At 38.9% G+C, this 575,914-nt stretch overlaps 5 protein-coding genes and 3 long non-coding RNA genes across 32 annotated transcripts; 5 read left to right on the top strand and 3 right to left on the bottom strand.

Moving 5' to 3' along the window:
- Positions 1–25,231: 25,231 nt before the first annotated feature.
- DSTYK (dual serine/threonine and tyrosine protein kinase) lies at positions 25,232–86,292 on the top strand. Its single transcript, XM_031937225.1, has 13 exons — positions 25,232–25,798; positions 51,541–51,929; positions 66,287–66,965; positions 68,517–68,749; positions 69,170–69,253; positions 70,140–70,316; positions 70,899–71,028; positions 71,333–71,489; positions 71,891–72,023; positions 74,998–75,111; positions 77,763–77,877; positions 81,195–81,329; positions 81,780–86,292. The coding sequence occupies exons 1-13, from the start codon at positions 25,528–25,530 to the stop codon at positions 81,965–81,967; spliced, it is 2,805 nt and encodes a 934-aa protein (XP_031793085.1). The 5' UTR covers positions 25,232–25,527; the 3' UTR covers positions 81,968–86,292.
- Positions 86,293–87,897: 1,605 nt separating this feature from the next.
- Positions 87,898–96,943, bottom strand: LOC105750326. Its single transcript, XR_001120950.3, has 3 exons — positions 96,651–96,943; positions 90,901–91,001; positions 87,898–88,677 (listed from the first exon to the last, which is right to left on the bottom strand). It is a non-coding gene; the product is annotated as an uncharacterized LOC105750326 (long non-coding RNA).
- Positions 96,944–97,232: 289 nt separating this feature from the next.
- On the top strand, positions 97,233–130,610 carry RBBP5 (RB binding protein 5, histone lysine methyltransferase complex subunit). 3 transcript variants are annotated; one of them, XR_002770107.2, is made up of 15 exons: positions 97,233–97,350; positions 103,679–103,704; positions 104,010–104,182; positions 107,315–107,455; positions 107,829–107,991; positions 110,590–110,699; positions 114,922–115,041; positions 115,306–115,459; positions 115,555–115,626; positions 119,564–119,681; positions 124,747–124,816; positions 125,132–125,361; positions 125,854–126,045; positions 126,329–126,502; positions 129,035–130,610. XR_002770107.2 is itself a non-coding variant. In XM_023501908.2 (14 exons), exons 1-14 carry the CDS (start codon positions 97,332–97,334, stop codon positions 129,061–129,063), a joined length of 1,503 nt encoding a protein of 500 aa, XP_023357676.1. In that variant the 5' UTR covers positions 97,234–97,331; the 3' UTR covers positions 129,064–130,610. The 3 variants fall into 3 exon arrangements, 2 of the variants coding, with proteins under 2 accessions (XP_023357676.1, XP_003767660.1); XM_023501908.2 differs by lacking the exon at positions 126,329–126,502 and having other exon boundaries at positions 97,234–97,350; positions 125,854–125,931; XM_003767612.4 differs by lacking the exon at positions 126,329–126,502 and having other exon boundaries at positions 97,234–97,350.
- A 106-nt stretch (positions 130,611–130,716) lies between these two features.
- On the top strand, positions 130,717–133,929 carry TMEM81 (transmembrane protein 81). The gene is made up of 2 exons (XM_003767635.3): positions 130,717–131,887; positions 132,731–133,929. Exon 2 carries the CDS (start codon positions 132,769–132,771, stop codon positions 133,552–133,554), a length of 786 nt encoding a protein of 261 aa, XP_003767683.1. The 5' UTR covers positions 130,717–131,887; positions 132,731–132,768; the 3' UTR covers positions 133,555–133,929.
- An 8,133-nt stretch (positions 133,930–142,062) lies between these two features.
- On the bottom strand, positions 142,063–196,966 carry CNTN2 (contactin 2). 4 transcript variants are annotated; one of them, XM_031937224.1, is made up of 23 exons: positions 196,841–196,966; positions 177,322–177,468; positions 170,322–170,466; positions 169,936–170,111; positions 168,789–168,884; positions 167,168–167,377; positions 166,529–166,628; positions 165,685–165,860; positions 164,612–164,748; positions 163,852–163,981; positions 161,962–162,112; positions 161,622–161,749; positions 161,036–161,211; positions 159,652–159,772; positions 159,033–159,191; positions 156,874–157,023; positions 153,710–153,780; positions 152,669–152,903; positions 152,136–152,251; positions 149,616–149,802; positions 149,250–149,362; positions 148,165–148,333; positions 142,063–147,082 (listed from the first exon to the last, which is right to left on the bottom strand). In XM_031937224.1, exons 2-23 carry the CDS (start codon positions 177,374–177,376, stop codon positions 146,973–146,975), a joined length of 3,111 nt encoding a protein of 1,036 aa, XP_031793084.1. In that variant the 5' UTR covers positions 177,377–177,468; positions 196,841–196,966; the 3' UTR covers positions 142,063–146,972. The 4 variants fall into 4 exon arrangements, with proteins under 4 accessions (XP_031793084.1, XP_031793082.1, XP_012403270.2 ...); XM_031937222.1 differs by lacking the exon at positions 196,841–196,966 and adding an exon at positions 196,426–196,533; XM_012547816.2 differs by lacking the exon at positions 196,841–196,966 and adding an exon at positions 177,991–178,221.
- Positions 178,239–193,774, top strand: LOC116419094. Of its 3 annotated transcripts, none has more exons than XR_004229352.1 (3): positions 178,239–178,930; positions 179,315–179,627; positions 193,213–193,774. It is a non-coding gene; the product is annotated as an uncharacterized LOC116419094 (long non-coding RNA). The 3 variants fall into 3 exon arrangements; XR_004229351.1 differs by having other exon boundaries at positions 178,239–178,973; XR_004229353.1 differs by having other exon boundaries at positions 178,240–178,749.
- A 24,151-nt stretch (positions 196,967–221,117) lies between the features above and the next one.
- Positions 221,118–461,889, bottom strand: NFASC (neurofascin). Of its 18 annotated transcripts, none has more exons than XM_003767634.4 (33): positions 461,668–461,889; positions 363,393–363,467; positions 350,903–351,011; positions 325,074–325,254; positions 316,887–316,904; positions 315,717–315,822; positions 313,424–313,620; positions 312,559–312,681; positions 310,725–310,895; positions 296,937–297,048; positions 295,537–295,721; positions 293,753–293,884; positions 286,984–287,127; positions 285,818–285,929; positions 285,237–285,403; positions 283,351–283,498; positions 280,850–280,974; positions 279,952–279,996; positions 277,938–278,039; positions 275,621–275,818; positions 274,420–274,490; positions 271,104–271,326; positions 269,270–269,385; positions 267,258–267,462; positions 265,538–265,660; positions 264,097–264,270; positions 261,398–261,412; positions 253,239–253,502; positions 248,118–248,234; positions 246,360–246,512; positions 235,544–235,675; positions 233,120–233,189; positions 221,118–227,746 (listed from the first exon to the last, which is right to left on the bottom strand). In XM_003767634.4, the coding sequence occupies exons 1-33, from the start codon at positions 461,790–461,792 to the stop codon at positions 227,515–227,517; spliced, it is 4,470 nt and encodes a 1,489-aa protein (XP_003767682.4). In that variant the 5' UTR covers positions 461,793–461,889; the 3' UTR covers positions 221,118–227,514. The 18 variants fall into 18 exon arrangements, with proteins under 18 accessions (XP_003767682.4, XP_031793068.1, XP_031793067.1 ...); XM_031937209.1 differs by lacking the exon at positions 461,668–461,889 and adding an exon at positions 409,162–409,554 and having other exon boundaries at positions 227,515–227,746; XM_031937208.1 differs by lacking the exon at positions 279,952–279,996.
- LOC116419093 lies at positions 274,623–278,567 on the top strand. Its single transcript, XR_004229350.1, has 2 exons — positions 274,623–274,663; positions 278,215–278,567. It is a non-coding gene; the product is annotated as an uncharacterized LOC116419093 (long non-coding RNA).
- Positions 461,890–575,914: the final 114,025 nt, after the last annotated feature.

Here is a 575,914-nt window from a genome sequence, read left to right as displayed (position 1 = left end):
TTGGTTGCACTGTGCATTTCCCCCCGGAGTGGGCCGGAGGGCGATGCTGCTGCGTTTTAGCAATGCGGGGAGCTCGGAAGGGAGGGTGGTGGGGAGCGACTGTTTGTGCCCGTCATCTCCTCAGGAGAGCGACCCAACTCTCCCACCCCCCAGCGTGGAAATCACTTGGGACCTTCTCCCATTCATACACTTGTGTTTGCTACATCTGCGCGCCCCCCTTCCCCCCCCCACCCCCCACTATCACCACTTTGCAAATTAGACCACTTAAGCCACTGATACCAAGCTTTAGGCTGGAGACCTGGAGAGGGTTGAAGGCCAGCACTATCTACATCCTCTGCTTCATGCTGGGTGGGGAGTCCTGGGAGGCATCCGGACAACCCAAAACAGAACCGTTCAAAGTCGAGTGAATTCCTGGCTTTGAGAACAGCACTCACCTGTGGGTGAACCCTTAACTTGTCCCGAAATTTATCGATGTTTCAGTCATTTAAGATCGAGACGACCTGACAAATGGCTAATGACTATCTGTAATGTGAGATTACTTTAGATAATAGAAAATTTCACATTACTATTTTGTTCTAATTTTCTTTGGGAAAAAAGCAAGTGCAGGTTCTGATTTGATATTTAAGATAAAACAAAACCAAAGTTATTTACTTTCCCTGCCTCAGCCTATACCATTGTCCTGTTTCTGACTATTCCTTATCTGAAATGTTGACATTATGTTTTATTTCCCCTTCTTCCTAATCTCCAGTGGCCAAGTCCTATTGGTTCTGTCGTTCCCAAATCTCTTGTAGGTGTCATCCCTCTCAGTTTCTACTGCTACTGCCCTAAAACAGATTCTGGATTTTCACCTAATAATTTCTGAATTATTGCAATATCTCCCTTCATATGTTGTCAGATAAACCTTTTTTTGCACATATATATCATGTCAATCTTTTCAAAACCTTTCAAGCTTCTTGCTTACTGAAAAAAATTCAAGCTCTCACTGTATTATTACAATACATCTTCATATACTGCAAAATCAATCTTCCTTTTTTGCATATATCTGATCTGTCATGTCACTCCACCTTTGTAAGATGGAAGAAGAAATTTCTCTCTGCCAAACCCACTGGGTTATCCAAACTGGAGTCCTTTAGGGTCATACAGAGAGTGATTCTGTTGCAGTGGTGAGTATGGACCTTCCTCTCAGAAGATGATAATAACTGGAGGGAGTACCCTGTACAGCAACATGTGGATTCAATTCAAATCATCAAATATTTATTAATCATGCTGGCTATTGTTCAACATCTGGCATTGTGATAGGGATATTAAAGGAATGAAAAAAAAGAAGAAAGGAAAGGGGAGAGGAAATAAAAGAAAACTTTCTTGTCTCCACTCTACTTGGAGGAAACAATATGTGCATAGGATAGATGAGTAAATACAAAATTAGAGTCAGCCACCATGAGAGCATGTGCCACATAGACTAGTAGCAAACTTGGATAACTCACAAAACCAGTGAGAGAAATTCCTTGTTGTCAGGTTGCTAGACAAGCCACTTACATACAGATCTTCCTCTGGAAGAGTGCAAAAAGTACAAATGTCAAATCAGTTAGATAAACATCAAGTTCCTACAGAAATCACAACTGAGTGCATTGATTCTAGAACGATCACACACACACAAAAAAAGGTGTTTGCATATGGATTCAGATCCATACAAAGAAAAGATATCATCATTTTTGGTACTTTTTTGTATATACTCAAATTGATCTTTCCTACTCAGAGGAACAGTTAAATTTCCAATTTGCTGTCTATCTTAGCCTGACCCAAGATTCAAGTCAGTGAAAAACAATAACAACAACATCAACAATTCTAGGTTGGAAATTCAAAATAATGAATGATACTCAATCTTATGGCATAAAGCGTTGTCACCTACTATCAAATGACCTGCACATTCCAATCTAGTGATCAAGGTCATCTACAGCCAGAGATGTTTGGATAGAAAGTCTGTGTAAAGATATATGTGACCTACAGCCATCTGTTTGAAGATGATGGTAAATTTTTATTCAGAGTAGACTTGTGAGTACTCCTGGTAAATGGGGCCGAGATTACTTTAGATAATAAAAAATTTGATATTTCTATTTTGTTCTAATTTTCTTGGGGGTAAAAGCAAGTGCAGGTTCTGATTTGATATTTAAGATAAAAACAGATCCAAAATTATTCACTTCCCCTGTCCCAACCCATACCATTGTTCTGTTTCTGACAGCTTCTGACTGGAGATTTCTTAATCTCCTAATCTCCAGTGGCCAAATCCGCTTGGTTCTGTCATTTCCAAATGTCTTGTATGTGTCATCCCTTTCACTGCCTTAAAACAGGTTCTCAATATCACTTAATAATTTCTGAAGTATTATAATACCTCCTTTCATATGTTCAGACAAGCCCTTTTTTTGCACATATAAATCATATCAATCTTTTCAGAACCTTTCAATGATTCCTTTTTGACTACTGAAAAAAATTCAAGCTCTCATTGTATTATTATATCTCCTTCATATACCGCAAAATTAACCTTCCTTTTTTGCATACAACTGATTATGTCGTGTCACTCTTCTGTTCAAAACCAAACCATATTGCCTGCTGAAAAAAAGTGGCAAGAGCCAACATTTAAAGCTTTAGCTTATACTACTTCACTTCACACAGTTTACACTTCAATCAAATTGGACTACTTGTTCTCTCACATACACAATCCCATGGTATGTCCTCTGCCTCCATGATTTTGCTCAATCCCTTGTCTATACTCACAAAATGTGTCCCCCCCAAGTCTATGGAAGTCTTATCCATCTCTTCATCTGACCCTCAAGTAGAATTTGATTTTAATACTACTTTTTTACTTTTCATGTATCACTGTGCATTATATTTATTCGTATATGTGTCTATACTCTGGCTATACTTTAAATTCGACCAGCCCAAGGATCACATCTTATTTAAATGTTATCTCCCCAGGAGTAGCACAACACTCAATATATATTATGTACTTAACACATTTAAATTCTTGTTGACATTGATAGAAATTTCCAGTCTCAAATTGATAGGAATATGACTACCTCTACACAACAAAATTCTCCTTTCTATTTTATCACATCTATTTTTATCTTAGATAATTTTGGTGCATGGGTGAATGAAACTTGTATAATTAAGATACTCCAGTCCAGGTCTCCAGCAGAGAAACCCGAGCACCCTATCGGATACAAGAGAGTGGCAGAATTATCCCACTGGGATGAGTTACTTTATTCTTTGTGAGGAGTTCCAGTGAATTTAGTGTAAGGCAAGAAAAGCCTCCTGGAATTTATTAAATTTGGTAAATAAGCAAGCTCTTAAATAAGAAAAAAAATCAGTTTTAGAGTCCTATAGTAGGGAAGCCATTAATTAATTCATTTTGATAAATACCCAATTTTAATTATATCTGATTCCGTGCTATAGTCTACAAATAAATAAATACAGAATAAAAATATTTTCCTAAAATGATTATTCAGGTCTTAGGAATAAAAAGTCTCCTTTCCTTTTAACCTGAAAATTAAGAGAGAGTCATGAGGGACTTAAAGATGATCGAAGTAGGATTCAGTTTTGTACTCTTCAGTTATTGTTGTTTAGTCATTTTTTGGTTGTTTCTGATTCTTCATGACCCTGTCTGGGATTTGCTCAGCAAAGATACTGGAGTGGTTTGTCATTTTCTTCTCCAGTTCATTCTACTGATGAGGAAAGTGAAGCAAACAGGGTTAAATGCTTTGTCCAGGGTCACATAGCTAGTAAGTATCTGAATTCAAATTTGAACTTGGGAAAATGAGTCTTTCTGGCTCCAGGCTTGGCACTATCCATCACTCTACATTGCTACCCATATGCAATAATTAACATTAAAAAAATTTTTTTTCAAAGATCAAATGGTTAAGTAGTTATTACATAAGTTAACTTGCTAGAGTGCTTTGAAGGTAGAAAACACTTTAAAAGACCTAGAATTATAACACTCTGATCACTACATCACTGAAAACAATATCAATACTAATATTCTTCTGTTATGTGATTCTCCTCCCTCCCCATTTTTTCATTGGAAGAATTCTATTTCCACTGTCAGCTCTCCTCAAGGTAACTGGGTTACATTTGAACTAGAAGGAGTGTCCCATGCAAATTACCTTCTGGCAGATTGGCCGAATCCTTGCTGATGTCATAATCCCACCACCTAATTATAGGCTTTTTATAGGCTACAAGGAAAGAAGAGGCAAGATAGAGGGGAGAAAGGAGGGAGAAGAATTCATAGAACTGTTTGCATCATTCTGTTACTTCTGTTTCCCACTGTCATAGATAGCTGTGTGGGATAACTAATAAGCTTGAATGGTATCATTTCTTTTTACCACCTCCCACTCCCAAACAATATTCAAAATATTATCCTCATTTAAAAATTGTATTTCCTTTAAGTGTAACGACTTCTTCAGATGAACAGAAAGAAACTTTTGTCAGTAAAGAGTAGAAATGAAAAGTGGAATTGTGTGTGTTTTCCAATGTAGACCATATTTTTTCATCATTTTCCTTTTCTGAGTGAGAGTGACCCTGCTGTCTCCTCATACTGCTCTTCACTTCTGCCTTTCTTTTCACAGCCAAACATCTAGAAAGAGTCACCTTTCCTCCCTACTGCTTCCATTTTCCTCCCTTTCCACTCAGCCTCTTGTAATCTAGCTTTGAACTCCCCAACTCAGCTGAAACTTTTGTCTCCAGGGTCACTGAGCAGCCCTGAGCCTGAATAAGTCTTTAAATGGGGATATTTTCCTTCATTCTTTGTTCTCCTTATCTTTACATCTAAATTTATCGATCAAAGATCTACCAAAGTCAATACACCATGTTCTATTTAACAAGGACTTAAAGACACAGTGGCCATTCAGAGGAATGTCTGTTTCCACACTGTACGACCTATTATCAGCCAACCTGGATGGTTCCAATGCCAGTTACTTACTGATTGAAGCTCAGCTTTTGGAATGAGCTACAAAAGATCAAGTTAATAGAAAATTTGTTTTGCAGGCAGGTAGCCGGCATATATTCTTGGTGCTGGAAAACTTTTCTTGTCTCCCAGCAATGGCAGCAAAGGCACAGAAACAAGCAAACTCAAAGAACAGAAGGGTTCTGTGTAACATAAACTTAAACCCTGATTGTACTGTGATGCCTAGAATCACCCCCAGGCCTGGTAAAATGGCTATATTGTATCTTCATGCGTTGCTTTAGGAATCCATACAAACCTTTAGACAATCTAGTTACTTAAAGATGAAAATGCTACTTAAAAAAAAAAAACCCAAAAAAAACCCCAAAAAAAACAAGGATCATTCCTCTTCAGAGGAAGACATAATTTGTTTATCTTTGGCATTTTATATCTAATTGTGACTGGTTCTACCAATTAGCTCTCCCTGGTATTTTTAGATATATACATTGAACAATTCATATAAAAATACATGGAAAATTAGCCTGATGCTCAATAGTAGCTTATGTTTAGATAGTATTTGGAGAAATAATAATCAGAATGGCTAGTGTAATAAGAAGAACGGGGAGAAGGAGGAAGAAGAGGAGGAGAAGGAGCAGAGCATAATAAAAAATATTGTAACAATAATAGTATAATAGTGGGCTAGTCCAGAAATCAGGAAAACCTAGATTCATCTTCTGTTTCTGACACATATTAGTTATGTGACTATGGGCAAGTTATCAAACATTTCAGTATCTTTGGCAAATCGTTAAAATTCTAAACTGCCTAGCTGCACTGGCAGAAGAAGTTTCTTCAAGCGGTTGCTTCTACAGCAGTGAATTCACAGATATGGATACACATAACACGGACTAAAGTCATGCTTCCTTTATCTCCTCTACTCTAAATCTCAAAAGCTCTTCTTGTCTTAATCCATTCTTTCTTCCTTTAGTTTCAGCAGGTTTTATGGTATCCCACTCTGAATAAAACCAATTTCCTTCAATCTGCTACTTAGTCATAAACGGCTTGCAATCTGCTTTGGGGTAGAGTTCCCACAGTGAGAATTTCCCATTATCAAAGAATTGGAAAATGAATAGATCCCATCAATTGGGGAATGGCTGAGCAAGTTGTGGGATCTGAAGGTAATGGAAACTATTGTTCTGTAAAAAAAAAAAATAATGAACAAACTGATTTTAGAAAGGCTTGGAAAGATTTATATGAATTGATGCTGAGTGAAACAAGCAGAACCAGAAATACATTGTACAGTGACAACAAGAATGTGCTATAATCAACATGAAAGACTTGGTTCTCAGTGATTCAGTGATTCAAAGCAATCCCAATCGATTTTGGACAGAAAATGCTGTCTGCATCTAGAAAAAGAACTGAGGAGACTGAATGTAAATCAACACATGAGATGTTCACTTCTTTTTTCTGTTGTTGTTTTTTTTTTAATCTTTTCCATGGTTTTTCCCTTTTGTCTGCTCTCCCAATATGATTCATAAAGCAACGTGTGTTAAAAAAAATAAAAATAAATTAAAAATTTTAAAAACCAAAAAAGAGAGAATTTCCCATGTAAACAAAATTACAGATCCTTTCAATGTCTTTATTATATATAGTTGTTTGAAAAGTTGGTATATGGAAGGAATAGTGTATTTGACATCTGATGATCAGAGTTTTAACTACTCTTCGTGGCTTACAATCCATTGAATGTTGGGCAAATCACTGAATTTCTCTAGGGCTCAATTTCCTCTTCTACAAAATAAGTAAGTAGGGCTATATTTCTTTTTCTTCTTCTTCTTCTTCTTTTTTTTTCTTTTTTCTTTTCTTTTCTTTCTTTCTTTTTTTTTTTTTTTTTTTTTTACAATTTAGGGCTATATTTCTAATGTCCTTTTTAGTTCTATCTAAATCCTATGATTTTTGTCTGAGAAACCCCACAAAATGGTACATGATGTTTCAAATGAATAAGATATATGTATAGTTATTGCATATTTCATATTGCAACTTTCTCCATAGTGACTTTCCCCATCATGGATCAAAATAAAATATTAAATGTGAATTTTGGAGGAATTTTGCAGAAGCAGCAGATGATATAGAAAAAATTTAGATACTCAGAAATACATAAAATATATGTATAGTATTGCATAATATCAATATATTTTATGTTTTAATACCATAAGAATTCAAACTTCTTTAGTACAAAGGGAAGGCCAAAAAATTTTATGTGATTTTCCAGATTAAGATAGTTCTATACTACTTACATGAACTGATGCTGAGTGAAATGAGCAGGACCAGGAGATCATTATATACTTCAACAATACTATATGATGATTAATTCTGATGGACATGGCCCTCTTTAACAATGAGATGAGCCAAATCAGTTCCAATAGAACAGTAATGAATTGAACCAGCTACACCCAGCGAAAGAACTCTGGGAAATGAGTATGAACGACTTCCTAGAATTACCAATCCCTCTATTTTTGTCCTCCTGCATTTTTGATTTCCTTCACAGGTTAATTTACATTATTTCAAAGTCCGATTCTTTTTGTACAGCAAAATAATTGTATGGACATGTATACATATATTGTATTTAACTTATACTTTAACATATAACATTTAACATGTATTGGTCAACCAGCCATCTGGGGGAGAGGATGGGGTGAAGGAGGGGAAAAATTGGAACAAAAGGTCTTGCAATTGTCAATGCCGAAAAATTACCCATGCATATATCTTGTAAACAAAAAGCTATAATAAAAAAAAGATACTACTATAACCCTAACCCCCACAATGTGGAAAGGATAACTATATATACATAGTTAAATGTATATACATATGTATATTAGTATATGTGTGCCTATTTCTTTCAGTTCAGAGAAGGGAAGGACCTTCATCTGGGATGAAATAGTTATGAAAGTTTTCATTATTAGACTGTGTGATATAGTGCAGGGCTTCTTAAACTTTTCCCATCTGTGACACCTTTTAAGCTGAGAAATTTTTACATGACCCTGGATATATAGGTATATAAGATAGATATATAAACCAAACATTTGCCGATAATAAATCACAATTTCACAACTCCCACATTCAGTCATAAGACCCCATATGCCAGGAATGGGGAACGTCCAGTTTATTGGGCCTGTGAAATCATTTAGTCTTGCCCTGCCAAAGCAATCACAATTCCAGCCATCCGGTTGAGGTGAGTTATTTAAATGTTTGATTAAATACAGTAGGCTGATTTTTTAAGTTGATAATTTTGTATGGCCTTTGAATGATGCTTTAAACATCCAAATGGTCCCTGGCAGAAAAAAAGTTCCCCACCTCTACCATATGGGGGGTCTTGATTCATAATTTAAGAAACTTTGTTAAAATGAAAAGTATTTTGGACTCAGGAGCCCTGGTGGCAAAGCCTGACTTCCAAGGTATATCACCTTAGTAAGTTAGCTAACTAATCTGCAAAAAAAGAGTTATGAAGAGAGAGTTTTGTAAATCTGAAAGCACAATGGAAATGTGAACTATTAATTTTATTCAGGTAGGAGGCATTTGCATATTTCTCATAATCATAGATTCTGTAGAGTTGGAAAGTTCTTCCCAGACCACCTACCCTAACCCACATTTGAATAAAAATCTATTCTTTAATATTCTCAACAAAAGGGTGGATTAAAGTGGTCTTCTATCTAGCTTTTGTTTGAAGATTGCTAATGGCAGGGGAAATCTACTACTTCCTAAGACAGGCAATTATACTTTTGGATAATTCTAATTGTTAATTTTCCTTTCAACAAGTCAAATTTGTTCTTGTGACTTCTGCCTGTTACCCCTAGTTCTGCCTTCTAGGGCCCATCAAAACACGGTATTTCCTCCCTATGATAACCTTTCAAATATTGAAAGGCAGTTATTATGGTCTCCCTCCCCGCCAATATCTTCTCTGTCACCAATTTCCTCAACCAATCCTTGTAAGGTCATGATTTCTAAGTTTCCTTCACAATTGTGGTCACTTTCTTCTGGATATTCTCCACTGTATAAATATTCTTTTAAAAATTTTTTAGTACACCTTGCTTTCTGAACCATGTTGGGAGAGAAAAATCACAACAAAGGGAAAAACCATGGGACAGAAAAACAAACAAATAGAAAAAAGAAATGAACATAACAGTGTTGATTTACATTCAATCTCTATAGTTCTTTTTCTGGATGCAGATGGCATTTTCTATCCAAAGTCTATTGGGATTGCCTTCAATAAATATTCTTTTCAAAATATAGTGCCTCAAACTGAACACAGCTCTCTAGTTATGTGAAGAGGTCTGGATTAAAACAAAATAATTTTAGCACGTTATGAGGATTTATCTTTTATCTGCAATGAGGAACATTTTTTCTTGAATTTCCTAAAATTTTTTTTACTATTTATCTATTAAGGCATATCAAAAGCATTTCTACAGTAGCATAAAGATGAACATCTGAATCCTTAAGCTACAAATTTCTCCTTTTCCTCCCTTTCCCAATTTCACTAATACCTCTCTTCAGACTGTTACTGGGTCAGTCTTCTAGTATGACTTTTCTGCCCTTTCGCTTCATCTTCCTATCAGCTAAGGGTCATTCCAAAAATAAAAACAGTTTCTAGTTCTGCTGGTTACAGCTTCCTTTCCCCTCCCCCCCAAGCAATTGGAGTTAAGTTACTTGCCCAGGGTCACACAGCTAGAAAAATGTTAAATGTCTGAGGTCAGATTTGAGCTCAGATCCTCCTGACTGCAGGGCTGGTGCTCTATCTCCTGCACCACCTAGCTGCCCCTATCTTGCTTATATACATTATATTACTTGATTTTCATAGCAACTCTGTGAGATAGGTTCTACAAGTATTTTTATTTCCATTTTACAGAAGAAAAAGAGACTTAGAGAGTTAAAGTGACTTTTCTTTAACTAGTAAGTAACAAAGCTGAAACTCAAATCAGGTCTCGTGATTCCAAATCCAGTATCTTTTTTTTTTTTTTAAATCACATTGTGCTCTAAGATACAGGTCTTTCAACATGAAGTTATATAATATTAACAATTATATAATTATATATAAAGATAGTAATACAAGACAAATTCTTGTGAGCAAAGATGATAGAAGATAAAAATGATAAGTTTTGGAAAGGCTACTGGAAAGCATATTCTGATATTAAAGCTGTGAATTGGTCCACCTGTTCTGGAAAATAATGTGGAACCCTGTCGGTAGTCACTGAATTTTGTCAAATAACTTTGGCCCAACAACATCACAAAAAAAAATCTATCCCACAGAGTTCAAAAATAAAGGAAAAGGGCACATATTAAATGGGATAAACTAAGTGAAGACCTCTCATAAGAATGAGGTCTTGACCTGTGCTCTAATTGTGACTTGAGTCTCTGCAATAACAAGCTGAGCTATAGCTAAAAGTTTCAGATGTTCAATTATCTTAGATAAATAAATGTTTCCCTCCTGCCCCCTTCCCCCAACTTTTCATTAGCATTTAAGTATCTAATAGGTAAAGTATGTTCTGGAGTCAATATTTAATTTCTGGATAACTTAGAACTGGCTAATTGATGAGAGAAAAGGTCAAAAGCAAGGGTGGGGATGGGGAGATGGGGGGTGGCTTCTGGGTAGGATCTATATAATTTTGCGTTTTGCAATTTGCACTATGCACTTCTCTACTGACACTTTGTCTTTTGGGGGTTGCTTTTTCTCATGAGATCATAATAAATCTCTTTTTTACTTTTCACCTTGAGAGTCTCTGATTTTAATTTTGGACAAGAGTTACTGTCCCATACAATTTTGGGGGCTTATTCTGGGATATTTCCCATTCATAAAGTGTCTGTCCCATACTAAATCCTTGGGCAAGTGCCCTCCGGAGAGTTCTCTGGTGGTCCTTGGATTGGGCTCAGGAACTTCGGCTCCAATCAGATAAATTCCCAAAAAGAGACACTCAGAGAAAGCAAAATAGAGAGTAGCAAAGATAAACAATTAATTTGGCTTAAAAGATAAGCCAGCTGAGAAAAGTTTGGAATCAGTTAGGTAAGCTATGCACAACCCAGGTAGGATAAAAAACTGTTGGGGGGGGGGCGGGGGATAGACTCTAAGTGAGTAGAGTCTATATGAGGACTTTCCCTTTGCCAAGAACTGGTGACTCTTGGGTGGCTGGTTTTGGGATTGGGAGAATTGAAATGGCTAAAGTCCATAAAAGGTTCCAATTTCTCTTTGATATTGGGAAACTCTAAGTGGTTAGAGTCTGTAAAGGTTCTCCCATTTTTCTTGGGTAAGATTGGGTGAGTTTTCTATGAAAGAGGATAAGATACTGAATCTTGGGAAAGGAACAATCTAAGGTAGCTGACTCTAAAAACCTATCTAATGTCCTGGGAAGATAGCCCTTTAGGATGAATTGGGATGAAGTATCAAAATATGTAGGGATTAAGTATTGTTGTTTTATTTGGGTAGGTGCCCAGCTCCCCTGGAGGAACTGTCCATCCCTGAGGGCTGAGTGTAAAATCAAAGGAGCCAGCCAGCTGGCTTCTAAAGTTTTGGCTGTAGAACTCTCCTCCAGGCTTCCACCCCAAAATGGGGCTGAGAACCTGGAGCTTAATTGATTTAGAAAAGCAGTTTGTAGGGGAGCGGGGGGGGGGTCTATGGTGTGTGCACGAGCACGCTTGTGTCTTGTCTTCTGTTTCTCTCAATCATTTTAATTACAAAGGAAAAAATCTGGCTATTTGAGATTTAAAAGCACTTGTTTTGTACATAATTGGACTTAAGCAAATAGCTTTTGACTAGAGAGAGGAAAGACTAGTTCTGAGATAAGGAAAGTTTTTAACTGCCACATCAAAAAAAACAAAAAACAAAAAAAAAACAAAAGACCCTGACATTTCTGTGAACCTGGAACTGACCAATTTGGTTCTGCAGAAATAGTTAAAGTTATAGAATTGCTAAAACATTTGAACAGATTCTGGGGATTTTGAGACTCATTATTAAGCTGCTTGGGATTGTCTCTTTATTAGCTGAGTTAGTCTACTGTATTTTTAAGTAGGTCTAATTTATATGACTAAAAGCCTTCTGAGGGCCTGAACCTGAGGCTTGCAGAAAAACTGCAAAAGGAAAAAAAAAGCCTTTTCTGTGATTTTCCAAGTTTCTCTCCCTTGGAGAAGCTTATGAAATCTATCCTAAGTTGGCATCCCTTGCTGGCATGGATTCTTCTAGGGTTTGTGTTAGTATCCCAACATCTTCGACATAGTCCCCCAGCATTTCTGGCATGGAGGGTGAGGTAGTCACTGAGCCACAGATCTGGGCCAGATATCTGGGTCCAAATTTCTCTGACTTTCTCCAAGGGGCCTAAAGTCCAATAATTTCTTAAAGCCCTGACTTGAAAGGGCAGTTTTCTGCCACCTTAAATTTTGGGGCTGTGCTTAAATTGGAATTGTGATTCTGAAATTGAATGAGATGATTACTATTAATTAGTGCATGCTAAAATTGTGAACTTCTTTATTCTAGTATAAGATTTTAGAAATATTGTGTACTAATATTGAAATATTGTTACCAGAAATTTAAATCTGTATTTGATTTGATTTGAAGTTTAAAAAAAAGTTGTATGAGCTGTGCTTTACCATTTTGTCAGCCCTGCTGGATATGTAGTATAAATTTTGTGAAGTCGAATCCAAAGTTATTTAGATATTACCTACATTCTGAATTTTAAGGTTTGTCTTGCAAACAAAGAAATAAAAGCAAGATTTGATGTAGAGGGATATGTGTAATTGCAAAACAAATTTTATCTGAAAAGTGTGTAATATGTCTAAAAATAAATAAGAGGTATTGAGGAGGTGTCCCGCCAGGAGGGACTGGCTCCATAATATTCAAGTTAGGTTTTACTGAAATGCCAGCAGTGGAAAAACTGAGATATTTACTGATTATAGTGTATTATTTAAGAAGATGGGTGGAAGCTTTTCTCTGAGCTCTGCTCCCTTAAAAGGAGTTAGTGGAATAACATTGGAACAAATTGTACCTGAGCATGGATTGGTAGATTTTAATAAAGGAACTTATTTTACTTCTAAGGTTTTATAAGAAATAATGTGGAGGGATTGCAAATTTGAGTGGCAATTCCATATACCTAGACATCTGTCCTTATCAGGGAAAGTGAAAAGAATGAATCAGATTCTCAAGAAACAGATTATTAATTTGATTACCAAATGTTTACCTATTGCTTTGTTAAAGAATTAGAACTGTTCTCAGAAGTGATCTGGGACTTACCCCATATGAAATTGGTTTGTTTTATTTGGGAGGAAAAAGGAAAAGATCCTCTATTGAAACAAAGGATAAATTTTTAAGGAATTATATACTGGCAGTGTCTTCATCTCTTTTAGTCCTTAGGAAGCAAGAACTGCTGGCCCAGACAACATCTTTGGAGTTTGCTGTTCCAGGAAAATGGGTGCTTACTAAGTCCTGGAAGAAGCAAAGTGGGAAAGACCTTACAAGAAATTACAGATGATGAGACTGCAGTCTGGAGGCTGAGAACACCAGGTGAAAGGATTTGTAAAGGAACTTCAAGAATGGATTGTTATGGATAATTTATAATCTCGAAAATTGACTTTGGAATTAGGAATGTTTTGATGAGAGGGAAGATTAATTGTGCTTAGAAGAATTTTAACAACATTGGTGTTGTACCTGTTATTTATGTTTCCAGAAAAGTTAAAGCGATTCCTCAATTGGAGGAAGTTGAATTAACATGTTTTAGGATGAAGACATTATTAATGTTAATTGTGATAGGGTTCTTTAATGTGAAATTAGGACAGTATATTTTATATACTATGTAAGTTTTAATTGGTTGTATTGAGTCATTTTAAAGCTGTTCCCATTGTTTAGGAAGATTCTGAGAACAGTGGTCTAAATCTTTTCCCCTTTGAACATGGTTAATACCTAAACATGTTTTGATATAGATTGGTTATTGTGCATCTTAAAGTAAAATGATTTGTGCAATGTTGAATTTAAAACCCATCTACTTGGATAAGTGGAATCATACTACTCCCTGTCTTGCCTTCCCTGTGTGATATAGCTTATCACAAGGGTAGCACAGACATCACTGGTCAGGATAGTAAGGATTGAATGATCTGGAGGGGGAGGTCCAGTTAGACTTGGAGTATAAAAAGAATGAAGATAGACTCCAGTAGAGAAAAAAGGACAAACCAGAGGGTGTGGAGACTGAGAACAAGATGGTTGAGGAAATGTATCAAGAATGGTAGGAGAGGTGTTCAAAGGTTAATAAATAAAGAGGAGGGATTGAATGGGGATAAACTGAGTGAAGACCTTTCATAAGAATTTGACCTTAACTTATGCCCTAATTATGACTTGAGACTTTGTAATAACAAGTTGAGCTACAGCTAAAAGCTGCAGGTGTTTGATTATCTTAGATAAACAAACATTCCCTCCTGTTCCCCCCTCCAACTTTTCATTAGCATTTAAGTACCTAATAGGTAGAACATATTCTGGGGCCAATATTTAGTTTCTGGATAAATTAGAACTCACCAGCCAATGACAAAAAAGGTCAAAAGCAAAGGGATAGGGATGGGTGAGTGAGGGAGGGAATGGTGATGGTGGCAGCTATGTAATCTTGTGTTTTTCAGTTTGTACTTTGCAGTCCTCTACTAACACTTATCTGCTGGAAGTTGCCCTTTATCATGAGATTCTAACAAATCTCTTTTTGCTTTTTACCTCGAGAATCTCTGATTTTAATTTTGGGTAAGAGTTGCTGTCCCACTCATTATTTATAATAATACTTTTTTATTTGTTCTTGCAAAGGTATAAAAATATAGCAAAAACAAACTTACATTTCTCTCCAACACTTTGAGTCTATTCCCCTTGGGGTAACTAGGTAGTGAGGTAGCACTGGCCTAGAAGACACCCCCCCCCAAGTTTCATATATGACCTCAGACACCAGTTCTGTGGCTCTGGGCAAGTATTTTTTTAAACTACAATTGTCTCCCCCCAAAAAGAAAAAAGAATCTATAGAACATATTTCTTCCTCTCCTTCTGTACCCCTTATACTATTTCAATTCCTGGGGAGGAAACTGAAATAAAACTTATAATCTAACTCAGTTTCTATTTAACGTTTTTCACACTAAGTTCAAGTCCAAAGCCAGGAATGCCACTTTCTGCTCACCACCAGGACCCATACTTTTCAGGGCTTTGAGTTTAGCTGAAGCATTCAGCCTAAATTGCTGTAGTATCAGATCCCTCAGAGCAGTAGTTTGTGTGTGTGTGTGTGTGTGTGTGTGATAACAAAAATCTGGAAACACAATGAATATCCATCATCTAGAAAGTGTGTGAAGAAATTGATGAATGTGAATGTAATAGAATATTATTGGGAGATCAGAAACAATTATAAGAATTCAAAGAAACTTGGAAAGAATTGACTTATTTGAATGAATGTAGCTCAAAGCAGAATTAGCAGAACAATTGACATAGTGGCCTTAATGTAAAGAAAAACTACATAGAAAGAACTCCAGAACTTCAAAACACCCTAGAATTCTGATCAGTATTGTAAACCAATTTCAGCTTCAGAGGACAGATCTCAGTAGACCTCCCTCCTTTCTACACATTTGATTGGTGATGGATTATTGTTGTGAAATGAGGAAAATGCTGCCAGATATGGCCAGTGTATTTGTTTTGCTCAACTGTTATATGGGGAAGGGGACTATGGTTGGTGGCAGTGGGGTGTCATTGGGAAATAATGGTGTAAAAGAAAAAAGACATCAATAAAGCTTTTGTTTATTTTTAATATGCAGACATCTCAAACTAGATGTTTTGTAAACATCTTAAATTCAATATATTCAAAACTCAATTCATTATTTTTCTCTGAGAATCCTCCTCATTTCTGTACTTCCTGAATACTTTCAGGCCTCCAGGTCATTCAGGCTTCCATGCTAGGATGTTGTTCTTGATTCCTCACTCTCTCTCACCTCCAATATTAAATCTATTGCCAAATCTGGTGGAGTTTACCTTTATAACATCTCTTGCCTCCTTCTTTACTCTGACACTGCCACCATCCTGATGCAAACCTCCCACATTGACTATTGCTATAGGCTGCTGATTAGTCAAGTCAAGTCTCTCCCCACTCTAGTCCATTTTCTACTCAGTTATCAAATTGGTTGTCCTGAAGTACAGGTGTGACCATGTTCTCTGCCCTTCTTCTTCTCCCAGTCCCCCATTCAATAAACTTCACTGGCTTCCTATCACCTCTAGAATATCTTCTGTTTGGTTTTTAAAGCTCTTTTAAATCTGGTCTCCTCCTATCTTTCCAATATCCTTATTCTTTGCCCCTCTTCCTTTCATCTTCTGTGGTTCAGTGACACTGGCCTTCTTTCTGTTCCTTGACTTTTGACTTTTCCATCCCTCAATTCAGCAACGGGTATTTTCACTGGCTGTCCCTTATGCATGTTAATAGCCCTAATTTAACCAAATAACTCTTGTTTAAACCAACTTATTTTCAAGTCGCTTCCTCCATTAGACTATAACTTCTTGAGAGCAGGAACTGTCTTTTGCTTCTCTTTGTATTATTATAAGTGTAATGTTAAGCACACAATAGGCACTTAATAAATTGCTTATTAACTCTGGGAGATGACTAAAAACCATTACATTGAATTCCCAATCCCTATATTTATGCACACCTGCATTTTGGATTTCCTTCACAAGCTAATTGTACAATATTTCAGAGTCCGATTCTTTTTGTACAGCAAAATAACGGTTTGGTCATGTATACTTATTGTGTATCTAATTTATATTTTAATATATTTAACATCTACTGGTCATCCTGACATCTGGGGGAGGGGGGAGGGGGGGAAGGGGTAAGAGGTGAAAAATTGGAACAAGAGGTTTGGCAATTGTTAACGCTGTAAAGTTACCCATACATATAACCTGTAAATAAAAGGCTATTAAATTAAAAAAAATAAATTGCTTATTGACTATTGATTGACTCATTGACTGACAGAATGGGTATGTCTATTAATGACAGCCAAAAATGCATTAGTGTGCCTATCGAACTCTCCACATCTCCAACATTGCCAAAATGTCCATACCCTTTGACCTAGAGATTCCAGTTTTAGGTATATACTCTAGAAAGGTCATTTCCCAAAGAAAGGATCCACATATATCAAAACGTTTTTAGTGGCACTTTTTATTGTAACAAAGAATTAGAAACAAAATAGTTGCCCATTGAGTGGCTGCTGGTTCATTTCACTTCATTGAGTGAAGAATAAATAAACAAATTGTGGTACATAAATGTAATAATGTAATAAATATGATAAAAATATTACAGTGTTGTGAGTACAGAGCATAGATTTATGCAAATTGATACAAATAGAAGTAAGCAGAGCTAGGAAAACTTTATATCGACTGCAACAATGTAAACGAAAAGTAACAACCACCATAAAACAATCAAAAAACTTTATGAAATTACAAAAACCAAGATTAGATCCAAAGAAGAGATATGGAAAAATAATCCTCCAGTTTCTACAGAAGTTCAGTCACTGTTGTGAGACATTGTGTTTAATTCCACGCGTTTGATGTTAATTGTGTTTACTGAATTTTTTTCTCTTCTTTCTCTTTTTCTTTCTTTTAAAAAAAAAAAAAACAATCTTAATTATAAGGCATGTTTCTCTGGGAAGGGGAAAAAAGAGGGATATGAGAGACATTTAAACAATATTAAAATCAAACATAAAATTTATTTGTTAAAAAATGTTGCTATATAGCTCCTATTCAGGACATGCAGTACAATTATCTGAATAAGTGGACCTACAATTATACCTGGAGTTTATTTTCATCAACAAACTCTAGCACTGGAAGAGTTTGTGTCTCACAAAATTGCTTTCTGATGAAATAAAAATTGATTTCATGATTGTTTCTTTCCCTCTAAGAATGGTGTCATACTTGGCTATGTAATTTTTTCTGGAAAAAGTCTCATATTCATACACAGTTCCTAGTTATGATCTAGGAACACAGGAAGCATTGAGAAAATAAGCTTGCTTATATTCTAGTGATTCATCTCATTTTATGTGATTTGTTGTTATGCCTCAGTTTCCCTGAATTATTCTGCCTCAGTTTCCCTGGTGGCAACCCCCCTTTCTGGCCATTAGAACTCAGATAATTAGGGATGGGAGCTCTGGCCACTCTAGTGTTTTAAAGAGTCATAAAACTCCAGAAGGCTTATCTCAAATGTTTGGGCATATCCTTCTGGCCCAGACTTAATGTCTCTAGCTTCTTCACTTATTAGAATTTATGATGCTTCCACTTTACCACCAACATGTCAGAACTGAATTTATGGTCCTTCCTGGAGTTCCTGCTCACAAATGCTGTATCCACCTTGCCTTTGTTTCTGAGTCTCTGGAATTCCTTGCTTGTTGTTGAATGCTTTGAGACAAGAGTCCGATTCAGCCAGCTGGGTCAACATGGATTCTGTTTTGCCCCCAGTACAAACTTCCACTAATAAAATATTAAAAACCCTCTCTAATTTCTATCTTGCCTCACTTTCTCTGATATTACACTGTGTCTAAGCATTGTTACATAGAAGGTCAAAAGAAGGGGCTATACAACTATGCATATCCTTTGACCCAGCAATATTAGGTCTATATCCCAAATAGATTTTTTTCAAAAAGCACCTATATGTAAAAATATATATAAGTAGCTCTTTTAGTGGTGGTAGAATTGGAAATTGAAGGGAAGCCCCCAATTAAAAATTGGGGAATGGCTGAACAAGTTGTGGTATATGATTGTGATAGAATATAAGAAAAGACAAGCAGGATGCTTTCAGAAAAAACCTGGAAAGACTTACATGAACTGATGCAAAGTGAAATGAGAAGAACCAGGAGAACTTTGTCCACAACAGCAAAAATATTGTATAATGACCAACTGTGAGTGACTTAACTATTTTCTGTGATACAATGCATCAAGACAATTCTGAAGGACTTTCTTTTTTATAGCATTTTATTGACAAAACATATGCATGGGTAATTTTTCAACACTTAACCTTGCAAAAACTTCTGTTCCAATTTTTCCCCTCCTTCCCTCCACCCCCTCCCCTAGATGGCAGGCAGTCCCATACATGTTAAACATGTTAAAGTATATGTTAAATACAATATATGTATACATATTTATACAGTTATCTTGTTGCACAAGAAAAATCGGATTTAGAAAGAAGGTAAAAATAACCTGGGAAGAAAAACAAAAATGCAAGCAAACAACAACAGAAAGAGTGTAAATGCTATGTTGTGGTCCACACTCATTTCCCAGTGTTCTTTCGCTGGGTGTAGCTGGTTCTGTTCATCACTGATCAATTGGAACAGACTTGGATCCTCTCATTGCTGAAGATAGCCATTTCCATCAGAATTGATCCTCATATAGTTAGTGTTGTTGAAGTGTATAATGATCTCCTGGTTCTGCTCATTTCGCTTAGCAACAGTTCACGTAAGTCTCTCCAAGCTTCTCTGTATTCATCCTGCTGGTCATTTCTTACAGAACAATAATATTCTATAACATTCATATATCACAATTTACTCAGTCATTCTCCAATTGATGGGCATCCATTCAATTTCTGAAGGACTTTTAATGAAAAATGTTATCTACCTCCAGAGAAAGAACTGATGGACTATGAATGCAGATCAAAACATATTGTTTTCCCTTTTGGGGGAAACTTTTTGTGTTTATGTGTTTTTTTTCCTGTTTTCTTTTGGAACAAGAATAATATGAAAATGTGTCTTGCATGATTGCACATGTGTAATCTATATATTGCTTGTCTTCTAAATGAGGGAGCAGTAAAGATTCGAAGGGAAACATAAAACTGGGAAAAAATGTTTACATCCAAAGGTTTTTACTCAAATTTATTTATTTATTTATTTTTTTATTTAATAGCCTTTTATTTACAGGATATATACATGGGTAACTTTACAGCATTAACAATTGCCAAACCTCTTGTTCCAATTTTTCACCTCTTACCCCCCCCACCCCCTCCCCTAGATGGCAGGATGACCAGTAGATGTTAAATATATTAAAATATAACTTAGATACACAATAAGTATACATGACCAAAACATTATTTTGCTGTACAAAAAGAATCAGACTCTGAATTATTGTACAATTAGCTTGTGAAGGAAATCAAAGATGCAGGTGTGCATAAATATAGGGACTGGGAATTCAATGTAATGGTTTTTAGTCATCTCCCAGAGTTCTTTTTCTGGGTATAGTTAGTTCAGTTCATTACTGCTCCATTAGAAATGATTTGGTTGATCTTGTTGCTGAGGATGGCCTGATCCATCAGGACTAGTCATCATCTAGTATTGTTGTTGAAGTATATAATGATCTCCTGGTCCTGCTCATTTCACTCAGCATCAGTTCGTGTAAGTCTCTCCAGGCCTTTCTGAAATCATCCTGTTGGTCATTTCTTACCGAACAATAATATTCCATAATATTCATATACCATAACTTATTCAGCCATTCTCCAATTGATGGGCATCCACTCAGTTTCCAGTTTCTGGCCACTACAAAGAGACCTGCCACAAACATTCATGCACACAGGTCCCTTTCCCTTCTTTATAATCTCTTTGGGATATAATCCCAGTAGTAACACTGCTGGATCAAAGGGTATGCACAGTTTGATAACTTTTTGAGCATAGTTCCAAACTACTCTCCAAAATGGTTGGATTCGTTCATTTACTCAAATTTATGATAATACAAGCTATACTCCAATTGATAAATGGTCAAGGGATATGAACAGACAATATTCAGATGAAGAAATTAAAGCCATTTCTAGTCTTATGAAAAAATGCTCTAAATCACTATTGGTCAGAGAAATGCAAATTAAGACAATTCTGAGATACTACTACACACCTCTCTCTTTTTGCGCCTTTTGATCTGATTTTTCTTCTGCAGCATGATAAATATGAAAATATGTTTAGAAGAACTGCACATGTTTAACCTATATTGGATTAATTACTATCTGGGGGAAGGAGTGGGGAGAAAGGAGGGAGAAAATCTTGGAACACAAAGTTTTGCAAAGTTGGAAACTATTTTTGCATGTCTTTTGAAAATTAAAAGCTATTATCAAAATAAATGAGGGCAGGGAGAGAGAATTTGAAATTCAGGGTTTTTTTAAACAAATGTTATAGATTGTAATTGAGGGAAAATATTAAATAAAAAAGAAAGAAGGACAAAGGCCAGAAAAGTGATAGACAATTCAGAATGGCTGCTCCATAATTTGTAGTTGGAAAACATTTTTTATGTCTAAGTGAAATAAACCTAATCAACTCTCTCATTTTCAGTTTCAAGATCCCTCACCAGACTATTCCTGCCCAGTACCCAATATTTTACTTTTAGAGGTATGAAATGACAAAAATCTTTGAATTTAAAATACAAATACTAAATAATTCAGTGTTCAAAGTACAGAATTAAACAAAACAAAATTGGGTGTCTATTTAAGTATCATAGTGTTGCTCAATTGCAGAAAAGGCTAAAAAGACATTCTAGTTTTAGAAACAGATGTATCTGATCTGTGTAAAAGGAATTGAATTGGTGCCATCTTTTTGCATCCAATATTTTTCATGGATCCTTTGGGATAGATATCTCTCAAAATGTCCTATTCTTCTCTTGAGTCTGACCAGGCATTTTCCCAGGACAGGATTTTGTAAATTTCCTTTAATTGATTGTCCTTTCTTCTACTACTTTGCATCTTGACAGCCAAGGATGCCACTGATGAAATATTCATCAGCAGTAGTGCAATGATTTTTGATGCATAATTAACTAGAGCGCATTTAAAAGTTGATTTTGTGAATAAATATCCTCCAGTTTAATAAAACTTGATATGGAAATTATCATAAAATATAAAAACAAATGAAACAGGAATATAATCTGTATGCATTTTAAAAAATCAAAATTATGAATATTATTCATTAATGCAGTTGGACAGAATAGGAGGATAAGTGTAAGAATGGGTATTTACTTGTCTTCTCTTTGGATAGCAGAGTGGATAAGAACATTGCCAGTTTTGTTTTTGTTTTTATTTTTTGTTTTCATTGAAAGCATCCAGACTGAAGAAAACATAAGAACAAAGATTTAGATCTCAAGAAACTTAGATGCCATTTGGCCATAGAATAACAGGAAAATAGACCTAAAAGTGGAAGGAACTTTGAAGGCCATCCTGTCTGGGAGTTAACTTTTTTTCTGTACTGGATTCCTTCTCATAATGTTTGTTGTGTGCACAAAATTAAATACAAAGGATTATAAAGGAACTCAATTATAATGAAATACATTTATATGGAATACAGTTCTAAAAATATTTTTCCCATCTGAATGCATGGAAAATGAACTCTGAAATCGATCCATAGAGTGTTTGTGAAGTAAGTTAAAAATTTCGATCTAGTAAGATCCTTTTATTTTATAAATAAGAAAATTAGAGGAGAGAAAAAGGAAGGCAGTAAATAGGTAGATAGAGCACTGACCCTGAATTCAGGAGGACCTATGTGAACTTGGGCAAGTTACCTACCCAACTCCAATGTCTTAAAATAAATATTACAAACCCCAAACCCAATAAGGAAACAGATCTATAAAGGTGAAAGAACTTGACCAAGGTGATACAGGCATTAAGTAGCAGAGGCAGGGTTTAAATGCAGTTTATCATAGCCACCATCTTTTCTATTGTTACACCTGTGATTAAAGTGCTCCAGAAAATAATTCATAGACTTTAGAGATTAACAATCCAAACTATCAGAAAATTCTTCCTTATATCTAGCATAACCCCATAAGTTGTTTTAAGTCCATCTTTCTTAATTTTGTAGTTACTGTAAGATGCTTGAATAAAATATTTCTTTACTGGTTGAGAATTCAGCTTATTTTTAGGTCAGGGAGAATTTCACTGTTCTTTCTCATCCTCTGAGGTTCTCTATAATGGGAAACAAGTGATGCTTTTCTTTAGTTGATAAAAAAACACACTTTTTTTCAGGAGTATTTTATTTTTCCAAATACATGTAAAAATAGTGTTCAACATGCATTTTTACAAGATTTTGTATTTCAATTTTTTTTCTCCCTCCCTTGCTTAGCTCCTTCCTCCCCAAGACAGCAAGCAATCTGATATAGGTTACATGTATCCAATACTTTTAAACAGATTTCCATATTTTTCGTGTTGCTCAAGAAAAATCAGATGAAAAGGGAAAAAAAAACACACAAAGAAAAAGCAAATAAACAAAACAAGTGAAAATACTGTTTTGATCCACATTCATTCTCCATAGTTATCTTTCTGGATAGCATTTTCTATCCCAAGTCTATTGAAATTGTCTTGGATCATTCTATTGCTGAGAAGAGCAAAATCTATCGTAGTCGATCAACACAATCTTGTTGTTACTGTATACAATGTTTTCCTGGTTTGGCTCACTTCACGTAGCATCAGTTCATATAAATCTCTCCAAACCTCTCTGAAATCATCCTGCTGATCATTTCTTATAGAACAATAATGTTCCATAACATTCATATACTATAACCAATTCAGCCATTCCCCAACTGATGGGCACCCACTCAATTTCCAGTTCCTTGACACTATAAAAAGGGCTGCATGTTTCATGATCTTATGGTTTGTTTTTAAACCTTTTACTAACCTGCCCTGGAATGTATTTCTCCTTCCTCTATATCTGGTCAGAAGAAATGAGAGTAGTGAGGGAAGTAACAAATAAAAGTTGGATAGGAAGTTAGGAAGAACTAGGTTCAAATACTACCTCTGATTCTTAGAAGGTGTACAATCATGATATGTCTAATCATTTGACCTTGCTGAATCTCAGTTTCCCCATTTCTAAAGTGGGGATAATAATATCTAAAGAATCTGCTTGCCAGTGTTGTGAAGAGACTTAAATAAGATAATATATGTAAAATCTGGCAACACATTAAAGGTGCTATACAAATATCAGTTATTCTTCATCCAGATTCAGCCTTCTTCAAGATCTGACTCAGATGCTAGCTCCCCACTTGAAATCTTCCTATACTCAATACAATTCCTAAGAATCTTTCCAGTCTCTTTGTCTCTCTTTCCCTTTTGCCCCTCTTTTCCCCTTTATCCCCAGAGAACTTGCCCTCCACTGACAAAAGACTTGAGAAATCAGGGTCACTACAATGTTATGAAGAATCAGATGAGAAAGAGTTTATTAACAAATGGGAAAGAGCTTAATAGATGTTTTTGGAATAAATGAATGATTCAAAGACTATTTGGGGGATCATTGCAATAAAGAGGGATGGAAGAAAGAAAGGGAGGAAGGAAGGAAGGAAAGAAGCAAGGAAAGAAATATTGTGTCTACTAGGAACCAGGGACTGTGCTAAGTGCTTTACAAATTTGATCCTAACAAACAACCCTTTGAGTAGGTATTTTTATCATTCCCATTTTTCAGTTGAAACTGAGGAGGTAGACAGCTATTACGTGGCTAAATAGGGATCACCAAAATTTGAACTCAAGTGTTCTAGACTCCAGATCACTGCATCATCTAGCTCCCATCACTGGGACTCTGATATCCTTAATTCCAAACTTTTATCTATTTTAAATATCTTCAAATATGATTTCTGTGAGTATGGTTATTTTTGGCTCCGGTCAGATTTCTGAGTTCCTCATCTTACTAAAAACAAACTAACAAAAAAAAAAAAAAAATGAGAGAAGAATTAATTGGATCAAGATAATTACTAACATTTATACAGTGTTTTATTGCTAAGCATTTTACACATTTGGGCCTCAAAAAATCCTGTGGGAAACTGAGGCTAATAGAGATTAAGTTCAGAATCATACAGCATAAAAAGAAGCATTTGAAACGAGGTCTTTTAATTCAGGACCAACGCCCCATGTCAGCTGTTTGAGGACAAGCACAGTCTTTGTATCCCTTGTGTCTAGGAAAGTGACTTGCATACAGTTGTTGCTTAATAACTGTTTATTTAATTGAGTTGAGATATTGAAGTTTTTGGATTAGAAAAAAAGAAGAACATATTTATAAGCTGGATTTTGTATGCTAGTAAATTGTTTAACGCTTTGTTGGGGGGGTATATAAAGGACACACTTTAATTTCCATTATTAACATTTTTTCCTTCACTTTCTTAAGTCCAAATAATCAACAGAACAACAAATTAAGCCGATTTCTCAGACGTAAATGCTCACGCTGAAAATTTAGCAGTCGGCTCAAACTGGCTCCAGCCCTCCCTTCTGCAGCCTCTCAGAAATTCTGCAAACTAAGCTTTCCCGTGTCGGTGTTAGAACCCTCCAAAGACCGTGGCCTACAAGTCCCAGGGTGCCTCGCGAGGCAGCGTCCCTCTCAGCGTCCCCCTCTCTCCCTTGGGCGAGGGAATAAAGGTTCCGCTGTGGGCGCACTGCGGGCTGGTTTGTTATGGTCTGCGGGTGACGGAGGCTCGGGGGTGGGGGGGCGGCGTGGAGCCGCTGGGCGGGCGGGCGGGCTGGGGCGTAGCGAGGCTGGGGCTCCCCCTTCTCTCCACATTGGGGGGCGGGCAGAAGGGGGGCGGGAGGCCGGGCAGGCCGGCTGCCTCGGGCCGAGCCGCGAAGACGGAGCGGTCGGAGGAGATGGAGGGCGGCGGCGGGGGTGGGACGGCCCCGCGCGGGAGCGGCCCGGCCTCGGGCCCCGGGCAGGTTCGGGAGCTGAGCCGGGCCTTCGCCCACCACCGCCTCCACCTGAAGCGGCTGCAGCAGAATCTGAGCGAGACCCAGAAGTTCTTCCGCGACATCCAGCGCTCCTACGACTGCAGCTTTCCCCCCCTGTCCCCGGCCCCGGGCGGCGGCGGCCCCGAGCAGGGCCCGGCCGACGGCGATGTCCCCGAGGCCGTGCTGCACGCGGGTAAGCAGGGACCGGCCGCGGGGGCCGGCAGTGAGGGACGCGCGGGGGAGGCGGTGAGGGATGCGCGGGGGGAGGCACAGAGCGGCGCGGCCGAGTGGCCAAGGGGCGGGGTCCTGCGCAGAGTGTGGGTCAGGGGCGCGGACCGGCCGGGGGCTGCTCTGTCCGGGGCTTGGGCGGGCCCTCCGAAGTGTCCTGGGCTGGGCTTAGCCTTGCGGGCTTCCAGTTCAGGGGCCAGATCGGGCTCTGTGCGATGTCAGAGGCTGGTGGGTGGGAGGGGAGGCCCTGAGGACCGCCAGCTCCGGACCCAGGGCCGGCCCTTCGATCGAAGTGCGAGGGACGAGGGTTAGCTCTGAGGAGTGCCAGGGTCAGAGGCGATGGAGGGGAGTTGCTGGGGGTGGATTTGTGGTGTCTGGAGCCTCAAAGACATCGGGATTGCCAAAGGATGGTTTCCTGGGAGGAAGAAGTGTGGGGAAGAGGGATGGTTGAGTTTGGAAAGAAAAGGGCTGGAGTTAGTCCTGCTGTGATTTGGGGGTCGGGTGGGGTGGCCTTGCTACAGACTGGAAGAAGGTGGTAGGGTGTGCAAGTTGCCTCCAAGTGAAAAAATGATCAGTGGCGAAGTCAGCTACATAGCATCTATTAAGTGCCCACTGTGTGCTAGTCAGCTATATAGCATTTGTTAAGCGCCCACTATGTGCTAGACACTTGCTAAGTGTTGGAGCCAGCAAAGCAAAGCAAAAGCCGACTGAGTGAACTCCCAGATTAATGGGAAGACAGAAAGCAGACCACTCTAAACACACAAGGATGACTTGGAAAGAATTAGCTATTAGGGTTACATGTTGCTCTGGAAAGACTTCTGGGGAGAGTGGGACTTTGGGACTGAAGCCCAGAGGTTGGAGAAGATGGAGTGGTGACCCTTAGGCATCAGGGAGCCCCCAGCATTCATGGAGATGGAAGGGAAGTGGAATGAAGCTATCAGGCTGTGGGTCGTATTGTCATGGAAGGAATGCAGAGTCTGGTGTTGGCGGAAGGGCATGGATACTTGAGAGAATCCATGATGTTGGGTTCTGCTGGTGCAGATTGAAAGCCTTCTCATCACCTCATCCCGTGTGATTCTTTTTGGGGGCTTACATAAAAAGGCTGGGCCAAGAAATCAGAGAGCTTCAGTTCTTGGGATATCTAGGTAGCAGAGTGAATAGAGTTGTGGGCTTGAATTCTGGAAAACCTTGTTTAGATGTGGTCTCAGGATATTCACTAGCTGGGTGAACCTGGGCAAATCCTTTCATCTCCATTTTCCTCAATTTATTCCTCTGTAAATGGGAATAATAATAGCATCCACCTCTCAGGATGGTTGTGAGGATCAAATGAAATAATGTGTAAAGTGGAATGTAGAAGGCACTGTGTTATTATCAGATTTAAAAAAAAATATTTTGTAGATAATTGGTGCATTTGTTATACTTTGTTCTCTTTATATGACCTGGTCACCTGCAACATTTTAAGAAAGAATGTTTGTTTGGTGCTAGTGAATTGCCAGAAATTATGCCTTTTATTTTGGAGGAAAGTGTGACCCTATTCTTTTGTATTTGATCCCTTTTTCTGGGTTTTATCTTTTCCCATTAGAATGTAAGTTCCTTGAGAACATAGACTTTTTCTTTCTTTCTTCCTTTTTTTTTTTTTTTTTTTTTTTTTTTTTTTTTTTTTTTTTTTTTTTTTTTTTTGCTTATACTTTGTATCCTTAGAGCTTAGTACAATGCCTGGCATGTAATAAGTGATTAATGAAACATCCTTTCTTTTCTTTTTCATTTCCTTCCTTTCCAATTTGACTCCCAAGCTGCTTTCTCAGTCTTCTAGGTACCATTTCTTTTCTGGACAGTACAAAAGATCCCAATGCACTTAAACATGACCAGAGTTTTCAAGGGGGTAGTCTTCAATCTTTTTCTTTTTCGTTTCTTTCAGAATCTGATATTGGAGGAACCAGCCTCCTTTGCCCTCAGGATGTGTCAAATATAAAATTTGAATTATGAAATATAGTATTTTAACACAGAAATAGCCAGATTTTTAGGTGGTATTTTTTAGTAGTATGTCTGCTTTGCTGGAACTAAGTTGTACACATGTCATAAATTTGTATACAATAAGGGGTGAAAGTTAGAAGGTACTTAGATTGTCAGATGGTAAAATTTTAAATTGGTCCTGAGTCATCCTCTTTTGTTTGGCTAATGTCAATGATATTTATATTTTATTTTAAAAATCCCCCCCCCCACTTAATATTATTTTATTTATTTTTCCAATTTCATCCAATGATAGTTTTCAACATTCACTTTTTAAGATTTTGAGTTCCAAATTTTTTCTTCCTCTTTCCCTCTCCTCCTCAAGATGACAAGCAATCTGATATAGGATATACATGTACAATCATATTTAACATATTTCCACATTAGTCATGGAGAACTTTAGTTTATACATGATGAAAAATATTGTAGAGGAAGGGCTAGTTGTTGTGAGGTTGTAGTTTTGACATCTTGTGTTCACATCTTTACTGATCTGAAAATGAATGTAGAGAAAACTGCCATCCTGCTCTGCTTTATTTAGAGAAGTCAGTGGTAAGAAAGACCAGATGAGAATTTTTTTTCTGACACCCCAGAGAAGAAAATTCTACAGCCTTTTTCTTTTACCCTTTTTAGGGTTCTTCTTCACTGACAAATTCTTCCTCATAGCTCATTTAAATCAACAAACATTTATTGTAGTCCTTCAATGTACCAAGTACTGGGACTACAAAGACAAAAATATAATGGTTCCTCTTCTCAAGCAGTTTACATTCTCATGGGGAGAAATAACCTGTGTGCAGGTAAGTGATTATTATAAATACAAAGTCATAGGAGGATGATCACTAACAACTAAAAGATTTGGGGAAGGCTTGGAGCTCAGCTATAAAGGAAGCTTCAGATAGCTCCAGACAAAGATGATGGGACAGAGAGACTGTGCAAAGGTGTATAGGAGGCAGGAGATAGTTTTTCTTTATCGAGAAAGCAAGGAGGCAAGTTTGGCAGGAATGTAGAATATTTAAAGAAGAATAATATGAAATCTATCTGGAAAGGGAAGTTGGAACCAGTTTTCATTGCCTATCCAGAAGAATTTATATTTTTTCTTAGAAGTCTTTGGGAACCACTTAAACTCTGTGCAGGTGAGTGATAGAGTAGATTTGTGCTTTAGAAATCAGTGTGGCAGCTGTGGAGAATGGGTTGGAGAGGGGAGAGATTGGATATAGGATGGCCACTTATTAAAGCTGTTCTCATATTTCAGACCAGAGGGGATGAATGGAGAGAATGCAAGAAGTATTGTGGATGGAGAACCAGCAAGACTGGGTCTGTGTGGAGGATTTAGAGAAGATTACATGGTTGCTAATGTGGGTGAATAGGATTGTGATGTCCTACAAAAAAGTGGCAGTTGGTTAGAGGAGTGGGTTTAAGGGAAAGATAATTAGTTCTGTTTTGAACATGTTGATATTGACAGGTATGGGACTCAGGAGAAAGTTAAGGATTGGACAGGTAGCTTTGGGAATCTTTTGCATAGAGATGATAGTTGAATTAAGAGATCATCAAGTGAGAAGAGTATAGAGAGAAAAGAAAAGGGAGTTCAGGAAAGCTGTGGGGTGTGGATTGATAGGGGACTGGACCTAAATGAAGATCTATCAAAGGAGACTGAGAAGGAGTGATCATCTAAGTAGAAGGAGAGAATCGGAGAAGGTAGTGTCAGGAAATATTAAGAAAGAGATAGGATTCAGGAGGCTAGGGTCGTGACCAACTGGATTAAGTGCTGCAGAGAGGTCAAGAAATACGAGGACTAAGAAAGGCCATTGCATTTAGAGTTGGAGCTCTTTGGTGACCTTTGAGATGGCAGTTTCATTAAATTGTGGATCAGAAACTAGAGAGTAAAGTGTTAAGAAGTGAATGTGGAGGTGAGGAAGTAGAGACAAGTGTGCATATATATTTAGGAGTTTGGCTGTGAAAGGGAAGAGAAATAATGTGATACAGTAGGAATAAATGAAGATTTTTTTTTTTAAAGGATGTGGGTGATCAAGGCATGTTGGTAGGTAACAGAATAGAATTGCTTAAATGAGGGGAGATTGAAAATTGAGGTGGGCAAATTCATGTATCTCAAGCCTATTTCCCCATTATTTGGAAAAGTAACTTTAGTTTTGGAAATTGCAATTTAGAAAATTAAAATCATCTCTGGGAATAGAGGAGGGGGAAGGAGAAGGTGATCGAGGTACCTTGGACCTTTGTTTTTCCTTTTAAAAATACAGTATTAGAGGTATCAGGTCTCACTAATTTCCTCCAGGGAACTGTATTTGAGCTTTAGACCTCTTTAACCTATGGAATCTTCTATCTAAATACAAAAGCTTGTGGTATTAGAGAAAAGGTGGGATTGGAGCTATTAAGTTTTGTTCCTCCAATAAAGGATATTCATTTCAGTTTGTAGCTTATTATAGTAATAAAAATATTATGTCAGTCAATTATCAGGGGTTTATTAAATATCTGTTGTATGGCAAATGTAGTGCTTGGTGTTATGGATACAAAAAAAAATTAATAAAAACAATCCTGACTAGAATGAAGTTTAGAAAGGGAGACCAATAAGCACCCCTACCCCTGAAATGTAGCATGTCCAGATAGAATTACAGAATGGTAGAATTGGAGGAATTTATCTAGTCCAACTCTCTCATTTTACAACTAAAAAAAACTTAAAGCCCAGTGTGGTAAAATAACTTCCGCCATAGTAATAGTCAGCTAGAATCCGAGTCTTGGTCTTCTGAGTCCAAGTTCAGTAGTCATTCTTTTACCGTCTTACTGCAGATAAATGTGAGAATTTGCTGACTCCAGGAAACTGTTCGATAAAGAATCTCTGTGAGAGTATTTATGAGATATAATTAGATTTTGTCATCTTTTGAGATCCAGTTCAGCTCATAGTTTTTTCCTCTGAGATTATGTCCATGTAGAATGAGAACCTGAGATGTTCAGAGACTCATCTCACCATTCAATAATTATCTGGCTGAACTATGAGAGATTTTAACTGTTCTCTCTGGTATGGAAAAGTGCTTACAAGACACAGTTCTGTATTAAAATTGTTGAGGACAAAGTGGAACTTTGAAATAATTGAAGTGTAATAACAATAGAAATACTATTTACATAGCATGGGATATCTCTCTGGGTCTTTTTATTTAAACTGGTGCCTGTTATAGAGCTTTGCATATTACTGAGGCATTTACTCAATGACCATGGAGTGAGAGAATGCTAAGGAAGGAAGAGGAAAAGCACAAAAGATATGATCACATTGTGACATGCTTCAAGGTCTAGGTAGAAAGTTTAGAACATAGGTAGTTTAGGTAGAAAAAGTCTATGGATAGAACCTCAGTGTGGTCAAGTTCTCAGAAGCAATTTGGCTACTGAGTGGGTAAAAGATGAGATTGAGAGTGGGGGATGGTGGGGTTCTTTTTTTTTTTTTCCAGTTTCTTTTTATGTCTCTATAAGATAAAGTGATGGCCTGGGCTGCAGTGGATGACCCTGGCATCTTTAATGCCTGACCAAGTTGTAAGCACCCTACAGCACCTACTTCAGCCACCTTTATGGTCATTGGAACAAATTGGCCATGGAAATGGCCACAAAAAGAACATTGGTGCCCATTCCACTGGGCAAAGTCTTCACCTGCTTGGGGTAGATATCTCTTAGCTCACCACAGGTTTGAGGCCTGTTGGTTACGCTTGACCTGATTTAGCCCACTGAATTTTGTTGACTCTGGAAAAGAGGATAAGACTGACTACTTTGGGCATCTCTGCCTCCCTTAAATCCAATTCATGAAACAGTCAAGACATCATTTGTGAGATAACTGGTCCTTTTTGAAATTAAAGACAAATGGTATAAGAGCAGGGCAGTTATCCTCTGTCAGCTCTACTTGCTAGGGTGAGGAGGGAAAGGAGGGGAGTGAAAGGAGGGGTATTCACAGACTGCTGTGTATTTGTAGAGTATTTGCCTCAAAAGCAAATCATTAGTTTAAAAACTTTATCTGTAGTAGATAAAAGCAAGGGCTTGTAGTAGAGAATAATACAAAAGTGGGGTATAGGCTTCTAAGACTAGTATAAAGAATGATGAAGGCTAAAATGAACTGGAACCAATGGGGGAGTATTGCTATATGTTGTTTGTTTTTCATGTCTTAGGAATAAAAGGAGGCTCAAAGGAAGAAATGACTGCTGATTAGTGTAGGTGGGATGATGATAATTGTCAACAAAGAGAAGGCAACACTGTTCACCTTTATTTTATTTCTCCTACCTTTGTTAAGGCTAATAAAATGGCTGATACAGAGCTGAATTCCAAGATACTACTAGTAAGGAATCATCTTGTCACTTTTCAGTTCAATCCACCAATTCTTGTTGCAAATATACTACATTTTCATATGGCTTAGACTGTGGAACTACTATGGATAGTCTCTGAAAGACTGGAGAATAGAGAGTTGCCACCAGCTCAGAGAAAGGCAAATAGCTCTAGGAATAGAAGACAATGAGATAGTAATAAAAATAGCATTTATAGATCTCTTTAAGTTTTGAAAAGTGCTTTACAAATATTCTTCTATGGACTTTTAAGCCAGTGAGTCTGACTGACTTCTGGCACAATTATGTGACATACCATAAAAGGGAAGGTAGGCAAACATCTAGAAAAGGAAAGAGTGACTGGAAAGAACTATCGTTGTTTTATCAAGAATTTGTCATACCAGATTCATCTCATTTCCTTCTTTGCCAGGACTACTAGAGAGATGGATTAGGGGAATGACATTGATATAGTTTATTGGAATTTCAGGAAAGCAGTTGGCAAAATTTTTCATGCCATTTTCATGGACCATGTATAGGTATAGTGATAGTACAGTTAGGCAGATTCAGAGCCTGTTAGATGAACCAAGAGATAACTCATTAATGATTCATTGTCGGTTGGGAGGAGGTCTGTAGTGGAATGACTCGGGGAACTGATCTGTCCTTGGCTTTGGTGTTTAATATTTGTCTTAGTGTCTCAAAGACATGGCAAGTTTGGCCTGAGGTGGCAAGCTTATCAGATTTTCAGATGACATCAAATTGGAGAGGCCTAGTTTAGTATAAAGATCCAGAAATATCTCAATAGCTGAGAATTCTGGGCTAAATTGAATGAGATGAAATTTAATAGGGACAAGTGTAAAGTCTTACACTTAGACACTTATTTTAAAACAATCCACCTCATGAGTATAAGATGGGGAGATGTGGCTGAACAACAGTTTGCTTTAGGCTCTAAAAGTTTTTACTAAATTGCAAACATAGTATGAGTGAACAGTGATATGACAATCAAAAAAGCCATTGTCATTTTAGGCTGTATCCAGGAAAATGATAATCCCATTATATGCTTTCCTAATTACATAACATATGGAGTATTGTCTTCAGTTCTGGGCATTACATTTTAGGAAGGACTCTGATAAATTTAGACAGTCTCAGAAGAGGATGACTTAAAGTATTAAAAATTTGTAGGATCATGGGTCCTAAGTCAGTCAACATTTATTAAGCACCTGCTATATAATAGGCACTATGCTAAACCCTCAAGATACAAAGAAAAGTCATAGGAGCTAACAGTCTAATGGGAGAGACAGAATGCAAACAACTGTACAAATAAGCAGTGTACAGGATAAATCAAAAGTAATCAAGGGAGGGAAGGGACTAGTATTCAGGGGAATCAGGAGGAATTTCCTATGGGAAGGTGGGATTTTTTAGCTGAGACTTGACAGAAGTCAAGGAAGTCAGAAGACAGATGAGGAGAGAAAGTATTGTGGCCATAGGAGAGAACCAGAGAAAAAGCCTGAAGTTGGGAAGTGAAGGGATTTCCAGTGTCATTGGATCAACAGTGTGGGTTGGGGTAATGGAGCCATTGGGGTATGGGCTAACATGATTAGACTTGTGCTTTTAGCAAGATCACTTTGACATCTGAGTAGTGGATGGACTGGAGTAGGGAGAAACTTGAGGCACTCAGACCAAACAGCAGGCTATTGCAGTTCTCTTCTTGGGTGACATGATGGAGGAGGTTTGGTACCTGCATGTGGCATTTTCACAAGAGGCAGAGATGTATGTGAAAGAGGTTACAAAGAGAAAGTCAGTAGGACTTAGCAACAGTTTGGCTAGAGGGTGAAGAGTTAAGGATGGCATTTAGGTTGTAAGCCTGGGTGACTGGGAGCATGGTGGTACCCTCAACTGCAGTAGGGAAGTTAAGAAGAGGAGAGGGTTTTACAGGAAAGATAATGAGTTCAGTTTTGGATATATTGAGCGCAAGATGTCTTTTTAGGTGTTTGGTATGGTCATTTGGATATGTAAGACAGGAGATTATCAGAAACATAAGTACAAGATAAGTAGATCTGAGAATCATCAGCATATTGATGATATTAAATCCATGGAAACTAATGACATCATCAAGTAGTAAAGAAGGAGAAGAAAAGAGGGCCAAGGACATGCACTTTTAGCAGGTCTCATCTGGATGAAGATCCAGCAAAAGAAATCGAGAAGGAACAACCAGCCATTAAGAGTGGTTTTTTTGGAGAGAGCAATCTCAGTGGAATGATGAGGTCAGAAGCCAGACTTCATTGAGTTAAGAAAAGAGTGAGAGGAAAGGAAGAGGAGGCACTTATTGTAGAAGGACTTTAAAGGGAGGAGAGATATGGAATAAGAGCTAATAAAAATGGATGGATAAAGTGAGAATTTTTTGAGGATGGGGAGAAGACATGGGCATGTTTGTAGGTAGTAGCAACCAGAAGATAGGGAAAGACTGAAGGTAAGTGAAAGAGTACAGATGAAAGAGGGGGCAATCTCCTTGAAAAGACCAAATGGAATGTGATTGCTTAGGCTTGTAGAGGAGTAGGCAAGGCAGGGCTCCTCAGACTTTTTAAATAGGGGGCCAGTTCACTGTCCCTCAGACTGTTGGAGGGCCGGACTATAGTAAAAACAAAAACTTTGTTTTGTGCGCCTTTAAATAAAGAAGCCTTATCTCTTTTTTCTGAAGAAGAGCTCAACTCTTTTACCTTAATGCTTTAGCAAGAATCACAGAATCTTTGGACTAGAAGGAATCAACTCAAAGGCTATCTAATCTAACCTGTAGCTAAATAAGAATCTATCCTTGACCCAACAAATTCTTCAAAGGCAATCAGAAATATGAAGTCAACACATAATTATATAGTAGTTTTTAATACCATGAGATTTTATTTATTAAAAATTGCCTTTGAACAATTCAATGAAATATTACTTCAATTCAAACTAAACTCTCAGTATTGACACACAGAGTAAAAACTGGACTATAAGATTTGAAATAGATAAAAACTTGTATTTTATTTCCTTGAAATTTGCATATGAAAATACTTTAAAGGAACACACAAAGGTCAAGTGGAAATTGTGATAGTCAGAAAACTTGGATTTGAATTATTCTTTGCTATTTGTTACCTAGGCCTTCAATAATTATTTGTTCATATATAACAGACCTTATTTGGTTTCCAAATAAATACCATTTTCTTTTTTATAATTAAAACCTTTTATTTTTCAAAACATATGCGGGGACAGTTCTTTAACATTAGCCCTTGCAAAATCTTGTGTTCCAATTTTCCTTCCCTTACCCCAGGCCCCTCCAGATGCTAAGTAGTCCAATATATGTTAAACATGGTAGAAATATATGTTAAATACACTATATACATACATACTTATACAATTCTTGTGCTGCACAAGAAAAACCGAATCAAACCAGTTAAAAAAAAAAGAAGCAGAATAAAATGCAAACAAGCATCAATGAAAAGAGTGAAAATGCTATGTTGTGAACCATATTCAGTTCCCACAGTCCTCTCTCTGGGTGTAGATGGCTCTCTTCACTGAACAATTGGAATTGGTTTGATCATCTTGTTGTTGAAGAGAGCCACGTCCATCAGAATTGATCATTGTATAATCTTCTTGTTGCCCTGTATAATGATCTCCTCTATATTTTTTTTGATAGACTGCAGTGGTTGTATCTTTCAGCCATGGTAGTGATGCACTAAGAATGGTGTTGTAGCCATAACTTTGCTATGAACATAAAATCAGCTGCTCTGTGCATTGTGATTATTATTCTTATTTATTGCTATTATTGCCTTTGATTTATATAGCATCTTTTTTTTCAAGGTATGTTCCTCTTTTAAAAATGTTATATATATATAGTTTTTATGTCATCTTTATTTCTGGAAATCTCACTTCTTCCCTCCCCATCCCTTGTAGCAAGGAATAAAAAAGAAAGAAAACAACTCACATTTTAGTATAACTAACATGTACATAAACCAAGTTTGAAAATATTCTGTAAATTCAGGAGACTGGACTGGATTTCCTCTGAATTAATTCCAGCCTTAGAAACAGGGTCTAACGAACTTGGAAGTGGTCAGTCAGTGCTCATTGCCCTTTCCTTACCTTTGCATAGAAAGGAAGCAGGTTGCATTTTCCAATATCTCCTTTGGGGACCAAACTTGGGCTTCATGATTATATAACATTCAGTTATATAGCAGCTCTAAATATTAAACAGATAGTTCCCTATCCTCCCTGCCACTGTACTGAGTGTATGCCTTGGGGGAGTGGAGGAGAGAAGTTTGTCCAATCTGTAAGTAAATAGAGGTATAGAAAGGTTCTTTCCCACCAAGGCTGTCAAATGAGATAGTCTTTGTAAAGCTCTTAGCAGAGCATCTGGCACAAAGTACATATTTATTGATCCTTATTCCACCCTCACTAATCAATAAGAGCCAGAACCAGGTCAGCAGTCTCCAATTTTTCTGACAGTGGTTTTTATTTCCTAGTTCTTCCCTTCTTCATTGTTTCCCTAGTTAAAGTGATTATCCTTATATAAAGGCATAAAAATGCTCACTGGTAGCAGAAAGAATTTGTTAGTAATGAGTATTGAATTTAGAGTCAGGAAAGTTGGCTTGGAATCCTGGTTCTACCATTTGCTTTCTAGGTAACCTTGATTGTCAATTTACCTCTTTGGACCATAGTTCTTCCAGCTGTAAATAACTAGATGATGGCTTAAACCCTTTCTAGCCCCAAATTATATGAAAAAGATATAACCTATGGCCTAGAAGCTTGCCAGAGGAGTATAATTTACTTCAATGGAAAACTTCTTAGATTGCTCTAAGTATAGTATGAGACTGCTTCTTGGTGTAATTTCCATTTCATATCTTGTAGGGAATTGAAGACCCCATCTTGCTGAGCCTGTTGCATCCTCAAGCTCCCTGTGAGGAAATGACCTACCAAAGCACAATGGCTCTTTGCTGCTAGTTCCTTTCTAATCTTCCTTTCCCAGAGATAATTTATTTCCCATGATTCAGGATAGCCTTGATTCCTCCCTTCAAAAGAGACAGGACAATTCCTTCTATTCTCCTGCCACTACAAGAGAAAAAAACCAAACAAACCACCTTTATTAAAAGCTTTGTGAAATGATAAGTTCACCCCTGCAAAATTTTCCAAAGTCATAAGCTACAAAAATTCTACTTGACTCCTAAATTTGCTTTTTTTTTTTTAAATATACATTTGGCAGTTCTGTCTTTCCATATTCTACTGCTTCCTTTCTCCTAAGGCTAAGAGAAACAAAAATATTGCTTGTTGCAGAATTTTAAACAATCAAACAGATTCTTATATGGAAACCAAACTTAGAGGGAATTGAAAGTTAAGGTATGAATTTTACATTAAGCTTACTTGTTGCATGTCTTGGGACTACTTATTTGTACTTATTTATATGGTTCATAGAAATTGGAATGAAATTATATGTATGAAATGAATCATATTGCTCTTTGATTACAAAAATCACATTCTTTAAAATTTTATTATAAATATAAACAGGCCTCAACAAAAACAAACATGTAAATAATGCAAATATAACTCCCTTTTCATTTTACAAAGAAGTAACCAGATCAATAGCAAACCAAACATATATTTGCTTTCTGTCTTTTTCTAAGTCTATCTGAAAAAAATTTATCAGTTTGTAGATGATTCTGATTTTGCCATCATTGTTTTGTATCGCTTTATATAGGACTTATTGCCTTGTATTTTTTATATTTACTATTTTTAATGATATTTATTTCAATGATGGTGTCTACTATTTTTAAATCACATGACTATTCTAAGAATTAATTCATCTTTTCTCTATATTAATGTAGAGGTTATTTTCAGATTTTTGCTTTGACAAAACAGTTGTGAACATTTTTGTATAGCTATATAGATCCTTTAGAATGATTTTTAAATGACGAAGCTCCAGCAGCACTGGGCCTGAGGGTATAATTAAGTAAGTGAAACTTATTATTTTTTGCCATATTCTCTTAAAAATTTGTACTAGTTTATGATCCTACCAACAATGATCCTGTTTTCCTGTAGCCCTGCCAAGATTTTGTCCTTTGTGGGACTAGCTTACTATTTTAGGAAGTGGTACAAAAATGCTTTTGACCTGTAATAGTACATACTTTGATTCATTTTTTGAATAACGAAGATACATTTATGCTAGCCCATACATATACTGCCACTCCTGTTGACCTCATAACCAATTGTATGATGCAGTGGAATCTAATGTTCCTTATCTGAAAGTAATTGACTTTGTGACCAAGCTATCAATATTAGCCTCATTATTTCTAGAGGATTTTACAATCAGATCACTCAAAAAGATTTTTATCAAATATCTACTATGTGCTAAGAACCATGTTGGTGATAGAAAAAGAGGCAAAAGACAGTCCCTGTCCTCAAGGAGCTTACAATCAATGTAGAAGAAAATATACAAAGCAAACTACATTCAGGATAAATAGGAAATTATTAAAAGAGGGAAAACACTGAAATTAAGGGTGATTTGAAAAAAGCTTCCTGTAAGTAGAGCTTAAAGATTGCCAGGGAAGTCAGTAGTTGGAACAGAGGAGGGAGAGAGATTTCCTGGAGCCAGGGAGAGAGTGTCTTGTTTTGTGGAACCACCTGGAAGAGGCTGGTATCACTGGATCAAAGAGTACACATGGGGATAGAAGAAGAGTAAGATATAAGAAGAATGAAAAGGTAGGAGGGGATCAGCATTTTGGGTTGGATCATGGAGGCAATAAGGAAGGCCTGAAGTTTATTGATTGTGGGCAAGCTGATGATGTGATTGGACCTGCATTTTTAGAAAATATCACTTTAGTGACAATGGAAAATGGATTGGAGTGGGGAGAGATTGGAATGGCAAGCAGATTTTGCAGCATGTTCTTGTAATAATCAAGATGTGAGGTAATGAGGAACTGCAAGGAGTGGCAGTAGCAGAGGCAAGAAGGGGACATATTTGAGAGATGCTGCCAAGGTGAAATTGACTGACCTTGACAATCCTGGGATGACTGCTAGGTTGCAATCCTGAGGAATCGGGAGGATGGTGTTGCCATTTATAGTAATAGGTAAGATAGGAAGTGGGAGAGGCTGTAGGAGGAAAGATAACGAATTCTGTTTTGATCTTGCTGAGTTTTAGATATATACTGGACATTCAATTAAGATGTCTAAGTGGCAGTTGAAAATGTGAGATTTGGATATCAGCAAAGAGATTAGAAAGATAGATTTGAGAATCATTAGTGTAGAGATGGTAATCAAATCTATGGAAGCTGATGAGATTACCAAGTGTAATATAGAGGGAAAAGAGAGCCTAGGGCCAAATTTTGAGGGATTCCTATGGTTAGAGTGAGTGCTCTGGAGGAAGATCCAACAAAGGATAGAGAAGGATTTATGAAGTAATAAATAGGTAAAAATCAGAAGAAAATGGTTTCTCCAAACCCATTAAGAATCGAGGAGGGAGTGGGCAACAGTGTCAAAGCTTCAGAGAGGTCAAGGAGAATGAGGATTGAGAAAAGGCCATTGGATTTAGCAACTAAGAGATTATGATTAACTCTGAAGAGAGCAGTCTAGGTGGAATAATAAAGTTGGAAGTCAGATTATAAAAGGAGAGAGAGAAATATGAAGAGAAAGAAGAGAAATTGGAAGCCCCTATGATAAATGCTTTAGTATGATGGTTAGCAGGGAGGGAAGACTCCAGCTTGAATTGCCTTCTCTAGCTGACATAGTCTTGGTTGTGGTGAGAAGTAGAGGTAGTGGTGTAAGGGAATCTCTAAGGAGCAAGGACCTTTGAGAAGTCAGCTAGCCCAGTCTTCCCTCAAGCTTTTAGCTGTTATGCAGAATTTTCAAGTATCTTTCCCTTCTTTGCCTAAACAGCTCCACTGACAGAGAATTTGCTGCCTCCCAAGTTTCTGTAGCTCCACAAATAGAGAGTTTGGAGGTTATCCAATCTAACTTTCTTATTTTACAAATGAGGAAGTTGAGGCTCAGAGAGGTGAGATCACCTGCCCATGGTCACATTGTAATGATAATTCGCTATGAGGAAGACTGAGATGAAAAAAAATACCCAAATGAGAACTGACTTGGAAGCACCACCTGTCATATTAACCTAACGCATTACAAGATAGAGGAATCATTCTAATGATTTTGTTTGTATAGCTCAGTGGTTCTCAAAGCCTGGTCCAGAGGAGCCTGGGAATCTCTGAAATCCTTTCAGAGAGTCTACAAATTCATAATTAGTTTTTATTTTTAATGTCTTTAATATCTGTAACTATAATCCACATAAACAAAAACTCTTTGGACAGATCCTCAATCATTTTTAATAGGATAAAGATATTGAGAACAAAAGTTTGAGGACCACTGGTATAGCTCAACTATAGTATATACAGGAAGATCACTTTTCTGAAATATTTTATTTTCATGGAGACCGAATGTAAACCAGCACATGCTATGTTCACTTTTTTTTTCTTCTGTTTTTTTTTCTTGTGGTTTTTCCCTTTTGTTCTGATTTTTCTTTTCTAACATGATTCATAAAAATTGTGTATTAAAAATTAATATACATGTATAACTAGAAAAAAGGAAACAATAAAAAGGGAAAAATATAAGGCAAAAACAAAAACAAAATTTGTCTTCAGGTATCTATAAGTTCTTCTCACTATAAGTTGGGGTGCCCATTAAAGAAAGCTGTGTATTTTTCTGTCAACTTCAGCAGGCTCAATGTTCTAGGCAACTAACTGTAAGATTATGTAAGTTTCAAGAAAGTTGCTGATCTATGTTTAGAGAGGAAGTTCTCTAGTGAAATCACAGGTCCATTCCCTATTCTGCCTTTCAGCAGACTTTGTGAGCTAGTTGGATATATCCTATAGCCTTTATACAGATCCATCCCAACCTTATGAGATAAGTTATGTGCTAGCCTCTTTTCTTGGGATATCATTGGAGTTGGGGGATGGACATTAGATTGGGCTTTAGGGTTGTTTTCTTTTTTAATTTATCCAGATTAATAATGTAACAGCTGGATTGAAAGATGGTGTCTAGTACAGTTAATGCATTTATAAAAATACCTTGGATTCCTTTTGAAAATTTCACACTTTTAAAAATAGAATTTTATCTCCTATTCCTCAGATTTGAAAAGGATCAGAAGATAACTTAAGCTGCTTAAGACCAAGAGCTTTTGTGTCCATGCAGGCTAGACTGGTTTGAGATTAATCTTCTTTTTCATCCTCTCTGCCTAATGAGGAATGAACTATGAATTCATAGTTTCTGTGAATCTGCTTATCACACCAAGCTTTTCAGAAAAGAAACGAAGTCTGTGTCAGAGAAGCAGCTTTCTTATCAAAGTTAGAGGGATTTGGAATAAACCAGTGTGGGATTTACTTTTTTTTTTTTCCAGGAATATTCCATACAACTTTGGTTCTGTCTTTAATCTCAAAGAACAGGGTAACTTATAGAGGAACAAGCAGGAAAAAGTTAGAAAATCAATCCTTCCTGTTCATTGATGTGCCAGAGTTAAGTAATGTGAGAAAATTGTTCTGAGATACCAGTGTGTTTGATGCACAGGAAACCCCTGGGGGACTTGCTTCAGCTGCTGCTGCCCCAACAAGGGACCTTCTCTGTTGGTCCTCCCTGTGTTAGTGTGGGAAGGGAAGTGGGGGAAGCCTGAGGCATAGAAGTGGCCCGGTGGTGTGTGGCAAGGAGCAACCTTTGCCCTGCATTGGGCCTAGAAGGTACATTCTGCAGCTTCTGATTCTGTGAGAATACCTACAGACCAGTTCAGGGTTAGGCTTTGTATCAGTGAGGATCCACTGTTCAGTTATATAATTGTCAGCATGCATATGGTGCTTTAAAGCTTGCAAAACACTTTACAAACATTATCTCTTCTTATCCTCACATAAATCTGGATGAAAGATGTTCTATTATCCCCATTTTACAGATGAGAAAACTGTGGCAGTGAAGTTAAATGATTTGCCCAGCTAGTTAGTTCCTGAGGCCATGTTTAAATTCAGGTCTTTCTGACTCTAGGCTCAAAGCTTTAACTATGGTGTCTCCTACCTGTCTCAACCAGTTATTGCCTACTAAACACTGACTTGTTTTGGAGACTGGTGATTGAAGAATGGGGTTACTCTAATCAATAGAGCAGATGCTGAAGTAAGAATCTGGATTCTCAATCTGACTTGAGGTCAGTTATTTAAATTTTCTGTATCTTAGAGCCCTAGATGTGGAAGATGTAGAAACAGCTTTAATAAGGATGTTGAAGACATAGATAATTAGGTTCTTGTTTACTTTCCTTAGTAGGTGATGCTATAATTTTCCTATTTAATAAAATTCCCTATTTTCTTCTTTTCCTGAGCTCCAGATTTTGCTGCACTTTGTTGAGTGGTCCTTTGGGTTATTCTTCTGAATTATGAGATGAGATATCTTTGGGAAACCAGTTTACATATTTTTCATGGAAGTTTTCCGTGGCTTATTCAAGGGAATAGCTTCTTTTACTTTATCCTTTGAAATGCCCCATGTGCCATTTTTGGTCCTCTTATTCTGAATCTGCTGCAGTAGCATGGAGGGAGTATCTGGAAACCAGCCTCAGACCATTGTCTGTTGCCTGCTAATTGAATTTTTTCTGAACTCAGATAATTTCTACAGGGTAGGGAGCTTAGGAAGAATCTATCACCTTCCAGATACTAATAAAAGTTGATTTTTGAAAGCCAACTTAAAGAGAAACTTTATATATAGATATAGATGTTAACATCTATATCTATATATAAAGATATATATAAATAGGTGAATATTCTAAAGAACATGTGAAATATATGCATTTTATTTGTTCTTTAGAATATTTTTTTTTCCTTACAGGGTTGTACTGATCTAAAATAGAAGATACCAGTGTAACCAGACTTTCTAATTTCAATGGGCATTGGAAAAATTCAGGGAAAACAAAATTTTTATGAACTTAGAAGCTCAGTACCCACAGAAAGGGGGCCAGAAAGCTTTACTGACCCCCTACTGGAATGAACCCTGTGGAAACAAAGAAAAAAATATGGGTGTTTTGGAATAATGCTTGTGTCTTTTTGCCTGTGAATACTTGGTTCCAGGTAGATTCCTGTGGATAGCCCTGCTATAGCAGATCTGTCAGGTAGTTTCTCTAGTGTAAAGCAAAGGTGTTTTTGTTAGGGATCAGTAATATTGAAAGAAGTTAAAACTCAAAAAGGTATTTGATAGAAGTGTTTCTAACATAAACATTGCCTGTTGTAGGTTCAATTCAAACTGTGGTCTACAAAAAACATTTTCTATAATCCATACTATCTGAAAATTTAAATTTCCTAAAACTTAGGTTATCCTAATTTAGATCCATTTTTTTTTTTTTTGTCCTTCAGAGTTGGCTTACTTTCCCAATAATTCAGGAAACTGTGAAGATAGCATAGCTTAGGGTTCAGAGGGCTTGTTTGAAAATGATAAAGAAATATATTTCTTAGATAGTAGGATTTCTGCCTACCTCATCTGCCAGGGATTTTGTGACTTGCCATTTTGAAGCTTGTGTAGGAATGATGATAATAGGTTGTGCTGCCAGCCAGAATAAATATCTTTTGCATTTGAAATCTTTCTTTTCCTTCTTTTTTGGCACTCTTAGTTCTTGAGAAACAAAACATCACAACTTATTTTTTTTTAATGCTAGGGCCAATTTAGTTCAGTAGGTTAGAAAATGTTACCATTTAGACCAAGATAGCTAGTTCTATCCCTTGTAGGCAGGTTACTCTACCCATCGTCACAACCTATGTTAAATTGTCCAGCATCTCACACATTTAGATCATTGATTGGAGGAGAATGGTACAATAAGAATGATTCAGTGTAGATTAAGTTCCCCTTTTTATAAAAAATGACTGCTTTATTTGCTGACTTATACCAGTAACCTAAAGGAAATAGGTTATTAGTTATCACACGGGGGATAGTAGTATGGCTTCTTTCTTGTTGTATTTAAGAGGGAAAATGTTAATTTGAAGCTTAAGAATAACATTCTCTGAGAATTGATATGAAATGCATTTTCTTAAAAAAAGTTCTGTAGAATTTCAAGTGGCATTTCAAGGCAATCACAAAGAAGAAATGAGATATTAACCATTGATGACTGGCAATCCTGGGGGCTCTTTCATGCCCTATTTTTGCTCTTGATTCTTGGCAGCTTTATTTCTCTAGTCCAGAGAGTCAGCCACACTGCTCTGGTTTACATTGGGAACTTTTCAAGTATGAAATTGCTGGAGGTCTCAGACTGGGAAATGGAGTTTAGCTATTTCCCCCCCTAAATATTAGCCTTACCTTCTTTTTTTTTTTTTTTTTTTTTAAATTTAATAGCCTTTTATTTACAGGTTATATGTATGGGTAACTTTACCGCATTAACATTTGCCAAACCTCTTGTTCCAATTTTTCACCTCTTACTCCCTACCCTTTCCCCCAGATGGCAGGATGACCAGTAGATGTTAAATATATTTAAATATAAATTAGATACACAATAAGTATACATGACCAAATCATTATTTTGCTGTACAAAAAGAATCAGACTCTGGAATATTGTACAATTAGCTTGTGAAGGAAATAAAAAATGCAGATGGGCATAAATATGGGGATTGGGAATTCAATGTAATGGTTTTTAGTCATCTCCCAGAGTTATTTTTCTGGGCATAGCTGGTTCAGTTCATTACTGCTCCATTGGAAATGATTTGGTTGATCTCATTGCTGAGGATGGCCAGGTCCATCAGAACTGGTCATCATATAGTATTGTTATTGAAGTATATAATGATCTCCTGGTCCTGCTCATTTCACTCAGCATCAGTTGGTGTAAGTCTCTTCAGGCCTTTCTGAAATCATCCTGTTGGTCATTTCTTACAGAACAGTAATATTCCATAATATTCATATACCACAATTTATTCAGCCATTCTCCAACTGATGGGCGTCAACTCAGTTTCCAGTTTCTAGCCACTACAAAGAGTAGCCTTACCTTCTGAAGTCAATGTAGAGGTCTGTGTAAAACTTGCCTAGACTCAGGAGGCATTTTCTGAATTTTCCACAGCTGTTAGTGCTCTTCTTTAGCCCCTCACTCTCTCCCATCTCTGGAAATAACTTTGAACTTTGCATCTTGTATTTTATTTGCTTAGCTATTTGAATGTTGACTTTCCCCAGCATGCTATAAGTTGTTTGAGGGTAGGGACTGTTTTCATTTGTGTTTTGTTGGCCTCAGCTGTTGTGTAATGCCTGGTATTTTGCAAGAACATCCTAAATGCTTGTTGAATTGAATGGAATTAATTATTATTCCTCTATATAGATTTTGACAACCAAGGTGTTATTTGGTCTATTTAGAAATAATCCCTTTTGAGATACTCAACTTTTATCTAAACTTTCTTAACAGGTCCAATCATGGCTTTCTTTGATCTTCATAACAGCTCTATATAGCAATACTGGAAGTATCAAGTAGGCAGAGTCCAAGGCTGAAGTTACAAGACTTGGGTTTCATATATCAGCTTTGCCTCTTAATCCCAAGTGACTTTGGCCAAATCAGTTAACTCCCGTTAGCTTTAAGTTTCTTCATCTGTAAAATGATGGGGTTAGATCAGAGGACTTCTAGGGTTTCTTCCAGTTCTAAAACTTTCATCTAATGAATTCCATTTTACAGATGGGGATATCAAAACTGGGTGGAAAGCAGGATTCAAAACCAGTTCTCCTTATAACTCTCACACTCTATTATAAGAAGACAGCTTCATAAGTTTCATAAGGCAGCTAGGTTATGTAGTGGATAGAGCAATGAACTTGGAGTTAGAAAGTCCTGAATTCAGATGTAGCCTCAGACAGTTATTAGCTATGTGATCCTGGAGAAGTTACAACATTGCTGTCTGCCTCAGTCTCCTCATCTGTAAAATGGGGATAATAATAGCATCTACTAGCCAAAATTATTTTGAGGCTAAAATGAGATATGTTTTTTTTATTATAGCTTTTTATTTATAAGTTATATGCATGGGTAATTTTTCATCACTGGCAATTGCAAGACCTTTTGTTCCAACTTTTCCCCTCCTTCCCCTCATCCTTCCCCCAGATGACAGGTTGAGCAATACATGTTAAATATGTTGAAGTATAAGTTAAATACAATATATGTATACATGTCCAAACAGTTATTTTGCTGTACAAAAAGAATCAGACTTTGAAATAGTGTACAATTAGCCTGTGAAGGAAATAAAAAGTGCAGGCGGACAAAAATATAGGGATTGGGAATTCTATGTAGTGGTTCATAGTCATCTCCCAGAGTTCTTTCGCTGGGTGTAGGTGGCTCAGTTCATTACTGTTGTGTTGGAACTGATTTGGTTCATCTCATTGTTGGAGAGTCATATCCATCAGAATTGATCATCATATAGTATTGTTGTTGAAGTATATAATGATCTCCTGGTTCTATTCTAAAATGAGATATTTGTAAAGTACTTTACAAATCTGAAAGTACTGTATAATGTTAGCTATTATTATTATCATTAGGGGGCAAGAGTCCAAACTCTGATTTTTTTTTACTCTGAATTTTTGTTAATTTTTCTCTGTGGCTAACAATATGCTTATTGCTTTGATAATCTTTGAAGAAATCTTTAAGCTCTTTCAAATATAAGGAAAATTTGAGAAGATCCTAGCCTACTTCTCTCATTTTATACATGGAGAACCTGAGATACATTTATGGCACTTGACTGAGGGACTGGGATGAGGGCTTCCTAGTCTGTTGCTTGGATAGCCACAATTCTGTTCCACTAGCAAGAGAGGTTGGTGGAAAACATTTGGGAGTTGGCAGTGTTAACTGGCCCCTAAGAAATCATGCTGTTACCTTCTGGTAGTACCATATGTGGATGCTGTTGTATTAATTATAAAGGAAACCTTATTAACTTGGAAGTTCTTTAACTGTGTATAAAGCAGTTGTTCCAGGTCAGAAACAGGTTTTGTTCTTCTATTCCACTGCCAACTTGCTTGAAAGTTTTAAACTGTGTGTCTGAAGTTTTTTCATTTTTATTTTTAATGAATAGGAAAACTCCTTTATTTAATTCAACAGTCCTTTGGTCTGTAATTATAGTGGGCCAGCAAGGATCCTTAATATTTTAGGTTTTTAGATAATTTACAAAGTCATTCAAGACAGTAGTGAAAAGCTCTTCCTCTACTAAACTTTTGATCACAGAAGCTGCTAAGGAGCAACTACATTTCTATACCGCTCCCCAATTTCTTATAGTCAAAAAATTCAATATTTTTATATTTTATATATTTTTATTGAAGTTTTTTTATTTTTAAAACATACAGAAGGATAATTTTTCAACATTGACTCTTTTTTAAATTTTTTTTTAATTTTTATTTTTTTATTTAATAGCCTTTTATTTACATGATATATACATGGGTAATTTTACAGCATTAACAATTGCCAAACCTCTTGTTCCAATTTTTCACCTCTTACCCCCCCCCACACCCTCCCCTAGATGGCAGGATGACCAGTAGATGTTAAATATATTAAAATATAAATTAGATACACAATAATTCAACATTGACTCTTGAAAAACCTTGTGTTCCCATCTTCTCTCCTTCCCCTCATCTCCTCCCCTAGATGGCATGTAATTCTATCTTATGTTAAACATAGTAAAGATATATGTTAAATTCAATATAGGTTTACATATTTACATATTTACATATTTATACAATTATCTTGCTGCACAAGAAAAATCAGATCAAAAAGAGAGAAAAAGAGAGAAAAAATAAAATCCAAGCAAACCACAACAAAAAGAGTGAAAATGGTATGTTGTGATCCACCTTCAGTTTCTATAGTTCTCTGTGGGTGTAGATGCTTTCCATCACAAGTCTATTGGAACTGGCCTAAATCATCTCATTATTGAAAAATCTGCCGGAATTGATCCTTGTATAATCTTGTTTTGCTGTGTATAATGATCTCCTGGTTCTGCTCATCAGTTCATGTCAGTCTCTCCAGGCCTTACTCTCTAGGAAATCATCCTGCCGATTGTTTCTTACAGAACAATAATATTCCATAATATTCATATACCACAACTTATTCAGCCATTCTCCAATTGATGGGCATCCATTCAATTTCCCCAGTTTCTGGTCACTACAAAGAAGGCTGCCACAAATGTTTTTGCACATACAGGTCCCTTTTCCTCCTTTAAGATCTCTTTGGGATATAAGCCCATTATTGATATATCAATACTATAATCAATACTATAAATTAATGTCATTATTAATTATTAATATCGATATTATTAATATAATAATGTTAATGTTATTAATTATTTTATTAATTAATATTAATTATTGAGATGCTCTATTGGTTCCTGGAGTGAATATCCTTGTTGCTTCCAAAACTCTTATAAACTCACTTAGTTAAAAAAAAATACAAATAAAAATGGAAATTTCCTTATCAGTAGTCTCTAGTCTGATTCCTTAGTATATTTGTTAACTATGGGTATTTCAGTATCAGGAATTTGGGGTGTTCGTTTATGCCAGATGAATAAAATGGGTGTGTCTGCTGTGGTTTTGGCAGATGAACTGTGTTTTTCTCCCTTCCTCATATACTGGACACCGCCTCAGAGAATTTTAGGCCTCTCCCTGATAATCCTGAGCATTAGCATAGTTATAGTTAGTGTTGGTTTCTTAACTAGTCTATATTTTAATACCTTGTAATCACAGATCTTCAGTTTTAAACCTATGCTTTTCAAACCATGGAATCTTAGGTTGAAATACACCCTTTAGGTCATCTGGTTTCTCATTGGAAGTCAGTTAGGTGACTAATGTGGAAATATGTTTAATATGATTATACATGTATGATCTATATCAGTTTGCTTGTCTTATGGAGTAGAAGGGGGAGGACAAAAAAAAACTGGCAATCAATTTTATAAAATTAAATGTCTTTACATGTAATTAGAAAAAATAAAATACTTTTAAGTGTGTGTGTGTGTGTGTGTGTGTAAAATGAAGTCAAGGTGTGAGTAAAAAGCCCAAACACAGGCTACCCATTAGAGGAAGGCTGGCAAAAAAAAAGATTAGGTGAATTACAGCAGTGCTGAAAGCCAAATGGACTCCTTGATGGCTCAGGCCGAGGCTTTTGTTATATTTAAAATTCTGAAATACAAATAAGGGATGACTATTTTCATGCCCTTATTCATCCTTCATTTTGAAATGATAGATATATTTAGGAGGACTGTCTCTTTTAGATTTTGCTGCCTATTTGGTTGCTTCAAATTGTGTCTTTCTCTGTCTTGCTGCATGTAAGACTATTTCTGGCCACAAGCAGGTTCTGATCTAAGGAACTCTTATCTCCACTTGAAATGTGAATATGAGAATAAGTAAGCCTGTATCCTTTCCTCAGGTTTTCAAGGGAGAAACCATATTTTGTTATGATGTTTTGCTCACCTTGCACAGAGTAGGCATTAGTCAATTTTTTTTGTCTTCTGCAGAGCTTTGCTCACCGCTGGGTCAGTCAGCCTGCCTGATTTTCTTAGTCAAGCTACTCTTTTCATTTCTTTTATTGCTGATGAGCTTCTCCCGCCAAAGCTGTGAGCAGATTTATTGAAAGTAGAGCTTTGGCTTTGTTCTCCTAATGTTGTTGCAGAATTATGTGAGGGAAAAGGAGGTGGGGGGATCAGCTAGAATATTTTAGAGCTAGACTATCATTTGGAAGTGTGACACCTTATGTGAAGCAGACTTTCCTTCACTGTACAAAGTGAATAGTTTGGTATTGGTCCAGTACTATAGCACAGGCCTGATACTCTCAGGTGGAGCACCCTGTCAGCCGGCACTTTGGGGGCAGGGATCTTGTATCTCTAGAACTGTACTTTTTGTGCATCTAAAGGCAAAGAAGTTTGTATTTGCCTGTTGGTCCTCACCTTGAGTGACAGTAAGGGAAATGTGGGGTGGAAGCTGGGAACCCGACTCAGAGTTAAAGGCAGGCTATCCATACCAGTTTTCACAAAGCTGCCCCAACTTGTTTTGGTGTTTAAAGATTTTTCCTCTACTTTTGTATTGTTTGAATCTATTTGGAAAACAAAACAACTATCCAAAGGAAAAGCCATTTTTTTTAAAGAGAGAAGGATGATGAAGAAGAGGAATTTTTGTTTTGTTTTGAAAAAGATTGGAGAGAAAGATCATATTTTCTAGATTTGACTGGTTACTGTTTTGCAGGACACTGCCATCTTGTTCTCATTCAGAGTCTTTACTAACTCTGAGCTGAAGCAATATAATCTCATGAAACTAGTTTGATTGTTAATTGGTCTGTTTTTGATTGTAGAAGGGGCTAATTGGTCTGTTTTTGATTGTAGAAGGGGCTAATAGCTGTGTTGCCATCACTGCATGTCCTGGAAAGAACTGGGAAAGCTTCCAGAACTTATTTTCACTAAAATTTATCCTCATTTAAGTGCAATAGGAGTGTATGCACATGCATTTACATATATGTTTATGTATTATACATGTACAAATACATACATATGCATATACAGGCATATATATATATATATGACACATATCTGTCATATAAATGATGACAATAGCATAAACTTTTCAGAAACAAATTCATAAAGAATGAAGGTATTATATGTATTGTATTCATACATTAGGTTATTCCTGTTGGATAGGTTCTTGGTTTTCCCATTGTTGGGCTTGAATTCTCCTTGGAAGTTTGCATGTTTTAATCAGCTTATTCTTCTTGAGAAGCTGGATTCTGTTGATTTTGTATTTGTTTATGAATTAATTTTTGTGACAGACTCTCTAGACCATTCATGTATAACATAAGAGAAGGGTAGATTAGCTCAGGGCTTCTTAAACTTTTTCCACTGTGATCCCTTTTTATCCAAGAAAGTTTTATATAGGATATATAGGTTTATAAAATAGGTACATAGATCAAACATTTACTGATAATAAATCACAAAGAAGTTTATTATAAAACAATTCTTTGGTATACTTTTATTTTACCATTTATTAAAGATTAAAGCAAATTTGCATACTAATGAGTTAGATGTGCTTGTTTATTATTAAAGAATTAAACCTTGGTGAAATATTTGATAATTTTAATGTCTCGAAATTTTTTGCTACCCCTCACATTGTTTTGTGACTCTATGCAGGGTCACAACCCATAGTTTAAGAGGCTTTGGGTTAGTTTATTGTTACTTTATCTTAGATAGAAATCACAAATTATGATCAGGGATAAAAATCCTATGAAGTGTTCATGGAATCCCTTTGAAATTTTGATAGGCCAGGCTATTTTCCTGATGGTTTTTATAAGTGATAAAGCCCCAGTGGTTTCTCATTTTAAATCCTGGCATCCTAATGGAATGCCTGTTTCTTTTTCCCTCCCTGTTCTTTCCCTCTTGACCCCTAGGGCACTTGAGCTGCATTTCCTTCCCTCCCCGTGAAGAAGAGTTCCTCCAGTTGATGGTGAACTGCCTTCCCTGTATCTTCATTCTGGGCCAGGACTGTAATGCAAAGTGCCAGCTGCTGAACATGTTGCTGGGGGAGCGGATACTGCCCACGCCCAAGCGGGGCAGCGAGGAGAGCTGCAAGCGACGGCGCCTCCGCTTCACCAATGGGAACCAGACGCGGGTCAGTCTGGCGCTGCCTGGCCACTATGAACTAGTGCACACTCTGGCCTCGCACCAGGGCAAGTGGGAAACCGTTCCTGAGGAGGACCTGGAGGCCCACGAAGAGAATGAGGACCCCACCCATGTCCTGGCAGAGCTGGAAGTGACCATGCCCCACGTTTTACTGCAGGTACAAGATGCTCTCACTGCTCATATACAGACACACACACACACACAGAGCTCCTACAATCAGCCTTCTGGGTCTGGCTTCTTTTTTTGCTTTAATATTTTAAATTTTTTCATGTAACTTCCTTTCCAAATATATCACTTCCCCTTCTCCTATCCAGCAAAGTATTCCTTGTAACCAAAAAAAGGGAGACCAAAAGCAGTCAGGCCAACATGCCCAACATACCAGTGACCTCTGGCAGCATGCTGCACCTTCTTTCAGTAGACTGGGAGGTAACGCCGCTTATTTAACGCTATTAATTAATTAATTAATGTATTATGAGTTCTCAAAGACAGCAGTCAGAAGTTGAGGAGAATATGACCTGCTAAACAGAAGAGAATTAAATGAGTAAAGAATCTTGCTTCCATTTTGATTTCAGGATTACTGTTATGCTAGAAGACCTCCTTTGAATTGCTTGGCCCTTCTGTGCATGTATTCTCTTTACTTTGAAATAAGAGACTGCTTTTCTGGAAACTTTGGAAGAGTAAATTTGTGTGTGTGTGTGTGTGTGTGTGTGTGTTTTTTGAAGAAAATGCTGTAAAATTTATTCTTAGCTACCTTTCCAGAAAGACAGAGAAGAAAGGGTGATATTGTTAATGATCACAATTAGAGATTAAGATTGGGAGCTGGAGTTTGGGAATTTTTCCTTAGAACCAACCTTGGATTACTCATGAATTACATAACTTTGACATATCCTCTTCTTTAGAAGGTGCTTTCAGAGGATAGACTTTATATAGCTATGAAGTAAGGGGGGGACTGTTTGAAAGAGAAGTCTTACAGTTCAGTTAAATTCAATAATTATTAATGTCTGTTAGGTGTGAGACAAAATGAAGATTGACCCAAATTCCCGCTTACAAGGAGCATATATTCGGATGCTTGGACAAGAAAAAATGCACTTGAGGCATATTGGAGGAGAGAGGGAGAACTTGAGCAATAATAATAGAAATTTTGTGCAACTGAATGAGGCCAGCTGGCTTCTGAAGGGGGCACAAATCCCTGTCTGCTATAGCTTAGTCTCCAAGAGTTGCCATGTCCATTTGGGTTAGTCTGTACCTATCCCTGGTGTATTTTAAGTACCCAGACCAGTATAACAGATGAGGGATTGACTGTGATGGCTTACTAAAATGCAGATTTCTATCAGGATAACTGGAATCTTGGTTTTTCCTTTCTTACCAAGTTTGTTTAAGTTACTCTTGATTTCTATGACTTATCTCTATTGACTCATGTGGTTTGTCAGATTTCATTTTAAAATAATTTTTCAATCATTTGTATTTATTTTCTTTGCTGATTTAAAAAAATTTACAAACACTCTAGTAATAAATATGTATAGTCAAGTAAATCAAATTTCTGAATTGGCCATGTCCACACATGTATATTTCATTAATATTTCTGCTTGTCAGGAGGTGGGGTGGCATATAGTTCACCATCAGTTCTCTGGAACTGTGATTTGTAATTGATCAGATCATATTTTATTTTCCAAATACATGCAAAAATAATTTTCAACACTCATTTTTGTATGACTTTGTGTTCCAAATTTTTCTCTCTTCCTTACCTCTCTCCTCCCCAAATCAGCAAATAATTTTATATAGATTAAATATGTGCTATTCTTTTAAACATATTTTTCATATTTGTCATGTTATATAAAAAAGATCAAACCAAAAGTGGAAAAAAAACATGAGAAAGAAAAACCAAACAAACAACAAACTGAAAATACTATGCTTTAATCCATATTCAGTCTCCATAGTTTACTCTGGATGTGAATGTCATTTTCCAACTCAAGTCTTTTGAAATTGTTTTGAATCACCACATTGTTGAGAAGAGCCAAGGCTATCACAGTTGATCATCACATAATCTTATTGTTACTATGTACAATGTTCTCTTGATTCTGCTTGTTCACTTAATATCAGTTCATGTAATCTGCTCATCATTTTTATAGAACAATAATATTCCATTACATTTATATACCATAACTTATTCAGCCATTAATTGATGGGTATCTACTTAATTTCCAGTTCCTTGTCATTACAGTCATTACAAAAAGGAGTCCTACGAGCATTTTTGCAACATGAGTCCTTTTCCCTCTTCTATGATTTCTTTGGGCTATGACCCAGTATTGAGACTATTGAATCAAAAGGAATGTAGTTTTATAGCCCTTTGGACATAGTTTCAAATTGCTTTTTAGAATGGTTGGATCATTTCACAATTCTACTAACAATATATTAATATCCCAGTTTTCTCATATTCTCTCTAACATTTATCATGATCTTTTCCTGTCAGTCAATCTGAGAGGTGTAAAGTAGAGTTATCTTAATTTGTTTTTCTCTAATCAAGTGATTCAAAGCATTTTTCATATGACTCGAAATGGCTTTAATTTTTTCATCTGAAAATTGTGTGTTTATATCTTTTGACCATTTATCAGTTGGAGAATGACTTATATTCTTATAAATTTGAGTCAGTTCTCTTAGAAACTTAGAAATTTTAGAAACAAAGCCTTTGTCAGAAACACTATCTACAAAATTTTTTCCCTAGCTTTCTGCATCCCTTCTAATCTTGGCTGTGTTGGTTTTGTTTGTGCAAAACCTTTTTATAATGTAATCAAAAATTATCTATTTTGAATTTCAAAATGTTTTCTGGTTCCTCTTTGGCCATAAATTCCTCCCTTTTCCACAGGTCTGAGAGATACTCTTTTCTTTGCTCTCCTAAATTTGCTTATAATATCATCTTTTATGTCCAAATCATGAACTCATTTTGACCTTATCTTGGTATAGGGTGTTAGATGTTGGCCAGTGCCTAGTTTCTGCCATACTATTTTCTAATTTTCCCAGCAATTTATGTCAGATAGTGAGTTCTTATCCCAAAAGTTGGAGTCTTTGGTTTATTAAACAGTAGATTTCTGCCATTATTGACTGTTGTGTCTTGTATACTTAACCTGTTCCAGTGATCCACTACTCTTTTTCTTAGCCAATGCAAAATTGCATACAAAATGGTTTTGATGACCACCACTTTATAATATAATTTTAGGTCTGCTATGGTTAGGCTACTTTCCTTTGCATTTCCCCCCCATTAATTCCCTTCATATTCTTGACCTTTTGTTCTTCCAGCTGAATTTTGTTATTATTTTTTCTAGCTCTATAAAGTAATTTTTTTTGGCAGTTTGATTGGTATGGCACTGAATAAGCAGATTAATTTGGGTAGAATTGTCATTTGTATTATATTAGCTTGAACTAACCATGAGCAATTGATATTCTTTCAGTTGTTTAGATCTAACTTTATTTGTGTGAAAAGTGTTTTGTAATTGTGTTCATGTAGTTCCTGGCTTTGTCTTGTTTATATTGTTTACAGTTATTTTATATTATACATATATGTGTGTATATATTATATTGTTATTTTAACTGGGATTTCTCTTTCTATCTCTTAATGCTGAGCTTTCTTGGTAACATATAGAAATACTGATGATTTATATATGTGAGTTTATTTTATAAAATGCAACTTTGCTAAAGTTGTTTCTAAAGTTGCTTCTCTAAAATGCCATCTTATCATCCTCAGAGAGTAATAATTTTGTTTCCTCATTATTTACTCTAATCCCTTCAATTTCTTTTTCTTTTATTGCTAAAGCTCATTTCTAGTAAAATACCGAATAATTGTGGTGATACTGGGCAACCTTGTTTTACCTCTGATCTTTTTGGGAATGCTTCTAATTGATCAAAATTCTTAAGTTATTGAGAGGGGTTTATCTTTACATTGTTATTATTGCATAAATTATTTTCCTGCTTTTATTCATTTCTCTCTGAGTCAGTTTATAGAAATTTTCCAGCTTTCTCTGAATCCACCCCATTCATCATCACAATATTGTGGCATTCCATTACGTTCATGTACTATGACAACAAAAACAACAATAATTATGGATAGCACTCTTATAGTCCTTTAAAGTCTGCATAGCACATTGCATGTGTTATTTCACTGATTTTCACAATGCCCTTGAGAGGTTAAGGACTGTTGTCCTTTTTTTATAGATGAGGAGATTGAGGCTGAGGAGTAAATGACTTGCCCAGTCAGTGAGTGTCAAGGGAAGATTTGGATTCAGATCTCCTTGACTCTTAAGTCTAGGGCTTTTTCAGTTCTACCACTTACTTGCATTCCTCAGTTGATGAGCATCTCATGAAACTTTTTTTTGCCAAGTGCTGCCTCATTTTGTTCTTCCCAGCTATTGATGTGGAAGATATCAGAGTAGTTAAAGTGGATTCCCTTTTTTGCTATTTGATCTGTTGGCTGGGTTGGACTAAAATAGTTCAGATATATGTGTATCTTCTACTTCCCAACCCCCAACCCCAAGGATGATGGATGGTTTTTAATCATTTTGTTCAGTGTTCAGGCAGCAGTCTAAATTAGACCAGTCCCTGAAGTTCAGCCTCTGCATAAGGCAGTTAACAGCCCTCTTGCACATTTCTCATGGTAGTGACAGAGATCTCTTTGTTTGGCTTAGTTATATTTAGGACAAATCAGCTCCAAATAGCTCATTTGATTTGGAAAGGGTGGCAAGTCAAGGAAACATTTGATTAAAGGAAGCCAATATTGAATAAAGGGAAATGGGATGTTCATTTTGAACTGTCAAATTATCAAAGCAGAACTTCCCACCACCCTTGTCCTCTCATACAATACTCATTCTTCTAATGCCTCACTTTTAAGTCTTCAAGAATTAGCAGTAAATGGTTTGTTCTAGGCTAAATCACATGGCTAATTTCAACAGTTTACTTGCAGCTATTTAATAAATTTGAATATTTTATTATATTTGTCAATGTCAGTAAGTTTATATTAAATTCTTAATATTAATTTTTAAGATAGTCTTAGCAAAATTTAATTCAGCACATTTACTTAATATCCACTACATGTTTGGAACTTGAGTAGATAGCTGAAATTAGCTAAGTGAGTCTAGAATAATTTGGTTATAACTATATCTGAAGTCTTTTTTTCCCCATAATTATAACCCTTTATTGACAGAACCCATGCCTGGGTGATTTTTTACAACATTATCTGAAGTCTTTAAGACAAAAAAGAGTGACTAGGTAAACATAAAATATGGAGTAATGTATCCTTAAGGAAACTCCAGACTTGGGGCATTTAAGAAGTGCTCCAAGCAACTCTTAAAGAAAATTATACAACAATTATGGATTTGCCTTGGTAGAAGGAGTTTCCTCACTGACCCGTCCCCACACTAATGAAATCATAGGCCTAGACCAAGAGAAAACCTACAAAAGAATCAATAAACACACACAAAAATGCAGTTGTGCTGTGTTTGATTTCAAATCCATCTGCAGTTTAACGGAGACTTCTTATTAGGAAGTTCTGCACCAGAAGGACATAAGAAAGGGGTGGGGAATTTGAAATCTTAGCTAGTGTTTGTTATCAGCAGGATTGGAAAGCACTGCAGGTGGTCTGCAACTTGGACCTGTTGATGCTTTGTTCTTCCAGTTACATCCTGGTTTACTAAGACATTTCTCTACTTGAGAAACCATTTATTAATTGCTCCATTTTGTTCCTTTTCTTATTCTCTCATCTTAAACCATTTTCCCCCCATAGTTTTCTATCTCGAGTCCTCCTTCTTCTTCTCCACTCTGAGACTATTTCCTTTCATAGTGTGAATTCAAGTTAGAATTTGCCTCATTTTGAGTCTTGGCTCTGCCATTTACTTGGGCAAGTCACTTAAATTCTATCTGCCTCTGTTCCCTTATCTGTAAAATGAGGATAATTACCACCCTGCTATCTCACAGGGTTATTTTAAGAAAAGTCCTTTGCAAACTGGGAAATCCTATAGAAATATGTGAAGGCTTATGGTTATTAAGAGAGCGTGAAAGGGGGAGGACTAGAGAGTTAAGCAGAGATTATATTTGCGTGTCTGACTTGGATTTTTGACAAGCTGTTAGTTGGGATTCTTTGATCATTTCTGGGACAGACTTATTATGTTGTTTTGGTGCATTTGCTTTAGCTGATCTTTTTTTACTTCTCTTGCCACCAACCCATTTATTGGAAGCAGATACTTTCTGATTAGTAAACCTGCCATGTTGATTTGGCTGTGAACTGAAGGTGCAAGATGGGGCATAGTAGGATAGTTTAAGGTGGTTCCTAAGCCAACATTTTAGAAAGATCTCAATCAGTAAATTAATTTGAATTCCTGTTTACATTAATACTTTCATCTTTAATTATATGATTATTTGGAATAAAAGTTTCTCCCTTCACTAATGTCTCTCAATGAAATTGTAATTTTGCATTTCCCAGAAGTCTTTTCATGCACTAATGTCTATCATTGGGCAACAAGAGATTATATAAATTAACAATAGATTATACTTTGTGGAAGAGTTTTAAATATACTCTTATTGCTATTTTGTTTTTTTTCTGCTAGTAGCCTCTCTGTTAGTCTTATTTTGATAACTTTTAATCCACTGCTAATCAGACAAGCTCAGGAGGTTATATACTATAATCAGTTAAACAGTAAATGGGGCGGGGTTGGAGCTAGGAATGAGGAAGGTTATAGTATAAAGGAACTTCTTTCTGGAGAAAAGATTTTATAACATTATTATCTTCTATAAGGCTGGCATGTGGAAGAAGGATTTCTTGACTCCATGGTACAATTTCACGACTGGGTGAAAATTACAGAGAGACATGTTTAAGCTCAATGTAAGAAAGCATTTCCTACAATTTAGGTTATCCTAAAATGTGGCTAATTACACTCTGGAAGCAGTGAATGCCTCGTCTTAAAAGTTAAGGCATAGGCTGGACCATCAAAAAGGTGTTGTTATTTTGGTAGATTTTTCACTAGGTAACTGCTAAAAACCTTCCCAGCTGGAAAAGTATGGGTTTCTAGAGGGTACCCACAGTAGAAAAAATGATGTTGGAGAAATAAAGAGGAGGATATAGAGTTAAAGCTAAGAAGGAATATTACAAGAAAAAAAAAGACAAAGGAAGAAATATGGATGTGAGAGAGAAGAAAAGAAAAATATTCAGGAAACATACTTAATATAAAGAAACCTTGACTATGAGAAAAAGTAGAGATGTTTTGAAAAGAAATAGTGAAGTTCAAGCATAGGCTAAATTATAGATTCTTAGAAAGCAGGCACCTGTCTTCTCTGTTTTTCTATTTCCTTCTTTCCTTCCCTCCTTTCCCCAGTGTATAACATTACTATATGACATAATATAGTAATCTTAGTGAAATATCTTATAAAATTGTACATCTATAGGATTGAAAGAAGAATATTTTTCTTGCTTTACCACAATATTATTCTCTCTTTTTTTTTTTTTTGGCAAAATGTTAGTAAAACCACTATCACCTAAAGGAAAAAATAAGTTTTCCTAATATGTAAAAGCAAAGAGATTGAAATTTTAGTTTTCATTGTTAAGAGTGACTCTTCTAAAAGATAAACTAAAGAAAGATTTCAATTAATCCAAACTTCTTGTATGTCCAGTCTCCTTTTGCTACTAATACATTTGTTTTTCTCTCTTAACACTAAGTTTATACCATTCTACATCAGCTTTCTTTTCACCTTTTTCTTGGGGCTGGATCAGTTAAATAGTAGATACCTGCTAGAATCTTGGTATGCAGTTGCATGTACTTATAGACCGCAGAACCCCCTATGTGGGGGTCATAAGGTGTTAAAGATGCTGTTTTCTCTTTGACTTCCTTTCCTGATCTGCTGGACTCCAAAAAGGAGAAGCCAAAGAGAATGGTTATAAGCATGTACTTTGCAGTAATGGTAGCCAACATAACTTTTACATAGATTGTTTTTTAAAGATATTATAAAAAATAATTTTCCCCAGTATCTCACACCCATTCCCATGTGCAGCAATTCACATTCTTTGAAACATCTCCTTTTTTTCAAACTTGAAGTTTACTTACATTTTTTCTTGTTCTTTTCTCAGAATAATGATGAATAAATGAATGATTAAAGCATTTTAAAAGTACTAATATGCACAACACTGTGCTAAGTGCTAGACATACAAATAGAAAAATAAGACCATCGCCTGCCTTCAAGGAGGTACCATTTTAATGGGAAATCAGCACAGGGAAAGACTCAACTGAAAGTCAGATGGAAAGATCTTTTGGTCCTTAGAGTACAGCAACAAAAGAGATGGTAATGCTATGGATATAGTGATGTCAAGATAGAGAATATTGATGGTAATAATAACAATAGCTAACATTTATATAGAGCTATAAAATTTACAGAGTGCTTTACTTATGTTAAGAGTGTTGGAATTCATGAAATCTCCAAATGGGATTCTGGAAAAGTATCATGGGTGTGCCAAAAGAATTTGGAAGCTTAATTTTTAAGCTAAAAGGCAAAATTTTATTATAATTTTAATGTCAGTTAAAATGGATTAAATTTCAAAAGAGGAAGATAGCACAGAGAAAAGAGAAAACAAGTAAATTTATAGGGAAAAGTGATAGAGGTGGAATTGGGGAGTGCAGAACAAAGAATAAAGCAGGATAAATGATATCATGGGATTGGGGTGCCACATTATTGGTGGGAAATTTCTAATGGGAGCTAACAACAACCCCTTTTTTTCTTTCAGGAAACTAAGAAGTTCTCTTTATTTGAGTCCAGGTGTAACATAGCCATCCAGGCTTTTGATAGCAAACCAGACGTCCTTGAAGGATAGTTTAGTCTCAGAGGTCCTCAAACTTTTTAAAAACAGAGGCCAGTTCACTGTCCCTCAGACTGTTGGAGGGCCGGACTATAGTAAAATCAAAAACTTTGTTTTGTGGGCCTTTAAACAAAGAAACTTCATAGCCCTGGGTGAGGGGGATAAATGTCCTCAGCTGCCGCATCTGGCCTGCGGGGGTAGTTTGAGGACCCCTGATGTAGTGGAATAAAGATCTTGTATCCAAACTCCCTGACTTTCACACACATTTTTCAAGTTTGTGCTACATCATTCCCAATAGCTACACTCCCCCCAAGGCCCATGGCCTGGTTTTTCTTTTCCTCTTTTTTTTTTTGGAGAAAGTTTTGGGGTTTCTTATACTATTAGGATTTCTACTATGTTGAAATACACGGGAGCCACCTGACAGTGGTTGCTGGAGATCCAACCCAGACCTGCAGAATGGATCCCCTCTTGTGAGAGGATGATACAAGGAGACTGAGAGGCAGTTGCTGTTCTCTGACCTCTTTACTGAGAGGCCTTTGCAATGTCTGACCTCTCTCCTCTTCCCTCTGCCTCCAATTTATCTCATTCCCTCAACACCTGTGTCAGCAAAGGTTGCCCTGCCACTCCTTCAGACTCTATGATCCACAGCTGTGGAGGCTCTGGGAGAATTGAGCTGCCCCTTAACAATTCCCTGTTTTTTGTTTTTTGCTGTTATTCCCCCTTCCCCCCAGCATGGTCGGCACACAGGAATGCAAGCAGCACTATCACCTCTGGCTGGTTGTAGCAGGTGTTGCTCTTATCATGGAGGCAAACTTTCAAACCAAGGAGAGGACCGTAGTCAGAACAGGAATTCCAGTCTCTCATCAGTCTCCTGGCTCGGCCCTTTGATGTGTTGGCCCATTTAATCACCCCAACTAAAACAGTCTTACCAGGGCACGTCTTCCTTTCCTTCCCCGCAGGTTACCAAAGGAACTCTGCAAGGATCTTTCTCACAAACAGCTCTGGAACACTGCTGGTTCTTCTTGTAATTCTTATGCTTATGCCCCACGTTGGGCCCCATAATGTAATGTCCAGGCTAGCTTTCTGGAGGGCTTAGGGACCAGCCTTGATCTCAGCAGAATAATCACCACGAGAATAGGCAGGAATAAAATCTAAGTCTTTACTGTCCCCTTCACAGTTTGTGTCTGTTCATAGTCTGACCCAGTCTCCTCTGCCAGTCTGCTGGTCTCCCCTATAGTGCAGGAGGCAGGAGAGCCACCTTGAGGCTGGTCAAAGATAGAATGTCTGTGGCAGACTTTGTCCTCAGTTTAAATACCCTATTACAATTACATCAACTGAAGAACCATTACATCATCATACTAAGTGTATGTAAACTAGATAACCATTGTCTCACATCAATTCCTCTGAGTTAACACCTTGTTTCAAATATACTTCTCCAAGTTCTGCCCCCTACACTACTATATCAAGAAAATTTGATCTTCACAACCTTGTGAAGTAATGGCTGTTATTATCATTTAAAAAAAAAATGAAGCTGACTCTCACAGATCTTACAGAACTAGCTTCAGACTTACACAGGTAGGAAGTGTCTGAGGCAGAATTCAGACTCGGATATCGTGGACTCCAAATCTAGCAATTGGTATACTCTGCTGCCTGGTCCTTCATGATTCACTGGATCTTATAACTCAGAAAAGCTTGTTATCGGTGCTGGGAAATGATGGGGTGACTTTATTATTATGGGTGTCCATTTCTTTTAAAGCAATTAGCATAAAGCTATTCTCTGCCCGAAAGAATGCTTGTCTTCCTCCCTGTTAAGTAACTCTATAGAGCAGAACTTATAAGAGATACTGCTTTTTCAAATAGCTGGCAATTATGAGGTCTGTCCAACACCTTTGCATTTGGGTGTTACAAATGTCTATCTGCTTGCATAATAAAATGCTGAATACTTGACACTTTTACAGGTCTTATTTGTATCCTTCTTTCTGGGTTTACATAATTGACTTTTTCCATCACAGGGAGAAAAACTAGCTGTCAGTTCTTTGTGGGCTCTCCGTTGTCTTATGAAGATCTTGGTAAATTATGAATTGAATTAGGCAAAAGAAGCCCTTAGTGGGAGTTTTCTAAAGTAATCTTCCCAGGAAGGATTTGTATTAGGAAATATCATTTTTGGGAAAGTATATGGAAAGAGACACTGGTCAGTTACACAAGTAAGACCTAGCAAGTGTTTTTCTTAAGAGTCTTAGAGTTAGCAGATATGGAAGTGGAATTTAAGTATTGTAGATAAGTTATAGGAATGAACCAAGTAAAGATTCTTATAATTTCAAATAAATATCAGGGATCATCACTTCGCTGTGTGTACTTGTAGCAGGTGGAAGGGTAGGAGGAGAGTTGGGGTAGAAGGAAACTAGAAATGAGATTGAGAGAGAGAGAGATCAAGTAAGAAATTGCTCAGGATGAGAGCTGTGCCCTAACAACATTACTGCTACAGATTGGTTATGGTCCTAAGCCTTCAAAAACATTCATAATTCCAAGATATCTGTCATCTACCCACTTCAATCTGAATCAGTAGGTATCTGTTTATATCATCAGTTAACATAATTGCCTTCAGTTATATGACAGCAAGAGTAAGAGTAAGAGTAGCAAGTAGCAAGTAGCAAGAGTAAGAGAATCTGGAACTTCCCAAGATAGTCTTTGAAAGTCCACATAGATGCCCCATTCATCTTTCTGCTTGGTGTCATCTCAGAGTAAAAATAAGAAGTTTGGGTTGAATCTGCTGAAGTTTGAAGTTACCTATAAACTTCCAAAAGAGGCTGGTCTTAATTTCTATAACAAACAAGACAAGAAAACATATGATTGGGATTCTATAAAAGTTGGTGCTTTAAAAAAAAAAAGAAACACAATAGTAATTTTTTCTCATTATTAAAAATGTCCTGTTTCATATTTCTCTTTTTTTCACTTCAAAAGAAGCAAATTTTGAGAGGCAGCTAGATGGTGCAGTGGATAAAGCACCAGCCCTGAAGTCAGAAGGGATCTGAGTTCATACCTGCTCTCAGAAACTTAACACTTCCTACTGTGTGACCCCAGGCAAGTCACTTAATTCCAATTGCCTCAGGAAAAAAAAAAGTGAAGTTTGAAGTTTTCTGAATTGTATTTGGCTTATCAGTGTAGGCCTGCCAACAACATTTATAGTTCCATAGCAGCTCCAATAACCTGAGAATTGATTTATCTGTGGGATTAAGAAGGTGAGTTTTAAAAACACTCTTTTCAGGGAATTTAGTAATGACTGTAAATGAAGACTAGAAGATAACCTTATGACACTCTGAAAATTGTTTTTCTCTGATCAGGCTAAAGATAAAATCTTTTACTTAATTCTGCTGTTTCATTTGTTTGGACAAAGTACAAATACTAATTTCAGATAAAGAGGGATCTTCTGAATAGATGGGATATGTCAATCTATACATTCTGCTTGGGAAATGATTTAAGATTAATAGGAAAGAAAGGTTTTAAGATCACATTCCTTTCTCATCTGAGCCATCACATAGCGTCGTACCTCTCTGGCTCACTTCTGACTGTATTAATTATTATTTTTCACTCCCGGTCTCCTGGAGACAGCTCTGGCTTCCCCTTTTGTTTACAGCCATTGGCATGAGTCATCCCTTCATGGTGAATATTGCAGAATCACATATCCCATTCCAATCTAATTTGTATACTTGCCAAGTCAATGCCAGCAGCATGCCTTGTTTTTTGCCTTTCATGATGGTCAGAGCAGACAAACTTGACTAAATTAATTTAGGGACTAAGGAGGTGAGAAGGAAATTAAATAACAACCATTTCCTATACCTTTTGTTACATACTGGATGCATTTTGAAAGACTTATTAACCTGTACCAAATGATTTAGCCTAGGGGTCACCTGGGGAATTTAGAAATTTCTCTGAGCCCATTTTATGATGAATTTGCACACATGTGGGTATTCAATTAATTTGTTTTGAAGAATTTCTATTTGGAAGATAAAATTTCTGATTCTGATTTACATATACACATATGGTATATGTATATCTTATGAGAAATCTAGAAATTTATTTTTTTTTTCTTTTTTAACTTGGAGTTTTTATTTTTAAAAGTCATCTCCCCTCCTTTACTTCTGCATTTACCTTGGAAAATATCCCAGTTTGACTCCTATGTGGAAATTCATTTTATTTCTAAACATATAGGGTTTCTTCCCAGGGCATTTATGTATTTGCCCCTTTTTACTGTCTTTTGCATTTCTTTTACTGAAGTGAATTAGGCACCATTTCAACTCAGGGTGTTGAAAATGGATTTGCACAAAATAAAAGGAAGAAATGTCAAACCAGTCTTTTAAGCAGAATAGCACTAATGCATTTTGTGATACAGATGGGTCAGCCAGTCTCATCTTGGCATGGCAATCTTGGGTGAAGAGTTGGTGGATTTGTGCTATTTGGCCCTAGATTCCAAACACTGAGATTGCCAGAGCACATTTCAGCATAAGGAAACTTAGTCAAAATGGCAAGTTGAATAAAACTACCAATTTGAGAACTGAAATAAATTTGCTTGAAGCTTCTTTGGGGTGAACAGGAGACCAAGACCTTTAGATTTTGTGTGGGATGAGAAAAATTGCAAAAATTCCAAAGTACCTGTTACATGGAAAGAAGAATGAGTGAAAACAATAGCATGGCATTTCTTCATCCTTGTTATCAGTCCAGAAAAGAAGCACAAACTTAGGAATACTTATTTAAGGGGTAGAGGGATAGGAAGTTAAGTCAAAAATATTTACTGCCTAAATAAAGTAAGGGAGAGATACAGTATCGGTCTAAAGAGAAAGAATATTTGTCTTTGCAAATCCACTTTTATTTGAAATCCAGATATCTAATAACTGCTAGGGATGTGAAGTTTGGACAGTTCATTTCAGACATTGTAAAATACACAAGTTTGCAAACCTTGGAAACTTCATGAGCATTACAGTGGCATCACATTCAGTTGTATGTATGATACAGCCTCCCAAGTTAATGCTCCATAGCTGGAACTTGCCCTTGGCAAGGACTTTGGAAGAATCCTAGGGAATTCAGTCAGATGTGAAGGAGACAGGAGCTTTGAGATACTAGCAAGAGTAAGAGAATCTGGAACTTCCCAAGATAGTCTTTGAAAGTCCACATAGATGCCCCATTCATCTTTCTGCTTGGTGTCATCTCAGAGTAAAAATAAGAAGCTTGGGTAATCTGCTGAAGTTTGAAGTTACCTATAAACTTCCAAAAGAGGCTGGTCTTAATTTCTCTAACAAATGCCAAGATCTGTCTGCCTGAGAATTTGCTTTCTTACCTGTCCTTCATCCTGTCCTTTGTGCAGTCTTTTCTTCTTCCTTCAGCCTCATTTGACAGCTGAGGGCATTAGTGGTAGATTAAGTAAGTAGGAGAATTAGTTAGACATTAAATGCTTTTTTAGCCTAAAATGACCAAAGGGGCCTTTTCTCTCCTTCATCCTACTTTTTGTTGTTGTTATTTAAACTCTTGATATGAATGGATACCTTAATGGGCTGTACCAAAAACTGTTCTTACTAGAAGAATGAAGTGAAAAATTGACAGACCATAAATTTAGGGCAGCCGGATTCTCGCTTTGGGTTAGGGACATAATTAGGAATAGAGTAGTGTTGATCTGGTCCCCTTCCACTTTCCAGGAAGTAGACATTGTGGTCATGCCATGCCGTGGATTCCATCCCCCAGTGGATACTCTGAGTGAGTTAGTGAATGGTGTCCTGCCTGTGGTGATCTTTGCCATCAACAAGGACGAACTCTCAGAAGGAGATGAGGAAGAACTGAGGGACATCCGGGAACGGCTTGCTCTGCCTATATTCTTTTTCAAAGTGCTGAAACTGGGCTCTGAGCTGATTTCCCCCAACTCATCCCCCAAGAAAAGAGTGGAGACTGAAAGATCATCGCTTCATCGACAGCTGGTGAACCTGAACTACCTGAATGATTGTCACTGTAACTGTGGGACTCCCGGCCTCGATGCCAAAGTGCAGAGTGTCTTGGTGGAACAGAGTGATAAGCTGCGACAATTGAACACATTCACTCACCAGGTGCTGCAAACGCACCTTGTAGATGCAGCCACAGTTCTGAACTTGGTGCATTGCCGGTGCTTGGATATCTTTATCAACCAGGCCTTTGACATGCAGCGTGACCTGCAGATCACACCGAAGCGGCTCGAGTACACTCGGAAGAAGGAAAATGAGTTGTATGAATCACTAATGAACATTGCCAACCGCAAGCAGGAGGAGATGAAGGATATGATCGTGGAGACTCTCAATATCATGAAGGAAGAACTTCTCGAAGATGCAGCCAACATGGAGTTCAAAGGTAGGTTTCCAGGTAATTTGCCAGGGAATTCGGTAGGCGGCTGGGCATACTACATCTTCAGACCCTTTTCTTGGATTTGTAGAAACGAGGCATATCAATTTGTCAAGCCAAAAAGGATTACTAGGTCAGCTTTTCCTTTCCCTTGCTTTCAGGGATCATCTTGCATTTAATAATCTAGCAAGATGAAAATGTATGCTTTTTGAAAGATCTCTCCAGAAAGTTTCCAACTGTGTGAAATAGACATATATCTGAATATTGGAAAATTCTTCTTAACATCTAGCTTTAATTTGTAATAAATGCCTGTTTTTCACAATTCTCAGTGGAAACAGAAGATAGCTGTTCACTACTCTTTATGTGTTTGAAAATTATTATTAATTCACTGCTCTAGTATATCCCAAACTTTTATTCTTCCTGCCTTTTAACTTTCAAGCTTCATGCCCCATTAAGACTTAACCTTAAGTCCTACCTCAAGAGGGTATCTTCAGACCAGAATTTCAGATTTCATTTCTTTTCCTAATTTTTTTGAATATTAATCAAATTGGATGACAATTCTAATTTAGTGGGATTATTAAATTTGTTAGTTATATTGACTGTTGGTTTACTATTTATGGAATGCTGGGTTGTAACCCACAATTAACACAGGCTCTATTTAACCTTAGTTAAAGTAGAATGATACAAAATTCTACTTTGTAATATCTCTTTTGATATCATTTCAATGTAGAAAATTATTCTCATTAAATTCGTTAGCTATTTTTGTTATAAAATATTTGTAAAGTTATTTGCAAGCCTTACAAGCACTGTGGAAGTTTTATTATTTTTATTTATTATCATCACTGTTATTATTCTGGGACCCCAGATTACACCCTTAATTCTAGCTAGGTGTCTCACCAACATGTCCTGTTATTAATAATAAATGTATCTTGTTTGTTAAGAGAATTTGTCAAGGAAATGTGCATACTTTATTACAATCTTTTACCACTATAAGTAAATATACCTATAAGGGAAAATTTCATAGATAATACTTACTAATAATGGATCAGGAACTTTTTGGGGTATGTGGAAAATAGCATGTTATTCTTTCTGTTGCACATAGAGATGCCACACTTAGACTTAAGGAGTATAGATTAGCAGGCTAGGTTTCCTAAAAGACTCTTCAGAGACAGATAAAATAGTGGCTCTAATGAATTACTCTTGTGGAGAAGGTACTGAGGCATGTTTGGGGATATAGGAAGAAAAGCCAAGGTGATTAATAGTAGTCTTCTAAATATTATCCCCCTTTCTTATCAAGATTCTGTCTCCTTTATTTCCTCTATAGAAAGAACTTTGAATATATGGCGCAGTAGGAGGCTATGTGATGTTCACAATTTCATAGCTTCTATTTATATTAAAAATCTTCATGCTTCATGCCTGGAGTTGTTCTATCACCCATGTGTTCTTGTAACTACTGTCAGTTATAAATTCTTTGGAACTTTTGACATGGGTGACCATTCTATTTAATATGCCCTTGCATTTCCCCACCTGCTAACTAGCTCCCATCTTTATCTCCCATAGATGTCATCATCCCTGAGAATGGAGAGCCAGTGGGCACCAGAGAAATCAAATGCTGCATCCGTCAAATTCAGGAACTTATCATCTCTCAACTCAACCAGGCTGTGGCCAATAAGTTGATCAGCTCAGTGGACTACCTGCGTGAGAGCTTTGTGGGAACCCTGGAACGGTGTCTGCAGAGCCTGGAAAAGTCCCAAGATGTATCCATCCATATCACTAGTAACTATCTCAAACAGGTATCTAAAAGAATGATTTTTAAAAAGAAATATTGGTGACAAATGAAACAGCATTCACACCTAATTCCTAAACTTATAGCTACAGAGTTTCTTTCTGCCCAATCCATTTCCCCAGAATGACTGATGCCTTCATCTTGAGTGTCATTTTTCCCATCTATCTGTTTACCACCTATGGGAGGTTTTATAAGCATTAAAATGGCAGAAAGGTAGAAAACGGAAGAGCAAAGAAGCCCTGAAGCTGTCAGGTCCTTTCATGAGATAATACTCTACTATTGACCTTGCTTTTATTAAAATGGTATGAAGGACAAACTTGAGGCTGTGTATGGAGGCATGTTCTCGAAGCAAATAGCTTTATTTCCTTTTTGAAAATAGACACTTCATTCACAGAACAGTGACTTGGCAATCTGTGCTCTCTTTCAGATCTTGAATGCTGCCTATCATGTTGAAGTGACATTTCACTCAGGGTCAACAGTAACCAGGATGCTATGGGAGCAGATCAAACAGGTATGGGTGACTGATTGGATCACAGGAGCATTGACTTAAAGTTTGAACTCAGAGATCATGTGGGCCAAAACCCCTCACTTAACAGGTAAGAGAACTGAGACTAAGAGAGGACAAATGATCTGCTCAAATTCACTGGTAGCAATTGGTACAGCTAGGATTCAAACTAAGATCATTTTATTCCAGATCCATCTTATTGTTTAGTCATGATTCAGTCATATCTGATTCTTCGTGATCCCATTTGAGGTTTTCTTGGCAAAGATATTGGAGTGGTTTGCCATTTCCTTCTTCAGCTCATTTTACAGATAAGGGAGCCAAGGCAAACAGGGTTTTGCCCAGGGTCACCAGGATCTGAGTCTGGATTTGAACTCAGGAAGGTGAGTCTTCCTGCCTCCAGGCCCAGTGCTCCATCTCCTGCACCTAGCTGCTTTCCACTAAAATGTCATCTACTACAGGACTCAGAGGAGTCATTGTTGGCCCAGATCTCCAGGAGCTTTCTCCACAGACCTCTATTCTTCCACATTAGATCTCCCTTTTCCACCAACTAAATGTTTCTTACCTGGACCCTGTTGTATCACCTGTGATGGTGGATGTGGTCCTTGCTATAGAATTTAGGCTAACTGAACTCCAGAAAGCCATACCTCTTGCTTCCTGCTACTGAATGGATTTTTCCTATGACTTATGAGTTTGGAGGCTAACCTCCCACATTCTCTTAATCTTCTCTTGGTTGATGTCCCCAATGTTTATCCCAACTCTTCTGTATTGTAAAGATTAGAGTTCCAAATGTTATAAAATTCCTCATTTTTGGTGCCCTCTTTTATGGATATTGGGTCTTCTTGTAGTTTCTGCCTGTTATTCATTCTTGATTTCACTGCTTATGTCTTGATAGATTATCCAGAGAATCACATGGGTAAGTCCACCTGCTGTCACTCCAGAATGGAAGAAGAAGGTGGCTCAGGATGCCATTGAGAGTCTCAGTGCCTCCAAGCTGGCCAAGAGCATTTGCAGCCAGTTCCGGACCCGGCTTAATAGCTCTCATGAGGCATTTGCAGCCTCCTTGCGGCAGGTAGGCTATGGAGGAGGTGATGCAATTGTTTCAAAGATAGTGATATCTCTGTTTATCAGTCTTTGTTGACTTGACTTTGTTCTACTTAGAGATTTGTTCATTTGTTTCCTTTAAAATTATATGTGTTCTGTTGATGCACTTTATAAAATATTACTCTTGCTTCTTCATCACTTTCCTAGCTTTTCAGTAGAACTCTTTCTTGTAATAAAAACAAGTTGAAGCAGAACAAGTCAATTCAGTGGCTATTTATGATAGCCTGTGTTTCATTCTGCACCTATCATTTGCTATCTCTTTAATCAAGAGACAAGAAGCATGCTTCAATCCTCTGTAATCATGATTGGTCTGCTTATTTTCCACGTGTATTTATAATGTTTTAACCCAATTTATGGGGAGGGAGAAACACAAATGATGGCTCTTCTGAAGTTACATATAGCGAGCAGTGTCAGGAGGTCAGCAGCCTGACCCAGGAGTCGAGTATCCGGGTTCGTATGGTTTTGTGGCCCCTGCTTGTTTTTTCAAGGGGAAGGCTTTGATCAGAGTGGCAGTTAGGTCATGGTTATGTCTCTGCTGTTAACTCTCTAGTTGGAAGCTGGTCATTCAGGTCGTCTGGAGAAAACTGAAGACCTGTGGCTGAAGGTTCGCAAAGATCACGCCCCACGCTTGGCCCGCCTGTCCTTGGAGAGCCGGTCCCTGCAGGATGTCTTGTTGCATCGTGAGTCTCTGTCATTTCCCCTGAACAAGATATAAGGGGCTAATCCTGTCTTAACTCTGGCCAAATTACCAACCCCAGGGATCTCGAGGAATTCTTTCCCATTCTTGTGAATCGTAAACTACCAGAGTTCCTCATTTGGAAATGCCATTTGTACAACTCATAGGATAGTAGTATTTTCAGATAAATCATTTCCAAAGGTCTTGGAATGACACCAGTTATGTTTCTCTTATAAACATGGTTCTCCACTAAGTAGGTACTCAGAGCCCATTGAGCTCTAGCCACTCTTCCTTTCTTTGCCTTGCAGGTAAACCTAAACTGGGCCAGGAGCTAGGCCGGGGGCAGTATGGTGTGGTGTACCTGTGTGACAACTGGGGAGGCCATTTCCCCTGTGCCCTGAAATCAGTTGTCCCTCCAGATGAGAAGCACTGGAATGATTTGGCATTGGAGTTTCATTATATGAGGTGGGTCATAGTTCTATCTATCTCGGCAAGGTTGCATAGAAGCATCCAGAGGTCTGGCATAAATTCCCTACTTAAATGTAGGAGGTGTCTGCTAGTGTCCTTTCTTTGCATTTCTTAATGCTAGGTTGTTGTAGACCAGTAGTTAAAACTGAACTCCCTCCAAGGCCAAGGCTGCCTTCGGAGCCTAAATCCCTTCCTGTTCCAATTTCCTTTCCCTATCTTTCTATGTTACCTTCCTCTTTGGTCACAGAGGCTCAGCTACTTTAAGATGCCTGGCCTGGGAAGTGAGTCAGATTTCTGTCCTTGAGCCAGTTTAGAGGTCCTTTCTTCCCTGAGTCCTGGCATGCCTTATAGGAATGGGGCATGTGGTTTGCATCCCAGACCCCTCTCCTTCTTACCAGGTCTCTGCCCAAGCATGAGCGTCTGGTGGATCTTCACGGTTCCGTCATCGACTACAACTACGGCGGTGGCTCCAGTATTGCAGTGCTGCTCATCATGGAGCGGCTACACCGGGACCTTTACACAGGGTTGAAGGTGAGGGCAGGGAGATAACATAGGCTGGCCTGACTACTAAATTCACACAGTTCTCCTTCTTACTCTTCTTCCCTTCTTCCTCAGAGCTCCCAGGTTTTTTATAAAATATTGTTGGTTTTCTTGATTCCCCTGTTCCAAGAGACCTTCTTGGATATTTTAATCTCAGAGATGGTTCCTGGCTATAGGGTATATGTAGTATATCAAGACTACTCCATCTATAATTTTAACTTTCAATGGTGGTAGTGAAGTTCAGACTCCTTATTGTAATAACAGGCTTCTTATAACCTTTGTTCTAAGGCTCTTTGTTCAGTCAAAAAACATTTATTGAGCACCTACTACATATAAAATACTTTGCTTTGTGTTTACCCATATTCATCCACATCCAGAGATGTGGCTCTATCCACAAAACTTCTGAATGTCCATCACCAGGAGATATTGATAAATTCCTAATCACCCTGTCCAGCTATTTTTTATTCAAATTGTTGATGAGCCTTTTCTTTTTGAACCTTTTTCTTTCCTTTGGCCATTTCATTTCTCTTTATGTTGTTCTTTATGGATCTCTCATAATTTTAGCTGTCGCATCTATGCAGATGATTCTCAGATCTTTTATCTTTAGTCCTGGCAGCTCTGCTGAGCTCTTGTCCTAGTTTTCCAGTGTTTGCAGGACATTTCCTCCTGGATATGTATCTGGTACTTAGTACTTGTAAGCTCAAAACTGACATCATTTTCTTCTGAAAACTAACTCCTCTTCAACTGCTGTTTCTATGTATAGCTATTATCTAAGTTCTTAAAATTCAAAACCTTAGTCATCTTTGACACCTTCCTTGCCTTTATCTTTCACATCAGGTTGTTTGTTAAGTTCCACGGAGTCTGCTGAATCAGTGTCTCTCTTATCCATCTTCATCTTTCCATTCTCAGAACTATCGTTGTAGTTGAAGCCCTTGTTACATCTTACCTAAATTATTTCAGTATCCTCCTAACTGACCTTCCTGTCTTCCGTCTCTCCCCTTTCCAGTGTAACGTGTTTTTTTTAAAAGCAAAGCTCTGATCCTTTGACTTTTCCTCAGTGAAAACAAAACCACCCTTTAATATCTCTTCATTACCCGTTGAATAATATCTAAACTCCTCAGTTTGGCACACAGTTTGCACTTCAATTTTAAACACCCTTGCTGGTCTTCTTTCTCTGTATACCTCTGCCTTTGCCCTCTGCACCAGTCAGATTAGACTTTTCACTTTTAACATAAATGTGCTTTGTTTATGCTGCTTCCTCTGTCTAAAATGCTGCTCTACCCCTCACCCTCCCAATTCCACATCTTTTTAAGGCCCATCTCAATGACCACTTCCTGATTTCCTCAACCAGATGTTGTCTCTCTCTTCTTTGAATGCCCATAACTCTTTGTGCCCTTTTCTTGGAATTAATCGTCCATTCTGCCTTATTTTTCAATTATCTGTTATCCTCTTTTCTATTTTTTTTTAAGCTCCTTCATTAGAGTAGGGATTACACCTTACTTTCCATATTTGTTGCTCATGTTTCTCTGCTCATAGTAGGATACTTAATAATACTTGTAGCATTATGGTGCTACAAATAAAAGATACAAACAACATAGACCTTATGGTCAAAAAAGCAAAAATCTAATTAAGGAAAAGATATACCATAGGGAAAAATAATAAAAAATATGAACCAGTATATGGTGAGACATGTAAGCATGTGATTTGCAGCTCAAACCCCTCTCCCTTTTACTGGATTTCTACCTGAGCATGAGCTGGGATGGACAAAGAAAACTTCATGTGTAGGTAGATTTAAACTGGTCCTGAAAGGATAGGTAAGATTTGAATAGGCAGAGAAGTCTAAGGAGGATGCTCCCAGCAGGAGAAAGAGTGAAAAAAGGCACAGTGGAAGAAAAGTCCAAAGTTTGTTGTGGGCAGCAGGGGCAGGGAGGGGGGGAGCTGTTAAGAGATGTCTAAATCAATCTAAAGTAGGCCTTTATTCAATGAAATAAAAGGAGATTCTCTAGAAAGATAAACTAAGACTCAATTATGGAGGGCCTCGAATGCCACGGTAAGGAAGAGTCTTTTTAGCATTTGAAGGTTTCTGAATGAAAGATGAGAGTTATAGCTAAGATTTGGATTAGATGTTGAATTTCCTTTGTTCAGAGCAACAACAATAAAGGGAAGTACATAGCTTTTCTTAGTCTGCCTACAGAGAAGTTCCCCTTCCCACTCTAGTGAGAGCTGTGGGGGAAGAGGAAAGCATTTACCACAGAGCATCTGGGTGGGTCCCCTTCCACTGAATCCACATGGTGCCTGGCCTATGGAGGGCCAGGGGAAATATACAAATGCTACAAGGGATCAGGAACTTTTCTAACCATGAAGCTGATCTTTGGTTTAATGAGGGAAATAATTTTCCAAGAGCCTTTTTTCTCTCTATTTCTGAGAAGCTAGGATTAGTTCCCATCATCCATTCTGGTATGAACCAGAGAACTTCATTAGCACCTCATGGTGATGCAACATCTACTACAGACTAGGGAGTCCTGAGTTGGCCACTGGAAAGTGTTATGTACAATTTGGGGTTGTAACCCACAAAACCATATCTGGGTCAGCTGGGGTAAAATGCAGAAATGCTTACAGTTAAAGTTGAAGGGTAGTTCTTGTTGTTGATCCCAATTCCCTTCTTGATCCAGGTATTTATCAGTGAGACTGTCCCTTCAATCTTTTGATTGTACCTGAGTAAGCCAAACACAGGGACAGCTTACCTCATTGTGACTCCCAAGGGATTTGATTTGTACTTGTCTTTCTTAAAGTTTCCTGTTCCTTGCTGTACTCCTTTCTTTTTCTTTATACGCCATCTTTATTTCATATTTCTTTATTAATAGTATATTTGTCTTTGAACCCCACTGAAGGCATCTTCATTTATTTGAACAACCAGGAAGAGAGGAGTTATCCTGAAAGTCACAAGTGAATTTTGTCTTTTCAGGCGGGGCTAATTCTGGAGCTGCGCTTGCAGATAGCCCTGGACGTAGTGGAAGGAATACGCTTTCTGCATAGCCAGGGGCTTGTTCACCGTGATATCAAACTAAAAAATGTGCTGGTAAGGGCTGCTCTCTAGAATACCTGATTTTTGTGGACTAAAGGGCCTGAAAAAAGGAATTTGGTTGGGAGAAGTGAAGTAGAAAGGTTGCAGTTGTACTAACCACAAGCTGGATCTTGGATTTGTAGCCAGAGACACCTGGGGAGGGGGATGTGTCTGAGTGGAGAGATTCCAAGGTATTTTCAATGTGCCTCAGGCCTTTCCTGTTCTGCTTTAGCTGGAAATAGAAATTGTGTTTAACCAAAAAAAAAAAAAAAAAAAAAAAAGGGAGGAGATGGATCTAGATAGCTTAACAGACAAAAACAATTATAACTTTGCTTTAACCTTGTTATCCCAATTACAAGAATTATCTTTTGATTCATTCTTTTTTTTTTAAAAGTTTGATTTTGCATCATCATTGTCATTTTTTCTAGTGACTCTTGATATAGAGATAAGAGCTTTTTGGGGAAGAAAGAGGTCCTCAAAATTCCATAAAGTGTAGCCTTATCTCTAAAATTTTCCCAGACAGACAGCTGACTTGTGAGACTTAGTCGTTTTTGGTGTTTTTAAAGATTAGTTCTGGGACTCTTTAGAGTCTTTGTCCAAGTGATCAGGGAAGTTTCCTTTTGCTTTAACTTTGTGGTATATACCTTGGGCTTAAGGAGTCAATTAGCATCAGAAATGCTTCTTTAGATAAATTTGTTTTGCAAGTAAGTGAGAAGTTCAGAATAACTGGAAGATAAAAATGACCAATTTCTTTCTTTCTTACTTTATTTTTATTATAGCTTTTTATTTACAAGATATATGCATGGGTAATTTTTCAGCATTGACAATTGCAAAACCTTTTTTGTTCCAATTTTTCCCCTCCTTTCCCCCACTCTCTCCCCCAGATGACAGATAAATCAATACATGTTAAATATGTTAAAAGTATATGTTAAATACAATATATGTATACATATCCATACAGTTATTTTGTTGCATAAGAAGAATCGGACTTTGAAATAATGTACAATTAACCAGTGACGGAAATCAAAAATGCAAGCAGACAGAAACAGAGGGATTGAAAATGCTATATAGTGGTTCACACTCATTTCCCAGAGTTCTTTCACTGGGTATAGCTGGTTCTATTCATTATTGAACAAATGGAACTGATTTGGTTCATCTCATTGTTTAAGAGAGCCACGTCCATCAGAATTGATCATCATATAGTATTGTTGTTGAAGTGTATAATGATCTCCTGGTCCTGCTCTTTTCACTCAGCATCAGTTCATGTAAGTCTCTCCAGGCCTTTCTAAAATCATCCTGTTGGTCATTTATTACAGAACAATAATTTTCCATAATATTCATATACCACAGTTTATTCAGTCATTCTTCAATTGAGGGGCACCACTCAGTTTCTAGTTTCTAGCCACTACAAACAGGGCTGCCACAAACACTTTTGCACATGTGGGTCCCTTTCCCTTCTTTAAGATCTCTTTGGGATATAAGCCCAGTAGAAACACTGCTGGATCAAAGGGTATGCACAGTTTGATAACTTTTTGAGCATAGTTCCAAATCGCTCTCCAGAATGGCTAGATGTATTCACAATTTCACCAACAATGTATCAGTGTCCCAGAAAAATAACCAGTTTCAATAAACTAATGTTGTTGTTGTTGTTGTTGGTTTTTTTTGGATGAGGTCATGAAACTGGTAGGCCAGAAGAATGTTGTAGCTATAGTTCATGCAAATTTTAGCAAAATATTTGATCAATGATGGAGTACCCTAGCGATCTGTGCTTAGTTTGCCCTGCAACATTTCATCTTTAATAACGGCATAGATAGCATATTTGTTAAATTTTCAAATGATTGTTGGATGGGATAGTTAACACAATAGATAATAGAGTTAAAAAAGATTTTAATAGGTAAGGTTATTGGGTCAGAACAAATAAATCTTAACATTGGGCTCAAAGAACTCATTTCACAAGTGAATTGGTTAGACAGCAGTTCATCTGAAAAAGGTCTTGGAATCTTAGTAATGTAAGTTCAGTATGAGTCAACAGGGTGAAATATGAATTCTTAGGTTTTACTGAGACATCTGCCTACTTAGAATAAGGAGGTGACCATTTTGCTGTTCCCTGCCCTGGTCCAATTACATTAGGACTACTGTGTTGAGTGTAGGGTACCACATCTTCAGAAGGACATTCCAAAGCTAGAGAGCATCCAAAGAAAAATAATGAGGATGGAGGTGGAGAGCAAGGAGCAGGAAATGATCTTAATTTCACATCATCATGAATGGTTGAAAGATTAAATGATGTTTAGCCTGAAAAGGGGGGGGGAGGGGAACATGAGAGTTATCTTACCTGAAAAAGGAATTATATTTGTTCTCTTTGGCTCTGTGAGCAATGGATAAAATGGAAAAGGAAATCTGAGCCTGATATAATTGATAACAATTAAACCTATACAGAAATGGAATGTTGTGGAAGGTAATGAGTTTCCTCTTCATTGGAAGCTTTAAGCAAAAGACTAAATGAACACATTGGGTTTATTGTAGAGGAAATTTTTTTTCAGGTATATATATTGAACCAGATGATCACTGTGATCCTTTCTACCTCAGAAATTCTGTGGTAACTCAAAATCTAGAAGCTTAAAGGGGAAGGATATTTTCATCTGACTGTTGCCTTGCCTTGTTTGTAGCTTGACAAGCAGAACCGAGCCAAGATCACTGACCTGGGTTTTTGTAAGCCTGAGGCCATGATGTCTGGTAGCATCGTGGGTACCCCAATCCATATGGCCCCAGAGCTCTTCACGGGTAAGGCTGGTGGAAATAATGGGGTTAAGGATATGGTTCAGTAACTTTCTTAAGTTTGAATACCACCAAAAGAGCTAAGCCATACTCTTGAATACAACTGACATGCCATAGATAGTAAAGGAGAAGGAAGCAAGGGGAAGAGTAAAAGAGAGAGAAGGAAGAAGTGATAGGAGAAGAAAAAGCATAGTGAGACAGCAAGTGAGAGAGGAATGTCAAGGAGTGGAGAAATCATCAGGGCAACAATATACCACAACAGATATTTCAGATTCTCAGATATTGGTTTCAGATGCTACTGATGCATAATCAGTGAATCAAACACCAGCCATTATATTCAGCACACATCCAATGGTCCCAGGATTGTGCAAAGGTATTGTGGAGGAGAAAATAAAATAAAAGCAATGGTCTTTACCTTCAAAGAGCTTACAATCTGGCAGGAGAGACTGCTAAAATAGGTGAAATAATTAATAACCAATATTAAATGCCACAAATAATTAAATGCAAGTTATGTATGTCATATTGTAATTGAGTTATAAGATCAGAGAAGAGAGTGATCATTGAAGGCTAGAACACTGGAAGAGAAGACTTTATGGAGAAGGTAGAATCTGAGATGAACTTTTAAAGGATGCATAAGAGATTTCTTAATGGCATAGAGGAAAAGGGAAGGGAGTTGGGATTAGGAGAAAACATTAAGGACAGTAAGGTGACAAGGTTGGTTAGAGTAAGAGGTTCATTTTTAGAAAGTCCTGGGAAAACCAATCTCATTTTGGAAGACTTGAAATTCAGACAGTAGAGTATATTAGGCAGTTTTGTTTGTTTTTGAACAAATAAATGGCATGATAAACAAATTGTGGGATAGTGGGGGAAAAATTAGGCCGAGAGAATGCCATCAACTACTTGTATGGCATGGGACAAGTTATCATATCTCCATTTCATCATCTGTAGAGTGGAAGGGTTAGATTAGATGATCTTTGAGGTTCATATCCTCATCTCCATTTAAGCTCTAATATTCTCTGTTTTTAGTAATGCATAATGTGGATTAGAAGTTGGAGACTGGTGCAGAGAGACAAGGTAGGGAGGTTATTACAGAAATAAAAGTATGGTGATTAGGTTGGTAGTAGTTGGAAGAGAAGAAGGGACAACATCAAGAATAATTTTAAAGTAAAGGATAGGATTTGCTGACTACTGGATATGAAGAAAGAAGGATGTTTCAAAGCTGACTAAAGTTTTGAGCCTGAATAGTAGTAGTGCTAGTAGACAGAAGAACTAGAAGGTGGGGGGCAGCTAGGTGGTGCAGTGCATAGAGCATCAGCCCTGAAGTCAGGAGGACCTAAGTTCAAATCTAGTTTTAGACTTACCACTTCCTAGCTGTGTGACTGTGGGCAAGTCACTTAACCCCAACTGCCTCAGCAAAAAAGAAGAAGAACTGGAAGGGGGATCTAACATTAGAATTTCCTTTAGTTGGCTTCTCTTCCAGAATCTCTTCCACAGCCATTTACAAAGTGGAATAATCCAAGACTTATCTGTCTAGAACAGGCCTGTACCTTACCATGTCATTTCTTCCTTCCAAATGACTCTCGAATTGGTCTTTGTACACTAGGTTTCCATTCTATTGTCATTATTTGAATCCAGGCCTTAGTAACAAGATTGTTACTCCTATCTCCTATCCTATTGAGTTTTTATCCCTTGAGTAGATTTGCATTTTAGTTTTTTCTGTGGGTTTCTATCAGAATCTTTTTTTTTCCTGAGGCAGTTGGGGTTAAGTGACTTGCCCAGGGTCACACAGTTAGGAAGTATTAAGTCTCTGAGGTCAACTCAGGTCCTCCTGACTTCAGGGCTGGTGCTCTATCCACTGCACCACCTAGCTGCCCGGAATAACTTTTTAAAAAACATTTTTACATAATTATTTTTCATTTAGCAGTTATTTATTTTCTCTCCATCTCTTCTTTATCCCTTCTTCTGTGGGGAAAAAATAAACTTTTGTAACAAATGTGCATAATTAAGCAAAATGAATTAACCATGTCCAGAAATGCATATCTCATTCTACATCCTGTGACCTTATCTTCTGCTCTCTAAAATCATGGTTAGTCATTGCATTACAGAGTTCTTTTCAAAGCTGTTTGTAATGTTGTATAAAATTGTTCTCATCACTGTCTCATTTCACAAGACTAAACATCACTTTCATTATGTTATCGTTCTGCTCCAGACATAACAATAAATAGGTTGTTCACTAAATTAAGTCCAAAACTGCTGTGCCTGAATTTTAGTATTCTATGTACTCTGGTCCCCTCCAACCTAATTTGCCAAGGATAAGAAGTAACTTCTTAGTATATACTCTTTTTATTTTAGCATGATCTTTTTGTTTTAAAATTCAGTTCAACTTCAGTTCCAGAAAAATGCATACATTTATTTAAAAGAAATGTTCCATTTTATTTTTTCAGTTATGTAAACTTGATAGTACCACTTTACATGCAACAAATATTTTATTTAATAAAGTTTGTTTCTTTACAAAGAGCAGACTCTGTCTCAAAGACATTTCAATTCAGTGGCACAAACAATTAATTTGTTTGAAGAGACAGCAAAATGGTACAGTGGATAGGGTGAGACCTGAAGTCCAGATGATCTGTGCTTAGATCTACTACTAGGTGTGTCACTCCAGAAGGGTCACCTGATCTTTCTATCTCTCAGCTTTATCATCAGCACCCATCTTCTAAGGCCATTGTGAAGATCCAATGAGAAGATGTATCCACAAATATTTATAATATCTGTTATTTACAGAGAATAGTGTTAGGTCATGGGAGAAATCTAAAGTTGAGGTAGAAAAGGATCCCTGTCCTCATTAGAGCTTACAACCTATTTTGGGAATAAGACATGTCCTGTAAATTTACTATGTAATACTATAAAAAGTGATTGTAGGTACATAATTATTAAAAAAAAAAAAAACATGTTGAAATGCTAATTAATAGGCATTTAGACTAATGTTTTTTCTGCTATCCCTTTTTCCCCCATTGTAAGGGGAATACACACTATTGATTCTTTACTCCATGCTTTTGCTCATTCTGTTGTCTTTATTAAACTTTATTCCTGGCTGTTGCTAACTGTTGGTGTCCTTTTATCATGATCCTTAGTTTCATCAACTATGAAATGTGGATTAAAAAAAAAATCTGCTTGTCAGCCTCATAGGGTTGTTGTGACACTCAAAGTAACAAATGTGAGTGGATTCTGGGGGGGAGAGACAAAGTCCTATATGAATTTGCCATTGTGAGTGTTCTGTGCTGCTGCCCCAGTCCCTAGCTTACTCTCATCCTCTCTTAACGTAGGGAAGTATGACAATTCCGTGGACGTGTATGCTTTTGGGATCCTCTTCTGGTATATTTGCTCAGGCTCTGTAAAGCTCCCTGAAGCATTTGAAAGGTGTGCCAGCAAGGACCACCTCTGGAACAACGTGCGCAGAGGTAGGATGTCAAGCCCTGCCAGTTCATCCTGGTTTCCTTTTGTTGATCAGTGTCTGGGAGGAAGGGCTGCCTTAGATGAGCTTCTCTGTTTCCTGTACACCCTGACACAGGAGTGAGTGGTAGCACCATTCTTAGAGTTCCCAAGCTGTGAGAGAATCCATTTTCCTTTCTCTAAGACGTTTTGTATTTTTCCAGAAAAAATCGATATTTTTTCCCCCAAGATAGGCAGAAAAGATAGTTCCTTTTCCTCCAATACTATTCTAATTTCTTTCTCATTTCCATTATGCAGTTCATATCTAATACAAATCTTACTTCAACTTTAAAAAGCACAACCCTCATACTACTGTTTTTTTATCTTAAACTCCATTTGGGCACAGAAGCTGACAGAGATAGATGTCTATTGCTTTCCTACAGACTGACTGTTGTCATGTCCGCGTTTCTTCGTTTCAGGAGCCCGTCCAGAGCGACTCCCAGTGTTTGATGAGGAATGCTGGCAGCTGATGGAAGCCTGCTGGGATGGCGATCCCTCTAGGCGTCCCCTCCTTGGCATTGTTCAGCCCATGCTCCAGGGTATCATGGACCGGTTGTGCAAGTCAAACTCTGAGCAACCAAGCAGAGGACTGGATGATTCTACTTGAAAGGCCCCTTCTCTGTCTCATTCTCCCACCCTCTCTCTTCCTCTTTCTTTTGTTTTTAAACTCCCTGGTCATAGGAAGCACTTGGCATCATAGGAAGCACAGGAGGGAACTGTTTTTGGCTGTGTAACCTGATATAACTTCAGACTATCGTGACTTCAGTCAGCTGTGAGAAGTTGGATTGTTCTTCCAGCATGTTTGTCCATTCGGTATTCACCAGTGATCCAAGCTGTCCCTTTGAGCATAGACAGTCTTGATCACAGATAAAAGCTTAAGAGTGGGAGATTTGGCCATGGGAGCCAGAGCAAATTCCACCTCCTCATTTCTAAGATCTATAAAATTTTTCCAAAGCACTGGATGGGGTATTATGATGTCAGTAATATAGACAACATTTGGCTGACTTTTGTGGTATCAGAAATTAATTGGTTGGTTCCATCCAGTGGTCAAGACAGATCCTCAGAAATGTCAAGTTTAGGTGATGGAATTTGGGGAGAGGAAAGATGAGAGAAGACCAGAAGGAGAAAGAGAATTCTATAGACATGTGTCTGATTCCTGCTAACTGTAACCAGAGCTTCTTGATTGCAGTAGCATAAAGTTTTGAGTTTGTGTGACTGTAAATAAAGTCAGCAATCTTCTTTGCACTGCCAGATGTTTACATTTGGGGAGGAGGTGAGATCTTGTTCTTTTGGTTTTGAGGCTAATTTCAGATAATAGTGATACTTGGAGGTTGGAGGGTGGTGATATCTGAGTAGATCTGACCTAGTTTAAAATGTTTGGGTAAGACCCAAGAAATAAGAAACACCTGGAGGTCATTGGCTCTTATAGGGGTTATCTGTGTTCAGACCTCCTGGATAGATAACCAATTTGTGTTTTTAAATATTTGAAAAACAAATCTTTATTTTTTGAATTTAACACACTGATATTTTAAAATCCTGCTTATTGTCAGATGTTTTAACCAAGCTTTCTTCTATTGCTTCTTCTTTTCTCTCTCTCTAAAATATTATTTGCTAGGAGACAAAATAGCAGATGAGAAAGAAAAGAGTCCTGTAGCAGGTTCTTAAGTGTGCACAATTACTGCATAGATCTGTCTGAGTGGGAGGCTCCCTCCTTCCCTCTTTTTGCAGTTAGCAGTGGAACATAGAAATGTCCTTGAGGAGTTTTCACACAGAGATAGTGAAGGGGAAGAGATCTAATTCCTGGTATATATGAAGGACTTTGGACACCTCAGTTCTACTCAAATCTTGGCTTCAAGCTTTTCTGGATCCTAGTGTATCAGCTACCCAATCCTTTCTTTTTTTAAATAAGAATAAGAAGACAGAATTGACATGATTGGTTGACTACAAGAAGCTTCTCTCTGTTACTCAGTTCCTGTTTCCCAGCAGCTGTAATCTGCTTTGCTGTGTTCTGTTCTTTAAATGTCTGGAATACTTTGCAACTAGGATCTTTCAAGTTGGCATTTCTTGCTGGAATTTTCTAGTTAGAAAGAGTATCTTGATTATTAACAGAGCAAAAAAAAATGTTAGAACCTAGAGTTTAAAGTCTAGTCTGATTGACTCTTTAGCCGTCCTGAGCAGGGGCTGTGATGTGTAGTTCCTCAGATGTTCCAATTATAAAGACCACCTTTGAGTTGCAATGGAAGACATTGTCAACCATGTATCTTTGAGTCCTTAGACATCACATTTCTAGTAGTAGATTATCTAGTGCAGCTTCTCTACTTCGGTAAATGACTTGGAACTTCACCATCTGCTGTTACTTCAGGATGTTATTTATATTCTTACCAGTATTAACAAGTATTCTTTTGGGGCTCTGTAGGTACCAGTATCTTTGTGGAAGAGAGAACCTAAGTCTTCAATTAGGGAAGGTGGGGGTTTGTGTTTATTCTCTTGGAAAGTAGAGAATGTACAGAAAAAGATAATAGCACAGACATCTGTTTTGTGTAGACTTTCAAAAAAGTCTTGTACAATTTCTGCCTTGTAACTATATTCCATACATTTTAATCAGTTGCAATTAGAAGAAAAAAATAAATGTCTAGACTGAGTTTAGTATTCACAGTGCAGACACCCACAGCCTCTTATGTTCTTAGCTCATGGCTACATTCACACACATCAGTGTATTCCTTCTTCATACATCAGATTTTTTGATTCAATCCAGTCTTTGTTGGTTTGGCCTTTTGATTAATGTTTCTTTGCTTGCATACTTCTCTATGTGTCTGTGTGAGCATATGAATGAACATACATGGTTTATATCTACATAAACTATAAATATGTATACATGCACATACATATATGTATACATGTCACCCCACCCCCCCCCCCCCCCGGGAGCCAGAATGAGATTAAGGACGAAAGGAATCTGAGAAAAGCAAGGTGCATACTGTCCAAGCCAGTCAGAACCTTGGATGCTTGGAGGATTACTTTAAACACTCGGCAAGTCTAGTATAGGAAGGAATATGTTCGCTTTTGGTTTTTTGTTGTTGTCAGCTATATAATTATATTGATTTTCCTTCATCTTCGGATATCACATTGTTGAGATGAATGAAGTCATGAATTGTACTGTATTGGATTGTTCAATGACATTTTTTCCTGAATAGTATTTTGGCAGGTTGTAAAGACTTGGGATACATACATACCCAGCCTAGTGAAGACAGTGTTTGTTTGGGGGAGGGGGAGAAAAGGAGGAACTCATGGAAAAATTATCCTTTTCTATACTCTCTTCTAAATAAAGTAGCATAGCTAATTGGTTAGCTTCAGCCTGAGAATACTCACCTCACATTAAATGTCAAGGGTCTTCTAAGTCAGTTGAAAATAAGGAACACTAAGAAGTTAGGAATCTCAACTGATAACCTTGCTCTGATTCCCAGAAGCAAATACAGACTACTGAAAGTTGAGGAATGCTTACAGAAGGTGCTACATAGAAAGATCTTGCTCTCTTGCTCATAGGACAGAGCAGCCTCCTTTCCTCAATAAACCTTCCACTTTTCTAAAAGCCAGCCTCATTAGGAAGGTGCTAGCTGTTCAGAGACTATCCAAAGATGGAATTATTTTCTAAAAGATTATCTTTTAGGACTAAATGCCGTTCCCAAATTATTTTAAATTTCAGAATCTTAAATGTTTGAGGGATAGAAACGAGAATGTTAGACTTAGAAGTTAGATGAGTCACAGCTGTTGACTATACTATTCTGTCCTTTGCTACATTTTAATGTCTTTGAAAAGACTTTAAGAGAACAAAAGGACCTCACTTAAGCTTTTAGAAAAGCTCTGTTCTCCTTACAGGTAAAACAGGGTGATAACAAGTGCAGAAGGGTGGTAGGTGTTCAGCATCTGATTGCTCTAAACAATTTTTTGGAACCCAGAGGTTATTAACTGCACAGAATAAAACTTTCTTCATTGGCTTATTTTTTTTTACACTTAGAAGCAGAAGAGGAAGTGTTTTCTTCTGGCTTTTTCAGGAATATTGATGCCCTTGTAGCCATTTCTTGGAGAGAATGGGTTAAATATTTGATTTATATATGGTGATGCCAAAGTCCTGCCTTGTTAGTGTAGGGTCAGCAACCCTCCCCTGGTCACTGAATAGCTGCTTTTCTATCTTTACTGGTTTTCCCCTCCCCCCTCGCCCCCCTCCCCCCTCCCTTTGGAGGCTTAATTTCTAGATTTGCTGGGAAAACAACCTTTTATCTTTTCTAAAAATAAGAATATTTTTTGCTGATTCCCAGTGGGTCTAGAGCTGGGTTGGGGGAGAACTGAAGGAATTGAAAATTCCCTCAGGACTTCAAGTAGTACTACTGCTCTCAAAGAGGTTTTATTTTTAAATTCATTTATGTGCTTTGTTAACATTAAGTTCAATTACAGTAATCACAGGGGCTCTGTTAGTGTGTGTATGTATGACATGCACCTGGTACTAAGAAGGGCAACTTACCAAGAGAGCTGAGGAAAAAAATGGTCAAAACAGTTTGTTGTATAATGTCTTCGTGTAGTGCTTTTTGTTTATTTTTGTCTTAATTTTAAAGGACTGATGTTCATTACAGTGTTAAAGGAAAATGTAACAAACTAAGTGTTTAGGATAAAAGTGCAATAACAAAAGAAATTACTTTAGAACAAACTGATTCTTATGACCTACTTTGTGCTATACCAAGTTCTTTTCATAACATTGTTACTGCAGGGCCATATCGTGTGTTTATTTTTTAGAGACGCGACTGTGGGTTAAGACTTCATTTAGTGTAATTTTGAAATGGTCAGGTTTGGTTTTTATAGATTATTCTGTATACATGTTGGAATACACCAAACACCAGATGTGCTGTATAATAAAGGTCACATTAACGTTTTAGGTTTGCTTCTGTCTTACCCTGATATTTCTTTCTTGAATCCATTTTGTATCCTTGAATCTACTAGTAGAGTTTGGAGTAGTAGAAACTCTACTTTTCTATCTTTGCAAAGTCTCTGGTCAATCAAGCAATGCCTACTAATCAAGGTAAGTGCTGGGGACACACACAGACACAAGTGAATTAATCCCTGCCTTTGATAAAATAGATTATCTCCAAACAGAAGAGTCAGACAATGTTTCTCATCATCATTAATATCAGCTTACTGCCTATATTGGGTTTCATTTATTTAGTCAACATTTTGATATCTACTTTGTGCAAATGACTTCATCTTTAGGGCTAAAAATCACTGAAAATACAGCCACCCCTCTAGCCCAATATTATTGTTTTATGGATAGATGGGCAAATATAAGCATTGAGTAACCAGGTGCTTTTAGGGCCTGATCAGTTCTGGAGGGCAAAAGTGAGTTATATGAATTTCTTCTTCATTGGCTTCCATGTGTAGTTCTTCCCTTCTTCTTGGTGCCAAATTTTCTTACTACTTCACTGTACACTCCACTCCTTAGGTTTTTGGAGAAATGGAGTCTTTTTCTGCCAAGGTCTCAGATTCCTCCCTCCACTTCACTTTGATGGGAAACTGCTCTTGGGTAACCACATGACTTGCTGGCTCAGCTGATGTCTCTAGGTTATAACTAGAGGTAAGGACTAGGGTAGATATCCCTTTGGACTTTAAAACACATTAGGTGCAACGACTTTTTATGGTCATTTTACTAAATATGTGTTTAGTGCCAGAAAATTCTTTTCTCCTTAGAATGGAAACATTTCTTTATGGTGTCATATTGTATGTTACAGCCAATTTGCAGCATTTTTTTTAGATGAAAAAAAAACTTTGATCATCATCACAGGCTTTTTTAAAAATAAAAATTAATAATTCTTAAAATTTTCATATACTTAAAAAAGCTGACTCTTGAGTTTAAAAAAAAAAAAAAGGGAATTCCCCCAATTTAATGTAATCAATGTAAAAAGACCATAAATCTCTGATGATTTCTTGAGTGGAAGAACAAGAAAATAAATCACAGACCTGAGTAGAAGGAGTGCTTTTTCATATCTGCCCTAATATAAGAGCATAAAATTAAAAAGTTGCCTCAGACAGAATTGGATTTATACATTGTTTATTCACCATGAACACAAAGCAGGAAACAAGTCTCCATGGCTTAATGAAGTTCTTATACAATGTAACCAAGTTGTAAATTTTGTTAAGAGCAATAAACTAAATTTGTGAAAGATGAAGTTTAAGCATTCAGATTTATCACTTCATACTGGAATTGGATTTCCACTTGAAACTGAAATATTTTAAATTAAAGAATTTAAATCTGGTTAAATATTTTCATGAAGAAGTATATTTATTTGTAAATTGTAGCCTCACTTAACATATGAATTAAATTTGAGTCTTAAAGGTATTATGAGCTCAAGTTAGCTTCAAATTGACATTTAAGAAAAGGTTAAAAAAAAAAGACTACTGACTGAAATGTTACCTTCACTTTCTGAATTCTTAAAATGAATCAGACTTGGAAAATGAGAAACATCACAAGCATTATTTGTGAACATTTAGTGATTTTTTTTTTTTGCATATACAATAATTATTGTCCATCAGGTATTGCGGAAAATCTGAATTAGATACATTTGTAAATTGCCAAAATGTGATTTCATTTGCATACTACCCAAATAATCACTTCAGGGTCACTGAAGAAGAAAATCTGGCAGAATTGTCTTAAGACTGAAGATTTAATAGTTACTTATTTTGATAGTTAGAATTCATTCTGGACTAAAACTAAAGACACAATATTCATCTCTCCAAAAAGACAATGCACATTTTACTCCCTTTTTAACTACATCGTAAAGCAGCATTTTTACTGAACAATAAGAAAATCAAAGTTTAGAAAGTGATTGGTGTTTGGTCTTGCTTTTGTAGTTACATCTTTAAATCCAAGGGCAGAAAAATTAGTGAGTTTTCATTCAATAACAACAATCACACTGATTATCTTCAAAGATATTTCGCATAACATTTATATATCTCTTTAAATATAGTCTTACTGTGAATTGATTTTATTTCGATGAAAATGAACGGGGAAAAAAAAAGCAATTTAATGAAAACACATTCCTGTATGATTTTAGTGGTCTCCAGGAAAAAAGCAGAAACACTTTACAAGAGGAATAATTCTGCCACCCTTGGACAATAAACCAAAGGTACAGTTTTCAAACTGTCTCCTCTTGGCTGTATGTCTTGGAATTCTTTATTCAGTCTCTGAACTATGCTTCTGTTTCCATCTGCTCATCCTGAATTTTGACCTCAGCACTTAAATTTTCCAGGTTCTGCACTCCAGCAACGGTTTCACTAGAAAAGCAAACCAAAGACTTAGCTTTTCATATTTATTAATTTCTGAAGAGAAATGGTTCATAACCTTAATATAAAATTTTATAAATTCTCAATATGATAATAATTTTGTTAGTATTTACATTGAAGGAATTCAATGTTGGAAGGAAAATCTTCACCTTTAGCCTTCAGATTAACTGTTGGCTATGGAGCAATTACCACCCTATATGTGGGAAGTTCCAGCATCGTTTCTTAAACAATATTTTCAGATTTCTCTACATTTATATTTTTTGTCACATTCACCCTACTCTGGGGGGAAACAACGTTAATTCATAATCCCTATGTTAAAAAATTTTTAACCACAGTATCTACAGTTTTAAATATTTTGAATTGGGATGCTTAGTTTCATACAGTGACTTTTTTTTTTGTAGTGGTTAATAAGTCTTGAGAGATGGCTTCCAAAACATACCAGTAACAGAAGGACTGTCATTTGCACTGAAATGTATGAATTTGGAATATATATATATATATACGCATACATACAAACATCTCTAGTTCTTCTTAGGAGAATATATATATATATATATATATATATATATTTATTTTATAATTTCAAGCCAATCAGAACAAAATTTCAATCTAAGTGCCCAGCTCTAAAGTCAATATTCTTTCTATTCTTAGCAAAGATATCTTTCTCCATGGTTTTTCTCTCCAATTCCTGTAGTTGCATTCAGAACTATTAAGCAGTTTTAAAAGTTAAATAATGGGAACTATATTTCCCAACAAAGAAGAATATCTTTGTTAAGAATAGAAAGAGCTAGAGGACCTGAATTAAAAGCTGTTTGTGCAATGGCGGCTGGATAAGGAGGTAATAAATTTCCTGTCAAGAGAACTCCAATCCCAAGATAAGCACCTGTAGATGTATATAAATTTGCTTAGGTATCTAGAGTCAGGAAGACCTGAATTCAAATCCAGCCTGAAGACTAGCTGTGTGACTCTGGGCCAATCATCTGAAATGGAAATAATGATAACTACAAAGTGCTTAGCAGAATGTCTGAAACAAAATAAGTACTATACAGATGCTAGCTATTTTTATTATTATTATTGGTTTTTCAAAAGTTTACAAAGCACTTAACCCCACCCAACTCTATGAAGGGACAGAGCAAATATCACCATTTTATAGATTCCCCCCCCCCCCCAATTCCCACCAACTTTTAATTTTATTTTAAACCATTTTTGTCAGTATTTTAGGTACAAGGTTGGTAGTTTACTACTGTTTTACTTTGCATGATTTCTAAAAATCAAAGTTTGGACAATTTTTCATATTACTAACATTTCATATTTTCTCTTTAAAATTATTCATAATTTTTGATCATTTATTCATTGGGAAATAGGTATTTACTCTAATAAATCTATCAGCTCCACAATCATTGATTATATAACCCACTCCAATGCTTAATCATGGTAAGGAACTTGAACCCTTAAAGCTATACCAGAGGAGAACAAACTCTGGCAGATTCTACCAAGTTAGGCTAAGCATATAGTTCAGGTTATCATTAGAATCTTGGCCATTAAGTGAAATTTTTTTTTAGGCCAGAGGATTTTGTGACAATCATCTACCATATAAAGAGGTGATTAAGAAGAGATAGATTCACAGTGCACTGCTAGTGGAGCTATGAATTGGTCTAGGGATTCTGGAGAGCAATTTGGAACTATGTACCCAAAGAACAGTACCCTTTAACAAAGATATCCCCAAAAGAGGAAAGAAATTCATCTATTAAAAAATATTTATAGAAGTCTTTTTCATAGTAGTAAAAAATTAAGTAGATAACCCACCTACTTTAGAATGACAAAACAAATTTGGGTATATGAATACAAAGGAGTATTCTACGTTACGAGAAATAATGAAATGTACAACTTCAGAGGAAACTGAGAACAACTGTATTAACTGATACGATCAAACAAGCAGAAAAATCGTTGGTTGACATGCTACATTTTGTGAAATCCGAATCACTGATAACTACAAGTCTATCTATTTGAATATTTATTAAATGTCTAAGTAGAAAACACCTGAAGACAGATAAAAATCTAACTGGGCATTTAATATATTAATTAATATTCAAGTCCTTTCTATCATTATTTGACGTCATCCCCACTAAGGACAGTATTGATACCTACTACATATAAGATTTTCCCTGTCTTTATCAATGGCAGCATGCTTCATGGGAGATGCAGCAGCATTACCTGAATCACTGAGGGCTGGTTGACTTCTTACTGCAGCAAATTGTAGATCTTGGAGGTGGATGAAAAACTTGAGAAAAATGCTGAGTGTAGAACAATTTTCCCTGTAAAGGACAGACCAAAAAATGGAAATAAAATGAAAGAGGTCTTTGTAGTAGGAAGCAATAGGGAATATCATTAATAACGTATGCATTGTTTGGGGAAAACCAATGGAAAGAGACTTCTGGGAGGTAATTTGACATACTGGGAAAAAGCACTGGGTAGGATTAAGACTTTGGTCCTAGACTTGGCTCTGGCACCATTAAGCTACTGTGGTTCTAAGAAGACAACTCTACATCTCTGACCCTTAGGTTTCCTGATTTGCAAAATAAAGAGGCCATTCTTCCAGCTCCAAAATCCTATGTCTTCTACATTCTACCTATTGCAGTTTACTCATCTAAGTATCAGCCTACTGGGAGTAGGAAATACCACTTGTTAATGAGTCACCAAAACCAAAAAAGCATGAAGAGAAGACAATATAGATCCTGACAGGGATAAAAGTTTTAATCCAAGGAATAAATTATGATGTAAAATTGTAGGAATGCTCCTTCTGCCCTTACTTGTCTTCTCTGCCTCATTCTAATAGTATTTCAGGATGTCAAAGTCAAGTTAGTCCTCTATCCTAAAGTACTTTTCAAAGTTTCACCACAACTGCTGAAATGATGATACTTCAATACTGGATGGAAGAAGGTGGGTCTCAGGGCAGTCATGGTATTTTTTCTAGCTTGGTTTCCCCCCACTCCTGATTTTCTCTTCCCTTCCTGGTCCCAATGACTCAAAAGACTGCAATGGAATAAACTGATTTCTGGAAGTCTTTTCATTTGTTCTTTCCTCTCTAATCCCACTGCTACTGCTCTATTCAAGCTCTAATTATCCTTCCCCTGGATTTTTGCAATCATCTGCTAATTGATGTCACTGACTGGTCTTTTTCTCCTCTACTTTACACTACACAACATTGTGACCAAGTAGTCTTCATTTAGTACCATTTTGTCATTTTCTGGTTTAAAATTTCAGTCAAAGGAAAACTGAAAAGGATGTTATGAGATCATTTAGTCCAAGTCCTTAATTTTACATATGGATTAAAAAAAAAATCACACATTAGAGATGGGACCAGGATCCAGCTTTATCTGAACACCTAATCCAGGCCTTTTCAACAATTCATTTTTGTATCACAAACATCTTATTACAGTGTACCACAGGGGTTGATATGCAGATTATTGAATGAATAAACATGCTGTCCCTTCTAAATTTCGAAAACTGTGCTATTTGACAAGAATAGTTTTAAAGGGTGAAGGCCAGACAACATCTGTGCCCAAACCTTAGTCTATTTGATCAGATTCTGTTGGCTAATGTTTGGGAAACTGAGGACTTTTTATTTAACTTTGTATCAAATGAGTGATTTCATTTTTGGCTTGGCTGCAGCAGGAAGAACTAGGAATGACATAAGAAAATTATTAGGAGGAAAATTTCACCTCAACATAAGGAAAACTTCCTAACATAATTGTCCAAAAGTGGAATATGTTGCCTTGAAGAGTAGTTTTTCATCACTGGAGGTCTTTAAGTGAAGACTAAATGACCACCTGTAAGGGGTACGATAAATGAGACTCCAGGTCAGCTTAAACTAAATAAGCCAGAAGATTTTTCTTATTGTGACATAATTCTGTAGTTGGCATTGGGTTAATATTCTTCCTTAGTCTCCTTTCCCCCAGATCTTTCTTTCTTTTTCTGTAACTTAGTTAAGCTGCTTTTACTGTCCAAATCATTATTCTCTAATTGTTGATAATCTATGACCTTACTGCACAATCTAATTAGATGCTATGGTGTGAGTTCTCAGAAAGCCTTTTTCTCTGATTCAATTAATGTGTTTTTGGTATCTGTCAGCTCTTTTCAGCACTGGGACTGTAAAATTCTGCTGTAGCATTTCCTTCCCCCAGACTCATTCACTGTGATTCCTGGCAGCTGCCCAGGAGTGTCCTGGAAATATATATATATAGTGCTTTGAAGTTTACATACACACACACACACACACACATATATATAGGGAAAGACATATTCAACTCTTTATATATATACACACACACACAAACACAGGTATATATTTTAAGGAGATATATATATATATATATATATATATATATATACACACATACATACATATAGGAGAATACTAGGATGTTGAATGATCTTGAAATTATTCCACATGAATATTGACTGGAGGTGCTTAGCTAGGAAAAGAGAAGAGTAAATATGAAACCTGTCAAATGTTTGAAGGGATTAGATTTGTAACCTTGAACAAATCCTTTAACCTCAGTTTCTTCATTTATAAAATAAGGGGATTAGATGATGGATATGTTCTCTCCCAGTTTTAAATTTTAATTCTATGACTTTTTAGATTAACCAAGGAATATAGAGCTAAGAGCAATTGATGAAAGTTACAAGAAAACAGGTTTCAGAATCTAAATATGAAGCAAAATATCCTTAAAATTAGTAAATTTTCAATTTAAAATTATTTCCCCTAGTAGTAGAAAATATCACTAAAGCTAATATAACTATGAGCTCATAGTTATAGAACACACCAAAGTTTACAAAGCACTTTCTCACAACAAAGTAAGGTAGACAGTCTTATTATTATATTTAAAGCTACACAAGTAAATAGTAGGACTAAAGTCTTTTGACTCTGTGTCCAGGATTTTTTCCCACTATATTATGGCAGTTTGTGTGGATTTTTTCTTTGATAGGTATAAGTTTTAACTACTGGAATGTGTGTAAACTTCAAAGCACTTTATATATTTGTACCTTAAAATATATATACCTACACACACACACACACACTTCCAGCTTGTTGATGTTCCTTCTGAAAATATGGTGCCTAAAACTGAACTCAATATTCCAGAAGAGGTCCAACCAATGTGATTGTGGTAGGATGATTATCTTGCTTGTTGGGCTGCTATATCCCACTGTGGTTGTGGTTGTGATTTCTTAGAATCTCCAAAAGCTTTTCCACAACAGCCATTCTAGTTCCACATCTCTATTATCCTGTATTTGGTTCTCCCCCCACCCCCCCATGCACATCTTTACAATCATCTCTATTAAATGTGATTTTGTTAACTAAAACCCATTGCTCCTGAATACTGAAATCTTTTGGGATTCCATATTTACCATTCAATTTATTAGTATATCTGTTCTGTGCTGCACAAATTTTGTTAAGTATGCCAATTAGACCTTCATCTTAAATCACAAATAAGAATGTTGAGCAGAACAGAACAGTGAGAGATCCCTGATTGCTGGGAGGCTTCCTTCCATGTTGGCAAGCCTCTTTGGGTTCAGTTATTTAACCAGTTCTGAACCCAAGCCCATATCTTGTCCATAAGGAAACAAGAAACTTAGTCATGATGGGTTTATGATGTCTATCACATTCCATGTCCAAAAATGGAAAACTGGATAGTCTGGTACAACTTGTTCTTAAGTCAATTCATGCTCACTCATGATCACTTTTTCCATTTCTAAGTGATCACAAACCATTCTTTCAACAATCTGTTCTAAAAATTTATGCAGAATTAATGTTAACCTCCCAATCTTCCTGTTTCGAACATTCTGCTTATTTCTCTTCTTTTGGCACCCAAGCCTTTTCCTATCATTTTCCAAAGATAATGGATAGTGGATTAGTTATATTTATAAGTTGTCTCAGAATCATGGGGTGTAGTGATCCCAGATGCAGTGACCAAAATATCCATGTGACAAACAATAAGTATTTACTGAAGGCCTGACCCAAGTAACCATTGTCTCTAGTGTATTTTGTCTGTTTCTATATAACACATTCTATTTCTGAAACACATGTAGTATTGGGAAACCATACCAATTTTGGATTTAGGACCTGGGTCTGAAGCCCATCTACTAGGAAATGATGGAACAAATTAAAGTATATGAATGTGATTAAATACTATTGTGCTGTAACAGATGATCAAAGGGATAGTTTTAGAGAAATCTCAGAAGAACTGATTCAGAGTAAACTAAACAGAACCCAGGGAGCAATTTATTTAGCAATACTGTAAAAAGTCTTTGAAAATATTTGTAAACTCTGATCAATAGGATGATAACCAACCACAATTCCAGAGGACTCATTATGAAACATACTATTCACATCCAGATAGGTGAGAGACTTATTTGTTTTGTCTTGTTTTGGGTACAGACTATGTAGTAACTTACTTTGCTTGACTATTGTTGTTAGGTCATTTTAGTTGTATCTGACTTTCAGTTGCCCTGTTTTGGGGTTTTCTTGACAAAGTTATTGGAGTGATTTGCCAATGACTTCTCCAGCTCATTTTACAGAGGAAGAAACTGAGGCAAACAGGGTTAAATAACTTGCCCAGGGTCACACAGCTAGTAAGTGTCTGAGTTGGAATTTGAAATCAGATCCTTCTGACTCTAGAGCTGCAAGATTTATCCATTATCTTAACTGCTTGACTATATATGTGTTTATAACAGAGGTTTGGTTTTGCTGCTTTCTCAGTGGGAGGGAGAAAACTTGGATCTGAAATTGAATAAAACTGAATTTTTAAAAATTAAAGAAGAAATGTCCAAGGGGATTATTCAGAGAAACCTGTATTAACTGATGCAGAACAAAGTGAACAGAACTATCCAAACAATTTATATACTGAAAACGATCAACTTTTTAAAAAAGTTTAGGAACTGATATAAAAAAAGGCTACCTATCTCCTGATAGAGAAGAGGTAGACTGCAGCATAGTATTTTTAGAAGTGACTAAGGCAGTAATTTATTTTGCCTGACTATATATGTGTATAACTGAGGGAGGAGATGAGAAGAGAAAGTTATTTGGGAAAAAAAAAAAATTAAAAATAATGGCACACACTTTACAGGGCCCTGTGAAAATCAAATGATATAATGTATAGAAAGCACTTTTAAAATCAAGTAGTATCTAAATATCAGCAATTAGTAGCAGTACAGACAACGCTGGGTTATGACTACTGTATGAGTATGAGTATGAAAACTTTTGCTGCACAGGCAGAATTCTCCCCAGAAAATGTTTTCATCAATATTCCAAAATGAGGAGGTCCTATCTATCTGGTTCAGCCCTTTGATTACTGTCAAAGGGGACACCTAAGACATTCCCTTTTACCCATTAATAGGCTCTTCATGGTTACTACAAACGACATACTACACACAGACGCACAATTTTCTAACCTCCAGCAAAATGCTACTCTGACGGCTGCTCAGACCAATGAAGCCCGAAGCCCCCTCCTTGCATCTCTCCAGGCTTCTCCAAACCTCGCCCTCTCCCAAGCACCTTCCCAGCCAAGGACACCGGCTTCCTGCAAGTGCCAGCAGTCGAGCTTTCCCGCGGCGTTTCATTCCAGCGCCTCTACGGACGCCCTAAGTGGCCGGGTGGGGGTCCCCTGCCCCCTTGGATGGTGGCTCCCCAAGGAGCCTGCTATCGCTACCTGCTCAGCCCCTGGCCCGCACGCAGAAGCGCTCCGACAGCCTGCGGGACCCAGCAGGTTCCGGCCTCACTCTGGCCCACATGAGGACGCTGCGGTCTCATGTACCGCCCGTCTCGGCTAGGGCGGGGGGGAGGGGGGGGGGACTTCCCGAGCTCTCCCTCCCCGGCTCCCCCTGCCCCCATCGCCGGGGCCCTCCTCCTCTCAGGCTGACCGCGGCTCCTTCCCTTCTCCTCCCCTCAGGGACCACCCCCTCACCGTGTGGCCCGGCCGCCGCGGCGATGCTCGGACAAAGGACGCGGTCCTCGGGCCTTCGCCTCGGCCGGGAAGGGCCCAGGAGTCCCTCCCGCTCCAGGAACGCAGCAAGAGAGCAAAAAGGAGGCCCAAGCGGAGCGCCAACACCCCCTTCCTCTCGCTCCAGGGGCGGGCAGCTACGCGCACACAGGCATTTCCGGGCATCCGTCTGTCACTCGGGAGCTTTTCCGGTTATCCTTCCTCTCCTCTTCTCCCCGCGTCTTTCGGTTCGGAACTGCTGCGACGCGGCCTCACGTTGCGACACGGAACGTTTTGACGAGGCATCTTGTGTGTCTAGATTTTTTGCCCTATGGCTCCAGTCGCTTCTATTAGCTCAGCCACTGATATCTGGAACCTTATCAACAGGTCACGCATTTTACCTCGGCAACTTCTGAAAGACTCTTATTCGGCGTCTCACGCGAAGCCGCTGGGCTTCTTTCCAGTTTAGGCATTGTCTTAGACAGCCCCACTTCTCAGCCCGGGAAAGGGGCAGGAAGCGGAAGCGGGAGCAAGAGCGGCGGGGTCCTTCGCCCTGGCGAAGTCCCCAGCGTCTGTGAACATTCGCTGCGTCCGCTCCCTAGACGCGGCCCCAAGCGCGGGGTGGCTGGAGGCGGAGTCCGATCCTGGCCGCGATAGTCCGCCGGGATGAACCTGGAGTTGTTGGGTGAGAAGTGGCGGACCCTTCGGGCCGGGCCCCGCGTCCGCGGCCGGCTGCTCTCGGCCCGGGGCGAGCGGCCGCCGCCGGGGGGAGGCGACTCGCTCAGTCCTTCCCGAACTGTCCGCAGGCGGCTGCGGAGTCTGTGCCTCTGCGGGGTGGGGAGAGGGGCTCGTCCGGCGCTCTCCGAAGGCGCCCTCCGGTAGTCTCTGCTGCGAGTGCTGCGGCTGCTCGGGCGTCCGCGCTCAGGGGCAGAGACCCAGGGGTTCGGGGGCGGTCTGAGAGGGGCGGGCGGGGGAAATCCCTCCGCCCTTACCTCGGTTAGCGAAGCAGGCGTCTGTTAGCGCCCGGGAGCGTACGGGAAAGGCAAGAGCGGGCCCTCCTGTCGGGGATGCTGGGGGGAAACTCCCGCACCTGGGAGCGAGGGGCGCGGAGCACCGACGGGATGCTTCCGGGAGGAAGCGGAGGGACTCTCAGAGCGAAGCCGCTCGGGTAACGGGGCTCGGAGAGGCGTCCGGAACCCGGTGCGATTGTCATCGAGCTGGGAAGCCAGGGAAAGTGGGGGCTGTGAAAAGGCAGAGCCGAGAAACGGAGCGCGTTGTGGGCGGAACGGCCGGCATCGCTGTCCTCCCCAAACAGCCACATCTCAATGGGAATTCTGTCAAATAAATAGGTTATTTCCCTCTCTCCAAGTTGTCCTTTTCTCTTTGTCCACTTTCTTCGCAAAGTTTATTGCCGACGTTTTCTCCTGCTTCCCCATCAGTGTTTCCTTATCCTCTTCCTTGTCATTGTCCTCCTCGTCTGTAAAGAATGGGGAGGAGACTACAGTATAAGAACACTTGAAAGATAAGATAGTAGGTTCCGAGTTGTGAAGGGCTGTGATCGGAGGGTGTTAGATTTGATGCAGAGGCTACAGGGAGTCCCTGGGGTTTATTGAATTGATGGATGCGACATAAGGAGAATTACCTGGATTGCTGAATGGGGATGGACTAGATTGGGAGAGATGGAGAGCAGGGAGAGTTGGTGAAGGCCTGCGCCATAGTTTATGGCAGTGTCAGAGGAGAGAAAGGGGTATGTATGTACGTGAAATGGACAGGACTTGGCAACTGATGGGATGTGGACGATGAGATATGAAGAGTAACAATGGGGTAACAATGGGGATGGAAAGAGAAAAAGGCAAGAAGAAAAATAGGCCTTGCCCTCCTGGAGCTTTATGCTTCAAGATGGCCAAAAGTGGTTTGAACTGCCTCAAGAAGTCATTAGTATTTCCTTTTTGGAGGTCTTTAAGCAAAGATTAATGATTCCTCCCCCCACCCCCCCCACCCTATTTATAATGGAAGAATTTGTTTCAGATGAGGCTTGGTCTAAGTAGTTTCTGAAGTTCCTTCCAGCTCATAATTCTGTCACAACTTTTCCAGTTCATATTCAATCTCTCTCTCTCTCTCTCTCTCTCTCTCTCTCTCTCTCTCTCTCTCTCTCTGCAACATCTATTATTCAAATCTCTCAGTTTACCTTCCCTTCTCTTCTACATTATTACGGTAGCCTCCTAATTGGCCTTCCCAATTCTAATCTTTCACTACCTTTTATATTCTGCTGCTCAAGTGGTTTCCCTTAAGTGTAGGTCTTCCCTTATCTAACACCTCCTCCCTCCCCTTTCCTTATTATTGAAAGGATTAAATATTAATTCCTTTGTTTAGCTACCCTTCGTAGTTTACTCATTTTTAAACTTTCCTGTGTGCTCACATTTTATTCCTTTCCATCTAATTTAGGGGTTCTCAAACTACGGCCCTCGGGCCAGATGCAGTAGCTGAGGACGTTTATCTCCCTCACCCAGGGCTATGAAGTTTCTTTATTTAAAGGCCCACAAAACAAAGGTTTTGTTTTTTACTATAGTCCCGGCCCTCCCACAGTCTGAGGGACAGTGAACTGGCCCCCTATTTTAAAAGTTTGAGGACCCCTGAGGTGGTATGAACACACATAGTACTTTATCACTCTTTTTGTACGTTTTTCTATAGCTTGTCCACTGTATCTTGAATGTTTCACTTCTGCTACTTTATTTCCCTAGCTTCTTTCTAGACTCAAATCTTCTGGTCCCTCCATTTGCTAAAACATTCCTCTCTTGTCTGCCTTCTATCTATTTTCACTCTATTTTGTGTGTATCTATATTTTTCATTTACCTTTTGTATATATCTCTTTTTTTTTTATTTTTTTTATTTTTTTTATTTTTTTTTTATTTTATTTTATTTTTTTTTTTATTTAATAGCCTTTAATTTACAGGATATATACATGGGTAACTTTACAGCATTAACAATTGCCAAATCTCTTGTTCCAATTTTTCACCTCTTACCCCCCCCACCCCCTCCCCTAAATGGCAGGATGACCAGTAGATGTTAAATATATTAAAATATAACTTAGATACACAATAAGTTTTGTATATATCTCTTGCATGTTGTCTCCCCATAGAATGTGATCTTGAGGGCAGGTACAGTGTTCCTGCCTTTCTTTGTATCTATAGTATTTAACACAATTTCAGCAAGTACTTAATAAAATGCTTGTTCACTGACTGAAGGACTCTTGCTTAGTTTACTAAGAACAATTCATGCCATGTCAGACTAATTTCAGTTTCCTTTTTAATATAAAGGTCATAGACTTATATATAATAATTGTCTTTTAGATGGTAGACATTTCAAAATATTTTTGGATTCTGATTTTATTATATAAAGGTATATTATTATTTCAGTAAAGCATTTGACAGGGTGACTCATGATCCCTACAAATATGAGGTCAAAAAATTCAGAGTGGATAAATCACAACTAGATGTTGAGCTTTCAAGTGAAAAGAACGACAATGGATCTTTACCTCCAGGGAGGTCTTTAATGGTCTTCCCCAAAGACTCATTCCTACATCTTAAGAGGTTTCCCCGTTGAACATTTTCATCAGTTTTATGAGTAAAGATATTGAAGAAATACTTTTCTTATTTTTAAATAACCTATGCTTGTTGAATGACAGAATCTGTATCTAAAAAGATATCAAAACAATGGGCCAAATCTAAGTTTCATTTTAGGTTTGACTGTAGAATATTAAGTCCTTTTCTTTTCCTCAACTATTTCCTCCCATTACGGTATCTTTACTTTTTATATACTTTTAAATTTACTTGTTGTTTTCCCTTAGGAAAAAATCCTTAAAATTCTTAGAGATGGGAAAGTTTTCTTTTTGGCTTTGTTTCCCTAATGCATATTTAGCACAGTGATTAGCATCTCTTAATGTTTTTTGATTGGTTATTGTTTAAGTTTAGAAAATTATATGGAGATAAGGCTTTCATGTGGAAAAAATGTAGGGGCTTTTGCTAACTGCAAGTTCAATATAAATCAGAAACATAATGTGTGAGACAAAATTGCATTTTTCTTTTTTTTTCCATTGGTACTTAGAGATAGGATTGGAATGGTAAGGGAATCATTAGGGTTTTAGCTAGATATGAAAGAAGTAGATAGCATTTAAATATATAGAATAGGGAGTCCAGGATGAATGCTAATGTGGAAATGCAAAGTAGCTATAGGAATATGTAAATTGGTTTGATAAAGGGTTGGGGGGGAGATTTAAGACTGAGAGGTGAAAGACATGGATTCCTAAAATTCACGTAAAAGTGATGACCTAGAAGAGATCTCTTCTCCAATGAGTTCTGGTAAAGATCTGAATAGGTCTTCAAAGGAAGTAAATAAATACCCAACAAAAAAGGCAAATCCAAAATTGATGTTGGGAGAAGCTTCCTAACAAGTAGAGTTCTCGAAAAGTATAGCTACTTTGGTAGATAGTTGGGTAGATACGCCCCTTTAAGGATCTTCAAGCAGAGGTTTGGGTGCCCACTTGTTGAGTCTTGGGTCTTTGGGGGTTCATAACCCCCATGAATTGGACTAGATGGCAACTGAAGCTTTATTTGCTGTAAAATTCTGTGAATCATTTGATTCATGTGGATGGTTACTTTCAATAATGAAGGTTGAGATTTTTTCTTTTTCTTTTTTTTTTTTTTTTATTTAATAGTCTTTTATTTACAGGATATATATACATGGGTAACTTTACAGCATTAACAATTGCCAAACCTCTTGTTCCAATTTTTCACCTCTTACCCCCCACCCCCTCCCCTAGATGGCAGGATGACCAGTAGATGTTAAATATATTAAAATATAAATTAGATACACAATAAGTATACATGACCAAAACGTTATTTTGCTGTACAAAAAGAATCAGACTCTGAAATATTGTACAATTAGCTTGTGAAGGAAATCAAAAATGCAGGTGTGCATAAATATAGGGATTGGGAATTCAATGTAATGGTTTTTAGTCATCTCCCAGAGTTCTTTTTCTGGGCATAGCTAGTTCAGTTCATTACTGCTCCATTAGAAATGATTTGGTTGATCTCGTTGCTGAGGATGGCCTGGTCCATCAGAACTGGTCATCATATAGTATTGTTGTTGAAGTATATAATGATCTCCTGGTCCTGCTCATTTCACTCAGCATCAGTTCGTGTAAGTCTCTCCAGGCCTTTCTGAAATCATCCTGTTGGTCATTTCTTACAGAACAGTAATATTCCATAATTTTCATATACCACAATTTATTCAGCCATTCTCCAACTGATGGACATCCATTCAGTTTCCAGTTTCTAGCCACTACAAAAAGGGCTGCCACAAACATTCGTGCACATACAGGTCCCTTTCCCTTCTTTATAATCTCTTTGGGATATAATCCCAGTAGTAACACTGCTGGATCAAAGGGTATGCACAGTTTGATAACTTTTTGAGCATAGTTCCAAACTACTCTCCAAAATGGTTGGATTCGTTCACAACTCCACCAACAATGCATCAATGTCCCAGTTTTCCCGCATCCCCTCCAACAATCATCATTATTTTTTCCTGTCATCTTAGCCAATCTGACAGGTGTGTAGTGGTATCTTAGAGTTGTCTTAATTTGCATTTCTCTGATTAATAATGACTTGGAGCATCTTTTCATATGACTAGAAATAGTTTCAATTTCTTCATCTGAGAATTGTCTGTTCATATCCTTTGACCATTTTTCAATTGGAGAATGGCTTGATTTTTTATAAATTAGAGTTAATTCTCTATATATTTTGGAAATGAGGCCTTTATCAGAACCTTTGACTGTAAAAATATTTTCCCAGTTTATTGCTTCCCTTCTAATCTTGTCTGCATTAGTTTTGTTTGTACAAAAACTTTTCAGTTTGGTATAATCGAAATTTTCTATTTTGTGATCAGTAATGATCTCTAGTTCTGCTTTGGTCATAAAATCCTTCCCCTTCCACAGGTCTGAGAGGTAAACTATCCTGTGTTCCTCTAATTTATTAATAATTTCATTCTTTATGCCTAGGTCATGAACCCATTTTGACCTTATCTTGGTGTACGGTGTTAAGTATGGATCAATGCCTAATTTCTGCCGGTTGAGATTTTTTCATGAGTTGCTTAGCTCAAAATGACAATGCTTTCTGATGATAAACCTTTTAAAACTTAAATTAGTTATTGAATAGACGAACAGCCCATTCCTGATCCTGGCGTTGGATCTTTTTTGACTTAGATTTACTAGATCGTGTTGCTCTACTGAGAATGCTGGATCATCTCTGCCAGATTGAGAGTTCAGAACAGAACTTTAACAAAAGGAGGAATACTTTTGAGGCATTATATTATAGTTTCTAGAAAAAGGAATATGTAGTTATGCTATAGTTTGTACTGGATAGACTCCTGAGTATTGCATTAGTCTCTGGATGCTTTTAGAGCAAGAATTCTTAAGCTGATACTTGGAGAATACTCAGGGAATCTTCTGAATAGATTGTGCGGCTCCTTGAATTTGGATGGGAAAAAGTTACCTTTTTATTTTCACTGAATTTTATTATTTCCTTCAGTTATTTAAAAACACTCTGAAGGGATGCATTGACTTTTAGACTATTAAATGGTTTCTTGATACACAAAAAGGTTAAGAACTACTATTTTAGAGTAACTTTACAAATTAGTGAGTAGGGAGATTGAAGCATGGTCATATGAGCAGCATTGTAAGGATGTTTGGCTTAGAGAAAAGAAAATCCTGGGGAGACTTAGTAGCATTGATCAAATATTGAAAGACTGTCATCCAGAAGGGAGGTTCAATGTATTCTTTGAAGATCAGAAGGTGGGATTTATAAGGAGGTAAATTTTTGGGTCAGAACAATAAAAACTTTTTAATAATTAAAACTAAGTGAAATATACTTCCTCCTGAGAGAGTACTCCTTCACTAGTACTTTAAAATATGTTGCTGCTATTTTAAAAATTAATATACTTTCTTTCCTTTGTTGCAGAGTCCTTTGGACAGAACTACCCAGAGGTAAGCTTTCAGTGTCTTCCTTGATCTTTCTAACTAGTGGTTATATGATGCCAACTTTTGGGGAAAGCACAATTTTAGATTCTCATAAAAATATCCAGTATCATTATAGTTTTATTCTAACTCTCATTGGGGGCTAAGTTATTTCATTTGGGTGGTAGGGGGAAAAAATGGATGGGCAGTTTGGGTCGGAATTCTCAGAACTTTTTATGACTATGTTCAGGAAAAAATGTTTAAACTGAATGAGAAGCCAGAGGAATTGAAGTAACTTGCTGTTGCTGTTTATCTATATTTGCATTGTATTTTAGGAAGCTGATGGAACTTTGGATTGCATCAGTATGGCCCTGACCTGTACCTTTAACAGATGGGGCACACTGCTCGCTGTTGGCTGTAATGATGGCCGAATTGTCATCTGGGATTTCTTGACAAGAGGCATTGCTAAAATAATTAGTGCCCACATACATCCTGTCTGTTCCTTATGGTAAAACATCTTTTATTGGCATTTTTAACTGGAGTTGTGTATTCTCCCTGTGACCACAAAGACTGTAACTGAGTAGGATTTATGGTACTGGTTCAATCTTTCCTGGTTTGGGGAGTTGGGAATGAGGGTAGCCAAGAAGTTTGTGTATAAATGGAAATCACAATTGGTTTGAATGAATCAAGATTAAGCAGACAAGTTGAGGGGCTAGAAGGAGCAGAGGTAAGAGGTGACGTTTGCAGTAAAATTGGAATCAAAATCTGAAATCACAAAAAATCTTGAGGGAATCTTATGAGAAGCAGGACTTGCTTATTGGGAGCTAGGGGTTAGACATGGGATTCTTTACCTGGAGACATGAACTTGCTTTGATAACATTTTGGTAACTGTATTTCCAAGTAATTTCCTTTGTAATCATTCTGAGATGAATTCATTTTTAGTAAGTTACTAAATTGCCAAAGAGATCTATAACAAAAAAAATTAAGAACTCCTGAGAGTTGCAGCGGTTGTGCAGTAGCAAGTAGAAACTTCACAAGAGTATGGCAGCAGCAAAATGCGAAGTAGCCTAGCACCCAAGTATGGTAAGAGGATTGAACACTCAGACAAAAAATAGATCCCAAGGAGACCATTATGCTATTCCTGAGAATAGGAACAAATTCCATCTGACAGCTCTGTCTCCCATTACCCATATTCAAATCATAGTTCTAGAGCAGAGAGGTGTGTGTTTGCAAGGGATCAGATTCTCTAACTCTGTAAAGAATAAGGAACAGGCCCAGAAACCTTAGCTTTGTGATTCTGAGCTCAAGAGCAGAGAGGAGACTCAGTTCTAACCTTCTCTCCTACATATAAGCCTGTAATGGAATAAACCAGGATAAGGAAATCAAAACCAATGGGGAGCCAACAACAGTTCAATCAGTCAGAATTTATAGAATCTCTCCTTGGATTAACAGTGACTGAATAGACAGCAGTATATAGAAATTCAACCACACATGAGCCAATAGGTCCAAATTATGTCAGGAATTTACAGTCTTGGAGAACAATGAACAGACCTTTTCCCAGATTGTTGTTGGACGAACCAAAAGCTTAAAAGTCTACAGACTGAGTTATGAAAGCAGTAGCAGAACAAAGTGAAAAAAAAAAAGCTCAGGACAAACATTCCCTATCTCTGTTTCCCTCTGGAATTGAGCAGGGCTCAGTACTGACATAAAATTCAGTTCAAAAAATGGAACAAACTCAAAAAGAACCTGACTGTAAAAATCTGTAGTGGTGATAGTGAAGCTTAAGACAGAAAATAACATGAGAACATCTACAAGCAAAGCCTCAAATAAAAATGCAAATTGGACATAAGCCTAACAAAAATTCCTGGAAGAATTAAAAGTTTTATGGGTTTTTTTTTTTTTTAATAGAAAAACAAAGATTATTTTTAAAGTCAAATAAGAGCAGTTGAGGAAAAATTGCAAAAAAATGAGAGCTGTGCAAGAAAATTATAAAAAGAAAATGGACAGTTTGGCAAATAAAGAAGGAAATAACTCCTTAAAAAGCAGAACTGGCCAATTGGAAGCTATTGACTCCATGAGACATCAAGAAACAATAACACAAAATTGAAAGATTGAAAGAAACATTAAGCAGCAAACATGAAATATGTTAGGAAAAACAACCTGGAAAATAGATGATGAAAAAATAATTTAAAAATCATCATTGGAGTACCTTGAAAGCCATGAGCAAAAATAAAAAAGTATGGCCACATTCTCTTAAAGAAATTCTAAAGAAAAACTTCCCAGATAGTACAGAACCAGAAGGTAAAGTAGAAATTGAAAGAATCCATTGGTCATCTCCTGAAAGAAATGTCTCCCAAAAAACTCCCAGGAAGATTATAACCAAAATTCAGTCAATGAGAGAATTCTGCAAGCATCAGTAAGAAGGAATTCAAATATTATGGAGCCACGTTAAGATCACACAAAATACAATAACAACAATAAAGAGATGGTTTGGAATGTAATATTTCAGAAAGCAAAGGATTATAACCAAGAATAGCCTACCTAGTATAATTGAGTGTTATAAGACAGGGGAGTAAATGGATAGTTAATGAATTAGAAAACGTTCAAACAATCCTAATAAGAAGACCAGAATTGAATAGAAAATTTGATATTCATACACAACAATCAAGAGAAATATAAAAAGGTAAATATGAAAGAAATGATGAAGAATTAAATGAGATCAAAGTATTTATATTCCTGTATGAGAAGATGATAGGTATAACTCTTAATAGACTATTATCATCCCTGGGATTGTTACAGGGAGCCTACCAAGAGTGTACATGGAGTGTCCTCTCCAATACTCAATACAAAATAGAGTGAGTCTATTGTCTTTGGATGATCTTAATAGAAGAATAGAATGATGACAAAAGAAGAATACACTGGGAGAGAAGAATGGGGGAAATCTCACGTGGATAAGTTTACACAGTGCAGAAGAGATTTTGCTGAGGGGATAAGGGTTATGGAAATGGGTAACACTTAGACCTTGCTTTCTTCTTAATTGATTTAAGGAGGGGAGAATATACATACGCACAATTGGATATAGAAATTCAACTTAGAACTGTTGAGTTCTGCACACATATATTGTATCTAGGATGTACTGTGACATATTTAACATATACAGGACTGTTTGCCATCTGGGAGAGGGGGTGGAGGGAGGGGAAAAGTCGGAACAGAAGTGAGTGCAAGGGATAATGTAAAAAATTAACTGTCAATAAAAAGTTATAATTATTTAAAAAAAAAAAAAAAAGAAATTCATCTTACCCAACAGAGAAATGGGAGGGAAAGGGGCTAAAAGAAAGGGGGAGGTAGGAATAAGAGGGAGGGTAGATTAAAGGAGACAGTGGTCTGAAGCCAAAACAGACTCTTTAAAGCGGAGATAGAGTGAAAAAGAAGGATAACTATAAGAGAATAGGATAGAGGGAAATAGATGGAAATAACTGAATAGGACAAACTCACCCATAAAATAGAATAACAAAATAGATAGTTGGACATTTTGTGAAAACAAAAACCTGGAAGCTTGTATGGAAGTTACAACAGTAACTTAAACGTAAAAAATGCAAAATACATACAAATTAACTTTTTTTTTTTTTTTTTTTTAAAGCTGGAGTCGAGATGGTCACAAGCTTGTGAGCGCATCAACTGATAACATAGTGTCACAGTGGGATGTCTTATCTGGGGACTGTGATCAGAGATTTCGATTTCCTTCACCTATACTGAAAGTCCAGTATCATCCCCGAGATCAGTAGGTTTGATCAAAATTATCTTTTGGGTGAAGACTTTATTTATTTATATGGTTAATTATGGATTGGTGAACATTGGTTTGGAATTGGCATCTCAAATGTTTCCAGTTGATTTTATTCTGTGGAATACTGATGCCTTTAAGAGAAGCAGCTAATGATAATTTGTAGTTTTATAATTAAAATAGACCAGTTTTGAGTTTTGTTTTGTTTTTTTTAACTTGAAAAATGGGTACATAGAAGAAATAATCATGACTCTTAGTTGAGAGTTTTAGATGGATGGGATATTTGAGGGCTCAGTAATGTTTAAGGAGAAAGGGGAAGGATTAATCTTTGGATACCAAAGCACTAACCTTTTGCATTTGTCTTTTTAAACAGGAACAAAGTTCTTGTATGTCCCATGAAATCAGCTCCTGTTATGTTGACCCTTTCTGATTCCAAACATGTCGTCTTGCCAGTAGATGATGATTCTGATCTGAATGTAGTGGCATCTTTTGATAGACGAGGAGAATATATTTACACAGGGAATGCAAAGGGGAAGGTAAATATGCAAGGGAAGATCTTCAGAATTAAGACAGCCTTGTAAAAAATATTCATTTGTAGACATTTGACTCCATTCATACTTGTTTGGCTATTTTAGCTCAGCTGTATTTTCTTATATTCTTGATATCAGTGGAACTAATAGCACAGACCTGCTTATCACAGCTATGTTCTGAAATTCCCCTCTCCTACTCAGTTTCTATTGTCTGTTTTCCTGGAAAGAGAGGCAGAGATATAGTAAAACTTCATTAATTCAAATTCCTGGAGGCTGAGCTAAAGATTACCTTTAGATCTTTATAAAAAGTGTTTGCCAAATAAAATAATGTAAACAAGATCCAAGAGGTTATGTGTAAATCACTGGAGAATAAACTTTTTACTATTTAGAATTAGATTACTAGCATAGTTAGTCTTGTTTAAAGTATGTACATGCTTAAAAAGTATATGAAAATAACACTTTTTTTTTTTTTGGATCTGGACCTGTGATTTTATTGGCATAGAGAATAGCTAGTGAGTACAGTTGCTTGGAGTATTTAGAAAGATTTATAATGATTTGCCCAGTGTATCAGAGGTGGGACTTCTTGAATCTGAGGTCAGCTGTTTACCCAGTATGCAAATCTAACAAAAGAAAATTATTTTATATTTAAGGCACTTGTAGTTCAAATAATTTTCCTTCTAATAAAGTAGTGTGTTATTGTGTATAAGGTCCTATGCTAAGAGATCCTCAACAAATCTTAAATTTAATTTTACTGAGCTTCCATTTCCACGTCTGTAAAGTGAGAGATTTATGGAACCTTTGCTAATAGCAGAATTTATTGATTTTTTTTTTTTTTTTAATTCTTCTACCTGATTTTTTTGGGGGGGTTGGGGAGGGAGATTTGGACACTTTGACCAGTGATTTCATGGTTTCTTTTGAAAATGCCTGTTTTGAAGTTCTGAATTGGTCAGCAATCTTGCTGATACCTGATGATAATGTTCCTGCTGCTGTTGCTGCTATTATAATGATGATATATAATGTATTTATATAATAGGTTATTTTATTCACCTATAACAATACACAGAACATTAAAATATTAAACATAAGCTAGTTTGCTTCTATCTGTATTCCATCAAAAAAGATGAGGATTAGATAGACAGTATAAAATTTTTTTAAAAAAGGAAGAAAGATAAAGCTTTCAAGGAATATTTTTAAAGAAAAGTTTCAGAAACTATCTGTGGCAGCTTGAGGAAGTTAATGAACTCTGCTGAAAGGTTGAAATTCCTGAGAGCTTTAGTCAGTAATTGGAAATAAAAGCCAAAACAGATTAGGAATCAAAGCAATACCAAAAAAAACAAATTTGAACAATTCCATATCAAACAAAAACTTTATTTGGGAAACTTGAGAAGCAAAAAAGAAATTAAGAGAAGGACATATGGCCCTTGTAGTAGGGGGATGTGGAGAAGTTCTGGTGGAGTGGTTGTAGTCATTACCTAATAGAAACACAGTTTGGAACCATGCAAAACAACTTGTGTACCTTTAATATGAATCCAGTGGCATACCTTGATTTAATATGTTTTTAAAGTGTTAGTTCTAGAAATATTCTTTTTTTTTTTTTTTGAGGCAATTGGGGTTAAGTGACTTGCCCAGGGTCACACAGCAAGGAAGTGTTAAGTGTCTGAGGACAGATTTGAGCTCAGGTCCTCCTGACTAAAGCGCTAGTGCTCTATCCGTTGTGCCACCTAGCTGCGCCAGAAAAATAGAGGGATAGCAGTTTGCCCAAGATCATTTCTAGCTGAACTTCTTTGGGAAAAATGATGATAATTATAATACCTTGAAGGAAAGCATGCCATTATGGATAAAGAATTCTCAGAACCAAGAAGACCTGCACTCAAGTCCCATTCTGACATTTGCTGGTTGTGTGGTACTGGGCAAGTTACTTTACTTGATAGTGTATTGTGCAGTTCTCTTAACAATTAAAATTGGAGAGAAGGGGGCAGATCTGCATTGGTAGAGGAAATACTTATTGAGAGCTCCCTTTGCCAATGAAACCACAGGTCTGATTAAAAAGCAAAAAAAATATGATCACATTTATCTAGCACTTTAATGTTTGCACATCACTTTTATAACATCCTGGACAAATAGGCAGAAGTATTATTATCCTGATTTTACAGATGAGATTCAATAATTAGTCATAATTATAAGAACTGAAATTATAATGTTTCTTGTGACTCATAAATACAGTTTAGGCAATAAATGTGCAATGTAGCAGTCTCTCTAGGGTCTTATTCTTTCCTCTCATTTGGAAGCAAAAAGAATGCATTTTAGACAAACCTAATCATTTGGTGCTTGATTGGATTTCAGATCTACCTTTGAACATTATTTCTTACATATTAGTAAAAGAAATACTCAAGAATATTATAACTGCCCTTTGAAGAAAGATCATTGCAATGCTGACTGACAAGATTGATGTGGTATATATAACTCATAGGATTTAGAGTTCTCAATGAATTACTGACTGCTAGGTAGATTATGGGGAAGATGATCCTTGATTTACTAATAAGAGTCAGGTGAGGCTGCCAATAGGTCTTCAGGACTCTCATTTTCTTCTTCTTTAATCTTTAGATCTTGGTCCTAAAAACAGATACCCAGGATCTAGTTGCTTCTTTCAGAGTAACAACTGGGACCAGCAATACCACAGCTATAAAATCAATAGAATTTGCTCGGAAGGGGAGGTGAGTCAGGACCCTGGTTTTACTCAGGGCAGCTTTAGTCTTATCTTTTTATTTTGTTTTTCTTTAGCTTTACTATAAAATGTTGAAGCTCCAGTAGCAAATTATTCATTGTGTTATAAATATTTTCATGTGGTTTTAGTGGAGACAGTGTGCCACGGTTTACTTTTATTACTTTATTTTATATAGACATTTCCATATTTCTGTACATTCTTTGTGTGTTGTTTTTCTGGTAATATGATATTACATTTAGGCTGTTTTTAGTTTTTACATTCTTTATTTTAATGTTAGCTGCACTCTGCTTCTTACATTTAAAATAGAACTATTTAACTTTTCCTGTAAGGTTTTTGTGTTGCTGAGATTCAGGCATACAGTATAGGTCTCTTTTGTTATCATTTAAAGATTCACCTGACCTTTAGATACTCATTATGATGACTGAGCATAAACTAATCTTCATAGAAACAGGGTTTTTTTCCCCTTTAAATTAAAATCCCAATAGTGGACTTACTAACAAAGGATATGACCAGTTTTTGGCCTTTTGTTCTGTCTCAACCACTTTGCTGTCTAGAGTTGGCAGCAGTTTGCTTTGCCTCCAGCAATATATGCATGTGCCTGCTTTCTTTGAAGTTTTACCATTTTAATTTATTTTTAGGGTAGTTTTAGTTTGAGAAGTAAATAGACTCTTTAAGTCAGTTCCTAAGTACATGGAACATAATGTTATGTAAACATATACAAATACCTTACTTTTATCTCTGGATATTACTTATTTTTGCAAATGAAACTGTTAATAAGGCCTTTAGTCAGTCAAAAATAGATTATAGAATTGTATTTTCTATTTCAATTATTTTTTTTGTAATATAAACAGTTTCATAAAACTTCTATTTACTAAATAGAGTTTATGTACTTTATTCTTACAAAAATCCCCAAGACTTCTTGCTTAACAATTTCTTTACTCTTTATTTTAAAAACTTTATTTTTATTGGTGACTTATTTTTATATTACATTCATTTCCAAATGTATCTTTCTCCATTCCTTGCCCAATGAGCCAGGCCATCCTCTTGATTAAAAAAGATTTTTTAAAAGTTCAGCAGCATTAAATAAAATATTAACCTTGCTTGACAGTATCTATGCCATATTCATAGACCCTCACTTCTGCAACAGTAGGAGGGAGGTGTGCTTTTTTTTTAACTTCTTAGACACCAAGATTTGTCATCATAATTATACAGCACTCAATTTGATTTTATTGTTTTTTATTTTTGTTCCATTATTGTGTTATATTGTTTTTCTGGTTCTGCTTGTTTCATATTCATCTGTTCATATCAATCTTCCTATGCTTCTCTGGATTTTATTCTTTTTTTTTTTTTTTTTTTAATGGAAAAGTAATATTCCATTTTGGTCATAATATCAATTTGTTTAGCCATTCCCCAGTAGATAGGCTTCTATTTTGGTTTTAGATCTTTACTACCACAGAAAGTGTTGTTATGAATATTTTGGTATATATGAAATCTTTCTGTCAGTTTGAACTGCTCTCACATTCGACACAGCTCTAAAAATTTAGTTGTCTGTCCCACAGCCTGTTAAAAACAATTAGCTAAAATGGATGGACAGGCACAGCCACATTAGCGATTAGTGATGGCTGATCTCTTTACTACATGGATTTCTGGGCCTTTGTTCTTCTTGTTGTTTTTATTATGTTGAAACCCTTGACCTTAGCCTCTGGGCCCTGACCATTTGATGGACTTGGTGGACTAAATCTCTAAACTTTATACTTCTCAGGGATTTCTAGACTTTATACAACCATTTGCAACAATCTAGTAATTTATTGCTTGCCTGTGACTCCAAAAAAATGCTAACAATGTTAATAGCCCAAATGCAAAGGTTATACATCAAAGAAAAAATATTGTAAGGAGCCAGAAGAGCTCAAGTTTCAAGGAACTATACTTAGGAATTATCTAAGACCTGGTCACTACCACAAACAGAAGGACATCTTAAAATACGTGGCTAATGAGAAAAGTTTAAACGCCAGAACTTACCCTACAAAGCTGAGTATAATCTTATGGAAAAAATAAAATTGCCTTTAATGGCATAAAGGACTTTCAAGCATTCCTGTTTTCCCATTCAGTTGCTCAAACTGCTCTCTTTTATCACCTGTAGCTCTACTATTAACAATAGTCCTATACTTTTCATGACTACTTATGCTTAAGCTGTATGGAGTTTCTTTTAGGAGTTTGATGTGTTCTTTATTTTGTTCTCTGGTTTTAATAGATTGCAACAATTTTCATTTGTGTTTTCTTGAAATATATAAAAAAACAACAACATGGTTTTTAAGGAGTCTGATGAGTTCTAGATTTGAATCTACTCCTTGAGCTGTTTTCATGATCAGTTGTTTTTGATAACAGATATCTTAAACTTTTTCAGTCCTTGGACTTTGTTCTAATATTTTCTGCCATTTTATGGAGTCACTGATTTCTTTTTAGTCCATTCTGATTTTTAGAGAATCTGTTACATAAATAAGATTTTTGTCATTTTCTCTTTTACACTATTGTTCCAATTCTTTACTTCAGACCTTTTATTTCATTTTGTATATGTAGATTTATTTCTTCTAGATAGTCATGTAGTTCTTGTGGAAAATCTACTTATTTCCTTAAATCTCTCCTTGTAATTGTTAGAGAATTTCTTTTTCTAGGGTTGGATTTTTGGATATCTTTGGATTTATGATTGTTATGTATCTTTGTATCTTTTTCAGTTTATTTATCTCTCCAGTCTTCATTTTGAATTGGAGCTGGGGCTTTGCTTTCTACACTTTTTTTGGGCTGGGAGTTAATATCCTTTCTTGAAATTATCCTGAGTTACCTAGTTATGCTAGCATCCACCTCATGAGGAAGGACCTCCTGGATCTTTGATTGCTGTGACTCCTATTGCTAAGGACTGAGCCCAGGGGCCCAGGTTGTCTCAGTGCTATAAATACAAGTACCCACCACTGATCACTCCTACTCCTGGTTATTTCAAGATACATACTGAGTTTTTTTGTTTTTTTGTTTTGTTTTGTTTTACCACTTTGGGACTTTATTAGGGGAAGTCCTCTATCCTTGATACCTTGAATATTTCACATAAAAATTTTAGCACTTATAGAAGTAATGTTTGATTTACCTAAAAAAGTTTGTGGATTTAATAAGTAAATATCTAATTTTGGAGGCAATTATATGGTTAGCACATGCATGTCATAATGAGATATAGAAGTAGAGGAGCTGAGCTTTGATTTTAAGGAGCTTCAAAAGGAGGGGAGATGAGACAAATATTTACAGGGAGTTCTTGTGACAAATACTGGGGGGTAGGAACTTAAAGGAGATTAATATGATTCAATAGTTTGATATGTTTTGTCAAAAAAATAATATAACCTTAAGTAACATTGATCTCCATTGATCAAAACATTTCTCCCATATTGTATTGGGTTTGGGGCTCTGTATCTTAGGAATGATGTTGATAAACATCTAGATGAGATTGAATAGAATGATGGAAGGACTTGAAATTTTATCATTTGAGCATAAATTGAAGAAACTCAGAATATTTAGCCTAGAAGAGAAAGGATTTAGTGGGGATCATGAAAGCCATCCTAAAATATTTTAAGAATTGGTATAGAATAACTATTAGATTAGACTGCTTTTTGGGGCCCAAATGACAAGATTAGAACCAGTGGGTGTAAGTTACAAGAAGTTTAGATAAAAAGCTGCAGACAAACAATTATCTAAAAATGGACTTCCTATTAAGGTAGTACATTTCTGATTATTGGAAGTGTTCAGGCAGAAGCTAAATGTTGTAGAATATGTTGTAGGACAGAGATGTCAAACTCATGGTCAGTCTAATCAAATTAAAATGTATTTGGGAAATGTTTAACAACATAAATAAAAATGTAATACATATTAAATATATTATCAATAAATATAATATATAATAAAAAATATAATACAATAACATAGTTAATTTGTGGTTTTGTAAGTCAATATATGACCTTCAGAAATCCTTTCTTTTAGATTTTGTGGAAGCTGTTATAGAAGGAACTTATATTATGGGAGTAGTTTGATTAGGTGATTTTTAAGGTCCCTTCCATCTGAGAGTCTATAATTTTTTTCTCTAAGTGTTAGTCTCAGGGAATATTCAAAGTAACTCATTTAGGATCTCTAGCCTTAATTTTTTGTTTTTTTTTCCTCTCCTTCTTTTCTTGCAGCTGCTTTCTAATAAATACAGCAGATCGAATAATCCGAGTATATGATGGCAGGGAAATTTTAACCTGTGGCAGAGATGGAGAACCAGAACCCATGCAGAAATTGCAGGATTTGGTAAACAGGTACATACTTCATATTTAAGAAGAAATGTTGCTAGAGGTAAATTCACATAAACTAAAAGTATCATGATCAGTGTAAGATTAATATACCTTGGAGCTGTTCCTAGTAGGGATAAATTTCTTTCTGCTATGTTTCAGAGCCCTTGGATCTTTTTTTCTTGGCATTTTAGTATTTGTTTCACTTTCCTTATCCTAAGTACAGGAGGAAAAGGTTGGGTATTTTTGTAAACTATATTCCTATGTAATTTTTCTCCCCTTGACTTCTAGGACACCTTGGAAGAAATGTTGCTTCTCTGGAGATGGAGAATACATAGTTGCAGGCTCTGCCCGACAGCATGCCCTATATATATGGGAGAAGAGTATTGGTAATTTGGTAAAGATTCTTCATGGAACTAGAGGAGAACTTCTGTTGGATGTAGCTGTGAGTAGAATGGAGATTTTTGTCTTGTACATTGTCTAGAAAAATCTTAACTTTTTTTTTTAAATGTTGCTTTTTTCCTCTTTATTTAAATACAGTGGCATCCAGTCCGACCCATAATAGCATCCATTTCTAGTGGAGTGGTATCTATCTGGGCACAAAATCAAGTGGTAAGAACTAATTTCTTTTTTGTAATCATTTACTTTAAAGACAGATTCCTTCCAATTCTAGTATGAGTTAGCTGTATAATTTTCTTATATACCTCTTTGTTTGATGGTGGGAAGCCAGGATTGACTCCCTTGTTTCTTTTTCTTATTTGAAACTGACAGGTTACATTTTTAGCTTTAGGTAAAATATGTAAATGAAGACAACTTTAAAGTCCAAAAAGTGCTAGGTTTGTAATCAGAGATCTGGGTTTGAATGCTACTTCTCCCACCTGTGTGATCCGGAGCAAATCATTTAATGACTCGGGATTTTTCAAATGATGGCATTGGACTTTAGAACCCCTGAGGCCCTTTCTGGTCCTAGTGAGTTACCCTGTAGATATTTGCTTAAGTGCTTATTATGTGCCAGGCACTGTGCTGGGGATGACAAAGGCAAAAACCCTGCTGTCAGGGAGCTCACATTCTAATGAGTGAGATGACATAAATCATCTGGTATAAACTAGATAAACATAGAGGCAACGGAAAGTCATTGAGGAAAGGTTTGTGAGGACTAGGAAAGGCCTCTAGCTTAGATTTGAGCTGCATCTGGAGAGAAACTCGGGCAGTGATAGAAGGCAGAGCATTCCAGGCTGGGAGGACTCAGAGGGAGAGGAGAGGGGACAGGATGACCAGGGCAAAGGCATCAATTTGAAAGATGAGTATTAGCTTATAAAGCATATATATTTTTATTTTCATGCATTGAAAATTACTGAAGTAGAAACTTATATATTTTAACTGTTCTTTTTTTTCCTCATGTATGATTTCCTGTGTATGATTTTATCAGGATAGTTACCACCTTAAAAGGACCTCATCACCTGTATAACCCCAGCACCTTCTGTGCAGCTGTGTGGTCTTAGGGAATTTCAAGGAGCCCTAGAAACCTTTAAACTGCATTTGGCCAGGGTCTTACACACCAAGTATGTGTCAGAAATAGGACTTGAACATAGCCATTCTTATATGTTGAGTTACTTGTTTCTGCAGAATTCTTTTTTGTGATGTTTCCTTTAGGAGTACCCTGGAGACTTTTGATGTTTAAAGAAATTTATTAAGAAATTTTAAAAGTTTTAAAAAGAAAGGGGAATAATACAGAAGGTTGTGGAAGGAGAATTGACCCATCCTTGGCAATTGATTAAATAGGATCCAAAGATTAGGAAAGAATCTTTCAGAGTTGGGTGAATGGCATGTTAGTCATTGCTTCTATTTACTCACTTCCCACTCATTTTTCAGGCCTTTTCAGTCTGACTTTGAACTGAATCTTTAACTAACCTGCTCTCTCCAGATCTATCAGTTATCTCAACTAAATTCTACCTTTATGATTTTGGGCAAGTCAGGAGAGCTCTGAACCTCAGCTTCCTTAGCTCTTTGGACTAGTTGGTCCCTAGGGTTCCTTTGCTAAAATCTGATGAACTTTTCTTCAGTTCTTCCCTTTTCTGCAATTTACCATGCCTGCTTAATTTTCTCTTCCTGCTTGGCTATTCCTCATTCTCCTTTGTTGGAGACCACATTAAGTGTGGCCATCTTCCAAGTGACTATCCTGGGCTGTTTTCTCCTTCTATGATTTCATGGATTCAGTTCTCACCTTGGACAGATAATCTGCCCAAAGCTGCAGATATGACATATTGGATGGTGTGGCTTCAGAGTGAGGATGATTTGGGTACAAATCCTCCCTCTGTCACATACTGAATGACTGAGTAAAGCAATTATTCCTCAATGTTATAGGAATTCTGGGTATCTTAAGTTGCAAAACAATTGCTTATGTTCAAGGGGAGGAGAGTTTTTCTCTCTAGGAGTTCCCTACACTTACGAAATTACATATCTACAAACATCTCCCAAATGCAGAAGACTGCCCGAATATATATCCAGTCCATATTTATCTCCTGAAGTCCTTTTATCTAAATGTATCATAATCATCTCAAATTCAGCATGTCCAAACAGAATTCATATTTCCTCCTAAACCCATTATTTTGTGGATGATGTCATCATCCTTCTAGGTGGTTTTTTTTTTTTAATCTTTGTTTAAATCTTGAATTCATCCTTGACTTTTCTCTTTTCCTTAATCTCTTTTCTCCACTTGGTTGTCAAGTTTTGTTGATTTTATCCTTACTATATCTTTTGCTCTTCTCTCCACTCACAGATGTCTTTCCTAAGTTTTAGCCTTTACCACCTCTCCTCTGGATTATTGAAATGCTCTCTTAATTTCTCTCCACTCTCTCCTCTTCTCCATTCTGTCTTGCACACAGCTGTCAGGTTGATATTTATATACACAGATCTGATCATATCACTCCCTTTCTCCGGAAGCTTCAGTTGTTCCCTGGTACTTTTAGAATAAGAGACAAACTTCTCAGTCTGGAATTGAAAATCTGCCTGAAATTTCAAAAATCCTGACCTGCCGATAGTCTTATTTCACATTATTACACTGCATTCACTCTCTGCCTTGTTCGCTTTTCCTTCTAGAAGACATTCTCTAACTTTTTTCAGTGCCCATCTTGGATTCCCCTCTTACAGAAAGTAATTTGCATTCCTTCCTGAAATAATTTTTCTATTGTTTTACTTCAAATTTGCGATTGGGTGGTGCAGTGAGTGGTTCAGCATGCTGCATAAGGAATCAGAAAGTCTTGATACCAAGTTTATTTCAGACATTTACTAGCTTTTTGACCCTAGATGAGTCGGTTAACCTTTAATCTCACTTTAATGTTTAATCTCACTCAGCCTGTTTTCTCATCTGTAAAATTGGGATAATAATAGACCCTGCCTCACAGGGATGTTATGCGGATCAATATGGGCAGCACTTGAGAAATGCTATTAGAAAAGATACTTGTGTATATGTTATGTATCTCCCTACCTCCCTATCCCAGTGTTTAGTACAGTTCCTGGCACATAACAGATAATAAATGTTGATGATTTCATTTGAGTCAGTGCAGGAAGCAAGAAGAAGCTGTTACAGAACAGTGACTAGTTATGACTTTAGGATACTAATAATGAAGCATGACTTTCCACCTCTTGACAGAGAGATCTGGGAATAGAGGGGCAAAAGAAGAGAACTATTTTCACATGTGTCCAGTATGATTTATTTTGCTTACTTGTATTTATTTTTTATGAGGCAAATTTTTGATTTTTTGGCGGGAGGAGAGGGATGGATGAGATGAAAAAAAGAGCTATCATAAGACAAAAAATACAAAGTTTAGAACAGAGAACAAAACCCAGCAATTTTGTTACTTCCTTGTTATATTTATAATATATGCTTTTAAAAGCTACATAAAAGAAGTTCACAGTTTATTTTTTCTTTATATGTAAAAATAGTGTTTTATTTGTTATTTGTTGAATTCATAATAAAAATGAATGTTTCTTTTTTAAAAAGGAATAGTTAGACAGGAAGAGAACCAAGAGAGGAGAACAGTGCTACAGAAGTGAAGAGAGGAGAGTATCTAGGAAGAGGGAATGGTCAATAATGTTTGAAAGCTGCAGAATGATCAAGGAGGATGAAGACTGAGAAAAGGCCATTGAATTTAACAACTAAAAGATTGTTGGCAACTTTTTAGGAAAATTTCACACAGTGTTTGGCTGACAAAGGATACTTCTCAAACTTTATGCCTTTATTTTATTCTGAGAATGACTTTAAGTCATGGAAATAAGTAAACTTGTTAGAAAAATCTATTGTAGTTGAACTGGAACTTAATTCTCAAATGTAGAGAAAAATGGATTTTTGAAGATCAACAATTTTTTAGATGTATAGTAACTAAAGGGAATAATTTAAAAAAAATTTTCTTTCAAAACTTGATGACAATTTTTGTGTCTGTAACATAAAATAAGAATTTACAAAATCAATTTTTGGTTGCAGGCAATATTTTATTTTCAAATTATACAGCAATGTGTCTGAATAAGGTGCTCTGTGTTTGTGGCATAGGAAAACTGGAGTGCGTTTGCACCAGACTTTAAAGAGCTGGACGAAAATGTGGAGTATGAGGAAAGGGAGTCAGAGTTTGACATTGAGGATGAAGATAAGAGCGAGCCAGAACAAACAGGTATTTTCTCAATCCATATTTAAAATTTATTTTTATTCTTTTTTTTTTTTTTTTAAATAAATTCTGCTCTTATCTCTGATAAGTCAGTGGTCTGATCAAGTACAGACGGCTGATTCAGGGATAAGATCATTTACCACATCAGTAGCAAGTCTTTTCCTTTTAATTAAAACATAATTAGTTTTATTTTTTTATAGTATGATTTGGTGTTTGGCATCTACCAGGGTTTTGTTTTTGTTTTTGTTTTTGTTTTTTAAGAAAGTTTTATAGACCTAATGCTTCGTGGTGGTCTTTTTGCAGATATTTGTCATTAGTACTGTAACACATGATAACCAAAATGTCCCATGACAATGTTTCTTGTAGCTTTTGTGTATGCAGTAAAATTCATTCTTCTATTTTCTTTCTTTGCCTTTTCAGGCAGTACCTGTGAGCCATGCTAGTATTTTGCTTTACTTTATTTCCAATTTTCTTTATACCAGCTAATTTAAGATTAATATGATTCAGCTCTTCTAGCAATATGTTCAGTTTTTGTTCATAGGACAAAGGTGTCATAAAGTGTCAACAGTCAAATGGAAGTTTTTTGACTATCCAGGAACCCTGATTTTCTGTTCCCTTTCTATCTTTCTGCCATTGTCACTACACAAACTAATGTGGGAGAAGGTCAGTGTTAAATGACAAGAGCCATTTAAAATTTTTTCTTTGTTTTTATGGATTGCCATGGCCAAAACAAATTTCAACACAAGATGACCAGCCGTTGGTGAGATGACTTTCTGAGATTAGCTACTTTGATACCCCAAAAAATTTGATTTATCAGTAGGCCATACTTGAAGCCTTTCCAATTTGATAGAATCTGCCAGAGTTTGTGCTTCTTAGTGGCACCAGGCTTTGAGAACCTCCTATTGTGTGATGAGGCTATGGCAGCTATTAAGATTAACCCTCAATTATTTAGACAAATTATTGAAAATCAAAAATGATGTGTGCTCTTAACTATATTAATTTCATCCAGAAGGTTAATAATTGTAAATTAATTGCCACAGCAAGGAGACAAAAAAGCACCTTATTCAGCAAAGATCAGACAAAACTATTTCAATAAAGGTTTTATATGAACTAATGTTCATCTTTTTATTTTCCCCCAAAGTAAAGAGCCAGGGAAACAGTATACAGAATAACAACATGACAAAGGGTGACAAACAAAAAGAGGCCAAAAAAAAAAAAAATCATCTTTCATATCTGGGGATAGGAAAGAATTCAAGACCAGACAGGACATAAAGGGGATAATAGTATATAAAATGGGTAATTTTGGTACAAGTAAAGCCAGTGCAGCTAACTTTGAAAGAAAAATTGATAACTAGGAAAATTTTTTGCCACAAGTTTCACTGATAAAGCTCTCATTTTGGTTTTTGTAAAGATGCCATACACACCTGACAAGTTTGTGTATTTCTTTTCATGTTCAGTAATTATTAAGTGGCTATCAGATCTTAACTTTGTTATAATTTAAGTCCTTAACTTCTCTCTTGTTTATTTGATTAGATTTTTGTAGGTCTGAAAGGGAGAGCTTGAGGTCTTTTATTATCATAGTTTGTCTTGTTTTCCTTGTAACTTTTAAGTATATAGATGCTATGTTATTTTATCATGGTGTTTTCTTGTTTTATTTGTTTTAATCAAGTGTCTTCTTAGTATCTGAGATCATGATTGCTACCCCTGATTTTTTACATTTGGCAAAAGCAAAATAATTTTGCTGCAGCCCCTTATTTTAACTCGGTACATCTTTGCTTCAAGTATTTTTTGCAACCATCACCTTGTTAAACTACTTTCTGGTGCATATTATTATCATTTTTGTATTTTATAAGTTTATCCCATTCACATTTGGAATGATTATTGTGTATTTCTTTCCTTCCTATTATCTTTGTATACTTTTGTCTCTCTTTACTTCCCATCTCCTTTTTTACAAAGAAGAAAAGGGTGGCAAGAGAGAAAGAGTATGCTTAGTGCCAGAGCTCCTTCCTTGATGTAATCTGCTCCTGGGGGTCCCCTCATTAGGTTCTTACCCTTCTTTTCTTTCCTTTTAAACTTTACTATCTTTTCTACTATTCTTTACTGAAATTTTGCTGCTCTTCACTTTTCTAAACTGTTAAGAGTTTATTTTGCAGATAACTAAATCCTCCCTGAAACTATTCTATTATTCCCCCTCATTGTTTGCATAGTTTTTTACTTGTATACCTCATTTATGTGAGATAGTTTTCTTTATACTCCTTTTCCCCCTAGTATTCTCTTTTCTTCTCCCTTTCTTTTCCTTTTTTCTTTCTGTCTTTGTTTTTCTTTGTTTTGGTGATCTTATGGTCACCAAAACATAATAAAACCACTCCAGTGTCCTCTGTCTTATTTTATTCCCTCTGTGACCCTTTATGACTTTAGTCTTCTGAGGGAACACTTGTATCATCTATTAGACTATAAACATTTCATCCTTGTTTAGTTTCTTTTGATTGAATACAAACTACTTTTATTTGGGGCTTTACTTGTAGATGTTTTGGAGTCATTCTCTTTTTGTTGTGGTGAGATTCTTATTTATTTGTTCTTCCAGCCTTCCAGAATTTGGACTTTGTGTTAAAGTTAAGCTTTTCACACTTCTGGAGGGAATGTCTGGGTCTGACTTGGTCCTGTTTTATATTCTCTTAGAACTTGTTGCTTTTTTCTCTATGTATTGAATGAGGGGCAGTTCAGACTGGGGATTTTTAAGCTCTCAGTGCACACAAAGTAAGCTATTCTGGGGCAGGGTCTTTTAGCCTGAGAAATTTTTATGTGGCCCCAGTATATAGATATACAAATCAAACATTTACTGATAGTAAATCATAATTTTAATCCCATGTGGGGTCAGATTGCTCTTGATCTGAGTCTTGTAACCTTCTTACCCTAGTTTGGGTCTGTGTGACACTACTTTAGACTTGGCCCCGGTTAGAGCTCCAATAAGCTGCTGCTGTGCCTGAACCCCATCAGCTAGTTTGGCAGCTTCACCTTCATGCATGAAACTGCCTGACTTCCCTTAGTGTGAGTTCTTTTCCCTTTTTTCTTTTTCTTTCTTTTTTTTGCTGAGACAATTGGGATTAACTTGCCCAGGGTCACACAGCTAGGACGTGTTAAGTGTCTGAGTACCGATTTGAACTCAAGCCCTCCAGATTTCACGGCCGATGCTCTATCCACTGTGCCATCTAGCTGTCCCTCCTTGTTTTTTTAACTGTAAGCCTCAGGCCAGGATGGGAGGTTCAATCCAACACCCCACTTTGGGATCAGAGCCAAACAGGTGCTGCTCATTTTTTCGTCTGTTTCTTGGTCCTGGTCTACCACTCCTAGACTTCAGTCTATTCATTCTGCACTGGGGATTTCCTTGCAGCAGGGTGTTTTCCATTTAAATATCAAGGTCATTCTGGATTTCCTGGAATATTTAAAAACAGAAAAAATTATTTAATAGCCTTCTGAAAATAAATATTAGGAGGACCATAATACAAGTATATTCTTCCTGAGGTATTCATCACTGTGATGATGGAAGAGATGCAGTAGAGAGTCTAGGTAAAGGAAAGATTCCTTATAGATGGTGATATCTACCAGATACTATTTTCTGATGACATTTTGATAATTATATCAAGCCCTGATACATTGCTGAGCCTTCTGGAAGAGGTCTGTAATTATTCAAAAGTCTTGTCTTATCCACACAGGAAAGGCCAAGTGAAGGAAGAAAGGAAGAATTTTATTGGCCAGGTTTCAGAATCAATTTAGATAAACATCCCACAGAACTTGTCCAATTATGTGTACATCTAGAGCGTACTATAAGATGGATAGTAAGTTGAAAGGAAAAAGGAAAGCATATTGTATTACTTTTGGGAAATTGCAAAGCTTTTTTATTGATTGCAATTTTCTGATGAAAACAAAGGTCCATTTTTTTCAATATGAATATTTTACCATTGTTGCTGTATGGTAACAAGTCTTAGAACTCTCTTGCTCTAAAAAGCTAAAGGTTAGTTTCACACAGAGGATGATGGAGAGCCGTGTGGTACTTTTCAGCTGGCTTCAATGTATAATCAATAAAGAATTTCAAAGACGACCAGGGATGAATGTTGTCAAGGAAGAAAAGATGAGCTGGTCATGTAATAAGGGCAAATTATGACAGATAGACAACCAGAGTGCTCTATTGGTATTCTCAGGATATCAATAGAAATTGAGAATAGCCTTCAACATATTGGGATGAAGTTCTAGGAGAACATGGGCAAGAGACATATAGCTTGCCTAGATGGTTTGCTTTTCTGTGTCATTGGAGAGAACTCCCAAATGGATGAGATTATAGATCTCTTTGAATATTAAGGGAAATTATTACTATTTTTTGTTACCTATCTTTTTTCTTTCCCTTTTTTCTCCTAAAGACCCATGCCTTATAACAAAGAATAAAAAGGAGTAAAGTTCAGCAAAACTAACCAGCACACCAAATAACACTGATATCCTATGCAGAGTTCCACACACCTAGTTCCCCAGAACTGTACAAATAAGGGAGAAAGCATGGTCATTAAAATTTTAAAACATTCATTTTCATTTGTTGTTTCTCTTTAGATTATTGTTGATATTGCATCACATTATATTAATTATCAATTATATTAATGGGTTAAGTGACTTGTACAGTGCTGTATAGTGCGACAGATTTTCACTTGGTCATCTGGTAGTGCTGGACTAAGGTTCATTTACAACCACCAACCTCAGATTTGCTGTACTTTTTACTTTAAGAGAAACTATATGGGTAATGTCAGTACATGGTGAAAAATTAATCTTAAATTACACAGACTGTATTTGTAATTATAGCTCATGTTCACGTAGTATTTAGAGCTTGTGTCTGTGGAGCTCTCAAGGTTTCCAAAACATTTTCCACACAACAAACCTAATGTGTACTATATCATAGTATTTCCATTTTATTGATGAGAAAACTGAAGTGCTATTTTATTTTTTACCTGTTCAACCCTGGATTTTGTCTTTGAAAAGGCATTAGTTTGAATCCTAATTTTTCATTATTTTTTTAACTGTATTACAGGTGCTGATGCTGCAGAGGATGAGGAAGTGGATGTCACTAGTGTAGATCCTATAGCTGCTTTTTGTAGCAGGTGAGCCCAAATGGCCTTGTGTATTTATTTTCTAAAGTAGAGCATTTTGGACTCCTCCTACTCTTTGTTCTTAGTCAGTTATCAGTATTCTGCCACTGAACTTCCCTAAGCCATTACTTCTTCTTCATCTCCCATGAGATTTTAGACACTCGGTTTCTTGTTCATTTTTAGCCCTAATAGAGTTGATTCTGACTTAGGGAGGGTCTCTCGCTTATGTCTGAAGAACTAATTATGTGCCTTGTTCACAGTTGGCACTTAATCAGTATTTGGTTAAAACTACAAATGGTCTTAAGTATTTTTTTCCCCTTCTCGCAGTGATGAGGAGCTGGAAGATTCAAAGGCTTTGTTATATTTACCCATTGCACCTGAGGTAGAAGATCCAGAGGAAAATCCTTATGGACCCCCACCTGATGCTGTCCAAACTTCACTGATGGAAGAAGGAGCTGGTTCAGAGAAGAAGAGACAGTCCTCAGCTGATGGGCCCCAGCCACCGAAGAAGAAAACCAAAACCACCAACATTGAGCTGCAAGGAGTACCTAGTGATGGTGAGACAGTTTTGGTGCTGAAGAGAATGTCCAAGTTGTAAGGCTGAAGAGAATGTCCAAGTTGTAAGGAACATGAAGAATTGTTTAGTGCAACATCAGCTTTTTCCTTTGGCCCTTATGTACAGTTACATAGCTACTCGGTCAAAACTAATTCCCATTACATTTTCTTCCCACTCTTATCAGAGCGATTAGAATCAAACTTATGATAGCAATGTAATGGTAAAGTGGACCCTAGCCTATATTTGAGTTATTATACTGTGTGAACTTTTCATGAGAAACTGGCTAGATTTGATTCTTTTTGATGAGCAGCTTTTCCGCCGCTCATGACTGTCTTCTTTTCATAGTTCTGTAAAAAGTAACAGCTTAAACAGATTTAGTTTCATCTAAAATTTCTTATTGGCAGTGGCTCTGTGTACACTATTTTTGGTGGCAGGCTAGAGATTTAGGTTGATTTATGTGGGCTCCTTCCCTTACCTGTTTGTCCCTTTGCAGAAGTCCATCCGCTACTGGGGGTGAAGGGGGATGGCAAATCGAAGAAGAAGCAAGCAGGCCGGCCTAAAGGATCAAAAGGTAAAGAGAAAGATTCTCCATTTAAACCGAAACTCTACAAAGGGGACAGAGGTTTACCTCTGGAAGGAGCAGCGAAGGGTAGAGTGCAGGCGGAGCCCAGCCAACCCTTGACAGGTAAGGACCCATGGTGGGCATACCCGGCTTGCGCGGCAGCCTTGCTTTGTACAGCCCCCGACGCCTGAGCGCAGCTCTTCATTTCTCCCTCCCTTCCTTACCTACCAGTGGCATTCATTCCCCAAAGGTTAAGCTGCTGCCAAGGGCAAGAAAAACCATATTTTGTTTGTTTTCCTTATCTTTGTTCACTCCCAAGTTTTTTACTCAAGTAAAAAGTAGACAAGGAGCCAAATGGAACCCTCTGCCAAAGTCCCAGTATTGTTTGTTTGTTCTTCCCCCCTAGTAGCCCAGTGCCAATAATGAAGTTGGTGGTTGTACACTCCAGAATGGCTAGGAAGGAAGATGAAGTTTTTGAGGTACATACCATCATGATGTCAGGACCTGAAAATGGGAGGAGAAACCTGGGAGGAGCTGACCAGAAAAGCAGCTACTGGGATGTAGAAGCTGCAGTGTCTGTGTAAGATCTTAATGCTTAAGCCTTTTGAAACTGGCTTTCTCAATAGAAAGGCCATCTCATTTTCATGGTATTTGAAATTTGGGAGGGATGGCCCTTTTTTATTAGGAATGGATCTCTGGATCTAAATTGGGTCTTATATATTAAAGGGAAAATGAATTCATTCTAAATGAAAAGGACTGTTTCGATTTCCTTCTAAATAGTAGTAAGGCCACTTTCCCTAAGCCCTCATTTAGGACAGTTTCATTAATTGAAATGCCTTGTTGAGAGTCTCAGGGAATATTCCTGTTTTTGTGACTAGCTGTAACTTCTGTTAATTTGGTATCTTCTCCAATCCAGAGAGTATGTTAAATAAAAACCAAAGTTGCTATTATGAGAACAGTCCTGTGATCTTAATATTTTATGGTCTTTAAAGAAGAAAGGAATAATACTATTTTTCAGGCTGGTGAGGTAAGCATGGTATAGTGGATAGCCAGCCTTGTAGTCAGGAAGGTATGGATTCAAGTCCTGCCTCTGACCCATCCTGGCTGTGTGACCCTGGGCAAGTCACTTAAACTGACAGGGCCACAGGCACTTCTCTCAAACAGCTTCAGAGCACATGCCCATTTTCATTGGTAGAGGTGAGTTCCTCCCAGCAGAGATAAAGTCCTATTCATTTTAATAGTATCCATGATCCTTCTGAAATCTGATATTTGGTTGAAAGGGTTTTTTTGTTTTGTTTTGTTTTGGTTCTCTGTACCTTTTTCATGGGTACTTGAAGAAAGAGTAGCTCCACTGCCTTAAGGCTTACTTTGTTGTAAGACTTACTTCAGGTTGTACCCTATTATATATGTCCTTGGGAGCAGCAGCTGCTTTTTTTTCTTTTTTTTTTGCCCAGAGTTCTCCCCACTTCCATTGCTGGTCTTTTATAACCTGTGTTGCTTATCGCTTGGCTCTGCTTATGTTTTATTGCTTAATTGTCTCAGTGGCCTTGTATTGTGCATTCAGGACAAGAAGGATTTAAAATTCAAACTCGGAATTGGACTTGGCATGAGATAGTACATTGAGCATCTTAAATGGTTTTAATGCAGTTGGCTTGTTGACCAAATCATTTCTTTAATCAGGAGTTAGCTGTAGTGTGATCAGTGAAAACTGATCTAAATCCAGAGAACTCAGAGATCTAGTAATGAACATTTGAGAGGAAGGGATCTGAATTTCCTGATTTTCTAAAGGGTTTTTGGTTTATTTGATAGTCTGAAGTTTGGGTTTTGGTTAGATAATTTTTTCATCTTTGAGCAATAATAGCAAAGGGATCCAGAATAGAATGAGCAAAACCATTTTCACAGTGACAGAGAGATGGTATTGAGGCCTTTGGAATCTGTTTTGTTCATTTCAGGGTTTTTTATTCCTACTTTAAGAGGTACATGACTATTTTCTTCATGTTGTGATATATAAGGGAAGATGGTATCAAAACCTTCTGTTCCTACTGAACTGTAAGAAGTATAAACTGAATTTCTAACAGTGTGACATTCAGCAAGATGACTGAGTTTGAATCTCATTTTAACATCAGTCTATTCTTCAGCAAATGTAACTATAGTCTTTGTTGTCAATATATCCCATATCCAACTGTGTCCTTCTGTGATTGAAACTTTTCTTTATCTGAGTCAGTTTTGTAGATGGGTTCCCTTACATCCTAGCATGAATCTTTTTGAAATGACTTTTTCTTCATTGCCTGCTTTTCCATTTCCTCACTAGAGTGTGGAGCAGGGACAAATAGATTTTGTTCTTTTTCTAGACTTCTTTGCCAACATCCTTGGCTATCCATTTAAGGCTGTCCTCAGAACTGAACATCAGGGAAATGCTCATTTCATTTGAAGAGTTTGGATTTTGTTTGCCGAATTATTAGTAAATTTGAGTCGGAACCTTTTAGACACTGCTTAGGTAATTAGAGGATCCTTGTTTGTAGGCCTAGGGAAAGGTTTGCAGCTGACTCTTGGCTGCTCATTTAGGGAGAGATTATTTAGATGCTAATTGTGAGGCTGCCCAGCTTCTCCTCTCCTTTTTCCCTGCTTGCCTTGAGTCCCAAGCCGTCTGTTTATACCCTTCTCAGTGTGGTTGGGAACTTGGAAGAAAGGGCCACCACCCTGGTGGTATAGCCTTGCTTCCTGTGGCTGTGGCTCTGAAAGGGCTCTTGGAGGCCTTTGGCCCGACCTCCTCCTTTTACAGATGATGGTGGGGAAGTGACTTGCCCAAAGTCACACAGGCAGTGACCCCAGGGAGAGGATTAGATCCGGGTACTGAGCCAGAGCCTGGGACTCTCCCTCTGCCAACGTGAGAAACACTCTTAACTTGTAAAATGGTGTTCTGCTTATTGGCAAGTCTCAGTGAAGGGCAACCAAGAAATTAATTCTGTCTCTTTTTCTGGATCAGAAAAGTAGTCTTTTGCCTGCTTCTGCTTCAGCTTCTGCTTGTTACACCTCTTCTCTGTTCTCCTTTCTCACCAGGTCCTGAGATGAGTGGGTACTAATGGAACCTTTCCTATCTTAATTTCTCCAGCAGGGGGAGCCATCTCAGAGCTGTTGTGAAGACAACCATGGGAGTTCGCCATTCTTTACCCACTCTGCGGTCCTGCGGCCTCGGACCCTGTGCTTGGACGGATAAGACTGACTTACATATAAGACCAAGGTTGAATGAAGGGAATTATGAAAGAAGAGTGACTTTCCCCAGCCCTCCCTCTCAAAGCATAATTCTGAATAGACTCAGGAAAAGAGGACTTGCAAAGCCTTGAATGGGAGTCGCGGCTGGTGTAGATGGAATGGCTTAGTTATGCTGCTGGAACACCGCCCACGTTTTCTTTGTGTGACCTCCCTTAGCTAAGCGTCACCTGGGTGCGCCTTTTCCCACCTTCTGCTGTGTCATCCCTCAGCGCATGTCCTCGAGTGAATTGTTGTTCTGTGTGACTTCTCCCTCTTGTCTCCTAGAAAAGGATCTGTTGCATACTCTACTCTTTTCTCTCTCTTTTTTTCCCTAACCCAGTCAACATGTAAAGGCCTGTATTCCAAGATAAATCATCCTTTTTCAGAACAGGCAAGAAAATGAAGTGCTTATAATCCAAAAAGCTCAGGAAAAATGTAGAGCCATCAGAAAGGGAAGACAGATAAGAAACTCAATTTGACTATCATATAACCTTTTCCCCAAGAGATGGGGATATAAAATGTTCTTTTTTAAAAAACTTTTTGTTTATTCCATTTTAGCCTTCAGCATCAATTTAATCTATCTAAATCATGTTTTTGAAGACAGGGATTTTCACCTGTCCCAGGCAAAGTAGCACATAAGAGATTTTTTTTGTTTGGCTGCCATGTGCAGACTTATAGAGAAGAAACCATACAAAGGTGTCTCTGAGCCTCTGAATATCTATGCAAGGTCTAAAATGGAGCTGTCCAAAATCAGATCAAATCAAAGTTCAAAGTGAAATTTTTTTTTCATTATTCTCCATGCATTTGCCCTTTCCTCAAAACATCAGTGTTGCCCCCGTTTGTCTATGTTGTAAGCAGTTTTTTTCCTCCTTACAGTTCCTCTTTTTAACATTTTCTTTTGGTCACTTCCTTTCTGTGAAAGGCTTCTCTGTTATCTCAGTTTCTCCACCACCATTCATGAAACAAGAGTGGCAGATGAAATGTGTACACACACAAGAAACCTTTATATTTTTAAAAATTGCCCAGAGTTCTTTTCCCTTCCATTGCTGGTACTTTGTGAACCTGTGTAGCTCATCATTTCACCTCTTCTGTTTATGTTGTGTTGCTTACTTTCTCAAAAGTTCATTTTAGGGAAGGAAAGTATGGAATGAAAATCCACAAACCTAGGTGCAGTATTCATCTAGCTATATTTATTTTAATTTGAAGGTAGTTATTTTCTCTTTACTTCTTGAGGAAAGCTTTAGAATAGTTTATGCTATAGCGTGAGGAGGAACCCACTGAGCTCATTGATGAACCAAGAAAGAGATGAATCAGGTTATTTGATAGGATGTTTGAGGAATAGTGGGAGAAACAAAATATGTCTGAAAGAGCCTTCCTTACCTTTTCACTTGTTCATGTAAGAGAAAGGTCCATTTCTCAAAGTATGTGACAAAGTTCATTACTTTGACAAAAAATCCATGTTCTTTGATGTAACTATTCTTTCCAGAACCCCTTGTTACCCAGACTTGTAATTTGAGTTATTCAGTAGTAAAGGAAATTGTGTAGACTACTGGATATACTTTTGTTTTACACCATTAGAACCATTGTCATTACTTTGGATTGTATTCTGTAGTAGGTTGCAAATTCATATAAATGCTTCTCTACCCTGTCACCATTTACCATGTAATTTGAATTTCCTTGCCAGGGTACTTGTGTATTGAGATATTTCCCTTCCCAAATCTGAGAGTACCAATCTAAGCTCCTTCAAGTTGGCCCTTGACAACATCTTCATGATTTGTTTTTGTGACTCAACTATTTTCTTCCATTCTTCAGACTTGCTATCCATTTCATTTGACTGTTTCTCCATTTGTACAGTATATGTATATTTTTTTCCCTCCTTTTATTTACCTCCCTATATTTGTAATGTGTTTTCCCTCTTGTCACTTTTTTTTTAAGTTTCAAATGCTCTGTAGTTTTCTAAAAGATGAAAATTGGTCACTTGAATAGTTCTTACTAAAGTGATGATGCTTTGTAAATAAAGACGATTGTTTTACTTAAATAATAGTTGTTGTAGTTGTTTACAAAGAACGGTTGCTCTTCAACATGTCTGCCATTTTGTTTCATTGCACAGAAGACACAGGCTTCAGCTTATGAATGTATGTTGAAATTATAGGTGTGGAAGGTAACATAGTTCGCCATCCTACCTGTAAATAAGGTTATTCTTTGGTTTTCTAAAACCAATCATCTTATTTCAATCCTAAAGATCTCCTTGTATGGACCTTATCCTTTTCTAAATATAGTGTCAATTTGGGGCTAACCTTGCTCTCCTACCTCTACTATCACCTTCCTGTCAAATAAATTACGTGAACATTCTTTACATCCTTAACACATAGGATTTTTTTTTTAATAGCAAAACCAAAACTCCCCCCAAATTCGTCAATATTTCTTTAAACTGAAGGTTCATTCTGAAATGTTCCTCTTTAACCATTCCCCTGACCCTGGGAGCCTTTCTGTGACATCATAACTGTTTCGTAGCAACCATGTCATAAGCATATCCCGTTGGCTGCTGTTCACAGGTTGTAAGAAATGTAGAGAACCAGCAGGAAGTCTGGTGGAAATTAAGTTTACTTTCAAATAGAAAATAATTTCATTACTCTTGGGACAGAGCAGTGCCAAGAAAAGAAAATTGCAGCTATGTTAAGTATCCTTGCTTTGCTGATAAACATTTTGATTCGTAAGTGGTATTTCAGCCTGTCTCGACCAATTTTTAGTTTTATTTTTAGTAGCCTTTCTGTGTGACCTCAAGCAAATTGCTTCATCTCTCTGGGCATCTGCAAAATGAAGTAATTGAGCTTATATGATGATCTCAGTTGTCTCTTCTCTGGTCGAGTATTCCTAGTGATATATACTTAATAGAATCTTTTCACATGTGAGATTTGGTCCTCAACAGACTTGTTAGGCAGAGCCAATGGTAAATTTTTTCCTCCTTTGCAAAAGAGATTTAAGCGATTGCTAAGGTTTTACAGCTTTTAGTAGTGGAGCCACATGTAGAACCTAAGTATTTTGACTATTCCAGTATTCAATACAAGAGAATTTTAGAATCTTTTAACTGTAAGGCATATTAGTGCTTCTTGCAAATTTAATGAGTAAAAATTGTTTGGCTGGAGCTAATTTGGTACCTAGAAACCTATTTATAGATCCTGTTCAGAGTTTCAGAGCTACTGGAAAAGAATACTGCTTTCTTTTACACAGTCATAGTAATTTCAGAATTCACTTAAAATTATGAAGCCTTTTTTTGCTTTTCTCCCAAAGAAACCCCATGTCATTGAAAGGATATGAAAGACATATCTGATGCATGGTAAAATGGATAATAATAATAAGCATCAATATTGCATGTGGTTTGTTCTGCCTTACATGCCCTCCTATTGTTAAAAGATTGGACTTTTGTTTATTAGGTCACATGCTTTTGAAAAAACCTACACCTTTTGAAATTTAGAATGTAAAAATGAAGAGAACTTTAGCAGAAATTTCAGAAATGTTTTTGATTAATGTTTACCCAAAATGTCCTCCCTCATAGGCTGTTGACTGAAGGGCTATGAAGGTTCTCATTTAAACATGAAGACCCTAGGTACTGGTTTCATCCTTGGAACGCTGGTATTTGCTGCCTGCCTACCGATAATAGTGACCTTCAGTCAATCATTCACAATCCCTGAAAAACTGAAGTTGGCTCGTGGGAGAGTGATCGTCAACACCACAGCCTGCACAGTCACCTGTGGCCTGGGCTACAAGGAGGAGAGCACCTGTGAGGTGGGCCCCGATGGCATGAGGAGGAAGTGTGAGACTCGCCACATGGAGTGCTTGACCAATTGGATCTGTGGGATGGTCCACTTCACCGTCCCTACCGGGAAAAAATTTGAGCTAACATGTCTATCTTCAGATATCCTCCTCCATGGGCGGGAAGCTTTCCGGTTCACCTGGACTTTTGCCCGGGGCATCATCTCCATCAACGATGACTTGTTTAAACCTTTTCGGCGCCATGTCCATTCGGTGATGCTCAATCCTGCCCAAGAGGCTGATTCAGGCACCTATAGGTGTGATGTCCAGCTGCTGAAAAACTTGAAATTTGTCAAGAGAATCTACCTTGCCCTCAGGGTCATTCCTGCTTATTTAGTGAACCTCAACTTTGATCAATCCCTGACTGAAGTGCAGAAATTAATAGATGAGGGGATGGACCTGGATCTAGATAAACATGTCTCTTCCCAGCGCCCAGTGTGGAATAAAAAGGTCTTGCTAGCGCTGGGGATAGGAATGACAGGGGGGGTTATTGTAAGTGTGCTGGTGAGTATCGCAGTTCACTATTGGCTGAGAACTTCCAAAAGAGAGGTCAAGACAAAGATATAATTGTCTGGTCGCCATTCCTTGAAGTTGATAGCAGTGCTAACCTTTTTTAGAGACCCTTGATTCCACTCATGGAATCCCTGGAGAATCTATGGGAAAATGAAATTTCTGATGTGCTTTGCCAAAATTCTGCCAAATTTCTTCCCAGTATTATATGACTGCTTGGGTGCCTGAGTCCCCTGTGCCCCAGGGCTAAGTCCGGATCATCACCAAGGTCGCTTTGTTTTTTGCACCTGTTAAAATTTGCTGTAATTATCTCCAGTGTTACTGCTTCTTCCCAGTGTTGGATGTTTGAAAAGAAGGATTGTTCATTGGGTTTTTAAGCTGGAAATTTTGTCTCTTTCCACTTTAATAAAACCTCTGCCATGGATGTCTCTATTGGCGTGGATTTGAGCTTTCCTAATGTGAAGGTGGTGACCCTGATCTGCTTAGATCAGTTAACAAGCATTTTTGAAGTGGCTTACCTCATGCCAGGCACTGGAGATTGGAAGACAAAAGCAGCCCCAGCCCTGGAGGATATTACATTGGGGGGAGAACTTTACAGGAATAGGAACAAATAAGATACAAAGAGGAGATAGAAGGTACAAGGTCCTAGCAACTGGGGAACTGGAAAAATCCTCCTGCAGGCAGAAGCATTTGTATTGAATCTTGAAGCAGGTAGGATATTCCAAGGAAGGAAACAAACATTAAGGGACATATATGCAGGGGCAGCCAGGTAGTGCATTGGAGTCAGGAAAATCAGTTAAATTTCAGCCTCAGACACTGAATAGCTATGGGATTCTGGGCAAGTCACTTTACCCTGTTTACCTCATTTTCCCATCTGTAAAATGAACAGGAGAAAGAAATGTCAAATTACTCCCTTATCTTGGCCAAGAAGGCCCTAAGTAAGATCACAAAGAGTTGGGCATAAGTGAAAATGACTGAATAATTGACTAAGTTCCATCTTTCTCACATATATATCACTTAATCCTTTGGAAGGTAGGTGCTATTTCTCCATTTTATAGTTTGGACAGTATCCAGGATCTGGACTGGATTTGAAATAACATCTTCCTGATTCTCAGATTTATCCAGGAGAGAGCATTCCAGATATGGGTGTAGGGGGCAAGGTAAGCCTTTGCAAAAAACAAGAGATGCAAACAGTGCAGAGTACTCCAGAGGAATAGTGCAATAAGAAGGAAAAAGGAGCAGGCTGTGAAGACCTTTAAGTTTATAGTTGATCTTAGAGGTAAAGAGTGAGCCACTGGGGTTTATTCTGGGAGAGAGAATGCAAACCTGAACTTAAGGAGAATGATAACTGAATGGAGAGTTGCAGGATGGAGTGGAGAGAGAGACAAAGAAATAGAAAGGTCAGGAGACTGCTTAGAAGTCCAGTACATTAGTCCAGGCTAAAGATTATGAGGTCCTGTATTAGGATGGTGGCTCTGTGCGTGAAGATAAAGGAGTATAGGGAGAAGGAGAAGTACAAGATTGGACAACTGATTGGGATACTGAGGATGACTGAGATCATCAACCTGAGTGACTGCACTTGGTGCTGCACTGGACAATGATAGGAAAGGGGAGGGTTTAGAGGGAAGGATAAGGAGGTCTGTTGTGGACATACTGAGTTTGAAATGCCTATGGGAAATCATTTCAGTTTAGTGCCCTTGTAGGGATCCCAATACTGAGGCAAGGCTGGTGTCCCCCACCCCCAAGCCAAGACCTTACCTGTTTGGTGTTAGGGGGAATTTCCCCTAAGGGCAAACACTTCCTCTGGTACAGACGTCCTGTGGCCACTCAAATTGCCTTGGTTTGCTTTCCCCAATTATTTAATCCCTTCAGCTCTAACTTTTTTAGCCAGAAAAAGGCTTGTGTTGCTCTAAGAGAACAAATATATTGACTTCTTTTTAGCAGGCACAGCCCTTGAGGGTAGTGCAGTACCCATCTCAATCCATTTGGAATCCATTCTTAACAAGGCACTCAAAAATCCAATGTCTCTCCTGAAAGTAATTGGATTGTAGAGCCATGAGGAAGGGAGGCAGGCTTCTCGATGGCCATAGGCTGCTCTAATTCTTCTAAGTGAATTACTTTTCTCTTGCTAATGCTGGAGGAGGGGGGAGTCTTATGATCTCATCCCCAGTCTAGGGAAGAATGAACTCTAGCCGGAAGGGCGGAAATATGGAGGTTTCCTTGATTAAGGATAAACTTGAAACATCCATCATTATCCATCCTGCTTACCCCACCATCTCCACCTGTCTCAAGAAGGAGGAGCTTAATATCGGATTATAGTAATTCAGTCTAGGAAAATCTAATGGATGAGGAAGTGACAGCCCTATACTACATTTCAAAGACAGATGTGGAGGGTGTGACTTGCAGTTTCTCAGTATTTCAAGGTGGTATTGAATTCTAGGAGGGAAGCAACATGGGGCCCAGGGTCAGCAGTCAGAGTCTAGTCCTTGATCTACCATTTATTATGATCTTGTCCTCCCTGCTTTGTACTTTTTCATTTGGTAATCTGGATTCAATTGTCAATAATTCTGAGGTTTAATTATCCAGCCCTAATCTCCCTGTTGATCTCCATCTTGAACTGGATATTCCATAGACACTTTAAACTCATATCTAAAAATAAATTCATGATATTCCCCCAAATCCTCCCTTAGCTTCCCTTTTATAATCACCCAGGCTCCCAACATAGGTGGTATCATTGATTGCGCACTCTCAGCCCCTCTCAGTGGAGTTGGATTTTGAATGCACCCCCTTCTCTCCTTTGGCACTGTCACTGGCCTGGTACAGGCCCTCATCCCGTCATCTCTGGCCTAACAGGCTGCTGGTCGGCTCTCCCCACCCCAGGCCAACCTCTGCTCAGTGGTTAAAGTGATCTTTCTGAAGTCTGATACATCATTCTCCCCCTCAATGAACTCCACTGGCTTCTGTCACCTCTAGGATCACACATTAAATCCTCCTACGTCTTCCTATTTTTCTAATCTTGCAGAGCTTCCTGGTCTTGGTCTGACCAGCCCCACAAACCCTGGAATCCTGATGTCATTTTGGTCCTTTGAGTACAAAGGACAACAATAAGCTCCGTGTTATACCCACCCACAAACTCTGTGATCCAGTCAAACTGGCTTCTTGCCACCTCATAAAAGACCCTGCATCTCCTGACTCTGGGCCTGTTCTCCCATGCCTGGAGAATTGGATTGTAGAGCCAAGAGGAGGGGAGGAGGCTTCTCCATGGCCATACACTGGTCTAATTCCACTAAGTGAATTATCTGGAAGGCCTGGAAGGCCTCCTCTCCTTGCCACCATCTTGGGGATTCCTTCAAGTTCCAACAAAAACCCCGCCTTCTAAAGGAAACTCCCCAATCACCTGAATTTTAGTTCCTTCCCTCTGTTGATTCCAACTGAGCCTGGGTAGAACTTACTTGTATACAAATGTTAAAGTCTCCTCCATGAGACCCCCTCCCCCCCCCCATACGATTGCCCTTGAAATTTATCTTTTTACTTTTCTTTGTATGTCCAGCAGTCGGCACAGAGTCTGACATATAGTAGTGAGGAATAAATGTTGATTGATTGACCTTTATGTGGTGTTTGATAATGTTGACCACCCTTTCCTCTGGGTTATAACATTATTCTCTTCCGGCGGCTTCTTCTCCCCACTGACCATGTCTTAGTTTCCTTTGCAGGCTCGTCATTCATATCACATCCTCTGTGGTTAAAGCCCAAGGCTCTGTTCAGGGTCCTCTTGGTGACCTCTTTAGCTCCCATGGGTTTAATATTCTCCATGCGGATGACTCCCAGATTATCTTTCCATCTGTCATCTCCGTATGTATGTATAGCCTAACATTATCCATTTATCTATATCTGTCTATCATCTATCTGTTGATCTATCCATCTATCCTTTATCATCCTAGATCCATCCTTTGTCTATGTCATCTGTATATCAATCTATCATCTGTATCGTTCATCTATCTAGTCTATATCACTTTATCATCTATCTGTATCATCTATCTCTCAGTCTATCATCTTATCTGTATCATCAGTATCTACCTATCATCTATATCATTCTATCATCTATCTCTATCCTCTATCATCTATCTGTGTATCTATCCATCTATCTATATCATCTCTGTGTCTACCTTCTATCTCTATCAATTTATCATCTGTATCTCTATCAATCTTATCTATCCTTTATAATCTATCATCTATCTCTATCAATCTAGCCTCTATCTGTATCTATTATCTGTCTCTACCTATCAGTCTGTTATCTGTATCTTCTATTTATCTATATCTATCAATATCCTCTATCTGTCTATACTCTATCATGTATCGATCTATCTATCCATTTATCTATATCATCTTTCTGTGTCTATATCTTTATCAATCTTATCTATCCTTTATAATCTATCATCTATCTCTATTTCTATCTATCATCTATATCAATCTAGCATCTATCTGTATTATCTCTCTCTACCTATCAATCTGTTATCTGTATCTTTCATCTATTTATCAATATCCTCTGTCTGTCTATCTATACTCTATCATGTATCTATCTATCTATCCATTTATCTATATCATCTTTCTGTGTCTACATCTCTATCAATCTTATCTATCCTTTATAATCTATCATCTATCTCTATTTCTATCATCTAGATGATATAGTATCTATACTCTATCATGTAGCTATCTGTGTATCTATCCATTTATATCATCTTTCTGTGTCTATCTATCTCTATCAATCTATCTATCCTCTATAATCTATCATCTATCTTTATATCTATCAATCTATCATCTGTCTATCATCTATGTCAATCAATCTATCATTTGTCTATCCATCCTCTATCCATCAACTATATATCTATTATCTATCTATATCAATCTAGCATCTATCTGTATCTATTATCGGTCTCTACCTATCATCTGTATTTATCATCTATCTATATCTACTCATGAATAAATATCATCTATCTATCCTCTATCATCTATCTATCTATACTCTATCATGTATCTATGTATCTGTCCACATATCTATATCATCTATATCAATCTATCAACTATCATCTATCTATAGTTAGATCAATCTATTATCTCTCTATCAATCCATCTATTCATCTATCTATCTGTCTTACCTCTTCTAACCTTGGTCTGTCTCCTGTGCTCCAGTCCCATATCACAGACTATTTATTGAATCTTTCAGAATGGATGGCTCCATTGCATCGCCAGTTCAACAGGTTCAAAAGAGTATTTCTCTTCCTTGATAAACACAAGAGAATTTCTCTTCCCCCATAAACACTCCTCTTCTGAACCTCCATATTTGTATTCAAAAGTACCACCATCTTTTACACGGGATCTCAGATTTAGAGCTAGAAAAGACTTTAGAAGTCACCATAACAACCCCCTAATTTTACAGTGAGAAAACTGAGATTAAGAATTTAAGTGACTTGTTCAAGGTCACATAGGTAGTACACATATGAGACAAGAATCTCATGTTCTTTACTACAAAGTTGTGTCCAGTTGGGACACCTAGATCTCATCCTCTTCACTATTGCCCCCCATTTTATTTAATTAACTGACATCTTATTTCTTCATTTCTCGTATCTATCCCTTTTTCTCAACTTCCACATCTACCATCCTATTTTGAGAAAACCCTTATCTACTCTTAATCCGGACTATGGCAGTAGTGTCCAAATTATCCTCTGAATAGCTGCCAAAGTAATTTTCCTAAAGTTCGGGCCTAACTACTTCCTTCTTCAGTGAACTCCACTGGCTCCCTATTAGCTGTAGAATAAAAAATACTTTGTAAAATGTAAATTGCTAAATTCCACAGAAAATGATAGCTGTTAAAATATTATTGAACTTTATTTCTATCAAGAGAAGGTAAGAGAAAGCACCAACACTTATAGACCAATATTCCAACTTGCTCATTTATATAAATATTTACTGCTTGGTTCCATCCATCCTAATTTTTAGACTTTATTTTATATTTTGCTTCCTCTTTACCTCTTCAATTGGCTTTTTCTGCTGCGTCTCATATAACACACTCCATTATCCATCCCACTTTCTTTGCCCAATACTTGAGAGGGATTCTTGCCTCACCTCAGCCTCTTAGAATATCTAGTCTCAGATAAAATTCCATCTTCTAAGTGAGGATTTCCTGACTCCCCACCACCTCCAGCTGATGACTCTGTAATCCCCCCCAAATTATTTCATACTATTTTTGTGCCTCTATGTGTATATATTGTTCTCTTGATGAAATTGAAGCTTTCTGTGAGCAGGGATTATTGCATCTCTCTTTAATAACATTATATCTTTATTATGTCTCTCCAGAATATAGCAGGAGAACATGGCATGTGATAATGATCAGTAAGATTTCTTTTCCATGTCTCTATTATAGCACCTGTAAATAAAAGTATTGTACTAACTCTATGAATTGCTGACATTCTAGTCATCCTCAATCAGTCTCTGAAAAGGAAAAGGGTAGGGAAGAAGAAAGGGGAACAGAGATTTTCTTTCCATTAAACCGATGGAGAGGTTAAAGTGATTTAACATGAGGCAGCCCAATAGAACTTGAAATCAAAATTCAAATCCCAAGATACTAATTGTGTGGATCCTTGGCTTAATCCCTTCTCAGTTTTAGTTTCCTTAACTGTCAAATGGAGGTAATAACAACAATTCCTAATTTATGGGGCTGCTGGAAGGATTCAGTGTAACAATAATTGTGAAATACTTTGCAAAACTTAAATGGCTAAATTCCACAGAAAATGATAAGTTAATAAGGTATTATTGGACCTTATTTCTATCAAAAGAAAAAGTAATAGCACTGACATCTATATAAATTATATATCTGATATATATAAATTTCCCATCTATATAAATTATATATGTACAACTTTTCCATCTATACAGATTTTAGTGAGAATTACCTACACATATCTAGATCATCCTTAATGAGGATATTTGTAGGGAGTAGTCAGGCTTTTGCAAGCTATATTCCCCAATAGATAAAATTTTTTACTATCATACAATTGATTGAAAAATATAATAATGTCTAGAATTTATATGGAACTTCAAAGTTTGCATCTCATTTGATCCTCAACAACAACCCTGAAATCTGGTTCTTTTATTATCCTCATTTTACTTGGGAAGCCAAGGGAAGCAGAAGCTAAGTGACTTATTTACCCATGGTCACTCAGCTAGTAAGAATCTGAGAATCAAATTTTCCTGATGCTAGGTCCAAGTTCTGTCTACTGTGTCATATATCTGTTTATTGCAGATAATTTCTTATCTATTATTAACAATTCAGTAGTATAGTTGGTTTATTTAATTTTTATAACATAATTTATTACTAAAAATGTTCAAGTCAATGCCAGAGTAGGGAAATGGTACAACTCAACTGTCCTACTTTCTTAGTTCTTTGTCTGGGGACCTTGTTTTTGCTTTTTTTTTTTTCTAAAAATAACATTTTAGGTTCTTGGCTGGAAAAAAAAAAAAGGCCCTGATTTGTAATCAATGATTTCCACCCTGAACAAACGCACTTAATCTGTGTCTGGTGCACTGATGGAGAGGCCAGTCTGTCTTGGTTCCTTTATCTTTGCTGCAAAGGAGAGAAGATGAGGTCTTAGCTCTGAGGTGGGTTCCCTGCCACTGACCCAATTTTATCAAGCTAAGCAGGACATCCAGTGGATGGAGGTGAAGAAGAATGAGGGAGGCACTGAAATAGCTCAAGCAGCAATGCTCGAGTTCCTGCGCTCCCCAAGAATCCTGTATTAGTTTCTCCCTCCTCCTCACCCCCAAGGCATTTTATTTTTCCAGTAGGTAGTAGGCTCTGAACTGAAAACATTAGCCACTCACAGACCTGCATAAGAATTGTGCCTTTCCTTATGTAATAACTGGAAAAATACAGATTCTTGCTGGGCTAAATCTTCCTTTGGTTGCAGAGTGCAGTGTAGCAGGCAAATCTATGTCAACTGGCTGCCTCACTCCAATCCCTTTGGGCTCAGTTTCCCCCTAAGACTCAAAAGCAAAGCCTGAAATGCCACAAAAAAAGTTTAGAACCTTAGAACTAGTCTTTATGGGGATTGGAGTGTGGAAGTATCAGATATAACATTTCATTATAGTGGTTGCCTTACAATAAAGTATATTTCCCATTTTAAGTAAGGAAATTGAACTTCTGATGAGAAATGGTGATGATAATAAGGATACCTAGCCTTTATATAGAGATATAAGGTTCAATCCTTCTAATAATCCTGGAGGTTGGTGCTGTTCTTTTTCTCCATTTTACAAATAGGAAAAGTCAGCCCGAAAGAGTGACCCAGGTGGGTTAGTGTCTGAGGCTTCATTCGAACTTATCTTCCCGATTTCAAGTCTGGCACTCCGTCCCCTTTGCTACCTGGCCCCCCAAGGTCACACAATAAGAGCTAGGATCTGAACCCCTGCAGCTCCAACAGTGATTATACCACAGCACAGAGCTCTCGCTGGGGCACTGTCAAAGCTTCAGCTACGTCCACAGGCAAAGGCAAAACAACACCCACAGTGGTAGCTAGTAGCTGCCAAACGGGTTGAGGATCGATCTTTATTTTAAGAACTGTCTGCTAACAGAATCAATAAATAACTTTCATTACAGTCAATAGGAGACACACACAGTGGTGCAGTGGGAGGGGCCCCCACTTAAACAGAAAAATACCATACAATTAAATAGTCCAGAAGAAGTCACTGCCCCTGACCTGCAGAGAACTCTGTAGAGAGTATTCCCTGCTGGAAAGTGGGCTCTGACCAGGGAGGGAGTACAGGTAACCTGGGGGGCTGAGACAGGGGACCACCCAGGCTTGGGCTCTGAATGCCTCGTTTCCCCCTCAGGCCATCTAGGACTCAGGAAAGAGATTCTTAGACCCATTTATTTTCCCAGACACTCTTTCCTGAAACATAAAGGTATGTATCCAGCCCTGAGAGGGAGGGACACAACTTCCTAATAATGCTATATGTACAAGTGCTTGAGACTCACTCCCAGTTAACAGGTACCCGATTTCCAAAGTGAGATGTGAACACTTTTGGGTGACAGGCCAAGTCAGGGAAGACAATCCCAATTCCCATTCTGTTCTAACAAAATACCCATTTATATGGACCCATAGGTCCAATGCACTGTGGCAGTACCTGTATTCCTTTAGGGCATGGAACTCAACAAAGAACCTCCTCCATGATCAGGAAAAGCTTGACTTATGAGGCAGGAGCTGGCCCATGTTAGAGAATGTTGATATTACTGCAAAATGATGTTGCAGGTAATGAACAACCATGAGCATCCTGGGCCTGAGAAGGAAAGTGTGTATGTGGGGGAGGCGGGAGACCAGCAAAAATGGCACAGAAAATAGATTGGGAAATGGTGTAAATAGGGAAGGGGAAATGAGAGGGGGGAAAGCAGGAGAAGGGGAATGGAGAGATGGTGGAAAGGCAGGAATGGAGAGATGGTGAGAAGGGAAAATGAGAGGGTGGAAAGCAGGAGAAGAATGGAGAGGTAATGAAAAAGGGGGAGGGGAAATGAGAGAAGGTGGGAAGAAGGGAAAGTCAGAGGCTGAAAGGGAGGGAAAACATGAGAACAATGGAAAAAGTGGGAAGAGAAGGTGGGGAGAGTGCTTGTAGCTGAGGAAGAGGGAATCAAAAGACTGCCTCAGCCTGCTCAAGTGTCAGTGACAAACCAGGGGATCTGGCTGTAGGAATCACTGGATCCTCAGTCTTGGGAATCACTGGATCCTCATCTGAAGAAGACATTGAGAGGACATTATGGGCCTGCTCCTAAGCAGGACTATGGACCATGGCGTCTTTTCCTAAAGGTCTCTGGAGTAGGACGATTCCATATCTTTCCCCCAGACATTCATTATTCCAGGGTCCAGCAATTTTACCGTTGTCCATTCTCGGTCCCTCCTGCTGTTTCTTTGCTAGAGCCCCCAGCTCGTCAGCTGGAAGAATTGATCAGCGTAGAAGCTCTCCCCTGAGTTTGTAGAACTGAAGACAGCAGACTGCGGGGACTTTTTTCACCGTGCCAACCTCTCAGAAATCAAGGAAACAGCCCAACAGACAGGTGCTCTCTGCACCCCCGAAGCCCAGACTCTCTTCCTTCCCCTAAGTTTCTTCAGTGCACACCTGGAGAGAGCTGCCCTCCACTCCCAGGAGAGGGAGGTAACATCTGGAATGTTAAAGCAGCAAGGAAACCAGCAGGGATAGAAGGGTACCTACCTTTCTTTGCCAAAAATACATAGCTGACCTCGGTTCCTTTGGCGCCCTCCCTCCCCTAATCATTCTCCTTGGAGAAATCTTTGCAAGTGGTAGGGGGATCAGAGAGAAAAATCCCCATTTCTCAGTCCACAAGGCACTTGTATAGACAAACTGCAAGATGGGTGGTAACAAAAAAAGAAGGGAAAAGCACCTGTATATATATATATTTTTTTTTTTTGTCTTCTCTTCCAGGGCTGCAAATGATGGAGTGGGAAGGGGAAATTTCTGACATGGAACAGAGCTAGGGCTGGGGTTTGTGGAAAACTGAGTGGGAGCTAATAGGCAGCAGGGGGCTGCTGCTCCTCCCAGTCTGTCGTCCTCAGACTGGCTAGGTAGAAAGTACCAATGGACTCCTCTGACTGAGGGGGCAAGATCCAATACAAGCCATCCCATTTTGTAAGTGTCCAGAGGAATGAAGAATCCACAATCTGCCTTAGCCACATCAAACTTTAGGCAGGGGGTCCAACCTGCATCTGCCCCTGGCAATCTCAGTCCCTCTGCATCCTAACCTATTTCCTTGGCTTCCTTTGCTCAGTTAAATCCCTTCCCTAAACTTCCCCATTGGTCCCCAGACCTTCAGAGGTGTGGTATGCTGAAGGCAAAAGTCTAATCTTAGGGACTAATCTGGTCTTTTGGTTTAGACATGGTGGGGTCTCCTGGGATGCTGCCCCCAAACAACACATCCACACAAGTTCTGCCTCACAACTGCTTCTCTCCAAATGCCTCCTTATCTGGGAAGGTGGCAGAGCCGCTTGCCTGGAGCAGACAAAAAGCCCTTGCCCATCTTTGCCTAACACTTGAGGGCTGAACCTGTTTCCCTCTGGCTTCCTATGTCACAGTCCCTATGGGCAGTGAAAAAAGAGAGGGCCAAATGAACCTGGTCTGCATGTGTGAGGCAGCCCCCCGCCTCAAGCTCTCTTCAAGCCCTAAACAAACATCTTGCCTCCAGCTCTTTTTCTGAGAGGAGATAAATTTAGCCACTGGCCAAAAGTGAGATGATTGAGAGGGGGAAGCATTCCCCTTGGAGGGACTGGCTACCCCTGCTCTCAGCTGAGAGGCCATACAGAGGCTTCCTCCACCACCTCCTTTTCAGTTGATCTGAAAGAGCCACAATCCTACAGCATTGATAGGTGGGCTGTGGAGGTGATAGGGAAGTGGGACATCAGATTCTCCATTAATTCTGCCTGGCTCCCAAAGGAGCAGGAAAGGGAGGGGGTCAAGTTCACCAAAAGAAAGCTGTCATTAGCAGAAGGAGTGCAGACCTGCCCTGAAAATAGAGCAGGATCTAAAAATATATAAAAGATACTAAAATAGAAATTTCACTGTAATAACTACAGAATACAAACAAATCCTCAGGGGAAAATGGGCCACAGTGAGTGAGCCTCAGAGGGGCGTATGCCTTCCAAAATGGCAGACCCTGTGTATGTATGGGGTGCTCAGGGAGAGGTTCGGGGGGATGGCTGGGTTGGGGGAAAATCAGTGTCTTGGTATTGTGCCCCTTTCTCAGCTGACCTCAGAGGAGAAGGTGAGGGGAAAAGGATGGCTGCCTTCAAAACAGGTCTACAGCTTTGGGGACAGAGGACACTGAAGGATTACATGTAGACCAAGGGATGTCCTCATGAATCCACCCATATGAGTAGGGGTAGAGAGGCTGAAGCAGCTGCCCCCCCCCCCCCCACAGTGACTAGGGACCCACCCTATGATTAGACCCATTCCTTTGCCCATTAACCAGATTTTTAAAAAAACAATTGTAGCTCCAACAATTTGGAGACTTTTAGAGGTCAAGTTCAAATTACTCTTATTATAGATGGGAAAACTGGGGCCCAGAGGAGTTAAACTTTTCTCTTTATCAGTGGGCTGCAGATTATTATTCCCCCTTTTCTCACCTTTCCTAACATTCCCTGAAGCACAGGATAAGCCTTTCCTTTTCACTGGGGCACTCTGAGGCAACACAAAGGTTGGCAAGCATTAGGTAGGTGGATGGAGAGATGGAGTGAGGCCATTAAAAATACCCCAACAAGCCTGACGAAGTAACTTCTGGCACACATCTCTCTACCCACCAGTCCGACTTCTGGCTCTAGAACCCTTGGAACTAATCCTTCCAAAAATAACCCGGCTGTAGCTCTGGCCCCAGGAGAGGAAAAGGGAGAGGAAAGGATCCTTCTCATTGGACAGGGAACTTCAGATTTGGAAGGAAGATCCTTAAGATTTACTGAGAAAAAGAAGCTGAGGCAAAGTTGTCGGTTTTCCATGTCCAACTCCTAGAACAGAACATGGGTGGGCACCTCACCAAGACACAGCCCTTCAGTCATGCAGTCCCCTCAAGAGAAGCCTGTTTGCTTTGTCTGTATGGACTTGCAAATGGGATAGCGGGGGTGTCATCCCCAGGGGTAGCTTCATTTTTAATCTGGGGTTGCCTTTTGGCTGAGATCATTCTCCCAGCAGCTGCAACCTTTGGTCAGTTTTGAAAGTCATCCTCCTGCCTCCCTCTTCCCCATATTACCCGAAAGCCCCTTTGGCTCCTTGAAGCTCCTAGAATCCGGGATTTGCAGTTTTTCTTAGCTGCCTAGAAGGATGAGGAAACACCAAAGGTGATCTCAAGCTCTTCCCCCCATCAAGGTGGGGGGCGAGCAGTCCTTGGCCCATTGCTTTCCCCTTCGTTTGGCTGGGGAATGTTTGCATCGGGGTCTCCAGGTCCACTTCCCCAGCCTTAAATCCATTTTGGCCTGTATCCAGGGGCCTGGGCGGGCCTGAACCCCTCTGGATTCAGATATACCTAGGGTCCCTAAAGGGTGCCATCTCTATTAGTCCAAAGAACATGTATTAAAAAACCCCAACCTTACGTCCATTTAGTTCTTTCCATCCAGAAAGCCCAGTGATCATATGTCACGTGGACTTTGGGTTCAATATTTATGGGTTTTTGTGCCCGTTTCCTCCTGGTTCTAAAGGGGAAAAAAATCCTTCCTTGGGTTCCAGTCCCTGGCATATATGAAATGTCCTACCTCCTACAGAAAAGGTATTATTTAGAGTTTGCTGTTTAAAACCAATCCTCTTGGGCATATAGTGTATTGAGGTCCTTAAGCATCGGGAGAGTGCGCCAGGGGCCAGCTGGCTCTGTTCATCCCGAGGTATCTGTCCTGTTGTCCAGGTCTGGGGCAGGGGAGGGGACGACGAAGCCAGGATCAGAGCTGCAAGTAGCCAAGGAGGGCCAACATCGCCAGTGAATGGGAGAGGATGGCACCCAGATGTGGGGCCAGGCAGACTGCTGAGTTCTCCACCATCATACTTGTGCCTGAAAGCAGCAGATAAAAATGTTCCGTGAGCCAAAGGGGATGTGGACTCTCAAAGCCCTATCGCATTGGGTCGGGGAGGATCTGCCCTACCAAATAATCTCCCTAGAGGTAGTCTGGAAATGCCCTGTTTTGGTACAAGGACACTGAACTTGGATGGAGTATACTCAGACTCCAATATTGGCTTTCTGTGGACAGAACTCAACTCCTCGAAGTTGTCTGAAAAGCGGGGATATTAATAATGTTGATTATCGGAATAAATAATTCTGGTTGTGAGGACCAAATGAAATAATGTCTATGGTTTGGAACTAGAAAGCTCCAATAGAAATGATGTCTAAGGTTTGGGGATTAGAAAACTCCAATAGAAACTATTTTTATTAGGAGTCTTCTAAAACTTGTGGATAGGATTGACTGTTTAAACATCTTTCTGTGAATACTAGAATTTTAGAGCCTGAAGGTACCTCAGAGATCATCTTATCTAGCTCTTTTTATTTTAAAGATAAGAAAAATGAGATAAGGGCATATGGCCAATTTGTGGCAGGTCTAGAACTGAGCCCTTTTATCCCTTTTATCTTAAAGATAACAAAATTAGAAAGCTCCAATAGAAACTATTTTTATTAGGAGCCTGTCTAAACTTGTGGACAGGATTGGCTGTTTAAACATTTTTCTGTCTGTGAATATTAGAATTTTAGCGCCTGAAGGTACCTCAGAGATCATCTTATCTAGCCCTTTTTATTTTAAAGATAAGAAAAATGAGATAAGGGCATATGGCCAATTTATGGCAGGTCTAGAACTGTACCAGGTAGGTGACTGTAGACTTCAGTCTTCCTTCTTACTCTGTAAATGGGAAGCCTTATACATTACTCTCAGGATATTTTATTATTTTTTAATAATGCTTAGATAGGGGAGAAAAGTCTTGAGCTCCTTAGCAGAGGGCAATGTACCAACTGAGCTTTCTCTCCCCCTAATGGGAGACCAGGCTGGGCTGGCCAGCCTGACATACACACTCCTTGGTTTGTAGCCTGGATTGGGCCTCTGACGGAAGAAACACATGGGAAGAAAGGAGAAAAGCGGATAGCAGCACCTCCATTCCTCACGATGTGAACCTCAGCCGGAATTCCGTCCCCTCCTGGTCCCGTGGCCCGAATCTGTACTAGGGCATGGCTGGAATCCTCAGGGACAGAGATCTCTATCCAGTTCTTGTTGGCCAAATGGAGAATGGGGGCTGAGTGTAAATCATTCCGGTACAGCATCTGGCAGGAAAGACCTCAGGGTTGCTCTCTGGCTTCCAGGAGAGCTAATCTCTAGGGCCTGCAGCCTCAGTGTTGACATATGGCCCTGGGACTATTGCTCTTTGAACAGCAACTTACCTTCCTTCTGCTGATGACCAGGGCAGCCAGAGGTATTTGGGTTAGGCTTTAGGAAATTTAAATAATAATCACTAGCATTTATATAGAGAATTTTGAGGTTTTCAAAGAACTTTACAAATATTATCTCATTGGTTCTTCAACAACTCAGGGAAATGAGTGCTGTTATTATCCCCATTTTATTGATGAGGAAATCGAGGTAGGTGGCAATTGCCCAGGGTCACAACCTAGCAAATGTCTGAGGTTGGATTTTAATTCAGATCTTCCTGTCTCTAGGCCCATTGTACCATCTACCTAACATTTAATGGCTATATATTTCTTGAAACCCTTCTTTTTGTCAGGACACCCCAGATTCTGAATTTCTCTTCTCTTACCAATCAAGACTGGGTCCTTCTTAGATGGACTATTCCTCATTTGTAACTCAAAGAATTGTGGAAGGGATTTCAGAGGTCATCTCTTCTATCCTTCCCTATTTCTACCTATTCCCAACTTTTCAAGGTTATTCAACCTTGTCCTTTCAGGACAACTGCGTAATTCTGGGATACCCCCGAGCTACTGAGCTACTGCATCTGCCTGCCTCTAGCTGCTAACCACCCCATGCAGTTACTTTGAGATTTCTTTTCTAATGCAAATTTAACCGCCCTCCCAATGATCCATTTTGGTTTCTCGTGACCCTCAGAGAATCAGTAAATATTCCCAAATCCCTCTTCCTGTACTAGACAGGTCCTGGTCCTTAGTGGAAGCACAGAAGAAGCTGGTACTTTCCATCCTTACTCTAGGGGTTCTCTGGTAGGGTCCTCACCTTGTAGCCAGTGACCGCAGACTCATTTCGCTGTGGGATGACTGGATCCCACTTAATATTGAGACTGGAACTGGAGAGTGTCCAGGAGATATTCCCTGGAGGTCGCCTGGGAGCTGAAACAGATGGGGGTGAGGACAGAGGGTGGTCATAGGAGTGGAGAAAGGGGGCACTTTTTTTCTCAGTCACCCTCCCTCAGGCACATCAGCATCTGCCTTCAGCAGAGATGCTCAAAGGCTCCCCCTTCATCAAAAAGGCCCAAGCCCTCGGTTGCTGAGGCTCAATTTCACCATTTGTGGACCAGAGCCTGTGCGCTCAGCAGGGATGGGCCCTCCCTCATCCAGGTGAGCACTCGGGCTAGAGACTCACGCGGCTTCATGGTGGTGGCGTTGGTGGAGGGGCTGGCGGGCCCGGTGCCTGCCCTGTTGTAGGCTCGAACTGTCACGTGGTACTTGGTGTTGGGTTGCAGACCAGTGACCCGGGCACTGGTGTCCAGCCCAGCCGTCCTGACGCGATCGGCCGCTGCCTCTTTATCTCCGTCTTTCCAATAGCGGATCTACAGAAGCCGGAACACCCTGATTATCCCCAAATATTTTCCCCCAAAGACTGGCGCTGGTGACTGAGCGGTGACTCTAGGGCCTCCTGGGAGATGGACAATGAACACTCAGCCTCATGTAATGAAGATCCCAGGAAATCATGCAATCCCAGAGCAGGAAGGAGGCTTAGAAATCAACTTTCTCACAGATGGACAGACAGAGACCCAGAGTGGTTTCTCCAGGAAGCATTTCCCAGGAGCCACATCCATATCATGAACTGGACTATGAGATACTTGTCAATTATCCCATCACCCCAGTTATCTCCCGGTGTTCACTAACTTTGGGACAATGCTCAGCATATGCAAACTAATTTTTAAAATGTCTATTTATCATTACTATCATCCACAAGTATTCCATTTTCAAGTTCAAGAACTCTAAACTTCCTTTATTTTATCATAATCTTTTCTCTTTTTATCCCTCCTCTCTTTCCATTTTCTTTCTAGACTTACTCTTCACCTTTACCATGACCTCCAGTTCCTCCATCTCTTAGAATATCTCAGGCTATCTATCACCTTTGCTGTGGCTACACTTTCTCAAGTGTTCAATTCTGTGCCTTATACTTGAAAACCCTGTTCTCCTCTATCTTAGTGTTGATCTTAGTGCCTTACTAAATTTTAACCTTGAATTACTTCACTATTCATCTTCTCTCCTACCACTGAACATTATATTAAATAGAACTAGGGGAAATGAGGAAATTTGATTGGATCCAAGTAATTAATCAACAACTGGACTCTTACTGTTATCAAGCAATTCTTTCAGTTGATTTCCTATCCCATTCAAATCTCTTCTCCAAGTCTCCTACTATTTTCTTCCCATCCCTTCTCAGCTAAAGATCTCACCTAATATTTCCTCCCACATTTGAGCACATATATCTAGAACTCCTTCTTCCTGACTCCATCTCCCATTATCTTCTCCTTCACTTCAGTTTTGAATGATGGGGTCAGGTGGTTCTTTTGTTTGCCTTCTCAATATATTTATTTCCATATTCTCCTGTCTTTTCCAAAAGAATGCCTCTCTTTCTCCTCTATCTTTGTCTGTCTTTGTCTCTCCTCTCTCTTCTTCTGTCTCTCTCTGTCTCCTTGTCTCTCCTCTGTCTCTCTCCTTCTGTTTCTCTTCTTCTGTCTCTGTCTCTCTTTCTGCCTCTCTCTTTTGCCTCTCCTCTCTCTCTTCTTCTGTCTCTGTCTCTCTTCTGTCTCTCCTCTCTCTGGTCTCTTTCTGTCTGTCTGTCTGTCTCTCTCTCCTCTCTCTCTCTTCTGTCTCTCCTCTCTCTCTCTGTGTCTCTGTCTCTGTCTCTGTCTGTCTCTCTGTCTCTTGTCTCTTTCTCCTCTGTCTCTGTCTCTCTCTTTCTCTGTTTGTCTCTCTCTCCAGTCCATCACCAACACCGTCTTTCTCTATTTGCAACCTTAGTATTATTCTTAACGCTGCCCTTTTCTCCATACTTGATAAGATCCAGTGGCTTCCTATTACTTCTAGGATTAAATATCAGCTGTTCTGTCTTAGGCCCCTTTGGATCTTTCCAGTCTCCTTTCACCCTTTTCTTCCACCTCTGAAGTCTACAATCCAGACATACTGACCTGCTTGATGTTCCTCACACAAGACATTTCAACTCTCTTGTCCCTGTGCTTTTGGTCTGGTTGTCTCCATGCCTGAATGCTCTTTCTCCTATGTGCCACATCCTGAGGAGGTCTTTCCCTTTTTCCTGGATATGGTATCCTCGCCTCTGAATCTATTATCCATCTATTTTGTAGTCATTTTGTATGCACATATATTTTTTATATGTATATATGTAGGGAAAAGTGTGTGTGTGGAGAAGGGGGTTATCTTTCCTATTAGAATGGAAACTCCTTGAAGGTAAAGACTGTTTTTGCTTTTTCTTCTATCCACAGTATTTAGCACGGTATCTACTACAGACTAGGTGCTTAATAAATGCTTGTTGGTTAATTAATCTTCAGGAAGAGAAAATCACAGAAAAAATTACCTTTCTTTATATTGGGCAAGATGCTTTCACATTTGTCATCTTATGGGGCTCATATAACAATGTAAGGAAAATGGGATAGGAATTATGTTCATTTTACAAATGAGGAAACGAAGGTATCAGAAAGATGAGTTTGAATTCTCTCAGGTGCCAGGCCAAGTAAGATAGAAAACCAGAATCTCCTGGGTCTAATCCAGAGATGTGGAGAAGTGGATAATTGGGATGGGGAAGTTTCTAGTGATGGCTTCACACCTTGAGGGATAGAGACCTAGCTTTTTTTTACCTGCCATCTGGTTGAGAGTGGGGAGCAATGCTTACCTCATAACCTAGGAGGACCCCGTTCATGTCGTCTTGATGTACTGGTTCCCACATTACATCCATCTCTGAGGACAAAGTTCCCTTGGCTTTGACTTTGGCTGGGGCTACTCTGGGCTCTATAGATCAACATGGGAAGTGATTAGGTTGTTGGGGTTACCCAGTGTCGTATATATGAAAGCCCTGCACCTTGGAACTGGGGTCTTCCCTCTGCCACAATTTTTTCCCTAGAGTCTATTTGTAGGAACCAACCCTTCCCTGGATCCTTGGGGATCCTAAGGTAGAATTCCAAAGTAGCCAGATAGTCACACACTCGCTGGGGAACCAGTGCATTTTCCTGGTAACCATCCTATATTGCCCAGCCATTCTCACCAGCTGCATACAAACAAGGCCCAGAGCTAATTCCTTTTTGAAGGCTTTAGTGTTTTTTCAGGACTATAGTGATCAGGATGGGAGATTGTTGGGGAAGAAATATCAAATGCTAAATGCAAAGTCAGCTTACAAGAGAAGGTGGGAACCCTGGGAGTGCAGCCTACCTTCCTCCGCAGAGTACACAGTGGTGGTGAGGCTCTCAGGTCCCTCTCCCTGGCGGTTGTATCCCCGGATCTTTACTTCGAAGGGCGTGTAGGGCCGGACACTTTCATTACGATAAACAAAGTGTAGGGCATCAGCGTGGGAGACCTTGGCCTTCTGCCAGTCTGAGCTGCCCTGTCTGCGGAAGGACAGCAGGTAGCCAAAGCCTTCTCCATTCTGGTATTCCCGTAACATTGGCTGTAGAGGTGTAAGAATATGGGGTTAGAGGGCGCAGGACACCTCATGGGGAATTGGGAGCAAAGGACCTGCCTTAAAACCTGATCCTGGCATTGCTACCTATTATACTTGGGCTTCCTATCTTTGGGATGAGGGAGTGAGATGTCGTCTTTGGTCCCTTCCAATTCTAAATTCAACAATTTTAAGTCGTGTCCCCATTTCCAATTAACCCTCAGGATTATTTCTATGATTTATATGTCTAGGATGGGCAAGACCAAAGACACTGACAAAGAGCTCTGTGACAATGGCAGAGTATAAAAGAAAAAAGCATAAAAGTATGTGTGCTGTCTAGCCTTAAGCTGTTACTTGACAATCCATAGAGTTCTCCCTTCTCTCTAGCTCTCATGTCTCCTAAAATTCTGCTTACATAAGGAGAAGAGGTTGAAGTGCAGTACTAATTGGCTCTGTATTCACAAGGACTCAAGTTCAAATCCTTATGTTATTATATTTATTTATATTTATATATTTATATTATTTATTATATAATTTATTATACTTATAGATGAACCAAGCTTTTGGTTTGAAAGATAGTATATCTAGTTTTATAAAAGCTTATAAGACATTTAAGGATTTTCTATAATATCCTATAATGCCGCTGATACTAGCTGTGTGATCCTGAGCAAGGCACTTAGCCTCTGTCTGCTTCAGTTTATTCATTTGCAAAATGAGAGAGGGATAGACTCAATGACCTCTAAGATTCTACAATTCTAAATCTGTGACCTACAAGTAGGACTTATTCCTAAAGCCAAGATCTCTCTTCTGCTCACCGTCCAGTTGATAATGAGTTCACCAGGGGCACCGCCTCCTCCACTGAGTCCTGAGGGTGCTACCGTGGGAGCTATAGGGAACATTAAGAGACATAAATATGACCTGTTAATAACACACCACTTTCTGACAGCCATATTGAGGAAATCATGGAGAGTCAGCTTTTAAATTGTAGGTCACAATCTCTTGTGGGGTCTGAATATAAGGGTCACAAAAATATGATTTATTTTCAGTAAATGTTTGATTTGTATAGCAATTTTATATACATATATACCCAGAAGTCACGTAAAAATTTCTTGGTTGAAAAGGGGTCACGAGTTGAAAAAGTCTAAAAAGCTCTGGTATAGAATTCTTAGAGCTCTATAGATAGAATCAACAATTGTTATTAGTGGGCAAAGAGGAGCAAAGAAGCTCTACCTGAGCCTTCTAGGACCCAGCTGGACAAATTCGTTGTTTTTCTAATCGGCTGAGACCAGCTAGAATTACCTCTAAGCTAACTAAGAAGAGAGAACAACTTAAATGGAAATTAAATTAAACAAACAAGGAAAACCGTTTAGTTTGGTCCTAGAGTACATTATTATTATTTTTTCTCTTGACAGCTGCTTTCCTTTCCTCCTTTTCTTCTGCTTGAGTCAATGAATTTTTATTTGTATCTTTTGGTTTTAGATCACATATATTTCTCAGTACATCCCTTTCCTTTTCCTCCCAAGAGCCATTTCTTATAAATGTATAACCGTGAGGGTTGAGTCCATCAATCAAGTTATTCCATCCCATCCTGTGTGGGAATGTGTTTTGCTGTAAATGCTTATTTGTTACAAGTATTTCATTTTCATTTTATTTTTCAAAGGCAGGAGGGAGAGAACATTGATTTTTGTAAACTGAAAAAATGTAATTGAAAAAAAAAAGAAAACCATTCTCATATCCCCCAGGGTTGACCTCAGACCCTTGATGGAACAAGCACCTGAGCTCTAGGCACCTCCCTGTAGTTGTAATAGTGAATAAAAAAGATTAAAAAAAAGTAGAGGGGAAAGGTCAACAAAACTAATTAACACAATGAAAAAGTCTGATGTTCATATAGTGTTCTATACTGCCAATCTCCACCCCTCCTCAAAAAAAAAAAAAAGGGAGATATTACCCTCCCCATCTTGCCTAGTCTGATATTAAAATGAGACTAAATTTCCTGAGCTCATCATCCTGAGCTAACAGGGGGCAGAGAAAAGGGCAATTAGATGCACATAAAAAACATGTATTTTAAGACTATGGTTTTGGTATCTGTGTAAAGGATGAACTGGAATGGAAAGATACTTGAAGCTGGAAAACCTATTAGAAGTCTTGCAATGTACAGGTGAGAGTTAATGAAGGACTGAGTTAGTGGGGTCTAACTGTAAGGATGAATAAAAAGAAGTGGGCAGATTTGAGAGAAATGGTGAAGACAGAATTAGCCACATCTGATAGTGATTGCATACATTGCGTAAAGGAAAAGAGAAGAGTTGTGTTAATTCTTAGGTTGCAGGGGGAAGCTGTTGAAGGTAGAAATGGCAATATAAGATAGGGTGGAGGAGCCCAGGACTAAAATGTTTCTGCAGATAAACCACAAAGTGGAAGATTGACATTATAGGGAAAGCTGATAGAAGAACTGGAGGGAGAGGTGAATGAAGGCTGAGAGATAGAAGTCTGTGAAATCAAATTGTGCAGGATATGGAATGGATGAGCACCAACCAACAGGTTCACCAAATTCTGGAGTATCTCTCCCCCCAAAACCTGAAAGCAGTCAACTAAGAATCAGTGAAAGGAAGTCTTGCTTCCAGAAGGTGGCAACTAAAAATGCTAGTACAAGATCAAATGGGAAGATGTTTCAAAACAGAGAACCACAGAATTACAAAATTTCAGAAATGGAAATGACCTCAGCGGCTACGTGCTTCACTGTACACAAAAACCAAACTGCCCTCTATAGCATACCCCTATCTCCCCCAGTCCCTAAAAAGCTCACTTAGCCTCCACTTGAAGATTTCACCAACCCCCCCCACCCCCGCCAAGGCAGCTTCTCCCTTTGGGTGGCTCTAATTTTTAGGAAGATATTTCTTATAGGAAGCAACAGTTTGCTTCTTTGCAACTGAATGGCATTTGAGAGTTTGAGAGTTAGAAAAGATCTCAGCAGCCATGTAGGCTAGCCCAAACACAAAAGTAATCTCTAATGTAACCTATAGAATATGTAACCATCTAATCTCTATCTTTTTGTTTTAATTTTGTCTTATAGGGGCACAAAAAACAAGCTGAGTCTCTTTTATATGAGAGTCCTTCAAAAATGTGATAATAGCCATATTTTTGTTCCTACACACACACACACACATGCACACACACTATCTAGACTATCACTCACATTTTAGGAAAGACAGAGATAGGAGAGACATAGCTATTTTCAAGTATTCAAAGGCCCATGATATGAAATACTAATATGATAATAATACTTAGCATTTACATAGTGATTTAAGATTTGCAAAGTACTGTACAAATATATTGCATCTGGCAGGAGGATCGTTCTTGTTTTGAATAATTAAGAGCCAAGGATGGAAGTGACAGTGGGGTAGATTTCTCTGAGGTAAAGAAAAACTTCTTAATAACTTAGAGCCATCTTGGATAGAGGATGGATTCCCCATTACTGGAAGTCTTTCATGCAGAGATAGAATGAGTACTTGTCAAGATACTGAAGAAGGAATTCTTTCCTAGATAAGAGCTCTCTTCTACTGCTGAGATTCTATGACTTATTCCTTCTGTGAATATAGCTGGTAAGGACTGAATAGGGGAGGGGATAGTATGATTCTTTATCAAAACATTCTTCTTGGACATTAGCTATCTGAGTGGTGAGAAGTAGGAAAGGGAGATACAGTTTAACCTCTCTCTCCCATCAATTTATTTCAATGTCCTGGGGCTCCCACCAACATTACTGAATTAAAGAATCCAGTAGGAGGAGCCCTCACAGATCATCTAGGTCATCAGCTCTTCCCACCAAGGCAGGCAAGCCCTTCAGTGATCTCCTCTTCAAATCTACATCGGAAGAGTCCTAACTCTTATCCAGGGTTTTTTCCTTTTCACCCTTCCCCTACTGGAGTGCCAATGTCGCTGTCACCACCCTCATACTTCTTTCCAGAAAGTTCAAACCCCAAACCTGATTCCTTAGTCCGGATTTTACTAGAGGGTCCACTGGGCTCTCCTGTGCCTAGGATGTTGCTGGCAACGACCCGGAACTCATAGTCCATCCAGGGGGTGAGACCCAGAACCTGGGCAGTCTCTGCATTCCCCTCAATATTGGCAGGATCTGTAAGGCAAGCAAACCACAACATTCTAGCTATCCACCATTCTCTGAATATAAGTTAACATGGTTTAGTGAGAAGATCATTGGACTAGGAATAAGGAGATTCACCTTCTGGTATGTTTTGCCACAAGTAATGAAAATAATACCAATGATGAATTATGTCAATAAGAATTATAATAATTAACTTTATCAATAAATAACTAGAATTTATATAGTGCTTTAAAGATGTCCAAAACATTTTACACATTATCTCATTAGATGAAGGCTGTGTCAATGGGTGTGAAAGGGGAAGCAGGAGTGAGATGACTTAGAAATAAAAGTAAAATAATTATTTTTATTAAAATATTGGAAATATGCTGGTAGATGTTTCACAATCAACTCTCCAAAAAAGGCTTTAACTACGACACACTTGAAGTTTGTTCTATATTGTTAGCATTTTTCCCATCACTTTTTTCTTTTTTAAATTTATTTTATTTGAAAAAATTGAGTAAGAAAAAAAACAGAAAAGGAATACAAAACAAAATAAAGCAAAACAAAAGAGAACATTGTCATGTGCCTAGCAGAACATCAGGGAGGATTCAAAATATATAAAAACAAACTGCTAGATTAGGAAAGCATATATGTGTGTGTGTGTATTAGTATAAGAAATTATATTCATGAATGTGCACTTTTTCTTCCTTGTAATCCATCAAGTTTCTTAAATCTAGACAATCAACAAAGCAATAGAGACGCAATTTGAAACATTTGCCAATTTTGGGGTGTAAATGCTTGAACTTGTCAGTTGGCTGTTGTGAGTATTCAAGATGACTCCAGTACACCCCAATTGAATTGATCCTCACAATAATCCTGGGATATAGATGCCATTATTATTTCCATTTTACAGATGAAGAAATAGAGGCTGAAAGAATCTGAGAGTTAGTGACTAAAGTGGGAATTCAAATTCAGATCTTCCTGTCTTCCAAGCCTGACACTCTGTCCACTACATATTGCCCAGCCCCCTAACTTGCTGTGTGAAATTGGATCTTACTTTGCCTTTCTGGTTCTTACTTTCCTCCTCTCTAAAAGGAGGACATTGTAGTAGGCAGTTTCTAAGATTCCTTCTGACATCAATGCTCTAAGTGTCTATAGTTCTAGGTGTTTGCTCTGAAACTTTCCAGATATGCATTTTAGTTCACAACAATTTCTCATCTGAGATACCCTCCTTTTCTCCTGTTCCTTATTTCTCCAAACCTCATAAGGCCTATTTTAAATACTGCTTCTTTCATGAAATCTTCCTTCATTTCCTCCATGAGGATGTGATGGCTCCCTCTTATGAAGTTTCAGAGCATTCTATTTATAGATACCATGGTAGAGTAGAGAACACAACTTAGAGGTGAATCACAGGACCAAATCTCTAAAAGTTTTAGGTTATATCTAGTCTAATCTACTCATTTTACAGATGAGGAAACAGAGGCTCAAAGATATAAAAGTAGGTTTTAGTTTTGCTTCTGTTACTTTTGGACTTGGACACACAGCTTTTTCTCTCTGTACCTGAGTGTAACCTCATCTAATCTGCAAAATGGGAATAATGATATCTGCAATCAGTCTATCTTTGAAGGATGGCTGAAAAATAAATAAATAATATTCATGTGAAAAGGAGACAATTATGATCATAAAATTTAGCACAAACTGCTAAAGGAGGAAAGAAGAGGAAAAGGGAGAGGATGAATAAAAGAATGAGGGGGAAGAAGAGGAGAAACAGAAGGGGCTAGGGAGGGTAGAGTAGTGCTATTTTCACTAAGTTCCTGAGAGCATAAACAATGTTTTATTTATCTTTGTGTCTCCCCTCAGCACCTTCTACAAGTTATTGCACATATTAGGTATTTAATAAGTGTTTAATGAATGAATGAATGGACTTGATGAATACAGAGAGTTGTGATGGAAGATGGCAGGAAAAAGGCTGCTAGATGGAGCACTTAGAAGCCCATTTCCAGTGTGATTAGCTCAGATTAAGAAACCCAAAAGATACTTACTGGTGCGGACCTGCTTCCACTTCCCATCAGGCAGGGATCGGGCTTGGAGGGTGTACTTGGCGATCGGGCTATGGTTGTCAAAGCCTCGGCTCCAAGTCAGTTGGACAGTGGTGTTGCTGATGTCCCTCACCACCACTCCACCAGGAGGACCTGGTGGACCTGGTATGGAATTGGAAGAGGATTAGGCTTAAAGATCCAGACCCCAGGCTGATTCAGAAGCCGGTCTTGAAGAAGTACAACCTTGATGAGTCATCTCTATTAGGATGTTTTAACAGGGGGTGTTTAGGAAGAAGGAAGCAGTCAGTATGTGTTTGTATTGTATGGTGGGTACATACTCCAGAACAAAGACTTAAAAGGGACTTAGAGGTGTCCAGCCAGGATACAAGATTATAGGCAATTTGTCTCCAAGCCTCAACTCCTTAACAAAATAGGTTTTTTAAAAAAATTGTGGCCCCTGAAAAACCAGCCTTCACTCCTTCAGGGGCCATAGGAAAAGTATCAGGAAACACCCTATTTTTGAGGCTCATCAGGAGACCCAGGTAAGAATTGGTAGAGGGAGGAGTGGAGATGGTAGCAGGGAACTGGCTCTGAGGGATAGCCAGATCCAAGGGTCAGTCACCTCGGACCAGAAGGGTCGCAGTCTCTGATGTGCTGTCTACTACAGTCTGGGCCATACACGTATACTTTCCGCCATGGCGCAGCTGGGCATTCAGGATTGTCAGGTCCCCAATAGTTTCCTTCTGCACAGAGGGGAGATAGGGAAAAAATTAAGGTCAGAGGACGGTGTTTAAAAGTGGAGGAAGTCCTGGGCTAAGAGGCAAGACACGTGTGGCTTGATTTTCAGTCCAGTGTCTTAGGTGACCCTGGGAAAAGCTCATGAAACTCTGCAGGATTCAGCTTCCCCATGTGTTCAATGAAGAGATCCATACTAGGATAAACTAAAGTAATATATGGGAAAATATTTAGGATTGCGGTTTCTTAAAATATATATATATATAGCTATTTTCCATTTGTTCACTCTATAAGGGGAAAAAAAGCATATTGCATGGTGGTGAGGCAGAAAATCCCTAACTACAGATAACCAAAATAAACTTAAGTATTTTGATTAGTCATTAGACTAATGGGGATGGGGATGGGGCAGGCACGTGGCAGCAGCTAGAAAGACCTTCCTGTTTCTATTTAATCTGGGGTGGTACTAAAAAATGAACTGATAGTTGCCTGGTACTTAGAAAATAGATACAAAAGCATGCTGGGTGGCAGGAGGATTTTGTATTTGATACAAAGAATCCATAGAGTGTTTCAGTTACTAGCAGAGCCTTAAGAGATGGCTGGGTGAGAGATATGGATGTCATTCACAAAAGGAGAGTACTAGAAACTCCCTTTTCTTTTTTTAAAAAATGATTTATCTATTTATTTGGTTTTTAAAAATAAAATTAGCTTCTAGTTTTATTTATTAGTTCAATGATTTTCTTTTTTTAAAAAGAAAAATTATTTAAAAAATAGAAAAAAGGGGGCAGCTAGGTGGTACAGTGGATAGAGCACCAGCCCTGAAGTCAGGAGGACCTAAGTTTAAATATGGCCTCAGACACTTCCTAGCTGTGTGACCCTGGGCAAGTCACTTAACCCTAATTACTTCAGGGAAAAAAATAGAAAAAAAGAAAAACACAAAAGGAAAACAAAACAAAATGGAAGAGAAGAGAACATTGTCATGTGCCCAGCAGAACTTCAGGGATAGAAACTCCCTTTTCAATATAGCTCACAACAATCCTGTGAGGGAGATAATAAAAATATTATTAACCCTTTTTCAGAGATGATGAAATTGAAACCAGAATTAAGTGACATACCTATGTCATGCAGCTACTAGATGTCAGAACCTGGATTCGAATTTAACCAATCAGGGTGGGGTGAGAACAACGGTCAAGGGTTAATGCCTCTCCTTGGTCCCTGGTCTTCTCAGTAGTAGGAAGGGGTCATTGAGAATGGCACTTGGCCTTAGGACTCACCAAGCTGGCTCTCCGGTAGTGGCCACCAGATTTATCAAAGTCAATGGGGAAGCCGTCTAGAGCCCAGGTGAAGGTGAGGTCCATGGTGGGGTCATGGGAGGCATGGCACTGCAGAGTCAGGTTCTCACCCAGATTGATGTCGGCGCTGGATGGTGCCAGGGTGATCTTGGTGGCATCTGACAAGGGGAGTGGGGGGGTAGGGGATGCCCAGGCAGAATGGAGTGAGAACATGTCTTAATCTGCATTACTGGGGTAGCCTGGGACAGGGCAAGGTAGGAGAATGTGCCATCAGTCCCAGCAATGGAACGGTTATGAATTGGTGCTCTTGCTTCACACAGCTTGGCAAATCAGGGTTTGGGCTTGGGACAGGATCAAACGTAACCCCTGGGTCAGCCCCCAAACCACCCCAGAAAGACATAAAACCAAGGATAGAAACTAGAAATACAACTGGATGAAGAGGTGACACCTGATGGTAGCTGTACCAACTTATGTTGGTGCCTTATAATGTTTATTGAAATGAATTGAATCATTAAGGTTAACAGTAGCAGGATTGTCCCTCCTTCCTGACTTTCATTGTAGTCCCTACCTCGAACAGAAAGGATGCCAGTGCTGTTGGCTTTGCCCATGAAATTTTCTGCAAAGCAGGTGTATTTTCCTTCATCTGACCGGCTGATGTTCCGAAGGATCAAAGTACCATCTGGGGTGATGGTCACTCTGCATCAGAGAAAGAATGAAGAGAGCTAGAGATTGGCCATTCTAAGGATATCCAGGGCTTGAAAGGGGTAGGACTCACCCCTGAGAACAGGGAGGAGGAAAAAAGATAAGGAGGCGGAGAAGGAAGAGGAGGTGTGAAGAAGGAAGAAGAGGAAGTAGAAGAAGAATTGGGGTGAAGGAAGAGGACAAGGAATGGTCCAGGAAGCTCATACCTGCTACTGTTGACTAAGATTTCGGTCCCTTTGCTCCACAGCACAATGGACTTTGGCGCTGACCTGGGCTGACAGGGAATAATAACTTCTCCCCCTCGAGCAGCTGGGATCAGACGCCTCACTGGATTCAGCCGGAAATCAGGGGCAAAAGCTGAAAAAAGGAGGAATTTCAACGGTGAGAACTCCCATAGTGACCCTACTTAGAGCGGATAATTTAATTCACTCCATTTCCTAATACAAGAACAAACATCTTAACTAGAGCTCTCCAAAGCCATGGATGTGCTGCCTTGGGAGGCTCCCTGTCACTTGAGATATTCCTCCAGTGAAAGTTGAATGAATATTTGCTGGGAATGCTTCTTAGTCAAGTTCAGATTGGACCCCATGATCTCTCAGAGGGTCTTTGCAAACTCTAAAATTTGTTATGTCCAATGCAGTCACTATTCATTGCTATAGGAGATTTCAAAGAAAGGAGAGATCATTGTTGCCTTGGGTAATCAGGGAAGACGACTTCATGGAGGTGATGAGAATTTAGCTGAGCTTCTTAAATTTTTTCTACTTGTGATCCCTTTTCACCCAAGAAATTTTTATGTGACCCAGGATATATGTATATAATTTACATATAAAATATACACTATATACAATATACATATAAAATATATACACTATATAATATATTTATATAATACATAATAGGTATACAAATCAAACATTTACTGATAATCATAAAGAAATTTATTTTAATACAATTTTTGGTATGCATAAAATTTTACCATTTATTGAAGATGAAAGTCAATTTGCATACTAGTGAGATGATGTGTTTTTTTTTTTTTTCCTGAGGCAATAGAGGTTGTAACCTTGCCCAGCCAGGGTCACACAACTAGGAAGTGTTAAGTGTCTGAGACCAGATTTGAACTCAGGTCCTCCTGACTTCAGGGCTGGTGCTCTATCTACTGCACCACCTAGCTGCCCTGTGCTTGTTTATTTTTACATAAAGAATTTAATCTTGACAGAATATTTGATACCTTTTACTGTTGACAAATTTTTTGTGACCCGCACATTCAGTTTTTGTGACCCTATATAGTTTAAAAAGCATTGGATTAGGAGGATAGTAGCTGAGAGGTAAAAACACCAATTGATCAATCCTTTCATAGACTAGAACATTAGAACTTCTTAGATGCCAGTGACGTTTGCATAGTAAGAATCAATAAGACTTATATGGTAGAAGAGGCAAAAATTTTCCTCTTTCCCCACAGCTGCTAAATCAGTTGAAATCTATTTTCTATGCTGACCACATCCACAGAAAGAACTATGAAGTCTGAATGCAGATCAAAGCATAGTGTTTTCACTTTTTTGTTGTTGTTTTTCATGATTTTCCCCCTTTGTTCTGAATCTTCTTTTACAACATGACTAATGTGGAAATAAGTTTAACATGATTGCACATGTACAACATAGAGCAAATTGCTTGCCCTCCTGGAGAGAGGGGAGGGAAGGAAGAGAAAGAGGGAAAAAAAGGGAGAGAGAGAGAGACAAATTTGGAGCTCAAATTTTTATAAAAAGTTGAAAACACTGTCTTTACATGTAATTGATAAAAATAAAATGCTATTTAAGTAAAAAAAATCTATTTTCTTAACATTCTTACTTTATTTTCTGTATCTTATTTTTAATAAAATTTCTTCACTCAGAAGTGGCAAAATTTAACAAATGATCAGTATTTAATTTTATATGTATGTAATGAGTTTAAATTCATTTTGTGAAATCACAATTCCTGAAGTTCTAGTCTCTAATGCTGCCTGTATAACTGTAGAAAAATTATTGCACTTTGACTGGATCATGAAATCTGTGCTTCCTCCCCAGGTGGAAGTGGTAAGACTGAAAGACTGCAATTTTTACCTTGTACTGCCAGTTCAGCACTAGCATAGATAGTTCCATGCTTGTTTTCTGCTACACACTGGTACATGCCAGAGTCTTCTAGGACCAGTTTGGAGAATTTCAGGTCCCCACCAGAAATCTCCACACGATTCTATGTTTGGATTGGAGAAGAAAAAGGAATGAAAAGGACATAGTCATACCCATAGAAGAACCAGAGCAAGAGACCAGGGACTGAGATCCTTATGAAAGTTTTTTTCAAAATCATTAATGTAAATCATTTGAAGATAGCATCAGGCACTATTTTTAGGTCATTCTGGTTAGTTTAGGCTCTTTTGGAATCAAAGCATAATGTTTAAAATTAGAAAGATAATTCAATTCAATCCCTTCATTTTACAGATGAAGAAACTGAGACCCATAGAAACAAAGTGGATTATTCAGATCCACAGAGTTATTTGATGGTAGCTATTTGAGGTAGAACTATAGTTTCCAAGCTGGGCATTTTTTACTACACTGCAGAATGGGCCTCCTTGACCATTCACTTGCTCATGGCTCATGGCTCATGGCTCATGCTCATTAGCCAGTCTGAGGGAGTGAGCAAGTAACTATGTGCCAGGAAAACTTTGAAGCCTGAAGAACATAATCTTGATTTTCTTCCAACCATTCATTTTGATAGAGTTTAAACCTCTTAGCAAGTGGGATTGCTTTGAATTTATCTCAGGGAGATAACTCTCCCTTGCTCTTCAGAGCAAAGCTACCTACCCCACCTCTAAAACAATCCTACCTGGGAGGAGAGGGGATCCCCATTCCGGAGCCACCGAATGGTGGGCCTTGGCTTGCCAGCAGCTGCACAACCCCAGCGCAGATTGGAGCCAATGTCGGCTTCGGTATCTGAGATGACTTTGAGCCACTCAGGCTGAGCTGTGGGAGGGAGAAATGAGTGAGACACACACACACACACACACACACAGAGTTACAGAGACGCATAGAGGGAGACAGAGACAGAGAGACAGAGAGAGACAGAAAAAGACAGAGAGAGACAGAAAAAGACAGAGAGAGAGAGAGAGAGTGCAAGTGAGCTTTGTGGGGGTATTTTGATGCTGTAGTGCCCATGCTCGACAGCAGAGGGAACTAGAAGGATATTTAGGGATTAAAATGCAAGCAGGCTGCAGGGGGAAGGAGGAAATAGGTATTTTTAGAGTTGGTATCCATAACAAAAAATCAATTTTAATCACTGGGATAAGGTCTATGATTTCATTGCTATGAGGAACTCCTTAGTGAGGAGAGTCCTTCTAGGTTGGTACCACCTCCTCTGAAACTTTTATAAAAGTTTTATAAGAATAGAAGTGCTTTGAGCAGGTATTGAGGATATCAGTCAACAACATTTATTAAGTGCTTCCTCTATGCCAGGCACTAACACTGAGAAGTTAAGTGACCTGTCCAGGATCAAACAGCCAGTATATGTCAGGGGTAGGGCTTGAACTTGGATCTTTTTGGCTTCAAGGCTGTTTCCATCCATTGACTCTCTCTGCCTCTATAATTGCAATAATAGCTGACATTTATATAGTAGCTAATAACTTGCAAAGCACTATGTACATACTGCAATTTATAACAATTCGGCAAAGATGCTGTTATTTTCCTAACTTGGAGCCTTACTGTGAATGCTTTGTGAGCTCCTTTCTATGATGTATCAGCTGATGAGACAAGCCTTCTGTGGAGGCCTCTGCTCAACCATGGCCCTAACCCCATAGCCCTGAGCACAGACCACTTCGGGATGAATGGAACCAATCAGCAGCCTCTGAACTGTAGCGGGATCTCCGAGGCTCCTGAGGAAGAAGTCTGTTCCTGGCCCCTTACCCTGCACAATGATCCGGCCTTTGGCAGTGTCCCGACCTTTGGTGTTCTCCGCTTCACACTCATAGGTGCCCTCATCCTCAAAGTTGACGCTGGGAATCTGCAGTGTGGGCTCAGCAGTGGCCCATTGTGGGGGCAGTGAATCATCCAGTTTTCTCCACTTGATCCGAGGGACCGGGCTGGTAGGAGGAAAGAGAGTGGGAGGGGAGGGAATGCCGGGACTAGGAGCTGGACTGAGCTAGAGCACACAGCCTTTTCTCCTTCCTTCTGCACCCAATTCCTTACTACAGGTCAGAGGACCTGTAAGGTTGGATGTGGAACCTGGGACCTAGGGTTGGGTTGGCAGAAGAAATCCCTTAAGCTAGAGAAATAGAGGGAGAAAGATGCTGAGCCTGTCTGGGGCTCACAAGAGAACAGGATGTAGGAGAACGGAAGGCACAGCAAGACCCAGATGCCTATCTAATTTCTCTCCCTTCCCCTCTTTTCTCCTAGGTCCTGACCAGGGTCAGAGAAAGTCTTAGTCAAAGGTAGATTGGGGAAGTTGCCTCCATTGCCACACTCCAACCCATGCTCATCCCTTCCCCTTCCAAGGAGTTCCTATTCACAACTCTACTTTATGGCATGTTTTCTTAATCTCTGCCTCCTGTCCCTCATCATCTTGTCCCTCAGGGCCTTGATCTCTAGCTTTCCAAGATTCTCTAGCTAACAGAGGGGGACTAAGGTGTCACTGAGTACTAATAGCTTATAACAGATGGATACAAAGAATAAAGAAATTATACTGAACCCTAAGGGCCAGAAGGAGGGGGGTATTGGTCAACAAACTCCATCCCTCTTTGCCATTACTCACTTCCCAAAAGCAAAGCACTCCAGGGTGACCTGCTGTCCAACCAATGCATAGGTCTCCAAGGGGAATCTGGCCTTGATGCTTGGTGAAGATGGACGGGAGTCTAGAGGGAGAAGCCATGCAAATGAGATGCAAATGAGCCCATGAACCAAGAGCTTTGGGTCTTAGTGCTTAGAAACCAGGCTGAAAGGGTTGTTTATTATTATTATCATCATTATCAATAATAATAACAACAACTAGAGTTTATAAGGGGGCTTTATGCTGTACAAAGAACTTTTCATATATTATTTCATTTGTTCTTCTGTGTGAGAATGGGGGGGGGGGGAGAGTGGAGTGGGTGACCTACTTTAACTCCTAGGCAAGTTAGGTAAGCTTTCCAGAGGGAGTCAAGGACTCTATTCAGAAACTTTACCTACTCTCCGAATTCCCCCAGAGGGTAATCAAACACATGACACAAGGTTTTGGGAGGAACTGGCTCTCCGGGTATTAGCAGAGGAAAGAGAGAGCTGCAGGCAGAGGCCAGACCAGGTCAAGTGGATGATTAGTCTGCTCTGGAGAGTCTCCTTTCCAAGCTCAATAGTTTCTCCCTGCCCTTCCCCCAACCCATCTTCTCCCACATGTGCCAGGTTCCCTGAGCCTGACCTTCTGCAGCCAGGTTGAGCTGGGCAAACTTGCTAAAGACACTCTTGGTTATGAAGTCCATGTGGCTGGTGGCCAGGCAGGAGTAGTTGCCCAGGTCAGAGGCATTTGTCCGGGCGATGTACAGGTTTCCCGTTGTCTGGGACACAAAGTGCCGCCCATCAGTTGGGATGAAATTGGGGAACTCATTGAGAAGCCAGCGGTACGATAGACCTGAGGTGGGAGATAGGGAGGGAGTTGTACCCCCGACACACCTAAGGGGCCTCTCTGGACACACAACATATAACACCTGGGTGGGGGAGAGGGGTTATGAGGACAAGATTCAATTAATTATTACTCTTGAGTTTTCAGTCCTTCATAGAGAGATCGTATTCAACAATTCAATGCATTTTAACTTAGAAATACTATGTCAATAGGAGCTGTTCTAGGTGCTGAAAACCATAGATTACTAGATTTAGGTCTCAAAGGACTCTGGGGATCATTTTATAGATAAAGGAACTAAGGAAAAGTGAGAAAGTAACTTGTCCAATTTTACATAATAAGTAACAGACCAGGATTGAAACCTAGCTTCTCTGATGTCAAAAACAGCATTGCTTAGTACCGTCTCCAAAATATAAAACCAAAACAGACTCTGCCATCAGAACACTCACATGACCAGCATAAGGAACAGTGGAAGCAAAGACACAGTGGTAGGAGACCACAATGTGTGTTGGATAAAGATACAAAATAAGGAAAAGGAAGAGAATAAGCATGTATTAAGTGCCTAATATGTGTCAGGGATTTACAGATACTATTTCGCTTGACCCTCACAACAATCCTGGCATGTAGGTGCTGTTATTAGCCCCATTTTTACTGAGGCAAACAGAGGTTAAGTGATTTAAGTCATCCTGATGCTAAGCCCAGCCTTTATCTATCCAATCTCCTGCTACTCTGAATCCTAATTGGGCAAGTCAGGTTACTGAGTAGGTCACAAGGAGGCTTCTCAGAGAGGGTAGTATTTGATTGTCACGCAGAGGATCTATCAATAGGCAAAGAGGGATGGGAGAACACTCTGGGCATAGGGGATGGTATGAGCAAAGGCAGAGAGGTGAAAAACTAGTGTGCTAGGCGGTGGCGATGGTAGCGGTTGTGGTGGCAGTGATGGGGATAGTGATGACGATGGCGGTGGTGAGGATGCGGAAAGCTGCCAAGTTTGGCTGGAGTATAGGGTTCATGGAGGGAAGTAATGAGAGATACAGATAGAAGGTAGGGTGAAACCCAAATATGGAAAGTCATTTTATGGAGAAGATATGGTTATTGACAAATATGGTAGCTAACATTTATATGTATTTTTCATATGCTTCCTTATTTGATCCTCACAACAATCTTGTGAGGTAGATACTATTGTCCCCATTTCACAGATGAAGAGATAGGCTTAGAGGGAAATTAAGGGCAAGTGACAAGATTCAAACCCAGCTTTCTACCACATCACAGGGCATTAGAATATGCTCCAAAGAGGAACACCTGAACCTCTGCCACTTCTTTCCTTTTCCTAAAATACACTCTTTCCAAGGATGTTGGCCAGCGAACTAGGATTTCAACAGTGTATCCGATTTTGTTCTTTGTCTCAGGCCTGATGACTCACCTGGGTAGTGGGCAGGTGGGTTGCAGGGCAACATCACCCCCCAGCCCTCATGGGTTTTCACAGGATCTCTTTCCTCCTTGGAGAATTCCTGTAAAACTAGAAGACAACATTAGCGGGCTCATTACCATTTTTTTAGTGGCCCAGACCTCAGGGTTTCTGACAGGTAATCAGCCCCTGTCAGTACTCTTAAAATGGTAGGCTGTGGAGTACAGTGGAAAAAATACTGTTATTTTAAAATATTAATTGATTTCATTAAATGTTCTCCAATTTCATGTAAATATTTTAAAATATTCATTTAAAAAAAAATCTTGAGTTCCAAATTCAAGATGCTGCTATTTAGAGTCAGAGGATTTGAATAGAAATCCTAGCTCTGTCACCACCTATGTGACACTGAGTATTTTTGGTCCCTCTTTATTTTTCCCTTTTAAGGCTTTTCAGAGAAAAAGATACTAATTTACACTAACATGTTAGTGACTCAGTATTTTATTCTTTCCAGGAGATAGGTTGACCTCATTCCCCACTTAGTGAAAATTAGTGGAGAGAATAATGTTCCTTGTGCCTGAAGCTAGTTCAGCTAGCCTGAAACACATTTTCTGTTTTCTCACCTATAGGTAATGGAGGTGGGGAGGGGTTGGGGAGGAGGTGGGGAAGGTGGGGTAAGAACAGAGAAAGGGAGAAGAATTTGCCTAGACTTAAAGAGAAGACAATACTTAGTGTCCCAAGGACATACTCATACTTGATAACAGTGAGCTTTTGCATAAAACTTTTAAGGTTTGCAAATATCTTTACATACATCATCTCATTTTATCTTCATGACAACTTTGTGATTGGTACTATTATTGTCCCCATTTTACAGATGAGGAAACCAAGGCTAGAAGAGGTTTATCAATTTGCTAAGGATCACACTTCTAGCCTCAGAGCCAAGATTTAAGCTCTGATCTTCTGATTCCAAGTTCAAATGTTCTATTCTCCTGGGGTGATATTTTGGGGCTCACTGGCTTTCACCTCATGCCCTTTAGAACTGATTCTACCAACAAGTGAGGTCTGTCCTAATGAGCACGACTCATCCCAAAGCAGCACACTGCTCTCATCACCTCTCTGAAGGCATAAGGTCTCTTTGTATCCCCTTAGACCTAACAAGACTTACAGCCAAAGCGGAGCACAGCCTCTCTGCTGACCACAGTGCCTACTGGGTTGGTGGCCAGGCACTGGTACACACCAGCATCCCTGGTCTTGGTGGGATTCATGATGACCAGGTTGCCTCCAACCAGCTGGTAGTGGGGATCCTGCTCTAGCTTCATCTCGGTGCCATTCATCTTCCATCTGTTAATGGAGAAGAGAAAAGATGGGTGGCTAGTTCTTTGTCAGAGGTCATTTTGGGTCCAAGGAACAGGCTGGTTCTGGAGGAGTCTCCAACGGGTTCTGTGATTTGGACTTTGACCAACTCTCATGCATGGTTGGGATTGTTTTTAAGGAATGAAGTGCCTATTGTCTGGATCTAATCCTGACCCAAACCCAGGGACAGGGTCTCACCTATATGTGGCTGGAGGGCTTGCCCTGGCACGGCAGGCCAGGGCTATCTTCTCTTCTGATGATTCCTCAGGGAATAAGGAGCTGACAGGCTGGTCCTCAAAGATAGGCCCAAAGATGGCAGGAGAGCCCTGGGCTGGATTCCAAGCTGGAAAGGTGGAATAGTAATCACAGAGACTTAGGAGTGGAGCCAAAATTCATTTCTCCAAATGAGGTTAGCCCGGTCTGAGAGAGGCAGATTTTGGTTCTCCCTGAAGAATAGCTTTTCCTAGCAAATGAAGCTGTCTAAAAGTAGAATGAGCTGCCCCAGAATCCCCGGGGATTTTCAATAGAATCCGCTTGACCATTTGTCAGGGATCATAGTGGTCTTGAGTGGTCCTGAGAGACCAACCTGTTCATCCCAAAGAAATGAAATCATTATGTAAACAACAATAATAATCACCAGCTTATACACACATACATAAAGAAACCACTTTGCAATTACAAAAGCACTTTTCTCACTTGAATCCTATAACAATCTATGGTTTAATAGCAAAAGTATTTCCCGTTTCCATTTTACAAATGAGGAAATTGAAGATCAGACTAATCAAGCCTCCTCCCCCCAAGTCCTGCAGCTAGCAAGGATTAAAACTTAAGTCATAACATCTCAGAATCTCAGAGTCTGAATAAACTTCAAAGATTCTCTACCAACTCATCCTTTCCCTGAACAAGACTCCCATTGCAACATACCTTCCAGCTGGCCATCCAGCCTTTACTTGAAGACCCCTAGACTGAGGGGAAGCCCACTACTGCCCATTCTGCCTTTGCATGGCTCAAAAATCATTAGCAAAGTTTTCCTTACATTATATCTGCTTTGTAACTTCTATCCATTCCCACTCTTTCCTTCCACTCTGTGGGTCCAAGCAGATTAAGCTTAAGCCTCATTCCATGTGACAAGTCTTCAAATACTTGATGACAGTTATTGGGTCCCGGTAAATCTTTTTTTCTAGTACCTAAAAAACTTTAGGATCATGAATAACTAAAGGCTGAATTATAGCTCTACTAATATTTAGTTACATGACTATAGACAAATTCAAGCCAACATTGATTAAGCACCTCCTTTGTGAATTTTTTACACTGGTGAAATTCCAGATTTGGACTCCCCCAAAATTTATAAGTCAGCTACTGTGACACAAATACAAAAATTAAATCATCCCTGCTCTTAAAGAACTTATATTCTGGGGTGAGGGAGATGAGTTATAACATATACACAAGTAAATTCAAAGTGATTTCAAGAGAAAGAGACATGGGAGATCTGTTAATAGCTAACATTTACATAGTGACTAGCTATTATGTGTTGGATACCATTCTAAGTGCTTTGTGATTATTTCTTTTGATCCTCACAACAACCTGGGAGGTGAATGGTATTATGGTTTACATTTTACATTTGAGGAAACTGAAGTAGAGAGTAAGTGCTTGACACAAAGGTAGTTAAGTGTCGGATTTGAATTCAGACCTTCCTGATTCCAAACCCACCACTCTATCCAATTAAGCCATCTAGCTGCTAATTAACATCCTCAGCTCACTTTGCAAGGAAGCTAAGGATTCTATGAAAAAATGAGGAGAGAGTCCCTAACTTGTGCAAAGGAATGTCAATTGGACACTTAGGAAAGGAAGCAGGTTATTAAGGAAACATCCAGGTGGCACTAAGAATACTGGTTCTGGAGTCAGAAAGACTTGAATTCAAATTTATTTTTGAGACTTACTAGTTGTGTCACCCTAGGCAACAAGTTGCTTACTTAACCTCTGTCAGCCTCAGTTTTCCTAATAAAACAAGAGATGGTCACTAAGATTCCATCTACCTCTAAATCTATGATCTGATTAACAATATAAGACTAGAAAGATAGAAGGAGCCAGTGTTAAATGCTAAGCAATTAAAGATAAAAATCACCTGTCCTATATATTTTTACTCTGGCTAAGTTTTGAAGATGAAGTGGAATGGTGGAGAGAGTAGAGATGACCTTAAAACAGCAAACAGGAATTCTTAGGTTCAAATCCCACTTCTAGCACATAATATCTGTGTGACCCTTAGCAAATTATTCATGTCAATCTCAGAATCAAGGGCCACTATTTAGGGATCACTGCTGGCTGCATATTGACTTAGAAAACTATGTTCTATTATATTTTTATTTATTTTGTAAAATATTTCCCAATGACATTTTAATCTGGTTTAGGTCACAGAGTGTTGTGATTGCCTGTTTTGACACCTCCCATAGACTTTTCTCCCCACCCCCTTTTTAAGGAGGTAAAAGGGATACTTTACACATGGGATTCTCTAACATTACTTCCCTTCTTCCCACCACTCCCCACACCTCCATCTCTCGTTGCTTTTTTTTTTCCTCCTAATTCCAAGTCCACGACTTATTCTCTCCATGGTTATGAATATGGCTCCAATGGATGGGATATTTGCAAAGTGAGAGTCAGATAAAACTAAATCTTTTTTGTTTGTTTGTTTGTTTTTTGGGTTTTTTGTTTGTTTTTTAGTTTTTATAGCTCTGGTCTTCACCTGGATGTGGTTAGGAAAATCTGAGTTCTAAAATCTGCATTAGACATTTACTTGCTTTAGACACATACTATCTAGTGTGAACCTGGACAAGCCACTGAATCTTTTTGCCTGCTTCAGTTTCCTTACCTACAGAATAGGGGCAAAATTATTGTAAAGTTCAAATGAGTTAATAGATAGAAAGTGCTTTGTAAGTCTTTAAGAACTGAGAAGTCAGAATCGACTCTTTTGAACTGTGGTGCTGGCAAAGACTTTTGAGAATCCCTTGGACAGCAAGGAAATCAAATCAGTCAATACTTAAAGAAATTTAATTCAGGTTATTCGTTGGAAAGTCAAATAACTGAAGCTGAAGCTTAAATACTTTGCCCACTTAAGGAGAAGATCGGACTCATTGGAAAAGCCCCTGGTGTGGTAAAATATTGAAAGCAAAAGGAGATGGCAGGAGATGACATGGAGAGGAAGTGTCATGGAAGCAATGAACATAAAACTTATATTTTGAGAGCTAGCAGATGAACCATGGGGTCACAGAGTCAAGACTGACTGAACAATAAGAAAAGAAATATAAATACAGTATAGCAACTAATATCATTAATCATTTATTAAATGATAATAAATAAGAAGTTACAGCTAAAAGAAAAGGTTCCTTATGGAATGGGAGCAAGCAGCTTCCTGAGATCGGGGAGGAATCGGCTCAGAATTGGAGAGTCCTGCCTCTTCTATATCGGGGCTTTCTCCTCTCCGTATTGTTTGTTTGCGTCTCTGGTGTCTGACTCTCCGTGACCCCCTAACTCTGTATTAGTATCCTTCAAAAAGCAGTCATTTGCCTTTCCAGCCATCACTGGCTGCTGGATAGTCCGGGCTGCCTCCCCCTCGTGTCAAGACCCCTTCCCTCCTCCCCTCACTCCACCATCATCAAGGGGAGAGGGGAGGCGGCTCCACTAATTGGCTCCCACCCCTCAGAGCAGCTGGTTTCAATGCCTGGATGGCTGAAGGGGGAAGGGGGATCCCTATTAACCAATTAATGCTCCCCCCTTCCCAGCCCACATCCAGCTGTCAACCCAGCTCCAGGGGTGTGGGGCCAGGCTCCCCACTCTCTTGCAGCTGAGACCCAGCCCTAGTCTCTTGGGGAAGAGGGGGCAGCTGCTTAGTAGCTCTCAGAAGGAGGAAAGAGCCCCTGAAACTCCCTCCCCCAGCTCTTTCGGGGCTGTAGTGCTGGGAGATAGGACTCAATCTCCCGGGCTGGAGAGCACAGCTTAATCCCGAGTTAATGACCGTGGCCCAGGGCAGGGAAAAGGCTGCCCCGGGCCGGAGATGGGAAGAGTCATGGGGGAAAAGGGGGAGTCTGTCAGGCTGCTGAAAGCATCCTAGAATAATAACTACACTCGGGTCTCCAAGGATGGTGGGGAGGGGGTCAATGCTTATGCTTATTAATAGGGTCGGACTGGGGGAGGGGAGGGAAAGCATGGATGCTTCATTTATGCAAGATCTTATTATTCATTTATTATGAAATATCCCATGCTCACTCACACAGACACCCAATATAGTGACACACACACGTGCACAGAAAACACACAGGCACACACATTTGTATAAGGCACACAATACCCTTTCACAGTCACTGTACACATACTCATGTATGCATGTGCAATGACACATGAACATACATTTATTTTCCAATTCTCATGAACGTCATGAGTTTATGATTTCATCAGCGTGGCAGCTTCTTTTACTTTCTCGGGAAGATCACAAACCATAGAAAATTAATAGGTAAATCTTGGAAGACAGAAGACATCAGAACAGAGTAAAAGCTGTGACGCCTCCTGGACAAATCCCTTAAACTCTCAGTGTCCCAGGCAGCTAAGACTACGACTGTGCTAATCAGCACTGGTAGGGGGACTTTCCTCCTAGGGAATTCTCTACAATGGTTCTCAGAGTAGGGTCTAGAGAATCCTGGGGAAACCCTTTTAGAGGGTCTACAAATTCAAAAATAGTTTTTATTTCCAATATGATAAATGTCTATAAATATAATCCAGATAAACAAAAATGCTTTGGAGAGATCCTCAATAATTTTTAATAGGATAAAGATACTGAAAACAAAAGTTTGAGAACCACTGCTCTATACTGATGAAATCATAGGTGAAATCCATCCCCCGTCCCTCCAAAAAAAAAAAAAAGTCTTCGAAAGTGGCTGGAAGATAGGCAATGCAGTTGATAACAGCACTCCTGAAGAAGACCTGAGTTCAAATGTGGCCTCAGATATTGAGTAATTCTGTGATCACTTTCCTTCTACTTGCCTCAGTTTTCTCATTTGTAAAATGGAGATAATAATAATATAACCTATCTGCTAGAGTTATTGTAAGGATAAAGTGAAATAATATTTGCTCCCTTTGCATACATCCCTGCCCTTCTACTTATAACACATATGGATGCTCACTCTTATTATCTCATATACACAAAGCACGTTCTTCCTGAACTCCAGAGTCTTACTGCGGTCGATCACACTCTTCATCTGCCATGTCTGACATGCTGCCCTTCCCTGTTCCATCCTATAACTCATCCACAGCTATCCCTGGCAGCCTTGGGCAGTTCTCCACCATATTTATATATAGATTGGAGCTCTCCGCCTCAACCGCAGTCAATGAAAGCTTCAGGGATGCTTGAGGAGGAAGAGCATGGGGAATCCACAGATAGGGAGCGAGTCCTTATTTATGACCTGATCTATCTGGAAGATGATGCTGGGAGAGCCCAGGCAGGATTTCCATTTCCCCCTCACTCCTCCCCCACAGAGATTAGAGAAGATTGCTGGAACTGCCTTCTCTGGTAATAGCGAAGTCTATGAGATTGGGGAATAGCTCAGAGAGAGAAGCGAGGACTCCTATCCTTCTGTGTCTCTGGGTTCAATGGGGGTCAATAGAGGGCCCTAGCAATGGACTGTGCAGGGGTCCCTCACATAACTAAACTAAACACCTTAAGATGCTTAGCTCCAAACAGCTCAGTTGTTGTCCCCCCAGCAGAGGAGGCAGCCGAGGAGCCTGATGTTTCTCTCTTGCCAGTCTATCACGAGTCTCCATTCTTTGCTAGGGGAAGCTCCTTCTTCCCAATTGAGCCTTGAGCTAGATGGAGCTCAAGGGCAGGGTTTAGAATCTAGTTACTTACCAGCTCTTATGAATTCTCATTCTAGCTGCTCTTGGGCTAGGAAGCAGAGAAAGATGGGAGAAGCTGAGAACTCCTACAGATTTGGGTCAATCCCCTTCTTTTCCAACTGACTAACTCTAGCTCCTGAACTTCATTGGAAAAGAAATGAGATATTCAGAAAATATGGAAATAAGTTCTGCTCTAGGAAAAGGAAGTGGTTGAGTATATAGTAAAAAATTCGAAGAGCCTTTAAGGTTCTTAGTTATATAACCTAAGCCTTAGGGTGGAGAAGGATTAGAAGGCTCTATCCTAGAGTGAGAGAGGAGGAACTAAGAGATGGAAGGATCATAGGATTTGAAGAATATTTCCCACTTCCCTTCTTTTTATTATGGGAGGGGGTCCTTGTCCCCCTTTCACAATGGAAGCAAAGACTCCTGAAAAAGAATGAGATTTTACACCAAGTCTATTGGGGTACCTTGGCCTAGGTCTCCTAGGAAAGTTTTCTAAATTTCTTTCATTATAAGGAGATAGATGGGAAATCACCCCAGGAACTAGGGCTTCTCCTTTGGGTTCAGAGACAAAGTACCTTATTTTTCATATCTCATTTTAGGGCAACTTACCACCAGAGCTCAGCTTAGGGTTTTTTTTTCCCCACTTAATAATAGTATTTTATTTTTTCCAATTACATGTAAAGATAGTTTTCAACATTCAAATTAGTTTTAAGACTATTTTTACCCAGATAGGACCCTCTATATCTATTTCCCTTTCTAGGTCCCTTTGCCATCCTATTTATAATTCTTACACAATCTTGGGTCAAAAAATTTATCCTCTATAGGATAGTTCATTATCTAGCCATCATGCTTCTCTGCTTTTCCACAATTCAGATATTCACATTTCCACACATTCTCCCTATTTATCAAGGTGGGAATCTTGTTCCTCAAGGACCAAATCTTAGCAGCTTTTTGGTTCTGTTCATTTGTTCCTGATCCACCCCTTCCTCCCCCTCCTCCTCCCCCATAGGGACACTGTAAATTCTAATGGATAGCACTGTAAATCAGGACATCTAGATTTTAACCTTTGAAGTTAACCTCTAAGGTTAAATCACTTAACCTTTCTAGGTTTCAAGGTTCCCATCTATATTATAATATACTATATATGGTATATGGGGAAAAATATCCTCACTCCTAATCTCATAGGGAATTCATGGGAACAAATAAGATCTTTGGAAAGAAAGCTGCTATAGAACTGCAAATTTAGATAATGAGTATCATCATTATTGTTATTATTGATAATATCTTCACTCTGAGCAGAGATGAAATCTCTTACCTGAAAGAGAGAGCATGGCCAAGCATGCCATCAGCAGCTGCTCAGGGATCCCCATTGCCAGTCTGAGAATGAGGGAGCTGCAGTGTGGAGTGTAGAAAATCTTAGCCAAGGACAGAAGAGGTGTTGGGACCAGAGGAGGAGAGGGACCTGGGAGAAAGGGGAAGAACAAACAGATGAAATGAGTCAAGGAGCTGTCCCAGCCTTTCCACTCACTGGCTGGAGCTCCGGGCCCCTCCTAGCCCCTCTTACTGGTTGAGAATGGGGAACTGGGGAGGGGGCTGGGAAGGGGGAAATAGCTTCATTAATGCTTTCCATTCAGAGCTGGGGGAGAAGGCAGGAATCATAGAAGCACTAAGCCTCCCTGGGGAAAGTGCTTAGGCTATTACCAAGTAGCTCTTTCCTGGACTGAGTGCTTCAGTACACATCCCCTGGGTGTCTGGGCCCTCCCCTCCCTCCCCTCCATCTCTTCCTCTCTCCTCCCCCCACTCTATCCTTTCTTTCCCAAGGTAGCGGATTGTGCCTTTCCCAAATTCCACTGAATAGCGGTCTGCTCATGAAGCCTGTGGGAGTGGTTCACCTAGAGAAAGGAGGCTCACCCTTCACTCTCTCCTTTGCACTAGTCTTCGGCACCCTTGGGGGTGGGGACGGTGGTAGGGAGGGGATTCACACCTGTGTGTAAGGAAGGGGTCCCATTCAGTTGCAGGCTTCCTCTGAGACCGTGTCCCAGATCTCAGTTACTCCCTAGCACTAAGACCTCCTTGGAGAGCTGCATTAATGCTTTCAGGCCCCAGGTTAATGCAGGCTTTGTTTTTCTTGTAGTGGGGATGGGATGCATCAAATGTTCACATCTTCTCACCCAGGAATCCTCACAACCCCTGACCCAGCTCCTCTTATGACCAATAGCATCATTTGTGAGACACCTGCCTCACCTGGCCCCTTATGACTAACAGTGCACATTTGTGAGACAGTTGTCTGCAGAGGTAGTGACCAACATCACCCATGTGAGAGATGGCAAATGCTTTTGTACTTGGGTCTGCACCCAAGTGGGAGGCAGCCAGCAGCCTGAAGCTAAGGAAGAGCTGTTTGGGGGTTCCAAGAAGCTAACTAACTGCCTTCTATAGAAACCTGTGACTCTGTCTTCTTTGTACCGAGTTCTAACTAGCTGAACAGAAAGAGTGAATGTGAAGTTCAGAGAATCTTGACAGAACCTAAGAAGAGTTAAAGGATGAAGGGGCCACTGCCAGGAGATGCCGAGAAACTCTTTACTGATGATATTACATTCTGGAACAAAGGTAGGGGATCCTGAGGAACAGAACCCTCTCTCTGTAAGCCAGGCTTTGACTTGAAAATAATGAAAAGGGAGCCACAGGATTCAACATTTTATCTCTTTCCACACTTTTAAGAAGATCTGGAATCCTACAACTCAAGGTGATAACTTCTGGGTCCCTCTAGGGCTTCCTTCTTGAAGAAATCGATTTTCCTGACCTGGGCTTTTGGGATCAGGGAAGCCTAGGCTGCTAAAAAGCCATATAAAATCCCAAATGGAAATCTTAACTGATCATAGACCCCATCCCATCCCACATGTTCTCATGAGGAGCATCATGAACAGGTGTGAAGTTCTCCATCTTCTATACCTTTCCTGACTTCTTCAGGTGATGTTGACAAAGGCAAAGATGGTGTCCTGTTGCTAATTAGTTCTATGCTTTGAACACTTAAAAAAAAACTACTTGAAGCATTAGTTTCCTCCTCTTAAAATGAAGGAATTGGAAGGTTCTTTCCAACTCTGCTACTCTATGAATGGGGGGGGGGGGAGGGAGAACAGTAATAGTAAAGTTGTCTAGAAAATATGAGGCACCTGGATGAATGAGAGATCATTACTGATGGGAACTAGAGGCTCATTCTACTCAAGGCTGGGTGAGGAAGGTCCTTAAAGAAGAATGCAGTTTCAATGGTTACTTCCAGGAACACGTCTTCTTCTCTGCTCTCTTTCTAGGTGCCCCTTGGAGGAGGTATACACTGAACTCCCATTTTCCAGTTCTCCTAGACCCTTTGATGATAGTTCCTCAGCATCTGCATCTGTGACCTGGCAGAATCTTGGGAGAAGCCTTGGGGAAATCTGGCAGAAAGGATGTTAAAAGGAAGGAGGGACTGGGAGGAGCTGAGAAAGGAGGCCTGGGGGAGATGGGGCTGTGTTATATAGAGCAGATGGGAGCTTCCCAGATCCACCCTGTAAAGAATAGTCCAGGTGTTCCTCCCCCAACTCCTTCAGTTTACTGAATGAAGAAATGTACCAGGCAGAGAGGAAGGTAAGTGCATATAACTGAGATTCACTTCATCAAATTTTCCTTATTCTCTAACTGTTCCGAATTTTGGATGGAATGCTCAAATATTAGTGCTAGAAGGAAAATTAGGGATCATCCGGTCTATATCCTTTGATTTTTACAAATGGGGAGGCTGAGGCCTGAGGAGAAGGGAAAATTTGGCCAAGATTATCCAATAAGGTAGCATGCTAACCTCAGTTTTTGCTGCCAGGTTTTTGTTGTTCTCTGGGTGGTATTACCTGGCTTTCCTTACCAAGATTAAGGAAGCAATTATGTTTTTCACTTAGGCAGAGAGAGGTGGGGAAATTTAGCAGGGGTTTTGGGGGGTCAGGGAAGGGGAGCAAACAAAGACTGACTCTACAGATAATGGGGTTCAAGCCTCAAGCAGCCCGTAGCCCATCCCAAGGTGATTCTAGGATATAATTTTCAGGCCCTAGGTATTATATATGATTCCATGTACCTCCCTCTATGTATAGCCTCATAATTTCATTCTTGTGTGAACTCATGTACTCTAGGATCATAAATACCAACAGCCCTCCATTATCTAGCTCCAACCTCCCTTTCCAGGCACCATCTCCTTGAGGGATTCTATAATTGCAGCCAAATTAGCTTATTATTAGCTTATATTTCCTATATATGACAATCACCTCTAGTTCATTGACCATACCTCCTGCCTGGTCCTCCCTCCTAACTTCTGTATCTTAGAATGACTAACTTCCTTATGTCTCAGTTCAAGGGACATTTCTGCCTGACCCCTATTTTGATCCCCTCCATTATTAATGCCCTTTCTTTACTGTACGATGAGTTTGAATTGACTTTGTATATTTTCTCCATATCTGTATTATTTCTCTCCTGAGTCCTTCTGGTCTGATACTGTTTAGTTTCTGTCTTTGAATCATCATTGGCTAATACAGTGCCTAGCAGGCATGTAGCCAGCATTTAAAAATGTTTTTTTTAATATTATGTGTTCTGGAAGTGGGGAGGGACAGTTGAGAGGTTTGGACCCTCTGGAGAGCTTTCTGGCCTAGGGTGCCCAATAAATAAGTGGTTTGCTCTGGACAAAATTTCCAAGGAAAATCTTGGCACGAACAATCAAGCCATCTGCAGAGAGCAGCCCATGCCTGGAGATGATGTCACCAAAACAATGGCCAGTTTGCCCAGGAAGCCCAGCTGGTGGCCTGGCCAGTGCTACAAATGGTTCATGTGTTTAAGGAGCCAATAGCACCATCTTCCTAACAATCTCCCCACCTCCAGTCTGAAGAGGTGGGCAGAAGCAGGAAACCTGATTCTCCCCCCCTTTTCATTATCTATACAATTACCTGAATATCATCCACTTTCCATGAATAATTATAACAATCACAGTAATACTTAACATTTATATAGAGCTTTAAGCTTTGCAAGCACTTTACATATATTATCTCATCTGATCAACAAATTACCAAGGCTCCTGAATAATCCAAACTCAAGGATCATCTTCAAAGTTCATTTAATCAAGGACTTTCTCACACACATTCACTAGAATTTAAAAATTTACAAAGTGCTTTTCTCACAACTACCCTGCAAAATAGGTTATATAATAATATCTAGAACTTATTAAACACTTTGTCTTGTGAAGCACTTTACAAATATTTAATTTTATCCACACATGTGCGGGGATGTAAATGCTATTCTTATCTTCATTTTACAGATGAGGAAACTGAGGCAAAAAGGTGAGATGATTTGGGCAGGGTCACTAAACCACCTAGCTACTTTAATTAGATAAGCGAATAGGGGACTGAACTTGGAGTCAGGAAGAGACCTGAGTTTGCTCCTGAGCAAATCCTTCTCTTTTTTGGAGGCAGTGTGGGGTAAGGGCTACATAGCTAGTAAGTGTCTGAGGCTGGATTTGAACTCAGGATTTGAACAGTTCTCATGAAATTGGCCAGCATTTATCTGTAATTGTTCCTTGTGGCACGATGAGAATCTCTGACCATAGACCTAGGAAGGTGGGGCTAAGCAGTGGGCAGTGATTGAAAAGGATGGGGGATTAGGTGGGGAATGGGAATGGAAAGAAGGGAATATCACTGGCCTGCTTCATTGGAATAATCAGGGCCTGAGCTTTACTCAACAGTATAAATTATCAGTTTCCTAAGGTGCTAGTCAGGCAATAAACATCTATTTTTGTTTATTTTACCCAGCATGCTCATCCCCTAACAGCCCCCTGACCCACCCCAATAACACACACATATACTCTCAGCTGAAGTTTGAGTTAATTACAACTTGGACTAGTTTTGTACTTTTTAAAAAAAGGCTTCTTGGGGATTTAAAAAAAAAATTACACTCATTTGAAAGTTCCCCTTCTGTTCTCTATCCATAAATCTTTCCCTACAACCATTACAATGTTTAGGGCTGGACCAGTTGGACCTGGGGGTGCAGGAACAACTGTGTTAATACTTTCTGCATATCTATGCTTGTAAAAAAAAATGAAAAGAAAGAAAATGGTTCAGCAAAATCGATCTGCTTGTTGACCACATCTGACAATACATGCAGCATTTCGTTCCCATAGTCGCCCACCTCTCCTGCAGAAAGAGAGCACTTGGACAGACTGAGACCCGAAGAATGCAGAATGGGTGTGTGCCTGTGGGGCAGGAGGAAAGATTTCACCCTATGGCTCAGGGACTTGGGTCCTGAAGCTTTCAGGACTGTGCTTTTTAGAGGTGTTAGGGAACCACAGAATTTTAGGTCTGGAAGGGACCTCAGGGGCTTCTAGTGCAATAAGTTCCCTGAAAGTAATTCCTATCACATTAATTACATGGTCACCTAGCCTTCGAGTAGCTGGGTAGTGCAATCAATAGAGTCCTGGACCTGGAATCATGAAGACTCCAAATCTGACCTGTCACCGTGGGCAAATCACTCCAGTGTAAAATGAGCTACAGAAGGAAATGGCAAAACTGCTCCAATATCTTTGCTGTGAAAACCCCAAATGGGTTCATGAGAGGTGGACAAGGCTGAAATGACTGACCAACACCTGGCCTTTACTTGAAGACTTCCAAAGAGGAGGATGCTACTATTTGCTTGGGGAAGTCTATTCCATTTGAGGACAGATCAATTCATTAGAAAAATTTCCCTAATGCCTACATTTGCCTTTTTTAATTGGTTACTTTGTTTCTTTGGGAATCAAATTCTGCCTTCTCCTGATATTATTAAAGATAGAAGACTTCACAATTTCTTCCAACCAGTCTCTTTTATCTAAATTTGAGAGTTCATATCTTTCATCTTTCTATATCTAGTGTCTGGCTTTCCCTACAGTCATCCAAGACCAGCTCCTCCCTGAGAGACCGCTCTAACTCCTTCAGTACAACCTGTATTTTCCTATATCTGTGCTCACTGTTCCCAGCTGCATTTAGATTCGGCTCTGCTAGCCTAAATTGTTCCCATCCTTCAAAGTCCCAGGGCCAAATCTGTGAGTTAATAAATGTCCATTAAGTCCCTACTATGTGCCAGGCACTGTGGTGAGCACTAGGAATAGAAAAGGAGGCAAAGTACAGCCCCTGGTCTTAAGGAACTTACAAACTAAGATGATGGTGGGGGGCTGGAGGAGCTTGCCATTTCCTTCTCCAGTTCATTTTACAGGTGAGGAAACTGAGGCAACGAGGGTCACACAGCTAGTAAGTATCTGAGGCCAGATTTGAACTCATGAAGAGGAATCTTCTTGACTTTATCTATTGTTGCCCTACTAGAATTAAGAAAGATTGGCAAAGGCTTCCTGGAGAAGATGGGATTTTTTGGGGGGGAGCTTGAAGGAAGCCAGGAGGTAGAAAGGAGGCAGAAGAGAATTTCCATTAGGGGAACAGACAGAGAAAATGCGTGGAGCTAAGGGATGGAGTGTCTTGTTCGTGAAATAGCCAGGAGGTCAGCATTACTGGGTATAGCTGGCTCAGGGATAAAAAGTGCAAAAAGACTAGAAAAGTGTATATGTTGGGAGGGAGGTGTGTGTGGTTTGAAGGGCTTTGAATGTCCAACAGGATTTTCTATTTGATCCGAGAGGTGATAGTGAGCCGCTGGAATTCCCTGAGTGTGGGGGAAGGAGGGAGGGCAGTGAAGTTCCACATCTTTATAAAGCTTTCCCTGATGACATCTGGCCCTGCTCTGAATTCTTATCCTATTATTGAATACCTATCATTTTACATTTGGCATTCACATATATATCATCTCTTCAGTTATGATGGGAGCTCCTTGGGGGTCAGGGGATTAGCTTTATACATCTTTATACATCTTTGTATCCATCATAATACCTTGTTCTATGCACTTAGTGGGAAGTACAAGGAGCATCTAGAATGCTAGAGTCAGAAAGGCCTGAATTCAAATCAAGCTTCAGACACTTAACTAGCTATGTGACCATAAGGAACTCACTTAAAATAGGTCTGCCTCAGTTTCCTCATCTGTAAAATGGGGATATCTACAGCTTCTACTTCTTAGAACGCTAACCTTGAAATGCTATTATATTTAACAAATGCTATTACATTTCACAACTGGTGGGCTGATCCCAGCTAGAAGATCCCACCTAGAAGCTAGGCAGGCAGTAGGCAGTGTGTTATAGTAGAATGAGCATTGGAAGAGGGGGTACCAGGAAACCCCAGAATCTAAGTCAGAGAGGACTTAGTCTAGTCTAATGCATACCTGTGTAGAAATCCAGGCAATCATTCAGCCCCCACTTAAACCAAGACCTCCAATAATGGAGAAGCTGCCACCTTGGACAGCAGTGATCCACTTTAAGATAGTTTTAGATGCCAGGAAGGTTTGAGTTCAAATTCTGGCTCTGACCCTTAACTTTGGACAGGTCACTTTATCTCAGTTTCCTCACCTGTAAAATGGGGATAATTGAATGAATGCTAGCTGTTTTAATGAATATAGGGAGCAGCTTGCAAACTCTGAATACTATGTAAACACAAGGAATTATTATCATCTTTATAATAGGATTCTGGAGGCTTAATTCTTCCAGATGCTTGGAATCGTTTCTGCGGGGAAGTACCTTGGAAAACCCAGATTCTCGACTCTCCGATCTGATAGAAAGATTTGCTTCTGAGGCCAGATTGGGTTCTGCCTCCTATTGCTTCTACACAAGCTGGCGGGGCAGGCCGTAGACTCAGAACTGTGTTCTGGAAAGGGCCTGGGGTGCTAGCAGCTGGCCCAGAGACCAGGCTGGCACAGCTGACCTGTAGCAAGGCAGGGTTTGGGTACAGGCTGGCACAGACGGGCACGAGCCAGCCTAGTCAGGAGCCAGGCCTGCTGAGGCAGAGCAGCAAAGGGGGAGAATCTGGTTGAGGGAGTTGTTGCAATTTTTCCCGAGCTCAGGATACAACAGGGCTTTGGAAGCCAGCTATAGATAAGAGGCAGACAGGTTGCTTCCATAAAAAGGTGTGTGGGGGAACAAGGACCCAGTCACTTCCTGCCTCTTTCCAGAGCCAGATTTAAAGAAAAGGTGAATCCCAAAGGGCAGCCCTTAGTCCAAACAGCTCCTGGGCCTGTCTGTGTGCTGGGGCAAGGGAGAAGTCCCCTATAAAGGGAGATTGGGAGGGCAGGGGAGATATAGTGGTCAGGGGCTTCCAAAAACCACCAAATAGCAACAGCAACAGACCAAAGAAAGTACCTATTTATTCAGATTTAGAAAGTCAATATTTTTTATCACCAGTTCCCCTAGGGAAAGATGCTCATTGTGGCCCTTTAGGATCTCATAACTTGGTGAAGATGGATCAGAGTTCAGATGAGTATGTAGGTATCCAGGAGAACAGGACTAGCTGTCATTTTTGAGTATCATCATCTTCTTTTTACCCAGAGTTAAAGGGCTTAGCATGGTGGAAAGAATATTGAATAGAGAGTCAGGAGAACCACTACACTTATCAATGTTCCTAAATCACTGATTGTAATTTGGATAAATCACTTCCCCTCTCTGCTCTCAGTTTTCTTGTCTATAAAATGGGATGATGGAAAGGATACTGGATTTAGAGCTAAAAGATCCAGGTTTAAATCTCAACTTTTATTTACCTTCTGTGTGATCTTGGACAAGTTGTTCACATCTCTGTGACTGCTTCCTCATTTGTCAAAATGGGTTGGTGTGGCTAGATTGACCTGTAAGGTCTTTCCCAGTTCTAAATCTATGATCCTGGAGACCAGACCTGGAGACCTTTTCAGGTCCCTGCTAGCTCCATGACCTCTTTGGCTTCTTGACCTTTGACTCACACACTAGCTTCTTGAGACCCCCATACATACACATTTTTCCTTCCATTTTCCTTTTCTCTAGTGGATTCACTCCAAAGTTTCCAGCACACATGCAAGACTAGACCTTCTCCTAATTAAGCAAATGCATGTTTCCATGCATTCAGCTATATGCATGCAAATAAATATTGATTGAGCCCCATTATATGCTTGGTGCAGAGGAAAAGTGCTATGAACTAGGAGGGTTCTGCTGCTCATTACATGGCCTGTTGCGAGGTCCTCAACTTTACTGCACCCTAGTTTCTTCATCTGAACATTATCATTTATTCTTGTACTATCACTGGGGGAGAAACCTTTTTTGTTGAGTATAAATGAGTGATTTTGGGGTGGAGGATGACCTTGTAGTATGTGCCCATTAGTGTTCAATGTGTTTATTAATGCATTTGTCTGTGGGGATCCATGTGGACACATGATTAATGTGGTATGCATGCCCTTATCATCTGCATCCATCCATTGTGTGCGCCAGTGTATCTTCATGTGTGCCCAGAGATATTGTTGGGGGCCTGTCCCTTTGTTTGAGAGTGCAGAAGAGTTCCAAGAGTTCGTGGACTACATGTGCCTTGATAGGATCATCAACTTAAAAAGAAAGCTACTTTAGAGATCATGTGGTCTCCCAGTGATAGTACAGAATAAATGATAATGTCTCACACTTGTAGAGCCTTTTATAATTTATAATAAATTTCCTTACAACAGCCTCATTCTGAAAGGAGAAGCAAGAAGGTATTATAGGGAGGGCACTGCTCTGGAGCTGGAGTTTCAGCTCTGCCTATGTGACCCCAGAGTGGGGTAGAAGTGGGAACAGTTCCTATATCTGTAAATTTTAAAAAAATTTTGTCAATGAATAAAAAAATTCAATATTCTCTTCCTCCTACCTCTGCCCCACTGAAAATAAAAATAAAAACAAAACAAATCTGAATAGTAAAGCAAAATTAATTCTCCATATTAGCCAAGTCCAAAAACATATGTCTCAATCTACCCCGTCGAGTCTACCACCTCTCTGTCATGGGGTGGGTGGGTCATCAAGTCAACCAAGCATTTATTAAGAGTCTCCTTTGTGCCAGGCACTCTGCTAAGTTCTGGGATACAGAGGGAGCTAATGAGGGAAACAGCAGACAAATAATTATGTACGAACAAGATTTGGACAGGATAAACTGGAGATTACCTCAGAGGGAAGATACAAAGGAAGGTTCTGTTGAAGAAAGGGAATATTAGCTGAGACTTGAAGGAAGGCAAGGGATCCAGGACATGTTTCTGGGAAATCATTCGACATAAGGGACAATCGGTGAAATTACTTTGCTTAAGGAACTGTGGGGAAGGTCAGTATTACCGGATCATACAGTATTTGCAAGGGGATAAAGTATAAGAAGACTGAAAAGGTAGGAAGGGGCCAGATGAAAAGCTTTAGAAGCCACGGGCAGCTAGGTTGCCCAAAGGATAGAGCACCTCCCTGAGTTCAAATCTGACTTCAGATACTTAACCCTGGTGTTATTCAGTTTTTTTATCTGTAAAATGAGCTGGAAGAAGAAATGACAAACCAATATCTTTGCCAAGGAAACCCAAAGTCCCAAAAAGTCAAACATGACTGAAAAATGGCTCAGCTCAACTTAGAAAGCCAAAGTATTTGTATCTGATCCTGGAGGCGAGAGGGAGTCAGTACAGTTTATTTGGGTAGCAGGGAAGCATGGTCACACATTCACTTTGGGAAATTCGTTTGGGCAGACAAGTAGAAGACAGGAAATGGAGAGAGATTTGACGCTAAGAATGAGGTGATATGGGTTTTCACTAGCATGGAGGCAGTGTCAGAAGGACGATTTTATCAAGGTAGAATCAATGAGACTTTGCAATGGGACTTAGGTGGTGAGTGAGAGTGAAGAGTTGAGGATTACATCTAGATTGTGAGCCTGGATAACTATTAGTATAATGGTGCCCTTGACAGTAATAGGGAAGCTGTTTTGGGGAAAGATAATGAGATTAGTTTTGGACACGTTGAGTTTAAGAAGTCTCTGGGGCATCCAGTTTGAGACAGCCAATAGGTAGCTGGAGATGTGAGATTACCAGGCAGAAAAGGAGTTAGGATGGATGAGGAGATTTCAGAAACATCATCACAGAGATAATAATTGAATCCTTGGGAGCTGATGAGGGAAATACTATAGAGGGAGAAAAAAAGAGCCCTGGGGAATACCCTTGTTTCTTAGCTTTTGAGACTTGGATGAAGGTCCAACAAAGGAGACTGAGAAGAAATGGTCGGATAGGTCAGAAGAAATGGTCAGGAGAGAGAACAGTATCCAGAAAACCTACGGGGGAAAAAGGGGAGTTAGGAGAGGAATGTGATCTCAAAGTCTGCAGAAAGAGGAGGGATGTCTCAGCATTGGGTGCTCTGGGATTGTGTGGATGGTTATAGAGTTCTTAAATTTTTCAAAGTCTCTTCCTTTACCTGTAATTTAAAAATTATCAGACTCCAAGTTTTATGTTACCTCAAAATCATATGATCCTAAGTAAGTTGGATTGGGATTGTTATCCCATTTTGCAGTTGAGCAAATAGAGTCACAGAGATATTTGGCAGTATTGGGATTGGAATCCAAGTATGATTTCCTCACACCATCATATATAATGCCTATTAGCAAATATTTATAAGATTTTAATATTTTATTTTTTGTATTTATGTATAATTTTTTAACCTTCATTTTTTATAATTTTAAGTTTCAAATTTTCACCCACTTTGCTTCCCTCCCTTCAATTTTGTGAAGGCAAGCAATTTGATCAAGGTTATTTATATATGTTTAAAAAGTATTTTGAAAGAAGTTTTAGTATCTAACCTGTTTGGAAAGGTCAAATAATGAAGTCCAGTAGCTTAAGCAGCAGCTTCTCATCTTTTCCAGGAAGGCTTTCCTATTCTCTCTTAATTCTAGTATCTTTCCTTTGTTGTTTGCTATCTTGTACATATAGCTGGTTGTCCTAGCTATTTGCATAGTATCTCCCCATCATACTATGAGCTCCTTGAGAGGAGAAATTGTCTTACCTTTCTTTGAATCCCCAGTGCTGAGGATAGTGCTTGGCAGATAGTAGCTGCTTAATAAGTGGTTATTGACTGGCTGACATAGTGATATAGTCGTGAGAATGTCTGAAGAGAAGGATATATGAAAGATATTATGAAGTTAGAATTGACAGGACTTGACAACTGGACATTGATGATAAATAGGAAAGAGTTTCCAGAGGCAGGGGCCCCAAACAGGCATCTTTTGCTAGACAGAAACTTCTTGGTTCTGTGTCAGGTCTTCCAGAGAACTAGAATGGACCTCAGAGGGTGTGATTAATCTAATCTGGGCCAAAAGCTCCAGTTGGTTGAACAGCAAATACAGCGTTGTCTTCTGAGATGAATTCAGTGAGTAACTTGTCCCAAGTCAAGATCTGAGTTGGGTCCTACAGAACCCACTCTAGTCACTGAGACAACTGACTCCGAAGGTTCTGGATATGTGTCCTGAGTAGAGTGTCTCTCTTAGAGCTACAGACTGACTTCTTAGTAAGAGTTTGAATTTCTAGAGAGCATTAAGAATTACAAAGTATAGAGATTGCAATAGGCCTGTGAAGTAGGTGATGACAGATATGTTGGTGAACACCTAGAGGAGGGAAGGATGGCCACCTGGCTGGTGGCCTTGGGTTCAGGCTATATGAGGATCAGTGATGTTGGGATGTTGGGCCTGAAAAAGAAAAGAGTGGGGGGACATGGCAGCTGTCTTCAAGTATTGGAAGGACTATTAAATACAGAAAGATTAGGCTTATTCTTTTTTGTTCTAAAGGGTAGAATCTTGAGCAATGAAGTCAAGAGGTGAATTTGCAAAATCTTATAAAAATGAATGTTGAAAACTATCTTTATGTGTAATTAGAAAAAATAAAATACTATTATGTGGGGGGAAAAGAGGTGAATTTGAACTTGATATTAGGAAAAACTTTCCAATGATCAAAACTAACCAAAAGTAGAAGCTGCTGTCTCCAGAAATGGTGGGTCCCTCATCGTAAGTGATATATAAGCCCAGACTATATAACCACTTGTCAGACAAATTGCGGAAGGCTGTTCAGATTGGGAGGAAGCATTTATTAAGCATCCTACCAGGTGCCAGGCATTGGTCTAGGAACTTTACAAATATGTCATTTGACCCTCACAACCCTGGGAAGTAGGGGCTATAACCCCATTTTACAATCAAGGAAGCAGAGGTTAAATGATTCCCAGCCAGCCAGATGGTGAGTTTCTGAGGCTGGATTTGAACTCAAATTTTCTTGACTTGGATCCAAGCCCAACAATCCTGATCTTAAGCGATGACGTACGAAGAAAGCCTATTTGGGCACCTTCTCATCAAAAAACATTATAATTCTAAGGAAAGGACCTCAGTTTCATTCAAACTTTACATTTTACAGAAGAGAAAAACTAGGACTTAGAGGACCACAACAGATAACGATAAAGCAAAGAGTACAGATCAGTTCTCATGGAACCCAAGTCAGAACTCTGTAAAGTTATGGATTGGGCCTAAAGTATGCTGGTATAGGATTTGTTAGCCAATCAATCTATTAATCAATCAGTCTTCAATCAATTAATGAGCATTTGTTGTCAATTAGGTGCCAATCATCATGCTAGCTAGTGAGACAAAAAAAACACTCCCCTGTCCTAGACAAACTTTGTCCTGGAAGAAACACCATTCAAATAAATACACTCACACACACATGCCCATACTTACATATTTTAAAATATGAAACATGTACACAAGCAAATAGAAAGTAATTTGGGGGAAGACCAGAAAAGCCTTCATGTAGGAAGTGGCGTCTAAGAATCAGAGATGAGAAAGGAATGCCTTCTGCGAACAGCCTGTGCAAAACTGTGGAGGTGGGAGATGGGATTTTTTTTTTTAACAAAGAATAAGTAGGCTACTTTGACTAGAACCTAGAGTGTTTGAAGAACACTCTGTAATAATAAGCCTAGAAAATAGCTTGGAGCCCATTTATGAAAGGCTTTGAATGCCAAGCAGAGGAGTGTAGAGGGTACTGAATGGGGGGGGGGGGTCCTGGATCTACTAAGAAGATTTGAACATGCCTGGGGTTTATTATCTGAAACACAGGTGATATCTGGCTGTTTTGTTTGAGTTGTGATATGTCTATTCTTCAGCTTTTTATTCAGTACAATTAGAAGAAATTGTAGAAAGGGAAACTCAGGTTCCTTCTGAGAAAGGACTTCCTTAGTCTTGGATGATGAAATACTGGAACATGCTTATATATAGTCTCCCATCCCTGGAGAAACTTTAAGTTAGCATAAATCTTCATTGTCCAGTCTTCATAGACATATTTTAGAAGAGGTAAGAAAGGGGAAAGACCAGAATACATGCTTCTTCCTTTCTTCTTTTCTTTCTTCCTTCCTTCCTTGCTTTCTTTCTTTTTTGTTTTCTTTCTTTCTTTCTCCTTTCCTTTCCCTTTTCCTTCTTTTCTTTCTCTCTCTTTCCCTCCCTCTTTCTCTTTCCTTCCTTGTTTCCTTCTCCATTTTCTTTTTTTAATGCTGTGAACTTTTTTCTCTCCCTCCCCAGCCTGCCCTAGAAATGGCTACTATTAGACACAGATATATATGTATACACATACATATATGTAATTATAAATATATATTTATATATGCATATATGTAATTATAAATATATATATGTATGTGTATGTGTGTAAACATCTATTTATCAGTTCCTTCTTTAGAGGAAGATATGTCTTCATATGTCCTTTGTAGTTGATTTGAGTTGTTATAATACTCAAAATTACCCGGTCATTCCACCTTCTCTTTTCACTATTCATTATTTCATGAACTTTCTTTTTTAAAAAAAAATTAATTCATTTAAAAATTTTGAGTTCCAAATTTTCTTCCTTCCTTGAGAGGCAAACAACATAATGCCCATTATACATATTATGCTTTTATTTTCTAACCCTGGCTTTTTAAAAGTTTCAAAGTACCTTTCATGAAAGTTTCTTTTAGTTCCCAAACATTTTATGATTAACATTTATGTCCAAGAGTTATATTTATCTAGTTTATACTAAGGAATAATAATAGTTTACATATTTAAGAATTACAAAAGGACTTTCCTTTAAAAAAGCCTGCCAGGTAAGGAGTATACAGACATTATTATCTCCATTTTATAGTTGTAGAAACTGGGGAAGGGAAGTCAAATGTCAGCTATTAAGTACTGGAGCTGTCATTTGAACCTCATATCTCATGCCTTTCCGCATGGATTCTGGAGATGTGCAGCTTGCCATCAATCCTTTCTGAGAGTAATTAAATCCTAGGAACTGGAAAGAACTTTGAGATTAAATATTCCACAATCCCCCAATTCATTCTAGATGAATAGTTTAGTAGCCTATTCTCACTGACTCTCCCTAAAAAGAGATGTCACTAGCTCCTAAAGTATAACTACCTTTATAGTCAGAAAGCTCTTGCAGTCTTTGGTTCTTCCTCCTACGTTCACAATTTTTGGTTTCTTTGTGACATCTATTCTCTGTGCTCTAGACAACTCTATAAGAGAAAGGACTTAGTGTGATGCCTGAAATAATTTCATTGTTGTTCAGTCATATCCAACTCTTTCTGATCCCATTTGGGGTTTTTCTTGATAAATATACTAGAATAATTGCATTTCCTTCTCCTGCTCATTTTACACTCGAGGAAATCAAGGCAAATAAGTTTAAGTGATTTGCTCAGGGTGTGATCCCCGATCACACAGTTGGTAGGTGTCTGAGTCTGGATTTGAACTCAGAGCTTTCTGACTGCAGATCAGGCATACTATCTTCTTTTCCATTTAGCTGCTTCCTACCTCCAGCCCTAGCATAAACTAGATGCTTAATAAATGCACACTGACCACTCTTTCTTGGGAGAGTTTCCCATCTGGGTGCTTAATTCTCTATTCCTACCCCCTAGATGGGACCTTATTGTATTGGGATGAGGGCATTGAAGCATGGTCTATTCTAGTAAAGAAACCTGTTTTCAGATCTGGGTAACTTTTTCTTTTGAGGATGGGAATAAGTGAGGAAGATAGGCAGAGCCTAAGAAAAAGACATCAATCAGAAGTGGGTGGGTCTTTCATGGAATCAGAGTCAGGAAAAGAGATAAGGGGGTACTGAAGCATCATACATACATGTACAAAGACATAAATATGACTGCCTACCTCCTCCCTCCCTCCAGGTATACATCTATTTCTTCTAGTGGTCAGTAGCATCTTGGTATTGGGTCAAAGCAACACTTCAGAGACACTTCTGCCTCCTTCTCTATCTGCCTTTGTCTCCTGCCTTCTTTCTTTTTTAGCTCAGACTCTCCAGGGAGTGCCAAGCAGAAGATGGGATGAAAGGGGACTGGAATTGCTGGGATTTTATCACAAAACAAAAATAATGCCACCTGAATAAAACTACAGGTAACTGCTAGGTGGTGTAATCAGTAAAAGAACAATATGGAGAATTGTAGAATTAGGAAAAAAGTAGCTAATAATGATATCAAGTCATTTGTATTTAGCATTTTTCATTAGGTTTTCACAACAATCCTGAGAGGCAAGTTAGGCAAGTATTTATCTTCCCCATTTGACAGAAAAGGAAGAATCCCAGAGTGGTTAAAAAAAAAAAAAACTTGACTGAAGGTCAAGTCATTAGGAAATGGAAGAACCAAGATCCAGAACTCTTGATCCAAATCCACTGATCTTTTACTATACCATAATGTAGCAAATATAAATGCAACTATGGAAGAATGTGTAATAATGCAAAGTGAAGAAAGCAGAGTCAATAGAATTTTAAAAGAATCAGTGTGGTTCCCTGACAGACAATGGATTGGAAACCAGAAGTTTTGAGTTTGAATCCCGTAATGCAAAGTGAAGAAAGCAAAGGCAATAGAATTTTACAAGAAACAGTGGGCTTTCCTGGCAGACAATGGATTGAAAACCAGAAAGCTTGAATTTGAATCCCATCTTAACCCCAAATGAGGTGTATTTCTTCATTTATCTGTGACTCAGTTTTTTCCATCTATAAAATGAAGGGATCAGATCAGATGGCCTCTAAAATCCCTCCCAATCTAAATTCTCTTCAAATCTATGATACCTATGTTCATATACTAATTACACATTGACATTTACAAATCTATATAAAAATATTTTGGAAAGTAAATGAAAGAATCATAGACTAGAATTGGAAGGGATCCAGAGGAAGTAATGGAAAATGTAATTATTGCTAAAAAAAAAACAATAATAGTTTTAAAGTTTTTTAAACTATTGATTTGCCTGTTGGGTTATGCTAGGAAAGAAAAAAAAAAGAGAGCTTGGGGGATGGGGATGGAGGGTGGGGGTGGGTATATTGCCTCATTGCTGCAGCCTGGCTGTGAAGGGAAAACTGACTAGGGCATTGTAGGGAGAGTTTGGAGGGGAACAGCTATCTGCTTCTTAGAACTAGCTGTCAGACCAGAACTCCCTTCCCCACAGGTCCTAGGAAGAAAGAGAGTTGCAAGGTTCTCTGAGTCAACTTTTAATTATTCAGAAGAACCTCAGAAGAACCTTTGTTCTGTTCCTAGGCCTATGAAGTGTATTCCTGTCTATTTTCAGAATGGAGTTCTCAGATCTCAAGAGCAGCTCTTTTTAGAGATGAGGAAGAGGAGCCTAAAACTTATGATAATAATAGGATTTGGGCATCATCTCCCTCCCTCTTCTCCTAATAGAGCATTGATTTGTAGTTGGAAGAAGACCTTAAAGATCACTTAATTCAAAGTTCTCATTTTACAGATGAGGAAACTGAGGTTCAGAGTTTTCTGGATGAGGGCTGTGCAGATGGTAAGTGGCAGAGGTCACATCAGAACCTCAGACCTTCTATTCCAAAGACAGAGCTCTCCATAGCACGCCTTGTGCTACCTCTTCAAGTGCTGAGTAGATTGGGAAACATGTTGGAGGCCTTGGGAAAATAGGGGAACAGAAATAAAGCAGGGGGCAGAACACAAAAACAAAGAGAGTCCTGTTTAGGGGAGCAAATAGGGCTCGGAGCACATCCTCTCTCTGTGCTCTCTTGCACACAAATGTTCACACGATCCCGTCCCTATCACCCCTCCCCCTTCCTCTGGATTCTCAAACCTCCAAACAACCTTGAATGACATCTCTGGTTCCTAAACCTCAAGCTCACCCCTCCTGTAGCCTGGCTTTGAGTGCTTTCCTGATCCTCCCTCTCTCCCATCCTAGTCCTATTCAGCACTGGGTTCCTCTCTGATTCTATCATTCTCCCTTACCCCTTTCTTGCCACCCCACAATCGGAGGACCCCGTAGTGCCATGACTGTAGGCCCCACACCAGGGTTTCTTTAGAAGGGCTATGGGCATTGGCTGCAGAGGCTAGTAGTCATCACTGGCTCTTTTTTACATATAATAATAGCTACTTGCATTTATATAACATTTTAAAGTTTGAAAAGTTATCTCATTTGATCCTCACAGTAACACAGGGATGCAAATAGTATTATCCCCATTTAAAAGATGATGAAACTGAGGGAACCAGGTTAGGTGGCTTGCCCAGAGTCACACAGCTAGCAAGTATGAGGGAGGATTTGAGTATGCTCTTTTTTTCCCCCCTGACACATCCCCCCTCCCTCACTCCTTTTCCTACCTCTAGCCCCTTCTCTTATAAGGAAGTTAAAGCTTCCTGAAAATCTTTTCTCCTCCCACTAGGTGTGGAAGAAGAGAGAGGGAGGAATGTCGTGCTTCAAGACCCCCCTCCCCAGATCCTGTTATTCACGTATGTCAAGTGACTTGGGTTCACTTCTCTTCCTTGGGTCCCTTTCTTTAAAATATTTCCTTCCTTTTTAAAACTTGAATTCCAGTCTCTGGTAGACACCACTCTCCACTCCTTGTCCCATCCCCACCCCCACCCCATTCCAATCATGATCAACCTTTTCCCCATTTTGCAAAACAAAACTTAACCCCCTCCCCAAGAAAACAAAACAAAGCAAAAAGCCTTAAATCACCACAAAACTAAAAAAAAAAAAAAAAAAAAGACTTTGGAAGGAAGTGCTTAACTAAGCAGCTCCAGACCCTCAGAGAAACCTCCTGTTTTTTCCAAGATGTTCTTGGCCAGCCTGGGGTACTAGGCACCCGGAGTTACTGTTTACTGGGATACCTGGCATCTCGGGGGATGGAGTGAATCTTGGGGTTCCCCTAGGATAGCTGCCCCTTAGCTGGAGGGCCTCCCTTATCCCCGGTTCCCCACATTCCGAGACACGCTGCCGGGAGCCGGTCCCCAGCCTCCCTCAGTCAGTCCAGGTTACACGAAATGAGGATGGAGAGAGACTGGGAAGACCTGAGTGGGCTGCTTGCTCCCCTCTCGGGGTCCCCCATGGAGGGGATGCAGGGATGCTAAAGGAAGTCAGCCAGGTGTGTGCCAACCCCTTCTCTGCCCACGCCCCCTCCCCAGCCCCAAGTTTAGCTGAGATTTTTCCGAGTCTGGAGCCCAAGCCAGGACCATCTTCCTGAAGCCCTGGGGGGTACCCAGGGGCCTGGGACGTACCTGGGACGCAGGGTGTGGATCTGAGGCGAGCCGACGCAGCAGCCCGAGTCCTTGAGCCCGGAACCACCTTCTCTCCCCCGCCCTCCTCCCTCAGCCTCTCGCCGTCCTGCCGCCGCCACCACCGCCGCCGCCGCCGCCGCCGCCGCCGCGGCTTGTGAGTGTGTGTGTGCGCGCCCCTAGCCACTGCAGCATCTCTGCATCACGATGTGCTCCTCCCTCTCCCTCTTCGTCTCCCTCTCCTTCTCCCCCTCCCCTCCTCCTCCACCTCTTTCCTCTGTCTCCCTCTCCCTCTCTCTCACATGCTCCGCTCGCCGGCTCTCAATTTCTCAGCCAACGCTTCCCTGTCCCCTGAGAGGGCTTTCTCTCTCCCCACCCCATTGTCTCCCTCCCTGGTCCCACACCCTCTTATCTTTACCTCATTTGCTGTCGTCTAAGGACCAGTGAGCGAGCCAGACTCCCCGCATCCTCCATAATTCATGGGCAGCACCAACCTCGGCTGCTCTGCTCTTGTCTGGTCCTCACTCCATCCCCGCCCTAAGCTTCGCTTCTTGCTCATCCCCAAATTGAGTCTCCCTCTGTCAAAGGACTTGAGGCTTCTGCAATCTAGTTCTCTGAGAGCCTCAGTGTTGGGTAGTGGGTCGTGATGGGGGAGGCAGAGGGGAAAGCCCTCCCCACCAGTCTTGGAGTTCTGCAGGGGCAAAGTCCCCAGGCTCGTCTTAAAAATGTACCCCACAAGAAGAAATCACCTGGGGGAGAAGATTCAGGGGTGGGTTGGGGGGACCCACTAGACATCCTCCAGCATTTGAAGGGCTGTTGGGTGAAAGAGAAAGGATCGGCCCCATTCTGCTTGATCATCCCAGAAGGGAGAACTAGGGGCAATGGGCTCGAGTTGGGATTGTTTGTCAGGAAAAACTATTATAGCTAAGCAAAAGTGGAATGTGCTTCTTGCTGCTTTTCCCCCCAGTGCAGGTTTCAGAGATTAGACAAGCCCTGGTGGGATATGTCAGAGTGCACATTACTTTGATTAAATTACAGATTTTAGATGTGGAGAGGCCCTTTCATTTTACAGATGAGGAAAGTGAGGCACAGAAAGGGGTAAATGACTTTTCTAGGGTCATACAGTTAAAAATATTAGAGGTGGGATTTCAACCCAGGTTTTTCTAACTACCAAGTCCCGTTTCCTATACATTATACCCTACTGCTAATGTGGAATAGATGGCTTTTGAGGTTTCTTTCATTTCTTGACTTCTTTGAAGGCTGTTCTGTACTGGGAAAGTTTGGGGAAGGAATGACTTGGTTAAGTGAAAGAAACTTTGTATTTAGGAAGGCCGATTCTGCTGAGATCAGTTAGTCGATGAACATGTGTGGTGATTTCATTATGCACCACCACCTCTTGGGGAAATTAATGTGAAGAGTCTGGGACAGAAAGAAAGAAGGGAATATTCCACTCATGTCTGGACTCCTTTAGCTGGACTATCAAAGTGTCCTCATTACCCAAGTCTTCCCTGATGGCTTCTGTATTATACTCTGAGCCAAGAGAAGATCAGTGATTTGCCAGCCCCAGTATGTTTTATGCCACCCCAGTGTGTTGAGTCTTGGACAGGATTCTTGCTTCCCCCTTTTTGTTTTATTTTTTTCCCAAATTGAATCTGGCCATCAGTGGGTGGGTGAGTAGGGAATGCTTCTCCAAAGTCAAATCTTGAAGACTTGGATGATTTATCTTAATGGTAGTCAAATGGAGTAGGAATTGTCCAGGGCCCATTGTGTATGGAGGTGGAGGGAGTGAATTTGGCAGTTTCTAATTTTTGCCCCCATGAGACAAAGGAAGTCTGTTCCCCAGATCTGTTTTTCAATTTCCTCCTGGTTTCTGAAGAGAACATTATACTAGTGTTATGTCATTTCTGCCTCTCACTGACTGAGACCAGGGCTTCTGATTTTGCTAACAACTTTTTGCTGAATAATTTTGAAATACCACACCATTAAGATAGACACTGAAATCTCTTCTAATAGAATCGTATCCTTTTCTTCTCCTTAGCTATGGATCCGTCTTTTCTGTCTGTTCCTGGGAGTAGACATTTTGGCTCCCAGTCGGCATCATCAGCCTTCTTGATGCCATCCATGCCAACCCAGCCCCTTAGCTCAGAGAGAATCTGGTGATTCCATGGAGCCTGCAGGGCCATGCCAGGAGTGCATGTGGCACTCCTGTAGAAAAGTGCCAATAAGGATAACTTGGCCCCAGGACTAATGGCTCTGAATATGTTTATGGATTTTTTTTCGTCCCTTGAACCCTTACCATTTAAAAGCTAACCTCTTTCCTTGGGTTCTCAAGTTTTAGAACGGGGCTCAGGGATACAATCCTTGGGCAGATTTGAGAATGGCCCCTGTGGAACAAAGCTGAGAGGGGAAAATATGGTTATTGAAACAAAGAGAATTTGAGCTCTTGGGATTCTCTCGGGAGGCAGATCACAGGCAGAGGAGACTGTGGCTTTTGACTTGTGCCAGATGACCACATATGCTTATTTTTAAAAACCATCTTGCCCTATCTCTGGTGATCTTGGTAAGGAAAGTGAAGAAAAGTGAGTAAAATGAAAATGGTTTTTTCCCCCCCAAACTGAATCTGGCCATAGGTAGGTGGGTGGGTAGGAAATGCTTCTCCCAAGTCTATAAACTATTTCCCCAGTTCTCTAAATGCCCAGGGAAAGGAGGAGAGGATTTTCTGGGAATCCTGAAGGTCCAAAACCAAGCTTTATAAAATTCCCAAGGAAACAGGAGAGAACTCAGCTTTTCTGATTTACTGCTAGGAAATTGGTTTGCAGTATCATAAAGAAGTTAGTGCACCAGGTACATAGTTGTGGGATTTCAGCCTGGAAAAAGAATATATGCTGTCACCTAGAACAAACATCTTGCTCTGAAGCCCAGAAATGAACAAATTTACACTAAATGAAATAACACATTTATACTAAAATCTAGCAAATAGCATAATTATAATTCTAACCCTGATCCCATGGTGAATAGGTCAGTCCACTAATGCATTGTTGGTGGAGCTGTGAATTGGGCCAGATCTTCTTCTGAAAGACAATTTAGAATGGTATGTTTAAAGTCACTAAAATTACATATTTCTTTTGACTTAACCTATACTCCAAAGAGATCAAAGTGAAAAAGGTCCTGTATGTACAAAAATATAGCAGTTGTGTGAGTGTGTGTGTTTGTGTGTTTGTGTGTATGTATGTGTTGGCAAAGAAGATGAAACCGGGGCAGCTAGTTAGTGTAATGGATAAGGCACTAGCCTGGAAGTCAGGAAGACCTGAGTTCAAATCTGACCTCAGTCACTTAACACTTTCTGGCTGTATGACCCTGGGCAAGTCACTTAACCCCAATTGCTTCAGAAAAAAAAATGAAACCAAGGGAATGCTCATCAATGGGGAATGGTTGAATTAGGGTATTTGATTGTAATGGAATACTACTATGCTGTGAGAAATGATTAAAGAGATGGTTTCAGAGAAACCTGGGAAAACTTGCATGAACTGATGAGCAGTAAAGTGAGAGCAGCACCAGCAGAACAATTTGCATAACATTGTAGATCAAACAATTTTGAAAAACTCAAGAACTCTTATCAATGCAATGACCAACCATGACTGAAGAGGACCCATGACAGATGCATGCTGACATAGAGGTGACAAACTTGATATTTAGAGTGGAACACAGATATTTGGACACAGTCAATGTAAAAATTACTCTTGTTGACTCTGCATGTTCATTATAAGAGTTTTATCTTTCTTTTTTCTTTTTTTTTTCCTAATGGGAGGACAGGAGAGAAAATAAATGTATGTTAACTGAAAAATCAATAAATGAAAAAAAAACCCAAAGTCTAATATCAACCAAGAGAAAGGTTGTTGGCAGATTGACTACTCAATGAGTATTTTGGGTAAATACTTGGGAGGCTATTTGGCCACTAATGAAATATTTTTGGTATAGAAAGAGAAAAGGACTCTCAGTTCAACTTTTGCAGTGACAGGTGGCAGAAAAGAAAGCATAATCATGGAACTTAGACTTAAATCCTGACTGCTCTTTATTAGCTGTACAACCCTAACTGAACAAGTGTTGTTCTCTTTGAGCCTTAGTTTCCTCGTCTGTAAAATAAGTTGCATTAGATGGGAAACATGATCATAATGATGATAATAGTAACAGTTATAGAATACCTACTATGTGTCAGTATGCTAACTGCTTTATAAAATTTAATTTGATCCTCACAAAAACCCTCAGAATAGCAGCTGTTATTATTCCTATTTTACAAATGGGGCAGACAAGCTTTTTTTTTATTTTTGTGGTGGCAAAGAATTGGAAAATGAGTAGATGCCCATCAATTGGGAAATGACTGAATAAATTATAGTATATGAAAGTAATGGAATATTATTGTTCTATAAAAATGATGAACAAGGTGATTTTAGAAAGGCCTGGAAAGATTTACACAAATGGATGCTGAGCAAAACAAGCAGAACCAGGAATACACTGTACATAGTAACAGTAAGATTGTGCGATGATGAACTATGAAAGACTTGGTTCTTCTCAGCAGTTCAGTAATTCAAGGCAATCCCAATAAACTTTGGACAGAAAAACACCATCTGTATCTAGAAAGAGAAGTATGGAGATTGAATGTAAATCAACACTTGCTATGCCTTTTTTTTTTTTTTTTTTTTTTTTTGGTATTTTTTTTCTCTCATGGTTTTTCACTTTTGTTCTGATTTTTCTCTCCCAACATGATTCATAAAGAAATGTGTATTTAAAAGTTAATATACATATATAACCATAAAAAAAATAAAATAATTAAAAAAACAAATGGGGCAGATAGTGGTTGTTACATGACTAGCTTGGAATCATACAACTATTAAGTATCAGAGGAGGGATTTGAACCCTGGCTCTAGGCCCAGCTAGCTCTCTATCCTCTTTGTGACTTAGCTGCTTCAGGGGAAAGAGCAAGTTCTGGAATCAGAGGAGCTGGGTTCACATCCCACCTTTGATGACTATGATGTGCCTTAACCTCCAAAGACCTCAGTATCCACATTTGTAAAAAAAAAATGAGTTGGATTAGCTGCTCTCTTGACATTTTTTCCAGCTTCTAATATTTTATCCTATGATGTGTAATGCTCTGTTCAGCTCTAAATCCTAAGATTCTATGTGTGGGAAGTCAGCTATATAAGAAATCCCTTTGGGAACCTACCATCATTATTAGAAATCCTTCACCTGGAGCAAATTCAGTTGATGAGGGTGTATGGAGGAGGAAGCATGCAAGCAGTCCCTGGGAGTGGATAGTTCAACTATAGTTACAGTTGTATTGGGATAGAATATGGCCTGCACCCTCTGCATTTTCCTCCCTTTCTATATCACTTGGGGACCTCATTAATTTATGTGGATTCATTTATTTCTCTCTAGATCATCATCACATCCATATCAGCAGCTCTAACTTCTCTTCTAACTTTCAGTTTCACATCTCCAACTGTCTATAGGACTGGCTGTCTTTTAGGCATCTTAAAACTCAATTGTCCAAAACAGAACTCTTTTCTTGACTCCCCAAGTCTCCTCTCTTCCAAATTTCTCTTTTACTGTTTAGGGCACCACTATATTCCTAATCATCCAGCTTATAAACTTTCATCATCCTCAACTCCTTATTCTCTCTCACCTTGTTCTCTGCCCTTCTACTCCATATTTTGTTTAGTTGTTTTTCCAATTGTATCTGATTCTTTGTGATCCCTTTTGGGTTTTCTTGACAAAGATACTGAAGTGATTTAGCCATTTTCTTCTCTAGCTCATTTTACAGATGAGGAAACTGAGGCAAAACAGCCATTTTGTTCTTTAGTTCATTTTACAAATGAGGGAATTGAGATAGTCACTGAGGTTAAGTGATTTGTCCAGGATAACACAAGTAGTTCATGTTTGAGATAAGATTCGAACTCAAGTCTTCCAGACTCTAGGGCCAGCACTTTATCCACTGTGTCATCTTGCTGTCTTAGTTAGTGCTTATTAAATGCTTATTGATTGACTGTTCTGTCCTTTCCGTCTCCTTCCCTTATCTGTGATGGTCTGTGATCTTATTACCTCTGCCTTTCCTGGTACCCACAGAGGCTGGTGAAGGACTACAGAGTGTTTAGGGGTTAGTAATCTGTGGTCCACTCGAAATGGAATTGTACCCCCATCTCCACCTCCATCTCATCACTGTTATCATCTAGGACACAGTTTGAGTCATCCTGCCTTGGTTACAGATAGGACCACGGGATCATGACCAGGACACCCCTTTATACCTGCCCTCTAGAGGTTGGAGCCCTAAGTCTTGTGAAAAAGATGTGCTAGCCTATTCCTCTGAAGTTAATTACTATGTATTCTTGCCATTTAGTGTCCTTAGATTGTGTCTACTCTCTTCCCTACTAGTTTCTATACTGAACAGAAAAAGGCAAGGAGACCATCAGGTGGCTAATCAAATGGGTCACTAATCTGCTTGTAAACATTTGGTGCCCTAGGGCAGGGGACTCAGGAAGGCATCTTGAGGACCACCCAACTCTTCCTTCTCCATCTGCTCCTACTCCCCCCCTCCATCCCCATTCCTCAGAGCCCCAGAGCCACTAGATCAATAATAGCGGAGCCAAATCAATGTCCATAAGGCTGAGGAATAGCCTCTGGAGTCCAATCCCTGGGCAGGGATGATGGTCAAGATAATGTGTTTCAAACATGACTACAATCGACCCCTGAAGCTTGGGGATCCCCTTCTTCCTCTCCTCCCATTCTTAGCCAAGGGGGCAAACAAAGGGCAGTTCTATCAAGTTTCTTAACTCATAAACTCATAGACTCATAGCAGAGATTTCAGTGATCATTCAGTCGAATTCCCTCATTCAACAAATAAGACATTTAAAAAAATCGGGGTCCATTTATGTACAGGAGTCCCAAGAGTTGAACTAATTTTCTAGTGGGGGCTCCTTGTGCCAGAAGGGAATGGAATCATCTTGGAGACCCTTTTATCATTATTTCCCCTCAGTCTGAGTGATGGGACTGGGATGGAACATTCCTGGGGCTGCTGTCTTTAGACTATCTTTCCTTTGTTGATTAGTGTAGGAGGATGGGAAGAAGGATGTGATCACAATATATACCTTTCAGTGAATTATACTTTTGCCTCGTCGGGAGGGCTGGAGTTCCTTTATAAGGAAATATAAGGCTTACAGAGATAGTGATTTCCCCCAACCCACAGAATTAGCTGCAAGCTAGCGCCACACAACTGCCAATGAGATTTTCTTTAAATAGAAATCTGACCATCTCACTTCCTTGCTCTCTAAACCTTAGTTGTTTCTTATTGCCTCTAGGATAAAATAAAAATGACACTGTTCAGTTTTTAAAAAAATAGATTTTTATTGATATCTTTCTTTCCCCATTGCCAAGATTTTCTCCTCTATTCTTCTTTCTATTGTCCCAGGGAATCATCCCATGTATTAAAGATTTTTTTTAAAGAAGAAAAGAAAAAAAAAATTCAGTAAATTATGTACATGAAAATGTTTTTTGTTTTTATGTATTTAACTTCAAAATTTAATTTAAATTTTTTTAATAGAGTAAAAACCGATTTTTTTTTCAATAATTTTCAGTCAAGTTCAGCTGCTGCCTCTTCTGTTAGTTATTACTTGGAAACAATGGGATTCAGCCTGATACACCAGCCTGGGATGACATTGTTCATCCACATTCATCCTCACCTCTGATTTTTATAGTCAGGGTCTCTCATAGCCCTTCTCTCATCTAGAGATTTTGTTTTGTTTTGTCTGTTAAAATTTAAAAAGCAGATGCTTATGGTATTTCTGGCCTCCTGATAGGTATGAGAGGGAATGGAGGGAGGAAAAGAATTTGGAACTGAAAATAAATTTTATAAAGTACCCATTATTGTGCTACATTGTAGGGGATGAGATATGATCAGCCTTCATTTCTTATCATCTCATTGGGGAAATATAGCATACACAATGCAACATTTAGATAGGAAGAGGAATGTAATATAAGTCAAGAGCCAAGTTCTTTAACTTGTAAACTGATAGACTGTATCAAAGTGTCAAGTGCCAGAACTTTAGAATAGATAAAGTAACATGGATAGATTACTAGCTTCAGAGTTAAAAGGTCTGAGTTAAAAATCCGGCTTCTGACATGTATTCAATAACGTTTCTCTCTGGAAGCTCCCTATACTGATGAAATCACAGTTCTTGTTAAAAATCAAAAAATGAATTATAAGAAGTGATTTCTAGGGATCGTAGGCTCATAGGTTTAGAACTGGTTAGGAATAACATAGAGTCATCTAATCCAATTCCCTTCATTTTACAGATTTGTAAACAAGAAGTTAAACAATCCAACCAAGATCATAAAAGTAGTGAGTGCAAAGCTGGGATTTCTTTTCTAAATTTCTATGGCAGCTTGCACTAGGATTGGGAACAATTTCATGGAGGAACTGGGGTCTTGAATTGATCTTTGATTTGGACAAGTGAGTAAATTGGAGGAATAGCTTGGGTAGGAATGAGCCAAGTCACTCTCCCTTGTATAAGGTGGGAGTGGGGGAACATATCTCCAGGAGTCCTGAATGCACTACTTATTTTTTAAAAAGTAGAAGTAGTTGGAGAGATCTTAGTCTTCCCTTGATTATTCTAACCAAAGTCATTTGAGCTGTCTCCCACCCCCCAGCTTATAATAGACAATGCTAATGTTATTATTAATATTTAATAATAATGGTGCTAATAATGCCTTGGGTTTATGTGGCCTCTCCAAAGAGCTAAAAAAGATCCGACCCTTGGTTCTTTTAAAAAACAAAGAACAAAAAATCCTAATATAGCCATAGTAGGAAAGGTAGGGAAAAGAACAGGAAGATTCAGATAAACCGAATCCAGTAAAGTTAAATGAATTGACCAACATCACACAGTGCATTAGCATCACAGCTGGACTACTAGGATCTAAGCCTTTTCTATTTTTCATTCTGAGTCTCTTGACCATTAAAGTTCTAACCCTTGCCCTATCAGACTTTTTCCTGCCAGATGAGTAGGTCATCATCTTGGAAGGCTATAGCAGCCCAGATGTAGAGTAAATAGAAGTGAAACTATCAGGTTCCAAAGAGAAGCTTAAAACTATCAAATCTACTAAATTTATTAAGCACCGACTATATGCTAGGCACTGGGGATACAGAAACAAAGATGGTATAGTTTCTGCCAGTCATATGCCTGTAAATGTTTAACAACCTTTCTGGGATGGGGTTAGGGATATATAGGCAAGACAACTTTTAAATTTAATCTGAATTAACATTTTCTTCAGCTCTTAAATCTTGATAATTAAGAAAACAAGAAAAAATTAACTTGTAGTATGTGCCACTTTTTGAGGTTTAAATGCTAAAGTTGAAAATTTGAGAATTGACTTTCAAAGTAAGAGGTAGCTCCAGCAGCTTCTAGTTTCAGCATTTAAGTAGCTTATAGGAGATAGGATAGGGGAACAGCATGAACATAAGTACATATAGAATATATGTGAAAGCGACACAAAGTGCATTTTTTTAGAGGTATTAGTTTGGGGTGGAGGGGTGTGTATGTGTGTGTGTGTGTGTGTGTGAGATCCGAAAGGCCATATCTTGAAAATGCTAAACTGAGACAATCCATTACCTTAGTAAGGGTATTGGGAAGCAGTATCATGGGAAAAAGGAGCCTTGACTTAGGCGATTTCCAGGAAGGTGAATGAAACTATAGGGCAATAGATTATCATTCCCTTTTCGGTAGCAATGATATTGATCTTATTATTGTTTCCTGAGCAAGAAAGTAAGTAGGACTGATAAGATGAATGGAGGATGGCTAATAATGTTTAGTGTTTATGTAGTACTTTACAAATATCTAATTTTATCCTTACAACATCCCTAGAAGGTAGGCACTATTATTATTTTCTTTTTTATAGTTGTTTAATTATTTTGCCTGATTCTTCAGGACTTTATTTGGGGTTTTCTTGGCAAAGATATTAGAGCTGTTTGTCATTTCCTTCGCTAGTTTATTTTACAGATGAGGAAACTGAGACAAATAGGATTAAATAACCTGTCCAGGTTATCTATCTATCTATTGTGAATTTATAGCAGGAATAGAGTTCTTATGTGGGATCCGTGAACTTGGTTTTTTTTTTTCATATGATAATTGTATTTCAATGAAATTGATCTCTTGTAATTCTATATCTTTTACTTTATGCATTTAAAATTTATTCTGAGTAGACATCCTTAGGCTTCATCCAATAGCCAACTGGGTACATGACAGTAGGTTGTATTCCTGTCTTTGCAACTAATAATAGTGTAACCCAGAGACAGCTAGTTGCCTAGTGGATAGAATAGTGAGTCTAGTCAGGAAGATTAGTGTCCAAATTCATCCCCAGTGGAGAATCAAGGATAAAGACAAAGAAATCACTATTTTATTTACTTATTTTTTATTATAGCTTTTTATTGACAAAATATATGCATGGGTAATTTTTCAATCTTGACCCTTGCAAAAACTTCTGTTCCAACTTTTCCCCTCCTTCCCTCCACTCCCTCTCCTAGATGGCAGGCAGTCTCATATATGTTAAATATGTTAAAGTATATGTTAAATACAATTTATGTATACATATTTATACAGTTGTCTTGCTACACAAGAAAAATTGGATTTAGAAAGAAGGTAAAAATAACCTGGGAAGAAAAACAAAAATGCAAACAATAACAGAAAGAGTGTAAATGCTATGTTGTGGTCCACACTCATTTCCCAGTGTTCTTTCGCTGGGTTCATTACTGATCAATTGAAACTGATTTGGATCCTCTCACTGTTGAAGATAGCTACTTAGTCCTCATATCAGAATTGGTCCTCATATAGTATTCTTGTTGAAGTGTATAATGATCTCCTGGTTCTGCTCAAGAAATCACTATTTTAAAGGAATGATTAGGAAAACAATTAGTTCATACAGTTCTCTTGTTTAACTACTAAAAAATGTTAGTAGCAAGTGAAGATTTATAGTGGACTCTAGAAAACTCATTTATTATAAGACTGAACCTATTAAGGGAGCCCTTCCAAATATTTCCAAAATGATTGATGAAATGAAAATACATGCTGGACCTTGGTTTTCAGATGTTGATTTAAGTTATATATTCTTTGCAGTACCTATGCTGAAGGAAGCCAGAAATAATTTTCCTTCAATGTGGGAGAGGGGGCATAGTATACATTCTGTATTTTGACACAGAGATATGTTAATAGCTCAGTACTTTATCATAATTTCGATAGAGAAGACTTAGACACATTTGACAAGCTTATTACAACTCTGTTGTTAAGATACTAAAACTCTCACAGCAGTAGAGGGTTGTATTGGAACAGTTTTGTCCCCACTGACTTTCCCCATAGTGGTGATCCAAATGGCAGGAGGTAGTGGAGGGAAGTCATATGAGAAGATCGGACAGACTGAGAAGTGACTGCTATACTGTCCTAGGGGAAGGCTGAGTGGCTATAGAATTTGGCTCCCAGGAGGCTGGCTGAGGTCAGCCCGGTTGGTCCTGTAATAAACAGTGCCTGAAGTTATTGGGCCAAGGGACAATTGATCCTTCAGAAATGGAGGGATCCATTAGCATCCTCATATCTTGTTAATGTGCCTAGTAGAGGAGTTCCCAGTCTTAGAAACTGAGTCACAGAATCCCAGGACTTTAGAGCTGAGAAGTTATCTAGCCCAAACTCCATCTGAAACATGAACTCTGCCTTCAAAATGCCCTCTGCCCATGGCCATCTGGTCTCCATTTGAAAACTACCAATTATGGGGAATGCAGAGCTCTTTCTTTCTTTGTACTGGATCTGATTAATAGCAAGTTTTCACCAGCATCATAGAGACAGTATGTCATAGTGGATAAAGAGCCAGTCTTAGAGTTCAGAGGATCTGCATTCAGATCCTGTCTCTTGATATATATTAATTGGTGACCCCAGGCTTACCCTATCAGTGTTTGGTTAAGTTCCTGCCTGAAACTACCATAATAAGGCCCAACCTCAGTGCTAACTTTTCTCTTAAGGTTCAATTTTTAGACTCTTCCATGTCTACACTATCTGGGCTGCCACATGAGCTTTCTATTTTCCTCTAACACCCCATGATATTCTATGTTGTATGTATATATCATCTATACCTAGGCAACATTCTAAGACTAGAGTTTCTATTCTATATTAGTAAAAACAATTTCCCTATCTAAGATTTCCATATACCATTGATATCACAGATTCAGGATACCCTTCAATTGGGGAATGGCTGAATAAGTGATGGCATATGAAAGTAATGGAATATTATTGTCCTATAAAAATGATGAAAAAGTTTTTTTTAGAAAGGCCTGGAAAGATTTACATGAACTGATGCTGAGCAAAACAAGCAGAACCAGGAACACATTGTACTTAGTAAGAGCAAAATTTTGTGACGTTCAACTAAGAAAGACTTGTAGCAGTTCAGTGATCCAAGACAATCTCAATAAACTTTGGATAGAAAACACCATCTGAATCCAGAGAGAGAACTATGGAGAATGAATATAAATAAACAGATCTATGTTCGCTTTTTTCCTTTTTTTTTCTCTTGTGGTTTCTCCTTTTTATTCTGTTTTTTTTCTCTCCCAACTTGATTTATAAAGAAATGCGTATTTAAAAATTAATGTATTTGTAAAACCAGAAAAAGAAAACATTAAAGGAAAAACAAGAAATCAGAGTCAGGAACCCTTACTAAAATTAAGTTAATATTGGCTGCTAGCTGGCATGGTGGATAGAGCACCAGCTCTGAAATCAGGAACCTCTCATTTTCATGTATTCAAATCTGGCTTCAGACACTCCCCAGTTGTGTGACTCTGGGCAAGTCACCTAACTCTGTTTGCCTCAGTTTCCTCATATGTCAAATAAGCCAGAGAAGGAAATGGCAAATCACTCCAGTACCTCTGCCAAAAATTCCAACCCAGATGGGGTCATGAAGAGTTGGACATGACTGAACACACAAGCCAAGTTTGGTCTTTTTTCTGCACAAAGGCAGAGGCCCTAGGGGGTCCTCAAACGTTTTAAATAGTGGGGCAGTTCACTGTCCCTCAGACTGTTGGAGGGCCAGACTATAGTAAACACAAAAACTTTGTTTTGTGGGCCTTTAGATAAAGAAACTTCCTAGCCCTGGGTGAGGGGGATAATCGTCCTCAGCTGCCGCATTTGGCCCGTGGCTGTAATTTGAGGACCCCTAACCATCCTTTTATTTGTCTTCTTGGGCTTCTGTAATCTAGGGAGGTGAGTTGGTCCCAAGGATATATTGGCCTTGGCCTTTCTACTTGTTGGGAGGCAAGGTTGGGGGCTGATGGACCTGCCTTAGAGTGGTAGTGGCGAATCAGATCTGACACAGCTTTCTAAAGTAAGGATTCTCAACTGGGAGCTTTGTTTTTCATATATTGGTAACCATGTTTCAGTATAATTGGTTTCTTTGTAGTCTTGTATATTTCATTTTATATATTTTGAGAAACAGTCTGTAGCCTTTACCATACTGGCCAAGGGGTCCAAGACATGCACAAAAATCTCTGGTCTAAAGCATCTTCTGTTGATTGGTTTGGGCCATTTTTTGTTAAACATACTACAAACCAAGGAGACTTTTATTGAAATGGAGGATAGTGTGGTGGAGGTAGACAGAAAAAGCTGGAGGTGGAAGAGGAGGAGGAGAAAAGATGAAACGAGAAAAAAGAGTTAAGGGCAGAGGGAGAGGGAAGAAGGAGAAGGGAGGGAAGAAGAAAGATAGGAGAGACAGAAAGAGACAGACACACACAGAGGGAAGACAAACACGGGGCGGGGGGGAGGGAAACAAAGGGAGAGGAGACAGAGAGACAGAGAAACACACAGAGAGACAGAGAAAGAGACACACAGTGAGAAGACAGACACGGGATGGGGGAGGGAGACAAAGAGAGAGACAGAGAGACAGACACACACACAGAGAGAGAAAGGAAACAAAGAGAAGACAGAAAGACAGGCAGATAGAGAGACACAGAGAGAGAGACAGAGAAGAAAAAGAGAAAGAAAGAGGAGACAGACAGAAGACAGAGACAGACAGAGAGGAGACAGAGAGACAGAGATAGGCACACACAGACAGAGAAATAGAGAAGACAGAGACAGACAGAGTCACACACAGAGACAGAAGAGACAAGATAGAGAGACACACAGAGAGAAACAGAGAGAGGAAAAAGAGAAGATAGACATAGAGAAGAGGAGTAGGAGTGACAGAGAGGGAGACAGAGTCAGAGAGAAGAGAGAGAGACACACAGAGACAGAGAAAGAGAGAGGAGACACAAAGAGACACACACACACAAAGAGACACACACAGAGACAGAGACAGAGAGACACACAGAGAGAAGGAGGAGGAGAAGAAGGAGGAGGAGGAGGAGGAGGAAAAGAAAGATACCCACAGAGAGAGACAGAGAGAAGACAGAGAGATGGACTGACAAAGAGAAACACAGAGACAGAGAGGAGACAGAGACAGAGACATAGAGATACAGAGGGAGAGGGAAGTAAAGAGAGGGGGGGAGTAAGAAGAGTACATGGGGGAGAGGACTGATGTAAAGAAATTATTCACAATTCCCTTCTCTGCCATTCTCTTAAACTAGTATACTGTCAGCACTGGAAAGGGACCTTAGGGATTATATTCACCCACTCATTTTACAGTGAAATTAAATGAGGCCCAGAGAATGAAAGGGAATTGCTCACAGCAAGTCAGTGGCAAAGCTGGAACTGGGGTCCAAGACTGGTGCTCTTTCCTCTGTATCAGGCTGCCTTTCCCCATCACCACTCAGCCCTCAGGTCCCTGATGTTGTTTGACAGACCTGAAGAATCACTCTGGGCAGCCACAAAGAGAAGTGTTCCCTCCTTCTTTTGAAACTCTTAAGGAATAAGACAGATGCTCGTCCCTAGTGCTCTGGAGGGATTCAAAGGCAGAGAGCTGGACAGGATGATGTCCTCTGCTACCTCAAAAATACAGAGCCGTTCCCAGCTTTTTTGGTTTCCCTGGGGTTGGTAGAGAAGAGTTGTGGGAGGTATCCCATAGGTTCGGTGAATGGGTTGCTGAGCCCTTCGAAGGGGAGCATGAGGGAGCCTCGGGGAAGGGGCTGGCTGTGCTCCCACTCAACCTTCTGGAGGCTGAGAGGAACAGATGCCGCAATCTGCAGATAAGACGCTCCTGGCACTTTAGGAAATCCCAGAATCCACCAAAGGGTTGCTGCTTTCAGGGCAAAGAAGTAGACAGGGCCTGCTCTGTGTAGCTGGGCTGGCCTCTGGGGACAGGGGAAGAGTGATGAGCTGGGGGGCTTTCCAGGCCACCTCTGGCAGGGGAGTGACAAGGAAGGTCTCGGTGCTGGAGAATGAGCAATCATCTCAGTGAATGTCTGCTCCTGTCTGTTCCTCGGAGTCGTTAAAATGATAAGGCTGCCTAGAAGGCATCGCAGCATTTCCCTGCTCTGAACTGAACCAAACCTAGCCCAAGTCTCTGTGTGGGCTGAGGAGCCGATCAAAACACCTACAGCTCTGGCTCCCTGCGGACTCCTTCACTGAGCTCACACTTTCCCCCGAGGGAGGTAACAGCAGGTGCTTCAACCCCTGGATACTCTTAGTGACCTGAATTTACCTCGTCTTCTTTAGCTGAAGGGAAACAAGCCTCTCAGAGCCGTAACTGTAATTCTAGCGCAGGAGGCAAGTACCTCCTCTCTTCCCCCATTTTAAATGCATTTGTAAAGACAAATTCAGTTGAGGGTAGGGCTTGGATCTCAGGACACAGGGCCCCATTGTAGGAGATACTGTAGGACACAGGCCCATTATATAGAGACAGAGACCCTGTCTCATGATCAGAGACCCCTGAAGACGTTAAAGCCATGGGAATGGGGCAGCAAATGTGTCATCTGGTATCTTGAGATATAATATGTGTGTATATATATATTTTGCTGAGGCAATTGGAGTTGTTACTTGCCCAGGGTCACAGTGTTAAGTGTCTGAGACCAGATTTGAACTCAGGTGTCGTCCTGATTGCAGGACACTATCTGCAGCTGCCCCTATAGCTTCTTCTATTAACTAATTATTCTTGCTAACTAAGTGCTGAACTCAGTGATTTTTACTTATCAAAAGGATCAAGGGGCTGTCAGTGCTTGGGGCAAAGCCCTGATTGCCCCACCTTAGTTATGGTTCTAGATCCTACCATAAGAGCAGACATTCATAGAGAAGTATGTTCATATAAATAAGGCTCATGGGAGAAGAAGCGTGCTGTAGAGGAAAGAGGTCAGGGTTAGGAATCTGGAGTCCTGGGGTCTCTACCATTAACTAGCTGTGTGATCTTGGGACATTCCTCTTGTGTCTGTGGGTCTCATTCAGTTAGTTCACCATCTGTTTAATGAGAGGAGTTGGAACAGCCGATCTTTAATTTCTAACATGCTAATTATTCTCAGTCAAAAGGGAAACAGAATAACTTGTGGTTTAAGAGATGGGGAAGGAATCAGACCTAAGGAAAGAATGGAGTTTGTGGAGATTGGAATGTCCATGCTGGAAGAGACCCTAGAGACCTACAGGCTGGAGCCAGCTCGGACCAACTCATAAAAGCCTATTGTTAAATTTTCAGTGTGTCCAATTACACCTCTGAAATAAGTAATTGCCACCAATCAGGGGTTGATTTATTGCTTTGTTGATTGTTTAGACTTGGAAAGTTTTACTAATGCACATTCAAGTTTAAAGTGTGTACATATGCCCTCTTGTTTTTAAAATGTTTTTATTAATATTTTCTGTTCCTTACATTATCAGAGTTATCACTCTTCCACCTCACAGTCATCCCATATAACCAATAATATTTTTTTAAGAGGAAAAAGAATCAATAGAACTAATCACCCCTCCAACCCTATGTTAAACATTTACTAGCACACTCTTATACTGCTCTATAAACAGTGCTTAAGTGCAGTGAGTAGAAGACTCAGAGAATGAAATCATCACTAGGCTGGAGGCCTGATGATTTTATGCTAACAATAACAATTGACATTTTATCTCACTTTAAGGTTTGCAAAATGCTTTACATTCATCATTTCATTTGAACCTAAAACCAGGAGTGATCTTGTCTCATTATCTGATTTTACCAAGAGAAAGTACTTTTCTAACTAAGATCATACTATCATAAAATAGCAAATGCAGGATCGGAATCCCTGTTTCCTATCCCAAAGTCAACATATTTTTCACTTGTCAATCTTATGCCCACTTGTCTTTAAAAATTTTTCTAAGTGAGATTTCTGCTTGTCTTGGAAGGAAGCTGAGAGATGGATGGCTATCAGGAAGAGCCTTCCCATCCATAGAGACCTGGGATTAGTGATTGTTTCAGTTAAATCTTTCTCATCCTTAAAAGTAAGCTCTGTTCTTTGTGCCAGGCTGACTTCTTGCCTGTCCCTGGCAGTGGGCCATGGGAGCCTAGGCTGAGATGCATACAGAAAGGGGTAGGGAGCATCTAGGGACTTGGAGAACCGGCCAAGATAACCATTTCCCAGAGGAGGAGAGGGCCTGTCCGGGAAGTGAGCTGCATCATCGGTTAAGCTCACGGTTAGAAGGAAAAGGCAGAACAAAGGGTCAGAGAGCAGTAGATGAATACAGGAGGTCAGGTCTCTAATTTGCTTGAGTGCCATCCTTCTCCCTGTCAAAAACCTCTCTGCTCAGGCTGGACAGATGAGCCAAGGTAGTCTCATAAGGGGGAGGAAGGCTGGAGGGGATAGGGAGGGGCTGGCTCTCCCTTCCTCCTCAAAGCACGGAGATGTGGTTTTTCTTTCTTTCCTGCCTGGTCTCCCAGGGCCCCTTGGTCCATTGTTAGCCAGAAGACCTCAGGAGGGTGACTTCAGATGGAGGGAAGTGTATGTGTGTTTGGGGAAAAAGGGAAATCTATGAACCAAGAACCTATTTGGCTAATGAAGTCGTAATTACTCCCAGGCTCACTAATAGGATGAAAGTAGTGGGTAGAGTTAAAAGCCACTGATGGGTCCGGGGAGAGACTGACAAGACAGCTTTCCCAGAGACCTGACTAGAGAATTAGAAATGGAAAATGTGTATTGGGGGGTTGGGTTGGGGGATTTAATGGGCAGCCTCATCCTGAGGGTTCCTCTGCTCCTGGGGATTGGGTTTGTGCACATTACAAGCTTTGAGCAGGACTGGATTCTTGGGTCCTACCATTCTTAAACCATATCCATTCTATCCACTATTCCCAATACTGTTGAGTCTCAATTATCCACACTAATGGAGGAGAACAGTGCTAGAGAAAGTCTAAAGCAACTGGAAATTCCCAAACCATTTGGTTTCTGAATGAACTAAAAAAATGTTTGCAGCAAAAATTGCAATTTTGCTGAAATCATTTTATCTCTACATCACATCCAATTGAATTTGCAATTCCCAAGCAATAGTTCATAGAGAATGGGAAGAATCTTGAGCAAGGTCAAGGGTGATTTGGGGGGGATTGGTAAGGGTTACTGAATTCAACAATTGCCATGAAGGATGACTATTATTATTTCTTCTTTTTTCTTTTTTTCCTTCTTCTTCCTTCTTTTCTTCCTCTTTTTCTTTTCCTTCTTCCTCCTCCTCTTTCTCTTTTTCCTCCTCCTCTTCTTCTTCCTTCTTATTTTCCTTTTCTTTTTCTTTCTTCCTCTTTCTCTTTTCCTTCCTTCTCCTCCTCCTCCACTTTTTCTTTCTTTCTCTTTTTCTTTTCCTTCTTCCTTCTCCTCATCCTCCTCCACTTCTTCTTCTTCCTTCCTCTTTTTCTTTTCCTTCTTCCTCCTCCTCCTTCTTCTCTTCCTCCTCCTCCTCTTTTCTTCCTCCTCCTCTTCTTCTTTTTTTCTCTTTTCTTCTCCTTTAAATTTTTTTTCAATAATATTTTATTCTTCAATTACATGTAGAGATTATAAGATAGTTTTCATCATTCATTTTTGTAAGACTTTGTGTTCCAAATTTTTCTCACTCCTTCCCTTACCTCCCCCCCTCACCAAGACAGTAATCTGATATGGATTAAACATATGCAATTCTTTTAAACATATTTCTATATTTATCATGTTGTGCAAGAAAAATCAGACCTAAAAGGAAAAAAAATCCTTGAAAAAGAAATAAAGAAAAAATGAAAATACTATGTTTCAATCCATTATCAGTCTCCATAGTTCTCTCGTTGGATGCAGATGGCATTTTTCCATGCCAAATATACTGGAATTGCTGAAGTAAGTAATTAGAACTATGGAATCATCGACTATTAAATTCAATGTATCTGGTATTAATCATTGGGAATTCAAAGACAACAAAGGCCCAGCCTTTATACTCAGGAAGTTTATAATCTATTATGTCAGATAAAACATGCGCATAGATTTGAGTCGTATAGATTCAATTCAACGAGCATTTATTAGGCACTTACTGTGTCACAATGGAGTCACAAGTGGAGTCCCCTCAAAACCTCAGTCTCATCCTCCATCCCTCTTCCTACACTAAGGGGGAGAGTAATATTCATCCAGAAAAGTAAATACAAAATAACAGGGAGTGGGAGGAACACTAGCAATTGAGGGAGATCAGGAAAGACTTCCAGTAGGAAGAGATACTTGAGTGATGCCTTTGGTGAGCTAGAGATTACAGGAGGAAGAAGTGAAGTGAAAAGGGGATGTATTCCAGTTACCGACCACTCAATCTGGACAAAAGTAAGGAGGCAGCTTGAGCTGTGGGAGTCCTCTGTATTGAGTGTATAGTGAACTCAATGGGATGGATGAGATCACTAAAGAAGCAAGTATACACATGAAAGGAGGCCCAGGACAGAACCTAGAGTGACAATCACACACCCTGCAGGTAGAAGGAGGATGATGACCCACAGGAAGGAGATGAAGAGAAGTTAAACAGACAGAAGATCCAAGGAAAAGCACTACTGGTCAACAAGACTGGAAGCTATCAAAAAGGGCATAGCATGAGGAGTGAGCAAAGATCTATGAATTAAGTGATGACATTTCAGAGAACAGTTTCAATAATAGGGTAGTAGGGTTAGAAGCCACATTTTTAGAGCTTGAAGGAAACCTTGGAAATCATCCTGTTGTGCCACAGTTCCCTTTTATTATCCTGACTCAGTTTCCCTAATTATCTTGCCTCAGTTTCTCTGGTTGCAAACCCCTACCCCCCTTTTCTGCCCATTAGAACTGAAATAATTAGGGCTGTGGAGATTTGACATTCCAGAAGATAAGACTCCAGATGTCCTATATCAGATATCTAATTGGCATTGTTTATAACTCTAAATTTCAGACTTTCAGGCTCTAGCTGGACACTTCCTTAAGTCCCAGTTTGTGAGAATTTATGGTCCTACCCCCCAGCCTGTCAGAACCAGATTAATGGTCCTTGCCTGAAGATTCCCCATCACCAGAGTTTGGACTCCACCCCCTGCCTTTGTTTAGCTACCTGAGCTAAGAGCTATAAATATGTCATTGAGAACTCACATTCACTGTTGGATGCTTTGGACATCAGCCCTGGGGGCATCATGCTTCCAGCACAATCTCTCCCTCTCAGAAATACAAATAAAATATTAAAAACTCTCCAATCTCTATCTTGCCTCAGTTTATCGGGCATTACACCCAGTCCCATCATCTCATTCTATAGATGAGACCCTCCCAGAAAGCAACAAGGCCCAAGTGCTACAGATAGCAAGTAGCAGAATCAGAATTTGAACTCGTGTTCTTTTGTGCATGAGTCACTGCAGTCATTTGCAGTAAATAGTAAAATGCCCCTGGATTTTGGTGTAATTTTAGAGGAAAATAGGGGTTCCAAGGGAAAGGTTTAAAAAAATTTTTAATTGTTTTTAATTTTTATTGTTTAAAATTTTAGTGTTAAATTTTTTTTAGTTGTTTTGTGGGGTCTAGCTCTTGACTTAGAGGATGGCTGACAGATTTCTATGCAACTGAATCTTAAAAGCTTTGCGGATTAGCAATAGCTTTTTCTCAAATCTCCCACTCCAAGGGAATGCTGCTCCTAAGAATTAGGAATATATATTACCGAACCTTATTCCCAACGGCTAGTAGATATTGTACTGTACACAATGTTGTGTTATTATGAGGATCAAATGTCAATATATGTAAAATATTTAGCACAATGCTTGGTCCATAGTAGGTTTTTAATAATTGCTTTTTCTCTTCCTCCCTCTCTTCAGTTCAATGATGATTTGTGCCCTAACCACCCTCATCCACCCAGACTCAAAATACCACTGCTGTAAAGAGACTTTGCAGATCAGCCACTTCCATCATTAATTTTTAGAAACAGAAACTTGTGTCAGAGAGGGAATGACTTTGTTAATAGCAGAGCTGAGATTACAAACCCAAGCTTGTCATAGGATCATAGGTCCATGGGATGTCCCTCAAGAATGACTAAATCCAATCCCCTCATTTTAGAGGTGAAGACCTTTGGGACATGAGACATTAACGGGTCATACAGCTGGGAAGCCACTGTGGCAGGATTTGAATTTGGATCTTCCTGGGTCTTAAGTCCAACATTGTCTATAGCACTGCTGTTTCCCATCCGGCACTTTATGCTCAATATTGCTCTTCAGAAGGATCCCACATAATGCTTTTCGAGCCACTGGCAGGCTCTTCAGCCAATATTTATTCACATTATTTAACGAAGACACACTGAATACACCTCTTGACTTAATCCGAGACCCTCTCAGCTCCTTTCTTCCTCAAGCCAACAGCCTCATCTATTATAGAGGACTTGGTGAGCCTTCGTTGGGCTGCCTCCCAGTGGGACAGTGGCTAGCATACTGTTAGCTGGGGCCTGTTGGCTTCAGCCCAGCCTCAGCATGCTCTACCCTTGTAAGGTTGGGGCTGCTGTTGACAGCCAATATGGGGGATGGGGCATAATGGTCCCTGTTGGGTCACAGCTGTGGCTCCAAATGGTTTTGAGATCATAGACCAGACGCTGGTCCAGCAGGAGCTCACATCAAACAAAGGAACTCCATTGCATTAAGTCGGGGGTGTATGTGTATGAAAAAAGTGCCCCCTCCTCTCTCTTCTCTCAGTCTAGTAGAGTGCCTCCTGGGGTAGGCAGGGGGGGCTTGATAAGAGGGAGATGGTAATGAATTCTAACACCCTTAGCCCTCTGGGGGAAGCTAAGCAAGAAGGGGCCAAAACCTTAGTTTGAAGAAAGATTGGAAGATGGCTTGCCCCCTCCCACTGGGCCTGCTAATCCTGCTCCATCCCCAAAGTATTTGCATTTCTAATAGGTTGAAAGCCTTGCCTTTAGAATTCTGGGATGATAGATATTCTGAAGGAATCCCTGGGGCCTTGGAGAAGGCAGCCCTTTCTCTGTCTGACCTCAATGGGATGGAGTTTAGGTTTTTAAACTAGGATGCTACCTACATTTCATCTCCCTGTTCTTTTCTTTCCTATTCAATATCCAGTCTCTTGCCAATTAGATGCTCTCAAGACTGGTTGCAAGAACTTGAATTTCCCTAAACTATTTTATTATAGAGATCATTCCATGAAGTTGGAACAAGGGGATTTGGGATGACTTTTCCCATATTATTATTGGGGAAGCTAAGAATCAGAGGTTTACAGTCAATATTAGAAAGAACTCCAAACTGGGGAGTCTATTGTCCTTTCTACTGGTATTAGCTCTCAAGATTTTACTCTGTGCAAAAGATTTTTGGAGTGTGATTAAACCCAAGGTATAGGATCACATAGTGTGTGTATATGTATATACTCATAAAATAGGTATGTATATTTATATAAGCATGCATGTACATATAATAGTGTGGGTATGGAGATACACACACACACACACACACATATATATATATATAAAGATATATATACACATATGAAATATACACACTTAGACATATTCTTTTTTTGGGAGGGGGAAGAGAAGAGTGTGTCTCATTAAAGGGAATCTGCTGTTTGTAATCTTAGTTTGTCCAGTATTTCCAATTACCCCTAGTTAAACAGAAATGCAGTTCCAGGCTCTTCCCAGAAACAGTGTAATCCTTTTCTATCAGTTTACATCACAGGGGAGGAAAGGGAAGAATGTTCCAGAGAATATAATATGGCTTTTCTCTCCTATCTTAGAATATCAGGCTTGGAAAGAACCTTAAAGATTATTCACTCAAATCTTATTCTACACGTGGGGAAACTTGATTAGATAAAAGCATAGCAGGCAAGCATCTTGAATTTGAGGATGACCTAAAGGTGGGAATGATGGCTCATACTTTAGGTGACAAAAATCAGGATCTGATAAGATTCTGACAAGTTAGAACATTGAGCCAAATCCAGTAAGATGAAATTTAATATAATAATTGTTACAATTTGATTTAGTATAATGATAATAATAAGATTTTTAATGTGAAGTCTTGTGCTTGAGTTCAAAAATCAATTTTTCCTGTTGAGATTGGGGAGGCATGGGTAGAAAACATTTTATTTGAAAAAGATCTGGAGACTTTGGGTGGAGGAAAACTCAATTATCAATAGATGGCAGCCAAAAAGTTTTAATATGTTTTTAGAGACTGCATTTAAGGAAGACATTCTGTCCAGAGTTAGGGAGGTGAGGGCTCTCTTGTGTCCCATCCTGCTTAGATTAAATTTGGAATATTGCATTCAGTTCTGATTCCTTTTTTAAGGGAAGACCAATTGGTTCAGAGGAGGATAACTCAGATTGAACCATATGCCATATAGAGATTGCCTGACAGAAGCAAGGAATGTTTTTTTAAAATTATTTTTTCACTGAGAGATGTTTTAATTTCTTCTTCCTCTACCTCCTAAATAATAGGTTAATTTCTTTCTCTCTCTCTCTCTCTCTCTTTTTTATCCAAGACTAGTAGTCTTTTTTGAACTAGAAGGGATTTCAAAGATCAGTTGTCCTTTGACAGATCATGAACAGAGGCCCAGAGAGAACATCCTTAACATCCCACAGCAGAGTTTCAGAACTACTAACTCTTAATACCGTAGCTTTCCACATTTGCAGAATGAGAGAGCCCTAGTGCTATGTTATGTGGATATGTCTCTCAGCATTGAGATTTCTGCCACAGAGGGGACTCTAACCTTGACAATTAATATATACTAGATCCGAAGAGATAGGCAGCAGTTTTAATAAAGCCAGAAAATGGTCCTAAAAGAAACAGATTTGTCTCTGCCTTGACTTTCTCTCCTTTTTCTTATGTGGTGGTAGCCCTCTGTCTTGGGGGAGAAGACTCTTAGTGTGCCTACTTATAGTAGATGCTTGCCATCTGGGATCAAGGAATGATGGGGAATAGGAAGAGAAGGAGGAAGGTTTGGGCCAGAATGGATGGTTTTTGCAATTGTCCAACTTAGCTTGATACGGTCCCCCCTCCTCCCACTCCAGTCTAGTGTTCCCTTGATTGTGTTCACATGTTCATACACACAGAGACTCATGGGATAAGCTTTTATTAACTCATGTCCAAAATTTCTTTCCTTTGCAAACATACATATGCATATCACATCATGGGTGCAGCTTATGCAAATGAAAAATGCCTGAAGGGCAAGGGGAGGCACTATGCTGGTCTCCTTGCCCTGAGCTCCAAGGTGGTGGGTGAGGTACTTTTTGTTTTCTTTGAAGGTAAAAGGCTGATGTTCAAAGGACTTTAGATTAGTCTCATCCTCCTCTTAGCTTACTACAAGGGAAAGAATACTGAACTGAGCCTTTTTTTTTTTTTTTTTTGCACTATTGGGTCTATTTCTCTTGGGCCACATCTCATTGATGAGTGACACAGCAGCTTTGACCAGTTCCATTTTTGACCAGAACCACCTTAAGCAGCCTGTTTCCCCACACAAGCTCACCATATTGGTGCAGGGCTTAGTGTCTTATATCTGATTGGTTTTAAATATAAATCCTGCATCTCAGAACTCTGAAGCTCAAGGAATTCACTGGGCTCAGCCTCCCTGATAGCAGGGAACCTGGCATTCACCATCCCACTTGGCCTCTGAAATGAGACTTAAGAAAATATACTCACATCAAACAAAGGAACTCTGGGAGTATATCCTCTTTCTGCTCCTGAATCTAACGGGTGACTTCTCTAGAACTTAGTTTTATCTGTCAAATAAGCAGGTTGGATTAAGTCAATCTCTTCCAGCTCTAATATGGTATGATTCAAAAGTCACCTGAAGTCTGAATACTCAAATTTGCAAACAAGGGTGCCTTATTCTGCACCATACATGTGGAACATCTCCATTGATTATCTAACATCCCTTCATTAGTTTAAAGGGGGAAAAAAGACAAACTCAATGTAGGGAATTGGTTTTGAACAATTTTTATTATACGTTTAGTGTTCTCTATACAAAAAAAATCAGTTGGGTTGGTTTGTGTTTTTTGTTTGTTTGTTTTTTTACAGTGATTCCAAAAAAAAATCTGAATAATTTGGCCTTTTCATTGCTCATGCAGTCAGTTTATAAGTCCATGAATTAAACGGTTCTCCATGGCCCAGAAATCTTCCCTGCTGTAGGTCACTCGTGACAGCCTCTGATACTCATCTACTGCTGACAAATTTGGTTAATGCAAAATAATTCAGAAAAAAGGGGGGGGGATGTGTATGTGAGAGGTGTTAAAATGAGGTCTGCCATGGAAGGTTAAATATTTAATGAATGAAAAAAAGACCAGACAGATGGGAGAGTGAGAGACTGAAGGAAAATAAGGGGGAAAACTTCTCCCCCTGCAAAGAACCAATGAGAATTTGTAGTGCAAAGGGTGGGGAGAAAAAGAAGCCCAATATGCTTCAATGAGGGAGCAGGAGGGAGAAAGACAAGGGAGAGGGACACTGTGGGCAGAAGTGAGCAACGAGGGTTGCAGGGACCAGTACAGAATAAAACAGGCCCTGTGATAGGGAACTGGTAATCCAAACAAAAGGAGCTCATGGAGAAGTTGGCAAAGAGCTGGGTAACTGGGCAGAAGGACAACACTGACTGAGGAAATCTTTTTCTGGCAGCAGAAAAAGACATTGGGATGGGTTCATCCACTTTTTGCATGTGTCTGTGTTTGTTTGTGAGAAGAAAAGGGTTGACAGTTCACAAAACTCTGAACTTCTTTTCCCAGATTTTTGTGTTTATTGCTTAACTGAAGTCTTTCTGTCTTGTGCTGATTGGCTGGAGTGGCCCAATACAGAGCATCCCACTGCCCCTACGTTCCCTGTGGCACAAGCCCAGAATGACTGGAGTCCTGTCCTTGAAGTGTAATGTATAACGAGGGCTGGATATGTAACAGAACAAAAGATTCCATCCTGATAGGAGGCACGCTATACTGAAAACCAACGTGGTGGATGAATCAGTCCATGGTGTACCCTCCGCAGCTAAATGACCATCTTTTCCTCTTTAAGCCATCAGACATTCATTCTCTTCTTGTTGTCCTGGGAGACTTCTGAAATGCAAGGTTGGGCTAGCCATGAGTCATGAGAGAATAAAATCAAATTCCTATAACCAGAAGACTCCTATCTGCAATGAATCCTCAGGAGGGGAAAGTCCATTTAAGTAGGAAATAACTGGCCATCGAGTCCAACTTGAATAAAGGGCTGCTTTAAATCAAGTGAAGCTGACAACCTTGTCCATCCTTGATAGAATACCCACATAATACTGATGTGATGTAAGCAGGGCACAGGTCCTAGGGTATGGCTGGGGCCCCTGGGACCTCTCCACTGCCTGAACCTATCTCGGGAAACACTGATCTTAAACAAGAGAAAACATACTAGTCCATGGGGGCTCTTCACTAGATGGTTTATATGAGGGTCATTGTAAAGTCTGGGTACAAATTGACCCTTTTGATGCCTTGGTTTGAACAAGGTGAAAGTTGCCCCAGAGCCAGCCTGGAGTTGAGTGCTATATATCCCTTCTCCCGACATTTCAAGTTCTTGGAGTCATTCATCCCACATGTCACTTATGAATCCTGACCTATAAAGTCTTGCCATGACCTCCTGCTTCTCTCGAAGGCACATTTCCCCTAAACTGGGCTATCTATGTACGTCTTGCGCAAACTCTGTTACCTTCTGCACCTCACAGAGTGCTTTGCACCCAATATAGGTATTTTTAAAAAGTTTGTGGCCCAATCTGATGGAAAAAAGCTCTGAAATTGGAGTCAGAATAACAGGGTCACTCAAATCCTGGATTAGACACAGAAGTGATGCAATTAGGGACACTGGGAGAATTTAGGCAAGTCATTTCTCTGGGTCTCAGACTGCCTATCTGAGAAATGAGGCTATCAGATTAGATGATCTCCAATCTCCCTTCTAAGTGCTAAATCTTACAAACTGACTTTTATTTCTATTGTATCTGTGTTTTTGGAAGAAAAGAGACTTGATAATGCAGCAGTATTGGCTAATGTGTTGGCTGGGTCTGGGGCCCAAGGGAAACCTGGATGCCAATTCAATATTCTAGGGCAAAGATGAACCCCTCGTCCCTCAAAGACCTGGGTATTGGCAAAGGATTCTGATCCACGATGGTCAATTCCTACAGTGTGATGCAGCTATTCTCCTTGGCTCTTCCGACTTCTACTCTCTCCATGCGGACTGTGTGATGGATGCTCCTCTCAAGAGATTGAATACTTAGTTGGGAACGGCAAAGGCCTGAAATGAGTTGAAGACCATTTTTCTTTTCAGCTTGACCTCAATTAAAACACAAGGCACAGGAAGGCAGATTCCTCTCCCTTCTTCCTCTCTCACATATATTCTAGCCAAAAACCCTCAAAGCCTTTCGTAGTAAGGCTAGGAGACACAGAGAAGGAACAGATCAGCACCTCCTGCCGCAACAGTATCCATGCATTACCTCTGAAATCTCTTGGGCAGAGGGATGAGGTGTAAGCAACTCCATCAACTTGACCAAGATGACAAGGCTTTCCCCTAGGAAGGGAATCCAGGAGTTCCCCTGCAGCCACTCTTCTGGTCATCTTCAAGCTTGCTGTAACATGGAGTTCAGCTTGTCCTCTCTGGCTTTTCCTCGGAGCTTGGAGCCAAAGAGCTATTAAGCTTTCACAAGATGGACTGTGGTCAACAATTAAATATCCACTTTGTTCAAAGACGGAGGAAGTCACAGCTCTTGTGGTGTAAAGGTGAGGGAAGAGAGCCTTCTGATGGGACTGCAGCACAGACAGTTGGGAGGGGAGGGAACAAGACGTTCTGGGTAGCTGAATTTGGCTTTCCTCCCCAATGGTGAACCTGATGTCCATACTGCTAAAGCCCTGCAGAGATGGCCTGCATTCTCACCCTCACCCCACCCCCAATCCCAACCAGATTGGCTGGCTGAAGCACCTGGGTTATATTTTTTGTTTGTTTGTTTTGTGTTTTCTTTTCTTCTAAACTCCTGGCACCTGCTGTAGTTGTGTGTTCTGAGAGACCCAGCCCAGCAGTGAACGCTGGCCAATACTATTTGCCTGCTGACCTGGGGCTGATGCCAGCATGGGATTGTACCTGACCTGGTGATCCCTGATGCTCTGCTTCCCAGAGGCAGCTGCCCACCCTGCAGGTGACCTGGGCTGCCCCTGGTGAGCCCATGTGCTTTATAGATTTGATGAAGCACACGGAGCATGGGTCAGTCAGCTGGGTACGGAGAGAACACTTGCTTCCCCAGCAACAGGCTAGGCTGAATCTCCAACCTTGAACAGGCCTCTCACAAATGATTTTGAGTGGGACAGCACCTTTATTGCCTCAGCAGTCGGGGAAATTATGGTTGTTGGAACACTAAAACGGGGGACCAAAGGGGGCTTTGGTCTTTCCCTCCCTCAAGGTCCTTTCTGTAAAGGTTCATAAATAGTCTCATGGAGGAAGAAAGCCTTCTCTTTAGGGTCCCCCATGCCTCCAATAGAATGGCCTGTTGCCTCTTTGTGGGAGCAAAGACAGCCCTGAACTTGCTTTCCCCAGCCTTTTACCCTGCCCCATTTCAACAGTGGAGAGCATCTTCCTTTGGAAATAGGTCTGGTGCGATACCAGTCCAGTCCATGGGGCATATGATCACTCTCAAGTTTGACTAACGCACCCAGCCTAGCTTTCTGGCATGTTTCCCTACCTGCCCTGCGGCACAGGGCAGTTTCAGCTTCCTCTGAATGATTTTCACATCACACAAAGCAGCTTTGCTGTAATACCTTTGGGGCTTGGAGATGTGGCAAATGTCACTGAGAAACCATGGGTCTGCAGGGCTTAGCCCTGTCACCATCAAGGCTCTTTCACCAACTGGAGGCTGGTTCAAGCTTCAGTATGGTACTGGATCCATGAAGGGTGAAATAGGAAAATCCTCTGGAGATAGGCTACAGCTATGGAACAGGACTGGCTCCCACTTGCCGTCTCTCGCACACAGGCTAGGTAACTTTGGTTTTTTAAAAAATGCACTCGGAGGGGACCAGGAGTTAGCACAGACTCGGTGCTGCTGGCGGGAAAACGGCTCCACTCACCATAGGTCCGGGACGGGGCTAAGTGGTCGTTTCTGCGGCTGCCATGAAGCATTGCATAGGTGGCCGGATTCTCCATGAGTCGGATGCCTCAGAGGCAGTGGGGCTTGCAGCGAGGGACTGAGTCCCCAGAACTCCGAGGAAAGCTGGGAGCTGGGTAAGGCAGAGGAGGAACTTTGCAATGAGAGGGGTTCCTATCTGGGCAGAGGTGGTAGAGTGCTGTTAGTATTGTTACCTTGGGTTCTTCTGATATGTAAATACCCCAACAGAAGGATAACACCAGTTTGGTCTGGGGGGAGTGGACAGTCTTGTGGCTGAGCTCACCAGTAACCACTGTCCACATGATGAATCAAGTATGAGTTTTGATAGCCTCCTGAGTGGGGAGCATGGAGATGATACCTAGTGCACTGGAGAGGAAATAAGGGAGAGCCTTCTCAAACTGGCAAAACTCAGAGATGTTCTGCTGGGACAAAGTCCAGTCTCCCTCAGGATGGCCATATTGGACTCCTTCTCATCGACTTCCATGTCATTTCTGGACTCTTTCTCATCTACTTCCCATGTCAGGGATTGATTTATCTAGCTTGGATGTTCTTCTTCTAATTCACTGTCAGATTTGGAGCTTTACTAGGGGGCGAAGAGGGAGGGAAGCCAAAATCCAGAAGCTGCTTCCTTTTTTTTCCTTTTCTAGGTCCAAACATGCCTACCTTCCTTAGGTACCCAGATTTAGGCTTTATATCTGTCTGGAGAGAGCTGGTTGCAGGAGTCCAAGACCTTTCGTTCAAGCACCAACTTCTTGTTCCTACAGTCCAAGACCTCTTGATCAGGATAAAAATAACTCCGTGTATTTTGAGGAAGGTGGGGAGTTACATCCCCACAGCATAAGGAAGTGCCCAGCTCCCAACATGAGCCAGAAAGAGGAATGAGACCCTGTTCATCCTCTCTCTGTCAAAAATACTGTTGCTTTGCAGAAAGAAGGTCAGTGTGAACAAAGGCAGAAGAGGAAGGGTGAGGGAATGGCGCGCACGTGGCTGGAAAGGCATCCTTTGGAAATAATGGGGCCCAGAAGTGTCTGAATACTAGAGATTCTTTGTCCTATTGCTGATTGATCCTTTTGCCAGTCTCTTGCTGCTCTCTGGGGAGAGGCTGTCCCTCCATTCTCTTCTGGGATTTATCTCCAAAAGAAAAACAAAAGTGGAAACTTTTTTTTTTAAGAGAACAAAGGTGAAAGTGGAGAGGTGCAGGGTGTGAAGGGGAGAGATGCCATAACTTCTTAGAAGGAAACTAGAGTGAAATGTTGCCAATAACTTGTGTGCATGTTGAGGGTGAGGTGGAGGGGACAGGGGTGGTCCGGTCCTGGAAGCTCACCGTCAGGTGGCTGAGCCTCAGGAGCCTGTTCCCTTCTGGCTCAGCTCAGGTCTGGCCTCCAGCTCTGTGGTCACCCTGTTGGCACCCGGGGGTGGAGAGGGAGGGAGGGAGGGGAAAGGAAGGGGGGAGGCTTTGCTGTCAGCTGGGCTGTCACAGGTCCACATGGCTCAGCTGATCTCCCAACACTGGCGTCTCTGATTGCTATGCCCGCCCTCGTCCCTTTGGGTGGTGGTGGTTTAGTAGTCCGTCTGCAGTGGGTTTTTTCCTTCCCGCCTCCCCTCCCCCTATTGACTAGAGTGGCTGTATGGGTCCCCTATGCCAGGGAGTAGATGGCATTGACGGGCGATGTGGCCTCTGAGCTTTCATTCCCTTCTGTCTCTTCCTTGTCCTTTTTCACTGTGTATTGGCCAATAAAAGATCCATCTTCATTAAACTGTCCTTCTCCCCCCTCGCCATAGTCCACCAGGCTGTCATCGCTCTCTTGCTGTTTGATGGTACCATCCAAGGATGTCTGGCTTCCTTGTAGGGGCTTGTTGTCCTCGTCACTGGTAGGGGTGGGAAAGGGGCAGGCAGAGAGGGAAGGGACGAGAAGGAGACAGAATATTATAGGGGCAGTCCGAGATGAGAATCCCTTACAAGAGCCCATTTCATTAACTGCTTACTTTGTGCCAGGCATAGGAGAGGGGAGAGAAAAAAGAGCAAAAACAGTTTCTTCCCCCAAGGAACTTTTTTTTTAATGAAAGCTTTTTATTTTCAAAACCTATATATATATATATATATATATATATATATATATATATATAATTTTTCAACATTAGCCCTTGTAAAATCTTGTATTCCAATTCCCCCCCTTCTCCCTAGATGGCAAGTAATCCAATATATATTAAACATGGTAGAAATATATGTTAAATCCAATATGAGCATATATATTTATACAATTATCTCACTGCACAAGGAAAATCAAATCAAACAGGAAAAAATGAGAAAGAAAATAAAATGCAAACAAACAACAACAAAAGTGTTGTGATCCACACTTAGATCCCACAGTCCTCTCTGGGTGTAGATGGCTCTCTTCATCACAAGATCATTGGAACTGGAATCAATCATCTCACTGTTGAAGAGAGCCACGAAGGATCTTATATTTTAATTAATGGGGTAGACAACATGCAAATAACTAAGTACATAAAGGATCTTCCACCAGCTGAATACCCACTCTGTGTTTGGGAGGGGTGGATGTCAAGCAATTCCAATGTGTGAACCCATGGCACCCCATTTCATATGAGAGGAACCACTGTTTTTTCAGAAAGGAGTGAATCCAGTTACAAAAAGAAGCAGGAGCCCAAAGCCTGAAAAAAATTCTTCTTCATCTTTTCCCTTAGAGCATCACATTGCTACCTTTACAGAGCTCTGGTTGGTGAGTAGAGACAGAGGCATCTGTAGACAATGGAAAGTTAGTAGCAAATGTGTCTCAGTTAGAAGAGTAACTGTGAAACTATTAATATTAACTAAGTTCATGAATATGAAGGATTTGGCAAAGCAAATTAGCATGATATTAGGGAAACTGGCTGACGGGGCAACATTACAGTTTGTGGGGGAGGGGAGAAGTTTCCTCTCCCTAAAACTGTTTCTGATCCTTTCCCTCTCCTTTGAATTTTCCCCTTGACATCTTCCTGAATGGAATGTTGTTTAGAATTGAATGGAGAATAGGGCAATTCCTAACCCTGATTCCGTTACCCTAAGTCAAAAGCATTTGAGGTGGTGGATTAGGGGTGGGGATGGGGAAAGGGAGAGCAAGTCTTTTTTTCATGTCTTAGGTTCTTTTAAGTCAGAAAAGGGATTTCAGTCTGGAAAGAACAGACCTCTGTCCTGACAAACGCAGACACTGAGAAGGTATCAGATTGTGGCTGGCCCTCCAACTACTGTCTTTCTACCTTTCAAGTGACCTTCCATGTGCTCAGACTCCAGAGGAAATAAAGAGATCAGAGAAGCAGAGGGAGATGACATTTCAACTTTCCACAAAAGTGAGATAAAGGGTGAATGACTTTTTCCTCCTTTTGTCTTTGCCTCTGAAGACTCAGTTTGGTCCTGGGGCCCCAACTCTGCTCCGGAACGGCAGATGTGGTCAATGTATGCAATTAGTAAGGACAGGAAGGTGTTCTTTCCCCAGCTGGGTCTCAGTTTCCTCATTTGTGGAGTGAGAAAGTTGGACTAGATGGTTTCTGACATCCCCTCCAGCCCTAGATGGATGATCCTATGGTCTGGTCGGGGCTGCCCAACTTCGTTCTATGGCTGTGATTCAACAGATACCATGTGGGATTGGGGCTGGCAGAAAAAACAAAGCCAGGCAGCAGGCCAGAAAAAACACCCCCTGCACCGCTGAACTGAAAATGGAAAAAACAAAACCTCTCTGTGTCTTTCTTCAGTCGCACCTCTAGGGAGGCTGGGTTTCGCCCAGGGTGGCTGAGGAACAGCTGGAGCAGGACAGGGAAGAATGGGAAGGCGCCTCCTCCTAGCCTTTGCTTTTCAGGCAACAGGGTTTCCTGGTGGAGTAGATGGAGCTGGGCTCAGAATGCCCCGCAGTGGGCGCCTGCCATGATTGTTCTGCCAGGCGCTCCCCTGATGGCAGCTTTGTGCATGAGGATAGCCTAGGGTTGTCTGGGCAGATGAGGCACAGAATAAAAGGTGGGAAGAGGAGGGCAGGGCAGCTTCTGGAGTTAGGATCCTAATTAAGAGGATAGGAAAAGGAGAGAGGATGGACTGTCCTAGCTCCACCCCCCCACCCATCCCCCCAAACTATCTGGGAATGGGATGTCTCTGTCCTCTCCAACTATTCCGTTGTCTCTGCTCTTTAGGTTCAAAGAAGGTATTTTATACCAATAAGGTCCAGGACCTCGAGCTTAGGTACTTGAATAGGTGAGTGGGTACTTTGAGAAAGTCTCTATTTATAGGTTTCATGGGCTAGAAGAGACGTTCCAGGTCGCCCAGTCCAACCCTCTCATCTTGCAACTGAGGGAACTGAAAGCCAGACAGGTGACTAACTTGTGTCACACAGATAGGAAGAAGGAGAGATGGGATTTGAACCTGGATTTTCTGGCTGCAAACCCAGTCAAACTGTGTAGCTGTTTGCAGTCTGGCCAGGTTAGCCCTGCTCAGAACTGAAAGCCATTTAGGGTCATTCCAAAGCTCAATAAGGTATTAGCATGTACTTTGAAAGGGGGCTGTTATACAACTGTCCATTTATTCCTCCCTTAGGAAAAATGTGAATGAGGATTAATTTTGTTTGTCTCGAGTCAGACAAATCTCATAATAGTTTTGAATGGGTAGACTGCACACCTGGGTTGTGAAGTACAGTACCGAGGCTAAGTATTTGTGGGGATGACATGTTAGGGAACAGATAAGCACTGAAAGTCTGTACCCCTATGCTATATTTCTGTCATTACCTCATGTTGTGACTGCAGGCAATTCATTGTTCCTCAGGTTCTTTATTTATAAAATGAGGTTGGACTAAATGATTTCTTTTTAAAATTTTATTTTTAAGTTATGGAACAAGCATTTCCATAACATAGTATAATAAAAATGACTACATATGAAACTATTACATACAACTTGCCATTCCTTTTAAATGTGTAATAGAGTTATCGTGGGAATTTCTTTCTTTTTACTTCTTCCCTTTCCTTTCTACCCCACCCTAGAGATGGCTACCATTAGGCACCGATATGTATAGATATGTAAAATCATTCTGTATACACTTCTCTTTATCACTTCTTTCTCTGGACACAAATGATTTCTAAGGTTGCTTCCACCTTCTAAGTTTTATGATTTTATGTCAATATGCTTCAATATGAGTCTCAGAGGTTGCCCACTGAGGGCAGGCTTGTTTGGCACCCTACTTAACTTCATTGGACAGTGCAATTCCTCACAATGTTGTAGAATTCTAAGGTTAATGTCTTTACCATAACAAGATATTATTTCCACTTTGCAGATGGGGAAACTGAGGCTCAGAGAAGTCAGATGATTTAAGCTTAGTTTCCTCATCTGTAATATAGGGATTGCCATGAGGACTGAGTGAAATAGTCTAGGTAAGGCCCTTTGCAAACCCTGTAGTGTTATATAAATGCTTGTTATTATTACTGTGCTGCCTCCCTCTTTTCCTGCTGCTTAACTGATGAGGGACACATTAATTGCCAATAATCTGTATTCTAGTCAGACTTGTTTATGTCTTGTCAACCTTGCAGTGGGGTTGGCTGCAGGGTGAGACAATATCCCAAGTCAGAGTTGTTTAATCCTAGATTTTTCAAACTGGAAGAAACTTAAGGGATAACCCAAGTTCAGCGTCCTCCCCTTACAGCTAAGTGAGCAGTAAAAAGGCTTAGACAATATCACACAGCACGTTACTGTCACGGAAGAACAAGAACACAGGTTTCCAGAGCTCTTGCTACCACATTATATTTGTAGCCAGCAAGGATGAGTCTTTCCCATGAGGACCATCTGTTCCCAGGATCCAGCCACTGCATGCCCTTGTGGGACTAGATGGTCTCCAAGGTTTCACCTACTGTTGAATCCCACAATTCTAAAATTCCAAATTACTATTAGTCAGTGTGTCTGTCTTAGAGGATCAAACCACTGAGGGTAGGTAAGTTTTCCTAAATTATTTTGTACAGCATCACACATGAGAAGATACTCCTTGATTCAAGCTTTTGGATGAAGATGAGAATAATGTTAACTCATATTTATATAGAAAGTCATCCCACTTTCCCAAATCCGGTACTCCACTCAGAGATATGCTCCTGGAAGAAATTCTAAGGGCTGAGCTCATCATAAAAGATAAATGCTTGAATTGAGGTCAGCTTCTGTGAAGCTGCTCTGTTTTTTAAGGACATTGGCTCCCAAATGGGGAACTCTTATCTTTCTAGACCTCAAAAGGCATCATGATACAGTGAAAAGGAAACTAGTGCTACATTTCTATGACTTGCTGGGGTTCTTTAAAATGATTTAATTCAAATCAATCAACATTTATCCCGTGGTATGTCCCTGACACTATGCTAAGCCTTGGGAGTAAAATCCCCAAAACAACAAATAACAGTCTGCTCTGGAGGAGCCTACGTTATCGTCGGCATATAATGTCTAGGCTATACTACAATCTCTCTTATGGAAGGACTGAGTTTGGTCCTGGAACAGAAGGGCAGGAATGTTTATTATATTTATTATATATATATATGACACACATATATATACATAATATAATATAATATATATAATAAATATGTAATATATTTATTATAAACTCTATTCTCATATAAAGCAGGCAATGTTTGCAAACTCCTTACTTGGATCAAAAGAAAGGACCATAATATTTAAAGTTGGAAGGAACTTAGGAGAAAACTGATCGTGGAACTTTATTTGGTTGATCAATCAATCAAAGAAGCATTTTCTGAATAGGCACTGTGCTAGGTGATGAGGACACAAATATGATTTCTGTTTTTCAGGAAGAATAAGGGATTTTTCTCAAAGTCACAAAGGAAGCAAAAGTTGGGATTCACACTCAGAAGTAGGGTTCCTCCTAGTAGGGTTCATCATTTGTTTATGATTTAAAATGTGGAAGTGTTTCAAGTCTTCCATCTGTGTAGGGGTGAGGTCCTAGGCAGTGTCTCCCAGAGGTGCTTTGTCCTAAGCAATTAAGATGAGCAGGCTCTCTGAGCAAACTCAGTATCACTTGTCCTTTTCTCAAGGTGTCTTCAGAGAGGACAGAAACAAAAGCCTTATCGGAGGGAAAATCTATTTGGTGGCCTTTTAGCCAATCTGTGCAGTTCTCTTAAAGAGACAAGGGAGGTTGGGGGAAGAGGAAAGGATAATGGGTGAGGGAGGACAATGAAAGCCATAAAGACGCGGTTTTCATTTTAGGGTAAGAGAAAACATACCTGTAATCAAAGGAACCATCCTCTTCCTTCTGGTCTTCAGGATCAAGGGGAACATCCTTCTTTTCTCTAACTGCAATCAGCAATTGAAGCAGAGTCAGAGCCAATGCATGAAATGTAAATGCTTACCATGCTTTCAGTTATACTGCATGTAGCTTGTCACACATGCATTGTCATACTTTGCCAAGTATTTTTATATATCGGGAATCCCACACGTGTGAATATTCACAATGTTCCTTTGAGGCACGTAAGTTCAAGATTAAAAAAAAAATTACAGAAGAGGAAATAAATTTAGTGAAGAGAAGTAATAAATCAGGTCTCCTGATTCCTCTCTACTTCTCTTTCAACTCAACTAATCAATCATATGGCATTTATTGAGCATCTACTGTCTACCAGCCACTGTAGATACAAAAACAAAAATGAAACATTCCTTGTCCTCAAGGAGCTTGTATTCAATTGGATTTATCCTGCAGCAGGAAAACAGGGAAATTAGTCTTAGGAAGAATTTTCTGAAATGGGAAACTTGCTGAGATCTTTAGATGTTCCTTCTGAGAGATCTTTGTTGGAGCTCTCTGAAGAATTCATCTGTGTGTAGGTCTTTTAGATTACCTAAATCCCACCTTGGGACATGAAGGTGAACTCAGTGATTCCACCTAAGTGATGACGCCTTGGTGTCAAACTAATCACCAGGTTAACTAATCAGTAAGTCAATCAAAGAGCATTTATTAATGCATTCTGGCTCACTTTATGCCAGGCATTATGCCAGGTGCTTGAAAGACATAAAAATTAAATAATTTTTAATCTCAAGCAATTTACACATGTTTTTGAAAGAAGAAAAATGATCATTGACAAATATTTTTGCCTATCTCACATAATCAAAATTTTTTTGGACTCAATCCACTCCAAAATCAATCCACTCTAAAAAGTACTTATTAAATAGCAGATAGAGCAGTGGGCTTGGAATCAGAAGACTCCTCTTCTCCTAAATCTGCTTTCAGACACTCACTAGTTGTGTGACCCTGTGCAAGTAAGTCACTTAAACCTATTTGCTTTAGTTTTTTCATCTGTAAAATAAGCTGGAGGAAGAAATGACAAACCACTTTAGTATCTTTGCCAAGAAAATCACCAAATGGGGTCAAGAAAAGTGGGACATAACTGAAAACAACTGAACAATAATAAGCTATTAGCAAGGCACTGGATAAGAACAAAATTAAAACCTTTCCCTCAAGAAGATAACATTTACTTCTAAGATCAGATGTAGAGCTCTTTAGAAAGGCAAGCACATATGGAGAATCGGACAGCAGGACTGAAATAAACAGGAGGAGAGTCTGATGCCATTGTCTTAGTTTTCGTGGAACACTGGGGAGGGTTCAGTATTTGTTGGAGATGGATGGTATTGTGTTTCTGGAGGAGGAGGAGGATGTTGCTATTGGAATACGGGATTAGGGTGCTGAAGGGATTGCTACCTTGTTCCCCCTCCAATGCCTACAGTAAGTAATAGTGTATGCTATCGTTATTTGGGTATCCTATCCCCTGTCTAGACTATAAGAATCCCAAGGGTAACAACCATCAAAATCTCAAGTCTAGCACAGTATACTTAATAAATATTTGGAATGGAATTCATTTTGCAGCTATTGGGATTTTTCTGGTCTATGTCATTTCTTACAGGACCATAGGGTCTGAGATTGAGAGCTGGAAGGGACTGTGTAGGCTGTGCATCACATTATTCTGGATCTTGCTTGCCCTTCCTCTGACAGATGTCTGTCTCCTGAAGGTAGAGTCTCATTCTGAAGAGGAAAATCAATATCTCTCTCTCTCTCTCTCTCTCTCTCTCTCTCTCTCTCTCTCTCTCTCTCTCTCTCTCTCTCCCTCTCTCTCTCCCTCTCTCTCCTCTCTCTCTCTCCCTCTCTCCCTCTCCCTCTCTCCCTCTCCTCCTCTCCTCCTCTCCTCCTCTCCCCTTCTTCCCTTCCTTCCCCACTTCTGTCTGTTTCTCTTCCTCCTCCTTTTTTCTCTCCCTCCCCTGCCCTTCCCTTCTTAAGTCTTAATGATATTCAGGATGAAATAAAGCTAATTCCCTAACAGATGGGGGTGGGGGGTGGGCAAGAAAGGTCATTCCTAACAGGAGTCAGTCACCTCCCCCAACCCCCCCAGGGCTGCCTGGATCTCTTTGACAGCCCACCTTAGGCGAACTTAATTAACTCAAGTGCTTTCTGACCGCCCTTAGATTTAGAAATTAGACAGGAGGGTCATATTTTCTTATTCAGCAAGGCTGGGCTCATCGAGACAGCTGAGCTCCTCTGGACCTGGCAAGTTGGGGAATCTTGCTCGATTAAGGGAAAGCTTAATTGCTTCCCGTCTAGCCTGCCTTCCCTTTCCCGCCATGGGGAGGGAGTGGAGTTTTATTGCTATTTTCCCTGGGTCTCTTACCTGGGTATTTTCCTCCTCTACTCCTTTTGATGAAGCAGACGATGAGTAGGATCAGCACCAGCAAAGCAATCGCACACATGAGCCCGATGAACCATCCTTGGGTGGCGATGTCTACCTGGTTCTTGGTGAAAGCTGGTTGGGAAAAAGGGACAGTAGGACGGGGGAATATCAAAAGAAAGCAAGTTAATAAGATCTGATAAAAGAGCTTGGGGAGGAAAACAGAGAAGACTCATTCCATAGTCCATGTGGATGCTTTCTCTTGGAGACTAAAGCTAGGGGTTGCCCAGTCTGCTGGCCCAAAATACCCATGAAAGAAAATGTCCATTAAAGGAATAAAAAAAATCCATTAAAGAGCTGAGGTCAAAGGGTGAGGAAATGAGCCAAAAGAAAGGGAAGGGGCCAGGTGAAGGCAGCTGGAATAAGAAGCAGAAAGTAAAGCAGGACCTGGGGACAGCATGGGGCTAGAGGTGATATTGTCCAAGAAAATGGCAGGTCTGCAGTGGCCAATCTGGGCACTCCATCCTGGTGTGGAGTGAGGAGAGTCAGGGAGAAGAAGGCCAGAGGTGCGCTGATGGCAATGAAGTCTAATGAAGACCCAGGGCAAAGAGCCACAGTTGTGGCAAACTTCCCATTGGGGGTGGTGCTCTTGACAATTCCCATTCATATGGGGCCCCCAGGTTAATGAAATGCTTTCCTCATAACACCCCTGTGAGGTTGGTAGACTAAGCATTGTCAGTCCCATTTTACAGATAAGGAAACTGAGATTTATAGAGATGAAGTGACTTGCTCATGATCACATATCTAGTGATAATTTAAAAATACTTTATAGTCATATAAAACTTTAAACTTTACACATCACTTTGACTTAAATCCCACTTGATCCTCACAACAATTTTCTTTGAAGTAATTTTCTCCTATCCATTCTTACATAAGGACCCAAGGCTCAGGCACCTGGAGTAAGTTGATCAGGTCAGACAGTTGGGCAAATGGCAAAGCTGGAATCTGAACTAAGATTTCCTGATTCCAAATTCAGGGCATTTTGAGCACTAGGGAGCCTATGGGGAATTTGGAGGCTGTGGCTCAAAAGCCGACTCCAGCAGAAAAATCATGGCATCCATGAACAATGCTCCCAGAACTAACTGGCCACTCCAGGGAGGGAAAAGATCAAAAGTTTTTTCTTACATTCACAATCTTGCTTTCAGAGGTGAGGGGCTTAACTTGGGTGGGTTTCTGTGCCTTTGACAAGCTCATAACTTCCTTAAAAATTAAAGAACTCCTTTAATATAGTGCCTAGAATGGTGCTAGGGGTTCATAGTGGGGACTTATGAGATTTTCTTAAATGACTGGTCAGGAACTGTCAACCATGGCTTATTGCCATTCATAGAAAGACCTTAAATCAGGCTTCCTTGATTAGCTGATTGAACCTCCTCCTGCCACAGATCTGGTATGAGGGGAGTTACAATTATTCCTGGCGACCCTATACCCCAAAACACACTCCTGTCAATTCACGAGAAGTCCTAACCCATCATGACCCAACCCTTGCCATACACAAACTCACACCAATAAGTTGGGTTTTTTAAAGGTTCTCTTATTAAGGTTGGCAAGAAATGTTGGATCTGGAGGTAGATTTGGGTTTGAAACTTAGCTCTGATACGTACTACCTGTGTGACCTTCGGCAAGTCACTTAACCTGTATGAGCTGGTTTCCTCCTCTGTACAAAATGAAGAAGTTGGACTAGATGATCTTCCAGCTCTAGTGACACCATCATTCTTTTACAATCCATTTGAAAGGCATGAATAAAGGTAGTCACAAGCTTCATGACCTAGGATTTGGTGATTTATTTGGATGAAAATCAGAGGGCTGATTGGATTAGGATCTGGGGCCATTCATCCTAGTCCTCAGATTAAAACATCTGGTGACCAATTTATCATGGCAATGATGATTTTCTGGAGGCCTGGGAGAACAGAGAGGATATGAGATAGAAACAGAGCCAATCCAGCAGGCAGAAGTTCCCAGGTCAAACTGGTCTCATGCACATAAGGCAACATTTCAGATAAGTGGATGGCTCCAGCCAATATCCCATATTGTCCCCACAATGTAGACTGGGAGTAGACTTTGGAGTAGATTGTACCATTTAAGTCACATCACTCAATATCTCCATTCTACCTAACATTTCCTAGTTAAACTAGACTTTTTCCACCTTGAAGTCATTTTAGTGTTGTTCAATCTAACACTCTAGTCTACCCTCCCTCTTACTTAAGACTTTCATGGAACCATTATCACTATTCAGTCATTTCTCATTGACTTGACAGCACAAGCTTCATAGTGATTACTCTACTCTTCTTGAAAAAGCCTTGCCTCCTACTTCCTGGAGAAGATTAAAACCATCTGGATTAAATTTCCTGGTCTTCACTTCAACACATCACTGTCCCTAAAGAGGAGGAGCCTTTTCTCCTTCCTAAAGCTCACTCCTCTAACTATATTTCTCTCCCCACCTGTTCATGAATCTTTTCACAAATATCTCATTGCCTTGATTTTCTTTCACCCTTTATATGGCTTTTCCCCTTATGTTCCCAATATGTCTCTATCATTTCTAACATCTTAAATCAAAACAACAAAAAAATTCACTTGATTCTCAGTAATAATTACTATTCATTTTTTTTCCATCCTTTTATTAATAAACTTCTTGAATATGTGGACTAAACCCATTGTTTCCATGCTGGCTGTACCACTTCAATGAGGTTTCCAATCACTTTTTCAGAGTTTTTCAGTTGTTTCATCTCCTTAGTCATATCTGATGCTATCAACTCTGCCCCCTTCCCTTCCTTCTTGACTTCATGATAGAACGCTTTCCTTGTTTTCCTTCTATCTTTGTTTTCTCAATGCTTTTTTGGCTTCTCCTCTCCCCCATTTGTGGATGCTCTCCCAAGGATCTCTCTTTTTCTCTCTCCAATTCCCTTCCATGAATTTATCCATACTCATGGGACAATGACAGTGATAGATGACATGGTATAATGGATTGAAAGCTGCCCTGTTCTCGTCTGCCTGTGATTCTGAGCAAGTTCTTTAGCCTTTTCCTCAGATGACTCCTTAGAGGTCTTGCAGAACAGGTATCCACCCAGTTGATGGGTGGACACTTTCCACAATGGGGGTCCCCAATATCAGGGAATTACAGACCCCAGAAAAATGTAGTATTTTTAAATCTTGCAAAGGGTTTTTCATCCATTGGCTCATTTGATCTCTATGTGAATGACTAAGATCTGCAATGCAAGATATATCCTTTTACTAATCCCATATTTTTAAAGTCTAGAAGATTTCCCCATGTGTTATCACCTCAAGCTCAATATATTCAAAAGTGATTTAATGATCTCACTTTCTTCATCCTCTTTTGCTTTCAAATTACCCCATTTTTGTCAGTCATCATTCTCCTGGATTGCTCGTCTAAAAAATTCTTCCCTCTCCTTAATCTACTATTGTCTAATCTGTCCCCAGATTCTGTTGTTCCCTACTCCTCCTTTAAAATGTTTCTCAGTGCCTATCTTTTTCCCTATTCATATGACCACTGCCCAAACTTAGACTTTCATCTCTTCATAGCCTTATCTCCTCTTTCTTTTGGGGTAAATTGTACCAATTAAGCCACATCACTCAATATCTCCACTCTACCTAACATTTCCTAGTTAAACTAGACTTTCCACCTTGAAGTCCACTTTAGTGTTGTTCAATGCATATTCTTGTCAAAATAATCTTTTAAAAATAGCTCCATCATCATGTCATCATGCCCCTTCTCTAGAACCTAAAATGATTCCCTATTTTCTACCACCACAAATATCAACTTTTTCAACAGACTTAAGATCTCCATAATCTGATATCACTCTACTTAGCCAGCCTAATTTCTCACAACATGTCAACAAGCATTTATTCTAACTTCTCAACCCAGGCTTACCATACTAGGCAGATTGATATCCTTGTTTTCCACACATGCCACATTTATTTCAACTTCTGCCTATTGGTGCTTCTCCAACTGGAATTTGCTCACTATTCCCCTACTTCTATCCAAATCCTGTGTATTCTCGAGTTTCAGACCTACGTGAAATCTTTCATTGGCCTCTGCAATTTACAATTACTTTTAGCATTGATACCAACCTATTTGTCAGAGAATTTTGCTTTTTAATTGTTCCAAGAGTGCTAATTCTATCTTTCTAACTAAATGAAAGACTTTTTAAATTAAGGGTTTCTTCAGGATTCTTCAGAGCCCAGTACAGTGCTGAGAACATAGTAGGCACTCAGCAAATATCTGTTAATTGAACGATTTCCCCAAATATAACATGATGTAGTGAAAATCTAATATAGTTTATCCCTTAACAGAACATTAGTTCTGCCTATCCCTACCCACCTTATAAAAGTGTTTCCACACACTATCAAAGTGAATATGGCTATTCCTCTGCTTAGTGGGAAGAATGATGATTGACTGCTTCTAATTTCCCAAAGGCTACAAGACAAGATTGTTTGGTTTAAAGTCAGGACCATAAAGATAATGAAGTGAGGTATAGCTTTTATTTATTTTCAGACTGAATTGGGAAGGAAAGCAGGCCTATGTTTAAAGAAAGACAATCTTTCCTTCAAAAACTCTGCTTCCTCCAGGGGTGGCCCCTATCCCTTTGGATACAGTGCCACTGTGCTTCAGGGGTATGAGGGAGACAGAAAAACAGAAGATAGTGTTCTATCTGATTCCAAATCCAGACATATTAATCTAGTTAAAGGGCTAGAGAATCCATTCCTGGATCTGTTCTGTTCTTATCTTCCTAAGAAGTAGAAGCTGCTATAAGGTAAGCCTTCCATAGATCATTTATTCAAGTATGAAAGGGGACTTATTATAAGATGATCTCACATCTTGGGCTCCAATAACAATTTTCCCAAGGAAAATCCACTGTTAAGTAAATCTCAATGCTGACATCTAATTCAATGGATTGATTCCATTTATTTAAATGCAATAAAGCCAAAGTTTTAAAATTTGGTTGCATCCAATCTTGAACTATCCTCCAGTTCCAATGGATACAAACTAGGACACACTCCATACCCTTACACTAAGTGTCACACGAAGCATCTGAGAAACTCAAGCATTAACTTCCTCTTGCCACAGAGAAGAAGGGACAAGATTTTCTAGATTTGCCACACCCTCTACATTAGGGAGGGAAAATTCACCAACAGTTCTAATGGCTTCAATTCTAACTAGATTAAACAATGGACACAAATTTAGGCCTGTTACTTAAAATTCAAAGAAAAATGCATTTTAGAAACAGAAGAGGGTCCTTAGATTGATGTGGTAAAGCTGAGATTTATTCAAAAAAGCTCTCTGGCTTGGCTGATTTCAACTAAGCATCATTTCACATTTCCTCCTCTTCAATTTGCCCTACCCCACCCTGGGTTGATGCAAATAATAATAATAATAATAATAATAATTTTCCCCCAGCTACAGTGAATGAATGAAAGATGTGGTCAATCAACCACAGATAACTCTTGACTCCCTCTGCTGTTCTGTGGTCCTGGAACAGTACTCAGGGCGCTCAGCCAATAGAATGCAAGTATACCCCAATGATGTCCCCTTTGTCCCTCTGCCCAGAAAGAAAGGACAGAAGGGCTTCTGGAGTCAATCAGGGTTATATGTTAATGGCCTCGGGGGGTCCCACTGGCCTCAAGAGCTTTATGGAGGTGATTAACTTTACATATGGGATCTTTGTGGGATGGGTCAGAGAGTCTGACGCTGTTCTTAGTGGTTTCCTTCTTTTTCCTTGCTGAGCTGCTAAGGAACATTACTATTCATTAAATGAAGGATGTCTTGTGCCTACCTAAATGATCAGTGGCTGGGGCCTGTCAACCTTTGCTCTCTTTTATCTTTATGAGCATATGGAATATAGAAAGCCTGTGCACACCTAAATGTGCAGACAATGCTCCACTGTGTATGTGGACCTACGTCAGTGGCATATGAAGTGTGTTTAGTGCTTGATATTTTTAACAATAATAGTAACAACAACAGCTAGCATTTTTATAATATTTTAAGGTTTTCAAAGCATTCCACCAATATCTCATTTAATCTTCATAACAGCCTTTTGAGAAATGTGTTATTATTATTCCTATCTTACAGATATGGAAATGAGGCAAATAGGTTTTTTTTTAAGGTACTTGTCCGGGATCACACAGTTAGTACATATCTAAAGCAAGATTTGAACTCAGATCTTCCTTACTCCAGGTCCAAATACTCTGTTATTATATTATAATTTCCCTGAGGGCAGACACTGTATCTTACATTAGGTCAGTATCACTCCTATATCCGAATACAGTACCTAGCACACACATATTTGATAGATATTATAATCACAGATTTAGAGTGGATTAGAATCTTAGAGATCATTTATTCTAAACAGTGGAAAAACTGCTCTACTCTTCCTTCTTGGTTTTCTTCTTAATGCTCTTCTTTCACTACTCAATTTTCTTTGCTGTAAATAATCCATATCCCATTTCCTATCATTGTACTCTAAAGATCTGATCAAAGCCTTCTTTTTTTGTTTCTTTCTTGCCTTTTCTCTTTTTTCTCTTTCTCTCTTTTCTCTTTCTGCCTCTCTTCTCTTCCTTCCTTCTTTCCTCTCTCTGTCTTGGTCTGTCTCTATCTCTCCCTCCCCACCTCCTTCCCTCCCCCTTCTCCCCCTTCTGTCTCTTTCTCCCTCTTCCCCCCATCTCTCTCTTCCTCTCTCCCTTTCCCTCCTTTTTTCTTCGATTCTTTTACTTAGTGACCTCAACGTGCCCCCTTCCTCCCCTCCCCACCTGGGTTTAACATCTATATTCACTTGACTTCCGTCTCTATATCTGGTTCTGGTTCCTCTTCTGTAGGTCTGCATCACTATATGCTTGCCAGACATTTCAAACTGAATGATGGATGTCCCATGGGCATCTCAAACTCAATATGTCTAAAACAGAATTCATCATCTCTTCTCCAAAACTCAATGGGATTTCATAACCTTTTGAACTTTCCTTTTACCACTATCCTTCTATTCTTAGGCTGACAAACTCACTCAGAGTTATTCCCAACTCCTTATTCTCCCTCACCTTTTATATTGACTCAGTTGTCACATGTTGTTTTTTTTCTGTCTCTACAACTTCTCTAGCACCTGTCCCCTTTTCTTTACTCAGCCATTACCTAAATCAGGCCCCCCCACAAGGACTGCTGCAATAACCTCCTCATTAGTATTTTCATCTTGAATCTAGCTTCACTTTCCTGAATTTTTCACATGGCTTCCAAAATAATTTTTATAAAGCACAATATTCTTTCACAGATGACGCCAGGGAGGCCCAGGGACACTACCTGATTTGTATGTGGTCACACAGGTTTTAAGGATCATAGGCAAGATTTGAACCTTTATCTTTTCTATAGCACAACACAAATTTCTATATCCATGCCTTCAAGGCTCAGAAGATCTAGACACCCAGCTTGTAAGGACTGCTTGTTGATTGATTTTACAGATGAGGAAACTAAGACCCATAGATATTAATATATATATTTTCTCTATATAGATATAATCTATAGATATTAATAGATATTCACAGAAAGTCCATTTAACCACCCTACTGAATAATGTTCTGTCTCATCTCTAGGATCAAATACAAATCCCTCTGTTTGACATTTAAAGCTCTTCATATTCTGACCCTAACCAACTTTTCTAGCCTTAATATATCTATACCTACACACACAGACATAGATTTACATATTTCTACATATACATACACACATATAAATATATTACTTCCATTCCCACATTCTATTTCTGGCCAAACTGGCCTTTATATACTGGTCCCTCTATTTCCAAACCTCAGGTTTGTCCCTCTCTGTCCCCAGAGCCTAGAATGCATTGTGCCTTTACCTCTCATCTTTTATCATTTCCTTAAAAACAGTGCAAATGCCCCCTTTTTACATGAAATCTTTCTTAATCTTCTAGTTTCCAGTGTTCCTTCCCCCTAATTACCTTGAGTATATTTCACATATATATATGTTTACACATTGTCTTCTCTGATATAATGTAAGCCCCTTGAGGGCAGGGACAGAGTAATTTTTGTCTTTGTGTCCTCATCACTTAGCACAACATCTGGCACACAGCAGGCACGTAAGAACTGTTTGTTGAGTGACTGATTTTACAGATAAGGGAACTAAGGCCTATAGAGGTGAAGTCAAGGGTAATAAATGGCAGAATAGACTCCGAATCCAAGTCACATCTAGTCATTTCTTGTGTGTGATAGCAGGCTGCTTAATCTAGGTTACACAATATTCACTGTACTTTTAACTGTAGGACAACTGGGCAATAAGTGTTGGTTGCATGGATACTTCCCTCTCTAGACTAACGAGGCAGTTTTCTGGGGAAAACACTGGAAAGGTGTGCTTTCTGTGGTAATTTTGAAAGCAAATTGTGCTTGCATTTATTTACAAGGTAGTCTTCCTCTAGGCAAGGCTGGGTACCATTTTCAAGGATCATTTTTCTGATGTGTCAACCTAGTGTCAACCAGGTCTGTTTTGGACCCAAACCAAACATATGCAGCAATGGACACAAAGCTGCAAAAAGTCCAGAATCCTTATTGGTTTGGAGTCCAGCCAGCTGCATTGCTGTCAAACAGTCAGATGCCATGCGGGTTTCCCCACACCTCTCCTCCACTTCCCCCACTAAACCTTTGAGACAGGACAGGGCCAAAGATATACTCAGACTGGGCCTCCAGGCCACAAGAGCCATCTAAGTGTTTCAATTTTCTGAGCCTCTAGGGCATGGATATAGAAGTTTGTTTTGTGATATGGAAAAGATGCTAGCTCTCAAGTTGGAAAATATAGATTCAAATCTTGTCTGTGACCCTTAACATCTACACGATCATTGGACAAATCACTCTGCTTCTCTGGGCCTCCCTGGCCTTATCTATGAAATAACAGGATTGGATTTAATGGCCTTCTTGAGGTATCACTTGTGATTGTATGATTTATGCCTAAATTGGGAGGGATTTGGCAGAGACATTTATCTCTAATGGACAATGAGCTTCTTTTAGTAGTTGGACCTTTATTTCTCCCAAATGATATCTGGGATGATCATCTGAGCCAAGAGCATTAGTTATAGATGGAAAAAGGGAAAATATTTTGTAAATCAATTTTTTGTCCTATACTGAGTTTTTCCTTCTGCTTATGAATCTTTATCTTCATCTGAGAAGGCACTAGAGGACAGGACTGATTTTTCCTCCTTCTTGACTTCCCTGTAATCCCTTGCACAAAGATGCCATGTGGACTCTCAGGCTGATTTTGAATTTACATTAGCTGGAAGTGATCCCATACCAGCCTATCCCTTTCTCTTCTCCATTCATGGAGGAGTTGGACACACCATAATAATACAGTATGAGGAGTTTATCTACTCATTGGTTCGGGCAGGCAGGTGCCTCATTATCCTTCCCTACTTCCGAGTTGCAAGAAGTCAACCACTTTTCAGCCATGCTAACTTTGGGGACAGAAGAGACATGCAAAATTAGCCACAAAAATGAAATATTTGGAGAAAGTCAAAAAGTGAGAAGAATAAGAGGATGGGACAGAAACTGGACTTTGTTGCAGCTGATAGTAGAATAAAATATTATCCTGAGTCCCAGAATGCAAATACAACAAACCTCTTGTATTCAATGGGTAGAATTTTCAAGGTGACTGGTTTGCTGAAAATTCTAGCCATTGGATCCAGTTAGCCCTTTATATCCAATGGATAGAATTTTCAAGGTGGCAGGATTTCTGAAAATTCCACCCATTGAATATGAAGGACTAACTGGATCTAATGGGCAGAATTTTCAAGGTGGCGGGATTTTTGAAAATTCTATCCAGTGGATATGAAGGGCTAACTGATGCAAAGGGGAGAATTTTCAAGATGGTGGGTTTCCTTTTGACTTTAGGAAGCTGGTTCTAACAATAAGATTGGTCCAAAAAGGGAATGGGGTTGCCTTGCTATACAATGACTTCCTTGTTATAGAAATTGTTTGAGCAGAGGCTGGATAGTGGGTGGTTATGTAACAAATAAAGAGATTGTGCCAAATGATCACCAAGCTCACTTCCAACTCTAATATTTTACAGAAAGGCATTTTGGCACAGTGGAAGGAATATTAATTTAGGAAGGAGATGTCCTGGGTTCAAATCCTGTTTCTGACCATTCACTATGTGTGTGATGTTGAACAGATCACATAAGTGCCCTGTATCTCAGTTTCCCCAACTATAAAATGAGAGGGGGGGTGGGATTAAATGACAACTGGGACCCAAGAGCCATAAGCCTATGATTCTGCACCATAAATAGTAATCAAATATGTGTGCACAAGAAAACAGTGTGGGTACAGCAACCCACAAAACCATACCTGGAGATAGTAAGCAAACATACACATCCTCCTCACACAGGCGCAAATACATACAAAACCTTTTTTAAAATACAAGTATATATCAAGCATTCTTCTCTGGCTTCATTAGTCAGCTTTTCTTTCCTTTATCACCTCCAATCATCACTCACAAGGTCAATACCATCAGTCCCCTTCCAAGTCACACACTCCCACTGCCTCTTAACTCCATCTCTGACTTTATTCGCTCCCTCCAGTTTCTAGGAACCTTTAGATTTTTGTAGATAGGACAAGAAGAGAAGGTAGCCATGCAAGATTGGAGTGGAGAAGTCCTAGTTCTTCTCTCCATGACAAGTCACAGACAGAAAGCCAGAGATGACAATGGAATGCCTCATGCTTGTGGGGGGCAGCTCAGACTGGCCAAATCCCCTCTCACCTGAGTCAGTAGCAGTCTGAACAGTGACGAGGGAACTGGTGATAGCGGGTCTGTTTTGGGAATAAACCCGGAACGAGTAGAAAATCCCGGGATTGAGGTTGGTCACCGAGATAGACTGGGCCTTAACAGAGGGAATTTTTGTTGACTCTTTGCCTGAAGAACAGAAATCTTAAGTCAGCTTAGGGGCTTTGGAACGTGCAGCCAGAGACACAGCGTGGGTCCCTGGCCACCTGTCAAGGATGAGGGGTGGGTGCTACTTATAGCTGGGACATTATGGGGCACCTGGATGCTTGGGCCAGCCTCAAATAGACACTGCCAGGCTGACCAGATGATCCCTAACTGCCTCAGTGTTGGCTCTCTTCAAAAGATCCACAACTGTCTCTATCCTGCAGGGAGGATGAAGAGGGACATTGTGTTTTTCCCCCAATGTTTTCATATTCCTTTGACTTCTTAATCCCAAACTTTTTGTATGGTATTGGGGGAATGGGGTGGGAGGGAAACTGAACCCGTGATTTCACTTATAAAGGGAATTCTTGGTGAGGAAACCTCCTTTACCATTGTCAACTGGCACCTGTTTGGCAACTTAAGAGTCGCCTTGTTATCTGAGAGGTAAAGTGACTTGCCAAGGTCACACAGCCAGTATGTGTCAAAGGTGGGTCTTGAACCTGGGTCTTCCCAATTCCACCATGCTGCCTCTCATTACTCTAATGTTAATGATAAAACTTATGAGTAATCCCTCGTTATTATTTTGGTAACCAGTATAAGACAACCAACTCTCCATTATTCAGGGACTGATGAACCTGTGTGGTATAGATTAACCCAGCCTCTCTGCCTTCCCACCTTCTACCTTTTGGCTGTTCAGATGCATTGTCTAGAAGGATTGTTAGGCTTTTTTTCTAAATACTACCAGGTTAAAGTGTGTGTGTGTGTGTATGTATGCCGGGAAGCAATGTTAGTAGAACTTTGAAAATATAAACAAAACTAGAGAATTGGAAGCATCTGTAGATTTTAAAGTTCCTCACTACCTTTGACTCTCTATATGGAAAAGTTGACTGTAATTTATCTTCTGCTTGTACCTGGGGTACTCTCTGGGTAGGTTAGAACAGTTAGAGTATGTTGTTATATGTTGTAAATGGGACCATGCTCCCAGGGTTGACCCCCCTCTGGACAAATCAGCTTTATATAAAGTTTAAAAGTCTATCTCAACAGCCCAGAACAGTTGGGACTAGGTCAAGAGAGAGGTTAATCCTTTTTCCTTCCAAAGCAACTTTTGATCCATTGAGGGCCATTCTTTTTTTTTTCTATGGGAGATCACTTTCCTTCTCAGCACCAGGAGTCTGCCCTGTAGAAACTTAAGAAAAATCCAGACTCCCTGCTCCCTAAGGAGCCCAATACTAAGATCCAGCTTATTTGGCGCTGATGATCTAAAAGAAAAAGACCTCATCCCTATGCAAGGAAGAAACTCTGGGAAGGGTTGGTGGCCCCTGCATGCTTAGTAGGCTCCTAAAGACTTCATTAGCCTTGTAGTTTGTTTTTTATTTCCTTCTGACTACCATTACTATTTCTCCTTCCCCCCTTCCCCAACCCAATATATATACATATATAAATATAAATATATATATATATATATATATATATATATATATTTCATGAGGCCATAATTAACCCCAGGTTAAAAGGCCTTTATTAGATGCTTAGAAGCATCTTTTAAATGGCATCCACCACTATCCCCCTGCTGCCATGCAGGCCAATGCTTACTGTCTGAATACTCAATCACAAAGTCAGTTCCTGGCTCGAGATTGTGGTCCCATGTGAGGTTGGCCGATTTACTGTTGGCCTTCACCGTGAAGTTCCATATGGACTGTCCATAGGGGGCTGGTGAATAGGTTAGAAGAGGAGTTAGTAATGATGGGGGGAGGCAGGGCTGGGCACACTCACAGGCCAGGGTCTGCTGGGAAAGAACAGAGAGTCAGAAATTGCCTGGTATTATACATGGCTCCAACATAGTTCTAAGTCTCAGCCTTGGGTGGCTGAAAACCAGTAGTCCCAGTGTGTGTTAGCATGCAGGCTGACCCTGGTGTGGAGGGATAGCTGAGTAACCCCTATGTGATGCAAATGGGGATTCAACTCAAAGCCTGGTTTCTTATCCAAACCTCCCTATAGTGCCTGGGTTTGCTATGGAAAGGTTTGGAATCTCCAAACAGGTTCCATTTTTCAGAGGAAAGGAGAAAAAGTATCCCCCCTTGCTTGGGTTGGGCATAGAAGGGTTGGGTTGATATTCTTTGTCCTTAAAACTGCTAAAGTTTTTTTTTTTTTTATGATGATCAGAGTGGCTGTTTCAATAGCAAATGGAAGTCATGACCTGTGATGGGGTGGGAAGTGACAAGGTAAAAGGTAATTTCTTAGACTGGGGGTTGTGAATATGTGTGTATGAAGGGAGACAGGGCATGAAGGGAAATGGAAAGCTTTTCTGGAGTACAATCTGGCAGCATGAAAAGTTACCCAAGTAATCACATCCTTTGACCCAATAATTCCATTACTCAGGAAACCCCCGACAGTAAAATTGAAAGCATCAGCAGCAGCAGTAGCAATAAAAGATCTATTTTTTCAAAGATTTTCATTGTAGGCAACTGCAAACAATAAGATACAACCTAAACATACAACAATAGGGAAATGGTCAAAAGAATTTCAGTATGTTAATGGAATGGGATGTCTCAATGCCATTAAGATGGACAGGCAGGAGGAATGTAAGGAAATCTGGAATGGCCTTTATGAAATAAGGCAAAGAGGAAAAAAAGCAGATGCAGAAAACGGAGGATGTGATTATAGGTTTATAATCATATGGGGAGAATGAGGCTGGACAAAGAATCCTGATGGAGATTTGGAGGAAGGGATTGACAAAATGTCATAATGCTACTTTATGGCTGGAGAGTAATTCATTTACATGCAAATAGTAAATTTAGTTTATATTGATGTATGATGGTTGTAATAAGATATTTAAAGCTATTTTTTATAGGGAAAAATCCAGAGAAACACTGGGAGAAAGTCTAAACTAGACAGACTTGAAAGAGGCCTTTGGATCACCTTAGGAGATCATACCTGCTCAGAAAGAGCTTAGCCATGAATTCTGTTCCCTTCCCCATCATTACCCAAAGGTTTTCTAATGATCTGGGACTGCACTTTGAAAGATCTTAAACTCATCAGCAATTCCTTCAGGACAGGGTGAATAAGATAGGATCCTTCCTCTTGGCAGATCACCTCTAGACAAGCCCAGAACATTTCCCTGGAATCCTTTCCTCTACATTGGATTCTCCCCACTCTGCTTCGTAAGACAGGGGTGGGTGTGAGTAGGTATGCTTACTCTCTATGCACTGGACAAGGCATCAATTACCCAGCTCTTAATAGCTGGGAGCTCCACTATCAAAGCCATTGCATCTAAGACATCGCTAATCTTCAAACACAGTCATTTTTCAGGAGACCTGGCAGCCTGATTACCCCATTTCCCAGCAAAGATTTAATAGTGGAATGCTAGCATGAAGTCTCATATTTCAAAGACTTTACAAGCGTGGCTCCTGTATATTTTATTAGCATGCAAGGGGGTACTGTCACCTACTCACTTTTCAAAAATAAATGAACCAAGTGCACTCAGTACAGTCTGTGTGGCACATAACTCAGCTTGCAGGGTTCAGAAGTTACAATGGGCTTCCTGGTCTTTGCTAAAGTAATACCCTTCCCCTAAAGCCTCCAGCCTTCCCCTAAACCCCTAAAAGCTCCTTGAGCACTGTGAACAGTGGTTGTGCTGGGCAAATCATCAGAAATTTGGCTTCATGGATAGAACTGCCTGGAAGTCTCCAATAGGATTGTCAGGCTGGTTAAAGTTCTGTACTTCTCTTCAAGACTTTCTGCCTGAAGTGGTTGTGTTGGACAATTTCTAACTGAATTGCAGGCTTTGAGGAAGTCATAGTAAGAACCTATTCTTATTTCTGGTGAAAGCTAGAAAGGAGTGGTTTCTGTGGTTGGGGTAAGGATGTACATCTGAGTATATTTGATTAAATGCCTCCAGGTATTTAGACCTGGAGTAGGTCTAGAGAAAGGAAATGAAAAATATAAACCAGAATTTGGAGGGCTGGAGAAGTCCAGGTCTGGAAAGATGGAGGTAGATAAAAAATATCAACATTTACAGATTACAGAGAGTGATGATAATAAAGTGAACTCAGACTAGTTCACCAAATCCAGAATACCGAACCAGAGGGTCCCCCTTTGGAAGTCTGAAAGGAAGTTTAGGACAAATGAAAGAAAAATCCTTCAAACAAGTCTATAGAACTTGTTGTCCCTCAAGCAATAGTATAGGCTGAAAGTGGAAATAGCTTCCCAAAAGGCTGAGATGAATTGGTAGATGAAAGAGCCAGATTGGGGTATGAAGAGAGGTTAGTCCAGTTGAAGGACATTTCTAATGTCTGAGGCTAGGTGGAGGGGAGAATAGCCATGGATCAGTCATAGACAGAACCTGTACTTATCCATAGTATTGGCTCATTATGGCAGTACTGACTTTCTGATGTCACCAGAGGGTAAGGTTGTTTCTTGTTCACTCTTTGTGAGCCTTTTCTGAGAGTGCAAGGTAATTGAATATTATCAGGCTCAACCTCAGCAACTGAACACTTTTTGCTATCACTCAAAAAGCATACTAATCCACCAATTAGCAGATGGCAGCTTCCAGTGATCTTTCAATCACTTATGGCTATCACAGTAATTATCACTAGGGCTTTCCCTAGTCAATTTTTGTTCGGAAAATCAACATTACTTCAACACTAAATACTACCCTTCTGTAGAGAAATCTTTTTCAAGGTCAAAGAAATGGTTAGTGTTGTAAACTGATTTTGAGCTAATATTTTACCTGTCTTCTGAGAACATAAAGCATTTTATTTGCCTAGCCCTGACTCACCAAAATCTTCAAAATTAAGGCAGTGTGGCACAATAATTAGAAAATTAGATTTGCAGTCAAGGGGGTCCAAACTCTACTCTGGACTCCTTCCTAGCACTATGACCCTCGGTGAGTGCCTTTCCTTAGCACTTAGCACAGTGTGCGGCACACCAACAATGCTTGTTGACTGAGTTCCACACGCTGGCAAAATCAGATTTTCACATGTGGCATGGTGGCTGCCCTTAGTCCACCAAATGGGGTCTGGGAGCAGGACAGAGATTCCCTGAAAGGTGAAGGCACTTTTGCCCCAGGTTTGACAGCTGGCGAAGACTGCAGCTGGGACCAGAACAGGCAAATTTGCTTCCTTTTTCCTTGGTTGCCCCCTACCCCTCCTCTCCCACTAGTGTCACTGTCTCTCTCATGCTGACTTTCCAGCTGGCACATTGGCTCCATGAGAGACCCTTCCTTTTGAGGCAATAGAAGGCTGTTTGATGCTCAGTTAGAAGTATTGCTGAATTCCCCAAGGAGTTTCCTCATACTGGAAAAACAAAGCTTCCCGTCCTGACTCCTTTATGTTTCATCCCAGCAGGCTGGGTCTTAGATTGATTTTTACGAGCAGCCACTAAAATGGCCATCATTTTACTTCCACACATTACAGGGTATGGGGAATATCAATGGAAACAGCAGCTTAGCACTGTTGGTCATTACTAGACTCTTTGATGGTAGTACCATTTCCTAGCACTCCTATGATTGATTCTTTTTAAAAGGAAAGGGAGGGGAAATGAGAGCCAGAGATAGCTCTATGAGGGGCACAGATCAGGTGCTCTGGGCGTGAGCTTGTCTTTTGGGGATCCCTTTATACATTTTGCAGCTCTACTCTTGATACAGAGACACGGCTGCTGGTGGTAAGTGAGATACGGTAGCAGAGAGCTTTGCTGCCTGCCTGGCTCTCTAGGATGAGACCCCTGGCTCATGCATTGAGAGGGTTACTCCTTGCCCAGGAGTCCTGCATCTGGGATGCAGGATCCTATCTGTGTTTCACTACACCTTGTGCCCAATGCAAACTCTGTGGCTTAAGACAGTCTGGGTATGTCATTAGTTCACTTTGGGCAGGACTAAAAAATCATTCCTCTCTGTACAGTAAAATTTCACCAATATGTTTTACTGTCGCATCACAAAATAAATACTTAGGGCCCACGGAGTGTGGCTTTTCCTGGCATTAAGAGAAGGCCTATTTAAAAGAGGCTTATAGGACTTACAGCTGGAAAGTACCTTAGAAATAAAGAATCTAGTTTTTTACTTTACAGATGAAGTCCAGTAAGCAAGTGATTTACCTCAGATCATATGGGAAATAAGCAGCAGAAGTGAGATTTGAACCTGGGGCCTCTGCCCTCTGCTACATCACACTGCTCCCATTAAACCCCAAGTGAGTTGGGCTCCGAGTAGCTGCCTTTCTTGCCCACCCCTCAGTCTAGCTTTGGTCTGGACGACTGGGAATCTCTGGGTAAGGACCTGAGCTTGTTATATATCTGAGGTGGAAGGATCCTGCCCATCTGTCTTTCATCAGCTAGAGAAACTAATGATGATGATTGATTGATGATGATGATGATAATAATAAAAAAAATAATGATAGCTCAGGTTTATACAGTGCTTTAAGGTTTTGCAAAAGGGCCAGGAAGAGTGAGGGATTATGATGCAGATTAGGCAGTAAGCCTAGGAACAGAATTCAGGTTCTAGACCTTTGAGACATTTTCAGGCCAGGAATTCTGGGGCTCCCTGGACACGGGGACATGAATCGGTCCTTGTATACATGATTCCTTGGACTAGAACCACCAAGGAGTGTCCACATACATCATTCCAGCTCGAAGATTATGTATGTATCTCTACTAAAGAGTAGAGTGAAGGGATGGGAAGGGGCAGAGGCTACAGGGGAAAGGGAAGTGTGTGCTCAGCAATACCAGTGTCCTGTATCTTAGTCACGGCGGATGGAGGGCTCTCCGTGGTAGTGGTGGCAGCGGTAGTGGTAGTAGAAGCAGTTGTAGCGACGGTGGTGGTGGTGGAGGTGGTGGTGGTGGTGGTGGAGGTGGCAGCAGTGGTGGTAGTAGTGGTAGGTGCCACAGTGGGGACTGCCGTGGCCGCGGCGGTGGTGGCTATGGCAGTAACATCAGTACTGCTCGCCGCACTCGTTGCACTGACTGTAGTTGGAGGCAACATGGTGGGAGCTGAGAGGGAAACGTAAAACAGCCGGGTCTGGTTGGTTTGGTACTCTCCACTCTGAACACACTCCCACAACCCTGCCCCAAGAGGCAGGAAGCCCCAGGGGAGAAGATGTGGCTTTTGGAGCTAAGATCCCCCAAGTGAAACAAAGGGTATGTTGGATGAACCATGATGGCTGAGAACACAACCGTGTGGAATGATGAAAATGAAGCTCAAGAGTGTGTTTCATTTTCTTCTCGATGATCTGCATTGGCTCAAAGCACCCAGCATGCACCCAGCCAAGACAGGAGAAGGGGTAGAGGATGCACAGAATCTTGTAGACCTAGGGGAACGTCAGAAATCACAGGAAAGAGCAGCCAGGAAGACACAAGACCAAACCCAAGCAGGAGCCATATCCCGATCCAAGCCCACTCAGCCAGTACCAGGGGATAAGAAGGTAAGGGGATCCTCAGTTGGGTGGCCCCTGGGGCACACAGTCTGCCATGCCCAGGGTACAGTCCCTTGGACTTTACCGCCCCTATTCCCCAAATTATACTCTGCAGGATCTCTTTTGGACAAAAAACAGCCTCAAAAAATTGAGACTTTCTTTTCCACTCTCAGAAATGGGCTAAGTTCAATATTTTGCTGACATAAACTGTATTACATTTTATGATTTTTGGCCTCTCACAGCTATTTTCCCTGATTCAAGACAGTCCAAGATCACATTACCCTTCTAGGCTCCCACATTTCCTCTGCTGACTCAGGCTGAGCTTGCAACCCACTAAAACTCCAAGATCTGTTTCAGAACAACTGCTGTTTATCCATGTCCTACTTCCCACCCCAATCTCATAATCATGAAGTTGATTTCCTTCATACTTTGCACATTTATGCCTCTTGAATTTCACCTTATTAGACTCAGTCCAATGTCCTTCCCTGCCAACATCCTGGCTGCCATCCATTCTTTGATAGAGCCCTTCAAAAACTCAGTAGAAACTGGCCAGGACCACTGTGGTCAACAGGTCTGGAGACACTTTGAGGAACTGTCCCCCACCATGTGAATGATTTTAGTTTCTGCTGCAAGTGGATGGGAAGTATCTGCAGTTGGGAACAATGCTGTTCAATGGCCATCTCTCCATCTCCCTTCTAAGAGAATTCACTCAGGAGTGATGTCACATGTAAAGTTTCTACACACAAAGGAGTCCTCAAACTTTTTAAATAGGGGGTCAGTTCACTGTCCCTCAGACTGTTGGAGGGCCAGACTATAGTAAAAACAAAAACTTTGTTTTGTGGGCCTTTAAATAAAGAAACTTCATAGCTCTGGGTGACGGGGATAATTGTCCTCAGCTGTTGCATCTGGCCTGCGGGCCATAGTTTGAGGACCCCTGCTACAGACCCTTCTCACAGCCCTGCCTGCCCCACAATGAATATTAGAGAGCAGCACTAGGCTGTGGAGGAGGGTAAAGAGGCAATACTTTGCTTCTTTTCTAGTTACTTGAGGCAGCTGAAGACTTGGGAATGTTATAATATTCACTTCTTGCAGTCTCTGATCTAGTATTTATCATTTATGCCATCAGGTGATCAGGAGTGAGAGATCCACAGAAATTGGGCAGCTCTCCTCTTACCGGATGCCCAAATAACTTTAAAGGACAAAAAGACAAAAACATGTGGATTGCCTCCTCCTACCTCATACCCCCCAGCATCACACTGTCCTTCAGAGAAGAAAATAGTAGGCAAACCTCCCAGCTGGGGTGGAAGTGGGGCATGTCAGGGGCTTTTCCATGTTGGGAAAAAGAATTTAGGGATCCCGAACCTTCTTTTCTTAGCCCCACTCTACACAAAGATCCCTTTCATTTGCCCAGGTCACCAAACTACAAAACTTGCATAGAGAAAATAGAGGCGGTTCCTGGGCCCTGGAAGGCCTGGCCCCAATTGGGAAGATCAGAAATTATTGGGCCCTGGGGGTGCAGACCACAAAAGGCACACTGGGAGGCCAGCCAGTGATGTGAGAGTCCATAGATTCTTCCTGAGGCTCGAAGCTATGTCGTTACACTCTCCTCTGTCCCAAATAACCCTCAGTCAGTAGGAAAGTCTTAAAAATACATACACACATATATACATATATACTTTATATATGTATATACATACACACACACATATATATAAGACATATGCATATATAATTTATATATATACACACATATGTAATACACACACATATATGATTTCAAACCCCATTCCTCCACTCTCGTGCTGTTTTTTTAAAAGCCTGAATGAATAGCTACTCTTTGCCAAAATCTGAAATTATAAAATATTTCACGTATATTTTATCAGAGTAGCAATGTCAAGGATACATATTGTATCACCTCCCTTCATCTTTGAAAATAGATACAATGACTAAGAGACTGGAAAACAAGATTAGCCCTGCTCCAAGTCTGGAAACTCATTAGTAGGGGGTGACAATTTTATCATGAGCTAGGGGGTTAGTTGGGTATTCGAGTAGTCATTTTGAACAACCTCCTCAACCTCCAAATAAAATTGCCTCAAAAACCTTATATTTTTAATGCTTTCTGAGAAGAAAAAGCTTTTACAACCATCTGTCCCCAGGTCAGATGTCCCAGAACAAAGGTCATTTAGTTCAGTCTACACATCTGAGAAAAGATGAAATGACTGGGGACCTGGGGAAAGTGGAGGGTCAGTCCTTCAAGTCTACACTTCTTAATAGAATCCTGCCACACAAAGAGTCCATCTCAAATACATCTGTGACCTTTGCATCATGAGGCTGGGGGTGGGGGTTGTTGTTAAGTCTAACTCATACAGAAGCAGAACCACAGAATTTCAGAGCTGGAAGTAACTTCAGTGGTTGTCCAGTTTGATGATGTTAACTCAGCTCCTTGCAGCCTACTTATTTACTGAGAAAATTACACCTCAGCATTTTCTATGTCGTATTGTATTTTTCTTTATTTGTTAAACATTTCCCAATGACACAGCCTTGCGGGGGCTGAGTTTGCCACCTTTGCTTAGCATTATGCCTGTTGAAACTTCCCAGCCCTTACAGGAAGGGAAACCTCACCAGACAAAGCAGACAAGCGGTCCCCTGCCTGTGCTTGAAGACTTCTAAGAAGTCCATCACCTTTCAAGGCAGACCATTACACCTTTGGGCATCTCTTAAGTGTTAGGATGTTTTTCCTGATGCTTAAAATATGATTATTTAAGACCGACTGACATTAAACCTGTATGTTCTCTTTGTAACTTCCACTCATTAGTCTCAATTCTACCTTCTGGAGCCAAACAGAACAAATCTAATCATTCTCCATATGACAACCCTTCAAATACCTGAACACAGCTATCTTGTTTCTCAGCTCAGTCTTTTCTCTTCAGGCTGAACATAGTAGTTCTTTCGATTGCTCCTCCTATGAGATATTCTCAGGGTCCTTCCCCAGCCCCTCCACGAGGGCCCACTTCAGCTTATTAATGTCTTTCTGAAACTATGGTACCCAGAACTGAGCACAACACTCTGGATGAGGTCTGATGAGAGTGCAGTACAATGGGGTTATCCTCAGTTTCTAGAAACTAGGCCCCTCTTAATGGAGTCCAAAGTAATTTTATCTTTTTTGGCTTCCATAGCTCACAAGGTGAGCTTGCAGCCCACTAAACTCCCAGCTTTTTTTTTTTTAAAGAACTACTGCTGTCTACCCACGATCTATTCCCTTTGATTTTATTATACTTATGAAACTGATTTTTTTGTACCTATGTTTGAAATTTTACATTTATCCCTACTGAATTTCACCTTATTATATTCAGTCCAATGCTATACTTTGTCTAGATGTCAGCTGTCATCCACTGTGTGATTCAGGGATAGAACTCTTCAAAAACTCAGTGGGAACATGACCAGGATCATTGTAATTAGCAGCCATGGACCTGATTTTCATGAGATCTTGATCAGGAGTCATCATTATTCTAATGGGTCCAATTTGGGAAGGAAATAATTCTCCCAAGACAGGGGCTAGAACAGGCATTCTTAACCTGGATCCATGAACTTATTTGTTTAATATTTTGATAACTGTATTTATTATAAAATTTAATTAACTTGCTTTTTCCCCCAATAACACTAAAACATTGATAACTGTATTTAAGAATAGTTGGTTTCTTTTATAATCCAGTACATTTACTTTGTATTTAAAAGCATTATACTCAAAAGAAAATCATAAGCTTCATCACATTGAGAAGGGATCATGACACAAAATGTTTAAGAACTCATGGCTTGGAGAAAAACAGAAAAAACAAAAAAAGAATAAAGGTTTCAAACACAGACTCACATAAAACCTCAGAATGGGGAGGGAACTCAGAATATACTCAGTTCAATGGGTAACTAAACATCAGTCCCCTTTATTCTATCCTTTTCAAGTGGTCATCTATCCTCCTCTTGACAATTGGCAGTGAGTAACCCTTCCCTAGAGGTAGCCAGGTAGCACCGTGCTTAGAGAACTGAATCTGGAATCAGGAACACCTGAATTCAAATCCAGCCTCAGATAATTATTAGCTATGTGATTCTGGGCAAGTCAAACTTCAACTCTGTTTCAGTTTCCTCACTGTAAACTGTAAACTGCTTCAGTTTCCTCACCTGTAAAACAGGAATAATAGTAGCACCTTACTTTTCATGGATGTTATAAGGATAAAATAAAATATTTGTAAATCATTTAGTGCAGTGCTTGGAACATAGTAGGTATTTAATAAATGCTGATTTCTTCCTTCCTTTCTTTCCTTCTTTTTCTCTTTCCTTCTCTCTTTCATTCATTTATTCTTTGTTTCTTCCTCCCTCCCTCCCTTTTTCCCTCCCTCCCTTCCTTCCTTCCTTCTTTTCCTTCCCTTCCTTTCCTTCTTTCCCTTTCTTCCTCTATTATAGAATCAAAGAATTTCAGAGTTAGAATGAATCTCAGTCCATTGGTTCATTAAATCCATGTGCCTCCCTCCCCTAACCTATGAGTGTACCACAAGGCATCATCCTGGGCCTTCTCTCTTTCAGAGTCTCAATGGCTCTCATGTCTAGGCAGATGACTCCAAGACTTGATTTCTCTTCTGGGTTCTAGCATCACATTGCCAAGTATTTACTGTCTATGTCACTACTTGTACCACACGCAGCTCAAACTCAACATAGCTTTCTCTCCAAACCTACCTCTCTCCCTAATTTCCCTACTGAGGATACATCATTTTTTCCAGTCATCCAGATTCACACCTTCCACCTCATAACTTAATTCTTTACTTTCTCTTACCTTACCTCTCTCCCAGTCAATCAGTTGCTAAGTCTTGTTTATTTTATTTCCATGACATTTCTTCCATCCCCTTCCCCCTATGTAGCCACATTTCTACTTCAGTTCTCATTACATCTCACCTGACTATTGAAATAACCTTCTAATTAGTCTCTTCTTACCAGTCCACACAGCTTCCAAATTAATACAGGTCTGAACATGTTATTCTCCTGCTCAAAAAAGTTCTACGTTCCCTATTTTCTCTAGGATAAAAAACAACTTCATTTCATCGGCATTTAAAGTCTTTCTTCAGCCTATCTTTCCAAGCTTTTTTTTAAACATGTCTTTTCCAATCACACACATTATGTTTTCACCAACACAGTTTTCTTTTGGTCCCTTGTAGAGGAGACTCTTTCCTATCCCTGTGCCTTTGCATAGACTATTTCCTTGCACCGTCTGTTTCTCATTTTTGGAAAGTCCTCCTTCCTAATTCACCTCCCTAGGAATTCTAGCTTGCTTCTCAGCTCAAGTATCACCTCTTATATGAGTCTTTTTGTGATCCCACAAGATGCTCCCACTCTCCTAAATCACTTTGTATTTACTTCCCATGTATTTTGTACTTGCTTGACGTGTACAATTTACATCCCCCAATAGAATGCAAGCTCCTTAAGAGCAAGGAGTGTTTTATTTATGACTTTATATTTTCGGTCTCTAGCACAATGCTTAGGACATAGTAGGCTTGCAAAGTTGAGGAAAGTGAATCGAAACTTAGATACATCAATGATGAGCTTCTCTCTGGCCTACAAATTCATAAAATATCATAAAAAATTAGACAAGGATCTCTAGAGATTATCTAGTCCAACTCGATCATTTTACAGATAACAAAACTAAGCAGAATGAGCAAGTGACTTCTCTAAAATCACACAGCAAGAAAGTAATTTCAGTTAAAACACAAACACATTGTGATTTCTGGTTCAGTGCTCTTGCTATTGGAGCTCACTGCCTCTTTAGTTTCCTCTGCTTCCTCTTCTTTTGCACAGCCTTCCCTCACATAAATGCAGTTTATTTGCATGTCTAATATGGCATCACCTCTTTGATGTCATGCTCCTCTTGGAGAATGAAGGACAAACAACAACCATAAGAAGGATGCTCCCTTAGACTGGTGCTGGTCTTGAATGGCCACCAGTGTTCTATGCAGACTTTGATACAAGTTGAGCTCTCTGGGAAATGACAAGAGTAGGAAGGGTACATGGTAGGGGAGGCACCAATCATGGCCTTCAACCCTGCTCTTTTATTCCCAGTTGCCTCAGTTCAAGAACTTCCTGCCTATGCCTGTCTGTGCACAGATCCTGGTTGGTTCTAGGGATTAGTGGAAGGAACAATTCCAGGAGGAGATGAATCTCTAGCTGACAAAGAACAAGGCTAGATACAAACAGAAGGAAGCAGGGAAATGCAAAAGCAAAGAGAATCAACCCAAATGAGGGTGGGGAAAGGGAGAAGGATAGGAACTAACCCAGTGGTAAAAGGTCTAATTTTTCTTTCTGAGTGGAGTAAAAACCAATCTCTTTAAGAAAACTCTATTCCTGGCTTCCCAGTCTGCTCTTTCAGGGTTAGTTCCTAGTGATCTATACCCCAACTGAACTGCTAAGCCCTTTTTCCCAGCACTCATATACTGCCAGTTCTAGATTCATTTCCCTGATCCAGACCAATTCCCATGGTAAAACTGAGATTCAGATGGGAATTCAGGCCAAAGCAAGGAAGGGACCTTAGGAGACATTTGCCTTATTTTTTTTAAGTCAGAGTTTAGTGGAAGACTCTTGAATAGCTCTCAAAATCCCGAGATAAGGATTTGTAGGGAGGAATTGAAATTTGGCCACTCTGGCTATCATTTTGACCAGATACCACCCTTACTCCCACTTTTTATTCCCTCCCATTCAAAAGCTGCCTTTCAGTTTTCTAGACTGGGGGCTTTCTTTAAAGCAGTTTGGCTTCCTTGGGAGGCAGAGAGCAATTATCACTCAGGGGCCAGTAGGATTGGAGCCCGCATTAAGACAGGCAGGGAAGGCCCTATTCAAGACTGCATTCACGGCGGTCTCCATGAGGCAGCCCCTCATCTAGCAGCAGAACCAGCACTGGGCACCCATGCAGCATGCACTGCCAGCATGCACACTACTCTTACCCCCATTTCCCCATTTCAGTGGCTGGGAACAAGACCAGGTGGGAAGGGCCTGGGATGACCTAGCCCCTGGTACCATCTGTGACCCTGAAGGGCATTTCTCCTCCACACTCTGAGACTGCCTTCTTGGACAAATTCACTAGTTGCTCAGCTAGACTTCCACAATGGATGGTCAGTAATCTCTAAGGTATAAAGTAGAGCAGCCAGCAGTCCTAAGGTTGAAGGTTTGGGGGAAGAGATCTATTCCCTTCAAAGCTGTCCTCTTCTCTCTGTGGCGTCTCTGGGACACTGATCCATGACTTAAGTAAGTCTTGGGGGGCTTTGAATGCTCCCCTGGACAAGGCCCTTTCCTCTGGGCTTTGTCTCCAGCCACTGAACAGGACAATTGTAATCCATGCTTTGCCCTAGATCTTCCCTGGCCTCCCCCACCCTGGATCAGCCTGGATTCCTCCTGCACCACCCCATGCCATGCTGGTTACCTCCTTGGCTGGTACGATACCTGGGGTTGGAGTAGCTTCAGAAACAGCACCCAAGTGGGGGGGGGGGGAGGAGAGAGAAGGGCAAGGGAAGGAAGAGAAAACAGAGGCACAGGTGAAATCACAGGACAAGCACATGGAGAAGGTCTGGGGTTAAACACTACATGGTGAGACTGAGGGGACATTGGTCTGTGGCCACTCTTCCATCGTGCCCATATGCCACATCCACTTCAACACCGGCTAACGCTTGGCAAATACTTCCAGCTTCCCCAAAATCGGCCTGAAGGGTTGCACCAGCTCTGAACATGTTTGAACAGAATTTTTTTCCTCCTGGGTTATGGGGCTACTTCATGAATTAGGAGTTGAAGTGGGGTATCTAGATGTCCCCCCAGCGGATCTGGGGTCAGAAAGTCACAAGAATGGGTCAAGAAGCCCTTTACCCTCCTGTTCCTATTACCCATAAAAGTGCTGACCTAGTGGTTTGACTGTGAGTTAGTGGGCTGGGAAAGTACCCCATGATATTAGAGAGATGGAGAGCCTCACCATAGGAATGGATCTTACAGCACTAAATGGAATAGATTGGGTTTGGGGGAGGGAGAGAGGGGAGCACAGCTGGCTTGGGCTACTCCCAGATCATCCCTGGGACGTTTGGTAGGACAGAGATGCTGACAATGGCTCTAGAGTGCCTTTGCTTGTCCTTTGCCCCTGAGTTTTTTCCTCAAACCCATTAGATTGAGGGCCCTAAGTTACAATCCAGGATTCATAGCAAAAACCCAAGCCTGAGAGAAGGTCTTGCTTTGTCCTTTTATCCCCTAGAGCTGCTGAACTTTTTCTTTGCTAGTCACAATGGAGCTTTATCTGCTTGTCTGCATCTGATCTGGGGGTGGGCTGGGCAGGCGGAGGAGGAGGAGGAATGTTTATCTCCTTTGGGTCCTTCTCTGATGTGGGTCATCAAGCCTGCATGCAGTCTCCACCTCCTCCCAGGAAACGTGCCTGCCAATGCTCAGGGGCAGAGTGACGCGGCCTTCTGATGATTACTCTCTCCAGACCAGAAAGAGCATTCCTCCATCAGCTTATTTCCAAGTTAGCTGTGTTCTTTGCCTACCTCATCTCCTGCCACTGCCAGAGCTGGACTGTTGAGCTTTGAACAGATTTTTTTCTTCCTGGGTTCTGGTGCTATTTCATGAATTAGCTAGTTATCTTTCGAGGAGCTGAGGTGCGATATTGGTCTATTCCAATGTTCCCCCAGCAGATCTTAGAGATCAAAAAGTAACAAGGATGGGTCAAGAAGCCCATTTCACTCCTGTTCCTATTACCTATAAAAATACTGACCCAGTCAAGGTGGTATGACTGTGATTTAGTGGGCTGGGAAAGTACCCCATGATATTAGAAAGATGGAGAGGCTCACCACAGGAGAAAGGGGTGTGGGCTTATCAGGTATCTAGGACCAGGCAAGTAAAGGAGTCAAAAAGCTCTTTAGGGGTGGAAATTTAAGGGATTCCAAGGAGTCCCTTAAGATGAATTTGTGGGATGTCTAGATAAGTCCAAGGACACTGATAAGGGAAGCTGGAAGCTTCCTTGAGCTTTTGGAGCAGTCCTGGATGTTAGTCTCTGGAGGTACATAGGGATTTTCTTCCTCTATAGACTGGATCAGACAATTTGGTGGCTTTCAGGGCCTCACATAAACCCTATTCTTCTCCTGGATAAGGCCTTTTTGGCAAGAGAGAGTGGCAGCTCTGAGTCTGAGATCCTTGGCGGACAGCTAAGCAACAGCTGCCCCTAGTGAATTTCCCCTCAAGACACAGCTTGGATCTTGGTGTTCAGCCAGACTCATCCTGTAGGGTAACAAAATCAACCTTGGTACCTTAAACTACTAAATGATTTGGGCTCTTAGGGAAATTGGCTTGGAGATGCCCATCCCCCAGCCCACTTCCTCCTCCTGCTTTTTTTGCCCATTATAGTGTGACCTTGAGAGCAGAAACTATATTTTTTCCTTTCTTTAGCTCCCCATTGCTTAGCACAGTACCTGAGATATAGTTAGCATTTAATAAATGCTACTCCCTCTCACTCAGGTTGTAGAGCTGCCTTCACCCAACTTTTCCGGAAGAGCAGCTACAGAAGACCACTTGCAACCTAGATCTTCAATCTAAGCCCATCACTGCTTCCTATCCATTCAATTCCAAGAAGTCCCATACTAAGGCCAGAGTTGATCCCTGGCTAAGTATTGGACCCTATGAAAAAGTATGGGGTCTCAGGATACTCATGAATATTATTATCACTATTGTTATTTCCTTAGGTTAGTGAGCACACATATTACCCATGGTATTCCTGTAATAAGTTTATTTCCAAAGCAACTTCCCTCATCTATCAATTCCTTTCATCCTCCTCTTGTCCCTATGAGAAAGAATAGACATTAAAGGACCTTTCTAAAGATCTACATCAGGACTTAGAAGTGTTCTAGAAGCCAAGTAGCCTAACTCAGGCCCAGTATGGAGTTCTCTCTAACAGGTAGAGCAGATATAATCTCTTCAACTGAGAAGAAATCTTCTGGGATCTTGTTACCAAGGATGTAGCAGAGATGCTACATGTGGATGTAGGAGAAAAAGATGGTTTGGTTCATGTCAACAGACAACTGATTAAATCAGGATCATTAGCTTCTGCTCCTTGCTGTATCATCCCCTTCAGATGCTCATCCAACCTCAAGTTGGCTCACCAAACTTACCTTCATTTGGTGGAGCTGGAGACTCCTCCGTGACCACTTCCCCGGGACCCACTTGGGTCCTGGCACTGAGTGAAAAGCGGTATCGGGACACAGGGTCTGCTCTCTGTATTGAGAACTTAGTCTGATTGGGAGAGAAGGTCTCAATCACAGCCTTCCCTGTCTTGGTTCCATTAACTGGAGAGAAAAAACAGAGCAGAGTGTTTTTCACTTTGAGGGTCCTTTAAAAGAAAGCTGTGGAAGTTGGCAAGTGACTATGGGGACTAGAGGAACTGGCCAACTTCAAGACAGTTAGGTTTAAAGGCAGGGGCTTGGCCAGAATGGTTTCTTGAGTTCTCCGAAGCCACACAGTTCCTATTTTCACCCTGCTATCATCATCTCTAGTAAGTAATTGCTCCTATTTAGACCAAGTCTTAAAGTCTCTCTGGTCATTTAAGCATTATAGAAGATACATCTAAGTTCTGAATTTATCTGTTTCTAAAAAAAAAAAAAACCAACAAAACTTAATACAAAGTCATTGGGCTTGATTTCAAGGATTACTGGCTTCTTTCTTAAAGGGCCCATTCAATGTACTTTAAAGGATTCAGGGGTCAGACTTAAAAGTCCCATTCTGAACAGTACAAAAAGTCTATTGTTAGACAACTGTAATGATCAAGAAAGTAAAGAAGCCTTTAAGCTTCCTGAAGAGCTACTGCACCACCTATTTTTAGTTCTTAAAAACTCTGGAGATCTTCAAAATAATGAACCCTCTTCTGATACCTTGGGACCCCAGGGAGGTAACTGCGATGGAGGGCAAGAGAAGCTAATCCCAGATTTCTTCTCATTCCACTTTTCCTTGGCACCAGGGTTCAGATCACTTTGCTTTGCTGTGATCTCTCTCCCGCCCCCATCTATCTATGTCTCTCTCTATTTCTCTGCACTGTATTTCTCTTGTCTGCCTGCTCTGTCTTTCTGTCTCTGACTGTGTGCCTGTCTCCATCTCTCTCTGTCTCTATATCTCTCTGTATGTTTCTGTCTCTATATCTCAGTGTATCTGTTTCTGCTTCTGTCTCTTCCTCCTTCCCTCCTTCCCAACCCTTCCCCTGCCCCTTCATCCCTCCCTTTCCACTGGTTTGTATGTTTCTTTGAAAGCTCCTGAGTCTTGGGAGCCTGGATCTAATACAAGTCCTTTTCTCTCCCATTCCATCAGTCTGGGAGTTTTCCCAAGTCAGGCACTATTTATTTTTAGACTGGGAGTTTCTCATGGGTGCAATTGTTTCTTCCATCAGACTGAGCCCTTTGAAGTATCTTTCTTTTAAATCAAAGAACATGGTACTGGCTCTTTCACAAAGAGGCTACTCAGTACATGGGCTTCAGTCTGTTTTCTTGGCAATGAGCGGTTAGAATGGGGATGGTCTTTTCCAGATAAGGAGGAGGAGGCATGGGGAGGATGAACCATACATACAGGCAAGGTATTTAAGATTGTATCCTGTCAGGATCCCATTGGGGTGTTCAGGGTGATCCCATTCCAGGTTGATTGTCTCCAGGTTGGGCTGCCGGACTCGGAAACGTCTGGGGGCACTGGGTACTTGGGGAAGGAGGAGAGAGCAGGGGAGAGGAGTGGAGGGGCAGAAGGGCAAAGGGAAAGACCGGAAAAACAAAACACAAGCATGAAGGTAACTGAAACTTCCCAGGTTCTAGATCAATATATGTTGGACTAACTACTAGAGGAATGAAGAATTAAAAACTAGATGACCACGAATTGGAGGCAGGGGCCCCAGGCTTGGGAGGGTGTTTTGGGACATATAACTTTGGATCTTTGCCACTAAGCTCAGGGATCCTTAAGAATCAATAACCAACTTGCAAACACTTAAATAAGGATTGACTGAGTGTTGACTATGCCCCTAGAAGGATGCTAAGTTTCTAGAGAATTCTTTTGAGGTTGAGTACGGTAACTGTTCCTTTTTTTAGCAATTTGGTGTGAATTTACAGAGTGAGGGTCTGTCACTGGACAGAAACATGAGATGGGGTTACTGGGAGGCAAGAAGCTGATGGTGGTTTCTTTTGATATTAAGAGGAAAAAGGGAAGTGAAGGGATGAGAGATCCAAGATGGGAGAAAGAAGGGAAAGAAAAAAGGAAGAGAGAAGAAAAGGAAAAGAAGAAAAGAAGAAGTGAAAAAATCAGCAAAGTATGGCAAACAGAAAGAAAACAGAACAGGAAAAAAGAGGTGAGAAATCAATGACTATGATCATGCTCTCAGATAAATTCTCTCCTAAACAAAGCTGGTCCCATCAACTAATAGGCTCAATTTGGAGCACAACGTAATATAACATAATATATCATCATATATTAAGAATATGGGTTCAAGAGCATAGTATAATATAACATAATATATCATCATATATCAAGAATCTAGGTTCAAATTTTAGCCCTACCATCTGTTAACAAATTACTTAATTTCCCTGTGCTTTAGGTTTGTCATCTACCTATAAAATGGAGATATATGATAGACATCATTTCTTTCAAAAAGGTGCTTTTGAGCATCAAATGAGATAACATAAATAACTGATTTGTAAACAAAGTGTTACCATAAACATGAGTGATGTTCTGACTAGTTCTGACAAGGGTTTGCTATGTGATGTTGGACAGATCAACTTAATCTCTCAGTTTCCTTATCTACAAAATTGGACAAGTGGCTTCTAAGATTCCTTCCAGCTCTAATAGTTTGTATCTTGCTACACGATCCCTGTGCAGGGAAGCGCAAATTAAAGGCTTTCTGGTGATGGGAGAGAGTTCAGGAGATTGTGTTCTTATGATACTGACAAAGCTGCTGTATCTTTTTTGAATTGGGGTCCCTCAGGGATTCAGGGTTGAATGAGCTGTTTGTCTCTGGTCACAGAGAGCCTGGGAGAGGATCTGGGTGGTTCCCTTGGGAGTCAGTCTGCAATCTCAGATCTGGAATTGTTCCATCCAGTCCCGAGCAGCTTTCCTCTCTATGGCCTTCCTGCTGGAGATCACCCAGACCAGTCAAGGAGATTCCAGAGGGTCACGGTTCCCCCAAAGTCACGTGGATCTCGGCTTGCATTGTCCCGTGCCAGCTGATACGGAAGCAATACCGACCTGACCAGGCTGGTCAGGGTGGCCGCCCTGCTCCTGCCCGAGCGGTACTGCCATGAAGACCTACCTCCTTCTGGGGTGGTGAACTCCTTGACTTCACTGCGAGGCCCATCGCCTCTCCCATTGACCACAACCATCTCCAGTTTGTAGTTGCTGTAGGGGAACAGGCTTGACACTACACCCCGGGCTCGGTCACTGGAGAAACTGGCAAATTGTCTCTTTTGAGACACCCAGAGGCCCTTCAGCAAGCTGCTCTCCCTCCAGAAATAAGCCTTGGGGACAAAGGCAGACCAATGAGAGGCCGGCCCTCCCAGCTGTCTGGTTAGTTGTTAGTGGCTGGCGTTGGCTGCCTTTTAATTTGACTCAGAATTTTCTCCAAATCCCAGAATCTTCTGCACAGCCTCAGCACCCAAACTTGAGGTTGGAGGTATAGCCATGAAAAGGCTGAGGGAGCGCCCATTTATGGCAGATAAGTGAAATATCTTGTTGGTCTCATTCATTTTCCGATCCATGTCACCTCCTGGAAATGGTGGGTAGGCAGGATGGCCAAATGTGTGCCTCTGCTCGTCCACACTGGGGACGTATCTATAAGGCTCTGTCAAGCTCTGTTCAGTGAGTCAGCCACAGAGTCATAAATAAAACCCAGGAGTCCAGGGCAGAAGGAACTCTGCCTTGTGCTCAAAGATCACACCTCAAACTAGCTAAGAAACAAGTGGAGAATTTTAGCTAACTGAAAATCTGAATTTAGGAAGATACCAACTTAATCCCTCGACACCAAATGGTTTCTCTTCAAACCCTTTGGTGATATTTCGGAATAGGCTGGACAACCGCCTATCTGGGATAGGTTAGATAATATTCTTTCTAGAGACAGGGAGGTGGACAGGAAGATTATCAAACAGAATCTTCCTTTATTGGGGTTACTGTGGAATATCAGACATAGGATTCAATTGAATGACTTCCTATGGTTTTTTCCCCTAATTCTAGGATTCTGTAATATGATATTGTAATAAAGGAAAGTGAACGTTTATAGATTTATAGCAAGTGGTGGAAAGTAGTGATCACCACTCCCTGTCTCTATTCCTTGTCTTTCCTCCTTCCTCCCTTGCCAGTGTTATTTGGAGCTTTTAGGGCTCATTAGGGAGCAAGTTCAGGCTTAGGTGGGAAGGAGGTCAGAGTTAGAAAACTTTTAATGTTCTCTCAACTCTGGGCAGAAAATCAAGAGAAATGGACTGGGTGAGTATGTGAGCAAACAAGCTTTGAGTTAAGAATTTCTCTCAATGTCTTTTCTTACCCTACTTACCTACTTTATTTCCCAGGAATGGGAAATAAATTCATTCCCACCCTGACTTGCCCAACAGCCAACTCTGAATGATCCCATTGATCACACCCTGGAGCCCAAGGTTGGTCTCCACTAATTTTTAGTTATAAACCTTCCCCACCCCATGCCCACCCCTACTTTCACCTGAGCTATACAAGAGGACTAATTTGAGAGGTTGCCCCTCTTTCCTATTCTGCAGAAGGACTGGCCAATGAGCAGAGGTGTTGCAAGAAGTCTTGGACCTGGGTTCTACACACTCCACCCAGTCAGTCCCTGGATAATTGAGAGTTGGCTGTGATTATACCAAGGAGTTGGAGGTCTTTTAGCTGTATTCTCAGTTAGTTTGGGATTTAAAAACATTTACGTTGGGAGAGGAAAAGGAGGTGGGGAAAGTAGTCCAGAAGCAATTAAAGAGATGGGGTGAGGTAGCACAGCATCATTTTCACACCTATATGAGGGCTTACACATACCCCGTGTGTAATATGTGATAAACTATGCTATGCCAATCCAAACTGACTCCCTGTCACCTCTACTAGATAAACCCATCCCTCGTGAGAAGCCTTAAAGGAGACTGGTGATGACCTGGATAGTGGTCTGAAAAAAGAATCCTAGGTACCCACTTTTGCTAAGATTAGCTCTCCCAGCTGGGTTGACAAACCTGCCCACCCCATCCAGAATTAGTGCACCAGCCATCTGCTGCCCCCCAGTCCCTGGTTAGTCAGCAGGGCAGTTAGGCAGGGCCAGGAGGCTGGCTTGCTCACTCGATACTCTCTAAGCTGACCCTGGACTGTGTCCAGGTAGACTCGGTTCCACTGAAGGCCGATGGCTGTGCTGTTCAGGACTCGAACTTTTACGTCAGTGGGTGCGGCCCTGGGATCTGAAATGTGGGGGAAGAGAGATGAGCCTTTGATTATGCAGATGGAGTCACAGCGACTGCCTGTGGCCCCTTGAAATCCTTTCTGGACTGTTTTTTTCCCCACAGTTACTCCCCACAAGCCACCAGCAAACTGAAAAAGAATCCTGATGTCAGAGAGCGGGCTCCCCGAATTAAACCAGGAGGTCATCAAGGGCAGGGAATATCTCTTCTTTCTCAGGGTTTCTTCCCCAGTACCCATCCCTGGCATCCGGATGTAGTGAACTTCAGGATATATGTGTGGGGGTAAGCTTTCTGATGGAAGAGCTTCTTTCCTACCGTTGAAGATTTTCTTACCTTTCCCACATTGTCTATAGCCTTCTCATCATGGCCAAGGCTATTATATACATCTTCAGTGGGTACCCTAGAAAGGAACCCAAACCTCCCATCCCCTCCACTGGAGATAATGACCTTGGAGGAGCTCCTTCCTCCTAGTAAGAAAGTTAAACTATTCCCATTGGGCTCTAAATGGCAATCTCTGCCTCATCTCCTCTTTTAAAACAAGCATGAACAGAGATTTTGGCGGGTAACAGGGACATGCGTTTCGACAGAGACCTATGTTTTTCTATCTGGAGACTGTTGGCCAAGAAGGCAGAGAAGAGCAAAATGGATCCCTACCTGTTGATTTTCTCTATTTGTGTTCTCAGATGGTCTTTAGAAGTTCAGTCCTGAGTCAAGCATTTCCAAGAAGTATGAGCCTCTTCGCCATTCCATTTTGTCAGTCAGGACATTCCAATAGCCCCCTCCCAGATCAGACCTAGTCCCAACTTTAAATCCCTCTCTAAAGAGACATCCATCACAGGATGGGGGAGACAGCTCATCTCTCTATATGACACCAGATGATACTCTGGAGACCTTAATATTTCCCTGCATCTAACACTGGGATTAATCCATGGAGTCCCAACTTTAAATCCCTCTTTAAAGAGAGATATCCAAGATAGGAGGGGGAGACAGCTCACTCTCCTTATGACACCAGATGATACTCTGGAGACCTTAATATTTCCCTGCATCTAACACTGGGATTAATCCATGGAGTCCCAACTTTAAATCCCTCTTTAAAGAGACATCCATCACAGGATGGGGGAGACAGCTCATCTCTCTATATGACACCAGATGATACTCTGGAGACCTTAATATTTCCCTGCATCTAACACTGGGATTAATCCATGGAGTCCCAACTTTAAATCCCTCTTTAAAGAGAGATATCCAAGATAGGAGGGGGAGACAGCTCACTCTCCTTATGACACCAGATGATACTCTGGAGACCTTAATATTTCCCTGCATCTAACACTGGGATTAATCTATTGAAAGACCAACAAGTCATCCTGGGGGAGAGTTCAGGGGCACAAAGGCAAACACATAAGTGCTCAGGCTTCTGAGGCTTTTCTTACAGATCACCTGTAAAACCTGGATAGACCCTAGCTTAGTGCTAGCCCTCAACTGTCTCTGCTCTCATCTCTGCTTTGATTTGCAAGCTCTTGGCTTGAAGTCATGATGGCATGCATATAGGTGCCCGGACCATGGCTGGAAGCAAGACTGGCCACCATGCTCTTAGACGGCCTTCATTTGGGTCTCATGGCTAAACATCTGAGGGTACTTCCTCTAACCAGTAGCTTCCTCCTGGAGAACAGGAGGTGGGATCTGAGGGGTTTTGGTGGGAGAAGACAGAGGAGAGAACTCACAATCTTCCCCAGAGTAGCCAATGACGGTGTCTGGCTCGGGTCCCTTTCCAAAATCATTCTCCGCCTGCACTCGGATCTCATAAGGCACGTAGACAGGGGTCGGCGACACCATGTAACGGGAGCCCCATACCGTGGCATTGTTCCAGCTCTCCCTTCCTTCTCGCCGCCGCCATTTAACAATATAGCGGAGGTTGGGTCCAAATGCAGATGTGGCATTCATGGGCTGAGCAAGAAAGAAACAGAGCAGACAGAAAGGGATAGGGAGGAATCTGGATCACACAACTACCCCCTGTCCTGCTGCCTGTGGCCAAAACTCTTCCCGCCCCAAGTCTCCGACTTACAAAGTAAAATAGGAGCCAGCGGCCCCTTCCCTCAATGAAAGCTGAGAATACAATATGGACCTTAGTTAGCATTCATCTCAACAGGAGAGACAAGACAGTGGCTCAGGGTCAGGAAGACTTGGTTCAAATCCTGCCTAATAATACTCCGTATTGGCAAAGGGAGTTTCTTGAGTTGGACATTCTCTAATCCATGAAATCTTATCTTGAATTCCTATTCCTCTGAAGGGGCAGTTAGGTAGTCCAATGGGCAAGTTCAAATTCAGCCTCAGATACCTATTGATTAGGTGACTCTAGGCACGTCCCTTAACTGCTCCCAAGCTGCTGATGAGAATTAAATAAAATAATGAATCATAAAGTATTTAGCATAGTGCTTGGTACATAGTAAGCACTATATAAATGTTAACAATTATTAGCTGTTATATATAGAACCAAGACCCAATTATCCACCATTATCTGTGGCAAAATTTTAACATAAGTTTACCTTTTTTCTTTTTCTTTTTCTTTTTTTTTAAACCACCAAGAATACTTTCTTTTCATTTGTGTTTAGGAAATATAAACTTGTTTTTAACAGGTAATATTGGAAGCTAGGATGTACCATAATAGATAGAGTGTTGGGCTTAGCTAGGTCTGAATCAGGAAGATTCATCTTCCTGAGTTTTGAGTTCAAATACAGCCTCTGACAATTACTAGCTGTGGGAGTCTAGGCAAGTCACCTAACCCTGTTTGCCTCAGTTTTCTCATCTGTAACATGGGGCTGGGGAAGGAAAGGTCAAACCATTCCAGAATCTTTGCCAAGAAAACCCCAAATGGGTCTCAGAAAATTGGACTTGAATGAAACAACTGAACAACACCATTAGGGGACCACAAAGAACTTTGGATTTAGAGTCACCTGGCCAGGATTCTAGACGTGACTCTCATTTACTGGCCGCATCACTTAACTTCTCTGAGAATCAGTCTCTTTCTCTACAAAATGAAAATAAGATTTAAGTTCCCTGCCTCTCATGTGTGTCTTGAGTATCCAGGGAGATGACGTAGGTAAAGTGCTTTGTAACCATTTGGAGAAGATTTGGATCTGGGGTTTCACTGGTTCTTAAGAAAGTCTTTGATGAGAAAACTCTCTTTATCAACAACTCATAGTCTCAGAAAGTTATTTGGGGGCAGAGTCACACAGCCAGTGTGTTAGAAAGGAGACTCAAACTCAGGTCTTCTTGACTCAGAAGCTTACCTCTCAATATGGTCCTTTATAGATATATTCTTTTAATTATATTAACTCAATTTTGTATCACTAAAAGCACTAAAAGGCCTATTCAAGAGCCTATCAATGTGATAAATATGATCCTTATTTAACAGATGAGGAAACTGTGTCCCATGGAGAAATAGTCAAATGGTGGAGCCAGTATCCAACTCCAATTTTCTTCTAAATAAAATTTTACTAAACTGTGCTCTCTTTTTCTATCTATACATTTAAGATGTTATTATTACTATGATAAGGAAAATTCATCTGCTACCCACCAAAAGCAAAAACATGAACCCAAAGGCCAAAAAAAATACTTTGGATTATTCACCGTTTTGGTTTAACCATGCTATTTTGTGGTGGTTCAGTTATTTAAATCATGTCTCACTCTTCATGTTCCCATTTGGGGTTTTCTTGACAGAGATATTAGAATTGTTTGCCATTTTCTTCTCCAGCTCATTTTATAGATAAGAAAACTGAGGCATAGAGGGTTAAGTGACTTGCCTAGGGTCATACAACTAATATATATCTGAGGCTGGATGTGAACTCAGCTATTTCTGACTCCAAGTCAAGAGTTCTATTCCCAGTACAACATCACTGCCCTAAGTATGGATGTAAGTACATCACCCATTAGTATGGACGACAGATAAGTATTTTTGTTGGTTCCTTTTCTATCTTCCTGGCCATCCTCTTGCCATACTTTTTAAACTCCAGCCATTATCTTCAAGTCTCTATATCCCATTCTCCTTAAACACAAACTTGGACTCTGTCTTTGGGTCTCCTAGCTCTAAGAGGTGATCTTCCATCTTATTTTATGGGGAATCAGGTCTCCATGCTACATATCCACCCTGTATCTGAGCACACAAAGCCCACTCCCATCCCCCTTTCCAGATTTTCTTTACGTATAGTCTTTCCCCATTAGAATATACGTTTTTTGGGAGCACAGATGGTCTTGTCTTTTTGTATTCCTACTTCTTGGCACAGTGCCCCATACGTAGTAAGAGCTTAATAAATGCTCTGTATGTATATGTCTTTCTTACCTACCCCCAAAAGATATCAGCTCCTGGAAAACAAGGGTTCATTGTTTATTCTGTATTCCAAAGTCTGGGTCTTGTCTTTAGGGGTAAGGCTGACAATAAAGATTCAGAAGCCATATTATACTTTTGGGGGCCTTAGAGAATAGGTTCCAGGTCTCTTGAACTGTATTTTGTTAGACTTCCTTATCCTAAACATGACCAATGGGAACCAAATGTTGAATGTGATACCAAGCACAAGTGGATGGGATTTTGTGATTCTTTGCTTAGAAGGAATCTTGAGAGGTTATCTGGGTTATCTTCTGCCTCTGGGCAGGCTTCTCTTGAAACCATTCCAGAGAACTGCTTTTATTTTGTTCCTAAAATCTTCCCAGAAAAATATTCCAGACATGTTATGGAAATAGGTCCACTGTCATATTCCAACCAGCAACAGGACGTCCTTCTCGATATCTAACCTGAAACCCTCTTGGTATATTGGAACACAATTCCCTTGGGTCTTACTAGGTGGAGTTCTTCTTGGCCACCATCTTTTCATCAGAGACCTTTGTCCCTTTTCCTTTCCATTACTGTTAATTATTTGTTCTCTGAAATCTCATCCTGCCTTTTCTCTTGCTCAATAAGGAGAGAAGGTAACATTCTCTGAAGAGGAGCTCTTGGTCTGGACTACATTGGGTATGGGAGGGGATGCAATGAAAAGAGAATCTTACCGTCCATGTGATTTCCATGTTGTTCTTTCTAGACCCAGCTCCCTTTACATCACCCGGATTGGATTCTGGGGCTGAAATCCAAATGGATATAGTTTACATCTAATGAACACCTCTCTCACTTTGTTACCCAATTCAAAACTCATTCGCCCCAGGAAAGTTCTCTGGATTGCTCTCATAATTGTTTCTCTGTTTTTCTTTTGTATAGATACCCTGCCTTGCTGTGCACCGGTTCAGATGTTGCCTTGTAAGTGAATATTAACTTTCTTTCCTGAGCACATTCTTTGTTTCCCCAATTAAAGCTGGCTATAGCTAGGGGCTCTGTCACTTCCCACATTATTGTCAATCTTTTTCTCTTTCAGTTCTTCACTTTAAAGGATGAAGGAGTGCACACTGTGGGGCATATTTTGTTCACTGTGCAACAAACTCTTCAATGTCCACTTAGGGTCTATCCACCTTTCTGCTTTATTTATTGGAAATATTTAAGTGCAGACTGGCTTCCTCCTGATACCTGGGATGTTCTGAGGAAATTAAAATTCACGGAAGTAAAATATTTAGAATACATAGTGCTTGCGCATTGCCTGACACAAAATAGGTGTTCAATAAATGTTGGCTGATTGTTATTCAAAATAATTTAAATCACTTATGTATGGTACCACCAATCATTTGATAAAAGGAATTAGAATTAGACTGGATTTCAGAAATCATCTAACCCAAACTCCTCATTTTACAGAGGCCTCGAAATGATTTGCTCAAAGACACAGAGCTAATAAGTAGTTGGCTTGCTGGGTTCAGGGAATTCTAAATTCAGTGCTCTTTCCACCATACAGTGGGCTCCACTTCTACTTCCACCAAACATGATTAATCTCTCTCCTTTCCCTTCCTCCTCCCCCAAGAGAATGTCTCGATCTGATCACTGTTTGGCTAAAGGTAGGGACATAGAATGCCCTGTAATATGCCAGGTGCTGGAGAAGGCTACAGACCTGGAGGCAGATAAGGTAGGGGAAAGGAAGAACTCCACACAGACCTACCCAGTTTATAATCAATTATGCCTAGTTGTGAATTATCAGTGCTATTTTTCATTAGTGCAATTATTAACTGTGCATATTGTTGTCCCACCAAATAGCTGACCTTTGCACAATGGCTCCTCAGATATTAGGGTTCTGTTGGGCTGGGAAGGGGAAGGTGAGCTTCAAGCACTCACGTGCACCACTGGTCCTGTATCTCTCCGATGGGATGCTAGGATGACTGCTTCCAACATCATTGACAGCGATGACTCGGAACTGATAGTTGACATACGGGGACAGCTGGAGGACCGCTGAATTGACGCTGCCTGGGTGTTTTGAATGGCTGTGCCAGACACCAGGCTGGAACTGGTCCTCTTCAAACTGTACGATGTACTCTGAGAGAGGAACAGTAGAGAGAGGAACTACTGCTGGGGCGGAACCAGAACTCTTCCTCTCTAAGGAACTATTTATATTACATGCATTTATCACACCCCCAGGAGAACAAGAGTAGGCAAGAAGGATTGTTCCCAAGATAGAGAGGGAGAGACTGAGACTCAGTTATATAAATTAGAGTCTCTGAGTAAGGAGGAACTTTTGAAGTCACCTAATCCAACCCAATCCTGAATTGGAATTCTTTTTATTTTCACTGAAGCTTTTTATTTTCAAAACATATGCAAGGATAATTTTTCACCAGTGACCCTTGCAAAATTTTGTGTTCCAATTTCCTCCCTTCCCCCATGCCCTTTCCTAGAAAGCAAGTAATCCAATATACGTTAAACATGGTAAAATATATCTATATATTTATAAATCCAATATAGACATACATATTTATACAATTATCTTGCTGCACAAGAAAAATCAGATCAAAAAGGAAAAAAAAATGAGAAAGAAAATAAAATTCAAGCAAACAACAACAAAAGAAGTGAAAATACTATGTTGTGAACCACAGTCAGTTTCCACAGGTCTCTCTCTGGGTTTTTTTATATCACAAGATTCTTGGAACTGGTCTGAATCATCTCAGAAGAATTGCATCCATTAGAATTGATCATCCTATAATCTGTTATTGCCGTGTACAATGATCTCCTGGTTCTTGCTTTCTTCTCTTAGCATCAGTTCATGTAAATCTTTCCAGGCCTCTCTAAAATCATCTTTCTGATTGTTTCTTATAGAACTATTCCATAATAATAAATAGGAATTCTTCCTAAGACATGCCCATTAAGGGAGCTGTCCAACGATGAACAGGGCTGCCTGAAGTAGGGAATGGGTTCTTTATCAATGGAGAGCATAAGAGAGGTAATCTGGCATGTTATCGAGGTCACTTACCCATTAGACTAAATAACCCTTGAGCATCCTTCCTATTCTGAACTTCCACTCACCCAAACTCATTTTGAAAACTTTCAGTGATGGAGATGATTCATTCTAATTCTAAAGAGTCCTGAACACAAGGGAGTTTTCCTTCCTCTCTCTAACCTTTACATATTGCCCTTTGGAGCCAAGTAAAATAGTTCTAATCTCTCTTCAACATCTTCTTGTTCAGTCATGTCCAACTCTTTGTGATCTCATTTGAGGTTTTTTTTGGCAGAGTCACTTCTCCAGCTCATTTTACAGATGAGGAAACTGAGGGAGACAGGGTGAAGTGACTGGCCCAGGGTCACACAAGATTAAGTATCTGAGGCAAAATTTAAACTCAGAAAAATGAATCTCCCTAAATTTAGGCTGGGCAGTGTACCACCTAGCTGCCCCTCTTCCACCTGACAGCTTTTCATATGACCATCTTCTTTTCTCTAAATGAATGAGCATAGGTTCTTCAACTGTTCCATATATGGCATGGCTTCTAGCTTTGAATTTCAAGATTAGTTAGATATCTTTCAAATCACAAGAGTCTTCTACCCTAATATGGGCTGAGAGTTTTTTAAATTTCTGGACTTAGAATTCTTGACACTTTTGAGAATTATTGAGTATGTCATAAACTTTTTGTTTATGTAGATTATAGCTATTGATATTTACCTTATTAGATACAAAATAATCTTAGTGTTATTATGAAAACAATGTTGTCCTTGCAGATCCTCTGAAAGGGTATCAGGGATGCACAGACTGTACTATGAAGACTGCTGTTTTAGGAAATGGACTAATCCATTCAATTCTGTCACTGAGTAGCCTTAGACTCGCAGAATACCCAGAATGTCTGTTAGTGGCAGAATATTGTATTTGCTGGATTTTGCTGGAAGATTTATGGCTTGGAGGATGTCTGAGTAAAGAACTGAAGAGGGGGACTAGGTGCAATGGATCCTAAAAAACCTTCATTCATAACAAAGGCTTTCACCTGCCATTTCTGAATAACTCAAAGTGCTTCACATAGGTGTGGCAGCTAGTCCATACAAAGCAATTGTCCTCAATGTACTGATGGGGTACAGACTGTGGAGATGATTTGCCTGAGTTCATGAAGTGAGGGAGAGAACGGACTGGTATTGGAAGTCCAAAGTTCAGGTGTCCAGCATCCCTCTGTGCACTCACCTGTGATGGGGCTGTTGTTGTCATCCCCTGGGATCCAGGTCAGTCTCACACTTCTTTCCTCAAGGTCAGTAAGCTCTAGGTCTCGAGGAGGATCTGGTCGCTCTGCCAGCAGAGAGAAAGCATACCTATGGATCTCAGAATTAGTGGAATGATCACCCACCCCCACCCTCCTACTTAGTCTGTCCCCAGTCCCAATACTGTTGCATGCAGAATGGCCCATCGCTGGCCTAAGGCCATCACCCCCAAGCTCAAATTGCTACTTGGTTTGTTCTCCTAGGTCAAAGGAGGAATTGTGTACTTGACAAAGACTCCAGCTTCTTCCCAGCCCTTCTCCATTAAGAACTAAAGCCACAGAATAAAAACAGGTGAGATAATGCTCCAACCAGGGTTGAAGGCAAAGAGGGGGGACAGTGCTATGTCGGGACAGATGTTAGAATGTTAGGCGTCTTGTGAAGAGGAAGACGATGAGAACATCTCTCTCTCCACGCCTGGTGAATGTTTTTAGAGACTACCTCTATAAGGTGTTAAGAACTGCTGCATCTGACCCTTTTCACAGGTAAAACTGGGCCAGGGGAACGAATGAGGAAAGGGGGGAGTATGGGTGATGGTGCTGGGATGTAATGTAATTCTTCCTAGGGGGAAAAAATCACTCTTCCTGGCTACATAACACCAGCCCTCTGCAGAATTCGGAAGAGATCCAGAGATTGGTAAGGCACTGGGAAGATAATACAGAGAGGGAGGAAGGAGACAGTCACACAAGGGAGTTCTGAGGCTGCTCAGCAGGGGACACTCAGCACAACCCATCAGTGGAAGTCTACACTGGGGATACATTCATTCTAGGGGTGCAGGAGGGTGATGATTTCCTGAGTTCTTGTTCTTTGCTAGGTTGAAGGAATCTTGCTTGGGCAGAAGCAGGTGTTAATGGGAGCCCCTGGTTAAAACAATGTAGATCCCCCAGATGCTTCCTTCCCTTTAGCTGTCAATTATAATAGGTGATATTTATACAGCTTTAAGCTTTTCAAAGAGCTTAGGGAGGCTGGGGAAGATAATATCTCATCTGATTGATATTACTACTCTTTTCCCCCTTTTATTTCTATTATTACTATCACTCTCTCTTCCCCATTTTATTAGATAGGGAAACTAAGTCTCAGAGAGAGTAACAGACTTGCAGCACATACCACTAGTGGAGTCAGGTTTGGAACCTGTCTTCTTGTCTGTAAATTCCCCCTTTCCCTGCCTTATGTGCAACCAGTGTGATTTGGAGGTAGGAGGGGGGAAGCTAAAGTGAAGTGGTCAAAACAGTTTCACCTACTTTCTGTCTTGTCTCCAATGCCTGTTTTAGTTAGATATAAATATGTGTAAACATATAAGTATATAAATACATCTATGTGTACAGAATATATGTATGTGTGTATTTAATATATAGTATGTTTTATATATGATTTAAACATATATAAATATTTTATTCCATACATATTACATATATAAGTTTATTTTATAAACATAAATTGTCCCCATTAGACTATAAGGTCTAAGGAAGCAGGAATCACACCTTTTTAGCTTTGCACCTCCTTTACTGCCTCACAAAATATCTGTACAAGTGATCTTTCATTAATGATTGCAGAATAGAATGACCCTGAATGAGAAGTTGGGGAGAAGAGGAGATAGAGTTCCCCTAAGAGATATCATGGGGTAGGGAAAGTCCTTCGGAGCTAGGGGCTTTGGAGAGAGGATAAAGGATCACTTCTAAAAATGATCTGAAGCTTATGGAGGGCTTACGGCTAAGGGTTAGGGACAAGGGCAACCTGGAATAGACAGGTGATAATATGGATAGAAAGAGAGAAATGGAGGCTTAAAAAGAGATGAGAATGAGAAGTTACCTCCCTGAAACTAGGATAAATCAAATCTCCTCCTGAATCTCCCATCCTCCCACTCCTTCCTCCCACCAGGCCCACTTTCCCCATCTCTTAGTGAGGGCTACAGTGAGGAGTCTACTGAGGTTACTACCAGTTACCTTTGGGCAGGGGAGCCATACGGTTAGTTGGAGCAACCTGAGCAGCTGCAAAGGTAAGACAGGTTAACCAGGTTAGTGGTATTGTTTTAAGTAGATCTTAATAAGTGGATCTTGTCTCTTGCTTGATTGGGCAGAATGTCTTCATGTGGAAGGCCTCAGGGCCTTCATCATCTCTGCAGGGAGGGTTAATGACAGCTTTAAAACCCACTTTCACCAAAACTCAGGGAGCTTGGCAGAGGTGACCATTAATTCCATTTTACAGATGAGGATAATGAGACTGAGGACTCTATGACTGTCCAGCTTTTAGTCACTTCCATTAGGGTGTGATGGAAAGATTCAGGCTCAGCTGGAAAAAAGACCACCATCAGGCATTATCCATGAAGAAAATTTGGAAGACGATATAATTGGTGACTTTCTTTCTAGGGGGATTTTTTCCCCAAGAAAACATATCCCATCAACATAGTTGGAAGGATGGGGAAGAGATTAGTTCCATGGGACTTTAGGAAGTTCCAACAAAAAACAGGGTAGAAATGGGAGGGCAAGCTATATGGACAAACCCAGAATTCATTCTTCCTTTAGTCAAAGGCTGTTTAATAGTTAATCAGCTTAGTTGTGTAGGGTTAGCTGTAAGAGGGAGGAAACAAAACAAAATGCAACAACCCAAAGCAAGAAAATCTTTCCCATTTCTCTGTACAGTCAGGCATTGCTTAGATAATTATTTTGGGTTTTATAAATTTCCTTAGATGTTCTGAAAATGTTGCTGGATCAAACAATTCTCATATTTAATTAGATTTTATTGAATGTGGGCACAGCCCTCTGAAACTGGTCCATCTGTGTGGGTGTACTATGGGGGAAGGGGAAGGTTGGCCAGTGACACTAAAAACACAGGGGCAGTTACCTAGCACAGTGAGATAGGCCTTGGCTATGTCTCGGTCAAGCTCGGTGCTGGCCATACAGGTGTAGCTTCCTTGGTCCCGGTCAGCCACACCAAAGATGGTAAGGGTGTCCTCTTCCTTCTTCATCCTGAAAAGGAGGAGGGATAGTAGCGTGACCAGGGAGGGAGGCAAGTAAACAGGTAATGAGGGGATAATTTTAAGGGGAAAGCCCCCTTTTTAACTTCTTTTATGGAGAGAGTACTAAAAACTAAGCTCAAATGATAATTTTCTTCCTCTTTGTTGAATTCAGATCTCTGAATCTTTTTTGGAGGAGGGAAGAAAGGGAGAAGTGGTAAAAAAAAAATTTAATTGTTTAAGATCAAAATATAAAAGGAAACCAAGATGGTTTGGGGATAGTCATAAGTACCCTGATCTTGTCCCCCAAATCCCACCTTTATTTTCACTTCTTTGCCCATCATCATGATCCTACACAATGAAATGACACCCTCCTGATCCTTCAGTTCTCCAAACCCAACTGTTGAGGACCTATTCAAAGGACCATTTCCCCCTCCCTCATGAAGCCCTTTTCTAATTAGTTAAGCTCAAACAGCTCTCCTCTGAACCCCCATGGCCCCTATGGTCTGCATCCCATCCAGTACTGTTCTCTGATATGTTTCATGACTTTCTGGGGGGAGGACTATTCTATACCAAGCATACAGTAGGCCTGCAATAAATACTTGTTGATTCATCATTGAGAGGCAATGTGGTACAGTGGAACATGCTGAATTTGGAGTCAAAGGACCTGAGTTCTAGTCCCGGCTCTGCTATTTATTACCTGTGTGACATTGAGTAAGTTATTTTTGGAGCCTCATTTACAACGAGGAAGTTGAATTTGATGATCTCTGAGGTTCCTTCCAATTCTAAAATTATAATCCTATGATCTCACTTCTTCCCACACCTCCAGCCCACAATAAACCTTAAAGATTTTTTTCAGGCCTGCATCTCCTCTCAGCCCTGAGGTAGAGTCAGGTCTAGCTTTGAGTTGTGTATATAATTACCTCTAGACCTAAGAATATTTACCATTGAAGTCTTTGGGGAAAGGACACTAGAGATATTTTAAGGCAATAATTATCATGATCAATTAAGTGTCTGCAAAGGATCTGAGTACTATACGATAATAAGAGGCCTTGGTGCAGAGGGATGGTTAGTTGAGGAGGAAAAAAAATATTTTTTTCAGCTACCAGTTGAAGCTAACAAAAACAATTAGAAAACAAACAAAAAAACCCTTCAGGATACCCTGGCTGATCACTTAAGACTCAGTAGTCATTGAGGTTCCTGACCCCAAGATGGTTAAAAAGAGAAAAGCTGCAATGATAAATTACAGACTCTCTTCACTATTAAGAGATCCCGATAATTAAACAAATCAAATAACCCAAGGATGCCTTGAATATTCATTCTACATGATGACTTTGTGGGAGATGACTCAGGTCAACCCTGCCCTCTACTGGAGGATAGGGACATTGCTAGTGGGTCTAGGGATACTGCTAATGGGTCTGGGAGATGCTGGAAACACTGGCCCTATGGAACCGCCAGATAATGTTAAATAATGCAAATGAGGATCTGACATTCACTGACAGGAGACAAAGGAGAAAAATGAAAAGGGAGAACATGAGAAAAGCAAACAGAGGAAGAAAATAAGGGCAAGACAGAAGAATACAGGAAAAGAGAGGAACAAGAGAAAGAGGGGAGAATGAGAAATATGGTGGAAAGAGGAAGATAGGAAAAGAAAAGGAATTAAGGGAGAAACAAGAAAAAGAGGGGCAAGAGAGAGCAAAGAGTGAAGGATAAAGGAAAAAAGAGAGAAGGAGGAACAAGAGAAAGAAGAGAGTGAGAAATATGGAGGAGTAAAAGGAGGATGGGGAAAGAAAAGGAATAGAAGGATGGACAGGGAGGAGAAAGGGGCAAGAGAGAACAAAGTAAAAGATAAAGGAGAAGAGAGGGAGAGGCAAGAGAAAGATAAAAAGAAAGGAAAGGAATGAGGAGGGAGAGATAGAGAAAGAGGGAGAGGAAGCCGTGGTTCATAGGTACAATAAAATGAATCCAATAATATTCATCCTACCAGCCCTTCAATGAAACCTATGACCCTGGATGTCCACCACTGGGTTATATACCATGTATCCTTTGACAAAAACCTCAACATTTCAGAGATCCATGATTTTTTCAGGGGAAAGCTTCCTCTCCTACTGTGGATATAGCAACCATTTTATACTTTAGTAAATGGCCCAATCTTTTGCTGATGAATATTTCTGACCAAAGTTAGACTGACCCTCAGGAAATAGATACTGAAGGTTGTCACTAGACCTATAGTTGAAGATTTTACAGCATGGTTGAACCTGTTGGAGTTTGTGCTCTGCTAGCATGTCCTTGGAGAACCTACAACGAGGTCTCAAGAATTTAGTGGAAAGTAGGGTGGGGAGAAGGCCATCCAATCTGGCCCAAGAGGCAGGAGGGAGGAATGGGGGACCTGTTTCCAATGTAGAGCGGCTCATCATCCTTCAGCCAGTTGACTGTAAGCTTCAGAGTGGGGTCATGCTTCACTCGACACTCCAACACGACGTTTGAACCTCTCTTGACCACCTGGTCCTCAGGCACCCGAATTATCCGGGTGGGGTCTGTGGGGAAGTACAAGAAGCCCATTGGCCCACCATCTTCAGGATCACAAACTGCCCTAAAGCCTCAGGCCTGTCACATAGATTGAAAGAAATCAAATTTAGCCAATTTCTGGATATCTGTATTAATAGAGGGGAATCACAGTATTGTCCAGAACAGTGGGCAATCCAAAAATAATGTTTGGCTTTCTCTCTCTTTTTGGAGGTTCAGCTGGAAATAGCAAATTTTTCTTCCTAATTTTATTTGGCCTACAATATCATCATGAGTCTGCATTTCTGGAACCCCTGCCATCAGCTAAAGGAGGGAGCTCAGACTTGTTTCAGGATGGGAGAAGGTGGCCTAGGATTAAACATTTGCAATGAGGAATCCCCAAGTGGATCATCCACACATGGGCACTGGAGAGCCAGTAGATATATCTCTAATTTGGCCTTGATTCAATTCAACAAGCATTTATTAAGTATCTACTATTTGCCAGGTGCTGTTCTAGGTACTCAAAATAAAACAAAAATGAAACTGTCCCTGGCTTCAATAAACTTACAAGTTACTGGGGGAGGTAACATGTACAAATATAAATATAAAATACATGCAAAACCATTTCCCTGAGAGGGCACTAACACCTGGGGATGGAGGGCGGGGATCAGAGTAGCCTTTCTCAAGGTTCGCAGGGATCCTCAAACTTTTTAAATAGGGGGCCAGTTCACTGTCCCTCAGACTGTTGGAGGGCCAGACTATAGTAAAACCAAAAACTTTGTTTTGTGGGCCTTTAAATAAAGAAACTTCATAGCCCTAGGTGAGGGGGATAAATGTCCTCAGCTGCTGCATCTGGCCCAAGGGCCGTAGTTTGAGGACCTCTGTCTACAGTATAGGAAGTGGCACTTGATTAGAACTTTGAAGTAATCTTGGAATTCTTTGAGGCTGAGATAAGGGCATTCTGGGCATGGAAGACAGGCAAAGGCATGACTTAGAAGATGAATGTCATGTTCAAGGAATGGTGAATAGACTAGAGTGTCTGAAATTTCATGTGCATGGAGCAGAAACTGTGTAATAAGCCTGGGAAGTAGGCTGGAACAAGAAAGTTAAAGGCTTTAAAAGGAAAACAGATGTTTACATGTTATCCTAGAGGTAAGAGAGAACCATAGAGATTCTTGAGTGACATGGGAAGAGCTGTATTTTGGGACTATCATTTTGGTGGCTGGGTAGAGCATTGAAGAAAGGAGAGATTAAAGGCAGGAAGTATAATTAGGAGCCTATTGTATGGTTTAGGTGAAAGATGATGAAGGTCTAAATTAGGGTGATGGCTGGGTGAGTGGAGAGAAGGGGACAGATGTGGGATATATTGAGGAGATAAAACTGTCAAGACTTGGCAACTGATTTAAAAAATGGGAGGTGAGGGAGAGAATGGGAAGACTTGATGTCTGTGAGTCTGCCAATTCTGGTGACTTGAAGCATAGTTGCACACTCAACAGAAATGGGGAAATGTGGAAAAGTTTCTGGGTAAAGATAATGAGTTCTATTTTGGAAACATTGAGTTTGATAAGCCTATATAACAACCAGTTAGAAATGCTCAAAAAAGCAGTTGGTGAAGAGATGAGGACTGTTCTAAAGACCTCAGTCATCTGCAGGGAGTAGCACCTGAATTTGATGAGTTTGCCAAGATAGACAGCGTCGAGGAGGGATCCCTGGGGTACTTTCATCAGCAGGGTGTGAGACATGTTCCCTAGTCCTCCCATGTGCCTTTACCTTTAACCTCCAGGCGGACTTGATTCTCTGCTTTGCCCAGGATATTGGTGGCCACACAAGTATAGATGCCCTGGTCTTCTTTTCGGGCCATGGTCATCTCCAAGCTGCCGTTCTCATGGACTTGGTAGTTGCCACCATCCAGGTTGCTCCCCTGCCCATTCTTAAACCTCGCAACACAGCAAAAGAGACCACAGCATAATGAGGCAGGAGATGAAAAGGGCAGTTAAGGATAGGGAAGGGAGAAACAAGTAACCAGCCCACAGGGGAAGCATTATGGGTCAAGAGAAAGAACAGCTCTCAGAGGGGGTAACTGGGAGTCTAGAGACCTAAGTCTTTTGTCACTAACTCACTGTGTAATCTTGAGAAAATTATTTCTCTTCTCTGGATCTCAGCTTTCTCCTCTGTACAACAAAATTAGGTGGTCACTAAGACTTTTCCAGTTCTAAAATTCAATTTTTTAAAATTTTTCAGTATTTGCTTAGACTTACACCAGTCCCATGCAAAGGTTTGTGGGTTACAAAGGAGACATACATAGCAGGTGCTGCCCATAGAAGGTGGGGCCAGACATGACCAGAGCTTACCATCGGAGGGTGGGGATTGGGGAGCCAAAGAAAGGACAGTCCAGCCGAGTCCGGTTATAATGGATCACTTTGATGAGCTGGTTCCGAGGGGATAACATCCGAGGAGGTACATCTGAAAACCATATTGTACCTGTTTGAAACTACTGGGGTGATTGGCTCCTTCCTTCTTAGATACTTTTTTGGGAGGCAGGAGAACAACCCTTGATCTTGGACCATTTTCCCATCTCCCATTTATCCATGTACCTTCCATCAATTTCATCAAACCTAAGGAGCCTTTCAGGATTGGGTGAGAATGGGATAGGGTGTTGTCATGGTATTTGGTCCAATTTTCCAAAATTAGGACTAGGGAGTAGACTTATGATTTCATTGATATAGAGAATGCCCAGGTGAGGAAATTCCCTTTACCAATGCAGGTTAGAATTTCTCTCCAAGCCATGTATAAGGTGAGGTGACTTGCCCAGGATCACAAAATTGTACATGTTAGAGGTAAGACTTAAAACTAGGTCTTCTGGCTTTATAGCCATCTCTCCATTCACTGCTTCTGGTTTTCCAAAATAATTCAGTAGTAAATATTGGATGAAATACCCCCTATACATTCTTTCTGAAGTCCACGAACCCTTCTAGCTATTTCTCCCTTTCTTCCTCTCACTGCTTTTAATTTCTGCACTGAGTACAGAAAACATATTCAGTCCATCTCTCATCCTGGGCTCTGGCACCAATACTCAGATTAAGAAATTCAACTCACAAAAACTTAAAATGACAAGATACACCCCTATTCCATAATCATATGAGTGGACAGTAGACCAATGCTTATTTTCATGGCTGAAGTAATTCTGAATCCATCTGTCTACTCAAGTCTCCCTTTAGTAGGAATGCACAATTCTGTCCCTACTCCAGAAAAATCTTGCATACACTCCCACATTCAGTCTTGTTCCAACCCAATCACCAAATAGCCAGGATCTATGCTGGTCTGGTGCACTCCCCTTAGAACACAAAGGACCATCTTTTCCTCTTATATGAAATAGCTAATCACAAGCATGCTATTGCTGTAACTGAAAACAAGAAAAAAAGGAGCCAGTCTCTCTTGGATTGGATCACCCAGTTCTCCCTCTTTCCCCACTGCTTACACACGTCCCCAGGTACGAAGTTACCTGTTGCGTACTTACCCAGAACGCTGACGAAGGCATTGGCTAGAAGGTAACCGTGATCGTTGGATGCATTACATTGGTACACTGCGCTGCTGCCAATCTGAGTGTCCCGAAATATGATGGTGTCTCCAGCGACCTCACGACTTGGGTTGGGAGGTGCCACTAGAGATGAAGGAGAGAGATTCTGCAAGTTGTGGTATATGGGTGCAATGGAATACTATTATGCTATGAGAAATATTGAGCAGGTAGATTTCAGAAAGACCTGAAAAGACTTACATGAACTGATGCTGAGTGAAGTGAGCAGAACCAGGAGAATACTGTACACAATAAGAGCCACATTGTGTGATGATCAACTATGATTGACTTAGCTCTTCTTAGTAATATAATGATCCAAGACAATTCCAAAAGACTCATGATGAAAAATGCTATCCACATCCAGAGAAAGAACTATGGAAGCTGAATGCAGATTGAAGCATACTATTTTCACTTTTTTGTTTTTTTGGTTTTTTGTTGTTGTTTTTCCCTTCTGTTCTGTTTCTTCTTTCACAACGTGACTAATGTGGGTAGATGTTTACATGATTGCACATGTATAATCTATATAAGATTGCTTGTAGTTTTGGAGAGGGAGAAAAAAGTTGAAACTCAAAATCTTATTTAAAATGAATGCCTGAAAATTAGCTTTACATGTAATTGGAAAAAATAAAATACTAAGCTGAAGACCATGGGTTTACCTGTTAGGACCTCATGGTATGGGGACTTCTGTGTGGATTTGACTGGGACTCAGAGTACCCAGATTCTGGCCCCGGTTCTGCTAACCCTCTGTGATCTTGGGCACTCAGTCCAAACTTTAGGTCCTTAATCTGCCAACTGAGAATAATAATCCCAATCAGCCTTTATTAGAAGGTGACTGTAAGAAGTCAGTGAGATAATATAATTTAAAAACTATGAAAAGTAACTAAAATGAGACAGTGTAAGGCAGTACAAGGATGGATTTGGAAACATAGGGTCCAGATTTGAATACTGACTCTGTCACAAGCTATTGCAGGGCCATCAGCAATTTGTTTCTTAGTTTCCTCATCTAGCAAATGAGGCGGCCAGATCAGATGGCCAATGAGATCCCTTCTAATGCTAAGTTTATGGTTCTGTCAGCAGACTGGTGATGAGACGAAAGCCTTGAATTACTTGGGATGTTTTCAGAGCATTCAGTCTTATACTGAAAGGAGGGGGGATGCGGGAACTGGGATGTTAGACTTTGAACCAGGAGACCCAAACTCAGTTCTCCTCTCAGACATACCTGGTAATATGATCTTGGGCAAATCACTTAAAATACCAGTGGTTTTTTAATCTGTGGAGTATGGAGAATGATATTTACACTACTTATCTTACTTGTTGCTGTTCCATTTCAGTCATGTCTGACTCTTCCTGATCCCATTTGGGGTTTTCTTGGCAGAGAAACTGGAATGGTCTGCCATCTCCTTCTCCAACTAATTTGACAGATGAGGAAACTGAGACAGGTAGGGTTAAGGAACTTGCTCAGTGTCACACAGCTACTAAGCGTTTGGGGCTGACTTTGACATCAAGAAGATGAGTCTTCCTGACTCCAGGCTGATCACTCTCTGCACTATGGTATCACTTAGCTGCCCATATACCTCATAGAGTAGTGAGAAAAGTGTCCTACTGACTTTAAGGCATTATACAAGTATGAACAATTATCATTACGATTATTCTTCACTTCATTTTTCCTCATATTGATTGGAGCTCACAGAGAAATGGTTCAGGGAAAAATTGTTCTCCAGCTCTATTATTATGTAATTTTTCTCAACCTACTTGATAGGGCTCAGAGTGAAGAAGTCCTGAGACAGGTTGTCTTCCTGCTGATTATCTTTCATATTCAATGTTCTATGAACCACTGCACAGATGGAGAAAATAACTGCCTTTTGTAGTTGAATAAAAGTATTCTGTAGGCTCACAAAAAGCCTGCAGTAGCAGGCAGGATGTACCTCCATCTACTCACTCCTTGATTTTAATTTTATCCCCTTTATATTTTAATATAGAGTTCTGGAATCTAGTCCAAAGTCCAACACCATGTTAAATTTGAAAACATTTTGTTCACATAGCTTGGAGACTTGGTTAGGGATATTGGTAGTGACAATGAATAATAATAACATTAGTTGGCATTTATATAGCATTTAGGCTTACAGGGGATCCTCATGAATCCTGGGATTGGGTCTTATTATTATTCTCATTTGATTCATGAACAAATAGAGAAAACAGCTATTAAACAATTTCTTCTTAAGGTTTCATGGATCAATGATACATATAGGAGGAGATTGTGGGCAATAGTTGGGTCTGTAATAATGCTCCACTTTTAGTACAGTTTATTGGTTAAGCCCACAAGAGGGTTTTGAGGTCTGTATTTGTTGTATGGGGATTTGTCACATATCGATTCATGAAAAAGTGAGCTTTTAATGCATAATTCTAGCTAGCAGGTCATGTCTTGGTGGGTAGTTAGTGGTGATGTGTCCCACAGTGCCTTCAGTTTCTTTCAATAATTCCCTTGATCATGAATGAATACAGATAGTAGATAAAGCACTGGAGTTAGGAAGATTTGAATTCAAATCTGGTTTTAGATACTTACTAGCTGTGTAATCCTGGGGAGATTATTTAATTTGTCTGCCTCAGTTTCCTCATCTGTAAAATGGGGATCTTAAAAACATCTATCTCTCTGGATTATTGATGATCAATTATAAATTAATATGCTCAATCATTTTCAGTCTTGGCTGCCTCTTCATGACACCACTGGGGGTTTTCTTGGCAAAAAAATTGGAGTGATTTGCCATTTTCAATTCATTTTACAGATGAGAAAACTGAGGCAAACATATTAAGTGACTTTCTCAGGGTCACTAGATACTAGTAAGTATCTAAGGTTGGATTTGAATATGGGAAGATGATTTTTTTCTGATTCCAGGTCCAGCACTCTATTTCATCACCTAGCTGCCCCAGAGTGTTATTATAAAAATCGCTATGATGATAATGATTAAATCTGGGCTTCTTAAGAATAGTAATTCTGGGGCAGCTAGGTGGTACAGTGGATAGAACACTAACTCTGAAGTCAGGAGGACCCAAGTTCAAATGTGGCCTCAGACACTTAACCCTTCCTAGCTATGTGACCTTGAGCAAGTCACTGAAACCCAATTGCCTCAGCAAAAATATATACATGTATAACTTCTGGGATAGCAAAATTTAAGATTCCATAGTTAAAGAGTGATCCGAACACATGGGGTTTCATTGTAGCACACAGGCGCTACATTGGTGGGTTTTTGTAATTATGTGTCTATTCTCCCCAGTTGATACTGAGTTCATTAATGGAAGAGTGTGACATATATTTATGTGTGAATTTTGAGGTATATATTATTTATATATTTGTTTTAATATAGGAATACCTGTGGTGACATTTCTTTTGCCCTGCTGTCAAGTAAATGGCTAACAAAAAAGAATAACCCTTCTGTGATATTATTATGATATCTGCTCACTTTGATCTATAGAAAAGCAGCAGTGTGGAGTGGGTGGCAGGAAGAAAATCTGGGGCTCAGCTATATCCCTATCTCAATATATTACTTTATAGGGATAAGTCTCTTATTTCTAATTTCCTTCAACTAGAGAAATGGGGGAAAAAATCGACCCTCCCTTTTGGGGATTCTATGAAGAGAGAATGGAATACTCATTTCCAAATAAAAGTTCTATAGAAACTTTTGAGACTGTTGATATTAAATTTTTTTTAGCATTTATGAGGTGGTGTCCCCCATAATGACCTGAGTTAACCCACACAGCCACTCAAGACTTTTAAACAGAAAAATTCACAATTGCTGGATGACTTGGTACTTGGGATCAGATAACTTGCCTGGGATTTGACACAGACCTGGATGGAAGCAAAGCTGTGTGCAGGGACCCAGGAGTCTGGCCTCCCAGGCGCCACTCTCCAGACAGCTATTTTGAGCGTAGAGACTGGAGAATCAGCAAAAGCTGAATTTGGACCAGGTCAGCATCTCCATCCCCCTTCCTTCTATCACTAGAAGGCTCCAGTGCCATCAATTCCTTGCCTGCCAGCTCTAGAAGGTCCATAGAATTGATTTCTCCTCTTATCAATCTCCCCCATGCTCAGAGCTATCTGTTTCTTCAGTGAGAGTGGTAGGTGACATTTCTAAAGCTGACCCTTCATCACAGTCCCTGGGTGTGGGATTTATTTATCAGTAAAGCAGAGGGTCAGAGATATTTGCAAGCTTCAACAATAAAGTGCCATGAGGATGTGGGAAATTGGGAAGAGGGGGCACTTTCCATGCCTGATTGCTGTACTTAATTTTTTTTTTAGATCTAGAGTCCACTCTGAAGTCTGAATTTGGCTCCTGTAGCAAAAAGAATCTGTTCACCAAGTAGGGTTGTTTTTATAGCTTACTTGCTCAGAAAAAATGAACAATGATTTCTCAGGAAATGCTATAACACCATAGCATCTAGCTGTGAGGAATCCTGAAGGTCATTTGGTGTGATGGACTAGGGCATTAGGAAGACCAAAGTTCATTGGATTATGCCTCAGACTTCTCAGTGTTTGTTTGGTCTCCTCATTTGTAAAAACAATAAGTTTTGCCTCTGAGTTTCCTTACAGCTTTCCCCAGGATGGGGGAAATCAATGACTGCCAAACCAACTTTTCCTGGGAAGTTCTTCCCTAAATTCAACTCTAAACCTGGGGTTTATAACCTGGGGTCTGCAAGTCTTTATTCAGTTAAAAAGAAGTCCATCGAACTATGCCCAAAGGGCTAGCAAACTGTGTACATCATTTGATCCAGCAGTGTCTCTACTGTGTCTCTATCCCAAAGAGATCATAAAAGAGGGAAAAGGACTCATGTGCAAAAATGTTTGTTAACAGCCCTTTTTGTAGTGGCAAGGAACAAGGAAACTGCAAATTGCCCATCAGATGGAGAATGACTGAATAAGTTGTGGTATATGAAGGTAATGGAATATTATTGTTCTCTAAGAAATGATCAACAAGATGATTTCAGAAAAGCCTGGGAAAGACTCACATGAACTGATGCTGAGTGAAGTGAGTAGAACCAAGAGAACATTGCACACAGTATCAGCTGTGATAGACTTGGCTCTTCAACAATGAGGTGATTCAGGCCAATTCCAATAGATTGTGATAGCCATCTGCATCCAGAGAAAGGACTATGGGGACTGAATGTAGATTACAGGATACTATTTTCACGTTTTTTGTTGTTATTGTTGTTTGCTTGTTTGTTTTTTCTTTCTCTTTTTCTCTCTTTTTGATCTGATTTTTTTTTGTGCAGAATGATGAATGTGGAAATATGTGTAATTTGACCTATATTGGATTACTTGCTATCTAGGGGCAGGGGAAAGAGGGATGGAGGGAGAAAAATTTGGAACCCAAGGTTTTGTATTTTTTTGAAATTTGACATTTATCTTTGCATGTATTTTGAAAAATAAAAAGCTATTATTATTTTTAAAAAGTTCATAGGCTTCATCAGATTACCAAAGGGGTCAAGCTCAAGAACAATACTTTTGCAGTGCAGAATAACATTTTCTCTCTTATTCTGCCCTCATGAAAAATGGAGATCAGTCACTCACTCTTCCTGGTATGTATATGAAGAAATGGAATTTCTTGGTGAACTTTACGGGGAAAACTGGTGATGGATATGTTTTGAATAGTATCTGTTAGGTTTAATGTAGTTATGGGAGCTTCATCACATGGTGTGTGTGAGTGTGAGTGTGAGTGTGTGTGTGTGTGTGTGTGTGTGTGTGTGTGTGTGTGTATAGGATATGTGAGACCATTCTGGCTTGGGGAATGGAAGAATTTGTTTGGCAGTCTTTAAGTTTCTAATTAAGATATTTTAGATGCCATGTGCCAGGGGATAGGGGCAGAGCATTACAGTGCTAAATGCAACTAAATCTTAATCTGTCAATCAGCATTTATTAATTGTTCACTGCGTGTCAGACACTGTGAAGATAAAAGAGAAATAATGTCTGACCTTAAGGAACCTGATTTTTTTAAGGGAGAAGAAATAATACATGCACATATTAATATATACAAATGGATACAGGGGAATATGGGATAGAGGAGGAACTTAGCAGTTGGAAAAATTAGGAAAGGATTCATATAGGAGATAATTCTTGATCTGAGTCTTGAAAGAAATTAAGGATTCTAAGAAGTAGAAGTCAGAAAGGAATGCACTTCAAGCAGAAGGGACCTCCAGGGAAAAGACAAATGGGAAATGGATTATTGTGTATGAGGAACATTTCCTACTACTGGTCAACCAGACTTGGCTTGAAGATCTCTAAATAAGAAGGGATATGCTACTTCTAAAGAAAGGACACGATAGATTTGATTCAAATTCTATAGTTGGGAACAGAAAGGGAGAGGACTGGAAAATGGGATGAGTATACTTGTTAGGAAGCTTTTCTTTAAATTAAACTAAAATCTGCCTCTACCCACCACTCCTGCTTTTGGACTCTAGGACCAAACATTGCAAGTCTAATCCCTTTTCTATATGACAAATCTAACATCTTTGCCAGACTACACTCAATTCCTTCAAAAAATTTTTCTATGGCACAATCTTTCATTCCTTCAATATTCTGGTGGCTCTCCTCTCTGACTTGTTAAGTCCTCATTAAAAATGTGATACCTAAAACTGAGCACAATATTGCAGATGTGATCTGTCAAGGACAAAATATAGTCCTTTTGAGCACCAGACTAGGAAAGACATCATACCGTCTTACCTTCCAAAGGATCCCCATTCACCAGCCACTGGACAGTGGGCTTGGGATTCCCATTGGCCCGACACACCAGCCTTCCATCTTCACCTGGGGCCAGGATAAGGTTCTTGGGTTCATCTAGCCAATAAGGGGCGGCTGGAAGACAAGGACAACCATGGGCCAGCCAGTCAGATGGGATGGGGAAGGAATAAGAAAACCAAGTCAACGGCTCCTCTGGGGAGAAGCCCCAGACCTGGGAGCACTGCTACTTAAACCGTAGCCCAGGTCTCCCTATAATGACCTGGTATTCCTTTTATTGACAACAATCAGCCTGCAAAAAGATCTTTGCTCAGGGCTCTGGATGTCATGTGGTTTGGCATGTCTATGTAGGCTAGAGAATGGAAGAACATGCATTAAGCTGAACAGTCTGGGTCTTTATTTGCAAGGCCATTTTGCCCCTCCCCAGCTAGCTCCTTAGCTGCCTTTGGGTAGAGCCTCAGCTGGTTTTCTTTTTTGTTAGTTCCTTTCACCTTTGAATTTTGCTTGTAGTGCTTCTGGCACTAATGAGACTAAGATCACAAGGCCAATTACCTTCAAACCAAGAAATGCCAGCCATGATTAATAGACTACCTTCCTCACCCTGGCTAGCCAACTTTGCAGATGTGATCTCAAAGGGATGCTGGATAAGGAAGTGTGGACGACTCAGTACAATAAGTACCAAATAACTACATAATACAACTGAGTACTGCTTTAAGAAATATTCCAAGCCCATGTCTTCCTGAGAACAGAGAATTCCCCGTGTTTGTATGTGAAGTGAAATCTTGCCTCTTTCTTTTATTAGCTGAGTTATTAGTGACATTTCCTTTATTTATTTCCTAAAAGAAGCATAGCACTCACCCATAAACACAGAGAAAATACCAAGAGACAACACACCAAGGAACAGGAACTCAAAATGAAAAAAAATACCAACACAACATGCCAACGGGCCTTGTGGTTGTGATTCAAATGGTGATGGTGGGTAGAGGGATGGTGGAGGGAAATCTGTCTTAGAGGAGGAGCCACAGTCATTATGGAGATGTGGGCATTGATCTCTCCCTCCCTCTCCCTCTCTGTAGTCTCTGTCTCTATGTATCTCTGTCTTTTTCTGTCTCTCTGTCTCTGTCTTTTTCTGTCTCTCTTTTTGTCTCTCTCTGTCTGTCTCTCTTTCATCTCTCTTTCCACCTTTCTCTGTCTCTCTGTCTCTCTCTTTCTTTGTGTCTCTCCACCTCTCTCTTTCTGTCTCTCTGTATTTGTCTCTCTCTGTCTGTCTTTGTCTCTCTATCTGTATGTCTCTCTCTCTCTGGTTCTCTCTGTCTCTGTCTCTACCTCTCTCTTTCTGTGTCTCTCTATATCTTTCTCTCTGTCTCTTTGTCTCTGTCTCTCTCCTTTTTCTCCTCTCTGTCTCTTTCTATCTCTCCTCTCTGTCTCTTTCTATCTCTCATCTCTATCTTTTCCATCTTTCTCTCTCTGTGTGTCTGTCTGTCTGTCTCTCTCTCTCCACCTCTCTCTTTCTGTGTCTCGCTGTCTCTTTGTCTATCTGTCTATCTCTGCCTCTGTCACACACACTGCATCCCCTCCATTCACTCAGTGGTGGGCAGAGTGGTGATTGCTGGTGGATGGATGCTCCACAGTTCATGGGGTGTTGGGTGGCTCCTCCTGCCCTTCTCTCTCAGGAAGAGGAGGGATGGTGGTAGTAGTGGTGACAAGGCTGGGGGGAAGGAGTTGTTGGACAGGCAAAATAATCATAATGAGAAATACACACAACGTACCCTTTACTCTCACCGAGATCGTGTGCCGGATGCTGCCCATCTTGTTGGAGGCCAAACAGAAATACTCCCCAGAGTCCTCCTCTGAGACATTGGTGATACGCAGGGCCTTATTAAAGTTTTCAAATTTGACCTTGCCAGCTGGGAGGTCCCCACCTTTCTTGTACCATGCGATGTCTGGTGCTGGTCTAGGAGGGTCAGACCCATTGGGAAATAAAAAGTGGACATGTTAAGCTCTTGCTGGGATTCTGTAGAAAGCTGGACTTGCTACCTCTACATTTTCTTCCAAGGTTCCAGCTCTGTGACATTAGGAATCTATACCAGGGCCCCCTAGGCTGCTGGATTGATGAAATGACCTTTCCCTTTATCTTTTTTGGAGGGAAATTAGGTATTTATTACTATAGATGGAGTATTGGAAACCCCCCAAATAGCTTAGGTGAACACTTTGTTAGGAGGAATCAGGTGACATTGGGCATCATGCATCTAACCTGTGAGGAAAAGGGTGGTGTGAAATATTTAACAAGGTTCAGGCTTGCCAAGGTATAGGACTCATGGGACTGGGAAGCCTTGACCCCATGAACTAGTGGGGGGCTACTAGGGGTGACAGCTTTGAAAGGAAAGAGCTGGACTTGAGATCCAGTCCAGGAGTCATATGTTGTAGCTAAGCCCCATGTGCTCAAGGACAGACCTCCAGACTAGTTAGCTGTTCTTAGACTTTATTAATCTAAAGCTGTTGCTAAAGAAGTCTGCACAGATGATGGGTGTCTTAGGATAATATTCTTGGGCTCTAAAACTTGAGAATTTTGGACTCCAAAAGAACATATTATTTTAATTTCTTTCCCTTAGTGACTAATGACATCTTTCTGGAAAAACCCAACTTCTTTCTTGGATGATCTAGGAGAGAAAGGGAACATTTGTGTGAAGGTTGGGAGAATGTAGAATGGAAGGAAATTTAAAATCTACAGAGATTAAATAAAGATTGATGCTTAACAGTAAAAACATAAGAGGCTTCAATCTCCAATTCAGAGGTATTAGTCTGGTATTGAGTTTATAAACAAAAAAGAAAAAAAGAGAAAACTCTTTGTAAATGAGTCTACAGTTTTTGTTTTCCTTGGGGTGCTTCTAATTTCAATTCCAAGGACTAGATCTCCATTTATCAGGGTACATCAGGGCAGAGATTGAGTTACATAACCAAGGTAACCAGCAAATTGGCCCCAAATCAAGGCAGAATTCCTGACTCCTTTTTCTCTCTTTACCCAAATAACAGGGTCATTAGGATGGGTTTAGTGGGCTAGCTCAAGCATCTCACTTCAATAATACTAAAGAATGAAACCTGGCTAAAGCCTCTTTCTCAGATCTCTGGACAGAGCCAGAAAGAAGGTACAGACACAAATGGTACATACACTCCTGAGGCGATGCACTCCAGCAGCAAGTCCATGCCCCTCAGAACCATCTGGCTGCTCGACGTGCCCAGGGGATACATGAAGCTGGGCGTCCTCTCTGAGACTCCTCGGGCTGAAAGGGGACAAAATATGCTCTTATGTGTAAAGTCCTTGGAAATTTAAGTAGATGGTATAGTTTGGATAGAGAGAAATCATTATTGTGCCTGTATCTTCTCCTATCCTAAGAAACTTTGCTCTGGATCTTGTCCCACTGAACCCTTTTTCTAGATGTAGGATACCAAAGAAAGAATGAGACCTGCTAGTCGGCTAGGTCCCATCTGCCCTTCTTTCTCAAAAAAGACTCTCCATTCTGATGAGACATTTTGTGAAGAATCATCCTCTCATCATCCAAAACACACCTTTACTCTTCCAAAGAGCATGAGAGCAAGGAGTAAGGGGGTGTTATAGTGAGACCCTACCACCAAGAAGCCAAGCCATGTTTTGCACATTAGAAATTGTTGTGATATATCCTCATCCCTATAGCTTGCCCTTCCACCAGAGAAAGGAAATGGTAAAGGAAAAGCTAGCACACAAATTACACAAAGCATACACGCTTAACATGCTCTTTGGGACCCTGGAGACACAGGGCAAGGATAGAGCTTCAAGGACACAGACATAATCTGAGACATCAGGCAAGAGTTATTAATGGTTTAGTGTGGAAGTGGAGAGTTAATAGGCAGGAATGGCAGGCATTGCATCCGCTCTGGGACCAGAACCAGTCTGTACTTTTACTAATGGCTTTGAAAGGGGGTGGAGGTGAGAGAAGAGAGTGTTAATTAGAAGTAAGATGATGAGGAGGGGGTGTAAGGGAAGATAGCCATTCCTTTGGAGAATATAATTTACTATTCCTCCAGGCTTGGAAACAGCTTCCATATTAAAAAGCTCTGAAATTAATGAAATGACTTTTTGTTGTGCTGCTATTTTAAGGACCAAAGTCTCAAAGGCTTCAGTGCTGCTTTCAGGAACAGTGTGCTGTAGAAAGGATGGTGAGATAAATGGAAGGAGACCTCAGAAGTGGATCCTCAAGTCAGGAGAGTCCACATAGCTCCACCTGGGCTGGGTCTTTCTGGCCATTGCTTTTTGCAAAGGATGGTGTTGAGAAAGTTTTGTAAAAGAAGTTTTGCAAAGAGAAGTTTGCAAAAGAGAGAATGGTATAAAAACACCTCCTGATAAGGAGCCACAAATAAAAAGATAAAAACTAGGGAAATCTCAGATCACTCAGAGAAGGCTAGCTTGGAGTTATGGCATTAGGGAGGGGGGTTCGGGCAAAGCTATCTTCTTGGTGGGAGATACAGCTTAATGGGCCCCATCCTGAGCTGCCAGCGGCTGTTAAGTCCCTCAGAGATGTGTGAGGTGAAGAACAAAGTTGTTCATCGAGAAGGATTTAATCATTTCTGTCATGGAGAGGGGGCAGGGTGGTCTGCAGGGACCCTCTGCATCTGGGTAATTGGCATTTCCCAATCAGAAAAGTGACTCAAGTAATTTGTTATCCTGGGCTGTCCCTGTCCAGAGCCAGTGGAGGCTCCCAGCCAAAGAAGCCCCAAGTCCCTCCTGATCCCCATTTGAGGGGAAGGATCATGGGCACACTGGGAGGTGAACTGTCCTGGTATAAGCAATGAAACCCTCCAAAGTAAGGAGGGGGGAGGGAAATAAACCCACAATGGGGGAAGAATTGCATGGTACTTGTTTTGTTTCTCCCTTTGTCAAGAAAAGGACAAGGAAGAGAATTATTCAAGTTTACATCAACTGCCATCTTCTTCCATATTCCCACAGCACTTCATAATTTGAGGTGTCTAAGAATACATCACAGAGGCTCTGAAAGAGACCAAATTAAACCAGGTTTGTAGGTAAAGAAGAAATCTGTATTTTATACTGGAAGTGCGATTCCTTTTTTGGCTGTGGGTGATTTGTGGCCATAAACTGTGAGGTCAGGAATGGTCTTGGGAAAAGCTGAGGCACATTTGTTGGGGAGGGGATATATTTCACACTTGGTAGGTTAGTGAACTTCTGGACCTTTTGAAAGACTGTTAGTAAAAATGATAGGAAACACTAAAATGTTGTCTTATGGACACTTCTTAGCTGCCTCCAACTCATATAGGAAGGATTATCCTCACTTAATCCAACTGTTCCCCCCATCCCTGGACCTCTTCAATGAGTTAATCCATTATATTGTTAATTGGTTATTACATTCACACCATCTTGATTTTCATCATCTGTCCCTTTGGACCTAGGGGATGTCAAGACCTAAAGGAAGCTCTCACTCCTGCTCATTGCCAAGTCCTAAGTCCCTTCATCATGATGGTGTAAAATCAAAAGTGTTCAGGAACAGCAGAATTTTAGAGCAGAGGCTCTTGCTTCATGGTCTGGGAGTTCTCAGATGATAGGATTATAGGATTGTAGAGCTAGGCTGAAAGAATCCTTACAGGCAAGATTGATGGTTTTGGAAGCCATTGGAACCAAAAATGTTTGTTTCAAGTGCCCTCTAGATGAGGGGCTGCTGCTAATTGTCTCATAATTCAATATTTCAAGGATCTATCATTTCTCCTATCTGAGAGCAAAATTCTCTCTAAGTCTCAGGAGATGGTTTTCTGAATTTCTGGGCCAATACTTAATGTCTTAACCTTCATTGACAAAGCTGAGGTGTTTTGATTCTCAAAGAATCAAGGTCCCATACTTGGAGCCTTTTTAGCCTTTAAGATCCCAGGGTTCTCATCATACTACCATAAGGCATCAGAGAGGGACTTGGGTGGAGGTATCATCACATAAACTTTAAAAGACATAGTAATACTCAGAAAACAATTGGAGTTCTGGTGAGAAAAATCAAATGTTTAGGTCTGACCAGTTCACCTGTGTTAAAGGACCTTAAAACATGGTAACATATTGGTCACCAATACTACCTATGTAATTCTACCAGACTTCCTCTTCTCTCTGATCCCCATCTCAATAGCAATATGACTGGTATTAGTGCCAGAAAATCCATAAAAATTAGTGCCAAAAAATCCATAGTGCAGAAACACAGGGGGAAAGAGCTTGGTGGTGCAAATGAATTTCTTTGTAATAACAGAGGCACATTTTCAAAGCAAAGTGATGCTGAAGGAGGCAGCTGAAAGGACATACCCTGGCCAGGCCTATTTTGCAGCAACTTCCCAAATCAGAGATATCTTGCAACCCAAAGCAAAAGACCAAGTAGGAGAAGGTCTGGAGACCTTCAAGTAGGAGAACCTGCAGAACTTAATGAGCTAAACTGCACACGATTCCTTCCAAGTATTCTTTAACTACCCAGAATTCTCATTCCCTTGGCTAAGATTCAATTAGTACTCGCTGGTTCTAAAACAAATTGGGAGAACTGAGTTGGAAAGAGGAGTCCTGTGGATTAAGAAGCCCTCCAGTGTGTGAAAGGGCATCTTTATTTTGCCCCTAGGGGACATAGAGGAGCTGGAGAAGAAATGTGGAGATAATTAAGAGACGAGAGGAGGAGATGCTGGAGAGCTAGAGCAAGAGCTAAAAAGGCCTTCAAGGTCATCTGGTCTAAGGGTCTCATTTTATAGAGGATAAAATGTGAGCAATTTCAACTGGAAGGATTCAGGTGAAACTCTAGCAGTGGAGTCAATGGTCTTAGAAACCAATGGATGGACCCAGTGGAGGAAGGGTATGTGATTCCCTCCCTGGAAAAGTCAGTGTATTCTGAGGGAGTTACAATATATATGATTGATATCTTCTTGAGAGAAAATGGCAAACCACTTCAGTATCTTTGCCGAGAAAACTTCAAATGGGGTCACAAAAAAATCGAACACAGCTGAAATAACTGAACAACAACAATCTGCTTGAGAGGAAGAGTGATGTTCAAGACACCCTCTCTTTTGTTAGAGGTATTAAAGCTCCCTGTACAGCAATGATTGGGGTTGGTCTAGCAGTAAGAGAGAAATCCAGTGATTCCCAGAAGCACAGGATTGCATCATATCACTTTTGTTGATTTTCAGGGTTCGAGTGCTTTTGCTACTAAAGTCTTTGGCTTATCAAATAGTTCAATATCAGAATCTAATAATGATTTTACTAGTGGAAATAATATTAAAGAAGAAGCAGAAAATGGTCTGTTTTACTGCTGTGCCCTTAGGATTATAAGGCCTTTCCATCTGCTTTGCAGCTGAAACCTTCTCCATGTGTTGTTGTTCCATTTGATTATAATTTCTTTGAGGGTAGGGACTGCCTTTTAAAAAATTTGCAGCTTTATCATTTAGCACAGTGCCTGGTACACAGTAGGCACTTAATAAATGTTTATTAAATTGAATGCTTGTTTCCTCCATTAGAATGGGAGCTTTTTGAGTGCAAATATTCTTTTTGGATTTGTATCTCCAGCACTTTTGAATTTGTATGTCTAGCACTTGGTAGGGTCCTTTGCACATATGATTAATAAATATTTCATTCATTCATTCATTCAATGATATCTAACTCACCATCTCAGAGGATCCTGATCCTGAGCTACAGCATGTCTATGACTCCAGAGAGATGATCCTATATAAGTATATCTGATGTCCTGCCTATTGCTATATTTGGTTAATGACCTTCAGGTTCTACAGAAGGGACCTGGACCATCAGGTGGATGTCCTTTCCACACTTCCTTAGCTCTTAACAATTGATAAGCAATTAAGAATTAAGCAATACCCCTTCTGGTTCAGAGGGATGACCCTGATTGCCTCAATCTCTATTTATACCATGGAAAACTGATTCAGGTAACACATTTGGAAACCAAAAGGATAGAGCTTAGGGAATCTGAAGGACAGACAACCAGCAAGAATTCTGGATTCAATCCATCTCTACAGCTTTTCAGTCTTTAGACAGTATCTGAGTTACAGGGAGAGAAAGGACCTTCGGGTGCTATTTCAAGTATCCCTCCTCTCCATTCTAACTGCTACTTTTAAATTTCCCTAAAGAAGAGAAGGCTACAACCACATTTTTGCTTGCTCCCTCCAATGTCCAATATCCTTCACTGGCAGGAAGTTCATGTCCAACTAAAATCCCTCATACTGTGGCTTAGGTCTACATCATCTTATCTGGTCCTTAGTAAAATGAGAAGGAATTAGGCAGGATCCTCTGCACAGCAACAAGAAGGTCACTCTCAGTCTTTTCCCTTCCAGTTGTCTTAATCTTTCTATCCTCCACAGATCTGCCCCCTTGCATCTCTTGTATCTCTGTTTCCTTTCTTTGACTCCTTAAGTGACTGGACTTCAGAGCTGCACATAAAAGGCTCAGTCACTAATCTCTGAGTGAATTATATGCTTGTTAAAATCTCCATAGGCAGTCAGGAATAACTATTAACTATTTTATATAGTACTTTATAGTATAAAGTACTTCTATATTTATACAGTACTTTACATATATATATTACTTTAAATTTTCAAAGCATTTTATCCATTTGAGCCTTATAATTAATCTATAATGTAGTTCCTACAAATATTATCCCCATCATATGGAGGAATAACAGGCTCAGAGAGGTTAGATAATTTACCACAGTTAGTAACTAGGCAGAACTCAGCTCTTCTCAGATAATCCAGTACTCCTAGGACAACTTCCTCCAGACACCTAGGAGTGTTTCTGGTCCCTCTTTGATCATTGTCATTTGGCACATGGCACCTATTTGGGGAGAAAATTTACTACTACTGCAAATAAAGAACAGAATATTTTTTCCTAGGTAAGCAGAGATGATTTAGGATTTTCTGTACTATTGCTTTTTTGATAACAGTCAAATAATCATGAGTTCCCTATACTCCAGTATGCATCTGACCATCAGAAAAGATGCAGGTCCTTTCTATATCTTGTACCTGATATTATAGTCATTGTTTCTTACCTCACCAGTGTCTTTTGTGGTTGGATTCACTCTTAAGCATCTTGTATCAAACACAGAAGTTCAATCTCTATGCTGATACCTGTGAGTGAGTGAGCTTTGTGCTATCCCACCCCAGAGCAGACTGTGGTCCTTTTTCCTTTTTGTTTCCTGTGCATGCTATTGATCCCAACGGTGGGGGAAGGGGGTAGGGGGGTTAGATTAAAGTGTGCAGATGAATTGGTGCAAGCTTATAACATCTACTAAAATATTTGGGGCATATGCCCAGTTGATGTGATTAGTAAGTCAATAAAATCATATTTGTAAGAAAAAATGTATCTTTGGGAAAATTCTGATTTGTAAAAATGAGGGGACTAGATTGGATGATATCTTAGGTCTTTCCATTCCTATCATCCTATGTTTCAACTATCAAGTGTAATATATTATGGTAGGTCCTTTTCAGAAAGAACGCTATTATAAACCAATGCACAAAGAGCTTCTAAGACAATAGCCATTGATCCTATCATCTCTAGATGCTCAGGCTTCTGCAAACAAAAGTCTTGACCAGTACATTTCCTGCTTCCTCCTGGAGTGTTATAATTTTCTGGGGCAGAACCTCAATATAGCTGGAACTATTTGGTGCTAAGCCAGAGTTGCCACCTTTCCTTCCCCCACTCCAGACCCCCAACCACTGTTTATATTAGCACATCACAGTCCTGACACTTCCAATCTACTCCAAGTCCACAATGACACCCCCAGGGAGTCTGCAGCTTGACTCGAGCTTCTGAGTTATAATTGATGAGTGGGAGCCAGCTGCTTTCCCCCAGACCTCAAAGAAATATTCTTCTTTTTGCCCAATCAAGGCAAAGAAGAAATTGCTCAGCCTCAGGGTGAGTGCTTTAGAAGTGAAGATAGTTAATCACCTATTTTCCCAGATTGGGTATCATTTATATATTGAAATAAAGTAATACAGTGTATTGTATAATATATATATATATATATATATATATATATATATATATACACAGTGTGTATATCACAGAATATTTGAGTATATGGGACTTAGATAGTATACAATCTAAGGTTTTTTAACTTGGGGTCTTTTAAATTTTTTTCTGTGATAAACATATTTCAATATAATTATTTCCTTTATAATTTTGTATGCTTTATTTTAAGCACTTAATTAACCATAATTCTGAGAAGGGATCTATACTTTACCAGACCACCCAAGGGGTTCATGACACAAAAAAGGTTAAGAACTCCTGACCTAATTCAACTCTCTCACTTTTCAAATAAGGAGTCTGAGACCCAGAAAAGAGAAGTAGATTGTTTAATGTCTCACGGGTAACAAATGGCAGAGGTGCCCTTAAAATCCAGATCTACCCCAAGCTCAGTGCCCTTAACCCTATAGCACACTTGCTCCCTAGAGTACCTGCTTCCTACATGGAGTGTGTGGGGGGGTATGGGGAGAGGGAGGTATTTCTTGAGTTCTGAGTACTTACCCTTAATTCTCTATTATTTGCACTAAAGAAAGAAGAAACATGGATAATATAAAAGAATGGAAATGTTAACTTCATCCATTTTTAACTTGAAAGTGAACTCAGAAGTAGATCTGAGATCCTGAATACATTCTCCCTACCTGGTCTTACTCTAAACAGGCATGGGACCTAGCTATGGGATAGTGATGAATTGGTCCCAAGACACTAAAGTAATCAGCAAAGTAAATCCATTTTCAAATAATCAAAGACTGACTTCATATATACTACAAAACTCCCAGTGCTCTCTCAGCACCAGCAAAAATCAATTTCCCTCTTCTTTCTTTCGACTTAAAGAGACTGGCAAGTTCTCAGGCCTTTCCAAAGAAAGATGGCAAGCACTTGCCACAAATGCCCAAGATTTTGCTGAATTCTCCTATAAGATTGTTCAGACATTGCCCTGGTGTGAAGTACTCCTAAAGCACAACCCTTTGCTCTGATGTAGGAGACACTATGTTGCGAGACATCTTGCCATCTGATACTCCTCCTGTTCCCAAACTCACTAAAAAGAAGATACAAATGCATTTCCCAAAAGGAAACAATTAAGAGTAGGCAGCTGAGTGCCCTTATTCTGTAGCCCAATGGACTCTTGGACTGGTTAGCCCACAGAAGTTCCAGAGTCAACAGTGAGGTTAGGAAAACCCAAGTTAGCAAAGGTGTAGTTACACACAGCACAGGTGTATAGTTACAGTCTCTTGGACTCACCACTGTCTATGTCAGTATGATTTCTTAAGGACGAATCATTATGGGGATGGTCTGTAATAAACAAAAGAACATGAGCAAACAGGAGGCAAGAGAGAAATCAAGGGCAGCATAAACAGGAAGAGGCAGAATAGAAATGAGAAGCCACAAAAACAGCCATTATTGAAGACCAAAGCAAAGGTCTCTTGTAAAGGAAAGATATGAAAAGAAATTCAGAAAAGAAAGTCTGGGATTTTTTTTGGTACTAAACAAGCAACACAGCCCAGCTCCAAATGGGGTGAAGGAAGACGAAATCCTGCAGAGATGAAGATAAGGAAAAATAAAAAATGGAAAGAACATTTCTGAACATTGAGGGCAACTGTCACCACTACCATCACACCAGACATCTGCATAGGACTTTATGTTTTCTGAAATGGTTTATACAAAGTTGATGTGTGTGCACAATAGGTCAGTGAGGTAGGCAGGGCAGGAACTATTATATTCATTTCACAGATGAGAAAGCTTGAGTTCAAAAGAATTAAGCCTGATAATGGATGTGGATTTTAAAGCCTTAGGTTGGAATTCTAGCTTTGCTACTTATTAAGAAGGAATCCTTGGAGAAGTACTTGAACTGTGCCTCAGTACAAAAAAGCTCATACATCATAGCATCATTGTGTGAGAGCATATGAAATATATGTGAAAGTGCATCGTAGGATCGTAGGTGGAAGGAAGCTCAGACTAAATCATCGAGTTAAACTGCCTCACTTATAAATGAGGAAACATGCCCAGGGTCACACAGCTCATAAATATCTGAGGCAGGATTTGAATTCAAGCCTTCTTGACTCTCAAATCCACCACTCTATCCACTAACTGCCTTGTATGTTTTATAATTAAGTCATTATGATTATTATTATTAGTCAGACTATTTTTAAGTCAACAAATATTGATTTTAAATTAAATATTAAAATTAAATATTGACAATAAATAAGTCAATAAAGAACTACCTTCTTTTTAAAATGTGATAATGATAGCTAGCATTCATGTAGCACTTTAAGCTTTGCAAAGCTCCTTACATGTGTTGTGTAAGGTACTCCACTCCTGTGGAGTAAGATAATATTGTCATTATTTTAGAGATGAGAACACTGAGACTGAGAGAGATGATGACTTGCTCAGAGTCACAGCTAGGAAGCATCTGAAGCAGGGTATGAATGAGCATTTTTCTGACTCTATTGGGCTGCACCTAAGAACAGTTCATTCCTTATAAAATCCTCCAGTTCCTGGGAAAGTGGGTCTTTCACCTTGTTGAAGGTAGCCAGAGATAAAAGATGGACTAAATAGGAGAGGTATTGATGACAAGAGACCCCATCAATCCCATCAGAAGATTAAGACCACAGGTAGCAGGAAAGTGTCGATGGTAGTAGTGGAGAAATCCTTTTTTAAATAAGAAGAGATCAAGAGTAGCTAGCATCACCAGTGGGACTGAGATCCCTCAGAAATCTACTCCAACTATGTGCTGATGGAGAACTCAGGAATAGTACCCCAGTTCTCCTCTAGGTTTAGCTGCTGCCTAAGAGAAGACTCTCAGCGGAAAGATGTCCCTGTTAAGAGGAAGTCTAATATTTCACAGACAGTTTTCCCAATAGCTGCGAGATTTGAGCTTTAAAAATGGGGAGAAACTTAGGGAAGGTTGGAAGTAGGAAGCTCTGGTCTGAGAAATGTTTGCAAATGAAGTCCTGAATCCAAGAGCCGAGAATAAAAAGGGATTTATTTAGGATAAAACAAGTACAAAGACTTGGTTTCCAATGAACAAACCAACCCAGTTTGCTTTTATTTGAAACTAGGATGCCTTTCTGGCCCTAGGGCTCCAGACAGGCTCCCAATCTCTCCTCAAAGACAGAGCCATACTGGTCCTTTGGAAGAGAGTAGGGGAGTCATACAAATGACCCTAAATGTCCTTTTTTTTTTAAACCACTAACTCTTTCTTGGACACTGGCTTCAAGTTCTGACAGTGGCCAGTGTAATTCGGAAAGGGTAGGGGTGGTGATGCTGATGTTAGCCAAACCATCATCCCAGAGAATCCAAGAGCATAGTCTGCTGCCAGAAGGGGCAGATGGATGTGCCAGAAAATTTGCATATTTGAATTGAGATCAAATCTTATTACAATTAACTTCAATGGAGGTGTCTCAACCCCTTCATTATCCTGAGATTTTGTTGTATTGAAATATTTTTCAGAAATATGAGGGTCAGACTCCTGGCTTTGAAGGCTTTGCACTATCTGAAGTTATTTAGTTGAGCAAAATTTGTGATAAAGGATTAGATCCTATTAATTAGTCTGGCCTGGAAGAAGTTACTGAAGCTTAATGGGGGAAAACTCAGACCCATTTTTTTTTCTGAGCTTCAGGTTCCTTTAAGTATTTATTCAACAATTATTTATTAAATTTATTACTGTGTGCAAAGCAATGTGCTAGACACAGTGAGAGATAGATCACAAAGTTTAGATGAGACAGCCCTGCCTTCCTGCAGCTTCCAGTCTAGTTGTTAACATTTTGTAATTTGACCCAGAAAAGGGGAATACAGAAAAGTCAGGACTTAGACACAGGGCAGTGTGTGGTATGGTGAGAGCTGAGATTTGGTGACTACACTAGGAAGGAAGGTTATCTAAAAGCCCTCACTTCTAGCTATGAGGACTTTTATCTTTTTAAGGCTCCATCAGAAGTTCTTAAGGAGAACATAGCTCGGCACCCGTTGCTCAGCACATAACATACAATCCCAGAAACCAGAAGGGTCTGAGAGTATCCTTGCCAGAAAGCTAGACAGAAGCATGTCCTTGGAAAGACCTAGGGCTGACTAGGGACTGGGCCAAGAACAAATTCGTTCGCATCTTTTTGAGAAATTGGTTCCCTTTAACCTTTCTGGAATCCAAAGTCAAATAAAAATTGTATTTAGACAAGCCATGCCCTTTCTCCTTTTCTAAGCTGCAGGTAACTAAATATTGGCTGAGATGAAATATTCTCTCTACAAATACAAATCTGAGCCAGTGGGCTGAGAAATGGTCCCTTTGAGCACTTCCTTTCTACTTTGCCAACCCCAAACTCTCAGCCTTTGTTTTAAAGATCTGAGAAAAAGTCTGTGCTTTCAAAATTTCTTTAACTTTCATGTACAAAAAAGGCAGAATGGTGATGTTCTGGATAATGGCACTCACTGCTAGGTTGTCTGAGAAGGTCAAAGCTACTTCCCAGCCAGGTCTGTCCCTAAGAACACACTAGGAAGCTGCAAGAGTCTCACAGCCAAAGTGGGAGGGAGGAAATACCAATGCACTCTTCTGTGGGATAGGAGTACCTCCCTTCTAGTTCTAAAGAACATTTATTCTAAGCTCCACTTCTAAGCTTCTAAGCTAATGCACCCATTTCTGGTTGTATTCTACATTCTTCTTTTCTCCTCTTCTCGCCTTCTTAACTTGATTAAGCAGGGGGATTTCTTAATACTACTGAAGTCATCCCCTCATATCCCTCCTTCCAGCAGAACAGCCCCCTCCCACTTTCTCTGAAACCTTGGCGGGCAATATAAAGAAAATTTTAAAAGCCAAAAGAAAAAAAGATATTCTTATTGAATATATACAGCCCATCATGCATTTTCTTTTCATGTGCTCAAACCAAGGTCATTATCCTCCATCATCCCAGTAGTTTGAGGAGTGCATGGATATTCTTACTGAATACATACAGTCCATCATATATTTTCTTTTCATGTGTTCAAAACAAAGCCATTACCTTCTATCATCCCAGTAGTTTGAGGAGTGCATGGATATTCTTCTTGAATACAAACAATCCATCATGCATTTTCTTTTCATGTGCTCAAACCAAGGCCATTATATATGAATACATCCTTTTTCTACCTCACAGACCCATGGCTTCAAGGCTGACCCCTGCCTCACTGGGGATGCTCCCATGTCCTAGGCATATTGCATTGTCCTTCAATCTGCCAGTTGGCGGGCCCTTGTCCTGGCTTGGGCTGCAGAGGCATTTTGGACAACCTAGATTTCTTCTCTAGGAAGAGGTTTCTTCCTGGACTTGGCAAAAGTAGGAGGAAACTAGGGAGGGATGAGTGTGTGAGGAATGGGGAATGAAGCTGGAAAATGAACCCAAAGAGTCCCCACAGCTATTCTTAGATCATGGCAATTACAAGGATTCTCCAGTTTCCCAACCTGCTCCAGCTGTTTTAACAAATCCCCATGAAAACTGGACCTGAGCCCTTCCAATGCTACTACTACCCACTTACCTGTCCCCAAGGCACACATTACAGTGTGACATGTCTGTGCCTCTCAGAACAGAGTGATTGATTAAGGATTGACTAACACAGCATCACAGAGTAATGTACACAAGGACAAAAAGAAAAGAGAAAGAGACGGAAGGAGGCAGAAGAGGATGGGACAGAGTAGTGGACAGCAGAGAGGAGGAGGAGGAAGAACAGATAAAGGACAGCATGAAGAGGAGACAGAAAAGCAGGGTCTGAAAGCAGGACATAGACAGGTGGCAGACAGGGCAGGAGGATGAACTAAAAGCAAGGAAGCCATCAGTTCTGGGTTCTCACGTAAGGTCCCCTAGTACAATCTTCTTTGTTGTTGTTTTTGTTTCCAGGCAACAAAGAAATAAAGAAAATGAAATAAGAGCCCCAGACTATGGGTTCTCCAAGTCTAGTCAGGAGGGTGCTTTAGCAGACATTCTCTCACCCACCCCCTATCTTGGCAGCCCCACAAGCAACCATGGTGACTTCAGAAAGCAGGGAGAAAAAGCATCACTCTTCTAGAAACCTGTTTAAGTCAACCCTTCTTGTTTATCCTGCCTCCTTTCCTGCCTCCCCCAGGTCCCCTTAGAAGGCGACTGCTTAGACACAGAATAGAATGTTTGAGATCTGAAGCTGTGGATCTTGCAACTTCAGTATTTCGGGGACTCTCAATCCAATCTTTTATGGGCAGATAGGGGAGGCAGGCCTTTGAAGGTCCCTATGGCAAAGGTTTGATAGGAGCCCAACTTTTCCTTGCTACTCAGCACATCTCCAGGCTGTCTGCCCTCAGGCAGTGTGGGCTCAAGGAATGCAGTGTTTTATATCAGTCGGATAGAACTGGGAAGGAAACACCATAACGACCAGGGTAGTCACGGGGAGAATGATGATGCATTCCAAAGCCAAATACAAAAGAACTTTTGAGGAGAGATCATTAAAAATTGGCTAATCCTATTTTTGGCTAGACATCAAGCATGTGATAATGAGGCTAGGCGACAATTTAGGAAAAGATTAAAGGCCAACTTCAGCATCAGGTCTTAGGATATGCCATTCTCTGGGCAAAAAAAGCAGTTCCAGGAACAATGACCATGGGAAGCCCTAGGAAGACCCATTGCATCCAAAATAATCCCAATAGACTTTGGACAGAAAGTGCCATCTGCATGCAGAAAAGGAACTATGGAGAATGAATGTGAATCAACACATGCTATGTTCACTTCTTTTTCTTTTTTTAAATCTCATGGTTTTTCCATTTTGCTCTGATTTTTCTCTCCCAACATGATTTATAAAGCAATGTGTATTAAAAATAAATAAATTTTAAAAAAAGAAAGACTCACTACAAAGAATAGGGGACCAGGGAGTTCCAGCTTGATTGAACCCCTATCCCTTCTCTTCCCACCTCCTCAAGTCTCTTTCCAGGCTTTGGGTCACACTTACTGGTAAGGACCTTGAGCGTGAATGGATTTTTCTGCTGGATGGTGTGCGTAAAGTGGAAGCGGGCATTGCAGCTGTAGTCAGTCTTGGCGTCCTGAAGCATCACATTAGAGAAGTACAGATCCCCATTCTGGCCTTGGGAGACACGCTTGTCCTGATTAATAGGCTCCATCGCTGAAATAAGGAAGCACCTGGTTAGGAGATACTTAGCCCAGGTTCTTTCCATCCCACAGAGGCATCCATGAACCAGGGGCTCAGAGGATCATGGCTCCCCGGGCCAATGGCAAGACCATGTGGAACTGAATTGATTCTAGGATTTCAGAACTGGAAAGGACATAGAAGTCATCTAGTCTAAATCCCTCGTGTTCTGGCAAGGGACAACTGATTCAGAGAGTTAAACCAAGTTAAAACCAAGATTGGAACACAGGCCCTCAGACTGTAAATTCAAACAATATTTTGTTGACTTTTATTGTTGTTGTTTAGTCATTATTCAGTCATGTCTGACTCTTTGTGACCCCATTTGGAGTTTTCTTGGCAGAGATACTGGAGTGGTTTGCCATTTCCTTCTCCAGCTCATTTTACAATTGAGAAAACTGAGGCAAACAGGGTTAAGTCACTCATCCAGAGTCACAGAGTTAGTAAGTGTCTGAGGCCCGATTTGAACTCAGGAAGATAGATCTTGAAATCTTTATGTTTAAATCTCAAAATTGATCAAGAATTATCCACTTGGGTGAGTAATAACTGATTTAATAATTAAAGAATGCTAATTCCATTCATGTTTATCAAATGAATGAATGTTATTCCCTTTTCCCTTTTAGCACCCTCCCCCATCACAAATGATGTGTCTTCCAGGAGAAAATGAGATTCAAAAAACAATGCTCTTGGTGAAACTATGCATGTAAGGTTGCATTCTCCTAATTTTCTAATAGTCCTTTCCAAATATTTTATTCTCAATTAATAATGATAAAAATAACATCTAGTATTTAGTTGATGCTTTAAATTAAAGTTCATAAAGTATTTCATATAGGTTATCTTATTTGATTCCGACAACTACTCTGTGAGGTAGGTATTATTATTATTTTCATTTTATAGATGAGTAAACTGAGACTAAGAGAAGATGTCACTTGCCCAAGGCCACACAACTAATGTCTGAGGTAGATGTAGAACTCCTCAACAATCTATCCCTTGCCTCACCTATGCTGCTAATGATGCCATGGGAGTGAAGTGTGATCCCCACATGGGCCTGTTAATTCTACACAGAGAATAATGCTGGCTTACAGCCACAAACTTTGCCTTAAGACCAGGTAATGTCATGGTCACAGGGGAAACAGAAAAGACAGAGAAAAACTAACTCAGAATCTGTGCTCCTTCATCATCTGTCATTAGCAGGTCTTCAAATAAGGATATTTTCCCCATTCTCTCTTCAAGACACATTCCTGTATCTTACTAGACTTACTTTAGTGGGAAGGAGGAACTAAGGGATTAAATAAATCATTCACTGCTGAAACAAAGCAATAGCTGAGGCATAAATAGCTCCCAGAATGATAATTCCACATCCCTCTGCTCTCAACATGTCCCTCCCATTATTCCTCTATAGAAAGCATGAATATCTCCACCTGTACCACAGTATGTCACAGGATGGCTAAGCCCATGTCTTGCTATTCCTTGAATGTGGTGACTTACTATTAACTTGCCTCTTGCCATCTTATTCATTGGACTTTGTTTACTATAAGAGTCTTCCCACCTGGAGGATCATGAGGGTGACTTGGATTCTTCTAATTCACTCCCAACTACCTCCCCTCTTTTCTCTGCATCTTCCTCTCCCAACGAGACTTACAGCTGCTCATCCAGAAGATGACAGGAGATGGTAACCCAGGAGGGGGGTTGCACTGGAGGGTCAGGGGGGCTCCCTCTTGAACCACTACAGGATCCAGATTTTCCTTGGGCCACAAGGGTGATTCTGTGGGGAATAGAAGGTGGTTGATGAGAACAGGATGGGAACAGGGGAGAGAGAAAAGGTTAAAGAAGAGGTGAGAGGGGATAAGAACTGGAAGAGAGAGGAGAGAAATGAGGCAGGGAAACAAGGAGGGCAAGAGAAGGGCAGAGTGGGGGGCAATGAGGGCAGGATGAAGCAAATGAGACAGAGTAAGAGTGAAACTGGTCTTAACTCTGAGTTGAATTTCTTCTAGGTTATCCCATCTCTTATCCATTCTCCACTTAACACCCAGTGTCAGTCAGAGTAGGGTATCAAGATGTTTTTATATTGACTTCTGAAAATTTTTGCTTCCTCTTAGTATTCCATCCCCCTGAATCTCCCTGTCTCTCTCCCTCTCTTTTTCTCTCCCTCCCTTCTTCTCTTTCTCCCTCCCTCCTTTCTTTCTTCTCCCCCTCCCTCCTTTCTTTCTTCTCCCCCTCTCTATTTTACTCTCTCTCACTCTCACACATACACATGCACAATGGTACACAGAAAGTGAGAGTCTATTGTCTGGAGGCAGGGGAATGGGCGAGATGGCCTCAGTGATGCTAAGAATTAGAATTGCATAATTAGTTAGGAAAGCTAGATAAAGGGTGGAGACCATTTTTCTTGGCCAGAATGATCTTCCCCAACCATCTCTCCATGGTTTTCCCAAGGAGCCACAACTACCCAGAAGGCCACATAACCTAACTTGATCTCTGCCAGATGCTACTCCCAAGCAACTCACTTGACACCTGAAGAAAAATCCTGTTAGATACAGCCGTCCCAAACTTGTTGCGTGCAAAGCACTGGTATTCTCCCTCATACTCTTCGGGTCGTCCACCACTCCGGAAGTCAATCACCAGTGTCCCTGACCGGCGAAACATTGACACCCGGGGGTCCTTGGCCACGTTGAAGAACCGGCTATTTCGTGTCCATTGGAAACTGTGGAGGGAAAGGAGACAGTGGCAGAAGAACAAGGAAGGGACCAAAGCTCTAGACTGAGAATACTGGGCATCCCTTCATCATTCTTGATGTTCTTCTTCTAATGTCAGTTCTTTGAACCACAAAGATACTTAATCTAATTCCTCTTTAGAACAGGGAACCATCAAGTTAATGATGAATTTGAATGGGTGAAAATTTCCATCTTTTATTTTTTACTAACTTTTAACTAAAATTAATTATTAATAGGACAATTAATTACAAATTATTAATTATTCATATTCCACATTTATATTATCTATCATGTACATGAATTATGAATGGATAAACCACTCTTCTGAAAAAGGGTTCATAGATTTTTCCAGTTTGTCAAAAGAGTCTATGTCACCAAAAAAAAAAAAAAAAAAAAAGGTTAAGAATCCCTGTGTTAGAGAGGCAATCAGACTAGTGCCACTTGCCTTGAATTAGGGCTATCAAAACTAATGCCAGAAGCAAGGTCGCCTTTGTCAATATTCCTGCTGGGGCCTCTCTTCCTTCCTGAGAGGACTAATTTTTCTTTGCTCCAAGTTATTGAAGAAATAATCTGGATCTTCCAAACATTCAGCAAGCCCCTTATTTGACCTGTCCAATGGCCTTCTGATCTTGCATGAACCTTCAGATTCTCAGAAATGAAAAGTGCCTAGGAGACCATCTAGTTTAACTCAGAGAAGAGGCCAAGAGAAACTAAGTAGTTTGCCCGAAGTCACACAGCCAGACAATGGCAAAGCTAAAACTCTAGACTTATCTTCATTACTGTAGGGTGATGAGGTGACTGTAAGCTCATTAAGTACAGGTTCTGTCTTTTGCTTCTTTTTGTATCCCTAGCACCTAGCACAGTGCCTAGTACATAGGCAACACTTAATAAATGTTTATTTATTAGTTGATTTTAGATGACAAAACAGGACAGGTGGAATTCACCAATGGAGATTTCCCTCTAGATCGACATTAATCTACGGGTATTTTTACTTTCCCAAAATACTTTGATATTTTCTTTTCTTTCCTTGACTCAAAATACCACACTCCTTTAGATTTAGAGTCAGAAGGCTTATATTCAAATCCTACTACTTACTACCTTCAATTTATCCTGAATATATTTTATTTATACTATTGGTAAGTTGTCTTTTTGATTAGACTGTAAGCTCCTTGACCTAGGGCATAACCACTCTGACCTTCAGTTTTCTCATCTGTAAAATGAGAGGGCTGGTCTAGGTAATTTCTAAGGTGCCTTCTATTTCTCCATCTATGGTCCTATGATCTCTTACTTCACTGCGTTTCCTACTTATGCAATGCTAAATGAAGCTGAAGAAAATCATGAGACCATGCTAACTAGGTCTACTACAAATTTATATTACATAATCTCAACTTGACTGTCAGTGCAATAAGGCAATCCTTTCCCACCTTCCAAACCCTTCTCCTTACTAAGGCCAGCTTTTCTTCCTGCACAAGTGATCACCTTCCTTTCTGTCTTCTCTCTCCAGCAGAGACCACAGTAAAACAAAATGAGTTATATCATAAGAGGCTTCATTTATAAGTTAGAAAGAATTATTTGCTGGTTAAATGAAAGTGACTGATGAAAGGTAATAGAGTATCTATAATAATAATAGTCAATATTTATATAGGTTTCAGGGTTTACAAAGTCTTTTACAGACTCTCCAGGTTTCAAGGGATCTTCATAGCTCCCCTAGGAAGCCATTTTTTGGATGAGAAAACTAAGGGATGTGGTGGGCCTTAATCAAGGTCATGCGGCTAGTGAGTGCAGGGCCAGAACTCAAAACTATGTCCTAAATACACAACAGAAAGGAGAGGGTTCTGCAAATCAAGAACCCCGGGTTCTAAGAGGAACCTTGCTACCTGTATAACCACAGAACATGATTTAACCTGTTTAAGCTTCATTCCCTCATTGGTAAAATTAAAGAGCTGGATTAAATAAATGATTTCTAAGCCCATTCTAGGTCTAAGCTCTCACCTAGATAGGATGGAACATCCCCCTTTCAAGGTCCCGTTGGTCCATTCTCCCCATCCCTTCCAGAACTTCAGACTTTACCTGTCAATGAACTTACCTGGGGGCAGGGTTTCCTTTTGCTTCACACTCAATGAGGATGTTATCCCGAGGGTCCACGATGTAATTTTTCACTGACTGCTTGGTGATGGTTGGGGGCTGAGATACTGTAATAGTACACATAAAAAAAGAATGGGCTGTAGTGGTGGGATTTCTGACTATCTCTGGGAGGGGGAAGCTGCATGGGCGGGATGTGGGAGCTTAGGAACTGACAGAGGAATTAGTGTTTGTACCAAGGGGATGTCTGGTGATGTACTTCAGAATCTTCTCTGAAGTCAGGTTCACAGATGGGAATTCAAGGAAGGGGAACACAAGGACCTAGCAGATACCCTCTCTAGGAAGGAACAGGTCCTCTCAGAGCATTGCAGACTTAACAGGCATCTCTGGCACTGAAGTCTCCATTCAGCTGTCAGCTAATTCTAGATTATGGAATTCAATCATGAATCTGGAGTTAGAAGTGACCTTGTAGGTCATCTCAATTTATTGATAAGGGACTGGGAGTTACCTAAAGTCATGCAGACCATGAGTGCTGGGGGTACCATTTGAATCCAACTCCTTTGAATTCAAAGCTTACATTCTACCATATTGTCTGTCAGATAGTTACCAAGTGGTAACTGCCCCCTAACTGAGGATAGGGCCAGAGCTGCCTTAAGTGTCCCAAAGAACTTGCTGAGAGGACACCCCTGTTTCTGTGAAGCTAAAGCTAGTTCCTCTTTCTCTGGGCCCTTGGATGCTGGAGCTCCCACATACTACTCTGTGATTCTTGTACCATGTCTCCCAGACTCACCAACTTGAACCTTCACCTAAATCTCATTTTTTTCTTTCCTTGCTTACAACAGGATGATTGCATCATATTCTTCCTTTTCCTTTCTATCACAGGAAGAAAGGGGTCAACTGTGACTGTCTATGTGTCTTGCTTTTCCACTCCCCCACAACCCATGTAGGGACTTTGGCCAAAGTGACCCTAGCCCAGGGGAGGAATCCCCGCCCAACCCTGAAAGTAGACACAATTCATGGGAGCTTTTAGCAGATAGTATTTTTAGGGGTCAGGATGCTCGGAGGGTTCCAGAGGATACTTGCCCAAGAAAGTTGACCCTCCTTCCCCCCACCCCCAGCAGGCAGCAAGCACTGACCAATAGTTCAGACCCAGAAGATCAAGGGTGGAACTTACGCTCATTTTGAATGTTTGCTGTTAGTTCCGATGGGTTAGCATTGTAGGGGTAGGGGAGAAAAGAAGAACAATGGTTATCATAACGTCTTAAATTTCTACTCAACCCCAGCATGCAGGGACATAGGGTGGGGGTGGGATGGGAACAGAAGGACAGGAAAGAGCTGGATTTTTCCCTTTTCCCAACACAAGGATCAGTGGTGGAATTAGGGAGGATATATGGGGAAGAGAAGGTTGATACACTGTCTACAATTCTACTGCTCAGATCCTATAATGAGGGGTAGGAAGAGCTGTAGAAAGTTCTTTGGTGCTGGAAGTCCAAAGTCTGACAAAGTAGGAAAGGCTGACATTCTCAATGAAGCGTGGATGCTAAATTGAACAAAATCCCTGAGACAGCTGGAATCTAAAATAGACACCCAAATGACAAAGATTTTCTCAGTTGATCAGAGAATGGATGACACCATGGTGTAAGAGAGGGTGAAAGTTGAGCAATGTCAATGCTAAGAAAGGTTGGTGGTACCAGGTTGAAGATGAGACATCATGAGAAGACTGAGGTCTCAAGGGGTCCATCTTCTCTCCCACATCTCTTTCGTCTTTCCCAGAGGAACTCAGGAAGAGTTCAAGAACTCCCTTCCTCCCACCAGCCTTCATAAACAACCTCTAAAGACCAGGTGAATTGTAGTAGTGTAATGTAATTTTGTTCTAATGAACAGTGTGACATGGATATTTTATTTCTGATTGGAAAGACCTGGAAATAAAATAAAACTGATACCCAATTTCTTTGTAGGGCTCTGGTCCTATTCAAGATAAGGGAGGGGTCCCAGTTCCTAAATCCTTTTGGATTTAGTTTTGAGTCAGCAAATTGATTTGGAAATTTTGTTTTGCTTGACTAGCTGGGATGTTAGAAGTAGTCAGCAATTAGGGGTGATATGCTTATATTTATCACTTCTGCTAGCCTTACAGGTAAATGCAACATAACACTTTTATTTACTTTTGACACATTGTTTAAAAGTTGTGATAGTATGCTAAGGTTTTAATTTTTTCTAAGAGAGATTATTGTAGAAGCTAGAAGGCTGTTAGAGTATATGGAACAGCTGTCAGGATATTTCTGTTGCCAGGTTGTGTCCTAGCTTGATTTGAAGGAAAATTATCAAGAACTCAGAAAATATGGGATGGAAGAGTCAGTAAGGACCAACAAAAGAGAGAGAAACAGGAAGAAGTCATGGAAAGAAGGAAGAAAGAGGGAAGAAAGATGAGATACCCAGGATAATTAGCATAAAGCCAAACTAGAAATGACAAAAGAAAGATTTCTAATAATGAGAATTACTTGAAGATGGAATGGTTGTGAAGTCTTAAATTCTCTGTCTCTGGAAGTATTTACAAAGGGGCTATATAGCAAAGATTTTCATAGAATGAAAGAATGTCTGAGATGGAAGGGACCACCCACAAGGAAGAGATGCCAGTCAAACCCCATCCATTGCTCTTTCTGCTCCATCATAGTGCTTCTCCCCTTGTGATGGAGGTGATTCCTGCATGAGGTAAGGGAATCAAACAGATAATCTAAAATGAGTGAGATTTTTATGAGTTTATAAGGAGACAGAAAAGTGGAAAAGGAAGGTTAGTGAGAAGGACTGAAGGGTTTGTTACTACATCATATACTGCAAAAAGTATGATCACATAAGGAGATTTTTAAAATATTAATTTTTCCATCATAAAAGGCCAGAAAGGGTGAACTTATATAGGTTACAGAAGAGAGACTTTGCCAATTTTTGTTTTCCCTCGGGCTGGTCCTGGAGGGAGAAAGACAGAGATAAAATAAAGACTTCTGGATGAGAAACAAGCCTCCACCATTACTGATTGAATAGTCCAAAGAGGTCTTTTCAGGGGGATTGACAAAGTCTGTGGACTTCATGCAAGAGAATAAGTCAGAAAAATTAGGGAAATGTCAAAAGCCAAAGAGAGGTAGGTATAAGAGGGTGAGGTGGAAAAATGGCAGTATTTCCTAGAGAATTATGGCTGAGATGGGAATGAAGCCATTGACTTTACCTTTCCTTGTCTGATTTACTCTTGAAGGGACATTGCTTTCCTGGATCTGAACATTTTTTGTGATTGTTTAAGAGTGGTAACTAGCTTAATTTCTAGATGGAAATCCAAGAAAGAGGGAAACTTGATCTCTCAGTAGCTAGCATTTATATAGCACTTCGAGGTCTCACAGAGCACTTTGTAACAACCCTGTGAGGTAAGTGCTATTATTATGATTCCTATTTTACAGATAGGAAACTGAGGCTGAGACTGGTTAAGTTACTTGCCCAAGATCATACAACTGGTGAGTTTCTGCAGTACACTCATTAAGTGTACCAGCAAGCTGCTTCATCTGTCAAAATGGGAGAATTGGACTTAAATCATAGGGGTTTTCAGTCAGAAGAGTGCTGGACCCAAGTTCAAATCTTAATGCAGAGACTTACCAGCTGTGTGACCATGAGCAAGTAATTGAACCATTCTCAGCCTCAGTTTCCCTATCTGTAAAATGGGCATAATAATAGCACTTACCTCACAGGGTTGTTATAAAATGCCTAACATCACACGACAAATAACTAATAACAGGACCAAGGCAGGACTCACTCAAGTTTAGGTCTCCAAATTAATTGTTCTTTCCACCACTCTGTACTTCCTCCCTGCCAGGGATTCTGGTTTCTAGAGAACACACACCTTCCATTGCTAAAGGTATCACAAAGAATGATTTCAAGGTCTGGAAACCCTGTGTTATCCCTTTTCTTCTATATATTCTTTAAGAAGGAGCTACTAAGTGTCAAGCTTTTATTTTATATATGCATTAGAGACCAAAGTTAGAAGGGATCCTAGACACCATTTAATTCAACCTTGTTTTCTCATAAATGAAGAAGCTAAGGCCTATGGGCTTAAATGGGCTTCACCAAGGTCACATAGCTAATTAAAGCACAATTGTCCAGTGATCTTTTCATTCCATCTTGCTGCCTCTTCTGGAGCCCATCAGGATATCAGGCAGCCTCTCTCTCTTTCCCCTGACATTCAGGGACCTGAGAAGCAGGGGATGGCTGGAAGGCCTGAAAGCACTATTATTCTTCTGATTATACCACCTACAAAAACATCCATGGGGCAGCAAAGAATACCAAGACATCCAGATCAGGGGGAGGAAGAACAGCTGGCTGGGGGCTTCTTGCTCCATAGGGGAATGACATCTGGAGTCACTGAAGTATAATTAAAGAATTAATTACCAGGGCTGAATGGACTCCAAAGAAAGGCCTGCACTTAATCTACCATGTGAAAACTCTGTCTAACCAGAAGATGAGGATTATAAATAAATTCACACATTCTGTACAGCCAAACTCCTTCCTACGTGTGACTTGGAGACTCCAAGGCCATACCACCTGCCCCTCTCTCTTGCCATTGGACTTCCTTTATGGCCATGTCAAGAAAAGAATGCCTTTGCCCTTGGAGTTCCCAAAGGGGAGGAAGAGTTCTCCAATCGGGCTCTATGGGGTAAGGGGGTAGGGACAGATGCAAGGGAGACCCGTGTCTGATTTCTTTTGTTCAAGTGCTTCCTTTCTTTCCCTGAGTTAGGGGTCTGCTCTGATGTGGACAGTGTCTTAGGCTGTTGCCCAGTGGGAGACCGTTTCTGAAGGTCAGGCTTGGGGTTGGGGCACAAAGTGAGCCTCCTGCCTGGACCGCCCTCTCCGTGGGGACCTAGGAGAAGAATGCTGAGTCTCTGGAGGGAGTAGGGGGAGGAAATGGGGGAAGGATGCCAACGGACTCACTTCTTGGCAAACTACCCTGGCTGGCCAGGCCATTCTTTGCTTTCTGCAAAGGTCACGCTGTTCTGCTTGAGGTTGGTGAGGGAGGAAAGACAGTAGGGTTGGGGAGCTGACTTAGTGGGCTAATGCAGGAGCAGGAGACTGCATGCATCAATGGGGATTTGTGTGGTGACCCTGGGCGCTGTGACAATGGAAAACTCTGGGTCCTTGGGCCAGACAAGGAGCAAAAGCAATTAAACCGTCAAGAAATGGGGAAAATGGAACTGCTGGTGGCAGGCTCTGGAGTTCTCTGGGGCCATGTCGTTCCAGAGCCCCTGTAAGCCAGCAGAGATCACAAGGCAAGATTGACACTAGATCCCAAGCACATTCTATTATGTCTGAGGCACATAGGGCGGCTGATGGATGGACTCGGCTAACTCTGGGATGACATCTGTTGTGTCAGGTCCAGGAGGAGGAAAAAAAAGGGGGGCCCTCCCCAGAAAAGTTTTGGGTCTTATCTGGGGGATCAGGTTTCTGTTGCCTTGCATGGTTTTGCAGCTGCCAATTTCCTTTGTGTGGAGGTATCTTTCTGACTGATGGCGGGGGTCTCTCTGTAGGACTGCAAGTGATAGACACTGAGTATATGGGACTGCCCACATTTAGGGCCTTGATTGTGTACAGTGGGGTGCAGGCTCTACTAGACCAGTCTCTGGAGCAGAAAGCACTTATCCAAGGGCTCCCCCAGACATCAAGAGGGATGAAGTAAAACCAGTAGGAGACAGGATAGTCCAAGTAGAAGGCCAACACTAGATGGAGAGAACAGTGCTGTTCATCCTGACCCTTTACTAATTTTCTACATGAGCCATTTACTTTCTCTGGGTCTTGGTTTTTCTCTGTGTTATTTTACTTTGAATAAAACATTATAAGAAAGCTTGGGTAAAGGGGCAGGTAGAGAAGGGATCTATCATCCCTTCCCCTTACCCAAGCTTCCTTAGAGTATTTTATTCAAAGTAAAATAAGAGAATGAGATTATCCCAAATATAAGGAAACTTGAGATTTAGCTATAATAACCCTGTCATTAATTTATTGGACAATATATAACAATATATAAGGTTATATAACCCTTGGACAAGCCATTCAAAATTTTTCTGGGCCTCAATTTATGGCATGCACACCTTTTGAAAATAACATTTTTGAATGTATAAAATAAAATATATAAGAGTACAAAAGAAATTGAAAGTTAGTTTAAAAAAATCAGGATGTCTTTTTTTTTCCCCATCCAAATTCATGGAGCACCTGAAATTTTCACCCCTTACATTAAGAATTATGACTAGATGACCTTGAAAGTGCCTTCAGCCTTATGATTTGGGTGTTCTTTGTCAGAAAGGTGCTACTATGGAGATTGCCTGTGGTTGCATTGGCTGCCTCTTCAGAGATGCAGCTGTTTTAGTAGATTCTGGAGCAATTTATTTATAGATTTGGAGGCTCTGCCCACAGGCCCCAGGGAAGAAGAAGGTGGCAGGTGAGAGCAGAGGTGGGGAGGGGGGAGATGCAGAAGAGAAATGAGCCTTCACTACTTTCTAGATAACCTAATTTCCTTTGCTCCCCAGGGACATGGCCTCATCGAGAGCCTTATTATACTGTCTGCCTAGGTCTGTTAATGAGAAACTCTCCTTGAGCCACTAGCATCCACACATTATGGGAAGAGCCTCTCATTAAAACCACCAGGCTGGGAGAAGTACAGAAAGAGGCACTGGGATTTAATGGATAGAGTGCTGAACTTGGACCAAAAGAATCCTGGAATCAAATCCAACCTCTGACACTTATTAGTTGTATGATCACAGGCAAATCATGTAACTTCACATAATCCTTCTGAGTCTCAATTTCCCATTGTGTAAAATACCACATTCTGTAAAAAATGCCACAGGGTTCTTGTGAGGATTAATTAATGGGCCATGTAAAGCATTATATAAATGGCAACTATTATTATTTTAAGAATAGTGGCAAAGAGAGCCTGCCTCAGAATCAAGAAGATCTGAGTTCAAGTACAGGCCTTGATATATACTGGCTATGTGACTCTTAATAATCAATTAATCTATAATCAACTCTCAAAGATAAGGTACAATATAATTGTCTATGAATGTTTCTCACTAGAGGTTCCATAAAAATAATAATAATAATAATAATAATGATAATGATAATGTAAGCTAACATTTATTTGTATAGCACTTTAAGAATTTACATATGATCTAAATAAAACCCTGTGAGGTAGAGGATTATTATCCTTATTTTTACAGATAAGGAAATTGAAGCTGGCATAGGCTAAATGGACTTACCTAAGGACACACTGCTTATACATGTCTGAGGCAGGACTTAAAATACTAATTCCAAGTTGATAACTCTACCTGATATACCACCCTAACCACCTAACTTTAAAAGTTAAACCTAACTTTAAAAAACTTGTCCTAAGTCTGGGCAAGAAAAATAATTCCAGACTCTAGGTCTGCCCTAGAATCATAGTTTTTTACCAACAGAACTCACCCCTTACTGGGGGTCTCTGAGGCTGGAAATTAGAAGAAATGGTTCTTATCCTTTTAATGGATAATGAATTACTAATATGACTGACCTACTTGAGGATGTGGACTCTGGAAATTGGTAGATAGGGCAAAATGGGGAAAAATGATGATGATGATGAAGAAGAAGACAACTTCAATTCAGTTAAGGAAAAGTCAGGGAGGGGTCAAGAATATGGGCCTCTGCTGAGACATCTTAGTGGCTAATCATGTAGAAAGGCCAGGTTCATAGGATAGGTTAGAATACTAGACAGTCCAGGAAATCGCACAGGCCATTTGTGCCTAGATTAAAGATTTTTTAGGAATATACTTCTCATGCTCTTTCTTTTATTTCATGTTTGCCTTTGCATCATCAATACTTGGTTCATAGGGGGTGCCTAATTGAGTGCTGAATGACTGATAAACAAAAAAGGACCCATTTAGTGCACATAAAAATGTATTTCTTTCCCTAGTTAGTAGAATCCCCCTCTTTTTTTCAAAAGGCCAAACTCTGATTATAGTGCATTTAGAGGAAAGAAAAGGGCATGTATCCCACAAATCCCAAAGGGGCCACATTTTCCCTCTCTTCCCATCTCCACCTTAACTCTCAGTTACTTTAACACAAAGTAATCATCTAGGAAACAGCAGAAAAGGAAGAATAGGACCAAGAAAGAGTTCTGACTTTACTTTCTTTCCTATGAGTAAATCTTTTTTTCTGCCTGATACCCTTTCAGCTACAGGTGGAGAAGGAAAGGTTGACACTTTAGGTATTGTGTCTTACCATCTTCTGATAGATGTAGACTTTTGGGCAAAATGGCTGAGAATCCTGGCATTGAAGAGCTTGAAGGGACCTAGAGGTTTCATCATGACCTGATTCCCCCCTCCCACTCCCAGCATGCACCCCCCCCACAAAATAAAACAAAATTCAACAACACTTAATTAACAACTGGTATCTGACAATGAAAGAAGCTCAACAGGCAAGGTTAGTCTGGGTATACAGTACAAAATACTTAGGAGGAGTCACCAGGTTCCAATATGGGTAGCATTTCTATGATGTGGCTGTTTGAACCATCAACCTTAGGCAACTGTTGCAAAGAGGATGAGTAACCGCCAAATAAGCCCCTTGCCATTATAAATATTGGTTTGATTACACTGAGGGAACAATTACATCCTCTGAGGATACAGTAAAATGTGGTTCACTTCTACGGTTATCACAGAGCTGATAAGAAAGAAGCTCTTGTTCCCCCGATATCAGTATTATAACTTGGCTGTCTTGTAACATCCCATCTGGTAGTTGTTGGCCAAGACAAACCCCTTCCCAGTTGCCCCTGCCCTCCTCTTCTGACTCCTTAGGAGCCCAGATCCTTTAGTTTGAGCTTCAATGATCTCAGGAACAGGGAAGGCACCTTCTCTCCCAAAGCACCAGTGAGACGATGTGTGGGAGCTAGCTGAATGTGCTGAAATGTTACTTGAAAATTCCGCTTTGATAGCTGAGCCAAGAATATTTGTAGGATTGGAGAGGATAACGTAGGACCTGGCTCAAGCCTCTGGGTACTTTCTCCTGGGCTTGCCCAATTCAATGCCTTCCTTCAGGGCCAATGATCAATGTGCTCATCCATAATATTTGGAGTGCTACATTTTCATAACTTCTGTTACACAATAATTTTTCTGATAAGCTTGGTTTTCTCTTAGACCAATTAGCCTATGTCCTGACTATCCCTGTAACTACTACCCTGTCCTGTCACAGCTCATTTTCTCCCCAAATCCTCCTTCCTTCCTTTTTATCTCAAGTTCCCCATGCTTCCCTTTCCCCCATGCACGCACATCAAAATCATTGGGAGAAGAGAAGAGGAAAGATCTGGACTCACGATCCAGAGGCACCTCAATGGCCCCAACGAAGCTGAAGAGCCAGAGGCTGAAGGTTGCATGGATCCAGAGAAGTGTCCACACAGCCATTCTGGGTGCTGGGCCCCGATCCCAGCCCCCCTTTCCTCTGGACCTCGCCGTCTCTTGCTGCTGCTCGAGCTGGACTGCCTGGAGAGAGCTCAGCTGGAGAAGGAAACACATCCATAAGTGACTGTGTGCCATCCCTCCTCATCTCTCCCTCCCCTTCTAACAGAGTGGGGAGGGGCACCAAGAACCCCCCATGTTCTTGGGCTGGTACCAGAAAACAGAGCATCTTCACGCTGAATGGTCACGGAAAAAGCCCTGGCCCAGACAAGAAATCGGGCTGCTGAGGCAGCACTATCTGTTGCTTCTCCTGCTTTCAGAGTTGATTTACTTGGAACTCTGTGCCTTAGGAAGGAGAACAGAAGTCCTAAGGGTGTCTGAGCTAAGAGGTGAAAAGGAGAAGAGATGAGTAGGCAGAATAAAGAAGAGAAACTCAAAATGTCAGCTGCCTCAGGCTGGTGCAAACTTGAATGTCGAATGAGGTGGGGGTTTTTTGCCAATGAGCAGAAGTTTTTGCAAATGCTTTGACCAGCTGCAGTAGGTATTCTTTGGAGCTTGCTTTAGGAAGTTTGGAAAACTCTGTGCCGACTCAGCATGTATAAGCCTGAATGATGTAGGTAGCACTCCCAAATGGTTGGATTTTCCAGTTCCTAGACCCTAGAGGCCACCCTCAGTCTAGGTACAGTTAGATCTGGGGCACGGGGTCACCCCTGGAATGGATGTACTAGAGAATCCCTTTGCCCTTACCCCTCTGGACCCAGCTAATTTGCTGTTCCATTAGAATGGATCAAGAATGAAGGTTGAGAGTCAGCTCCCCAGCTCCATCTTGAAAATGCAAACCTTTTCCCCAGTCTTATTCCACTTGGCAGCTATCCAGTGCTGAAGTCTACAGATTGCCCTTACTTTTATACCCACCACTTTCCCCAAGGAGTCGGTGGTACAGGACAGGCAAAAGAGAGGGAAGGAGCTGGATTTGTGGACCCCATCTGTTGATAGGGAGGTAGGAAGGAAGCCCAAGACTTGGAATTAGAAGATCTGAATTAGAATCATGGCTCTGCCATCTCATACTATCCATGTGACTTTGGGCAACTCCAACTCTCTTGGGCATGAGTTTTCTCCTCTCCAAAATGAGGAGGGGTCCAGTATGGTCTTTTTCAGGTCTAAATCTCTGCTTCCATATCCACAGAGTGCCTGGATAGCAGAAAGAGATGTCCTGCTTCTGGTTCATTCTGGCCAAATGACCCTAAATCCTTTCAGACAAATCCAGACCACCCTAAGTTGTAGAGCAGGGTCCAATCACCATTGCTGGAGAGAGACACCAGAGAATCATGGGTATAGTTTTTCTGCCTTCTACCCACCGCTCCCCAAAGGGTCCTTTAAGGAAATCTACTTTCTGATCTTCTAGATTAGGACGGATCACAGAGAGAGGTGAGAGGAATCTCAGAAGTCACCTAACAAACACTTCTAATTTTATGATGAGGCAACCAAGACCAGGAAGGTTAAAAAGTAAGTACCCATGGTCAAATGACTACCCAGAGGTGGGATTCGATCTCAAGTCCTCTGATTCAAGGGTCAATGCACTTGGGACTGTGTCAAGCCACTTTCTTCCAAAACAGTTGATGGTTAGTGTAATGGGAATCTCTGAATAGACTTCTGTCACTTTGCAGATGAGGACATAGGTCCACACAGCAAACTTACAGAGACAGCAAAACAGAAGGGAAAGGAACGAGCAGTTACATAGCACCTACTATATGCTGAGCATTTTTTACAACTATGATCTTATTTGATCCTCATAACAACCCTGAGAGGTAGGTACTGTTATTATCCCCATTTTACAGGTGAGGAAACTGAGGCAGAACAAATGACCTACCCGGGGTCACACAGCTCGTGAGTGTCTAAGGTCATATTTGAATTTGGGTCCAGCATCCTTATCCACCGAGCCCCTGCTACGGGAGATCAGGAGAACATACTTATTCAGCTTTGGACCTTTGGGGCTGGTCATTCACTCTTTCTTCCTAAGTGCTATATAGATGTTTGTGATTATTGTTGTTGTTGTTGGAAGTCTGGCAAAAGCAGCAGCTCTCTCCAGCACGCTACCCTTGTCGAGAATTTTTTCTTAAAACTATACTATCCCGGATGGCCACCAGGGGGCACAGGAGTTTAGGAGCCACCAGCCTGGTCAACTCGATCCAGATGGTTCCCTCAAGGTGACCAGAAAGTGCCAGTTCTGAGTCACAGGCTGGTGTCTTAGAGCTTAGAGCCTTAGAGGTGACTGCAGAGAGTGGCAAGCACCCAGGCCAGTCACCCCTTCCTTTCTCACTAGCCCCTTCCCCCATATCCCTTTCTCTCCACTTCTTTACTTTCTAGTTTGTCTTTCCCCTTGGATTGTAAATTCCCATGAGGAAAATTTTGGTCTGAAGGATACTTGTCCAATTCTCCTGACTTTCAGGTCAGGGAAAACCTCAAGCCACCTCACAAAGAGACAAAAGTGATCCTCTATAAAACACTTCTCCAAAAGAAAAGTCTACATTTGCCTGAATTCTTAGCCAGCATCCTTCTCCAGCTACTTTACTTCTATATCCTGTGAACTGCATTAATGAAGAAGAAGCTTTGTAAAAGACTTAGAGGGAACATTCTTAAGAAAGGGAAGAAAGGCAGGGAGCAAGATGCAAGTCAAGTTTGAGTTTTTTGGGGGAAAAAGAAAAAGAAAATTTAAATTTTGGCTGTCACTGTATGAAGGTACTGCCATGGGGATACAAAGCCAGGAGGTGTGTCTTCTTGGGAGAACCCTTGGCAGAAATCAGAATCCTGGAATTGTTTAAAGAAAAGAAACACATGAGTAAGAGTCAAAGTGAAGCCCAGTTATTTCTGATCTTTCTGATTGTAAGGGGTTGGAAAAACACTTGTGGGAGGCTGGAAAGGAAACTTCCTGTAACTTCCCTGGCATAGAGGAGAGCATATCCAGATATTCAGTTTTCTTTCTTCTACTCAGTAAGTCCTTAAAAGTCACTTAGGGCAGTCTTTTCTTTTTTAACAGATGAACAAACTGGGTCCCAGAGAGGCAAAGGAACTTAAGTCTCTGACAGAGTTGAGGCTATAATAACACAGACCTTATGATGCCCACCTGCCTACTTATTGACTGGTGGATTAGAGCCTCTGCCTGGTCCTTCTGATGCTTTGTGCTCTCTTACAGTGTTGGAAAGTTTAGGAATAAGTCAAGAGAGCAGCCTGGACATGGTAATTCCCATGGACAAATCCATGGGAAGGGCAGTTTGGAAACAGCCATGGCACCCAGAGGCACAGGGCATCTCCACTTGGGCAGCCCCACTACCTGAGTAAAGAGAAAAAGCAAATCTATCTGAAAGTAAATAAAAAATTCTCAAAGTAGCAGCAGAGGTTAGATGATGAGACAATGGGAGAGCATGTCCCCAAGAAATGGACTATCCAGGCCACCCATCTTTCTAGATGAGGCAATAGGGCCAAAAGAAGTTATGTCACCTTCCTGAACTCACAGAGAAAGCAAAATATAAGGGAAAGAAATAAACATTTATGTAGCACTAACTATGTACCAGTTACTATGTTAATAGCTTTTTACAAATATTATCCCATTTGATTTTCACCACAATACCACAAAGAAGGCGTTATTATCCTCATTTTTGTATCAGCTGATACTAATTCTTATTTAACCCAGGGTGGATTATCTGTTCTTAAACTGGTTACTTCAAATGTTCAATCCCATAATACTTTCCTTTTGCATCCTCACATAACTTGGCCCTTTGCCTTGGTTGACAGTGTGGGTCCTGGGAACAAAGACTCGTTATGGTGTTAACTTAGGCCAAATAATTCCTGGCTGACACTACCCTAGGTTGATTTGGCTGCAGCCTCCATCTGGATGGTGGATATTAGATAAAGGAAGTGAATCCTTGGGAAGTTATTTGATATTCTGAGGGAACATTCTTGGGCAAGAAGGAGTTTGTGTCAGGAGTGAGTCAAGGGTTGGAGATGGGGTAGGAAGTGTGTTCTGGATTCCAATTGACTCCACACTAAATGTGTTGCAGTGTTCAGGACAGCTGTGGGGTGGAAGACTATGTCTTTTTCCAAGGGTTCTTGATGGAAACCAGAGCCTTGGACTGTTTATAAAGGGAAACAACTGGATGAGAGCCAGAGATAAGCCTTATGAAGATTTTGACTTGTAGCATCATTAAACAGTGGCAGAGAAAGGAGAATAGTTCCTAATCTACCAAAATACAAGGTTGTCCAAATGTTTATCAGCCACCTCTCCCATCCCCATTTTTCCATAGGGAACAAAATCTACCATTCAGAAGGGGCCTTTAGAGAACCAGCCCAGCTTCCCTCACCCACAGTTCTCATTTCATTTTATACAGAAAGAAGTCTCATCCCAGTGAAGTTAGATGATTTGCTCAGGATCAAATGGCTTTTCAGTAGCAGAGTTGGGACCAAACCAGAAGCCTACCATCTTGATGCTTAAAAACCACAATATAGTGTGGTATCCCCATGTACAAGAAAATTTCAAAGTGCACATGCAATTTTAAAGAGAAAGAAATCTGGTCTCTGAGCTAGACATGTTGAAGTAATACAAATACAATGGATAGAGTGCTGGACAGGGAGTAAGGAAGACCTAAATTCAAGACCTCAGGTATTTATTACCTGTGTGACTTTGGTCAAGTCCCTTAACCTCTATCTCATCTGTAAAATGGAGATAATTTACAAATATTATTTCATTTGGTTTTCACCACAACACTACAAAGAAGGCATCATTATTCTCATTTTTGTGTAGACTGCTATTGATTCTTATGTATCCCAAGCATGCATAATCTGTTCTTAAATTGGTTACTGCAAATCTTCAGTCCCATAATGCTTTCCTTTTACTTTTTTCTATAGTACCTATTTCCCAGGGTTGTTGTGAGGATCAGATAATATTTGTGATATCTGTCAAATAAGCACCCACTATTTGCCAAGTGCTATGCTAAGTGCTAGGAATACAAAGAAAGGCAAAAAGCAGTTCCTGCTCTCAAGAAAATCCCAGTCTAATGGGGAAGACAAGATGCAAACAATTATGTCTAAACAGGGTATATATGGGAAAATTGGAAATAATCTACAGTGTTCAAAACACTATGTAAGTGCTAGTGCTAGTGGTGATGATGATGGCGACGACGATGGTGATGATAATGCTTTTTTGTAAATGAAGATGAGAGTAGATTCCTTAGATATCAGCTCTTGGACTCTGGGCTACAGATGCTTGTAACATCTCCTTAGTAACAGGTCAGTTATAGGGATGTTCAGAACAAAGGGGAATCCGACTCAAAACTTTCCTGCTCTGAGGAATTTCCAAACTCAGCCGATTGTAATAAGAAGTAAAAAAAAAAAATCATCTGGGTCCCAGAGTATAGGTGGTGTCCCATCCCTGTGAAGAGGATTAACCTGGAGAACAGGATATGTCCATGATGAGAATCACCTATTTCTATAATTTTGCTAACCAGAGAAGGGAGAAGTTTCATTTAGCAAAAAAAAAAAAAATAAATAAAGCTCACCTTTCAACCTAAGCTCCAGATCTACTACCATTTTCTCCTATGGCTTTGACTAAATTTCAGTCTTTTAGATCTCTCAGAATTCCTTTTAAACAACTGAGAGACTCCTCCCTGTCCACTTCTATAATTCAGAGATGGGACTGTGATTATTTCCAGGATTGGGTGCTACATTTTAGGAGGACCATGAAGAAAATGAAAACAGCCAAAGGAGGCTGACAATATCATCAGGAAACTAAGTCAATCAAAAAACTGGGGATGTTTAGCTAGAGAAGAAAAATGTGGAGGAAGGGAAGAGGAAGACACATGTAGAGTTGTCATTAAAAAGACTTAATCTAGATTGCACCAGATGACAGAACCAGGACTAATGTTTTCCTAAGACAGCTCATTATTCACCTCAAAGCACTCATTTTGAATTTCTCTGGCTTTTCCATCATGTTCCCAGTAAACTCATCAATGGGAAATCTCACCAACTTGCAAGACCCAATCAGCTTCATTATTGGCACGTCAACATTATCCTCTGCCCCTTCATTTAAGGAGAGGGAGCAGGACCATTTCTCAAACATCTCCTCATTTCTTACCCCACTGTACTTGTTTGGGCCTTTGATCAAGGCCCTGTACTGTTCTCCCCCTTTCCGCTTTCTTTTGTGATTTTTCTTCCCACTAAATTGTAAACTTTTAAAACTCTTTCCTCAGCACTTTACACACTGCCTGATATATACTAGTTGCTCAATGGATATTTACTGACTATTGACTCATTAAATCAATCAACAAGTCAATCAAATCAACTCATTAAGGGGGAAGAGGAATTACAGGGAAGCAGATTTGAGAACTTAATATACAAAAAAATTTATTTATGAGATCACAAGGTTTAGAACTTATCTTGCCCAGATTCACATTTCTAATGAGTGTTTGATGCAGAATTTTAACTCATATCTTTTGTATCTCATGAACACACCACTCCTACCTCTATGTATACTGATAATTTGAATTGTCCAACAATATAATGAATAGACTGGTGAAGTAGTGAGCACTGGAGGTATTAAGGAATACTCTGGATAACCCATTGTAGGGAGGATTCTAGCACTGACTGGAAGGTAAGATTAGATTTCTAAAGTTTCATCTCTTTTTAATATTCTAGGTAAAAGGGATTTATACTCTCTTGGAAGCTCTGTGGGAGACATTGGTTTGATGATAATAATAATAATTATTATTATTAATTATGATCATAGTGATAACAGCAATAGTAATACTAATAACAACATTTCATTTTTCTATTTTTTTTACAGTTGGTTTGATTTTCTTTTCCCAGATTGTGGGGCCTGGGTGTTGACTCCACAAGCTGTCCCTGGCAGACTGATAGAGAGTCCTACAACACCCACAAGCTGTTACCACTCCCTGGGAGCTCCCAGTGTCCCCCCAGCCTCCCAAGCAGCTCTTTTCCTCCCAACAACTATGTTTAGCAAATTGTGCCGTAGGCTACAGTACATCTGAAGTGATGATGGGATGAAAACTGGTCAGGAGGAAGCATATAACACACTAGCAACATGTCATTCCCCCATGCCTGGGGCTGTCCTAGACTTTGGGAAAGAAAGCCAGCCAGGTCAGCTCCTCAGCTTCTGTGATCTAGGCTCCTGAAGCTTTACACTAGGGTTTTCTGACATAAATATCCTAATTAGGTCATACCAGAGGCAGAACACAAAATACATTTATCTAGAAACCTAACATCACTAACACTGTGTGTGTGTGTGTGTGTGTGTGTGTGTATGTGTGTGTGTGTGTGTTGGGAGTGTGGAGGTGGGAAGATTCCATAACTTGCTACAGCAATAGGTAGGGGATGAGGGGGAGAGAGTTGGGGAGGATGTCAAAGCTAATGTACCAGGTTACAAATCCGAGGCTTGTACCCAGACAGCCACTAATAGTAATGTATTTATGGATCAACAAGATTAATGTATTTGAGCCTCAGTTTCTAAATTTGTAAAATATAGATAAAACCTAAACTTATAAGGTTTTTCTTTTACAACTTTTATAAGGTTGTTATAAGGAAGATATTTTCTAAACCTTATGATGCTGCATAAACACCATCTATTTGCTTGTAGGAGGAAGAAGATTACTTGTGGGAATTTCAAAATGTCTCTAAGTTAACACAACTCCAAACCATGAGACATCATGTTAACAGCTCTAAGGCACTGTCCTAGCACAGACATCTGAGGCTTGGCTTCAATCTAGAACAACGCTATTCTTCAGACTTTCACTCCAGGTTAGGATGGCTTTATTCCATCCCATGTCACCCATTCCACAAAGTCCATCTTGGCTGACAGCTAGCTTTCAGCCTCAGTTAAAGTGACAGTCAAACACAGGACTAGATTGAGATCCAATTCAGGAGAGAAAGTAATTCACAGGACTTGTTAAAAGGAATTCAGATGCAAAAAATTCTACCCTACAGCTTGGATTTGGGGATACTTAGGGTTTCTGTGCCTGAATCTGTGCCTAGAATCACTCATGGTACCTTAAATGAATTCTATGCCTTTTCTTTATGAATATGAGGATAAGAGTGGGGTTGTATTTGGAAGAGGAATAATTATATGAAATGGAATTTACACCTTTCCATTCTTTCTGAGGGTCCAAACCATACAACTGCTTTAGAATGTCTCTTAAGCATATTTGTATAGCAAGTTTGCCTCCTCTCTAGTCTAGACACTGCCAGGAAATGACATTAATGAATTAAATTTGGTATCAGAGGTAGGGAGAAGTTTGGGATGGACAGGCATTCCTACCTAAATCACTGAAGTTCATTTTGCCCTTCTATCCCCATTCTTTCTCCTTATATTTACTGTAGAGATCCTGGGTCACTTGAACTCCATGACATTTCTTGCATCTCACCCCTTTGCTCTGTTTCCTCTCTGATATAATCCCTCACAACCAGCCATCTGAACAACCAGGATGGCTTTTTAATAAGTTTTCCTACTTCCCTTCTCTTCCCTACTTGAATTCATTCTTTATATACTGCCAGAATGATTAACCATATTTATACACTTGTATAGTTAGGGTTTGATATCTAAAACTTTTCAGTAAGTAGGATCAATAAGCATTTCTAAATATTCACTATTACCAGGCACTGTGCTAAGAACTGGAGATACAAATAGAGGCAAAACCAAATAAAATCCATCCTGGTTCATACCCTCAAGGAGCTCACATTTTAATGAGAGAGACAATATATAACTAGGTATATATTTGAAAGTAACTTGAAAGGGGGAAGTATTAGCATTTGGTGGGGGAGACCAGGAATGCTTCCCACCAAAGAAAATGAGATTTTAGTTGATACTTTAAGGAAGTTAGAGAATCTAAGAGACAGAGATAAAAAGGGAATTGTAAGCATGAAAGTGGCCATTCAGTGACATGTAAAAGGAACTGCAATTAGCCAAGATAGTCAGACAATAAAGTTTGTGGAGAACTCTAAATTAAATGAAAATTGGAATTGTAGACAGGTTGTGAAGGCTTTAAGTGACAAAGAACTATGGAGATAATAGGGACCCACTAATCACTTTCGTAATGTGTGTGTGTGTGTGTGTGTGTGTGTGTGAGAGAGAGAGAGAGAGAGAGAGAGAGAGAGACACAGACAGACAGAGAGAGACAGACACAGAAAGAGACAGTGAGACACACTGAGAGAAACAGAGAGACTGATACTAGAGGCAGTGAGCACAATTAGAAGGCTATTAAAATTAGGTGAGAGATGATGAGGGCTTGAATTAGGATTGTGTCTCTGAACAGAGAGAAGGAAACACACACAAATTATGTTGTGAAAGTAGAAATGAAGATTGAGCAATGGATTGACTATATAGGGTGAGCTAGATTAAAGAACTGAGGAAGTGATCTTGGATGGGGAGAAAGATGGTGGTATCTTTAATAGTAATAGTGAAATTTGGAAAAGAGAAGGATTGAGAGGAAAGAAAAATGCGAGTTCCATTTTGGACATATTTGATGAGTTGCTTTTGGCACATCCAGTTAAAGATTTCTATAAGGTAGTTCATTGATGGTGAAGATCTAGAACTCATGAGAGAGAAGAGCTAGATAGAAATAGAAATGTGGAAAATAACTACATTGAGATGAAAACTGAATCTATGGGAGCTAATGAGATCACAAATGAAATAGTAGAAGGTAAAGGAAAGGGGGCCCAAGACAACTTATGCTAGTGGGCATGAATGGATAAAAATCCAGCAAAGGGGACTGAGGGGTGCTGAGGCAGGCAGGAAGAAATCAAGAGAGAGAAATATCAAGAAAACCTAGATAGGAAAAATGTTCAGGAAGAGATTCTCTGCATGAAAAATGCTGTAGAAGGATCAAGACTGATAAGACTTGAGGAAAGGCCATTGGATTTGTCAGTTAAGAGATCACTGATAACTGGAGAGGGCAGTTTTAGTTGAATATTGAGGTCAGAAGCCAGAATAAAGAGACTTTAGAAGAGAATGTCAGGAGAGGCAGTGAGAGCACTGATTGTGGAAGGCTTTCTCAAAGTTTGGAAAGGGAGGAAAAAAATAGACTACAGCTAGCAGCTCTGGTCAGATCAAATGAGGTTTTTTAAAGTATGGAGCAGCATATAAAAAAGGAATGAAAGAGGCAGATGGTAGTAACTGAGGCTTGTGGGGTTGGCAAGGCAAGATTGCGATAGGACCTGGGAACAGTGGGTTCAATAGAAGTCTCCTGTCATTAAGAGAATGTAACTATAAACAGTGCAGCATTGATGGCTTGGGAAAGAACTAGTGGAATGGAAACCACACTAAGGAAGAGAATAGAGTTAGGAGTTGTAAGGTATAGGGAAAAATGGGATGATGAAAGGTTATTATCAGCAAGGAATTTCAGAGTTCATGGACATGGAAGTGGAATACTTGTGAGAGATGGCAAGAAAAGGGATGTATGTAGCTGAGGTAGACCAGAGGAGGTAGTCGTGGGAATTAAGTGGATGAGAAACTGTAAGATTTTGAGGAAGGCACAATATTTGAGGAAGCATTAATATATGTTAAATTATCCTAGTATGAGGGTAAGATTTGGGGTAGAGAGAAAGTCAGTGAGTCAAGCACCGAACTCAGTAACAAAGGAAGGAAAATGCATTGGGCTGAGGAGAAGGAGAGAATCATTAGACAATGGCCACCAGGATCTGGTTTGGGTGATAAACTTGGATAGCATGGACTTTAAGTAAGGAGAGACTGCTGGGTGTTGGTTAATAGAAAGAAAATTAGGAAGTGTCAATGATTATCAAAGTGTATTCTTGCTCTCCCACTATTGAGTCAGGGGTATGAGAAAAATGTAGTCAGTGCTGGATGAAGTGGCCAAGGACTCATTGAGTGCCAGAAGATGGCAGGAGAAAGAAAAATGAAGGTTTAAGATGGAAGGAAGTTTGTTAATTATGAAATAGGCATTTGAGAGAATATAATGGAAAGAGTGGAAAGATGTGGGACTAGAGATTAGGGGGAAAGCATTGAGAGAATGAGAATATGGGAGAAGGCAGTTAGAAATGAAGAAATGGGGTTTATACATCTACAGCTGGATATTCAGCATTGCTGGGAAAGAGCACAGGGCATGGGAGTATGCTGATCATTAAGGAATAAGACCAGGAAGAATATGAAGAAAGCTTCCTTGAAGGAGGTAGCTCATATTATTCAAGGTCCTCACTAAAGGTCCAAAGCCATGGCAGGTGGTGATCTTGTCAGGTCCAAATAGAAAAGGTTCTGGGAGTAAAGATAGATACCACCGTACTTTTTTTTAGCCTTTGCCCATGCTATTACCTATAGTCTTCTATCTCCCCTATTCACCTATTTACTTCTTACCTATTCTTTCAAGCCCATTTCAAGAGCTACTTCCTTTATGAAACCTTCCTGATAAGTGTCATTGACCACTTATCTTTATTAATCCACATAGGTCTTTGTTGTATAACTGTCATATATGTGCCATGCAATATCATGTTTAACAGTTATCTACATTTATTTATTATAATCCATCAGACTGATTGCTCCATGACAGAAAGGACTGAGTTTTAACCAAACTTTATATCTCTAGAGTACCTAGCACAGTGATCTATACTCAGTAGGTACTTAATAAATATTTGTTAAAGGACCACATAAAAGATGGAATCTAGGTAAAAAATCAAGAAATGAACTTTTGGGCAACAATTCATCATTTAAAATTTAAATATCACTGGAGAACTTAGCATATGATAAATATGTGTGTGTAATTCATACATGCCAATGAAAAAGAGTTCCTCTTAAAACTTTTCTGCCCTTGAATGCGGTCCCTTGGGAAATGCCAGTGAAGCCCCCTGAACCAGAGTCACAAAACAACCCAAGAAACCTTCAGAGCAACAAATGATAAGATCCCAAGGCTCCAAAGAGAGTGCAGGACAGATAACCTTTGCTTCTCCTGTAAGTTCTTAGCACCCGCTTACAAAAGTCTAGACAGACTTGCCCAAAACTTCTATTCCAAGATGTAGTTTTCAGGGAGGTACTTAAATTATGATGGAAAAAAAGATAAGCCTCAAGAGTGCAGAATCTGTGTCTCTAGAGTTCTGATAGTTCTGATTTTGCCTCAAATATGATTTAACAGTAAAGATAAATCCACTCTTAATTCTATATAGATTAGCATCACTTTTGTGCTATCTTTATTTACCTTTCCAGTTCTTTTCCCCCTCAGTTCAATTTACATTCCAATCTAAATGAGCTCCAATCTATTCCCTAAACTTAACATGTCAACGCCCATCCTCCTCTTCTATGTATTGACTCAGGCTCACAACTGTCTGAAATACAGTCTCCTTTTTTCCACCAACAAAATCTTTTTTTCCCTGTAGGTTCAGCTCCAGTGACATTTTTTCCAGGATGCTTCCTCTGATTCTCCTAGCTGAAAGTGTTTTCTCCTACTTCACCTTTTCCTAGAGTGCGTTTTCCCAGATCTGTTCTTTGCCCCATTACCCTCTGGCTTGTATTAATATTTATTTGGGTGCATTCCCCCTCATTCTCAGTAGAATAGAAGATCCTTGAAGGCAGGGAATATCCCAGTTTTGTCTCTGTACTCTCAGTGTCTAGCACAGTGCCTGTCATATAAGAGGCACTTAATATATACTTATTGATTGATTACATTTAAAATAAAAATTTATATCTGGACAACTATGGTCACCACTTATTCTTTGGTGAGTCAGAAAGAGAATACTGACGAGAGAGAGCATGAATCTCTCTTACTCTCAGAAACCCATTGAGAATTTCTAAGATCTCCAGTGTCCATAAAGGGTCAGCTAAGAAAGTCTCCCTCCCCAATCCCCACTTTATCCCCTACCGCTGTCCTTCATGTCAATCACTGTTTCATAGCCATCTGCTTAAGCAGCTGGGGGACAAGGGAAGCAGGGACCCATGCCCTACAGCCTAGAGACATCAGGGATCACACCTGGGAGCTCAGAATGACCGTACTCCTCAACTCCTCAGTCTGCTCATGGATAGCGACTGGACCTTAGCCACAGCACCGCCAAAGAGACAGAGGCACTTTTGTCCACCACTAATCCCCAAACAGAAAAGACAAAGAAAGGAGAGAGATAGAGACCTGCTGTGCCATAGATAACAGTGATTGTATTTCTATGGGGGAGTGGCACTCCTTCCCCCATTCCCATTCTTTGCAAGAGGATGTCAGCCCAAGAGTCATACCAATTTCCACTCTGTGCCTTGGAGATTTCCCCCAGTATCTCAAGAATATTATAATTTTCTTATAATAAATTCTGTTTTGATTAAGAACCTCAGAATTGGACAGCTGTGGCACAAATCCCCTGTACAAGTGATTATCCAATTCTTATTTGAACACCTTAGAGTTTAACATCACCTAAGGTCATCTATTCCATTTTGGGATGTCTCTAATTGTTAAGCAGTTTTCTCCATACTTGAGCCAAGATCTACTAGCTGCCGACTTGTTCCCCTATTCTCAGCATTTTTCTAGTGGGGACTAGAGGCTTAACATCCCAAGACAGTACTCACCACAGCTGCTAGCTGACCTTGCCTCTCTTCATAATCAGTAAGAGAGAGACAGTGACTTCAGAACAGGGAACCCCTTCTGTCTTCATGGAGTAGAAGGAAACACTCTTCTGGGATTTTCACGTAGTCAGAGACATCTTAAATTGCCTTTTTGAAGTGGATCTCCTTTTCTTCCTTCCTACTTCTCCTCCCTACTTCCTCCTGATTGGGGGCTGGGGGTGGGGAAGGGGTTCCATCTGCTCTGTGTTTGGCTTCTTTTCATAGGCAGGGAAGTAGGGAGGGAGGGACTCTGGTGCAAGGGAGGGGAAGCCTGTGTATTTAACCATCTCTATCAATCTGTTTGGTACAATGATGTCTATCATTCCCAAGCCTTTCTCCTTGCAGGTGTTTTGGTCACAGAAGTCCCGGAGTCTTAGAGACAGGACAAAAGGGAAGGCACCAAATACTCCCAATTTCCTGCCAAATAAGAGATGTGTAGGTCTGATAGGCTATTAGAAAAATCATTGTTTTCTGGTCAAAGCCCAGGAGTAATCTACACATTGAAATGGAAAAGTCACTATTCATTAGGGTGACAGGATGGGGAAGAGAAGTGAAGAAATGAATTTGCCCCTCCCTCAACAGGATCTGAAAGAATATCTGTCTTTTGTTCACCCTGGGACCCATGGAGAAAGTCAAAAAAAAAAATTTTTTTTAATAAATACTATTTATCCATCCCAAATAGATTATAAAGCCTATAATATGTGAACACCACTATCCCAATCAGAAAAGCCTGGTTCCTATACCCAAATGCAGTCACTTCTAAAATGGGATTGAATAAGTATATAACAATCATTTGGACTGAAAAAGCAAAAACAGATGATGCTTCTCCCAAGGGGTCATGGGAAAAGAATTTAACTGTGTGAGTTGGGGGTCTAGTTAGGATTGCATTTAGCTATTTCCCAAAAGGAATTTCAGGTCCTAGTAGACTCCTAAAGGAGACAGCTTCAATTGGATAAGGTACCCAAGACATTCATTCTGAGGAATAAGGAACCAGTCCCACCTCAATTAAGAAGCTCTGATTGAGTTCCAATCTCCTCATTTTATTTTTATTCTTTTCAAAAGTATTTTATTTTTCCAAATACACATAAAGATAATTTTCAACATTCATTTTTGTAATATTTTGTGTTCCAAATTTTTCTACCTTCTCCCTTTACTCCCCCTCCCCAACTCCCCAACAAGTAATCCAATACACAACTTCCTCATTTTAAAGATGAGGCAACTGAGATTCATAGAGTTCCTCCATTTTCACTTCAGGTCATCTAAGGCAATGTAATTCTTCCCAGGTTGGTAAATAACTTGAGATGGCTACAAAGAGATATAGGGATCAGTGTCACCAAATAGACTGGCTGATCCCTGCAACATGCTAAGGAACACAAGGACATCATAGAGGTTATGATTCAGTCAACTCTCTCTGGTACTGCAGCTGCTCTCTCACCACTGGTCATTCATATCTTAACTAGGGTGTGAGGGCAGATTAGCATTCCTGGCATAAGATAGGACAGATGTCACAATCACAATAATAATACATTACATCTATATATTTTTTACCCTTTACAAAAGATTTTCTCATATATTATCTCATTCGATTCTTTATTTATTAGCATTATTTTCCCCATATTACACTCGGAGAGAGAAACAGAGACAGACAATCAGACAGAGACAGAGAGAGACACACACAAAAAGACAGAGAGACAGAGACAGAGACAGAAAGAGAGTATTTATTAAGTGTTTCCTATATACCAAAGCAGCTAGATGGCTCAGTGGATAGAGCACTTGATCTGAAGTCAGGAAAACCTGAGTTCAAATCTGGTCTCTTAGACACTTACTAGCTACATGACCTTATAGGATTCCTATGTGATCCCGCTGTGACTCTATGAATTGTGCTATCAGCTAAGTGGAGCAGTGTATAGAGTGCCAGATCTGGAGTCACGAAGACCCAACTTTAAATCTGGCTTCAAACACTAGCTGGATGACCCTGAACGAGTCACTTCACCTTGTTTGCCTCAGTTTCCTCATCTGTAAGAAGAACTGGAGAAGGAAATGGCAAACCACTCCAGCCTCTTTGTCAAGAAAACCCCAAATGGAGTCATGAAGGGTTAGACACAAGTAAAAAGACAAAATGACAACAACAAAAACTACCTTTCTATCAAATCTAATCTATGTAACCATTTGTTTGTTGCAATATATTTAATGTGTGGGTATAGCTTGGGAAGTTTTAGGGAAAAGGGAGATAAGAAGAGAAAACCTAAAGTGATGGGCTTAAAATGACCTTTTGGAATTTATTGATAGATTTACCTTATGCAGGTTCTCCCACATCTTACTTCTGTCTTACTACCAGTGTGACGTTGGAAAAAGCAGTTTCCCCATCTGTTAAATAAGATGAACTTCCAGCTCTAGAGATATGATCCTATAACTTTTTTCCATTAAAAGATCTATTAATAAATAATAATGATTGACATTTTTATAGCCCTTTAAAGTTTTGCAAAGCCCTTTATACACAATACCTAATTGAGCCTCACAACAACCCTGAGGTAGGTAATTCTAGTATCATTGTCCCCATTTTACAAACAGACTTAAGGTTCAGAGAAATTAAATGATTTGCTCATATCACACCTAGCTAGTATGAATCAAAGGTAGAATTGAAACTCCAGGTCCATCCCTCTAAGGCTTTTTCCCATTCCCAGCAAGATTACAAAGGAGATATTCAAAGTAACTCTAATGGGCTCACCCTCAGGAACTAGAAGGACCTGCTTATTTGTAATCCTGTTTTGGTACCATAATTGGAAGCCAATGGAACAAGAATTTGGGAGGAAGGGAGAGAGAACAAATGCCTCTTTCTTTGAAAGAGTTTGAAAATATCATAATGAAAGAAAAGCCCCCCAACAATAATGATGATCCCTTAGTATTCTAGCAAAATAGCAATGGAGGGCTTCTTCCTTCACACCACAGGCTCGCTCCCCCTCCCTTCTCTAATTACAGTGGAGAAAATGTTCACAGCAATTAGACATCTTCACAGATGGGGAAGGAGTGAAACCCCAGAGACCTTCAGGAGGAGGGACACCTTCAACATACCCCTTGGCAGTGTTGGTGATGGCAGCAGGTTTCCTCTCTGGCCCTATTTTTCAAGGGAAGGGACTTCAGAAGGAAAGATAAAATCTTGGGGGGGAGGGGAGAAAAGAAGGGATGCTGAGTGTCCAGTTAGTGTGACGTACACACTGGCTCTAAAATTCCCTGAATCGCCAGGAAATATTGCTGAAAAGGAGAACAAAATGGAATCCAGGATGGATTCAATCTCTGTAGCAGTGTTTAGAGGCTGTATTTGAATGGAAAGATAGAGTGAATGAAAAGTAAAGAGCCCTGGCTCTTTAGATGGAAGACTGGGATTCAAAGCACTTCTAATGTTTCTTATCTATGTGACTTTGGGCAAGTTATTTTAATTTCTGTAAAATGAGGAAGTTGGACTATGTATCTTTTCCAGGCCATCCCTGATTCTAAGATGGGGGCATGAGACGGGAAGACAACTTTTTTCTGGCCAACCCAAGTCCTCCCACTTTTGGAAATTCTCTTGCTTTGACCTTTAGAGACTATGCTTGTGGAGAACCACTTCCCAGCTCACTTTTCTCTTGGCATTAAGCATGGCCAGTGTGGGCTATAAATTAAACCTCTTACTGTTATCTTGGGCTATCATCCATTTGTATCATTCTAAAGGTAGGATGATCTGCTGAGAACATTATTCAATTTAAATTCTTCATTTTGGAATGCTGAGCCCCAAAGTCTTATTGGAAAACTCATCTGAAAAATCTCTTTAGAGAGAAGCTCTTTAGGGAGAAGCTCAGAGGTCAGGATGTCAAAAGCAGAAACCTTCCTTTACTAGACATGTTGTTCATTAGCTTCTTGAGTGTACTGCCTGAACTTGTTTTTGTGGCCCTGGAGAAATTGCTTAGATTCTCTTAAACTTGGTCTTTGGAGAATATACAAAAACTAGATCATACATATGGATAAAAAAATCATGTAAACATATTTATATTATATGATATACTTACAAATTCCATAATATATTTACGTTATATGATACAATATATTATATATAACAGTTACATTTTTATACATGATATAAATAATATATTTATATATAATTAGACACAATATAATCATATATAATATATAAATCTATGTATTATATTACATATAACATATTTATACATATGAATATAAAAGAAAGTTGACTTGAGTAAATAATAATTTAAAAAGGCCTCTCTGGACAAGAAAGAAGTCTAGATTTCTAATCTGCAGTATCTTTTGCTTCCTCTGGTTAACTGGGACATGCTGACACATCCCAAGAATGACTTATGCTTCTCATTTCTGCTTAAAGAATCCCACTCAAATAAACTTGCCATTAAAGTCTCAACCCCTTACTTCTATCAACCCTTTTCTCCAATGCTCTCTGTCTTCTGACGTCATCTGCTTCCAGATGGGAAGCGGCTGAAAGTAGTCCAAGCACAGGGAGCCAAGAGCCAGATCAATGCTCCCAATGTAATGACCCTCCATCAATATTGGTTTAGCTGCTGAAATTCCAAGGGCAGTGTAGAGCACAATTGCATTTTTCAGATTCCTGCGTGACATGTGATGGGGAGGAGGGGAACATGGGGAGGAGAAGGAAGAGGATGGCAGGAGGTAGAAGCATCTGTTCCTCCCTCCCTTCAACCCTTTAAATTTACATCAGATACAGACATTAGTCTGGAAAATTGTTATCAGAGGCTAAAGTTCCACAGGGATAGAGAGGTGAAAATTCACAGGAGTTAGAATAAGATGGTGGCAGGAAAAAGGGGAGGCACAGAAGGGCCTTTTTCAGGATAAGATGTAGAATATTAGCTGGAAATCAAATTTCCAAATACCTACATCCATGAATATAGTACTTTACTAAGAGAAATTTTGGAAAGAACTCTATATTTTGAGCTCTTTCATATACCAGTAAATATGATAAATTCTGAGTCATCACAAGAATTATACCTTTGTATCAAGGGAAAACCCTGGGAGAGGGGGCAATATCAACAAACACTTGAGCCTCTGAGGAAGGGAGAAGATTATTTAAGGGTCAATAGAGAAAAGTGGAAAGGGGACCAAAAGAGGTCATGTCAGTGTTTAACACAGTGGCTGGTGCATAATGAATGCTTAATAAATTTTTTCTCATTCTCTCTTTTCTCTTGGTCTCTCTGTGTGTGTCTGTCTGTCTCTCTTAGGTCTCAGAAGAGCTGTAATGAAAAGCAGGGGCACTTGAGTCGAGGTTTTATACCTTTGCACCTCATAGAAATGGAAAGCACATTGGCTTTAGATTTAGAGGACTTACTTGGATTCAAAGTCCACCTCTGAAATTGATAACTATATATATATGACCTTTTTGCTGGATGTCAGTTTTCTCATCTGTATAATGGGAGGGTTGGACTAGATCATTTCTGAGGTCTCTTGCAGTTCTAACTCTAGGATCCTATGATCTCACTGCTGTACCAATTTCTGCAGTTATCTGTGACCTCAGCAAAAAGTGGTAAGCCAGAACTTAGAGGAGTGCTGGAGAAGGCATTGGTCCTTTGAATTCAGGATCAATGTGCCTTCCACTAGACAAGGTTGCTATTCAGTCCTGACTCTTTGCGACTCCATTTGGAATTTTCTTGGCAAAGACACTGAAGTGATTTGCCATCTCCTGCTTTAGCTCCTTTTACAGATGTTGAAAATGAGGCAAAATTTGAACTCACAAAGATAAGTCTTTCTAACTCCGGGTTCTATCTAATAAATCATCTAATGGCTTCTAGACAAGATACAAAGTACAAAAACTCTACCCAGGTACATTGTACACAGAAAGAAATGGTGATACTAGACAATGTATTTCCTGAGAACTGTCCCTGTAAAAGGTCTGACGATCCAGAGTTTGGGGGGAGGCTGAACAAAGAAGGTGTTGTGGTCAAAGTTCAGCAGATCCCCTTTTTCTAATCCCCCAGTCATTTCCCACAGAGATTTCTCTGGTCTCCCTCACCCATAATTATATGTCCTTAGGTCTCCACAGTACCCTGTCCCTAAAGGAGATGGAGTGGGGTACATGGGAGGAAAAATAGAGCAGGAGCAGGGGTAGATAGAGAACTAACAAGCATGAAAACAATCAAATAGATCCATTTGGATAATTGGGGTTCTGGAGAAACTGGGTGACTTCTAGGCCATGCGTCAGAGGACAGGTGTCTGCCCTCTTGACCGAAACTGGTAAGCCAGAGTATGAGGCCGGGTGAGCTGGGGGGAGGTGGGGATTAAGTCCAAGCAAGTGACAGAGGCACTCTGCTGCTTCCTGGGAGGGGGCTGGAAAGCAGGAGCAGATGCCATAAGGCAGCTCCAGATGGCTGCGACTTTGGAAACAAAAGGCAAAGAGCCAGAGGGAACAGCGGAAAGGGACATGAGGGAGCCTCTCCTTTACCAGGGCTCATTGTCAGAACAACCTAGACAGAGAGAATTAGATCCACACCTGGTTACCGACTATAGGCAAATGCAACAGAGATAGTTTGGCTTCCATGTTCCAGGAAACATTTCATTGCCATGAAATCAGCACCATTCCCAGAACAGAAGATGTAAATTAAACCAAGCAATGGACCTAAAGAAAACTAGATAAATTCCACTTTAGCCAAATTTTATTATTATTTTATTTTTTATATTTATTTATTATATAAATATTTATATTTATTATTTATTATATTATTATTTTATTATTAACCCTGCCTGGGAGTTCCCAGTTTACACCTTCAACTTTCCTAATGGACTTCTGATGTTTATATGTCCACATTTATGACAATAGGGAAGAAGACATACTGCCTTAAGGAACAAGGAGATCCAGTTCCTGAAAAATGAGATTTTAAATCACCTTTACAATCCCTTCCAGTGTTTTCAATGCCTGACACATAGTAGGCATTTAATAAATGTTTATTGATTGACTTTCAGTTTTATTATCTTTGATGGCAGTACTGTATAGTGACTCTGTGAAGCTGCATGATCTTGGGCATCTGGACTCTCATATTCTATTTTATAAATCCTCCCTTTTATTTTTAAAATTTCAAGTATGGTATTTAATTGGTAGTTTTTAATTTGTTCTTTTTATTGCTTTTTTAGTTGCAAGCCCAATTCATTGATCTTCTCTTTCTCTATTTTATGCAAGTAAGCTTCTAGAGATATAGAATTTCCTCTAATTATCATTTTGGCTGCAGCCCACACATTTTGATATGTTGTCTCATTATTGTCATTCTCTTGGATGAAATTATTGATTGTGTCTATGATTTATTATTTCATCCATTTATTCTTTAGGGTTAGATTATTTAGTCTCCAATTAATTTTTGGTCTATTTTCCCCTGGCCTTTTATTGCATGTAATTTTTATTACATCATTAGATCTTATATTCTAAATAGTAAGGATAACTGTTCACATGATTATTTTGTAGATCTTTGTGTCTTTGTGCCTTTCTTTGGCAAAAAAAAAAAAAAGAAAGTTTCAATCTGGAGGAGTCCAAGATGTCCCCTCAGAAATGGCTATAATATAAAGCCATGATATATTTTTGTTGTTTTGTAGTTTTCCAGTCATGCTGACTCTCTGTGACCCTATTTGGGGTTTTCTTGGCAAATATACTAGAATGCTTTGCCATTTCCTTCTGCAGCTTATTTTATAGCTGAGGAAACTGAGAGAAACAGGTTAAGTGACTTGTCTAGGGACACAGTTCCTGCTACTTCCTAGCTTCAAGCTTAGAGCTCTATGCACTGTGCTACCCTAGTTATCCCTCCATATTGTACATACAAATGCTTTGAAAACTTTGAAAGGGCCACTTCTTAAGGGAGCAAAAATTATTCACCGTGGGGGCCCAATGATTGTCTGAACAAGCCATATATATGAAAATATGGGTCATAATTGTATCTACCAATTGTGAGAATCAAATGAGATCATATTTGTATAGTGCTTAGCACACAGTAAGGACTTAATAAATATTTGTTTCCTTCCTTTCTTCTTTTGTTGCACTCCAAGAAAAGGTGAATAGAAGGAATTCAGAGAAACAGGGAGATGTCAAGTAATCAAAATCAGGAAAAAATATTCACAAAGACTATAATAACAAACAAAAAGGACACTGAAAGAAAACTGAATAGTGTGTAATTGTAATTAATAGTCATGGGGAGATGCACCTTTTTCCTTTCCTTATACAAATGGGGGACCATAGATACAGAACATTACATTTTCTGTCAGATACAGTCACTATATTGGTTTTGCTCAATTGCTTTTTCTTTGTTACAAGGGTGAAGGGAAAATGAAGTAGGAGAGGGAGTACTGTCATACATAGAAATAACTAAATATAAATTGTACCCATAAAACTTTTAACTTTTAAAAAAGAAATATTAAAATTGTTATATAAATAATATGATCAGTGTAATCAATGAAGCTAGAATAAGAGAAATTACAGAGAAATGTATTTACATCAAATATCAACTACAAGAATCAGATACTTATGGTACATAGATAATTGACACAAATACATAACCCAATAGGTAAGTGGTCAAAAGATATGATTGCTTTTAAAATAAGGATTTCAAGTCATAAATGACATTTTAAAAACACACCCACTATCATTAATAGTAAGATAAATGCAAATTAGAACAACACTAAGTTTTCACTTCTTATCTCGCAAATTGGCAAAGATAACGAAACACAGGAATAATTAATGTTAGCGAGATTGTGAGAAGTCAGGCATATTAATAATCTCTTGGTGAAGCTGTAAATTAGTCCAACAGCTCTGGATATTAATATGCAATTATACAAGAAAATAACTAAACTGTCCATAATATCCTTTGAGCAGCAATTTCACCATTGTCATCTTCTTTATGGAAATCCAAGTTAGAAACAAAGATCGCATGTATCCCAAAGTATTCATAGCATCACCCATTGTGGGAACAAAGAACTAAAAACAAAGTGGCTGCCTACTAGTTAAGGGAAAGCTGAAAAACATGTGGTATGTGAATGTGATGGAACATTATAGTATAAGAAATGACAAATACAAGAAATACAAAGAAACACAAGATTTATGTGACTTGTGTTAGAGTGAAATCAATAGGACCAAATTTTATATATATATATATATATGTATATGTATATACCTATTATATATAAATGCTTATAAATGTATGTGTGTATATATTAAATGACTACAACTACATAAATGAAAATTTTACTAATGAGAAACTAAATAAAATAAAACTAGACTTATGATTTCAATTTGGTAGGGGAAGCTTCTGATAAAACAATTTCTAACAACCTGTTCTGCATAGACAGAGTGGGTTGGAGCATGGAGAACTTGTATGACTAGAGTCACACAAATGAAACGGGTCAAAGGTGGGACTTGAATCCAGGACTTCCTGATTCTGAGGCTAGATTTTTATCCATACTGCCTTCTTTGGAAAAAAAAAAAAGTTTTCATTCTGGAGGAGGGGAAAAGTTTTTGTCTTCCCAGTAATGGCTATGATCAATGCCATTTGGCCATTGGCTAATGGCATCAATAAAAATATATTTAAAAAAATAAATGTATGCAATTATTATTAAGTTAGAAATGTTCAGAGGATAGAGGCTATACCTAATTTGCCTTCCATAGTGCTCAGCAACAACAATACTGAAGTAGATTTGGATTGACAGAGAGGATGTTTTCCTTTTATTGGGGGAACTTGGGGCCTCCTAATCTTTTAGCCCCAGATATAAGTAGAAGAAAAAAAGGTGTGTATGAATGAAAAAAAGGAAGGGACCCTAGAAACCCAAGACTAAACAGAGAGAGTAGTAGTTCAGAACTGGATTTCAACATAAATTCTTCACAACTCCCAATGAACCACTCCATGCTAGTTTATGTCATTTATGGATTCATTTACAAAAATCTTCATGCCATTATCTAAAATGAGTGAGCTCAAAATACCTAAGAGAAAGATGGTGGGGACAGAATAATATTCTCATTCAATAGTCAGGACCATTGCAGAAGGAAATGGTCCAGCAGGCAATAAAGTGGATTTCCTAATCTGGTGGATGAAGCCTGGCAAAAATTTGGAGAAGCACCCTCAGAAAGGTCAAGATTAGAGAAGCAGGAGCTTTTTGGAGACCATTCCTGAGAGCTACCTACATCCTACTTAAAATACAAAAATAATTTAAAGGCTTACCAAACATGCCATATGCTTTATCGCCCTACTCCCTAGCTGGGCCCTATTCATGAGAGAACAGAAAGCATCTGGGGAGAAACCTGTGGTGAGGAAGAAAAACTGAACGGAGAGATGTCAAACCCAAGGAATTAAGAGATCCGTTCTGGCTTCTGAGCTCTCTGTCAGGTCTACCCCAGTTCTGAAGCTCAAGCAATAAGCTCATGATAAATTGCCAATTATTTTACTATTAAAATTTCATACCTCACTTCTTTCATTTCCTTCCCTTACTACCCAAGGGGGCTAAGGCTAAAACTAGTGTTGCTTCAGGGCAAAAGGAAGTTTGAATCCCAGATGGGACGATGCACATCTCAGAAACAGTGAGTTGCTCTAGTTAGATCTCCCCCTGTGGCTACTCACTGTGCCCTTAGACAGCTGCTCATTTGCCAAGGGCCAATTGTTCTCCACCTCCTAACCCTCCCGAGAGGGTCCTTACATAACCTCTGGAGATCCTCCCTCTGATGATCCCCCATATGCCTAGAACTGTCACTCACAATGCTCACAAAAGACCATGAGGAGACATAAGCTTGGGGGTGGGGAAGAGGGTCAGAGGCTAGGCTGTTTGCTGATTCTTCAGTAAAGGTGGTCATCCTGGACAATAACATAATACTCATGTCTAATGATTACCAAGCATCTGCTTGGTAAGGGAAAGCCAACATTGGCTCCATGCTTTTTAAAGAAGGATCCACTCTGCAGCTGATAACACAGGGCTTTTTACAGGCAATCCTACAAAACAACCTTCCTTGGACAAAAACACCGGCAGTAGAGGACCCTGGTTTAACTTACTTTTTTATTCTTTATATAATGTTTTTCTACCCTTGTAATGTAAAGCAAATAGAAATCAGAGGGAAAGAACTTCAATTGCCAAAGAAGACTTTTAGATAACATGTAAAGAAATATTCCCTTCTGAAGATAAGGTGTTTGGGGATTATGATGGGGTAAATAAAAGTTTGTTGATTTAGTATTTAAATACTTCCACACTTCTCAGTAAAATACTGTCAGGAAATTTCCTAATGTCTAACCTAAAAAAAATCCATATTGCAATTTCAATATAATTTTTTCATTTTGAGATTCTTTGAAGAAGAAAAAGAATAGCTAACTTCACTCTCACCCACTCCTCATAATTCTTCAGAGACCCTTAAACATTTATAAATGTCTTCCAGCTTTCTTTTCTCCAGGAAAAAAAAAAGTGAATGAATTGCAAGAACAAAAACTTTCAGAGAGGGAAGGTTTTATTTATATATCCTTGGAAACCAAGGGATTCTAAGATAAAACTCTGAGAATCCCTATGACTCAAAGTAATAGATATTTATGTGTAGGTCAGGGTATGTGTGCATATATGTGTGTATAAATATATACATTATATAGACATACATACACACACACATATGTGTTTATATATATACACCTAAACCCAACCAGACTTTCTCATGGTATTGATTTAGACTTGTTTGTCTCTAACATACCATGTTTAGAATACCTGAATAACTTGCTAAATATTGCAGAATTTCAGATTTGGAAAGGACTTCAAAGTTCATCCAATTCAAATCATACCAGAAACTTGACTCACTCTGACTATATCCTGGACAAGTAATCATCCAGACTGAGAAAATCTTAAATGACCAGGAACTCAATAAGTGTGGAGGTAGCCCTTTACACTTATTCCTTACATTGAGTCTAAATCTGCCTCTTTTCAATTTCTACTTTTTTCTCCTAATTCTATCTTTTGGGGCCAAACAGAACAACTCAATTCAACCTCTATAGGAAGTCTTACAAATATTTAAAGAGTATTATTTCTAACCATAATGATATTTCTATTCCTAAGACACTTGCAAATGTTTCCCCAGTCAAATAACTCAAATTTCCTTTAGGATTTTGGTTCCTTAAACATGTCCCTCACAACCCAGAATTCACCTACCTTCTCTGTTTCATTCACCCTCCTTTTTGAAACAGTACTGGAGGCACTGTCCTGGCCAGCAGAGGGATGGAAAACTCCACTTTCCCAAACTGCACATAAGTCAAGTAACCTATCACAAAACACAAAGGAAATTCATATAGTTATTCTAGGAGAAAGCTCTGTGGTTTAGGGCTGGAATATTTCCATGGAGGTTTATGTACACAGGGGACAATTTATCCATAATGATTTCATTAATTTTTACAATATCACCAGGAAAGCTATTTAATGTCTATTGTTGAGTTTAACTATCCATACAATTAAAAGATGTTCTGTGGGGACTTGAATAAGAGTCACCAGGGATAAGAGGTGGGTGGATTATAATCTGCAGTGTTGGAGAAAGCACTCATATCAATGAGATATCAGACTTATCAAATTAATAGGCTTAGTTTTCTTCTGGCTATCATTATTTTCCCCTTTCTATTGGTAAAAAAATAGAGGCCCAGGGAGGTTTCTTGGAAAGTAAAGAAACTACCAAAGGTGAAAATAAAAAATAGGTTCTAGGCTTACTTTTTTGCATCAGGTTAGTCACTTGCCTTTTCTATTGCTCAAGCTCCTCATTTGTCAAATGGAAAAAGTAATTTCTGCCTCTAGGGCAGAGGTTCTTAACTTGAGATCCATGAACTTGTTTTTAAAAACATTTTGATGACTGTATATAATTAGTTTCTTTTGTAATCCTATGCATTTTGTATTATGCATTTAAAAACATTATTCTGAAAGTAAGAATTCAGTAATTCAGTAAGAGACTGAAAGTAAGTCTCTAGGCTTTGCCAGATTGCCAAAAGGATCCCTGCCACAAATAAGTCAAGTCCACAAGTATTTTTAAATAGATGTTTACTACATATCAGGTACTGTGTTAAGCACTGGGAATACAAATATAAGCAGAAAGAAAGAAATCTTTGCTCTTAAGGAGTTTACATTCTAATGGGTTAAGACAACACATAAAAGGAAAATTGAAAGGAAGTGTAAAACCCAGAAAGGAATGAGGGTAAAGAAAAGAAAAGTTCCAGAATCTTTGCTCTAGGGGACTGAGATAAAATATGCAAAAACATACTGGAAAAATACAAAGCTCTATAAAACATATAAGACATTATTATTGTAATTATTCCATGAATATGTGTTAAGAAAGGTAACTTCCGATATGAGTCAGAATCATTATCTTTATTATTTGAGGTTCTTGATTATCTCAGAGGAAAAAAAAAAAAAAAAGCAAGAGGAGACCAAATCCCTAGAAGATTGTAAGAAGAATTACTCTGACCTACAGACTAAATGAAACCATTGCCAATTTTCTCGGCATATTGGGGCACCATATTCTGATTCTGGAAGGATCAGAAAGAGATACTCAGGCAGAAAGCACCTATGGGGATCATCTAGATGATATTAGTGGAAAGATGAAGCTTTTTTCTAGTTATAGGAAAAAGTGAGGAAAAAAGAAAAAGCAGATTGGGGGAATAATGGCATCTGATGATGTTCCCCTGTCAGAAGGATCTAGATGTCTTTGTTATTTCCCAAATGCCTATTTTTTACATTTCTCCACAGAAAAATTTTAATCTCAGGCAAATCTCTTCATTTCATCTTGTAAATTCCCAGGTTTTTTTCTCTCCCAGAAAGTTTGTCTGTATGAGCACAGGATACAGAGATGCATTTTATTATTTTTTAAATAATATTTTTATTGACAACTATCTATCCATTCATTTTGAAACTAAGTCTTCCTATTTTGCCCACAATGAAAATTCAGGGACCATTTATAGGATTAATCCTATTACTGATCAACAGGAGATCTTTGATTTGCTCTGTTTTTAACCTGAACAGTTTTACTCTCCTAGGTAACGTGATAATTCTCTGGGAGTTCACCATATAAGTGCCAGACTTAATAAAGACACAGTCTATCAGTTGTGGCTTCAGTCCTATTGGTAGTTGAGATTACTTACTGGTATATGTCACCATATCTGTAGATAATTTTACTTTTACATCCCTTTTAATTCTTATATATCTCTCCTCTTCCCCTACCCAATGATCCACCCCTAGTATCAAAGTTTTAAAACAAAAAAAGTAGGAGATCAAAAGATAGAGGAAAGGGAAAGAGAAAAAAGTAAGAAATTTCTTCCATTTAAATTGTTGTCATCATATCGCTTGTTTTCTGGTTCTGCTACTTTAATCTACCCCAGTTCATATAAATCTTCTTATACTCGTGTTTCTTTCATTTGTTGGTTATTTCTTATGTCACAGAAATATTCTTTTTTTTCACCCAGGGTTTTATTATTTCACCCAGGCTAGAAATGTACAGCCACTCATGGGCTCAGTTCCAATACTGATTGACATGGAATCTTTAACCTGCTCTATTTTTCCAACCTGGAATGATTCACCTCTCCTTAGGCAGTCTGCTGGCTTCTGGCTCCTAAGGACTCACCATATTGGTTTAAGACTTACTGTCTAGAATCAGACAGTGTCTGATTAGTGTCTATAGATTCATGTCTACAGTCAGAACTCAAAGCTCCCCAAATCAAGCAATCCACTTGTCTCAGCCTCCTCAACAGCAGGGACTACAGGAGTATGCTACCATGTGTGGCCTACAATAATATTCTATTACACTCATGTCCCACAATTTGTTCAGCTATTGTCCAGTCAATGGACATCTACTACTTATAAATGCTATTATGAACATTTAGTGTATATAAAACATTTATTTCTGTGAAGATGCATTTTAACATTATTCAAAGCAAAATCCAACTAGCAAGATGGATTTCCTGCTACTACAAAAAAATAGAAATACTCTTTTTAACATATGCTTTGGACTTTCTGTATCATTAGAATGATAAACAGAATATTAGTTCTATTTCCAAACACTAAAATATACTAGGTGGGATTTTGTCATAAAACTGAGGAAATCTATTCCCTAGGAAATCTAGAGAAATGTGGATCTTAGAATAAATTAGTAAATGATTATAAATACAGATGTACACATACCTGTTTATGAGAATTATGTATATTTACTTGTTTACGTACATATATGAGTTCAAATTCAGCCCAGACACTAGCTGTGTGACTCTGGCCAAGTCAATCTCTGTTGTCTTAATCCATTGGAGAAAGAAATGGCAAACCTCTCCAGTGTCTTTGCCAAGAATTATGGCAATTACATAGATTGATCTCCACATGGGAAATGGACGGTATGATCAAGGCCACGAAAAGTCAGATACCACTGAATAAGTGGAGAGGTCCACTTGGGAATTTAGTATGGCAGAGAGGGGAGGTGAAAGCATCTCACACAGGAAAAATGGCATGAAAGTAGCCACAGAAGTGGGGGAAGTTCAAAGCATGTTTGGGGGACTACAGTCAAACTAAAGTGGAAGATTGATTTAATGCAAGGAACAGAGGGAGAGTAAGAAGAGAAGAAGGCTATGAATAAGAAGGAGCTGGACTTTTCCTACAGAAAATAGGGAAAACATTACAAGTTTATAAGTAGATGACTGACATGGCCAAAGTGATACTTTAGGAAAAATTAAGCTTGTGTCAATGTGTAGAATGAACTGAATGGGGCAAAGAGTTAAGACCTACCTGGAAGGAAGGGTTGAGTTATTCAAGAGTGGATGGTAGTACTTGGCGACTAGTTTTTGTGGAGAGTAAGGACAAGGTTTTAAATTTTATAGAGAGAAAATGAGCCCAGGGGGATTATAAAATTCTAGAGTAGAAGAAATTTTGGGATTCTCTCCTTAAACCCCTGTAACAAAATCTAGACAGTAGAATGATTTGCCTAAGGCACCATGAGGAATACATTGTCAGCATTAATTTCACTTTCAAACATTTGTTCCATATCTTTGGGCAGCGCCCTTTTCAAACCCCTTTGGAGATGAGTCTTACTGCCTTTTTTTTTTTTTTTTTTTTTTTGGTGAGGAGGGTGGGGTGAGATGAGATGGGGTGGTGGTGGGTTTTAGTCTTCCTTTTTCCTGTCTATAACTGAATTCCAGTATTTCAGTCTGTCAAATCTTCTTCCTTAACTTTTTAAAAAATCTCATCTCCTCTTGAAGCTTTGCTGAGTTGGCTGAAGAACAACTTCCTTTTACCTTGAGCTTCCAAGGGTGGAATCAAGGGTGATTCTCTTCCATTATAAACTCTACACTCCAGTAACAGTGGGTTCTTTATTGATCTCTGTAAGTGACATTTTGCAACTCACCTTCACACCTTTGTGCAGGCTGTCCTTCATACCTAGACTGTTCTCTGTCCTTGGGAACCCCTTGTTCTCTTCAAGGTCTACTTCTAATGACCACTAAAGGCATCCAGAAAGAAGAGTAGATAGAAAACTTGCCCTGGAGTCAGGAAAATTTAAGTCACTTATTTGCCTCATTTTCCTCAACGTTAAGATGGGGACAATAACAGAACCTACCTCACAGAGTTGGTATGAAGATCAAATGAATTAATATATAAAGTGCTTAGTACAGTAACTGGCATAGAGTATTTACTATATAAATGTCTCTTTCCTTTCCCTGTAAAAAGGCTTTTCCTGATTTCTTCATTTATTAGTACTTTCTTCTCCCCAAATTAACTTTATATTTATTCATCTGGGTATCTGTTGTTACCCCTCAGTAGGATGTAAACTCCTTGAGGTCTCCAGAGCCCTGAGGTGTCTGGCTCCATATCCAGTTCTATTTAGCTTTTTATCCAGTTCTAAAAGGCACCTCCTATATACCGGCCAATATATTCAATTGTCGCTTCAAGGAACTGAGGGAAAAGAGTCTTTTCTTTCTTTCTTTTATAAATGCTACCATCTGGATATCTTAGTCAGTGTGTCTGTCTTTAATTACAAACTCCCAGATCATGGAGGAGTCCATAAGTGTCAGGTGCTTAATACTTTTAAAAAAATTATAATAAGCAAAGTGAATGCCATCATCCCCAAAGTGTAGGAGATAGCACACAACAATTCCACAAATTTAAAAAAAATGAAGAGATTTAAAATTCACGGCAGCTTATCTTCCTTCATCTAAAATGTCCCTTACCTCCTCCAACCCTACACAGGAGGAGGGAGTGCCTGTCCTTTTTGGGATTAGGATATTACTCATTATAGGGCAATGACTACAAAAATGCAGAAATATATAGGTTTTCACTTTAGGTAGGGCAAGTCCTCTCTAGAAAGACTTGGTAGCCAGTTTCTTTTCATCCCTTCTTGAACAGGACATAAAAAATGGAAGTTTCATCGATATGAACATCTTAGCGAATGGGAAACTTTCCACTTAGAAATAAAACTAAAAAAGATGGATCAAATTAGGTAAACATATTAAATGCCTATTATGTACAAGAACTGAGAGATTGTGGATAGAGAACTAGCCTCAGGAACACTGAGTTCATGTCCTCTGACACATCCTGGGTGTGTCTGGTCTTGGGACAGTCCCTTCACCTGACATACTTCCAGAGAACTCTTTGATTAGAGGGGGCAGAATTATTCCTAATTTGCATAGATATAGGGAGTTCCTAGAACTAATGAAATTATAGGTAGTAGAGATATAGAGGTAAAAAATGAGGCAATCCTTGTCCTCAAGGAAGACATTACTACTGGAAGGAGAAGATGTTACAGTATATATTTAAGTAAATAAATTACAATGTCATTTCAAAAAGGAATCCCCTCTTTTCTCCTTTCTGCCTATCTAGATCCTACCTATTCTATATGAATACATGATTCCCCTCTACAAAGAAATCTTTTTTCCACTGATGTCATTCTCCTAAGTCACCCCTGTGAGAATTTATAGTTTGTGCAATTTAGCACTGAATTATACCCTTCCTTGTATTCCTTGCTGCTGCTTCCTTGTTAGCTTTCTCTTTCTCACTAGATTGGAAACTCTTCAAGGATGGGATTCCACTTTATGCTTCTGTAGTCACCACCTAGAATGCTATCAAGGGCTGCATGGCAGATATTTATTCCATCTTTGTCATTTCCTTCCTGCTTCACCTATCAAGAATGGACTCAGGGTAATTTGGGGGACACTATTAATCCCTTGCATTTTTAATATACTCACTTTAAAAAGCCTGTTTGGGTCTGTTGTATCATGTTATTCTTTTCACAAACCCAGTGAGATTGAAGGGCAAATATAACTTTCCTCAAATGTGGAAATTTGGGCCTGGAAAGTTTTAGATGACTTGCTTGACTCAGACAGAAAGTCAGGGGTAGAGATAAAGTCTCTTCACCTCAGAAACCTTGTCTCTCCCATTACTTCTCTCCCTCTTCCTTGCCATGACATTGACAGTCACACTTTCTTGCCTGAGATGGCTTTGGAGAGAAAGGGCACAGAGACAGAAGGAGCTTCTATCTGTCAAAACCAGACAGCTATTTTCTAAATCAGACAGAGCTTGGGGAGCCCATCTAGAAGGCACAACTACACTCCAAAGGCTGAATTTGATATGTATATCACTTGCTGATGCTGCTCACTTCACATATTACTAGCGATGAGAATCACAAGCAATCCTGGATCAGGATGGGGGCCAAGCAGGCAGAAATGGATAGTTCCTCTCAGTAAATAGTCTTTGGTTGCAAGATTTCCTTCCTTAGTTCATGCCAAAGGGTTAAAAACAGCAACTTGAAACTAATCTCCAGGCAGAGAAAATCATCTTAATTAAAATGAGAAGCATTAGCTGGGGGAAATGTTAACTGTCCTCACCAGCTGTTTATCTGGCAGATTAAATGAGCAAATAATGTGACTTCAGTCCTGTCCAGAGGGGTGAAAAGAAAAACAAAACATTCCAGAGTCCTGTGGTTATCATTTTGAGCTATTCCAACTAAAACTGGTTTTGATTATGTCTATTTCTATTATCTGTAGTCCCAATTATTCTGCTCTTACTGTACACCTTATCTCTGACTTTAGATTAGGAGCTCATGTGGACAAAGACTGTGTCTTTCCCATCAGACTGAAAGATCCTAGAGATCAGGAATATTATCTGTTACCCTCATTTAGCTTGGGAACTCTTTCAAATCAAGGATTGTTTTTTTCCCACCAGAAAAAAGCTCCCTGAGGGCAGGTACTATGTCCACCTAATATGACTATAACCTCTTTCCTTCCATGGCTTCTGTGACATACCTAGCTTTTCCCAGTTCTCCTCCTATCTATATTACCAGTCTTTCACCACCACCTTTGTTGGAACATCATTCTATCTTTGAGTATCCCACCAGGACTTTGTTCTAGGGTCTCTTCTAGTCTCTCTCTCTATTCCTTTTCCCTTTGTAATCTAATCTGCTCCCAGGGATTCAAGTATTGTCAAAGATGACTTCCAAATTGATTCATCTAGTCCTAATTTCTTTCTTGAATTGTAGTCATACTTGAAGTCTGGTTATCTCCAATTCAACAAATCCAAAACGAATAAGGTCCTTCCCCCTCTACTCCAAAATTCCCTATACTTGTCAAAAGATCACTTCCCAGTCCCCGAAGTTTATAACCTCACCATTCTTGATTCTTCCCTCTATGTCATCTCTTATTTACAATCATTTTTCAACTTTATGATCCAGTGACATTGGTCCTCTTATTGTTCCTCATAAAAGTATATGTATGCATATACATTTGTTATACATGTATGTGTGTATATACACATATATAGTAAAGCAATATGCTACATGTAGTATACATATACACACATACACATTAATATGGGAATAACATAACAGAAACTGTAAGTTGCCAAGAAAGAAAAAATGCTTTTGACACTGTAATCTCATCACTCTCTTCTTTTCTGGGTTTCCTTCAATTTCCTTCTGTTCTCTTCTGTGTAGTTTTAAATATTTTATTTATATTCTTTTATTTCTTTTCTTCTAGCATCACTGCAAAGTACCTTTCCTATATTCCTTATGGCTCCTTCAGATAAAAAATGTTTTCCCTTGTAACAAACAAGAGTAAGTGTGTGTGTGTGTGTGTGTGTGTGTGTGTGTGTGATCATTGAGTCTGTTGATCAATAATCCCATGATTAAAAAGTCCCCTCCCCCTTTATATAAGTAATAAAATTCTATAGTCTACTATCTTAACCAGGTGAGAAGATACCTCTACCAATCAAAGACTTTAGACCAAGAATAAAAGGTCCTTGATCAATTTAGATGTTTTTAAGAGTCACTGAATGTTGGGAGCAGTAAATAGAAGCAAAACAAGCTTTTGAGGAGGGACAGGGTAACAGGAGAGAAAGAGAAGGATAAATAGGAGGAAAATAAGATGGAAAGAAATACAAAGTTAGTAATCATACTTGTAAATGTGAATGGGATGAATTCACCCATAAAACAGAGGTAGATAGCTGAGTGGATTAAAAACATATGACAGTATGTTATTTATAAGAAATATACTTAAACAGAGACATAGAGAATAAAAATCAGATCTGGAGCAGAATCTATTAGGCTTCATGTGATAATAAAAAAAAGCAGGGGTAGCAATCATGATCTGAGAAAAAAAAGCAAAAGCAAAAATAGACCTAAATAGAAGAAATAAACAGGGAAAGTATATTTTGTTAAAAGGTACTATAGACAATGAAGGGATAACAATACCAAAAATATATGTACCAAATGGTATAGCCTACAAATTCTTAAAGGAAAAGTTAGATGAGTTATAGGAGGAAATACTAAAACTATATTAATGATAGATCTCACCTTTGCCCTTTCAGTACTATCTAAATCTAATAATAAAAAAGAAATTAAGGATATGAATAGAATTTTGGAAAAGTAAGATATAACAGATGTCTGGAGAAAACTGAATGGATATGGAAAGGAATATATCCTTCCTCAGTGGTACATAGCACCTACACAAAAAAAGACCATGGATTAGGACATAAAAACCTCTAAATCAAATTCAGAAAAGCAGAAATATTAAATGCATTCTTTCCAGATAATAACATAATAAAATTATATTCAGTAAAGGGCTCTGGAAACATAGATTAAAATTTAATTGGTAACTAAATAATTTAATCCTAAAGAATGAGAAGATCAGACAATATGACAAAATGTATGGGATGCAACCAAAGTTATATTTGGGGAAAAAACTCAATAAAACAGATAAACCATTGGCAAATGTGATTTAAAAAAATAAAGAGGAAAACCAAATTATCAGTATTTAAACTGAAAGGGATGAATTCACCACCAAAGAAGACAAAATTAAAACAATGACTAGGAGTTATTTTTCCCAAATACATGCCAGTAAATCTGACAATCTATGTGAAATGGATTTATATTTACAAAAACATCAATTGTTCAGATTAATAGAAGAGGAAATAGAATGCTTAAATAACCCAGTTTTAGAAAAAAAAACTGAAGAAGCTATCAATAAGCTTCTTTTAAAAAGTTCCTAGGACCAGATGGAGTCACAAGTGAATTCTACCAAACATTTAAAGAACAATTCATTCCAGTGCTTATAAACGATTTGAAAAATTATATGAAAAAGAGTCCTTTTACAACATATATATGGTGTTGATACTTAAGCCAGGAAGAGCAAAAACAGAGGAAGAAAACTATAAACCAATTTTGCTAATGAATATTGATACAAAAATTTTAAATGAAATGCTAACAAGGAGATTACAGCAATATAGCACAAAGATGATACTCTATGACTAGGTGGGATTTATATCAGGAATGCAGTACAGGAAAACATAACAATAAAGAAAACAACAAAAATCACAACATTATCTTAATAGATGCAGAAAAAAAGCTTTTGATAAAATACAACACTCATTTCTATTAAAAACACTAGAAAGCATAGGAATAAATGGAGCATTCCTTAAGATGATAAAAAGTATCTATTTAAAACCATCAGCAAGCATTATCTATAATGAGGATAAGCTAGAAGCCTTCTAAGTAAGATGAGGGGTGAAGCAAGGTTGTTCATTAGCACCATTATTATTCAATATTGTACTAAAAATGCTGGCTATCGCAATTAGAGAATAAAAAGAAATTAAAGGAATCAGAATAAGTAATGAAGAAACAAAACTATCACTCTTGGCAGATGACAAGATGATACTTTTAAAGAATCCTAGAAAATCAACTAAAAAACTTGTTGAAATAATAATGTCAGCAAAGTGGCAGGATATAAAATAAACCCACATAAATCTATATTTTACCAACAAAATATAGCAAGAAGAATTAAAAAAAGAAATTCCATTTAAAATAATAGTACACAATATAAAATACTTGGAAGTTTACTTTCTAAGAAAAACCTCAGAACTATATAGGCACAATTACAAAATACTTTTCACATAAAGTCAGATCTATCAGAAATATCAATTGTTCATGGGTAGACTGAGCCAATGTAATAAAAATTCCACCAAAATAAATTTATTTATTTATACCAATGAAACTACCAAAATTATTTTATAGAATTAGAAAAAATAATAACAAAAAACATCTGGAAAAATCAAGAATATCAAGGGAATCAATGAAAAACCAGTATGAAGGAAGGTAGCCTAACTCTATCAGATCTCAAACTGTTTTAAAAAGTGGTAATAATCAAAACAATCTGGGAATTTAGTGGGAAAATTTAGGAACACAACTTACAGGAATTAATGACCATAGTAATCTAGTATTTGATAAATATAAAAACTCAGGCTTTAGGGTCAAGAATTCATTATTTGACAAAATCTAACAAAAAAATTGGGAAAAATGGAAAGCAGTTTGCTAGAAATATCTCACACTGTATACTAAGCTAAGTTAAAATGGGTACATGATTTAGACACAAAGGGTGATGCTATAAGCAAATTAGGGAAGCATGGAAAATTTTATGAGTCATATATATATGAGTCATATGAAAAATGCTCTAAATCATTAATTATTAGAGAAATGCAAATTAAAACAACTCTAAGGTACCACCTCACACCTATCAGATTGGCTAATATGACAGAAAAGGAAAATGACAAATGTTGGAGAGAATATGGGAAAATTGCAATGTTGATGGAGATTTAATGATTTAATCATTATGGAGAGTAATTTGAAACTGGACTATATTCAAAGGAACACAAAAACCATGCATTCTCTTTGGCCAAGTTCTGTAACTCAAAAAGATTTTTTTAAAAACGAAAGGAATCTGTATCACAAAATGATTTCTAGCAGGTCTTTTTGTGATGACAAAGAATTGAAATTGACGAATATCCATCATTTGGGGAATGGCTAAACAAGTTGTGGTATATAATTGTGATGGAATACTATTGTCCTATAAGAAAAGATAAGCAGAATGCTCTCAGAAAAACATGAAAAAATTTAGGACTGATGGAGAGTGAAGGAAGCAGAACCAAGAGAACATTATACAAAGTAACAGCAATATTGTATGATGATCAACTGTGAATGGCTTAGCTATTCTCAGTACTAGAATGATCTAAGACAATTCCAAAAGACTCATGATGGAAAATGCTATCCACAATGAGGAAAAAAAATGAAATCTGAATGGAGATTGAAGCATATTTTTAAAAAACAACTTTATTTTTGTTGGGGTTTTTTTTGGTTATGTTTTGATTTTCTTTCACTACATGACTAATATGGAAATAAGTTTTGCAAGATTGCTCATATATAACTTAGATAAAATTGCTTGCCTTCCCAAGAAGGGGAGAAGAGGGAGAGAGAGACTTTAGAATTTAGAAGTTTTAAAACTTATTATTAAAAATGTTTTTACATGTGATTAGAAAAAATATTCTTTAAAAAAGCCACTGTATAAATGATATTGTACAGGAAGCTTTTACTGGACTGACTGAAGAAATATGGTTACATCTTATGGATAGTCTATCAAAACAGCAGATTAAAATGTTATCATCACTTGGGGTAGGATAAGAAAAAAACTCTGGATTAAGTCTTGGTCTCTCATCCTCCCTTTCTGTCTCTGGATAGAGGATGACCATATGAATTTCAGAAGGTCAGAGGATTTGGATTTTTCATTGTTGTTCTAGTAACATCCTTAGAATGGGTGATGATATTATCTGCCAAGGACAGACTAGACGTGATAAGGAAAGGCAGATTCAAGATTTTACAAAGTCTGTTCCTCTCAGTTCTTAGAGATCTCTGTCATTCTTCAAAATAAATTTAAATAAGACACTTCTTTGCTTTTGTTATACCATTCCCCCATACCTCAGTAATATGTAAGCTACATTAAGGTGGGGTTTATTTTAATTTAACCTTTGCAAACCCACCATCAAGCACAATGTCTCGCATGCAAATTGTGCTTAATAAAGCATTGCCTCTCCCATCATAGTGAAAACTTCTGAAGGGCATGCACCATTTCCTCCTTCTTTGGGATACCCCAGTACTCATTCCAATACTCCATAAAGGGTTGTGCTTATCAGAGATGCACAATTGGCACAAGGTTAAACAATTCCAGCTCAATTAAGCCTTAAAGTTATACTTGAGGTGGTGAGTCTCTTGTGTATGAATGCACGTCAGTAAAGAAAGGGAAAAAAGGAAGGGAGAAAGAGCATGAGTTTTGGCTCTTAGAATCCATGAAACTGAACCAAAATGACAGAGTCTTACCTCTTTGGTGGGTTTGTTCGCCTCTTTCTAGATTCTCTCTTCTGGGTTCCTGCCTTCTGACTGCTACTGCTCACTCTGTGAATCAAGGGGAAGATAAGAAAGAAATCAAGCATTTTTGAAGAAATACTGGATAAGTTTGTTCACTCCTCAACTAGCCTATATATAGCCTTAACCTTTTGTTCTTCACTGTTGCTTCACAGACTTCTCACTCTGCTTCTGGTTGATCTAGACACGCTATCAAGTGTGACTCAGGGCTTCTCTTCAAGTGTATACCTTCCCAAAATGGTCTGAGATAGACAGGTGTTGATTTTGATTTTTTTTCTTCAAAATCAGAAGTCTTTATTCTAATGTTTCCTCATGAAATGGAGGTTACCCTGGGTTCCCAAAGACTATGCCAGCACTATACAAGTTCTGGCAGGGCACACTGGAAGAATTTCAAGAACAGTCTTGGCAACAAACTAAGTCTGCTTTTCGAGGACCAGCCTAGCCAGCCTAACTAAACACCGAAATGCTCATCACCAGTAGGCTGGTCACTTGGTGATGAATTCTTCGAGCACAGCAACCCATGAAACAAAGAAAAATCCAAAAGGGCTTTTAAGTCCATGGCAAACCTTTCTGCTTCCTTAGTAATGATGGCAGGGTGATAAAGTGGTACAGATATCAATTGGGAAATGATTAAACAAATTATGGTAGATAAATACCATGGAAACCTGTTATTATGTAGAAAATGAGGAAGAGGGTGACTTCAGAGAAATCCGAGAAGATTTGTATGTAATGATAAACAAAAGAGCAGAACCAGTAGAACAATTTATAGACTGATGGAACATTGTAAAGGCAAACAACTTTGAAAGATGTACAAACATTGATCAACCAAACACAATTACAGAGGACCCTTGATGAAACATGCTACTCAATTCCTGATAGAGAGATGACAAGTTTAGTAAGAAGATATCTCTATATCTATATCTATGTATGTATACACATATCTGTGTACATACACACATATACAGAGCCAATGAAGGAATTTATTTTGCTCTACTATACATGTTTGTTCAAAAGCTTTGTTTTAATTTTCTTTTCCCCTCCAAGAGGGAAAGGGAAATGAATTTTTAAATTGGAAAAAAATAAATTAAAAAATTAAAATAAAGGCAAAAAAGAAACTTGGATAGAGTAGAATTATAATTTCTAGATCATTCATAAACTTTAACTTAGCTGTTAATATGCTGAAAAATAACTAACCAAAAAACATACTATAGAAGAAATTGAAGTATATGAATCGTGGTCTTAACAACAGAAAAAATTAAGTGAAATGAAAAGTAGTTCTCAGTTTCTACTGGAAGAAGACAATAAAGAATATGGCAGAGTTGGTTTTATTATGAATGAATAAAAACATTTATTAAGTGTTTACTATGGCCTAAGGCAGCTAGAAATATTTCATGAGACAGTTACTCATGTAATATTATAGAATTCATGCTACACATTTGCAAAAAGACCACCATGAAAATAATTGCAACTATTGTTATCTTTTACAGAAAATAAAATGTAGCATTTCTGCAAAGAATTTGATAAGTTAAATTAACAAACATTATGATACTCAGTAACTTCAATACAAAGTGGAAATAAAGGCAGCATATATAGACAAGATATATAATAAATTGCCTATATATGTGTTGGCTCTGTGTGTGTGTGTGTGTGTGTGTGTGTGTGTGTGTGTATAGGATTTCCCTTCTTAAAACATGTAGAATATTCTGATGTCTCATACTTACATGACATGAATACTTTCTTTGAGAAAATAATTAGAATGCACTTGACATGATAAGCACCAAATGAAATTCAATCCATTTCTTTTTTGGTGTGATGTTAACAGAGAGGAAATGACTCATTACTGATGTGAAAGGAATTTCTGAATCGGTTCCACAGTCACACCACTGACTTGTGAGAGTAAGGACTAAAAGGAATACAATAATAGAAAAAGGAATAAAGATGAGACAAAGATATAGAGTGTAATTTAAACAACTAGATCCTGACCTATTTTAAACAAATTATTAATGATGAAAAATGGGATATGCCTGAAGAAAAGACAAAGGAAAGATGACAATACTTTCAGACAATTTTAACCAATGTAAATCAATACCATTACAAGAAAATGAAAAATCCTAAACACTATCTTAGGGAGCAGATAGCTGTCTTTCTCACTTGGTGAGTAGTGAGAAAAGGCTTAGAGTATAAATTCATTTGTCAACTCTTATGGAGAAGGATGGTTGGAGATTATAAGCAATATTGCTTCATCAATGGAATGTAATAAACAGTTTAAATAAAAGCTGGTGAAAAACTCAAGTAAGCTAAGTTGGCAAGGAGAACATTTAACAGAAAAAAACTGGAAAAGGTTTACAAAGATTTTGTAAAAGAACAAAGTTTTTTTCACCATATTAAGGACATTAAAGTAACACCAGAACTCTAAGATCAAAGTCTCAGACAGCTTATATAGAGGAGGTAGAAATACATGGAAGAAAACAAAGAGAAGCTGGACTAGACCAAATGAACATAGAAGAAATCTGTGTCAGAACTGGATACTATTATGAAGGTATGGAGGGATCAGTTTACAAAATATATAAAAGAGAGAAAGCATAATCTACATACATGGAGAATATATTCTACACAAGTACTAGTAAAAAGTAGGTAGATCTATACAAGTGATATTCCACAGGAAACCACATATTGACCAATATACAATCAAAGAAAAGATGTAGAGAATATAAGATTGCACTAGGCTTATTGTTCAATGGTTATTAAAAATATTTGATTTTTATAGAACAATACCCCACCTAAAATTCTTTCTCCTATCAAAGAATCTCCGATTCACACATCAAAATTATTTATGATTCTCTGAAAGAGCAACAGAGATAATCTTTTTTACATAACTGTCTGACAACTTCCTGACAACTGCCATTAGGAAAAGCATAAAACACAAATATCTGCTTGCCAAATGAGTGTCAAGGAGGAGATATAGAATGAATTCAGGTTGAAGAAAGATTCTATATAGCTGATGAGAGTCTGCAGATTCCTGTCTGAAGATGAATCAAAACTACTGGTGTTAAAATTGTAGAGGCTAATGGAAGAAACCTATTACAATTTAAAAAAGAGTGGCTTAGCCATCTACACAAGAAAAACCAAGTGGAGATAGAATGCCTATTGTCCATAATACAATATACAGTTAGATTAACAATCTACAGAGCTCATCCACCAGTGTATGTATATAACTAATGCAAATGTATAGTGACTTGGCCCCAGATCTAAAATGAAAGAGAAACAGTTGGGAATACTTCTGAAAAATTGCAAAGTTACCCCAATCTTCTACCAGAAACACAAGTGTCATATTTTTAATACCAATGTTTTGCCAATGCTGATGGATGACTGAGTCATAGAACAATGAAAAATTAAAAATGGGTCCCATTCAGGAGTGAATGGAGAAATGTATGCTGGATGAGAGCAGGCTACAACATATCACAAGAAAGGAACTATGGATAACATCCAGAGTAAAAGATGGCATTAAGGAGATGTATGATCGAAAAAAAATTGAGATGGTCAAATGGCAAGATAGTGATCATCAGGAGACAGCTCATGTAGGCATCCTTGCAATGCTGGTTGAAAGCAAGGAAAGCCCACAGCATGTTGAATAAATCCCTGTTCTGGGAGAATGAGGACAAGAATTTAAAAGAAGGAGCAGGTCTGGATGGATGGAGATTTGAGTTGTGATAGAATCACAGATTTGAGTATCAAAAGCTAGTCACTTGTAGCTGATGTCAAGTGTAACATGGCAGTGATTAAATGATATGTACCTACTAGGCTAAGTGTTCAGAGAGTTACACAGATTCAATCAATCTCAGGCTAGAATCTCCTCCCTACTTTTTCCAGTCAAAAGCAGTGTTCTTTAGAACTCCGAGTTTGGAGTCAGAGGACTTGGGTTCAAATCAAGCATTGATGTTTATTATTTAAATACTATCTTGGGCAAAACATTGACTATTTCTCAATCTTAGTTTCATCATATCTAAAATGAAGTGTAGACAGGATGTAAGATGATCTCTAAAGGAGTTACCGTCTCCTAATCCATGATCTATATGCCCTTAGGATTTCAAAGTTACAAATCTTTTCTACATTAATGTCCTTAACTTTCATCACTTAATCATAGACTGTCTTAAACCAGAGGCACCAAATTTGAAGGCTGCAAACTCCCAAGTGGTAGGAACCAGATTAAAATGTATTGGGAAGTGTTTAATAAAATAAATAAAAATACAATACAACATAGATGATGTGAATGTGTGGTTTTCAAAAGTCAACAGGTACCAAACAAATCCATTTCTATTTGAGTTTGGCACCACAGCCTTACTTTGTAATAACTAACATTTAAAGAACTTTAAGGCCTATAGAATGCTTAAAGTTTACTATTGCATTTAATCCTCAAAACAATCCTTATAAGGTAAGCAGGTACTATTTTTTGTGGTAGTGCATGGCCAAGAATCATTTTGGATGAGAAGGCAAGGATGGGACTGTTTGAGATAAATTGAGGCTATAAATTGAGAAAAAGTGAGGCTGAGTGACTTGCCTAGAGTTGTAGAACTAATCAATATTGGAGTCAGAGCCATTTTTCTTATATTCTGCTAGCTAGAGGATATAGAGAGTTTAAATTGTGCATTCTTTTACAAATGGGGAAACTGAGACACAGTGTGACACAGCTAGTAAGTATCTGAAGCAAGATTTTTCCCTACTGAGTCCAAAATTCTATTCACAACTGTTTTATTTGTTGAATTCCTTGAATAAAGGAACCATAATTCATATCTCTCTGTATTCTCAACAGCAGGATATAATGAAAATAGATCTGAATCTACCACTTATTGGTTTCATGACTCTAGGTAAGTCACTCAGCCTCACTCAGTTTCAGTTTCTTCATCTAGAAAATGATTTCTAGAGTTGGGAAGATTTGTGTTCAAATCTGACCTCAGATGCTTTCTAGCTCTGTTAACCCTGTTTGCCTTGGTTTTCCCCATCTGTAAATTGAGCTGGAGAAGGAAATGGCAAACCATGCCAGTATCTCTCTGAAGAAAATCCCAAATGGGGATAAAGAATCAGCTAGCACTGACTGAAGTGATTGAAGAAAAAAATCATATGCTTCAAACAATCCTATCCACAATTTCTCATCTAATGTGATTCTTTGCTATGTACTTTCCATAGCTCCTCCACCACAGATGTCCACCCCTGGGTATATGCCTACAGTCTCTCACCTAAGTCTATGACATTTATGGATGCTTTTTGAACACTTAGGCTGTCTGCCTATTATTATCTCTCTCCCTCACCACATGACCACTTCATCTCTTTTTCTGATTCCATATTTCTCTGATACTATCTTTTATGCCAATTCTTATACTCAGATCATCAGTGGAAGCTTGCATCCAGAAGATATCTTTCTGTTTCATTCTAGGTCATCCCCAACTTTGATTTAAAAGGCATTTTAAAGTAATAAGATTTATGATTGTACAGTATCATGGAAAGAACTTTTATGTTGACAAGATGATACTAGAATGCTACTTGGGATTTGAAAAAGCATCACTTAATTTCCCAAATTCAATCCAGACTATTCCATTTGCAATGCTATCTCAGCTACTGGGTAACTCAATGGACTAGCATCAGAATAGTATGTCACAGTCAACAAATACTTTTCATCCATTTAGTCTTTCCTATATGTATTATTAAGCTGATCCCTTTTGAATAATCATGGATCTCATTGAGAAGAATCTACAATGTACTTGATGCAATCAGCAGAATATCATCTGCAAAAAAGAGATTCTATAATGTCCCATTTCTTTTTAGACTTTATGGGACATCGTTAATATCCATGGACAAACATCTCATTCAAATAATAATAATAAATATCTATCTAATAATAACTAATAGTTATATAGTACCTACTAAATGCCAGGTACTGTTCCAGATACTTTATAAATGTCTCATTCGATCCTCACAACAATCATATGAGGTAAGTGCCCCATATTACAGATCAGAGAACTGAGACAGAGATTAAATAATTATGTCTTCCTGTTTTGTGCCTTATCTGACCAATAATAAACACTTTTTATTTACCAAGAAATCTAATATGATCTTAATGTATGATTCAAAAAGGAAAAATAATATACATCTACATTTTCACAAAATTCTTATGAGGGGCAAATCAGATGTCCATAAAAAGATTTGGAAAACTGAAAAGCATTAAAGCAGTATAATTTCAGTGTTATTATGTCTTCCACAGCAGCTAGTTTAGCCCTTGGCACATGAATACTGAGTGAATCACTGAACTCTGCCTCTGCACTTTATGGACTACACTGTACATGCCTTAGGATCCCCAGAAGTTATTGATTTTCAGCATGAACTTGGCTCTGATCACACTACTGCTTCCAACCACTTTTGAGTATATAGATTAAACTCCCCAAACAGATAACAAAGAGTTACTTGGCTGCACTGAATAGAAATCAGCAACTTCAGTTCAGAGGAGAGAGTTATTGTTTTTAAATTATTTTCTTGATTCTGAAAGAGCTGGAACAAAGCAGAATTGTGCAGTCTGCCTCCCCTGCAGGAATTCACATTCTAGGACCTTTGAAATGCCAGACTGAAAGACAGAATATAATTACCATCAAGCTCAGGCAAGCAGGCAGGCAGGCAGGCAAGTGGACCCGCCAGCAGATAAGCAGAAATATTGGGTCATACTGTCTTTTTTCCCTTTTTACCCCACCCTCCCTCACTCTCAAAGTTATCTATAAAGCAGTGTTACTTGGGTCTCTGCACATTTTCTCAGCTTTCCTAGATCATCTGTTTTTCTTTCTTCTTCTAAGTCCTTCTAGGATAGCTCTTGGCTTCTCAGCTTTATATTTAGTGAGTGGGCAAAAGAAACCTTTCAACTAACAGATTATGTTCCTTGTTGCCACTTCTGGCAAGTAATGAAGGTAGGAAAGGAAGGTCACCATGAAATCCCATTTTCCTTTTTCTCTGGAGGATTCTCAGAGATCCCTTGTCCCTCAACCCTTTTCAGGCTGCCCAGATTCCAGCACCAACCTTTTTGCCAATGCCTAACCCATTGCTACATCCAAATCTTTGCTCTTCTCTGACCATCAGGCTCACTTCTTGCTTCCCAGTTTTGGTGGGCTAGTCATCTCCAGGCTTTCCTCTCTTCAGGGCAGATAACCAAATTTACCTTAAGGGCTCTTGGGTCTGGCCATCTACCTGCCCTGCGGGTGAATCCTCCAATCTATCTTGTCTCCTCCCTGTATGATAGTCATCACCTTGAGAGCAGCCCATCTTTTTTGTGTTTATAATCCCAGGGTTTAGCACATGCCTGGCACACAATAAGCATTTACTAAATGCTGGTTGATCAATTGAAGTGACTTTAGAGACTATCATCTAATGGAGGAGTTCTTAATCTAAGATCCATGAATTTAAAACAAAACATATTGATCATTGTATTTTAATATAATTGGTTCTCTTTGTAACCTTCCATATTTTATTTTATTAATATAAATAAATTTATACATTATTCCATAACATATAATTATATTAAATATATATCATATATAACATATAATACATTTTAAATATTCCCCTCTGAAGGGATTCATAGACGTCTCCACTCTGTGAAAGGAGTTCAGGTACACATACACACACACACACACACACACACAAAATGTTAAGAAGCCCTAGATTAATCCAACTCCTCAAGTTGAAAAGATCTAATCAGGACCACAAGTATAAACAAACAGATCTGGCAGTTGACCCCAGACCCTCAGTTATCCAATATGATGTAGAAGTTATGGGCAGATTACAGTTAGGAATGGAGTGATGCTGAGGTTAGTGGGAAAAAAACTGGTATAGAAAGGTGGCAAGCCAGGAGAGAAGCACAGTGACTCCAAAAGAGCAGATTTAAATTCTAACATGAGATGGGGAATCTTGCATTTATCTTCCATTGTCAGATATGCGAAGAGTTTTCCTCAGAGCAATCTTGTGTGGTGAATCTTACACTGATGTGGAAATACCCTCCTCTAAGGCAGATCACACTCCTTTTATAACTTACTAGATCTTAAAAAGCCTCCTAAGGCACAGAAAGATTAGACCTAAAGTCACATATCATGGTGCAATGGGAAAAGAGGGCTATACTTAGGAGTAGAGGATCTTCTTCTGCCTCTTACTACTAATGTTTTCTTAGACAAGTCACTGACCTCTAACCTCAGTCTTCTCATCTGTAAAATGGAAGGATCAGACTGAAATATCTTCCAATTTTAAATCTATTAGACTATAAGTCTCTGAGATGGAATTTGAACATGACCTAGTAAGGAAGTAGGTGAGTTGGTAGTGTCCAAAGTATCACCCTATCTCCTCCTATCTTATAGAGAGCTGTAAATTGGTCCAAGATCACAAAAGATTAATAGGTTTAGCCCACTATAACATGCCATCTGCCTCAACAATAGTAATTTCCAAGATGTCCTTTCTCCTAGAGTCCATTTGGTCTACAAGTCCAGCTCTTCATGGATACCTATTACAACCTTCCACCTGTCCTCCACCAGCCATCTAAGTCCTGATCACATACATCTGGTATCTTCATGCTACAAACCACCTGTCATTTAATTCTCAACCCCAGGCAAAGAGAGACATCAACAGAAGCACAGAATTCGGCATGTTGACATTTCATCCATGAGCTGTCAATGTTCACTCACCCAGCCTGGGCCAGGGACCAGCAGAAACTGGGATAAAAGGAGTGAGAACAAGGCAAAAATACCAAATCTGTGCCAAAAAAGGAAATTCTGAGGATGAGACTACTAGACTCAGCCAAATGACAGCCAGCTGTTTGGCCCAGATGCTTTAAATAAGGAAATTAGGCTGGCTGGTTTCTAAAGTTCTTTCCAATGCCAACATTCTTTGAATCTACAAAATCATAAAGAAAATATCTAACCAAAGAATATGAGAAACATCATATACCTAGTGGACACAAATGATTATCAAAATTATTTAATCATCAATATTATTAAAATATTTGAAATTTCCTAGATTTTTTCTTAATAGAGATTTCAAAGCCCTTTCATCATCTTTGTTCCCCCCCCACACACCTAATATCCCTGTGAGGAAAGGAGTAGTGGTACCCAGTGTACATGCCCTATTTTTCAGAAGAGAAAGCTGAGGTTCAGGGAGATTGGGATCACTTAGTCATAAAGCTGGTTAAATATAAGTGGATTCACTAGAGCACCAGACTCAAAGCCAGAAGACCCAATTCAATCTCATTTTAATAATTCATATATTCAACAAATAATGATGGAGCAGATAGCAATGGGCATGGTACAATGCTGAGACACTGAGATAATCTGTCCTTTATGATATGTAAATACAAACATGGAGTTTCCAGGAGCTGAACACCTTATGCTACCTTCCCAGGAAAGATTTTAGCCCAGATGGCTTGTACCTCAATTGATCTGCTCATCATCCAGGCAATCTTCCAAAGACAATAACAAGAGATACTGTTTTCTTCTACAGGTAACAAGTAACATGTGTCTGATACAGTATTAAAGGGATATAAAGAAAAGCCAAACAATCTCTGCTCAAAAGAAGCTCACAGTCTAATGGGTAAAACCATGCAAACAAATGTGTACAAACAAGATATTTACAGGATATATTGATGGTAATTCCAAAGGCAAGGCACTGAGATTATGGGGGATCAGGAAAGAAGCAAGTAGTAGGGATTCATAGCTGTGACTTAAAGAAACCAGGGAAACTAGGATGCAGGTGAAGAGGAAGGAAAGAATTCTGGGCATGGAGGACAGCCAATGAAAATACAGTGATGGAGTGCTTTGTGAAAGGAACAGCAGAGGCCAGTGGTCTGCAGAGTACATGGAATGGAATAAGGATTAACAAGACTGGAAATGTCTTCTTCAATGTCAACCACCCAGTTTCTTTCAACAGATAATCATATGGCCTGACATCAAGGTCTTTTGCTATCCTTGTCCCAGCCTATTCACTCAATAATATCAATGATGCCCAATTTGTTTCATCCTTGACTGCTGATATTTTCCTCATTTTGCTTGAGACCCATGCTTTGGGGTAATGAGTTTTATTTTCATTCCTTCCTTCCTTCCTTCTTTCCTTTCTGACCTCTTCCTTTGTGCCTTCCTCCCTTCCTTTCTCCCTCCCTCCCTCCCTTCCTTTGTTCCTCTCTCCCTTCTTTCCTTTCTTCCTTCCTTCCTCTCTTTCTTCCTTCTTTCCTTCCTTTTTTTTCTTTTTTCTGTCTGTGGTGAGTTCCTTGCTGTTTACTGTGATTCTTCCTATACTACTGGAAGACAGGTAGGGGAGTCAAATAGGTCTAGATTCATATTCCACTTCTGACAAGTTATTAATTGTGTGATCCTGGCAAAGTCACTTGATAGGTAACTCTTTAAGATTGATATAGGTTTTGGATAGGTTATAAAATGTGATGGTGATAGAAATTTGGATTTGTAGAAGTTCTTGCTCTGGCACTTCCTACCTCCCCAAACTCCTCAATACTCTCTCTGTCTTTCTCTGTGTGTTTCTTTCTCTGTCTCTGTATGTATGTGTGTCTGTCTGTCTCAGCCTCTCTCTCTCCCTCCCTCTTTCTCTGTCTCATCTCTCTGTCTCTTTCTGTCTGTCTCTCTTGTCTCTCTGTCTATCTTTCTGTCTATGTCTCTGTGTCTCTGTTTCTCTCTCTCTCTCTCTCTCTCTCTCTCTCTCTCTCTCTCTCACACACACACACACACACACACACACTTCTTTCTTGCCTTGTCTTTTACTGTGCAGATAAAGGTTTCTTTGTCTATGCCAGGTTAGGATGATCACTGGCCCCTGCCAAGCACAGTATGTTCCTTGTGCCAAGTGGGAACATTCATTCACAGCAGTCATGCAGAGAGACTCTCCCCAGCTGGATAAGCATCAAGATGATGTGGCAAATGGGCCCCAACATGAGAATAGCAATCAGCTGTTCTTGGAGTGAGAAGGTAAGCAAAGGGGTCCATGGGCAGAACCCAGCAGGAATCTCCCAATCAACAGGGATATGTAGCAACCCATAAATTCCTGGACCACTTCTAAGCATCATCGGATGCTTAAGTGTTATCCCATACTGTTATTTAACTTTTCATATATTACAAGTGTGGCGTGCTAATAGGCTCTTTCACATGGGGTTTCACACGGAAGAATATGCAGGAGAGACATATGAAAGTGTTGTTGATAGCATTTCTTCCTGGGCATCAGCAACCTACAGAGAGTCCAACAGAGGAGATGGAAATCTGAACTCCATTGTAAAAACTGAATGGGGCAGACATTGCTTCTCCAGCCTTTTGCCCTTCTCTTGCCCAGAGGACAGGACTGGGACTGGCACTGCTCCCTAAATCAAGAAGCCATAACATGTCTGGAAGAAAAATCCAATGGGAACATTTACTCCAAAACACCAAGGTTACAAACACTCTACCTCCTGATGCATTCCCCAATCATCTCCCCAATCCTAGGATTTAGCCTCCTCACTCTAAGTGCTGAACATATGGCAGCCACTTAAGAAATATTTGTTGATTGTGGATTGATTCCCCTTAATGCTCCAGAAGTTCCTCAAAGTTCCAAAGCTCCTCAACTTCTTTTTTTTTCCTTTCTGAATCTCCCAAGCTATTTACTCCTGTATTGCCTGAAATGAGACCTCATTAAATACTGAATAAATGAAGAAAAAGCATAGGAATGAATACTATTACTAATAAGGAATCTTTGGGAACTTCTCAGGGGGTCAAATATTTTATTTAATACTTCTATGCCAGAGACCCATAGCTGTCAGGGACCTCTGAGACTATCAAACTCACCCCCTTCTTTTGTTGAATAAAGTGCAGCCCAGGAGGTTCAGTGGTTTGCCCAAGATAATACAGGTAGCAAGTGTCTGAGATAGGAGTGGAACTCAAGTGATGTCAGACTCTGATACTAGAACCAGTATACTCAGGTCAGCTTTGGCCAGTTCTGAATGGAGGGCAGAGTCCTACGTGCCTCTGATGGCTCCTTTTGCTTTCTGATCCACTAATTAAACAGCAAGGGATCACTAACAAAATGGCCCTGACCTAACTGAGGAAAGAAATTATCTATTAATACTGTGTATTTAAATTGTTTGGAATGATGTAAAGATGATAATGATGCACTTAGTGTAGTGCATGGAGAACTGATGTCATCACAAGGTATTTTCTCATCGGTAATTTCCTAGACCAATGAAAGTACAGGTATGGCTTTAAAAAGAGTATGAAGTCAAACAGAGAGAAAGACAGACAGAAAGACACAAGGAGACAGAGACAGAGAGATAAAAAGAGAAGAGGAGAAACAAAGAGATAAAGACAGAGAAAGAAGACACAGAGATAAAGATAGAGACAGAGGCAGAAAGAAATAGTTAAAGACAAAGAAAAAGACAGAGACAGAAAGACCAAGACAGAAAGAGAGAGATAGAGTGACAGCACAGTAGCATTTTATTAAGTCAGAGTATCTGTCTCTGAATCTCAGCTGATACTCTAGCACCTATATAAAAGTCACTTTCCCTTTAAGCCTCAGTTTCCTCATTTGTAAATGGAAATTTACATGCCTGCAAAGTTATTCCTGGAGAGATGAAAATGTGTGTGTGTGTGTGTGTGTGTGTGTGGTTTAAATTGTCATAAAATCTAACCTGGGCTTCAATTATCCCTGTATCACTTATTGGCTGGGTGATCCTGGACATAACTAGCCCTCTAATCCCAGGCAAATTATTTAATTCTGTTTGCCAAAGTGATATCAGGGAAAGATTCTGAGAACTTGGGTCCAAAATCCTGGTTCTTGACATGTGTGATCTTCATTTTCTTGGACTCAGTTTCCTCATACATAAAAGAAACTGGATGGACTAAATTGTTTCTAAAATAACTTTCACTTCAAATCTTATGACCTCTAGGAACCTCTCCTTAATGGAAGTGAGGTACTCAGGGCCGTGCACAGAAACAATCACTTACAAAAACATTCATTGGGCAATGACAATTAACCACAGTTGTCCCTAAGAAACTAGAATTCAATAGGGGCTCCAACAGGGTATTCAATTTTAAAGCCATAAGGAAAGCTTTGGATTTTTTTTATTAGACCTATGATTTCATTGACTTAGATCAATGGTTTCCAATGTCTTTTGTGCTACAAACCCCTTTTAACAACAATAATAAAAATATATGATAAAGATTAAATGGCAATTTAATCTTATTACTCATAATGTTCTTTTAGATTTATTCATTAAGTACTTATAATAACTACAATAACTTTTGCTCCCAAGAAATCAAAATTAAAATTTACATTATGTAATTACAATTTCATAATGTAAAATTGCATTCTAGCTATAATTACAAAAATTCTAAATACAAACTCACAAAACTCTAATTTTAAAATAATTATGAATAATTTTATGTGGGATATTCTATAAAAATTAAAAGAAGTAATTCAGCAAAACCTCATATGTTTACTATTGGAATCAATGCAGAAACAATGCTTCAAATATATACATACTTGTCACTGAGGACAAATAGATTCAAAATGCATTTGGGTAATTATTTACTGCTTAAGGCACTATTTAAGATTTTTTTTTTATTGAGGATCCTTTGGATCTTTGTAGTAAACCACTAATTGTAGTAAACCCCTGGTATAGATAATTCTTTCTATTAATGTAACCTGTTTTGTAATTTAAGAGAATTAAAGGCTCACTGTTGTCATTCAGTCATTTCAGTTGTGTCCAACTCTACATGATCCCATTTAGGATTTTCTTGGCAAAGATACTGGAGTGGTTTGTCATTTCCTTCTCCAACTTATTTTTACAGATGAGGAAACTGAGGCAAACAGATTTCAGTGATTTGCTTAGGGCAAGAGGGCTAGTACATCTGAGACTGGATTTAAACTTGGGCTTTCCTAACTCTAGGCTGTGCCACTTAGCTACACCAAAAGTGTAAATCAAGGTGTCAAATTTAAATTTCTTTCACTGTAAAATGAAAGGAATGGATTAGCTGTTTTGTAATGTCCTTTCCAGGCTTTATATGGATTTACAGTTCTATGAATTGAAGGATTCAAAATACCCAACAACCCTGAGCATTGTTTGCAGCAAAAATAACAGATTTTGGGGCAGCCAGGTGGTGCAGTGGATAAAGTATCAACCTTGAAGTCAGGAGTACTAGAGTTCAAATCTGACCTCAGACACTTAATACTTACTAGCTGTGTGACCCTGGGCAAGTCACTTAGCCCCAATTGCCTCACCAACCTTCCCCCCAAAAAAAACCCAAATTTGTTCCCAGGCAGAAATAGGGTGCTAAACCTTTAAGCGAGATGTAAACTGGAGCAAGGAACTTGGGGAACAGGTGCCCATCTTGTGTCATTTTATTATAGGATCTGGCAGTCTTTTTTCCCAGTCATATATATTTTCAATAATATATTTTAAACCATTTGGGAATTTGGGGACTTAGGCAGCACAGAAAATAGAATAAGGTGTGAAATCAGGAAGAGCTGAGTTCAAGTCTAGTCATAGATATTCATTAGATATGTGACCCAGGGAAAATGACAATCCTGTTTTGCCTCAGTTTCCTTATCTGTAGAAAATGAGCTGGAAAATAAAAGTCAGACATGACTGAAAATGACTAAATAACAAAATGTGCAAGTCAACATTAATACCCTACTGCAGTCATCTGATTCCCCACTCTTCACCATGTATTTCCACTGTCATTTTAGTTATTGAGATGGTTGTATGATGAATGTCTGTGACTGTCATTAAGGAAAGAACTATGCTTTATCTAAATTTTTTTAAAGCTTTATTTTAAAAATAGATAAAAAATTCTGTACAAAACAATACAAAGTGAAAAAACGCAGAGCCAGAAGAATTATATAGACTATGTAAAAGCATATTGATACAGCCAGAATAATGGAAGAGGCTTTTTAAGTCAGTTATTGAAAAGTTTTCATTGATCTCTTAAAGTTTATTTAATTTTAATGACCTCAAAGAGTTTTAATAGGTTAAATTTATGATCCTATGATCCTAGCCATTGCTGCTCACAGACATTAATCCTCTGGCCAAATAAGAATACATAATTAACCACATTAATGCTCATCCTGTTCCCTGTGTCCATAACGTATCCCCTTCCTCTCCTCCACCTACTGCTATTGAATTCCTATTCATCCGCTAAAGCCCCACATAAATATAACCTTCTCCAAAAAAGTCTTTCTTGATTCCCTAGAGAGAAATGACCTTTATCCTTTCATATCTCTTAATTATTATAATAGAACTTTGTGGTTTACAGAATGCTGGGAATATGTTGATTCATTTGATTTTTTTTTTTCTGGAGACAATCAGGGTTAAGGGACTTGCCCAGAGTCACACACCTAGTAAGTATCTGAGAACCGATTTAAACTCAGGTCCTCCTGACTCCATTGTGTTCTATCCACTCTGCCACATAGTTTCCCCTAATTCGTTTGATTATTACAATAACTTTGTGAGATAGGTGCTCTCATTATGTCTATTTTACAGACAAGGAAACTGAGGTAGTTCAGATTTTCCTGGACTGCAAGTACCACTGTGATACTTTACTGCCTGGATTTAGGAAGACCCAGTTCAAATCCTGCCTCAGATACTTCCTACTATGTGACTTCCCCACTATCTGCCTCGGTTCCTTCAAATGTAAAATGTTTATAAAGTATTTAGTATAGTGCCTGACACAGAGAAACTTATATAAGTGTCAAGTAGTAGTAGTGGTGGTGGTGGTGGTGGTGGTGGTGGTGGTGGTGGTGGCAAGAATAATGGTAGTAGTGGTGGTAATGGTAGTGGCAGTAGCAGTAGTAGTAGTGACTCTTGTACTCATCACATATTATTGTATATTACAGCTCTCCTCACAAATATCCTTTCCCTTACTAAAGTAGAGTTAGGGGAAGGGTTACTAATTTGTGAATGCCGTGAAGGAAAGAACTATGTCTTATCTAAACTTTTTTTCCTAGCTCTCTAGCACAGTGTTTTGCACACAGTAAATGCTTCATGGTGTCTAAAAAAGTCTGCTCAATTGAATAAATGGAAAGGAATAGCAAACAGGTTAATCTCATATCAAAGAGTATTAGTATAACTTCTATTGAGCTCTGGAAAGTACTGGAAACCAATCTGGAAAAGAACTATCTTCATGGTTTTGAGTTTAGGGATAGATCTGAGAAGGGATTATTGCCCAGGAGTAACTTGGATGGAAGGGAAGAAGAGAATCAATTTGGTTTAAAAAAAATCTGACAGGGAGGAAGGGAAAGAGAATTTGGAACTGAAAATTTAAAAAAGAAAAGCATGTGTTTAATAAATAAATTTAAAAATCTTGTCTGTGATTAGGTTCTTGCTATGGCATGAAACAGTATGAATCTGAAATATTCCTATGGAAGTTTACAAACATTATGATTTAATAGTAGTCATTAAGAATTAAAAATTACTAGGATGTAAATGTAAGTATAAACAGAAATCTAATAAAATCCATTTGTTCATTTTAATTTCCTATTATGAATATTAACTTAAAAATCTGTATGTACATTTATGTAGTTTCTAATTACTTTATATCTCTTTTGAATACTTAAAAAATTCTTACATCTCCAGTACTTCAAAAAATCTATGATCTTATTTGAGGACTTCTTCTAAGAATATAGATATCTAAGAATATAGCTATTCCTCTTAGGTGAATCTCATCATATATGTTACTACATAAAGTCATTCACCTGGATTTTTCCTATTTTATAGGTTAAACTCACTTGAGTGAGTTTTAACTAGGAGACTTTAAGAACATTCTGGTGGTTGATTCAATCCCCAGGACAATGTCATCTGCCACAGGTGCATCTTGGGGATTTCAATATCCATAGATGATTCCTTCTAAGGACTCTATTTTAAAACCCCACTCTCCACAATGACAGTATTCAATACTTTCAAGTGAGTACACATCTTCCTGTTTTATGCTTTATATGATACTAATAATCAGCAAATCAATGGATAATGTTATCTTGATTGCTATATCCTTTAAAGTATTGTGTGTGATTTGGACATTTGCCTGTGTTTTTGTTTCATTTTTAGTCAACAAATACACCTCAGTATATTTCATTGACTGCATGTTTTACCAAAATATGTGATTTTAAAGATTTAGTCTACTAGAGAATGTTGCTTATGAAAGTCTTCTTGTTTCTTTCTGATTATTTACATAAAATTTAATGGGAAAAATCTAAAAACAAATAAATCCATAAGATGAATAATTTTCATATCAGAAGTAGAGTCTACAGTCTTTTGCAAAGTTGTCTCCACAGAATTCTATTAAGTACTGTTCTAAGCCTTTGCAGAGTAGAGAAGAGAGAGTTCTGGAAAGAAGGCAGGAGTCCATGATGGGGTGAGCTTGGGCTCGCTCAATCTTAGTTACATATAATGAAAAGTTTGTAGCTGCAACTTACTGATTCAACAATTATTTATTAGGAACCCACCCCACACTTTCATAGTAAACCTATCCTCAGCTGTGTGGTCCAATTTATACAATGTAGTCCAGGTCAAGAATTCCAGTAGCAAAGTGGGAGTATGGTAGACTTGGGTTCTACTGGCTCCAGTGGCTGTTGGTTAATCCAGGTTATTTTGGGGGGCAAATGTGGCCTGAACAAAGGTCAAGTACCCAAAGGATGTAGTTGGAGTTGAGGAAAACAGTAACAGGAAAGAAGGAACCAGGAGGGACAAGAACATGGTGGGGATCATTTCCTGCTGCCTCTGATGAATTACTGAATAACAGGATTGGGTCAAAGTGAGGCCCTAGGGTAGAAGGCTAACCATCCATCAAATATTAGCACCAGATGGATGAGACTCATGGATGGTTTGAATTCTGTTTATTCGTTGATTTGTTAATGTCAGGTCTTCATTCTCAACTTGTCTCCCCAAAGCCAAAAACCAGGACTATTTCCCACCAAGAAATAATCAATAACGATGCAGTGTGCCCTGCTTTAAATAAACCAAATATATGAAAATACAGACAACAAAAGAGATCTATTCGAGATTGGATTTCCGCAATATAAAAGCATCTACCTTAAGATTCCTTCCTAAGTTATGACTGCTCTCGTGAAAAAAATCAGAACTTATATATACATCCAAATGTTTCATTAATAATTAAACATACACATGAGTATGTCTAATCAAATACTCCCTGGCCACATTCTCCACAATATTCCTTTGCTATAACAGAAACTATGGCCTAGAAACGTTCATCTTACTGTCCTAATTGCTTGAATATCAGACTAGTACATCAGGAAACCCAGACTATGTTTCACTTCCACTCCTCCAAAGTTTCAACAACTTCCCACCCGTCACTTCACCCCTAACTCTCAACCTCTGAAACTATGAGTCAAAATCAAATAGACTCTGCAATTCTTCTTGGACAATGTGTGTCAATTTACTCATCTCGCCATTCCTGTAACTTTCTGGACCAAAGTGTCTCTCCATGGCTGCCATCCCTCTACCTGTATTGGCTGAAAACAGGGCCTATCTTTGTTTCTGTATTTGTTTGCTCAGAACTTATCACAGTGTTTGGCACAAAATAAGCACTTAAAAATCCTTTTCCGCATTCATTCATTCAATGAATGAGCATTTATTAGGTATTGTTTAAAATGCTTGAGCTATAAAGGTAAAAAACCAAACCAAACCTCAGCTCCTACCATCAAAGAGTTTGCATTCTACTGAATATTTTTGCTCTTCAAAGTAAAAGCTATATATTTATTTCAAAGACACACACACTGCTCATAACACTGATGGAATTCCTCCCTAGGAAAGGACTCAAAAAAGAACTCCTTGGAAATCAGCTCAAAGACCAAGAAAACTAATCCAGTTATTTTATGGTTAACAACAACAAATATAATGTCTCCTCCAGGCTACTAGCTGATTCATACTTTCAGAGCTCGGGCCACAGGCTGGTAACTACATCCAAATTTAAGATATTCTGTGTGTCCAAACTTCTAATGAGTTCCCATCAATGTGTTAATGTAATGGTCAATAAGTAGACACACCTTAATGCAAAAATATTTAACTAAGATACTAAGATAGGTAGTACAGTGGATAGAACACTGGGCTTGGAATAAGGAAGAATCATTTCCATGAATTCAAATATGGCCTCAGACATTTACTACCTATGTGACCTTGGGCAAAACACTTAACACTATTTGCCTTAGTTTTCTCATATGTAAAATGAGCTGGAGAAGGAAATGACAAAGGACTCCAATAATCTTTGCTAAGAAAACTCCAAAATTGGGTCATGAAGAGTCAGTTATGATGGAACAACAACAACAAAAAATGTAATTAACAGATTGGTGTAGCAAGAAAGATAATAACAAAACATTCTTGCCATAAATCTGGGGCGCACTCTCCCACAATTACACAAACTATACAAAGAGTCATTGGGAATAGTGGGCATACACAAAGGGAGTGGGTACCTGAGCAGAGAGGTACACATTTAGGGAATACATGTGGTTTAACCAAATTACACTGTCAGCATGGTATAGCTCCTATGTCCTTCTCAAGTTGCTCCTGTGGGTGTGGGATTTCTGTTGGGCAATTCACCTGGCTGGGATGCTTGGTCCATTCCTCTCTACAACTCAATTCAAGATAAAAGCTACTCTCTTCTTGACCGCCAAAGGTCACACTCTTAAGAACTGTCTTGCTTTGCAGTAGACTTATGGCTTATGAGGGAGGGGCAGAGGAAAGAGAAAACTTTCCCTCCTTCCTCTCCTCCCCACATGGATAAAGAACAATTCATTATTTAGGGCTTGGCTCTTCTTCCATAGCTAGCTTCAATCTCTAGGAGAGCTAATCCTCAGAGCTGTCTCCAGTGTGGTGACCAATATTCCAATGGCCAATGGCAAGCTGCTTTCTAATCTTATCAGATAAATGCTTTATACCGCGTAAAGGTGAAACAGAGTATAAACATCTCTTCACACTTCATTTAAAATTTTAACACTACATTGCCCATGTTACCTTGGTATCTGCTAGGTGACTCAGTGAATTGAGTATAGGATCTGGAGTCAGGAAAAACTGAATTTAAATCTACCCTCAGATACTTACTATTTGTGTGACTCTGGTGGGCAAGTCACTTAACCTCTGTTTGTCTCAGTTTCCTCATCTGCAAAATGAGGAGAATGAAAGCATCTATTTCTTAGGGTTATAAAAAACCAAAGGAAATATTTGTAAAGTGCTTTGAAAATCTTAAAGTCCTATAAAAGGCTATTATTATTATCATTATCATCAGTACTATTTTTATCACTTTATTATCCTCAAAGATTTCATCTGCACTGGAGGAAGGGGAGCAGTATTTGTCCCAATTCTCACCTGCTCCATTACTAAATTCAATATTCTCTAAGCCACTTTATTCACTAGGCTTGGCTCAAACTGAAATTCATCCTCAAAGGGACCCAGCTTGCTACCACTGAATTTATTCAAAAGACTGCACCATAATATCCTGAAGGTCATTTTCAATGAGACCTTTCCAATGCATTTGGAGGAATAGCAAAGGCATTGGAATAAGTATAGGGCCTCAAAGAGGATAACAAAGAATTATAGTTCCCAGGGATGAAAAGGACTTTAAAAACCATCAAGTCCAATCCCTTCATCTTACAAAGGAGGAAACTGAGACCCAAAGAAGACAAGGGAGAAAAGACCATAATATCCAAAATCACACAGGTAAGGAACAAAGTCAGGATCTGAATTCAGGTCCTTTCATTCCAGATTTATCATTGAATTGAATTCCTTAAGCATGTAATAAGTGCCAGATAGTTGCTAGTCCTTGCTAGTATTTACTAGCTCCTGGGAAAATCACTTAACTCTGCTTCAATTTATTTCTCTGTAAAATGAGGCAGAGAAGGAAATCCAAAGCTTTCCAGTATCTTTGTTAAGAAAATCCCAAATGGGGTCACAAAGAGTGGGACAAAACTTAAAAGTGGCTCAATAACAATAACAGGTATACTAAGTATATAAGGCCAAAAACAGAAAACAAAAATAGAGCACTTGCCTTCAAGCAGTTTACATTCTACAAGAGGAAACAAGGAGATAAGAAAGTAAGTATAAAATATATGGAAATTAAATAAAATGACATTTCACAGTGAGTCCATCTCTGATGCATATATTGCCTTTCAAGAGATCATATGGTCCAGTGCACTGTCTTTAAACCTGTAATATTCCATTTTATGGAGGAGGAAAACTGCCTCCTAAGACAGATCTCTTTCCATTATTCTACACGGCATTGTCTCTTTTAGGATCAACTATTATAAAATTAATTTAAAAAAAACACAAAAAGTTACATTACTTTATAACCATACTCTGTATAAAATCCTTCCAATCTTCAGTTTAAAGTGGTTTAATTTACAAAAATTAAGCTGACCCATGACTCATTGAGAGTGTATATACCCATTCTCTAGAGTGTTTCTATATAAATAGCAATCATAGGTCTGGATTGTACTTAAAGTCTTTTACACAAGTTCTTATTTATACACACCCCCTAGCATCTCCTGAGATTGAGGTTTCATCTCCCTTGTGTCACTGATGTCACCTGTGACCCAAAGAGAATGAAATGATTGGAAGGAACTCTCCTTCCTGAGAGAAGCCACATGGTAATATTAATTTTAGAGTCAGGATTACAACTCAGGTCTCCTGAACCACCACACCACAAGCCCCACCTGCATGCTTCAGCCAGATAGACCAGGGAATCTGCCTAGTCACCAGGTCTATGAGTAGAATAGCTGTTTGTTGATCTCAGTTTTACTGTTTAAATGTCTGTTTTTGATGGTATTGTTATGGGGTCATCAACTTAACAGAATTCCCCAAATGCTCAGGGAGTCAAGTGCTTAGCTTAGTTTGGAAGACACTGTAACTCAGAGGGATGGACATGATGACCTCAAGAAGGATCTCCCTCCCCAAAGTGTCCATGATGTCATATCAGAAGAGGAGGCAGCCGACATCCCCACCACTTTCTCCATAATACAAAAGGCTATTTTGACTCTCCTGAATACTTTGGCATAAGTTCTGGTCCATTCTTGTTCTTGCTGTGGGTTGAAAAATATTCCTAGCATCCCACAGGCTTTGGGCTGTGTCATGAAGGCGGGAGATTCCTTTACAATCCTTGACTCTATGCTGAAGGTGGAACCAAATATACTGCTTATCCAAGGACATTAGAAGATCTAATTGCTGGGACTACCTGTTACTCAAAACTCTTTAAAGTCCCTGAAATTTCAGACTTCCTCAGGCTCTACTTCATAGCAAGCCATATTGAGAGTTTAATAAATGCTTGATATTGATTTGACTTGCTATAGTAGGTATTCAGCAAACATGAAACAGTAGGCAAAAAGTTACTCTTGAAACTTTATCTCTTCTACACCTACCAGATTCCAAAATTAGAGGGATCTAGTACAATAAGCCCTGGCTAGAATCCAGTAGTCATTCGTTTAAGTTCCATTAATAATTACTTATTAAGAGACTTGTTAAAGACTTGAGCTTAAATGCAAAATAAGAATAGGGAAAGGGCAGAACTAGAACAGAGGACAATGTGGACAGTTCACCTTGTCTGGAACAGAGCCTATATAGGATTCCACATAGTGTTATATATAGGGGGCCAGAGGATCACAAGATCATGGACAGAGTTTGGAAGGGACCTTATAAAACTTCTATTTTAATCAATCAATAAAACAACAAACATTCATTAAAGTGACCGTGCACCAGGCACAGTGCTAAAGTTTTGGGGATACAACAATATACAAAAGATTGTCTTTGTCATCAAGGAGCTTACAATCTAATGGAGGAGACAACATGGCAAGAAATATATACAAAGCAAGCTATCTGTGAGATGGATAGGAAACCATTAATAGAGGGAAAGCATTGGGATTAATAGAGGTTGGGGAAGGCTTCTTGTTTAAGGTGAGATCTTAGGACTTAAAGGAAACAGGGAAGTCAGCAGTTGGAGTGGAGGAGAGAGAGAATTCCAAATATGAGCAAATCTGGGACTAGAAAAGGGAGTAATATGCTCCAATTTCCATAGATCAAAAGTGGTAGAACAGTATTAGGGTCCTGTTACTCTGATTACAAATATAGTTCTCTTTCTGGTATTCCAAGATGGACAAACAAAACAAATCTGATCTCTCTTCCAGGGATCAGCTCTGCCCTAGCCCCTCATCCCCCTTCTCCAGATAACTATTCTCACACCCTATAACCAATGACAAGGATCATGTCCTTCTCCGACAATCATCCTGTTAGTTTATACAAGAGAACCTCAAAATCTCAGTGCAGTTTTAAGTCATTAAAAAAAGCCTAAGTAAGATTTCTGAGATACCTTGTACTTATTTGATAGGTAAGAGAGAGTCACTGAAAGAAATTTCAGTTCAATTTGATAAACTTTTATGAAATACCTGCTTTGTTGGAGAACATTGAACTAGCCAGGGTTGTAAAGGAGGGATTAAGGATAGAGTAAAGGCAAAATGAACAAAATTTATTGTGATAGCCTAGATGAGAAGTGCTTAAATTATGATGGGAGTTGGAAGAGGGGAAAGGTGAGAACACTATAGGAGACACTGTGATACAGTGGAAAGATCACAGACTTTAGACACCACAAGTTCAAATCTTGTCTCTGATTCTACCTAAGTGAATTTTGGCAAATCACTTCCACTTTCTAGGAACCTTCTGTATCTGCAGAATGAGAAAATTTTCATCAGACAGTCTCTGAGATTCCTTTCTGCATGAGGTGCAGTGGAGATAGTTAGCATCTGCCTCAATCACCAAGATCTCTTTTGTTCTCCATCCATCCTCTCCAACCCTGCTCTCCCCAAAAAAATCCACACCCACCCAGCAGCCCCTCTGAGCTCTAAGGTTATATGAGATTTGACCTTCATTTGATTTTCACTTGACCAAAAAATCAAGGGGATGAACTGATGATTCCAAATAAACTCAATGGCTCCTGAATGACTGAATGGGACCCCAGGGTTCCTGTTTCCCAATGACTGGCAAAAGAACAAAGAGAGGAAGCTACTAGAGAAGTCAGCGTTTCCAAAGTCAGGCAAACAAATTCCCCACTTCTCAGGCAGGTTATTACTCTGACACTGGAAACTGTACACACACACACACACACACACACACACACACACAATTGGAGCCCATTAAATAACATAAGTAACTTCTATAAACCACTGGTTTATAGCTAGGTAACAGTAGATAGAGCACTGAAGTTAGCATCAGGAAAACCCGAATTTGAATCTTGCCTCAGACTAACTGTGAGACCCTGGGCAGTACTCTCTCAGCCTGCTTCCTTATCTGTAAAATGGAGGTAACAATAATAGTACTTAACTCCCAAAGTTGTTGTGAGGATAAAATAAGATACTGATAAAGAAGGTGGCAAGCCTTAAAGTATCATATAAATGCTAACTATTATCATTAATTGTTATTATTGTTGTTCATATCATCTGAAAGAGGATGTACCAATATTGCCATTTTATTGTGGAAGAAGTACATATTTACGGAGATAAAGGGAACTCTCTATGGTCACATAGCCAACAGGATTCTAAACCAGGTCTCCAGATTCCGGGTCTTTCTCTGCATTATATCACATTGCCTTTTTCCTGGGAGAGGAAATCAGGGATTGGAACCCAACAGCTGCCTTTCTCCCTTGCTGCACTGTCTCCAATCAAATTAATCCCATACTCAGCTCTGAAAGCATGCACACTAACAATATGGGCAAGAAACCTCATAGGACAATAACTGTTTATCATCATCTGGTAGGATTCAGCCTCACAAAGCTGAGAGATGACCTAGCCCAAGTCATTCATTTTACAGATGAGGAAACTGAGAGCAAGAAAAGTCATATGACTTATCCAAGATCCCAACGCTAGTGGCAAAGCTAAGACTGGAACCCAGAGACTTTCTCAGTCCAATGTTTTTTCCACCATATCCCAACTGTTTACTTTGGAGACAATGGGATATTCCTGAAGCAGGGCTCAACATTTCAGAGAAGCACCAGTTCCTTTTAAATATCTGGACATTTGAAAGCTCAACAAAAATGATAGACACTAAATATTTGTCACACTGAACTAAATGAGAACTTGAAAGAAGGAAAAAATTATTTAGGTAAGCTAACCAGGAGGATAAACAAAAGGAACAGCTGACAGGGGGACCTTCTCTGAAATTAGCACAATATGGCAGAATAATGTAGGAGGAACAACAGTGGACCTGGGCTAAACAAATTAAGGTATATGATTGTGATGTAGAAAAAAAAAGAGCTGGCTGATTTAAAAAACCTTGGAAAGACATACATGAAAAAATTAAAAATGAAATAAGTAGAACCAAGAGAACACTTTATAGTAACAACAAAATTGTTTGAAGAACAACTGTGAATGACTAAGTTGTTCTGTATATTATAAATACTCAAATCAACTACAAAGGACTCATGAAGAAAGATGCTATCCACCTCCACCTCCAGAGGAAGAACTGATAAATAGAAATATACATAGTATGGTTTTACATATATGTATATGTGTGTATGTATATATATATATATATACATACACATACATACATAGATATATGGCACAGATATAGCTAGATGTCCATGTTAAATGGTGGCCTTCTGTATTGCAAGGTGGAGAGGAAAGGAAGCAAACTTTAAAAAGAACCAAAAAATAATTTAATTTAATTAGGAAAAAACTGGATCTGGAGTCAAGATATCCAATTTTAGTGGCTTTGTGACTTTAAGAAATCACTTTACTCTCTTGGGCCTCAATTTTATCATTTGAAAAAAGATTTTTAAGTCTTAATATTCTGGTATCAGAGAGCAAAGAAATGGGGAGACTGTAGTATTATGATAATTCCTTTAGAACTAAGGTTTACAAAATACAGTTTCTTACAAAGCACTACCATAGCAACCTTGTGAGGTTCATAGTACAAGCATTATTGTTCCTATGTTACAGATGAGGTTCAGAGTACAGAATAGTGAAAAAAGTTCTGTATATTGGAATACCTGAATTCAAATTATAGCTTTGCTACTAACGATCAACATACCCTTTTTTCAAATGAAATCATATTTATGAAATCCTTAACACAGTGCTTGGCACATAGCAGAGGTGATATAAGTGCTGGCTATGATGATGATGATGATGATAATGATGAGTAATCTCTCAGGTCTTTTTTGCTGTTATTGAATCATTTCAGTCATATTCTACTCTGTGACTCCATTTGGGGTTTTCTTAGCAAAGATACTGGAGAGATTCACCATTTCCTTCTTCAACTCATTTTACAGATGAGGAAATTGAGGTAAACGGGGTGAAGTCACACAGTTAGTAATTCTGAGGCCAGATTCAAACTCAAGGAAAATAAATCTTCCTGACTCCAGACCCAGTGCTCTATCTACTTTACCATCCAGCTACCCTTTTATGTAACATGAAGTTATTTTTCAACAAACATTTATAAAAACTTTTTAAGTTCCTTGCACTATAGTTGTGCTATATGTTAGAGATACAAAGAAAGACCAAAAAAAGGTTGGACTACTAATGATCTACAGTGATCCTCTGGAAGAATTCAAAAGATCTATCCCTTAATAGCTAATAAGTTTCAGAAGGAATTTGAACCCAAGCCTCCTGACTCCAAGCTCAATGCTCTTTCTGTTACTTCACGTTCTCTTTCAGTAACGATGCACATTTATAGGGTATCCTCAAGTGTACAAAGAGTTTTTCTCACAAATCTCACAAAGATTACTATTTTCTTCCTAAAGATGATAAGGTTCTCAGATTAAATGATTTGCCCAAGAACGCACTGCTAGTAAATATCAGAGCCAGGATTCAAACCTTTTCCCACTAAATGGTGATATCTAAAGCACAACCATTTCCTTCTCCCTTTAATTTAGCCTTATTACGCTTCATTAACATCAGATAACATGGGCAATCTTCCAAGAAAAATGTCGACCCCTGCCCCCGGTACCTCACTCTGCTTTAGACAAAGGACAGCAGGCTGGTAAGCTGGGAACCAACCTTTCTATTTAGGGATGGTTTGTTTTCCACCTGCCAGCTGACTATGGACCACATGCACACTGCCTGTCACAGCTAGTAAACCCCACTGGAGGGGAGGCTGAAGGGGCCATCACCCACCGAGGAGGAGTCATGCCGATGTGACTCCAGTAAGAATGAAGTGACAGGGAAGGAGCATAAAGGCGATACTTTGCTGTTCTGCTAGGCCCAAGTGGACTCTGAACAATGAGAATTCCAAAAAGACAAGCCCACCCCTCCTGGCCTTCCTCCCCCAGTATCCCCAGTCACTGAAAAGCTTTCATCTATCTGTGCATCTTGGCTTTTTTATCCATTGTATTTAAGCAAGTCAGCTCTCTGCCCATCCTCCCAACCCTGCTCTCCCTGTCCTATGTCTGTCTTGCTCTAGCCCATTTTTTTGGTAAAGCTTCCTTCCAATCTGTGCTTAAAGACCTACCTCCTTCCTGAAACATTCCCAGACTGATCTTGTCTTCAACAATAACTTTGTTGTCCACTATATGCCCACCCCACCCTCTGTATAGTTTGTGTGTTTGGGGTGTGCTTGTTTTTTTTTTTTTTCTGCCAGTGTCTTATGAGATTTATCATGAAGTTGGTCTAAGTTAGAAGTTCTGAATCCTTTATATGTCAGTGACACTTCAGATATCCTGAAAAAGCTTATGGATCCCTTCTCAGAATAATGATTTTACTGGTATAATAATAATAATAATTTAATGAATTTAATAAAATTTATTTTGAAAAAATTAATAAAAAAGATTGAGTAAGTTAAAGTACAATTATCCAACTATTTAAAACACAAGTATATATATATATATATTATATATGTATATAATATATTAATATATGTATTTTTAAAATCCTGGACTAAATGATCTTTATGTCTTTCCAGTTCTACAGTCTATAAGCTATTCCCTCACTACCCAACCATCACCCAGGGTTGGGAGCTCCCCAGGGCTCCAGACAAGTTTCTTGTCTGTTAAATGTCCCCTCTCAAGACAGAACTCTCCACTCATCAGGTCCTGCCTTCCTGAATGGAACCACCCTTGATTAGAAGTGCCCCTCAAAAGGAAAGGCCAAGTGGGGAGAACTGGGCCAGGTTTTGCTTCTGAATCAAAAGAAGCAAAGAGACCCCAGGGAGTTTGTGAGTTCCTAGAATCCCAGTCTCCAAGGTTATTCTTTTCTTCCCCTCCCCCAACACCCCACCCTTCTCTCGCTCAGAATATTGAGGCAGGGGTGACCTACCTCAGGCTCGGGCAGGAACATCCCTGAGGATGGATGGGCATGGGCAGAAGCACTTCATGGGACCACGGGCCGTTGGGGGTGTGAGATATGTGGGAAGGTCCCAGCCCCAGCACTGGCAGGGAGACCATTCTGGGGAATACCCCAACCCCCAGCCCCACATCACCTCTGTGACAAACAGCCTCAGCACAGCCTGCTCCTGGCAAGTCGGCTGCTGTTACTGCCTCCTTGGGCCCCAGGGGAGCCTCAGTTGCTTGTATCCATAGCAACCAGCATTGGTGAAGAGCTTTTCCTTCCCGGTGGGGAGAAAAGGGGATGGGATGGGATAGGAGGCCCTACAAGTGCTCCCTGCTTAGTCTCAGATGAGAGCCAGATCCCCTCCTTCTACAGAGAAGCCCCCGATGCCTGGGTCCCTTCTTATTGATTTCACTTCCTCACCAAGACACAAACAAAAAATGAAATAGATGCAAAGAGGAAGCTCCCTTTTTCTCCTACATCCTGACCCTTCTCACTTCGTTCTTTCTTCCATACATCTCTGGCTGCCAAAACACCTGGGGGCTGCACAAGTGGGAAAACGCCTCCTGGAACTAAAGGGAACCTTGGAAAATTGTCTGAAATCCCATCTAGTTCTGAGATTCTGTAATTCTGAAGCAGTGCCTGGCATAGTGAGTGCACAGCAAATTCTGATTGACTTGACTCAGTACATAATAGGGACAAGGAGAAAAAAACATAAAGTGCTCGAAATCAAGAATTCTGCTTTTGATATAAGTACACATAATAACATGTACATATACACAAAAATATAAGCATACTTAAATTCATGAATATAAGTACCTATATACATATACCAACTAGATAAGCATAAACCAGTTTTTTAAATTCTCAATGCCCAGTGAAAATGTCTAAGATTGTAAGTGTAGCTGTTGATTTCTATTGATCTGGGGAATTTCTTTCTATACTAGGGAGATCTCCACACCTGTGAAATTAGACGGGGAAAATGGGGTGAGGTTCAAATAAAGTACTCAAAGAATATTGAAAAAGGAGAGAATTGGGGAAATGGGAGGTAGGAAGTAGAGCAGGGCCAGGAATGATTTTTTTGAAGAAGGGGTTCTTGAGCTGATCCCCAATGGAATAAAAGGATTACAACAGGCAAAGATGAGTAAGTAGCATGGTCTAAATGTAGAAGAAAGCCTGTACATATATAGGAAGCAAATAGGAAACAGGAGTTGAGTTCTTTTTGTTGGAAGATGGACCACAGCAAGGAGGTGTTGTATAAAATTAAGCTAGAAAGATAAGTAGAAAATACATTGTAAAGGAACTGTATTGCCAGGCTGAGAAATTTATCTCCAGAGATAGAACCCTTTCCAATATACTGCACTGCTTCCTGAGGAGTCAAAGAATAGACACAAGATTATGAACCTGAGGGAATGGTAGTATAGTAGTGCTATCAATGAACAAGGAAGGCACAGATATAAAAAGCATGACTTCACACTGGGATCTCAATGTAACCTCAAGCAGTGGGAGAACAAGGAAGAAGGAGATTATCTTTTTTAAATATTTAATTTAATTTATTTTTTGTTATACTTTAAGTTCCAAACTATGTCTATCTCCCTCCCCACCCTCCCCACCCCACACTAGAGAAGGACACTATTTAAGAGAGAGAGAGAGAGAGAGACAGAGAGAGAGAGAGAGAGAGAGAGAGAGAGAGAGAGAGAGAGAGAGAGAACAAACTATTCTCTGGAAGTAAATAGCATCTTCTTTCATGAGTCTTTGCAATTGATCTGAATATTTATAATACTGAGAATAACTTAGTTGTGTTTATAGTTGTCTTTTGAACAATATTGCTATTACTATATACGACATTCCCTTGGTTCTGCTCATTTCACTCTTCATTATTTCATGCTTATCTTTCCACATTTTTCTAAAATCAAGATGCTCATCATTTCTTACAGCACAGAAGTATTCCATCACAGAGAAGATCTTGAACTGGCCTCCCACCTCTGTTTTTGTCTCACTCCTGGGCTGGCCTTGGAGAATGATCTGCTATTTGTCAAAACCATCTTCTTTTTCCCTACTCAGCAGAACCTCCAAGCAAAATGTAGTGCACAGAGGGAAAACACTTTCAGAATGGGAAACCTCCCCCCTTCTGCCAATTCCACTCCCCACCCACTGCCAACTTTCTGGATTTTGTTCAATAAAACAGAGGGGAATAACAAGCCATCAGAACACAATCCAAGCAGGGCAACAATGACCAGGCTCCCAGCTGGGGACGAATTTCACTCCATGTTGCCCAGATTGGTGGATTCCCTTGTTCTCAACTCTGGAGAAATACAAAATCCATATGGTGCGCTCTCTCTCTCTCTCTCTCTCTCTCTCTCTCTCTCTCTCTCTCTCCCTCCCTCTGTGTATGTGTGTGTGTGTGTGTGTGTGTGTGTGCGCAAAGGTGAGAGAACCAGACCCAGATCTGAACTCCTTCCTCATCTCATTCAAAGGAGAGTAGGAGAGATTATTTAGTTTATTTGAACAGTTAGAGACAGGAATATCTCTTGCCCACCATCTCCACTTGTTGACATCTTCCATAGCTTTTAAGATTCAGCATGAAATCTTCCATGATTCAACCTTGCATTGCCCACAACTAAAATCAGAAACAAAAATTCCCCTTGGATTTCACAAAGCACTTGGTTTGTACCTCTTCTGTAAGAGCCTTGGATTGGAAATCAGAAGTCCTAGATGCTACCACTTCCTAACTACCTGTGTGATCTTGAGTGAGTCACTCAACTTAGACCTCCATTTCCTTATCTATAAAATGGGGGAATTGAATTTGGTCACAGCTAAGGTCCCTCTTACCTCCAAATCTGTAATCTTAGGATTCTATCATGACTTTGTTTTATTGATTTCATTGAGAATAGGAATTCCTTGTACCAAGGCAGATCAAGACCAGACATGTAACCTTTATAGTTTAAGAGAGCTGTCTGCAGGGTAAGGATGGCTGGGTTAGAAACTAAAATGTTAAGTGACCCACACAGTCACACAGCCAATACGGTAAGAGGCAGAACTCAAACCAAGATCTTCCTGACTCTCTACAATATTCCACACTGCCTCTTTTGTCATCCCATAGTAGCTCACATTCATATAGTGCTTTATAAATGTTTATGTGTTTTCCTTGCCATGCCTTTGTGAGATAAATAGATAGTGTGACTAGTATTAATACCAAGAAGAAACTAAAGCCTAGAGGGAATAAGTGATTTGATGAAGGTTATACAGCTAGAAAAGGTCAAGAGTAGGGATTAAATGTAGGCCTCCTGACTCTAAATTCAGCACCATTTCCCTTCTCTTTAAATATCTCTAGGAAATCAGAATGAGAGCTGGAAGTGACCTCCCAGGCCATATATAAGTTCAATCTCTTCATTTATACACAAGGAGCAGAGTCTAAGAGGGATTAAACTTTCTGCTTTGGATACATAGTGAGCCTTTGTGGTAGCATTTGAACCCAGTTCTTTCTGATATGGCATTCTATTCATCATAAAAAGCACTAATCTATACAGGGGAACATCTTAATTTAGTCTTAAAACATATTACCTATTTTAAAAATATTTTTATTTATGCTATTAAGTATTTCCCAGTTCTATTTTAATCTGTTTCTGGAGGTACCAAGGAGTGTTTGTGGGCTGCCTGCAGCCTGTGGGCCATGAGTATGATACATCAACACTATACTTTGTTGGCCCTCTATACACCACCTATGTATTATATATTATGTCTATATTATGTATTATTGCTCAGAGAGGATTATTCTAGTAGTTCTAAAGTACTAAAGATTAAATTCAGTGAGGAGGGAGACTGTCTGACCTAATCATTGTATTTTCCCTTTTTGTGGTACAACATACTGGTATAAAAGCTAGCAAAGACCTTTTCAAGGCTGCTTACCCACCTCTGGTGTCCACCTGAGTCATCAAACTCTCACCTGTGGCTCCAAGAAGTTATAATATCAATAGTGATCACATCCCATTAAAAACCATCTCAGCAGATAGGCTAAATCAGGTTGAGTGTAATTGCTGGGCCTCAAACCCATCGATGAGTTGAAGGATGTCTACCCCAAGCATGTGAAGACTTTCCCCAGTAGAATGGGCAAATGAGAACAATTTGTTCCAATGGCCATGAAGGTGAAGGAAGCAGGTGCTATGGAGTACTTAGAGCTTGGTGAGACATCAAAGACACCAAGGCCATCCACTGCATCCTGTGCCATGTCCAGTCATCTTCACTTTTGTCCTGCTATTCAACTTCAAAGACTTGGGAACAAAGAATGAGACTGATGACTTTGTGCAATTCTGTCTCCCTTAAATCCAGTTCAGGCATGAGTCAAGATATTACTCTGTGATGTCATTGATCCTCTTCTAAAATGAAGGATGAACAACAATGAATAAACAATAAATTAAAAAAACAAAGCCTTTCAGCTTCAGCTTCAGTATGTAATCTTCCAATGAGGAGTCTGAATTAATTTCTTTAAGGGATTAGACCTACAATTTAATTAATATAGAGAACTCTTAGGTAAGGAAATTCCCTCTACCAAGGCAGGTACAACACCTTGTCTGAACCTTAGCAAAGAGCTGCCTTGACATGGACAGTTTACTTGCCCAGCATAACATAGCCAGTATGTCAAATATGGGGTCTCAACTCAGGCTTTCTTGCCTTTAAGCCCAATTTTTTATTGCTATACCTATTGCTCCTTATTTGTATAATAAATATTTGTTGAAATTGAAGTGTTGTTGCCCTAAGGAGATGGGGGTGTTCAGATGTAATGATCTCCTGAAATTTGATTCCAGAAACCTCAGGAAGCTAAATAGCCCAGAAATTAGTGACTAAACTGAAAAAGAAAAAAAATTCTCAAGAAAAAATAACCCCTAACTTCATTTTCCAAGGAAATTTAAACCCAAGATTGCCTGATATTGAGCTGAGGATGTCTGAAGATGTAATTTTCTATAGGCAACTGGCAGGAAAAAGAGTTGTATCCCATTCCCATATCAGAGCATAGAGGCAGGAAAACCAAAGCAAATGCTTTAATGAGTTTGAAGGATACCTTCCTTCCAAAGGGCTAAATGTACTTTTGCAGCAGTATCTCATCCTGGAAATTATGCAGTTTTAGAAGAAAGCCTGATTTTTTTCCTACTATGAGACTGGGAATTTGAAGCACAGTGAGGTGAAGCAACCCGCCCAAAATTACGCCCAAATTAATCAATCTTCAAGCATTTGTTGTTGTTCAGTTATTCAGAAATATCCGACTTTTCATGATACCATATACTATAGCATTCCTGTTTCCTCCATCCTCCACTATCTCTCAAAGTCTCAAGCTCTTGTTCATTGTTTCTATGATACTATCTCTCCATCTCACTCTCTGCTATTCCTTTTCCTTTTGCCTTCAATCTTTCCCAGCATTAAGGTGTTTTCCAATGAATTGCATCTTATTATGTGACCAAAGCATTTAAGCTTCAACTTCAGTATATGACCTTTCAGTAAACAGTCTGAATTAACTTCAAATATTGACTGACTTGACCTCCTTGCTGTCCAAAGAACTCTCAAGAGTTCTAACTCACTTTTCTAGCACCACAATTCTAAACTATTAATTCTTTGGACACTCATCTTTCTTTGTGACCCAACTCTCATAGCCGTACATTGCTACTAGAAAGCCCATAATTTTGACTATACAGACCTTTGTTGGCAAAATGGTGTCTCTGCTTTTGGTATTGCCCAGATCTGCCATTGCTTTTCTTCCAAAGGGCAAGTGAATGGCTACAGTAATCTTTGAGACCAAAAATATAAAACCTGATACTGTTTCCATTTCTTCTCTCTCTATTGGCAGGAAGTGATGAGACCAATTGTCAAGATCTTAGTTTTCTTTTATGTTGAGCTTCAACCCAGCTTTTACACTATCCTCTTTCACCCTTTCTTTCACAAGAAGCATTAATTGGGTGTTTACTGTGTGCTAAATATAATTTTAGGCACCAAAAATGCCAAAAAAAAAAAAGCAAAAATCACCCCTCCCCTCAAGAGACTTAATTTCTAATGGGGAGAGACAATGTGTACATATGTACACAATATGTATACACAAGATGCATACAGAGTAAACACAAGGTATATCTAAAACTCAAGCTAAGTCTTCAGCTAAACCACTTTAGATGATTCCTTTCTTCATACTGTAAGAAGACAGAGAAGTTTCCAAAAGAAGAGGACCAAGTGACTTATCCTACATACAGTCTCAACCACATACCCACTGCATCTGGTCCAAGCTTAATCTCACAAAACAAATTCACAAGGTCATAGGATTTGGAAAAATAAATGTACCCAAGAGATTATCTTTTGCAAAAGAGAAGAAGGAAACTACAAAGGAAGAAAGCAATGATTCTGAGAACTAAGTGTCCAAGGTTATACAGATAGCAAACAAAAGAGCTGAACTTTGAAACCAGATTTTCTGGCTCCAGATCCATAACTCTTTCCAATACAAGAATTTTTTTTCTTTGGTGCTTTTTAAAAATATTTCTCATTGAAAATGGAACAATCCATATTTCCCCACCTATAATCCAAACTCCAGATTCTTAAATGTGGGTCATAATACCATATGGAATCTACTCACTCAATGTAAGAGGTCACGAAATTATAATTTACTATCAGTAAATCAAATCAGTAAAAATTATCAGTAAAATATTGTCAGTATCTTATTCATATTTTATATATTTATATATCCAGGGTCATATAAGAGGCAAAAGAAGTCATGAATAGAAAAAGTTTAAGAAATTCTGATCTAAACTACAACTGGAGTTGTGAAATCTGTCAGCCTCCTTAATCTATGCAGCCTGGGTGAGTCGCTCTTCTAAATCCAGTTTGCTTCCTCAGTCCCAATTCATTGTGTTCTCCCCAAGAAAGGTTAAGGAGACATGGGTCTTAGAACTTAGCTCTCCCAGTCCAGGATAAATTTGTCCTGATGAAAATATCTCTGGCCTTCATGCTGGGAAATAAAGGGATGGAAGAGAGGAAATCTGTTGAAAAGACTAGAAAAAGAAGGTCACCTTCTTGTTCCACTTGCCTCTGCCTTTGAAAATAGGGTTTCCCTCTCAAAAATGTCTCATATATTTCTCATACCAAAGAGTAACTGCGTCTACAATCTTTATATCCTTTCTCAATGGCAAAACACCTCTCTCTTTTTTCCCTCTCCCTCAAAATTCCATTGACACCTCTGAATTCTTTAACCCTCAAATTCTCCTAGAAGCCAGAATCCCAGAAGTGACTACAAAGAATGGGACCCAGAGGAGGAGAGCCAAGCCTGGTCTAGGAAAAAGCAAGTGGGCAGTCAACTAGAAGACAATACAAAAACATTTTTTTCACAAGCCTTTTCCAAAATGAAAGAACGAGATTTTGTACATGTATTTACATATTATATATTTATTTTCTACATTATGTATTCATAATGTTATATATTTATATTATATACTATGTATTTATATTTGCATGCATAAATGTATAGAGTCTGATTTTGTAAAACAATGACTATGACGAAGGCTCCAAGCCACCAGCAGACAGCAGATAGGTGAAAATTTCAAACTTTGCCTCCTGCATATGAAAGCACTACATCAGCTTTGGTCAGGGCAGAGGTTCATTGATGCTGAAAACCCAGTGCCCAAAGCCATTCATGAGTGATTGCAGGAAATCAGGAGAATGTCATAAAGACTCATAGATTTAATATTTGAACAGGCTCTTAAAGGTTACTTAATATATAATTTCATTTTACAAATGAGGAAACTAAAGGTTCAAGAACGATGATTTAAAGCTCCATCTACTGATTCCATTCCCATCACTCTTTTCATTGTAGTGCAGTAAGATTCTATCTAGGAGAAGAGTTTCTTATCCCTCTACAGGACAGAGATCATAGGTTCATAGATTTTGAGTTGGATGAGACTATCTGGTACAATCTCTTCCTTTTACCAATGAACAAGTTCAAGCTACAGAGAGGAAAAATTATTTGTCCAAGATCATATAGGTGACTAAGCTGATCTTATGATTTTTAATCTAGAAGGCTTTCTATTGTACTACATAGTTTCAGGATGCTAAGCATGGCTTGGTATGGATCTCCCTTTTGATGCAATGACTGTGTCTTTAAGTGATGATATAGGACTCAAATTGAGACTGGAACTTCTGAAGTCTAGGTCAATTTATTGTATGCTGTTGTCCAGTTGTGTCTTTTCGACTCTTTTCAACCCAATTTGGGATTTTTTGACAGAGATACAGAGAACAAGAGGTTCACTGTTTCCTTTTCCAGATCATTTTACAGATGAGGAAACTGAGGCAAACAGTATTAAGTCACTTCCCTGATTCTAAGTCTGATATTTTATCCACTGCACTATCTAGCTGCCCCTCCTAAGAACTGAGAGCAAAATGAGGATTCAAGATTTCTGAATTTCCTTTGGAGCATAATTCTGAACTGAGCCCAAGAGAGGTATACCATGTGAGCCTTCCCCCACCTCTCCCCACCACCTTCAGAACAGCAAACAAAGGCCCACCAGGGGTTCCCCTTCCCAGGTTGGTGGAAACTTCAGTTCAATATGTATCCCTCTGAATGCTCCCTTCCAATCCCAGTTAATAACATCCTGTCACATTTGGAGGATTTGGGGTGTGCGTGAATGGGGTGGATACCACCTGCTATTGGTTGAGGTGGGTTGTAAGACACATTACAATGTCATTTACCATAACTCCCCCTACAAAGGACCCACAGCAGGGGAGCCTTCAGGGCTGGGGAGTGTGTGTGTCTAAGCTGTTGTAAGAAGAGAAAGCTAGGAAGGGGGCAGGGTAGCCTGTGCAGGCTGGGACTGCAAGCTCTTAATCTGAGGTCACAGGCCCCACGGGCAGTCTGGTGAGGTCTCTGGACCCCTTCTCACAATAGTGCTTCTAAATGCTGAAAACAAGAGACAAAGGATTCCAAAGGAAACAAAAGATAGTAAAAAGAAAGATGTAAAATTTCTTTTCCTATCCACATTCAAGTTACCTAAATACTATCCATGACTCCCTGGGGCTCTCTGCACCCAAGTTTAAGAACCCTTATTCTAGTTGATTTGCTTTTCCTAGAGAAAAGAATGAACTATTTAACTTGTAATAGAGATGTTCTTTTCCCAGGCTTTATTCCCAAAGGAAGGAAAAAGAAAGCACCCTCACTTTTCAAATCCTAGATTAATTTAGGCATTAAAATGACAGTATATCTTCTTCTAACACACCACACACACACACACACACACACACACACACACACGCACACCATACAGAGAACAGCTATCTCCCACATTTGTTGTGAGGATAAAATGAGACTTATTAAGCAATTTGCAAAACTCAAAATGCTATATAAATGCTTTCTGTTAACATTATTATTACCTCATAGGATACTGTGAGAAACAAATGAGATAATATATGTAAAAAGCTTTGCAAATTTTAAATGCCATATAAATGGTAACTATTATTATTAATATACTAGCTACCTACAGCTAGAATATTTTACACACCTGAAAATTCACATTGAGAAGTTGAAAGTTAAATATATATATATACATCCATATGTACATACATATATACACACATGTATAGACACATATATACATATGTAATCATATGTGAATACATATATAAAATATATTTTATAAATATATAATGTAGAAGATATATATGTATGTATATATACACATATATGAATATATATATATATATATTCACTTTTTCTATCCTTTACTTTCTTCCAGGGGTCAGAAACAAACCTAAATGTCATCACAGAATAGCATCCTTTTCCCTCAAAATGTGATTATGAACTTGGCAGTGATATTACTTTCATTCAACCCACAAATGAAGAGTCGCAGGTTCCTATCTAGGAAAATGCAAGTGTTGAGTCTCAAGTATTTGCAAATGCTTAATATGAAGAAGGCAGCCAAAAATCGCCTTTAAATCCAACACGTGTGTTGAATGAGAATAGTGTAAATGGAGATGATGATCATATTAAGGGGAAGGAGTTGACCCTTAGCTTAGTAAGAGGGGGTAGAGAGGGGGGCATAGAAGTAGATTGCATATAAAGAGACAGAGAGAGGATGGTTGTTGAGAAGGGGTGGTCCAAAGGAACAACAGCAGAATATTTAGGCCAGAAGGACCAAAAGCTAAGAACTAGCTACCAGCTGAGTTGATGAGGGTTGCAGCCACAGAGTCAGTGGAATTTTAATCAAACCAAAAGGGATAGGCAAAGAGCCCACAAAACAAAAGAAGAACCTATCCCATCAGTCAGGGGTCTGAGATTGTAGGAGGGTAGATGGAAAGAATTATAGTGAAAAGAATTATTTCCAAAGAGGCCTTAGAGGCTACTTTGGGAAGTAGCAAGAAGTAGTATGAGGTGTTTGCTATGTTCAGGAAGACATATCAGCTGTATATAGTTTGTGCCCCAGGTCTCCTTCACACTTTATTAAATAAGGTTCAATCATGTTCCTGATGCATCTGCATGTGTTAGATAAGAGTGGCTGGTAGAGGGAAAGGAGCACCACTGAAGAAACTAAAGAAAGACAAGGGAAAGTCTGAGCACCTTCTTTAACAGAGAAATCTTTCTCCTTATTCCCTGTGGGTGCATTGGAGATGGCAAGATCCACCCATCAAAAGCAAAGAACAGCCAGCTGGAGCTCTATGCCTTTCACAAGCAAAACTTTTCTCTACAGAAGCAACATTTCCTTGCACCCTCAAACATTCCAAGATTGGGGAGAGGTGGGCTGAGACCTTCTCACGAGGAAACAAGAGAAGTTTTACTAAGAGGCAAGTACAGTCTTAATAAAAGGGAAAACTTCCTAACTATTAGAACTAACACAAAATGGAATGAGCTGCCTTCAGATATCTGTTAGAGCCTTTTCAAATTTAGCTCCCTTGTAAATTTACAGTGTGAGCATTTACACTTTGAAAATCAGCCAACATTATATATCAGCACTTGATTTACTGTCTTGTTGATTGTTTAGACCTCAGAAAATGCTGGAGAAAAAATATGGATAATGCAGCTTAAAATTAACTCTGTGTCATGAATACCTTAGGAGGGCTGGAAATCCAATTGTTAATTTGCTAGTGGAAGCTGTGCTTTCCCCCTTTCAAGCAGAGAGTACAATCATTTTGGGGTAAGATGTCGAGAACTTTCCTTTTCAAATATGATATGGGCACTCTGAAGGGCTCTTCCAAATGTGAGATTCTGTGCAGTTCCACATCCCTCCAGGCCATCCCCCAGAACACAAGTAAAGGCTACAAGATTCCACCAGCCTTTCAGAGACATTCCTTTTAAAAAGAGGAACCTCCCTCGAATGGGCAGGTTGATTCTATTCCCTAGGAAATGGGACCCCTTCCACACGTTAGCTCTAGCAACCCACACCCGGCAAAGCTCCCATCCAGACACAGAGCCCAGGGACACCAAATAGGAAGGGAAGGGAATGCAGGGAAGACAACTCCCATTAGGCTCCCTGCCAGATTTCTAGCACAGGGAGACATGCTCTGTGCCCTGCCTGGCAGGAAGCGCCTCCTGCTGTGTTAACAATGCCAGGCTGAGCTCTGAGGCACTAATGGGGGGTACATTAAAAACCAGAATTATATCAATATTCCCTGTGGTGTTTTTTCATAGCCAACCACAAAAGTGGGAAGAAGGAGGCTTGAATGAGTTGAAACCCTTCAAAGAGCAAAGACTTCTCTGTAGAATCATCCTTCCTTGATTCCCTAGCCAGTGACCAGGATTCTGCCTCTATTTGGTATACAAAGTGCTTTCTGCTGCCCTAGACTCCTAGAGCAGGGTGCTCCTTTAGGGTGCTAGGAAGACAAGCTTCTGAACCCCAGAATGCAAAGGTGAGAGGGATCCTCAAAAAATCATCAATTTCTGTATTCCTCTTGTTATTACAGAATTCAAGGTCAACCTCACTGCCAGGGAGTACTTCCTGAAGTCTGACCTAAATCTTTTCTGCTGCAGTCAGCATTCATTTTGCACTGGCCTCAATGGGGACAGGTCAATTTGCCAATTCCTCTGGCCGCAGGGCAGCTGAGGGTAAAGCAGTCTCAATGTCGCTCTCTAAAGTTTTCCACTTTCACAACTCTGGGAGTCTTTCACCAAGGCACACAGAGAGAAGAGAGACCCAAGGAACATTTAACAGAATGCAGGCTCACTCCTTCTGAGCAGGCTCTCTGGGAGAAGGAATTATTTGGCCAATGTGCCTCTCAGGTTGAAGAGAGTTTCTGCAAATAGATCACAGTGAAAGGTGCTCTGAGGAGCTTGCTGGCACTTCCCAAAATAGTCACCATGTCGGATGGGGCGGAAGCAAGATCAAAATCAGTGAATCTGCAGCATCTCTGAGAAGCCAAGGGGCCAAGAAGGGAGCTGTTGTTCTGAGAATAATCTCATCATCCCCTGTATTAATCAGTACTGTAGCTCAAGGTGAGAGATGGGTTCCCCAAGAAAACATTTTTTCTCTCTCTTTTAATTAATAGTATTTTATTTTTTTCAATTACACATAAAAAGTAGTTTTCAACATTCATTTTTATGATTTCGAGTTCCATTTTTGTTGCTCTCTCCCTTCTTTCCCTCCCTGTTCCCCAAGACAGTCTGATATGTTATACATGTGCAATCATTTTAAACATATTTCCAAATCGGTTATGTTGTGAAAGAAAAAGCAAAGCAAACCAGAAAAACCATAAGAAAGAAAAAAATGGAGAAAAAAGGTGCAAATACTATTCTTTGATCTACATTCGGACTCTGTAGTTCTCTCTCTGGATATAGATGGCATTTTCCATCCCAAGTCTACAGGAATTGTCTTGGATCCCAGTATTGCTGAGAAGAGCTAAGTCTATCAAAGTTTATCATTATACAATGCTGCTGTTTCTGTGTAAAATATTCTCCTGGTTCTGCTTGCTTCACTTAGCATCAGCTCGTGTAAGTCTCTCCAGGCTTTTCTGAAATCAATCAGCTCATCATTTTTTATGGCATTGCCCCTCCTCACCTCCTCATGACTCTCCAGTGTCAGCAACCTGCTCTCTTCTGTCACAGAAGAAATATTTCTTCTTGTTTAAGATAAGCCTGAAACTTATATCCTTGATTTCATGTCCTACTGTGACCTTCAGGACCTGATCCCACTCCTTCATGCTTTTCTTCTGGTGGGCCCTACCTACTCCCCTACTACCATGGTCAGTTCTTTACAATCCTTAAAAAATAAAAAAAAAAGTCCTCCCTTCTGCTCTACCCAACTCCTGCCACATCTCTCTCTTCCTCTTCATTTTCTAACTTATTTTAAAAAGTCATTGCCAATAGTTCTTCACTAACCACTCACTTTCCACCCCATGGCAATCTGGCTTCCATCCCCATCACTTTTCTGAATCTTCTCTTTCAAAGGTCACCTAGAATATAACTGCCAAAATCAGTGGCCATTTCCCAGTCCTTGTTCTGACCATCTCCTATTTCTGGAGACTTTTTCCTCCCTTAGTTTCAACTGAATTCAATAAACAGGGAATTCAATAAACACTGAGAGTCACGTCTGGTCAGGCTGAGATGCTACCTTCTGTAGGAAGTTGTTTCCAACCTCTCTTAATTCTAGTACCTTCGATCTTAATTATTTCCTTTTTTTCCTGTATATGGCTTGCTTGGTGTATATTGGTTTGCACATTATCTCCCCAATTAGATTGTAAACTCCTTGAGGACAGGGACTGTCTTTTGCCTCTTTATATCCCCAGTGCTTAGCACAGTGCCTGGCATAGAGCAGTCACTTAATAAATGTTGATTGATAGATTGGTTGAGTTCAATAAATATTTATTAAATACTGTGTTAGGAGATTTATGTAAAATTATGGTGTTATAAAATTTAGGTAAAACACAGCTCCTGTTCTCATAAAATATACAATTTAATAAGAGGATAAGGCCACATTTGGATATTTTTAAAATTATATGCATTAAAATAACGTTTTGGTCATGTATACTTATTGTGTATCTAATTTATATTTTAATATATTTAACACTTACTGGTCATCCTGCCATCTAGGGGAGGGGGTGGGGGGGTAAGAGGTGAAAAATTGGAACAAGAGGTTTGGCAATTGTTAATGCTGTAAAGTTACCCATGCATATATCCTGTAAATAAAAGGCTATTAAATAAAAAAAAATTAAAAATAAATAAATAAATAAAATTATATGCATTAATTGTGATGCCTTTGGTGAACTTATGTAAGGACAGACCATCGTCCTTGTTGGAGGCAAGAAGTTTGAGTCCTTCCTCAGATATTACCTGCATTGCCCTGGACAAAGCATGTGGCCTTTCAGTTCTCATAAGCAAAATGTGGACAATAACACTTATTTCACAGAATTATCACAAGGCTCAAGCTAGATAATATGTACAAAGCACTTGCCAGATCTTGAAGTACTATGCACAGATTAGCTAAGATTATCATCATCATCATCATCATGGGTCCCACAGGATGGTAAGTCATGAATGGGCTGTGATTTGCATTACTGGAGTGAACATCCATTGGTGAGACTGCATCTCCATTGGAATACTGGTTTAATGGAGGTACATTTAGGAGATGCTAAACAAAGTGTCATGAAAGGTCCAAGGGAGAAGATCACTCATTATCTCTTCAGAGACATCTCAACTCCTATCACCCAACTCTCCTACATCTTTCACTGGACTTTTTCTGACTCTTTCATTACCTTTTTGTTTTCCCTCAGTTCCTCAAAAATAGATGACTTTGAGGGTTTGACCCACGATCTGTTCTCTCGATTCTCTCCTTTGACAATTTCATCTACTCTCTGGTTTCAAATATCACCTCTCTGGAGATGATGTCCTCTGGAGTTCTATCCTCTCTTCCAAGCTCACACATACAATGGCCTTCAGGACACCCCCACTAGAATATGTCTGCCTTACACTTAATATGATCCAAACCAACTTGTTTCGATTTCTCCCCTAAAGTTATTTCTCCTTCTGATTTCACTTCATTAACCTTTATCATTAACACCTTCAACACCTTAGTTTTGTCTTCGATTTTCCCATTTCTCTTAATTCTAAAATCCTATCATTTACCAAATCTGGTCAATTCTACCTCCTCTATTATTCACATTGCTTGTTTCCTCCTCTATTATCACTGCCATTGCTTTAGGGTAGACTTCTAGAAGTCCTTGAAGAGAACTCAATAGATATTCTAGAAACCCTAATTCTCTCCTCCTTATATACTTTACAAGAGTTTTCACAGCTGGACATTCAATGTGTCCAAAACTGAACTCATTATCTTTTCCCCAAGACCTTCCCCTTTTCCTAAGTTCCCTATTAATGTCAAGGGCACCACCATCCTTCCAATTACCTACATTTAAAACCTAGATATAATCTTATTTATGATTGGTGAGGTCCCATCCAAATCTCAGATTCTATAATTCTGTGAAATATTGGTTGGAATGAATTGTTCTTCTGATTTGAGGGAAGGCATCTCTGGCCTAGGCCCAACATTTCAAGAATACTTTTAGAACACCTTACCACCTCTTCCTTAAATTAGACACACCCCAAATATCCCAATTATGACAAGATGTTATTCACTGGTATAAAAAGAAACAGTCAAAAGGACAATCTGAGAAAGAACCTCCAGGAGGACCTTTCTTTACTGGGACCTTCACTCCAGATGTGCTGGGTAGAGGTGAAGGAAGGCATGTATGTAGTTCTCTTAACTACAGCTCAGAATTGGCATCCCATAATGGAGCTTCCAAACATCAACTAGAGTTATGTTCAGAGCTGCTGATGGTGTAACATCACACAGGACTAAGAGGTCCCTGAGTCTGTCTGCTTGTTTTTTGGCAGAACTGTACAAAGAGTCACAGTCCACCCTGTATTCTACACCTATGCCATAGCCAACTCTTATTTATTTGGGACTACCTCTCATGTAAAGGGAAGGTTCCCTAACTTCTCCTAAACTTCCAAATACACAAAAAAATCCATATTAATGTGTCAAAGCAATTACCACAGAGGTGATCTAGTCTTTCTGGGAGGCTTTCTGATCTGCTGCCTCACTTTCCCTTTTCAGCACTGGGTGAGAGAAATCCAACAAGGCTATTCAGGCAAAGATTTCATTTCGTCACTCCTGCTCAAGCCCATTCCCTTGTCCTAGGCTATCCCCTGTTGTCTGAAATGAACTCTCTCTCCACCACTGTCTCTCAAAATCATTCCCCTTCAAAAACCTAGCTCAAAGGCTATCTCCTACATGAAGCCTCTCCTCAGCTCCAAAATTATCTCATCCATATTTATATATGGACAAAATTTTTCCTCCTTTAGAAAGTAAACTACTTTCAGGGCTTTTTGTTTTTGCATTTCCACTATGCCTAGAACACAGGCTGGCACATAGTGGACAGTAAATGTTTGTCAATTGAACCAATATCCCTCTTCAGAACACATCACATCGAAAAAGATTTTTTCTTTCCACCCAAGGCCCTGGCATTTGTATCCCCAGCAGATTTTTCCCTTCCTTCTTCCTATTCAAAGAAGGAAGAATGAAATAAATTGCCCCTCAAAATCTTTCTATCCATCATCCCATTCTGTTATCGTATCTTCCACATTCCTCTAAATGTGAGAATTACTCCTTGTGGACAAAGCTCTCTATATCTCAAATAATAGAGCTCTGAGGGGCATGAATTAGCATGTTCTTCTCTCACCATTCCACCTTCATCCATCCCAACTTCTCCTCTCACCCACAGTTTCAGCTGTATTATCCTCCCTAAACTCTGCCCCTAACCTAAGCCAGCCTCTATTTCAGCAGAGATAATGAGGCAAAGATTATTCAAAGAAGAGATTTGATGCAGGATTCTTGCATGGAAGACAAACAAGATATACAAATCAAAGTATCACCCAAGAGACGGGAGCTTCTAGCTGAGACATTTCAAATGGCTCCTTAATAAGAAAACCACAGAAAGCCGGGAGGGTCATAGCAGTGAGGGCAGGCAGAGATAGAGAAAAAAGGCACCCCTTCCACACTCCCAGGCCAAAGAAATGTAACTGAATCAGACCCAAGTCTCTCTGGACTTAAGTCTTAACAATATTTACAGCACTAGGGAAATGATATGAAGGGTTGGGAGAATGAGAACAAAATACAGATGAACCCTAACCCTTCTTCTTGTTATACAAGTCCCTCGATACAAAACAGTTCAGTTCCATGGGCTAGGTAAAGTCAAACAAGTGGAGACAGACAGACAGACAGACGGACAGACAGACAGACACACACACACACACACACACACACACACACAAACATATCCAGTCGTCACACAGCATACTCTGGTTTGCCTTCCTTTCTCCCCAGGTCTCTTAATTCACTAATGGAGACTTGGAGGAAAGGGCAAAGCCATGAGAAGCCATAGTGTGCATATATTAGGGTATAGGATGAAAGATTTCCCATCCTACCTACTCTCTGCAGGTAGCATGCTTCTGTACTTTCGGATCTTCTCAGTCTCCTTTGTCCCACTCCAGAGTGTCCTCCATGGAGAAGCAGAGAGGAAGATGGGGGGAGAAGTGGAAAACTAGGACTCTTTCGAGCCCCCTGCCATCCCAGCAAAGAGACAATCTCAGAACAAAATATTTAGATCTGATGCTTCTTCCCTTAAGCTCTGACCACAGCGCAAATGCTGCAGCCCTGCCCAGTGAGGAGTCAGAATAATTAAAGATTCCTCCCCACTACCAGCCAACCTCCTCAGCCCTCACTGGCATAAACAGAGCATTATTATTATCTCAAGCCCACCGCATCCTCTGAGACTCCAGTGAATGGAACCCTACACAATACCACTTGTTTATTAATAACCACTCTCCCCCTCCCTTCCTCCCTCTCAGCTCTCCTCCCTCTCTCACCCTGCTCCATCCCTCCCTTCCTCACCACTGGGTCCCCCTCATGCATAATGGAGGAGTTGTCTGACCCATGACACAAGCTAGGCTGTGCTTCTCCAGCACCGAAGTGGAGGCCAGGCAGAGAGAGGTACCAGGCTGAGCCAGGCTCCCGGGATTGGGGATGAAGACCCCAGCTCAGGGACCCAAGACATAACCTTTTGTTGTATGGGAGATAGCAGTGGGTCATGAGAGGTAGTGACTATAATTCTTAGCATGAGTCACCTTTATTCATTCAAATTCATTTGACAAATATGAATCAAGTGCTCGTCATATAGTGTGGTGAATAGCAACTGGCTTTAGAGATAGAAAGAGATGGGTTCAAGTCTGCCTTCTGACACATGCTGGCTATGTGATCTTGAGGAATTAGCTTAACCTTTTGGTCTTCAAGCCAGAAGTATCAAACAGATATGTTCAACAGTGGGACAATACAACAAGACTCAGGTTAAAATGTAATTGTAAAATACTTTTAAAAATATGATAAATATATATATACATAAATATATCATACATACACATAAATATAATAATATACCAATCCATATATATACAAAATACAATATACAATACAATATACATAAAACATAGATTATATTATATTTAAAAAGAAGCAAATATGTAACTAGCAGGCGTTCTTTTTTTTTTTTAATTGGGAATGTTTTTTTTTTAAATTTATTTAATAGCCTTTTATTTACAGGATATATGCATGGGTAACTTTACAGCATTAACAATTGCCAAACCTCTTGTTCCAATTTTTCACCTCTTACCCCCCCACCCCCTCCCCTAGATGGCAGGATGACCAGTAGATGTTAAATATATTAAAATATAAATTAGATACACAATAAGTATACATGACCAAAACGTTATTTTGCTGTACAAAAAGAATCAGACTCTGAAATATTGTACAATTAGCTTGTGAAGGAAATCAAAAATGCAGGTGTGCATAAATATAGGGATTGGGAATTCAATGTAATGGTTTTTAGTCATCTCCCAGAGTTCTTTTTGTGGGCATAGCTAGTTCAGTTCATTACTGCTCCATTAGAAATGATTTGGTTGATCTCGTTGCTGAGGATGGCCTGGTCCATCAGAACTGGTCATCATATAGTATTGTTGTTGAAGTATATAATGATCTCCTGGTCCTGCTCGTTTCACTCAGCATCAGTTCGTGTAAGTCTCTCCAGGCCTTTCTAAAATTATCCTGTTGGTCATTTCTTACAGAACAGTAATATTCCATAATATCCATATACCACAATTTATTCAGCCATTCTCCAACGGATGGACATCCATTCAGTTTCCAGTTTTTAGCCACTACAAAAAGGGCTGCCACAAACATTTGTGCACATACAGGTCCCTTTCCCTTCTTTATAATCTCTTTGGGATATAATCCCAATAGTAACACTGCTGGATCAAAGGGTATGCACAGTTTGATAACTTTTTGAGCATAGTTCCAAACTACTCTCCAAAATGGTTGGATTCGTTCACAACTCCACCAACAATGCATCAATGTCCTAGTTTTCCCGCATCCCCTCCAACAATCATCATTATTTTTTCCTGTCATCTTAGCCAATCTGACAGGTGACTAGCAGGCGTTCTTATGTGGATTAGTGATACCCTGCCCCCTTTTTTCCATTTGAGTGTAATACTATTGCTTTAAACCTATTCTCTAAAACTCTAAGTTATAGAAAAAAACTTGCTCTGAATTACTAGAGTTTCCTATATCTTCTTCTCCCCTATCCAACATTGGCAAATTATTAGGTTCTATGTGGATATAAAGATGTCTAAGACATAGGGCCCACCCACAAGGGGTTAGGGTCTAGTAACATAAAACATGGATATAAGTAATTTGGATACAAAGTAAAATATGACAAGTGCCATTAAAAATGTTAAGGGATCTCAGTGTAAGGAAAACATGTTTCTAGCAAAGGGCAATCATTCATATCATATCTTCCTTGGGCAGCATTTCTATGGAAGAGATCATATGCAAATAATTATGTATATTCATGCTATCTATATTGTAAATGGGAGGTAACCTCAGAGGGAAAATACCGAGGGTGAGGGTAAAGAGAAGAACCATCAGTAACTTTTTGCAGAAGTTGGGATTTGATCCCAGTCTTGAAGGAAGCCAGGAGGGAGAAGTGAGGAGGGAAGAACAATATAGATAGGCAGCCAGTGCACATAGAATGGCACTAATGCCTAAAAGGATAAAGTAGAATTTGTCGAAAGTCACAATGCTATTTAGTAGTTTGAGCTGAAACTAAAAACCAGGCCTCCCAATCCAGTACTCCCTCTATGTTTTAGACCAAAATAATGGTTACAAAAAAAAAAAAAAGGTTGAGAGATAGAAGAGTTCAAGGTGTGTTTGGGGAATTAGAAGTCGTTTAAATTTAGTGGGAAAATGCTATAGAAAGGTAGGCTAGAACCAAAAAATTGAAAGTTTTGAATGCCAGATTAAGGAATTTGAATTTTGTTCAGTTGGCAATGGGGAGTTATTGAAAATTTTTATGCATGAATGATATAATCATGACTGATCTAGAGGTAGATTAATCTAGCAGTAGTTTTGAAGTCAGATTGAGGGGAAGTCAAGAATGATGGACACTGAGACTACATTGATAGATCTGTAATAGTCAAGGTAAGAAGTGATAAGGACCTGAACCAGTATGGTGTGAATGAAAAGAAAGAGAAGGGGATGCATTAAAGAGGTAAAAATCACTAAGAATTAAACAAATGGTGGTACACATATATAATGGAATATAACAGTCATAAGGAAAGCCATAAGGAAATTAGATTAAATACCATATTATTATAAGGATAAAGACTAGCCTAGAAACGAGTTGAGATAATGTATTATCTTTCACCCCCATTTGAAGAAGATGTAGAATACTCTGATTGTAGGATATGGCTTGGCTGACATGATAGTTTTGTTAAACTGCTTTTTTTCTATCTTTTTAAAAAATCTCTTTTACAAGTGATGTCTTGATAGATGGGAAGGGAGACAAATGTTATATAAAAATGAATGACTTCAATAAAAATAGGAAACAAATTATTTAAAAGAAAAAACCCTTAAAAAAAACCCAGCAGGAATTCACAATAAACATGTTCTGCATGTGAGGTAGGAATGGAGAATATAATGTCAGCTACATTCATTCTTAGAAGTTGTGGAAGCCTGGTTTGTCTTGTGGGACCTCTGTTAGAAGCTCCTTGGAGGCATAGTCTTAAGACTTGGCACTTTGTAAGAGTTTAATAGATATCTATCTATCTTGCCTCTTAGGTTTTTTTCCAAATCTAAGACTCTATAATCCCAAACAGTTCACACCACCTTTGCATCTCATGTACCTTCACCATGACTTTGCTCATAGTAGGAATTTTTTAAAATTGGGGTTGGATTGGGATAAAGAAAAGGGAAGGCACCCCCAAAGGGGGCAAAGACTGGTACAAATGCACAGAGGCATATGTAGAGAAATAAAAGACTAAAATCCCATCTCAGAGCAAAGGGCTAAGGATTCAGAATTCATCAGAGATCAGGCATCCTGCATTTGATATCATCTTCTCACTCTCTGGTCATACCTGCTAGGTAAGGATGGCTCCTCAGACAGAAATGACATAGCTACTAACTGCTCCCAACAGGGACCCATACTGTCTCATCCTCACAATCACCAGAGCTGGGATTTTTCCAGTTTCTCTCTTCCCTACGGCGGCAAGAGCAGAAGCAACTGCCAGAAGCAGAGTAATATAGTAGGAAGAACCTTGGATTCTGGAATTAGGAAGATCTGAGTTTTAAACCCCATCTTCTTCAAGTGATAATTAAGACTTACTACCTCTGAGACCCTGGGAAAAACATTTGACATTTCAGAACCTCAGCTGCCTCATTGGTAAAATGAGATAGTTGCTCTAGGTGATATCTAAAGGCTGTTCCAGTTCTAAACCCATATTCTCAGAGTGATTTTGAAAGCAGCAACCGTTCTTCTAGCAATTAGGAAGGCTCTAGATCCTCACAAGAGAGTGGATTTAGGAGCAAAGCAGACTAAAGCAAGGGAAGAAAAAGGCAGAGGCGGAATGGAGGGGCACAGGCAGGAGAGGGATGACAGCCAGACTGAATGTGGGTCACATTTGCAAAGCCCAAGTGGTCATCTTCAAATGGCCGACACACAGCCAGCTGCAACAGCTGGCATGCCCTTGAGGAAGGTTTCTGTCCAAAGCAGAAAGTCATACAACTCCAACCAGCCCCCAAATAACCCTGGATTGTCCCCATTTCAATCCATTGCTCATCCCTGAGGCCAACCTGATTCCAGATTTCCCCAAGCAGTCCATTCTCTAAAACTCATCACTGAGTGAAATACTTATTGATTTGGGGGAGAACAAAATTATTTCTAAAGGACTTTGGCCTCTGATTCCTAAAATGAAGCATTTGGACTCAGTCTCACTTTCAGCTCTAAATCTATGAACATTATGACTAGAAAGAGATAAACGAAGCAAATCATCTAGAAATGTAACCAGTAAACTAAGGAGAAAGATCTTTGAACAGACAGGGCTGGAGCGCCATAGTAGGATTTTCAATGGAGATAAGGCAGGAGTCTATGTTGGGGGGCAGGATGGAGGAGAGTGGAATTCTTGACTTGACTCTATCCTGTGTCTATTTAACAGGAAAGAAAGTAAAGTCCAGAGAGGGGAGATGGCTTAGTGAGCTCAAATAGCAATCTGGATATGGGGAAAATTATGTCAGAATTCACTGACCTACAAATATAAGGAGTTTAAAGTACAAATACTGAAGTGTGAATCCAGATACCCAGCTTCTTTCCCTTTATATGCTACCCATACTAAGCAGAAGCAAGGTTAGCTTCTTTGGAACTCCTTTTATCAATTCCAAGATTTCTCTCTACCCATCCTACCTCCCTTTTTCTTGCTTTTCAGGAATGCTGAGTTTTTTAAAGTGATACTTTTGAAATTATAGGAACCATCCAGATCAGGCTCATAAACCTTTGGGGCTGGATAGGGGCAGCTCTGCCATCCTTCTCTTGCTTTTGGGGGATAAATGGGTCTAGGTAAAAAAGTACCGACATATATATATCAACTAGCTACCATTGGCAGGGGCACTCCCTGCCTTGGGGCAAAATTAAAGGAGAATGTTTTCTTGACTTTTCCAACCTCGTTGGCCTCAATATTGACCTTTCTCAGGGGTTCACCTCCTTCTTAGAAAGTTCTTCCTTCCTCTGGCAGCCTATAAGGGCAGAACCCGGAGGGCATTTCAAAGCTCAAATATATATTTCCACTTTAGCCAGTGTTTTCTCTTTTTTCTTCAAGAGGTAACTCTCCCCACAGCAATTCCTTCATGGAGACAAAGATTTGCCCCTAAGGATGTGACTTGGTGTATTCATTGTATTCATCAACTTTTAGGTCCCCTTATTGGACTAGATGTCACAGAATCACAGAATTTTCATTGTAAAGGTAAATAGAAGTTATGTAATCCTATCCATATAGTAGTAAAATAGAATAGCTTCAATGATGCTGATGCAAAGAGAAGACAATTAATCCTCATCAATACCCAGTGAGATGGCAACGTACCCATGCCAAGGATAGTATGGATCTTCTGTCCCTAAGTCATTAAAAGTGTTTGTGCTTCTTGGACTAAGCATTTATTAAGCATCTACTATATGTCAGGCACTGGGCTAAGCACTTTATAGATATCTCATTTGATTCTCACAACAACCCTGTAAGGTAGGTGCTATTATTATCATCCCCATTTTACAGTTGAGGAAACCAAGGCAGACAGAGGCAGACATAAGTTAAATGACATGTCCAGGGTCAAGACACTAGTAAGTGTCTAAGGCTGGATTCCTAACCCTAGGACCAATGGTCTATTCACTGTACCAATTCAGTGATCATTTTCAGCCCTATAAAATTTCCATGACTCACAGAGTCACTGATGGAGAGGCTATGGGGAACCAGGCACACTGTTAGTAGAGTTGTGAATTGTTCCAACTATTCTCGAAAACAATTTCAAATTTTGCAAGAAAAGTGACCTTGCTATTCATACTCTTTGACCCAGTGATCTTACTAACTAGGCTTATCCCAAGGAGCTCAAAGATAGAAACAAAGATCCAGTGTTTACCAAAATATTCATACCAAGACTTTTTGTGGTAGCAAGAACTGGATGCAAAGTAAATGCCCATCAATTGGGGAATGGCTAAACAAACTGTTTGTCTATGCATGTAATAAAATATTATGATATCGTATGACTATGACTATGAATTCAGAAAAACATGTGAAGAATTATGTGAATAAATTCTGAGCAAAATAAGCAGAAACAGATCTATACAATGTAAATGAAAAACCATCAAAAGGAAACAAAACTGAATAAATTGAAAAAATTAAGGTTTTAGGAAACCAATAATGAAACATTTCATTATAAATAAAACAAACCTCTCTCCAGAGAGGTGGAAAAAGGTGGTCCATAAAGACAAAATGCTGAGTACATTAGCAGATACTAGCCCAATTGTTTTTCTTAACTCTTTGTTACAAGAAAAGAGTTGAATATTGTTGCAGAAAGAAGAAAATTAGGTTCTAAATTCAGAAAAGACAGTGATATAAATATGAAAGAAGGGATAGAAAAAATTGTGACTCCAGACAAATATCCAGCCCCCGATCCCTGGTAGAGTGGAAAGAACAATTGTTCTAGAGATAGAGAATCTGAGAGAAATTTCTGGTTCTGTCACTTGATGGCTATGTGATCCTTGACAAATAACATCCTCTTTGGGTCTCTGTGTTCTCATCAATCAATCAATCAATTAACAAAAGTTATTAAGTACCCAGTATGCCAAGCACTGTACTTGTGATAGGGATGTAAATACAAAGAATCAAACATTTTCAATGAGTTTAAATTCTAATGATGAAAATAAGTACATAGTAAAATATATACAGCATAAATATAAATTGATAAAATATCAATTTTAGATAGATAGAAGTCAAACACAAGGTAGTTTGAGAGAATAGCCACTAGCCCTGGAAGAATCAGAAAAGGTTTCATGAAGATTCTTGAGTTCTTAAAGGAAGAAAGGAATTTTATAAGAAACATTTAAGAAGTGATTGCATTCCAGGCATAGGGAAGATTGCCGGTGAAAGACATGGGGACAGGGAATATAATATATGTGCAGAGCAGAAAGGCCAGGGTGGTTAAATTGCAGAGTACAGGAAGAAAAGTAATGTCCAATGAAGCTGGATAGATGGGTTGGAGCTAAATGATGTGGAACTTTAAAGGTTAAACAGAGGTGTTTATCTTATAAGCAAAAAGATCCCACTGGAGTTGATTGATTAGGATGGTCAGATCTGTTCTTAAGCAGCACTATTTTGACAATAAAATGAAGCATAAAGTTGAATAAGGAGAAACTTGAGGTAAGCAGATCTAATAATCTTGACAAGTAGTTAAGATGTCCTGAAGTAAGCGGATAGTGTATGAATAGAGAGAAGAAATTAATTGTGATCGGTGTTGTGAAGATAAAAATGACAATATTTTAGAACTGATTAAATTTGTGGAGTGAGGAAAAGTGGAGGGTCCAAAATAATGCTCAGATCATGAAACTGGAAGATGGTGCCATGGACAGAAATTGGAAGTCTGAAAGAGGGAAAAGTTTTGAGAGAAAGATATCATTTAAGATATCTCTGGGATATCCAGTTCAAAATATCCAATAGCCTTTGGTAATGTGTGACTAAATGTCTATCATCTATCTCCCCCAAGGAAGAAGAAAAAAATCATGGATGGAATCTTGGAAAAAATCCACATTAGAGGGAATAAAATGGAAGGTGATCTTGCAAAGGAAACTGAGTAGTTAGACAGGTAGAAGGAAGACCAGGAGAGAAGGAGACTATGAATATTTAGATAAGAAGAATCCAGTGCAGTAGAAAATCTGATAAGGATTAGGTCTAAGAAAAAGATAATTGTATTTGGCATGTAAGAGATCACTAGTAACTTTTTGTGAGAGCAGTTTTAGTTGTAGTGATGAGTTTGGAAGTCAGATTTCAGAGGGCTGAGGAGAAAATGAGAGGAGAAATGGAGGCAGAGAGTACAGACAAAGGAGTTTGGTTGAGAAAGAAAGGAGAGATAAAACATGATAGTTCTGTAGAGGTTGGTGAAGAATTGTTGGTTTTTTGTTTTTTTTTTTAAGGATTGGGGAGACTTTGAAGACGGTATGGAACTAGTTGAAAATTTGAGAAAGAAGGATAATTGAGGATGCAATAATCTGCTGTCAAATGGGAGGATTAGTATCCAAATGACCTCCAAAGTTACGACCAGCTAATAATAAATTATTATGATTTTGTTTGTCAACTATGATGTTTGTTTTTTTCCAGATACTAAGATTTTATAGCTGAAAGGTACATTAAAAGTAATTTAATCCAATCTCTTCATTTTGAAGATGAGAAAACTGAGTCAGGAAAGTGAAGTCCAAGGGAATGGCTGTGTTTAAAATTTTGAAGAGTTGTCATATGGAAGAGTAATTAAGTTTATTCTGTTTGCTTTCAAAGGGCAGAATTTTAGAAGTAATAATTGAAAGCTGCAGAGATGAAAGGTGGAAAACATTTTTGTAACAGAGCTCTCTAAAAGTGAAATAAGCTGCTTTGGGAAGTAACAAGTTTCCTTTCATTGGGGACTTTTAAGCAGAAGTTGATTGGCCATTCATTGGTCCCGTTCGGTTTTTCAAATGTCATTTGAACAAAATGGCCTTTGAGGTCCCTGAAATTCTGTGATTTGAAATGACTTATCCAAGCTCATAAAGTTAGCAAAAGATAGAGTAGGTATTCCATTGAACTCAGAGGTCTTCTTTGAATTCAAATCTCATATTCTTTCTATTATACTTTCTATACATACATACATACATATATATAATACATACACACATAAACACACATATATATTTCTTTATATATATATAATACATACACACATAAATACACACATATATATATATATATATATATATATTTTTTTTTTTTCACTTTCCAGGGGGTCAGGAGCAGGTTTTCTTAACCTTTTGTAAGTGAATTTGTTTTAACATTTTGATACTTTGTATTTTAGTATAATTAGACTTCCTTTGTAATTCTATGTATATCATTCTATGCATTTAAGGCTACAGCTCTGAAAAGGAATCTATAGGCTTTCCCAGGTTGTCAAACGGGTTCAGGACACAAAAAAGGTCAAGAATCCCTGCTAAGATCCCTCTCTGAAGTTTCTTTTCTCTATGGCCTTTTTCTCTTTACTTTCCTTTATGACAAAAAATCTGGGACCAAGGAAAAAATGGAAAGCAGAGAACTGAAAGTTTGAAGGCTAAACAACTTCTTTCCTTTTCCCTTTTCCCAACTCTACCAGGATCCTTAGCATTCCTATGGGAAGGACTCCCATTCTCTTATAGCTGCTCAGATGCCATGTTAAATCCATTAATATGAGACCCAGAATGCATGATTACTGTATTCACTGACATAAAGATATGGAACAGTTTTCAGAAGTATAATTTCCCCAGAGTTTTTCTTTAAATATTTTCTTTTCTTTAAATATTAGAACCAATGTGCCATTGCTGTGCTGCGGGTAAAAAAAAAAATCCATTTTTAGCTCTGAATTTCTGTGTGACCTTGGACAAGTCTTCTACCTCTGCAAGTCTTTATCCTACTGGGCCCCAGCTCTGGTAAAATGGGAACAAAACTGCCAATTTCCAGTATTCTTCCCCCCAAATGTACTCCATCTATAACCTATATTAGATAACTTACTATCTCAAGGAATGGGAAGGGGAAGAAAGGAGAAAGGAGAGGCAAGAAGGATGGGAGTAACAGAATTTGGCACTCCAAAACTTAAGAAAAGTTTAAAATTGTTTTAACATGTAATTGGAGAAAATTTATTTTTAAAGAGGAATGAATGTACTCATATCACTCCCCCAACTATTTTCATACTCTCTAGCCCACTCCCCATCTTATCTCCTTGGTATCTAATGTCTCCATTGTTTCTTCTACCTCACCCAAAAGGAAAGAGAAAACATAAAGCCAGGCAAGAGCAGCACTGTAGTCTGTGCCACCAGCCCAACGCCTCTCACTCAGTCATGTGCTTGAAGTCCAGGTTGTTTCACCTTTGGAGAGACGCCCAGGACTCAAAGGAAGCCTGACACATTATTTTTTTTTAAACAGCTTAATCCAGCCCTGAAAACATGTCCTTCAAGACACTGACCCACAAACAATAGCAATAAGCATTTATATCACTTAAAGGATGGTATAGCACTTTACCTTATTAATTCATTTATTATTTTCCCCATTTTAAAGATGAGGAAACTGACATCTAACAATTATATCCACCTGGTTTTCTGGGGAATATACAAACCAGCTATCATTGGTAACAGCATTTTGTGCCCTGAGGGGGAAAGCAGAAATGAATTCCTTTTTTCCTTTTAAAGTTTTCATACAGAAACAAACCTTGATCTTCTTCCTATAGTGGAAATTCAGAAAGACATAGGAACTGATAGAAAATGCTAGGAGACCATTAAGAGTATTTTCTCTTTACTATGTCTGTGCACTTCTGTCTCTAATTCTTGTTTTCAGGCCTTATAAGTTGGATAAGCTAAGGTCTTCAATAGGTTTCCCATTTCATCCAAGGCCAAATCCAATCATCTTGATCTAAATCTGGACACTAGATCCAGATGGCTCTGAAGGGGAAAGTGAGGCAGGTGACTTTGCACAGCCTCCCTCACTTAAATCCAATTCACTTGCATGTCATGACATTACCTCCCTGATGTCATGGTCCTCTTCAAGAACAGAGGATTAACAACAATTCTTTCCATGCTAATGTGCTGTCTCTATGTCTCACCAACCTGCCCTTCCCCTTCTGCCAGCCCCCACAAGATCAATTAGCAATTTTCCTGCGATGCTATTACTAAAACCATAGGATCTTAAGATCTGCAATGGATGTTGGAAGCCACTTGTCTTGTTTCTTATCAAATGCTCCTGTGTGTGGTTCAGAAATGGTTTCTCCCTTTGCTTTGCTCTGTTTCTCCACTTCGGGCCCTCTTTACCTTGGGGAGTAAGGAGAAGCACTGGACGCTGGCGGGCTGCCTAAATCAGGGCAAGGTGCCACCCCGCTAGTACCCCAAGGGTTCACCTACTCACCACAAGTAATGTGATCCAGACTAGCCCCCAAAACTGTGTGGTTCAGAAATGGTGAGGGGTCACCATTTAATAAAAAAAAAAAAAAAAAAAAAAAAACGCTGGAGAGATCTCTAGAAGCAAAATTTATTATACTTTCTCTCAGAGTGTCCCAGCACTTTGAGCAAACAATTGAAGGAAGACAGCACCGTTGGGGGCAGGGTCAACACTTTTAATCCCTAATGCAAATGCCCCCTCCCACCACTGACCCTCATCCTTATTGGCTGAGGATCTTACATTCTAAAGGTGGGAACTACCCAAGAAATTGAACTTGACCAATAAGTACACAGTTGCCCATATTTGACTGAAATAGGGAGACGCTGATATCATGGGAGGATAGTAGGAAGGGGACGTAGGTATGCCCTTGAATCAATCTTCAAAGTCCTTCAGGCCTACTCAAACTCTGAAGTAGATGAAGCCTTACTCAATTTTCACAATTGTCTTCAAAGATCTCACCTCATCTCATTCACTCTCCTAAAGAGCAACCATTCTAGCTTCTGTCTACACACTTCCAGTGACAACAAAATATTCAATTCCTTCAACAAACTTAATTTAATGAGACATTTTTTCCAATGGATTGCATAGAGGAGTGACAGGGACTTTGGAGGTCATCTGGTTTCCCCTCTCCTTTTTGCAGATGTGGAAGCTGAGGCATCAAAGCTGTTTAACTCATATTCAATTCTAGGTTCTTATTCTTTTCACTGTACCATGCTTCTCCTGGTTGTCCCACAAATTTTCCTTAAATATGTTCAAAATTGAAGAGAAAGCAAGTCCTAGACACATCTCATAGATCTTATTCATGGATCTGTTAGTATATGTGTCTTACAAAAATTGTCAAGGACTTTTTCAGAATAATACACTGTAGTTTTTGAGCCTAGGAGCAGGGATAAAAGCATGGATCACCATCTCTGATACAAAAGGGATGGATAAGATGTCAACTTTGAATGGCAGGGAAGGTAGTGTTGCAAGGACACCTTCTAGATTGGTGACAATGGCTTATGGCAAGAGACACCCCAAGAAGACAGTAAGCTCCTTGCAGGCAGAGTCTGCTTCATTTCTTTTTCTTTTTTTTTTCTTTTTCATCTGTATCCCCAATGACTACATAGTGCCTGGCATATATTAAGAGTGAAACAGTAATTACTTCCTGAATTTAATTGAAAAAGGGAGTCATGGTTGCAGGGATTACTCCACCAGCTGCTAAAAACACAGCTGTTAACCTCCCCCTCTATTGTTTTTACTAAATTCTTGGGGGAGGACTCAGGTCTGTGTAACTCCCTATACAGCTTCCAGCCCCACATCATGAGCAATTTGTCCCTCAGTGAATCTTCACTTTTGATTTCTAATATCCCTTTCAGATCTAAACCCTATGCTACAAGGATAGAATTATAAAGATGGACTCTTTGAAGAAAGGGGAGCAAGAGGATTTAAATACTCAAAAAAAGTTAAAGGAATGTATTTCTAATAAGTCAGTTCTGTTGTCAATTTCCATAACTCCTTGCATGCAGCGTCAGTCCCATCTGATGAAATATCACTATTATTTCTCTCTTGAATTGGGTGAATGTACATGCATTTATTTGGGGAAGGAGCTCTTCTGTCCTGGAGATCAAGCTACATAGCCTATGGCAGCAGGTGGCTGCTTTTCATGATTAGGAGCAGGAAGGGAGGAGGAAGGCAACCTCTAATAGACTCTCTTTTAAAATACTCCATCTCTCTTCCCTCCCTAACTCCTATGAGAAGGTCACTAATGCTCCCAAGGCAATCCGCATCCTTATTCCAAATTGTCATCAGGAACTCCATAGGCCAATCCAGGACAGAGCAGGGAGAGGATACTGATCCCACAATCTCAGCTCTCACCAGCCTAGTCCAGTCTCCTGAAGTCACCTGCTTAGGGGTATGTTTTTCTAATCTTTCTAAGTCAAAATTTATAGACTAGAAGATGAGAAAAGACCCTTAGCAGCAATTACCAAGCTAATAACATTAAGTCTTAAACAGATGATTATAGGCCCAGATCTGTTATTAGTTGTGACAGCTAAGTTGAATGGAGGGACCATGAATTTTGGTGCATATGAAAAATAACTAAAGCAATTTCAAACAGCTTGGTCTCTGAGGCACTGGTACAAGTGTCAGGCTCAAATCTCTACTTTAGTGTTGTTGTGGAAAGCACCCAGAGATGCTCTGTCAGTCAATAAATATTTATTAAAGGCCTACTAGGTGCCAGGCACTGTGCTAAGTGTTGGGGAAACAAATAAAGGATAAATTACATGTCTATTCTCAAGGAGAATGTATTACGTATAAACAAGTTCTATACAGGATTAATTGGCAATAATCTAAGAGGAAAAGCACTAAGATTAAAAAGGACTGGAAAAAGCATCTTGAAACCCTGCCATTCTGAGAGGAGGGGAAACATACTGAAAGAAAGTTAGATAATGTAAAAACAAAAGTGATCAATGAAAAAAAATTTAAGGTAAACTCATGAATAAGGATTGTTTATTGTATTTATATAACCAGTGCCCAGCACACAGTAGGTCTTACTAAGTACTTGTTGATTGATTGATCAGTAGAGTTATACTGAAGGGATCACACTGGTGTGCCAACTATTAAGGGGTGGTTTAGTGAGGCAGAGAGTAGGAAAAAAGACAGAATAACTTGGATCTGATCAACCCTCTTCTTGAAGTCCTGTTTTCTTTTGGGGGGGAGGAGGGAATGGGTCACATCCTCAATTGCTAATGCCAATCTAGGATGGCATAGTCTAACATTAAAGCAGGAACAAGCTCAATGAAAGGAATGTTTTGGCTCCTTCTATCCCAGCTCTCAAGGAATCTTTAAAGAATGGGCTCCTACTTCAGTGCAGGCTTGACATAAAGACATGGGTGGCAAGAAAATGAAATTAGGTGCATTGGAGGAGAGAATGGAATTGTGCTTTCTTTCAGGCTACAAGACAGAACAAACCTCTTCTCTCCCTGTAACCTGTGTTGCTGGGGCAAAATGCCTGAAGTATGGAAAAGGAAGGGTAAAATGAATGGCTGTGAATTCTGTGAAGAATTGGGCCAGTCTAAGACTTCTAGAATTTTTGGATAAATTGGTTGTCTTTGGCTCCAACTTAACATACAATTAGGAAGTGGGTATAGTGATAACATGACTTCAAAAATTTCACTACATTAGGGCAAAAATATCCCTAAATTAAGCAGGAAGAGAATTCAGAAGAATACTGTACCCTCCAAAATACCTACAGAGATACATGAAAGGTATCCCAGGGAAGGATAGATAGGGGACAATAGGTAATAGGTAGGAGGATAGGAAGAATAGGGGATAGGTAAATGATAAACAGAGAGTGAGGAAGGGGAACAGGAACTGGAAAGGGAGAAGAACTAGGAGTAACTATTGAGGCAGCAACAGAGAACAGATTTGTTGCTATAGCAATGCCCTCTTGCATGGAATAAAGGAATAAATTATTGATTGTGAATGCCACTTCTTCCCACTCTCCACTAGTGTCTCAGTGGAACAGAAAGATTCAACAAACATCCTTCCCTGTCAGAGCCCAAGGCCTGCCTAAGACCTCTCAGCCTTCTTTGTGGATTCTGAGTCTACATGGTAGGCTGAAATGAGAGATGTATTTAGACATAGAAATATGGATTTGAATTCTAGCTCTGAGACATTTCTAGCTGTCACCACAGAAACTTTAGATTAAAAAACTGAGCTTCCCTAAAGGGTCAGCTCAGGAGTCACCTCCTCCCAGAGACCTTCCCATGGTATAATGGAAGAAGCACTGGCTCTCAAGCCAGAGGACCTGCATTCATGCCCTTCGTGGGTCTCAATTTCCTCATATGTAAAATAAGGAAGTTGAACTAGATGACTTCTTAGGATTCCTCAAGATCTAAGATCTTATGATGTCTCCAATAGTCAGTGTTTTCCCCCTACTGAAAAAAGTTCATATTTACTAGTCAGTGTATATGTTATATCCTACCACCATCACTGCCCGAGAATATAAGCTCCTCGAAGTTAAGCACTGCTCTGTTTTGGGTTTTGTATCTCTAAAAGTGAATGTTGCAAAATTACAAAGAACAAGCATGGACCCCAAGAAAAGATATGAGAAGACATCCCCACCTGTTTCTTTGCAATGAATGGGAGAGGGAGTCAAGTAGTGTGGAATACTGCATGTATTTTTCCTTTTTCTTTTTTTCAATAAAAAAATCTTTCTTGCATGGAATGACTCATATGGAAAGGGAGAAAGTAAAACAAAAAAAACCCCAGCAATGAACATGTATTTTTAAAAAAGAAACCAAATTAAGGATTCTAATCAAGGATTCCAAATAGCATTATCACAGTAGTGCAGGAAGTCTTTTGGTTCCCTTTGCACTTCTACAATTAGCTCCACTGGAGTAAAGGAGAAAAGATTTTGAACAAGAGAAAGATTAAAGACCAGAGCTCAGCTCATTGAAAAAGCTGAATAGGAACATGAGTGTTGGAACTCACAAGGGGTTCAAGTCTGTCCTTTCTTTCACACCATCCCGACTAGATACCTATGAAAAGTCCCTCAGCCTAGAAAGCTCCAATTTCCCTACTTAGGATAAGATGAGGGTGAATGAACACAGACAACAACTGAGGGCAGTGAAAGAGGCAGCCAACATCTCAGACCAAAGGGAAAAAAGTCTGAAAAGTCCCATTCTAAAGAACAGGGACTAATGAGTACCTTGACATGTGACTAGACAGTCAAAAGCCAAGCTTTCCATCAGGTATGAAACTCAAACTTGGAGAGGTTGAAAGACTTTGATGAGGTTGCACACTCAAGGGAAACCTTCCCAAGCTTCCCAGCCAATGGCCCAGTTTAGCCATCTGTCTTTGTCATTGGCCTGTCTTGTCACTTCAAGGCACTTTCCTTTTTAAAATGACTCCCTCTTCAGCTTTGTCTATCTCAATCTTACCTTCCACCCTGCACAGTTCCAGTAATAATTTCTATGATGAGAACAGCCTAAAGTGATTTCTCCAACCTCTGACCTATAGCATCTGAAAGTATTCCTCATTTAGCATTTATTATATACTAACATATCGCCTACTTGCCTTGACTCCCTGGTAGATTATGATTCCCTTGAGGGCAAGGATTATAGATTATACTTTTTTTGGATCCTTCATGAAACTTTCAAGGACCTAATGAATTGACTGATTAAAACTAATACTGATCATTTCTTCTTCCTCCTCTCAGGAGCTAATCAGATGCGTAAGTAGGGATCCAAGTCCCTCACCTCTTCCCCAAATACTTTTTATATCTCAATTCCAGCCACAATTTTTTCTCTTGGCCTTAATTTCTTAAGGGCTCCCAAACCATTTGGCTTGATTTCTGTCTATGCCAATAAGCATATTTCCAGAGTTGAGAACTTGGCCAGAAATTTTGGGTTTTATTCCAAGGAACCCTCTATACAGCAATCATATGTTTTCTCCTATCACCTTCCTAGATCTTGAGTTTAATTGTATTCAATGGATAGAAAGCAGATCAAGAAGTCCTGAGTTCAAAACTAGCTTCAGACACTTACTAGATGTGTGACTATAGCTGTCAATTAACTTTTTTCTGTAAAATGAGGATAATAACAACACAAATTTTGCAGGATTTTGTGAGGATCAAATGAGATAACAGTTGTAAAATGCTCATCAAAATGCCTGGTACACAATAGGTGCTTTATACATGCTTATTCTATCCATCCCCCATTTATCAAAACTTCTATGATTTGGATCTATTCTACTCATCTAACTTGACAATTCAGCATTGCCTACCATGCATACCTCCACTCCAATTGGGCCACTCTTTTCCTTATTTTTCCTTTACATGCTAATCTCATTTCTGTTTCTATGACTTTACTCACTATTTCCCAGCTTGTGGGAAATAGATCCTCTTCATCTCCACTTGTTAAAATTTTTGTAATTCCAGCAACATTGCCCACTTCTTAAAAACATTCAGAACAATTTCTGATCACAATATCTCTCCCTTTTGACTGTGTGGATTTTCTGTTGCTATAATACTGATTTGTGATTATTGACAATGTAGCACTTGGCTAGATAGTGGTATTTTGTTTTTGTAATGGTTTCATCTGAAAAGTCTATCTCCCCAACAAGATTGCAGGTTTGAGAACAAAGTTTAACAATGTCCTTTTATCTACTACAGCACCAGACAGAGTTTGTGAGAAAGGGGAAGTTTGGAAGTTCTAGGCTCAAACCCTGCCTTGGATTTTTCCCAAATTGAGTGACCCTGGACAAGTGACTTAATCTTTTTGTATCCTAACTTTCTATAACCATAAATTATAGACTGAATATAATATATTCCTAAACAGATCTTGGAGGTGAATGAATTAAGTAGGTTGCTGGTCACTTTACTATGCTGTCTAGATTAGATTACTTGGTTTTCAAGTACCTTATGATTTTTTTGCCCATAGCGCTCTGCTCTTCCCCACACACATACACACACACAAATTCACCTAATTTTCTTGGTACTAAAACTACATTCCCTGAATCCAAGACTGGTAAGAGAATCAAAAATCTGCTGCTAAAATGGGGTACTGCACATGCAGATAATTAAGAGATGATTCTAGTCACAGGAGAATTATTTTTCCTAACAAGTACAACAACCAAAGGGTTAACTACCACCTTGTGCTCAGGAAACAACCAGCCAGCCCAGGGTCCCCTCCCTTCCAGCTAAACATCTGCTGGGAATCAATATGCTTTCACCCACAGTAGGTAATTAGAGCAGATTAGAGGATTTCTTCAGGTCAGAGGAGGCCATCCAGCAGGGCTCCATTGTCACCCAGCTAGTTCACAGGTGCTGAAATCCCTGCTCTCTCTACCTCCTTCTACATATACCTTTTAAGTTCACAGACTTTCAGGTCTACTGGGGCAGGCATTCTATTCTCTTGAGATGAGTATAAATAAATAAAGTTTAGTTATACCAAAAAGAAAGTAGGTGAAAGTTCCCAACATGGCACAGTTCACATGGGTGGCCAGATGGTGCAGAGGATAGAATTCAGTGGGCCTAGAGAGAAAGGCTTGAGTTCAAATCTAACCTTAGACACTTACTAGCTATGTGATTCTATGTTAGTCACATCCTTTATCTCAATTTACTCAACTATAAAATGGAACAGCAGAGTTGTTATGAAGATCAAATGAGATAATGAAATAATATTTGTGCTTAGCACAGTGCCTGGCACAGACTAGTAGCTACACAAACATGTATTTCCTTCCCCTTCATGAGTTCCTAGCAACACTCTTAATTCTTTTAAGTCAGAGATAATTGAGTTTTATGGCCTTCACTGAAAGGTCTGGGAATAGGATTAGGAGGAGGACCCATAAAAATATGAGCCAGGTGGTAGATGTGGATGAAGGTTAGTTTAATGGTCCAGTCTGAGTTTAAGTGGAGTTTGGTCTGGGACAAGGAAAACTCTTACATGGGGAGGGCAAATCAAAGAAAATTCCCCATGATTAAATCCCAATCCTTTGGGGACTCTTCCTTCTTTCCAGTTCTTTTTACTATGGCCAAGACCAAGATTTTCTTCTCTGCTAGATCACCAGGAGTGCTGCTGGAGGGTCCCAGATGAGTTAGGGAGCCAGACAGGAAGGTCCTGCCCCTGAGGAGTATAGACAAAAAACTCATTAGCACCACAGCACACCAGCTGCCTCAAGCTCACATCCATCAGGGAAATCCTTTCCTGTCACTGAGAAAGGATAGCCCAAGAGTCTTAGAAACTCATCCCAACATGTCTAAATAGACAATGAGCCAGTGAGAGGGAGACAGAGTTCCCGCCTTTCTCTGCCATCTTGGCTCTGCCTCCCTAGAGAGGGAAATAGGGAAGAGGGGAATCCCTAGGAGGTAAAAATGGGGCACAGTACAGTGAAAAATGAGTCTTATCCTAACATGTTTAGATAGACAATGAGCCAGTGATCGTGAGAGAAAATAGGGGAATCCCAGAGAAGTAAAAATGGGGCACAGTCCAACTAAAAGTGGTCTGGGTTCAAATTTAGGCTCTGTTACTTCCTATGTTACCTTGGACAAGTCAATTAACTTCTCTAAGTCTTGGTTCCTCATCTATAAATTGAGAGAATTGAACTAGATAATCTAAATTATCTTCCATCTCAAAATCTATGATTTTGTTTCTCTGTATAATGTATATGCATGCACGCACACACGTATACACATACACACACACACAAAGCTAAAACAAATCCTTCCCCGATGTAGGATAATTCATTGAACTGGTCTGGGAATCTAAATTTGGTGTTTAAATGACGTTCCACCCAAACTAAAGCTATTTTAACATGTATTTACTTAGTGCCTTTAATGTGTGACACTGATAAGCCATGAGTTGATCACCCATGGACTAGAGAGAAATCCAGGGTAAGGGAAAAAATTTAGCTTCTAGACTCTGAAAATTCTAGATTTCTAATGGAGTAAAGGAATATGGGAATCTGAAAGCTCTCAGCTCTCAATGTATATTCTTAAATAAATGGAGATATTAAATGATGAAGATAGTAGAAAGTAAGATCCCGAAGGAAGGGGTTATTTCCTTTTGTCTTCATCTTTGCATATCAAGTGTTTAACACAGTGCCTGGTACCTAACAGGTACTTAATAAATGGTGAATGTTAATTTCTGACATTGTCCTTGACTTGGGAAAGCTGCTTCCAGTCTGGGAGATTCTAGCCCATTCCCATCATCATTCATACAAAAGCACAAGTCCCAAAGTTCAGGGACAATGTCAGAATCTGTGGAAGATGGTTCAATCCTAAACCAATTTCTTTTCAACACCAGCAGGTTGTGGGACACCTCTCCCCATGGACTATGAGTGACTGCTCAGAAATAACAAGCTCATTTCATAATTATCCTCTAGGAAAAGCAATGTTATTAGGAAGATAAATATATCCTAATATATTGGTTTGGAGTTTGGAAATCTTATATAATATCCTAAAATCAAACCTAAGTTTTGAATTATCTACATTATTTCTCTTATTAATGCAGATAATCAGGAAGTGACTGTATAATGACTAGCCATGATTCCAGAAGACCAGGGATGAAGCCCCTACCTCCTGATAGAGAGGATGGACTCAGTGCTGAATGAAACACATTTTTAGAACGTAGATAATACAGCAATTTGTTTCTTCTGAATTGTATATTCATTAAAAGGGTTTTATTTTTATTTTTCTCTTAAATGGAAAGGCAGTGACTTGGTAGGTAGCAAACTAGATTGTTATTTGTTGAAAATAATTAAAAAATAAATACAAAAAAGTGATTATATATTCATAGAAAGTCCTGAAAACCAGCATGCAGGAGAAAGAAAGTCATGCTATACAAGACAGAAGGACTTTGGATTAAATCTAGGACTGAGTATCTTACCTCTAAATTCCAGGGTCCTAGCACCAAATCACTTTGGTCCTAAGGAATTCCTGCATTTAACCCTCACTGACCATAATTCTAATACTATAGAAGACACCTATTCAACTACACTGAGGGTGAATTCTGTGAGTGGAAATGTCTTTTTCTGATAGTGAGCACGAGCTCAGATTGGACAAATGAAATCTGAAAGCACACTGGTAGGGAGCTACAACCTTGTCCATTATGTGTGATCAATTATATTCAATCTCTAGCAAAATTCTTCTGGATCTATAAAGACAAAAAGGACCAAGTTCAAATTTTGAGGGAGTTATAAGCTGAAAGAATGAATAGGTCTCCTCCCCAGAGGGCTTAAGAGCCCCACTCTGCTCCTGACTACTGTATAAGATGTCAGGTGTTATTTAGGCCCCTCCGTGGATTTCCATTTTCTTATTTGTACAAAAAAACATACCATCCATGTCTTTCCCTACTTACCATCTCTAAGGATGCTAAGAAAAATAAATATGGCATTACACGAGAATGTGCTTTGAGTTTTTGAAGAAAGAAGTTAGAGAGGAAATTCAAATGAATGTTCTCTTCCTACTGTACCACCCAGCAGCTGTTAAAGCACATGTCAAGTGTAAAGTTGTTGAGAAAGGAAAATGGAATAAGGCAGGTGAACAGAAAAACTGTTCTTAGATTCTAAACTTTTTGAAAGCAGGGACCATATCTTATTCATTTTTATATCTCCTAGAGTTCATTCACTAGTGTCCAGGCCATGAAAAACAACAAATGTCACAGAATTTAAAATTGGCAGGGCCTTGGAAATCATCTAGATAACAGTAATAGGTAACAAGCATTTATTAAATGCTTACTATGTTCCAGGTCCTTTGCTAAGCACTAGGGATACAAATGCTAGCAAAAAGAAAAACAATACCTGCCCACAAAGCAGCTTATATTCTAATGACAAAAAAAAAACATAAAAAGAAGATGAATGGGGTTGTATAGGAATTACCCTGATGGGGGATGGGGGCAAAATCCAAAGAAAGACAGAAGCACAACTTTGAGGGGACTGAAGCAAGGTAAGTCTGGCCATGTCCTCAAAATAGAGGCTCAGGATGGAACTCATCAATGGGAGAAGGGGGCTGCCATAGCAAAGAAATGGTGAGGGATGAGAAGGTACCTAGGTACTAGGGAATGTTCCAGAGTAAAAAAATGGTGGAATTGGGGTGACATAGTCTGGAGATAGAAGCAAAACTGAAAAAGGAATCTAGTCTGATACCCAGAGAAGCTAAGCATTTTGTCCAAGGTCTGCAAGGGATAGTAAGACCTAACTTTAGGATTCAGGTCTTCTGATTCAAATTCCAGGCCTTGCCATTGGCCTTTCTCTCCTTACTAGTGATTGTGCCAAACATAGCTGATCCAAACCACGTGATGATGCTTTACTATCATTTTCCTATTTTGCTCTGGGAACATAATCAAATGAACCCCACAATTTTTGTTAATCATTTGCCCCCTGGCCCTACTTATCATCCCTATGAAGATTTAAAGAAAAACTGCCTCCCGTGGCCACCATTTCCCTATCTATTTTGTCTTTCCTCATTGGAATGTAAGTTTCCTGGGGATAAGAACAGTTTCTTTTTTTAAGATTTTTAATGAGAGTGCTTAGCATTATATGTGGCACAAAGTTCTAAATAAATGCTTTTAGAGGTTTGGCAATTGTTAATGCTGTAAAGTTACCCATGTATATATCCTGTAAATAAAAGGCTATTAAATTAAAAAAAAATTTAAAAAAATAAATAAATGCTTTTAAATCCATTCATTCTTTCAACTTCAGATTCCCAACTGCTCCACACTATCTTCTCAAGAATAATGAATCACTTGCCCTAAGGTCACTGCAGGAAGGTTGCAGCAGTGTTGGAACTTGAACAACATATGCCAGGAATTTTTTCTCTTTGTGGCTCTTCAATGCTCAACAATTTAATTTGAACCAGGAAAGGTACCAAAAGGTACGGTTGCTCCTCACTCTCATCTGGATAGCTTTTAGGACAAACAGAACATGGTGGGGAAGGAAAGAGAGTGCAACTGGTCATCTTTAAAAATTGGGCTTCTTCACTTCCAGAGGCACCAGTGTCTGCAGCCACATACCCCAAGAGGGAAACAGAGTGGAACCATACAATGATTCAGGGATATAAATAGACATACACACAGACCCCAACTGGTCTCCCTGGGGATAAGCCCAGCCCCTCAACTCTCCAGAGCATTATATTTCATTCTGACTATCTATCTTAACTTCAGCATTTTACACAATGTAGGTTCCTTAATAAATAATGCCTGCTAGGGTATTATCTCTGATTAGTCAGCTAATTAGCAGTTGGGGCAAGAGTGATAATGGACATTTTACTGCTTGGTTGCTGGAGGAGGGTTGGGAAGCTTCCTGATGCAAGGACTGAAAAAATGGGGCTCTGGGTGTCCATTGAGTCAGTGTAAGATGAGGTAAGACCTCATTCTGTTCAGTATTATTTCCTTTTCTTCATATCAAATCCTGCCAGCAATGCTCAATTAAACAAGCATTTATTAAGTATCTACAGGATACAGAGAACATACTAAATATCTTCTTAGTAAAGATACAAAGTTTAACTAAGACAGGCTCCTTTCTTAGAGAGTTCATATCTAGTGAGGAGATATGTTATTCAAGTAACTAATACAAAATAACATGATAAATGTATTTTAAAAGTGTAAAGTGGCATATAAGGTCTGAAAAGACCTCATTTCATTTATATGAGCAGGAAAGGTTTCCTGGAAGAGGTGGTGACTAAAGTAGGCTTTAAAAAATGAGTAAAAATTCAATAGGCAGATAAAATGTGCTCCATAAATTGATAACAGGGAGAGCAAAGATATGGAAGAAAGATTGGAATAGTTAAGTTACAAGAAGTAAGAAGGAGTTCCACAAAACAGAGCAGAGAAATCTGACTGTACTTAGAAAGGGTCACTTTTCCAGGATTAATAAAACCTGTGCATATCTGTAAATAGACGAAGAAACACTGAAAATGAATGAGCAAGGAAGAGGATGGTTGCTGAAGCAAGATGTAAGATGAGAAAAAGGTACAGTGGAAGGATTATGGAACATCACTTCTATTTTTCCATTCTAGGCTCCTTTCCACATCGTGACTTTCCTCAACACAGTTTTGATCTATCACAGGTTAGTATAAGAAATCAAAAGGGAGTTTTTCAGAAGCCACAGATGATAAAGTCCAGCAGACGACACAGGAAAAGTAGAGAAATCCAGAAAAGCAAAAAATATATATGTAATATTGTATAATATCAACATATTTTATTCTCTACTACCAAAATAATTCAGAATTCTTCTTTTATATGAAGGGAAAGGCAAAAAAATTTACATGGATTTTCCAGATCTCATGGGGGCACCATATCCCTAGGCCCCATGATGGGGAAGGGGTGACATACTGTCAGTCTGGAATTAGCCTCTCTGAGGTTTGGGGATGAAAGCAGTGGAATGCTTTGGGAATCATGACTACTTCCAAATAAAAAAAGATAATCAAAGAACAAATAACAGGAACAACATATGCCTTCAGAGTCAGGAAGCAAACTGGCTGTTGGATCTGGGGCAAGTTACTTGACCTCTTAATTCTAGAATCTATTCAACTCTTTAAGGCCACCAGCTGTAGAAAAGGTACCAGTCTGCATTAATTGAGGGAGGAACTTTCCTTACCTGAAAGTTCCCTATATCAATAGAATTACAAGTTCAGTCCCTCTCCCCTTTGATGTTTACAAAGGCCTTTACATAAATTATCTTGTTGGAGTTTCTTGGCACTCTTTTGAAGTATTATTGCTTCCATTTTACAGACCCAGATTTCAGAAAGGTTAAGTGACTTGGTCCCAGTCACATAGTCAGTAGATATCAGAGGCAAAATTCAAATCCAGGTCTCTTCTGCCTTCAAGACCAGAACTCTTTCTGCTACCCCATATTGCCTCAACATGAGCATGAGACAAGTAAATCCCACCAGTTTCTAAACACTATTTTCTCCCTGTATCCCATTTTTTGATTCATGCTCCTCTTAATGTCATAGCTGTTAATAATGAAATTGAATAGTCTCTTCTCTTTAAAGGATTGTTCAAATCCATAGAAAGAAAACAGATGGACTCTGTGGCTAATAGCTTTTCTGGAGAATTACACTGTCACTTGTTTTTGGGCAAGAGCTTAGTACTTTCTATACTGAAGGTTCCAAATGAAATTGTAATCTCCTGGTGGAGTCAGAGTAGAAGATCATGTATTTGGGCTTGGAAGAGGAGATGGAGACTGTAACAAATACAGAAGCGCCACTTTGGTATATGGAAGCTGGCTAGGAAGAGAGGAGAAAGTTGGAGGAGGTCTCTGGATGGAGCCCAGTCCTCTCCAGTCTTGTGACTTTTTTGCTTTCACAGTCAAAGTGAAAGGAAAAATAGTAACAGAAAAGGCAGGCTGTATTACTTACACTGGGGGAAAAACAAGGGGTTGGGTAAGTACTCCAATTGGCTGTGGGATCCTTAAATTGCTGCTCTTCCCCCTCCATAAAATAAGATGAATAATCAATAACCCCATCAAAAAAGTGCCCTACAGATTACAAAAATAGCCTTACAAAACCTCCACGAGGCAAAGTGAAGTGGAAAGCTAACTTTAGACAGAAACATTTAGACTCAAATTCCACCTCTCACACAATGGCTATGAGACCCTGGGTAAGTCACAACCTCTCAATTTCCCCAAACTCTACAAGATCAAGATCAAGTGCAAAATAGTTGTTAATCTATGTTGGTAGAGAGGGTTTTTCATGGAGTTTCCTACCACAATTAGTTTACAGAGAAGAAAAACTTGAGATAGATATTACAATTATTAGTCATATCAATGTATTTGTTAAATGTTTGCTTGCTATATGCAATGTAAATAGAAAAGCAAGTCAGTCCTCACTCCCAAGAAACTCATATTCTACTAGAGATCTAAAAGGTTTGCACTTCAAGGATTCACCTATGGATCATGGAGTTGTTCCTTGGATGATGGCTGGGGTAAGTGGGATTAGTGGCACTGGGCTACAAGTTCAAAGAGATTCAATAATTTGTCCGCTTTCTCAAGCTAGTAAATATTGGGTCCAGGTCAGTCTCTTTGTTCCAAACACAATTCTCTATTTACTCCCTCTCTCCCCCTTAAGTGTCTTGAAAACTACTATACTCCGAATGTCTTGGATCATACATTTAGAATTAGAAGAAATGTCAGGTCATGTAGTTCAACCCCCTAATTTTAATAATGAGAGTTGAAGTCTAGAGAAATTGTGCCTTGACCAAGGTCTTCTCTAAACCTCAGTATTCTCCACTAAATGAGGGGTTTGGATTAGATGATCATGATCCCTCCAGGTTCCAAGAGATACAAACTCCTCATTATCAGAGAGCTTCTCTACTTGGGAATGGCTAGCTAACATTGTTGTTGGTCTGAAGAAGGCCCAAACTGCTGCTTTTCCCAATATGGCTATGGTCATGAGGACCTTTGTTGGCAACTTCAAATCCAGAAGACTGTCAAAGCAAATCATTATCAGAGGATCTCACACTGGTCTTCTTGCGTTTCTTTACACTGTATGTCCCCCATGCTTGGAATGAACTCCATCTTTACCTCTGCCTCAACTCAAATGTCATCTCCTACATGAAGTTCTCCCTATCTCTCTGGCTGTCTCTCTGTCTTTCTCTTTGATTCTATATCTCCCTGTCTGTCTGTCTGTCTCTTTATATATATGTATATATATATATATATACATATACATATATATGTATATATATATACACACACACATATTTATCCACATATATATATATATATACATGTGTGTATATATACTATATAGACATATACAATTCTATATACACACATACATATGTAATATATATGTATATATATACATTTTTATAATGTATGTTGTATATACACATATATACTTATGTATGTAAATGTCTTTTTCCAATAGAATGTAAACTCAACACGGGCAGGTAAAGTTTTGTTTTTGCCTAGCACAATACCTGGCACAAAATACGTGCTTAGTAAATGTTAACTGATCAGATTGGTTTGCACTGAATCATGCTTGTCTCAAGAAAAGGTCCTGATGAAAACAAAAAGCTTCCTCTGAAAATTTTGACATTCTCAGGTCACATATTAATAGTTCCCTCAGCACCCCTAGAACTTCTCTTAGGCCAGAGGTCAGGCTGGCACCAACTGTATTTAGATAATACCCTGAAGATCTAGTCAGCATAAATGAATAAATAAGTGACTACCCAGCTCATGGTCAATGGAGAAAGAAAATTGACTCCTAGGCTTGCTTGACAACTGAATCCTGTGCCTCTTGACATCAGAACTTGGAGCAGATTCAACTGGGCTTATAGTTATAGTGAAGGTCATGTGTTACATAGTGTCCTAGGGCTACCTGACCTGGAATACATCAATCTGGAGGATAGGGAGCCCCTCTACTCACTCAGGAATGTAGTGCTTAACTCTTATTTTTATATTTCGTTACACTTTGAGTTCTAAGTTGTCTCCCTCTCTCCATTCCTACTGTGTATTAGAAAAGACAACATCTGATATATATATATATATATATACATATATATAAAAGATATGGAACCATACAATACACACTTCCACATTTCAGTTCTTTCTCTAGAGATGGATAGCGTTTTCTTTCATAAATCTTCATAAGTCTTTTATGGCTTATATGAATTATCCCATTACTCAGAATAGCTCAGCCATTCATAGTTACAACAATATTACTGTTACTGTATACAGTATTCTTTTGGATCTGTTCATTTCATTCTCCATTATTTCATGCAACTCTTTCCATGTTTTTTTTTAACCTGTTCATCATGTCTTACAACACGAAAGTAGTCCATCACAATCATATATCATAACTTATTCAGCCATTCCCCAGTTAATAGGCATTCCCTCAATTTCCAATTAGTTGACACTACAAAGAGAGCTGTCATAAATATTTTAGAACATATCAGTTTCCTTTCCTTTCCCCCCAATCCCTTTGGGAAACAGGCCTGATAGTGGTATAGTTGGAATAAAGGATATATACAGTTTTAGAATTCTTTGGGCATAGTTCCAAATTGTTCTCCAAAATGTTTGGGTCAATTCATAATTCTACCAAGTGTCCCAGTTTTTCCACATGCCTTTCATCACTGGCCATCTCCCCCTTTTATCATTTTAGCTAATCTGATTGATATGGGATGGTATCTCAGAGTTCTTTTAATTTACATTTTTCTGCTCAATAACGATTTAGAGCATTTTTCATATTATTATAAATAGCTTTATTATCTTCTTCCAAAAACTGCCTATTTGTATTCTTTGACCATTTATCAATTGAGGAATAGCTCACATTTTTATAAATTTGACTCAGTTCTCTAAGTATTTGAGAAAGGGGCCTTTATCCAAGAAACTAACTATAAAAATTTCCCCTAATTTTTGGTTTTCCTTCTAATCTTGGCCACATTGTATGCATTTTTTTAGAAAGAAAGCCCTTCTTGGAAAGGGACCTGTATATGCAAAAATGTTTGTAGCAGCACTTTTTGTAGTGGCTAGAAACTGGAAATTGAATGGATGCCCATCAATTGGAGAATGGCTGAATAAACTGTTGTATATGAATATTATGGAATATTATTGTTCTGTAAGAAATGACCAGCTGAATGATTTCAGAGAGGCTTGGAAAAACTTACATGAACTGATGCTAAATGAAATGAGCAGGACCAGGAGATCATTATATACTTCAACAACAATACTATATGAGGATCAATTCTGATGGATGTGGCTCTCTTCAACAATGAAATGATCCAAATCAGTTTCAACTGTTCAATAATGAAGAGAACCAGCTACACCCAGTGAAAGAACTATAGGAAATGAGTGTGGACCACAACATAGCATTTCCACTCCTTCTGTTATTATCTGCTTACATTTTTGTTTTCCTTCTCAGGTTATTTTCACTTTATTTCTAAATCTGATTTTTCTTGTGCAGCAAGATAACTGTATAAATATGTATACATATATTGTACTTAACATATACTTTAACATATTTAACATGTACTGGACTACCTGCCATCTAGGGGCTGGGGGGGAGGAGGGAGGAAAAGTTGGAACAGAAGGTTTTGCAAGGGTCAATGTTGAAAAATTACCCATGCATGTGTTTTGTAAATAAAAAGTCATAATAATAATGAAAAAGAAAAAAGCCCTTTTTAATATAATCAAAATCCATTTCATATCCCACAATATTTTCTGTCTCTTGTTTAATCATAAATTTTTCTCTTATCCATAAGTCTGATAGCTAGGATGTTCCATTGTTCCTTTAATTTACTTAGGGTACCTTCCTTTATGTCTAGGTCATGTATTCATTTTGACCTTATCTTTGTAAATGGTATAAGGTGCTGTTTTTACTTAGTTTCTACTAGAGTGATTTCCAGTTTTCCCAGTAATTTTTTTTTTACCAAATAGTGAGTTCTTATCCCAAAAGCTTAGATCTTTGCATTTATCAAACATGAGGTAACTACAGCCATTTACTACTATGTATTCTATACCTACCCTATTCCAATGATCCACTGTTCTATTTCTTACCCAGTACCAGATAGATTTAATAATTACTGCCTTATCACACAGTTTAAGATTTGGAAGTGGAAACTACTTCCTTTACATTTTTTACACTTAACTTTTAATTGCTTTATTCTTGATTAATGCCCTTTTGAGACCTAAAATAGAAGGTCTGGGAGGTATATTGAAATTTGCTGGAACTCCAGAGAAGGCAGCAGTGAATGTAGAAAATAGCACTAATAAAAACACATCATTTTTTTTCTCTAGATTTATATTCTATATTCTGTTTATTTGTATTCAACAAAAATTACTAAACTTATAATTTAAAGAAACTTTTAAAGAAAACAATACTTCAAAATAAAAACAATCACTAGATTTGAAATCAAAAGATTTATATTTGAATCCTAGCTTTTTAAGTCATTAGCTATATGACCCAACTCAAGTTCTACCTCTGAAATTTCAATCAATGATACTCTTTCCTTGCCCAAATTCCAGTAGTTCTCATATCATTATGATTTTATACACTACTCATCAGCTGCTTTGTATTGCTTGTTCTCTCTGTGAAATAAAAACTAAACTATAAACTTCTTGAGAGCAGGGACTACATTTTACTCCATTTTATATTACTAATACTGAGCAGGGTGTTTATTTTTAGAATTTTTACCCCTCCCTCCACCAAATGAGTTAAAATTCATTTGCCTCTACTAACTATGATGGCTAACATTTACATAGTACTTTGAAACTTGCAAAACACTTTGCAGACATCTCGTTTGATCAATGAGCTTGTGAGATAGGTATAATTATTATCCTTACTTTAGGCATAAGGAAATTTAAGTTCCAAGTAATATGCCCATGAACCAAGGTTCAAATCCTGCCTTTTATGTGTGTATGCCCATGACTACACACATAAAAGGCAGGATTTGAACCTTGGTGCTCCTGACTCTAAGTTCCATGTTTCCTTGATTACACTAAATCTATACTTTGAAGACTTATCCTTTTCTTTCTCTATAAATCAGAACAGCATGTGCCATCCTCCATTCCACAAAGGTCTTTTCTACATCCTCTTCTTTTCTTTCTTTATACCATTTCACTTGGTGACCTCATCTGCTCCAATGAATCCAATTATTCTCTCTATGCTGATGACTTTCAAATCAGTTAACTCAGCCCTAATCCTTCTGCTAATCTCTAGTCTCCTATCTCTAGGATGTCATATAGACTCTTAAACTAAACATCTGAACTCATTATATTTTCCCACAAACTCTCTTCCCTTCTAAATTTCTCTATTACTGTCAAGGACACCACCATTCTATCAGTTCCCAAGGCTGGCAATTTAAGTGTCAGCTCTTCATTATCTCTCACCCTTCATATCCAATCTTTTGCCAAGCCTATTGATTTCACCTTTGCAACATTTCTTGAATATGCTTCCTTCTCTCCTCTGATATTGCCCCTACCTTCTCATAGCTCAAAGACTGCAACAGCCTACTAGTCGATCTGCCTGCACAAATCTTTCCTCCCTTTAGTACACCTTCCACTCAGTTACCAAAGCATTTTCTTAAAACACAGGTCTGACTATGTTATCTCTCTGCTCAACAAACTCTAACAGTTCTCTATCACTCATGGGATCAAATATAAAATTTTTTCTTTGGTATTCAAAATTCTTCATAACTTAGCCCCTCCCTACCTTGCACTGTAAGTTTTTTTACTCTTTACCTCCCCAACATATATCCTTTCATCTAGTAATACTGGCTTCCTTACTACTCCTTGAACACACTTTATCTTTTGGCTGCAGACATTTTCACTAGCTGCTCCTCTTGCCTGGAAGAATATTTAAGCTCAAAAGGAGGAAGAACTACCCAACAATTAAAATCATGTAACACTGAAATTGGTTACCTGAGAATATAGTGAGTTTTTCTTCAGTGGATCTATTTAAATAGGAATTGTACTCTGAGGTACCATCTCACATCTCTCAGATTGGCTAAAATGATAGCAAAAGATAAATATTGGAGGGAATGTGGGAAAACTGGGATGCTAATACATTACTGATGAAGTTGTGAGATGATCCAACCATTCTGGAGAGCAATTTGGAACTATGCTCAAAGGGCTGTCAAACTGTGCATATCCTTTGACCCAGCAGTGCCATTACTGAACCCCAAGGAAATCATAAAGGAGGGAAAAGAACCCACATATACAAAAATGTTGTAGCAGCTCTTTTCATGGTGGCAAAGAACTGGAAAATGAGTAGGTGCCCATCAACTGGGGAATAGCTGAACAAGTTGTGGCAGGTGAAAGTAATGGAATTATTATTGTTCTACAAAAAGTGAAGAACAAGGTCATTTTAGAAAGGCCTGGAAAGATTTACATGAACTGATATTAGCAAAATAAGCAGAATCAGTAATATGCTGTACACAATAAGAGCAAGAATGTACGATGATCAGCTATAAAAAAAAAAAGTTGGTTCTTCTCAATGGTTCAAAGCAATCCTAATAGACTTTGGACAGAAAATGTCATCTGCATCCAGAAAGAGAACTAAAAACACATGCTATGTATACTTTTTTTCTGTTTTTTATTTTTTAAATCTCTCTCAAGGCTTTTCCCTTTTGCTCTGATTTTTCTCTCCCGACATGATTCATAAAAGCAATGTGTATTAAAAACAAATACATTTACTAGAAAAATAGATGTTATACAAATACCTATAAGGCATATTGTAGAAGAAATTTCTATCTCGAATTTTATAAATTGGGGAAGTTTCACTAGTGAAGACTATCAATTCTTTCCAACTCATTGGCTATAGTTCTTTAACACAACTCAGGTAAACATAAAATGACTCTCCAAAGTCTTCTCAAAGGTTTTTAAGCCAAATGATCATAAAATAAACAACCACAAAGGCATGGAAAGTTCTATACCAAGTTACAAAGATCAAAAATCTGCCTGCTTAGAAAGGAACTAAGACTCCACTGGTTAATCTGTCAGTTGTAAGAAATAATGAGATCTCAGCAGAGTCTGTTATCCTAAGGATTTCCATGCAAAATGACTGACAAATCATATGGAATTTAGTCTCCAATTTACAGGTCCATATATAAAATGAGTATTCCTTCCACTTACAAAGACAAGAATCATCAAGATTTTTTCATGAGTTGCTCTAGAAATGGAATTTTGCTATACAAAACTATCCCCATGCTTTCCTCAACTTTCCCTTGTGAGAAGGCTAGCCAGAACTAAGAGTATTCAGTGTAGCATTTGCATCCAATTATTTTCATAAGAGAGCAAAATGAAACATTTATGGAGTCAAATCCATGACCTAACTTTTCTTCTAGCCATGATGCAACCACTGAACCACTGAACTAACCAGACCAAATGTCAGTCAATTAAGAAGCATTTATTGAGTTACTGAATATCTGTGATATGCAAAGTACCATGCTATGAGTGCTATGGGGTGTAGTGAGGAGAAGCTGCACAAAGACAACACAGTCTTTACCCTCAAGTTGTTTATAATCTGGTTGAATCAACAAGATTAAAGGGAAAAGATAATTAATAATTTAATCAGGCAGATAAATGAGGGAGGAACATCAGTCTGAAAATGAGGATAGAGGTAGACTTCTCTAAGATGTTCCATTTGCAGCCTTTCTAAGGAATATCCCTTAGGAACCCCAACACAGAAGTCCAGCCTGCCTACTCCTTGCCAGGTGGGCTGCACCTTGAGATCATGGTCAAGACAATGATGTGTGATGAGATGTCTTGCCACAAAGCTCTCCTCTTTTCTCCCCCATGACTGCAAGCATCTGGGTCCACGTCACCAGGCCCTTGGTACAAAAGCTGCTAGAGTCTCAACAAGCCCCTTTTGTGGCTGACTCTGAGAGGAAAGTTGAAGTAAGACTCTGGAGTCCTGGCACCATTTAAGTAATAGAAAGAAAAAGGAGCTTCTTCCCGTCCCTTCCCCTCCCCCCAGAAGTCCTTAGTCACACATTCTCCTCCCATTCCTCTATTTGCACTTGGCCCTGCAGGAAACCAGCTCAGCACAATCTTAGCTTCAGCATAACCCCACTGGGACAGCAAGATGCCTGACTAACCATAAAAGAAGGCACTATCACTGCAGACATGGAAGTGGCTGGTACTAGCTAAGCTCCATATAGACGCCTTGGAGAGAAGGCAAAGACAAAACACACACCTGCCCCAGAATCTTCTTCAAACACTTATGTATACAGTTTTACACAACTGATTCCCATTTTTGTTCTTATTTAATCTTATTGGCTCCAAGTATTTTTCACCTTGCTAACTTTTTTCCTCTCTTTAGACTAGGATTGATGTATAAAAGCTCCTTTATTTCTAATATGGTTCATTTATTGTATCTAATACAAAACCAAGAGTGTAACTGATACTCAGTTAATGTTAAAAAGACATACCTCCGTAGGTATCAAGGCCAATAATCAATGTACTAACAAGTATTTATTAAGTCAAATCAAGTTGATGTAACAAATTGACAGTCTATTCTTAGGTCATTTTTGAAATATTGTATAGCATTACTACAGTCATAAAAATTGGAGAAGGTGAAATGTTTAAATTTCAGCTCTGCTATTTACTAGAGAGGGACTCAGTTTCCTCAGAATGAATACTGTATGGACTATATGACTTCAAATATGGCTTTAAGTTCTAGAATCATTTTCACTGCTCCTCTCATTCACCCAGCATCCTTCATATAATAGTGAAGGCAGATATGCCCAGAACTGGCAAATTGGATAAAGGATGTTACGAGGACCACCCAAAGCCTCTTCTGGAAGAACATATCTGGTGGGACACAGACTTATGCACTCTGTCTCACTGCAAAGTCAGTGTTTCTATTATGTATAAGTACTTACTCCTCTATTTAATCAGGGCTCCAAGTCTCCCTGAAGAAAGTCACTGGGACCCTAGCCAGCCACTGAGGAGGCCTCTCTCTGTCCTTGAAAGAACGCTGCAGTGCTGTGCACACTGAGCTCCTAATTGTGAGGACAAGAGAACCAGGGCAAAAATCAGAGCCAGGCAGGAATTTCCAAACAGGCATCAGCAGGGGTCTTGCTACCTTAGACCTGCCAAACACGTGCCATTTAAAACTCCACTCCACAGCAAGGAGAAAAAAGTTTGAGGGGAAAAAGATGTGTATCTGAAAGGAAAAGGACAAGGATTTAATTATAAAGAGGATACTGCATGTTCCACATAAGCCAAAGTGGAGAGTTGATTTCAGCTATTGTCCTTCTTTTGAAAATTAGCTGAAAAATTCTCATTTTCTCTAAGGGTATGAAAAATTGAACAATATAATTATAACTGAGATATAGATAGATAGATAGATAGATAGATAATGTTGGAGTTAGCTCCCAAGACTTCAGATTTCAGTGTTTTTTCAACTATGCCTTACTATCTGAATAAATTGTGAGACTGTAAGCTTGGAAAAACCAAGAATTTAAGTCAGGAATCTTAGTGTGCATGTTTACATATACTAAGCTTCTCCCTAATGACTTCCTTCCAAGTTTTTCCTTCTTCCTCACAAACAAACAAACCTTAAAACTATCTCTTGAATCATCACAATAAAAATAATTATTTATTGTAACTTTATCATCTAGTCCAACACCCTCATTTTACAGATGAAGGAACTGCAAATTATCTACTTTTCCCCTAGTAATAGAATATCAGCGTCTGAATGCAGATCAAAGTATATTATTTTCACTTTTTTATTTTTGCATTTTTTTTCCTTTTGGTCTGTTTTTTCTTTCACCACATGACTAACATGGAAATATATTTTACATGTCTGCATATATATAATCTATATTAAATTGCTTACTGTTTTAGAGATGGGGAAGGTGAGGGAGGGAGAAAATTTGGAACAATTTTTTTTAAAGTAACGAATGTTAAAATCAGTCATTACATATAATTGAAAAAATAAAACATTATTTTAAAAAAGTAATAGAATATCAAAGATTTTCTATCACAATCCAAACCTGAACAGGTTCCCCTTCCACAGCATCCCTTTCAAGTGGTCATCTGGCCTCCACTTGAAGACTGTCAGAGCTGGAAGAATCTCACTACTTTTCAATACTTGAAGATGAATGACTTTAAAGATCATCTAGTCTAATACACTCATATTATAGATGAGAAAAATGAGGTCAAAAGATGTATAAAATAATCTTAAAAGAATTCTGATTGTTGATTTTTCCTCATAATGAGCTGAAATCTGCCTCTTCGCAATGTTTATTCTGACGTCTGGAGCTAAGCAAAACAAATCTTATCCATGAAAGCCCTTTCAGATACTTGAAGACAGCTCAAAATCTGCCTCCAAATCTCATTTGAAGGTGCTGACATATTTCCCTAACCCTCTGCCCTTAACGCTATACAAAGCTGGGGGGAAGTCTTTACATTGGGTCTGTTTCAGAACCCTGGACAGCAACCAAGCTCCCCTCTGGAGCCTTGAAAAGCTCCAACCCACCAACCTCCCAAATTCACCCACTAGTTTTGTTTTCAACTCCCAGGAGGGGCCTGTGCAGAGGTTTCCTAATCAACTTGACTTAATACCAAGGACTCTGATTTCAAAGGGAGGGCATATCCAGCAAGGGAAAAAACCTTGTTAATGGACAAAAAGAATGAAATCAATATTCCTAAAAACCATTTTTATACTGTGAAAGATAAAGTAATCTTCAGCTGAATTAAAAGAGGCACAGTGTCCTGGAATATGATGGAGATGAAAGCTTTACTGTATTCTATCCTGGTCTGATCATATTTGAAATATTATTTTCAACCCTATATTTTAAGAACACTGATAAATCAGAGGAGACCAACCAGGATGAAGGATCTTGAGTTCATTTGTATCAGCTGAGGATCAATTGAAGCAAATGAAGAAGAAAAAACAGGGGAAAAGAAATTTGGGGTGGGTACATGGAGCATGACAGCTAGTTTCAAGTATTTGAAGAGTTATTCAAAAGAGAGATCATACTTGTTCTGCTCAATTCCAAATGAGAAAACTAGAAGTGATAGGTATAGGCTACAAAGAAGAAAACTTAGTTTTGGTATAATGGAGGGTGGGAAATCACACAATATGCATCACAAAAAAATGGAATGGTCAAATTTATTACATGATAAGTAATAAATTCTCTTTCACTGGAATCCTTCAAGCAAAAACTAGTTTGATCTCTTGAAGAAGGCATTTTTCTTCAGGTATATATTAGACTAAAATGTCCACTAAAGTTCTTTGAAACCCTAAACTCTGTGATGTCATCATGCCTATTCTCAAACAAGTTACTAGCTCTCCACTCCATGTGCTTTATAAATGCTTATCAGTTGCCTTGTTTTCTGATGATACAAACTACTGCTCAAGTTAGGACAGTTCCCTTACTGTTCCCTAAATATGCCATACTGTTTTATTGCTTCAAGACTTCATTTATGTTCCCTCTATTTCAGATGTCTACCCCATCCAATTTAGTCTTCAAGATAATGCTTAAGGACCACTTTCTTCATGTAGTTTACTAACTTCCTCTTTTCCAACTTTCTTATGTTCATCCAAAGAATCTAGCACTTTTGGGCTACTTTATGATCCATAAGGTTCATATGTAGCAATCTGCCTCTGCTCAGGATAATGGCTTGCCTCCCCTTTCTAACACTCTGCTCTGCATTTTTTCTGGAAACTTGTATACTTTGTGAGTTTGTTCATTATTTGGTTCATCTGAGATGTCTTCAATTAATATCTAATACCCTACTGCCTGTGACATCAGAGATAGGAGATTAATCAGTTTCATGGAAGAGAAAGACTATCTCTTCCATGTAAAACCCAAATTCTTTGACAGCCTCATTCAGGTAAGCTGGTAGAAAGAAAACAGTGATTTTAGTATTCTACACCAACTAAAAGGAGTGATGGAAAATTTAACAGAATTGGGTCACTGAACCTAAGGTCATTCTCTCCAAAAGACCCCTCTTCTTTCCTTGATGGCTTCAAATTCAGGCCACTTAAGAGTCCAGAGGCTTTTCTGATTATAGTCTTACTTTCTTGGTCCCACTCCTGCCATGTTTCCCACCCCTCAGTGTTTTTATTTTATCCTCTTGTGTGAGTTAATACATACTATGAAATAGTTACAATTTATATAGTATCTTATTGATTCCAAAGCACTTTATAAATAAATATCATCACATTTTATCTTCACAACATTGCTGGGAAGGAGGTACTATTGTTATCCCATTTTATAGATAAGGAAACTGAAGTGACTAACACAAGGTCACACAGATAAATGTGAAGCTGGATTTGAAATCATATCTTCCTGACGCTAGGTCCAATAACCAATAACCTATCTACTTTACCACCTACTTCCTACAATTAAAACTTATTATTCTACTTTATTACATTATTGGTGGTCTGTCTTATAATTATATAAAGCTACTCTAAGTTCCATAATTGCTAATAAGGACTAGTATAATCTTAAGAGTATTCTTTGTCTATATTCCTTTGTTTAAAATAAATTATTTTCATATATATGCTGTTGGACGAGATTTGTTTCCATGCAGATACATTGTTATATGAGACCAATCCAGATGTAATCAGTAGAGGCACTTAGTGGTAGAAGCAGGGAAAAGCAGGAAAGGTCAGAGGGAAAAAGAGAAATAGGAGTGAACATCCAAAGGGTATTCATGTAGTGGTGATAATCTTAAGAAGAAAAAAAGAAACCCAGAGAGAGGGAGGGTAGAAAGTGGATGGGGCACTAAATCCTTAAGAGCTTCAAGATACCAGGATGGATCAAAACTAAAAAGAGGGGATAGAATGGTCCCCAGAGCTGATGTGGAGGTTGATATTAAACCCTGGATAGGGAATTATGTTTTCCAAAGTATTTTAGACAAAACTTTGTCTGTTTAATAATAGTTTTATGAGCATGAATCATTGTTTCAATCAGATTATAAGCTTCTCAAGGGCATGAATTTAATTTAACATTTCTTCTAGTCTCCTTCAGCATAGAATGTAGTGCTGAACACAGGAAGCATTAAAGAGCATTCAAACAAAGCAAGAAAGGAGTGATAGAACCAAAAAAGAATAGTGAAACATAGAAAGCAAAACAAGATGGAAATCAATCAATTAACAAGCATTTATTAAGTGCTTATTATGTGCCAAGCACTAAGATCCAAAGACAAAAGTAAAACCATTTCTACCCACAAAGGAACTTGAATTCTAACATGGAGGCCTTCTGCAGAAACTAGGAGCTTAGTATATTTGAATACAGAGCCTTCAGGTTTTTCTCTACATTCCTAGATATAAATATACAGTATGAAAGTGAACATATGTGTATACACACATAAAAGATAAATACAAGATAGATTTTGAAGAAAAGAAAATTTACTTAAACTGTTCATATCCAGCAATCCCACTAATGCTCAAAAAATGTGGGGCACAAAGTAAGCATTTAATAAACTCATTTTGGCTGTTAAGAAATATTCATAAAAGTATGTGTAATGGTATCAAAGAACTAGAAACAAATGGGTAGATATCAATTTGGGCAATGGCTAAAAAAATGATGGTGAATGTAACTGAATATTATTGTGCAGTAAAAAAAATTTTGCATATGAAGATTTAGGGGGAAAGGAGATCTGTGTGAACTGGTGCAAAGTAAAATAAGAACAAAAAGAACAATACACCAAGTATCCATAAGAATATAAATAAAAAGAATACAAAAATGAAACTGAACACCAAGTAGGAGAAAAACAGTAATGATCATTGAGAAGACATTAAAACATATTTGCCTCTTTTCAACAGAGAAGCAAGAGACTGCTAAGGAAGACTATTGAATGAGTATCATATATAGTCACCATATTTGATGTTGTTATATGTATGTCTGTATATGTAACTATTTTTCTTTGTTTCAAGGATTCAGTTATCCTTCAGAAAGAATAATATTTTGGGAAGCAACTACAGTGTAAAGCAAAAGTCATCAATAAAACTTAAGGAAAAAAAAGAAACCCAAAGAAAAAAGAAAGAAACTGATAGAAAGATGATGGAGAGAAAGAAGTCAAAATCAGACACATAAGCTCAGCCATAGGGCTCCAGATGAACGCCTGTCATAATTCCTCTCTCAAATTATGGGAGAATTTATCTTTACAATAGCAAATTCTCCCCCAGGTCTAAATACATAATTTTTCAAAAAGTTTAGATCACTGGAAAATCATACACTGCAGATGAGTATTCCCAGCTCTCTCTCTCTCTCTCTCTCTCTCTCTCTCTCTCTCTCTCTCTCTCTCTCTTTCTCTCTCTCTCTCTCTCTGTGTGTGTGTGTGTGTGTGTGTGTGTGTGGTGTGTGTGTGTGTATGTCTGTCTGTCTCTCATACTCACAGAAAGAGGAAAGAGACAGAGAGATAGAGACAAAGACACAGAGAGAGATACTGCCCCTTTACCTTTTAATGGACATAATCCAAGTTCACTCTTTAGCTAGTATACTTCGGGTTAGGAAAGCTATAGAATTAAAAACAGATTCACAGTCCATGACTGTACCAAATAATAAGAATCAGACTGTTCTCATAAGTCAGAATACTCTAAGGAAAAATATGCTTGAAATTTCAACCCAAATCTAGGTTCCCTGCCACAAATAAAATCTAAGCTAACACCAGCACCTGGACTTTCTATGTTTGGCCTCCTTGTACATTTACCCATCGATCTCATTTGTCTACACAGCATCACTATGAAGTACAAAAGAAGGGATAGAGATGATTCTTTCTCAAGTGAGGAAGTTGAGTTCTATAGTCTTTGACCTGATCATAGGACAAGTGAGGATGCATCTTGCATGGAACTCTATACATATAATAATCATATGTGCTTATTCTGACACCATAGCAACTAAATTACTGGACACAATGTCTTTACAGAATTTTTTTCTTCCACATTTAAGAGAAACAAAAAGTCTAAAATCTTCAGGGGAATAATAGAAGTAAAGCAATAATGAAAAAGACATAGCATTACCTGACCTCAAGGTATCTAATCAAGCAATGATCTTCAAAACTACTTGGTATGGATTTTAAAAATATAAAAGTAAATCAATGGAACAGACTGGATAAGAGAGATGGAGATGCAACTGATTTGATGCATTTGATAAACTCAAGTTCATAAGCTATTGGGGAAAGGGTTCCCTATTTGATTAAAAATGATGGGGAAAAATTCTGTCAATTTGGGGCAGAAATTAGGTTTAGACTAGTATTTCATACCAGGCACCACAACATAGTAGATATAGTGCTGGACTTGGAGCCAGAACATCCTGGGCTGAAATCTTGCTTCTGATACTTGTGCTTTTTATGTGATCCTAACTATGTCACTTAGGCTCTCTGATCCTCGGTGTCCACATCTATAAAGGAGGAGGGGATATTTTCTAGTTCAAAATAAAGTTTATGGAGCTATGATGAGAAATGAAGATGTTTTCTTATATATGTGTCATTGTCAATATGTAAAGGGTGATGGGAATGGAGGTTTTTAAGTTGGTCCAAGTCCTGACTATAACACAGGTTAACTGTATAGTCAGAGCCAAGTTATTTCAGTACTAAAAGTATCTCTCTAGGACTAAAAGTTGTGGAAAAATAGTTATTCTGCATTGTGTTGGAGTAGAGTGCTTCCATACCAGAAGTACCCTCAAGCCAATGAAATTAAAAGTCCAGACCTCCCCTAAATTATTATTATTTCTGTAAGTTAAAAATATTATTAGATGACTTCAAAGGTCCTGTTCTAGGTCTAAATTCTATGATCTTATAATAATTGTAACAGTAAAATATTTATAACAGTAATTACCTTTTGAAATCCCCAACTTCTGTTTCAGGTAAACTAAATGGAAAAAAAGTTGGAGCTCTACAGTGAAGACAAAAAGAAGGAGTAGTAGGAGAGGAAAAAATCAGAATCCCTTTTCTACCAGATATGGGTTAGTGGCAGAAGTGCAGTGATGAAAGAAGCTGCTTACCAGTAGCTCTGTAGTTTAGGTCTTATAAAAAGAAATTGAGTCAAAGAAAAAATGCTTCAAATGGAATATTATTGTGCCAGAAGAAGGAATTAATATGAAAAATAAAGAGAAATACTGAAAGATTGAAAGGGAAGTAAGGAAAAAACATACAGGGAAACATCAGACAATGCTGCAACAACACGCAGTGAAAACAATAAAATTGAACCTGAGGGCTATGAAATCGTGACTAAGATAAAATAAGTCACTACCTTTGTCTCTTTGCAGAGGTAAGGGTCTACAGGTATGGCATACTGAACGAAGATAAGATGCTGGACTTTGTTGATGTGCTTATTAGTGATGCTGAATTGTGTTTTTCTCTTTTCTTTTTATTCAAGGTGACAATGGATAAAAATGATATTGATTTTTTAAAAAGAATGTCCCTGTTAGTTCTACAACTAAGATGCATCTATGAAACCCTGTACCCTTCCTGCTTGGGGCCATTTCTAAACAAATTAATATATTTTTAAAAAATTTAATTGAGTTGAAACAAGGACCATGTTTGTTACTAGTCATGGACTGCCTCAGGACTTTCATTAATACACACTGAGCGAAAGAAAGGCATGAAAACTATTGACCCCAGATCTGGGAATTCCCACAGACTGTTCCAAGAAATTTAAGATTGAAGGAAACTGCAACCCTAGAGTCAAGACTTGGGTTCAAATCTAGCCTCAGATACTTGACATTTACTAGCTGTGTGATCTTTGGCAAGTCACTTAATTCGGATTCACACAGACACACAACTAAAGAAAACTAGCTAATGTTAGCAAGGAAGAGTGTTTGTACCATCAAATTAGGAACTCACCTTGGAGAAGGCTCTGAGGATTACTTTTTCTCATCTTGGCCATTTTAGCAACCACTAATGCCAAAAGCAAGATTCCTCTTTAGGAAACCAAAGATATGGAATTGGAAGGGGCATTGGATCCAACACACTCATCTTACAGATGTGGCCATTGAGACCCAGGGAAATTAAGTGTAGGGAGGTAGGATTAAAACCCCACATTTTCTTGCATCCAAGTCCAATGCTCCTGGCACCTTTCTTTGAAGATTACTGTGTACAGTACAGGAATTCAGAGTTATGGTTCTAGAGTCAAAGGACATAGGTTCAAGTTCTATCTCAGCCATTTACTCCCAATGCATCCTGGATGCATTGATCTTTCTCATCCTCAGTTTCTTCTTCTGCAAAATAAGATGGCTAGACTAGATAAATTCTGAACTCTAAATCTATGATCTTACAATGTTTCCTAAACTTGGTCTACACTAACTGACCTGGTCAATCAGTTGGTCAATAAGCATTTATTAAACACTTATTGTATATTAATTTTTGTACAAATTTGTGCCCTGGGGATACAAAGAAAGGCAAAAACAGACCCTCAAGGAATTCAAATTCTAACATCATGAAGACAACATGATATATTCAGAATACCTCCAGAGTAGATGCAAGGCAATCTTAGAGGCAATGTTGGGGATTGGCTGGGGGGTGGAGGGAGGAGATACAAAAAAAGCTTTACAATCCATCATTTCATTAATATCATTTCCCTTTACAAAAATATTTCCCTACCTCTTTCTTTATGGATGTCAAGTCCCACCTTCTACAAAAAGTCTCCCCCACCCACTTCAGATCACTTTCAGATCCTTTCTATTCCTTTTATTTCTATAGTAAAAGACCTTAGCTGAAAAAGGCCAAAATCTCCCACTGCATCTGGGGCCATCTCGTCATCCCAATCTGTATCTTACCACTAGATCCAGCCACAAGGCTTCAGAGAAGAAAGTGAGGTTGATGATTTTTCACTGCTCTCCCTCACTTAAATCCAATTCTGGCATCACTTCCCTGATGTCATGATCCCTCTTCGAGAATGAAAGGCAAGCAACATTACTGTCTATACCATTTTTGGGTACTTAAGTTTAATATTGCTTTATGTTACTATTTTCCCCCCACTGAAAATGACACTGTCATTCCTCCCCCAGCAGCTAGAACTCCATCCACAGTAGGTACTCAATAAATATTTGTTGGTGGTGGTAAGGATAAATGAAAACAAGTTTGCTTAGAAGGCCCACCATGGTCCTTCTTCTTTATCACCAGAGAGCTGGTCTGGGAATAAAACATAAAACAGAGGTGTAAGATCTAGAACATGAGGCTAGATGGGATCATGTACAAAATAGACACCAATCTGAAGGAAGATATTAAACCTCAGTTCAGCACAGGGCCAGGATCCTCTTTTCCCAGGAGACATATCAGCTAGCCCAGAAACTCTGGCAGCTTGGCCCTGATTTGGGGTTGAGGGAACTGGGGGAGAAAAAGGGAGGGTGCCTGTTTATCTCTTTAGCTCTGTTTATTGTGATCCTGGTAAGAGGTTCGGAGGACCTCCAAGCCCCTCTCTAATTAAATTCATTAGAACAGATTGGGGCTTTCTTTCCAAGATCTGGAAAAATCAACAACACAATTAGCATCATAATGATAAAAAGAGGGGCTGCCAGGGTGGCTGTGGGGAGGGGCGGATTCAGGGAGGGGCAGCGGAAGAGAAGTAAAAAGGAGCAGGTGAAGGAAGAGGAGACAGATGCTAAAGCAGCTGCTTCCTGGAGGAGGGGACTGGGGGAGGGAATGATGTCACCAGGACCCTTACTGTAATATCTCAGGGCACTTTTATCTTCTTTTTTTGAATGAAAGGGAAGAAAAGAGAAATAAGGATTATCATGGAATACAATGTGTAGGATGGAAGAGGGGATAGAAAATATTTTAAAATCATAGAACTATTTTACGTCAGAGGTTTCTAACTTTAGATCTAGGACAGGTTTCAAGAATTCCATAAACTGGGATGGGAAAACAAAAATACTACATCTTTATTTTCATTAACTTTTAACTGAAATTTAGCATTTCATTCGTTTTAAATTTTAAATAAATTTAAATTGAATTTTAAAATCAATCAAATTAAACCATTTAAAGCCATTAATCTGGCTTAATCAGACTGCCCAATGTCTCATAACATACTTGGGCTATGCTTTTTGGAAAGTATGATTTCCTCCCTCAGATCTCTGAGAAGTGACCACCCACTTGCTTGAAAATTTTCGATGACAAGGACATCATTACTTTTTTCATTGTACAGAAGGAAAGCCTGAAACTCATAAAGAGTCAGGAACTTTCCTAAAATCCATCAAACGTGGAAATGATTTAGTTAGAGATAGAATAAGAGTGTAGGCTCCAAGACCTAGAATGAAGTTCTTTCCCTGTATGCCATAGTGAATAGGAAAAATTGGGAGCAGGAAGATGGTGATAAGGAGTGAAACAGAATCATAAGTTAGACTACTTATTTTCAATAAGTCATAAAACCACCCCAATAAGTGGGAGACATGGCTAACCAATCACATTTTGGATGAAAAAAAAAACTTGGAGAGTTTGCTGACTTCAGATTTAGCATGAGCCAACAGTGTGGCTTGACTGAAAAGCAAACAAACAAACAAAAAAAGCAAACACAATATTGCGTTACATTACATGGAATGTAGTCTTTGGATCTAGGGAAGTGGTGGGTTGATCCCTCTGTTCTCTGTTCTCAGAACATTCAAAATACTGTGTATCATTATTAGGAGGGGTAACCTTCTAAACCTTTTATAAGGGTTTGAACCTTTCATGAAAGGGGAAATTAAGTCCAAAGGTGGGTAACTAGGATTGTGATGGATAGATCAAAATAAGAACTGAAGATGTTGAATTATACTAGAGGAAGACTTTTTGGGGTGAGGGAAAGAGTTAGTAGGATAAGAGCAATACTTTCAAATAGCCAAAGTGTTGTCATGTGCAAGATGAATTTTCTGTGTAGCTTGAGAGGAATTGAGACCAGATTTTTGGCTCAATATACAGAAACTCTAACAATGAGAATTCTCTAACAATTAAATAAGTTGCTTTATGTGGTAGTGATCTCCTTGTAACTGTTAATATTTGAAGAGATAGGGCTAGATGGCCATCCATCAGTGATATTGTAGAAAAGATACCTGCATTTGGTGTGAGATTGGACTAACTCCTAAGATCTCTTTCAAAGCTGAGATCCTATATTCAAGTTCTTTCTCACCTCTAGACCTAGCTTCAGAGTGTTTGCCTTTACTAGGAATGCCCTCCTCTCTATCTGTATAAATGCTACCCACCATCGTCCCACTCCTCCATGAAGCCTTCTTACAGTTCCTAAAACTTTAATACCCCTTGTAGGCAGTTCCTCCCAATTCAGCATTCCATTCTTTTCTGTTTTCTGTGGTCTCTTGTTTCAGAAAGGTCAAGGGCCTCCTTCATTTAGGTACCCTTCAGGAAAATGTTTCAATGCATCTTCCCCAAATAGATTATAACTCTTTATAAGGGATCAAGAGGACTAATTTTGTATCCCCACATGGAGGGACACTTAGAATTCACTCCATAATAAAAACAAGCATTTAAATAGCATGTTAAGGTTTGCAAAACACTTTAGATTTTCTCATTTTATCTTCATAATCCTGGGGGATATTTTCTATTATTTCTATTATTATCACCATTTCACAGATGAGGAAACTGAGGCTGAAAAAAGTTAAATGACTTGTGCAGGGTCACAGAGCTAATAAGTACCAGAGGCTGGATTTAAACTCATCGGACTCTAAATTCACTCTATTCAATCAGTATATATGCAAATTTTACATCCTAGCCAAAGTCAATTATTCTAATTCCCACATTCCTTTCCTATTCACAACTTTCCCCAGACCTAGAATGAACTCCCCCACCCCAATTCCCTCTATCTACTGAAGTCTTTCCATTCTGTCAAGGTCCATTTCAGTTAGTACTTCTTCCATGACACCTTCCCTAGATCCCCTTTTACTCACTACCAGGTGAAAGTATGCTCTTTCTTTACATTTCCCATAGTACTCTGTGTGGATTGCTCCTTTATCTTTCTATAGCACTTTCTACCAGTTATTCATATATTTATCTTATTTCCTTTTAGATTGTAAGGTCCTAAAGAGCTATATTTGTGTATCCCTGCCATCTAGAAAAATTGAATCCTACTAGACTTGACTAAAGGATATTGTACTGACTCCTTGCTTACTTAGCTAGTCTGACTCTTATACTTTTCCATTTCCCTATTCCTTCAAGCAGAGGCAGGACAGTGTAAGGAAGAGGGCTCTAAAATCCTATACTCTTTCACTCCAATACTTACTAGCTATATGAGTATGGGTAAGTCACCTTGCTGAGCTTCAGGCAACTCTCTAAGACCTTTACTAAGTAACAGATGTTCCTTCAAACATATAACCACAGAAAGAGCCAAGATCGGCTTAGAAGGCTCCCAACTAAAACTTGGCCAATGAATGCAGCCATGGAGAGGGACAAAGGAGCTAGTACTGTGCTTGCCCAAACACCAGGTTAATAAGCCTCTTACTTTTGCCTCTTTATGTGAACTTCTATCATTTGTTCATCTGTCAGAATTCTAACAGTTTCAATCAATCAATATTTATTAAGTGCCTACTATGTACCTCGAAATCATAATACTGAACCATGTATTCCAAGAGCAAATGACAGAGAGTTTGACATCAAATATCCCTGGCTTGGAGTACGTTTCTATCCACCTGGCCTAGGATCATAGCAGACTCCTACTGATAGCTTGGACTTAACTTCTCAAAGAATTATATGAACCATACAGAGAGATGAAATGAGATGGGATGAGGCGAAATGTCTCCTGGGTTGTTCTCCCAACTCAGTTAGGATAGCTGAGAGCCAGGCACTTAGTCCAAGTCTTAACCAGATAAAAAGAGTGAAAGTTACCTATGGCCAACTTTCTAATAATCCATGTTCTTCCCTTTCCAAATGAACCTTGTTCTTCAATTAGGTTTTCTCTGATTACTCCCACTTAACTATGACTATTATTATTAAACTACATCCTCTAAACATTTATATTGAGAACCAGTTCTACGTTAATGCTCCATTATATTGTCTAGAACTGTAGGCAGTGGAAAAAGTCAGAAGATATAGATTCAAATCTCAACTCTCTCAGCTTTGCCACTTACTTCCTATGTGATCTTGCACCAGTCATTGACCTCTCTGGACCTATGTTTCCTTATGTGTAAAATGAAAAAGCTGAGATAAGAGACTTCTCAGATCCATTTTATCTCTAAACTGATAACGCTTTGTCTCCTGTTTCTTCCTATTCTTCCTCTTTTCTTCAGGAGCTCTGTGAAAAAAAGGAATGGTCTTCTCAACCAGACTAGAAGCTTCTTGAGCATGGAAACTGTCTCTCCTTCCTTGAACTCTGTTACAACCAGGATAGGTCTGTGATCATAATAAGAAATTCAGAACAGAAAAATGACTGACTGATCCTATAGGCTACTAAAGGGAGAAGGAGGGAGTTAAAGAGGAAATGTGGACCCCTCTGGAGGAAGGTACTGAAATTGCGAAATTTTGTCCTAAAAACCTGCTGCTTCAGGAGGTAGCAGATACTGATGTCCAGAACTGATATATCTAAGAAACTAAGATAGTGCCTGAAAATGACTACAAGAAGCAGCTGCACTATCCCAATAGTAGAAAACCCTGCCAGGAAATGCATCCTGGGTTTATGTGTGCTCCCTCAGACAAGGGAGCACATATAATTTACCAATGAAACCTCTGCTCCATCAACCACTGAATGCCTAACCCAAGAGTAGGCCAAGTCCAGGGGTCTGGTAGCAGCTCAAATTTAACCTGATCACTGCACACACCTCCAACCCACATTTCCAGACAACATCAACCTAAGAGGGAGGTAGAAACATTGATTTAATACCAGAATCTAAGAGGGAGGTGGAAGCATTGATTTAATACCAGAACCTAAGAGGGAGGTGGAAGCATTGATTTACTGGCATCATAAGTTCCAGTGCCCAACAACGCCTTCAGCTATTCTGTCTAAAGCAAAGGAATCCCAGGAAACTGCTGAATGCAGCTAACAAGATTAAAATGTAATTGGGAAATGTTTAACAAAATAAATAAAAAATAAAATACAGCATAGGTAGTGTTAATTTGTCTCACAGGGATATGTTTTTTTATTTCAGCTTGCCCCTACTGCCTAAAGGTAGGGAATAAACAATGAATCTGTACCTCCCTCCCCCAACAGAATGGGATTTGGCTAACTCACCCATTCTTTATTTTCTAAGCATCTTTTTATTCCAAAGGACAGAGTTCTCTGCTTCCCACCCATCTCTTTCATGTTACTCAAAGTTACAAACTATAGGAACTCCAATTCTAAGACAGAAGCTATATACTCCATATGTCAGCAAAACTTCAAGCTAAACTCAGTGCAGCCCAGCCCCGCAAAAATAAACTAATTCGTGAAGCTGACAAAACAAGGTCCTCTTTCTGTGTTCTGACTTTTCAGTGGGTTTGAAGAGCAGTCTCTGAGCACTAAAGGAGATGGGTCAATGACATAAGTAAGGTAGCTGGGACTCAGGACAGATGATGACAGGTTACACAATAAAATTTCAATTAAATGGAACTGAAATATTTAATCATTTCACCATCAGAATCATGACAATGAACCAGACCAAGTAAGCAAGCCATTTAACCACTCTATAGGATTTGGTTTCCTTGTAAGTAAAATTAGAGGGCTAAAACAAATGATCTGACAATTGTTTAGGTCCTTGGATTGTTGACCTCATTATCTCCCCCAGCTAGCCATTCTGTTTTTGGATAGCTCAGATGGTTAGTAAACTTTTTTGCCAAATCGAGTGGGAATTCTTCATGATTTGTAAGCTACAAAAACTTTCAGTTTCTAAGAGGAAACTGAGCCACTTGTTGGAGACACTATCAAAGAAATTCATGCTTTGATTCTTTGCTAGACTAAATAAATTTAAAGATCTCTGCCAGTTTTGACATTCTGCATTCAGGAAAATTCCTCATTTCTCTACCTATACAAAGCAGGAGGCAGTCAGCCCTCCCTGCTCCTCTACCAGACATAAAGGGAGACTTCCTAAGTTTGAGGAGTTCAGCTATTTCATTCTAACACAGGTGAGCTGTACATAGAGAGTTATGAGTTTGCAGTTTGCTCTCATAGGGCCCAGGACTTAAAACTGGGAGAAAACTGAGAGGCCATTTAATTAAACTCCCTCATGCTACAAATATGGGAATAAGGACTCAGCAAAGTTAAGTGTCACCTCAAAGGTCATCCTAACTCCTCCATTTATAGCCCTAGAATTGTTCAAAAATCTGTTCAAAAGAGGGCAAGCCTAGTTTTTAAGGCCTAGGATTAAAGTCAGGTCCTTTCTCTTTCTCTCCCCTCTTCCCCCAACACCGACCACTAGTTCTATCCAAAAGGGGTGGGAGTAGAAGGGAGGTTAAGAGGCCAGAAGACTTATCCTAAAGAGGGATGCTGGGGAGATCAAAACAAAAGGACATATGAGTCAGACTTCTCATCACCTCTAAAACTCCCTTGGATTCCCTGCCTGTGTCCCCATAGAGGCCTTCTATATCATCAGTTGGTCCCTTGACTTTTGTGGGTCTGGAGCTTTGTAATTAAAGCAAACAATTCAACTCTTTTGAGTGTCTGACCACCATCATCCCAAGACCTCAAAATTCCAAATCTTGGTCTCCTCTAAGGCCTTGTTGATACTTCCCCCCCTCCCCTAATATAGTTATCTAGGACGACAAGAATAGGTAAAACATATTTTCTATGTATAAGAAAGACAAGAGGGGATGAAGAAGAGACAATTGTGGTCATTTCTTCCATAGTGAAAGGTTGGGGTCTTTCCCCCTCCCTTCAGTCTCTCTCTCTCTCTCTCTCTCTCTCTCTCTCTCTCTCTCTCTCTCACACACACACACACACACACACACACACACACACACTGTACTTCCTGGGGAGGCTGTAAAATCTTGGAGCTGATCTTGTCCAGAGTATGGGGATAGTATACAGCAAGAAACTGCATATGATTAAAGTCCAAATGATTCAGCACTCTGTCTACTCCCAGCCCTGAGGACCATACAAAGCATCATGGTTCTATTTGGAGTTGGGGAAACAATCCTGTTCCAAAAAACCCTAAATATACCAAACCAATCGTGAAACCTTTATACCATCATTTCCAGGTCAGGACTCAGAACAAGAACTTGGTATAATCTACAAAGTCATTATGGTCTGCCTTGCCTCCCAACACATTTATATATATATTCAACTTTATCCCACCACAAAGTCCAACCAGGAAACATAACAGCCTTCTAAGGCAACCAAAGCAGCTGGCATAGAGAGCCTGGAGGCAGGGAAGAAACAGCAGGGAAGCATATTCCACATCCTATACCTCAATGGAAGGCACAAGGTATTAGGAAGGAAGTTATAGCCAAAAGCTCTAACAAAACAAACTCAGTCTTCCTCAGTCCAGGCCCAAGGATGAGGAAAAAGAAGGAAGAGAAACTTTAAGGGAGGGATGGAGCAATAGGATAAGAAAATTAAGTGGCCGCAATCTGCTTTTGAAGAGAGTGCTGGAGAGAATGGATGAAAATGGTTGGAATCAGCTGAGAGAGTTGAGAGGGTTTTCACTGGGACAGAATAACATAGATAAGAGAGAGATGGATTAGCAAGGGTAATAGGTAGTAGACTGGAATAGAGTATAGAAAGAAATGGGAGAGGGATGTCATAAAGAGTGAGGTCAAAGTGGGAGAGGGACAGGACTGTTAAAGGCAGGTCATGGAGAGATATGAGTGAGAAGGCTAGAAGGTGACAGATAGGGCAAGAGGTGAGGCTGGTATCATTGGGGAATAAGGTTTAAGAAATGTTTGAGAGGTAAATAGAGGGAAGATTATGGACTAGAACCTGAGAGGTGAGGTAGCAGGAGAGAAATAAGAAATAGAAGAAGTAATAAAGAAATATATAGAAAAGGATAGGGCAAAAGAAGGGGGTGAGAAGGTGAAGAGCAATGAGTAGAATCAGAAAAAAACAGTGGAATCATAGAGGGAGGATTGTGGATTGGAAACTGAAATTGAAGGTAGACAGGAGAGATAAGAAATAGAAGTAGTAATAAAGAAATATATGGAGAAGGGTAGGGTTAAAGAAGGAGATGGGAAGGTAAAGAGAACAGAGTGGAATCATAGAGAACAGTGGAATCACAGAGGGAGGATTGTGGGTTGGGACCTGAGATAGAGACAAGGAATAGAAGTAGTAATAAAGAAATGTATAGAGAAGGATAAGGCAAAAGAAGGAGATGGGAAGGTGAAGAGAACAGAGTGGAATCATACGGAACCGTAGAATCATAGAGGGAGGAGTGTGGATTAGAACCTGAGATAGGAGGTAGAGAGGAGAGAGATAAGGAATATTAGTAGTAATAAAAAAAAGAGAGGAGGATAGGGCAAAAGAAGGGGGTGGGAAGGTGAAGAGAACAGTGGAATCATAGAGGGAGGAGTGTGGATTAGGACCTGAGACAGGAGATAGAGAGGAGAGAGATAAGGAACAGAAGTAGTAATAAAAAAGAGAAGAGGATAGGGCAAAAGAAGGGGGTGGGAAGGTGAAGAGAACAGAGTGGAATCAGAGAGAACAGTGGAATCAAAATGGGAAGAAGGATAGGAAGGGTGATGGAGATCCAGATAGGAGGGGGATGGGGGGATGGATAGGGAGGAGTATAAGAAGGGGGATGGGGAGGAGAGAAAGAGGGATGGGAGATGGATAGGAAGGAGGATGGAAAGACGAATAAGAAGGGGGATGGGGAGACAGCTAGGAAGGGGGATGGGGAGATTATAGGAAGGGGATGAGGAGACAAGATAGGAAGGGGGATGGAAACAGTATAGATGATGGTGAAGAAGGCAGACTTCATAGGGGACGGAAGGATGGGGAAGTGGTCATGTGGGAAGCGCAGACTAGTCAGGCTGACGGAGAGGTGGACGACAGCGGGATGGAGGAGGAAGGATGATGGGGAAGAGCTTGGAGGTGGGCTGTCTCTGTCCAGCATTCCATCCCGGACTCCCGCCCCTCCAGGGCCCGAGCTCCCTTACCTCTCCACGTCCAGGGCTTCACGCTCCGGCTCCAGTTCAGGTCCAGGAGCGGTCAGGGTCCTCGGTTGCCGGGGCCACCGCTTGTCCCCTTCTACGCCTGCAGCGCCTCTCGCCGCCAGCCGCATTAGGGCAGAGACCAGCCCGTGCGCGTCCCCGGAGCCCGGCTGGCGCGCTCCCGACAGCCTGCGTGCGCGCCCCCTCCCCCTCCCTCGTCTCTTTCCTTCCGTCTCCTCCTGGGGCACGCGCTGAAGCGGGACCGACGGAGCCGGAGCGCGCGCACCTCCCGGGGAGGGTAAGGATGCTCCAGGCCTGGCCCTGGCTCTGGCCCCGCCCCTGCCACCTGGGCTACGGCCCTGCCCCCAGCCCAATGGCGGCTCCGGCAGCACGGAGACCCTTGCAAAGCCTGCCCTCCTCCTCTGGACCCCACGGAGCTGCTGTGAATAGAGGCTTAGGGTCACCAGCTGTCCGCCTCTCCCGCCCAGACGGAGCAGGAGGAAATGGACCAGGGTTACGGGAGGAGCTATTTAGAGCAGACCCAAGCAAGAACTGCTCCAGGAAAACCCTGTGAAAACGGTGGAAATCTTTTTTGAAAATTCATTCTCTCATTAACAAGTATTTATGAAACACCTACTATGTATATATCGTGCACTTTGCTGAGAGGGAGGGAGCCAGATATAAAGATGCATAAGCGTAAAGGAGAGATTTTTAAAAATGTAAACAGGTACAAAACAAATTAGAATATGTCAGCTGTATATCTGGAATTAAAAATGGACATGTGAATGGATGGAAGAACACCTTATGCACACACATATATGCCATCAGAGTTTTTGTTTTGTTTTCAGTTGTTTTCTATCATGTCCAACTCTTTGTGACCCCTTTAGGTTTGGGGGGAGCAGAGATACTGGAATGGTTTTCCATTTCCTTCTCCAGTTCATTTTATATATGAGGGACTGAGACAAACAGGGTTAAGTGATTCAGAGTCACACAGCTAATAAGTGTCTGAGGCTGGATTTGAACTCGGGAAGATAAAAGGTGTCACCAACTAGCATCATGCCTGGTGATCCAGGCTTCTCCACAGCTGTGCCATTAACACTCTGATGTCTCAGCCAAAAGCTTTCCCATCAAATGAGGGCCCAGTGATGGACTGTCATCTGAAGACAAAGGTCCATGATTCAAATTCTGGCTCTTCTTGTATTCCCCCTCCAAAAACAAACATAAGAACACCAGCCTGCAGATAATTCCCCTTTCCCCCACCTTGGCCAGTGAGGGATAATGACTCAGTTCAGAACTATCTGCCTTGATCTACGTGGGAATCAATACAGCATAATGCTTACTAGGCGCTGGACAAGATTCTCAAGACCCTGGCCCTGAGGTCTGATGGAATGGGAAGCCTACTCTGAAGAGCAGGAAAAGGGAGAGGAGGGGAGAGGACGTGGTTTTAGGCTGAAAAGAGTGACAAGCAGGAAACTGCAGTGCGGGAAGGAGCTTTAGAGATCATTTAGTCCAATCCCACGATGTGTGGGGAAGCTAAAGCTCACAGAGATCAAGTTAGTTTCCTAAGGTTCTACAGTTTTTATGTTGTGGTTGTTGTTGTTTTTTCCTGAGGCAATTGAGGTTAAGTGATTTACCCAGGGTGGCACAGCTAGGAAGTGTTAATTTGTCTAAGATCAGATTTGAACTCATGTTCTCCTGACTTCAGGACTCTATCTACTGCTCCACCTAGCTGCCCCTGATTCCACAATTTTTAAATGGTAGAATTCAAATTTAAATTTTCTAATTCCAGTCAAACGTGCCTAAGTAGTAGTAATTAGATGAGATCAAGGAGTAGAATTGCAAATAATCTATTTTGAAAGTTAGAAGGGATCTGAAAGATAATTAGCTCTGAATCAGAGGTTTCCAGTTTAAATGCCTTTTCTGATTCTTACTACTTATGTAGCCTCCTTCATTTATACCCGACTCTCAGTCTGATTGCCTCCTTACCCAGGATATGGCCATCCTGGAAATAACTCTGTCCTAAGGTGGGCTGGTGACTTCTTGACTGGTAAAGTCAGTAATTTCCTCCTGATTCCTCCCATGTTTGCCTTTTTAGGAAGGACCCCAGCCATACTACCTCTTGCTCATCTCTGGATTCTGCCCTCTTTGGAGTCCTCCTCTTCTTGTTCTGATGTGTGGTACTCCCACCTTTCTAGCTTCCTTTTAGTGTTATTTCCCGCCCCCCTTTAGAATGTAAGCTCCTTGAAGGTAGGATCTACCTTGTTTGTATTTGTATCACCAGCACTTAACATGCTGTCTGGCACAGAGTAAGTGTTTAATAAAAATTCTTCCTTTATCTTTCTAAATAAATAAATATATTTCTTTCTAAATCTTTATCTCTATTGTTTTAGTTTTCTATCTTTCTATGTCTTTATCTATCTAACTTTGGCCTCAGTTTCCTCATCTGTAAAATGGATATGTTCACTTAAACGTATTCTGATATCCCGTATAGATCTGTGACCCTTAAACTACATCTTGTTCAGTCCTTTCATTTGACAGCTGATGAAATCGAGTTCCAAGGTGAAATAACTTGCTCAAGGTCAAGTTATTGGCAAGCACACAGAATTGGGAATTGGGAGACCTGGGTTCAAATCCCAATTCTGCTGTGAACTACTTTTGTGACTTTGAACAAATCACTTCACTTTGTGGTCTTCAGTTTCCTTATGTGTTGCCGAAAAGGCACCTATCAAATGACGTCTTCATATAGGAACATATCACCGCTTTCTTTTTTTTTCCTATCTTTCATTCAGTTGATGATTCTGCTTAATCCCTTTCTTCTGAGTATGGAGTTCAAGCACTTCTCAAATTTTTCCTTATATTATAAAGTCCATTTGTTTAGTTTCAAAGACTCAATGAAGTCTTTGGTGGGCATCAAAGAAATACTATCTTGTATATCTCGGTATATGTGCAGCCAATGATAGGCATAGCACTTTGTACAGCAAATAATATTTATTGGATGATGCTGTATTTGGGTCCTCTGTCCTCTTTATACTTCTTATCAGTTCTGATAGGGGATGAGGTTGAATGTAAGGATTAAATAGATTGATCCTTCTCCAGTCTGGTCACCGATAATTTTTGCCTAGGGCACATGGAAGGAATGAAGGTGGGAACTGTGTCATTTTATTTTCTCTTTAACTCTATTGCTGATCTAAATGCTTGGCACATAGTGGGCACTTAACAAATGTTTTTTGAATGCTAAATGAATGGAATGATGGCTGGCAGAAGAGCAAAGAATGAATTCATGTTTCTCTAAATGAGGTCTCAGTTCTAGAGATGGAATACCTGTGCTCAAAGTGGATCTTTAATGCTTAGCCATGTGACTGTGATTTAATGTCTATGAGACTCATTTTCTTCAGCTGTAAGTTAAGAGGATGAATTAGAAGACATTTCAGATCTAAATCTTGAAATTCTGAGAAGAGAATACACCCAGACAACAGAACTAAAATACCTAAATCGAACTGCCCCCTATCTGTTAAGAAAAGGAAAGAGATGTGAGAGAGAGAGAGAGAGAGAGAGAGAGAGAGAGAGAGAGAGAGAGAGAGAGAGAGAGAGAGAGAAAGAGAGAGAGAGAGAGACAGAATCAGACAGAGACAGAGAGACAGAGAAAGGAGGAGGGGGAAAAAGGAGAGAGAGAGGGAGGGGGGAGAGAGAGGAAGGGAGGGAAGGAAGAGAGAGGGAAGAGAAGGAAGGGTTTAGAAAGGGAAAGAAGGGGAGAGAAAGAGAGGGAGGAGGGAGGAGAAGGAGAGGGGGAGAGAGGGAGAGGGAGAATGAGAGGAAGAAGGAGAGGGAGAGGGAGAGATAGAAGGAGAAGAGAGGGAGAGAGATCCTCTTCTGCCACTGTGTATATGGGAGGTGGGGGGGGGAGGGTCAATAATGATAAGGATATGTATAATTCCGATTTAGACCATATGGAGATTTTTAAGATATAAAAAAAATTTCCCAGTGTCCTTTTGGAAGTTCCCAGGACTAATTCTGAGAAAGGACAAAGTTCATAAGGAAGTGTGCCAAAACAACATGTTCCTCCAAATTCCAGTCAAGGCAATTAGGCTCCTAAGAGAGCTCCAGGAATCCAAGGGGAAGAAGCTGCTAGAGACTGAGATTTTAACTAAGGCCATTCAAAGAAAGCTAGAAGCTAAGGTTTTGATTACCAGATACTGATCATAGAAGTTACTTATATATTTGTCATATTCTCCACATCAGACTATATATTCCTTGAAAACAGGGGTCATATTTTGTTTAGTCTTACATTACTCAGTGAGGTAAGGAGTTGTCTTTTGTGAACTTGAGGGGTGACCTTTATGTTCAAAGAAGGAAAGAAGAAAGGAAAGAAGGAAAGAAGGAAGGAAAGGAGGAAGGAAGGAAGGAAGGAAGGAAGGAAGGAAGGAAGGAAGGAAGGAAGGAAGGAAATTTAAAAGAATGCTTCCAATAATCTTTCCAAAGTGGGAATGGAGGTACAAAGACCCGATTTCTTTTCAGTGTTTGATGTCTCTTGCTTTGCAGAAATTTTGGATTTTTCTCTGGGTCAAAGACGGTTTTTCTCTCAACAATTTCAATAAGACCATGCAATATACTTAATCAGTAAGAGTTAAGAGGAATCTACTTTCCTGTCCAAACAAGCTGAACAGTTTATTTGTTTACTACTAAATAATTGACTGAGTGGGTGGGTGGCTCAATGTGTTCTCCAATTGACCAAATTATGAAATAGTTGTTCTAGTTTCCTTAACCAATTTAACAATTTTATGTCTCCCCACTGGAATGTAAACTCTTTAAGGTCAGGGACCATTTCATTCTTCTCTGTGTCTCCAGTGCCTGGTCTGCAATAGATGCTTAAGAAGTGCTTACTGATTAATTGAATAAAACTGATAAAAGTAGCTATGCAACTGACTACTTATAGTTAGCTGTAATATCAAATATTCAGATTGAAGAATTAGTGTCAATAATTTCTAAATTTGTATTTCCTTTTTTCAACTTAGTGGTGTGGTGTTAATGGGGTAGTCATAGAATCACAAGATAATGAATTTAGAAATGAATGAAATCATAAAGGCTATCTAATAACAACAATTAAAACAACAGTTCAAATTGTTATATATATAACACCTACTATATACTATACTAAGCACTTTCTATTAGGATCTCATTAGATATTCACAGCAACCCTACAAAGTACTTGGTATTATTATCCCCACAAATGAGGAAACTGAGGCAAACTTAGGTTAAGTGACTTACCCAGGCTCATATAGCTCATAAATGTTTGACACTGAATTTGAACTCAAATCTTTCTTACTCCAAGGCCAGCATTCTAAATACTATGGCAGTGATCTGTAGCTAGTTCACCCACTACATTTTTCAGATGAGGAAACTGAGATCCACAGTTTTAGAGAGATAAGGTGAATTACCTCAGGTCACACAAGAGGTCTTGGGTTGAACCCAGATTTTCTGATTTCAAATCCATTACTCTTTCCACCATACTCTGTTATGCACTTAATGTGGTTAGTGAATAATTTATGTAATACCATGGGAAGAGCTTGGGATCATTAAAAGAAATGGGCAATTTCTCAAAGGAAATCTAACTTACTCCTGTCCTTCTATTCAGTTCGGGACTAAGTGCTTTGTCCATTTGCAATGTCTACCCAAAATGCATGTTTTGATGGACCAACTCCATCAATTGCCCTTACAACTACATATTATTATATGGATAATTGACTTTCTTCAATCATTTTGTCATCCCAAATTTATGTCCCTTATGATGAAATACAGGCAGGTAGTTGGTGCATTATTGTCTAGAACTTGGAGTTATGAAGATTTGAGTTCAGATCCTGACTCAGATACTTCCCACTTGTGTGACCTTGAGCAAATTATGTCCCCCCTCTCAATCTCAACTTCATTATCTACAAAATGAAGGACTGATGGACTAGATCACTTTAATCGTATGTGATAGTATGGCCTTTCAGATTTGTATGTAATGACTGTCTGAGAAAAACTGGAGAACTTAGAAAAAATAAGTTTTTGCCTAAAAAAAGGGAACCAATGATCAGACTTGCCCCCCCAAGAGATCTGAGCAAATGACTTTCTGAGGTAGCAATGGCACCCTGAGACAGATGAGATTGCTGTTCAGGTTGATGCACCTGACAAGAGAAACCAGAATGAAAACAGAATCCTCTCCCTTTAAAATAAACATATTCTTTCTTTTGAGGAAATCGAGGATGTTGACTTCTCTCAATATTATTCATGTTCAAGAATATGTCTGCAGCCTACCTACCTCCTACAAAAGACCTTCTTTGTTCCTTCCTGTTGTTACTATTATCACTTTCTGTCCCATGAAATCACTTTGTATTTTCTTTTTTTGATTTTTTTCATATTTTTTCCTAAAATGCAGATTTTTTTCTTCCCCCAATTTTATTTTATTTGAAGAAAGAGAATGAGAAAAAAGAAAAAAACAGAAAAGCAATACAAAACAAAATGAAACAAAAGAAAAGAGAACATTATCATGTGCCCAACAGAACATCAGGGAGTATTCAAAATATATAACAACAAATAACAATTTAAGAAATTATATATATTAGCAAGAAGAAATTATATTCACGAATATGTGTCTTTTCTTTACTTCCTTGTAAATTGTTCTTTTGTTCTCTGCTGCTTTTTACTTTATTCTTTTCTCCCCTTTTCATCTCCCCCAACACCCCCAAAAAAGTTATAGTTAAGAAAAGGTATATATATATATATATATATATATATATATACATACATACACACACACACACACACGCACAAATATATATATATATACATACACATATACATAGCCACACACATATCTCCCTTTAATCCCCCTACCACTCCCAATCAAACTATAGTTAAGAAAAGACATATTTATGTATACATATGTAGATACATACTGACATACACACATTCAAACATACACATACCTCACCTACACACATCTTTCCTATCCCTGCTGACTCTTTCATTAAATTCTACTCCATAACTTGGCTTATTATTACTTAACCTCCCCCCACTCAGGGATCCTTCCCTTGTTTTGTTACCTCACCTTTTGCTTCCCCACCCTTCTATCCCTCTCCCATTATTTCTTTATAGATTTTGGAGGGTGTTATACCTTTCATATAACATGTAGTCTATCGAACCCATTCCCAATGTGAGTAAGTTTTCAGAACTACTAGCCCTTCTCCCCCTTCTGATGCTTCTGTCTATTTTTCCTCTGCATCTCATTTGTATAACATAATTTCTATTTTTACCTTTATTTTGCCAATCTTTCTTTTGAGCTTATCTTATTGTTGATGTAAATCTTAAACATAAAGTATATATTTCCCATGTAAAAAAATAATCTTTCCATGTTTAAATAATCTGTTCATGTTAAGCTCCTTAAAATTGCTCTTTGATATTGGCTCTTTTATATTAAATTATCTGTTAAATTCAGATTTGGTTGATAGAAAGTCCTGAAAATCTGGAAGTTCATTGAATGTCTATTTTTTCTCATTCAAAATTATAGATAATTTTTTTGGATAGGATATTTTTGGACACAGGCCTAGTTCTTTTGCTTGTCTGTGATGTTTTATTGTAACTGCTAGTAAGTCTTATACAATTCTAATTATAGCTTCAGCATATTTGAAAATTTTTTCTTGTTTCTTGCAAAATTTTCTCTTTGATCTGGGGGTTTCCAAATTTGGCAATAATATTCCTATGTGTTTTCCACAAAGGATCTCTTTAAGTTGTTGATCAGTGTATTTTTCCTACTTCTATGTCCCCCTCATGTTCTATCACTACAGGACAATTTTCTAACATTATTTCCTGCATTATTGTGTGATTCTCTTTTTGGTCACAGCTTTCTGGCAGTCCAATTATTCTTATATTTTCTTTTCTTGATCTGTTCTCCAAATCTGTTGTTTTTCTTATGAGATGCTTCACATTCTGTTCTATTTTCTCATTCTTTATAATTTTTTTTGTTATTTCTTGGTCCCTTATAGCTTTACTGGCTTTCCCTTGCCAAATTCTAATTTTCAAAGAGTTATTTTCATCTTTGAGACTGTATACTTCCTTTTCTTATTAACTTTTTTTCATAATCTTCTTGTTTTTCCTGGATAGTTTTAATTTTTTTCTTTAGTTTTTCCTCAGTGTCTCTCATTTGATTTTTGAATTCTTTTTCGAGGTTTTCTATAAATTCTCTATGACCAGGGAGCCATTTCACATTACTCTTTGAGGTAAAAGGTGGTTTTTTTTTTTAATTAAAGTGTCTTCTGAAGATAAATACTGGTCTTCCCTGTTCCCATTATATGCTTCAGTGCTGGAGTTCTTCCTTTTTTGCCAGTTCATTTTTTAAAATAAGAGGTAATAGTGTAAGCACCTTTAATTGGAGAGTGGGGGGATGGTGCCTCAAGCTTCCTTTCAGCTCTCCACTCTGATCAGGGACCCCAACCAAGAGCTCCACCCTCCTATAAGTCCCCACAGACAGCAATGCTCCTGCCTCTAGGTTTCTGTACTCACCAGGTGCCTGGCATTCCCAATCAGCCTAGGTTTACTCCGTCTTCCCCAATTCAACCCCATACTCAACAAACAGTCCAGAAGGTGAAAGTTACTGTGATTCCAGCTGAGGGTCCCGCTACAACCAGATAGCCTGAGGGATCCCTACTCCCGAAGTTTCTGTAGAGCAAGTCAGGAGATTTTTGCACTTCATACAGGTATTAATCCTGGCCCCTATTTTTCTTTAGATTTTGTTTGGTTGTTTCAGGCGGACCCCTGTTCTGCTCAAGGCTTCTTGGTTTTTCATCAGTCTATGTTCACCGTGAAGTGCAAATTTGTTCTATTTGTGGGGGAAATCCGCAAAGCTTGAAATTTACCAACTACTCCGTCATCTTCCCCAAATCCTCTCACTTTGTATTTTCTATATAACTTGTATTCACTTACATAATCCTCATATTCTTAATAGAATGTAAACTTCTTGAGGACAAGGACTATATCATTTTTAAAATTTGTATCTCCAATATCCTGCACACAGAAAATGCTTAATAAATGTTTGCTAGGTGGAATGAAATGAAATTAATTTTTCCTATCCGGTAAGTTAAGCTAAAGTGGATTGCTATAAATGTCATTGAGAGGCTTTGAAATGTTTCAGGATTGATACAATCCACATAATGTTTCCTATAAATATCTAGAGTATCATAACAGGAGTTCTTAATTTATGAACTTGTTTTGAAAAGATATATTATTGGGAATGTTTTATGAATGGCTCATGATACTGATAAATTTAATTGTTTAACATTGAATTTTTTAAATCTTTCTGGAAGAAACAGATTCATGAATCTGGTGAATATTGTTTCTCAGCATTAAAAACAGGATTATATTAAATCCTATAGACTTAACAAACTACTGTTATTTCTGATCACATATTAATATTGCATTTTTGAAAGTAAAAATATTATGTTGAATTTCTTGGTTTTGTTTTGAGGTTTAATAATAGCAAAATCTCTATGTTGTAGTGACAAAGAACTGAAAATTTAGCCATTTGTGAAATGGACAAACAAGTAATATACGATTGTGATGAAATACTACTGAGCTGTAAGAAATGATGAGTTGGTTGATTTTAGAAAAAGATGGAAAGACATGCATGAAATATTGAAGAATGAAATGAGCAGAACAAAGAATATCAGACAAAATAACAATATTGTTCAAAGAATAACTATGAATGACTATGCTATTCTATTTTAAATATTCAAATCAGCTACAAAGGACATATGAAGGAAAATATTATACACCTCCATCTTCAGAGAAAGAACTGATAGAAGTATTCATAGTTTGGTTTCATATACATACATACATATATACGTGTGTGTGTGTGTGTGTGTGTGTGTGTGTGTGAGAAATGGTGGCCTTCTCTACTGTGGAGTGGAGAGGGAAGAAGGAGGGAGAGAAACAGTTTGGAATATAAAATGTAAAAAAAAATTAATTAAATTTTTTAAAAAAGAAAAATGTTGATGTATTTTAGCACAATTGGTTTCTTTTGTAACCTTATTTTTTTTATCTGATACATTTAAAAACCCTTTTTCTGAGGAATGAATGGGTTTCACCAAATTGCCCAAAGGGTCCAAATTAACTTAAAAAGTTGAGAATTCCTGAGGTATAAGAACACACACACTTTGATGGGACTCTACTTTGACATCAGTCTTCTTTTGAAAAGGCACACAGTAAGCATAAGACAACTGTTAACATATAAAACAGCAAACTGCAAGAAATGCAGTGTAAATGATAGAATCTGGAATATGTATAAAGAGAAAATGAAGTGGGCTTGTTTTGTAGTGAGGGTGAGGGTTGACTAAGGAGAGTTTGAGTATTCTGTTAACATGCAGAGAGAGCAGAGACAAAAAGTAGATAGCAAAATTTGAGACATGATTGAATTCTGTATTCCTGCCTCCAAATCCAGTTATCTATTCACTGAATTTATCTGCCTAATTCCTTATAGTAATAGCATCTCTCTAATAGGGTGTTTATGAAACTCAAATGAGATAAGAACAATAATAACTAGTGTGTGTGTGTGTAAAACTTTAATATTTACAAAGTAAATACAATTATTACCTCATTTTATCCTCACAACAATCCTATGACATTGGTGCTACTGAGGCAGAAAGTGGTTGAGTGATTACATACATATTCATTACATACATATAATGTAATATCAAAAGATCTAAAGGAAGGCACTAACATTGGATGTAACATTGTAGGTAGACCAGCAGTGAAGAGTTTCTAGAGGACACTCAGGCAGCAGTCACAATAAGGTGTGGACAGATCACAATCTGCCCTATTAGGGAGGAATGAATGGTATTTTTAATACTAAAGATCAATAAAATTGCCAATCCATTGAAGTATCAGTGAAGCATCATTAGCCTGCCTTACTATCAAGAAACTTCCTCATTGTCTAAGAGTGAGACCAATATGAAAAGAACAATGAATTTAGGGCAGAGAGCCCAGGTGGACAAACTCCAAATCAACTTGATTAAAAGAGATGATAGGAAATTAAGCTTGTCTAAATCCCCCAAAAGAGGCAGATTTGCCCTTCCTAGCCTAGCACAAATCAGGATTGAAAAGCTACTTTATGGCAAAAAAATGGAAACTGAGTAACATGCCCATCAGTGGGAGAATGGCTGAATAAGTTATAGTATATAAATGTTATGGAATATTATTGTTCTATAAAAAATGACCAGGAGGGGGCAACTAGGTGAAGCAGTGAGTAGAGAACCAGCCCTGAGGTCTGGAGGACCTGAGTTCAAAAATCTAACCTCAGACACTTAACACTTACTGACTGTGTGACCTTGGGCTTAATTTAACCCCAATTGCCTCAGCAAAAAAGCAGAGGGGGAAAAAAAAAAGAAAGAAAGAAATGATCAACGGGATGATTTCAGAAAGGCCTGGAGATATTTACATGAATTGATGCTAAGTGAGGTGAGCAGAATCAGGAGATCATTGTACTCAGCAACAAGATCATATGATGATCAATTCTGATGAATGTGGCTCTCTTCAACAATGAGATGATTGAGGCCAGTTCCAATGGTTTTGTGATGGAGAGAGCCATCTGCACCCAGAGAGAGAAATATGGGAACTGAGTGTGAATCACAACATAGTATTTTCACTCTTTTTGCTGTTGTTTGCTTGCATTTTGTTTTCTTTCTCATTTTTCTTCCTTTTTGATCTGTTTTTTCTTGTGCATCAAGAGAATTGTGGAAACATGTATAGAAGAATTGCACGTTTAACAAATTGGATTGCTTGCCATCTAGGGGAGGAAGTGGGGGAAAGGGAAGAAAAAAATTTGGAACACAAGGTTTTGCAAGGGTGAATATTGAAAATTATCCATGCATATGTTTTAAAAATAAAAAAACCTTTAACAAAAAAGCTACTTTAGTCTAGGAAGCTTTAGGAAAATTCAGAAAGTATAGGAGCTACCTTACCTGGGAATCTGGGTATATTTTTTAATATAAAGCTTTTTATTTTCAAACCATATGCATGGATAATATGACAACACTGACCCTCACATAGCTTTGTGTTTCAGATTTTCTCCTCCTTAACCCCCATCCCCTCTCCTAGATGGCAAGCAATTCAATATATGTCAAACATGTTAAAATATATGCTAAATACGATATGTATAAACATATTTATACAATTCTCTTGCTGCAAAAGAGAAATCAGATAAAAAACAAAGTAAATGAGTAAGAAAACAAAATGCAAGAGAATAATAACAAAAAGAGTGAGAATGTTATGTTGTAATCCAAATTCAATTTCTACAGTCCTCTCTCTGGGTGTAGATGGCTCTCTTCATTACAAGATCATTGGAATTGGCAACAGTTATCTCATTGTTGGAAAGAGTCACATCCATCAGAATTGATCATTGTATAATCCTGATGTTGTGTACAATGATCTCCTGGTTGTGCTCATTTCACTCAGCATCCAGGCCTCTCTGAAATCATCCTCCTGATCTTTCTTAAAGAACAATAATTCCATAACATTCATATACCATAACTTATTCAGCCATTTTCCAACTGATGGGCACTCACTCCATTTCCAGTTTTTTGCCACCATGAAAAGGGCTGCCATAAACATTCTTGCACATACAGGTCCTTTTCCCTTCTTTGAGATCTCTTTGGGATATAAGTCCAAACACTGTTGGGTCAAAGGGTATGCAGAGTTTGATAACTTTTTTGAACATAGTTCCAAATTGTTCTTCAGAATGGCTGGATCTGTTCACAACTCCACAACAATGTATTAGTGTCGCAGTTTTCCCACATCCCCTCCAACATTTGTCAGTATCTTTTCCTGCCATCTTAGCCAATCTAAGAGGTGTGCAGTGGTATTTCAGAGTTGTCTTAATTTGTATTTCTCTGATCAATAGTGATTTACAGCATTTTCTTATATAATTAGAAATAGTTTTAATTTCTTCATCTGAAAATGGCTTGGATTCTTATAAATTTGAGACAATTCTCTATATATTTTAGAAATGAAACCTTTATCAGAACCCTTAAATATAAAAATGATTTTCCCTTGCTTCCCTTCTGATCTTATCTGCATTAGTTTTGTTTGTACGAAAACTTTTTAACTTAATATAATCAATATTATCCATCTGGTATTCAATTATGAGTTCCAGTTCTTCTTTGGACACAAATTTCTTCTTTCCCCACAGATCTGAGAGGCAAACTATCCTATGTTCCTCTAATTTGCTTATAATATCATCCTTTATGTATTTAGATTTTATCTTGGTATGTGGTATTAGGTGTGAGTCAAGTCCTAATTTCTTCCATACTAGTTTCCAGTTTTCCCAGTAGTTTTTGTCAAATGGTGAGTTCTTATCCCAAAAGCTGGAGTCTTTGGGTTTGTCGAACACTAGATTGCTATAGTTATTACCTATTTTGTCCTGTGATCCTAACCTTTTCCATTGATCAACTACTCTATTTCTTAGCCTGTACCAAATGGTTTTGATGACCGCTGCTTTATAATATAAATTTTAGATCTGGTACAGCTAGGCCACCTTTATTAGCATTTTTTCATTAATTCCCTTGAAATTCTTGACCTTTTGTTCTTCCAGATGAACTTTATTACTATTTTTTCTAGATCTATAAAATAATTTTTTGGGAGTTTGATTGGTATGGCACTAAATAAGTAGATTGATTTCAGTAGTATTGTCATTTTTATTATATTAGCTCAGCCTACCCATGAGCACTTGATATTTTTCCAACTAATTAGGTCTAACTTCATTTGTGTGGGAAGTGTTTTGTAGTTGTGTTCATATAGTTCCTGACTTTCCCTTGGCAGATAAATTCCCAAATATTTTATATTTTCAAGTTATTTTGATTGGAATTCCTTTTTGTATCTCTTGTTGCTGGACTTTGTTGGTAATATATTAAAATGCTGATGACTGTGTGGATTTATTTTGTATCCTGCAACTTTGCTAAAGTTGTGAATCACTTCTAGTAGTTTTTAGCTGATTTTCTAGAGTTCTCTGAGTATACCATCATACCATCATCAAAGAGTGATAATTTGGTTTTCTTATGACCTACTCTAACTCCTTTAATCTCTTTTTCTTCTCATTGCCAAAACTAACATTTCTAATACAATATTGAATAGTAATAATGATAGTGAGCAGCCTGGTTTCATTCCTGATCTTACTGGGAATAGTACTAGTTTGTCCCCATTACATATGATACTTGCTGATGGTTTTAAATAGATGCTACTGATCATTTTAAGGAAAAGTCCATTTATTCCTACATTTCCTAGTGTTTTTAATAGAAATTTTATCAAATACTTTTTGTGCATCTATCAAGATAATCATACGATTTTTGTTAGTTTGGTTACTGATATAGTTCATTATGCTGATAGTTTTCCTAATATTGAACCAGCCCTGCATTCCTGATATAAATTCTACTTGGTCATAGTATATTATCCTGGGGATGACTTTATGTAATCTCATTGCTAATATTTTATTTAAGATTTTTGCATCAATATTCATTAGGGAAATTGGTCTATAATTTTCTTTCTCTGTTTTCGCCCTACCTGGTTTAGCTATCAGCACCATATCTGTGTCATAAAAGGAATTAGTTTAGATTCTTTCTTTTCTGGGTATATTTTTAATATCAAATTACCCTAGCTGGTATATATTTTTTTCTGAATGTGAGCACTGCTGTTTTCATGTTACTTGAAGCAGGAAAAAAAAGAACACTGAACATTGTTGAAGTTTTATAAAGTATATGCAGAAAAAACTATATTTTAATTTACAAACACCAGAAAATACATATATTCTGAAGTGAGGAGGTAGAAGGCAGAAAGGAAAGAGTTAAGTGGGAGCTAGAAACATCACATAGAGATAGTAATATTGTCAGTGGTGGGAGGATAGGTATATAGAGATCAGAAGGGGACAAATCTCTAAATTCAAAGAAAAGACTCAGCCAAATAAGCCTAGGAGGTTTGAGATCTTTAATAGAACATAAGGAATCAGAGAAATTTTTGCTAGTTAAAAGCCTAGGGTCTCATTCATTGGACAAGATCTGAATAATAGTGATGATGCCCTGGGATAATGACTTCGGATATAAGGATTCTAGAATTGTCCAAACTGTAGGAAAAAACCCTTAGCAGAGTTCTGAGCTAACAGAGATTCATTAAAAGGTCCATGTCCTCCTCTAATGAAATGAACCTCAGATCCTCTTCACAATCCCCCCTTCCTCTAGAACCTTAGTTTTATAGTGCTTGATACCTAGACAATATAGGTGAAGCAAACCAAAAATACAGAATCTCATTAGTTAATAGACTTTGCCCTTGCTCTGCTAGGAGGGTTTATACAAATACAAAATTCTATTGTATTCCACAAAAGGGCTATTGAGTAGACCTTGACAGACATCTTGACCTTTCAGGAATTTTTACCAAGTTGATGAGCACACCATTAGACCAGGCTGATAAACAAATATCAAAACATCTACATGGACCCATGGGCTAGTAGAAAGGCAGGCCACAAGCCAGCAAACAGGGTCACTCATTGTTAGTGACTTAGCATACTTGCATTGCAGCAAGAGATTTGACAGAATCTTTCCTGTCATCCTTGTGGACAAGATGGAAAGATGTGGGCTAGGTAATAGTGGATCTGAAACTAATTGGATGACTGGACTTGAGGAAAAATAACTTGGACTTACTTTTATACAGTTTTTTTTAAGGTTTACAAAGTGCTTTCCTCCCAAAACTTCTGTGAGATAGATGTTGCAGTTTTATTATCTTATTATCTTTATTATCTTTATAATAAAATAAAAGTTTATTATCTTTATTCTCTTTATAAATAAAGAAAGAAGTAGATTCTGTGGAATTGAGTGATTTGCCTACAGTCAACAACTGTGGTCGGGGCCAGGATTCAAACCCAAATCTTTAAAGTTTCAGCAAGCAGTGCTAAGTGGAAGGCATATTACCCAGGCACTGGTGAAAGGTTAAAATTGGACTATTATGAGCTGATAACTTAGAAAGAGGTTTCTAGTGTAATGCTACCTGGGATCTGTCCTTGGTCCTGTGTTAGTTAACATTTTTCTCAGATACTAGCAACTTGAGATGACATGTTCACACAGTAAGTATCTGAGGTCAAATTTGAACTCAAGTCTTTCTGACTGCAGACCTGATGCTCTATCAGGGGATCAGCACCACCTAGCTGATCCCATACTATATTATGTAAGGACTGTATTCTGTCTCAGGAATTTGACAAACTGGACACTGATCACTGGTCATTGCTCCCAAAGGACAGAGTCCTCAAAACAACATCTGCTACAGCCCTAAGGTGATTTAGTAGGATGTGGCTGGACATGGAAAGAAAGAGAGAGGGAGTGGGGGAAAAAGAGAGAGAGAGAGAGAGAGAGAGAGAGAGAGAGAGAGAGAGAGAGAGAGAGAGGAGGAGGAGGAGGGAGGAGGAGGAGGAAGAAAGGAGGAAGAGGAGAAGGGAGGAAGGGAGGGAGAGTTTACACACAATTTTCCCAGTTGCCTCTGTGCAGCTATAGTTGTGGTGCCTGGGTAGCAGGTAATATATACCTTCCCCAAGGGGTAGAGTTCCCTTTGGAGACCATTGCCCTGATAAACTGAGGCTATGATGGCTTTCCTGATCTTGAAGAAGTGATCCCAGAGATAGCAGCAGCAAGTATCTTCCAATAGAGATTATGCCCTAATAGAGATAATAGTAAGATGTTATATATATAACTAGACCAGTAAAGGAAAATATACTCAGTGACTATGTCCATCAGGGAATAGGATCTATGAGCCTCGTCAAACAATGCAAAGAAATGGGAGAACCAGATGGGACCTTACCCAGTGAGAACACAGCATAATGATGTCGCTAGATGTTAGAGATCCCTCAGCTTTGGGAAAGTGAATTGTTCCATCATGTGTATGGGATATTCCAAAAGTCTTAGTGCGGTGTGAAGCTTTAATAGCCCTATTCACTATGTATGGACTCTTCATTTGTAATCCTTATGTACGACCATTCCCCCCTATTAGTGATGTGTTATGTCTGTGGCAGAGTATGCCCTAGGTTTATGCAGTAAATGAGGAGAGGGATATTCTATTGGGAATCTTAATATACAATTTTATCAAATGCTTTTAATTAATTCAAATCATTTTAGTCCTGTGATGAACTGGAAAAAACCCCATAAACATGATGGGCACTCATGAGCTGTGTATCACTGAATATCTTGCATTTGGATTGGCCATCCTAGTAGCCTTGTTTGTGAGAAGAGGGGCTCAAGGGGCTCTAAGTAAGTTACCCTTCACTGGAGAACTTCAGATAGAAATTGTACAATCACTCATGGAGGATGTAGTGAAAGGCAACCTTTATGGGGTTCCTTTTAAATATGTCCTTGAAATTCCATCTAGATTATATAGATAGCTTTGTGAAGAAGGTCCAGGCTTCCTGTGATGTGGGCTTGCTCATGGTGAAAAATATAATTGCTCCTGATCTAAGCACGATGGTTTCCATAATCACCTGAGAAGACCCTCTCTCTGGAAGGAGAGGGCTATGGAATATGGATGAAAGGAAAGAAACTTCAAAGGCTTAGAGGAATTACAATCTTAGGCCTACCTGAAGAAAAGGTTCAACTACCCAGAGGAATGCTGGCCAAGGCATCTAACCTCCCAGAATTGTTGTGGAGATAAAATGAGATAATATTTACAAAGTATTTAGAGAGTGGGCTCTGTCCTGTGGAGGCAGTTACAGGGAGAAATGGCCCTGATCTCCCTTTTTGTTTTTTTAAACTTATATTAAATATTTGCTTCCTTCCTTTTTTAAAATTTATTTTATTTTTAATTTGTGGAATAAAACAATGTGTTTACTTCTTCTTTTATCTTTCTTCTTTTCTCCCTCCCTCCTTTTCTTCCCCTCTTTCTTTCATATAGTCCAATCCCCTCATTTTGTTAGATGAGAAATTAAGAGGAATCAACGAACTTGAGATTTTTGTGAATCTCATAGTCAGTTTCAAAAGTATTATTTGAACTCGGGTCTTCCTGATTCTAAGTCAATGATACCACACTATGATAGCTAGTACAATGATGCTGGTCTAAACCTATTTTCAGCCATACTCCTTGCCAATTTTTCCCAGCATTTATGGTTAAATATACTTAATGTCCTTGGGTTTATCAAACATGGAGAAGTCTATATTTGATTATATCTAGATTTAACTTATCTAGTCTGTTCCACTGATCTACTTTTACATTTTTTAATGACTAGAAAGTAGTTTTTGATAATTACTGCTTGAAATCTAGTAATGCTATGAATCTTCATTTACTCTTTCTTTCCCTCAAAAATTTAGACCTTATTTTCTTCTAATCATGGAAGAAAAAACTTCTAAACTCTTGGTTTTAGGCTCAAACCTTCCAGGGACAAATTTGCTAAAGAAATTATTCTCATTCTCTGTACCTCTGCTTAGAGGAAGAGAAATCCAAAAAAGGACAGTATTTCCACATGGCTTTAAAAATTGCTTTGGCAAGGCTATTTCCACTGAAAATTTATAGTACTCACAAACAAAAACTATTTCATAGTAATATGTAACAGAATTCAAGTTAATTTTCAGCTGATATTTTTTGTTCATCAAACAGAACAATATTAATCTATCTTTTGGGACCTTGAAGAATCAGTTTCCTAAAAGCATTTCATTCCTCTTTAACCACTTCCTCTAGGATTATATTTCTTTGCATGGTCAAATATGAACTCAAGAGATACTTTCTTTATTTGGGCTAATAAAATATTTCTTCTTTCTCTTAGTGTGATCATTATTCTGACATTTCAGTGAGAAGTCTTTGGGCTTCACAGGTCTCTCCTTTTAGAATGTGGATTCAGTGACTGACATGGTTTCAGAGTTAATAGTTAAATATAGATAAGGGTTTCTCATTCAAGGTTAAACCAAAGACTTAAGAACTGTCCTGATATTTTTATTATTTAGAGCCTAAAGAAACAGCTAAAGGAAATAATGGGTAGAGTATCTGGTCTGGAGTCAGGAAAACTCATCTTTCTGAGTTCAAACTTGACCTCAGACATTCACTAGCTGTGTGACCTTCCCCAAGTCTCTTAACCCTATTGACTTCAGTTTTCTCAGCTTTAAATTGATCTGGAGAAGGAAATGGCAAACCATTCCAGTAGCTTTGTCAAGAAAACCCCAAATGGGGTCATGAGTCCAAAACAAATGAAATGACTAAACAACAGCAACAACAAAAAGAAGGAAATAGAGAGAGGGATAGGTTTAATATGCAAAACAAATTTTAGTTCAATTTTTCTTGAGATTTATAAAATATTCCCATTGGGAGTTGGTTTAGTACTCCACTAAATTTCTATATTAATATAGCCAGCATTGTCATTTTGTTTCTGTTGGCAGTGATACCAAAGTGATACCAAAGAATAGCTTTCTTGTTATTTGTCATCTTTAGTCTCCATAGAGTGTTCTGTAGTTTTATTTATGTGAGTCCCATGAGTGTCTTGGTAGTTTAATTCTCAAATATTTTATGTATTTTATAGTTACTTTGGATGAAATTTTTATTATTATTTCTTTCTGGTTTTTTTGATGGTACTATAGGGAAATGCTAATAATTTTTACAGAAATCTTGTGTATTCTTCTATTGGGTTTGGAAGTAGAGAACTAATGCTTCAATCCTTGCTATGCTACTTCTTGAGTGATGTTGGACAAATGATAACTTCTTTAGCCTAGGTTTCCTCATCTTTAAATTGATGATGTCTCAAGTTTTTCCAGTTCTTCATTTATGAAATTTTATTTAAGTTATTGTTAATTGGTTTCAAAAATAATTTACCAGCATTTTTTAAATAAACCATCAGGTCATCCCCAAATAGTGATGGTAGACTACTCTTTGTCAGTATTTAGATCTTTACTTTCTCTTTTCTTACTGCTCTAGTTAGTATCTTTAGAACATCAAATTATAAGTGGGGGCTAACTATTTTGTTCTGAAAGAGCTGTTACATTCTCCCGAAGGTGAAAGAAGGTGTCCCAGCAAGGAACCAGAGCAGAAAAGCCAAGCCAAAGAGAACAGCAGGGTTCAAGAGTGTCCATAAGGAAAGAAACCAAGAACAATAAGAGAGATAACATCAAGACTAGGGACAGGAGTGAATAAGGAACTGAAAGACATAGCTGTGATCCAGTCCAATCCAATAGGTATTCAGTAACTCCTTAGTAGGTACAAGGCGTTGTACTTGATGTTATAAATATGAAATCAATCATGAGTTTGCTCTCAAGAAGCTTACATTGTATTGGGAGAACTGTTTTTTTTTTTTTTAAATCAGACTGTTAACCAGTTCGAATGAGGTATGTCTATCAATGTGTTACTCATCAGAAACAGTACCTGAATTCAAGCCAATTCCAATAGACTTGTGATGGAAAGAGCCATCCACAATCAGATAGAAGACTATGAAAACTGAGTGTGGATCCCAGCGTGGTATTTTCACTTTTTTATTGTTGTTTGCTTGCTTGGTTGTTGTTTTTTTCCTTTCTCATTTTTTTTCTGTTTTGATCTGATTTTTCTTATGCAGCAAGATAAATATGGAAATATGTTTAGAAGAATTGCATTCTTCACCTATATTGGATTGTTTGCTGTCTAGGGAAGGGAGGGAGAAAAAATTGGAAGATAAGGTTTTTCAAGGGCAAATGTTGAAAACTATCTTTGTATGTATTTTGAAAAATAAAAGGCTATTATAACATTTTTAAAAAGAACCATGTCATTAGAACCAAATTTCTTTAGATCTTGAAAAACTTTTCAATCATCTGTTAAATCCCTTATTTTAATTCAGATAGTCCCTGGGAAGGGGCTCTTACTTTGAGTTGCAATTAATTAATACATTAGCTGTGGGTATTTGTGGAATCTAATTCTCTCTACTTCCTCCTTCCTAACCAAGGGAACTTAACCTTGAGCTATTGTAATGGTCTAAATAATCACCCACCCCTGCCTTTACCTCTAAGGAGCCTCAGTTTCTTCATATATAAAAGGAGATAGTAATATTTTTAGTACTATAGTTCATAGGGTTGTTGTGAAGATCAAATGAGATCACATCTATAAAGTTTTTCAAACCCTTATTCAAATTCCAGCTATTGTAGGAACACAATATCATAGATTTAAAGCAGAAAAGAACTTTTAGAGTTACTGATTTGACCACTCTCAATTCACATGTGAGGAGACTGAAACCCATAAAATTTGAGTGACTTTCCCAATTTCCTCCTGGAACTAAGTGATAAAAATGAGATTTGAAATTAGATTTTTAAAATCTAAATCCAACACTTGTTCCACTGTGGAATTATTATTATTACTCAATAATGGATTCAGTTTGCATTTTTCTAATGCATTTGCTATGATAATCTGTGTTTGTGACTTTTTCCTTTATTAAGCTATTAACTCCATGAGAACAGAGATTGGCTTTTATCTAGATATTGTGTCTTTTTTCATGCCCAGCACAATGTTCTCTTTGATGAGTACACTGAGTGCTTAATTATAAATCTATTTCAAGTTGAATAATAACTAACATTTCTGTAAGAATTTGTAGCTTTAAAGCACTTTAAAAATATTGATTCATGTAACAACAACAACTAGCATATGTATAGTGCTTTGAATTTGCTAAGTATTTTACAGATATTACCTCAATTTGTCCTCATTTAATTTCACAATTTGGGTGAGGAATTAGGTGATTCCAATACAATTATCACCATTTTATACATGCTGCTCATAGAGATGACATGATCTCTCCAAAGTCACAGAGCTAGTGAGGGCTGGAACTTACACCTAGGCTTTCCAACACTAGATCCAAAGATTTAGTCAGTAGACCACAACAGCTTCACTGTACTACAAAAAGATTATAAGCCCCTGGAGACAGGGACAGTGGCAAAGGCTTTTTCATATTTCTAGTTCCCAGTGAAGTATTGGGTATGCTTTATTTTCCAGATCTTCCAAAGAGTACTAATGGGTGCTCCCTTCACCAAATAAGATCTCAGCCTATATGCTCAATAAAAAAACTACTTTTCTTTCTACTAATGTTGATGAGAACTTACTTATAATTGGAAAGCCTAGACGGTAAAAGCTTTTGATAATGGCACACAGGGCAGCTCATAGTAATATACATTCCAAATTTAGTATTTTTCCCTGGCATCATACTGTCTCCCTCATTAAGACTATAAATTACTGAGTTTCCTACAATAGTGGATTTTTTTTAAATGAGCAAGAAAAATATGTACTGGGCAAGAAATATATAAATATAAAAATTATTTTTCTAAAAAAAGGAAGGAAGAGCTCTTGTCCTCAAGGAGCTTATATTCTTTATATTTATCCTGCAAAATTATTGGATTTAAATTTCTATTGTATCCATTGTATGTTGCAGTTATTTATGTTTCTGTTCTGTTCCCCCAATAGAGAAATGTTGCCTACCTGAATTGGTAGCTGGAGTTTCCTCATCAGGAAATTCTCAATACCATTGAAATTACAGGTCCACTTTGCAGCAAGTTTCTTTGATAAAGGTCTCATTTCTTTCTTTCGTTTTTTTAAGGTCTCATTTCTAAGATACACCCATCATATGGGAGTGGGATGGGGAGAATGGAATCATGTTTATAAGAATAAGAGCCAAAGGTGACAAATAGTCAAAGGATATGAATAGACATTTTACAAGGAAGAAATCCAATCTATCAGTAGCCACATAAAAATACTCTAAATCACTAATAATTGGAGAAATGCAAATTAAAACAACTCTGAGATACAACCTCACCACCATAAGAATGGCCAACTTGACATAAAAGGAAAGTGACAAATAGATAAATTAATGCATTAGTGTTGGAACTATGAAATGGTCCAACCATTCTGGAAAGTAATGGGAAGCAAATGCCTTTAAAGTTATTAAACTGTGCATACAGACTTTGACACAGTAACATTATTGCAAGGTCTATACGAGATCAAAGAAAAAAGAAAAAGTCCAAAGATACAGAGTAATTCTTGATGACAAAGAAATGGAAACTAAGGGAGCATCTACCAATTGAGGAAATAGCTGATCAAATTGTGAATTGTGATTATTGTGATGGAATTCAATTGTGCTATGAGAGAATAACTTTAGAGAAAACTGAGAAGACCTGTATAAATTGATAAAAAGAGAATAAGCAAAATGAAGCCATTAGAGCCAGGAGAACATATTATTATAATGTAAAGACAAGCAACTTTGCAAGATTTAGGAACTTTGAGCAACATAATGACCAATCACTATTCCAAAGGACTGAAGAATGAAACATGTTATCTATCTCCAAAGAGAGAGCTAATGGACTCAGTGTGCAAAATGGTGTGTGTGTGTGTGTGTGTGTGTGTGTGTGTGTGTGTGTGTATAACCTGCGTTTCTCTGGACAAACCCAGTTCTAAAATTGATATGCCCTGGAGGGGCTTTTTGATTGGCTCTTGAGTCTTTAGCTGGTGGAAGTAGCTATTCATTCTCTTTCTGCTGTGGTCTTTTTAATGTGTCCAGAGAGTGAAGATCCAAGTTCACTCATAGAAAAGACCATAAACTAAACCTGAATATCCTTCCCCTGTTCCCTCTCTTTTACTACTCGCCCCCACTCCAGAAATGGGTCTTGGGATATTTATTTCTATTTCTTTTTGTTATTTGTCCTCCTCAGTTTCATGTGCCTTACAGAACCAGGAGTTTGAGATAAAGCAGTCTTGAAGACTAGGCTGCAGGAGGTTATTGATCAGCCAGTCAGCTCAGAAGCCTAGATACCTGGGCTTCAAGTCTACTTCAGACCCTCAGGGGATTTTGGACTTGAAACAGACTAAACTGTGAGAAACAAGCTAAACTGCAAACCTAATCTCCTTCCCTTCCCTAGGGACTCAAGCATAAAGGAGAAAAGGGATTTTGCTTCCCATGTTAGAAAGTGAGTTTATATAGTTTTTATCCTTTGAAGTAAACATTTGTTTGTAAAAGTTCCTGTGATAAATATGTGTGTATATACATGCACATGTAAATTATGTGTGCATGCATGTAATGGATGACTGTGGCTGACCAGAATATGAAAAAACTGTGTCTCAGAACTGACATTTTCAAATTGTGGTGCTGGAAAAGACGTCAGAAAGTTCCTTGGACAATAAGGGATCGGATCAGTCAATATTTAAAGAAATGAGAAGAAACAAGAGAAAGTTGTATACTGTAACAGTAATATTGTTTTTAAAACAACTTAGAATAAATAAATCACTTAGACGATTATATATACCAAAATAAATTATAAAAGACATATGAAGAAAGTTGCTCTCTGTATCCAGAAAGAAGTGATAAGTAGAATTATATATAGAATATATATATATATATACATACACATACACATATACACAATTCTTTGTGTTTAGTGGAAGCCATCACTTATAGTAGGTTGAAAGGGAAGAAAAAAAAAGGAGAGGGAAAAAAATTTTATGATAACTATTATATATTTAAAAGGATTAGCAAGTTTGTAGTTTCAGGTATAATCATCTTTTTTATTATATAACATTATGAAAATGCTTGTTTTATTCCATAAATTAAAAAGAAAAAAAATTTACTGAGTATTTATTGGAAGGACAAATACTGAAGCTAAAGCATAAATGTTTTGGCCAAATATTGAGAAGAAAAGACTGCTGTTGTCAAAGGCTGAAAGCAGAAGGAAAAGAGGATGACAGCAAATGAAGGTAGTATCGTGGAAGCAACATGAGCTTGGACAGACTTTAGGAGATGGTGAAGTATAGAAGGGTCTGACATGCTATGGTCCAGGGGATCACAGTCGGACACAACAACTGAACTATAATAACAACAACATATGGCTTATATGTCTATATACATATAATACATATGTATTATATATATCTAATGTAGGAATTTATTTTGTTTCACTATGAATATTTTTAACAGTTTTGTTTTTATTGCTTTCTAAATGAGTGGGGAGAGGGGGAGGTGAGAGATAGACAATTTGGAACTGAAAATAAAACAAAAATGAATACTTAAAATTCCTAAATCTAGTCTCTATTCCTCTACCAGACTATAAGCTACATGAACATAGAACTGTATCTTATCTAAACTTTTTATCTTTCTAGCTTTAATGCTATGTTGTAAACTCTTAAATACTTAATCAACATTTGTAGATTGCAATTGAATTGTTATATGACCTTCGCTAAGTTACTTGATCTCTCCTCTCAGAATCTTCTTCCTCCTGTAGCTAATTATTATAATGCCTGCCCCACTTGCAGGGTGCCTTGAAAGCAAAATATCCTGATGGGATTTTCAAGAATAAAATCCCCTTTTGTGAATTTGGAAGCTTTTAGTAAGTAGATTAAGGAGCATTTGTCAAATTTCATAGACATATTCCTAGCCTAGTTTCTGAATGTCCTGGTTCCTACTAAATTTATGGGTAATTGAAAACAAGAAGAATGTATGTATTAAATAACAATGGCCTTCTAAACCAACTGCATTCAGTAATTGTGTGCTGCCCTTTCTCAGTTCTCCAGTTACAACTGTTCTCCATTCTAGCCAGCCCTGATAATTGTTAACAACAAGAGGAAATGCCATAGTCTTTATCCAAGGCAGCTGTTAGCCTGAGATTTGACTTCATAATTCACTACCTTAATGCAGCCCAGGTGAAGATCAATATTATGCCCAAGTTGTTGTTGTTTGTCATTGGTCAATCATTTTTGGTTATGTCTGATTCTTCATGACCTCATTTGGGATTTTCTTAGCAAAAACACTGCAGCGGTTTGCCATTTCCTTCTTCGACTCATTTTACAGATGAAGAAATTGAGGAAAACAGGATTAAGTGGATTGCCCAAGATCATACAGCAATTAAGATCTAGGGTTGGCTTTGAACTCAAGTTTTCCTGACTTTAGGCATAGGGCGCTTTCCATTGGGCCAATTAGCTGCCCATTTATCCCCATATCTACCAACAACTTGAAATTAATTCTGCTTCATTGTTAATCAGTGTAAAGAGAGAAATGTGCTTAGGAAATCAGCTTGGGAATTGTCAGGCAACCCCACTCCTTCCTCCTAGGGTTCTAGATTCTTTGAATTCTGCTTCCAACTCTGCTGAAATGCTATACTGTTCTAGTCTGGTATATGGTTTGGGGCAAATCACCTCTTCTTGCTAGGAGGGGCAAATCACCTCTTCTTGCTAGGAACCAGTTTCCTTGATTGTAAAATGGAGAAATAGAACTAGATGGTCTCTGAGGTTTCTTCCAGCTATAATGTTCTGGAACTTTTCTATACAAAATGATGTGATCTATAATGTGGGCAGGCATGAAAAATTGGGATTCAGTCTTGTGAAGAATTCACAAATGGCCATTCTCTTTGGCAAAGGGTAGATTTATTTAGGGAAGACATTACAGACATGTATGGGATGAAGGGATATATTAAACACCAGGAATGTATAAATATGAAATGGAGTTGGGAGAGCATATGAAAGACAAATTCATATAGTGCTCCCAAAGAGTTAGCTAGCTGTAAGAAGGAAAAGTGGGGTTGGGAAGCATAGTGGAGTTAGGAGAAATTTCACGTGGCATGGGGGAAGGGAAGGGGAAAGACATCACAAGGCAGAGTACCTACCATGGTGGACTGACCCAAAGGAGGGCAGCAACCTTGGTAGATTTTATAGGGAAAATACAACCTCAGAGACATGACTGGGATTTCTGACAAGGCAGTGAGATTGCTCATGACTTCTACAGAGGATGGGTCCCAAGGGTTTGATATAACATAACAGGATTTCAGACTGGACAACCTCCCCAAAGGGTGGGACCATGGAGGTAAATTGATTTCTATTGGAACCTTCTGCCTGCTTGCCTCAGGGACCAATTCTTTAGTTTCTCTTGATCCAAAACAATATTCAAGATCTCATCATTCCTCACTCTTTTAATTTGTTAAAGAAATCTTTGAAAAGTGAGTTGGGAGTTCCTAAACAGAAGGGGTCTATCAGACCAATCTTGAAGCCCCTAAATGGTTAAGTAGTTTCCAGAAACTAGGAGTGAAATAGCATGGTCTATGGAATAGGAGTGTTACAAAGATGAACTGAACCCAAAATGCGGTGATATCATAGGGGTACAAAGTTATTTACCAGGGCACAATAGCAAAGATTAACACAAAGTCAGTTTGCATCTTATTGGGGGCCCAAGAAGACACTGCTTAGCATTTTGCTGGGGTTCATTCACTCCAACAATCAGTTTCCCTACAAACAAAAAGGGCCAAAAGTCCTTTGGGATATGGGACAATGAGCTCATCTCTGAAATTACTTCTAGCTGGGAATAGATGTAGAACCCATTTGGAGGGATGGGCCAGGAGGTGATTGAAATGAATTATCCATTGAATTCTGAATCAGATCCCCGAAGTTGGTCAATACAGCTATCAAGTGCTGGTCATTTGAAGATGACCAAAGCCTAAAACAAACCTAAGAAGCAGAGGCTAGTAGCATTGCAAATAGCAAAAGGGTCACTTGGGTGGAAAGACACATGTGCCAAAGTGTTCAAAATGATATTGGGTAGAGAGGATAATAGATTGAGATCAGGCATTTTCCTAATCTGGCTAAAAGTTCTCCCATCCTGAATTAACAGGAGCCCACAAGGTGGGGTAGCGATAGCTTGAGAGAGCACTAAAAGCAGAAGTCTCGTCCCTGGAAGGTGTATTTAAAAGGAATAGAATTTTCTCCACCTTTTCTGAAGATAGAATATGCCAAACAGAATTGGAGATAATAATTTTAAGTGACTTAGCCACAGTTTGGGTGCCAGAAAGGCTACTCACTCTGTAAAAATCTGGGCAGACCAAAACAAAGTGTGATCTCTCAGTAGAGAGTTTGCTGTTCTTGTGATGGCTATTTCTCCTGAGGAATTTTCTCTGCATCAGGAGAAGAAATGGGCTTGCTTAGGAGATATGACACCAGCAGAGAATTATAACCCTGGGGTTTGACATGATAAAATGGCTTTCTGTTTGGATACAATAAAGGTGGGGTTTCCAGTTCTCCCTACTTGGGATGGGACTTTAATCAAAAGTCCATTGCTTGGAGAACTAGGAGAGTAAGAAGGCCAAAATCATAGCAGCCTCTTTTGTGGCTGCATCAACAAATCTGTTTCCTATGACTTGGTCTGTGCATATCAAATAAGTTATGAAAAAAATGTACTTGTGTCACAGATACACAGGACAAACACACAGGTTATTCCCCATTAACTCAAAAAGAATTGACTTTTTGCATGAATGCAACAAAACCTCTAAGTTACAATTTTTAAAACTGCACTAAAATTCTCTACTCTAAGTCACTGCATGAGAATAGCAGCTGGGTCTCACAAATGGGTGCATCAGTAGCTAAATATTCTTACAATTTGAATGATATAGAGACCTTATACAAACATATTTCTAATTACATATAGCTCTAGTAACAGGCAGGTGACTGATAATTATTCATCTACTCAATCATGGAAAACAGTCATTTATCTAATGACAACCCATTTTCACATAGAAAACAGGAAGATTTTATATTTGCATTTTTTCTCATGGGTTTTAATGGTCACATTGTTAGCTTAAAGCTTAAAGTTCACTTGCTCTGGATATAGAAATATACTACAAAGGAAAAATCAGGGACAGGATTTTCTTAGCTGTTTGACTTCAGATATAAAGACCATGGATGAATCCCACCCTCTTGCCAGGGTCAGAAATAGGTGGGAATTATTTCTATAGAAAAGAATAAGACTTAGGGAATCAAGTTAGAAGGGTCTGACTTCAAGCAGAGCTCAAAAAGCCATCCTTCTAATTCCCTTTGCCCAAATTAACAAATCTCCACTTTCTAAAATTCTGTGACACTTCTCTGGGAGAGTGGGTTTTCTGATTTATTGGTCTTCATCCTTCTATGGACTCAATCTTGAGAAATATTAGTTAAAGTTCCCTCCCAATTTTTTCTCTCAAACAGCCCAATCTCATATGATAGATCACATGAAAAAGACTTGACCATACAATGTCAGGTGTAGAAGACTAGAACAGAGATTTCCCTTAGGTTAAACAAGCAGCTACCACTACTAATAGAAGGTGGGATGAGAGGGTAAAACTGGGAAAATCGTGGAGTTAAGATATATTCTCAGGGATCCCAATACTGAATGATGGTACATTGCTTCAAAATAACATTGTTATTGTGTATGGAGCTAAAATACTGGTTTGTTGCCCTTCATTTTTTTTAATGCTTCCAGACATTGCTTTTAAAATTGCAAGTTACTGGAGTTACTAATCTAACTCCCTAAGAGAGGAAGTTTCCACACTGATAAATCACAGCTCTGGATTCCTTGTTATATAATAAATGGAAAAAATGTCATATTTCTTCAACTATCTTGTGAATTGCATAGTTAATAGTCCAGAAGACCAGGGTTCAAATTTAGCCTCTGTTATAAGAACTGTGAGATCATAGCTAAGTAATTTAACCTCTCTAGTCCTTTGGCACTAAAACAATAATTCACATTCCTTAGAGGAGAGAGGATAGTCAGTGAGATAAACAATTTTTTCTCCACCTAGCCCAGAAAGCTATCCACCTTTTATAGCATCATTTCTATGGACAATGCATTTTCAGTTCCATTCTAGTGACTTTTTTTGGAATTTTTTGGTGCACAATTCATTTGTAAGTTGAGAACTGCCTGTGAATAATAATTATTAGTGCTTTACAAAACATTGTTATTAGTGATTTTAATGGATTTTTCTAAAGGCTAACTAGGAGAGGAAAGATTCATAACCAAATGAATTTTTAGTTTCCTAATACTCTTATTTTCTCTTAGAATGATCACTTATTGAGCTTGTATCCAGCTGGCTACTGTGAAAGACACAAATAATGCAGAAGTAAATATCCTGGAAGGGAGACAAGACCAACACATGAAACAACTAGAAAAAGAAAAGAATCTAACTTTAATAAAGTGTTAAATTAAAGAATAGAAATGCAGCTCTGTGATGCTAAGTCCATTGGGGAAGGTTTCATGGAAGAGGTAGACCTTAAAGGATGAAGTAAGGAGGGCATTTTATATCAGGAAACAATGTCAACAAAGACAAGAAGGCAGAAATCATGAGAATTATTTGTGTAAGAAGTCAGGGAGGAGACCAGCATGACTAGAATAGTAAATAAGAATTGAAGAGAATAGTATGGGATTGAAAATGTAAAACAGAGAAGCAGGATGGGATTAGGGGTTTGGGTTGGAGAGCAGTTGGCTTTGATATTAGTAAAATCTAGTTCGTCTGGCTTTTGACATACTGTCTGTCCATGCATAAGTCTCAGTACTCTAAGACCATAAAGTTTTTATTTTTGTTATTTTTTTTTCATTCCTTATCTCCCTCAAATTGACAAATAAAATAAAAAAAGAAAAAGAAAACTCTTATAACAAATATGTATAATCAAAAACCTACTTGCAACAATTAACAATTTTATCAGAGTTAATATACCCCCACAAATCAGTAGCATTTTTATATGTTGCTAACAAAGCCTAGCAGCAAGTGATAGAAAGAGACATTCCACTTAAAATAACTGTTGATAAAATAAAATACTTGGGTGTCTACCTGCCAAGACAACCCATGAACTATATGAACACAATTACAAAACAATTTTTACACAAACAAAGTCAGATCTAAATAATGGAAAAGTATCAATTGCTCATGGGTAGGCCAAGCTAATATAATAAAAATGGCAATTTAGCCTAAATTTGTCTACTTGTTCAGTGCTATACCAATCAAAAAATATTTCATAGAGCTAGAAAAAATAAAAACTTCATGTAGAAAAAAATGAAATGTCAAGAATAATTAATTGATTATTAATGAATGGTAATTAATGAAAAAAAACCCCTCAAAGTACAGTGGCCAGAAGCACTAGATCTAAAGTTACATTATACAGCAACAGTCATCAAAATCATCTAGTATTGGCTAGGAATGGTAGACTAAGTGGTAAATCAATAAAATAGGTTAGATACATGTGACATAATAATTGATTACTATGGTAATCTACTGCATGATAAATCCAAAGACTCCAGCTTCTGGGATAAGAACTCACTATTTAACAAAAATAGCTTGGAAAATTATAAAATAATATGTCAGAAACTGAGCATAGACCTTACATCTTACATCTCATACCAAACTAATGTTAAAATGGGTATATTATTTAGGCATAAAGGGTGATACCTAAGCAAATTAGGAAAGCAAGGGGTAGTTTTCCTATTAGATCTTTGGAGAAGGAAGAAATTTATGGCCAAAAAAGAGCTAGAGAACATTGTGCAATGCAAAATGGATAACTTTGGTTATATTAAGTTAAAAAGCGTTTGCACAAACAAAAACAATGCAGGCAAGATTAGAAAAGAAGCAGTAAGTTGGGGGGGGCGGGGATCTTATAGCCAGAGTTTCTGATAAAGGCCTCATTTCTAAGATATATAAAGAATTAAGTCAAATTTATAAGAATAGAAGTCATTCTCCAATTGATAAATGGTCAAAGGGTATGAACACACAATTTTCATGAAGAAATTAAAGCTATTTATACTCATATGAAAAAATACTCTGTTTCTATTGATTAGAGAAATGCAAATTGAAACAACTCTGAGGTACTACCTCACACCTCTCAGATTGACTAAAATGAAAGGAAAAGATAATAATAAATGTTGGAAAGGATATGGGAAAATTGGAACACAAATGCATTGTTGGTGTAGCTGTGAAATGATCTAATCATTCTAGAAAGCAATTTGGAACTATTCCCAAAGGGATATAAAACTGCATACCCATTGGTCCAGCAGTGCCACTATTGGGTTTGTATCTCAAAGAAATCATACAAAGTGGAATAGGACCTATGTGTGCAAAAATATTTGTAGCAGCTCTTTTTGTGGTAGCAAAGAATTGACAAATGAGCAGATGCCCATCAACTGGGATATGGCTGGGCAAAATGTGGTATATGAAGATAATGGAATATTATTGTTTGATGAAAAGTGATGAACAAGCTGATTTTAGAAAAGTCTTGAAAGATTTACATGAACTGATGCTGAACAAAACAAGCAGAATTAGAACACAGCAACAGCAAGATTGTACAGTGATCAGCTATGATAGACTTGGTTCTTCTGAGCAGTTCAGTGATGCAAGGCAATCCCAATAAACTTTGGATGGAAGACACCATCTACATTCAGAGAGTGAATTATGGATGTAAATCAATACATGCTATGTTCACTTTTTTCCTTTCTTTTTTTTCTCATGGTTTTTGTTCTGATTTTTCCTCCCCCAACACAGTTCATATGGAAATATGTAAAAAATGAATATGTATGCATAACCCCAAAAATGTTGTTTTATATGTAACTGGGGAAAATAAAAAAAAAATTAAATGATGGATAAACATCAATAACAAGGTTACCTGAACAAGAACTGAATATGATAAATTTTCTAAAAGAGGTTATTTAGCCTCCTTGCAAAGACCTTCAATAATGGGAGGGGAAAACCCACAAAAAACCAAATATGCATAGTCAATGAAAAAAATTCCCATACTGCCCATGAACAAAAATGTTTCTTATTCTGCCCCCAATCCATCATCTCTCTTAAAAGTACTGTGGGTAAAATTGTTGGTGGTGCAAAAAACCAGAACCAGAACTACAACTCCAAAACCAAAACCATACTCCAAGTGGAATACCATAAATTTAAGAACCAATGAGAATTTATTGAATGGAGACTCTGAAAGAACAAAAGGACAAAGCTTATTCAGATTTTAATTTAAGTAGGAGTTAAATGGGGTATCGAGTAGCTCAGGATGGGACAGGGTTTCTTGCTGGGAGCCTTGCAGAATGAGAATATGCAGTGCAGTATCCTTTAATTGGACAGGTCTATTCCTGTGGGCCAGTAACAGAAAAAAGCTCTTCTTCACATTAGCTATCACTTATAACCCAACCCTAACAGACAGGATCATTTTTGCTGTTTCAGCAGTAATGAAGGTCACAGACATGGTGGGAGTTCCAATACAGAGCTGGGGCAAAATAGAGGAACTACATACAAAATGGATTTGCTTTAGTCTTCTTACGTATCCACAGTTGCATGTTTTATTATTAGATCTTTGGAATTATGGTACGTCATTATCTTAATCATAGTTATTAAGTCTTTGAAAATTGTTTTTGTTTACAATGTTCTCCTGGTTCTACTCCCTTCACTTTGTATCAGTTCATATATGCCTAAGACTGTGGATTACAGATGTGTTATCTTTGGTCTTCATCAGTGAGAGAGTATGAAATCACAGGTTCAGACTCTCAAAAAGTTAAAGTCAGGGAGGAGCTAATGGCGGTAAATGATTAATGGTTCCTCATATGTATTGGAGACCTCCAAAATTAAAAGTATCAGCTGGGAGGGTCATGAATGCTAGGCAGAGGACTCCTAAGCAGTAGGAAATGGGGCACCAGTCAGCTTAAGCAACACAACATAAAAGGAAGCAACAGGATTGAGTATCTTCCCTGACTGCTCTGCATTCAAATCAGTCTTTCCTAGCCTTTGATTTCTTAGTCTCATTGATGCAGGAGAAGGAAAAATGAAGAGAAGGGCAAAAAGCCAATATTCCTGAAGAACACACCCCCTCATATACATATTTATGAAGCTCATTCTCATTCTTTTCCCAGATTATTATATACATCAGGACTTCAGTCTGTGGCTTTCCTACTAGATCAGCAAAGCAATGATTCTCTACATGTTACATGCTTGGACAGGAGGAAAAGAGCTGCTTCCTTTTGTTGCAGGCTGTGGTTGCATCCAGGATGGATTTTTGCATTTCTTTACCAATAGGCAGAGTTTTAGTCAGGACTTACTGAAGGAAGTGAACAATGGAATGGCCAAATCAACTAATTTTCCTGGGCCTCAGTTGTCTAATCTGTAAGTGAGAGGATTGGACTAAATGGTCTCTGTGGTTCCAATAAAAGGAAATAGGAACAAAGCTAATTTCATGCCCACACTAAATCTAGCACAGTCTGGTAAGTCTCCAGAAACAAGGAGGCTCCCTAGTTATCTAAGGAAGGACAAACTGGTCTAATTTGAAAGAGAGTCTATCAAAATTCCCTGGGGATCAGCTGTAGGGTTGGGCCCAAAAGTGACCTTTGTAGCCTGAGTGAGATAGAGAGACACAATCTAAAACAAAAGAAAAGAATTGCTTTTAACCTGATTAATTAATAATTGATATTTGCATAACACTTTCTATATTATCTCATATACTGTTTCCTTATCAGGAAGAACATTCTTAAGGTCTCTCAAAATTTATTTAGAATAAATTTTAAAATTTTTTTTAGAATTTATTGTATGACATGAAAAGACATTGACAGAGGACCACCCAACATGGCATGCCTTCACTGGAGAAGATGCTCTTTGAGCAAAGCAGAATTGAAGTAGATCAAGAAAAATTTGAGATGGACAAAGTCAGAGAATCCACCCCAAATATTCGTGTAGATTTTTGTGCCAACCTGTGGCAGAGTATTCTGAGTTTATATTAGTCTGATAAACCACAGTCAGACACACTGTAATTTGACTCAGACAGCAGGGTCATTTTGATCCTCTTTAAGAATTAAGGACATCAACCAACCTTTAGGAAGGTGTACACTGTATAATGACCCCAACATAGTAATATCTTTGAAGAATACCTTCTTCAAGTACTGACAATAACAGCCATTAGGAAGATGGAGCTGCAGTTTATAGCTACATTTACATCTAATCAGGAAAAGGAATCAGAGATGTCGAGGCTGGCTCAGAGATGGTAAGGGCAGAGCCCATTGTGCACAACCCCTACTAACAAGATGGTACTAACCCCTACACTACAGAAGAATAATTTTGATAATAATATCTCACATTTTGATTGTAGGTTTGCAGAATATATGTACTTTATAGCAACCCCTATTTGTTCAGATAATTCTTTTTAAAATGTTCTTTTTATACATCTTTGTTTTTAAAAGAATGCCATATTATTAAATTATTTCATTTATCTGAGGTACTGTTTCTCCAACCCAAAAATAACCATAGCAGAGAGCTATTCACTTAAACTCAATACAAAAACAACCTACAATCTCAAAATAAAGGGGGGATTTAGAGATGAATGTAATTTTTCTTTATTAAAAATTTTAAGCATAAAAATTAAATGACATGATTTTTTAAAAATAAAATAAAAGATGGGCAGAAATTCAGTAGTGAAAAAATGCAGGAGTTACAGCTTAGGCTGTGTATCCCAAGGATCTATGCTTGGCCCTGTGCTAGTTGACATTTTTATTAGCAACTTGGAGAAAAGAACAGCTTATAATCATGACTATCGACTGTGCAAATGACAAGAAGCTGGGAAGGAGAGCTAACATGCTGGTTGACAGTGTCATAATCCAAAAAGGCCTTAGCTGAGAACATTTCTCTAAATCTAATATGATGACACTTAACTGGGATAAATGTAAAGTCTTACAATTGGATTTTTAAAAGCAGCCCTGTAAGCATAAGATGGAATCATCATGGCTCAAGAGCAGTCCATCTTTAAAAGATTTAGGTTTGGTTTGGGTTTTTAATGGAGTGAAAGTTCAATTTAAGTTATAATTTTAAAAAATCATAATCATAGTTACTTTGGTAGCTTAAAAATGAAGTCAGTTTTAGACTGTATTCAGAGAAGCATGTCCAGGTATCCAGGATTCATGGCAGGAATAGTTCCAATGAAGCAATAAAATAGAAAAACTTTTGGTTAATTTGATTAGAAAAAAATAAAGAAAAGAACCAAATCACCAGCATCAAGAATGAAAAGGATCAATTTACCACCAGTGACAAAGAAATTAAATAATCTAGTAATCAGGAGCTATTTTGCCCAATTGTACAGCATCAAGTCTGACAGTCTCATTGAAATGGATGAATATTTACAAAAATATAAACTGCCCAGATTAACAGAAGAAGAAATAAATTGCTTAAGTAGACCCATTTTAGAAAAAAGAAATTGAACAAGCCATTAATGAATTCCCTAAGTAAAAATCTCCAGGGCCAGATGGATTCACAAGTGAATTCTACTAAACATTTAAAGAACAATTAACTCCAAAACTATATAAACTATTTGGAAAAATAGGTAAAGAAGAAGTATTGCCAAATTTATTCTATGACACAGATATGGTACTGATACCTAAACCAGGAAGAGTCAAAACAGAAAAAGAAAACTACAGGCCAAATTCCCTAATGAATATTGATTCAAAAATTTTAAGTGAAATATTAGCAAAAAAGATTACAGCAATTTACCAGCAGGATAATACACTATGACAAAGTAGAATGTATGCCAGGAATGCAGGGCTGGTTCAATATCAGGAAAACTACTACGATAACTGACAATATCAATAATAAAACCAACAGAAAATGTGTGATAATCTCAATAGATGCAGAAAAACACTTTTGACAAAATACAGCATGCATTCCTATTAAGAAAGAACACTAGAGAGCATAGGGATAAAGAAAGCTTTCCTTAAAATAATAAGCAGCATTTATCTAAAACCAACAGCAAACATTATGCTAAATAGAGAGAAGCTGGACACATTACCAATAAGATCAGGGATGAAACAAAGGTATCCATTATCACCACTATTATTCAACATTGTACTAGAAATATTGGCTTTAGCAATAAGAAAAGAAAAAAGAAATTAAAGGAATTAAAATAGGCAATGAAGAAATAAAACTATCATTCTTTGCAGATGATATGATGATATATTTAGACAATCCTAAAAAAACATCCAAAAATCTACTGGAAAAAATTAATAGCTATAGCAAAGTTTCAAGATATAAAATAACTCACGCAAATCATCAACGTTTCTATATATTAATGATAGAGCCCATAAGCAAGAGATAGAAAGAGAAATTCCATTTAAAATTACTGTGGACAAAATAAAATACTTGAGAGTCTGCCAAGATAAATCCAAGAACTATATGAATACAATTACAAAAAACTTCTCACACAAATAAAGTCAGATCTAAACAATTGGAAAAAATATCAATTGCTTGTGGGTAGGCTGAGCTAATTAATAAAAATGATAACTGTGCCTAAGTTTGTCTTCTTGTTCAGTGCCATATCAATCAAACTGCCAAAAAATTATTTTATAGAACAGAAAAAATAATAACGCAATTCATCTGGAAGAACAAAAGATCAAGAACATCAAGGGAATTAATGAAAAAAAAATTGCAAAGGATGGTGGCTTAGCAGTACCAAACCTAAAAATATATTATAAAGCAGCAGTCATCAAAACTATTTGGTACTGGCCAATAAATAGAGTGATGGATCAGTGGAATAGATTAGATACATATGACCTACACAATAATCAAGACCTATAATAATCTAGTATTTGATAAAGCCCCAAATTCCCCTTCTGAGATAAGAATTCACTATTTGACAAAAATTGCTGAGAAAACTGGAAAATAATATGTCAGAAATTCAGAATCAAGCTACATCTCACACCTTTTAGCAAAATAAGGTCTAAATGGGTATTTGATTTGGGAATAAGGGATGATATCATAAACAATTAGGAGAGGAAGGGAATAATTTACCTATCAGATCTTTGGAGAAGGGAGGAATTTATGACCAAAGAAGAACTAGAGAACATTATGAAAGACAAAATGGACAACTTTGATTACATTAAATTAAAAAAAATTTGCACAAACAAAACCATCAGAAACAAGATTAAAAGGGAAATGCTAACTTGGGAAAAAATCTTTACAACCTGTGTTTCTGATAAAGGTCTCATTTCTAAAATATATAAAGAACTATGTCAAATTGATAGGAATACAAGTCATTCCCCAATTGATAAGTGGTCAAAGGATATAAGACAATTTTCAGATGATGAAATTAAAGCTATCTATAGTTATATGAAAAATGCTCTAAATCACTATTGATTAGAGAAAAGGGAATTAAAACGATTCTGAGGTACCACCTCACACATCTCAGATTGGCTAAGATGGCAGGAAAAGATAATGATAAACATTGGAGGTGATATGGGAAAACTGGGACTCTAATATATTGTTGCTGGAATTGTGAAATGATCCAATCATTCTGAAGAGCAATTTGGAACTATGCCCAAAGAGCTATAAAACTGTGCATACCCTTTGACCCAGTAATATCTCTACTAGGTCTGTATTCCAAAGAGATCATAAAAAGGCAAAGGATAAAAATATTTATAGCAGCTCTTTTTATGATTGCAAAGAATTGGAAACTGAGGGAATGCCCATCTCAACTGGGAAATAGGTGAACAAGTTGTGGTATATGAATATAATGGAATACTTGATCTATAATGATGAGCAAGCAGATTTCAGAAAAATCTGGAAAGACCTAAATGAACTGATGCTAAGTGAAATGAGCAGAACCAGGAGAACATTATACACATTAACAGCAACATTGTAAAATGATCAACTTTGACAATGATAAAAGACAATTCCAAAAGACCCATGATATAAAATGCTATCCATTTCCAGAGAAAGAACTATGGAGTCTGCATGCAAATCATGTTTTCACTTTTTTTCTTTCTCATGGTTTTTCCCTTTTGTTCTGATTTTTTTTTTTACAACAATGACCAATGTGGAAATATGTTTAATATGATTATACCTGTATAAGCTCTTTCAAATTGCTTCAGACAGAAGGGAAGGAGAAGGAGAAAAATATAGAATTAAAAATCTTACAAAAGTGTATGTTGAAAACTATCTTTACATGTAATTAGAAAAAATAAAATACTGTTTTAAAAAGGATTTTCTCATATAGAGTATTGTGTTTGGTTCTGAGTACTACATTTGAGTTTGGACATTGGTGCCAGAGGATGGGTAATCAGGATAGTTAAGAGTTTAGAGACCTTACCATATGAGGACTCATTGAAGGAATTGGGGTGTTTATTTTGCCTGGAAAAAGAAAAGGTTTAGCAGAGACATTAGAATCATTTTCTTGTATTCAAAGTACTATCAGGAAGCCAGATTGCATTTATTTTAATTGATTAAAAAGGGAAAATCAGAGCAATGGGTAGAAAATAAAGAGAGGCATCTGCTGAATGAAAGGACAATGTCCCATATAGTTTTTCCAAAGTGGAATGGACTGCCTATGAAGGCAGTAGGTAGGCTCCCTTCAATAAAAGTCTCAAGTACAATCTGCATGATCTTATCAGGATACATTATGAAATTGGATTATATAGCCTTTAAGATTCCTTTCAGCTCTTTGATTCCATGATTGCATATGAGCAAGGTCAATCATATAGGAAAATTCAGAGCCCCCATACATTATCAATGAGGAGTCCAAACTGCCTGTGCTTTTGCTACCAGGACCTAGCACTGTCACTCTCTCTAAAGCAACCACCAGATGGCATTCTAAGATCTAGTAACTACCTATGTAGCTAAGACCTATATCATCCTGGCATCTACTTAATTTTTGCCCATTTTTTTTTATTATTTTGTTTCTGAACCTTTCCAGATTACTATCTAAACTAGGGATGTAAATTTTCTTAATGTTAAGTGCAATGTCTCTTTAAGACCCCCTTTTAAAATAAAGAGGAATCGATGAAAAAAAGCAAGGAAAAATGAGTTGTGTAAAGCAAGAAATTTATACTGATTGTCAAATAATGTGGGATATTGCCCTTTTATGGATGAGCATTTTTGGAACTTGTTATGAATAAAAAAGGAACTTTTCTACTAATATATATGTGAAAAAATACAACTTTGGGATGGTATTTAGACAATTTTGCATGGGAAATGATTTGTGCTACAGATTTAAAAATTAGATTTCTGTCAATAAGGTAGAGTGATGATTCACATGTTAACATTTTTAAAATGCAAAGAATTAATTAATTGATTAAAAACTAGATGTGAATCTAAAGAAAAACAATGTAAAGGACTCAAGAGATGAAAGAGTTGGTTGAAAACCTCAGAGCCGCAAGAATGATGAAGATCTTGACTAATTTTCATAAATGTTTTATGACTAAAGAGAATAAAACTAAGAAAATGACAAACCATATAAACATTTAGACACTGAAGTGTGATTTTTTAAAAGGACTATGAACTGGAATGGGGAAATTGTGGAATTACGACTTTCAAGTTAAAGATAGGTAACAGATAGTCAGGAGACCCTCGTTTAAACTATTAAAGAGAGATTACATATTAGTTGGAGAGCAAATGAACTTCAAGTGACAGCTTTTGCTCTTTTGCACCACCTACAGATGGAAAAGATGAAACTCTTCATAAAAGCAAGCTTGTTTCTGCTGCCATCTCTGGCTTGAAAAGAAAAAGCAAAGGGGGCATTGAAACAGCTTTGATATGAAAGAAAATTATTTTAAAGATTAACCTGAAGTGTTTGTATTACCAAATAAATTTATCATATGGATCTAGACACCATTCTCTTGTCTTTAAAATAAGGACATTTCAAGAAAAACATGAATCTACTTGCAAAAAAAATATGCTGTCATAGGAGGTATTACATGCAATTGGATAGAAAACAATAAAGCTCTTCCATAACTAGATGTATCTTGGACACACACTACAAATGGACAATTGATTAGTTCTAACACAATCTAGGTCTAACATAGTCTTAAAAAGGAGGAAAATGGATCAGGTTGACTTTGGGAAATTACAGAATTCTCTTAGTTATGCCATTAATATCCCTAAAAATATTTTAATATCAATATGCTCAGATATACTTGGATGAGGAATCCTAGTAAGTGACAGACTGACAAGGTGGGTCTCTAGTGCTCAGAAATAGACCGCCTGATTAGATTACAGTTTTCGAGATCAAAAGAAACTGTCTACCAATACAATAATGGAACACTTGTCTAATACCCTTTAAAAAGTGGCTAAATTTTGAAAGATTCTGTGAATGTTATTTGAGCATTCTTGATTTGAGAATAGAATAGAAGAGGATTTGCCCAGGAAGAGTATTGATAGCAGTTAAATAAGAAAGAAGTAACAAAATGGTTCAGATGCTACAGAACTAACCAATAACATCTAGACCTATAGTCCAAAGCAGCAAATTACTCTGAATTTTTTCTCCTTTGTGTCTTTCTCACGTAATTTATGTAAGCAGTTGCTTCCTCTCCTCAATGGATATTAAGTCCATTGGTTAGAAGTGACCCAGTATATGGAAGGTAATGAGTTAATTATTCTTGTATTTGTATATGCACATCGGTGCTATTATTTATTTTAATTTCTTGCTAAGGGTTTTGTTTAAGGTCCTAATATGTCATCACTGTGAGTGACTGATTGTGTTCATAGAGTCCCCCCAATGGGAGCACACAAGCTAAAATGATTTGTGGAGATGGGGAGGGTAGTGTAGTAGTGTATTCCCCAGTAGTGTATTCCCCATAACAGAGATATTCCTAAAATCCTGAGAGAATTAGAATGTAAACAATTGTTGGTTCTTCTCTGGGAAGGGTAAGAGCATATTGAAGTAAGTGATCCAGCTGAGAGACTGAGTAGGTGATCACACACCTAGACGAGAGAAATGTGTTCCATTAAAGTAGAGAGCTCTGTGCAAATAAGAACTTTTATGAAGAAATAACGCAAAGACTATTATCAAAGAAATGTAAGAACAAAAATAATGGGCTACTCTTATGTCAAGACTCAAGGATAATGAATAGATAGCTACTGTGCTCTATTTGTATCTTATCAAGAGAACTTTCAAAGCACATTTAAGTGAGCCTTCATACAAATATATATAAATATGTGTGTGTGTATATATATGTACATATATACATCTATATGTGTGTGTGTGTGTATATATAAATGTCATATAGCCTCTGGTTTCCTCCTGGCAAGTTAGGATATGAAATAGGATCTGATGAAGATTAACTTGAACTAAAAAGAACAAGCTCTTCTTCCTCAACTTATCAATTCTGTAGAGCCTTTTTGATTACTCCACCCTCGTTCCTACTTGGAATTTTTCCAAGGTACATTTTCATATCTAATCAAATATGTGATTGTGTACAAACATATACATCTATGTGTAATATGTACATATAGACACATATTTATGTAAAAAATACACATTTATACAAACACATATACATATTTTTCAAGTTTGTATATAAAATCATCAGTTTAAGGAAGGACTATAAAGAGAAATTAAGTGACTATAGATTATAGCTTGGATTTGATTGGGTTTCAAGTCTAGTGTACTACCCATTGGGATGCCCAACTACTTGTTTTCATAAGTAAACTAAGAAGTCCTTAAGGGCAGTGGGTTGGTTAGCTTTTACAACTTCTATTTGCCTCACAATTTCACACCTCCTGGGTGCTCAGTAGGAATTTATTGGATTGAACTCACCAATAATTTTTTTAAAGCATCTCTAGGTAGTGATCCTGCTGGGACTATTCGAATGAAGAGAAAAGACTCTTTTATAAGGAGCAGCATCATTTGCATAATATAATAAAGTCTTCTCAAACTACTTATTCTCTTAGGGAGGTTAAATTTCAAATTTTCCAAATATTTTTCCAACACCTACAATGTACAGGGAACTCTGTGCCAAGATTAATTTAGATAAAAAAGGTCCTCCCCCCAACTTCTCCAATTTCCTCATCCTTGGTCTTCTCTATAAAAGAATAGAGTTTTTAAAAGCTTTTTCATATAGAGTGTGGTGATTATAAAGGTTTGAGAGACATAGTTTCTGGGTAATTTAATCTTTTTATTAATAAGGCCAGTACATTTATTAATAAAGGATGGTCATTTGGCTACTTCTCTTAGACCAAAGACAATCATAGTGGTGTTCTCAGTTTATACACCCTTTAAAGAGTAGGCATTCCCCACCTCCTCAGGGAATCAGCTCTGATTAACAATTAAGAGAATAAATGTACCAATGAGGGGCTGAGAGTGACATCATGTAACCTTTGGATAGAGGGACTGTTTTGATACGCGGTCCACTCTAGCCTTGGGCAATCTATTCAAAGGATTTATGCCTTCCCCATGCCTGAGCAGAACTGGAGTGGGGTTTTAAAACAAGAGTCCAAATCTCATCATCAGCAATGTCCTTCAAGAGACTGAATTTTTTAAAAATAATAGCTTCCCATTTTCAAAACACATGCAAATATAGTTTCCAGAATCCACCCCTGAAAAACCTTGCTCTTCAAACTCTTCTCCCTCCTCTCCCCCAACTCTCTCCCAGACAGCAAGCAATCCAATATTTGCCAAACATGTGCAACACACACACACACACACACACACACACACACACACATATACACACACACACACACATACTCACTATGTTGCACAAGAAAAACCAGACCAAAAGGATATGAACAGACAATTCTCAGACGAAGAAATTGAAACTATTTCTAGTCATATGAAAAGATGCTCCAAGTCATTATTAATCAGAGAAATGCAAATTAAGACAACTCTAAGATACCACTACACACCTGTCAGATTGGCTAAGATGACAGGAAAAAATAATGATGATTGTTGGAGGGGATGCGGGAAAACTGGGATATTGATGCATTGTTGGTGGAGTTGTGAACGAATCCAACCATTTTGGAGAGTAGTTTGGAACTATGCTCAAAAAGTTATCAAACTGCATCCTTTGATCCAGCAGTGTTACTACTGGCTTTATATCCCAAAGAGATCATAAAGAAGGGAAAGGGACCTGTATGTGCACGAATGTTTGTGGCAGCCCTCTTTGTAGTGGCTAGAAACTGGAAACTGAATGGATGTCCATCAGTTGGAGAATGGCTGAATAAATTGTGGTATATGAAAATTATGGAATATTACTGTTGTGTAAGAAATGACCAACAGGATGATTTCAGAAAGGCCTGGAGAGATTTACACGAATTGATGCTGAGTGAAATGAGCAGGACCAGGAGATCATTATATACTTCAACAACAATACTAGATGATGACCAGTTCTGATGGATCAGGCCATCCTCAGCAACGAGATCAACCAAATCATTTCTAATGGAGCAGTAATGAACTGAACTAGCTATGCCCAGAAAAAGAACTCTGGGAGATGACTAAAAACCATTACATTGAATTCCCAATCCCTATATTTATGCCCACCTGCATTTTTGATTTCCTTCACAAGCTAATTGTACAATATTTCAGAGTCTGATTCTTTTTGTACAGCAAAATAACGGTTAGGTCATGTATACTTATTGTGTATCTAATTTATATTTTAATATATTTAACATCTACTGGTCATCCTGCCATCTGGGGGAGGGCGTGGGGGTAAGAGGTGAAAAATTGGAACAAGAGGTTTGGCAATTGTTAATGCTGTAAAGTTACCCATACATATAACCTGTAAATAAAAGGCTATTAAATAAAAAAAGAAAAAAGAAAAACCAGACCAAAAAAAAACAAAAACCAAAAAACAGAAAAAAGCAAGCAAACAACAACAACATCATCAACAAATATTATGCTGCGATCCACATTCAGTCCCCATAGACCTTTTTGTGGAGGAAGATGACTCTCTCACTCACAAGTCTATTAGAATTGCCCTAAACTACTTCATTGCTGAAAAGATCCACATCCATCAGCATTGATCATCGCATAATCTTATTGCTGGGTACTCCTGGTTCTGCTCATTTCACTCAGCATCAGTTCATGTAAGTCTCTTCAGGCCTTTCTGAAATCATCCTGTTGGTCATTTCTTACAGAACCATAATATTCCATAATATTCATAAACCACAATTTATTCAGCCATTCCCCAATTGATGGGCATCTACTCAGTTTCCAGTTTCTTGCCACTACAGAAAGGGCTGCCACAAACATTTTTGCACATGTGGATCCATTTTCCTCCTTTAAGATCTCTTTGAGATACAGGCCCAGTAAAGATGCTGCTGTATCAAAGGGTATACACAGTTGGATGGCCCTTTGGGCGTAGTTCCAAATTGCTCTCCAGAATGGTTGCATCCAGAGACTGAACTTTTTAAAATCAGGACTTTAGAAGAAGGAGGGAACTCTGGATCTCCCCAAATAATAATCTTTTTTTTTCAATAGCCAATATAAAAGTAGAGCAGCCCAGTTTGTCTTGAATATGGACACATTCCAAATGAATAGATTCTGAATGAATAAAGTCTTACTGAAGTAATTCAGGGTGTTGGCAATATTTTAGCATCTACATTTCTTCCTCACCTCCCTAGGAGGTGCTTCCCTAGGAAGCAGGCAGGAGCAAGGATGACTTTCTCCTTAGGAGATTCTAAGTCTTAGAAATTGAGACCTGTGTGAAGTCACCTGGAGACTTAGGAGACAGTCCTTTTAATTTCAAAATTCTGTCCTGATCATAGAGCTAATTTCATACATAGATAGAATCCCAGAGAAGCCCTGATACACTTCAACCTTTGCAAGTGGGTGCCAAAGGTCATTAATAGCTTCATGCTATTGGTTTTAACACAGACAAGTCAGCAGCAGTTACTGTATTTAAAAAGGAAGCTCCCCAGAGTCCAATTCTCCTCTGGCTTCATTATTCACAGGCAGCCTGCTCTTTTTTGCTGCTCTCCCTATGCCTGCAGCCAAAATGTCCATCATGACAACAGGTAAAGGCTACCACCACCCCAAAGTTCCCAAGAGGGCCAAAGAGAGATGGAGGAGAATGACACAAATTAAATAAAACCTGAAAGTTCAGTGCCTATGAGTCTCCATCCCCTATGACTGTAGACCTAAGGTTGATCCAGGAAATGAGGACCTAGGGATTTTAGAGTCTTTAAGGTCAAAAGAAAACATCTTTGTGGGTTTGTGTAATAGAAGGAACACTGGAATGAGAACCAGAAGGCATGGTTCTGTTCCCAACTGCCACCAAAAAATGTGCCCTTAAATAAAAATGCCCCAAATACTCTGAACTCTCAATGAAGTTTCCTCCATTATACAAATGGCCCATCAAGGATTGTCCTGCTCAAATTCAGATAATCCCAGGTTTCCAACCCCTTAAATCACAAGTTCTTAATCTTTTTTTTTCCTGTTACAGATTCCTTTGGTAATTTAGTGAAGTCTATGGACCCCTTCTCAGAAATATATAAAAAACTAAATATATGCAATATAGTTACATAATAAATTATATGATACAATATACAAATATATATTTGTATAATATTATATACTATATATACTAACATTTCATAATAGAAGGAAATGCTAAATTTCAGTTAAAAGTTAGTAGAAAATAAGAACATTTTTTCCTATCTGAATTCAGTTACCCCTCTCCTGAAATCTATCAGTGGATTCCAGGTTAAGAGCCCTTACCCTAGATGATATAGGTAAGAATATCTTGTAAGACTCAATCAGGTACCCCACTGTCTCAGTTCCCATTTTGCTTTGGTTAGGAATAGGTCTGAAAATTTAAAAAAAATCTTGATTTCCATTTTAAATTACTGGTAAAAGTATCCAGGAAAACTAGGAAGGTTTCCTTTAGGAACCTTCAAAAACAAACTGGAAGCAGTCACTCTCCAAAGTTCCAAGGATAGGCTGTGGAACTTAAGCTTCTCATCCATTTCTCTAAAGGACACTCAGTCAAGTCCAAACTCAAAAAAAAAGCAGATTTACCTTTTCTCTCTTCTGGAACAGCACATTTCAGACATGCCACAGGACAATAGGGTCAGGATCCAGGTAATCGACTATTATCTTTTTGGAATTTGGGAAGAAGGGAGTAACCTAGCTCCAGACTTTGATGCCATGGCTTTAACTCCTTGGAATATACTCACCGTCTCTTTTGCTGTAGGTTCCTTTGGATTTGCCACCCATGAAATAAAATAAAAAAACCATTGGTTTTAGAGTTAAAAAACCTGGGACTCTATCATTTAGTCATTTGGAAAATTGGAAGAGCGTTAGAAGTTTAGGTTTTCTCATCCAATTCCCTAATTTTAAAGATGAGGAAACTGAGGCATAAAGAATTTAAGCCACCCAATTAGTAAATAGCAGAGTCAGGATTTGAACTCAGATGTCTGCCCATCCCTAGCACATTCTATCTGATTTAATCACTAGATCTTTTTCAGTCTCAGTTTCCTCATCTACAAAGTGGATTGGTACTGTCTACTCACTTCATAGAGCTGTTGAGCTGATCAAATAAAATAATGGATGTAAAGTGTTTTGTGGACCCTAACATGGAACGTAAAAGTCAGCTGTGGTTATTACTGCTGTAGGTAAAAGGAATGAACGTGGTACGGGAATAGTTGAGAAAAGAAGCCACTAGAGGGCAATAAAACATTAATGTTTGTGGTCCTCAGTGAAGCCTCCAGGTGTTAACAGGATGAGCAGAGGGAGCCCAGAATGCATTCGTACTACATGAGATGGGAGGTCGTCCCCCATCCCCATGAGAAGGATGGGTCTTGCCCTCTCTCAGGTCTAAGAGTCCCTGGGACTGGTAGTTGCAGGAGAATGCTTTCTCCACTTTCACAATAGGATATAATACCGACTTCCTATAAGGAGCCTTTCTTAATGCTAGTACCTCTCCTCTGAAAAAAATTCCAAATTATTCTGCTTATATCTTATTTTGCATATAGGTGTTTTCAAGGTGTCTCTACCATTACACTCTGACCATCTTGGCAGCAAAAACTGATATTTTTTGTTTGATTATCTGCCTCTTGTCATATCCCAGGCACTTGGCACAGTACCAGGCACAGGGTTAAGTGCTTAATGAATAGTCACTGACTAATAAATATTTGCTGACTGAGAATCCTTTTACTTCTCGGGTCTTCATCTATCGTATTTGTTTTCCCAGTTGAGCATGGGTATAGGAAGGTCTACCCAGCAATCCAAGGATGGACATAATGGTCCTAGGTCCTAGGACTCTATGAAAGACAAGAACTTTGCCCAGGACTGAAGATTTAGATTGGACTCAAGGTCAGGGGAGGAAGGTATATATATGTAGGTCAACATGCAATTGTACCTCCCTTTGCAAAGAGGGAGTCAAAACAGAGTGCCTCCTTGGTCCTCATGATATTTGCTGAGTCTCCCTTTGCTTTCTCCATGAGGGAAGTGTCTCCTTGGCCCTTATGATATTTGCTGAGTCTCCCTTTGCTTTCTCCATGAGGGAAGTGCCTCTTTGGCCCTCATAATATTTGCTGAATCTCCCTTTGCTTTCTCCATGAGGGAAGTGAGTCCCCAACTCCTTCTCTCCTATTCAATCAAGCTATTCTTCTCACTGAGATAAGCTCATGTTTCCAGACCCAACAAAATATATCCAAGTCACTAAAAAATCAGTGTGATTGTGAAATTTGTGTCAGAGATCTCTGGAAGACTGTGGAAAATAGGAGGAGTCATATGATTAGAATGTGGCCAATGTTGATTATTTTTTATTTTTTTAATTTCAAACTCAGCAAAACCAAATAAAGTGAACCTTTCCATTTCCAAACTGGTATTCTGTAGATGACAGTGATTCTGTGAAGTTATATTACATATAACTTCCCTTTCCTTGTAAGTAGAAAATAAAGTTAAATGAATATTTTCATAACTATCCTGCTTGTCTATGTTTCCTTCTGATCTTCCTGTTGATGTTGCAGCAGCACCTTTTTTCTCTTTTTTAAAAACAATGCTATTGCTACCCCACAATGAAAAAAAAGGAAAAACAAAATTCATATCAAAGAGGCATAGTCAAGCAAAATAAATCCATACACTTGGCCATGTCTGACAATGTAGGTGTCATTTTGCAATCTGAGACTATCACCTGTTAGGAGATAGGTATGATGTGTTATCATCAGTTCTCTGGAGTCATGTTGTCATTTCACTGATCAAATTTTCGAAGCCTTATAAAATTGTTTTGTTTTTTTTTATAATGCTGTCATTATGATAGGAATAGATCTACTTCTCACTTTCACTCTCATATTTCCCAGGCTTCCCTGAAACTATCCTTTTTCCTATTTCTTACAATTCAACAAATTTAATTCCACTAATTCCACTAATTTAAATAGAGGCAACATGATACAACTGGCCCAAAGCTAAGAAGACCTAATTTTTTCTTTTTTTATTATAGATTTTTATTTACAAGATACATGCATGGGTAATTTTTCAGCATTGATCTTTGCAAAACCTTCTGTTCCAATTTTTCCCCTCCTTCCTCCCACTCCCTCCCCCACATGGCAGGTAGACTAATACATGTTAAATATGTTAAAATATATATTAAATAGAATATATGTATACATATCCATACAGTTATTTTGCTGCACAAGAAGAATTGGACTTTGAAATAAGGTAAAATTAGCCTGAGAAAGAAAGAAGACCTAATTTTAAAACCTGCCTCTGTCTCTCAGTAGCTGTGTTACTTTAGACAAACTCCTTCACTTACGTATGGCTTAATGTCTAGTTTCTGTTTGAGCTTGACATCACTGACTCAGAGCACTGAAAAGTGAAGGAGTTTGCCCCAAAATAACAAACAATATTGTTGATCAGCTACTATCTCTCCTCCTTCAGGAGTAACCCTGAAAGTTTGAAGTAGATTTTTCTTATACTGTAGCTCATAAACCCCTGCCGATATACTTCTTTCTATACTTGTCAATTGATATCAATTAGTCTAACAGCCTTAATTAGCTACTGGAATGTTCTATTAATAATACTATATATAGCAATGCTATAAAATAATATAATAATATGCTATATAATAAGGTGATATTGCAAAAGCAATTGGTACAAAAGTTTCCCTAAAAGTCTATATACAAAGCCCCAGGTTAAAATGCATGTAGCAAAGAGGAATAACTCATATATAGTTCCTAGAAACCTTTTTGCTGGAAAAATTCAAATTTTCCCTTGAGGCATAGTCTACCTCTCTACCTCTCTGCTGGGCTTTCTGCAGTGTCCTCAAGCTGCATGTTTGTTTACTTTATCTTTAGCCACCAATGCAGATTCCACTGTCAACTCTTCAAGAGATGCAATTAGATTATTGATAGGAAGTCCAAATCCTCCAACCTTTTGCAGTTTAAAAGTTCCTCCTCTAATCATGAGAGTTAGGGAGGCAGAGATTCTCCCTTCCTCTCTGCCCTTAAAGCAATTTTTTTCTGCAGGGCTAGGACCAAGTGCTTCTATACTACTGACCAGCCAGATAATAGAATCTCTGATTCCAAACTAGCTTGCTGGTTTTATACAAAACCTAAGGGCATAACTGTGCTTTTTTTTTCAACCAACAAAATATTATTCCTATGAAGCATTATTCCACTTCCTCCCATCTTTTATTACCTAGTTTACTGCCATTGATTGGTTAGGTCTGATTCACACCAAGTTCACACTTCTAATTGTCTGATTAACTTGAGATAGCTAGTAACTGTCAAACTTATTCTTATCTGAGTATATAGTATGAGATGTTGATAGAGACTTAATTTCTCCCAGACCAATTTCCATTTTTCTCAGTATTTTTCATTACAGAACAGTGAGCCCCCATCCCCAAAGTCAAGGCCTTTAAATTTATTAAGCATTTTCTTGTTTTTGCTTTTCATTTTTTGTTCATTTTTTGCATACCTAATCTGTTCCTCTTATTGACTTTTCTGTTTTTCAACCAATATCTAATAATTTTGATGATTATTGCTGTGTTGTATAGTTTAAGATCTGGTATTTTGAAGATCCCTTCCTTCCCACTTTTCTTCATTTTTTGTTATTCAGTCATTTCAGTCATGACTGACTCTTTTTGACTCTATTTGGGATTTTCTTGGCAAAGATATTGGAGTGGTTTGCCATTTCTGAGTGGTTTGCCATTCCTCTTCATTAATTCCCTTTAAATTCTTGATCTTGTGTTCCTCCAAATAAATGTTGTTATTTTTCTACTACCATAAATTTATTTAAAATGCTGGTTTTCAGCGCTAAATATGAATCTATGATTGGGCTTTATAGAGAAAGGCATATTTAAACTGAGCCATGAAAGAAAAGTAGCATTTCAATAAGCAGAGATGGGGAGGAAATCTTTTCCAGTCATGGGAATGACTTTCAAAACTGTATGGTGGCAAAACAGACTAGTAGTTCACTTTGGCTGTAATGAAGAACAAAGCTTCTCAAACTATGGGTCTTGATTCCATATGTGTGGGGTCACAAAAGTATGACTTATTATCAGTAAATGTTTTATTTGCATACCTATTTTGTATACCTATATACCCAGGGTCACATAAAATTTCTCAGTCAAAAAAGGGGTTGTGAGTGGAAAAAACTTAAGTTTTCATATAAAATATATAAAAAGACATGGCATGAAATAAAGCCCCAAAATGAAGTTACATATAAATTGTCTAGTGACTTCAATATGAGGTAAGGGCATTTATATTTTATCTCATGGGTAATGGGGAGGCAGCAATTGTTTTTGAGTAGGAGAAAACATGGTGGGTTCAGGATTTTAAGAATCACAGAATCTCAGAAGTAGAAATTATCTCAAAAGCTATTTGAGCTAATTGAGCTCAAAAGTTCAACTCATATCTGAAATAGGAGTTCCTTTACAGCACCCTTGAAAAGGGGCTATTCAGCCTTTGCTTATGAAGACCTTTAGTGATATAGAACCCTCTTCCTTTCAGGACTGCTTATTCTACTTTAGAACAACTCTGATAATTAGGAAGGTCTTTTTCCCATATTATAACAAAATGTGTCTCCCTATAACTTTTACCAATTGGTTCCACTTCTGCATTCTGGGTTCAAGTATCTATTCCTTCTTTCATATGACAGCCCTTCAAATAATTGAAAATAGATAATCATATTTCCCATAACTCTTCTCTTCTCCAGGCTAAACATTCATAGTTCTTTTAACTGATTCTTGTTGAACATTATTTGAAGTCCCTTCACCATCTGCTCTGACTCATCAATGTGCTAACTAAAATGTCGTGCCCAATACTGCACACAATACTCCAGTGATGATCTGAACAGAGCAACGTATGGTAGGATTTTCCACTTTTTATTTGGGCTATTATGCTTCTAGGAAGATTTAATGTGGTCTAAAGATTAGTTTTTGTTGGCTTCAGTATCACACTATTCAGGTAAATGAAAATTTGGCTTTAAATCCTGCCTTACACTCATATTAATTGTATGACCCTGGGCAAGTCACTTAATGACTTTTAACTTCAGTTTCCTAATTTGTAAAATGAGAATAATGATAAATATAACGTACCTCATAGATCTATTATAAGTATCACATAATGTCATTGGTAAGTCTTTATATTTATGCCTATGAAAATACATCTTATTTGATGGATTAAAACTTTGTTTCCATTGTAAATATTTGCTCTTGTAACATTTATTAGCTATTCAGTCAGCCAATAAACATTTATTAAGCACTTACTATGTGTTTTTGTATTGTACTAAGCACTGGGGATACAAAAGGAAGCAAAAACACTCTCTACCCTCAAGAAGCTCATAATCTAAGCTAGTTATTCCTTAGCTTCATGTTTTCTTCATTTTTAAAAGCATTCCTTTGGTCATTGATACTTCACCATGGTAACTGATGAAAAATGTTAAATATAAAAAGATTAAGAGTTTTGCAGTGTTCCACTAGTGCCTGCCTCCAAGATCAGGTCAATCCATTAGTCATCACTTTTTAAATCATTTTGTTCAGCCCATCTGAGTGAACTATCCACAATCCACATATTTCTCTCTTGTTCAAAAGATTATAATTAACCAGCCAACAGACATTTATTAAGTACCTTCTATGGGTCAGCAAAAATGAAAATTAAACAGTCCCTGCCTTTAGGGTGCTTACATTGTATGGGAGAAGATGATGAATACATCCATGAGGGATTTTGTCAAATGCCTTACTGAAAACCAGGAGTATCTTGTTCATAGCATTGCCTTTAATTCATCCACCTGATAATCTTGTTAAAAAATAAAGTGCAATGAGTTTGGCATGTTCTATCCATTGGCTCAAAATAATCTTAGCTCTCTTTTCCAATTACTCACATACCATTAGTAAAATACTCGAAAATTTTGCCAGGAATTGAGCTCACTGACTCACAATTTGGAATGTCTACCTTGAGCCCCTTTATGAAAATTTCTAATCCTGTGGTACATTCATTCTCAAGAATTTTCAAAGATATAGGCAACATGCAATAATTGTTTGTTGAATTGAAATTTAAAAACTTATGGTATTTCCTCTAGAGACAAAATTATGGTCTTATTTAGCAATAGTACTTGATGGATAGTTTTCATGTTGTATTTTTGAAAGTCAATTAATTGGGGGCAACTAGATGGCACAGTGGATAGAGCACTAGTCCTAAAATTAGAAGGACCCCAGGCAAGTCACTTAACCCCAACTGCCTCCAAAAAAAGGTCAATCAATCAAGAAGTATTTGTTGAATGGCTACTCTATGCTAGGCACTGAGATTTAAGTCTAAAGATTGAAACAATCTCTTTTTTAGTGGGAGAATTTGAAATGCTGCAATGAATAAGAACTCTTCAGAACAAGAGTTTTGTAGTTTCTTAGCTGATGATAATGATTGAATAAACTTCACCCTCTAATATCTCCTCCTGAAAGTTCTTAGAACACTTTGTTTGAAGGTTTCCTTTCTCTTGCTACATTCTATCTTCATTTTTCTAGATTAAGCAGCTTCAGGGCAGGAACGGCATCCTTTTTCACCTTTTTATACAGTGTCCTGTACACACCTGAATACATGAAGTACTTGTGATTTTCCCAGCATGGCAAACTCCCAAGAGTGGATACTTTATTCACCAATATAGACTATAACTCATCTATAACTTAGTTTTTCAAGCCCTGTAGAAATGCTTAAGACACACAGAGGTTAAATCATACAACTCCTTAAGTGGGACAAATAATAGGATTTGAATTTAGGTTTCCTAATTCCAAGATCAGTACATTTACTAAGCCAGGCTACTTCTACTTCTTATACATACCAGATCCTTAATAAATGGTAGTTGAATTGAATCAAATGATGATGAGTGATCTCTAATCAATAAAACAAATATTTTTTATCCTATATGTCAATTTTTTCCCTTCTCTTTTAATCTAGCTTTATCTTGTCTTCAATCTTTTTTTGAATTTGCCACAGTACCTCTGATGGTTCTGAATCCATAGTATTAATGATTAATGTAGAATTTTAAGTGTGTGTTGTGCAGTGAATATGGTGCTGGACTTGAAGTCAGAAAACTTGGTTTAAACCCAAGTTTTATTCCCATTCTGGCTGGGAATACAAGAACTAAGTACTGGAAATGCAAATACAAAAGCAATACAGTCTTTGCCCTCAAGGAAGTTACATTCCAATAGGGATAATGGAATATGGTAGTTGGGAAGTTGGTCTGGGGACTCAGAGGAATAGTGAATGGAGCCATATATCGGCCATTTGTCATACCTTCTCCAAAAGCCATAGTAATATTGACTTGATTAGCATTGTGAGACCAAAAATTGAAAAGGATTATGGAAGAGGGCTACATATGACTGGGGTGGACATCTAGATGGAATGTGAATCATGGTCTGGCTTGGGACTAGTTGAATCTCATGATCTATGAGTAGACTCTCACTCACTCAATCAAGAGGATTCAACTGAGTGAATTAGAGTTTTGTTTGTAAAGAAATCTCTTTGTAGTCCTTTAAAAAGTGCTATATAAATATCAGTTGTTAATTATCAGAAGATTCCTCCAGATAGCCATGCCTTTTAAACCATGTGTAAAGAAGCTTTAGTCAAACAATTGAAAGTGAGTTTAAATATCCTTAAGACTAAGATGAGTCCTAGGAATGGGATGGGTTTATGTATCACTACTATGGCTAAGTTGCAAGGAATCTAAAAGAGCATTCATGCCTTCGAATCAGGACTATCCACATAGGTACAGCTTACAGATACTAACCCAATAATGAATCTAGAAGGATGCTCTACAGGGGAAATGAACCCCAGGGTTTCTTAAACTTTTTCTACTTGTAGCCCCTTTTTACCCAAGAAATTTTTACATGACCCTGGATATATAGGTATATAAAGTAGATATACAATTCAAACACTTACTGATAACAAATTATAAAGAAAATTTATTTTAAAACAATTCTTTGTTATACATATAATTTTTCCATTTATTAAAGACAAAAGCAAATTTGCAAACTAAGATGGATACATTTGTTTATTTTTACATAAAGAATTAAATCTTGGTAGAATATTTAATATCTTTTATAATTGCCAAATTTTTCTCAACCTCTACATTGTTATATGATCCCATATGGGTTCACAACCCACAGTTTAAGTTTTGTTCTAAAGAAATGAGCCCCACAGCAAGAAGTTCAAATGTCTCATGGTTTTCTGATTTTCATTGCTATAGTACACTCATCCTGGAATCATAAAATAATAGAACAGGAGAGTACCCTAAAGTTCATCTAATTTAATCTTATTTTATCACTGAGTCAGCTAAGCTTCTAGAGGGAAAGCAGAAGCTGGAGGATCTCTCTGCAGGGATATAGTAGAAGAGATCTGTCCACCATGTACATTGCACAAGGTCACACAGATAATTAACATTTACTAGGTGCCTACTATGTGACAGGCACTGTGCTAAGTGCTGGGGATAAAATTAAAGGAAAGACAATCCTTGGCCTTAAGGGATTTACAGTCAAATGGGGAATGATAATAACTTAAAGGCAAATAACACTTTAAAAATTACAAAGAATTGTTGCCTACAATCTCCATCTTATGGATGGAAAAAACAGAGTCTCAGAGATTTACTGGCTTTGACATATAAGCTTCTGGAGAGAAAGGATTGTTTAATTTTGTGTCTTTGTATCACCAAAGCAGCACCTGACACATGGTAGGCTCTGAGTGCCTATGGTTATACAACTGCTGAGTATCTAAAGCAGGATGTAGATATTCTGCTCCCAATTTAGATCCCAGCTTCTTAAACTGTGTTTTAAGATCCCATATGGGGTCTCATAACAGAAGATGGGAGTCACAAAATGATGATTTATTATCAGTAGATATTTGATTTGTACAACTATTTCATATACCTATATACCTAAGATCAGATAAAAATTTCTCATGCAAAAAGAGGGCATGAGTGGAAAAAGTTTAAGAACCCTGATCAAGAGTTCTTACAGCTACCTGACCGTTAATTCTTTGATTAGAAGTCAGGAAAAGAGACTGCTTAAGGCTAACAATTTCAGATACTAATTCAAGCAGCAGAAATTTACTTCTCACAGGCAGCTCCTCCCTTCTGCCTTTTATTCAGTTGGAGGCACCAGGAATGGGCTTTCCAGAGCCCTCAGTGAAATGAAAAGACTTGGTTCTGCTCCACCACCACCCCCATATGCACATAAGCCTCTCCACCACCCTGTTATGCATCTTGCTCCAGATGGAGAGTTTCTCATACAAAGACTCCCATCTGAAGCTCCAGACATCCTCTAAGCTGACTGCATTAGCTACATGTCATCAATATTTATGTCTCCACTGACGTGTTGAGGGTGGGGGGAGTGAGGGAGGTGGGATTTTGTGTGAAGAGCCTGCTGACGGACACAGAGGCAGATTTCTGTCCATGTTAAGGAAAAACTTAGACAGCCCAGATCTGTCTAACCCTGACAGGCAGATATTTCTGTGTCATCAGAGGTGTTCGAGCAGAGGCTAGGGGGACCGCTTAGCAGGGATCTATTGTCCTCAGATAAGGGAATGGACTGAAATCAAAGGTATGAAACTCATAACTCTGGGGACCCAAACATCACCAAAACTTCCCCATTCCTGCCAAGCCAGATCAAAATGTAATTGGTTTGTTTAACAATGTAAATAAAAATGAAATTTAATGTAGATAATGTTAATTTGTAGTTTTCTAAGTCAATCTGAAGCCCACAGGGATCTTTTTCTATTTGCTTGATACCACTGGGCTAGATGATAGCCAAAGAACCTTCCAGCCCAAAGATGCTATGATTCTGTAAGATACAAATTTGTGATTGATTTACTCCAGTGCTCAGGTCCAGGTCCCCATTAAAAGTGTTGTACATCTAGAACAGAACTGCAGGTCTGAAATTCTGGGGTTGTTGTCAGCCTGATTCCTCCCTCTCCCCTGCCCCCAATCTCTTCTGATTTTTCTAAGGCATGCTCTGTTTTGCTAATTTTACTCATATGTGGTTTCATGTGTGATTTGTGTAATTAATTTCTCCCTGGGGGCATAGTTATTGTATCCTGGTGAGATATCACTCAAGATGATTTCTCTATCTGTCCCAGTACCATTCATTTAATGGAAACGGTGATTTCCTAAGAGCATGGTATTATATCTATTGAGTGTTCTAATCACTGTCCCTGCCCAAGGAACAGGAAAAGACAGGACAGCCCTGTCTAGAAAGGTATCTGGGTGAGACTAGATAGGACTAGATGGGAAGGATGTTCTCCCCTCTAGAGTGGACATGAGCACAGACTCACTTGTGCAGCATCCAAAGGCTCCACAACCATAGAAGGGGTGGGACAGATCAAGAAGCTGCAGATGGAGAGAAGTCTTTGAGTTCCTGTTTACCTCTAATAAGACCGTCCTACCACTCTTTCCAAGAACTGGCTCTCTTTTACCTGTTCCTATCTATTTATCTATTTATCCTATCCATTTACCTATTCTTGTTATTAGGGGGCAAATCTGACCCTGAGTTTCCTCCTTTGAAAATGATACTGCTACCTAACACAGGAAGTTGTTGAAAGGAAAACACTCTAAACTTTGGAAAGCTATGTAAACATGAGTAGCAGTCATTTATCATGATTATTATTCAGAATTATCTCTCCTTTCACCCCAACATGGATTTCCTTATTTAAATAAACCTTGCTGCACCTCTTCTTCTTTTATCTAATTCCCACAAATTCTTCAAGCCCACTTGCTTCATGGAGCCTTCCTTGACAAATCCAGTTGACCCAATTGTCACTATCTCATGCACTTCTAAAACAGTTTTAGCATGAATTAAATAATATCCCATTGGAGTATTCTTTTACATTTTTCCCCCCAAATAGAATTTTAGTTCCCAGAGGGAAAGCAAAAGGTCTTATAATTCTCCTGAATCATTCCAATAATACCGTCTTAAGTACACAGCAGGTATGCAATAGATGCTTTTTAAATTAAATAGTTCCCTCCTACAACCAAGACAGCAGTTCATTCCTTACTTCTGCCTTCTCAGAAGCACAAGAAAAATCATCAGATTATTAGATACTGAAGAGTTTGTAACATTTGTTTACTGACCTCACTGTTCTTACTCTTTTCCAAGTGTGACTAAGGCAAATCCCCGTATCATTTGGCAAAGTCCATAGTCCTTTGCACATTCTTCTCTCAAGAGAGAAAGGGATACTCTTGATGCTTATCCCATAAGCCCTCTGTCATGTGCCTCTGAGATGGTCCCACCTTACCAAGCTCCTGGAATCTATGTACCAAAAGGTAGTGATTTAAGCGTCTCTTCTTAGGGTGCACTGCCTCTCTACTCATCTCTTTCTTGGGAGATTCCATGCCCTTATTGAGGAAATAGCGCCTGTTCAATGGTCCTTAAGAGACTGAAGAGCTCTTCACAGATTAGCAGCAGCAGCGGTTAGGAGCTCCTACCTTTCTCCTCTTTCCTCTTCTGCCATAACTATCACCCCCGGTTCAGAGGCTAACTCTCCTTAAATTTCAAAAGAGGGCAAAGGACCAGATTCCCAGGATTTCTTGCAAAATTTGGCCTACAATATAGTGCAGTAGTATAGCTGGTTAGAATGTAAGCTCTCTTTTCATTTCAGTAATGGGAGGATATCCCATACTGAAGCAGTTTTCCATAAGGGGAAAATATGGTTCTCTCATTGTCTTATACTAAAACTTCCCAGAGTTCCTGGAACCTCCTCACCCTGAAATATCCAACCATCCTTGTGACTTTTTCTCATCCAGGAACAATCCTCTGGAAGGCCCACACCCTTCAATGAATTTTTCCAAGTACCTTCATTTTGTAGCTTGTTCCTCTTAGGGCCCCATCTCACCTACAAGCAGCTTTTTCATACAATCCCTTTCAATTCTCTTGTGTGTAGCCTTTTTCCATCATAGAGTAAGTATCTTGAGGGCAGGGACTGCCTTTTTTTTGTTTGTTTGTATTTGTAGGCTCAGCACTTAGTATAGTATTTGGCATATAGTAATGCATGCTGGTTTCCTTCCTTCATTAGTGAGAGTTGGGGACCTTTGTCATTGTTGCTCAGTCATTTTAGTAATATCTGACTCTCCAACTCTTCACAATCCCATTTCCTTTTCTAGTTCATTTGACAGATGAGGAAACTGAGGGAAGCAGGACTTTTCATGATCCCATTTGAGATTTTCTTGGCAAAGATACTGGAGTGGTTTGCCACTTCCTTTTCTAGCTCATTTGACAGATGAGGAAACTGAAGAAAACAGGATTAAGTAACTTGCTCCTGTTGCTTAGTGCCTGAGGTTGAATTATGAACTTTAGGAAGATGATTTCAGGCTTAGAGTTCTATCCACTGCACCATCCCATCTAGCTGCCTCTGTGGGATTTTATAATAGATATAATCTGTATAATCTATAATAATTATAGAAAATGCTTATCCATTTCCAGGGAAGATGAATCCTGTGATAAAAGGAACTTAGAGCTGAGATTTTTATGACAAATTCAAACAAAATGACTGTGGGAGGGCAAAGGGTAGAAATGAACCGCATAGTCAGGGACAAAGGAAAACTCCTACTATAGAACAATACTTCTATTCTCTCTATCATCTGCAGAAATTAGTAGTTCTAAGAATGAGGCACAACAGAAAAAGGGCACCAGGGGACAAGATCAACAAGTCAAAAGTATGGAAATTGTTTAGAAGAAACTCAAAATAAGCACTTTGTAAACTTTAATTCCAATGGAAGTATAGAGACCAAAAAGGAATAAATAACTGTAAGGGCCATAAAACAAAGAATCAAAAGTCTAGAATAGACAGTATTGGAAAAAACCATGAAGAGAATTACAGAAGGAAATCCTATTTTAGGAAAAGGAATAGAAAACAAAATATAAAAACAAACAAAAGTTGAAGGGGAGGAGATGGAAATTTTAAATGAATACTTAACTGAGGGGAGGAAAGGGGAAGAATTAGATATTAATAAATAATAAATAAATAAAAATAATAAAAAGAAGAAAGAAAAACAAAAATGTATGTTAAAAATGGAAGCTCATTGGTGGCAGGATTGTTTCATAATTGTCTTTGTATCTTTAGCAAATATAGCAATGACAGGCACACTGTAAGTGTAAGTGCTTAGGGGCAGTTAGGTGGATCAGTAGATAAAGATCTGACCTTGAAGTCATGAGGACTCATTTTCTTGAGTTCAAATCCCAGCCTCAAACACTTAGAAGCTATGTGAACCTAGGCAACTTAGTTAATCCTTTTTGTCTCAGTTTCTTCATCTATAAAATGAGCTAGAGAAGGAAATGACAAGCTACTCCATTATCTTTGCCAAGAAAACCTCAAATGGGGTCATGAAGAGTGCTGTTTCCCTCAGTTTCCTCATCTGTAAAAAGAGGTAGAGAAGGAAATGACAAATCATTCCAGCTTCTTTGCCAAGAAAACTCCAAATGGGATCACAAAAGAGAAGGATATAACTGAACAACTAACAAAGTGCTTAATAGGTAGTTGTTTCTTGACTGAGTGATTGATTGATATAGAAAGAGTGCCAGATTTGAGATCAGAAAACATAAGTGTAAATCTTGTCTCTGACATTTGTTAGCTGTGTGGCTCTAGGCAACATCTTTCTGAACTTATTTACTCATGTATAAAATGTAAATAATACTCATAAAACTTCCTCACAAGTTTTTTTTTTTTTTAAATGGGAGAAAGTACTCTGCAAACTTTCCAGCATTCTCAAGAACACCATCATTATTTGTAAAGTTATGGCTATTCACCCACCCTGTAACTGGCCTTATTGGTCTCTTCCTGTATGCCCAGACAAGGGGAGGCTGGCAAGATGCCTTGCCACCACCAGTTAAGTGAATGGACTGACCACTGACTAGCCATCAGAGTTCAAAGCTCTATCCAAAATATTTCCTAAACAGCTCTCCAGTGATTTTCTCTCAGGGACTGGGAAAAAAATTCTAGACTCAGACTGTTTCTACTTTTACCACCTAGTGATTTTAGCTCATCTTTTTACTAAGGTTTTGGGAGTAGAGCTCTGTTCCCTCTCCTTTTTTTACCTTCCTCCCTTCTCAGAAGTAAGTCACTAAGAGCATGATTTGAATACTAGATTCCATCTCTGATCATTTCTTGGGTTTTACTAGCTCTTAGTCCTGTTAGCTGCAGCTGCTACTATCTTTCCCCGTAAATGTTCTCACACTTATTTTGTACAAATTTCTCATATACACTTATAAAGTTGGTTGGTTGGTTGTTGTCCTTCATTCTTGAAGAGGACCAAAATGATATTATGTTACAGTTGAATTATAGTGTGTCCAACTGTGACTGATCAAACCGATACAAGCTTGGAATGCTTTACCACAGGTCAGACACAAATAATCCCTCTGAACATCTGGAGTGACTTCTCTAGATTTATGTATTTCACATTTCTTTTGGGTTCATTCAATTCTTCTTTGCTCATAGAGCACAGCACCTTCTTGGATGAGGGCACACCATGCTAGGTGGTCCTGTGCCAGTGAATACCATGTCACACAAGCAATTCCAAAGTTCTTAAGATAGACCTCAAGAATGTCCTTGTAGTGCTTTTTCTTACCACCTTGTGAGTGCTTACCCTGTCTTTTTGGCAAACTAACATTTAGCATTCATGCTATATACATGTTGTCTCTCCCAATACAACGCAAACTTCGAGGACAAGAATTATTTCACTTTGAATCCCCAGCTCCTGGAATAAAGTAGGTGATTAATAAATGCTTGTTCATTGATTGGTAGTCCTCTTGCCCCTCTTCCAGACAGAGAAGAAAGACAGAGGTTCAGTGTCCTGTCCCCAGTGACACAGCTAGTTGACACTGAAATGGGAATCAAGCCAAACCCAGGTGTTGAGACAAATTCAGGGAATTTTATGCCAGCACATAATGCAAGGTTTGGAATGGAAATTTGGTTCTCTGCAGGAACTAAAGGTATATCAGTGTATAAAGTGCTAGATAATGATTGAGTGAATCAATAGCACATGAATAAAAAATGTGCATATAGCACAGGGAGAGGTGGCACTGGTAATAATGGTTAAGAGCTGAGAAGCAGCTTGAGTCATAGAAGTCACACTTACCAGTATGTACCAGAGGAGGAATTTTAACCTAGGTCTTTCTGGGTTTGCCTCTGACTCCTCTCCCTATTAGATTATCTCCCATTTACACTATATGTTTCTTACATAACTATTTGCTTGTTGTCTCCTCCATTAGATGGTAAGCTCCTTGAGAGCAGTGACTATTTTTACTTTTCTTATATCTTCTGCACCTAGCATACAGTAGACACTTAATAAATACTTGCTGCTGATGGTATTCCTAGCTTTAGGGTCAGCTCTTTATCTACCAGGCCATGTTATCTTTCATAGTTTTTACATAATAGATGCTTAACATTTCTTGATTAAAAAGAGTAAAGGCTGGTGAAAGACAAGGGAAGTACCTGAGGCATTGTAAAATCCTATCAGATCAGTGATCCTTCTCGTCTTATTTTGGAATCTGAAGAAAATATATAAAAGAATTAAAGAAGTTTCCAAAGTTTGTACATCATCCCTAATATATCCTCCCCATCATCATTGTAGCTAACATTCATATAACACCATGTACCAGGCACCATGCTAGATACTTTACAATTATTATCTCATTTGATCCTCACAACAACTCTGGAAAGTAGATGCTATTATTATTTCCATTTACAGATAACAAAACTTGTATAAACGGATTAAGTCATGTGTAGAGGTTAAGTGCAGCTTTGTAGACTGGTTTGGGTTCAAATCCTAGATCTGACATGTGATACCTATATGAACTTAAGCCAATTTTATTTTTTATTTATGAAATTCAGTTTCCACATCTATCATTTGAGGGGGTTGAACAAGATGATCTCTAAGGCCCCTTCTAGCTTTAAATCTAGAATCCTTTTGAACCCCAAGGTGAAGGGCCTGATTGAGCATTGAGGGGGTGTGTGAGATAAATCAGGAAACCCTGAATTGGTTTCTTTTGGGGAACCCAGGGCTCCTCATTATAGGAAGCAATATAGACATTTCAAGTAGTGTGTGACAAGGTTTAATTCATATCTATTCCCAGCTTTGTCTTTCCCCAAGATGCTTCTCTCAGGGACTGGGGAAAAAAATCTAGGCTCAGGCTGTTTGTTTCTACTTTTACCACCCAGTGATTTTAGCTCATCTTTTTACTAAGGTTTTGGGAGTAGAGCCCTGTTCCCTCTACTTTTTCTACCTTCCTGCCTTCTCAGAAATCACTAAGAACCACATTCTCTCAGGCTGACCATTTTAAGTACTATATGAGTACCTTAACCCAGACAGAAGTGTTTTTTAGACTATAAGCTCCATATAGTTGGAGCATTGCAGGGGAAGAGTGATTTTATCAAACCCTGCTCTGTATGGATTAGGGAATGTTTTACCTAGATATTCTTCAGTCCTAGACATCTCTGAGATAGAAGAGTTTTAGGCACCTGATAACATTATAGAATTTTTGAGTTAGATGTACTCTTAAAGGTAATCTGGTCCAAACAGATTTATTTATTTTAAAATTATGAAAGTTCTAAGGTATCTGAGTTCTGAATAGAATCTCCTGTGTCTAACCCCTTCATGGCCTAGGTCTGCCTTCTTTCAGGTATCCAAGGAATCTGCTTTCCTTAAAGATTCCCATATTTCCCTTTCTCCCCAAGCTGATGGTCTTCAGTGAGCTCTCATGCTCACTGAATAAACATAAACATAGCACTTTTTCTTGATCTTCTAGAAGTCTCCCTCACAATTTAAGTAGGTATCCTCTAATATTACCTGGGTTTGTAGTTCTCAACTTGTATTATATTTGACATTCTTCTTTCATTTCTGGTTTTCCTTATAGCCTAATTCATCCTCAAATGGAAGCATCACGGCACAGTGGAAAGAGGGTTTTGCAATCAGAGGACTTGAACTCAAACCCCACCCCACACAATTTTCGATGATTTTTACCTGTGTGAAATTGGGAAAATTACTTTATTTTCTTGGGCCTCAATTTACTCAACTGTAAAATGAGAGGAATGGACTAAATGGTTTCTAAGATTCCCTTCAGCTCTGTATCTATTTTATAATCATGTGACCTTTTACCTTTGCATTCTAATATCTGAGTATTCAACTTTCATATTGACTTTCTCTGTTTGGGTAGTGAGGCTGTTAAAATACTACCTTCTTCCTATGTATCCATGAATTACTTAATCCAATTCTTTATATTTGAGTCAGTTAAATAAACATATTGTGCTAGTTTGTTGAGATTAGAAGGAGGTCTACCACCCTCATTCAATTTATATATTGGAATGGGGATAAGACACAAAACTTTAATTCCCAATTGTTGTTGCTCAGTCATTTTCAGTCATGTCTGAATCTTCATGGTCCCATTTGGGGTTTTGTTGGCTAAGAAAATGGAGTAATTTTGCCATTTCCTTCTCCAGCTCATTTTACAGATGAGAAAACTAAGGGAAATAGGGGTTAAGTGATTTGCTCTGTCACACAGCTAGTAAATATCTATGGCTGTTTTTGAACTCAGGAAAATGAATCTTCCTGACTCCAGCCCCCATACTTTAGTCACTACACCACCAAGCTGTCAATAACTAACAATATTATATGATAAACAGAATACTCAAGGATCATAGATTTAGAATGGGAAGGGTCAAAGATTATCTAGCCCAATACTCTCATTTTATAGATAAGGCTTGGAGGACAAATGACTTATAAAAGGTCTGCCCGATAGTAAATGTCAAGAAAAAAAAAGTCCAGTGACTCCAAAGCCATTCTTTCAAACATATCCTGCTGACCCCACAGAGAAATTGTTACACTATTTTAAAAAATGGTGCTATATGAGGTCCAAGAAGAAAGGTTTTGATAGTTTGTTTATCTATTTGTATACCAATAGTTAAGATCAGATAAGCTTTTATGAAAGAGACAGCATTTAAGCCTGGGATTTAAAGGATGAATAGAATATGAGGAGAGAGAAAGGCTATTACAGGTATGGGGGAAATAGTGAGCAAATGCACAGAGGTGGAGAGTTCAGGCATATTCAGGGGATAGCTAAGAGTAGAGATGAAAATAAGTAGAGGGAAGATTTTCCAGCCACAAAGTGACATGAGCAAATCAATGCATGTGGAAGATTATTCTGGTATTTAATTAGCAGACACAAACACAGCCAATTTCAGAAACTCCCCCAGAGTAATTTTCAGTGAAGGGTTATAATATATGTATACAATGTTGTTCTGGGATTTTAAGACTTAGGTGAATGGGAAGCTACTGCAATGGCTGAAACAATTTTAAGTCTTGAGAGTGTTTTCATTGCTATTTTCATTGTTAATCTCTATAACACGGTTACTCCAATGTTACTGCCACAGATCCCAATGAGACAAGTTGTAATAGTAGTAGTAGCAACAGCAGTAGCAGTAGTAGTAGTAGTAGTTGTTGTTGTTGTTATAGTAATAGTAGTAGTATTTGTTGTGGTAATAGTAGTAGTAGTAGTAGTAGTAATAGCAATAGTAATAGCAGTAGTAATAGTAGTAGTAGTAGTAGTATTTGTTGTGGTAATAGTAGTAGTAGTAGTAGTAGTAGTAGTAGTAGTAGTAATAGTAGAGTAGTAGTAAAAGTAGTAGTAGTAGTAGTAGTAGTACTTCTGTCATACACAGGGAGCTTTTTATTGCATAGATTTATTGGCCAGTCACAATGGAAGGTCAAAAGTGAAAAAAACAGAGGGTACTTTGTTTCTTATATCCTTTTCCTATTAGGATGGATTTCTAGCTCAAGGGGTTCTATAAGTCAAGTGAACAGGCAACAAACAATTTATAGGCACCTACTATGTGCCAGGCACTAGGAATACAAAGTCAAAATTGAAACAACCCCTCCTTTCAAGGAACTTGCATTCCACTGGGGGAGACATCACATATACCTATATGTCTATACATATAAATATATTTACATACCTACACACACATATAATATATATTTTGTAGATATTTACAAGCTTGTGTATAATAAATACAAATATATGCAAGGGAATAGTGAGAGTCCCTGATATCTGGGAGGGAGGAATAAAGAAAATCAAAAGTAACAACTTTGAAGGGAAATTAAGATTCTAAGAGACTCCTTTGACTAATTTCATTAAAGAATAAAGGGAACCATCCAGAGGGAGTCATTGTGAGTTGTGGCATTCACAGAGATGCCTAGAAAGTGTCATTGACTGTGATTAGAAACCCAAATTCTAATCTTGACTTTTCTTCCATGCATCAGGCTAAACTGGGCAAGTCACTGAAATGCTGGGTCTCAGTTTTCCCATTTCTTCAATGGGAACAATAATCTTAGCTCTCTTCTTTCAGGGTTTGTGTGAGGGAAAAGAGATTTTAGATGAGAAAAGACTTTAGAAATAAAGGTGTCACAGTATGATGGAGAATGTTTCTCGATGAAGACCTAAGCTCTTTTATTCTCATATCCTGATTCCCAGTTACCTTTTCTCTCTTGTCAGGGACTCCTCTCTCTAGGAATCATAATGTTACCTCTGTTACCTCAGCAGGCTGCAAAATCCAATCCAATCCAATAAACATCTGTAGAGAAAGCAAATGGACTCCATAGAGAAAACATAAGATGTTGTCTGAGTTAATAAGATAACAATTTAATATGTTTCTTCCCCCCCATCACCTCCATCTTAACCAGACTAGCAAATGTGCACAGTTTTCCTTTAAGTAATTTAGAGAAAGGCATTTCAAATTCCCATCTGCCCTGCTCCCCATCCAGCGATGTTTCTTGTCACCAGCTAACAATATTTAAAATATTTACAACCCTTTCTTTGCCCTAGGGGAGTATCAGAATAAATCATTGTTACCGCCAATAAATCAAAAATTAATCTCCAGAAAGCTCAATGCCTGTCCGATCCCTCAAATAACAAGTAGCAGAATCCATCAAGTGAATTGGCATTAGTGTTTCCCCAGTGGCCCTGGCTGGGTGAAGGAGGTACAGTAAGTAGTATCTCAGAGGAACTGGCAACTCCCCCAAAACCTGAGGTGGAAGGGCAATGAGCTGTCATGGAAACTGGCACTAATGAGCCATTTCAACTGCCCCCAACCACAGCTGGGCCAAGCTGACTCTGGCACAGGGACTTGGGATTCCAAGAGGTCCCTTTTGCTTCCTCTGTCCCTTTTCTCCTCTCTTTGCTTGTTTTCCTCCTTTTCTACCTTCCTTCTCCTTTGCCCCTTTTCCCCACTTTTTCCTCTCCCAAATCTTTCTTCTCTCAACTCTTTATCCTCTTTACTCTCTTTTACCCCCTAATTTCTCTTCCTTCTCCTGCTTATAACATGAATCCATTTTCTAGCATCTTCCTTTCCTTCTCCCATCTCCCATCCCATGGTTCTATGGAAAGAATACTGAAGTAGGAATTCTAATCCTCCTCTGCCATTCATTAATTAGCTTTATGGCTTTGGGCAGGTTACTTTCCCCTTTCTAGAATTTGTTCTTCTCTTTTGTAAAATAAGATTATTATACTAAATAATTTCTAATATTCTTCAAGTTCTAACATTTTTATGAATTTTCTCTGTGTCTTTCTCCATCTCTGTGTTCCTGTTTTGTCTTTGTCTCTCTTTTTCTCTTTCCATGTTCTGTATTTTTATTTTCCCTGCTGTGTTGCCTTTTTTCTCTGTCTTCCCCCTACCCTACATCCTTGTCTCTTAACTAATCTCTATCAGGGATCTTGGGGAATGATTTGAATCAGAGAAATCAAGAAGGGAAATGATTGAATCAGACCAATAAACTAAAGAAAGTCCATAGTATTCAGTAAGTAGAACAAATGGACTCATAATTGATGCCAGAACCAATGCTCAGCAGATGGCCATCTGTGATGTTCTAGAATGATGGCCAGCAGGATTCATAGCCAAGATGTCAGCTCAATTGATATTCATTCCTGTCAGGTCAAGATCATCAGTTCTATTTTATGGGATAACAGAGATAATGGAGACCTGGAAAAATTTGGGGGCTTGTGCAAAAGCAAAACAATACAATGAGGTAGAGTTGGATGTAAACTCAAGAGTCCAGTCTATTAGTCTCTAGTCCATTTACCCCTGTTATTCACATATATTTATGAATACATACATAATGTATTTATATATACACAGAGAAACATATATGTATACATATGTATGCTACATATAATTGTATACATAAATATGTATGTGTATGTATGTGTGTGTAATATGTGTGTACAGCCAGAGAGGGTCTGGTAATCTCTAATAGTTGCATTCTTTCTCTACACAAGTGCTTGTATTTGGACAACAGCTTCCTTGGGTCCCTGAAGTTTGTCTCAGAACTTTGTGCCTTGGCTAGGAGCTTAGACAATAACTTGTGAACCATATTTCAACTAGCCCAGAACCTGTTCCTAATTCTCTAGGATCCCAGAATTTCAGAGGATAAAATTCAAAAGTCATCAGATCTGGCTTTCACATAAACAGGAATTCCTTCTTTTGGTTGAAACTCGCCTGAAAAGCCAAATAAGGGAGTATCTATCTATCCTTGAAGCAAAAGAGACCCACTGAAGTTTCTTGAACAGTGGAGCAACATGATCAGACATGTGTTTGAGGACTATCAATTTGGCGACTGTGGAGAGAGAAGCATGCTTCTCACTAGGATATCACAAGAGGCAGGATGATGCATTAGAGTTGGCAACAGGGAAACATGATTTGAATCTTGCCTAGGATATTAATTGTGTGACCATGGACAAATTATATAACCTCAATAAACCTCAGTTTCCTCACCTATAAAATGGGAAACTATAATACTTTAGTGCTTGCCTCATAGGTTGTTATGAGGTTCAAATGAAATGGTACAAGTAAAGGGCTTGGCAAACTTTAAAGTGCTATAGAAATAATAGCTATTAGCACTGCCAGAGACTTTGCTCAATGCCTTACTGAATACCGGCAATCTGGCTACAACATTGCTCTGATCAGTAAACCCTGTTAGAAAGGGAAATGAAGTTATTCTTGCATGACCTATTCTTGATGAGCCCATGCTGGCTCTTAGTCATCACCATTTCCCTTTCTAAGTGCTCACAAACCATCCTTTTAATAATATGTTCTAGAATTTTGCCAAGAATCAAAGACAAGTATATAAGCCTAGTGTTTGAATAATACACCTTCTTCCTTTAAAAAACACGTTGGGACAATAATTGCCCTTTGTTAGTCCTGCAGCATTTCTTTCTCCCATTATCTGCAGTTTTTAAAAGATCACTGACAATGATTCAGCAATCACATTCACCAGTTCTTTCCATGCCCTGGGATGTAGTTATTTTAGATCTGGAGACTTGAACTTAGGACATTTAAGAGCTCATTTACCACTTTCTCAATTATCTTGGGCTTCAGTTTTATATTAAGCATTTATTTCTTTCAATTCTGTCAAAAATTGTTTTCAGAAGCAAAAAAAAAAATGAGTAGTTCTGCCTTCTTCCTCCCATCTATTATTATCATTTCCATCCATTTTAAGCAGTGGTCTTCTTCTTAAAACAATATAGCTTCTTTCAGAAATAATTTAATTGACAGTATTTATGTTATGTTTGCTCTGGGCAAAATGCTTTATACATATATCATTTGATAAATCATTTGATCCTTACAACAGTCCTGGGAAGTAGATGCTATTATTGCCCCCATTTTAGAGTTGAGAATCTGAAACAATTGGAAGTTAAGCCACTTGCCCAAGAGTTACAGAAATAGTAAGTATCCAAAGTGGAATTTGAATTCTGGTCTTCCTAATTCCAACACCAGTGCCCTATCCACTATGCCATCTATTTGCCCTTTGTTTGTCTTAGAACTATTCACCTAGAGTCTAAGTTCAATTTGAGAGTTGTTTGGAAGTTTATTAACATATACTTTGGAGAGCATATTTCTCCCCAATTACATGTACAAACAATTTTAACTTTTTTTGAGTTCCAAATTCTCCTCCTCTTTTTCCTCTTCCCTCCTTGATGAGGTAAGCAATTTAATATAGATTATACTTGGGCAGTCATGCAAAAATATTTCCTTATTAGTCATGATATGAAACAAAACAGACAAAAATATGAGAAAACAAAGAAAGTTTTAAAAAGTATGCTTCAATCTGCCTTCAGATTTCAGAAATTCTTTCTGGAGACATGGATAGCATGTTGCATCACAGATCCTTAGGAATTGTCTTAGATCACTGTACTGCTGAGAATAGATAAGTCATTCACAAATAATCGTCACACAGTCTTGCTATCACTAAGTACAGTTTTCTCCTGGGTTGCTCATTTCACTTTGTATCAGTTCATGTGAGTTTTTCCAGGTTTTGATGAGGCTTGTCATTTTTTAGAGTACAATTATATTTCATCACAACCATATACCACAATTTGTTCACCAATTTCCCACTTGATGGTCAGTCCCTTGATTTTCAATTCTTAGCCACCACAAAGAGAGCTGCTATAAATATTTTTGTATATTTAAGTCCTTTTCCTTTTTATGAACTCTTTAGGATACAGACCTATTAGTGGTATTACCAAAGGGTATGCACATTTTTATAGCCTTTTGGCCATAGTCCCATATCACTCTCCATAATGATTCGATCAGTTCCCAATTCTACCAATACCATACTAGTGACATGTACTGTGGTACCATTGGTTTGATTAGGGTTGGCAAAGGGGAAAATGAAATGCATGATATGAGAGGGGGCAACAGGGCAAATGGTTAGAATCAAGTGTGAGGAATACCATCTGGATGATCTAATTGCAATTCTGGAATCTATGAAAAATATAGAAAAAACAAAGGAAGGCATCCAATGCATTGGGTGATTCTTCTATAGAAAAGAATCATAAGTGATCATGAGTTGAGAAATCATTTTTAGGCTGAGATCTGCACCAGTGGAAGGCATGCCCACATCAATGAATGTAACTCTTCAAGAGTCACTTTATTTCAAAGTGACTTAATGGAGACTACAATACTTACACTACCTACCTCAAAAGATTGAAAAAAAGTATTTTGAAAATTTAAAAGGTCTATAGAAATCTTAGCTATAAGCTATAAAAAGTAGTGGTATATAAAAGTAACACTAAGTGGATGCCTCTTGTTGGTGCTTACAGTCGGCACCTGCCTATTCATTGGCTGTGATAGACAAGATTGGGTCATATGAAGGATCAGTCACCACTTCTTGGAGGCTCAAATACCTTCTTTGAACCAATCCAAACCTTTGAACCAAACCTTTAGTTTCAAGGATTTCTTCTTTTACTATATCCTTGGCTTCATTGGTCACAAAACCCCAGCTGAGAGAGAGAATGCTTCTTAAGCTTCTAAGTCCCTGTTTGGTTTCCTGGGTTTAGAGATACTACGGATTTCTTCCTTTTCTTTTACCACTACTCTGTAATTGGATGCCCAACCTGGCTACCATTCTTTCTTTTTATCCTTATCTGCAATAGACACCAGCCCACAAGAATTCTAGGGTTTGTTTCCTAAGGAAAAGAGAATATTAAAAATTCACAAATAATTCATGTTGTTTCCTCCCCACTAGGATGTAAACTTCATGATAGCAGGGTTTGTTTTAGTTTTGCTTTTGTATCTTTAATGTCTAACACAATACTTAGTACAATACAATTGCTCAAAGAATAATAGTTGATTGAATAATTGGCTGAAAAACCCAATCCTACATTGAGTGGTACCTAAAATATCTAACCTATTCAGTTATTGTTTCTGAACATTTCTCAGCCACTATTCAAACCTCTCTTTTACAGGAGAGGAAATTGAGGTCCAGCTGTTTCTCTTTAGTTTGGGAGCTCGTATTAGAGAATGCTAATCCCCTTTATGGAGAATGGTGTTCTTTGCTCTTCCTTCTTCTTTGTCTCAATTCCTCCTGTGATTTTACAGATTTGATATTTGCCATTTAGATTCTCTGGCTCAACCTCATTTCCTCAGTGTGCAATTTCAGTTTCGTTCTCAGCCACACATGATATTTTTTAGTTTCCTACACTATCCCTAATTATATAATTTCTTGTTTTATCCAAATGAGAAGATGATGACAAAGAAATTTTTAAAATTCAATTAGTGTTCTATTGCCTTAAACCAAGTGCAACTTTACCCCTAAACTTCCCAATAAACTATCCCTTTTTATACTGGCACTACCTCAGTAAGCCTCTGTAGATCTCAGTAATAATAGATTGACTACAGGGTGTGTCTAGTGTGTAATAGGGGAGGGACAGTTTTTCTTTGGAAAGATTTCTTAGAGGCCTAGTGTATCAGCACCATGGCCAGCGGTCTGCTTGGTGGCTTGCCTGCTGGCTAGGCCAGTTTATTTCCCAATAGGTTTAGGGTGAAGGATAAAGCACAGTGGAAAGACTTCAAGTATTTTATTTTAAAGTATTGTGACAGCTAGGAAATTGGGCTACTGTCAAAAGAAACCACAATGGCTGTTTCCCTTTTTTTTTTTGTAAGCAATTTTGATCTTTTAAGCCATAAAGGAAAAAAAAAACAAAAAAACAAAAACGACTAAATATACCTCTGTGGGTGTGGGTGTGTATGTATGTTGACTTTGATGTTTATCTCCCCATCCATTCCCTAGAGAAGAAATCCCTCTATACATGTCCCCTCCTCCTTCAGTACCTCACTTATCTTTCCTGTCTTGATTGGGTATGAAGGAAACCTAGTTCCCACACAACAGAATATGGGGGAAGGAGGGAAGAAGAGATTGCAGTATTGTGAAGATGATCTGGTTAGTTCCCTGCCCCATCCCATTTGCCTTGAGGTTGGTCTGGTCTAGAGAGGAAATAAAGTCACTATGCCTCCCATAATCTTCCTGGGAGCAAAAAGAAACCTACATTTATCATTATAACAACCACAAACTGTAGATTAGTACTTATATGATCTTATCACTACTCTAGACAACATGCCAATCACCTAAATAGAATCCAGATCTCCCTACTCCTTGAGGTAGAACTCTTGAACTTTTGTTCAGGGAATCTGTAGGGACCCAAAAGGGGATAAAATGATAATAGCTTTTCATAATCAGTAACATTAAAAAGAAAGAATCTATCAATCAAAATAAAGGAGACAGAAAATAAGTTGGGATTTGAAGAAGAAGGAGAAGAGATAGGAAAAGGAGTTCCCTCAGCATGCCTGAACCTGTAAAGAGAAGAGGAGCTAAAATTGGCAGGTACCTGCTGAACAGCCCAGGGCCCTGGGCAGCGGGTGGTACAATTACCATACCCTGAACACTATAGCAATTTTCTATAATTATACTGACAGTCCCTGACGTTCCTGGATCACTGGCAGAAGAACAAAGTTGGAGATGGCAGAGGGATCCTGGGCTCTGGAGCTGAGAGGAGTTAGAGCTTATATTCCTGTCCTCAGGGCTTTTCTTCCCCACAACTACTGGCTCTCTTAATACTGTTCTCCCCCACCCAGTAAATGCCCCTGATTTGGGAAGGGGATTATAATTGCAAAAAAAATTTTTATTTTGTCTTTGGCTTCTTCTCTGACTTTTCTTGATCTCTAAAATGATCTTCCTTTCTAGAAAAAGGTATTTCTTGTTAGGAAAGCAGTGGGAGATAAAGTGAGGAAGTGATGGAGAATGAGAAGTCCTGAGTTCCCGTTCTAACTGCTTTCTTGCCCAAGATGAGATTAATGATTTGATTAAGGGCTGGGTTAAATGATTTGAGAGGTTCTTTCCAATTCTGGCATGTCATGATTGTCTGCTGTTGGTGTGTTGGTGTGTCATATAACCCTGGTACTTAATTATATATTCAGTCTGTGCTTCAAATATCCAACACAACCTTGCTAATTAGCTTTTATTTGGTTACAGGAAGATAGATGGTACAATCATTGGACTTTGAATCAAGAAATCCCAAGTTGAAATCAGGTCATAAACTTTTACTAGGTATGTGACCTTGAGAAAATTCCCTAATCTTTCAGTGCCTCAGTTTCTTACTCTGTATAATGGGAATAATAATAATAATAGCACTTACTTCCCAGTGTTTTTGTGAGGATAAAGCACTTTGTAACCATTCAAACACTACATAAACACTATCTATTACTATTACTAGCTATTACATTCATCAGAGGCAAGCAACAGAAACTCTGTCCTTCCCTGACACGCTTTTGTATGGTGGAGAAATTTGGTTGTATGGAACCCCAAGCATTTCCATAACAAATTTAGAGAACTTTTGAGAGCCTGGAATAATCTGAATGCTGATTTAGAAAGATTGTCTCCTTCCTGGTCATATATTCATCCCCTTCCTCCTTGCTGTGGCCCAATCATCTCACTGAAAGCACAGATTTTACCATGAGCTGAATTGGTTGTCCTTTCCAGAAATCTGGAAATAAAGGTTTCTTTTAGATGATATGATCCAGATCTGCCCTTGCCTTCTCTTCCTCTGCCCCTATCCTTGTGCCCTTGTGTTTCTGAAGTTAAAGCTTAAGCCTTCTCTTGTGTGAGTTAAAATTTGGCAAATAAAATCTAGTGCTTTTAGCATCTACCAAATGTTCTGCCTCTTCTGAAGAAATCTCTAAGTCCCCAAAAGCTGCAATAGCCTGGGACACTGAATTAATGTTGATTTTGTTGCAATTAAGAAAACTGACCCGAGGCTATGTGCTTTCAGGATGACTTACAGGATGGTTGCCTAATACAGGCAATCAGAGAATGGTGTACCTGAGTACCCTAAGTGTTCCATTGGTCTTGTTACCCAGCTGGCTACTAGAAAGTCAACAAAAGGCCAGAGATTAGCAGAGGCTTTGATTTGGAAATACAGAGGCTAAGTGTATGCATATGTATGTGTATATATATATGTGTGTGAATTTTAGCACAATTCCAGTAAACTACAGAAGCAAGGAAGAAAAGGCTAAAGAATCAAGTTTAGAACTTTTTAGCTTAGAAAGCTAAAAGTTCTCATTTAGAATTTTCCATTACTCATAGAAGCATAAATTTATCACCAGAAGGAAATTTGGAGGTCATATAGTCTAACATTTATATTTAAGAAAACTGAGGCCCAGAAAGATTAAATGACTTAAAGTTTAAAAATAACATCACCAGAACTCAAGATGTAAGCAGGATGGATTTATTATATACAATATTACAGTATAAATTCCTTGAGGGTGGGGATTGTGTCATTTTAAACATTTTTGTATTCCCAATGTTCATCACAGTGATTTGCATAGTAGATGCTTTAAAAAATATCTGTTGTGTTCCAATGGTCTTGTAATGAAGAGAGCCATCTACACCCAGAGAGAAAACTATGGGAACTGAGTGTGGACCACAACATAGCATTCTCTCTCTTTTTGATGTTGTTCACTTGCATTTTGTTTTCTTACTCATTTTCTTTCCTTTTTGATCTGATTTTTCTTGTTTGGCAAGAGAATTATATAAATATGTTCACACATATTGGATTTAATATATTTTAACATGTAAAACATATGTTGGATTGCTTATCTAGGGGAGGGGGAAGAGGGAAGGAGGGGAAAATCTGAAACACAAGGCTATGCAAGGGTCAATGCGGAAAAATTATCCATGCATATGTTTTGAACATAAAAAGCATAAAAAATATTTGTTGTATGAACAAATGAAGAAAAAGGAAGGGTTTCATACAGTATGGAATGAGAAGCAAGAGTTTTAAAGTACTAGAATGAGAAATTCAGGAAAGTTATAGAATGTTTAGCTTTTTGGTAGTGCAAAAACCTTTTTACCTTTGCTTAACTCATTTGACTGGTTATTTTCAAGTTAGTCAAAAGGAATAAGGGCTGGCCTTTTAGGAAGCCAGGTAATAAATAAAAGCTTCATTTTCCTAAAGGATGTGCCCTGAGTGAAGAGTTGAGGGCATTCATCCTTTCAACACAATTCCTGAGAACCTACTATGTACCAAAAGTGCAAATGTAAATATTACATGTCGATATATCAAGCACTTGGGATTTTGTTAGAAACCATCTATTGGCACAGATTGTGAATTCTCTATAAGTTATAGTATTAGAGAATTGCTTGAGTCTCTTAAGAGTTAAAGAACTTGCCTATGGTCACACAATGTTACAGACAACATATGTGAACTCAAGTCTTCCTGATTCTGAATCCAGCATTCTGTCATGTTGCCCCAAGAATGTGACAAGAACTTCAAGGATGGAGCAGCTAGGTGGTGCAGTGGATAGAGCCAGTTAGGAAGAGCTGAGTTCAAATTTGGCCTCAGATACTTAACACTTCCTAGCTGTGTGACCCTGGGCAAGTCACTTAACCCCAATTGCCTCTACCAAAAAAAAGGAAAAGAAAAAGAAAAAGAACTTCATGGATAATGCAGATAAAAATGACAATAATGATTCCTTATATTCACAGAATGAGAGAATTTGCGAGTTGGAAGGGACCTCAGCAAACATCTTGTCCAACCCATATAGTACTGGAATGTCCAACATCACAGTTCCAATCACTTGGAAAACAAGTGATTTCCAATCTCTGACTGAAGATCTCCAAAGAGGGGAAATTCATCACCCCTCCATGCAACCCAGCCCACTCATTGTTAAGAACTTTTTCCTGACATTGAACTTCAATTAACTTCTTTGCAGCTTCTTTCCATCACTCCTGGTTCTGTCTTCTGAGGACAAATGGAACAAGTAACACCTTTCTCTCCAATGACTATCCTTCAAACACTTAAACACAATTATTCTGAGTCTTCTCATTTTTAAAAGTTGAGCTCTGCTCCTGTGGCATAGGAGAGACTGTCCCAAGCTTCTTTTGCAAGGGAAAAGAGACCTCTTACTGACTGCATTGAGGCTGGAGGTGCTGCAGGCTTTTCCACTGATCTCAGTTGGCCGGGCCAAGCCAAGCCTGGGCTGTTATGCTGGGGTTCAGGAACTCACAATTTGCCTTCTATGGTTGCCTTGGAGGTCTCACAGCTGGCCTTCTAAATCAGAACAGAATAACCAACACTGCTTTGGCCAAGAGCTTCCGGGCTTGCACTGGGCCACATTCCCTCTGCCCAATTCAGACAGACCTTTCCTGAAGTCCTTCCCAAATACTTAAGCTGGAAAATTATTACACTCCAAATATTTGTGAGTTCTGTCACTCCAAAATCCATTCAGAAGCTTGATCTAGCATTGATTCTGAGGGAAGCCAGGGAGAGCTCAGGCAATGTCTTCCACCATCTTGGCTCTGCCATCTGCTAAGCCTCTCTCAAGGCAGCCCAAAGTCACATTAGATTGGGATTTGGTTTTGTTTGTTTGTTTGGCTGCTATATTACACTGCTGGCTCATATTAAGCTTGTGGTCCACTAAAAATCTGAAAATTTTCCCCCCCTTTCCTTGTTTTTTTATATATTCAAAAAATTTTATTTTTAATTTCAATTCACTCGCTCCCACCTTCCCATTTCTCCCCACTGAGAAAGCAAGAAAAACTATTACAAATCTGTATAATCAAAAAACCAAATTCCTGCATGGATCAGTCATGTCTTCCCCCTTCATATCTACATAAGTATTTATAAATATATGCACATATACACATAGACATATATGTAACATATACTTATATATAAATAAATGTGTATCTATGGATTATATACGTGTGTGTGTACTCAGACACACACACACACACACACACATACATACACAAAATCTGAATCTATTGTCTCTTTATCTGAAGTGGGTAACATATTTTATCATGAGTCTTCTTCAGTTGTGGCAGGTCATTGTGTTGATCAGAATTTCCAAGTTTCCCTGATCTTTTCTTCAGAACACCTGATCTCTCTTTCCATGTTTCCCCTATCTTTCATTTTTGGAGTTGACTTTTTATACCAAAGGGAAAGATTTGACATCTATCTTTATCCAGATTCATTTTGATAGATTCTCCTGAAGCACTTGATACTTACAAAATTGTTTCATATCCTTTTTTTCCCATTTGTGCCCCCACAATATCCCCTATATTCTAACAGAAGAAACAAATGGGAAGGAGAGTGCTACATACTTTAACTGCATTGACAAATGGTGCTTCCTAACACAGATCAGAAATTACCCTGAAATTTATGATATAAAAAGTTACCTGGGAAAATGAAGACCTAGGAAAGCAACATTCACAATGATTACAATAATATAAATGGAAAGGACAAGATCAAAACAACTGAAGAGGAATATTATGAAACTGTTGTAACCAAAGTTGCCTCCCCTCAAGAAAATATGGAAAGGAACTTCTCTCTCCTCCTTGGGAAGAGCTGGGAGAGTATATGAATACTGCTTATAATGTCAGACTTTTTCCAATGTGTTGATTAGTTTTGTTAACCTGTCTTTCTGCTACCCCTCACCCCCCCACCCAAGGTTTTTAATTATTTGTTTTAATGGAGGATTCTCTGATAAAGAAAAAAGGAGAATACATTTGGAAATGTAGGTCAGGAAAAAAAATTGTAAATGTAGGTTGCCTGGAGGCACTGAGAGGTTAGAAGGAGTACTCAGGATCACACAGTCAGTAAGTATCAAACAACTTGAACTTAAATCTAGTTTTCCTGACCCCAGTTCTCTGTCTACTTTGCCATGTCATCTCATGTCCACTAATAACAACAAACAAGACAGAATGTGCTCCATGCCATAAAAGAACTAGCTACAAAGTGCCCTGGAACCAGGGAGGAGGAAAAGATCCTTTACTGATGGGAAAGGGAATCAAGGAGACTGTATTTAAACCATCTCCCTAAGGATCAAGATGAGCATTCTGGGTCACTTCTTTCTAAGTCTTAGTTTCCTCATCCAAAAAAAACAAAAAAACACATATATTTGTACTTAATAAGCTCTAAATCATAGCTCTGAGATTCTATGACTATCCTGGTTGGGCACCACTGCGGGTAAGCACTGTGGGTTCTGCTGGCATTGGGACCTAAAAAATGCAAATCTCTTTAGGACTTCATTACACCTTTAAGGCATGATCCTAGAGTGGAATAGATACCAGTCTTAGATCCAAGAAGACAATGGGTTTAAATCCTGCCTCAGACACTTACTAGCTGTATGATCTTGGGCAAAAAATAAAACTTAATCACTTTTAACCCTGGTTTCTTCATCCAAAAAATGGGCTTAATAATAGCACTTACTTTCCAATGTTGTGAGAATCATCTGAGATAATAATTGCAAAATAGCTAGCACAGTGCCTGGCATAACATAACCACTAAATAAATAGTTGCTACTGTTGTGGCAGTGGTGGTGGTGGTGATGATGGTGGTTGTGTTTGGGCATTTAACATCTCTGTGCCTCAATTACTCCATCTATAAGGTAAGAGGGGGTGGGCTCAATGGTTTTTAAGATCCCATCAAGCTTAAAATTTTTTCATCTTATGATCTTGGAGAAACTTTTGACTCTAAAGGACCATTTATTTTCTTGGCTAAATAATCTTTAACTTGGTTCTTTAGTTTTTTTATATTGGTGAAAACATGACTTGAAGGGGGCAGCGGTGGGGATCTAAGACTAGGAGACATTTTAAAGAAGAAGGGTTAGTGCTGGTAGGATCCTACTTAATTTGAGCTTGGACAAAAGAAAGTTTGTTTTTTTTTTTAACTCATCAAAGGGCAAAGAACTGCTCGTTCAGGTATGCAGGAGACTTCAGATTTGAAAACAACACAACTCCCAGGGCTGGTAAATGATTAGTGGGTGAGTGTTCCAAGTTCTAACAATTGTTATTTCTATTCTTAAGGCCAGATTCTCTGGCCTTAATCACTGGAGCACAAAAGGCTTGATTATGGGAGATAAATAAATTCTGGGAATGCAAATATTTTAGAAGCAAGAATGAGGCCAGAAGAAGTGCAGGGAAAGACAATACATACCCAAGATGGCTGAGCTCATCTGGGGTAATTTTATACAAAAAAGGAGAAGAGGCAAGGATTTTGCAATCTGTAATATAAGGGCAGCTGAACTTTCCCTACCAATTCTGAGATTCTCTATCTGTAAGAAGTTTTCCCTCCTTCCCTCTCCCTCTCCTTTTCTATCCCTCCCTCCTCTCCCCTTCCCTCTCTCCCTCCTTCCCTCCTTCCCTCCTTTCCCTCCTCCCCTTCCCCTCCCCTCCTTTTCTCCCTCCTTTCTCTCCCCTCTGTTTTCACCTTTCTTCCTTCCCTCTCTTCCTCCCCCCACTCTCTTTTTGTCTTTCTCTCTCTTTGTGTGTGTCTGTCTCTCCATTTCTCTGTCTATAAGAGGTTCTCCCTCCTTCTCTCTCCTTCTTTCTCTTCCTCTCCTCCTCTCCCTCTCTGCCTCTCTCTCTCTCTCTCTATTTCTATTTTTCTTTCTGTCTTTCTGTCTCTGCCTCTCTCTCTTTCTCTATGTATGAGAAGAGGAGAGGAGGGGAGGGAGAGGAGGGGAGGGGAGAGGAGGGGAAGGGAGAGGAGAGGACTATGAAACAGTGAGAATGACAAATGCTGGTCATTTGAGAGTTGGCTAAGGTAGGAAGTTTCTCTGGTGCCTCTGGTTCATAATAATGAGCCTCCCTCAGGCTACTATAGAGTTAAAAAAAAATCCAGAGAGGTGTAGAGAAGATATCTTTTAGTCAAAAGTACACTGGACTTGGAGTTATGAGATCCAGGTTTGAGTCCAGATAGTGCCACCTACTAGCTGTGTAGCATTAGAAAAGTTATTTCAGTTCTCTGAAGCTCCTTCAACTTCTCTGTACAATGGCGGTCAATATGGTATAGTGGGAAGAAGCCTAGTTCTGCAGGTAGCAGTCCTGAGCCTGATTCACCTTGCTAACATTTTTTTTTAACCTGGGTGACCTTGGGCAGGCTAATTAATTGCCCTGGGTTTTAGTTTCCTCAGCCATAAAATGAGGAAGTCTGACTAATGGCCCAACGTCACCATTTGACTTTAGAACTGTGATTCTGTGGTACTGCTCATTTCTTTCCTACCAGCTACATTCCTTTGGATTCATGCCTCCAGGAAATCTCATTATCAGAAAACTCATTCTTCAAGATTCATCAGCCTTGTTACTCAAGGCTGGCCCCCTAATGGAGAGCTAAGGACTCCTCCCAAAAGCTCCATTTAGAGTCATTTCTTCATTTCCCATCAGCTCTACTCCTTGGATTGGACTCCATCATACTGTCCCTTCCCCCACCCTTCCCCCTCTTCCCTTTTAGTTTTTTTTAGTGTGTTGCTTCTCTTATTAGACTGTAAGGTCACTGAGGGCAGAAACCTTTCTTTTCTTTCTTGTAGTTGTATCCCCAGTGCTTAGCAGAGTGCCTGGCACACAGAAGATATTTAATAAATGTTAATTGACTGACTCACTATACTTTCACTGTCTTCTCAGTGTTTTGAACAAAGTATTTTTGAAAACCTTTTAAAAAATTATAGAAATGTGAACTATTATCATTAGATCCAAGTGCTAATAGTAGAAGGAATGCTGGAGGGCATACATCCCCTCTATGGCTCTCTCACTTTTTTTATTCACCCTGTGGTGGCCTGAGGGAGGCTCATTATTATGAACCAGAGGCACCAGAGAAGCTTCCTGCCTTATCCAACTCCCAAATAACCAGTATTTGTCATTGTCTCATTGTTTCATAGCATCCCTGCTATGTTTGTGTGTGTGTGTGTGTGTGTGAGAGAGAGAGAGAGAGAGAAACAGAGAGACAGACAGACAGACACAGACAGAAACAAAGAGACACAGAGAAAGACAGAGACAGGGACAAAAAGATAAAGGGAAAGAGACCAGAAGGAAGAAGAGAGAGGAAGGGAGGGAGGAAGGGAAGGGGGAGAGAGATAGAGACAGAGCAGATAGAAAAACAGAGACTTAGACTGAGAGACAGAGACAGAGAGATAGACAGACTAACAAAGACAGAGAGAGACAGAGACATACAGACAGAGAAAAAAACAGGGAGACAAAGAGAGTCAGCGAGACGGAGAAAGAGGAAGGGAGAAAGAGAAAGATAGACAAAGAGAGACAGAGTCAGAGAGATGGGGGAAGGAAAGACGGAGAGAGGAAAGAGAAAGAGAAAGAAAGAAAAAAAGAGGGGAAGGGAAAGAGAGAAGTGAGTTTCCCAAATATACATGGTATTGAAGCCAGGATCTGAATTCAGATATTCAGATTCTAACTTTATTTTAAGTACTTTTGATGTTGATGAAAGGCACTTTCCCCCAGTGAAAGAACCTGTCTGGATGATGAGCCTAGAGCCATAAATAGAATGGACCTTAAAAGTCATCTAGTTCAACCTCAGCATGTCACAAATGAGGTCACTGAGATCAAGAGAAGTAACTTGTCCAAGTTCACACAGATAATAAGTAGCCAGAATCCAAATTTTTAAGGCAAGTCACCTTCTTCCAGCAAATCGCTTCTTGTTCAGTCATGTCAATTATGTCCTACTCTTCATGACCCCATTTCAGATTTTCTTGACAAAGATACTGCAGCGGTTTTGCCATTTCCTTCTCCAGCTCATTTTACAGATGAGGAAACAGAGGCAAACAGAGTTAAAGGACTTGTCCAGTATCACACGGCTATCCAGGCTGAATTTGTACTGAGAAAGGTGGATTTGCCCTGACTTGACTCTGTCCACTTGGCCACTTTGCTGCCCCAATACTTTTTTTAATGACAATTGTGTAGATCTTGGCCATGCACATGTTGTTGAGACACCTCTGATGATGGGATAAGTATCCAGTCTTGCCTTCCGAACTGATGCCAAGGTAGTTTATAATAACCACATAAAAATCACCAGAATCAAGCATTTACATAGTATATTACACATATTATCTCATTTATTCCTCAAAATATCCTTTTGAGAGGTAGGTGCTATTCTTATTTCTATTTTACAGGTGAGGACACTGAGGTTGAGAGAGATTAAGTTTTTTGCCCAGGGTCAAACAGCTAATATCTAAGGCAGGATGTGAACTCAGATTTGAAAGATTTGGACTTCCTGCCTCCCAGTTCATCATTCCATGGACTGTGTGTGCTTCACAAGAACCTCTTCCATTCAATTAGTGGATAGGCAGGATTTGCTACCATTTTAGGCAGCAGAGTCAGATTGATCCAAAAAGACAAATTTTGTGCGCCTAGCTCTTCTTAAAAGGCTGCTTCTGCCGTACACATTCTCCTTCCTTTTGGCCCCTTCACTATTTCATTTTGTCTGGAATCCACCTCAGCCCCCAGGACAAGATCACAGATTTAGAGACCCTGGATTGAATCCATTTCTCAGTTGAGGAAAAGTTGTTAATAAAGTAAAGTAGTTTGCTCAGAGCCCCATAGCTAGTATCTGTCAGGATTTGAACCCAGTTTCCTACATTTAAGTCTAGTAGTCTATCTTTTACACTGTTGCCTCTTAAGGAACCTTTCATACTATAAGCTTCCATTCCCTTGTAATATCTCACAAATTAGTGAGATATTACTCTCTATGAAGTTAGAGTTGGGAAACTAATGAAATACTCATGCACAAAACTCTATCCCTCCCAGTGAAATACCTGACACCCGTATCAGAAAACTATCTTATGGGAATCACAATCAAAAATGCTATCTACATCTAGAGAATAAAGTTATGGAATCTGAATGCAGATGGAAGAGTACTATTTTTCACTTTCTCCATTTTTTATATTTTTTTAGTCTGTGTCTTCTTTCACAACATGACTAATATGGAAATGTTTTGTAAAATTGCACATATATAACCTATATCAAATTGCCTACCCTCCCAGGTAAGGGGGACGGGAGGGAAAGAGACAATTTAGAACTCAACTTTTAAAAAATGAATGTTAAAATTCTTTTTACATGTCATTGGAATAAATAAAATATGAAAGGAAGGAAGGAAGGAAGGAAGGAAGGAAGGAAGGAAGGAAGGAAGGAAGGAAGGAAGGAAGGAAGGAAGGAAGGAAGGAAGGAGGGGGAGGAAGGAAGGAAGGAAGGAAAAGAAAGAGAAAGAAAGAAAAGAAAAGAAAAGAAAACCATCTTGTGTAGGACTCCAGGTGTTTCTGCACTTTCAAACTGGGAAGAAGGACAAAATTAGCTTAACTAGCTTAACTGGATGCCTCTTGTTGATCATCATTCCTCTTTCTGAACATCATCTCTTCTGAAGTCTTGACACCCCATGTCTTTTTCTTCCAAAAAAAAACCCCAGTTAAATCCTTGGCTCTCCAAAGATTGTGATCTGAAAGTATTCTTTGCCTCCTCATTCATGTTAAGCCATAAGCCTTCCCATATGTAAGTTATAATAGTGTGAATAAATAAAGGTCTATTGCTTTTAGCATAGTTGGTCTATTGTGGAATTGTGGCTCTATTGTGGAAACCCCCAAGTCCTCCCAAAGGAACTACAATATACTATAATAATGATGGGGAGGGACAAAAGGTAGAAGAAAGAAGAAACAATGTGGTCCAAGTTAACATTCTAGTCTGCAAATAGAAAGCCACATCTTCCAGATGTGGCTCCTACTCCTCAATCCCCCTTCCCCCACTCCCTGGTAGGGAGAGAATTATATTTGAAATCAGTGATTGTTTCACTTGGACTATGTCTGACCTGTCTTAGAGCATTCCAAGCTCGTATTAGTCTGATCAGTCACAGTCGGACACATTGTAACTTATCTCTAACATAGTGATGCCATTTTGGTCCTCTTCAAGAATGAGGAATAACGGGGAACAATAACTATTTCATAGCATCAAAGATGTATAGATAAAGATAATAATCATAATGATGATGATTATGATGAAAATGATGATAGCTAGAATTTATTATAGGGCTTAAAGTTTGCGAAGTGCTTTACCGAAGTACTCTCTTTTCATTTCACCATCATCTTATGAGAGAGATGCTATTATTATTCCCTCTTACAAAAAAAAGAAACTGAGGCTGGAAGGAGGTGAAGTGATTTTCTCAGGATCACAAGCTAAACAAGTATCTGAAGAAGAATTCAAAATCAGGTTTCCCTGACTTCAAGCCCAACACTTTCTCCACTGCCTTACCTAACCACTTCTAATTTAGACCAAGGAGTAACAAGAGTTTAGACATCTTTTCATCTAATCTTGTTTTCCTAATGCAGAAACTGATGCTCAAGTGTCTTTCCCAAAGTCACAAAGGTAGTAAATAACAAAATTTAAACAGATTCTCTGATTACAAGTCAGCATTCTTTACACTTCTTATCCCTCACATGTAGTAAGTATTTAATAAATTTTGAATTGAAAACCATCGCGAGGGCAAAACCAGGAGATCCCAAAGTCCACTGGTCTAAAGGGCTAATGATAGATTTTAAATATACAGCACTTACATCCTGTGATCTAATGCTGGATTTTCACCCTCATTTTAAAGAGGCTAGGATATGATTTGTCCAGGGTCACGCATGGAGTGTTAAAGTTGGCATTCTCACCTAGATCTCTGATGTCTCCAAGCTGCATTACCATTAGACCTTGCTGCAGGGAACTGATTAATTGACCCTGAGAATAAGAAAGTCAGAGAGAGGTACAGAGTAAAGACAAGAAAATACCAAGGAATAGGGAGCAATTGGTGACCCAGAGTTGAGCTTATACCAGGAACTGGATAATAATCATTTCTTTTCATGGCCATGGCATGTGGCTGTGCCCCTTCTTACTCAGTTGTGACTACACAGCAGTGGGCCAATCCATAGAGAATAAGTCAGTAAGTCAATCAGCAAGAATTTCATAAGTGCTCAGATTTTGCTAAGTACTAGGAAAATACAGAAAGGCAAAAAATATAATTCTTGCCCTCATGGAGCTTACATTCTAAGAAAGGAGAGCGCATGTCATAAGTATATATAAGATAAATTCGGATTATATAGAAAGCAATCTCAGAGGTAATGCACTAGCTCTGAGGCTGGACAGCACCATGAAAAGCCTCCTGCAGAAAGAGGAATTTGAACTGATTCTTGAAATAATCTAGGGAAATCTACAGGAAGAATGAGGAAGAGGATGAATCTAGGAATCAGAGATATCCAGTGCAAAATCATGAAATGGGAAATGGAATGACTTGTGTGAGGAATAGAAAACAGACCAGTATAGCTGACCATAAACATGTGTGATAAACACAAACAATATGAAAGAAGATTAAAAAGGCCAAAAAGGGTGAAGTTATAAAGAATGTTAAATGCTAAATAGGAGATTTAATATTTTATCTTTTAGGTACCACGGAATAACTAGTTTATTGAGTATAAGAATAGGGTCACATGAGCAAATCTACAATTTTGGAAGATCAGTTTGGCAAGAAGACCAAATTAAAGACTTTTGCAAAAGGCAAAGGATGATAACCTGAACTGGGCGGGGGGGCTATATGAGAGGAGAGTAGGGGGGACATGTAGGACAGCTATTTAAACATAGGAATAACAAGATTTGGAAAAGGATTGAATGTGTGGGGTGAACAAAAGTAAGGAATTGGTATTTCTTGGGCCATACTAATCTCCTCAGAGCATTTAAGACTAATAGAATTTGAGGGTTAAAAGAGATCTCAGAAGTCATCTAATTTTTCGTTGTTCAATTATTTCAGCCATGTCTGATCCCTTGTGACACTATTTGAGTTTTTCTTGGCAAAGATACTGGAGAGGTTTGACATTTCCTTCTCCAGCTCACTTTAATAATGAGAAAACTGAGGCAAACAGGGGTAAGTGGCTCACCTAGGGTCACACAAATAGTATCTGAGGCCAGATTTAAACTCAGGAAGATGAGTCATCTTAACACCAGCCCCAGGACTCTATCCACTGAACCACCTAGCTACTCATCTAGCATAATCTATGCCCAAAAGAAAGTCCTACTATTACATGAATAAGAAAGTTATCTGTAGAATCTTTCATATTGACGAAAAGACAACTTAAAAGTTACATTTAGGTGCTTTTTCAGACTCTGCCTGAAGACCTCCAGTTATTGAGCCTAAATATGTCTTTTTGCAACATTGATGCTGAGGATGTTGATGATGATAGCTAGCATTTATATAGTATTTTTAAATTGACAGGTCATTTCACATATTGTTATCTCACTTGATCCTAGTTTTTTTTTATTCTGTCCTCTCAAACAGAGAAAGTCTAATCCCTTCTTTAAATGACAACCCTTCAAATACTTGAAGTCACTTATCATGTCCTCCCTCCAACTCTTTCCTAGGCCGCCATTCTCTGTTCCTTCAACCAATACTCATATGGCATGGACTCAAAGCTCTTCACCATCTTGATTGCTCTCCTTTGGATGCTCTCCCACTTATCAATGTCCTTCCAAAAGGACACATCAACTGTTCTTTAGCTGTGTTCCCCATCCTGTCCTCGTTACATCTTACAGCCTAAATAGGAGTGACAGCCAGGAAGAACCATTAGGAAATTAGAGTCCTGTTGTGAAGGATAAGTATTTGTTAGCTTAAGTGAGGCAAAGGGTCACAGCTCTTCATGTGAAATGATTACTTGAGCCTAAGTCTACAGAGTGAAATTGCCATTCTCTTGTGGAAATTATTATCACTCACTGGCAAGCATTCACTAATGATTCTAATACAGACCAGACACTTTAGTTCAGGCAAATGATTAGAATTGCCAGTGGGACTCTAAATCATTAATTTCCTAATTGATCTTCCTTGTTTGATGGAGATAGGTTCCTTCAGTCTTTAGCCTTGACAAGTACAGACTAGCTGCATACATACTCATTCTTTCCACTGTTGGAGGGTAGGACCAATCAGAAATAAAAGCTTAAATGTGAATTCCTGAAAGGTGTGATTTGAAGGGCATGGGAAGCTCATTGTACTCTCCAAATATTTTCCCCAAGCATTCCTAACTTTTACCATTAGAATGTCACTCGTTTGGACATTGTCTTCTACTCAGAAGGTTTCTTTTTTAAATGCTCCTTAAAAGATGATTTTTTTGAGAGGGGAGCTGAGGAATCTGTGATTTCATCTGTATAAGGAATATGACATTGTGAGAAGGAAGGAAGGAAGGAAGGAAGGAAGGAAGGAAGGAAGGAAGGAAGGAAGGAAATATTAAGTATTTACTATTTGCTTCTTATTGTTGTTCAGTTGTTTCCAGTCATGTCTGACTCTTTATGAGCTATTTGGAGTTGTCTTGGCAAAGATATTGAAGTGGCTTGCCATTTACTTCTCCAACTCTTCAGATGAGGAAATGGGACAAATTGGAATAAGTGATTTATTCAGGATCGCACAGCTAGTAAGTATCTAAGGCCAGATTTGAATTCAGGAAGAGTCTTCCTGATTCCAGGCCCAGCACTTTCCCCAGTGTGCTACTTAGCTGCCCACTATGTGCTAGATATTGTGCTAATAGCATCTCATTTGATCCTCACAACAAGGCTTTGAGATAGGTACTATTATTATCCTCATTGGCTAGATGAGAAAACTGAGGCAAACAGAGGTAAATGGTTTGCCCAAGATCACACAGCTAGTAAATGAGGTCAGATTTAAATTCAGGTCTTCCTGACAACACTTCCAGTGCTCCATTCTCTGTACAACCAGCTTTCTCTATTCTGTTAATTTATATTAATGCACATGAACATCTTTTTTACAAGTTACAGTTGCCCACATTAAAAGTGAAACTCAAACCCAGGTCCTTCTAACTCTGAGGTCAGCTATTCATCATAGCTTAGGGAGGATATCACAATTAATACCTCATATCTTAGTGTGAATCAATGGATCAAATGCTTTCTTTCAGAACAGGTAAAAGTGGAACTTCTCTAGGACCTAATTTAAGAGTAAAATAAAGTAGATTTGGGCAGGAGTCCAGATATTTGGAGTCAGGAATACTCATCTTCATAAGTTCAAATCTGGTCTCAGACACTTACTAGCTGTGGCTAGTCTGGGGCAATCACTTACCCCTATCTACCTTAGTTAAATCATCCACAAAATAAACTGGAGAAGAAAATGGCAAACCATTTCAGTCTTTTACCTCAAATAGGGTCATAAGAGAGTCAGACATGATTGAAACAACTGCACAACAAGTAGATTTAGCTAGAAGAAAGTAACCCAGATGGTAAGAGGTTAGTCACCAAACCAAATGAAAGATAAGCAAAGGAACTGGAGCTGCTCATCTTGGAGAAGAAAAGACTCAGAGGTTAGATAATTATTGTCTTCAAACATTTCAAGGGTCTCCACAGCCCAGATGAGCACGGAATGCCTTCATGCATTTGTGGAGCTCCAAAGGCTAGGACTAGTAGTATCTGTGAGTTGGAGTTACAGGGAGGCAGGCTTTGGTTCTCTGTGAAAAAAACTTACTAACAATTAAAGCTATTGGGAAATAGAATAAGTAGCTTTTCAAGATAGCAAATTTACCATGACTGAAAGTACTGAAGGAAGAAGAAGGAGAAGAAGGAGAGGGGGAAGGGGAAGGAGAAGGAGAAGGAGAAGGAGAAGGAGAAGGAGAAGGAGAAGGAGAAGGAGAAGGAGAAGGAGAAGGAAGAGAAGGAGGAGAAGGAGGAGGAGGAGGAGGAGAAGGAGGAGGAGGAAGAGGAGGAGGAGAAAAGGGAGAGAAGGAAGAAGAGGAGAAAGAGAAGGGAAGGAGAAGGGAAGGAGGAGGAGGAGGAGAAGGGAAGGAGGAGGAGGAGAAGGGGAAGGAGGAGAAGGAGAAGGAGGAGGAGAAAAGAAGTTCACTATTTTGTAATATGTACCTCACTATAACTCTATGAAAGAAGTAGTATTAGAATTATTAATGACGTTTTATAAAAGAAACTACCACCCAAACTTACTCAAGTTCAAATACAGACTCTGGTATTTACTAGATATATGATCTTGGGCAAGTCATTTAACTTCTATTCATCTGTAAAAAGAGGATAATAAATCTATCTATTTCACAGGGTTGTGGGGCAAATCAAATGAGATAATATTTGTAAGTGCTTAGTATGGTGTCTAGACACAGTAATGTTTGTTTCCTTCCTTTCAAGTTCTTATACCTAGTAAATGTCAAAGCTGTCTTGATTCTATTCCTGTGTTCTTTCCTCTGAGCCAGTGGTTCATAATTTGCAGTTGGAGGACTCCCAGAATGAGAGTGGAGATGAAATGAAAAGTTACTGCAAGGGATTCACTATGTATTCATTCATAGAGCAATCATTTTGATCTATTGGGGAGGATGGGAAATCCAGATTTGTTATTTTATCAGGATAGGGAATTCCCAGAGTGGAAATTCATTCCACTGATTCAGATAAACAACTTTATAACTTACAGTATTAGAGAAATACCTGGAACACAAAGAATTTAATTGACTTGCCCAGGGTCACATAGTAAAGCAGGTAGGTATCAGAAGCAAGACTTGAACTTTGATCATTTTTACTCTAAGGTCTTCCTTTGATCTTCTACCAAAAACTAATGTTTTTTTTTTAATCTCTGACAAAATATGCAGTGTGATTCATTATAATAAACAAACAGACATACATTCTGTAGATAATAAACAATGTCTCACACATATTCTATGTATTGGTATTTTCAAATATATATATATATAAATGCTGTTATGATTTGTAATATAATACAAATTTACTTAAAAGTATTACTGAAGTCAGAGGCACATTTTGTCATTATGTGTCTGCATCTTTTTGCAAATATAATGTTTTATTAAAAACAAAACATAAATGGATTTTTTAAACATCTGCTTACAAATTTTGGTCTAAGTTGCTTTCATAAAAAATCCTATAGCCAGACATCAAGTCATATAACTAGATATGTCCCCCTGCTTAAACTCTTTCCAGATTTTCCTACTAAATTATCAAGACGCTCTGCCCTCCCCCAAAATTCCAAAATAATCAATGTAAGGCTTTGTGGTAGTTTAAACATGACATAAGTCCATGTACTTATAAAAATTAGTTCACCAGTGCCTCTACACACAAATCTATAATGGGGGCCAATTTTGTTTGAGTTAAAGAGAAAGACAGAGAGAAAATTCCCTCCCATCCCAGAAAAGCTAATAGTGTGTATTTTAGGGCCTGCCATATAATAAGCACTTAATAAATATTTGTTGACTGGTTGATTGGCTGACCGATATGACTCTCCCCAAAGGGCACAAGATAGATAGTTGGGAGGGGTATCAGACTGTGGAGAATTAACCTCATGTGGAACAAAGAGCCTCTTGTGGTAGCAAATAATTGTACATAAACATATTGAAATTTTCTTCTGTAGTTAAGATGTTGGCTATAAGGAATTCAGAGAAATTTAGGACGATTGCAAGTACTGATGCAGAGTGAAGTAGTCAAGCGAGAGAACAAGAGAACAAGTGACTATAATCCTGTAAATGAAGAGAACATAACAAGAAAGCTAAATTAAATATCCAAAATAACTAATCTTCAGAAAAGATAATGAAATACCTCCTTTCTCTAGCAGACCAGGAGGATGGAGCAGTTTGACTGTGGAAGAAAGTGAAACTGAGTCCAGATTTTTGTTCCATGACTTATGGGCAAATATCTCAGCTTTTTCCACTGTCCAAAATATCTGGAGGAAGGGCTCCAGTGGGTGCCCTTCCCTCCCCACTGAGAATTTCTTTTCTACCTTGTCATGAGTGTCAAGCTGGCCTGGCTTTCCTGGGACACCACCTGCTTCCAACTCCACAGTAATGCTTTCATGGTGACATTAGCCTCCTACACACTGGAAGGGGTCAGAAAGCTGAAAAAGCTTCCTTTGTAAGTTTCCATTGAAGTACCCAGTGAACAAACTTAATGCGAGTCTGTAGTGTGATATGACTGCCAAGAAAGTGAATGACAGCTTGAGTTGAATTAGCTTCCAGATATAAGAAGGTGATACTCCCTCTGTACCCTGTCCTGATCAGACTACATTTGGAGAATTGTGTTCAATTCTAGGAACTATAATTTAAGGAAGATATGGTTAAACTGGAGAGTACCCAAGGAGACCAAGGATGGTGAAAAGCCTTGTGTCCATGTCACATAAGTCTAAACTGAAAAAGCTGAGGGTATTTAGGCAGGAGAGGAGAAGAACTAGGGAAAATATCATAGTTCAAGTATTTGAAGAGTTGCCTTTTGGCAAAAGGATTTGACTTGTCGTGTTTGGCACCAGAAGGCAGACCCACAAATGATGGGTGGAAGCTGTAACAGATAAGACTTCCCAATACTTAGAAGCAAAAGGGGAATGGGCTGCCTCTTGAAGTGATGGTTTCCCTTCATTACAGGACTTCAAGAAGAGACTGGATGGGCAATTTGTTGGGTGTGCTATAGCGGGGATTCCTTTCAGATGCTGGTTAGACTAAAGTTTGCTTATTGAGTGCTTCAATAGAAATTCACAAAGTAAATTGTTTCAGATAGTAAGATCTTTGAAGGCAAGGACTTTCTTTTGCCTCTTTTTGTATCTCCAGCACTTAGCACAGTTCTTGGTGTATAATAGGTCCTTAATAAATATTGATTGATTGATTGACCTGTTCTGGTGTGTAGGAGGCTGATACCAATATGAAAAACATTACTGTGGAGCTGAAGCAGGTGGTTTGCCTGTTCTATTCCAGTTCAAAAATTCTATAAACAGCTTTCTCTTCTCAGAGGCCTTAGCCTTCCTTCCCCAAACCAAGCAAGCATGGCAGTTTTGTTACTTTACTTTGGTTGTGCTGGCAGAGGAACTATGGGGAAAACAGCCAAAGCAGTCACTTCTGCAAGGTCTCACCCCACCCCACCCCCACCTCCATTTCTAAGTTCCAATACAACAGTCATCCTGGTTTTTATTTTTTTGTAGTTGTTTTTTATTTCCCCCAAAAAAGGAATGCTAATAACACAATTATAAGCATGTTGGGGGTGAAAGGGAGCTCAGCGAAATTTTCTGACTTTTAAAAAAGATTTCAGAAGTAAAATGGATTAGTGAATAGAGGGATGGCCTTGAAATTAGATAGATTTCTCTTCTGACACGTACTAGCTATGGGACAAAAAGGGCAAGTAACTGTGTAGTTCTTTTCTTTTTCTTTATTTTTTGGTGAGGCAAGTGGGGTTAAGTGACTTGCCTAGGGTCACACAACTAGTTAAGTGTTATGTGTCTGAGGTCAGATTTGAAATCAGGTCCTTCTGACTTCAGGGCTGATATCTTATTTACTGGTATCCTATCCACTGTGCCATCTAGCTGCCCCAGCAACTGTGTAGTTCAGTGGAGAGATTTGTAGTGCCGGAGACAGAGAATGTGGGTTAAATCCTACTTCTGATTATTTCTAGCTATATGGCTTCGGAGAAATCATTTAACTTTCCTGGCTCTTGTCTTGATGTACTTATCTATAAAAGGAGTTTCTGAGGTCCCTCCTAGAACTGGAATTTCTAACTGACCACTAGATGGCACAAGGTTCAGCACTGGCTGCACCTCATATAGGAGTCTACAGCTGGAGGGACCCAGAACAGTGGCAGTCCATCTGAGGTGTTACAGGGATTGTGACTGGTGCCCCTGTCCTGACAGCTGTCAAGTTCCAGCACAGAATCATCTTCAGCTAGGAGTCCTGCTGTTTATGACCCAGTTCTCAACTCCCAACATAATCACAAGACCATTAATTAACTGTCGGTGGGCATTTAAGAGCAGCACGTAGAGCTCAGGGGATGGGGTTACCAGATCTTGATATAGATAAGTCTCCTTGCTATCTGTCTCCCTGCACAGATTAACTAGATGGTATAACATGGAGTATTGGACCTGTATTCAGGAAAGTCAGAGTCCAGATCCGGTCTCAGACACATTTACCAACTGTGAGAGCCTGGGCAAATCACTTAATTTCTGCCTCAGTTTTCTCACTATAGAAGGGGGATAATAATTACACTTATTAAAAAAAGGTTTATTGTAAGAGCCTTGCACATAATGCACATAAAGCACTTTGCAAACCTCAATAGTACAGAAATGCTGACTAGCTAGATATTATCATTTTATTTTGAAGAAGCTAGAAAAATGGTTTTTTGCCATCACCTTTCATTAACATGAGGCCTCAGCTTTATTGTCAACCATAGCTTACTTCCCCAAACCTGGGGTTTTTTTTCCCTTTTGGTCTGATTTTTCTTATATAACATGACAAATATGGAAATAAGTTTGAAGGAATTGTACATATTTAAGCTATATCAAGTTAATTGTTGTCTTGGGGGGAAGAGGAAGAAAATTTAGAACACAAAGTCTTACAAAAACAAATGTTGAAAATTATCTTTATATGTATTTGGAAAATAAAATTGAAAATTGTTTAAAAAGATTAATGACTTGTTCAATGTCACCTAGCTGCTCCAGGAAAGAAGAAAGGGTTGGAGAAGGAGGAAGTTGGCAGCTTTGGAGTGCTTAAGACTCCATCAGACATCAAAGACACCTAGGTTGTCCATTGCACCCCCGGGCCATGTTAACTTTTGGGACTTTGATGACTCTGGAAAAGAGAGTGAGGTTGACCACTTTGTGCAGCTCTGTCTCACTTAAATCCAATTCACGCACAAGTCTTTGCCCCAGGATATCATTGGTCCTCTTTGAAAATGAGAACAAATAACAACAACAAATAGTAGAGACTGTGGCAAAGGGAGCTTTCTGTCCAATCCTGATACTCTCCCTGTCTTGTTGTGTGACAGAATTAGATCATTCAACCTCTCAGACTTGATTTCCCTGCTGAAACCCAGGAACACTCCACTTGGTAAGAATGAGACAATATAGAGACAATCTCTGTAAAAGCTGTTAGGAACTCCTTCGGGGGTAGCATTAACCAAACACAAGGAATTACCCACTTGACATTGAATTCTCACAGATTTATAAAAGTTGCTTGAATGCAGGCATAGAATTGTCTCCAAATGCAACCTCTCCTTGTTATAACCTAAAGTAAGCCAATAGAATTTGTTTGCTTCCCCTTTGCTTTAAGGAGATTCCAGCAGGAGATTGTGGACATTCCCTTGTTGAATCCCTAGCCACCTTTTCTTCCCCCATGAGACTCTGGATCATATGTCTGCTGCTGGTCACTGATAGGAAAAAGGAAGTACTACCTATTCCCAAAGTCTGGGGAGAGATACTGGGTATTCTTTATCTATGATAGGAATACCAAAGGAAATGATTATATTTGCAAAAATGAACTAAAATATATTTTCTCATTAGATAAAGAATTTCCCCTGAATAAAGAGCATGAAATTTCCCTGTTGCTTCAGCCATGTCCACCATTTAGATGATCAGCCATGTCCACACCCATAACTCGGACCCTATTGGTGGTCCCTCAGATCCGATAGGTTAGCTTTGTCTTTGTTTGGGGAGCCCCAGCCTCTAACTCATTCTGTTACTAGCTACACTAAGTATTCTCCATCTTCCCTTTGTGCATGTCTTGCCTTGTTACAATGTCATCTCCTTGAATGTGAGAATTGTTTCTGTTTCTTGTGTTTGTACCCCCAGAGCTTAGTGTAGTATCTGTTACACATTGTTGTTCAGTCGCTTCAATTTTTTTCTGACTCTTGGGGTTTCCTTGGCAAAGCTACTGAAAGCATTTGCCATTTCTTTCTCCAGTTCATTTTAAAGATGAGGAAAAAAGTAAGCAGGTTAGGTGACTTGTTCAAGGTCTAGAAGTGTCTGACACCAGATTTGAACTTGAGTCCTCTTGATTCCTGACTCTATCTACTGTGCCATCTGACTGCCTATGGACTACATAGTAAGGGTTTAATAACTGTTTAAATAGTTTCTATGATTCTAGGTATAGTTCTCTGCTTAACACACTAGAAGGGCTAAACTGATCCTCATTAAGGATGAAGACAGAATCATACAACCAAGATAAGATGTGTCAGAGTGTTACATGAGCATGGAACAGTCACTTAGTTTCTCTGAATCTCACTTTCCTCATCTGTTAAGCAGATTGGGAGGAGGTGGAGGTGATAGTCTGAATAGAGGTCATGGCTAAAACAACAGGGATATTTCATGCTCTTTAAGGGAAATTCTTTATTTAATGAGAAAATGTATTTTAAGTTAGTTTTTACAGATACAATCATTTTCTTCAGTATTCTTAGCATAAATAAAAGATTAGATAGCTAGACAGACAGAAAGATAGATAGATAGAAAAATGATATCAAAATAGATATATGAGGGGGAGAAAGACAAAAAGATAGATAGGCATATAGATAGGTAGGCAAAAAGAAAGACAGGTAGACAGGTAGATGATAGGTAAAAAGATAGACAAAAAGACAGATAAATAGAAATACATATAGATAGAAAGAGAGACATAGATGAATGGATAGACAGAAAGATAGAAAGATAGATGATAGATGGATAGATAAATGGATGGGTAGGCAGACAGTTATAGATAGATAGATAGATAGATAGGCATCATAACGTGCGCCACACAGTGTTGTTGTGAGGATCAAATTAGATATAATATCTTCAAATGTTCCTATGATCAAAGTGATTTAGGAGGTTCCTTCCCTCCCCCATCCTTGCCAGTAATGGAGCTTACAACCCATTCAGGGCTGCCCATACCATATGACCCTTTTCTATGTCCTTCCCTAAGTTCAGCACAGGGGAAGCATCCAGATCTTGCTACATTTCTTCTGAAAAGAGTCATCAATGCTCCAGCAGAGAATTCTGGTCTTCTGCCTGTCACCCCCTACCCTCACCACATAACCAGCCCTTCTCTTGCAAGACAATTCCTCCAAGATTTCTTTTACTTGCATTTTTTTTCAGATTTCTTCCTACATTTTATGCTGCAACCTCCTTACCTCACCCAAGAACTTCTCCTTGCCCTCTGTATGATCTTAATTTTTTATTATTTGGAGACTTTTAAGCTTTTTCTCTTTGCTCTATGACAAATCTATATGCAAACCTTAAAGTGTTACATAAATGTTAGTTATTGTTGTTATTGTTGTTATGCCAATCTTGACTACTCTCCAACCATATTCCCAGCCATCTCTGATTCTGGCTTGTTTCCCCACAGCACTCTACTTTATTTCTTCTTTCTAATCAATGTAGAATTTAACACAACAAGAATTTATTAAATGACTACTATATTAAAGACTCTATGCTAAGTATGAAGCATATACTCAATAACAACAAAATTCCTGCCCTTCAGAAGCTTACTTTCTATTGGGAATCAAAAGGCTCTGAGTTGGATGGGACTTCATATAAACTAATACAAGCATTGGGAACATCACCAATACTTGAGGTAATTCATTCCATTGGTGGACAACTCAAACTGATAGGAATTTTCTCTTTTCTCTGGTTTCCTTCCTCAATTTTTACCTATTGCTTTTTTCCCCTGATCTTTGGAGCTAAGCAGAACAAGTCTAATTTCCTACTGATAGAGTTTCAAATGCATAAAATAATTACTCATTCTTTTTAAACCTTTTAATAATAATAATAATTGATATTTATATTATACTTTAAAGTTTGCAAAACATTTTTCCTACATTATTTCATGTGAGCGCCACAATTATTCTGTGGGTAAATGCTATAGATGATATTTCCATTTTACAGATGAAGAAATGGGGATTCTAAATGATCAAATGTCTTATCTTGGGTTATATAGTTAGTTGATATCAGAGAAGAAGTTTGAATCAGGTCTTCCTTATGCCAAGTCCTGTACTCTAAACATCCTTCTACACTATCTCTTTAAAAGGCTAAAGTTCTAATTCTTTCAGTCTCCTACGGTATGATTTTGCTTCCTTTCATCATACTGTCTTCTAGACTCATTTTAATCCATCAATGTCTCTTTTGAAATGTGATGTCCATTCCCCTCTGCAAGCTTCCTTTCATCAACCTTTTTTTAAAAAATGTTTTTGGGACATCTAGGGTTAAGTGACTTGCTCAGGATTACACAGCTATCAGATATCTGAGACTGGATTTGAATGCTGGTCTTCCTAGCTCCAGCTCTAGTGTTGTATGCACTTTGGCATCTTGCTGACCCTCCATCCTCTTTAGAAATGTGGAAACTATAGGTATTAAAAAACGACAAAAAAATATCTCTTTTTTTCAGTTTTGCTGACTTCCCCCCCCTTAAAAATTATTTGTATGGTTCAGAGTAGCGGGAGGTAGTACAAATATTATGGGAAGTGTGGAGTGATGGGAAAATCAAGATCATCAGTAAAACATGATCAAATTTAAAAAAAAACCAGAATGTAGTTCCCAGAACTGAACACCGTATTGCAGATATGGTTGATCAGAACAGAGGATGATGGAACCATCACCACTTTTATGCCTCCCTTAATGCAGCTGAAGATTGAACCAATTTGGGTTGCTGGAAACATTGTTGACTCATAATGAGCTTGCCACTGACACAAAGTAGCCATATTGCTTTCCCTCATCCTGTGCCCTGGCAAAAGATTGGTCCCTCATTCCCTCCCACCACCAGCATCTTCCCTAGGAGATTACCTCCCATGTATACAGGATATGTCTTGTATGTACAGTTATTTGCAAGTTGTCTTCTCCATCAGAATAGAAGATCCTTGAAAATGGAGCCTGTGTTTTTGTCTTTCTTTGTAGCGACAGGACTTAGCACAGTGTCTGACTCAGGAGATGCTGAATAAATGGCCGTAGACTGATTGCACTGGACTTTTATGCAAATGCTCCTCCCTTAGCCAGCTCTGCTCACGGTGACTCTTCCTGGTGTGTTTCCCACCTACAATGCCCTCTTCACTCAGACAAACTGCATTTCCACCAGAAATTCCTTTTCTGCAACTAGTATGTTCCAATATGTGGATGAACAGATCTGTGCCTCCTGGCTTTCATGCATCTCCTAATAGCCATTTGCAACACCGGCCCATCTGTACCTCAGATAAAAACTTTATCCCATAGGCAATAACTGTTTTGAGCAGACATGGGAGTTTCAGGAAGACTGTCTATCACCTCCACGATCCTGGGAGAGAAAAGTGAATGTGAACGGATCTAACATGTGTTCCAAAAGGAATTCAAGGAAAAGCTCCAGGGTGGGGTGGGGGTAGGGATTCCGGGAACTACAACATGTTCCCTATTGATGGGTAGGCAGATGGCCAATCCAGTTCAGGGCTCTGGGCTCTGCCCCTAGAATCCTCTTTTCTCCTAGGAACAAGGGCCAGGTCCGTAGCTCTGGCTGTGATAACATGATTGCAAGACTCTAAGTAAGTCATTTCCACTTCTCAGCCTCTATTTCTTTATCACTGAAATGAGAGAGTGAGATTATCTTATCTGTTAAATTATATGAACCTTTGACCTCTGTCTCTGATGGAATAAAAAGATGGTACCAGCTGCTACTGCCCCTGCTTTTCTCCCTGTCTTCCAAAATCCCCCCAGCAGTTTGCATTCTGCTCAGCAATAGAGTTGGATGATTTATACAAATCTTCTTATTCCTCCTGAAGGCAAGAGCCCAGATGAACCTTTATTATCCTGGCAGACACAGGAAATTTGATGCTGGCACTGATGGCAGATTCTGTACCCTCCCTCCTGCCCCCCACCTGCTCCTTCTGAATGGCATCTCAGAGCTGAGACTGAGGAAGCTTCCTGCTAGGGAAGATCCAAATCTGGCTGAGAACAAAACACAGCCCACTCTGGAGAGAAGGTTCTAGGTGAAATCAGGAATAGTAATAAACCTCCAACAAAGTGATCTGAAGTCCCGAAGTTCCCAGTATGAGGATAGTTCTTTACCATATGTTTACCTAAGCACTCCAAACCTAGAATAAATTTTTCTTCACTTGCCCTTCTTACTATTCCTAGTTTCCTTCAAGACCCCCAAAGTGCCGTGCACACACACACACACACACACACACACATACACGCACACACACACACACACACACAGTCCTTTTTATTTGCATCTTCATTGCCTAGCTCAACACCTGAAATCCAGCAGGTGCTTAATAAATACTAGTGGATTGATTGACCCATTCTCAGATCAGGTACCCCAATGAAAGGGGGCTTACTACTTTGCAGCACAGGGGACTCCTGAAAACCAACACAAAGAAACCTAATCTTTTCTCCTCACCACTGAACAGTCATGTCCCAGATAACAAGAAAGCCTGTCTTGAAGGGAACAGATGGTCCAGCTTTTTGCTTCTCTGGGGACTTTGGGAAAAGGTGTTTTCTTATTGGCCTAAGAGGTCCTGCAGAACCTAAGGGAGGTGTGATCTAACACATCTTCTGGGAGAACCCAGAGGGCCCCCTCCACCTCCGGCTCCAGGGCTATTCCCATCCACTCTTTAATTTGAGTGCTACTTATAGAAGACAGGGTGGTCATGGTAACCAGTTTAACTAGAATGTGGTGGAGCTGGGGGCGATGATGAGGGGGAGGTCTGACACCGTAAAAAACCAGGCTCTATCATTGCCTCACGTGCAGCTTTTTTTGGCACTTCCATCAGGATCCTCAGATTCCATCTGGGAAACAGTTACAGCATTAGTTACTACTCATAGGCAAGGGGATGATTCTGTAGATAAAACACTGAAGTGAAGACAATTGCTCAGATCTGGGCTTAGACACTTATTATTTGTGTGACCCTAAGAAAACCTCAGTTTTCTCATCTGAAAAATGGAGATAATAATAGTATCTGCCCCCTAGGGTTGTTGTGAGGACCAAATGAGATATTTGTAAGTATATGCCTGGCATATTTAGGTACTTAATAAATGCTTTTTTTTCCTTCCTTCTTACGTCTATAGCATCCCTGACAAGCAAATACTCAAGTTTTTGAAGACATCAAAATTAATCAATCAAAAAGTGCCTACTGTTTACCCAGCTCTAGACTAGGTGCTAAGTGGGGAGTAGGGAGGATACAAAAATATATATTCCGCAATGTCTCTTTTTTCACAGCTGGAAATCTCAGTGAGACGCAAGCTCTAGAATTGAGAGTATAAAATTACAAAAAATATGAGGCACATAGAAAATCAAGAACTACTAAGATGACAGGAAAAGATAATGATAAATGTTGAAGGGGATGTGGGAAAACTGAGAGAGACACTGATACATTGTTGGTGTTGTGAACTAATCCAACTATTCTGGACAGCAATATGGAACTATGCCCAAAAGGCTACCAAACTGTATATACCCTTTGATCCAGCAGTGTCTCCACTGGGCAACAACAAATTTATGCGACAATTAATTCTGATGAACGTGACTCTTTTCAACAATGAGGTGATTCAGTCCAATTCTAATGGACTTGTAATGGAGAAAGCCATCTGCATCCAGAGAGAGGGTTATGGGGATTAAATGTGGATTATAATGTAGTGTTTTCATCTTTTTGTTGTTGCTTGCTTGCTTTTTTTTTCTTTTTCATTTTTCCTCTTTTTGATCTGATTTTTCTTGTGCTGCATAATAAATGTGGAAATATGTGTAGAAGAATTGCAGGTATTTAACACATATTGGATTACTTGTCAAGGAGAAGGGGTGGGGAGAAGAAAGGGAGAAAAAAATTTGGAATACAAGGTTTTGCAAGGGTGAATGTTGAAAACTATCTCTGTATATATTTTGAAAATGAAAAGCTATTATTTAAAAAAGAAAGGAGGAAAAAGGTGTGCAAAAGAGATCAAAAGAACAATTTACAAGAAAGTAAAGATGTACACTCATGAATATAATTTCTTCTACTAATATATATTTTTTTTTCTTAAACTGGTAATTTGTTATATATTTTGAATCCTCCTTGATGTTCTGCTGGGCACATGCCAATGTTGTCTTTCGTTTTGTATTCTTTTTCTATTTTTCTTATTCTTTTTAAAAAATAAAATAAATTCTAAATTTAAAAAGAGCTGACCATGGCCTTCATGGTGAATTAGTCCACAAGTATTTAAGTATTTTCTATGTGCCAAAAACATGTTAAATGCTTGAGTTACAAATAAAGGGGAAAAAACATTATCCTTGACCTCAAGAAAATGATATTCTATATCCAAGACAATCCCACAGGACTTGTGATGAAAAATGCTATCCACGTTCAGAGAAAGAACTGACAGAGTGTGAATGCAGGTTGAAGCCTACTTTTTTTACTTTATCTTTTTCTTAGTTTGGATTTTTCTTGGTCTGTATTTCCTTTTGCAACATACTAATGTGGAAATATGTTTTGCATGACTGTGCATGTATAGTCTGGATCAAATTGCTTGCCTTCTCAGGGAGAGGTAAAGGGAGGAGAGAGGGAAAGAATTTTTAAAAACCAAATGTTAAAAATTATTTTTACATGTAATTGGAAAAAAATACTTTTAAAAGAAAATAATGTTCTAATGAAGAACTCAGCATGTAAATTACTATAAACCTATATGATATATAGGGAAGGTAATCTCAAAGGGAAGACATTGGAGTCTGGGCACCAAAAAAGGTAGAGAATGATGAAGCCGGCTAAACTAGAATAGCTGGGAAAAGGAGACAACATTAGAAAGGGCCTGGAATGGCCAATAGTGTAGCACTGAGTCAAGAGACACATATTGTACAGAGAATGTGTTTGGTCAGGAAACACAAATGGAGGGGAAATTTCACTGACAATATAAAGTTTTAATGTCTTAGGATGATGTCATTGATCTGCTTTTTGCTGGGACTATTCTTTACACCTCTGCTCACACCTTTTCTACAATCTATTATTGGTGCTATAATTAATAAGCCTCTCACCTGCAGGAAAGGGTTACTGCTCTTTCAGTCACTTTTTTAGCCTCCTACCATTTCTCATTTATAATTTTTAGCTGGGTTGCTCTCTTCAAGTTGGTGAGCCCCTCCCCAACAGAAGAGGGCTGTAGCTCTATTCAGTTATCTCTCTCATCCAACTCTCAGCTAATAGTTGTCAAGCTCTCGCTCCCTCTTGGCCAAGCTGCTTACAAAAAATATTACATATATACCTCAGTTAAGATCATATATATTCCTTGAATTATTTGTTCAACTGTCTCCTTTGAATCTGTTAGTTTAATTCCCATCTGACTTATGGTCAGAAACACATTTTATATCTTAATCTTATCTTAAGTCTCCAAGCCGGAGCAAGTATTCTCATGGCCCAACTTCTTTGAACATTTTTTAAAAAAAACTATGAAATTTGGGTGAGGAAACTTTTATTTTCCAGTTAAACTCCCACCCCATCATGCTTTTCTGTTTTATGAAATTTAAAAAGCCTGGATTGATGAGAGAAGACTGAAAAGATTTCCTGGCTTTTGTCCTACCTCAATTTCTCACCTCCACCTCTTGAAACAAATCTGGTCTGTTTTTTTTTTTTTTTTTCAAAATATACACTAGTGGAAAGAGAGGAATACAGCAAAGTTATCTGGATACAATGAAAGATTAAGAACACCCCTATTCATCTGTGGCCTCTTCTATTGCCATCTCCCAAGACATATTTCTGCTCAATAATGAAGATTGTATTCATTTTTCACTTACAAATCCTTTCTCCATTACTGACCATAATCAAAGTTATTTGCTAATAACCTAAAGAAATCATGAAGGTGAAAACTACCATAATGATCTGAATTCTAGACATCTTTGAACATAGACCACACCCTACTAGATGGTGTCTTTGAAAGAAAAAACATACATAGCTATATACTGAAAATAACTGCAAAAAAACCATATAAAAATAATTTACTATGAAAAGTGTCTTGCATTTTTTTCAATTTAATAAAGATGTTTTATTCATTTTATCATCATTTCTCTCTTCATCATTACTTTCAATTTTGTTTTCTTAGTAAGAATGTGATTAAGAGCCCCTTCAGGTTCTATATAAGCAATATGGAGGGAGGGCAGGGAAAGGAGTCATATATTTGAATAAATAAAAAGTATATGCAGCTGACATAAATAAGAGCTGTGAGAAAATACTCCCTTCCTACCACTTTGCAGAAGTAGGAAGTCTGCAAATGTTGCACACCGTATTTATTCTCATTTTTTTTGATGTATTGATCAGTTATGTTGATTTTTTTCCGCTCTCCTTTTTCTTTTTTTGTCTTAAAACACTATTTATTATATGAGATGACTTTTTGGAAGGAGGAGGAGGAGAGAGACTTGGGGAAACTATGATGCTGTTTTTTTTAAGAGACACTGATAAAAACTCATTTTAAAAAGTATATGCAATAAGTCACCATATCCAACTTGACTAGGCTAAATTAACATGGTATTTAGAGTTCTAATCCATTTCTCTCTTTAAACCATTTTAAATAATTTGTAATCCTGTTCTTATTCCTTGAAAATAGTCCTTTCTTGTTGGACTCCAGATAAGTATCAATAAGCAAATCATCAACAAGCATTTTAAGTGTCTCTTTTGTGCCTACTGTGTTACAGGCCCACTGCTAAGCACAGAGAATATAAAGAAGCTTAAAGACAGGACCTTCTCTCAGAGAGCTCACCATCTATTGGGAAAAAATTTCTTGACTTCAGTTGAAAAGGCTTTCCCTATAACAATCTCACTCTAGCACCATTGGAAGCAAGTATCTCTTCCTTAGTCCTTCCTTCCTAAGAACAGTGTGGTATGAAGAAGAACTCTGGAGTAGAAGTCAGGAGGCACACTTTCAAGTCCTGCCTCTCTCACTCACTAGCTGGAAGACTTTGGCCAAGTAATTTCTCCTCTTTGGACCTCATTTTCCTCATTTATAAAATGAGGGAAGAATGAATTAGATGGGCTCTTGGGTCTTTCCTAGTCCTAATATTCTATGAAGAGACCCTTCCAGTGACTGCTCTGTAATTGAGCAGCTATCTTGACCAATTTCACTCTGGACAAAAGATTTCCTCCCTGGTGTTCATTATAGCCTCACCCTAACTTTAAATCTGAATTAAATTCTCTCTGTTTCTGTCTCTCTCTCTTTTTTTCCCTTTCTCCCTTCCTTTCTCTGTCTTCTCTCTCTCATTTCTCTCCTCTCTTCCTTCTTCTCTCTGCATTCTCTTTCTTTTCCCTTCTCTCTTTTTCTTTTTCACATCTCTGTCTCTGTTTCTGTCTCTCTATGTGTATCTCTTTCCCTCTTTTCCTCTCTCTCTGTCTTTCTCTTATCTCTCTCTCTCTCTCAACCCTCTCTTTTCTCTCCCATTTTTCTCCTTTCTGTCTCCTCTCTCTTCTCTTTTAAATTCTCTTCTTAACATTAATAACAGTTATAACTGGCATTTATCCATTTATTTTTGCATTAAGATCTGCAAAACACTTTAACTATATGATCTCACTTTACAATCCTATAAAATAAGCACAGCAGGGGTTTTTATCCCTTTTTTCCATAAAGAACCTGAGGCTCCAAGATGTTATACAATGAATAAGTTTCAGAGCTAGGATCTGAATCTCAGATTTCATGACTCTTCAGTTCTGTGCTCTTCCAACCTGGAAGGTCCAACAGTGATCATGTTCCATGATCTTTAAAGGTAACATCTGCTCTTTTTGCTACATATAATAAGAATATATTTATATTCATTTATTTATATACACATATAAGATTATACATATAGAGTCATAATGGTTTGGTGCATGAAACAGTAGACTGAAGTGATCAGGAGCATTGAGATTCAAACCCTGCCTCAGACACTTATTGATGGACTAGTTCTATGTGTGATGTTGGGTAGTCATTTAACTTCTCTCAATCTTGATTTCTCCCTCTGTAAAATGAGAAGGTTGAACTCAGTGACCTCTAAGACTAAATCGATGATCCCATCCTCAGAGAAAATGGCATTTGTCAGAAAGAAGAGTACATTTAGGGTTTGCAGGAGTTGCACAAAGAAAAGTCTCAAATCAGGAATCAGTGAGAAAGAGTTGGAATACATTAGATTCACTAGGTCTTAAGGTCCATAAGAACCTAAAAGATCAGTTAGTCCAGAGGTTCTTAACCAATATTCTGTGAATTTTTTATTACTCTATTTAAGCTTCATTGATTTCCTTTATAATCCCATGTTTTTCATCTTATTTATTTAAAAGTCTATTCAGAGAGGGGCTCCATAGGCTTCACCAGAATGCCAAGGAAGTTCATGACACCAAAAAGGTTAAGAAGCTCCTTATCTAGTCCAATTCTTTCATTTAACAGGGGATGGGGAAACTAAGGCACAGAAAGGTGAAGTGAGTCTGGATTGAACTTAATAGAAGATTTTAGAGCCTAGTGAGATAATAAGTCAGATAAATTGAAGGGGTAACAAACTATGTTTAATAACATCATCATCATCATCCTTCTTTGCTCACCTACTCCCAATTCTAACTCTCTTCAGGCAAATGAATAAAAGAGGATTAATCCAGATTTTTGAAAGTGAGAAACTCTGTTACAGATTGATGACTCTGAATTCCTGGGAAATGCAGAAATGGAGCTAAGCATGAGAAACTAGAAACATCCACATGAAAGGAGACACTAGTATTTCTACTGTCCTTAAACTTCTGTGATGTCATCTATTATTAGCGGGAGAATTGTCTTTACTAGTAATGTGAATGTATTTTAAAATTTTTAATAGTTTTTTATTGATTTCTTTTGTTTCCACATCACTTACAATTCTCCCTGTATTCTTCCTCAACCCCTCGCAGACAACCATCCCTTACAACAAAGAATACAAAACAAGGAAGAAAAAAATGAGCAAAACCAAATGGCACTCTGAAAAAGTTATACATTATATACAATGTTCCATGCCCATGGGATATTCACCTTTGTCTTGGAGCAAAGCTTGGGTTATTTTGCTGTTGTTTTTTCCCATTTATAGTGTTATAGTTATTGCATATATTGTTTTCCTGGCACAGCTTACTTCATTTAACATCAAATCAATCAAATCAAACATTAATTAAGTGCCTATTATAAGCTAAGTACTGTTCTATGCTCTGGAGATAGAAAGTTTAAAAAAAACAGTCCTTGCTCTCAAAAACCTCAGTCTAATGGAAGAGAGAACATACCAAAAAAGCCAACATCCCAAAAAATCCAAAACCCAACAACCAATGCACAAACAACACATATATAGGATAATTTGGAGTTAATCTCAGAGGGAAGGCATTAACATTAATGGCTGAGAAAGGCTTCTTGCTGTGGTTAGGATTATACCCGCAACTTCAAGGAAACCAGGAGATAGAAACAAAGAGGGAGAAAATTTCAGATTTGTTGTTATTGTTGTTAAGTTATTTCCATTATGTCTGATTCCCCATTTGAGATTTTCTTGGCAGAAATACTGGAGGGGTTTGCATTTCCTTCTGCATCTCATTTTATAGATGAGGAAACTGAGGCAAACAGGCTTAAGTGATTTGCCTAGGGTCTTCCTGATTGCAGGCTAGGCACTGTATCAGCTGCCCCAAGTATGAGAGATATTTAGCAAACATGCACTGATTCAGGAAATGGTATGTTGTGCGATGAACATCAAGGAAGCCAGTGTTGCTGCATCATAAATTACATAAAAAGGAGGAAAATGTAAGAAGACTGGAAAGGTAAGAAGGTGCCAGCTTATGAATGACATTGGTTTATATGTCTTTCCAGCTTCTCTGTACTTATTATTTTCTTTCTTCCTTGTAATGCCATAATATTTCATTACATTCATGTATCCACAATTTATTTAGCCATAGGGAAAAAATTTCTTTACCAAACAAAGCATAGAGGCAATTATAGAAGATAAAATAGATAATTTCTATTATGTGAAATTTAAAGGCTTTTGTACTAACAAAGTCAATGTACCCAGGATGAGAAGGGAAATAGTCAATTGAAAAAGAAATTGCATCAAGTATCTCTGAAAAGGGACTGCTATATATGATAGATAGGAAAGTAACATAAATATATAAGATTAAAAGACATTCCACAATATGGAAGTAGTCTAAGGATATGAACAAACAATTCTCAAAGGAAGAACTATAAACTATTAATGACCATTTGGAACATAGATCCAAACTCTTAACAATAAGAGAAATGAAAATCAAAACCATTCTGAGGTTTTACTTCATATACAGTGACCTGGTAAACAAAAATATAAAAGAGGATTTGGATGAAGGCAGGCACCCTAATACACTATTAGGGTAGTTATATGTGATTCGGAGCAATCATTCTGGAAAGCAATTTGGAAATATTTAAGAAAATGGTAAAACTGCCATAACTTTTGACACAGAGATTCTAATGTTAGGCTTTAAGAAAGGTGATGTGATGAGGTAATGTCAGCAATACCAGGAAAGCAATATATACAATAATTACAATAATATAAATGGGAAGATAATAACTACAATATAATCAAAGAGAGATTTTATGAAATTATAATGATCTTGATCCCAATGAAGAAATTTGAGAAAGTATTCTTCTTTCTTTATTGCAGAGGTGGAGAACTCTGGTTGTGGACCATGTCTTCATTGATTTGTTAGTTCTGATGATTTCTTTTCCCCTCACTCCTTTTCCTCCTTTGTTCTAAGGGACATAGTTTTCTGTGGGGGATTGGTTAGTTGGTTGGTTGTTGTCCTTTGTTCTTGAAGAGGACCAAAATGACATCCCTTGTTGGGTGAAGATATAGTGTGTCCTACTGTGGCTGAACAGAACTATATGAACTTGGAAGACTCTACCACAGGTTGGGCACAAATAGTCGATATGAATATTTAGAGTGGAGATGTCTCCAAATTTGCACATCTCAGATTTCTTTTGAGCTACTGTAATTCTACTTTGCTCATACAGCACAGTGTCTTTTTTAATGGGAACATGACATGCTGGGTAGTTCTGTGCCAGTGTCTCCCATGTCACACAAAGTTCTTCTGAGAGACCTTGAGAGTGTCCTTGGACCCTTCTTCTGACTTCCATGTGAGCACTTGCCTTATAGGAGTTCTCCAAAAAAATAGTCTCTTAGGCAAATATATATTTGGCATTTGTACAACATTGCCAGTCCAGTAGGCTTGCATTCTCTGCAATGGAGATTGAATGCTTGTTAGTTTAACTAGAAAAAAAAACCCTCAGTGTCTAGTATCTTTTGTTGCTAAATGAGCTTCAGAATCTTCCTAAGACAATTCAAATGAAGCTATTCAGTTTCCTGGCACAGCACTGGGTACTACCCAGCCTACACTGGCATACAACAATTAAGTCAGCACAACAGCTCTCTAGACCTTCAGATTGGTAGTCAGTCTAATACCTTTTCTCCCCCTCACTTCCCTTCAGAGCCTCACAAATACTGAACCAGCTTTGGCAATGTATGTGCCAACCTCATTATCAATGTGTACAGCTCTGAAAAGTATATTGCCAAAGTAAGTGATTTATTGCCAAACTGTAACTGATGGTTCCATATATGGATAGTGTGTACTGACTGATGGAGGACCTGTGTGATTTTTTTAGTGTTAATTGTTAGACCAAAATTAGTACAAGTTGCAGAGGATCAAGCCATTTTGTGAGTGCAGATTCAGAGGCTGCATTAATGCACAATCATCTGTGAACAAAAACAAAAAATCATTTACCAATTCTCCCTCCATTTTAGTCTTGGCTTGTAGCCTTTTCAAATTAAATAATTTACCAAGGGTATGATAGCTGACTTTCTGGGAGGGAAAGGAAGTGATGGGTAGATACATTAAAAAATTCAGGTGAAATAAAAGAAAAATATATTGATAATTTTTCTCTCAGTCTTCTGGGGTACACCAGGTTACAATTTCACTGGAATAATATTAATGAGAAGAAAGATCGCTGTATTGTGAAAAACTTCCAGAGAAGATTTTTTTTAATCACCTTAAAGTAAAAGGACCTTCATCCAAAGTCTATGGCTGAAAAACATATATGCATACTTAGATATATAGAGATACCAGACTAATAGACAGAGACAGAAACTGAAAAATAGACAGAGAGAGTGAGAGAGAGAGAGAGCCAGAGAGAGAGAGAAAGAGAGAAAGAGAGAGAGAGAGAGAGAGAGAGAGAGAGAGAGCCATAGAGAGAGCGAGGAAGAGAGAGAGAAAGAGAGAGGAAAGAGAGGAAGAGAGAGAGAGGAGAAAGAGAGGGAATAGAGAGAGAGAGAAAGAGAGAGAGAGAGAGAGGAGAAAGAGAGGAGAGAGAGAGAGAGAGAAAGAGGAGAAAGAGAGGAGAGAGAGAGAGAGAGAGAGAGAGAGAGAGAGAGAGAGAATTTGGCCATCATTTTTCAGAAGCAGAGTTAATCTATAAGAGTATGATGTTATAAACGGATCAACTGAAAGAGTTGGAGAAAAGAAGATAATATCAAAATGCTAAAACTATCTTTTAAGTATTTGGAGGGCTGTTACATGAAATTAGACTTGTTCTACTTGGACCCAGAGAGCAGGGCTAGAAGTAATAGGTAGAAGTTGCTTGTAGGAGGGTAAAGGAAAGACTTGACAGAAGGTCAAATTTAAGAAAATTAAGAATTTGGGGCAGCTAGGTGGTGCAATGGATAGAGTACTAGCCCTGAAGTCAGGAGAACCCGAGTTCAAATCTGACTTCAGACACTTACTTCCTAGCTGTGTGACCTGGGCAAGTCACTTAACCCCAATTGCCTCAGCAAAACAAAAAAAGAAAATTAAGAATTTTCAAAAAATGTCATATATTCCCTTAATTTGGACTTTTCAACTTGAGAATGGATAATTATTTCTTTTGAAGGTTGTAGAGGATATCCTTTTTAAAATATGGGTTGGATTAGATGGCCTCCAAGGTCCCTGCTACCCCTGAATTCTTTCTTGCTTTCTTTTTTTCTTTTTTGCTTCCTTCCCTCCTTTTTTCTTTCCTTTTCTTCCTTTCTTGCTTTCTTCTTTCTTTCCTTCCTTTCTTCTTCCTTTCTTATTTCTTTCATTTCTTCTTTCTTTCCTGTTTTCCTTCTTTCCTTCCTTTTCCTCTCTTTCATTCTCTCTTTTCCTCTTTTTCTCTATCTTTCCCTCCTCTCAATACACACATATACATATATGTTCACACACATATATATACAAACACACAAAAAGGTAAACTTTCACAGCAATACCAGATTAAATATTTTCAATTAAGCAACCAAGCATTAATTAAGCATCTACTATATTTCAAAAGTTGGGAATCGAAAGATAAAAGCAAGAGTATCCCAATTTTCAAAAAGCTTATATTTTGTCAAGAAAGACAACATGTATTTAAATAAGCACTGGGAAAACACATATATTGGTATATATAAATTCAGTCAAAAATTGTTTTGACTGATATTTTCCCACAGAATCACAGACTCCCCTATTTAATTGATGGAATCAACTCATTATTTTGATTTTGTGTAGCTATAGCCGTACATAAGTACACATCCACAAATGCCCACTCACCAGTGACACACCTAAACATATTTGAGTTCACACATACACCCACAACCAAGAGTAGTAGCAGAGTTGCTTACATTTACATAATTAGAAAGTTTTAGTTATGAAACATTCACACATACTATTCTATCTGATCCTCATTATAACCCTGCTGAGGTGGGTAGTAGATATAGCTTTTGAGAAGTTGTAGGATGAACTAGATGTTTAGTTAAATTCCCTTTCTGGGAAATGGGAAAAACTATAATAATATTTCACAATATCCCTCACACCTAATTCCATGCCTTTTAGGGACTTGGAGGATACTCTGAATTCTGGGGGAATATGCTGAAACAGCACAATATCGGACAGGTTCTGCCATGCCAAAAAGACTTCAGATAATGTTCTAACACAGATTATGTTTGTTTTCCAAGGACCAGCCTGGACAAATATGGAGGGGATTCATCACTAGTAGAGTAACCACTTAGGGTAATGAATTCCTTAGTCATGGCAATCCACGGAAAAAGAAAAAATAGAATGACTTTCGGTCATTTGAGGCCCCTTTCTATTTCTGTAGTGATGGTAAAAGAAAATACAGAAAAGAAAGAGGATCCAGAGCAGAGCCTTGAGGAACTCCCACCCATGAGCAGCCAACAAGGATGACTGAGGAGAGGTCAGACCATAGGAGAAGCAGGAAGCCTAAGTATCAAGAAAACTCAGTTGACTCTTAGATCTATAATCCAGCCTTAGTCTTTTTTCTGAGCTCCTGTCCTGTATTAACAGCTAACCCTTGGAAATCTATAATTGGATGTTCCAAAGGCATCTCAACTCTTGAAGGGCAAAACATGACTCATTATCTTCCTCCTAGACCCACCTATTTTTATTGAGGTCGCCCTGACCCTTTCAGTTAGTTACGCTCACAAAGTGGAAATCACTCCTCTTCCCTCTGCTTTCACCCCCATACCCAGTCAATTGTCATCTTGATTCCATATCCCTTAGGTCAGCTTACATGGCTATCACCCTGATTTAGGCCTTCATTTGCTCTTGCCTGGACTGTTGAAAAAACCTCCTAATTGGACTACCGGCTTCCACATTCTCTTCTCTACAGACCATCCTCCACATTGCTGCAAAGATAATTTCCCTAAAATACAAGGTTTACTATATCAGATCCTGTTTAAGAAATTCAGTGGTTCCCTATTGTTTCTGGAAAAAATACAAACTCTGCAGCTAGTCATTTAAAACCTCCACAATTCCAACCAGATTTTCTAGACTAATTCTCTTTGGTCCCCCTTGCTCATTCTAAGACCTAGCCAAACTCACCTATGTGCTGTTCCTCAATCTCCCTCCCTCTCCCTCCCTCCTTCCCTGCTTTCTCCCCTCCCCCCTCCCCCGTTTCTCTCTGTTGTGTCTCTCTGTGTCTCTTTCTCTGCCTTTCTTATTGTTTCTCTGTCTCTTGTCTCTCTCTGTGTCTCAATCTGTCTGTCTCTATCGGTCTGTCTCTGTCTCTTTCGCTCTGTTTCTGTGTGTCTCTGTCTATCTCTCTGTATCTCTTTCTCTCTAGGTCTCTGTCTCTCTCTCTTTTTCCTCTCTCTCTTCCTCTCTCTCTCTCTGTCTTTATCTCTTTTTGTTTCTGCTTCTGTCTTTATCTCTCTTCTCTCTCTGAATTTGCCTTTCTCTGTTTCCTCTGTCTCTGTTTCTGTCTCTCTCTGTGTCTCAATATGTTGTCTGTCTCTTTCTCAGTCTTTCTCTCTCTCCCTCTCCCTCTTTCTCCTCCTCCTTCTCTTTCTTCTCCTCCTCTTCTTCCTCCTTTTCCTCCTTCTCCTCCTTCTCCTCTTTCTCCTCCTCCTCCTCTTCTTCTTCCTCCTCCTCCTCCTACTCCTCCTTCTTCTTTTCTCTCTTTCTCTTTTTTCTCTCTCTCTCCATCTTTCTCTTTATCTCTTTGTCTCTGTTTTTATCTGTCTTTATTTCTTGGTGTCTGACTCTGTCTTAATCTGTCTGTCTCTATCTCTTTCTTTGTCTCCCTCTGTCTCTGTCTTTCTGTATCATCTCTCTCTCTCTCTCTCTCTCTGTCTCTGTCTCTACCTGTCTCTTTCTCCCCTCCCTCCCTCCTATAACTTCATATATTTCCCTTCATGCCTGGAATATATTCCCCCCCTCACCTCTCCTTCTTAGAATCCTGAGCTTCTTTCAAGACTCAGCTCATGTATCATCCACAAACAATCTTTCCTTCTGTTCTTTCAGTTATTAATACTTTCTTTCTCTTCTTCATATTATAATATAGCTAACCAAATATGGGGACAGTTAGGTGGCTTACCAGAGACAGCCCTGGACCTGGAATCAGGAAGACTTCCTGATTCCTGAAGAAAAATCTTCCTGATTTTAAATCTGAATTCAGATATTTACTAGCTGTTTGACCATATTTTGCCTCAGTTTTCTCATCCATAAAATGAACTGGAGAAGAATGGCAAGCCACTCCAATATCTTTGCCAAGAAAACTCTAAATGAAATCATGAAAAGTTGGATAGGTCTGAAAATGACTGAATAGCAAAAATCAAATATGGATAGAGAGGCACCTGAGGAGGAAGGCATATGTTCAAATCCTACCTGTGAATCATACTGTCTATTTTATTCTAGCAAATCACTTAATCCCTCAGTACCCTAGGAAACTCTCTTAAAACTAAATTCCAAAGCCAAGGCTGATCTGCATGGGTAGAAGAGTATTCTATATCAATAAAATCACAGATCTGGTCCCCACAAAATTGTCTTTTTAAATATCATATGCCCTCTCTCCTCATCTCCATTCACTCATAGAAGAGAAGTTCCTTGAGCACAGGACTTTTTTATTTTGCCTATGTGTCCCAAAATATAGTATGGTTCCTTGAATATAGTAGATGCTTACTAAATTCATGTTGGATTGGATTGAGAAAAGGAGAACAAAAGAAGTTAGAAACTCTCTCAGCTCATGAACGCATGATATTCTTGCCAAGTAGATATGGAAGCCAAAGACAACATCAGTAGGATATAAACTTTTTAATAAAATCTTGTAGGAGGTATAGTGGAAGACTATGAATAAAATTATAATGGCTAATACTTATTTACTAATTTATATAGTGTTTTGCTTACATAGTGCTTTGTGGTTAGCAAAACACTTCACAAATATCTCATTTTATCCTCACAACAATTCTATGAGGTACATGTTATTATCTCCATTTTATGGATGAGAAAACTGAGGCAGTCGGAGATTAAGTGATTAGTAAGTGTCCAAGACAGAATTAAAACTTGTCTTCTAAATTCCAAGTCCAGGACCCTATTCCCTGTATTACCTATTATTTCCTCAGTATCTCCTCAGAAAATAGCATGAAATAGTGGAAGAAACACTGAATGTAAAGAAAGTTTAGCAAGCGATCCAAATAAGCAAAGTTTTTCCAGGGACATCTAAAAATGAAAATGGAAAGATGATAATCAACATTTATTAAGCACTTAC

This window comes from Sarcophilus harrisii, chromosome 4 (assembly GCF_902635505.1).
Source record: "Sarcophilus harrisii chromosome 4, mSarHar1.11, whole genome shotgun sequence".
NCBI classification, from domain to species: domain Eukaryota; kingdom Metazoa; phylum Chordata; class Mammalia; order Dasyuromorphia; family Dasyuridae; genus Sarcophilus; species Sarcophilus harrisii.
The sequence above is the reverse complement of the archived record's forward strand: the minus strand, read 5'-3'. Positions and strand labels throughout refer to the sequence as shown.

Bases quoted from the DNA above. Each gene is read 5' to 3' on its own strand.
- DSTYK (XM_031937225.1), top strand. From the start codon at position 25,528: ATGGAGGGCGGCGGCGGGGGTGGGACGGCCCCGCGCGGGAGCGGCCCG. The intron at 25,799-51,540 runs GTAAGCAGGGAC...CTTGACCCCTAG, and splicing joins CGAGGCCGTGCTGCACGCGG to GGCACTTGAGCTGCATTTCC. The intron at 70,317-70,898 runs GTAGGCTATGGA...TTAACTCTCTAG, and splicing joins TTGCAGCCTCCTTGCGGCAG to TTGGAAGCTGGTCATTCAGG.
- RBBP5 (XM_003767612.4), top strand. The intron at 107,992-110,589 runs GTAAATATGCAA...TTTAATCTTTAG, and splicing joins CAGGGAATGCAAAGGGGAAG to ATCTTGGTCCTAAAAACAGA. The intron at 110,700-114,921 runs GTGAGTCAGGAC...CTTTTCTTGCAG, and splicing joins GAATTTGCTCGGAAGGGGAG to CTGCTTTCTAATAAATACAG.
- TMEM81 (XM_003767635.3), top strand. From the start codon at position 132,769: ATGAAGACCCTAGGTACTGGTTTCATCCTTGGAACGCTGGTATTTGCT.
- CNTN2 (XM_031937224.1), bottom strand. From the start codon at position 177,376: ATGGGGATCCCTGAGCAGCTGCTGATGGCATGCTTGGCCATGCTCTCT. The intron at 161,750-161,961 runs GTATGAGCTTCC...TCTCTGATGCAG, and splicing joins ATCTTAGTCAACAGTAGCAG to AGTGACCATCACCCCAGATG. The intron at 152,252-152,668 runs GTAGGCTGCACT...GTTGATCTATAG, and splicing joins TGTGTACTCTGCGGAGGAAG to AGCCCAGAGTAGCCCCAGCC.
- NFASC (XM_003767634.4), bottom strand. From the start codon at position 461,792: ATGCGGCTGGCGGCGAGAGGCGCTGCAGGCGTAGAAGGGGACAAGCGG. The intron at 295,722-296,936 runs GTATGTACCATT...TGACCCTCCTAG, and splicing joins GAGTGCATCGCCTCAGGAGT to ACCAGCACCAGACATCGCAT. The intron at 278,040-279,951 runs GTAACTGGTAGT...CTCTGCTGGCAG, and splicing joins TATGGCTCCCCTGCCCAAAG to AGCGACCAGATCCTCCTCGA.